This window comes from Oikopleura dioica, chromosome XSR, assembly GCF_907165135.1.
Source record: "Oikopleura dioica chromosome XSR, OKI2018_I68_1.0, whole genome shotgun sequence".
Classification (NCBI taxonomy): domain Eukaryota; kingdom Metazoa; phylum Chordata; class Appendicularia; order Copelata; family Oikopleuridae; genus Oikopleura; species Oikopleura dioica.
The window spans coordinates 11619723-12136932 of NC_137294.1; the positions used below are offsets into that span (position 1 = coordinate 11619723).

Here is a 517210-nt window from a genome sequence, read left to right on the forward strand (position 1 = left end):
TTCAGCAGCAAAAAGCCATGAAGAAAATGCACGTGACAAGTAACCCGTTTTTCGCGTTTCATGATGACGTCTTTCCCAACTTTGCTAAAAACGCTGTTGGGGAAGTTAAGAAATTTCCACAGTCAGTTGAGGCTCTTGAATAATCAATTATAAATGAACTGTTCATGATGAACGTACAACCTGCATTGTAACCGAAGGTAAGAGCCTTGATTAAAGCAAGCAGTCTATCTCCGCCATATCCTCTCGTAATTATTCCGAATTCTGGTTTTACCTCTTTCGACGAGTCATTATTCCACATTTCTTCAATTGAACTCGACTTTAACCAAAAGTTAAAATTAAACTTTGAAATAAAGGAAAGAGTCTCAAACAAAATCAAAACTTTTCGATAATCGTAATTACCGTTAAACGCTTTTATGAGGCTCTGAAGAAAAATTCAAACTTGCCAAACAAAGCAGCCAAAATCCTCGAGTTCCGATCATTCAGCGAGCAATCGATCTTTGCAGTTGAAATTTTTGATAACAGCTCAATTGGAATTTCATCCGAATTTTTCGATAAAACGATCGTCTTGGAAACTCGTTTGAGCTTGCACTGGACGTCTTTTGAACTGATTTTCGATGCCCAAGGAGACTCGTCAGTGCTTTTGATTATAAAGAATAAAGACAAGAAAATTGCAAAAGAAGAAATGAAGGAACTTCGAACGCTGAAAGAAAAGCGAATACGAGTGTTTAAATTCGACAGGCGAACTGAAATCAGAAACGTCTATTTCTTTGAGCATAGACCGAGTCAGATCCATGTCATCATACATGAACGGAATTTGAATAATTACGTACAATATTCTCTTTCTGGGGACGGCGCTAGAAACGACAATGCGAAAATAGTTATTTCGAAGAATATTTATGCATCTAAATATGAACTTATCAATGGTCGATTGCATCTTTTCGGTGGCTGGGAGGACGGATTACGAGTAAGTCATGATATCATCATTAATAATTTATAAATTTTAAGATTCTAAGAATAGATAGATGCAGTCTTACTCTTCTTCCGAACCGGCTACTGGGAGACTATATGGTCGGGGCTACACTGTCGATTTCGGATGGAAGTGAAGGTACTACGCGAAAATCCTTGATTGCTGATTTATGATTTTTAAGCTCTGCTTTGTTTCGATTGGTATACAAACAAAATGTGCGAAGTATTCGATGGCACTGTTACTAGAGAGCTTTCATTCACCCCAAACTATGGACACGTGCATGCCGGCATTGCCTTTTATAAGGGATCGCCTACAGCAGTCGGCGGTCGGAATACTCGTCCGGGATCGACTGAAAAACTCACGAATGATGGCTGGGAAGAACTTCCTACACATCCAAGGCCAATAAGAGATCATTCTGTTATTGGCTTGCCGTCTGGATCAATCATCACGATAGGCGGCTTTGACGACCACGTTTATTTGTATTTAGCAGAAGTTTGGCTGCTCAACGGAGTCGCTTGGGCGAAAATGAAAAATCTGCTACAGGTGAAACAATTTCAGAGTTTTTTCGAGATTTGAAATCTTTAATTCTTCAGCCATGTTATCGGGGATCATCAATTCTATCAGAAAACACGATTTATGTTTTTCCAGGGGAAAGTAGGGCATCCACTCGAAACGTGCAACGCATATCACTAGGAACAGTTGACCAACTTTCTATTCCCAAAGACTTGCTGCTTGTTCAACTGATAGCAAAGATGGCGACGATATTGCCAAGGTAGAGACTATTGGGTATCATGAGAAATTTGCAACTTATCCGATTCTCTTCGTGACGCCGATGAATTATTGTAGTCTGTAGAATCTACATCTGTGGAGTATTCTGAATACTGTATTCATTCTTTATTCCAAACTGATAGTTCTGTTAATCAAAATTAATTCTCATTATAAAATGCACTTCCCCTGCGCTAACAAAAATCTTTGGTACGTGCTTGATTTCTTGACTCGACGTCAATAAACCTGACTGTCTGCTCTGTTTTGTTGATCTTTTTTATTAACGCAGAAATCGTCGTTTTCCGTGAATGAACAGAAATAGAAATTATACGCCCGGTTCAGGCTGACGCTGCTTGCTCCTCCTCGACTTCAGGTTCCCTTCTTGTCAGCACGGGTTCTTTCTTTTTATCAACGACATCGGCGTCAATATAAACTAAAGCAAAGTTTAGTAAATAATCAATTCTAGCACAGGGACTCTTAATTGAAAGGCACTTACCAGAGGTAATGTCAGAGCCAGGAATTTCATATTTTACAGTTTTGAGAAGATTGTGCATCGAAGAGTTGAGGCCTCGCGCACCAGTGCCGCGTTCGATGGCGATTTGGGCGATGCGCTCGAACGCCTCATCCGTGATCTCCAGCTCGACAGGGGCGAGCAGCGAGCGGTACTGCTTCACGATCGCGTTGTCCGGCTCGTTGAGGATTCTGACGAAGTCCGCCTGTGTCAGGTTCATGATCGGGCAAAGAACTAAAGAAGAAAATCAACTTCTCTTCCTTGCTTTCGAATTCTGACCTTGAAGGCGACCGACAAACTCGGGGATGAGACCAAACTTGTGCAGATCGTCAGGCTCTATCCTAAGCATGCATGCGTCTTCTTCCTTGTGGCGCTCCTCCATCGCAGCGATTTTGGACTTTTTACTGAGAGAGACTTTTTGAGGCTTCGTCGTGAAACCAAGAGACTTCTTTTGCAAACGGCTTTGAATGAGCTTCGGCAGTCCAGTGAACGCACCCGAACAGATGAAGAGAATATCAGAAGTGTCCACTAAAACCATACGATTAGGGGTAGGGTTTGAACCAAGATAACGTGCTGCTACTTCTTTTGGTGAATTCGAGCCTTTTTTTGGAGTATAATAATTTGCTTTACCTTGAATATTTCCTGCTGCAGGTTTTTTAAACGGATCTTTGACAGAAACAACCGACCCTTCCAGCAATTTGAGCAGTCCTTGCTGAACACCCTCGCCAGAAACATCGCGGAAGTTACCGCCGGATAGCTTTCTTGCTGCAATTTTATCGATCTCGTCCAAGTAAACGATACCACGCTGGGCCTTTTCTACATTTCCTCCAGCGTTTTGCAAAAGCTTTTGAATGACCGATTCGATGTCTTCGCCGACGTAGCCTGCTTGGGTTAGGGCTGTGCAGTCGGCGACGGCGTAGGGGACGTCTAGATATTTTGCAAGCGTCTAAAAGTGGGTTTTACCATTGATTTCTATCTATTTTTTGTCTTATTACCTGGACTAGATGTGTTTTTCCAGAGCCAGTTGGGCCCATGATTAAAATATTAGACTTGTCAATGAGAACACTCGCGATTTCGCCCTCCGCCGCTTGGGTCTTATTCTCCTGATTAGCCTTGTACTGTAAGTTGTTCTGTATCCTCTTGTAGTGATAATGAACAGCGGTGGAGAGCTCCATTTTCGCCGGCTCTTGTCCGATCACGAATCTGTCCAAGTACTGGTGGAATTCTTTCGGCGTCGGAATTTCTTGAAACGTTTTTCCTTCTGTTAGGCCTGCCTCGCTCGTTTCCTGCGGCTGGCTGTTCGGCTGGTACAGTCGCGTTTCAGATTTGTAGTACATCTTGCAAACTTAAAGAATCAATGTTAACTTGGGCTGCCAACAGGTTGACTATAACTAACTTCTATCCATATAATTCTGATATAATTAGCTCTAAAAGACCTTATACGAGGCCTTGTACACATGTTGCGAGTCTAGGATTATGCTACATAACTGTAAGCTACTTGTAAAGAAAAATTAGAGGCATGAATATTTGGCTAGTTCTAAAAAGTACCTTTGCATTCGAAAAAGCGCGCGCCAATTTGTAACTTGGAGATGGAGACCATGGGCGCTCCGCAATCGGGGCACTTGTGATTGTTACCATCATTTCCGCCGTCAGCGCCCCCAGTTCCTCTGTCAAAAGCGCGCAACTGGCAGGTCGAAACTAGCGGTCGGCTGAGTACTCGCACCACTCGCCCTCGATGCAGACAAGTCAGCGGGACATGTCGCCGTAACGAACTCATACACGGGTTAGACATTTTAATTTTTCACTGCTGTTTTTTTTTCGAATAATAATTTAGCCTCGAGGGAGAAAAAATAAAACTAGCGCTGTAATGACAGCGGGTTACATAACTCTTCGAGAAAGAACCAATGCTAACAATTCACAATCAACGGACACTACTTTTAATCGATTGAAATCGATACTATTTTTCATTCAAATTTTCCGAATGTTTATGATAATCATTAAACTGCTTATTGATTTTCCAAGTAATTAATTCTCCAACATTTCATATTTTTCGACTTGGAATGTTCTATTGTTGACGTCAGGGCTCGACAACATGTGTGGAAACCTGAGTCAAGATAACCTTTGATAAAAAGCCGTGTTATCAAAGCTATTTGAAACCTGACTCAGGTTTCTACACATGTCGCCGAGGTCGCCAGATTGACCTGAATTATATAACCCTGCCCGGAAAGCCATAACTGCTTGTGAAAACTACTTTCTGAAGTAGAATAATTCGCGTTCTAGAAAATAAAACAGCTGTTAATAATTCGTAGAAACGTAGATTTTCAGAGGTCGTTTATTGATTCAGAAATCGACTCTTCAATATTGCACTTCATAAAAGGGAAGGAACAGAGGCCGGCTGAAATTTAGACTGAAAAAACTCTGGCTGAGCGAGAGAAAAAAATTGCTAAATTTGTCCGGCGGCCAACAATTGGCCAAAGCAACGAGTTTTTTTCTAGGCAATGATGTGTTGTGGCTCTTCTTCGATGATGTGCGTTTCTTCGTATTCCTTGAGCTTCTGTTGGGCGAAATCGATGTTGGCACGGGCCATTGCCTGGCGGATGCTGAGCTCCCAGCCAGATAGAACTGAAGTCACCGTCAAACCAGATCTTTACATAGAGAAAGAGGGACCGCCATATCAGCCTCTTTGTTTACCTTGAGTTAGAGTAACAACATGGCTCCCGAGAGAGTACTGCCTCTCATGGAAGATCAATTTCTGGGTTTGAATGAAATCGGTTCCTTCTTCCAATGTTTCGACCATGTGTTGTTCCATGTTGTCATCAGTATTTTCAACAATCGGCGATATATTCGGATAATCAGCAGGAATCGTTATACTAGAATATTAAATAAAGCTTCAGTACTATTTCTTAAATTGTAAGGCAATGCCGAGCTCAGCTTTTTTACTTACTAAAGAGGTCTGACAGGAGGTAGAGTTGGATCATTGAGCTCGACGACGATATGAATGTCGCCCTTGGTGTTGTGGCAGGAATCGTTGAGTTTGACGGAGAATTTCTTGTCCAAAGAAGCGACTTCTCCTTGAAGAATCAATGGGATGGTGTGTTTCCGCGCTGGGAGATTTTCCTCTTTTTGGTTGATCGCGTAGGGCGCAGGGTCTGGTCGGACTTTGTCCAAAACCGGCTTGAAGGTCCGACTGAGTGTGTGGTTGATGTTGGGCTTGGAGATGTGGGCAATGACGACGTCAAGCAGCGCCTGGCAGGGATGGTTGTTGTTGTTCTTCGGTGTGTAGTCGTTTTGCTGCTGATTTTCGACCAGCATCTGCTTGCAAAACGCCTCCACTTTGTCTAGCAATTGAATGTCGTGGATTTCTTGGCCGAGGATGATCGCTCGCACCTTTAGTAAAATGGTTTTGGTTGAATTAGATGCTGTTTTGAAACCTTTGTGGCAGGGTCATTGATTCGCGGCACGGTTTGGTTGGTTTCGTTTCTAGCAATCATTCGATTCAGCGGCTCGATGTATCGTTGCAGCCGGCGGAGTTTTTCTTTGTAGAAGCGTTGCTGCTCCTCGTCATTTTCGCGCTTGATCTGTGGATTTTGCGCGTTACCCGGATGAGCGCCTTGATGCATGTTTCCTTGGCCATGAGAGCCCATGCTCGCATTTTGAGGCATTCCGCCGGCGTTTGGTCCAGCCATTCCGGAGTTCATCTGCTGCTGTGGGCTTGGAACATGTTGATTTTGGACGCGCTAGAAAATGATTGTCTAGATATCGTTTTTTCTAAGAAGGTGAAATATATTGCGGTTCCCATAGTTGTTATAAAAGTAAGATTCACTAAAATTGAACATTGACTCTTTGATTATTTTTACTCGACTCTTGATCTTTGGCTTGATTTATTATCGTAAAGAGAGTTCTTCCAGCTTTTGAGAAAGACTAGATCGGGACTTTTCAGATTCGGCTTTGGCAGCGCGCTCAGCTTCGAGTTCTTTCTCGAGCTCCTCAACTCGTGCCGTGAGTTCCCTTATCTTCATGTGGAGCTGAGCAACAACCGCCGGCCCGTACTGAAAATGTCACGAATGGGATTTACTCAGTCAGCTCTACAGTGCTGTGAATTTGACGTGCTGTTCGAAATCGAAAATGACGATGAATTTAGCTTGATTGAAGCCTATAAAGGCTCTATATGATTTCATTAACGTATTCCTAGCTGAATGGGAACATAATGAATGATCATAAGTGGGTTTGTCATACCCTGCATGCGACAGTTCGGTATAAAAAACGAGATGGAGGGTTTACCTGTTGCTGCTGAAAATTTTGTTGGTTCTGAAAGGCGCCCGGCTGCTGTGGCATCCAGCGTTGGCCCATTTGCTGCTGCTGAACGCCTTGAAAAGGCATGTAATTCAACCATCAACTAATAAAAATTAAACTAGTACCATGATGCTTCAATTTGAATTTCAAGATTTGTTCATAATTGCCAAATTAACGAGAAATAGTCAGAACTGAAAGGACGCCATTTTTGGAAAAAAAAGATATTGAAACTCATTCCTGATGGATCTGCTGCGCTTGTGGCTGCGGATGGCCGGGTGGTTGGACTTGATTGTGCTGTTGTTGATTGTTCGGGTTGTTTCGGTTGCCCGAGTTCTGCTGAAAAAATGTTTCAAAAGAACTTATCGGAAAGAAATCCCGGATGCTCTTTCTTTGATTGTCGAAAAAAAGAACATCTGGCGATTAAAAACGAGCATGAAAGAACCAATTTAGTCAAAAGCCGATATCTCAATTCTTCTTTCTTCCAAAATGTCATCAAAAAAGGGAAACGAAATAACCTGATACTCTAAAAAAGGCTCAAAAAACACAATCAAAGTCTGCCATTCAATTTTTTAATGGTTGTTAGAGGTTAATGAGGCGTTTGATGAGCCGATCCTTGGAGCTTGGAGATCAACTTCGATGCCAGGTTGACGTATTCGTTCTTGTCTTTCACGAGTTGCCCGAGTGTGTTCATTTTTGCTCTGTTTTTTGAGGAATTAACGTTTTCGAGTGAACAACTTGGCTGTGGACTTTGAAAAGAGTTGCTGCTCCCAAGTGGCGGCCTTCTCGGAACCGGAGTTGTCGACCTCCTGGCGAGATATATCACGATTTTACTACTGACTACATCTTGCTTTGAAACTGAGGACTCCTGAGTTATCGAGAAGAAATCGAGAAATCCAAGATGGGTTTCTTGAAAGAAGACAGACCCTAACTCAGGCTTTCAACACAAATTCCCGAGCACAAATAGACAGTATTATTCCTCAGTTTTCTACAGACTACAAAAGCGACATATGATCTAGATCTCCTTCCTGCAGATACTGATGTATCTGATTCCGCACCCGCGTTCGAAACGAGTCCGAGCGCCAGTCGTCATTGTCCGCCTGCTGCTGCGGATGATGATTCTGCTGGTAACTCATTTCAGACTGAATTGGCGCAGGAGTTTATTCACAGTGAAAAAATATAATTTATTTTTGAAATTTAAAAATATAGAAATTCAAAACAAGAGAAAGAAGAGAGAACTGAAGTGGCGCTTGGCTCTTTTAGGAAGTGACGATGTCCGATGGCTTCACTTTTTGGCGATTCACCATTCTGATCGGAGCCAGATCCACTACTCGCGGAGAGCGTTGAGAACCTTTTCAGGCTTATAACAAATTTTCCTTCGATTGAGAATTTAATATTTTTTATAAACAATCCTTTGGCAATTGCTCTTGGTCCAATTTCGTCCATCGATACGCCGCACGGGAAGTTGGCATGAGTGATGATTTGGGTGTTGCACTTGACGGGTTTGTTGTTTTCTCGCACTTTTGTAATTCGCCGCGGCCGGTTCAGCAGAGCAGGAGGGGCGCTCGTCGAGGAAGCCTCACTCATCGAGGACGGAGACTCGATCTTGTAAGACGTTCGGTTCTTGCTGGCGCGGGGCAACTGATCCACGCCGATTTTAGCAACGCTGATAACATTGCCTACTTCGTCGTACTCGACCAAATGCTAAAATTAACAACGCTAGAATCTACCCGAAAAGGAAAAAAACTGACCTTCGAGGCGGCCTTGACTGATCCACGGAAAGAGTCGGTTCCGTACTTTTGAATCTTCGGGAGAGGATTCAAACCTCCTTTGCCAGATGGCGGAATAACGGGCGAAAGAAGCAGCTGAAAAGTGACTAGAATTCGCTGAAGGAAAGAAAACGGGTACCTCTGCTTCGTCGCTCAGAAGAGGCGAAGGAGTTAGACTTCCTTTTTTGATCTTTGGGGAGTCTTTTCGTCGTCCGTTTATCTAATCATCAATTAGGCGAGTTCAATAGTTGAAATGAAAAAGGGAAGATGGAATTGCGAACACTCCTACTAAAATTTACCGTTCTGTTGACCGAGAGTTTCTTCGGCGGGGGAATAGGAGATTCAAACTCTGGAGTGTTTGGTGTGTTCTGCAGCTGCTCCTCTGAAATCAGCGTACTCGAAGTCGAGGCAGAGAGACGAGAGAAAGGCCTGGAAAATAATGGTCATTTGTCGAGTGTTGCTCGTTGAACTGTACCTATCAGTGGGAGTTCGAATCACCGGCACTTTGTTACTCATCCACGAGTCGATTATCGATACTTTTGGAGGCTCATCTTCTGCCCAGATCTCATCCCGTCCGAATTCCAGATCTGTCGAGAGGAAATAGTTCTCAACAGTGCACTGAAATTTGTAAGCTTCGAATCTTTCAATTCTTTCGCACCTCTAGAATTTGGCAGAAGATATCCGCCGCGTAGGCAGATGCCTGTTGCTTCAAAATTCGCGCTTGGCAAGTGTTGAGCGAGTCCTCAACCAAGCTTCCTACTAGGCCGGCGATAAAGGAGTCTCTCTGAAAGAATGAAGCGCTGAAATCATGGAAGAGAACCGGGACAAATGCTTCTTCAAGCTACTAGTGCGTTTTTACCTCGTCTATGCCCTGCAGAAAGTCCCAATCGGCCTCCGACACACCTGGAACAAACTCCGAGGAGTTGTTCGCCGACCCCCGATCCTTCCCGCCAACATCGGGGGTCTTAGGTGGCTTGGCCTTCCCCTTCATCGGCGCATTCTTAGCGGGCGGAATGGTGGCTTATTTTTCTGAAAAAGAGATGCTCAGAATAGACGAAAGAAAAGATGATGCTCAATTCAGTTATTTTAAACGTATTCCATTATTTAAAAGTATAATCTAGAAATTGCACAGGAATTGCACAGACAGAGGTACTGGGCAGATAGGAATTTATTTTTTTTATTATCTTTTTTTTTGTTTCGCCCAGTTGATGGTGTTGCTTTGGTGCGCCAGCGGTTGTGGTTGAGTCGGGGAATATGTTTTGTTTTTTTTTCGTTGTTGCTTTTTTGATAAATGTTTTGTTTTTTGGAGATATGCAGCTGGGTTGAAATATTATCGGTAGTTGAATTATTGAAGAAAAAGGAAAAGCATGTGGGCTCTTTAATAGCGCTGGTCGATCACCTTAAATTTACTTGAAAAATGTGAATAAAGAAAATTTTGCTTACGGTGCCGGAGTCTTCTTTTCCCTGGAATTTCTTCTTTCCTGAGGTCCATGGAACATACTTATGCTTCATCATATGTCTGATTTGTCGCTTCATCGTGATGACTTTAAGTTTTTAAGTTAGTAAGAGATCAAGCGAAAAATGGGATATGAAAAGCTACTGTAAGAGCTAATACTAACCGAAGAGCATGATAAAATACATGACAAGAATGGGCCAGAAGACTGGCACGTTGAATCCTTCAAAGAAAGTCATGGCAAATGAAACGCACGTTGCTCTCGTTGCCCAGCACCAGAACTAGCAAGTACATTTTGGAAAAGAAAGAAAGCCCTTTTTACCTTGAACTCGGGCAGTCTTCTGATAAAAGGTTTGAACTCGCCGCCTCGGGTGGGCAGCTGTCCGTCGGAATCGTCCTCATCTAATGCATCGTCGTAACTCATGGGGTCAACCTTTGGTGTGAGAAACGCGATGAAAAGATTGAGGAAATAAATGTGAAGCGCGTAAGTGATGATGTGGAAGCCGTTGAGATACCTTGATTCTATTTTAGGGGGTGTTGTGAATATGATGGACTTACCAGACTCGGACCCAGTAAATCATGTAAAGAGTGAAAGCAAAGGACCATCTTGGAACAGTGAGGGGAACGGTTTTGTCGAGGATAGTTTGAAACTGGCGAGAAATTCGGATTCTTTCAAAGACTAGACAACCATTTTTGACAAAACTGCCAACTAGGGTTAGGTTTAGGAGCCTCCTCCCAACCCTTACCCAACTTAGCTCATACACAACAGTTATTTTAGTCCTTTCCTAAGCTGCTCAAGTTTTCCAGGGGTGTTGCCAGACGATTCCATATCGAGTAATTGAGTGACAATTGAGGACTCTGAACAAAACGTAAAGAAGCATTTGTTTGTTTACTTATCTGGTCAAAGCAGAGAGGCAGAAGACCTCTGTGATCAAACCGAATATATTTTTATAATATTTAAAGTTGTTTAGGTAACGACGGATGCGGGAAAGCGTTAGTTGAAAACTTTTTTGAACGATTAAATTTTTTGTGTGTTTTTTGCTGAGACTTTTTTGCAGTGAGATTAGATAGAAAAGCGTTTGAACGAGTATACTTGTGATTTTTGAGCAGGTAAAAGTGGAAATAAGTTTAGTGCACATTTAGCATGACAAACTTGAAACAAGAAATAAAGATACCGCAAAAAATCAATGATCTTGGCGGGTCTTACCTTCAAATTAAAGGCTTTAATAGATGCACTGTGGAAACAGTCTTCCACAAAGAAGAGGGTACTGGAGCGCTTTTGCCGATCTCAGGCCTCCAGTTGATATCTGTTGGATATTATATGTAGTTTAAAGTGAATGAAGATACATAGTAATGCGACGTCAGCTTTTCATTTCATAGAATATGGAATAAAGATCGAATGACGTGCTTTTTTTAAGGTTCCTGGATTTAAACAACCGATTTACACCTTTTTATACCTGGAACATCATACAGATTTGGAATCAGCAGAAAAAATCTAGAAATTTGACCCTTTTAGGTTTCTAAAAATCACTTCCGGTTGCGATTCTAGAGCCAGAAGTTGGCGAAATTTATGAGAATGGCATGCATGTGACCTATCAAATTGAAGCTTAGAACATTTCCAGTCACTTGAAAGAGGAATTAAATCGAAACACGGTCAAAACGACCGGTAAAACCAGAAAACAAAATCGATTTTTCTGGGCTTTTTTAAGAATTTCAAATTAAAGGAAAACAAATTAAACCAAATAAAAACTGAATCTGACCGCGCGCAAATGATTTAAAATGTTCTACGCTTCAATTTGAAAGGTCATTTGCATGCCATTCTCATAAATTTCGCCAACTTCCGGCTCTAGAATCGCAACCGGAAGTGATTTTTGGAAACCTAAAAGGGTCAAAGTTCTAGATTTTTTCTGCTGATTCCAAATCTGTATGATGTTCCAGGTAAAAAAAGGTAGAAAGTGGTTTTTTAAATCCAGGAACCTTAAAAAAAGCACGTCAATGGAGTGTGATTGGCAAAAGAGCATGAGTACACCCTTCTTCGTGGAAGACGGTTTCCACAAAGCCTTTTTTACTAAATTAAAAACTTGCGAAGATCGTTGGTCAATGCGGTAAAAGAATGAAACGATGATGCAAAATAAAGTTGGGCAGATGAATCTGTATCTGATAGATACGCACTGCGAGAATGGTACTTAAAGTATCGCATCGATTCGATTTCGAACAATCGAACTATCGGAGAGGCAGTTTTTTATCCCTTTTTGCTTGTGATACGCATGCACCACCGAAAAAATAAAAATAGAATGAAGTAGATGATTAGTGAAGAAGAAAAAAAGAGAACGAGACGGGTGTTTTATCAATGGAACGAGTCCGAGGATAGGCGCGAGTTCCGAATCTCGGAACGGACGATCTCGCGAATTTGGCTCAAGAAATCGGCCTGAAAAACTAACAGTTCCTGGCGCAGGGCTTTCTGCATTTGCTGCATTTTGGAGACTTCGCAAACTTCACCAGCGGTTTCTGACGAGTAATCCGAGCTAGAAATAAGATTTAAACATAATAAGCAGATAAATAATTAAAAAAGATGAATATAATGCATAGAGGATTCCAATTTTTTCCCTTCTTTGGTTTAATCATTTTTATTGGACGGCAGTTTATGGAACCGTGAAATTTCAAGCAATCAACATCAAACGAAATAAAGATCAAAATCAAGGGCACATAGATTTCTTTTGATTATATAAAGAAAAATTCATCTGGAAAGGAACATTCGAAAAAATGATACGATCATAGTTGTGAGAATTTTTGTTTATTAAACAGAACAACTAATTGTTGTTAAATATTTTCAAAATGATGCATTTGCAAATACTTGGCTGAACTTCATATCATCTACCACAATTTCTGCAAATAAAATCATACTACAGTAGTAACTGTTAAAAAGCTGAAAGCATCTCGTTACTATTTAAAAACTTTACTAAATAATAGGTGAAAATTATCTTTGTCCATTTACGATAGAAAAAAACCTTGAATCTTGGGGCTGAATCGTCGATTGAACTTGGTTTTGAACTTCTGTCGGGTTGTTTGTAGTTTGCACGCGCGTTTGAAGACACCTTTTTAATTCATCGCTGAAGTTTTGTTGTGTACTTTCTTTGCCTTTCTAAACCAACTTTGAGACCTCTTCCTGACTTTCAACGACCCTACCGGTTGTGTTACAATTTCTGCTGCTTGAGCTTGTTGCGGTGATTTTTCTTCTTTTCTCGGATTCAGCGTCACTTTGTTTTTGGTCATTTGACTTGAGCTGCTTTGATAAGGAGTTCGCGTTGCTTGCATTTCCGAGGAGTGAATATTTTGGTTGATATCGGGTTGTTGATGGACTGCCGAACTTGAATTATCAAGATGCAACTTTGACAACTGATTTGCAGCTGATTCCGCGACTCGCAGTTCTTTTACGTGGCTCTCGCAAGGCCACGCTATTCGGCCGCACACGTAGTCCAGACACTTGTTCATCCAAAGCGAGAAGTTTTGGGCTTCTTCTTGTGACAAGAAATTTAGCCTAAAAAGAGACAAATTAGAATTGAGAAAATTGAAAGAAGAGAACTCTAGTTTGTTTCTATCGAGCAGAATCCGCGGAAACATATTTTTGGCCTCTTAATTTTCAACAATTTTCTCAACGAAAACCCCTTATAAACGCAGGTTTCCCAAAAAAATGCTGGAAAATCTGGTACTCTTCGTTGATTTCCAAACTATTTCAAAGTAAAACTTTTCACTACTCACCCATAAACGGATCCACTGTGTCGCCATTGATGAAAAGTCGCAGTTGCTTCATTGTAAATCAATCCTCTGACAATGGAGCAATGAACGGAGAGCTCCTGCGTATCGTTCTTTCGTCCAACGACGCGGAACGAGCGATTCTGCGGGTGCTGATAGATGCAAACGCGCGAGATACCATTCCCAGAGCAAGGATACCAGCGCTTCTCTGTTTGATTGTACATCATTACTGAAGCGCGGACGGAGCAAACTGGTGATTCCAAACTTGATCCAGAGTCCATTCTAGAGAATTTAAAGAGTGGTTTTAAGAAGTGAAAGGTCGAACGATAGAATAGAATATAATGTAGCAGTACGAAGTTTAATAGTATTCATAAGACTATACTCGTCGATTTGATCATCTTTCCTAAAGTAAATCCCAATTTAATGAACTAAGAGATAGGCGAAATCGACGAGTACACCCTTAACCCTGCCCGATCGAGCAGAAATGGATAAATAAAATGAACTGATTGAACACAATGAAAACTCTGTTTTGAACTTAGCTTTTCTTCTTGCGGTTGAAGAGGCCTTTCTTCTGCTTTTGGGGAAAAAGAAGATCCAACTTTTTCGTGGAGAGGTTGTCTTCCGGTGATGGCAGCTCTTTCTCGTTCTTGTTTTTTCGGTCTTTTACTTTTAGCACTTTCTGCTGAAATGCTAGTTCGGGGTTTAACAAGCTCGGCGATCAATAACAAGTAGAGTTTCTAGAGAAAAAGTACCAGTTGACAAAACCCGTCCCTTGCTGCATGAGAACTTTTTGGCAGCTATTTTTGATATTCGAAGCTAAATCTTGCCAAGTCCAAGTCTTGTTCTTGTACTCAATGCACGGAATATCCAGCCGCATATTGTCCAAGCTTGGCACTCGAACTGAAAAAATCATAGATCGAGATATTCTTTATTTGAGCGAAATTGCACCTTTGTTGGTTCTACAGTCGGAATGGTAGGAAACGGTGAGTGGGACTTTTGGAATCTGGATGTGGTGGAATGTCTGGTTGTTTCGCGCCCGATCAGCCATGATTTTAGCGCCGTGGTCATCGAAGCTCGGGAGACTTGAGCTGTAGATTTCGGATAAACTAGAAAAGGGAACGTTAGTGACTAAAAAATACGGAAAATCAGAAGCTCTTCCTTGAGTTTTACCTCGATTGTTTTTCAAGCGTTGGACTCGAACGTCTAAATTTCGAAAAGAGACGACTTTTTCTATCACTTCCAGCTTCTGACTTTGAATCGGCTTCTTTTCTCAAAGTCTTTGGCGAGGCAGGTTTTGAAACTGACACTGTGTCCAAAGACGGGTCCGGGAAGAAGAAGTTGCGAAAGGCGCGATAGAAAGTGTTCGTTACAGTAATGTGCAAAGGTAGAATGTTCAGTTCGATGCGCTCTTTGACCGGGATGCCGCCGACTGGAGGCCTCACTTTGCAAAAGACCCGAATCGAGGCAAGATTGGAGGGGGCGATGCGAACTTGCGGTCGGAGAATGGTTTGGAACTTCTGATTCTCCAGCAAGTTCGACAATTCGAAATCGCCAATTTTAAACTCGTGGGAATGGTGATTCTGGTTTGACTTCTCGTGCAGATCGGAATCAACTGAAGCTACAGAGCGGTACTCGAAATTTTTCATGACGAAATTTGCTATTCCCTAAAAACAGTTAGTCATTCCAAAATGTTGAGAAGGAAACCTTTGGCTGAATGGAAGCTAAAATGTTTGGCGAAGCTTCCACACTGACAAGTTTCCATTTGACTTCGTGGAAGATAAAATGCGTCCGCCTCGTCTGCCGTTCCGAATCCTTTCCGATGTCTTCGCTCAACAACTGCTGCTTGAGGTGCGTTTCCTTCGCCAGCGACACCATTACGGCCATTTCTTCTGATCGAATGTTGAGTACGTCTTTCTTGTCGTTGACCTGGTCCTCTGTTTCAGAAATAAGCTGCTTGAGTTCCTCATCATCACTGTCGTCGTCTTCATTCGAGCAGCACAAGGTGTACAGTTCGTGTTCCAAGCTACGGACACAATCCAGATCTTCCCGAATTCGAGCTTGGATCTCCATCGCTTGATCCCTAAGATATTGGTTAGAAATTGCTTGCAATTCTAATGATTTGTGTTAGTTCGTTCCAGCGAATATTTGAAAAACAAATTTGGAGGCCTAAATTTTGGTTGATTTGCATCTCTCTGCGGGAGATGAGCTTCATATAAACCTCTGACTCTTCTTCAGAATATTCAAAAATATAATGGACCAATATTGTGTGACGCTACTAATTCAACTGTGTTATCTTCTCTGAATTTCTCTAATAAAATTACGAAAAAAATCGAGCCAAAGGAATCAAACTTGCGAAAATCTAATCTGTGATCATTCAGCAGAATGCCTCAGCTGTCTGATCCACCTATAACTTAGGATAAAGATTTACGGTATTAACGAGCTCAGGAGTTCAATAACTTACCTAAGCTTCTCGCGCAACTCCTCGACTTTATTCTCAACGGTCTGATCCTCTACCAGTTGCAGATGAAATCTTTTCGACAGCATCTTCAGCGTCAGTCGTTCCTTTATACCTGGCTCCACGTGGAGGAATAAATTGTTCACGATATCCAAAGCTAGAAGATATTGTTGATCCGTCGTCCAAATTTCCATTTGTTTCTGTGAAACAGTGAGTGTGTTGATTGTCTTTTCCCGGTTGAAAGTTCGACTGTCGCGGAGCACTTCTTCAGGCGAGATCGGAGGAATGTCGACGTTGCCAGGAATCGGGCAGTAAGACATGTAGTTTATCGTCAAGGCGCAGGGATGAACTATCTTTGTGTAAGCACCTTTGAAAAAGAATGTCAAAATGATCGAGAAAACGTTTAAATCTTTTCTAGATATGAGTCCATTGTTTTTGAGATTTCATCAACGGACTCTTCACTCTTAAAAATTGAGCTGAGCAGCATGGTCTTCTCCGAAGAAGCAGAAGAGTTTCTGATGCCTAGAACCCCAGCGAGCACCGACCCCGCCTTCGAGACCTTCGACGGGTCCGACTGGAACCCTGACGTAAGTATCTTTTCTCAGGAAAGAGTTAATAAAATGTTAAGGAGTTCCTCGCGAGTCTCCAGGAGACGGCGGTGAACGAGATCCTCTGGTCGAACCGCCAGGCCCGGCTGAAGACACCTCCTCTTCGCCGACCAAAGATGTCCCGGACGAAGAAGATTATTTCCGGCGCGGTGCTCGCTGGGGTTTTCCTCAGCAGCAGTTACTTCTGCTACAAAATTTTATTTTAATAAATTATTAAAATCAATAAGAGTGTTTATTCATTTGACATCCGCGCCTGGCATGTTCTCTGGTGGATCGAGATCGTGGGAGAGTTCTTGTTGGATTTGATACGCAGGAACCCAGAGGTGGTCGGTTTCGTTTAGCGTGCTGCCTTTGGAGCCGACGGAGAGGGAGAACAGTTGCATCCCTGTAAGTGTGCCTTTCGTGCCGAACTTGTCCAAGTACTGACCGTCTCGCCAGGCTCGGCAATACTCGTGTCGTATCAGATTGATATTGTCGGCGGTGAGACACATGAAGCCAGGCCTTTCGAATCCCTTCAGCAGCACTTGGCAGTTTCGCAGATTACATTCGAGCCCCGTGTAGACTGGTTTCTCCTCGTTCGCCTTGGCTGATTGCTCGACGAATTCGGTCGAGCAAGTCTTTTTTCCAGAGTTTAAGAGTTGATTCAAAGGATTGATGAATTCCGCAGCTGTGAGTTCTTTCATTTCCTCCCCATTTTGATGGGCTCCTTTATTGTTCTTCGAGTTGGAACTTAAGTTTTCGTTCTTTGAAAACATCACCGTTAATTTCGCGGTCAAGTTCTTTTTCAAAATGTTTCCACATTCTGCTGAATTGATCAGTGTCATAATACAGTCTCGGTTTTCCACCTTCCAGAGCGCTTTGAAATCGGCCGCGTCAAAGATCATTTTTCGTCGATCGGCGTTCTCGATGAACTCGGCGAAGCGACGGAACTTCACATTGTCTAAACTGGCGAAGAAATTCTTCTCGGCGTTGTCAGTCGAGGAGGAGGCATTTTTGAGGTAGACGTGGATCTCCTTTGCTTCCAGATTCATCTTTTCCATCGACCACTCGGCTTTTGGACGGAGAAGAATGGCTTCGTCGCGGGGTCGCTCTTCGATCTTGAGCAAGTGATTGGACTCGAGAAAGCCAGCTTTTGATTGAATCACGAAACCGATGTTCTTCGAAAAGCTCTGTCGATACTCGCACGCCATAGAGTCGAAACGCCAGAGAAGAGAAGTCTTGTGATAATGCCTGGAGAACTTTTTCTTCGGCGGAGTGTTGTCGGCCCACCAACCGTTTCCGCGCTTGATCGGCCGAGCCACGTCCGTTATCGATTTCCAAAACGAGCTCAACCAGTTCAGCGTCGTCGAAAACAGAAAAATGCGAAACATTGGGACGTTGATTCGCCATTCGAGGTCTAGACTTTTCGAGCGAAAGTTGGAATAAGTATCTGCCCCGTCTTGTAGAGGCGTTGTAGAGGGAAAGACATTGTGCCCAGTTCGGTTCCCATTCCGCGGCAAGTTCCAGCTGATCAGCCAGTCCATCGACAAGTTTGGCATTTCGATGAATTTGATGTTCGACCATTTTCGTCGCGTGTTGATGGTGATGATCAGATCGCCCAGGAAGGAGATCTTTCCGTGCACCCAGTTCATTGTCAAGCCTTTTTTCGACTCTGTTAGTGAGTTCTTTTTATGGGATCATCGTCAATGTTCAGATAAAAGATATGAATATTTTTCTACACTTTCAACCGGTAGCTTTAGTCAATAATCGAAAAACAAACGCGTGTAATCTTTCTTAATTGAAAATTGAAGATCCCTAGTCCCATTGCCAGCAAAGGCGTTCTTCGTGCGCGTACGGACTCTTTGACGACAAATGATGCCATTCTGATCGATTAGCTTTCAGGACAATTTTGCCTCTGTACTTGAGTCGCTGCTTGTCCCACCAGGGCAGTGCTGGCGAGTTATCCGGCGGGCCAGAGGTTATTCGATCGAATGCGTGTTGGAACTCGCCCCAGGCTGCTTCTAGACATGGACCCCAACCGAGCTCAAGAAGATCGTAATTCATCTCAATGTCGTGGAAGAACTTGAGCGGGGCGAGGTTTCGCATCACTTCTCGCGAACTCCACGGCTGTCCCGGATCGATTGTGAATCGCTTCCAGTTGTGCTCTTCCGTTCCGTGCTGCTCTGCACCGCAGAGCGTTCCTGTCCACGAGAAATTCTCGGCTTTCACCAAGTCGGTCGGAAAGTCCCGAAGCTGGACGCGCCAGTTCGATGCTTTGAGCTCAATCACTCGGCCCCACATTGTCGAGTACTCGAAGGCAGCTACAGTTTCGTCTTGAAGGTCTTGGTCGATCAGAAGCAGCAGTTCCTTCAGCGGTTCGTATCCGTTCATCGATTTATCCGCCAAAACTGTCAAGTCAAAATCAGTTACAGTCCAGCTGAAGAGATTTTTATACTTGATCCATTTTTCTTCTGCTTTCATTTTACGAATACGAGCTAAAACCGAGTGATTATACGAGATTTTATCTGGAATAAGCTTACCTAGATAGATGTCAATGTTCTTTTCAAGAAGTTTGTCCAGGAGCCCCCGTAAGACACTTTCTTCCGCTTCCATTTGTTTAATTCGATCTTCGAGGATTTTGAGACGCTTCTGCTGGTCGATAACCTCTTGGGAGTGAAAGTCATAGACTGACCGAAGCTTAATCTCAAAGGGATCGTCTTCGACCGTCCAGAGCCACTTCTTGACGCGAAAGACGAGATCGGGTGGCAACTTGGTGCTTGAAAACGGCTCCGAATTCGGTTTGTAGAGTTTTTTGATCATCTTGAAAGTGGCGATGCAGTGCTCGAATGTGGTTGTGAACATATAGTTGAAGGGGAAATGAAGATGCAGGAGGCTGGATTCGATGAAAAGAACGCGATTTGACAATGTTTTTGGCTTCAGCTTGAAATAAGCCTCACGATCTTTTCGCAACGCGTCTAAATTGTCGTCTTTTTCTTTGTAAGTTACTTTTAGCTCTTCTATGTTTATGAGTTTGGAATGATCGTCGAAGTCGAATATCATCGACGAGGACGAGAATCGAATCTCGGAGAGCTTATTGCACACACAGCCGAAGTTGACGAGACGCAGCTCCATTTTCTGGCCCGTGTCGAGGTTGAAAATCAGGTGAAAGTCCCGTAAATTCGCGCTGATATACTTCAGAAGATTGAGTCTCTCCTTTCCTTCGCTTCCTGATAGACCTGGCCCATTGGTAAAAGAAGAGTTTGGTGTCGAGGGAGGAGTGGACATGACCGCGTTCCGAAGGTGATTGATGATTTCAACGACGCTTTCGTGGAAGAGAATGTGCACTCGTGGACTCCACTTGAGCACTGTCACATGACCAGCAGGAAACTCGACCGATAACTTTTCCAAGGCGTAATCAGACAGCTCAAACGTTGCGAGGCATTCCTTGATTTCGAAGAACTTGTCATCGATGCTATCCGAAGGCAGACACTCTACTTTCGATCCAATAAACTGCGTCAGTCCAAATGCCACGCCAGAAATCTTGATCTTCAGCGCCTTCAAATTTCTATCTGCTTGGAGAGTATCGAGTCGGAATAAAACCAGCTCTGGACATTGACTCGATCGCACATAAATCGTCACATCGCGCACATTCACATCTGCGTATCTGGAGTCAACTTTGAGCACGGAAGATATTCTAGAATTTCGCACGCGATCGGGAGAGGTATCTTGGAAGTGATTTTCGACAAAGTTGGTGACTGTGCGGATTAATTGAGTCAAGTTTTCCGCAATTTCGTTCGATACTTCCATTGTAAAGCCATACACTTTGACATCGTTGTGGCAGATGGTTTGATTCAGATCCCTTCCGGTTTCGAATTCGAGCGAGTTTCCAAGCCGCACTTGTTCAATTCCAATAAGCGTGCCCCAATGATGCGTACCACTTTCAAAAGCTGGCGGTCCTTTTCCGAGAACAGACTCGGTGAAGCTCTGCAGCTTGTCAATGTTGAAGATGATCCCCTGGCTGTCTGAGTGCTTATGGTTGAGGATGGAGAGCGAGCGAAAGGTTAGTAGAGCTTTGGATTGATGCGACTCAATGGAGCATTTGGCGTTGTTGATCTTTGCTGAGAGGAAGTATTCAATGACAAGCGCCCTTTTCGCATAGGGATTTTTAATTCCCGGTTCGGACTTGGTCTTCCGATGCCTCTGAAGTTTGAACATTTCTAAGGACTCTTTTGAACCAAACGGGCGAAGACCTGACGGGCCTGGCGTCCATTCCAACCCTGCCTTCGCCAATTTATACCAAAGGAATGCCTCGTCCAAGTTCAGAAACAGGGTCAATTGACTGCTTTGGACGACGAATATGATGCGCATTGGTTGGACGCGACCGTTTTCCACCTCGACATTGCATCGCAGGTGATTCGCTTCGATCAGCGGCGCTTCTATGTCGTGACTTCTGAGACTCGTTTCTTTCAGTTCGAAAAGAAGAGATGTTCGTTCGCACGCAGCCATTGATTCGATTGACCAGGAGGTGCGAAATGGCTTTCTTCTGGAGCCCGCTCTATTCGCCCGTGCGTTGTCCACTTCGACGAGTTCGACTTCCTTCAGCGTTTTCATGATAGACACTTCGGAGCAGGAGAGCTCCAGCGTTTTCATTTCGCGCTCTGAGTTGATCTCCGCGCAGAAGTTGTGAATTCGAAGCTCGGCACGAGGCATATTCGTCAATTTGAGCAGCTTTTGGGCAGTTTTGGAAGAGTGGATAAGCTGCGTTGAAGAGGAAAAGTGCTCCGGGCTAGTTCCTCCAAGTGGCGCTTTTTTGATGAAGGAGCGGATCACGCCTAAGGCTTTGATTTCCGCCTCGATGTTGAACTTAGAGAAGACGATCTCGAGGAACTCGGGCTCTTCGTTGACGCAGGGCATTTGTAATGGCAGTGTGTAGTTGATTAGTAAGGGACAGTACACCCGTAGGATTTGGCCTTTCGGGTAGTTGATCGATAGGGAAATCTCGGGAGTAGATAAAGTTGTGAAAAGGTGGTTGAGTTTTTCCCGCACGGATATGGCGAATTCTGTTTGAAGGACTGAAAATGTTATCGCGCATTCTGACAGGCGATAGCCAGGGTTGAAGACTGAAAAGGTTGATTAAAGCAGGTGGAGGAGGCGAATGACTTACTATCGAAACGACTGGTGAAAGAGGAACATTGAAGACTTTGGAGGAAAAAGTTTTTGATGAAGAAATCTTGCGAGGACGACCGAGACGCGTAGGATGAAGAAGATTGAGGAACGAAGGAAGGAACTGGGCTTTCAGCTTGGCGGTACAAGTCGAAGACGGTATTTACGTCGCCTATTTTGAGCGAAATTGGTCTTTTGTAAAGAAGGCGCCTGAAGACGCAGAACCAATGGATTTGAATGGAGGAAATGTTCGCCTTGATTTTTTCGCATGCAAAACCGTTTGAAATTGGAGGCGAATTCGGAAAGGTGACGGTGAATTCTACTGCGTTGACTGACAAGTAGGTCGAGAAGAAGGTAAAGTTGTAGTAGGCGAGCTCGAACTCGCAGTTGAGCTTTTGCGCAAATATGAGAGAACATATCGCTCTCCGATCAGAAGAATCAACCGTACAACGATCTAAAATGAATAAGATGAATGAAAATCTGAGTCAGGATCCTGAAAGACCATTTGCCTGAGTGTACTTACGTAAACAATAGCAAATATCAGTACGAGAACGGCTCCAGAGGAGAAATCTTCCATATCATTCTTCTTTTTTCCTCGATTCCAATAGTCTGAAAGTAGCGAAAAAACACATGAGAAGTGGATTTGAATGAATGATTAGTCAGTTTTTACAGAATCTAAAAAGAAAGATAAAAAGAATCGCGGTATTTGATATTTGAGTCCGTGCAAATCAGCAGTGGGAAGAAAGTTTCAGTCTTTTCTGGAATTTCGAATATTGATAGGTTCGTTTTGAGCGTTGAATTCCTGTTTTTCGTAAGTAGAAGAATAAACGATAAGAAGGGATTACTTAAATTAGACTAGGCGGGAAGAAAGAGGCTAGGCGAACTTTACTTGCAATTCTGAAGCGTCAATTATCTTCACATGCGTGAACGGAAAGTGCCCTTCTCTGGAAGTGCCGCGGATTCTGCCTTCCCATTGACCGTTCACGTTTCTGCGCGTCACTTCGATTATATCATTTACCTGAAAATAACAATTGAAAAAAATACGAGAACCCGATTACTTACATCGAGAGGAAGAGCTTGGGGATCGTAAGCGTTGGGCACTCGTCGCATGATGACTCTGGCCAAAACAGCGTCGTTGTGGGAAGGCGGCCTGGAGCCACCAGGTGATGAACTCGGCGTTCCAGAGCTCGGAGGATTCCTCGTAAAGGGAGAGACGTACGGGACCGGGATTGTTCCTGTCTTTCCGTCGTCGTTTTTCGCGCGCCACCACTAAAAAAGTTTTTAAAATGAGTTTTCTAGAGCATGGGAAACACACTGGGAAGCATTTTGCACTTCTCAGGCAAGGTGAGAAACACCCATTTGTCTAGAGAATTTTTGTTGCTCGCAGAGGGAGTTTCAACAACGAAATTTCTCTAGACAAACGAGTGTTTCCCACTTCGCAAGAGATGCTTCTCAGGGCATTTACCAAACTTCGAAAAAGGTTTAACGAACAGTTTTTGACCAATAAAAGAGCAAATTTTAGAAGAATACCTTTTCTTCTTGTTTTTCAATGACTTCCAAGATTTCGCCGCGACGGAAAGGCAAGTCCTCGTCGTCGGTTCCGGCGAAGTCGTAGATCGCCTTGACGAGTTCCTTGGCGAGGCGGGGCTGAATCATCGGTTCCGGCTGATGCCTTGGCCTTTCTAGGGGTGAAATAAGCGTAGTTGTATCCAACAGATTCACTTTGTAATGATCAAGAAGCTATGGTTGATTGATCAGTTGCGTTATCAGTTCTGAGCCGTTTTCGTCGTTCTTACCTGCGGAAGATCTTGGAAGTTCAAGTCGCCGATCATGTAAGTGTTGTCCGACTGGCGAATAATCTTGTAGTGCATCACGCGGCCGTTCTGCGACACGGAGAGGACGTAGTCGTCGGGAGCTCGGGGAGACTTGCGCACCAAGAAGGTCCCGTGGTTTTTGCGCTAGAATATTCGTTTGAATAAATGAATCTGACAAAACTGCTATTTACGAACAAAATCGACCTCTTCCTTTCCTAATTCTTACCTGTAGTTTTTCAACAGCTTCTTCCCGGTTCATTTGGCCAAAGAACCACTGGCCTCTGTTGTGCGAATCGAATTCGTTCATTTTCCGCCCTCAGCACACCCTTCTTCTTTTTCTTTCCAAACGAACCAGAAAAAAAGAAACACTTTGTCAATTCCGACAATTTTCTTGAAGAGATTTTGTCATTTTTTTATTTCAGTTTTTTTGGTGTTGATTGCACAAAAGAGTAATTCAAACACGGTCTTTTTTTCGAAATGTAGAATTTTGAATTTGAATTTTGAATATTGAAGAAAGCGTTATTAAAAAATCAAGGCACACAAAAGATCGGAAAGGGGGTTTTTCGAATTATATACAGCCGGTTTTTAAGAGTGCGCGAAAGATGATGAGCTGCTTTCTTTTTTTTTTGGATAGGTCGGTTTTTAAGTGTTTTTAACAGACAGAATAGAAATAGGATGGAACAGAAAGAGAGACAGAAATTAGTAGATATCCAATACTTCGTAGTCGGATGTAGAGTCGTCGCTGTCCGCCGTTACAGTAATGGAAGACACCGCCACTTTTCGCTGGGAAACTTGGTCCAGGGTGGCTATTTTGGATTTGGGGGTTAGTTGGAATTGGATTGGATCCAATCCAATAAGGTTTGGATGGAATTTGGATGGCCAGGGTACCGGATTTTGTTGGGGAAAATTGGGCAATTGGGGGAAATTGGGGAAATCGGATCCAATAAAAAATATATCTCTAAACTATGCAAAGTTGGGTCATTTTCATGATAAAAATGAACAATCTCAGTTAAAAAAATCATTGTTTTGGCTCTGTTGATCCTCCTTTCGGATAAAAACTTACTGTTTCATTTCTTTTCAAAGTACTAGAAGCCTTGGAAAAATTGGAAACCCAATTGGATCCAATTGGAATTGGGGATTATTGGGGAATTGGGTAAAATTGGATTGGATTGGATTTTGGATGGATAGCTTCGACTCAAAATTTATTGGATGGAAATTGGATGGCGAGACCCCGAAATTTTGTCCAAAATAGCCACCCTGACTTGGTCAACAACTCCAAACGGCAAATCGGGGACATCTTTTACATCCTGAAAAAAGCAATTGAGTGTCTACAAGAAAATAGAACAGTTGATCTTACCTTAGTCCAAAGAATAAACTCTTCGACAGTGTTAAAAATGAAGCCGACAGCTAAACTCGGGTCCAACTTGAGCGCTTTAATCCAGCAGAGCTTGTCCGTGTGGAGGGATTTGTCGAACTCTTCAAAGGGCATGTGGTTGTTGACAGAAACGGGCGACTGCTGCGTCGTGTGCGGATCTAGGTAAAGCAGCCACGTCTCTTCATCTGTTTCTTGGTAGCCGACGAAGTAGTGCGCCTAAATCGGTTTAAAATCGTTTTCTAGAGCCTGGGAAACATGCTGGGAAACGTTTTGCGTTTCTCAGCCAAGGTGAGAAACACCCGTTTGTCTAGAGAAATTTTGTTGTTAAAGTTGCTCGCAGAAGAAGTTTCCAACAGCAAAAAGTCTCTAGATGAAGGGGTGTTTCTCACTTGCCAAAAATGGACAAAAAATAGCTTCTTCCATCATTTCCAGTCTTTTAAAAGGGTTTATCGAGAGTTTTAGGGGATGGAAAAGGCCAAAATTCAGTAAAGAGAATAATTCACGTTTTTTCAGGATTTTTCCGAAGAATAATGACCTGATCTACGTGAAATTGTGATCAAAACTGGGCTCGTTTACCCTGACTCAGGTTTTCGACACAGGCAATCAAGATCAGTATCGAAATAACTTGAAAGTTAGCCAAAGCTTTATTATTAAAAACTGCTACGCGGCCTTTGAACGTTTCTTTTTTAAATTAAGTTGGATTGCTTCTTCTTTATAAGTTTTTTACCTGGTTGGGTTTTCCGCCCATGATTCCAACGCAGTACTTTGAAGCGAGAAAGACTTTCAACGGATTGACGTAAATTTCATTTACATTGTTGAGTCCCAGACGCAGCGGAATAATGAGCACAAGTGGCGTCGGATTGCCTTGATTGACGATTTGCGCGGAGACGTCTTCGATGGAAACGACTGAGTCCATGGCGACAGCGACGCCGAAGCCCAACGATCTGCTTTTGGTGATTCTCTTCAGCACCTGGGCCATCGTATTCGGCCCAAACCACTCGCCTACAGCGCGTTTTTCCGCCGTAGCTCCTGTCAGCGCAATCTGAATTTTGAGTTTTTCACTTGTTTGTGCTTGTACCTGTTGTATACTGAGCTCAGCAGAGTGCGTGTCCCGGAAGAGCTCGAGAATTTCTGTATATCGCTCGTCCTCGATCGCTGCTTTATCTCTCCAAACGTATTCGCGGCCAAGACGTTGCCTCAGTAAGCATTCGGCGATGATCATTTGTCCGGCGCGAAGCATACAGCCCCAGCCCTAGAATTGAGGTTTCACAGTCGTAGATAAAAATATACATCATCCCAGAGAAGTAATTTGATTATACTGAACTATCGATAAAGAAAACATCAAATCCTAGAGCGGCTTAAAAAAACGAAGCTAACCCTAACCCTACCTACTACTACTACTACTAGAATCAATTCTACCATCGAGCCGATATTTTCACAACTTCTAGGATATTTCCTTTTCTTTAGAAAGCAGATCACCAAGTACCTGATCAGAGGTTGGGCCAGAGCCACCTATACTGGCGAAATTCCGACGATAAGTAAACCACAGTCTCGATTGGAAGTCTTCTGTAATTCTTTCCAATTCGGCATGTTCTTTTCCCAGCAGCGTTACTTTCTTATTCTTGTCTGGCAGCTCCTAAATTACTTTTCTCAATAGAATAAGAATGAAAGAAAAGGGGTTGAAACGGGGAGACAAGTGGGGGCTTCGAAGTTACAAATTTTCAAACAGAGTTTTGTGAAAATTTGTTGCTAGTTCTATTGTTAGGAACATGGCTAGTGGTAGATTGATTTTTCATTTTTAATCACTTGAAACTAACCCCTTGGATTTCATTAATATCTCCACTTTGATCGCCACTGGATGGGAAGAAGCGAGACATAACTGCGGGGATCATGAGTCCAATTTAGGCCTATCTCATGTCGAGACAGTAACAGTCTAAAAACCCAAAAATAGATTTTTCTTCAATCTCCTATTTTGTCATTCAAAAACTTCAGAATCCAGATGAAGAAGGAGACAAACCGACATTTGGAAAAATTGTATGAAAGAGCCGCATGCGGCTTAATTCTTAATTCATTGAAATCATAGCCTCAAAGTTCAAGTACTTGATACTGGCTTTGGCAACTTGTGGATAAAACCTGAGTCAGGGTCGTGAAATAGCTTTAATGAATAGCCGCGTACTGTCTCAATCTATTTAGGACTTTTTCTAAAGATGATGACCCTGACTCAGGTTTTCAACAGAGGTTGCCGAGCTAAGATTCCAATATTTTCGAGTAAAAAGCCGCGTTTCAATTTAAAAGCCGCATAGAAGAACTTACTACAGGCAAATTGATTCGAATTTAGTCATTTGCATAAAAAGCCGCGTGCGGTTTTTTCATAAAGACAATTCTAAAGCTCAAAATTTAAAGTCAACTTCAATTTTTTGATAATTATTTTTTTCTTGAGTCATTTTTCCGCTCTCTTTTTTTCAAAGAATCGACAGATCAGGAGATTTTCTTTTCTTCTGTACCTCTGGGCCTTCGAAGGAAACGTTTTCGTAAGTAGTCGAGAACATCATTAACGAAACGCGACGCGGAGCTGACAAGGCTGCTTTTCAGACAGTGCTTGCGTAGGCGGCGCCCTCCTGTGACGTCTCGTCAAAATTCTCTACTTTCGTTTCTTGTGATAATGAAAGATAGCTTTATTGGTTGATAAATTATCAATGATAATCGATAAAATGAGCAGTTTTCCAAGGAAGACAAAATTTAGTTCATTTGTGGCCCTTAAAAGGGCCGGTTTTGAAGGAGCATCGAAAAGATGCCCTTAGTTCTTCTTGGGAAGGAGAACTGGGTTGATGTGGGGGAGGACACCACCCTGGGCGATGGTCACTCCGTCGCAGAGTTTCACCAGCTCTTCGTCGGTCTGGATGGCGAGCTGAAGATGTCGGGGGTTGATTCGACTCTTCTTGTTCTCCTTGGCGAAGTTGCCAGCGAGTTCGACGACCTCGGCGGTGAGGTACTCGAGGACGGCGGCCAAGTAGACGGGAGCACCGGCGCCGACGCGGTCAGCCCAGTTGCCCTTGCGGAGCATTCGGTGCACTCGGCCGACGGGGAAGGCGAGTCCAGCTCGGGATGAGCGGGTCTTCTTGGCGGCAGCGTTAGTCTTGGCTTTTCGTCCGGACATCCTTTCGTTTTCTCGGTAAAGTGAGAATGAGCAGTTTCGCGATTTCGGGCTCCTTATATACGCGTTGCTGGGAAGAACAACAGCCAGCTCTAGAGACTTTTTTCTCCAAAGCGCGAAAAAAAACAACAAGGATGCTCTGGAATGCTCAGCAAAAGGAGAAAAATGACGAGAAAGTCCATAATTTCAGGAATAGGCTATCGATTTCACTAATGACACTGTCATTATGACAGCGAAGAGCTGTTGATTCTAGTTTAGTTGTAAATTTTGACACTTCTGAAATATCAAGTTTAATTTATTTAATTCGAAAAGAATTCTTTTGGCATTCGCGCAGGTAACTTGAAAGTAAGAGTGATAGAGTATGCTTGAGACAGAAGATACCATTTTTCCATTTCCATATTGAATTGTTCGTTCACTAAAGCTAAGAACTCGTTGTTTGGTCCAAAGTATATGAAATCATTGAAAGTGTTAAAACAGTCGGCAGTCATCTCGTAAGGAGCGTAGTATTCACGACAAAGAGGGATTCTGACTTGAGAGCCAGAATGGTCGATCAAAGTGTTTTGGAGGATGTATTCGGAGTTTTCGATTCGGTCGACAACCATTTGGTGGAAAATTATTGATCCATCGGGATTCAGATAGGCGCCGGTTACAGTCAGGGGGCGGCTGAAGATGAAGTTTTGGTGGAGGAGAACTGAATATTGAATTTATTTCAAAAGACTTTTTGTAAAATTAAACCTCGTTGAAAATCGAATTCTGATAATTTAATCGGGCTATGGTGACAGATAATTTGCCATCCACTCTCATTCAAATAAGTTCTGAATTTCATTCTTCTGAGAAGCAATTCAATTTCATTATCTTGAAATTTCTGTTCTTCTTTTTTTGGATTGAGATTGAATCCAGCAAAACTACGCGGATAAACAACCATTGTCAAAATGGTGAAGATATTTTCGAGAGAAAAATACTCTTCGAAAAGCGAGAGTCTCATTTCACCCACTTTCAAATCATTCATGACCGCCCATCGAAGAAGAACGCTGACTGAAAGCGGGACACACAGATTGCTTTCTTTTTGATTTAAAACGTTCGTCGTCACATTTTTAAAATCATAATTAATCTCCCTTGTAAGTTTTTGTTTGAGATTGGCCATTGCGGAAGATTTTGTCAGATTTGGATCGTCCAGGCAGAAGTCAGAAGACGCGCTTTCCAATGAGATGATTTTCGTCATTTGCTTTATTTCTTGAATCTTCGGAGGACGTGCCTTCAGATATCCTAACCAGTTTGCATTTGCAGCCTTAAGATTATGATTTTTTATTACAATGAAGAAAATACCTCCAGTGATCTTCTTATCTCTTCCTCGCCGTTATCGATCGGGTTATATAGAAGACTCCATGCTGTCTTCCATTCAGACAGCACGAAAATGTAAATTAAATACAGGTTGTTAAGAACATCATAATTGTGGCAAAGTTGTTCTGTTCTTGCAAAGCCTGCAGAACCAGCATCTAAAATAGAGTATTCTTAGATAGGCTATCTAAGATAGTCTCTCAGAAACAAATTCCAAACTATAAATACAATTTCATCTCAGCTTGACTCAAGATTATGTAGACTTACAAAGGTATTGAAAATGTCTAAACTTCCCTCCACTTCTTGCGTAGCCCATTTCTTGGTAGCTCTTCCTTTCACTTTTGTTATCAACAATCCCAAAATCAATCCATTTCGCTTTTCCGAGTGCCACTCGGCGAGTGGTCTCCGTTTGCCCAAATCGCCATTTGCCTAAGATCTCCGTTTGCCCAACTTGAGGAAAAGGCGACTTGGGCAAACGGCGATGTGATTTAATTAAAATTGATTGACCAAATAACTTTATTTTATTGGCTTCTCCACACTCAATCCCGGCTTCAACAACTTCTATCCTAGCTTTTCAGAGGTCAATCCTTGTGACTAAAACTTCAATCCTGGCATCTCCAGCGTCAATCCCGGATTCTTTAACGCCGATCCGGGCGTCACTAACATCAATTCTAGCTTCTCATACGTCAGTCCCGACTTCTCAGTTGTCAATCATGGCGTCTCGAAAGTCAATCATGGCTTCTCAAAGATTGGAATGACGTTGGAAAAGCGGCTTTTCAAAAGCCTAGATTGAAATTGATGAAGCCGGGATGGACGTCGAAGACCCCGGGATTGACATCAGAGAAGCCATGATTGAAGTCGGTGAAGCCAGGATTGACGATGTAGAGACCAGAATTGACGATGGAGAAGCAATGATTGATTTAATATCAGTGATATTGGAGAAGTTATGAGATCTCCGTTTCCCCAAGTTGGGTGAACGGCGATTTGGGGAAACGGCGACTTGGGCAAACGGAGACCACTCCCCTTTTCCATTTTTCAAAAGAATATTTTCTGGTTTTTTATCGTGATGATCAATTCCAATTTTCCTTAAATAATCTTCCCCTTCTATAACTCCAATTACAATTTTCTTCCTTTCTTCCAAATTCAAATTTCCGTCTTTCAACATGCTTCTCAAATCAGAGTCGCACTTTTCCATAATTGTTATCCATCCAATACAGTCCTCTTTATCAACATCGTCGTTTGAAAAAACTTCAATGTTAACGTAATTTTTGATGATATTCGTATGAAAGGGGAATACAATCTTCATTTCCATCCCGACTATGCGCAATTCGGTAATCTAAATCGCAAGATATGAAATGCAATTAATCAAATTATTTATATAATATAACCTTTTGAAAGATGAATTTCAAATTTATATTCTTCATTATTTGTGGTAAACAATGCGGAGTCAAACGCCTGAACCCGAACAGCAACATCTAGGTCTCCAAATTTTTCATTCAGTACGAATGCTTCTCCTCCTGATGATATTATTTTATCACGAAGAGACTGATGAAGAATCCATTCTCCAGTTTCCGCTTTTAATTCTGACCGTTGAGTTATTCTGCCGCTAAAGGTTGGGTTTCTTTTCAGAATTTTCTTTTGAAACAAGGTCATTTGTTTTGTCTGCAATATCTTATTTGATATTCGAGGAACGAAAATTATTTTTAATATGTCATCCTTAAAAATAATCTCCTTCCATCCAGCACAATCTTTACTGTTGAACTCCATTCTCTCGACCGACAAGATCAATCTGTCCAGATCATCTCTGCTTGTAGTTCTTGTCAATTTCTTTGTGAAATCTTGCAGCCATGACTCGATTGCTTCTCTCGTTAGCTCTTTCGGATGCGTTAAAATTTTTAAGTTCAACAACCTTGAAGCATAATCTCTGAATTTATCCATAATTAATAGAACGTAACTTCAATTATGAATAAATTTGACAATTACAACTACCAAACTCCAAGGCGATCAATAGACAATGGCAGCTTAATTCAAATAAAATTATAAAAGAGGAGGAAATCTTTCAATGCTCAGCGAGCAGTTTCTCAAAATGTTCTTTGTAATTTGTGGCCCTTAAAAGGGCCGGTTTTGAAGGAGCATCAAAAAGATGTCCTTAGTTCCTCTTCATGGGAAGGAGAACTGGGTTGATGTGGGGGAGGACACCACCCTGGGCGATGGTGACTCCGTCGCAGAGTTTCACGAGCTCTTCGTCGTTCTGGATGGCGAGCTGAAGATGTCGTGGGTTTATTCTTGTCTTCTTGTTTTCCTTGGCTGCGTTGCCAGCGAGCTCGACGACCTCGGCGGTGAGGTACTCGAGGACAGCAGCCAAGTAGACGGGAGCACCGGCGCCGACGCGGTCAGCCCAGTTGCCCTTGCGGAGCATTCGGTGCACTCGGCCGACGGGGAAGGCGAGTCCAGCTCGGGATGAGCGGGTCTTCTTGGCGGCAGCGTTTGTCTTCGCTTTTCGTCCGGACATGTTTTCGTTTTCTCGGCAAAGTGAGAATGAGCAGTTTCGCGATTTCGGGCTCCTTATATAGGCGTTGCTGGGAAGAACAACAGCCAGCTCTAGAGACTTTTTCTCCAGAGCGCGAGAAAAACAACAACGAGCTCTGGAATGCACGGAAAGAAAAACAAATTTTCTCGAAATCGTGCTTCGAGAACATGTTGTTTTTGTTATTGAAAATCGCGGCGAAGGGTTGTCTCCCGCACGAACATCCTCAAGGCCGGATTTTCTATAAATACGCGGCGAAAACGCAGTTGCTCACCACTCACAAACTTGCAAAACTTGTGAAACAGCAAAAATGGCCAAGACCAACGCCAAGCCCGCCGCCGCCAACACCAGAAAATACCGAAAGGCCCGAAAGGAGTCCTTCGCTATTTACATCTACAAGGTCTTGAAGCAGGTCCACCCCGACCAGGGCATCTCTTCGAGAGCCATGTCCATCATGAACTCGTTCGTGAGCGACATCTTCGACCGAGTCAGTGGCGAAGCTTCCCGCCTTGCCAAGATCAACAAGAAGTCGACCATCTCCTCCCGGGAGATCCAGACTGCTTGCAGACTCCTCTTCCCCGGAGAGCTTTCCAAGCACGCCGTCTCCGAAGGTACTAAAGCTGTGGCTAAGTACAACGCTGCTAAGTAATTCTTTAATTACGAAGAGCGAAAAACCGGCCCTTTTAAGGGCCACAAATCTTATGAAAACAGCTTACTAATTATGATTAGTCAGCTAATTTTTTATGGTATGATAGTCCACATTCAATTGTAGGACTCGATGTCAATGAAGTTATACTCGACATTATTTCCGAATTCAAGAAAGTACCAAAATCAGCTGCTCAAGACTTTCTCAAGAGTGAGTATTAAATATAGTCTACATTATAGCGACTATATTATATATTCTTCTCATTAATGCTCGATCTTGACCCTAACCCAGAGTTCCTGCACATCTAACTTTGATCTAGGCATGAGGAACAAGGGGCGCTACCAAGAAGATGTTTGGAGTTAACGTCGGCAAATCTACAAATCTACCTGCAAATCTGCTTCTGTACTTCTACTTTTATGTTATTGCAATTCTAGATCAATCAATTAAACATTCGTTCTTCTGTGAAATTCCTGCTAAGAAATATATTTATAAATAATTGAAAAATGAAAATAAACCGAAAAAAGAAAGATCTAAAGTTAGTCTGGTTGGCCTGTCGAAAGCATGATCGATGATATCGACGAGATTATGATGCTTTTGAATTCAATGCCGGCGGGAATCAACAAGGAGAACCCAGCTGAGGAGGTATTGCCGTAGAAACATGCTCCAAGGATAATTACAAAAGTGATTGTTTTGATAGAGATTTTTCTTAGTGGTAAGGTAATTCTTCTGGATAGGCTGTAGACTGGCGCCCCGAAGGTCCTTCTTCTGGGTCGGTTTCGGACGAAGCTAATTCGAAATCGGAAGCACGGCAGTCGTCGCAAGCCACAAACAACGAGGCGGGGAGAAACCAACCAGGTCTTGCGAATCTCGCTCGAAAACCTTCCCACATGTGGCATTGGCCTATAAGAGGCCTTGTCTATGGCGGAAAAGCTCATTTTTCATTTTTTCCACCGCACATGCCACCGCGCCGGGCAATTTCTTGATTTTCGCTCGATTTACTTTTCGCGATTATTGCACCTTCAATAGAGAACATGACCCTTAATAAGAGAAGAACCCGTCCTGGACTTTCATTTTCCTTAATAAGGAATCTCTTGAATAATTATATTTTTCTAGACTTCTTTCGAAATGATGAAAATGCCGCTCGAAAAATTCGCGCAGTCATCTGAGGAGAAAAATGACAAGAAGCAGCGAATGGACAAAATAAAGGTAAAATACATTATCTTAAATTTGTATAAATTTCAATTTCTAGGTATGCGTACGATGCAGGCCGATGAACGAAAAAGAGACCACGGAAAAGGCGCGAAGATGCGTCGATGTCTCGGAGAAAACCGGCGAAGTTAGGATCAACAAAAAAAGCTACTTTTTCGACAAAGGTATTTTTCGATTCTTTTTCTTGATTTCAACAATATTTTTAGTGTTTGGTCCTGATTCAAGCCAAGTTGCCGTCTACAAAGAGGTCGTTGTTCCAATCGTCAAGGAAGTGCTCGGCGGTTATTCTTGTACCATCTTCGCTTACGGCCAGACTGGTTCAGGAAAAACGTACACGATGGAGGGAGAGAAAAGATCCGGCAGCGAGTTTTCGTGGGAAAACGATCCTCATTCTGGCATCATTCCGAGGACGATGAACCACATTTTCGACAAGCTGAATTCTGGCGACTTCTCGGAATACGCCGTTCATGTGAGGTAAGAAAGAGCAACCAAAGGAAACTTCAAAAATCATTATTCATTTTTAGTCTCATCGAAATCTACAACGATGAAATCTTCGATCTTCTCTCTGACCGCCAAGACATCGAGAAGCTCAAGATGTTCGACGACCCAAATAAAAAAGGAGCTGTGAAGATCAAGGGCGTCAAAGAATTTGCAGTTTCCAACAAAGAAGACATCTACGCAATCATGGAGCGAGGATCGCAGAAGAGGAAAGTCACAAAGACGAAGATGAACGCACACTCATCGCGATCACACTGCGTCTTCCAGATTCAATTGAGCACGAAGGTGAAAGTCGAGGACTCGGATGGCATCGACGAGGACTACATTCGACAGGGAAAACTCTACCTGGTCGACTTGGCCGGAAGCGAGAATGTTGGGCGATCAGTAGCGCAGAATCAGCAAGCCAGAGAAGCGGGTCATATCAACCAGAGCTTGCTTGCCCTCGGGCGAGTTGTTACTGGCCTGGTTGAGGGATCACCGCACATCCCTTATAGGTAAATACCTTCCACTCTTCATCGCCTCATCCTTCCTTTTAGAGAGTCGAAGCTAACTCGACTTCTGCAAGACTCGCTCGGCGGATCAACGAAAACCTGCATCATTTCTACTATCTCGCCGGCCAGCACTTCTCAGGAAGAAACCCTCTCAACCCTCGATTACTCCGCTAGGTAAACGATCCCATCAATAGTTCCCAATCAAAATCTCTCTTCAGAGCAAAGAAGATCTCCAACAAGCCACAGATCAACCAAGTGATCAAAAAGCGAGCTTTGATTGAAAAGTTTGTCAATCAAATCAAAGCGCTCAAGGCAGATCTCGCCGCTTCTCAGCAGAAAAATAGCGATTACATTGACCCAACTGAGTATGAGAAAATGAAGGAGGAGTTGGAAGCGCTGAATCTTGAGAAAGAACAGATGCTTGTCAAAGACGCGCAAATTGAGGAAGAGATGCAAAAGTTGAGAAACGAGATCGACGACCTAATTCAGAAAAACAAAGGTAAATATTGTCTATATTTTCCTAGTCATGAACTTATTTTCTAGAGCTGAAAAGGAAGTACAAGTCCGTGAAGGCCGATCTGCACAAAACAGATTTCCTGAAAGGCGAGCAGCTCAAAGCCAATCTCAAGCAGTATCACCTAACAAAAGACCTCTGTACCGATCTCGACAAAAATGAGGGCGACATCGTCGAGCTCCAGCGCGCGCTTGGTTCTTGCAAACAAGTGATGGAGAAAAACGCGTCATCGATCGCGAGATTTAGAGAGGACGAGATTCCAGAATGCATAAAGCGATCGGATTTCGTCCAGAAGAGCACCGATGCGACTGAGTCTCATATGGAGAAGGTCAAGGCGAGTGTCGGTCGAGTGGAAGCGACATTGAAGGAAGAGTTGGATTCGCATGCCAGCGTTTCGCGAAAAGGATTCGAAGACCTCACCGCAGGTGTGAACGAACTCCTTGCCAGCTTCAAGTCGAAAACCGAAGAATGCGCTGGCGAAGTCGAAAGCACCTCCGAGCGTCTTCTGAAAAAACTTTTCGAGAGTCTTGAGGATTTCAAGATATCGCATGACAAGTCGATCCAGAAGCTGCAGACGATTACGAACTCTGTCAGCAGTTCTGTTGAGTCACTAAACAGCGAAGTTCTCGAGTCACTCTCTTCCATCCAGCCAGAGATGGAAAATGCGACTTCTGCGAGCGAAGAATCAACGAAGATCCTTCGCGAAACAGAGAAAAAGATGAAGGAGACAATTGAAGCGACGATGAGCCAGATGATGAGCCAGATGATAAGCCAGATGTCCCAGTGCCTTTCTTCGAAGAGCTCTGCCGACGAAAAGCTCCGGAACGCGGCGAATTCTGTCTCCAAATCTGTCGAAAGCGCGAAAGCGACACTCGAGAGCAAGACTGGAGACATAAAGAACTCACTTGCGGAATCAAAGAAGACTCTGGTCGATGTCAACCGACAAACGAGTGCTCACGTTGAGACTTCCATCGACAAAAAGCAAGCATACTCGGAATCGCTCAAGGTCGCTCTTGACAAGATTACTCAAGATGCGAGTTGCCACGAGAAGACTTTGTATTGGCGAGTGAAAACAGCGACCGAGACATGTACCAGCGAATTGGAGAAACGCGAACAAGGGCAGAAAAAAAAGCTCTCAGAAATCAAGGACGAAGTTGGAAAGCTCTTGTCCGAAGGAAAATCGTTCGCGACTGCTCAAAAATCTCTTCTGGAGGTAAGCTTTCCCCTTTTTATCCTTTAAAAAAAAAAACTTAATTCAGGAAATCGACGCTTCAAACAAATCCACTGAAGGCGCCCTCACTTCTCTCTCATTGGTAGAATACAACGAGAGCGGAGAAACTCCAGCAAAACGCGATCGACGATCTCTTCAGAAGCCTCTGAGCATCAGGAACGAAGTGCAGATTCTTCGCGAGTACGAGGAGCCGTCCACAACAATCGACGAAGAAGATCTTCCGGTAGCTGACTTGATTGAAAACTGATTTTTACTAATGATTTCAGCAGGATGAGAGTCTTCCGACAGAACCAGAAGAAGAGCTAGACTCCAAAAACATCTCCGAGGACTCAATGGCCTTCGAATGCCGACAGGCAACATCATCTGCTCCTATGTTTGGGGTGAGTCATTTTTTGTATCTTTTTTTTTGCATCTAAATCGAATTCAAAGGAATCGAAAAAGACGCGCTCTAAAAAGCGCAAGGGTCCCAACTCTCCTCTCGTCGAGCCTGCTGGAAAACGAGCGTCTGATGAACACATCCAGGCAAAGAAATTTGGCCCCTCTTAGCTTCCAAGGGTAAAATATGTCTTGATAAATACTGTTATTATCTTTCATTGTAGCCAGCGCTCAACAAGAAGAATTGAGTAAATGTAGACTGATCAACTTCCTCACCAGAAATCACAGCCCAACACTTTCACATTCCCTGTATATTTCACTATTCTAAACAAAGCTATTATATTTTTTATCACCTGCCAATTGTCTCAATAAAGAATCTCCAATGTAACATCCTGAGTTTATTAATTTTATGCAGAATGATATTTGCCTATTTTTGGATAATACAAAAGATATAAATACATGGCCAAAAACTGTTTTTCCTAATCTATTAGCGGCTTACTTACAAGTCGATAAAACTGCACGAGTTTTCCCTACTTTGAGGATTGGGCGTAATGCAAAAACACGGGGCGAAGTTTATCACGGCGGGGCGCTGAAAGTTCCTGTATAAAAAGAGGCTATTGCTGTATCTATCCATCAAATATTCAACCAGCGAAGAAGACAAAGTAAAAAGATGGCTAGATTTTTCAAATACTTGGCTTTTTTCCTCGTCCTGATCAGCCAGATCGCCAATATCACCGTCGAAGCGGGAAAAAAGTACAAAAAATCGAAAAAAGCGGAGCCCGAACCTGAACCAGAGCTAGAACAAGAGATGGAGCAAGAAATGGAGATGGAGAATGAGTTCGAGAATGAGTTTGAAAACGAATTCGAAGAGGGACAAGAGCAAGAGCCTCAAATTGTTCCCGATGCCGGAGTTCCAATGGGCCAGGCGCAGAATGAGTGTAAATTTGAATTGATAAAGTGCCATAATTAACGAGCTTTTAGTGGTGTCGTTTGCACTTTTAGTGGCTGGCACATGGATTGCTATTTCAGTCACCCGGCGGGTTACACGATCAATTTCTAGCGTCGCTAATTTGGAGGTAAAATTATCAATTTCCGTCGGAGACTTAAATCAAATTTTAGGTTTTGGGTCTTATCGCTGCTATTGCCATGTCCTACTACTGTTACAATGGAAACCAGGCGCTTTTCGGCACCATGGTAGTTCATAAAAATTGATCTTTATACAATGTTTTTCAAGAACACGAGTTTTGGAAAGCTCTGGACCTCCGCCACCGCCGCCGAATTCGGAGCAAACGCAGGAGAACTCGTCAAAAATCTGGCTCAACTTCTTCTTCTCGTCTTCAAGGACGGCTTTGCCTACGCTTCTAGTGCCTTCAACTCTGCCAACCTGTCCCTGTCCGGTCCAGCAAATCCTGCTCAATGAGGCTGAATATCAATAGTTTCCAATTTTCCACTTTTTAGCGGCTTTAGCGACCCTGTAACCTACTTTCTTCTTTCAACATTTGTCAAACTCTCTTTTTTTGTAGTCTGTGGTTAAATAATAAACTTTATTAATTTAGAATAACTATACGCATTGTATCAAATTTTGTCAAATTCTCAAAAGGGCCGTACATTTCTTCCTTCACCATTCAGAGTCACAGTTAGCACAGTGTCAATACAGTAAGATAGATAGAGAGAAAGGGAGACAGCAGTTCAGACACCTTGCGATCCGCCACCAGGGATTGTGAGTCGCTTACCGTAGAGAACTAGAAATAAAAAGTTGAATACTAAAATGAAGAAGAGAACAGATTCAAGTATTGTTGGGCTTGAACAATAAGGGTGTTACTACGTTAACTCTATGAGAAAATTCCTCTTAAAATTGTGCTAAGCGAAGCGCACTTTCTTTAATTTTGTCTGGATTAGAGAAATTAAGGGCGTCACTTTGTTAACTCTCCTAGAAAAGAGCGCTTGAAAACGTACCTTTAGTGATGTAAAGGTAGAAGAAATCCATGTACAGGACAGTTTGAACGCAACCAGCGACGACTGCGATTTTGTCGACAAAGTTCTCGTGGGTGTATCGCCAGTACCAGTTGACAATGTACAGTGCTCTGAAGAGTATTGGATAGTAGGAGAAGAAGGAAAGTAGAGTTTTACCGGTAAGCTCCTTGGAAAAAGAGGTAGTGGCTGGTGATGGATTCAGCTTCGCCAGTCTCGGCAATCATTTGCAACTGGGGCATGATCGCCACGGATTCGAGGTAAATCGAGAAGGTCCACAAGAGCTCGGTGATGTTGAAATCGTGGTGGACGAGGAAGGCCATGCCGACGGCGGGAACGAGGATGAACTCAATTCGGAACCTGGAAAATAAAAATTAGAAAAAAAAGAAAACTAAAAAAATGAGCTCACTTATCGCCTTCTTCGTTATAAGTAGATCTGAATTTCGAGTAGATGAAGAAGCACGTGACGAAGGAGCAAAGCAAGTAGACGCATTTCATGAAGGTATTATACGGACTGATGAAGACAGTGAAAAGATCCAAATAACGAGTCACGAAGACGAGGAAAAATAGCACCTGAAAATGGAAAAAATGAGTATTCGCTGAAATTGAATTTGGATGAAACTTGGATTGAGGGAGGATTTGCATTGATTTAGTTGATTTACCTGGGATTTGCCGGAGATGCCAGAGACTGATCTTGACTTCCAAATCTTGGCGAGAAGGATCAGCATGGCGAACAGGTGCGAGAGATCGCCACATAGTCGGAAGAGATTCATTTTCTCGGCTTCCTGGCTTCTGGATTCTCTGTCGCGGAAGAGCAGGAACAGCGGGTGACCGGTTCACTCTTCTGTAATCAAACACTGGGAGGGGATATTCGCCGTGGCCTAACCCGGGCCAATAGAAGGCAGCTCCGGGTGACCTGGACCGCGGGCCAGTACGGCCTCCCGCTAGGCCCTCCTTCTATACCTCCCAATTCGTTAATTGTGTAAATATTATCTTTCTTGAAGCGCGATTGTGAGAACAAGTTAACTATGCAACTTTTCATTCAAAATTTCTAAAAATTCAACGCGAAAACCTAAACTTTCAATGCTCAATTATAACTCCTAAGCAATCCAATCAACATTAATTAACTTTATGTTTACGATCAAAAGAAGTAGAGAGCTAGAAAATGATAAGTAGGAATATCTTTTTTATTATTATTCAGTGCGCAGCAAAAGGTGAAATCCGGAATCGCTCTCAATAATAGAACAAAAAAGGGACTCACCATCATCTTCTTGCGCAAACAAAAGAGCTCTGAAATAGTTTTAAGGGGGTACACGTTGATAAATTTTTCACTCATAGGCAAGTGGGAAACACTTCTTTTTATCTAGAGACTTTTTGTCTCCTGCAAGCAACTTTAACATCAAAAATTCTCTAGAAAATCGAGTGTTTCTCACCTTGCCTGAGAAGCACAAAAAACATGTTCTTTTCAAAAGAAAAATGGTGGGAAAACAATTCTTCGACATCTACGTCTTTATTGGAGATGATGGCGACTCCCTTAGCTGCCCAATGTTGAGATTAAAAGCAACGTCTTCAACGACTTTGTGCGAATCTCCTCTGAAAATCCAACTGCACGCACGTTAAAAATTGCATAAATAAGCTAGTTTACCCGCAATCACCGCCACTAGATCTTGTCGTGCAGTCAGAATACTTTTCCGCTATCACATCAAAATTTGCCACTGTCGTTTCTGCTTTGATAAGCTCTAGTTTTTCTAAAAAAAATCGTTGGAAAACTTGAAAAATTTGAATAAAAAGACCTCTAGCCTGTTGGCGATTTCGTTTGACCGGGACCAAATCAGCTGTGGAGGGATTTCTTGAGCCAGAATGCTTCACCACGATGTGGGAAATCTTCACTTTTGTCGTGAAAGTCTTGATTCCACGCTGTTTTGCTTGGATGTATTCGTCCATGTAGTCTGTCAAAAATTCAGAAATGGGGAATTTGGCGGATTGAAATCAAGAAAGAGAACAGCCAAAAAACCTGAATTTATGGATTTTTTCAAGGAAAATTTCGCTTTTCTCGACTTGGAATTATCTTGGCTCGGCAACCTGTGTAAAAACCTGAGTCAGAGTCATGTAAGAGCGTTAATAAAAGCCGCTTAGCGGATGTTTTTAAAATGTAGCCGCCTAAATTACCATCTCAATCTGCATCGCGGCCAAGCGGCAACTTAGGACCCTGACTCAGGTTTTCAACACAGGTTGCGCTTTCTGAGAGAGACTCCGAGCCTCTCTTCTGAACTTTTCCTGAGCTTGGACCAGCTTTTGACGTCGGTTTTACACTTGTCACGTTATTGACAAAAGCCATATTCGACGAAAAATTCTCTGGAATTAGGGTAATATTTTTGAATAAAATGATTTGTATATAAAGATTTTGAATAAGCAGTGTTTGAACCGTTGCTTTTCGAAAGTGCTCTCTGTCACCATCAGGAGAGCGAAAAAAAGGAGAGAGAGACTCAGACATTGGTGTTCTGTAATCTCGTCAGATTGCAATTGAACTAATGGACTGAATGGTGTTGGCGATCGATTTTGTAAATTTTCGAACTCGTGATTTCCCGAGCTAATTTTACTCAAACTGATTACAGTCTAGGAAGTACAGAGGGCCAATTACGAGCTTAGGGGATTAGACTAATTAGTCTCTATTTACAGACAGACTCATAAAGATAGACTCATTATACATAGAAGGGGAGAAAGAATGATTTGATTTTAAGGGTCTACTCGTCGATTTGACCATTTCAAACTCGGATTTTGCGGGTTCAGGAGGTTCAAATGCTATTTTTGAGGTGTTGAGCTATTGAAACCCTTTACTGAAGATTTATTTAGCTGTAAATAAAAGGAGAAATTGAAGCAGAAGAATGTCAAGGCAGTTGATGAATTGGAGAAAAGGTCGCGAACGGGGTCAATTATTTAGTGTTTTCGCTGCTCAGAGGATTACGCCGATTGCCAATTTCTCGTTTCTTCATGATTGCATTTACAGAAGAAGAGTTGCATCGCGGATTCAAGAATTCGCAAATTTGCAGTTACAAAAGTGACGCGCTCGCGAAAATAGGCCGAGACATAATCTGTATAGTTCAGTTTATTATTGAAAATGGAAAAATAATGAGCCTCGCTGTTGCCCTGTTGCCTGCTAATGCCGCTATGATTATAAATCGTGCGAGTGAAAAAGTATTCTCGCATCGAGGGCGCGGTAAATAACAAAATTCTCAACCCCGCGCAAATTCATAATCTTCATTTCGCGAAAAAAAAAACAAAAACTCGCCTCTTTCTTGACATTTATTAAATAAACATTAAATTCAATCAACATATAAACATAATGAGTAGGAGTTAAAGTAGCAGTCGTAGTGATAATAAATGTAATCCTTCAAGCAAATACAGTCAGATGCAATCATAAAGAGTCCGCCAAACAGAGAAAGTATCAAAGCTATAATCAAAATGTTAAGTTTTCAAGAGGAAGCTTCCAATACCGTTTTTGAACCAAGTTCTTCTTAGAGAATAATTCTTCTGCTCCTCATTCCCTCCATCAACAGTTGTTGGTACATTTCTGATTCGAGTCGAATTTCGAATCATTCGACGGCGAAAGTAAATTGTTGAGAAGACGCATATGGCTGAGAAAACGAGAGAAGCAATTCTAGTTCGCGTGGGTCGCTGAAAAGTATTTTCGTTCGCAAAATAGTTATACCGTATAACTTATACGGAAAAACAAACATCAGCGTGATATGATGATCGGTAGCGACTTTGATTTCTCTCATAAGCCCATACAGCAATGAGATCGTAAATAATCGGCAGCACAAGAAAAAAGCTAAAAATAAAAGTTTCATGAGCCTCAATTTCCGCCCTTCATTTTACCCAGCAGCATTGTCCACCCAGTCCCCTAAATTCCGCCAAAAGAGCTTTCCCTTGCTCATCACAAGAAACATAATATGAAAGGCCATAAAAAAAGCCCACAAAAACGGAATACTGGAAGTAGTGCCGCGGCAAATGTCTTGAAGAAAATGATCCCATGCTCTGGCTTTTTCGAGCTCTCTCAGATACTCCTGATACTCCTCTCTGTCCATTATTCTTGGCTATCTATTTTGTTAGAATTGAGCCTTTCCCGTTAGACTAAAGGGAAAGAGGCCGGCTGATTGAGGATGAACGTCACTACGTTCCCATGATAACAAAAAAATGCTCAAATGCTTAGTTCTGAGCTTGGGAACCGGTGCAGAAAACCTGAGTCAGGCTGTAAAAGATCGTAAATGGAAAGCCGCGCAGCGGCTTTTCGAAAAACGAAGCCGGAAAGCGGCTTCGCCAGAATTTGCCAACAGATTGAAATTGACTATTTCAAATACTAATATTTCCATTTACGATCTTTCACAGCCTGACTCAGGTTTTCTACACAGGTGGCTAAGCTCAGGAAGAAAGAGGATGAAGAGCTGAAACGTCAGTAAATTCGGTTGTTTAAGTTCGCTCTTGAATTTATTTTGGTGGCAAATTCTGATCGGCAAACATCGAATTTATAATTTTGGTGAATGTTTTGGTGCAATTCTTTTTATTTATGCACAAGCGGGGCCGGGATGAAATTTCCATTCCGTAATCCCATTTTGAGAAATAAAAAGATAATAATAATTGTAAAGTGCGGGGGTCAGAGCAACGGCTGCTTGAAAATCAAACAGGGTTGAAAAAATGGGCGCTGTTCGGAATGGGATTAGCTTGTTTCCACACCTCAATTTTCAATCGGCGCATTATAAAAATTACGCCAAATCCATCAAAAGCAAGAGGCCTTCTGCTTTTTTCTCGAATTCGGCAATTTTGAATTTGGCGAAAAACACCGCTCGCGTGAAATTCCGACAGAATGAAGCAACACTGGAAGAATTCTCTTTGTAAACAAAATAAAGCTAAAACAAAATAGAAATAGAAATGCGAAATTCCGAACTTGTTTCGCCCCCAGTTTTTTTTTTCTCACATTATCATGAGAGCATTCCAGTTGACACCACATACATCCAAGGCAAGCTAAGGGGGTAGGCATCGATAATGGCCAGTTTCGTAAAGCCAATTCTCTAAGAGTTATCACAATGACACCCTTATTTTACTAAAGAAATTTCAACCTTCAATATTCATCTACTGTATAACCCCTTTTTCAAAAATTAACGTAGAGATACCCTTATTTCGATCAGTCAAAAACATAGCCGTATCTCTAAATCAAACCCTAACCCTAACCTAAACAACTTTTTTCTTCAAGAAATCACGTAAAGATACCCTTATTTTGCCGCTTAATCTAACCCTAACCTCTAAATATCAAAAATCTATTTATTAAAATTTTGTTTCATTTTTCTTTTTTTAATAATTTTCTTCTTCAATCCCGCAATCGAAAAAAGCCTCCCTCTCCGCCTAAGAGGATACTTTTCTGCCCTTTTCCAAGATTTAATATAAATAATAAAGAATTAAACTTTATTTAGCAGCGAGGCTGAGTGGTCGTCCACTTTCATTTCAAAATCGTTTTGATCTCGGACTTTGACTAAAATGGGTTTATTATCTTAGGAGGAAAACTTAAACTCAAGTGTCTCCGGCGCGTTTCAACCCCAAGCTCCGAAAATGCTTATTTAAAAAAATCCTTTTGTTGATTGCTTTTTTAAAATTCAGAACTAAAAAGTTAAGGGGTTAGACTGCAGTAATTAGGTTTTCATTGAGGCTTTTCTCTTGAAATTTACATAGTGAGGCCCTTATTTTGTGGCCTGAAATAATGCTAAGGCCCTTATTTAGTTTTTCTTAAACACCAAAATTTAGCAAGCATACACCCTTAAGTGGCTAGAGCACGTGAGAACTGACCCTCTTCAGGACTTTATACAGGGTTGGAAATCGTTTCTTTTTATTCAAATAAGGGTGTCTCTATGTCAGCTCTTCGAGATAAGTTTGGACAAAGGTTGAGTTATCGACGTCTGCCCCCTTAAAAATGAAGATGACTACTAGTAAGTAGTAGCTTCTTCCAGAAACTCGGCGCTGGGCTAGTTTTAATTTCTCAGCAACAGAATTCGACAAATTTGCAAAAGTATATCTGGCGCCAGGATATTGGATTATTTTTACGCAAATCGGCAGTGCCCCTTGATGTCGATGATTATTCACAATACAAGTGAGAGAAAAGCGTAAGGAGCTCAATTCTGGTGTGAAGTGCTCGTTGCCGGAAACACGGATCGGGCTCGAGATTATGGATTACTTCCTTCGTTAGCCAAAAGCGTTAACAAATTTGGAAAAATTATAAAATACGAATTACGATTGGGGAAACGCCTTGTCCATTTTGCTTGTCAAAAAAAAGAGCGACGCCCTAAAGCTCTATTTATCAAATAATTATATTAGCAGCTTATCACTGCTGCCGTTTTTTCTTTCTTTTTTGGACATTTCGAGAATTAGGATTCACCATTCGATGCTCTCTTAAAATATTGATGAAAAATTAAGGCTGTACACGTCCTTAATTTCAGTCTTCAGAGGAACTTGTGTCCGGAGATTAACAAAGAGACGCCCTTATATTTTCTGCTAAGATTTTTCTTTAGGCCTTCTTTTGTGAGCGGCAACCTGTGCAGAATCCTGAGTCAGGGTCCTGATTTAGGACTCCCGAAAGAACTTCGGTATTTCCGGACCCTGACTCAGGTTTCTTGACAGGTTGCCGAGCCAATAAGTATAAAAAGGTCTAAAGAAAAATTTTGGCAGAAAAAATAAGGGTGTCACTGTGTTATCATCCGGAGAAATATACGGAGAAAGACACCTGCAATTTTTTTTGCCGAGGAATTGCAGTTGTTTCTGTCATTTCTTGATTATGCGTGTTGGTGAGAAAGAGTAGTACTTTTTGATTTCGGCACTATTTAGTTGCATTCGTGGTAGCGTAGCTTTTTTCGAGTTGTTGGGAAGGATTGAGCGGGCCAGCTGCGCCAGTTGCGGCCTTGTAAAATCACTTCAATATCAAATAAGGATGAGAAAATCTGAAAATGGCGGCGACTATGTAAGTGAGAATTAATAAAATTAGTGTTTCGCCCGCCGCCGGTGGTTGTACCTTCTGCCCAGCACAGAAAAGTCCAGATTTTACTTCTCTTGAGACTTCAAGTCCCACACTGAAGATTCAGCACTTCTATAATTCTCATCAAAAACCTAGTTGGTAATTTTTGAGATCTTTAATCGCAGTTCTGGCAAATAACGTGCATGCTATTGAGATGATTTACGGTTATTTTGAAGCTTTTACGAAAAGAAGCTTTGAACAAATTTTAACGCTAGTTTTCATCTTTGAATCTGAATGTCGTTGGACTAAATGGCTCGATTTGGGGTTTTAATCTGATTGAAGAAACTGGCATGCACTGCTTGGCGCATTTGAAATCAGTTTTTCTAATAAAAGCTCGAATATACTCCAATTTTTTTTCAATGTCAGAGGAAGAAAGTATTGGAAAGAGATATGTTGATTGGAAGAAGCATATCCCAAAGGAGGAACCAGAGATGTGTTTCAACATGAATTCAGCAGGAGGTAGCTATGTGACAATGGCTACTCGAATTAGTAAATTCATCTACGATGGGCAGAAAGTACAAAAATGCGTTCGCTGTAAAGGGTAAGATTATTAATTTCATTCATCAATTTGCCTACGTTTATCATGCTAACTAGGGGGTGGCCTATGTTAGGTTTTTATTCAATTAATATCTTTATTCTAGTACAACTGACATTATGTGGCGACTCGACAAATTCGACTTGTGTTCGGAATGCTACGAGAAGCATGAGCCTAATTCACGATTCTATGCGAAGCCTTATCGTATTGGTGCGAATTTCAGGTGCCCTTCAACTGATGACGACAAATGTCCTCCTGTGTCATTCTTCGAATGGAAAGAAGGTGTGTGCTGTGAAGAAGCAGTCCATGAACAAAATGAGTGGTTTTGGGAGGAATGTCTTGAGGAAGAAAATTTACATGATCGATTTATTCCATCACAAATAGCAGAGCTGAAGAAAATCGAGGATGAAACAAAATTTCTCGAGCACGAAGCAGAAGTCGCAAAGATCAAGTCCGAGTCGGCTGAAGCTAGGCTTGCTGCACACCTAAAAAAGAAACGAATGGCCAAGCGTCGACTATCTCGTATTCTCATCGATGCTGGAAAGTCGCTCATCGAAAAAGGTAAAATCAATTGAAGATTGAGTTTTTTTTTAAATGATTTTTAGAAAACACCAAGAAGGGATGAAAAGAAGTCTCCATTGATCACCTAAAAGTCTGAACAGCTTTTTCAAGTATTCTCTTCTTCATTTCTTGCTCAAAATTATCTTAGAAGCAAAACAATAAATTTCGAAAATAAAAAAATATTTCAAGTGAAGTTTATTGCAATTCTTTGTTTATTATTTTCATCCCCAAAGGTGCTCGAAGTTTTATAATTGTGACATTTCAAAGGGATTAATACTGTCTCCGCGCTTGGATTTGTACCGGTTGGCGAGGCGCATTTTGTTGGGCAGTTCCATCACACAAGTTCTAATCCCCTTTGATGAAACGTCGAACAAGCTTCATATAAATCACTTATAAACCGCAGCTAAGCGAATAAATATCGCCCTCCCACTTTGATTTTTCCGGTTTCTCGCGCCTGAGCACCAAAACACAAACAGGTGCAGCCCCACCGCACTCAAAATGTACCAAGGTCTGATCAACCGACGCCATTCTCGCTTCAGATCAAGCTTTAATGGAATCCAGCACTGCTAATCAACTCTGTTCTAGGGAGTGCATATCCTTAAAATCAACTAGAATTCGACAGTTTTGAAAAAGTTGACTTTCAAAAATTTAAATCAGTAACCTGTGTAGAAACCTGAGTCAGGGTCCTGAGTCGTCTTTTGTAAAAAGCCGCGTAGCAAAAACCTGACTCAGGACCCTGACTCAGATTTCCGCACAAGTTATTAATCCCATTTTTAGCAGGTTTACTCCCTTAATTTGAAATCAGCAACCTGTGTAGAAACCTGAGTCAGGGTCCTGAGTTGTCTATTGTAAAAAGCCGCGTAGCGAAAACCTGACTCAGGACCCTGACTCAGATTTCCGCACAAGTTGTTAATGCCATTTTTAGCGGGGCTACTCCCTTAACCCTTGTTGGTAGCACAATCACTTTCGTTCGGGACGTAATCTGCTGGTACTCTTCCCTTTTGGCTTTGCGTCAAGCTGGATCCGGCGAGGAGAGTAAACATTGCATAGATGCATAAATTTCTTTGCCCCTTCATTTGTCATGTAACACTTCCCCTTATCGATAGTTGTCATCCTATAGCGGCCTAAGCCCTTCCGGAATCGGAATCAATTCTGTGACACCTTTCGGCTTTACGACTCGTAAGCCCGTTTTTACCCTTATCGGCCTTGTTTATCACATCGCTCATCGTTACTTGTTTGATCAATTTTGCTAATTCGGGCGGTCACGAGCGGAATTCAGCGCTAGAATTCGGGGTGTTATCTGCATAAAGGCCGCATCGGCCACAATTGCTGCAAAAACATTAAAAGTATCTGATGATGCGGTCAAGCAGGGCACAATAATTGACACCGCCAAAATGTGACGAATTACATCATTTTGACACCATTGCTAAAGCCGACCAACACCATCAACACCATCCGATTATGAACCGCCACAAATGAGACAACAAGAAGAAAGCACCCTCCCGCCGACTCGACTCAAAACACAAGGATCAACAAGTTGCTCAAGAAACTTCAAATCCAGAATCAAGAAATCAACCATTTTCAACTGCTTTTTAACAAAATTGGAGCTCTTTTTCAACCTTCTTTTTCGAAAAGGGTTGATTGATGAGCCGATGGCGAACTTGATAGTGATGATAAATTATGGTGTTGGCAGGCGTCGTTGTGAGAGTTCTCGCCCCTTCCGGAGTGTTTATACAACAACAAGTTGAAAACTTCCGGGACAATGTGTCGCGGGCGGTAACTACAAAAAGCACTCAAAGATACTGAATCCTCGAACAAGGCGTTTCTTCCGTCTGAATCTCCTTTCTCACAAAACTAGAAGTTCTATTTTCAAAATTTAAAAAAAGGTACAAAATTGCAGTTTCTTTTTTAAATAATTTAAAAATTAAGGGTGTCATAATGTAAACTTTATAAGAAAAATCGTAGTTTCCCCCTGAGCCCGGCAACCTGTGTAGAAAACCTGAGTCAGGGTCTTACGAGGTTTTTCATAAAAGACATTTCAAACCCTGACTCAGGTTTTCTACACAGGTTGCCGAGCTCAGCAATCAAAAGAGGGCGAAAACTGCGACTTTTTTTATCAAGTTTAGATTGTGACACCCTTAATGTTTACACTATTTGAAAAAGAAACTGCAATTTTGTACCTTGTTCCAGCGAACTGGGCTCGGCAACCTGTATAGAAAACCTGAGTCAGGGTCCAGGTAAAGACTTTTGAAACCCTGACACAGGTTTTCTACACAGGTTGCCGAGCTCAGTTCGCTCGAATAAGGTGTTTTTATTGGGTGTTTTTGATAATATAGAAGAGCGGAAGAAAGTGTGCGAGGAAGTGAAATTGTTGTTCGAAGGTCGCCATTAATAAACTATGGGCTTATCGCGCTGCCTGTGGCGGAACTCTAGATTCTTCACCGCATCTGATACGCTTTCCAAATCCGACCTTTTGCGGCAGAGTGCCTAAATACATAGCCTCTCAATCCCGCCAAGCGGTGTAAAAGCCGAATTACAACGGCTAGCACTAATTGTAAGAGAGGACTTGTAAGAAGGGTCAGTTACTCCTGCGGTTGGTGAATGAATGACCGCGACTTATCGCCAAAGATGGCGGCGGCAAGCCTTTCATCCCGCCGAACGGAAGGCTAACCTGAACGTGTAATGAGAAGCTGCTGTGGTTTGTTACTCCCTTAACGCGTACACTGATAATGAATCCATTCTTCAGCTCAGCCTCCTGAAAAATCCTATCTTTCTATATCTTTTTAAGGGCGTCAATATGCTAAGACTAAATGGCGAAAATCTATTTGTCAAAGTGAGACTTGCTCATTGATGGTTCTTTTGAAAAACTTTAATAAGGGTTTCACTATGTTAATTCTGTATCTTTTTCCAGCTAAGTTAATATAGTGAAACCCTTATTAAAGTTTCTCAAAGAACGATCAATCAGCAAGTCTCACTTTGATAAATAAATTTTCTCCATAAAAACTTAGCATATTGACGCCCTTATTATTGAAACCCTAACCCTAGTTTTTTTTAATTATTTCTTGGAAGTATTATGGTTTTTTCTTTCAATTCGAGAGCTAGCCATATAAAATGCCAAAATAAAAAAAGCAGCGTTAATCGGTGCCAAATGGACGCTAATCCGGTATTTTGCCGTAAGCTTATAATGTTAAAGTATTCGAAGAACATGTATCGGCCTGTCTTCTTCCCAAAATGTTTTTCCAACATTTTAATCTCTTGCACGACGCCAGGAATCACAGAGGGAGAAAGATTTGGATACCTCGGTCTGGTAATTGTGCATGCTCAACACAAATTCAATCACCAACAAAATCCCACGCCAGCGTTCGATTTTTGGAAACAACTGCAACTCTCTTCCAAAAATAAAGATCTTCAAATCTGAAATAAAATAATAATCGGGCATTTAATAATCGGCCAAGGACTATTGAATTCTAGCGCTGGAACTATTTGATCCAAAGAATTCCAAAGTTACAATTTCTTCATAAATTTTAAGGGCGTCCCTATAAGATATCCGAAGCCAGATTTTCAGGCAGATTTTTCACCCAGAGTTAACACAGTGACACCCTTATTTCTCTCCAAAAATATGAATAAAAGGCTTATATAATAGTTAGGCTGAAACATCGTATTTTTCAAGAGAAATAAGGGTGTCACTGTGTTAACTCTGGGGAACAATCTGCTTGAAAGTGAGGCTTCGGATATTTTATAGGGACACCCTTAAAATTTATGACCAGATTGTTACTTTGGAATTCTTTGGATCAAATAGTTCCAGCGCTAGAATTCAATAGTCCTTGGCCGATTATTAACATTCTTTTCTTGCAATTTGAAGGAAGAAGGATCATCTTGAATTTGGTGTGAAGCGGGCGCGGCGGGGCTGCTTTTATGTCGGGGAAGGCTCCTATTATCCCCGAGTGGAAATGATTTTTCCCACTGGATCGTCCCAGTAATCGTTGCTCGGGCATGGGTAATGCTGCCGATCGGAATGTCGCCAAGCACTTTACAATTCAAACGCACTGTTAAAAGGCGACACCCTTATAATATGAAATATTTGTGGCAGCCTCTTTCTCTCCCAGAAAGAAAAGTACACTTATTAGCCAACCCCATATAGGTGGCTAAATACGGGCGAAATGACTTTTTCGGGATGCAGCTGCGTATTACGCACTTGACCGAGCTATTCGCCCTGGGAAAATAATTTTCATTCCTGTTAATTTTGGTGAAATCTGCCAATTACGCGACAAATATTTTGGCTCCTCAAGGCCAAAAACCAAAATTTTATGAGTGATACCACCTGGTCGGTTTCCTCGCGGTAGTGATTTTTAGTTTTTATTTTATTAATTGTCGGATACTTTTAAGGGAGTAGACCTCGTTAAAGCTGGATTTTTGGCAGAATTTTCTCCTGAAGTTAATATAGAGGCATCCTTGTTTTAAGGGTTGGGGTTAGGGTTAGGGTCCAGCCTCGTTTTAAGGGTGTACCCACCTATTAAAGCTAAAGGTATCTCTATGTTAATTTTAGGAAGAAAATAGGCGTTATTGTTTAAGATGCTGAGCCCCTTAAAACTGAGGGTTTTGATGTGCTATGAATTAACTGCTTCAATTTGGAAATCTAGCAGCGATTATCCTAGTTGCTAGATTTCACGAGGACCGACCGGGCTTGCAAAATTAAATCTGTTATCATAAAAGCCGGCGGAGTATTATCGGACGAGGTCGGCGCGCCCAGGCCACAAGAGAGGGCGAAATTGTTCCTTGTGGTCGACTTGGGGCTTCGTGGCCGAATTGAGGGTGTGATGCAAGTTATGATTGACGATCGCCAAGGATCGCTTTTCCAAAAATGTCGGCTTCACAGCCGTTGCCTCAGCCAAGTGGCTCAGCTACCTGAGATATCGATTTAAATCTCGACAAAATCCAAATAAAGGCATCTTTGTCCGACATGGATTACGGAATTGGACACTTGAGTACACCAAGCACCGCCATCCTGCTCTAGAAAAAGCAAAAATCAAATTGAAAAATACTCAAAAGTAAAATAGTTAAAATTACCTAACCAAGTATTATTCAAACTAAAAATCTCTTTTTCTATTCTAGGGCGTTTTTGAAACATGGCCGGAGAATGCGCGAGGGTTCACACAAGTTTGTAGATTGCTAGAAAGTAGTTTGTTATTGGAATGATTGTGTGTGTGTATGCCAGAGTTCGACATTCTTGCTGGGCAGAGCATTGAATTCCGAAAGGTAGTAGCGTTATGTCATTATTCAAAAAATATTCGCAAAATATTTGCGCCGCTTTATTTTCTTTCGAATTAGGGGGAGTTTTTTTGAATCCAGTTTTTTGGTTCAAAATTTTTATTTTAAGGGTGTACTCAGCGTTATTCTTAATAAGAAAACAAAGGATAAATATCGAAGCTTCATTTCTGTAAAAGAAAGTAAGGGTGTCACTGTGTAAAATGGGTATTTGAGAGATGAAATAGACCCTTACCCTAAAAAGACCGGGATGGTGTCTGGAACCGACAAAAAATTTCGACAAATTTTGCGTGGGCGGCTACTCGGTTGCTGATTGGCCGGTTTGCCAAATCCAGGCTTCTGATTGGTTGAAAATTTCCACGTAAAATTTGTCGAAATATTTTTGTCGGTTCCAGGCACCTCCCCAAAAGACCCAGCCCTAACCCTAACCCTAGCCCGGAATCCTTTTCTCTTTTCTGGTCCTGAATGGATGAGAAATCGAGAAAAAATAAAGTGTTGAATTACAGAAAAAAAAGCGGTTGATGTTTAGACTGCGGCGGATATTCTTCCGGTAAAGAAGATATATTGTCGGTATGGATTTTTGAACGATTAATCCGGTCACATATTGTTTTGTATTGTTTCGTAGCGATCATGTCACCGAGTTCAGCTCATCTTCAAACGCTATAATCCGCGCACAAAAGCGTGAAATGCAAAACTCTCGCAAAACACAAATCAAAATAATCTGAGCTCGGAATCGCTCTAGAATCAAACCACAAGAACAGTATTGCTCGCTAAAGAGCATTGTTTCGAATGCTTCATTCATTATGTATTTGGGGCGATTTGGCTGGGCTTTCTGCTGCGTTGTTTCCACAACGGGATAAACAGAGTGTTGCCCAAACCGATTTTAGCGCTAGAATGTGTGAAAAGAGCATAAAAGGATTAGCACCCGCCGGAAACAAAGCTAACCCAAGATCAGGCAACGCCTTATAACACCACAACGCACCATCATAATCACAACAAAGAAACTAACGTAATGCTAAAGCACAGTAGTTAAGGGGGTACACCTCATAAAGCCCGACTTTCAAGCTGTCTTTTCCGGGAAAAATAATGGAGGTTACCCCAAACGCAAAAATCTTACATTTCTGAAGATAATTGGAGACTACTCTGTGAATCTGCCTGTAACAGAGTTGCAAATTTGCTGAGCTGAGTGAGCTGAGCTGGCTGAGTGAGCTCAGCTCAGTGATTTTGGAAAGTGATCTGATCTGCTCAGCTCAGTTCAGCTCAGACAATTTTTACTCAGCTCAGCTCAGCTCCGCTCAATTATTTTCGAACATGATCTGTTCTGCTCAGCTCAGACAACTATCACTTAGCTCAGCTCAGCTCAGCTCAATGATTTGAATACAATTTTACTACCAAAAAAAACAGTAAAAAACAGCTCAGCTCAGCTCTAATTAGGGTCCGCTCAGCTCAGCTCAGCTCAACTCTCTTAAACAAAAGGTCTGCTCAGCTCAGCTCCGCTCAATGACCTCTGAAAAAGGCCAGCTCAGCTCAAAGAAATTTTTACTCAGGTCAGCTCTGCTCAGAAAAATTAATCAAAATTTGCAACTCTGGCCTGTAAAGCTACAGTAAAGAAGGGTATTACATCTTTTACTTCTATGGTTATCATTGTCACCCCCTTATTCGATTTTACCAATAATGATCCTAATTTTTTTAACGATAATGGTCAGTGGGTAGAAAAAAAATCTAGATCGGTCATTTCATTTTCTTCTATTTTGGCAACAAATAAATTGTGTTGCGTCCCCCTCAAAAAAGCGCTCTCGACAAAGCTCGTCTTTGAGGTGTCTTGAAAATCATGTTCATTTTGGGTGCTTAAGGTGTCGCAGCGGTGGAGCAGCCTTCTTTGATGACTAGCAAATGTGTGTTCTCCTCCCTCACCGAGATTCATTTCCACCGTTCATTTTTCTTGACTACTTGTTTCTTATTATCTTCATTTGAGAATCGAATTATAGTGACAACATCATCCCGCGACCTTTTTCTGACCCGCGAGATATTATTCTCAAACGAGCTCCAATTAATCGAAATTACGATTAATTATATTTTCCACTTTTTTTTGTTCCCACGCTGGGCGTAAACAATGCTCAATCGTTCTAGCGCTAGTTATTCTGCGTTTCTTTTCAAGACTTGAGAATCGTGATTGGCCGTTTTTGGAGCCTATAGGCATTGTCTGGCGCGATTATAACTTCCATTGTTCGCGGTGGCGAGGAGCAAAAGCGCCCTCGCCTCCGCTCTGGCGCCCTCGTTCTCCGCCGCCGCCACCACCAGTTACACCAAAATACCTTTATTCGAATTAATTGACAACCACAAAGCACAACGCAAAGAAAAAAAGATAGCAATACTTTTCCAATCAAAAAAACTTTTCCAGAGCTAAAATCTCCCCAAAGATAAAAAAAAAAATATCCCCAGAAATGGCAGATATTAGCCCCAACACAATCGAAGTGACCCCAGAGTCGCCAGTCGAAACACCCCGAGAGCTAAAACCATCAGTATTCGACGAGGATGACGAAGAAATTCCCATTGTCGATGCGCCAGTTCCGTTTACCCCCGAATCCACCCCGGAAAAGGTCGGTAGCTCGGCAGACATCACCCCAGAGGATCCCCAAGAGGCAGAGGAGGAAATCGAGGAAATCGAAACAGCCCCAGCCCAGGCGCCTGATTATCTGAAACTGAAGGCTGATGTTGACCGGTTACAGAAGATCCTAACTGCACAAAATCAGCCAGCAGCTCCCGCTGCAGCTCCAGAGGTACGTACGATTCTAGAGCTAGAGGAGAGAGATAGATAGAGCGCCGGAATTTGGCGCGATAAGAAAACTCTCCCCCTTGTAGTACTGATAATAGGGGTTGGTTTATCTTTATTGATACGGCTGCGATTTTGGTCGGGCTGGGAGTATCAATGGGACCACTGATTGGTGCTTTGTCCGCTGATCGCAGCACCGCCAGTTGACCGCGACAACCGCGACGTACCAAGTTAATATAATACTAATTTGCCCGCGATAGCTCCTTTCTCAGACAATTTTAAATTTCACCAACCAATTCCATTTTTTCAGCCCAGCAGCGCGGAAGAAGGAGTCGACTGGAAGGAGCGCTGCAAAACGCTCGAGCTCCAGCTCCAGCAACTCGTCGCCCAGCAAATCATTCAAGCTCAGCAACAAGCCCAAGCTCAAGCTCAGGCAAATCCTGGACAAGCTCAAATGAATCTCCTCCAGCTCTTGTCGAAGACGGTTCAGTCCATTCCAGCCCAAAAGAAAGAAGAAATCCCAATCGCCAATTCCGTTTCCGCGCCAATTTCAAACCCACTCTTCCCGAATCCGCTGCAAACGTTGATGCGCCAGCGCGAAATGCAGATTCTCCAGCAACAGCAGCAACACCAAGCTGCCCAGCAACAACAGCAGCAGGCGCAGCAGCAACAACAGCCCAATCAAGACCTTCTCGGTCTCCTGAACTTCCAACGAGGACTCCAGCGACCCAGTGTTAGTCTTCCTTCTCCCTGTCTTCCTCCACGTGTTTCTAGTCCAAAGGTAAGCTATCTTTCCTGACTCGGGCTTTTACACAGGTCTGGGCTCGGCAACCTGAGAAGAAAACCTGAGTCAGGGTCTCAAAAATCAAAAATGAAAAGCCGCGTAGCGGCTTTTTAAAAACGAAGCCGCGAAGCGGCTTCGCAAAAATATTATTCAACATTATTTTTAACTTCTGGCGAAGCCGCTTTGCGGCTTCGTTTTTTAAAAAGCCGCTACGCGGATTTTCATTTTTGATATTCCAGACCCTGACTCAGGTTTCTACTCGGGTTGCCGAGCCCAGAAATCAGTTCTTTTAAAATTTGAACCCTTTTTTTTTTAAAAAATACTGATTTTTTCGCTGCAATTTCTGATTCGTGGGAAAGGGGGAAGCAAAGAGAGAAGGAAAGTTATTCTTTCAATAGTTGCTTGTTTGCACAGTGGTGCGACAATTGGTGGTGTTTTTGGATGCTCTGTGATAAACCAGCAACGATAATACCCAACCGGTCGCTACAGAGGCCGCCCGCCGTAATCTGTCCTTGGCCACAAAAACTGATTCGCAACCGCCAAACGCAAACTCTTTTTTTTTCTCCTTCTTACTCTTTTTTGTGAAAGTATTTTTCCAAAATCTTAATCGGCTTAGGATCATTTTGCGATTTTCAATGGAAATGTTTTCTATCAAAAATTATCAAAATTTCTATTTTCACTTTTTACTAGAAACTGGCTACTGTTACTACATCGAAGTTTGCTTTTTCTCTCATTTGCTTTTTATTTTTTGAAAATGCCGCGGAGGCCTCTTGGCATGCAAAAATGCATGTAGTCCTGCCATGTAGTGGGATACAGGGAATAACGAGTTCCGGCCACTTATCATGACAACTCGGGGGAAGATTTTTACGATTTTGAATCGTTTTAGTTTACAAACTGTCCGATTTGAATAAATGTACTAATTCGCGACAAAGTACACAAAACACAGCAATTTAATAATATAAGCAAAATAATTTTTGTTAAGAAAAACAATTATAAGGGTATACCCGTCGAAAAGTCTTATTTTCCACAGCTTTTTTGTGTTTTTTTAACAGAGTGAGACCCTTATTTAATCATTTAGAATGAATCTTTAGACCCTTGTTAATGATAAAAGTTAACGGCCCTTACCCCCTTAAGGTGTTGGAGTTTGATTTTTTTAGCGGAATTAGAGCTAAATACGGGGTTTAAACTTTTATTTAGCTTGATAAAATAAGGGTATCTCTATGTTAACTCTAAGTTAAAAGTGGCCCGAAAAATTGGTCTCAAAGTTCAAAATTTTTTTTATGAAAATATTCGAAATCGAGCATCAAATTCTAAATTTGATAAAAGGCAGTGTTCGCGACCTCTCCTCGGATAATAACTGGCTAATTCAGGAAGATCGGAAACGCTCGAGCCCGGAGCCAACGTCTCTGCCGCTTGGTACAAAAACGGACATCACCTCACGCACCGGTAAGTTTTCAACGGTCATTTCCTCGCGCCGATTCCGGCCGCTCTTTTTTCATTAAAACACGGAGCTGACCCCGGATCAATTTGATTCTTATCGCAACACTAAAAATTAAAGCTCTAAATTAAAGCCGACGAATCGGGAGTTCAATCGGACGCCAGCGGTTCTGATGGGTCCCCGAGCTCGCCAAAACGTGCCAAGCTCGATCGCGACTCGCCAAAGACAGTTTCGCCCTCGACCAGTTCTGGAATCGGAGTGACGATGACCTCGTCGCCCAACTCGTCCTATCTCACCTCGCCGCTGCTCACCTCCGCTGTCAACGCCGGCCATCTTCAAATGCCGACTCCTCGACTCCCCGTCGCTGGATTGAGCGGTCTAATGGGCCACGCCTCCTTCCCCTTCCAGCAAGCCCCTCAAAAAGGTACAATCCAAACCCCCCTTTCCAGCCTTTACGTCCATTCTAGAGCTGGTAAACCACAATCATGAACCTCCACGCCACTTTCGCGAGCCGCCACAAGAACAGAAGCCCCATATTAAACGGCCAATGAACGCCTTCATGGTCTGGGCCAAAGACGAGCGACGCAAGATTCTTCAACAATTCCCAGACATGCACAACTCCAACATTTCCAAAATTCTCGGTAAGCAAAATCGATCTCTTCTGAGAAAAATTAACATATTGATACCCTTATTTTAACCCCTCAAGCCCCATTTTAACCCTTAACTTCTCAGGCCAACGCTGGAAAACGATGTGCGACGAAGAGAAAAAGCCCTACTACGAAGAGCAGCAGCGATTGTCCAAAGCCCACATGGCAAAATACCCCGATTACAAGTACCGCCCTCGCCCAAAACGAACCTGCCTCGTCAACGGCAAAAAAGTCAGAATCACCGAATACAAGGTAGTGCTTTCATTCCCTTCCCCAGTCTTTCAAACCCCGATTTCTAGGAAATGATGAAGCAAAATCACCTGAACGACCAAATGAAAGGAATGGAAACGCCTCGAGTTTTCCAGGACGGTCCTCGATTTCCCTTCAACCTCACAGCTGCGAATCTCCTCGCTAACAACCTCTACCCTCAGCTAACTCACAACGCACAGGTAAAAATCCGCAGCAAATTTAAGGGTGTCAACAACCAATTCTTCAGTTTTTTCTTAACTTTTTTACATTGGGTTGAAGACAGGGCTCGGCAATCTGAGTAGAAAACCTGAGTCAGGGTCTGAAAGAGCAAAAATGAAAAGCCGCTACGCGGCTTTTCATTTTTGCTCTTTCAGACCCTGACTCAGGTTTTCTACTCAGGTTGCCGAGCCCAGGTTGAAGAAAGAAGTGACATCCTTATTAGAACAATTGCTTTCTTTTTTTGCCCTAACTAAAATAAGGGTGTCACTCCGAAAAGTCCAAAAGAAAAGAAATTCTCAAGAAAAACCCTCCGCGCTGCATATTTTGCCCTCAACAGTACTCTCCCCTTATCATTACATTTTAACTAGCACCAGTCGCTCTCTATTATTGTTGAAATTTCAGGAGCGGCGACGTATGTTGTCTAAATATCTTTGATTTTCTGAAAAGCGCAACACTACGCCGATTAATCCCATTTACAAACTCAATTATCGTACCCGTCTGTGGTGAAAATCTCTCCCTTATTCGAGTTTCTTTTTTTCAATTTCTATTTTTCAGAGCCTGATGGGACTTACCAACGCCAACTTGCCAACATCGCTACTGCCCAATTCCGCCGAATAAAAAAAACTTCTGCGAAAAGAAAAGAAGATTTCATTAAAAAAAAGACCCTTTTAAAATTGAATTGTTTTTATTATTCATTTCACTGTATAAAGAAAAAAATCGCTCTGTGCCTTCTTTAAATGCCTGTAAATATATTTTAAACCAAAATTAAATCACTATTTCTCGGCTCAGAAACCTGTGTAGAAAACCTGACTCAGGGTTCTGGAAGAATTTTAAAGAATTTTGGTGAAGCAGCTTTGCGGCTTTTTTTCTTAGAAAAGCCGCTGCGCGGCTTTCACCAAAGGTCTTTCAGAACCCTGAGTCAGGGTTTCTGAGTTTAAAAACCTGTGAAGAAAACCTGACTCAGGGTTCTTGAAGAATTTTGAATGCTTTTGGTGAAGCCGCTTCGCGGCTTTTTTTTTAGAAAAGCCGCTGCGCGGCTTTCATCAAAGTTCTTTCAAAACCCTGAGTCAGGTTTTCTACACAGGTTTCTGAGCCCAGAACAGTCTCTTTTTTCCTTCATTTTCGTTTTTTGGAAAAAGGGTTGATAAACTTGTCAAATAAATTTTAAAACAAACAATCGACAAAAAAATCAAAAGCGCGCCGACTGAGGACGCGCTCTCGAGTGCAAGTGGAAATGTAGCCTCAGACGGACGCTCAAAATATTTGCCTCGAAATCAGTTGATCTCCAAGAGTATTATCCATGGGGAGATAAGGGTCACTCCTTTTTTTTCAAACGTTCTGACGCGTGCGCCGACTCAAAGAAAAAAGGATCTGCCGGGGCCAGAATAACGAACAGTGCAGAAATAAACGATTTCAAATGGTTTCCTAATTTTTTTATTTCAGAGACTTCAGGAAAGAAAACTAAGGATTGTGGATTCACTAAAAGTAAACTTACTTCCGCTAATTAATGAACTTCATTTTAGTCAGAATTCGATAAATTAACGATAAATATTTTTATATTTCTATATTATTACGAGACAATGCAAAGGAAATCGGCATTTTTCGTGTATCTTCCAACAAGTGATTTAGTTACTTGCATCTCATTTTAGAATAATTTTTGTTTGAAAATCGCATTCTAATTAATGAAAAGTTATTGTCGAGCACAGTTTCATGGCAAGAAAAGGATCAGGACAATTCTTCGATTCTCTGTGAATCCACCCTCACTTCACGCAGATTATTTATTCTTATTTTATTTGTATAATCATTTTATAATCATTTCCTTCAAAACTCAAGTGATAATCGAAAGATGGCGCTTGATATTTGCTAAGAAGCTTTCAGTGAGAACCACTTTTACTTGGTCCGGTTACTATCTTTTACGATATTTACTGAAGACAGACACAACAGTACTTCAAATATAGGCTACAAACATAAATCCAAAGCTGACAGTTTTATTGAATTTACTCTTAGAGGTTTTGCTTATTCATTTTAGTCAGAATTGGTTAATTTACATTTTGATACTTTTCAAAAGAAGACAGTATTATGCACAGAAAAGTGAAAGAAGAATCTTGGGGAAAATTTCCATGGGTGTGTAATTATTTGTTTCATCATTTCATAATCATATTTAATCATCATAAGTTGTTCTGAGAACTGATTGTTACATCAAAATAAATTGATAAGAATATTGACAACACTATTTTTTATTCGAGCACAGTTTCATTAGAAAGAAAGAATAAAAACCCTAAATTTTTCCTCTGAACATTCTTTTGTTGTTTCATTTTTTATCATAAGTCTTCAAAAGTCAAATTTCATCAGAATTATCAGAGCAATTTGGGAATCTTTTTTATTCAAGCTGAGTTTCATTAGGAATAAAGATAATTAATCTTCTAACAGTATATTCACCATAGTATTCATGTAATAGCGAACTGATTTCAGCCAACAAATAACTGAAGTCATTGTCTCATTTGTCATCTTCAAAAATGTATCTCTTACATTCCGATATTTCTAATAACAGCTATCTAAGACTTCGCAACAGCATTTATACTCGAAGAAGGGGTCTTCATATTTACCGAGTAACTCTCTTTCCTGGTTCGATTTCTGTCATTTTTAATGTTTGCTGAGGATGGACGGTTCGCTTCTTCAAATTTGGGGTTCAAACATAAAACCGAGGGCGGGAGGCTTTATTGAGGTTCAAGCTAAAGCTCTTTTTCCCGAAAAAAATAGGAAAAGCTCTCGAAGAAAAGTGCTCTTCAATTGCTAATTGTGTATTTTATTTGATAGATCTGTTGTTTCGCTGGACCGCAAGGCGACCGCTGTTAGACCTAGAAAAGCCGCGATAAAATTCGTTTTAAATTATTCGAATGCTTCTTTATTCAATAATTTTCAATTTGCGCTTTCTCGATTTGAATTCGAGCGCATAATTTTTCGCTGTGGCCGGCAATTAAGGAAGCGCGTGTCAACATTGCAATGTCTGCCAAGTTCGCTTAATTAAAACACTCAGCCGGTAATGGAGAGAAGGAGAGCGGACAGAGGTGCTCGAGCAATGAAAGCAGTTTTGTCAAAATCTGAGAAATTCGCTGAGAATCGCCACTGACACCGCCTCTTGAGAAATTCCACTGTGATCATTTCCCACTCGACAGGAGAGACCAACCACTAGTTAACACAAATGCACATCCTTTTTCCTTCAATCTGCCTTTTTTCTGAATATTCTTTGAAATTTCCTGCAAAAAAATGACCAGACAAAGTATTTTTGTTTATTATTCATAATGAAATTCACGTCTTTTATCAGTCACGCTAGTAACGGTTGACGTATCATTTTATATTGTTGTCTCTAATCATACAGCATCACAGTGGAGCATTTTGAGCATCATTTTAAGATATTTCTATTTGATTTTTGATCAACTAACGAACTAACTATTACACCCTTATAAATTGTCTAATTTATGAATAATGAATAAAATGTGGACAGTTGTTGAATAAATCATTCAGGATAACTCTTATTTTTCTTATGGTTGGAGACAAACGCTTTCACAGAAAAGCTGGTTGTGGAAATATTTCAAAGCCATCAAGTTTACCATCAAGGGCATATAACTAGTTGAGCTCCCAATTGATCATCATTTTGTATTTCTCATTTCTCTTGACTAATAATACCTTTTTCGAATTTTTATTTATATCTATCTGTCTCCCCTTATTTCCTTCGCCAAAACCAACATCCGCAATAAAGAAAACTCAGTCCCTAAATTGAAAATTTGACTAAAAATCATCCATCCTTCCTTCTTTTTGAATTTCCCATAAACAAGTGGCGTGTTTGTGTTTATCCCTATAAATTCTATTTAGCGCGTAATAATATATTTGGGAACTGCGCGGCGGGGAGACACAGGTGGCCACTCTGATGTCCGCTCGGGACATGTTCGATTTAGCTCTCACAGTCTCTAGAAGGGATGATTTGGAACCGCCGCCGCCGCACCGCAACACCTGCCTTTTTTTCTTCAGTTTTACTGATTCAAAAAATATTCAAATAGCTAATAAAAAACATTTTGTTTTCTATTTTCAGCTGGGCTCGGAAACCTGTGTGGAAAACCTGAGTCAGGGTCCTTACAGAAAATTTTAGTTATTTTGGCGAAGCCGCTATGCGGCTTTGTTTCTAAAAAGCCGCCGCGCGGCTTCTTATCAAAATCTTTTCAGGACCCTGACTCAGGTTTTCTACACAGGTTGCCGAGTTTTCTATTTTATTCCGGCGTTTAATAATTTAAATTTCCTTTCATTTTTAAGCTGAATAAATCGATTTAACAAACAGTAGCTTAAAAATGGTTCTAATCGAAATTGGCTGAAAACTGCTGAACATAAGCTGCTTTCACGGGCGCTTGAATGACCAGCGCGGCAGGCGCACGTGACAATCGTCGCGACTATTAGGAGTAATTCACGTCAACTGAGTGACAAACTCGAGACGTTCTCCCCTCCTCAACTTCGTTAAATGAATATTGTCCAAGACTAATCCATAAATGGCTTTATTTCGGCTCCAATGAGTTGAATTAGAGCTCGAACAGCTTCTTAATTTTGGGGGAAATATCATTTTCAAGCGGCCTTTTTTTGAAGAATTAACGAAGTGATATCCTTATTTTCGTTCTCCAAAATAGATGGTTACTTGAAATAAGGGTGTCACAATGTTAAATCTAGTCGAAACGAGAATGACAACTTTGCTCGGTAAACTATGTAGAAAACCTGAGTCAGGCTTCCTTTCTTAAAAGATTTTCAGGACCCTGAGTCAGGTTTTCTACACAGTTTACCCAGCAAAGTTGTCAGTCTCGTTTCGACTAGATTTAACATTGTGACACCCTTATTTAAAATAACACTCTATTTTACAAGGCAATAATAAGGATGTCACTTCGATAACTCTTGAAAAAAAGGCCGCTTAAAAATGATATTTCCCCCAAAATTAAGAAGCTGTTGGAGCTCTAATTTAACTCATTTGAGTCAAGATAAAGCCATTTATGGATTAGTCTTGGAAAAATTCTCTAACTTCATCTTTGTTCGCCAAATAAGGGCGTCACTCAGTTAACTCCGGGTGAAAGTGAGCTTGATTAGTTTTTTACGACCTTGACCTCATTGAATTATATTTTTGGCTTGATTGATTTGTGTAGCATTTTGAAGCTATGCTCGTAATTACATCTGCGGCGCACTTTTGGCGGGGTAGAAATTACGCCGATATTATTTTTGAGCTGTTTGGGGAGGACTGAAATAATAATGGAATATTGTGGACGATATAAAATGGACGTCGCCCTGTCCAAACTGAGCATTAGCCAAGCGAGTGCCAATTGCGGTCGGCGCACAGTTCTCAAACCCCCAATTACTCCCTTCTTCATCAAACACAATGCACAAATGTGATATCACTCCACTGTCCAAACAACGCTTTTAGAATACTGACTGATTTTGTAACAAGGCCGCCTTGTGTATGCGCAATTTCTTGCAACTGATAACCCTCCTTATGAGACATCTTCAGTTGCGTTTGAAAATCTGAAATTTTATCGCGGAATCGAAATTTTCCCTGCGAAAAATCAAACCAAAATTCAACTAAGGTCATTTATTAATCATCTCTTCCAGTAGTGACAAAAGAAACAAAAGTTTTCATAGGTTCATTTTCAATAAGGATTGGATTTTTTAAAAATATTTATCCTGTCTTCCCTGACAATATTTCATCTTGTATTGCTTCATTTAAATAAAATTTAAAATTCATTTCATTAATCTCATCTCACGCAAAGATTCAACTTATTTTTATATTGAATATCGTTTTTCATATCCTCTCTTTCCTTTAGAAATAACATACTTTACTAATAAATGGCTACTTTAATAGAAGGCGCCATTTTTCATCGCTCTCATCCTCTTCAGTTGATACTGCCCTTCTCTATAAATTTGGTCATTTGGCCTTTTGTATACTGAAAAATATAAAACATTATCGGTTGATTGAAAGATGCTTGCGAAAAATGAGCCAAAGTGTTGTACTGTGTGTCAAATTTATTAACTTTATATAACATCCTGCCAATTGTAGGAGAGGAAAGTGATGTGCTTACAGTTTCATTACAGATATAGATTTGATGATTTATTTTTTCAAAATATTTCTCCAGGAGTAGACAAAAATACCATTATATCATATAATTTATATGCAACATTTTGAGAAGAATTGAAATTTATTTTACAATTCTCATTTTTTTCTTTTGAATTGCCTCTTTGCGCGGGTCTTTTTCATTCCTAAAATTACATCCGGGGGAAACAAAATTTTCTTTTTAACATGCATAATTCATTTTAAAGTCAATTCCCAATATATAAATTTATTAATTGATATAAAGAGACATAAATATTTCTACAGTGAAAGTTTTACTGTAAAACAGATTCATAAGCATAAAATTTAGCAATTACCCCTTACTGAGCAATTGTAAAAATTGTTTGCCACCATTGAAATTTGCTCACAGAGAGCTCGCCAGTCATCATCATAATTTGCATTTCTTTAAAATTAGTTTATTCTACCTTGTTATCGTTGGTACCTGTCAGGATGATACAATCTGGTCGCTTTTGTAAGACATTCATTTTCGTTGTATATTGTGGCTATCGGCATCTAAAAATGGCTAAAGAAGTTGCACTGTTTAATAAAATACAAATGAAAAGGAGATTATTTATTATTAGTACTTACAGTACCCTTCTTTGGAGGATGATGTTCGGCCAAGAACGCGAGAAATTCTCTTGGTTCTTTTTTGTCGAAATTCTGCTTTTTAAACTCCTCTATCACCTCAATCCCCTTTTCTGAAGGCTGAAAGGTTACACCAAAAGTTGACATCTCTGCTCTTTAATTTTTATTGATTAAAATCTTCAGTATGAGGATCTTACGCGCAGAGTTCCAAAAAACGCAAAATTCTCACGTGCGCGTGCGTGCGCGTGCGGAGAAATTTAGAATTTCGCGTGGGCGTGCGTGTGCTTACGAAAATGACTCTTGAACACGCGTGCACACGCGTGCGCGCGCGTACGTGATCCTGCGCGTGCAACAAAGGAAAAAAATCGCACAATTTTAGCATTTTTAGGCCTCTATAATTTTTTCAGTAATTAATTCTAGAACAATTATTGCAAAAACTAATCAAAATTATTTTGAAAGATAGGAAAACCGAAAATTTTATGTGTTTGAATACACTCTGGAAATTGTTTTGGCATAAATTACCTGAAAACGCCAAATTCTCTAGGATTTTGATCACGCGCACGATCAGGCACGCGTGCGCGTGCGTGCGCAACAATTTTCAAAATCCGCAAACACGCGCACGCGTGCGCACGTACGCACTGTGTTTTGGAACTCTGCTTACGCGACTTTAGCAAGATATTCTCTTGATCTTTTGAGCCAAAAGAAACCACTTGTATATCCGTTTTCATGCGCCGAATGAATGCAATCTCTATAGTATTCCTTGGCTTTAATTTTTGCGTGGGGCCGTTCATCAAATTCAGCGTAAATGTATCCCATCTCAGAAGCTATCACACATCTTGCTTTTTGGTCGATTCCAATCGTCAGATCGTATGCTCGTTTCTTATTTTATGTTTACAAGTAGGAGTTTCAAATACATACAAGAAGATCAAGAGCATCAATTACTCCAGCTTGGCGTCTTTTACTATCAATAGCTCTACTCATCAATTCTCTAGCTTGATATAAATTTTGAAGGCCCTCGGATCGAGACAGGCTATCCCCGAGTTCATCTTGGAGCTCGTACAGTTGATTTATTTGCTCGTGAAACAGAACCTCCGTGTTAACATCTAGTTACTCATATATTAATTATCAGTCTTCTTAGAGATAGCCTACGCGGTAAAAGAGATTTTATTTCTTTGAGAAAAACCATTTCCATTCTTGTCCTATCCTTGAACCATGAGCGCACGTTTTCAATATTTTCGTACGGCGTTGCTCTCATTTCTTGGAGATAGTCCTTGTAATTCAGCGCCTCGTATGTGAGTTCTTTACAGACTTCCATCAAACTCACTGCTTTGACCTGAAGATTATCTGGTAGCAAAAGCAGACCAGCAGAAAGATATCTTAAGCAAATTTCTTTGAAGGTGAAATGGTAGTCGTCAGTCTTTGAAATATCCTTTATTTTTCGAGAGCACTTATGCAAACAGCGATTTTCTTGTCATTTTCCTTCTGCAAATCGGTTTCTCAATTATCGTTATTTCTTGATGCTTACAAGATTTTTACCGATCGAATCTGCTAAGTCACAACTTATTGCTCCATATCGAACGCATTCCACGAAATTGACCATGGATTCCTGAAAAGAAGAAGCTGCACCCGCGTCGAGGTTAAGTTTCGTGAACATTGCTTCAACATCATCACCCACATCAGATGGAAGATTCACTTCTTTAGCCAAATTATAGTATAATTCCCCAAGTCGATTGTAGCAATTGCTAAGCGATTTCGAAATTGAAATTTTTTCAATAACTCCAGCTCGAGATCGAAGAAATTGAACGACCTTAATTCAAACAAAAATTTAATGAATTCACGATGAGTTCAACCTCGTAAGCATTTTTAAAATGCCTGATCGCGGATTTTAATGAATCAATTTTCATTTCAAAATCCGATGTCTGTATAAAATTTATAAATGAGGTTTTTCCACTTTCTCGACTAATTTTAGCAACACTTATTTTTTTAGTATCGTTCATTGAGAGTTGTTGTGTAATTTCTCTCCCGGTTTATTGGAATTTCGATGTGTCGTTTTCCCTGGCGCCTGACTGTAAAAAATTACAGCGTAACAAAACAAATTTCATGGCGTGAAACGATCAAACAGAAAGTGTTAGACTTCTACCTGTCGAGTTATACCGATGAAAGTAAAGCATTGCCTGTGAAAAAAAAATTCGCCACTTCTAGCGCCTTTTTCCCAGTAGATTTATGTATTTCTCCTTTCCGCTCTAGACAATTAATTGGAGAAAAATATGCAAACTCGCATAATTAATATTAAAAGTAAAATGAGCGATCTGGTCAGTCGCTTGCTCGGAATATCTCGCCCGAATCGCCGATTGTTACCACGCCGAAGTGGTTGTCTGGCTCCTCCCAAGCCACCCAAACTTTCCTCGCTCGGCTCTTTCTTTTTCACCGCTGCTGCACCCTGTCAGGTTCTGGAAGAGCAAAAATGAAAAGCCGCGTAGCGGCTTTTTTTAAAAACGAAGCCGCTTTGTGAAAACAAAATTCACACAAGAAGGTACATTTCTTCCTTGATTGCAATCCAAAACAACCAGTATTTTTTTTACAATGTTCAAAATCATTTATGTATTTCAAGTTTTCATGCTTTGTCGTTGCCAGAAGAATGATTGTAGAAATTTTGTTAAAGTGTAAAAACAGTAGAATTATAATAAAACATTCGCATCGGGTCGCATCATCATTTCGCTAACAGAGCATTTCTCTTATTAGTTCATCTTGACGGGTTTGATCATGTTTTCGATTCTGCTCACGATGTCCTTCTTGGTTTTCGCCATGTCCTTGGTGAAGTCCTCTTCGTAAATCTAAATTGAAGAATGACGATTTTGGAGGGAGAAGGGGTCTAGTCTTGGTTTGGGAATCTGTGTTGAAAACCTGAGTCAGGTTCTGAAACGTTTAAATTATAAGCCGCGTAGCGGCTTTTTTTTGAAAACGAAGCCGCAAATCGGCGCGGCTTTTCATTTAGTATTCTAAGAATCTGACTCAGGCTTTTCACACAGGCTTCCGAGCAGAGCTTAAAAATCTATAAAAGCAAGACTAGGAAATGAGCCGGAAGCAGATCGGATATAAGTTTGTAACCAAGCAAGACGTTTTGAAAGTAATAGGCAATGCTTTACCAATTCTTTCGGAAATATAATTTGTTTGATTCGAAATTTATTGCTGCGCCAAACATGGCAGTAAAGCGGCGCGAAATTGGTGCGTCTCATCAAGATGTTAGCTTCATCTCGTCAATTTAATGAGCAGCGCTCATAAACCAGTGCATTCCGCGCTTTATGATGTCCTTTCCGAGTGAAAAAGTATCAATGATGCTAATTGCTCGCATTAAAAGCTCGTTATAAAATATAGTTTATGGGCGCTGCTGCTCTCAAAACCAAAGGCATCAAAACATGTCTGAAGAGTTTTAAAACGTACCTTGTGGTAGGCCTCCTTCGCCGGCTTGGCAACCTGATCGGAAATGAAGTTGCCTTCCAAATCCTTGATGTGGTTTCGTCGCACAATGACGGGGTGGATTTCGTCGTAGAATGGATGGGCCAAGTGTTTGCAGACTAGAAAAAGAAGAATTGAAAAGGACGCGATTCAAAATACTCAGAAGGGAAATAAACCGCTTCATTACTATTCGAGCTTGGCAACCTGTGTAAAAAAGCTGAGTCAGGATTGGAAACGGCTTCCTGACTCAGGTTTTTACAGAGATTGCCGTATGATCCGGTCCGTGGTTCTATTTGTTTTGATAGTAGGGGGTTATCATTCGAGCTGCCCCTAACCCTAAACCTAACCCAGGGGGTAGGCCCCCTGGGACCCCCCAGGAGGGGCCTAAACCAGGGGGCTTCGCCCCCCGGACCCCCCTTAAGAGTTCCCAGTCCCTAACCCTAACCACTAGCTCAGATTCTAGAGATCTTGGATGGCTCGAATCATAGGCTCGAATGATAACCCCTCTCTTCGTTTGTTTTCTTACTTGGAAGAAGCTCGTTGTAGAGATCGTGGGTGGAGTCTTTGACAGTCGAGTGATTGAGTTTGGACATTCGTCGGGCTGGAACATCCTCAGCATCATCAACTTCGTCTCCAAGGGATTGGCTCAGCTGTCTATAAAACGAGAATGGACTTGATGAACTATGGTTTCGGAGGAAAAATATAAAACTGTCAAAAACACGATTTTTATTGCTAACTTAAAAATTGCTACCGGAATTTGCAAAATAACGATTCGCTACAATGTAATTCATAGCTGGTAATAACTGATTATTGAACGTTTTTCTTACCTGGCACTGGCTAGCTGGTTGGCATCCCATTCTTCATCAGTGACGATGACCAGGAGTCGCTTTCGACCGGCGTGGTCGGCGCTGCTTGGGAGAGCCGCTTCCAATTCCTGGGCGAATTCATCCAAGGAGAGATCCTTGTTGATTTCAGCAATATTTTCTTTTACGTCTATTGCTGGTTGTATTTTGTGGTGTCAAAAGTGACGTTTTTATCGACTCTAGCTAAAGTGCATATTTGTGCGTCTTTGTCTACAAGCTTTGAAGCATGTTTTTGTTATTACATCTAACCCTAACCCAAACCCTAACCAACCAATTAAAATCCAGGGAAACGTAGCTTATTGATGGTATTGTAAAAAAATCGTTAAAGAGTTTGGTTAATTCTAGGGGAAAGAGCTGAAATCATGCCTGAAGAGCGAGGAAAAGCTGTGAGTTTCCGTCGAGAGCATCAACTCCTCGGAGCTGAGCGGGAAGCTGTCGATCTTGAGAAACAGTTGTTGGGCCGTGTTCGAAGTTGTACTGTCGAAGAGTCACGCCTTCGTCTTCGAAGAGAACACCCCGGCTGCCGGGCTTGTATTTGATGTCCTGGTTCTTGAATCCGGAGAATTGAACAACGGTCGCTGTCGCCAAGCTGGTTCTGTCGGCAACGTCCTAAAAAGTGATGTAAAAATGCCTCGTCGCTCGTTATTTTTTATTTACATTGACGAGTTGACCAGCCCAGTCCATTGCTTCCTCGAACTGGGTGCCGCTGGTGCTGGTATCTTTGCAGCTGGAGTCGAAGGAGTCGGAACCGTCGATGAGGATGACGAGATCGAGGGCGACTGGATTGTAGACATCTGGAACGGGCGTTGGTGGCTTCACTGGAGCTGGGCCGCAGAGACACTCGCCTCCGATTCGGATATCGTCGAGCTTGGCTTTTGTCACCACGGCTACTCGGGCATGGATGTTGATTCTGAAGAAATTCTCAAACTAGGACTTCAATTGGTCTTTCAATGTCTTTTAAAAATTCGCTCCCAGACATTGAAAACTGAGCTCAGAAACCTGAGTTCAAAACTTGAAAGAACTTGACTGAAAAGCCGCGTAGCGGCTTTCTTGAAATCGAAGCCGCAAAGCGGCTTCGTCAAGAAAAACCATTCCCATCCATGTTTTATTTCGGCGAAGCCGCATAGCGGCTTCGTTTCAAAAAAGCCGTTAGGCGGCTTTTCATTCAAGTTCTTTCAGGCCCTGAAAACAGTTTGCCGAGTCCAGCTTTTTCGGAAATCATCAAAAGATATATTCTCCCTCAATCGATCTCTCTCTCTCTCTGTAGGAAATGTCTGTACTCACTCTCCATGCATAGCAACCTCGGGTGAGGTGACGCAAATTTCTCTTCGAGGCATGTTGGTTAAAATCTGTTTCAGAACAAACTGATGCGATGATCAAAAAGCAAGCCAAAACTGCCTTTTTTAAGGCGGCCTCCAATAACGATTCTGATTTTACGATTTTCGGCACTCCCAAGGGCTACGGACTTCGAGCATAAGTTGTACTTATTTAGTACCAGATCTTTGTGAGAACCTCGCAAATACTTTTTAAGCACACTCCCGCATAGTAGCGCATTCTTTGACATCTTACTCTTAGGAATAGAAGTGAAAATATCAAAAGCTTTAGATAATGAGCAGATTCAGCTTTACAGGCCCAAAATGTCACGTTATCCATTTTTCAGCTTACAGTCATCCGTAGCCGGCCAAAGGCGCCTTTTTCGAATTTTCAAATTTTTGATCCCTCCTATCTCGAGCATTAGATTAACTATCATTTAAGACTCCCTCTATTTAATAGAATTCTTTACCACCTTCAACATACTGTGAGAAAACAAAATATCGATAAGAAAAAGTGGTCGAAAATAGCATTAGAAATTTAGCTTTGAACGGCTTTTCCCCTCAAAACGTCCACGTGTAGGAAGAAAATGACTTTTTTCACTACAATACTAAGAAAATCCACCTCGAAAGGGACGAGAAATGTGCTTTCCAGAACATCACCTATCGACGAAAATTACCAAAAAGATCAACTATATTCTTAAAGCTGTTTTCGCGGTAAACCCTAACTGTAACCCTAACCCTAATACTGTATTAGTAATACAGTTGTAATTCGTTTCCACAGATGGAGTTGCTTTCTTTTTCCCAAATATCATTTTTTGTGCATTTTTTCAAGCAAATTTAATGATCAACATTATCATAAATCAATTTTGTGTCAATCAAATCATGTGTGGCAAGAATTTAACGACGGGATTTTAATTTGACAAAAATGAAAAACAAAAATTTACTGTTTTTTTCTCGTCATTCTATGGCCAATAAAGAATGTCAATAAAGCTAAACTTATCTTCGAAATTCCTCGCACTAAAAGTTTCACGAAGGTCAGATGGCTTTGGTGAGAGTTATTTTCGAAGAGTCTCAAGTTCAGAATGTAAACTTATGATGATCATCAAGTCTCTTTTTTTTGAAGCTACTACGCCAGTATTTTAAAATTTAAAATTAAAATTTTTAAATTACTAGAATAAAATGACAGGCGAAAAAAAGGGAAGGTGTCTTGAACCGACAAAAAAATTTCGACAAATTTTCCGTGGAAATTTTCAACCAATCAGAAGCCTGGATTTGGCAAATCGGCCAATCAGCAGCCGAGTAGCCGCCCACGCAAAATTTGTCGAAATTTTTTTGTCGGTTCTAGACACCACCCCGAATAAAACCGCATTTCTTCCTTGATTGCGGAAAAATTTGAAACAAAAAAGCGCGATTTCTACTAAAAAACTATCCGTCCTGGGCTCGCCAACCTGTGTAAAAACCTGAGTCAGGGCCCTGAAAAAACTTGAACAAAATACGCGCCTTTCACAAGCCTGACTCAGGTTTCCACACAGGTTGCCAATGCAAACACTCAACCCTTTTTTGCAAAACATCGAAGCAATCCCAAAACAAGAAGACACAACAAACGCGTGGTTAAATAAAATCATAAAATCATTGTTGTTTTTCCTTGTGGTTGCAGAAAGCGCGTTTCTCTATTCGTCTTCTTTATTTCTTGTTCATCCATTTTGATTTGAAAATTTGCTCCATCGTTATTCTCCGATTATGATCGAACGACAGGATGTGCAGAAGCAGGTCTTTCAATTCTGCTCAAGGCTCAGGATGTTAACTCTTAATTCATGGTCCTTGTTGTCGTTTCCGGCAGATTATTAAAGCTCGAAAAAGTCAGGAGAATCTGGCTCCTGTATCCTGTGGAGAACTGGGCTCGGCAGCCTGAGTAGAAAACCTGAGTCAGGGTCTGAAAGACTGAAAATGAAAAGCCGCGTAGCGGCTTTTTTAAAAACGAAGCCGCGAAGCGGCTTCGCGAAGTTATCATTCAATCTCATTCTAAAGTTCTGGCGAAGCCGCTTTGCGGCTTCGTTTAAAAAAAAGCCGCTACGCGGCTTTTCATTTTAAGTCCCTTACAGACCCTTACTCAGGTTTTCTACTCAGGTTGCCGAGCCCAGCCATCCAAGATAGCAATAATTTTGGACCTCGATACATGTTTTGATAAATGAGCCTTTTCCTTTAGTCAAATTCGGCAATATCGAAGATGGAATGTGAAGTGGTGCTCGCTAAAAATAGAAAATACGAAACAGAAAAGACGAAATTCACCAACCTGGTCGGACAGAAGAGTTTTAATGTTGCTATCTCGGAAAGGCATAGAGCTGCAAATCATGATGTAAAGAATCACTCCCATGCTCCAGATGTCAGCTTTCGTCCCAATGTACGGAGTCCCTTTTTTAGTCGAACTTTAGATCGTCAGTAATTCATCAAAACTGTACCTTGAAGGAGCTCAGGAGCGGCATAGGCGGCAGATCCACAGAATGTCTTCGAAAGATCAGTTGGCTTGAGAGAACGGGCGAATCCAAAATCGGCGATTTTGATTGTATTGTTCGAACAAATCAAAATGTTTTCGCATTTTAAATCTCTGTGGACGATTTCGTTCTCGTGAAGATACTTGATTCCTTTGAAAGAATGCTAAAGAAGATTTAATTTTTGCGAGCTTACCATTGCACATTTCCGTGAAAATTCTTCGGCAGTCGCTTTCCTTTTCGCAAAGGTTCTGTTTCAAAGTAAATGGTCAGTAGTTCTAGTAGGGTTAAATAATTCTACAACAGTGCCAGACGATAACGAACTTTCCCATCAAGGAAAATCTGTTTCCTGATTGGTTGACTTTGTTTTCTCAACCAAACAGAAGCCATCATTTCTTGCGTCAGCGAATCACAAGATATCCCTCACCCTAACTCCCTTCAGATACCCTGGCCCGAACTCAAACCCTAACCCAGTCGATAAAGCAGTAACTACACGTCCTACTGTCATCGTAAAGTCAGAACCATGCCTTTAGCGACCCGCGAAGACGTACAAAAGCCAACAGATCTCCCTTGCCAGCCCATTCCAGCGCGATGAAGACTTTGTGGTTGATCGTTATGATCTCGAACGTCTGCACAACATTCGGATGATGAACCTAAAAAGAAGAATTCAAACTACCTCGAAGAAATCGCTCCGTACTTTTCGCAGTATTTCAAGCTCACGGGGGAGAAACTTTTCCAGAAAATCCTTGGGCGCCGTCTTTTTGTTGATGATCTTTATCGCTATTTTCTCAAAAAAAGGATCAATACTTGCACCTTCCTTATTATACTCAATCTGGCCTCGACACCCTGCGTAAAATTCCTGAGTCAGGGTCCTAAAAGATCCCTAATGAAAGCCGCGTTCCAAAGAACGAAGCCGCTTTACTTCGTTTTTTGTTGCATATTTTTTCAGTACCCTGACTCAGGATTTCTACTCAGGTTCCCGAGTCTAGATAGAAGTTTTCTTTTCCCTTCTTTCTTATCGATTTAAAAGTCCTAGTTATTTAGTTAATTATTCCTAAAATAAACCTCTTTTTACTGTCAAAAACGTGCAGTATTGATCACTGATTTCCTTTTTCTCAGCTGGACTCTCGCCTGGTTTCGACCACGTACAGTGTTTTACCTTACTGTAAGTGCCTTCTCCCATCTCGGCACCGATCGTGTAGCCATGACGAGCGAGAATCTCGGTCTAAACTCGGCCTTTTCAACTTTTCAAAAAAAAAAATTAAAAATTTCAAGCTCTTTAAGAAACACTTTCGAAAATACAAATTTTAATTTTTTGATTGACGCTAGAAAATTCAAAATTTGGCAAGAGCGCTCGTTTTTAACAAGTTTTAAAATGATGAAAAAGCCTTGCCTCATTTATAGGACCGGCAGCCACGGGGGGTACCATCGGAAAACTGGTGGAAGTAAAGCATAATCCTTAACCGATACATTTCGTTTCTAGAAAATCGTATCCCAGTTCCAGGTATTTTTCAAAACATCGATGATTTTACCAATTTTTTTTTCGATCAATTCAAGTTACGTAACCATTTCCAGAGCATTATTTCAGGGTTGATTTTTCCCTTTATTTTTTCGTTCTGGGCTCGGAAACCTGTGTAGAAACCTGAGTCAGGGTCCTGAAAGAGATTCAGAAATACATTGAAGTAGTTATCTTGTCGAAGCCGCTTTGCGGCTTCGTTTTTAAAAAAGCCGCTGCGCAGTTTTTTACTAAAGCTGTTTCAGGACCCTATAGATCTCTAATCTCTAATGCCTCACAGACCCTGACTCAGGCTTTCTACACTGGCTGTCGAAGCAAGGAAACTGACATTCGAGCTTTTGTTCTTGACAATTTTTAAGAAGTATATTTTGAACTTTGAAATAAATGAATGAAAAGAAGTCGTAAATGCAGTTTTCTAGCCTAATTGACGGTAAAATGAATGAATATTAATTCAAATCCTCTTTTTTTTTCGTCGAACGAAAAGGGCATTTTCGCACCTCAGTCAGGTCATTACAGTATCTTCAGCAAAGGTTAACGAAGTAGTCTGAGGAGATGCTAATCTCTAACGAGCTGGAAAATTGCAACAGCAAAATAAGCCTCAAAAAAGCAAAAGAAAAGACGCCTTCAAAAGCGATTTTTGTGAAATCATGAAAGAGACCAGTGAAAATTTGGAAAATGTCTTCTTACCAGGCTGGGCACGGGAATCGAAATCGACTCTTTTAAAAATTACGAGAATTGGCGCTTGAATTTTGTAAAATTTCGGAAAAAAGAACGCTCTGGAAAGAAATTTGCTTGGATGCTGTGTTGGTTTAGTACTCTTTGCCGTGCTAATTTTTATCAACTGGATATTTATTTCAAAGGAGAAGAAGAAAAAGGAAAAGGAACAACAGAGAGTTGCTAAATTGAAAGAAAAAAAGTAAGAACCCACTCATAAAAGAGGGGTCCCCTTAACTTCCTTTCAAGGCTTTAAGTCTTAAGGGTGTCAACAACGATTTCGCCAAAGTTTTGAGACCGTTTTAGGTTAGATAATCTAAACGCAAGTTTAATTTTTTGGATCGTTGTTGACACCGTTGTTGAAGCGACATCCTTATTTCAACAAATTCTAGTGCAAAACAGGAAGAAGCTGAGCATTACCGTCTGGAAGAGCGGCGATTGAGCAAAGTCTAGGGCTGTGATAAGAAAATCAACCCCCAGAAATTCTTTAAGGGGATACCTCCGACTATTTTTCTTAGGTTTTTCGGGGTCCCGAGAAACTTATGCACCAAAGAAAAAATTGATACCTTAAGGGTATCACGCTAATTTTCAAATATGAAAATCCAAAAAATGGCCAAAATCGGTTTTTTGGCCAGCGAGGAAATTTGGGCCATTTTTCGGCCTTTTTTCGGCGGGAGCATCTTCTTCGCCACATTTTCTAGCCCTAGTGAGTGCATCTCGTCACAAAAAAAAATTTTGCTTCGGAAAATTTTCGAAAAACCAACTGGTGGAAGAATAACCCAAAAAAATATTGATTTTCGTCCCTCGCTAGCCAAAAAACAAAGATTTTTGACGAAAAATTGCGTTTTTGGGGGCTAGACCCTTAAATTTTTCAAAAATTTTAATTTTTTTGGAAACCCAAGATCCAACTTAGTATCCATCTGGAAACAAAATTTGGGGATTACGAGAGCCTAGAGTTGCGCCATTTTTCTTATCACAGCCCTAGCAAAGTCCGTCAGTTGAATACACAAAGAAAGAATACCGTTTGCTTTGACGATGAAACAGACTTACTATCGCGAAACAACAATAATAAGTCAAATACAATTATCACGATAACATAATTTTGATAACATATTGAAAAAAAACAGCTAGAACTTGACTTTTCCAGGAATGTACTTGTCGATCAAGCTTTGGTAGTATTCCTTCAGTGCTGCTTTGTCGGGCAGGGCATCGTCTGACTTTGTGTACAAGTCGAAATTGCTAAAACAGGAGAAATTGGAAATCGGAAATCAAGAAGGAGTAACTTGGTTACCTGAACGCTTTCACTTCTTCCCGCATTTTGTTGTCTTCTTCAGTGCAGAAATGACCGTACGCCTTTCCGGTGTGCCAGGGGTAGAAGCTATCAAAAAGTCTTGATTTTAAAAGTAAACTTTCATTTGTCAATGATCTTTTGGATGATTTTGGTTGATTAGGGTTAGACCTAACCTCTGGGGTTAGGGTTAGGGCCAATTCAACCCTAGACCTAACCCTAACCTCGATTGGTCTTCTAACAAAGAAACTGGCTTTTGATTGGAATCCCCATCAAATTGTACCAAACCCTTGATAATGCTTCTCACCTGTGAAAGCGAATCATATACATGCCCATCTTCGGAATCGTGGCTCCATGATTCTTCAAAACTTGGTAAAGATACTCGTCATGGCCCCACGACATTTGCAAGTTGTTGATTCCGCAGTTTTTCTCGTACATTCCGTATTTCGTGCTACAGGCATTATTTCAAAGGACTATTCTTTGAGAAAACTGACTTGTATTTTGGATTCATCTGGTCCTTGCATTCATCAAAGGTGTCCGCGGAATAGACCACTTCCTGTTTTTCGGCTTCAATTTGAGCTCGTCAACCTGTGTTGAAAACCTGAGTCAGGGTCTGCAAAGCTTTTTAGCGCCACTTTCAGACCCTGACTCAGGTTTTCAGCACAGGTTGCCGAGTTCAGGCTTCAATAATAATTACTAATTATTAATAAGTTTTGTTATTAGCGAAGTTTTTCTGTATAAGAGGCCGTTAACTTTGCTGGAGCACAACCCACGGGATAAATGTCCCCAACAGCGGCCCACTGTGGCTTTTGCGAAGTCGAAAAAGTGATCGAATTGAAAATTGGATTATGAAGAGTTATTACCTCCGGAGATGATAAATTTAATTGGATTAGGCTTATGAATTATGATGATCGGAAATAGAGGTGTTTCGAACTCGCATTCCTGCTCATAAAAGCACATGATCTTGCCAAGGTCGTGAATGAGGCCAACCAGGTGCATCCAGTCGCGCTCCGGGTAGGATTTGCGGATTCCCTCGGCTGTCTGGTACGCGTGGTACACGTTCGGCACATCGCAGTCCGGATCCGACTCGTCGATCAAGTCGTTAAGGCGATCCAGAGCTTCCATGATCGTCAACGACTCGTGGTCGAAGTTCATCCACTTTTTCCGCTGCTCAAGGCCGAATTGAACCGTCTGGTTCGTGTGCATCAAGCGGTAGGTTCGTTTTACTCGCTCGAAATGCTCAAAACTCAATCGAAAAAGAGACGTTTTGGAAGCTTACTTTTCCTCCTTCGGAATAGTCTCTGAAAGCGTCGGGTAATTTATCGGCGAATTCGGGATCATCTGGGCGGAATTTCGTGCTTGGATCGATTATTATCTGAAAAAAAGAACGATCAAAAATCTAAAATTCACGGAAAAATTTACAGTTTCTTCAAAAAATAATAGAGTAAAACCCTTATTAAAGACCATTTTTAAACACCAGCCAAACATGGGCTCGGCAACCTGTGTGAATTTCCTGAGTCAGGGTAAAAATAGATCGAAATGATAATTTGGCAAATTTCTCAGAACCCAGACTCAGGATTTCTACACAGGTTGCCGAGGCCACCGCCGAAAAATAAAGAATCTTCTCAAGAAAACTGAATGTCTGAATGTGTATTCTGAATCTCACTTACAACAGTCATCTCTTGTCAAGAGTCTATTTCTATCTTTGAAATAAAAGAACGATTGGACTCGTAAATAAAATTGTCCGTGGGCGAAGAAAGGCAAGAAACCGTCAAACAAAATGTCACGTTTAGAAATTGTTTTGAAATAAAAAAGCATCGAAGATTAAGATTAGACAAAGCAAACCAACTTTGGACAACGCCTTGCGAACTTTGAAATTCTCGTGTTTCTCCCGGATGAACTATCAATCCCGGGGTCAAAATAAGTCAATAAAAGAACAAGGAGAGAATTGCCATGTTTGTGCTTCTAGCGCTATATATTAAAAACAGCATTAAATTTGAAAGAGGGTCAAAAAGATGTGGCGAGATCTGAAAATCACCCCGAATTTTCAATGAATTTCAATGACCCTGACTCAGGTTTTCCACTCAGGCTGCCTAGCTCAGATTCTAGCGACAAGACCAATTTATGGAAGTGATTTTTTGGATAACCAATAAGATTGCTGTATTTGGGCAACCGGCCAATCAAAACCCTAATCCATGAAATCACTTCCATAAATTGGTTTAACCCGATTCTAGCGCAGCAATAGTAAAAGCAGAAACCTTTGAATTTACATGTTCCATCCTCTATTTTTTTTTGATAAATGAAGTTTCGATAACTGAACACTTTTATATCCAAATTTAAGCGACAACTAGAAAGAGTTCTGGATTCTAGAATGAGTTCTATAATTACGAATCGGAAAGGAAGAATGAGCGTGGAAACAGCTGGCGAGTTCTGGGCATTAGAATTGATGGATTCTACATCTACTTGCGCAGTTCTTTTTTAATTGAATTTTCGAAGGACCAATAAATAAATATCTCATTTATTATAAATCCATCGAGCGCATTTCTGAGCCCCTGGCTTCAGTTCTAAAGTCTTTACTCAGCTCCAGGGATTGAATCTCTCTCTCAACCAGATCGACCATTCGCAGCCGACAAGAAGTCGATAAGATTACAGTTACAGCTCGTTTTGTAGAGTAAGAGAGACAAATAAAGGAAGACGAAACTGGAATAACCCTTGCATTTGAATTTTGAACCAAGGTTAGAGAAATTCGCTTTTACGCGAATTTCGCTGTTTAATAATTTAGCGATACTTTTGTAGCATAATTGTCAAGCCCGAAATGAAGCCGCTTTCACGATCAAGAGGCTAGAGAAAGAAGAAAAAGAAAAAGCGACTGAAGAAGAAAGAGAAAGAAAACGAGAATTTCTGCGAAGGAAAATGTTAAGCGAGCCGGTAGCTAGCTAGTAGAGTGGGTGAAAAATATGGAAGCTTCCTTCATCTTTCCGATTTGTATCATGGCCTCGACGATGATGATTACAGAAGGTTTGCCTCAGTTCTCAATAGTGGAGTGTTTTCTGCAGAGATTTTTCAAGCTATCAGATTTCGAGGGCCATCAGATTAGTTCAATTATTGATAAAATTTTAGTTTCCATAAATCAGGTAGCCCGATAGAACCGATTCGATAGTCCGATTCTAGTTCATAATTTTTTTGAGGGACTTCAACCCTAACCGTAACGTTTTTAATGAAAAATTTTTCATCCTTAACCCTAACCCTGGGCTCGGCAACCTGTGTAGAAAACCTGAGTCAGGGTCTGAAAAGGCTGAAATGAAAAGCCGCGAAGCGGCTTTTTTTTAAACGAAGCCGCGGAGCGGCTTCGCTAATATTCTCATTACAATCTATCAGAAATTCTGGGGAAGCCGCTTCGCGGCTTCGTTTTTGAAAAGCCGCTACGCGACTTTTCATTAAAGATCTTTCAGACCCTGACTCAGGTTTTCTACACAGGTTGCCGAGCTCAGCCCTTACTTTAACCTAACCTTCTTACTGGTCTTATCCATTTTTTGAGCAAGTTTTTAAGACTTCTCGACATGCAGTGTTTTGGACGATGTGGAATCTGGAGTGCTCTTCCATCTCATTTTCTTTACGATCAGTTATTTTGGCACGATTGTGATGGTGATTTACAAACGCATGGCTGGAAAGAGGCAAGAAACGATACCGCTTTTGGCCGGCACTGGAATTCCACTCACAGCGACTGGCTTAGCGCTCATTTGCGCGGCGTATTATGTTCATGTCGGGCATCATTGTAGGGATGAGGAGAATGGACAGGTGAGGAAAATCTATTGAGGATGTTTTTTAGCTTTTATTCAATTTATTTGATTGTTTAGTCGACTATTTCTGGCCTTCCTCAGAGTATCATGGTCCAAAGTCTAGCAAAAGAAGGTAGGTTTCTTCCATGATTTCATGATGGTCTTGTACTGAAAATTCCCTGTAGCCCCGATGTGTTAAACATGTACTTTCAGTCAGAGCCGAAATCATGCTCCGGAGTCTTTGGCTTGGATTAGTTCTCGTGCTTTGCGGCGGCGCTTTCCTTGGCTTGCTTGTTTGCAACTGGCCAAAGCCCCTAGCCAAGGTCTGAAACGGCTTATCTTCTGCAATTTTTATGTGAAAAAAGACAGGAAAAGCCGAAATAAAGCATTTTGCGTCCGGATCAATGAATCAAAAAAATCTCCAAAGATGACTTCAATTCACAGTTCACACCAGGATCGGAGCTAGAAACTACTGTAGTTTCAGAAACATTCATTCAATATCTGGCTTTGAGAAGCAAAGTGATGCGACTCCGAGCGAGCTTACTGTTCCAGCTTTGTAAATGAAAAATGAAACATGTTCAATTTTGTAAAAATGATCAGAAAAAAAGGTGAAAATGGAGAAAATCACTGAAGACTGGCATATATCAATGAAGACCCTTGTAAACTTGATTTCATCAAACAAAATAAAATTCTAAAAATGCTCAGTTGATTGTTGTTTTTACTATTATCTAAAAAAGATATGCTCAATAAATCTATTCAAAATCATTGTCGAGTCCCGCTAAATCGTCAAAAAGCTAAGCCGCCCAGCGTTGTGCAAGTTAGCGCCGGGGCGGTACTTTTATATTCATGTAATAAAATTCATATAAAGTGGCTTCATCATAGCCTATAATAGCATATCTTCCTATAATTTATAGGATTATGCATGCTAAAGACTTGAAGGAAAATTGGGGTCTATTCCGGACATTTAAAACTCTGAAAACGCGCAAAGAAATGATTGATTCCGCGCATCAATCATTTGAATCGGCATTTAAAATAATTTAAAGTCTTCAGCAGCAATCTTCTTATCTCCTCAGAGCTTTGGCTTTCAGAATGAAATCTTCTGATCTCTTCCTTTTTCACTTTTTTCTTTCAATTTCAGAGGCTTCCGGAATCGAGAATTGTACCAAAGAAGCTTGCGCTATCGTAATTTTACTTGAGAATTTTGGCACTTTTATGCGTTTTCTAGTGTTACGACCATCTTTATTTTTCAAGCAAAAAATCAAAAGGATGCGAAAATTTACTCAACCTTCAAAATTGCTGCTCAAGACACATAACCGACAAAGATCTTCTTTCCTACACAAAGTTCTGCTTGAAAAATGAGCTCATCTACGTCGCCTGGATTTATGATGCCTTCAAAGTCGTTCTTGACAAGACTCATTTGAGCGATGCTGAGTACGAACTCGCGAATCAAAGACTTAGGCTGGAGGAAATTTGCCCCAACTGTACAACTTGCGATAGTGAAGAACAGGTCATGTCTGGTGAGTTTTGTTTTCGATGAAAATTCGATGAGTTTTTCTAGTGAAAATCATGTTTGTTTATTGCTTCGTTGGATTGATGTGCATTCTTGGTTGTTTTGCCAAGGGTTCCGAATTTCAATGGAAACTACTACGATCGTCCCCGCTGTCGTCGTCTGCACGCTGGAAGCTCCGGCGGAAGACGTCCAAAGCAAATACGATTGCAGCCAGAAAACAACATGCTGCTCCGGTACACTCGAAGTCAGAGGCGGCGATGGCGTGGGAATTCTAGAGTTCTGGGAGAATGTCTCTCAGTCCTCACCTTTCATTGAACCAATTCTTTTGTTCGGTTTAAACTCTTACTCTGTACATAAAATGCTGCATATTGGACTAGGAGGCTCTTCGGAGTACCGTGTACTAAGGTGTCTTTTGACTTAATATTCCTGTGAATAAAAGAAAAGAAAAGAAAAAGAAAAAAGCTAATGAAAGACAGTCTATTTATACTTTTGTTAAGAAAACTGTGTGGGAAATCTGAGGGGGTCCATTCAAAAAGCGGAATCAGAAGAATTTTATGATCTGCGCGTAAAACCGGCGAGTTGAGCATCATTTCAAAAATAAACTGCTTTTCTTGTTGATTATTATTTCCTTCGAGAAATCATTACAAACAGCTGATGGATCGAGCAATCGAATTGAACAAGAGAATCTGTTCTTTGGTCGAGCTTCTGGGAGGCGAAGGAATTCCGAGTGTTCTTGATCGAATCGGCGGCGATTCCGGCCATAAGACGGCAGGTTTGCAAGAGGCTTCTGAAAAAGAGAAAATGGACGTGAAAAGTCAAGAATCTGATGAGTATTACGAATCTGATGAATTTTCTGACTCTGACGAGTCTTATGAGTACGAAAAAGTTTCAACTTATCCAGAAGAACTGACAAGAGAAGCTGTTGAGAATTGGCTGGAAGAGTTTCAAAAGAAATTGAAGAGAGAAACGAGCAGAGATGATTTGGACAGGTTGATTTTGTCGATGGACAGAATGAAATTTGAAGATGATGAGTGTGGTCAATGGGACGAGGTCATTTTCGAACATGGACAAGGAAAGTTGTCTGGAAGATATGAGGAAGAATGGGAAATAACTTCTTTTCAAAAAATGATTCTTTCGAAAAACCCAGGTTTCGAGGGACGAATAATTCAACGTTCGGAATTAAAAGAAGAAACCGGAGAATGGGTTCTCGATGAATCTTTGGAATCGATTTCAGTTGGAGGAGAAGCGATTGTTTTGAAAGAAAAATTTGGAGAATTGGAAGTGGCCGTTCGCGTTCAGGCTTTTGACTTGGCGCTGTTTGTGGGGAATGAAGAATTGGGGTTTGAAATTCATCTTTCGGAAGGTATTTTTTGTTTTTTTAAATATTTTTAAGAATACGATATCGCTCAAAACAAAGAAGAAAATTATGCCGGAGTGGTTCCTTTTCACAAAAACGTGGTCAAGAATTATGTCAACATCGAAGTCTTCTTGAGCTCTGATTTGAGAAAAGAAGACTGTGTTGGATGGATCACGATTATGGAGAAATGCGACTCGGATTTGAGGAGCAAATTGAAGAATAATGAGTTGAATTTGGAAGAAAGGAAGAAAATTGCGATTGGCGTCAAAGAGGGATTGGATTATTTGGAGAAAATTGGAATTTGGCATTTCGATCGGAAGCCAGAAAATATCCTTTTGAAAAATGGAGAAGCAAAATGGATCGATTTTAGCATTATACACGAAGAGACTGGACGAGAGAGTTATCGGGAGATGGGATACGCGAGGAGAGGAAGCAGATTTAGAAATAACAGCTGTTTATGTAAGTTTTGAGTTTGTTGAAAAATGCTCGTGTTCTATCTTTTTTTTCGTAGATGCTGGGTCTCCTGCTTTTTCTTATGGCGCGCAGATAGGCGCAAACTTCGGAGGGAATAGATCTCTTCCTCATATTTTGATTCTTTGCGAGTGGAAGACGGCCTGGACTCTTTTATTCAAACCAATCGAAGAAAAAGAAAGAGAAATCATCAAAAAAGAACTTGAGGTAAGTCTTTACTTTATATAAAAGAAAATATCTTTTCTTAGACTTGCAATGCTGGCTGGCTCTCAAAGAAAAGAAAACCATCCACCGAAGAAATCCAAAACTTGTCAAAAATCATTTCTCTTGAAAACGCGTCTTCTGATTTTTGCTTGGACGATCCGAATTTGACGAAATCAACTGCCATGGCCAGTCTGAAACAAAAACTGACAAAAAAGATCAATTTCGACTTCAAAAATGTTACGAAGAATGTTTTAAACCAAAAAGAAAGCGATCTCTGTGTACCCATTTCTGTTTCGGTGCTTTTGAGATGGACACTCGAAAATGATTTGAAAGTTGTGTATTGGGAAATGGAAAGATGTTTTACTATTGAAAAAATCTTCACTCAATTGACAATGGTGATTTATCCGCGCAGTTTGGCTGGCTTCAATCACAATCCGAAATTTGAAGAACAAGAATTTCAAGAGAACAAAATTGAATTGCTTCTTAAAAGATTGAAATTCGGAACCTATTTGAATGAACCTGGATGGAAGATGATGATGGATATTTATTTTAGCGAGTTTTCTTATGAAAGACGTTAGTAAATTAATATAAAGTCTAAGAACAAATATTTATTAAATATTCAGTCTTTCTCCATCCAAAATTCGTCTTCTCCCGTCCCTTAACAGTCACCGGCGCCTATCTGGAACCCGGCGACGGGAAAACACCACTTTTCCACCAAATGGTGCTTGACCGAATCGAATACTCCGATTTCATTCTCCAAAACACTCTCATCGCCCATTCTGACTCTCAGCTCAGAATTCCTGTTTCCAGAGAATACTACGTCGATGAAGAAACGATGAGAGACTGTTTCAACAGCTACAACGGTTTCGTCTATTATGGAGACAACAACGAGATTTTAGAGCTTGTCAACGAAGAATTCAACATGAAAACCGAAAAATGGTATCTTCTGCCTCATGCATATTCAATTACTCTTCGAAGAAAAAGACACTCTCTATCTTAAACTTATTCGACTGTTTCTTTTATCCTACTTTTCTTCGTCTAAATTATCGATAAATGTTTTCAAAAAAAAATGATTAATTTCTAAACAACCGGTTGATATATGGCTTTTTCTTTGATGTCTTAAGATGAAAAAAGTGAAAGAAAAAGGTGCAGTAATCTTGTTTTATTATCGATGTACAGTTTGAAGAGATTGTGGCAGGTTGTAGGACAAGTGAAAGAAGCAGATTTACAAAAAAGGGATTTGACTTGGCAAATGTAGCGGAACTCGCGGTCGCATTTTGAAGGGTACCATTTGTAGCCGAATTGCAGGCCCGCGGACTGAATGCACCGCTCCGAGCGCTAGAATCGTTGAAAAAAGGGGATGAGTGGTAGAACTTACTGTGGGGCGGATTTCTCCATACCAGTTTTGGAAAGAGCTGTCAGTGACGGTCGTATTGGCCACCCAGCTGAGGCGATCGCTTTCTTCGTCCAACGACAATCCAACGCAGTAGGAAGTGTCCTGAAAAGTTATTTCAATCAGTGGTGTTATAAACCTGAGTCAGAGTTTTAAGCTGCTCATTAGAAAGCCGCATAGCGGCCTTTACAAGAACGAAGCCGCAAGCGGCTTCGCCAAATAACCGTTTGAATTAATTCTCTAAAACTGTCGAAGCCGATTTGCGGCTTCGTTTTTGTTAAAGCCGCTACGCGGCTTTCTGTTGAACATTTTCGAGCCCTGACTCAGGTTTTTAGCGATGGTTGTCGACCGGAATTTCATTCAATTCGAAGATAATAGCCATCTTGCTTGACTTACATAAGAGCTGCCTCTGATCAAATTCGTGATAAACAACATTGTGTCCTCGTCCTTGATCACCGCCAAAGATCCACCCTGTCTGTTACATCTCTGCTCGGCCGCCTCCCACGAGCGCTTGTCCTTGCTCAAGTTGAAGCAGAAGCTTCCTTTCTTTTCCCGTGGCCGGCGCACCGGAATCGCGCGTCTTTAATCAATTTCTTTGAGCATTTTTGAACTCGGAAAGAGCTTCACTTACTTTGTAAGTGATGCTTCGTAAAGTGCGCCACTGCTGAGTTCGACTCGGCCTGGGCGTTGAGGCGTTTTTCGTGCTCTTGGATTAGAGCTTCGTCGCGGCTTTTCCATTCCAAGAGTTTCTAAAGCAATCTTTGAAAAATTATGAATTGAAAGAATGGACCTCTAGGCAACTCTGAAAACGCGCGAAGAAATGATTGATTCCGCGCATCAATCATTCGAATCGGCATTTAAAATAATTTAAAGTCTTCAGCGGCAATCTTCTTATCTCCTCAGAGCTTTGGCTTTCCAAATGAAATCTTCTGATCTCTTCCTTTTTCACTTTTTTCTATCAATTTCAGAGGCTTCCGGAATCGAGAATTGTACTAAAGAAGCTTGCGCTATCGTAATTTTACTTGAGAATTTTGGCACTTTTATGCGTTTTCTAGTGCTACGACCATCTTTACTTTTCAAGGAAAAAATCAAAAGGATGCGAAAATTTACTCAACCTTCAAAATTGCTGCTCAAGACACATAACCAACAAAGATCTTCTTTCCTACACAAAGTTGTGCTTGAAAAATGAGCTCATCTACGTCGCCTGGATTTATGATGCCTTCAAAGTGGTTCTTGACAAGACTCATTTGAGCGATGCTGAGTACGAACTCGCGAATCAAAGACTTAGGCTGGATGAAATCTGCCCCAACTGTACAACTTGCGATAGTGAAGAACAGGTCATGTCTGGTAAGTTTTGTTTTCGATGAAAATTCTAAAGTTTTTCTAGTGAAAATCATGTTTGTTTATTGCTTCGTTGGATTGATGTGCATTCTTGGTTGCTTTGCCGAGGGTTCCGAATTTCGAGCTAATGAAAGACAGACTATTTATACCTACTTTTTGCTAAGGAACCTGTGTGGGAAACCTGAGTCAGGGTCCTGGAAAAGCTTTGATAAAAGCCGCTTTTCATCAAAGCATTTCAAGAACCCTGACTCAGGTTTCCTACACAGGGAGCCGAGCCTAGTCTTGTCTATTTAGGACCCTACTCTATCAATAGAAAGAATTATTAAGGGAGTATCAAACAAATCTGCAACCCTAGAAAGCCGTTGGTTGGCGCTGCTACGAAGAATCAAAAGAGCCGGATATTCAATTGCCTTGCAGTGTCGACCAAAAACTCATAATTTCAAAAGAGATCGACAAGCAAACCGGGTTGCCCGTTATTTCACTCACTGACAACACAAATTTAATAAAAGTCGAGTACATCTAACTTTTTCGTTTTTAGATTTTATTAATTTGAATATCAGTAATTGCACGGAAATAAATGAACTACAGAAAATGAGTGAAGCAGAAAGTAAAAATAATGAGTGACTCATTATGAGTCGCTAAAGTTGTTCTTTTGTTTTTTCAAGTTACAGTTTCTTGAACGAAATTGAAAGAAATTGATTATTTTGAGGAGTAAATACAAGAAAAAGGTCTAATAATGTTTTCTAACCGGCCTTGCCGAGTTCGGTCTTTATCAAAAGCTTGTTCGTTCGGTGGATGAAGGAGTCGAGGATCGAAGAAATCGTCCAGACGCCGCCGATGATCGCGCAAACTGACGTGGCGAAATGAACCAACGATCGGCGAGTCTCCGTCTAATAAAGAATGATAAGGGGGTAGCAGTCGTTGTTTTTATCTTTCTTCTAACGTTTCTTCTGGTGTAAATGTCCTTTGCAAAAGAACCTGTGTCAGATAAAAGCCGTTTTTGTTAATCTTTTCACTACTGTATGAGTCTGGACTCCTAAGCTGTGTAAGAAACCTGAGTCAGTCTCCTAGAAAAACTTTGAACTACAAATTCAATCTAATTTTTCAGCTGAGGCGAAGCAGTTTCGCGGCTGGGTTTTTAAGAAAGCCTCTTTTCATCTTTCATCAAAGCTCTTCTAGGACCCTGACTCAGGGTTTTTACACTGGTTCCCGAGCTCAGAGTCCAGTAGTAGAGAAAATTCAACCGAAAACGGCTTTTATCGCCGGCTTCATCCTTATTTTTATAAAAAAAGAACTGTAGCTGTACCTTGATAACTGCAATAGGCGCAATTTCGAAGTGAAAGTTGATGCCTGGAAGTCGACTGCTCATCTGGCTGAGCGCTTTTTCATGCCGCGTCACCGAGAATTGATTCGTCGCCGTCTGCGTTCCGTCCAGTTTACGGAACTCGGTTGGGATCACCTTGAAGTTGTAGTGCCAGGCCATGTTCAGCGCCTCAGCTTTGTGCTAGAATTGAAAATTAGAGCAGATCGAAACAGTCAAAACTTACTTCGGAGTTGTCCAGTGGATTTTCTTGGCCGGGGAAGACTTCGCCAAAGCTCAAGTGATGGATTGTGTGGCTAAAGAAAGCTTGATGGCAACAGTTGTTATTCGGCATGTTTACCTAGTATCGAAATTCATGTGCTTCATCCCTCGAATATCGTGAACAACGCTTCCATCTAAAACGAGCGTCTTTCCAGGCGAAATCTGCAGCGATCCAGAAACTCGATTTACTTCCAAATGTCCGTGAACGCGGCAACTCTCTCCCAGCGTCTTTTTCAGCTCTTCTTCCAAGTTGAAATGCTCTAAAAACAAAGCCGCTCAGAAAAAATCCTCGAAGACAAGAATTACCGTTGACGCACTGGGAGAACTGCTGAGCGCTAGAATCAAACGCCCAGCCCTTGTTTCTATACGCTTGTTGGACTTCTTCGCAGGAATTGCAGCAGGGGTGTTCCTCCGTTTCCGCACCGTAGCAACTTTGGCACTCGTCTTCTTTCAACGCCAGGCCGGTTTCTTCTTCTTATTTTGGATCAGAGAGAATTTAGCGCAAACTTTGCTCGGCGATCTGTGTAGAAAGATGACTCAGGGTCCTGAAATAGCTTCGCTAGACCTTTAAAAGATATTGAGACCCTTACTCAGGTTTCTAGACAGGTTTTCAAGCTCAGACGCGAAGAAATCAGAAAAATAATATATTTAATTGATGATCCTTTCCTTTCTTTTCATCTTGAAGCTTTTGCGCGTTGATTTCTTCGACCTTCTCCGAGTTCGAAACTTCTTTTCCGTCCTTCATCCTCGTCTTGAATAGCTGATGTTCCGCGTCTGCTCTGTCTCCCGTCAAATCCATCGCGTCGATCGAAAAGTAGTTGCATGGCAAACCAGCTACTGTCAGATCCAGGTTTAGCACTAGCTTGCCCCCGCGAGTATTGTCCACTCGTAGCTCCGATACAACCTTGAATTTGAGTTCTTTATCTTTCTTAACTTTTCTACAAAACACTGCGCAATTAAGAAATTTTTCCATCAAGCCTCGGATTGGTCGAACAATCAAGAGTTCCAAATCAATGGAGAAGCGTACCTGATTGTTCGACTGATCAAAGAATGAATAGAAAATGACCATCTGGGCTCAGCAACCTGTGTAAAAACCTGAGTCAGGGTTCTGAAAGAGCTTTTTATTGGAGCTCTTCCAAAAAACCTGACTCAGGTTTCTACTCAGGTTTCTGAGCCCAAATGGTCGTTACTGAGCGACGCTTCTGTAGAAAAATATAAATACGAGTAAATAAATTAGTTTAATTCAATATTAAACTTATCAAAATACAATTAGTAAAAAAAATCTGATGTAGAACTCTTCCTCAGTCGTCAAATAATAATTCAGCTCTGAGAAAAAGAGCAGCATGCAAAGAAGACTGCAGCATATCGTAATTACGGCGCCGGTGACAGTCCTTTCGCGGAAATCCTCGACTGGCTTGGTGTACGCGTCAAACTTGCGAATTTGGCTGAGGAAGCCCATCTTCGATTCGTCGTCAGTTCTCGTTCATCCTTAATTCTTCGGACAATTCGCTCCCGAGATGAGAAGCAGCGCCGAGCGACCAATCAGCGCGCGCCATATTTGAACCCGCCTTGACGACGCAAAATTCTACCTATTTTCGCAGTGTTAGTACCAAAAACTCGCTGGTACTTCTGATGCGACAAAAAGGGTTGAGAATTAAGGGATGGAGACCCTTAATTTCGATTCCCTTTTCGTCCCTCTATTCTTTCTAATGACCGAAAATTGGGAAATTCTAGCGTCAATTGCTCATCAAATTTGTTGTTTCAAAAATACCAGTTTATTCTTTGGCGCTTGGGATAAGATTAAGGCTTTCCCATCCTTATTTTCTCTTGAGAAGTAAGGCCGGGAGAGCCTTAATCTCAGCCCTAAATGTCATCAAATAAACCGGCATTGACAGTAAAGTATCGCCAGTACCGTATTGCTTGAACAATGAATTTCAATGAGCATTCTCGGCTAGAACTTTCCAATCGGTCGTAAACTAAACTACGAAAAGAAGGTTTTTATATTTGCATAATCCACTGACATTTCGACAAGATTCGACACCTGCTCTCAAAAATACGATTCGCAGAGTCATTTCAAGAGTTTTAGAGTTTCAGGAATTTTTAAAAATGTCTTTGTTGTTTTCTCTCTTTTTTCTAACGTTCTTTCACGAAGCAAGTCCGAAAATAAGTAAGTTTTTCGAAAAATAAAAAGTGCTAAAGTGGAGTTGAAAGGTGGATCGGAAGGCTGGTTCCCTGGAGCGGACGGTTTCGCCTATGAAATCGACGAAGAAAAGGGAGAGATCATTTTCAGGCTGGATGATCTGGTCGATATGCCTTACTATCTTGGAGTCGGATGGAACAACAATACTCACGACGATAGTACTCATACAAAAACCATGATTGTAAGGCTCAATCCTGGGTTCGGCAATCGGTTTCGCAACCTGAGTCAGGGTCCTGACTCAGGATCCTTCAGGACTCTGACTCAGGTTTTTAAGCAGGTTGCCAAGCACAGGCTAAAACTAAGGGTCGGCACCGACCTAGAAACCAGCCTGGATGGTTGGTTTGTCGATTTTGGTCGGTTTTTTGACAGGTATTTACAAAAAAAACGACCAAAATCAGACCAAAACCCAAGCATCAAAAATGCAGGTCGATGCCGACCCTAAGCTCTTATCAAAGTTGATAATTGTAGAACTCGGAGCTGCTGATTTGGGATGGAGGATCAATTCATAAAGATGAAAATTACAAGGGCGCGATTTGGCCGTACTTTGGAGGTCACTTTGCTGGCGGAGCCGAATGGAGGTTAGCTTTTCAAGAGTTGAATTTACTTTACGATTTTTTAGCGAGCAAGCAATGACTTACTGGAAGCGAACGCCAGGATCGGCTCATCCAGATGGAAAGCCGCGCTGGTCGCGAACTCTGAAGCGGCCGGAAGGATGCAGCAAATGCATTGAAATCGAAAAGAACAAAGAGTACTGGGTCATGTCCGCTCGGGGGTCGACTTTCGACGGCGAAGGCAATTGGAAGAGACAAAAAGAAGACCCAAAATACGCGGCGTGGTCCGACTGGCCCGGCCCAAGAGCTGGCTATCATGTAATTTTAATCTTAATTGAGTCGGATATTGAGTTGGTTTGTTTAACAAGAATTCTAGTACGCAAAAACCCAGCGAGAAAAAATCATCATCTGGAAAGAACATGAATTCGACAATTTGTGTAAGATGCCCCTCTTTCAAAAAACTTTTTCAAATCAGTCTTTCAGATCACATGACAAACCATCACGAAGACGCTTGGAACAAACGAGTGGACTCGATTGGACAGAAAAATCTAACCAAAGTCCCGCAGAATTCAGCTCAAATCCTCTGTCTCTTCTCTAGCTTGCTTGTTTTCTTGGGAATAAATTTGGTTTAAAAGAATTTGATTAACTGAGGCTCTTCTGAACACCATAATTGCTCCTTAGAATTGGTTGGCTTATTTTTCAAAATATTGGCCTAGACGAATTAAATTAATTTAAAATGCTCCTCAACATCTGATTCCTCATCATTTTCCGGCGCTTGAATTGGATCGGAAATGAAATTTTCGAAAACTAAATCGGCCAAATTTCGTAGAATTTCCTGCTGATTTCAAAAACGTACGGTGTAGAAGACCTAGATAGGGCTTATAAGGCGCAAGTGGGCTAGAAAACTTCGCCCATCTTAAAAAAAGCGCGTCAATGTAAATCATAATCAGAATTCTGATAGAAGCAGATTTGGCGAATAAAAACCATCGAATTCAATGAATACCAAAGAGGCCATTTCTGATTGGTTCATTTCTCAGATCCAGTCAGCAAAAGAGTCGATTCAAAAGAGATAAAAAAGAGTATGAAAAAGTGGCTCGTTTTCGGAAAATGGATTCAATCCAGCGGCGCTCTTCCTCCCCGCCAATTCTACACACAGGAAGGTCGACTCGCTAGTTTTTTTTTACTCTTCGTTGATTTCAAAAATCGAGTCCCACTTCAGTTCAGAAACAAAAAGGGAAAATTGAAGCTGATCGAGCCTCCAGCTGAGGAAATCAAGGTGTTTTTCGAGGCCGGTGCTTCCAGAGGCGGCGGCCAAAAAATGAACAGAACTCATAGCATGGCCAGAGTTGTCCACGTTCCAACGAAGACTACCGCTAGATGTCAGGACACGCGCTGGCCGAAGGAAAATGAGGAACTGGCCCTTCTTCATGTTCGTTATCAACTGGATAAAAAAGTAAACGAAAATGGTGTTGTCGCGCAGTACGAAAAAGAACTGGAAGAGTTTTTGAAAATGGAAGAAATCGAAAACCAGCGACTTCGCGAAGAAGAACTTGTTTCTTTTCGCGAAGAAAGAGACGCGCAAATTGATAATTTTCAGCTTCGAAGGAAAGGAGGGCTTTTCTAGCTTTTTTTCTTGCGATTAGTTGAGAAAGCTTTTTGAAGTTCTCACGTTCTTGTTTTGAAAGAACAAGGGATTATAAAATACGCAGAAACTGGGCATCAAGTTGATATTGGTGGAGACATGGAAGAAGCCAAGGAACGACTCAGGTAAGAGACTATCAAGAGATCATTTCCCGTCGTGTTAAAACTATAATATCCTTATTTATTTTTCAAATATAGAAATCCCAAAGAAATCTTTCCGCAAGAAAAAAACCCCATATTTTCAAAAAGAGCGATTTACACGTGCTCTCATAGATGCCTAAACACCATAATAGCTCATCTGAATTGTTTTTCATGTTTTTTCGAGACCGGTGTGAATGCTGTATAAAATGCAACTAATCAGGTAAGGTGAGGTTAAGTGTAAGGCTCAGGGAAATTATTTACCATGTTAGGTAATATCATGATGCAAATTAGGCGACGCAAGTTTAAAACTGCAAATTCGCATTCATGCAAAGATTGAACATGAAATTCAGACAAATTGTGGCTGCTGCAAAATACGATCATACTTTGAACTGAAGAAAATGAAGACTTATTTCTGCGAATAATTTATTTGTTATCATTGTTAATTTGAACAATAAAAGATAGGCAAGCAAGAAAAAATATAGTTAATTTAGCAGGGTCACTGTTAATGCTACTCTGTAGCGCATTAGTGTACTGTTTGTCAATGAGAGAAAGTTTTTAAATAAATTCGGAGCGAGGAGGAGGGTTGTATCTGTTGGTGTTGGGAATCGGGCCGCCGTAGGTGTCGTCGTCATCGTCATCGTTGTCGGAGCAGGTGGCGGAGATTTGACACGCGCCGCCGATTATTCCAAGCACCATCGCCGCCCAGCCAAGAAACAGCGCCGTTCCGTAGACGAATCTGAGCAATTTTGGGTATTTCGAAGAACGAAGAGTTGAAATTACCTTGTTCCAGCGGCACCCATGGAGTTGACGCCTCCTGCAGAGCTGAGGCCGATTCCACTCATGCCACCTGATTGGTAAAAGTCTTGAACCACCAATGCAGCGTAGAAGCTTACTAGAAATCGTTGAATAACATAGGTTTTTAAAGGAAGAAACCCCCTTAAAATCCACTCTAATTACCTGCTACTCCAGTGCAAAGACCGTTGAGCAGCCAGAAAACTCCACCAGTAATTGCAACTGAAATGAGTTTGTTAAATTTTTTGATAAATGCAAAAAAACTCTACCTTTTCTCTTTGATTCTTGAGAATCTTGCATCATGCTAGTGCACGAAAGTCCAACATTCGACAAAATATAGCCAAGGAAGCCAAAAAGGCAGGCGATGACCATCAACGCTCTAGCAGCCTGCAACTCTGGCGGGAGACCAAGGAGCATTCGGTCAAAGTCGTCGCAGTGCCACTGGCCGGTGGAGAAGTACTGGCAGTTCCACCAGATTCCTTGCTTCTTTACTTGCATTTCGATGACTTCTCCGACCATGTCTTGTCGTCGCCACTCCGGCATCACACAGGTCACCAGGGACAGCGCTAGAATTTCGCATTAGAGAAGGAAATATCTTCATCCTTTAAAAAACTTCGTCTTTTCTCTTGATTTCTCACCTGATCCAATAAGACCAGCGACATATCCAGTCAGCTGGAGCGCGGAATTAACCATTTTACGCCCCTAGTTTTTGGAATGAAAGAAGTTTCAGATCAGCTTTTGTGAAAATTATTATCACATGAGCCTAAGTTTCTTCTCTGAGATTCTTGAGTTGTCTTCTGAGCACCATCAGAGAGTGGCGCGATCGCTTTTTGCTGCTGCTGCCCCGGGCTACACCACCATCAGCGATAAATGCTCAAGGGCAGCTTTTTTGCTCTGACAATATACTACGACGAATTCCATTGACATTATCTCAAGGGCTCTGTTCACTCTAAGAATAGAAGCTTAGGTTTTCTGCTATTCATTCGTTTATTTTCAGCGATATTTTCCAATGTGTTATTTACAGTATGAAGCAAAATCCATTGCAAAATGCTTAGAAATCCAAGCCACGGGACCAACAACGAGCGCTTATTACCCTGTACTTTTCTTTTTGATTTTCGAGCTGTTTTTTCATCTCTTCTTCTTTTTCCTGAAATTTTTGCTCGCACAAGTGACGATCAATTACACGACTTTCCGCAGCGCAAAAATCACATCTGAAAGTCTTTTTAGTCAGTTTGCTTAGAATACTAAATCTCACCTGACAAGCCATCTACATGATATTTCCCAGTGCTCGTCGAAGTCCGGATACTTCATTTCCATCTTATAATTTTTCAAAAGAACCGAAAGTGAGTTTCTACCTTGCATTCTTTATCAGAGCATCGGACCAATAGTTTATTCATCATCTTCAGATAAAACTCCGAAGCAGGGTAAAATGTTGGTGGAGGACGCCATGGTCCATTTAGCAAATCGAGGCTTACTTCTTTATCACAAATAGGACAGTTGGTGTGATAAGTTTTATCGAGCTTTGTATCGTCTATCCAGCATTTCCGGCAAACATAATTGTTGCAGCAGGCCGTCACTACCGGATCTACGATGTCTTCACCGCATTTTTTGCATTGGAAATCTTTGGATCGGAGACTAGCAGTAATGCCTTTTAGAGGTTTCCAAATAAGACGCCCTGTTGAAGCTCTCTCAGGATCATCTGAATCGTAATCTTCGGAATTCGGCTGCTCTATCATTTCAAAATTATTCGTTAAAAGTGAGCCTTTGACCAAGGGCCTTGGTCCAAGGCGACGTCGCTTTTATACAAAGCTGCGGAGTCTCGCGAAATTTCATTCGCAGAAGAGACAGAAATTGATCTTTCTCGATTGAGAATTGCAGTTCTTTTCGTTTATTTTTTTCAGTGATATCTTTTCTAATAATGTTTTCCCAAAAAGTGTCAATTACAGTGAAACTTCAATTTTTAAAATTCCCAATCAAATTCGAATTCTTCATAAAAGAGTCTTCTTTGTCGATCAATCAAGTTCTTGTACTTTTGTTTTTGAGCCTCAAGTTCCTTTTTCATCTCTTCCTTTTTCGCGCGAAATTTTTGTTGACAAAGGTGACCGTCCTGAACTCGACTTTCTGTCAAGCAGAAATCGCATCTAAACTTTCTATCAATCCGGAAAACGTAGAAAATCTCACCTGACAAGCCTTTTGCAGAACTTTTCCCAATGCTCGTCGAAATCTTCGAACTTCATTTCCATCTTCAAATTCAATCTGTTTCGTGAGAAAGAATTGATTTTACCTTGCACTCAGTATCGCAGCATCGAACCATTCGTGCATTCATCATCTTCAGAAAAAACTTCGAAGCGGCGTAAAATGTTGGCGGAGGAGGAAAACGAGGGTAGAAGCCATGTGGCGAATCAATATGGAAATCAACTGCTTTAAAACAAATCGGACAGTCGCTGTGAAAACTTCCATCAAAGTCTGAGGTGTGAAGATCGTCTGTCCAGCATTTTCGGCAAACATAACTGTCGCAGCAGGCCGTCACTACTGGATCTGCAATGTCCTCGCGGCATATTTTGCATTGGAAGTCTTTGAACCGGAGATTCGCGGCAATGTCTTTCTCGGGCTTCCAAAACAGGCGTCCTGTTAGAGCTCTCTCGGGATCATCCGACTCGTAATCCTCGAACTTGAGCTCGTTGTTTCGTCTCTCCATCGTTTTAAAGATATCTTCAAAGTGAATTTTTCTACCAAAAAGGTGTCGCTTTTATACGAAGCTTCGAGGTATCGCAATATTTCGCAAAGATAAGAGAGTTAAATTGAAGGAAAAGGCTCACTCATAAAAGTTATTTTTTTTCTTATTTCATTGCTCTTTGTAGATAGTGATGGTTATCATCAAATGATGGCACTTTTGTTCTCGGCTGGTCATTTGTTCAATTCCGGACAATCTGGAGTCCAGACTCTGGAACATCTGCTTTCTTCAAGTAGCGCCATTTAACTGATTTTGCGGATATAAATAAGCATCTGAAAATTGAACTTCATAAAAATGAATACTCAGCAAGATTTTCAACTAAAAAAACGGAAGGCCACCGATGATGCAGAGAAGAATGAATCAAAGAAGACAAAGACTGTGGAAGAGTACACCCAGCATCTTCGAGAAAAGAACGTCGCCCTGAAACAGAAGTGGGACCAAATCGCTGAAATGGACCCGGAAATCAACGAGTTAGATAGAAAACTCTACTTTCTCAAGCGGAAACGAAGTGTCGAAAGAGAAGAGTACAGGAAAGAGCTCGAAAAGCTCAAGGAAGAAAGCTGCCCTCCCGAAGGAATCACCCAGCCAGATGATCTTTTTGAACAGGATCTCGCGATGTTCGAGACGATAATGGCACATCTCCGCGAGATCGAGGGCGATACTTCTTCCCACAAAGCGTTTGTCGACTTTCTCAACATAATCACCCACTTTGAATGCTCAGGTAAGGTCTCCGGCATCGGCCCGACTTACTCCAAGCGAATCCGCGAAGCACGACCAATTTCTGATTTCGAACAAGTGCAGAAAATTCTTGGAAAGAAGCGAGCGACGACTATTGCATTGAAATTCGAACAACATTCTATGTACAGATACAATCCAAACAAATAAAAAATATCAAACCATATTCTTGTTGATTGATTTTTACACCAAGCAAAACGCAAAACCGCATCCCACAACAACAGTTATATAATCATACAAGAGAGATTTCGAAAGGGCGGAGGGGAGGGGGATAGAAATACAAAATATTTCTGATTCATTTGATCGTTGAATATATCATTCAATCAGATGAAATTCTACGAGCCAGCGCTCATTTATGGTCTCTCCTTCGATTGTCCTTGAGAATTGATTCTCATTTTTATCATTGAGCCTTTATCTTTATCGAAAAAAAACGCTTTCTATTATTATTATCTTTTTTATTTAATTTTGTTCCATTTGCCATCACAATCACCAAATTTCAAGTCAATTTCAGACTCGCAACAAATCTAATACCGCTCTTTTTCCAGAAAATTGAAGTTTATTTATCTTTGAAAGGATAGACGAATGTACAGGAGTTCGGTCGATAATTTGATAAATACAGTAGTAGATACAGTAGTTGTTCTGTTCACCATTTAATGTCTTTGAACTGCAGCTGGTCGAGAACTTTGCAGGGTAGTTTTGGCAGCTCGTGGCGTAGGAAACTTTGGCGCTTTTATCGGAGCTCAAGATTGAACTTTTCTTAATAAAATATTCGTAGAAATGGATGAAAATTTGAGCGCCAGTTCCTGAAGCTTTTTTCGACAAGATTTAACAAAGGTGACTCTGGATAAATGCTTCAGCGATGTTGGCTTTTCCGTCATTTTCGCGATCTAAAATTTGTTGATTCTGATTTCAATGCTTTTTCTCAACCTGATTGTGAGCGTTTTCGTCGATGATCTGCTTGGTAAGGGAGCAGAGTTTCACGCCCGTTCGTTTGCTGAATTTGAAAATGTACGGAACCAGCCAGGAAGGCATCGCGGAGTTTTTTATGTTTTGCATTTTGATGCACCAGGGAACTGGAATCGGCTTTTTCATTCGATACAACTCTTCGTAGCTCGGGTGTTCTCCTTCGCCAAAAGGACATCTAAAGGAATGAAGACAATTTAGCGGCCATTCTGTTACTTGAAAAGGTGCTCCGCGTCGAGGCCCATCTGAAGCAGTTTCGTAATGAATCGATGGTCGGAAAGAGCGCTCGCAAAAGTGGTCGGAAAGTCGCCAACTTTCAAGTTGACTTCGTGGATATCCGCGCCGTGGAGGAGCAGCATGTCGAAAATGTCAAAATTGCTCGTTCCGACCGCCACGGTGATGCATTTCAAAGGATCTGAAAAGTCCAATGAACTTCTTTCTTTCTTATTTTTTCCTGCCTAGGTCGACTTTTGCGCCGTGCTGGAGCAACAACTCGACCGCATCGTCGTCGTTGTTGTAGACCGCAAAGTAGAGCGCTGTTTTTCGCCCGTCCTTGTACATCAGTTGTTTGTCGTTGATGCAGTGGTTCGGGTCCCAGCCGTCTTCGAGCAGCAGTTCCATCGTGTAGTAGTTGTCGGCGCGGTCTTCCAGGCAGGAAATGACTGGGCTCAGGCCCGATTCTTTGTAAATTCGACGCTTTCACAAGTTGGAAACGCCTTCGATTTTCTTGAAAACATAGAAGACTACGTTTAAAACCAATTTTCTACTGTGCGTTTTCCAACTTTGCTTGTTAGTAACTTTGGTGAGAAGAGCGACGATAGAAATGAAATCGCCCATCGCGGCAAGATGAATGGGAGCTCGATTTCGCTTGTCCAAAGCATTCGGATTCGCGCCATTTTCCAATAGAATCTCGCACATTTTCAAATCGCCTCGCCGCGCGGCCTCGTGAAGAGGAGTCGCTGGATTCTGGGAGGAAGATTGAGCGATGCCTGCTTTTGCAGCTCGAAAATTGGCATTGATTAGGTGCTTACTAATGTTCTTATTCGAGCAATTTTAGTATAAAACTTTATTTATTAGTTTTGTCTTGAAAATTAAAATTTCTAAATATTTATTCGCATTATTTTTAGAGCCCTTATTTTTAGCCAAGCCAGTGAGTCGCTTTCCGTCTTTTTTATCTTTTAGTACCTCGGTGAATCCAGCGCGGCCGTGTTCCACATTCGCGCCTCGCTGAAGCAAAAGCTCGGCACATTCGGTCGAGCCAGAAATCACAGCGGTAAAGAGAGGCGTCACTCCGAAACAATCGGCCGTGTCCAAGTCGACTCCGGACATGAGAAGGTTCACCAAAATGCGCGAAGTCTTTTTCGCCGCCGCTTCGTGCAGCGGAGTCCAGCCGCGAATGCAAGGTTGCACGGCGCTTGCTCCCGCCTGCATCAAGCAAATCACCGTTTCGAGGTTTTCTTTCTCCACGGCCAGAAAAAGTGGCGTTTCCTGCCGGTAATTCGCGTAGTTGAGCAAAGAAGCATCGTCGAATGGATTTTCTACCGCTTCCGAGTAGCGGAGGATTAGCTCGCAGCCCTCTTAGAAAATGTCAATAGAAAGTGATACCCTTATTTTATTTCATAGAACAAAAAATTGGGGCTTAAAATATATTTATTTTAAAATTATTTATTAAATTTTTTCATTAAAATTTAATTTTTAAGATTAATTTTTTTATTTAAATTATTTTATTATTTTTATTTATTATTTTATTTATTTTTTATAAGAAAATTAGGGGAGGTGTCTGGAACCGACAAAAAAATTTCGACAAAATTTGCGTGGAAATTTTCAACCAATCAGAAACCTGGATTCGGCAAACCGGCCAATCAGCAGCCGAGTAGCCGCCCACGCAAAATTTGTCGAAATTTTTTGTCTGTTCCAGACGCCATCCCGAAAATTAGGAATCTACTACTTTGGTCGAAAAACGCCGAATATTGATGGCTACCCCCTTAGCACGGGAAAACTCAGTATTGAAATTGTTCCAAATCTGCAACAAAAGTTTCAGAGTTCATCGCTTATTATTTTCGATAGAAGAAAATTAAGAAAATTATTTGAAATTATGTTTGATAAAAGAACTTTTCACTTATTATTGCCGATAAACAAACAAATGGGCATTTAATTTCTAAGGTGCTTCTATTTGTCTTTATCGAAGCTCCTCATTCGTAAAAAAAAGCTTACACCTGAAGCTATACCTTTGAAGTTAAGGCTGGCGGCTTCGCAAAGTGGCGGGTAACCCGAATGATCGCGCAGATAAATCATCTGATAAAGGCGTCAATTTATCGGTCTAAAAGTAAAGCCTTACCTTGGGAAACTTTGAAATAATCGTCGCTAGGCATTCGGTGTGTTCCTTTCTGATCGCGTCAAAGACAGGATACCGATCTGCCTTTCCATTCTTCAGGCAATTACGAAGCGTCTCCATCTGAAGATCAAAATTAGCTCCTCATTTCCGATTGCTTACTTCCTGATGCTCATCTACCGATTTCATCAAAAATAGAGAGGATGTTCCATCTTTTTTTTACGAGAATATCTACCGGATGATCATTAACGTCAATCACAAAAGTTGGAGGGGAATTTCAAATTTACGAGAGTTACTTACGATGCTGGGATCGCGACGGCGAATTCCATTTCGGACTTCACAACAAGTCCACTGCAGCGATTCTCGATCGAGTTTTTCTTTCGCTGCTCGGCGGTCTTTCTTTTTCAGCTTTCAACAATAAATTTGGCATAACTTGGCTCGGTAACCTGTGTAATAAACCTGAGACAGGGCCGAAAAAGACTGCTTATAAACTTTAACTTACTTCCAAGAAGAAAAAAATCTCAGCACCCTAAGTCAGGACCCTGAGTTAGGACCCTGAGTCAAGACCCTGAGTTAGGACCCTGAGACAGGACCCTGAGTCAGGACCCTGAGACAGGACCCTGAGTCAGCACCCTGAGTCAGGACCCTGAGTCAGGACCCTGAGACAGGACCCTGAGTCAGAACCCTGAGTCAGGACCCTGAGTCAGGTTTTCTATACCGCTGGGATCGACAAATTGCAAAGAAAACCTGAGTCAGGGTCCTGAGTCAGCTTTCATTAAAGCCGAAAAATTCTTTTAGGACCCTGACTCAGGTTTTCTACACAGATTGGCAAGCCGAGCACAATCATTTTTGATAAATATGAAGCCGTCCCAGAAGCTGCGAGCTGAAAAATGTATGAACAACTGGCTGATCGACATTTTCATATTCTGCTTCGATTCTAGCGTTGTTTTCCGCCAATCGTCGGTTGTGGTAATTTACTTCTGCGTCCGAAATGCCCGCTGAAGCCTGCGCCATTTGCCGTTCGATTTCCGTCACTCTCGGATTTCCAGAATTTTGTCGATTGTTGAGACTTTCGCTGATCGCGCCCTGAATTTTCAAATTCAATATCTGAAAATCATCAATTTCCAAATCAAAAAGTTGGTACTTGAATCTCTTGCTCGTCTCTTGAAATTCCAGCCTGGAGAGCGATATTCGTCGATTGCTGGTCATTTCCAAATTCAAGATTTGTGTTTTCGCTTCTTTCATTTTTAAGTTTTAGAAATTGAACTTTTTTATTTCGCTAATTTAAAATTAAATTTCCTGTAATTTTCGCGCAGCGAGTTGAGAATCGCCTGACTGAGATCGTCATCGTCGAAATCGTTCATTTTCTCTCAAGACGAAAAGCGCATTTGTCATCTCGCAGGGAAAGGGCTTATCGGCCCCCTGTGAGAGAGAAAGCTCTAGAATCGTTATGCCAAATTTTTAACTCAGACTAATCAATTGATAAGTGCCATTCAGTGCCTTTAGAGTTCATCTTTCGAAAAATTATTTAAAAGCTAAAGCTTGATTTGAGCTGATGATGACAACTGAAAGAAAACTTGAAGTGACGAATTAGATCTGTAAAAGGAAAAATCGATCTCAAATGAATTTTTATAGTTAATCGGAAGTATACAATTAGGATTGGTAAAGGACCTATTCTTCTATAATCTGGCTAGAATTGGTATGAATCATGCCGTATGATACCCCTAACTTAGGCTAAGTCCCCTAACTCTAAAGCCTAACCCAGGGGCTACTCCCCGAGCCCCCTCCCCTCAGGCCTAACCCAGGAGCTTCGCCCCCGGAACCCCCAGTAGATACTCCAAGCCCCCTAACCGAGAAAAGGTTTCATACCAATTCTAGCTATATTATAGAAGAATTGGTCTTCTACCTTATTTGATATTCTAATTGTATTCTTCAAACGGACCTCCAAGGCTTCGAGTCGAAGCGCTCAAAAGCAAACTAAAAGATGTTTGTAGCTTGTCAAATGCACACCGTGCCATTTCTATCTACAATAACAAAGCACTTCTTGTTTCATTGAAAGCTTATTTCTGGCGGCTATCTTAGTTTAATTGACAGCATGCTCTTTTTTGATCCATCAATTGAAAAAATGATAACAGTAAATGAAAACGCTACCAAATCTCCCTTCCCCGAGGTAGAACGCTTTGTTCTTGTTCTCGCTAGTTTGGACCAGATTTTTCTTTAGAATCTTTGAAAATGAAAGCCTTCTTTATCAAAAGTACTTAGAGAAGCGATAACTGATAATTTGCTTGATAATTTTGCCCACATTCATTTTTCCTAGCTTTGCGCAGCGCCATCGAAGGGAGATAGTCAGAATTTCCCTGTATCTAGTACAACTATAAAAGGAAAAAACAATCGCCAACAGAGCCAAACAGAAAACACAAGCCAAAAGAAGAACATGCAAAAACTGATCTTCTTTAGCTTCGCCCTCTTCCTCTTTTCCTCGCTGATAACAGTAGCGAGCGCGCAGCCAAACGGAAGCTACAGTATCGAACGCTGCCTGCAGACGCCTTCCTGCATTCGCCTTTTGCAGCGGCGCAGAAATTTGAAACGCCGAAGTTGGGGAAATATTTTCTGGTAAACCCTGCTTTTCCGACTAAAATAATGATAAATAAATAACACAAAAAAACTGACTTGATTCCTTTTTACGAAATTCTATTAAAATTTTTGAACAAACAATTGTTCAATGTTCGTCGAGACGGCAGATTAAAAACGTTTTCAAGTGGCACTTATCATCATCAACCCTTTATTGCGCATTTTACTTATCAGCAACTCCATGGTCAGCCCCTGGACTAATCCCAATCGATGGCGTAAAAATCTTTCGTGTCCGTTCTATTCAAAAAATCGTCTAATTGACATGAAACTTACTTTGAAGCTAGCAAATCTAGCAAAAGAAATTTCATTAGAAAAATCCTGATCTGGGCTTGGCAACCTGTTCAGAAACGGAAGCTAGGCCCTGAATAACCAAAAATGAATAGCCGCGTAGCGGCTTTTAAAACGTAGCCGCGAAGCGGCTTGCCAAGAATTTTAATACGATTAAAATGGGTATACTAGCGAGCCGCTTTGCGGCTTCGTTTCAAAAAGCCGCTACGCGGCTTTTAATTTTAGATTTTTCAGAGCCTGACTCAGTTTTTTTTACTCAGGTTGCTGAGCCTGGCTGTTTAGAAAACCTGAGTCAGGGTCTGAAAAAGCTTTGATACTAATTGAAAATATCAGGCCCTGACTCAGGTTTTCTTCAACTTTAAACTGGCCCGTAGTATTCATATTCATTTTATTGGAGATTGGAGATCTAAGAAGGAAATGAAGAAGCGATCAAGTTTTCGAGTAAACACCATTTTTAGTAAAAATTTTTACGCAAAAAATGATAAACGGGTTCGCCTTCCGTATTTTCTCCCTTCCCGTTGCTCGGCGAAATGATAAGCTTGAGTAACGAACATTAGTTTATGTTATTTTGCGATTCTCGAAGAAGAATATTCTCGGCTTGAACTTCCATTTTTCAATTGACTCTTCAAAGTTAATTGTAAGACAAAGTCCAAATTCATTAAATAATAACCAACTTTCAATAAATCGTAAAAACGCAATTGTCTTCAAATATCACGAAGTTTTCCACTCCTCGAAGAATATTAGATTCTGAGCGACAGAGAGAAAAATGAAGTTGTCAAGTGCTCTTTTGGCAGTTTCTGCTTACAGCAGGTACTTTTTCATCCAAAAAAGAGGTTTTTTTTCTAGCACGTTTTTTTCAGCCCAACTCAGTTGAATGCTGATAAGGCGACAGAAGTAGACACGAAAGATGCTGGCTGGATCAGCTGCTACTACACCAACTGGTCCCAGTACCGGCCAGACTATGGCACGTACTTTCCGGAAGACATGGACGCCTCTCTCTGCACCCATCTGATCTACGCTTTTGCCGAAATGCACAATACAGGTAAACATACAGCTCCTTTTTTCACGGCCAAAGAATGTTTGGCAAAGGTGTTCCAAAATGATTCTGATCAGCTGATAGCAGGTGGAGAGGTAGATTATTATCAGTTTCTGGGAGTATTAGAGCATGACCTTGGGTATAAAAATTGACGGAAAGGAGTCAAGAATCAGAATTTTAAAATGAAACAAAACCTAGCCAAAGTTCTCCGATCCCGACAGGAATCATTTTTTCTATAAATAAATATTTCTTTAAAATGATACATTATTAATTGATCTACGTACTAAGTATTCCAGACGTCAATAAAAATGATTGAAATTTATGCACCTTTATTATCTTAGTATCAGTCTTATCTTAGTATCTTTAATTGAGCGGCCCATTTTTCCTGTGTAATTTAGCGCTGTCTTTGAAAACCTTACGTCTTAATTGGCGCTCCCTAAATTGCAACAAAAACAGCTCTTTCGTACGTTTATCTGAAGAGCCATTTATTAAGGCAGCGAATGGACGATCAAGGAGTACGAATGGAACGACGAGGCAATGTACGCCAGATTCATGGCGAACAAAAAGGGCGCAAAGACGCTCCTCGCCGTCGGCGGCTGGAATCACGGAAGCACTCGATTCACCCAAATGCTCGACTCTGGCGAAAGTGGAATTCGAAAATGGGCCCAAAACTCCATCGCCTTCTGCAAGCGACACGGCTTCGACGGCTTCGATGTCGATTGGGAGTACCCAGCGATGACGACTGTCGACGTTTCGCCTCAAGAAGACTATTACCGGTACCAGCGAATGATCGAAATTCTCAGGGAAGAAGTCGACAAGCACCCAGGTTTGAAAACTGGGCTCGGCAACCTGAATAGAAAACCTGAGTCAGGGTCCGCAAGAGCAAAAATGAAAAGCCGCGTAGCGGCTTTTAGAAACGAAGCCGCGAAGCGGCTTCGCAAGATTATTATTCCATCTTATATTTAAATTCTAGCGAAGCCGCCTTGCGGCTTCGTTTCTAAAAAGCCGCTACGCGGCTTTTCATTTTTGCTCTTGCAGACCCTGACTCAGGTTTTCTACTCAGGTTGCCGAGCCCAGTTCGAAAATAATCATGAAAAATAGCGACTTTACCTCTAAATTAGGCTTCTTGCTGACTGTTGCCGTCGGCATCCCAGAAAAAATGATCTACCGAATCGACGGAAAGAACCCGGCGTACGACGTCGTCCATTTGACGCAACACGTGGACATGGTCAATTTGATGGCGTACGACGTGCACGGTCATTGGGAGGACAAGACTGGACACCAAATGCCGGCCCACATCAAAAGAGCCGACGACCGACTGGGCTACACCGACAGCGTCGAGTGGATTTTGGAAAACTGGATCGTCCAAGGCGCGAATCCCCAGAAGTTGAGCTTGGGACTCGCCTCCTACGGTCGTGGCTTCACCCTGGAATCCTCCGCCAATCACGGGTACATGGCTCCCGCCAAGCTCGACACCAACACCGGACTCTACTCTGGCGCGCCGGGCAAGTACACTCGCGAGCCGGGCTTCTTGTCTTACTACGAAATCTGCGAGAAGATCAACGAAGGCTGGAAGACGGTCTGGGACGAGGAGATCTCAGCCACTTACGCTCACGGCGGCGACCAATGGATCGGCTTTGACAACGAAGAAAGCATCCGATACAAGGTAAGAACCTTGTCTAGCTCAGTTCGTAAACCTGAGTCAGGGTTTTAAAGGAGCTTTAAGGACCCCCGTCAGCTTTTTCGAAAAATCGAATTTCGGAATTTTTAAATTTTGACCCCGGAAATGGATTCTTCGGGTCAAAAAACGATTTTGAGGCTTCATTTTTGGGGGTCTTTCTCGACTCCTTCACCCCCAAAATCGCATTTGAAAATTGGACTTTTCGCCGAAAATTGACGAATTTGCCCTAATTTTGGCAAAAATATCGAATTTTCTTGGTCAAATATTCCTCTTATCAGGTTTTTGAAGCAAGGTTAACCTGAGGACGCATTAACAACCAAAAATATGGCGTTTTTCAAAATTTCCATTTCTTGGAGAAAAGGCTGACGGGGGTCCTTAATAAGTGAAGCCCTTATTTGATTCCACCAAAAGATAGTTCAATCCTTTATCTATTTTGTTCCTAAGACGGGAATATTAAATTTGGGTAATTTTTAACACAAAAATTTTCCATCAAAATTGGTTTTCTTTGAAAATTTTCAGCTGGCAGATTTGAGCGCAACTGAAAAATCCAAAAATATTGGAAATTGAAATTTGTGGTTCAAGAAACTTGCGCTTTTGAAAAAAGATAAGGGTGTCACTCAATTAAATCGATGAGAGAAAAGGAAAAAATAAGTAAATTTTCCAGGTGAAATTGGCGAAACACTACCGCCTCGGTGGAATTATGTGGTGGACACTTGACGACGACGACTTCAAAGGTAACATTCAGGTCAACACTTGGTATTTTCTCCGCGAAACGAATTTTGAAAATCGCGATTAGGAAACTACTGCGGATCTCGATATCCTCTTCTTTCCGCTGGTTACGACGAGTGGTTCCACGGCGGAGCAGCGCCAACCGGCGGCCCGACCACACCTAATTCATCAACCACGAGGTCGACAACTACAACTAAGCAAACAACGACCTCGAACGGTGTCACGCCCGATTGCGGTAACTCGCCTGACGGTTACTACAACCACCCGCAGTACTGCGACCACTACTTCCAGGAACGGTTTTAGAGGGCGACTTTTTTGTAATCAATTTGGTAATTTCGAGGCAAAAACCTAAAATCAGTGCTCCAACGGAATCCTGTACGACTTCACCTGTCCTCCAGGAACTTACTGGGAGCCGAACTCGCGAATTTGCGAGCATTCTTTGTCGGTTGACTGCTGTGACGGACAACGACCCTGCAACGGATTCTGAGTTTATCTGCTCCGCTTTGAGAATAAAATTTAAAGAGATTAAGGACTTGACTAATAAGCTCACACGTTTTAGCGGCCTAGCCGTTCACCGGAAGTAAGCTCGATCATCCGACAAAAATGTCGATAAAGCAGAAAGAGTGTTCTTCAAGGATCTGATTTTTGATATTGACACCCTTATTTTGCCTTATCAAAATACAGTTTAAACATTTCTCCAGCCCCCTATTGAAGTTAGAAAATATAAATTTAAGGGGTGACCCCTTATTTAAAAATTTAGACTTCGATAGGAAGTTGACAAAGGTTCAAACTACATTTTGCTAGTAGGAGCAAATAAGGGTGTCAATGAGAAAGTAGTGCTCGAAAATTCAAGTCTCGGTTATAACTAATAGTGTCTACGTTCACCAAAACGGGTTAAAAAGTGCTAGAAAAGACGTAATCGAGCGTGGGAGAGCGAAACGAAACTCAAAGATAAGAAAAGACTTGAACTGCGTTTTCGTCGAGTCATCTCTTTTAATTTCGTCTTGGAAGCAAGTTTTATTGAAGATTTTTGAAATTTCAAAGCTCGTCGTGGTGGATGCGCCCGTGGTCGGTGAAACCGGAGGCGATGAAGGTGTCGTACGCGCGGAGAAATTCGTTCTTTGAGATTACCTTGTCCTGGGCTCAGCAACCTGTGTTGAAAACCTGAGTCAGGGCCTGGAAGATCTTTCAGACCCTGACTCAGGTTTTGAACACAGGCTGCTGAGCCCATCCCTCGTCGTCGTTCAAATCGGCAGTGTTGATTAAATGGCGGATTTCCCCGTCGAACCAGCTGATTCCTGGCGGATCTACCAGCTCATCTAGCTCGCTTCCTTGTTTTTTATAAATGTTTACGATTGACACTAAGGCTGGCAAGTGTACCTTCTAAAAGTCCGTTTTTCGTCTTGTCGTGGAAAGAGAACGTTCTTCGCTCCAGCTCAACACGTGGCGCCTCATCCTCCGAAATTTCCTTTCGCAGGTCGATGTCGTATTGCATCAAATATTCCTCTTTGAAAAGGGGTGTGGCATTGAGAAAGATAGCGCCGTTTGATTGTCATAATAGCTTGTCAGTGATAGCTTCTGTATTAGAAGTAATCACGAATAAATCGACAAATGCATAGTTTTTTTATCTTTCCGAAAGTTTCTAATTTTTATCAAAAAATTAAGAAAAAGAGAAAAATTTATATTATTTTTCTCAGAGATTTAATTTCAAAGTGACACCCTTAATTTTAACCAATGAAATCTTTGCCCAGTTCCACCCTATAAACCTTAGAACACCATACCTTTTTGGAATCAGAGGAAAATTTTTAGAAGATTGATCATTTTTAATTTTGAAAAAATCCCTTCCGGTGCGATTCTAGAGCCTGAAATTTAAAATTCATCAGCACCTTTCTAAAATGCCTTCCGACAGTGACATATTACATTAAATTCGAGCTTGTGTCATTACAGAGCCTTTTTTAAATTTGGGGCTCTAGAATCGCACCGGAAAAGATTTTTCCAAGATTAAAAAGGATCAATCTTCTTGAAATTTTCCACCGATTCCAAAAGGTATGGTTTTCTAGGGCTTATAAGGTGGAACTGGGCTGATATTTCATTGGTTAGAATTAAGGGTATCACTTTGATAATTTTTATAAGATAATTTTTTTCAATTTTAAAAAAATTTTTAAATAAATAATATATTTAGAAAATTAAAAAAATTATCTTATGAAAATTATCAAAGTGACACCCTTAATCTTAGCTATTAGCTGATTATCATCGCCAATACCACACTCTTCAAAACAAAAAAATGAACTTACCAAAGTTGATCATTCCGTCGTGGTTGGAATCCAAGTCTGCGATAAACTCCTTGACAAATAGATACTTTGTTCGTTCGTAATTTCGCGGGAAAAGGAAAGCTCCAAATTCAAGCTCTTTTTAGAAGGGAAAATCAACTTGAAAAAAGACGCGTAATGAGAGTGTTCTAAATCGAATTCGAGGAGTCGCCACGATTTCGAGATTTCGGCGCTTTCGACTTTGAAGCTATGAAATAACGTTGGCTGCAAATTGGTGGCCACTCGCGCCTCAAGATCAATATTTTAGCAAGGAGAAGGTGTTGCTCCCTCGTTCCTGAAAGTTGAAGATCCTTGTCTTCGTCGGCCGCGCGGAAGATTTCCACATTGACCAAGTAGAGCGATTCATGCTCCACTTCGTTTTCGTTTATTCCCAAGGTTTGAAGCAGTTCGTTTTCATCCACGAGTCTTTTTGTAGGTAAAAAGAAGTTCAATGATAATATTGAGATATAATGCCTACAGATGTCTTAAAATGTCTGTAGATGTCTGTAGATGTCTTTAGATGTCTGAAATGTCTATAGATGTCTACAAATGTCTAGAGATGTCTTAAGATGTCTAAAAATAACTAAAAATGTCTATAAATGTCTACAGATGTCTAAAGATGTCTACAAATGTCGATGAATGTCAACTGTATTTTTATTTCCTTTGAACAAGGCATTTATTGGATTTAGAAAAAGAGCTCATTTCGCACTTTTTGGCCCAAAAAGGTGTAATTTTCAAAAATTATAATTTTGGTCAATTTAAGTAAGGGAAAAGGCTTCTTTTTCGGAGATTAAAGTTTAAGGATCTCCATTAAAATTGCCACGTGAAGAATTCTTCTCACGAATTGACAATTAACTGTTAACTCGTTTTTACCAGTTGCCCATTCCCGTTGATGTCAAATTTCGGAAACTAAAAGAGGTGATTTTGAAAAATAAATTGACGAAATTTTGGCTTTTACGGATATTTTAACATCGCGTTTGACAATATGGTCCTCGAGTTTGTGCATCCACTGGTGGATTTCCTCGTATTCGATCGTCTGGTTCTGGTTGCTGTCGACTTTGGCGAAGATCTTGGCCAGTGACTCGTGCTGTTCTTTCGCCGTCATGTGCAAGAGCTACCTTTTGGGACGAGAAGAAAGAATGCAAAATTTAAACAAAAAAGTTGTGAGCTGTGGGAAAAGGGAGTTAACGCACGTGAGGCCTAAATAAAGCACAACAAGCTAATCCAAAACAGGAAGGCTAAATCTGAGGTGCAAACTTTCAGAGCTTAAAAACGACTCCTACTCAACAAAAACTAAACTCTGTTTTGCGAAAATAAATTCCTCTTTAAGGAGACACCCCTAGCTTTTGTAATAGAGTAAAATTATATTGAGATATAATGTCTACAGATGTCTTAAAATGTCTGCAGATGTCTGTAGATGTCTTTAGATGTCTGAAATGTCTATAAATGTCTATAGAATGTCTATAGATGTCAACAGATGTCTAGAGATGTCTAAAGATGTCTACAATGTCTATAGATGTCTATGAATGTCTGTAGATGTCTAAAAATGTCTTAAAATGTCTGAAGATGTCTAAAGATGTCAACAAATAACCATGTTTGTCTACTCGACAAAAAAACTAAACTCTGTTTTGCGAAAATAAATTTCTCTTTAAGGAGACACCCCTAGCTTTTGTGATAGAGTAAAAAAATGAATTTAAGGGGTACACCTCACTATTGAGAAAAAGAAACGAAACGTTTAAACCTTCTTCTTGTCAAATAAAATAAGGGTGTCACAAGGTTAAATTTCGCGAAAAGAACGGATTGGAAGGCAACAGTTCGTGGGACGTGATAACTGTCCCACAGCATCTGTATGGCTCTGCAATTAAGCCCTCGAGCTTACCTAGCGGATACTCAACTTATCGACGTTTAAAATCTCGAGCAGCTTGGCCAATTTCTATATCAACCTCTCTCTCTTATCACTGTGATCAGGAGTCTTATGTAAATACAGTCACGTTTCTTTTACTTCTATTCTAGGGTTAAAAACTCGCTTCATTCAAGCAAAGTTTCGCGGGAAGAGGATCAACATAAACCAGATTTATCCGATTTTGAAAAATAAAAATAAGTTAGGTAAATTTTTCTCATGGAAAAAAAGACATTGGTTAAAAAATTGACATCCTTATTGGATGATATTATGTCTACAGATGTCTTAAAATGTCTGTAGATGTCCGTAGATGTCTTTAGATGTCTTAAATGTCTATAGATGTCTACAGATGTCAACAGATGTCTAGAGATGTCTTGAGATGTCTAAAGATGTCTTAAAATGTCTAAAAATGTCTATAAATGTCTACGGGTGTCTACAGAAGCCCTAACCCTAACCTTAACCCTTTTCTCTAACTTTTCCAATTTATTCTTTTTTTCGTCCGATTTCCTTGATTTCGTCCTTGACCTCCAAAAGCCCGTCAATTTCGTCCTCCAAGCGAGTTCTGTGGAGTCTTCCCTCCGCGAACAACAATTTGAACGCCACTAATCTCGCGACTTTAGAGCGGGTTTTGAGTCTTTTAGGGCGGCTATATCAATTAGAATTAGCTGCATCGAGTTTCAACCGTGGTACTAGTAATTGACCTTTTTCGCTTTAAAAAAATTCTAGGGCGCGTTTTAGCACGTGACAAGAACTAGGAAACCTGTGTAGAAAGCCAGGGTTAGAGTCTGAAAGATCTATAATGAAAAGCCGCGTAGCGGCTTTTTTGTAAACGAAGCCGCAAAGCGGCTTCGCCAAAATCGAAAAAAATCGAACCCTCACCCTGTTAGGGTTAGGTTTACCCAGACTAAGGTTTTCTGCACATGTTGCAGAGTCCAGGACGAGAATATGTCGTATAAAAAAGGTACAGTAATTAGAAGCAATTTGGATGCTCTGAATCGGAAAACCATCGGATGAATACGCAGCTAAGCCGCAATTTTGGCATCTTTATATAAGCAGATTCTTTTATCACGTATCTGCATTTTCGGTTCTTTTTTGACACGCTTCGCTGAGTACTATGATAGCCCCCGCGATTGAGTTCAATAAAACCCTCCCTTTCATCCTTCTTTAATATTTTTCTCTTTCTTCTCTTTTTCAACCCTTTTTTTCGCGCTGAAATATTCGCAAGGACACGTCAGCTGATCCGAAAGTGAAACTCCCAAAAGTGTGTAAACAAAAACATACAGTCATTTTCTATCTAAAAGAGCCCTGCCTTTATTTGAAAGATTTAGCTTAGTGACACCCTTATTATTGAAAAAAAACGTGGAAAAATGCGGGAAGACGCTAGTTGATGATCATTTTTGACAAATTTCAAATTGAAGCTGCCGATTTTTAATTGCTAGAGCTGCGAAATTGACGGAAACTGACACTTTTTTCGCACTTGAAAGCTTTGAGGGTCGACTTTTTATTTGTACAAATGAGTGGAAACATACATAATAGCAAGGTTGAGGAGAGCTTTGGACAGTTGAAAAGGTACATAGTTAGGTTTATGAAAATAGGCGTTTTAGATTAAAAGCAGCATTAGCAGGGATGATAAAAGGGTTGATATCGTCATGCCAAGGGAGGAGGAAGATTCTTCCGCTTTCGTCTGCGTTTTTGGTTTTTCTAAAAAATATATTAAAAATTGGCCTTTTGAGGCGAAAAAATAGAACTTTCTCATATCATTATGACACCCTTAATTTAATAAAGCGAAAATAAGGGTGTCACTCTTCTGAAAAAAGAAAAGAAACTCACTTTTAAAATTGACTTTTTTGATAATTTCTTCCTCTTCTTCGACGAGTTCCTCAATTTCTTCTTCTTCCGCGCCAAGATACTTGACAAACGAGTCAAATGGTTCTTCTTCCTTCTTTACGCCCCAATCAGCGGGCAAGTCCACCGCTTCTGCTTTCTTGTAAGTCGTTGTGGTCGTCGTCGTGGTTGTTGTCGAGCTGATTCGAACGTTGGCGCCTTTCAATTTGATTTCGCCCGGGACGGGGTTCGCTTCCGTAGCTGCTTGTTCTGTAGCTGCTTGTTCTGTAGCTTCGACGATCGTTTCTGGAGTTGCTGGCTGCGTCGGAGCGTTGAGAATGACGACTGGCGGGGGCGTCCAAGCTGGTGCATTCTCTTGCACCTCTTCGATTTCCTCTTCTTCTTTTTGCTCCTCCGGTTTCCAGTACGTTCCGTAGCGCGGGTCGTTGATTGCCTTGGCATTGGCCAGCCAGCCCGAGGGCTTCGGTGTCGGCTTCTGGGACATGTCCGGTTCCGGGCTGCAATCGCGGAAAGCAATGCTTTTGATGATGATGTCCGATTCGGCGTCGAGCACCATTTTGAGCACCAAATTCACGGCGAGTGGTTTGAATGGGCCCAGTTCCACCACTGTCGATTCCTCCCCACTCGAGCTGCCGGGAACGCAGATTTTTCTCTCTTCGTCTTTGTAGGGAAAAGTTGGGTCTTCGGATTCGCACTCTTCGGTCGAGTAGATCTCGGCGATTTTTTCACCTGCGTGCCATTTTTCTGTGATCTTGAACCAGTTGTTGAAAATCGTTAATTTCGTGCTTTTGATTGTTTCGAAAAAGAAGAATTATTATCTGATCGACCAATCAGATGCTTGATTGAAGAAATTCATTATTCAAAGCCCCTGTTGTAGCTTTTCTACTTTTCGAAACGTTCCTTGAGCTGAGGATACTGAGATCCAAGTTCATGCAGTATTTGCGGTTCCAGCCATTCTTGACATTCGTGAACTTGGGACTCAAAATTTGAGAACTAAAGATTGGTTACGCACGACGAGACTTTCTATCGGGTTTTATCTACTACTCGCTTATTTTAATTGGGGATTCTTTTCAGCCTTCTTAATAGAAGCGCAGGGATCAGATCAGAAATAATAAACCGGGAATGTCTGAATGAAACAATAATGATCTGAAAGGGCTTCCGTAATGGAACTGTAGAAGTGCTTGTAACCATGCCTGTCTCGAGGTGATCCTTCGTTGTCTGGTTCGATATGTACAGCGAGTTCCTGTTTTTAGCTCAGAATCGAATGCATAACTATTTTATTTTTTTTCTACAGAGGGTTACTTTGATAACGAATCTTTCCATCAAAAAGCTGATTGGTCGATTTTACCCTGACTCGGATCTGGATCCGAACGCAGGCTCCAACCAATCAGGTTCAGGAATGAGAAGATTCGTTATCGAAAGAACCCTCAGTAGGATATTTTTTTAAGAGTGATTTCTGAGCTGTCCTGTGCGTTCCATTCAAGCCCCTTGCCGTGGAAGTGGGAGCGCGCGCGGCCACCTTTCACCGCGATTTAGAACGAAATCGGACAACTTGTGAAATTTTAAATTTCGCGATTATGTTAAATAGAACCGCGCCTAATTAATTTTTCCTTTTCTATTTTGAGCCATTTCGGTCAAAATTTAAAATTTATGAAAATTCAAATTTCAAAACTCTCGAAAAAAATTTTTAGAAATCAATTTTTTTTTCAAATTTTAAATTTAAATTCAAGTTTTTTCTTGATTCCGATCGTTTTTTTCAACCACGTGCCTGTAGCGTGAACAGCATCTTTGAAGGTCCAAGAGCCTTTTTTCGGGTTCTAGTGCTATTCTTTCGAAAAAGAAAAAAAAGTGAATGCGCCACTCAAATCAAATTGAGGACGCCGCCGATTTTGGAAGCGTCAATGCAAATGAAATTGCTCCCTAAGCGATTGAGGACCTAGCAAAGAGCTTTGAAACGTTTTAAGCTTTTAAAAAACGTGAAATCGCGTGACTCGTAATTAATCAACGACCAAGCATATTAACACAGCGATACCCTTATTACTTTTAACTTACAACTTTTCTTTTTAATTAAAAAAATACGAGAGATAGACCTTATTTTCTTAGGCGAAAAGAAAGCTTAAACTTTTTTCGAAGGATTATCAAATTGAATGATTACCTTGATATTAAGGGGGTAGCCTTCACTAATTGGAGAATTTGGAATAAGGGAAAATGTCTTTTACTATCTTTACGCTTGATAATATTAAGGGAGTCATCATGAATTAAGATTTTTTCTCAAGCTTTGTCTTTCAAAATTTTACATAGAGAAGTGACACCCTTATTTAATTTTAAAAGAAGAAAGCTAATTTTTTTTATCAAATTTTTCAGAAATCCGGTCATTAATATTACTACGTAAATCCCGCGAAAGTCAAAATAAAAATCCAATTTAGAATTGGAAATTCACAAATAATGATGTCTACTCCCTTAAAAAATAAAGTTTTATTTCAAGATTTTTGGAGATTTTGGATAAAAAAAGGTGTTAAAACTTTGTGTTATATTTTGTGTTATCTCTGTGAGAAAGTAAAAAAATCATAAAGCTTTGTGTTCATCAAAAAAATCTAAAGCGATTTTGATATTTTGATTTCTAGCTTTGAACCCGTTGCCTAGCGCAGTCTGAACCGTAAAATCGGAAGTGATTAGATCGTCGAAGACTCCGTTCTGCTCAAAGGGAGTCGATTGCGTCGTTCTGGCTCTCTTGGTCACTTTCGGATTGAACTTGTTGAAGCTTTCTCTTTGACTGTTGAGCACGTCCTGGTAGTTGCCGCTGATTTCTGATTTCTGGCTGAAAAAATGAAGAAAAAAAATCACAAAATTTGAAAATTGAAAAAGTCGAAAAGATCGAGCCAGTTTCTTTGAGAAAGCACAAAACGGGCAGCAACTTCTTCATCGTGAAAGAGATCAAAAAAATCGGTCGAATAAAAAAGTGTCACTTTTGGAAAGAAAGAAAGAAAGCTTAAGATTCTTGGCAAAAATGTTATCGGTCGGCGCCGATGACCGAGCACGAGCGCCCCGTCGAGAGTTCACCAAAGCGCCACCACCAAAAATTCGGAGCTCCTCCTCCGCCGCCGCGCCGAGCGCTTAATTTTCTACGCGCGCTCCACCAATTTCCCCTTTTCAGCGATTTTATCGGACTTAAATTTATGTATTCCCTCAGCGAGAAAAAATATGCTCGGAAGCGATTATTGCTGCAGTTTCACTTTTCCTGTACTTTTTTGAGGAAAGATCCATTTTTAAGGTTTAACAGAGCGACACCCTTATTTTACTTAATCAAAAAAGAAAAGACAAAGAAATAAAGAGCAACAAATCGAGAAGCCGCTTGCGGCTTCGAGCCAAAATACGAAAGCCGCGGAAAGCGCGGTTGCAATATTCGTTTCTGAATTCTAACATAGTGACACCCTTATTATCGAAGAAAACGCAAACAGAAATATACAGCCAATAGACAATATTGACAAATCAATAAGCCGCTTGCGTCTTCGAGAAATCAATCTTTTAGCCGCGCTCCGCGCGGCTTTCGATTTTTTAGCTAAGATCTATTTTTAAAGTTTAACAGAGCGACACCCTTATATTACTTCATCAAAAAAGAATACCAAAAGAGAAAGAGCAACAAATCGAGAAGCCGCTTGCGGCTTCGAGCTAACAAAACGAAAGCCGCGCGAAGCGCGGTTAAAATATTGTTTTCTTAATTTTAACATAGTGACCCCCTTATTTTGTTACGACAGGAAAGGTTGAAGACACAAAGGCTTATCGACAGAATTTCAAGTCGAGAAGCCGCTTGCGGCTTCGAGAAATCAATACTTTAGCCGCGCTCCGCGCGGCTTTTGATTTTTAAGCTCGAAGCCGCAAGCGACTTCTCGATTTATCGATAAACCTAACCCTAACCCTTTGTTTCTTCAGCCTTTCTTGTGGAAATAGAATAAGGGTGTCACTATGTTAAACTTGGAAGAAAGGTCTTATTACAAACTGGCAATAGCAACGACTTTATCCTCAATTTTGAAATTCTAGGGCTCTTATCAAAAAAAAGAAATGTTCAATTGAGAAGACGAAAAATTTGATAAGAGAGCGTTTTTTCACGTTCGAAATTTGAAGAAGGGTTGAAAAAGAATTTTGATCGAAGCAAGATTTGGAAATGAAATGACGCGACATTGAATTGTTGACTAACAAAATCGAAAGAAAGGAACCAGACAAACAAAATTCAAGGCTTGAAAAAAAAGAGAAGACGACTTTTTGGGGAATTTCAATGCGGAAGATTTTGATTTTCTCGACTTTTTTAAGTTTAATCCTTCAAGCAGTTGCAGTTACAAGTATGTCAATTAATTTTAACGGAAAAAAATAATCTTATTTTTAATTTTTAGGCGAAGATATTTTACGAGGCAGAGTTTTACACACGAAGTTCGAATTCTAGCCTCGAAAACCTGTGTATAAATCCTGAGTCAGGGTTCTAAAAGGGGCCTGTAGCCAGCTCTTTCAGGACCCTGACTCAGGATTTATACACCTGGGCTCGGCAGCCTATTTAGAAAACCTGAGTGAGGGTATTTAAGTTTTAAAATGAAAAGCCGCGTAGCGGCTATTAAAAAACGAAGCCGCAAAGCGGCTTCGCCAGAATACGAATATTAAATTTAAGACTATTTTGCAAAGACGCTCTGCGGCTTCTTTTTTTTAAAAAGCCGCTACGCGGCTTTTCAGCTTAAAACTTTAATACCCTGACTCAGGTTTTCCACACAGGTTGCCGAGCCCAGTTTTACACAGGCGTTCTATTTTAGTGAAAAAGCCGTCTAAATCGTCGATCCACGGGGTAATTATTAAGGATCGCTGGTCAAAAACATCCGTTTATACTTAATTCTTGATTCAAAACGCATCATTCTTTTCCTTTTTGTATTCTAATTTCTTTGTAAAATGCACGGGGTAAAAACTCGATCGTGAAACTCAATAAGTAAAAGACTTGTGGCGAAATGGCAACGTTTTGAATGAAAAATCCCGCTTCCGGATTCGTTTTCTTTCACTTCAAAGTAAGTTCGATTAAATCTTTGCAATTTGGATTTTGATTCATCTGACTTGAAGACGGCGCCACGATCGTTTTGAGCAGCTCTTGTGCTATCTGTCCACGAGGAGTATTGCAGCTAAAGAGGTAACAATCTCAGATCGTTCTAAATCGGATAGCGTCTGCTAGACACGCTCTAGCGTCGCCTCTAAAGCGCGGCACATACAAAAGCATCTGAAAAAAGAGCTCATCGTGGCTTTTTTCAGAAAGTTTTTCATTCGAATCTTTTTCAGCGCCAATTCCGGCCGCGTTCAATCGCTGCAGCTGTTGGATGAGCGAGGAATGACGCTGGTGGCGGAGCACTCGCTGGAGAAAGATTTATTCGACACGTTAGGTCGCGGGCGATGCCTTACCCTCGCGCTCGCGGTAGATAAGAGCCTCTTGCATGAGCTATTGCGAAAATAGATTTTTGGCTGAGTTGAAAAAATTTTCTTAAAATTTTGCTTTTCCCCAAGAAGGACCCATAAAAAGGGTAAAAATTCACATAAATTTCGGCCCTAAGCTCGGCAACCTGTGTAAAAACCTGAGTCAGGGTCTGAGCGACGTTTTCATCAATGGTCTTTCGGAACCTGACTAAGGTTTTCTACACAGGTTGCCGAGCTCACCATCTAAGGCTAAGGCTGGAGTCTTTAGCTAGTTTTCGACTCAAAAGATTTTTCCAACTTTTCGCTCAATTTTCTATTTTCTCGTTTCTTTCGGAAACAATCTAATATTCCTGAAAAAGCATCATCCCTTCTGAGACAACAACAGGCCCGGTTCAAAAATACGCTTCGAAAATCGCATTTCCGCGCGATAAAAAGTAAAGAATTCCACGTTGCAGCCAAATAGAGAGAGGCTCTATAATCTCGACTGTCCATTTTTCATAAGCAAAGTGTCGACTTTCCTTATTCAATTATTGTCAGTGCATCAGCACGGCGCATACCTCTTGAACCCAGCGCCAGTACCAGCGGATTCCATTTGGACCTCAGATTCGGCACGTTTTCAAGCTCAGCTAAAAAGGCCTAAAAATGGGGTCCCCATTTTATCGGGCTAATACTTCTGAATGTTTAGCGGGGCTACACCAAAAAATGACCCTTTTCTCAGTTAGGGGTTAGGGTTAGAGGACAGGGGGATGGTGTGTGGAACCGACAAAAATTCGACAAATTTTGCGTGGGCGGTTACTCTTATGCTGATTGACCGTTTTGCAAAATCCAGGCTTCTGATTGGTTGAAAATTTCCACGCAAAATTTGTCGATTTTTTATGTCGGTTCCAGACACCTCCCCACAGGGAAAACTTACTAGGGGTCCCAACCCTAACCCTAACCCTGCGTTAGGCTTAAGATTAGGGGCTGCCCGACCGATAACCCCTACTACCTTCGTGGAAACAGTTTAAAACAAGAAGATTCTTTCAAGATAGCATAAAAATCCTTTGAATCAAAAAATTTGATTTATTTTTCGATTATCTCTGAAATCACTTAAAAACTTCAAAATTATTTTATTTTAAAGAAAGTTCGCATTAGAAAGTCTTTCGGAATTCGTCCACGATTCTTCCTTGTCTTTAATGATGCTAGATTATCTAAAATTAAACGCAAGAAAAATAATTTCTTTTTCAAATAAAGCCGACCGGAACAATATAAACGAACACTAACTTTATCACATACTTTTTACGTCACGTAATAGAGCGCTAATTACCAAAAAAGCAAAATAAGAAAACGAAATTTCTAAAGAGGCGATTGTGTGAATTTGAGTTTGTCTGAATGGCAAATTCTCGGCCAAATCTGTAACGAGCTTAACCATTATTTTGGGCGCGCAAGAAATCAAAATCGCGCTTGAAAACGACTTCGAAGGCGAAAGCGATAGCTTCAGGATTTTCATCAACGAAAAAGAGCTTGGACGCTTGAATGTGCAATTTCCGCCCTTGACGCTGCGCGAAATTTTTGTCAAGGGCTTGGACGATTCCGATATTTTGAACATCTTTCACATTACTCAGCAGCCGCCCATTTCGGCGAAACACATCTTTCTTGAGTAAGTCACTTGACTGGGCTGGGCAATATGTTGAGAAAACTTGAGTCAGGGTTGTTGAAGAGCTATAATGAAAAGCCGCGTACCGGCTTCATATGGTAAATTCTGCAAAGCCGCTTCACGGCTTTATTTAAAAGCCGCTACGCGGCTTTTCATTATAGCTTCTTGAGGACCCTGACTTAAGTCTAAAGGCTTTCTACACAGGTTCCTGAGTTAAGCTTTCGGACGGGGAAGCCTAAGGGTTCGACAAGACTAGGGGCTAATAGAAGAGTGATACCCTTAAGTTTTCAATTATTTTTTGAAAATTATTCAGTTCTTTGAAAGTCAATTTTTCAATTGAAACTTTTAAATCTCCACAAACCACCATGCAATCGAGACTTAGAATTTCTACCTGCTTCCTTTGAAAATCAAATTTACAAATTGATCTGGAATTTAGACGTTACTTTGCGAATCTAATTGTAGTTATGCAGTAATCTATCTGATCTAGGGTAGTAGAGTTTGACTTTTAAAATAGCCGCTCAGATCTTTGATCAAAAATTTTAGATATTTGAAAATTCAGAAAATTTATACTCGAAATTTCTTGAAAGAAATAAAATAGTGACTTAGAAACTGGGATATTCTTCCCAAACTCGGCGACTGCGGCAAAAACATCATCAATGAAGAAGAAATCGCGATCATCAATTCGAGCCCTGCTCACATGGAAACGGTTTTAGACGAGTTTAGCGTAACTTTTCTTGTAAAAACACGAATCGTTTCTCGTAAAACCGATTTGTTCGACGCTTTGCCTTCGCGCGCTGAGGTAGAATGTCGCCAGAAGACACAAACGGAGTGGATTATTTCCTGAAAGCGCGGCCTGACATTTTTGCGCTTCGTAATCCAAAGGTAGCCACGCGAAAAGCAGGATTGTCAATGGACACGATGAACTCCAGCGCCTCTCTCCTTGGATCGTCTCGCTCAGCTCAGGGCTTAGATAATCTAATCTCTCTCCAGACTTGTCTACAGACACTTCGCCGTATAACGAATCTTTTCATCAAGCGTCATCCATTCGCTGATTGGTCGAAATTCAAATTTTTGGGCTCGACCAATGAGCAAAAGGAAACCAGTACACCAACCACTGGTTTCCTTTCGCTCATTGGTCGAGCCCAAAGAATTTGACTTTCGACCAATCAGAAAACGGATTGGCGTTTGATGAAATTGATAATTCGTTACTTTGCGAGATGACTGTAGTACTTGTTCTTGAAATTTTTAGAAGCAATTTTGAATTCGAGCCCTTTTCAGATATAAAGCAACGCGCTAACATAATTCATAAATTCATAAAACAGTTTCGATACCATTTACAGTACTTGAAATTTGAAATAACAGCTTCTCATGCATATGCAATTTCTAAAAGCAAAAAGGGCTCCGATCCCAATCAAATTTGCAAGTTCAAAACACCTTCTTTTCATTCCAAATCGCGCGATTGCGACCGAGCAAACAGAAATTACCAATTTCTAGCGCTGCGAAAGACATTCCAGAAGATAGGGCGCACTTCTGCGGGTTCGTTTCAATTTCAATTTCGATTGAATCTTAATCTCATCCTTTTTACTTAGCGGTTCGATAATCGGCAAACGGTGGATTGTTACGGCGGCGCACTGTATCACGGACACGTCGCTTTTCAATTTCAACTTCCAGGCAAGCAATTTTCTGCTTTGATTATTTTCCAGGTCAAGAGAGTGGTTTTTAGAAGAGAAAAAACATAAACGCGTCCCAGTAGCTTATCTGCTTGACTTGCAAAACAGCGAAAAATAAATAATTACGTGCTCCCACAAAATACAAAATGTAGAAAATACATTTTTTTCTAAAAACTTTTTCAAAAAATATTTTTAAAAGAAAAAAATTTTTGGTTCTATTAATAAAAAATTACGTAGTGATACCCTTATTTTTAAGAGCTACAAAGCTGAATAATCTCACAAAATTTTACGAAGAGAGACCCTTATTTTATCGTTCAAAAATGCAACTTAGGTCTTTATTTTGTTTGTCTTTGAAAAAAATATTAAAACTAAGGGGGTAGACAGCTATGAACCCAATTTTTGTGCAGATTTATCTTTGAGAGGGACACCCTTATTGTCCCACTAAATTGATTTGAGATGACAAGCTGAGCGACTAGTTTTCTTTTGTTTTGTCTTAATAAGGTTGTAACTATGGTTTATCTCGAAGAGAAATGTTCTCGAAAATTGCAATAATCGCTGTCTACCCCCTTAATTTTACCTTTTCTTCTCTAAGAAAAACAAAGTTTATTGCCGAGTTGCATTTTAGCGAGATAAAATAAGGGTGTCTCTTCGTTAAATGATTACAAATGGTATCTCTTCTGGAGAAGCTTTTTCTAAATTATCAACTGAATAAATTTCTTACTTCAGAAATTCCGCAACAACAAAGCGGCTTATTTGAGGAATTATGTGGAGAAAATTTTTGTGCGTGTTGGAACACATCTCGGGTATGGCCAGGCGCGGGGCTGATTTATTTCTTTTCTCGCTACACCAGCCAAGTATGCATATATTTATGAAAGAAAAGAGCCCGCGAATGAGCAGAATCCGTATTCGTCCGTTTTTGATGGAACGAAAAATGTGAATATCTCGGACGTGGTGGTCAAGGCCGAATTCTGCGGCTGGAAGAGCTCCGGAAACATAAAGCGCTGTATGGAAGTAAAAACGCGTAATTTTGAATAAGCAAGTTGACCAAGTTGCTTTCAGCGATCGCGAGCTGACGATATTGCGCCTGGGCTCGGCGACCTGTGTAAGAACCTGAGTCAGGGTCTGGAAGATCTCTAATGAAACGCCATACCCTGACTCAGGTTTTCCACACAGGTTGCCGAACCCAGCATCGCGCTCATTCGCCTCGCCGAAGAGATCGAATTCGACGAAAATACTCAACCCATCTGCCTCTCGCGAACTCATCAATCCGCCCTTTTTCCGCCCGGATCGTGTTGTACAATCGTCGGCTGGGGTTTGACGGGCAACACGAATACGTGGAATCCGGCGGCGGCGAAGATGCTTCAAAAGGCTTCGATTCCTATCCAAAGCTGGGCTCGGCAACCTGTGGATAAACCTGAGTCAGGGCCCTGAAATAACTCTGACTCAGGTTTCTACACAGGTTGCCGAGCCGAGATCCAAAGGCAGCGCGTTTTTTTTCATCCAAAACTTTCCCATCACGGCGAAAAGCGCTATTTCTCAAGCTGAGATCCTTTGTTCTATTTAAAAAACGCGCTCGACCGTGAAAAACTTTGCCAGCGCTTACAAGGCTGGACGGAAAAGGGAATGGTTTGCGCGGGCATGGGCGCTCAGGATACCTGTAGTGGCGATTCTGGCGGCCCACTGAGCTGCTCTGCTTTTATTTCCGGTAAGAAAAGCGCTCGTTTCCTCCTTGTTTTCAAATCCTTGTTTCTTGTTTAGAAAATTCAACTACACGCACTTGGTTCCTCCGCGGAGTCACCAGCTTTGGCGACGCGCATTGTGGCTCGGGAAATCCAGTTAAGGTTTTATTTTCTAGCTTCTTTCTCAATTTCAATGATGATCAATGATGATCATATGTATTTTTGATAATTAAAAATTGATTGAAAAACCAACTAAAAGCTGCCTATGCTGATGTTGACGAGTACACCGAATGGATTACCGAGCAGATTTACAGAGGTAGGCTACAGTGAGCTTGAAAACCTGTGTAGAAACCTGAGTCAGGGTCCAGAAAGAGCTTTCATAAAAGCCGCGTAGCGGCTATTTTCCTAAGGAAGCCGCAAAGGAGCTTTGTCAAAAATACCATCTTAGTCGGGGTTTTTGACCCTGACTCAGGTTTCTACACAGGTTGCCCAGCCCGGACAGTAAGATAACCGTTTCAATCAAACTTTTCTTTTTTAGTGGAAAATGAAAAAATGGAATCAGATCCGAATTACTGAAGAATCTTTTTATGTCCTCTGAAAATTTGAAATTATCGAAAAAATCATTGTTTGTATAGTTTTATTGAATAGATAAAGACTGTCTAAAAAGAGGAGCAGCGTAAGCAGTTGAACAATATATTGCATATATTATGTCACAGGCTTAGAAATTTTTTTAAATATTTTCACAAAAAAAAAGAATGTACAGGAAAGGGTCTCGAAAATAGATAGATTGAATGATATATGTTTTTACCTATATCATATTTTAAATAACAGAAAGTGGTCTTTTTTCACTACTGGTAGTACGTAGAAAAATTTGCACCAATTTTTTATTGAAAAGAAAATCGAAAAATTAGCGCGAGTTTTTTTTTATTATTTTTTAATTGAATTCATTGTAGCAACTTTTAATTGAAAAAATTTTAATATTAGGATTGGGGTTTTAATTGCGCTGCATAAGTTTGCGTTGTCGACTTTGAAGATCTCTCAGAAATTTGTAACGAATCAGGGCAACTCGCTGGCAGTGGTGGTCTTCACGCATTTCTTCCAAAAAAACAGGCACCGGGTTTCCATCTTCAATCGGTTTTTTGAAAAGTTCAAAAGAGAACGACAAGAAGTGCGCCTGAGCTGTCAAAAACCGATGCCTTGATCGTCCCAGTCTTCTATGCACCGCTGGACAATTTTATCCGCATTGCTGAAGATCTGGTTCTTGATGACGTTGACCCGGGCGCGACCGATAACGTCGATCGAGTTCCAAAACGATTCTTGGAAGGTTTCGTAAAGTAAAACATCGCCCTTGTTTAAATTTCTGAAAAGCGGATTTTCCAAATCTTCATTTTTGAGTCAATAAAAAGAAAGCGACAAAATAAGCGACAAGATTTTTAATGCAAATTTGTCGCATTTTTGTCGCTTCACCAAAAAAACGACGTTTTTGAAAATCCGTGTCTGATTTTTTCCACAATTTCGTCGCTGAGCCCGACATCCTCGTAGCTCCGCACAGTTTGCGGCCTCCTGATCGCCGCCGCCAAGTAGACGACATCCCGAACCGTCCAGCAGAGTTTGTGTTTCAGCATCGCCAACGACTCTTCAAAGAACTCGTCGAGCAGCATCACGTGGAATTGCGACTCGGTGCTTTTGATCATCGCCTGGTACAGATTGTCTACTTGCCGGAATTCTGTGCTTTCGAAGCCGAGGACAAATAGCTGAATTATGATAATAGTGTTTTTTTTCTTTTCAAGACGACTAACCTGCGGATTAACAAGGTGAATAAGCGGCTCGATCCCGTGCTTCATTTTCGCATTCGCCTTTCGGATTCCTTTTCCCTTGAGCATTTGCGCGTCGAGATACATCTTCCTGGGGTCCTTGAGGTATTCGTCCGTGTCGTTGAGGAAGGTGCTCATCGCTTCGAAGCGAGAGAGGCCTTTAAGCTTCTCCTTCATCGCCCAGTGATCCTCGTACTTGACCCAGGCGTCGTAGAACTTCAAAACCGGATCTTGAAGCAGCGAAATGAAAATCGTGTCGCCAGGCATGATTTCGTAGATTTTTACCGCGTCGAAAACCATTTCGTGGAAAATGATGTCAAAGTGGTAGTCTTCGTTGTTGTCGGTCAAGCCAATCACCGTGCTGATATTGCCCGAGCTCGAAAGCGGGTTGAACGAGTGACCCAGCCCGTTTCGCCACTCGTTGTTTCCAGTCGGCAAAGCGAAGCTAAAACAAGGTTGAACGAAAAAAGAGGGAAAACGAACTTGCCTTAAATTATTCTTCATTCCATATTGCGCGAATAATCGTTGGAAACATCTCGTGTTCGAGGCATCTACCGTTGTGTCCATCGGCAAGAAGGCGATGTGGCTTTTTGGTGGGCTCGATTTTTTTGCAATCAAGGAGGACTCCTGTTAATTTGGAGGTAAAAACAAGCATTTTCACAAAAAAAACGAGGACGTATTAAAATAAAATAAGGGTGTCACTTCACTATTTTTAGGAGAATTTTCGGAACGACGATGGCAACCCCGTTAACCTGTCTATTTTCTAAAGAAAAAAAGAAAAACAAGCAATTAAATTTTAGACAGTTGAACTCGATCGTGTTCATTCTACCGCAAAAGCCTTCTCCAAAATACTGTGATGCTGTATATTGTACGCATAAACTCGGCTCAGAAATAATCGCTCGCTTCCTCCAAAAACAATATCGTAATTGACTTCTCAGCCGCGTAAGTAGCCCTTCCTGACGGGGAGACACTTTGGGCGCTTTCCTTCTACTACGTCGGAATCGAAGATTTCCCCCAAGCCCGGCTTCACCAAATTAGCTGCTGCTGCGAAGGAGCGTTCTTCTTCGAGACTCTGGTCCACCACTGAAAGCAAACTTTGAGTTAACTTCAAGGCTACGAACTGGCCTTGGCTGAATAGAAAACAGGGTTTCTGAGTCAGGGTTCTGAAGGAAGCCGGACAGAAAGCCGCGGAGCCTGAGTCAGGTTTTCTACAAGACTGAGCTCGGCAACCTGTGTAGAAAACCTGACTCGGGGTCCTCAAAACGCTTTAATGAAAATCTGCCGTCAGTGATGATTGACGTATTCGCCTGTAACGAGATCCCATGCTACAGTAATCTATTTTTGGCGCTGATCGAGAAGAGAGCGAATGTCGATCGCGTGAATTTTTGATTTGAAGTATTAGCGAGAAGAGGTGGCTCAAAATGGATTTCCAGTGGCGCTTGCTGCAGATTACCATGTCGATCTGACACTTACTGTATATATCTTTTGATTAATCATTAATTGCGGCTTTCATAAAAGCCACTGCAGCGCTACTGCATTTTCAGTCACGACGAAAGCGCATTTTTCGCGAATATTTAATTCGATTATAAACGGGAAAAGAAAAAGGAAATTTGACGAAAATGAGATTCTTTTTTGAGGCGTTAGGGATCATTACGCTTTTCATATTCCCAACTACTCATGGTCAGCCGTTTTCTTATACGAATCCATGGAACAACAACAATTTTCCTCGGTAAGCGACTAATTCTTGCGGAGAGAGAGGTCATCCTTAGACCCCCCCCCCTGCTTAGGCCTTAGTTGGGGGGTCCTTGTGGGGGGGGGGGGGGGGCTGAGCCCCTGGGTTAGGGTTAGGGGCAGCTCGAAGGATAACCCTCTTCTACCCTTACTAAGGTCCCAATTTTTGTCATATTCTTCAGTAAGGTGAAGTTGACCTAGGTCTTATAGTGAGCTTATTCTGTAGAAATTCATTCCTTATTGAGGGTAGACTACAGAATAAGCTCATTTTAAGACCAGTTAGAATAGAATTTTCATTTTTGCGACGTCTCCGAATCCCGAAATTCAACATTCATGGTCTTGAAATGACCAAGGTCAGTTCAGATTGAACTCTTTTTGACCTAGCCATCGTTAGTAGAGACGGCAAGTTCATTTTGATCAGACCTTTGTCATTTCAAGACCATCAATGTTGAATTTCAGGATTTGAAAAACTCGGAAAAATATGAAAATTAAGTCCAGGACTTGTTGGTCTTAAAATGAAATTATTCTGAAATTCAATTCCTCACAGTTTGAACTGCGAAGAATAAACAGAAGAAGTTGAATATAAGACCCGGCCAATTTGACCCAATTATTATTCTGAAACTTTCAGAGCCGAAGAAAACCTGAGCCAAAATGAATATCGCCTGGAAAAGCGAATGCCACTGAATATGGAGGACATTTCTCACGGCTTCGAGGGCAATCAGTTCTTCCACGGCCCCTTTTGATTGATCCTTTTCCATTTTGTTTACGTATTATTATTGCGTTTTATATAACAAAAAATAAACAATTGTTAAGAAGCATTGTTCCGTCCAAGCTAAAAAAAAGCAAAATCATCGTATCTAATTATTTTTATGACTGTTACTATTAACGAGTCACTTTGACAACTTTAATTTTATAACAAACAAAGGCTTTTTTGTCAACAAGGGGGCCCCTTTTCCTTATTCTAGTTTTCCTATTCCATGCATCGGAAGAGGGTGAGCCTGTGTAGGAAACTGAGCTCGGCAACCTGTGTAAAAAACCGGAGTCAGGTTCTGAAGAGCTAAAATGAAAGCCGCCCAACGGCTTTTTTAAAAAACGAAGCCGCAAACCGACTTCGCGGCTTTTCATTTTAGCTCTCCAGAACCTGACTCAGGGTTTCTACACAGGTTGCTGAGCACAGGTAGGAAACCTTAGTCAGGGTTTGAAAGATCTGAAAGCCGCAAAGTTTCAATCGTTCAATCGCTGATGATTCAATAAATTCCAAAAATTCTAGCTTTCAATTCTTTTCTGTAAGTGAAAAATTTCCAAGACCGTAGATTGTTTTTGCTTACCAATATAAAAAATGAGCATGAAGAAGCTCGAAATGCAGAAGACAATGAAGATGAGTTGATTCCTCACATGAGCTTCCATTTTTTTCTTTTCTTTTTTCAATAACCATCAAAAAGGCTATTTTCTCCGAAGTTTCGCCAGAGACGTTATCATTTGCGTTTTCACTCTTTGGCGCAAGTTTTTCGTTCTTCTTTCTTTTCTCTCTGCTCCGAAAAAGTAATTCAGGGAATTCGGGAATTGAAAAAACGCTTTGAATGGCCAGGCCAGACTCCTTAAGTTTTATTGTTATGAGAAGTTGAAAAGGCTGGAGCCAAAACGCGGTGTTAATTCTGAATCGATCTGCCCCGCGGCGAATTCACCAAAACCTTCTGGTACTCTGCGCTGGTATTTTACTCCGAAAATTATACTCGCTAATTAAGACCATCCCCAATTGCCAATTTCTAATCAAGCTGCTTTTCTAAATGTCTGGAATAAGGGTATACCATGCTCTAAGATTCATACACTGAAGTTTACTCCAGAGTTGCAAATTTGCTGAGCTGAGTGAGCTGAGCTCAGCTCAGCTCACTTATTTTCGAAAATGAATTTATCTGCTCAGCTCAGCTCAGCTCAGACAATAATCACTCATCACAGCTCCGCTGAGCTCAATTATTCTCGAACATGATCTGTTCTGCTCAGCTCAGCTCAGCTCAGCTCTAATTAGGGTCTGCTCAGCTCAGCTCGGCTCAACTACCTTAAAAAAAGGTCTGCTCAGCTCAGCTCAACGACCTCTGAAAATAGCCAGCTCAGCTCAGAGAATTTCTCACTCAGGGCAGCTCAGCTCAGCTCAGCGAAAATAAAGCCAAATTTGCAACTCTGGTTTACTCCACGAAGTGGCTAAGCTAGAATATGTTATTTTTCGAATCGAAATTGAAATTTAGGCGAAGTTTGATTGATTCACTTTCTATTCAAATGTTTTTCAGTGTAAGTGGCAGGGAAATGATCGGCCCATTTTTCGTGCTAAATCTTCTCCATCTGAAGAATCATCGGCGAATTGAATGTTGTCCCTGAAAAATAAATTAAACGTGAAAAAGCGCAAATTACTTACGAATCAGTTTTTTCGCGCCGGGGACGTCCAGCAAATCGATCACGAAAAGGCGCACTAGAATAGTTTTTATCAACTCAGATCAGTCAAGAAGGCTCCTTACCGGTTTCTGTCTGGGTTGACCAGTGCGTCGCATTCCATTTGCTCTTTTCGAACTGCCAGCATTTTGCTGGCAACATCGCAGGATATGTCGCTGGTAACGGTAAGCTAAAATATTATTTAGAGATCAAGTTATTCTGCATAGCTTACCTTGGATGACGTGGACACTGTGGATGGCTCCATAGCGTGGTGCACCCCCTCCATGTGGGACCGCCAGGCGCCAGCAGCAAGAATGTTCTCTCTGGGTAGGGGGCTTTCAAAAGGAAGACTGGTTTTCTGAATTTTAAAATTCAATAATAGAACTTTGTTCTAGAAGAAATTAAACTTTGAATTCACATTTTCTCTCACTTGAAAAGCTTATAATTTGATTAAGAATATCAAATTACTGTCAAGTGTTATTTTTTTGATTACCTAATAATACCGGCATGCATGACAGTCCTGTGTCTAGCAGTCTTGTGTCTAGTAGACCTGCTTGAAAATTCATACTCTTTTGATTCAATTATTGAAAGAAGAATTCTGCTCTAGAATGTATTTTATCGATTGATTTGGTGTTAACTTTATTGGAGAAGTTCAACAGTAGAAAATATCGAATGCAGTAAAAGTGACAGTAAAGCGTTTGATTTAGAGGCGAGAAGGTTTCTTCGTTTTTCGGATGGCATTTGGAGCTTTTCCCTTGTTTGGTTTCTTCGCTTTTGACTTGTTCTTCTTTGGTGCTTCGTCGTTCTTGATCTTTTCTGGGCTGGCGCTCTTCCGAGCGTTCTCTTTTCCAAAGAGCTTTTCCTTCTGCTCGTCAGACAGTGGCTTGGTCGGCTTGAGGGATCCCTTCTTGACGGTCTTCTGCTTCCGCTGTTTCTTATTTTCTTCCTGGAAAGGCGATTTCGAGGAAGGAAGGGGGACGGTAACCCATTCATCTCGAGGGAGTATCTTCATTTTTTCCGCGGTTTCTTGGTCGATCTTCATTTCCACTGGCCCTCGGCTCCGGCTCATGACCATTTTGCTGGCCCTTTCGGTTCCAACAGACTGGGAAAGAAGCGCGAGTTCGTAAAAATTCAAGTATCGGATCGAGTCGGTCATTTTTCTCGATGTTTTGGTCGTTTCTTTGTTTGATGGTTCCAGGAAATTGATTGCGCTTTTATTCGGAAAGTGGGGATAGGGAGCATGATTCAGGCAGGTGAGCTCAATTAGTAGAAGTTCAGATGCTAGAATCTAAAGCAGGAAGCGCTGATCAGCTGCTCCGCTCAGTTCAAAGAAGAGAGATCAATCGACAATTATGCTGATTGATCCCTAATTATCCCTACCCTCTGAACTCTTTTTCTGATCGTCAAATGGCTTGAAAGAGTATTCGGTGGAGGAGCAATAAAACAAGCTGTTAATTAATTTCCTTTCTCGCCAAATAGCAATTTCGTCACTATAGCAACGCGCAGTTTTTTCTTCTTTCTAGGCCCAAGCAGGCTACATCTCTATTTTTTATCAGAGAAGAGGAAAAATGGACCCTCGACCATTTATCAATGCTTATAGGCGCGGTTTATTTACTAGTTATTTTGTGCATAAATAGAAAAGACTCGATTTTGAACTGCGAAAAAGTGCGAAAACGCGCGTCGGAAATTGGAATGAAGATCTTTTCAGAATCGACGGAGAAAATCAAGGTAGATTATAAGCGCAAGGTTTCTCAAAAATAACAAAGCGAAACCCTTATTTTTCGATCAGAAGAAAGCTTAAACCTTTTTCTCGTTTCTCGATCGACGGCCTCTTTCTTTGCTAAAATCTACATTTTGGCAGGGCTAGAATTAGGACATCATGCCTGAATCACTCTAGATAGATAACCCTAACCCTAACCCTAGATTCCAGCCTCCCAAAGTTATCGCTATGTTAAGGACTCCCCCGTCAACAATTTTCCTCAAAAAATCGAAAATTACATAACAGCCATATTTTGGCTTTTTTGTGTGCGTGGAAGTTCAATTTATCATGAATACTTGTTTGGAGCATTTTTTGGCCAATAAAAATCTGAAATTTAAGCAAAATTGGGACTTTTTCGTCATTTTTCGTCGAAAAGTCCGATTTTCAAACGCGATTTTTAGGGTGATAGAGTCGAGATCTAACCCCCAAAAAATGAAGCCTCAAAATCGTTTTTTGACCTGTAGAATCCATTTCCGGGGTCAAAATTCCGAAAATAGATTTTTCGAAAATTGTTGACGGGGGGTCCTTAAGTTTTCAGAGAAGTATCTGAAAAAAAATAAAACTCGGGATATCTAACCCTAACCCTAACCTGGATGCCTTCGACCTTATGAGTTTTGAGCCGATTTTCGAACTTATTTTAACGAGAATGATACCCTTTTATTATTAAATTTTGACGTGACGAGCACTAGAGAGAAGAAAAAACCTCAATAACTTTGAATTTTATTGAGTAAGTAAGTTCCCCTATGACTAGAAAGAACCGCTTACATGATCACTATATTTTCGAAATTGGGAAAGAGGGAGATTAGCATGGCAATTTAATTCAGCTAATATTCAGCTGGAAAAAGAGATGATTTGAATAATCCGCCGAGGTCTGGTAAGCACGCCAGCACCAGGATTTGAATATCGCAATTCTCTCTCCTCAATTTTCTTCTTTTCCGCTCGAGTTGAACCCTGAGCGACGTGCAAAATGTGCCGGCTCTAGTTCTCTTGAACTCACCTCCTTGAAGCCGCTCTTTTTAGCTCATATAGCACACTGAACTCAACTTGGCCAGACACTTGTTTAGTCTTCCTTGTCTTCAACTGAAAGGTTCATCTATTTCAAAGAAAAACAAACTCTTGAGCAGCCGCCAGGCATCATCGGCCTTTTCTTCATAACTTATGAATCATAAGCAAGCGACACCCTTATTTAATTTCTTCAAAGAAAAGTTTGAACCAGAATTTTCGGCCAGAAAATGAAGTTCGGAAAAGATTTTTCGCAAAATTTTCTTTGAAAATCGCCATTTTGAAGAAGTTCTCGAACCCTAACCCTAACCTTAATACTATTACTTATTATTTATGAGGGCCTAATAAGCTCTTAAGAAAATGACATCAAATAGTAAAAAATGGCAGCTGATTAATTTTGAGAAATTTGAAATCTCTTCTATGTCTTCAAAGCGAAAATTAGACTATTTCCTAGACTACGAGCGACTAAAAGCTGCAGGCCAACTTCGAAACCAAATCGTCGAAAAGATCAGGAGCAGATTCTGTGCTCCTGTCAAAACTACAGGAAGGGAACTGAAGAAACGCCATATCTATTGATCTGAAAAAAACATTGAGCTTCTCAAAATTGGGAAGAGGAGTATTCATAAACTCTTTCCCACGACGACGGCGTAGTATAAAAACCTCGTGATCGCCATTTAGTACTTTTCATTAGTTATTAAAGGCCTCCATTTTTCATTTTTTTTTTCACTTTCAGTTTTGATGATTTCCTGAAAACAGGGCATGGCGATAAGCAATTGCGCTTTGGGGACATTGTTGAAATCAAGAACGACGCATTCGAGAGCACGGTTGCAGTTCACACTGATAACGACATAAGTTGGACAGGTATGACTGGGATTAAGGGTCTCAAGGGCAAAAAAACTCTGATTTCGTCCAGCATTTTTTTAACCCTAACCCTAACCATAGCGTCCTCGATTGTCGAGGAAATAAGAAATTTTCAGTTTCTGCTTGCTCAAAATCGGTACCGTCGAAAAGAACATGTTACCGGGTGGTCCCATGCGCTGAATCATCGGAAGATTCTACCGGAAAATCAGTATTTTACGGGCAGCCTTTTTCTTTACAGGTTAGTTAACTTTTTAACTAATCCCTAATTTGTTCTTTTTAGAGCTGTGTGGAGCCGGGCTGGTTCCTAGCCTCGGACAGTATCGAGAAATTACAGTCACTGAGCAACATCGCTTACGGAAGGAAAGGCATTTGATAAAGACATAAATGAAATATTGAGTGGTTGAGTTTTGAGATCGTTTCGAAATGGATTTAGTGGATAAAAGTAGCAGTAAAGCTTTGGCAAACGGTGTTCTGCCAGAATAGTTCGATTTTCGCAATTCGGCTAACATAAAATACTCGCGGAGGACAGTTTTTATGCTTTGCCGTTCTTAAAATGCTTTTAAAGAAATCGAGTTTTCCTGCTCAAGTCTCAGTCCAAGGTGAATTCAATCAATCTAATCAAGAGCCAAATTTTTATATTATTCTCCCGAGGGGTTAGAGTTAGGGTTAGGAATCTTAACTTTGGATTATAGAAGAAGAATTCTAGGGTTTGGGTGAGGGCCAAAAATGAGGGGCAGAAGCAAGAAAAAGAAGTGATTTTCTGGATCTAGGTTTTGATTGGCCAGGAGGCCAAATACGGCAAGCTTATTGGTCTTTCAAAAACGCACTTCTTTTTCTTGGATTGTGCCCTAATTAGGGGGCTCTACTAGTTCGTTTTTCACCAAAAGTCAACTTTTTTCCGAGCTTTCGAAATTGCATCATCGTAAAATAATTAATTCCAAAATTTGAGAAAACTACCACTTTTTTTGCCTTCTATGCGCTAACCAGTTAATATCTTAACCCAACAATAATTACAGTAATTGCCAGTTGATCATCAATCAGATCGGTGAATACGGTAGTTTCAAGTCTAGTTGACAAGTAGAAAATAGAACCGGCTTTTACGACGATTAATTCTGATTTTTTACCGTAGGTTAGTTAGATGCGCCGTTGTGAAAGGATCGTGTAAGAGGGGGAGAATGAAGATTCATTTCGAAAATCTACGAAATTGAAACAATTCAATTTTAGGCAACAATGTGGAGCGTGACTGCTTGGGATCCACGGACGCGGCCGGAGTTTGAGGACACGCCAGTTTTGCAGGAACTGTTTACTGAAGATGAATAGGCGGCTCTAGCTTCTTTTTTCAAAAAGGGAAAATGACGCAAATGATTGGGTTATTTTTAGCATTCTAGCGTTTTTAATCGATTCACAGCTCGTGAATCACGGGTCTTAATTTCCCCTCATCATCATCGTTAGTAATGATTCTTAACTCCTTCGCAGATATCAGCAAATTTGTTGGCAGATAAACTTTGATAGAGCACCCTTAGAAAACGCTGCCAACAAATCGGTCGATGTGCGCGAAGGGGTTAAGCGGAAACACATCCTTAATAAGCGTCTCAATAAGATAGATCCTTAAGAAAACCGTGATTGACACCCGCTTTAATTAAGACCGTATCTAATCATCTTTCGTAAACGGCTCGGCAGAACACCACCAGCGTCTTGGTCCACCACAGTACCGGCCAAGTAAAAGCATCAACTTTTCCCCGTTTCGGTAAATTTCCATTTCAAGGCGCTGTGCTGCGAGGACTCGTCCAAAGTCGGCTTCTTCGGACGTGAGAAGGAAGTCTGCTGCTCGACACGGCTCACTCCCTTCAGATTCAACTCAGCTAGGGGTTGACGAAATTTGCGTTTTTGACATTTTGGATTGTTGAAATTTTGAAACTTGAAAATGAACCCCGAAAAACAGAAGCAAATGCGTTTTCTCTCGTCGCTGAAAATTTAAATGAAGAATCAAATTCTGAAAAAGCTCTAGAATAAATCTTTATAAACCAGCTTCAATCGTTGTTGTCAAGACTTGGCAATCTATGTGGAAATCTTTAGTAAGGATTTTGAAAAGTTACGCACTTTTTGTTTGAGCTCTTCAAGACTCTGACTCGGGCTCTCAACGAAAATAAGGGCGTCACTCAACACTGGGAAACGCAAGCCCTGACCTGTGAAGAACGCCTGAGTCAGGGTCAAGAAGAGACCCTTCAAGACCTAGACTCAGGCTTTCTTCACAGGTCAGAGCTCTCTTTTCCCGGTTTTGAGCGACGCCCTTATTCTCTTTGAATTACCTGTGTGATTGTTTTCTCACCCATACAGTCAGCTTTTCCTTTCCCTTTTTGCCTTATGAAAGCAGAAAAACTTCTCAACTGCGCATTGACTTTTTCCTTTCAAACCGTTTTGAGCAGATTCTCCTCCTTTTCTGCTGAAAAATCTGAAAAGAAATCAAAGAGAAATTAGAATTTTTCTTTCGGTTGATTAAAAAGAATAGTGTTACTTTGTTGACAAAGACAGATATTCTCCTAGAATGACCATGAACCATTTTTACGAACCCGTCGTCGCTTTCTGAGTAATTTCGTCTGCCATACTTGGTCTTGCCGATCCAGTCTTGTATCCAAAAATAGGTTCAACATCAACACTTCTTTTTGACATTCTTTGACACGCTGGATTCTGACTGACGTTTTCCGTCAATGACGGCAACAAAAAACCTCCTTTAAAAGCGATGCTTTCCATGTTTTTAGAATCACTCAAGTTCAAAAAGAAGAATCTCCAAAGATTTCGAGAGAAATTCGTTATCAAAATAAATTCGTAAACCAACAACAAAAATAATCAAAAAGAGTGATCCTGGGAAAGTAATCCTAGTCCTGCTCAGATTCTCCTGCTTTGGCACTGTCTCTCAGACTGCAAGCGAGCACAAAATTTTCGTTAAAATCCTAGTCATACAACAAGGCCCGCGGTCGCAAATCGCTGAAGAGGGTGACTTGAGTTGACCGAACTTCAACTCGCCATCACGATCGTTCCTCGCTTTTCTTTTTTCTAGCACTTGAACTAGAGCTTCGAACTTCGAACTTCGAACATCAAGGGAAAGAAAATTGAATTATCTGCAAAACAAGAGACTGTACATTTTACAGTGGCGCGAGAGAGATTTTGAAAAAGAAAAAGGACTTGAAAGAAGAAACGTCTTTTTTTTCAACCTGGAAGTTCTATTTTGAGAAGCAGGAAAGGATTGAGCCAGATTTTATTAATACTAATAATAGTATTGTCTTCCTTGATTTCCAGCTGATTGCGCGTGACCCTCTATTTTTAGAACGAAATATAGATAGAAGAATAATAGAATTCATAAGTGACTTCTTTCCTTATATACATGCAATTATGTTAAAATCACTTAGCTACGAGCAGTAGAGCTTTAATTCCTGGTTTCGAAAGTGGAACATCTCAAAACCGGCTGCTATGTCGCAAATAGTAAATTCTTTAATTTGGCCACTCCTAGCCGAGAAAGAGACGTAGAAGAATGGCTTCAGAAAGAGTTTGATAGAACTAGAGAGAAAGTGTGCTCGTGCGGCTGCAGAGGCAGAAAGAACTGACATTGACGTTGATCCGGGTTCTCGGGTGCTCGATCTCGCTCTTGCTCGAGCTCTATAAGCGGCGCTACTGCGCAATCGCTCCTGATTCTGTAAGCTATAAATACTGGATTTCTCCTCCTTTGACCGTCACGAGCAGCACTTCGAAGCAAGTGGAAGATCGGATCTCTACGGTCAGGATTTCCCAACAAGAAAAAGTTGCATCATCGCTTTAATTTCAACTTTGTTGAGCAACCGCGGGGTGTGGTGTAAGTATAACATTACAATTGGCCAATCCTTTTCCACAGTCGCCTTCAAACAAATCTTCATTCTACCAATTTTTCAAAAAAGAAAAAGAGGATGGGAGGAGCGAGGAGCTTTTTCTCCTGCCGATTTTCCTTGTTGTCGCCAAAGCCGGGAAGCCGAGACTTGTACTCAAGCTCACCGACAGCAGCTGCATGAAGGGAAACTCCACTGCCTATGGGCTCAGACGGGGAGAGTACCTCGCCCTCACAAGCATCGACGAACCGCGGAAATTCCACCGAAAGTACGTCTTTCCATTTGCAGACAAAACGACGATGAGATTCTTACAACCCCATTCCATCAAATATCCGTAAGTAGCGATAGTCTCCAGAAACTATACGAGTTTTTTTTCAGCAATGGGAGAAGTAGAATGATCGACATTGAAGGAATAAAAGATGTATTCGAGAAGGGAATATCTTTAAATGATAACAAACAAATTTTCAAGTTCGAATTCGCCATTGATAATTCGTAAGACTACTATTTATATAATATAAAAAGTATATAATATAAATTATATTCAGAGTTACTAATGCGCCTTTTTTTAGAAGAAAAAAGACATATTATTTTGACTGGGCGCAAGCTGAAATCAAGTACAACGACGACAATACGGTCGTGAAAAAACCCGTGAAATCCGACTGCCCTCCTCCTTTATTGATGAACGAAGATTGCAAGTGTGTTTGTCCAAAGGGATATGTGAGCAAAGAGTGCGCGAAATTGGACAAGTAAACCCAAAAGTGATAAAAAAAGGCGGCGCTAAAATTGCGTCCCGATCAACTGATTTCTCTTTGAATTTCTCTTTTTCATTATCTTTTTTTAGCATTTTTTTACTCTTTTACGATAAAGGCAAAAAGCAATAATTTTCCAGCTGCAATAATCTACCATTTGCTCTTCTTCTTTTTCGCTTTTAAAATGCCCCTAGTATCAGATCAGAATTTTCAACCTCGCTTCAATCTCATCACCTTCTTTAGCCCCTTTTGGGCAAACATCAATGTTCAATTTCAATTATCAGCTTCCATGTTCACGCTTTCTTTGGGAAGCTTTTTTTCTGTAGATAGCTTTGAGCAGATACCTTCTGTCGACCCTCCTTTTCACGAAATGAGCCATAACGAAAAACTCTGTTTTCGCCAGATCGTCAGCTTCGAAACTGTCGATCGAAACTAGTCACTACGCTATGCCCAGTTAAGTAAGTTAAGTTCAACTAACTACTCAAACTCGAGTCTCTTTTCTTCCAATTTCGATGTTCTAGTCTTAATCTTTCTCTTCTATCACTATATATTATTTATTTCAGCGACGAGTTTAAATAAAGATATCGATAGACTTTATTTCACCAGAATAAGACCCTGCCAGTGTTTTGTAAATAAGCTTCGCCAAATTTAAAATTCATTTTTTTCTCATGTTTCTAGCATTTCAACTCGTTGAATCGTCTCGCTGTCTTCCAGCAGTTCTTTCTCCAGCCGTAGGTCAATGCTTCTTTTCCGTTAGAGCATGCAACAGTCCACTCGTATGTGCTTTCTAGAATAAACAAACAATAAATTATCAATCAGTATTCGTCTCTCTTTTTTACCAGAATCGCCGGTGCACGAAACTTGCATTCCGTCTTGGGAGAATCGGTTGAAAGCGTAGTCGCACAGCTTCAAGCATCCTGATGGATTCTTCTTTGTTGTTGTTGTCGTTGTTGGCGCTTCGGTCGTTGATGTTGTTGTAGTGGTTGTGGAAGTGGTAGAAGCAGTAGTAGTGGTAGTAGTTGGCGTGGAAGTTGTTGTCGATGTCGTTGTGGATGTTGTAGTTGTTGATGTCGATGTTGTTGATGATGCCGTTGTTGTAGTTGTCGTTGTGGAAGTTGTCGTTGTTGTTGGCTTCTCGCACATTCCACTAGCCTTCTTTTTCAACAGCTTTTTGATTTTCTGAAGCTTTTAAACGGTCTACTTTGATACTATAACACGACTAGTAGATAACCCTAACCCTAACCCTAACCCATTCTCTCTCTTTCCATATTCCTAGCCTAAATAGGCCAAGATTGTATAATAACGCCGAAAAACATCGAAGATGATAGGCGTGACTTTCTTTTTTTTTTGTTTCAGGCTATCATATGTGAATATTATGACTAAAATAGTCTTAAATGAAGATGAGACATGTGCGCGCTGTATATAACATATTCCTTGGAATTTGAATCGGCATGTAGTTTCCCACGGTCTCACTTTTCCCTTCAAAATCGACCGTTCCTTACAAGATTTTTTGTAGACGTATTTCTTTTCTTTCTTCTTGTCGTACTCGCCGTTTTCATTCACATCGCAGTAAAAGATCAGCTTGCCGTCTTCTTCAAAGTAGCTTCCGCCCGGACCCATAACGTCCAAGAACTTTTCCGGCACTTCGCAGCGTGGCCCCGCCACCTCGCTGCAGCTGAAATCGACCTTGTTTGCCAAGTCGTACTCGTATCCGTCTTTTCCGCATTTTTTCTGAAGAAAGAAATCTTAGAGTCCCTCTTCTCAGAAGCTGTCTCTTACGGCGTAGAGGGAGACTTTGACAGATTCTTCATTGACGTCGATTTCGCCGTTTTGATTCAAGTCGCAAAAGACGAAGAATTTTCCGTAGACATCTTTGTTCACGCAAGAAGATCTCAGAAGATCATATCTGTTATCTGGAAAGAAAGGGTTGAAGTAAGAATCCCGGCAAAATAAGGGTATCAATGGATAATCGTGAAAAAAATCAACCCTTCCCTGGAAAAAGGCCTTGAAGAGCAATGGTCGAGTTTTTCAGCGTTTCTTGGCAAGCATCGCAGGGAGGGAGAGCTTCAGTCGTTGTCTCTGGTGCATCGGTGGACTCTTCCGTCGTCGCTGGCAGCTCCGTTGGTGGCTCATCTGTTACTGGCGGACCTGTTGCTGCTTAATGTTTTAGAATCTCTGCGAATAAAAAACGAAGGAAAATAAATAAAATAATTGCCAATTAAAAAATAAAAAAAAACCAGCGCGTGCGTGAGCGATCTGAAAGAAACATCGGCCAGGCACGCGGCTGAAAATAAATCAGAACAGAACAAAATTTCAATAAAAGCGCGGCTTTGTGCTTCTCTGAGAGAAAAAGCAAAAGTGAATTCGATTTCACTCGTTTGCGTCTTATCGTGGAAACTGAAGACGAGCACGGGCGTTACGGGATTATCGGATCATTCCTGAATTTCAGGTTCTTCCTTCTTCCTCTTCAATCTAGCTAGGAAACAAAAGATAGAGATGCGTTTTCTTGCTTTTTTGTGAATTCTCAAACGTATTCATTGTAAACCTCATCGTTTTCTGACAAGGTCTTTTTATAAACAATAAAAAAAAGCGATTATAAATAACGAAGAAAAATCTGAAAATCATTCGGACTCGTAAGAATCTTTCACGTTAAAGTTAAAGCTACAGAAATTTTGAATGAGGGTTGAAATTCAGTAGGTATAATATACGCTGTCATTGCTAATATAAGGCATTTTCATCATCAATTCTGGAGCTGGACACAACCTGTGAGGAAAGCCTGACAGGTTACCTGAGTCAGGCTTTGATAGAGCACAGTTTATTTACAGTTTTTTTTTATTAAAATAAATATTTTACAAAAAAATAAGATTTATTCTTTTCTCGTGATGTAGATGACGATCGCTACAAGCATTGCTGCAGCCAAAGCGAGGTGACAATTCTTAACATGATAAGATTGATAAATGTTATAGCAAAGTTCTCAATATTTAAACTGAGTAAAATTCACTTACTTGTCCAAATCTAAATCTTTGAATATGTCGTTGTCTTTCTTCCTCCTCCCTGCGTTCTGAATAAAATATTTTACGAATATTTGAGAATACGAATTCTAAAGGAATACACGCAAAAAATGACCCAAAACTTCTCAAATTTTTGACTTAATTTTCAACTTGCAAAAAACTTTAATTTTAACACTTGACCGCATATTGCGCAGATTTCTACGCAGAGCACCTTCGAAGCTCGATAACTCAAACTTTACTTTATCAAAATTTAAAATGAACTCCCACTTTTCGGGCTCTTTTTTGATGAAGAATCCAAATCTGAAATCAAAAAAAATCTTTGGCCTCAGGATAAAATTTTGGCTTCAGAGGGAAAATTTCCGTCCTTTACAAATTCTCGATATTTTTTTTTTACAAACTGATTTTTTTTTTGACGAAATCAGTTAATTTTTCATAGTTTAATTATATTTTTAATTTTAATTGTTAGAATAATACCTTCATCTGTAAAAGAGTCGATAAAACTTGAGAAAATGGCATATAGTTCATACTTGAAATCATTTGTTTGAGCTAGGTTCAGGTTAGGGTTAGGACTCAAAACTATCTTTTTCTAGTTGCCAAGCGTCTCAGCATTAATCTGGTATATTCATTGGTCTCTTATCTTTTAATGAGTCGACGCTAGAACCCTTCAAAGGCGCTGCGCAATATGTGTTCAGCGAAACTTTACAAACGTGCGTACAAGCGTTAAAGCAATTTAGAAACTCTAGCCTTACCTTGGTATTCACGAAGAATTACATTAATTGAATCTACGAGAGTTGTTTCGATTAGACTTTCGATGGCCTTGTCCTGCTCAATATCACGTTGAATATCAGTTCTTTGGTTGTCGAGAACTGCAAAAGAACATATGGAGATCTGGCTTCCAAAGCTGCGAATAGTCATGGGTCGATCGGGGATTTCTTCTTCAGTTGTTTCTTCTTCTTTGTTTTGCTTAAAACTTCTTTTCAGAAATCGCATTTTTCCTTTAATGGCGCTCTTGCCCCTTAAGGGATCACCCCCCGATTTTTCAAAACTTTGGCACCGGTCATTATCGCCTATGATTAGATTCCTCGTTTTCTGAGGATCATTTTGATATATTATAGTACCCCTTTACATAAATGCATCCCCGAAATTTTGGCTCCCAAAGATCGGGAAAATGCATGTAAATTGTACTTAGCGTGAAAATCGCAATTTTTTTCGATTTTTCATTGTCATCGAAATAAGACAAACAAGGGGTCATTCGAAAGCTTAGAATGCGAAGATTACGAATATAATAACCGCACTAGAATTTTCGGCCAATTGTTGAAGAACAATTAAAAATAGAAATTGCTTATGAACAATTTACAACTACCAAACAAAACCCCTTCCAAAGATATTTATTACATAAAGCAAACAAGATATAGTGGGAAAAACCAGCTGTTTTGCATAGGGTCTTTAATTTCCATTCTCTTCCTTGATTTTTTCAAAAAAATGAAGCTTTCTTTATCCATTTTACTTGCCTAGAGTTCTGCTCAATGCCCTGACGAGAGTCTAGGAGACCTTTGCTTCGAGAGTTGCGCTGATACGAAGGAAGGGTGCGTTTACAAGTGCGACGATGCCGACTACACTTGCGAAACGCGGTGTTTGGCGATAGAAACCGAGTGTAGAATCGCCTGTCCTTGCAGCAGTGGCTGCCCTAGCGGTTGTTCTGGCTGCTCTAGCGAGTTCTGCGGAAACGGAAACTTGTTGATTATGGACGACAACTGGAAAGAAAGACGCGTCGGGTACAATTTAAACATGGCTACAAACAGTATTCAAGTGGCAAATGTCAACTACGAGTAAGTCCCTCTCAATCAATGATTTCTCAGTCCAATTAACAGGCATCCCGTTGATTTCTCTATGGAAGATACATGCACAGTCGTCTTTCACGGAAAAACTCATTTCTTCGGTGGATTCCGGAATCCGCGCCGATTCGCGACCCTTCAAAACTGTCGAGTTGTTCCGAACTCTTACGGCCTCAGATATCCCCACATTGATGGAATCTACGGCTCTTGCGCAGGTTAAGACTCAATCATGATTTTATTCTCAAAAGAAACTTCTAGTGCACGCAAATGCTGTCTTCATGTGTTTTGGTAACGAAAGTGCTCCACTGGCAAATCGATGTCAAATGTGGAGAGAAGGACAAGAAGGAATGGACGAGCCAACAACAGCAAATGAACACGATTGGGCTGCGATGGTTTCTTTCAACAAAAAATTACTCGTCGTTGGCGGCTGTTCCAAGAACGGACCTGGCTGCAACGGCGCCGTGGAGACCTACCAGGCAGGAGACTACGATGGCTGGACTAGTCTAACTGCTCATCCAGCGACGGCGGGTATCTTCGGACACGGATTGACAACTGACGGAGAATCGGTTTTCCTTTTTGGCGGCATGACCAAGTCCCTCGGGGCCGACAGTTACAATCAATCCGTTTGGCGATTCAGAAACAACACTGTAAGTAGCGATCATTTAGAAAAGACGTAAGGAAACGATCTTTAGTGGTCGGAAATCGGAACACTCCAACAAGTAGCTAGCGGTGCAGTTGTGTCAACCGCCTTTCAAATGGGTCGATTCGCGTTTTCCGGCGAAATTTACCTTGAAAAATTCAACCTCGTCGGCGACAACGTCCAATCAACAAGAATCGACGCTCCTGACACTGATGACATGGAAATGTACTACTCCTCATTTCTGTATACAGACGAACCTATCTGCCTTTGATTTCAAAAGTGAAGTGAAGAAATAAAGCTAAGGAAATCATTAAAAGTTTTGCTCGTAAAATGAAACAGCTGCAAAGAATGAACCCAGAAACGGGTCGTTTCGTTAGTTTTTTCTCGTCTGCTTTTTTACGATCATCGGAGCAGCGCAATCAGCATTTCCGCTTACTTTTTAAAATGTCAAAGTCAAGAGCGCTAGGAGCGTAGAGTCTGTAGACTAGGGTCCGGCAAGTGGTTTGGGGTGGTCAACTTGAAGCGGTCTTATATATACCCTCGTGATCCCTATGATCTGGGGATTATAAAAATGTATGACTCATCACCATACGAGTTGGGAATAGGATTCTAGAGTCATTTGAAGTTCTAAAAAATGAATTTTTTTGTTTTCTCTTTTTGTTAAAGATAAGTGCCCAAGGGGGTTTTAAGGCACGCAGATTTCAAAAAATATTGTCTCAAAAGCGCCCGAGGGCATTTTTCATTTATATCAGACGAAAAATATATTTTTTTGATTTGGAAAAATGATCAAAAACTTTCGTTATTTTCAACGCTTTTTAAAAAATTGCGATGGGGCCCGAAGGGCCGTTTCCCCCCCTTCCCTGGCTTTTAATTAAATTTGGGCTTGACGGCCCGAAGGGCCGTTTCCCTCCCTTCCCTGGCTTTTAATTAAATTTGGGCTTGACGGCCCGAAGGGCCGTTTCCCCCCCTTCCCTGGCTTTTAATTAAATTTGGGCTTGACGGCCCGAAGGGCCGTTTCCCCTTCCCTGGCTTTTAATTAAATTTGGGCTTGACGGCCCGAAGGGCCGTTTCCCCTTCCCTGGCTTTTAATTAAATTTGGGCTTGACGGCCCGAAGGGCCGTTTCCCTTGCCTGGCTATTAATTAAATTTGGGCTTGACGGCCCGAAGGGCCGTTTCCCCTTCCCTGGCTTTTAATTAAATTTGGGCTTGACGGCCCGAAGGGCCGTTTCCCCTTCCCTGGCTTTTAATTAAATTTGGGCTTGACGGCCCGAAGGGCCGTTTCCCCTTCCTGGCTTTTAATTAAATTTGGGCTTGACGGCCCGAAGGGCCGTTTCCCCTTCCCTGGCTTTTAATTAAATTTGGGCTTGACGGCCCGAAGGGCCGTTTCCCCTTCCCTGGCTTTTAATTAAATTTGGGCTTGACGGCCCGAAGGGCCGTTTCCCCTTCCCTGGCTTTTAATTAAATTTGGGCTTGACGGCCCGAAGGGCCGTTTCCCCTTCCCTGGCTTTTAATTAAATTTGGGCTTGACGGCCCGAAGGGCCGTTTCCCCTTCCCTGGCTTTTAATTAAATTTGGGCTTGACGGCCCGAAGGGCCGTTTCCCTTCCCTGGCTTTTAATTAAATTTGGGCTTGACGGCCCGAAGGGCCGTTTCCCCTTCCCTGGCTTTTAATTAAATTTGGGCTTGACGGCCCGAAGGGCCGTTTCCCCTTCCCTGGCTTTTAATTAAATTTGGGCTTGACGGCCCGAAGGGCCGTTTCCCCCCCTTCCCTGGCTTTTAATTAAATTTGGGCTTGACGGCCCGAAGGGCCGTTTCCCCCCCTTCCCTGGCTTTTAATTAAATTTGGGTATCAGCTCTTTGTTCCCAATATATCGAGCTTTACGTCACTGATTCGACTCAACGCGCTCAAAGGTGAAAAAGATCAAGTTCACGTGAGCAATTTATCCGATTTATCTGAACTGAGAAAATCGAGTAAGTTATTTATATTCGAGTTGGCAGTTGTTTCGCGGCGAAAGGAGAAAATGAAAGGCTCGTTTTCAAATAGGTGTCATTTTTAAAGAGAGGAAGAGTCCTTTTATATTTGGAATAGGGACCACAGGCTAATTTCAAAGCTCTAATTATGGCACAGGTGCCGAAATTAAATGAGTTAGATACTTTGATTTATTTAAATAATGCCTGCCGCAACTATTTATGACACGATCAGCATTGATTCTATCTGGTCAAAAATATCTCTTAAGGATATAGCCGTTCTCAAGGCACTTTCGTAGCGCTAAAAGGGGACGATAAAATTTTTTCATTTCAAAAGGAACCCTACCTAAAATTGCCTAAGAAACCCGATTCTAGTGTTTTTTTTAATTTTTTTATGGAAAAATTTGTCTTTAGAGCAATTTTAAATCTTACGATCACTTTTTCTCGAAAATTTTCCATTAAATCGGTCGAGTTTTTTTGATAAATTAAAAATTTGGACCTTTCTCTACATTCCTAGGGTCTAAAGTTAAATAGATTCCAATTATTTATGATTCTAGCGCCATTTTTATGAGGCTTACTTGAGTAAGCCGAAGCGTCAGACAGCGCTCTGGTTTGCTGCGCTGGGCGCCCTCCTCTATCGCGCGGTGAGGCTGGCATGTGAAAGAGCGCGCTGATTGGTCGAGCGCCCTGAACGCAGCATTTATGAAAAAGAAAAGCCAAAAAGAAGAAGACGCTAGAATGAAAATTTGCTCGGGTTTTGAAATTTTGAGGCCCTAGGAAGATAGATTAGCAGTTATCTATAATAATACACGGTTTAGTTTTAGCGATTTAATCGAAAAATTTCGAGAAAAAGTGATCGTGAGATTTCAAATTGCTCTAGAGTAGGGTCCGGCAAGTGGTTTGGGGTGGTCAACTTGAAGCGGTCTTATATATACCCTCGTGATCCCTATGATCTGGGGATTATAAAAATGTATGACTCATCACCATACGAGTTGGGAATAGGATTCTAGAGTCATTTGAAGTTCTAAAAATGAATTTTTGTTTTCTCTTTTGTTAAAGATAAGTGCCCAAGGGGGTTTTAAGGCACGCAGATTTCAAAAAATATTGTCTCAAAAGCGCCCGAGGGCATTTTTCATTTATATCAGACGAAAAATATATTTTTTTGATTTGGAAAAATGATCAAAAACTTTCGTTATTTTCAACGCTTTTTAAAAAATTGCGATGGGGCCCGAAGGGCCGTTTCCCCCCCTTCCCTGGCTTTTAATTAAATTTGGGCTTGACGGCCCGAAGGGCCGTTTCCCTCCCTTCCCTGGCTTTTAATTAAATTTGGGCTTGACGGCCCGAAGGGCCGTTTCCCCCCCTTCCCTGGCTTTTAATTAAATTTGGGCTTGACGGCCCGAAGGGCCGTTTCCCTTCCCTGGCTTTTAATTAAATTTGGGCTTGACGGCCCGAAGGGCCGTTTCCCCTTCCCTGGCTTTTAATTAAATTTGGGCTTGACGGCCCGAAGGGCCGTTTCCCCTTGCCTGGCTATTAATTAAATTTGGGCTTGACGGCCCGAAGGGCCGTTTCCCTTCCCTGGCTTTTAATTAAATTTGGGCTTGACGGCCCGAAGGGCCGTTTCCCCTTCCCTGGCTTTTAATTAAATTTGGGCTTGACGGCCCGAAGGGCCGTTTCCCTTCCCTGGCTTTTAATTAAATTTGGGCTTGACGGCCCGAAGGGCCGTTTCCCTTCCCTGGCTTTTAATTAAATTTGGGCTTGACGGCCCGAAGGGCCGTTTCCCCTTCCCTGGCTTTTAATTAAATTTGGGCTTGACGGCCCGAAGGGCCGTTTCCCCTTCCCTGGCTTTTAATTAAATTTGGGCTTGACGGCCCGAAGGGCCGTTTCCCCTTCCTGGCTTTTAATTAAATTTGGGCTTGACGGCCCGAAGGGCCGTTTCCCTTCCCTGGCTTTTAATTAAATTTGGGCTTGACGGCCCGAAGGGCCGTTTCCCCTTCCCTGGCTTTTAATTAAATTTGGGCTTGACGGCCCGAAGGGCCGTTTCCCCTTCCCTGGCTTTTAATTAAATTTGGGCTTGACGGCCCGAAGGGCCGTTTCCCCTTCCCTGGCTTTTAATTAAATTTGGGCTTGACGGCCCGAAGGGCCGTTTCCCCTTCCCTGGCTTTTAATTAAATTTGGGCTTGACGGCCCGAAGGGCCGTTTCCCCTTCCCTGGCTTTTAATTAAATTTGGGCTTGACGGCCCGAAGGGCCGTTTCCCTTCCCTGGCTTTTAATTAAATTTGGGCTTGACGGCCCGAAGGGCCGTTTCCCCTTCCTGGCTTTTAATTAAATTTGGGCTTGACGGCCCGAAGGGCCGTTTCCCCTTCCCTGGCTTTTAATTAAATTTGGGCTTGACGGCCCGAAGGGCCGTTTCCCCTTCCCTGGCTTTTAATTAAATTTGGGCTTGACGGCCCGAAGGGCCGTTTCCCCTTCCCTGGCTTTTAATTAAATTTGGGCTTGACGGCCCGAAGGGCCGTTTCCCCTTCCCTGGCTTTTAATTAAATTTGGGCTTGACGGCCCGAAGGGCCGTTTCCCCTTCCCTGGCTTTTAATTAAATTTGGGCTTGACGGCCCGAAGGGCCGTTTCCCCTTCCCTGGCTTTTAATTAAATTTGGGCTTGACGGCCCGAAGGGCCGTTTCCCCTTCCCTGGCTTTTAATTAAATTTGGGCTTGACGGCCCGAAGGGCCGTTTCCCCTTCCCTGGCTTTTAATTAAATTTGGGCTTGACGGCCCGAAGGGCCGTTTCCCCTTCCCTGGCTTTTAATTAAATTTTGGCTTGACATAGGCAGGGAACTTAAATGTTCAAGACTGAGTTGATCAATTTCAGTTTTGTCCCTATCCCCGCCCACACCCATTTTTTATTAAATCTGAATTGTTCCAATTTCAAAAATCGTTATGGTTTTTATATAACCGCATTCTTTTTCAGAACACCGAAATGATTTTCATTATTATTATTTATGTATATTATTATTATGTTATAGTTTATAATAATTTTTATGATTAATGTGAAGTTTATTGCATATCGATTACGGCTCTTTAGACCATCTTCAGTGCAAAGAGAACTAGAAAAAGAGGAATTGTAACTCCTCGTTACTCCTTTCTAAGCAAATATCTTCAAGCAAAAGTCCTCCGGAGGACTTTCCCAAGGCTGAAATATCGTATTTCAACCTCGAAAACCTTAAATATCTTACGATTCCCAACTCGACAAAGAGTGATTGACACTCCTATTTGTAGATTAGAGTCTGCGCTATTATAATCAAGAAAGTTTTACGCTTCAAGTTGAACTTTACTGTATTAAATTTTTGATTGAAACTCATAGAAAGGTGAAATTTCGGCGTTTGTTGAACTTTGAACGGGAATTTTTCCAAGAAAACATTGATGAAATTCTATCAATGATCTCTTAAAATGAAGCTCAGAGTCTGTTCTTTAAGTTAAATGATCAACCGATCAAAATATATGACTACAGTAAAATTTTTCTTAATAAAAACAATGATAACCCAAAAAACTCTCAAAAATCCTCAAAATTGCCTGTAAATTTTTTCTAGTTGGGTTTCAAGCTTCACTGTAATGGAATAAAATATGTTTTTTGACCTGAAGAATTCGATAAAAGTGAAATGGGCTAATAAAAATCTGACCCTCATCCATGCCGGACCCTACTGTAGACATCAACAATAACGATTTCGGAAATTTTTTCAGAATTTTCGAGTTGAAGTTAGTTGTTTATTAAAAGGGGTCGCATCAGGAATTTTGTGATATTTAGCAGTAGAAAATAATGATTCGTTGAAAAAACTTTTCAAACGCGGTGTTTACAGATTGCTGAAGGAGCTACAGTTGGTCGCGTACTGCTCGCATTTGCTGAATAAGTAGCAAGGAGGATTGACTTCGTCGTATTTGTCGAAAGTTGGGGAGATTATTACTATTCTAGAGATTATACTATTCTAGTTTCTATTGTAGCTTTCAACATCAAGATCAAAAACAAGCTCATTTTCAGCATTTATTAAAAAATTAGTTTCAAGACTGCTGAAATAAGTAACTCTTGGTTTTTCTACTTGACTCAAGCGTAAAAGAAAGATTGTTCACTCTTTCAAGACACACTTTATTGAATGATCCTATTTGGATCGAGTACAGATAGATCGCGGGGAAAGCAGCTGATAGGAAATGAGAACAGTTGATTCGCGGCGGAAATAGCCTTATCTATCTAAGCTCAACGGGAGACCGATTGAGGACTTTATGTCACTCATATCACTGCGACTGGTAAAAGTTGTTGAGAATTGCGACTGTTGAGGAGAAGAGCAGGAATCCGGTGATTCTCTAAAGATGATGTTATTTACATGTTGTACACAGTTATTAATAATCAAATTTTTCAAAAGTTCACTTACATTGAGTCGTTCTCTTTTTATCTGTTTTTCACGTTGCTTTTCTTCCATTTCCAAACAGAGTTCTGAAATTGAGAGGTTGAATTTAATGCTTTTTATTATGATATAAGTTAACTCAAATGAGTTATTACAATTTTTTTGCATTCAGAATGCTATTTGATTATAATCAGGCTAAATCTTTGAGTATCTTTCGAACATATAACTCAGCGACATCTTACCTTTGGACATCGACATTAAAATTTCATCCACAAGACAATCAATCTCACATTCGCTGCGGTTTGCTGACCATTGAGTGAAGGAGATCATGGATTCAACGCTTGATAAGAGTTCAAAAATCTGCGCGTATATACTATGGATATTTGCTAATTTTAAAAATTGAAGATAAGAGTATTCGTGTAGCATTACATATGCAGCTAATTAAATAATCATTCTGAACTCTGGCTGGAGAAGGTTCTGATGATGGGTGCTTCCGGTTGTTCGACTTCTATCCCTTTGTGTTCTTCTTCTTCGCTCACAAATTTTTCTTTTTTCTTGATAGAAAAAAGAAATTTTGTTTTTTTTGGCGTTCTTCCCCTAAAAAAGTATTTAAAATAATCCTGCTTTGATATATTTCTTACGATGGACGAGGGCTGGTCAGGCTACTCTCCGTAGTGGGACCCTTGCAGATAAAACCACGCATGTCTTGAGGTCCTTCAGAAGATATCTTGAAACGCTTACAACAAAAAAAGCCTTACCGTAATTGTCTTGAAGTTAAAACTGATTTTTTAAACAAAAACATATTCTATATTAAAACGAGTTCTAGAAACTTTTAATAAAAATAACCAAAGTCATCCCTTTCAAAGAATTAAAACAAGAAAAGAATCACCAACCAGCTGGGGTCGGCATCGGTACACGGTGCACGGTGCAATTGCACCGCACCGATGCACCGATTGCACCGATTTTTCGGTGCGGTGCGGAGCGGTGCACGAAATGGGATTGCACCGATTGCACCGATTTTCTGTTTTCCTTAACAAACTTAGCCTAAAACTTAACTAAAACTCTTGATTCTGCTTTCAAACTCAATTCTATCATCGAATGTTTGTTAGGTGAAAGATTTGGAAGCATTAAGACAGTTTTTTCTCGAAGTTCTCTAATTTTATTTTAATCGGGACAGTCGGTGCAATCGGTGCAATCGGTGCGGTGCGAAACGGTGCAATTGTCCCTCGAAAATAAATCGGTGCGGTGCGGTGCGGTGCACCATCGACCGTTGCACCGATGCCGACCCCAGCCAACCAGGATATTTATTACATAAAACAAACACGATGTAGTGGGAAAAAACAGCTGTTTTGTATAAAGGCCTTTAATTTCCATTCTCTTCCTTGATTTTTTCAAAAACATGAAGCTTTCTTTATCAATTTTACTTGCCTCAAGTTCTGCTCAATGCCCTGACGAAAGTCTAGGAGACCTTTGCTTTGAGAGTTGCGCTGATACGAAGGAAGGATGCGTTTACAAGTGCGATGATGCCGACTATACCTGCGAAACGCGGTGTTTGGCGATCGAAACCGAGTGCAGAATCGCCTGTCCTTGCAGCAGTGGCTGCCCAAGTGGTTGTTCTGGCTGCTCTAGTGAGTTCTGCGGAAACGGAAACTTGTTGATTATGGACGACAACTGGAAAGAAAGACGCGTCGGGTACAATTTAAACATGGCTACGAACAGTATTCAAGTCGCAAATGTCAATTACGAGTAAGTCCCTCTCAATCAATGCTTTCTTTGTCCAATTTACAGGCACCCAGTTGACTTCTCAATGGAAGATACATGCACAGTCGTCTTTCACGGAAAAACTCATTTCTTCGGTGGATTCCGGAATCCGCGCCGATTCGCGACGCTTCAAAACTGCCGAGTTGTTCCGAATTCTTATGGACTCAGATATCCCCACATTGATGGAATCTACGGCTCTTGCGCAGGTTAAAATTCAATGATGATTTTATTCTCAAAAGAAACTTCTAGTGCACGCAAATGCTGTCTTCATGTGTTTCGGTAACGAAAGCGCTCCTCTCGCAAATCGATGTCAAATGTGGAGAGAAGGACAAGAAGGAATCGACGAGCCAACGACTGCGAATGAACACGACTGGGCGGCGATGATTTCTTTCAACAAAAAATTACTCGTCGTTGGCGGCTGCTCCAAGAACGGACCTGGCTGCAACGGCGCCGTAGAGACCTACCAGGCAGGAGACTACGATGGCTGGACTAGTTTGACTGCTCATCCAGCGACGGCGGGTATCTTCGGACACGGATTGACAACTGACGGAGAATCGGTTTTCCTTTTTGGCGGCATGACCAAGTCTCTCGGAGCCGACAGCTACAATCAATCCATCTGGCGATTCAGAAACAACACTGTAAGTAGCGATCATTTCGAAAAAATTGTGAGAGACGATCTTTAGTGGTCGGAAATCGGAACTCTCCAACAAGTATCTAGCGGTGCAGTTGTCTCAACCGCCTTTCAAATGGGTCGATTCGCGTTTTCCGGCGAAATCTACCTTGAAAGATTCAACCTCGTCGGCGACAACGTCCAATCAACGAGAATCAACGCTCCTGACATTGATGACATGGAAATGTACTACTCCTCATTTTTGTATACAGACGAACCTATTTGCCTTTGATTTCAAAAGTGAAGTGAAGAAATAAAGCTAAGGAAACCATTAAAAGTTTTGCTCGTAAAATGAATCAGCTGCAAAGAATGAACCCAGAAACGGGTCGTTTCGTTAGTTTTTTCTCGTCTGCTTTTTTACGATCATCGGAGCAGCGCGATCAGCATTTCCGCTTACTTTTTTAAATGTCAAAGTCAAGAGCGCTAAGAGCGGTAAGAGTCTGTAGACATTAACAATAACGATTTCGGAAATTTTTTAAGAATTTTCGAGTTGAAGTTGTTTATTAATAGAAGTCGCATCAGCAATTTCGTGATATTTAGCAGTAGAAAATAATGATTCGTTGAAAAAACTTTTCAAACGCATTCTTTACAGATTGCTGAAGGAGCTACAGTTGGTCGCATACTGCTCGCATTTGCTGAATAAGTAGCAGGGAGGATTGACTTCGTCGTATTTGTCGAAAGTTGGGGAGAAAATTTGCCATCCAAGGGCGAAAAGGACGAAACCACCGGAAAGAGCTGAATTTTGTTTAATTATTCTGAAGAGACTTTTTCTTTTGCGTACCCATAAGAACGTAGCTTGCGTTTTTTTCCCAATCATTGTCAGAGTTGAAGTTTTTGAGACACGCCATGGATACACCAAGTCCAACGATGGCACCGCCGAGATGAGCACCGCATGAAACGCCGCTACTAGCCAACGATCCAAAAATCGCGTTGAAAAGATCTGATCCAATGAACAGAACTAAAATAATTATTTGAAAAGATACGTAACGTGACTCATTCTCTTACGAAGAAAAATAAGTCGCATATATTTGGTGAAGGGGTTCTTCATACTGTCCCAGTTCAAGATCATGTTGCCAAGGTAGCCGAAAATAAGAGCGTAGTCACCGCCTGAAGCTCCAACAAGAAGTTTTCCAGGAGAGATGATTCCAGCTTATAGGCGTTTTTTTATCATTCATTTCTTTCCCGAAAAATACCTGTAAGTCCTCCAGCCAAGGCGCCGGCGCCGTAGATCCTTATCACATCCCAACTTCCATGCACCATCTAAAGGGGATGAAAAAACCTGGCGATCATCTAGACACAGATATTAGGGGCCCAAATTTAGGGCACAAACCAAGAAAAGGAAGTGATTTTTTGGATAGCCAATAAGATTGCTGTACTTGGCCTACCGGCCAATCAAAACCCAGACCCAGAAAATCACTTCCTTTTCTTGGTTCTGCCCGATATTAGCCCATATTTACCTCCAAAAGGGATCCAATGCCGATCTGGAAGAGGAGGTTGAAAGTTATATGGCAGATTCCAGAATGCGTAAAAGAGTAAGTAAAGAATCTCCACACTTCTTCCCGGTGATAAGGCGAGTAGATAAATGGGGAGCATAAGATATTCCTGAGAATAAATTTTCAGCATGCATTCTTCTTGCGTTCGTCTACTTACTTGTTAAAGCCAGCGATATTGTGGGTCGGGTCAGTAGCAACGAAATAGATATAGAAACCGATATGGATGGCGCTCATGATCAGCGTGAAATAAGGAAAGTTTCCGTCGGTATCGTTTCTGCATGTCAAATCACAAGGATCCATGGTTTTGTTGTACGCAGGATCTTTGGATCTATGTTAGCCAGAGATGACTTTTCTGAATAGCTTGCCTGTTGCATGGAGAACATGTTTTTTTGACTTGATTCCCAGGTCATCCAGTAAACTAATCATTTTGTTCTCGCAAGAAATGCAACAATCACAGCATGCTGGTTCCTCTTCATCTGCTGGTTTTCCTGCTTCGTATTCTGCCATTTTTCGGTTTTGATTCGCACTTATTAACGCACAATAATTCACGGGTAAATTATCTGAAGATCAAATTTATGTTTTCATCAAAATCTCATGAAAAATATTGGCCGTACAAAAGAATAAATACAGAAGCAGTAAATAAGGTAGCACGCTTGAAACTTTAAAAGATCTTCGTAATTAAAGATTATTTTATTTTATTGTTCAAAATCAGATGAGCTAACGAGCTTACAACTTCATGCAATTTCGACCAGCCAATTTTGGATCAAAATTTTCTTTTTCTTTTTGACTAACTTTTCTATAGCATAACCTCTATGCTCTTTCTGGTGGTGGTCTCAGATTCTTCAAAATTTCAACTAAGGTGACGAGTCCGTTAAATGAAAAAATACCGTCAAAAGCTCCTCAAGATCAAAAGCTCATTTTCGTCAAGCCACACTACTTATTGTGCAAAATTCTTGAACTTGAAGATCAAAGAAGCCTGACAACGATCGAAATGCTCTGTTTTATAAAATTTAGTTTTGCATAAAATATTTCAGAAAATATTTCATCCAAGACCTCTTTCGTTTTTTTTTCCTGGATTTAGAATATAAATCATAGCTTCTATTGAATTCTAGCGATGGAAAAGAAGGTGCTCTTTTTTACGAAATAATCTCTGCAAAAGGCACAACTTGCTGGTGCGTTCGTATTACGAGCCGCTCATAATTGTATCGGCAGCATAACTCAGACTAGAGGTAGTAGGTTCTTTGATAGCTGGCAAAGCTTTTAGCAATCGCGCACCGCCATCTACACTCGTTTAAGAGCCTAGCGTTTTTTGAGAACTCGGAAAATCTTGCCATCCGATTCTCATAAAAATGCTTTCCAATCTTCGTCTAAATGCCAGTGAGACAGGACGTGCCCAAATTTGCATATGAAGCAATTTGTAAAACTCATAAAAATTATCACTCAGTAATTAATTCCATAATTCTCTTCCTTGATTTCTGCCTGAAAAACAATTGACAATTCAATTTTAACAGATGCTCTAACAAATGAAATAATAGGGTGTCAGAGTGTCAGTATATTAAACTATCACTTAGAAACTCCCATTGAACTTAGCTTTCTTCTTTCTTTTTTTCTTCAGAAAGTAAATTAACGCTGTGGTCAGCCGAAAAAGGAGCCTTCAAAAGAATCCATCAATAATTGACTGTTTTACTGAGTCTCAACTTGAGAAGACCCTCAAGTCCGTCGTTACTAGCAAAAGATTTGAAAGACCTTTATTTTCTGCTGAGAAAATAGCTTTAAGCTATTTAATAAATCCGTTGGTAAAAGGGCAGACGTTATTTAATGTCGACCGCGAAGTAGTAATTTATTGAGCCAGGCAATCATAAACGATGTTTTCATTCCGACTTTTGCGAAGAGTTGGATCTCTAATCTTTTAACGACCTAAGCCAATAATTCTTCGGAATAACTTCGGCTTTCTATAAGATAAAGGGCTAAATGAAGTCGATGATGCCTTGATGCTGCTAAATCAATGATAGAAATGAGAATCAATTCTCAAAGAGAATCGAGGAAGAGACCATAAATGAGCTCTGGCTCGTAGAATATCATCTGATTGAATTTTATATTAAGCGATCAAATGTATCAGAAAATGGTGCTTCTGACTACTATCCACTGCTACTATCTTTATTATCAGAATCCCTTGAATCTCTACATTGTAGACTCTACAATGTAGAGTCTACAAATTTCTCGATATTTTTGGAACCTCCGAATTCGGACGTTTAGCTTTTTCTAAGTTTTCTCTAAAATTTTTTTGGGTCAGAGCCACACCTAAATTAACCTAAGTTCTAGTCGTTTTTTTTTTTTTGCAATCAACGAGAATTTCTTTTGATAACCGTCTAACTTTTTATATTTAATTTTCATTAATTTTTTCATTTTAGGGTCGCCTTACTAAGTTTTGCTTATCGTTTTGCTGAAGCGAACGGAGCTTAGTGTAAAAGTGAAAGAATCAACAAGATTATGGTTTGATATTTTTTTATTTGTTTGGATTGTATCTGTACATAGACCGTTGTTCGAATTTCAATGCAATAGTCGTCGCTCGCTTCTTTCCAAGAATTTTCTGCACTTGTTCGAAGTCAGAAATTGGTCGTGCTTCGCGGATTCGCTTGGAGTAAGTCGGGCCGATGCCGGTGAGCAAATCGTCAAAGCAGCTAACGATGTTGAGAAAGTCGACAAACGCTTTGTGGGAAGAAGTATCGCCCTCGATCTCTCGGAGATGTGCAATTATGGTCTCGAACATGGCGAGATCCTGTTCGAATAGATCATCAGGCTGGCTGGGTCCGCATTGCCAAGGATCCAATATGGCCCATACTCTCGGTGGGTGAAGGCGCCAAGCCGAGGCAGGGAGATGCAACGTGGCCACCGCCAAATGCTAACTCCCGCAGAGGCAGCACCTCGGCACAACTCGAGGGTGGTGAGGCCACTCTCAGCATGTGATGGCTGAGCTGATGGTCAAACATAATGAGCGAGTTGAGCAGATCAAGCTCAACCCCCGGATGAGCCGCAAGTTTGGAGATAAGGAGTCCAAGAAATTAAATACTCTTAAAACATCGCATGTGGGGTTTTTTGATGCGAGGAATCCGAATCTGATGTCAAAAATGATTTTTAATGTCCAGTTTTCAAAGGGCAGTGATTTACGCTAGATTTCCTGCCCTTATAAAGGTATTTCCTCGATCCTGTAATTAACTACATGGGACAGATCGGCTCTCGGACAGCAGGTGAGTTTCGCCGCGGTTGATCGGATAAATGTAAAAGTTTCAGTAAATACTAATGACTTCTCCTTATACCATTAAAATTGACTTGAAAAATCCATAAGTGCAGTCGACTACATCTTCTGTTCCATGTTAATGAATCCTGGAGGACAGGAATCTTTGGACAGGAATCTCGCTTACATTACTGCCCTGTTAAAACTAGACATTTTTGACATCAGATTCGGATTCGTCGCATCAAAAAACCCTACTAGAGAAACTTTCAGTCAATTCAATTTTTTCCCTCCATATCTCCAAATTTGCAGCTCATCCGGGGGTCGAGCTTTAATCAGCTCACTTCGCTCATTATGTTTGCACACAGCTCAGCCATCACACGCTGAGAGTAGCCTCGCCAGCGTCGAGTTGGGCCGAGGTGCTGCCTCTGCGGGAGTTAGCACTTGGCGGTGGTCACGATGCATCTCCCTGCCTCGGCTTGGCGCCTTCACCCACCGAGAGTATGGACCATATTGGATCCTTGGCAATGCGGACTACCCCATCAGGCTGGGTGATTCCTTCGGGAGGGCAGCTTTCTTTCTTGAGCTTTTCGAGCTCTTTGCTGTATGCTTCTCGTTCCACACGACGTTTCCACTTCAGAGAAATGAGTTTTCTTTCCAACTCGTTGATTTCCGGGTCCATTTTAGCGATTTGGTCCCACTTCTTTCTGAGGGCGAAGTTATTTTCTCGAAGATGCTGGGTGTACTCTTCCACAGTCTTTGTCTTCTTTGATTTATTCTTCACTGAATCATCGGTGGCCTTTCGTTTTTCTGGTTGAGTGGTGGTTTTATGGATATCTTGCTGAGTATTCATTTTTATGAAGTTCTATTTTTCACATGCTTATTTATATCCGCAAGATCAGTTAGATGGCGCTACTTGAAGAAAGCAGATGTTCCAGAGTCTGGACTCCAGATTGTCCGGAACTGAACAAATGACCAGCCGAGAATAAAAATGCCATCATTTGATGATAACCATCACTATCTACAAAGAGCAATCAAAAAAGAAAAGAACTTGAGTGGACTGTACTTGAGTAGACAATATGATATTGGACCAATATCCTAGTACAGATCCGGCAATAATGTACCTAGAAAGATCAATTTGAGTTTCTTCTCTTTGTGAAATATTGCTAGGGCCGACGAGCAAAAAATCAACCCCAAGTACCCCTTGATGGAAACGCCCGAAACTTTGTAGAAGTGTTTATTTTAGCCCAATTGAAAAAATTATTATATAATAATAATTTTATTATTATTATTATTTAACAATTGTATAATATTTATTATATTGCGATACCTCGAAGCTTAGAATAAAAGCGACACCTCTTTGGTAGAAAAATTCACTTAAAAGCGATGGAGAGACGAAATAACGAGCTCAAGTTTGAGGATTACGAGTCGGATGATCCTGAGAGAGCTCTAATAGGGCGCCTGTTTTGGAAGCCCCTGAAAGACATTGCTGCGAGTCTCCGTTTCAAAGACTTCCAATGCAAAATATGCCGCGAAGACATTGTAGATCCAGTAGTGACGGCCTGCTGCGACAGTTATGTTATTGCAGTTTGAGTAGTTAAAGAGCAGAGGTCTTCGTGTAGGTAGCAGTTTCGTGATCGAGAAAGATGATTGAGATTCTGTTTTGTGGACGAAATTTTGCGATTCTTCGGCGCCTGGTATAAAAGCGAGTTTCGTTTGCTGAAAACCTCACTCTCAAAATTAGTTTTGAAAGATGGAGAGACCAAATTACGAGCTGCTGAAATTTGACGGTAACGAGTCAGATGATCCTGAGAGATCTCCAACAGGAGGCGTATTTTGGAAGCCCCTAAATGAAGATGGCACCGCTGCAAGACTTCAACATGAAGATTTTCTTTGCAGAGAGTGTCGAAACGAGATTGATGATCCAGTAGTGACATCTTGCTGCGACAAATATGTTTGCCGAAAATGCTGGACAAACGATCTTCACTCGCCCAAGCGTGATACTTATCATCTTGAATGTCCTATTTGTTGGAGCAGAGTTTCTTACAATCCGCCTATTCATAGTCACTGGTCTTATTCGCGCGGAACATTTTATCCTGCTTCAAAGTTTTATCTGAAGATGATAAATGCGCGAATGGTTCGATGCCGTGATAAAGAGTGCAAGGTAAAAGTCGCATTTAACTTTTTTTTTCTTCAACGAATTTTTAGATGGAAATGAAATATGAAGATTTCGATGAACACTGGAAAAAGTCATGCAGACGACTTGTCAGGTCAGATCTAATGTTTTCGGGAATCAGGATTGATAGAAAATTATAGATGTGATTTTTGCTACACAGAAAGTCGAGTATTTGAGGATCACCTGTGCGAAGGAAAATTTCACGCGAAAAAAGAAGAGATGAAAAAGGAGCTTCAGGTTCAAGAAGAAAAGAACGAGGACTTGATGGCTAGACTTGGATATTACTAGACTAATAAAAGACTTGGAATTGCAACTTTGAGCGCTTTGCTACTACATGAGTACTGTCCTTCACTGTAATTGAAAAATTGGAAACAACATCATTGGAAATAACATCACTAAAAATAAACTGAAAAACGGGACTTTGAATCTCATTTTTTGGAGATCTATTACGAGAACCACTGGTTCCTGAGGTGCAGGTTTCGGAATAACTAGTTCTTTACTCTAGAAAAGTGGTCTTCGAGTTTTTATCAACCATTTATTGAGAGGCTAATAAAAGGTACTAGCATAGCAAAGTCTACAATTTTTCTTCTGTCTGAGAGTCCGGGCAAAAAAGTGTCGCTGTCTCCAGAGTCGAGAAAGAGGAGTTCTCGCGCCTATTCGAGCGGAGCTGGCGTTTCTCGAAGAAAAATCAAGGAGGTGGACGACGAACCAACCAGGACTTCTGAAGTCGCTCGAAAACCTTTCCACGTGCAAATCGACGTATAAATAGGCCTGATCCTGTCAGAAAAATTCATATTTTGAGAATAACGAAGAGAAAATGAACAAGCCAGCCCCATGTTTGTATATCAATGCTGGCTATGTTACGAGTTACGGGACAAGAGGACAGTGCCATGAATGCAAATTGTGAGTAAAATATTTTGCGAATAAAGATAAAAAAACTAGGGCGAGTGACAGGACAGCTTTGATATTAGAATCGAGATACTGCGCAGTGTGTGCGCCAAGAAAACTTCCTGCGAATACAACGGCGAAATACGAGCCAAGCGATGGGAAATTCAAGTGTCCGGCGAAAAATTGCAACGAGGATCAGCTTTCCTTCGAGCAATTCGTCATTGGAACTTGCTGCGAAAAAGCAAGCAATCCGGAAAGGAATCGTGAGTACATTTTGGCAAAGCCGATAATTACAACAATTTTCAGGTAAATCTACTACTAGGCTTATGTGGACCGTCAACCGAATTTATGAAAAAGCAAAAGACGAGGAATTTTCCGCAAATAAGAGGGCCGAAACATCAAAGAAGAAGGTCGAGGAGGCGAAGAAATCACTTGCAGAAGCCGAACAAGAAGAGAAGGATGCCGATGAAAATCTCGAAGCGAAGAAAGAATGGCGAAAGAAAGTTCAAAAACGTCGATTATTCGTCACGCTCGATGAAGCGAAAGAAGACAACCCTGAACTCGGTAAAACTATCTGTTTACTCGTGGCAATAATATTAATTTTCAGATGACACCATCCTCATTAAGCAGTCGAAGATGGATGACAAACTCAAATGCAGCGTCTGCTTTGATCTTTATGATGACAATCGACCCCAAGTTGTCCTTATCACGTGCTTCCATCACTTTTGCGAAGCATGCATCAATGCTCTCCAGCCGAAGAACTGCCCGAAATGCCGAACTCGCTTCACTCCTGCCAAAGTCAAGAAGATCTTCGATTGAATTAACCCTGCCTGTATTCTCACTCTAGAATTTTTACATGCTCCGATCGTCTATCGTAGAGCAATTTAAAAATAAACCTAAAAAAAGATATTCCAAGTCCTATTTCTTGCATGTTTCACAAAATCATTTTTCTTTGCAACGAAAAAAAACCAGATGTTCTTTTTCGAAAATTTCATTTTTCAAGAATTCATTTATTTTTTGAACTTGACGTTTAAAAAAAACAATCAACGGGTTACGAACTGTACAGTTACTCTTTTGCAACATTAACTTACATTACTAGTTGCAGTTGGTTAATAAGATGAGTTTTCACTTTGGGTTGAAGAAATGATTTTGGGTCGCGTTGTTTTTTTTGTTGCCTTTTTGGAAAAAGAGATAAGACGATTTTTTAGACGAGGCGAGAAGAAAATTGAAATAAAAACACGAATTACTGTATTTTACTGTAAATACTTGAGGCGGAACTAGTTTCATGAAGTTGACGTGAAATTCGGTGGAGGTGATGGCAAATATGAAAAGAAAGAAGATAATAATAATATTATTAATAATTGTATAAAGCGCTTTTTCGACGAAGATAAAGGGCTAGTCGATGATGCCTTGAAGTTGCTCTATCAACCACTCCTAAAATGATAAAAATGAGTATTACTTCTCAGAGAGAATCGAGGGAGGGACCATCTAGGCTCGGCAAACTGTGTAGGAAACCTGAGTCAGGGACCTTTCTTTTAGGATCCTGACTCAGGTTTTCTACACAGGTTCCCAAGCTCAGCTGATACCCGTGGACTTACTCGATCAGCCGTAGAAAGCTTCATCGCGGCTAGAAGAACGGTCTGAACAGACGGAGTCCGAATAAAAGTGCTCAAGTAGACATTGGTAAATGACTGCATCACGAAATGACAATCCATTCGATCTAAAAGAAGTATTCGTTGAATTCTTCGCCGGAGATTATAGCCGCTTACCCATGACGCCTCCATGGCCAGGAATTAAATCGCCAAAGTCTTTGACTTTGAATGCTCGTTTGAATCCGGAAGCGAAGAAGCCGCCGAAAGGTGCAATGAAAGAGGCGAAAACGCCCAGCGCGGCGATGTGGTACTGGAACGGGCGGATCAAAACCGTCTAAAATTTGGCATTTATCACCCTTTTTCATCCTGATTTTGGTACCTCGCCGACGCCGAACAAGCCAAACAGCGGTCGCAAAATGATCGGAACTGTATGTTCCACGGGAATGAAATACTCGGATGGCTCGCAAGTGGAAAGCACGTGCCAGTTGGCATCAAGTCGAACCGGACAAGTTAGAATCGGAAAACGAGTCAAGAACCAGGAAAAAATGAAGCCCCAAATCAGCGTGCATATGAAACCACCGACGAACCCTTCCCAACTCTTTTTCGGCTGAAAAAACAACGGTGAGAAAGGTGCAAAAAGGAGTGGCAAACCGAGAGCTTGGTGAGAGGCTGGTTGATGAAACGCTTCCCAAGGAAGAACCCGCAAATATAGGCCCAAGTGTCGTTGGCGCAAACGAGCAGCACGGGAAGACAGAACCAGATCACTCCGTCGAATATATTTTGCATGCAGAGATGGCTCTGAAAGATCAGTACTCCTCTATGTCTCCAAAGTGAAACTTACGGATACAACGACCATGAGCAGAGTGCAGTGCGTCCAGCCGAACATGAAGAACTGCAAGCGATAGAAGGTCTTGACGAGGGAGCAGACGAAAGCGATAAAGCCGCAGCTGTACATTGCATAGGAAATGATGCGGTGGTGTTTGAAGAGGAAGTGCAACGCGACGTCCTTCTGGAGCACACTGCCGAAGTACTCGTTGATCGTCTCTCCGTAGAAGTAATAGTTGGCGCAGAAGAGGAAGTACCACGAGATCGAGCGGAACCACGGAAGCTCGTAGTTGCGGTACACCATGTACCCGATTGTGATGATCTGTAATGATAGTTTATTGAAAGCAACTCATCTAGACTTTCACATTTATGACTAAAAGCGAGAAGCCGCGCGAAGCGCAGTTATACTAATGATCTCGAAGCTGAAAGCGGCTTCATTTTAGTAAAAAATGAATAGTATGTCGATTTCTTGAGATCTTACTTCATGGAAGGCCTTGAGTTGAATGGCGAGAATGAGAAGGACTATGGCAAGAGGGCCAAGATAGCCGATGAAGATGAAGCCAAAAAGCATTAAGAAAGAAGTAGAAACACGGATCCACCAGTTACGCCAGCGCGCCGGCAGATGAGCGAGCATTTTGGAGAGAGCGCCCGTGTCGCCCGATTGTGGAATGTCTTCGTCTTTGATAATCCCAGCTTGGCTGCTGCTGGGATTTGTCGGCTCGGGCGCGCCTTGGATCAGCTCTTCCATAGGTATGGAGTCCACTTTTGCCAGTGGCCGCTTTGGCGCGATCAAGAAAACCAATTCACTTTTAGCATGATTTAGAGGTAAGGGGGTAGACTTCGTTAACTTTCTAAGATCGACAACCTGTTAGAAAACGTGAGTCAGGTTCCTAAAAGAGCGGCTCCCCCAAAATTAAGCTTTTTAGGACCCCGACTCAGGTTCTCTACACAGCTTGCTGAGCCTAACTTTTTATCAAAATAAGGCTATCAAGTCATTCTGTCTTTTAGGCAATTTTCGGTAAGAGTGGCCTGATTTTTATTTAACACCATTTGTAAAACAAATAAAAAACAAGTATGTCTGAATTTGCTGGGTGATTATTGACAGCATCAATTAAATATAAATAAGGGGCCACTTAATTAAATATTTATCATTTAAAATTGATCCGCTTCCTTTCTGACTTCGGATTCCATTCTTGAGCCGCTTTCGTTTTTCTCTCTTTTTCTGAAGAAACAGGTCAAAGGGCGTGTTTATTTTGTTCTTAATTTTTCCGAGTTTTGAAAAGTCCCGGAAAAAGAGGAGTGGAATGCAGTTGAGCGATTTTCGAATTGGAAATAGGAGTTCGCGGAATCGGAATGAAACAACAAAAAAGAACGCGCCTCGGGGCGAGTCAGATGGTGGCGCTATGGCGCAACTTTCTTTTCTGACTTTCGCGAAAGTCATTTTTTACTTGATTTGGATATGAGAACGATTTGAAATAAGAAATTCTGATAGAGGAACATTTACATCACTCATTTTTCCTTTGAGCGAATATGGTAAAATAGAATAGAGGGAGGGCGTAAAAATATCGATAGGAAAGGTAGAGAGAGAAGTTGTTTTCATCATAAACGATAAGAAGCGTAACTGAAAATAAGAAAGAATAAATAAGAATTGATAACAAAAATTAAAAGCGAATTTTAGAAAAAAGAAAGAGGTTGATTTTCAACAAAGAGAAATAAGTTTTGCGCAGCGAGAATTAAGGGTATCACCAGTCAAAAAGAAACTGGGTCATTGAACAAGGGAGTCAAAAGGGAAAAAAGCGAAGATCAATTATACTTTTATCGTTTCTTTTAAAGAATGATAATAACTGCATTGTTCGGAATATATATATTTACGAAAATGAAGATAGCTAGGAACAATAATAAATACGACGAAAAGGAATAGATGAGAATCATATACAGAAATAATTAAAAGATTTAACGGAGTTGGATTTTCATAAAACAAAGAGATTTATCGAGCTCACGCCCTTAAGATATCTCTGTCACTCCCTTAATAAGTAGCAAGCTTCTACAGGCGATAGTAGGAACCTTCCTACCCGTCAGCTTCAGAAGGGCTCGGGATGATGTATGTAAAACCTAAATCAAGGTCTTGAAAAAGCAGCGTAGTCAGGGCCCTGACTCAGGTTTTATATACAGGTTGCCTAACCGAGCCCACCCCTCAAGCTAACGGCATTGGGTGTGTCCTTAATATTCTCTTTAGGGGATCCTTAGATGGACTCCATCTAATGGAGCTCCTTAAGGCGATTCCTCGAGGGAATTAAGGGTCTCATAAGGTTATTATTAGGTGAGATTTAAAAGCATAGTGGTGGATATGGACTTGTGACGAAATAGAAATAATTGCATATGAATTTGAGTTTGAATTTTCGAACTTGTAAATGTTGAATTTTGAAAATATAAAGGGGCAGCAGTTTTGATTCATAAACAAAAGGATTGAACGAAGAAATAATTTGACAATTTTAAATTTACAAAAAAAGGCTAAAAAGAAAGAAGATAGATTGGAACTGATTAAGATTTCTTTCTCGCTTCTTTTTCTTTCAGCTTGGAACTCGTCGAAGACATGGAAGAGATTTGAGAGATTGAAGAGGGTGTTTTTTGGTTTTGGGTTTTTTGAACAGGTGAAGTTTTGAATTTTTGAAGTTTTTTTTCTTGAAGTTTAGTGGACGCGTACGATCTCGTGGGCGCGGGGGTTGATAGTGTCGAAGGTGCGGAACACTTTTTGGTCGATGTCTTCGATCTTTTCGCGGCTCACGATGGACACTCGCGGGCTTGGCCGAGTTTACGAAAAATTTTGAAGCTTTATTCGATTATCTGTATATAGACCTGAGTCAGGGTCCGGAAGAGCTTTAATACCCTGAGTCAGGCTTTTCAACAGATTGTCGAGCTACTTTCTGCGGCTTATCTTGTTTTTACTCGAAGCCGCAAGCGGCTTCTCTATTTATGACTCAGTTGTTAACTCTGATTAAAGTTATTGTCGTTCGTAAACTATCCTTAGATCTTTGAATTCTTGATCGACGGTAGAAGGATCGTTGAAATTCGAAATCTAAAATTTGCATTCTTGAGCCTCGAGTTCATTGATGATTTTCTCTTACCGTTGGAGGGCGGAAGGGAGGGGCAATTTGCTTGTTTTCCAGTCTCTCGAAATCGATGCTTTTGAAGAATGGATGCTTCTTGACGTCGCACTTGACGCCCAATCGTCGCTCTGGCCGCCGCTCAAACAGCTAAAATCATTCATAACTAGACTGATCTAAGAACATTGGTGCTTACTCCTTTGCACAACTCGCGCGCGTCGCTGTCCATCTTTCTTGGGTAGGGAACGTCGTCGTTTTGGATCGACTCGTAGAGATTTTCAACTGGATCGCCGTGGAAGGGAGAGTTTCCTAGAAAAGAATGAGCATTGAAAGTCCGAAAAATATCGATCTTTGTTTTATCTTTCCTTTCGATTTAAAGAAAGTGACACCCTTTTTTTCTTCTTCAAAATTGAATAAAGTTTGAACTAACAAGGAAAAAGTCCCTACTTTTTTGGTGGTATAGATTAAGGGTGTCACTTCCTTATGCTTTCAACCCGATGACTTACCAGTTAGCATTTCGTAAACGAGGACCCCGTAGCTCCACCAATCGACGGAGAAAGTATACAAGTCTCTTCTTATAATCTCTGGAGCGAGGTATTCCGGCGTCCCACAAAAAGTATGACACCTAAAACAAAAACGCGCTAGAATCTCAGTCTTCCAGGAGGCCAGTTTCTTACTTGTTATTTTCGGAGACATTCTCTCTGCACATTCCAAAGTCGGCGATTCTACAGTGTCCTTCCTTGTCGAGAAGGACGTTGTCCAGCTTGAGATCGCGGTAGACGATTTTTCTCTGGTGGAGGAACTTTAGGCCCGAGTAGATTTCCGCCGCGTAGAAAGTCGAAACATCACGACTGAAAAAATAAAGATCAAAAACGATAGAAAAATTAGCCGAAGCGATTTCGCGGCACTTTTCAATCGGAGTCCGATTTCCAGAGCCAACATTCAAATTTTAAAAATTCACCTGAAAACGCGTTTCTTCTGAATCCAATGCATCAAGTCACCACCGGAGAGGTACTCCATCACGAAATATAAATAGGCTTCGTCTTGTAACGTCGCTACCAAGTGTGCCAAGTAAGGGTGCTCGCCAGCAAGTTCCAGCATTCGCTTTTCGACTGCTGTTGACATGACATCCCCGTTTGTCATTACTGTATGTTTTTGCATCGCTTTTGTCTAGGTACTTCAAAATAACAGAACAGTAGTACAGGTCTACCCCTTTATCTCTTATGAAAAAGAACCATTCCTTTGACAGCAACAACTTCCCCGCAGCCGACAATCTTGGCTAATAGCACTTTTCCAAAGGAGCCTTTTCCAAGGACAACAGTGTAAGTAAAATTATCGATCTTCATTAGCGCCTCCAATTTGCCTCGCTTCACGATCGTCGTTTGTCTTATTTCGGCTTCGCAACTTGAGTTTAAAAACAAGAAGCAAGTTTTCATAATACGAATTCATTATAATTTATATGATATAAAAATCCTGGTTCATGGGGTTGATTTTAGCCAATTTCCTAACGGGCGGTTTGGGCGCAGTCTTGGGCTTATAAGTTTCGTATTCGGAAGGCGGCAAATAAATGTTTTCTTCTTCTTCGGCGTCGAAGGTCGGCAGGGGGACGATGGTGTCGCCGGAAGCGCCGCCCTCCACTTTCTTTGGAAGAAGATTTTTGTTCTCCAACTCGGCCAGGGCGACGCTGATTTCTTTCATATTCGTGCCGCAGGTGTTCGCCACTTGCTCGATGCATTTCTTGTGGACGGTGAAGCCGCACTCGGTGCAGACAGCTCCCTGCTTGAACAGGCCGAAAATGAACTGGCCACAGTGGCGGCAATGCGTCGGCCACTGAAAGAAAGGGGTTGAAAACTGCCAAAGAATTTAGGGGTTTCTCATTTCTGAATGACTAAATTATACCTTGAGTGTGGTAACTTTGAACTTGTGACGAATATTAATGTTGAAAGACTTGGTGATGGCGACGGAGCCGGGATTCGCCGATGTAGCGGCTTGAGTGCTGTTTTGGCAAGGAGTGAAGATCTTCTCAATACACTGGTTGTGGCAGGCCATGGAGCAGTACTTGCATAGGAAGCCTTGTTTGGAAGTGAGGCCCCAGACGAACTCCTGGCAGTGGCCGCAGTAAGTCGGCTGGCGGAAGTAGTGGCGCTGGAAGGCGTGGCCCAACTGGTGGTATTCAGCATCTTGATTTTTGATCGCACCGCGATGGCGTTTCAGCTCCGTCCTCTAGAATTACTGGTCAATTTAGGCATCTTTGTTAATTATTAATAAAGCGAATAGGCATCATTTTCCAATCAGACAGTTTTCACCAGCAGTTAGTCTAGTGACCCCCTTATTTTTATGCATAAATAAGGCTCGGCCCTTGATAAAGAGTTACCGTGATACTCATTTCTGTCCGCTAATTTGTAACTACTACTAATATAGATAATGTACCTGAACCCTTTCCATAGGATCTGTTGCGTTGACACTTAAAAAAGGGATGAATGAGGGATAAAATCTGAAATTTGCAATTTTAAAAATTTATTTATTTTATTTCAGTTTAAAAATATTCGTCTCTACTAGAGCTCGCGCGATCTACATTTACACTTCTACGTTTCGGAACATAACAATTTTTACAAACGAGTGAGCTCCCAAAATAAAACTCATTCAATGTAGAACGCGTTCGTTTTATCTCGCCCTAATTGTAGCTTAATTTCAAACAGGTACCTCGTGTCATGGCCGCTGATCGACTGCGTCAATGGCGCGCTCTCTTCGTACAGTTTCACGTACACCTGAACGAAACGGCTCAACGAAAGATCGTTTAGTTGTTGACGCTTCATTGATCCAAAAATTAAGATTAACTCTTTAGAACTCAAAATAAATGACTCGCTAAAGAGAGAGAAAGAGAAAATGAAGGAAGAGACGAATATCTATAGAAATTTTGATCAGATCTTTTAAATCGAGAAGCAACTTGCGGCTCCGAGCCTTAAGAATTATCTTTTTTGTCTCAAAAAATGACAGCCGCGCTATGCGCGGCTCATTCTTTAGGCTCGAAGCCGAAAGCGGCTTCTCGAACTTTAAAAATCCTTTCAAAATTTTCATAGCTTTTTGTTATTTTTTCAAGTTAGATCGTGTAGCCGTGCCTTGATAAAGTACTCGACTTCTGTTCTGGATCCGAGGGGAGTCGCCTTGAATGGCAATTTAATAATATTCGACGTTCCGTTGGTAGCTTTGGAAAGCGCAGTGATCAAAATACTCGTGGTGCCGATGACGGTCTGTTCTGGGCCCTGCGCGATGATGAACTGGGCTAGTCTGTCCGGCCGAGGATGCGAGTCGAACGATTTTCGGAACTCGAGCAAGATCGTTTTCTTGCGTTGGATGTGTGCCCCGTTTTCATATTCTTTGATGCACACTTGCAGAGTGAACAAGTTTCCTTCTTTCTGCGCTGGGTTATTTGATCGACAACTCGTTTTTTTAAAGACTATTCAAAAACTACTACTGTCAGTAATTTCGACACGAGAGGCTGTTTAAAAAAGCTGAGTCAGGGTCCTGAAAGATCTGAAAGCGTAGCGACTTTTATGAAATCGAAGCCACTGTTTTCTAATCTCTTCAGGTCCTGTGTGAGTGACTCAGACCTGTGTTTACTGTCGAGGATCAAAAAACAGAAATCAAGACTTTTACTAAAGTTTCTACTCAGGTTGCTGGACAGTCTGACAACAATTACTAATCACTGTACTCAATTGCTTATCAGTTCCTTTAGTGACAGTATTTCTCGCCTTCTCTGCGTCGATATCAATCCAGTGAACGCGTATGAATCCCCCCATTCTAGCAATTCTCAATTAAAATTTTTTTTATCAACTTTGGTGAATTATTATTTTCGAAATCAAAAAAGGCAGGAGGTGGATAACTTGTGAAACTTTTAAGAAAAATATTTGTAGAACCGTCTCTTTCCTTTTCAATAATAACTGGGTTAGTCATATGACAAGAAAATTGAGTTGAGTTAACAAACAGAGACTAGAATAAATAAAAAGGCACCATCTGATTTTCAGAAAATGGTATAAAAGAATATGTATATTAGCATTTGTTCAATATATAAAAAGAGGACAGAAGGGTCAAGTTTTCACGAGAAGTGTACTTTCGTCGGCATTATTGTCGTCGCTTGAATTGAACTCTAGAAGGGAAGGATGTGTCTTGTCGCTCGAATTCAAATTGTGGTTGGTGTCTAGTTCGTGGAATTTCTGCTGGCGGAGGCGTTCTTTTTTCAAATTTTCTTTCATTAATTTTTCAGTGTGGTTGGGCAGCATCCGCAAAACTGTCCATTTCATGAACTACAATGATCAAAATTATTGTAAAAACGAGCTTTGAAACTGTACCTGAACAATATGCTCGAATAGGAGAATGAACATGAGTCTGCCGCAGAAGACGATGTAGTAAGCTTCTGTTTCGAAGCCGCGGTAATGGCACTTGCAACGAGCATCGTCGGAGGTAGAACTGGGCGAGTTGAGGCAGTTTTTGATTACAGAAAAACTAAAAGAAGAAATCTTCATTTGGAAAAAAGAGGGGCTTTTACTCTTGGCGGTCGGAAAGGACTTGTTTGAAGAAGTCGTTGGAGTGGCGGTGATCCCACTTGTCTTTCATCGTCCAAATCTGGTGCTGGCCGTTTTGACCTTCACGGAGCCCGTAATCCAGCTGGGAAATATGGACGCTTTGGGTGGACCAGTCCACGTAGCCGCGGTAGCACTCGTTCTTCATCGGCCGCAGCAGTGGACTCAAGTGCGCGCAGTTGGGAGCGTACATCGTCGAGTACACAACCCTCGGGACCAGGTCGGAGGTGTAGCCGGCTACCAGGGCGTTAGTCAATACTGCGATCTTGAATAAAGCCTGTTAGGGGCTTGATAGTAATCTAACTTACCGAAGCTACAGTGCGAAGAATGCCAACCCAGGCACCGATCGAGCGAGCCATCACAAATCGCGCCCGTCGATGAAGTTTAATAAATTTATACGCATCTATCGAAAAGGGATGAAACGACGGTCCTCCGTATGAACTATGGTTGCCCTTTCACTTTTGATTTCATCCTTTCCTAATCGAATCTCAATGACATTATTCATCAGGGCAAAAAACGGGGCGAGCGGAAAAGTGGCGACGAAAATGGTGATGAATCCGAACTGAATCGCCATTTCTTGGTACTCATTCAACAAGCACAGGTTTTCATTCTTGGCGAGCAAGTAGTCACGCACCCAGGGCTTCTCGTCCGACCCCTTGTTCGTCTTTTTCTGCTTTCGGGCGTTCCACCACGGCCAGGCTAGTTCCACGATGTTGGAAACTACCTGTTTGATAATGAGGATGATGCCCAGTTGGAGGGACACGTCTTTTCAAAGAGGATTTACACTCATTACAGATGAAAACTAGTAAAAAAGTTCACGACATTTATGTTTAAATCCGTTGCCCATCAAGCAGCCGGCGGGATGGCACTCTTCCAGACGATAATAACTGTCGGAACTAATCCCCTGCCAGCGATGATAGCGAATCGGCGTGCCAGTACCGTGTCCCTTGATGAAAGCGATGTAGAAAATCGACCCCCAAAAGTTGACCGCGTTGAACATGAACACTTTCAGGGTGTAGCTCTTTTCGTAGGCAGTGTCCAACTTCGGCATTTCCAACTCGGTTAGCCAGCTGGCTACGAGACGGAAGACCCAGTCCAGTGAGTAGATGAAAACCATGTTTAGGCAAACTGAGCTAGGGTGGCAACGATACTCAAAAAAGGGGATGATTAGCTGTAAAATTTACAGTGTAAAGACTGCTCCCCCACATACCCATACCATTAAACTGGCCACCCTAGAAACTGAGGAAGCGGAAGCGATGAGAACTGAGTTCTCCGTGATCCGATCGTCCCAATCCAACCCAGTAAGGAAAGAAGCCATCCAGAGTCGATAAAGCTGAACTGTTAACACGCCGAAAATTGCGATTAGACAGAGCGTGAGGATGATCGAGACGGAGACGAATAAATACGGTAGCTTTCGGACGTAGCTCACTTTGTAGCTTCCGTCTTCTTCTTTAACTGGATAGAGTTTTTGTAGAATCGTGTTGAGAATGTTCCCCTTGCCCTGGCTGTTCTGCATCTTCCTCGCTCGATTTTCGAACTGGACGCGGACGGAGTCGATCGAGTCTTCCGTCAAGTTCCAGTCGTTGCTCATCTTCGCTTCCTTTCTGGCCCAGAGATGGCAAAAGATCTTCGCCCAGGTGGCCATGAACAACGCGTAAATCACCGTCCACTTGTTGTCGAAGGCAGCGCTGATCTTGGCCGAGGCGCACGAGTCTTCCAAAACGGTGAAGCGGCAGCTCTTTGCCGGCCCGTCGCACGGCGGACACATGATTCGCGTATCGTTGCACATTGCTCGCTGCACCGGCGAATCGTTTACCCAGCCGAGCACGGCGAAACCCATTATCTGGCGCATCGTTACCAGCAGACCTTGTCCAAGCTCAAGATCGCCTTTTCAGAGTTATTCAACTAGTTTAACAGTTGATTTCCGTAATAATTTATGAGCACGGTCCCTAAGACTGCTGGCAGTATGAGCATTTGAGTGTACCAGCCAAGCCAAGTAAAGTAAATACCAATTTGCGGTCCGAAATATCTCTTGATCAAAAACAACGGCTGAAAATAGAGGGACTTTGCCCAGCAAGCCCATGTTTCCCGCAAAATCGTTCGCAGATTCGACTCTTTGATTTCTCCGACTTTCTTCTCGCCAGTTTCTTCGGTATCAGTTTCGTGGAGGGGGAAGGCGTCTTCGTAGACTTCTTCGGCCAAGAGTCGATCGATCCCGATTTCGGCGTTTTTTCCGTAAGCAGTGTGCTTCAAAATGTACTGAATCCATGGTTGGGCAAAATTATTAGAGAAAATTATCATGATTTTGAGAATTCGCCCACCCTAGCCTGAATCACTCTAATCCGAACGCTGTTTGAAAACACTGTATCTGGATTGGAGAGTTTGATCAGTTCGTTGGAGGCGAACTTCTGGAAGACCTTTCGGCGGACTTTTTGGTAGCGCGCGTCGATGTAGTGTTTCTTCTTCTCGTAGAACTTGAGCGCGTTCGCGTTCTCCACAGTCCAGTTCGCTAGTTGCTGCCACATCGGCGCAAGCAGATTTGGGGACATGAACGGATCGAAGCGGTAGAGCGCCCGGGCGATCACCGATTCTTGTTTCTCCTCTAAATCGCAAAGTTGGAAACTGAAAAGAAAAACGAGGAAGTTATACCTTCGCTCTCGATGGGAAGCTTTATTTCCAGCTTTTCAGCATAATCTTCGAGCAATTCTTCCGAAATTCCGATGAGCACGAACTCCTTGCTTTTGTTATTGACGATTTCCATTCGCCGCTCGACGAAGAGTCTTTCCTTCTTCAAATTGTTTTCAAAGTCTTCAACGAATCGCCGGTGCTTCAAGATTTCTTCCGATTCCGAAACGGCCGTCGAGGATGAATGAATTGGCCGCGGCTTGTTCTTCTTGAGTCTGTCGTTACGAACGAGAACGAAGCAGAAATTCTTGCGAGCTCGCTCTCGATCGTAGTCTTCCGGCGTCGGAGGCTGCTCCAAATCGCCGTCGTCCATGTTTTCTGAAAGTTTTTGTTAAGAAAAGTACCGAAATTCTAGTTGAAAAACTATTATTCGAGTGAATCCTAATCCTTATTTAATCGACCTTGACGCTCTTAGGGCTCAATAAGGGGATTTAAGGGGGTAAACATCAGTAGCTTTTCCACAACCTTGATCCTTAAAATGGACCTTTCTTCTCCGCAGAATCGGCGCCATTTTCTCAAAATTCTTTTCTTCTGATTGAAAATTGTTTCTTTCTCGATTATCCATCGGATAAAAACAGCTCTTTTTAATTAAAGCTATTTTGGCCCTTCGTTTCTCGCTTCTTATTTCTATTATTGATATTGAAAGGGATCAATTATGCAGGGCTTTAGGGATTTAGCTAGATCTTCATTCCAAATTCTAGAAAAAAAGGAAGGTTTCGGGGGTTGTTTATCTCCTCTTTCTTGGCATTATTCTGCCCCACTATTGTTCCTTGTCTGTTTTTTTTTCTCCTCAAGCTCGGGCGCCTCTTCAAAAAAAATGATTCGAGAGGTCTTCTCTCTTACCCCCTTTCTTTGAAAAAAAAACATTCGACCTTTTCTTCACCTTTTTTTCGTAAAAAACTCGAAATCGTCGAAATTTCAGTTTCAAACTCGCCCTAATTTCTGAATGCAACTCACACGGGGATTAGGCTAGAGCCTTATCACCCACGGTGCAGATCAAAGTCCATTTCTACTGTCTTTAGTAAAGACTCTTTACTATCATCTTGGCTAGACTGCCTGTGTAGAATACCTGAGTCAGGGTCCTGAATGTGGTTTTTTGACAAAAGCCGCGTAGTTTCACTAACGCACTTCAAGGACCCTGAGTCAGGTTTTCAACACAGGTAACCGAGCCGAGAACAGTCATAATCTAATTATGAGTACTTACTAAAATTTACTCTAAAAGTTGTGTCGTCTTTTTCTTCTTCTTTTCGTTCGTTTTCGGATTAAGATTTCCCAATTTGAAATTCGAATATTCATGCTAGAGTCAGACTTCTTCACAATTTTTCAAGCGCTTCGGATCTTTTTTCATTCTAAAGAGGAAAACTGTATTCTTACAAGCAAGGATTAGTCTGGAATCAACTGGATAAAAGCATTAATTTGACTCTGCGGGCTAAAAATTAATTCGCCACTGTAGCTTTCAAAAAGTTGTTCTCTTACTGTGGAATTTTGACAAAAAGTAATTGTAGCTTCTGTATTTGCCTTTGAAGCTTCAGCAGAGAAATACAGTGGCTACAATCACTGTAGTTAAGATTCCACAATGTGATGATAACTTTCTGATACATTGAGCTAAAGTGGTGTCTTAATTTTAACTCAAATTAGTCATTTTTCTTACTGTCAACAACTTCTTCTAGTAATAATAGCTCCATAACTAAACTATGCAATAAGATAATGTGTTTGCGGTAGTTATTGTTACTGCAGAAAGATATTTACAATAAGACAAGTTTCTACGAAGTAATTCAGAAGGCTAATTCTAGATTTGCCTCATTTCTGAGAAAATTCCGAAATAACTATTCAGCGACGTGCTCGAGTCAGTGACTCCGTGAGAAAAAAACTCGCCGCCTACGCGCGCGAGATGACTCATCGCCCGATTACGCGGCGTTCTCCCTTTTTCTCGCCAACGAAAGAGCGTACGAAAACGCCGCAAATTAACAAATTAAAACGATTAAAATGAGGAAAAACATGATTTAAAACTGAAGAAAACGCAAGAGCAAAACTTAAACGCGAGGAAAATGAGTTGATTCGGCAAATATTGGTTGAAAAGGAAGAAATAACGAATTGGAAATGGAGAAAAGAATTTCTTTTGATTTGTGAGAAAAAAATTGTGGCTTGTGGAAATTTGAATCGTCGAAAAGAAGAAAAAACTGATGCAAAAAATATTATGCGGAATTGAGAATGACGAGGTCTTTTTCAGTGGGAAATATGAATTATCAATCTTATATAAAATGAAACTCTCAAAATTGTAGATAAATTCGTAAGTCAACTCTGCGTGAAATTACTAAATAATAAAAATTGTTTCCTTATCCATTCCGAATTCTTTGGTCTTCAGCTCAGCGTACTGTGTCAAAAACCTGAGTAAGGCTCCTGTCATGAAAAGCCGCGTAGCGGCTTTTATTAAAATTAAGTCGCGAAGCGGTTACGCAAAAGTCTTCAAACATATTGTATTGGTAATTTAGCAAAGCCGCTTCGCGTCTTTCTTTTTATAAACGCCTCCACGCGGCTTTTCAGTGTAACTCTTTTTGGGCCCTGACTCAGGTTTCCTTCACATTGTTTGATTCCCTTCTTTGGTCGGGTTGAAAATTACAGAATGCCTGAAGTGAAAACTGTAAAAACACGAATTTCCCTTGATCACGACTTATCTTTCCGGTCAACGATTAACTTGATTGTTTCTTTCACTTTTGTAATCGTGATGCAATGTCGAGTCGTTATGCAATCCAAAGAAATTTCATTCTTTTCAATCGAGACAAAATTTACGACTACCGATTTACTCGACAGCCCTTGTCTGACAGTGAAAGTGAAGCCCAAATTCCATGGACATGTGTCAAAAAATTCAAATCTTGCGAAGCAAATTTTAGGCCTCTATTCAGTCTTTGTTCAATTTTTCCCGATTTCGGAATTACTAACTGTCGCATATTAACGTTGAATCAACTAATGTGTTCTATATTGTTCGATCTTTTCCCTGGACTTGGCAACCTGTGTAAAAACCTGAGTCAGGGTCCTGCAAAACTATAAAAAAAATCTCCGTAGATTAAAAAGTGGTTTCATTCGAAAAGAATCCGCTTCGCGGCTAATTATTGAGCCTCTTTCAGAACCCTGACTCAGGATTCCACACAGGTCGCCAAGCCCATCTTTCAAGTTGCAACTCTTCTTCCTAAATCCATCCTCAGTCAAAATACGCCAGCTCATGTCTCAGACGTCTCCTATTTCAGCTAACTCCAGTCCCAATCAAATTTTCAACTAGTAGCTTTTTCGATTATTTCCAAATCACCAAGAATCGTACTGAATGATGGAAACCGAACCAGCCCGATATTTCCAGCCTCCTTTTTTTCTTCCATTTCTGAAATTTTCAAGCTTTTTTAATCAAAAACGCGTGGTTTTCAGATGAGTTCGAACCAGTCTCGTCGCTCGGCAAAGAAAGTAGAGGAGAGATGGTTCTTTAGTAAAAATGAAATCGAAGACACGCCCTCGGCATCGGACGGGATCGGCCACTACGACGAGCTGCGATATCGGCAGCACGCGGCCAACCTCATTCAGGTCTGTTCTTCGCGCTCTAGAATCTCTAGAACACGGATTTCAGGAGTGCGGAAAGCAGCTCAAACTCGCCCAGCTTCCCATCAACACCGCCATCGTTTTTAGCCATCGCTTCTTCATGGTCCATTCTTTCAAGGTACAAACAGACACTTCTATAAAAACCCCCAATTCTATGTATTGCATATAGACTCGAGAAGCCGCTTGTGGCTTCGAGAAACAAAATTCTAAGTCTTGTAGCGGCTATGCATGAATTCAACATAAATTGAGACTTCGGCTTTGTTCAAAGAAAAAGCCGCAAGCGTCTTTTCGACTTTAGTAGCTCGAAGCCACAAGCGGCTTCTCAAATTATTTTCGATTACTTTAAAGCAGTCCAACTAATTAAGAAATAAGGGTGTTACTAATATAGCTTGGAAGTTGTCAAAATGGTTAACAAAAAATGTTAAGAAATTCAACAAATACGACGTTGCCGCGGCGGCACTGTTTCTAGCGTCGAAGGTGGAAGAAAGCCCAAGAAAAGTGGAGCAGGTGCTGAAGGTAAAGGAAGACTGGACGCGGAAAGGAGCATCCTCGCCTGAGCCGCCCTTGGACCCGAACAGCGAAGAGTACCAGTGGAAGCTCAACCAACTCATCGACCATGAGGTTCGTTTCTAGTGGCTCTAGAATCGCGTGTTTTCTATCATTTCTTCTTTCAGCTGCTGATGCTGCAAACGTTCGGCTTCGACGTGACGATCGATCACCCGCATAAGCATGTGATCAAGGCGACACAGTTCATGCGAGGTAAAAACCGGTGACCAAAAAACTGACTGTTAACATTACCGTAACAGCGCCACGCGAACTGTCACACGTCGCCTACTTCATGGCGACGAATTCGCTCAATTTGACGACGTTCTGCCTCGAGATGCGGCCGGAAGTCGTCGCCGCTACCTGCATCTACTTGAGCATCAAATGGAGCAAGTTCAAAATGGACCGGAGCAGCGAAGGAAGGGTAAGTTGAATCGAACATGATTCTTAAGTGTATCCACAACGAAACGATAAACTTTCGTTTCAGTCAATATCTCTCATAGATACCCTTATAATAACGCTCATATTTGATCGTAGCTTTTTTCTTAATATATTCTAGGAGTGGTGGAGCTACCTGGATCCGACGCTGACCGAGGACGACCTTATCCTTAATGTGAAGAGATATATCGATGTTCTTAAGGTTCTTCTTGCACTAGATTCGATTGCATTTTTTAATGCGCGCGAACTTTAAGGAGCACCCCACAAGGCTGACAGAAATCAAGCAACTCTGCCCCGGCACTGCCATTGAGACTCACTCACTCAACAACTCCAACTTAAGCGCTAGCGAAACCTCCAGCAACGACCACAACTCCAGCCTTTCTCACAGAAGAATAAGCAGCCACCATCACAATCAGTCTAGCAACTCGACGTCCCACAGCAACAAGAGGCCCTACTCTGCCGAAGACTCCGAAGGATCAAAGAGGATGAAGACCGAATCCAGAGTTAAAGAAGAGTAAGTCGCCCTTTCTTTATAGAGCGCGTTAAATCTCGCCTCCACCTCTCTAACTCCCATTTTTCAGACCCAAACCGACCCTACCGCCAGTTCGCCTTCCTGGCTCGTGTTCGCGAGATCGTATGCGCGAGATCGAATCGCGTCTCCAAGTTCCCGAAAGCGGGAACTCTAGCTCTTCGAAAATGTAAGTCCAGTTCGCTCCATCGCTTCGTTTTAAGATTATTAGCACTTTCGAAAACTTTGAGTTCAGTCAAAATCAGAAAAAGTCCCTGGGACCGAAAAAGGTTCCGTATTCTGAATATTTAAAGAGGTATTCTTGAGCATGAGTATTTTTGACTGAGAAAACAAAACAAAAAAAGCAGGGTACTATTCAGTATCGTCCTAACAAGGGGGCCCTAGAAGAGAGACTCTTAAAGTTTACAGCCAAAAGTAGGGAAGTTACCATCCCTTTCTCCCCTTATTCTAGTTTCTTGAGAAGTAAAGTGAAACAGGTCTGGGCTACTGTAACTGTGGCATGCCTGTGACTGGGCTCAGCTAACTGTGTTCAAAATCTGACTGAGGATTTGAAAGAGCTGCGTTGACGCTTCGTTTCTCATCACTCAGTTTTCTACACAGGTTGCTGATCCCAGTCCTTCGAGCTAAATTTCCGCAGCACTTTCTTTTTTCATTATTTATGTCATTTTTATTTTCTTGGCTTGGGAAGATGGATTTCAATGTCTGAATGAATCTAATTGTGCTTGACCCTTTTTCTATTCCATCACTTCTTTCTTTTTATGATTTTTTTCATTTCAGGCCCAGCAGCGCGCACAAATCAAATTCTTCTAACTCTGCTTCATCCAACTCTGGCCGACCTGGATCCTATTTACCTAGACTAACTGCTGATGAGAGATTCGTTAAAGAGTGCCTTAGACAAAAAGAACTTTGGGCAAAACTGAGCGACGAAGAGAAAGAGTATTGTAAATCATGGGTCAGTGTTTCTATATTATTAGATTTTATATCATTTGTTATCATTAATTAATCTTATCCTACTAAATATGGTCATAAATTGATGGCAAGCGTCTTCGAGCTAGGATCGACAATGCCCACCAGACACGCGATCGAAAACCGACGTTTTTGTCGAGTTTTTGTTGGATCTCGTACAAAATCCCGAATCTAAAAATCCAACCCAAGCCCGACAAAAACCCGAAAAAAACGCTATAAATACCCGAAAACTCCCCTACGAAAACCCGACCAAAGCCCGATCGGCAAATTCGGGCTGCAAGAAAATCCGATGAAAACCCGATCCGAATTTCGGGAGCATTTGTCGATCCAAGTCTGCGAGACAAGGGGCCCATCAGGGGCGCGCGCTGATACGCGGAGCGCTTTCGGCTCGAAATCGAAAGTCGCGCGCGAGATCAAAGCGTAGGCGCCGCCCCCACTATGGGCCATAGATTCTGATTGGTGCTCCACCACTGCACGTGCTCAGAGGAGAGATAATCTCTCATTCTGAAATTTTCGAATTTCGAAGGAACATGAAAAAGAACTTGAGAAAGTTCTCTCACTGACCCAAAACTAGAAAGTTAAAGAGAAAAAAAGAAAAGAACATGAGAAGATCCGCGAGTCGAGGGCAAGGCAGTCTGCTTCAGCACAATCCTCAATAGTAAGTCAACCCATAATGGGGTGTTACAAGCAATGAATTTCCATGTTTCTTCTAAAAGCCGCTAACGGTTAGATTCTAACCCTTTTGTTTCAGAATTCTTCAAACGCCCCTATCCGTGCGCCTCCAGACCTGTCGGAATCTCACCGAGCGGTGGACCAGATCGCAAACGAGTTACTAATGTAAACCACCGCCGTCGCGTTCTTTTGTTTTTTCATCTCTCTTTCCCGCTCTTCTCTTTTGCTCTCAACCCTTCTACTAGTCAAAATTGAACCTTTTACTCGCAGTAACACAGCATTACTCTGTCCGCGCGTTACTGTATCTTTTTCCTTTCTAGATTACTTTCAATTCCTAAATTTCAATATTTTAAATATCCTTATCAACCTATCTCGTTTTCAAAACCGAAGTTAAAAAAAATGAGCCCCACCCCTGAAAAAAAAAACATCCCCTGCTTCATTTTTGCTAAAATTTATTTATTTGAAGAAAATTTTTCCGAAAAACAACACTCTTTTATCATGTTTTCTGTACAAATCATGCGCCTCTTAAATTTTTTGAATATTTTTTTCTATTTCAAAAAAATTCAAAGACAAACAAGTGAAAAAATCTCGCATTAACTAACTTTCCTTCTATTCAGAATTATTGAGAAAACCGAGAAGTGGAGAAGAAAAGAGGCCAGGAGTGGACATTGAGCCTGAAACTAGAGCAGTGCCAATGTTTGGCCAACAACCAGAGATCATCCTGGTTTCGGACGGGAGGGAAAACCCTCCGGAAAGATTTATCACATCTGAAAATACAGTCGCAACTTATTCAACTTCAAAACTATCAACTCCTAAGCTAGGCTTGGCAACTCCAATCAGAGGGCATTAAAGATGTTTTACAGACACTAAATTAAATAGAAAATAGCCATAGTTCAATAAGATCAACTACTGGTAGTGATTTTGGCGCAGCCGCTTCGCGGCTTTGTTAAAAAGGAAGCCGCTACGCGGCTATTTACAATGTGCCAACTTAGAGCACTGGCTGAGTTTTTACAGAGAGTGCCGAGTCTAGCTTTTTTACTATTATCTCTACATTTCGTCCCCTAACCACCTTTTCAATTCAGACATGAGGAATATGTGCGTCGAATGTGGAGTTCGATGATCGTCAGAAGCAGAAAGACTTTCTCAAGATCCTGGTCGGTCATCTCTCCATCGAATAACTGCGAGCGGCGACTTCAATCGCTGATGCAACGGGCTCCGTTGATGTGCTCAGCCGCAACGAGAGGGAAAACCCTCGGAGACAACGAAGAATAAGGAGAAAATACTCCTCCTCCGATGGCCTCAGGCGGAAGACGGGAATGGCGAACTCAGACCCCTGATCATTGCCAAGCAATCGAATTCATCGACTTTCATTTTACTCAAGTTCACTATTACTTTTGCCAATTATCACACCTACCTACCAACTAAAAATTAACCATTTTCTCTATTTCAGACGAAAGAAATGCCCTGAGCGCGAATCGATAACCGACCAGTCCGGTCGGTTATTCTGCGAAAACTTGCCTGAGACGGGCGATTACATCTTCCACTGCCACCCATAACGGGTGGCGGTGCGAAGATTAACGAGCAGTTTGCTTCCAAACTGATGGAAGAGGACAAGGATAGAGGAATCTACCTCTTTCACCACTTCTCCGGCTCTGTTCGACTGCGAGATCACCTGAAAAGGAAGGGTCAAACAACAATTCTTCATGCTCGGACAACTGCCCTTGTATTCCTCTGTCACTCACGTGACGTACACGCTACTGAAAATACAGTCGCAACTTTCAACAACTCAACTTTTACTCAATTGAATTCTTTCAGAAGAATCCAATTCTCCTCGTTGTTTTCTGTATTATTTGCATTTTCGATTAGCAGGAACGTTTATCCTTGCAAGGCAAATGAAGCATGTTTAAAGAGATTGCAGGATTGAGAAAAAATGAATCCGGCAATGAAGACTCGGTGCATCTTTCTCTCGCGGCTTTTCTTTCATAATGGTTCTGAATCTGACTCAGGCTCTCTACATAGGTTGCCGCCCCCAGTTCTTGACTTGATCCTCTAACTTGAAACTAAAATTAAGTCTAAAATCCTCCAAGAAAGTGTGCCATATTCAGCGAAGATTTTCTTTTACAACTAATTAAAAAATAATCAAGTAACTTTTTGATATGTTTCTTTTTATTGTTGTATTTTTCGGTGTTTGTGAATTTGGAAGGTATGTGCATTAAGTTATAGAGTCGATGTCGTCTTTAACTATGTACAAAGCAGGTTGTAATTTTGCAGAAAGGAAGGTCGGGAAGAAGTTTTTCTCTTTTTCTTGTTTTCTTGCTCCTCACTGCGAACACTTGTGTTCCTTCACGTGCTTCGAAAGATGATCCGAACGCATGAATCGCTTCGAGCAGACTGGACAGGAGAATCGCTTTTCGCCTGAAAGAATATTTTTAGATTCTTGAAATTTAAGCCGTATTAGTAAAGTAAACTTTGATTGAAAATTAAAGTGAAAAAACTTTTCAGATTGGAAATTATGCCTCTCTAAGGCGCTAGATTAAGGTTTGAACTTAATGTTGGTAAAATTAAATAAGGGTGTGACTGTGTTAATTTCAGAAGGAAAAGCGTGATGTTAAAGCCCATTTATGGTGTGTAGCACCTTAAAATTAACCGATTATTGTCAAGGATTGTCGATAAAACGAATCCTCTGTTAACAAAGTGACGCCCTTATTTCAAGGCATTTTCTTAGAATATTCATAACGTTATTTTGGGGTGTAAGCATTAATTTCGAGGAAAATTGTGGCGTTGCGAATTTAAAGAGATAACTCGAGCAACTCAGCTGGCCGCGAAAATGACTTGCAAGTGCGGGCGGATTATTTCTAGCGGCGATTATTTCGTGGAAATTGAGAAATAGAGGAAAATTGCTAATCGCGAACTGAAAAAGTACTTGCTCAAATAACGAGAAAACGAAAAAGGTGGCTATTTCGTTGACCGCGCCGCTCTCTCTAAACACTACCTCGAATGCTACATGTCGAGATTACCGTGACAGGCCAATTCCAGGCTTATCTTCAAAACGCTTTTTCTGACGCAGAAGTATCAATTAGTAGTTCCCTTTTTTGATGATTTCTGCTACCGCCTTTTTTTAAATAATTTTATTCAAAACGAAAATTGCTGAATTTTCAATTTGAAAAGTCGAGTTTCAATTTTGAAAAATCATCACACGCAAAACATCGCCTTTTACGATTTAACGATTGTCGAAAATTAAAATCAGAGTTTTCAAACAGACGCTCAAGACGCTCTTTCAAATTCGGGAGATTTACACGAGCTTATTGCTGAGAAAACAATTAGTGTCAGGGGCGCCCTTTCATCGGACATTCTTAAATTATTATTCTCGAGGAATTATCATTTTTTGCCTTGCGCGAAATCGTAAAATCGCCACTTGCATGATTTTTTCTAGTTTTGTAATGGCCCTTACCTGTGTAGAAAACCTAAGTCAGGGTCTGAGAAATCTAATACGAAAAGCCGCGTAGCGGCTTTTTCTTGAAGAAGCCGCGAGGCGGCTTCGCGAAATTTCCTTTTCAATCAATTTTTAAATTCGCGGCTTCTCTAAGAAAATCATATTGGATTTCTCAGACCCTGACTCAGGTTTTCTACACAGGTTGCCAAGCCTAGGCTTCCCGATCCCAGATCAAGAACTAGTCTTTTTCTCTTCTTGCTAGAGTTTCTATGGTGAGACCCTTAATAAAGCTAGCACAAATTCTAGTATTCTAGTAAGTGGTCCATTAGTAGCCCGCTAGTGCTAGAAGCAGATTCGTCTGGAGAAGCATGATTGCAGAGATGTAGTTATGCGGAAGTAATTTGACAGGGCGGCTCGCTAGCTTCATCGATTTGGCAAAATTACACGAATTCGCCAAATTCATCGAATGCCGACCTGCCAGACTCGACCGCTTTGATGGAAAGTCTCGTCTTCTAGATGCCTGCCTGCCCGACTGTTGAACGCATTCTACAGTCAGCCTCAAAAAAGAAAAGCCAGCAAAGATAGTTTGAAGTGAGCGGAAAATGAGTGAATCTGATCTCAGGCGCGATCGCGAGCTTGAAAATTTGAGGAAACCCCTTCAATCCCCTGAGAGCCACTTTCAGATTTTTTGCATCTTTCCAAAGCTCTTAATTGGCACCCAGTAAATCACACTCCCAGGCGGCGCACTTGCACCAACAAAAATCGAAAATGCAGCTCAGACTCGTTACAGTACTTGTACATTCATCATCATCCGAAAAAATCTACTTCTAGTGGTCAAAAGTTCTATCAAAAAAAGCCAATTTTGGCTTTCAAAATGGAAAATAAATAATTAGGGGTCAAACTTTTCTTCCCTCATATCTGGGCTTGGCAACCTGAGTAGAAAACCTGAGTCAGGCTCTGGAAGAGCTAAAATGAAAAGTCGCGTAGCGGCTTTTTCTAAAAACGAAGCCGCGAAGCGGCTTCGCCAGGAATTTAAAGAAAATTTACATGTTTGAATTGCTACGCGATTTTTCATTTTAGCTTTTCCAGAGCCTGACTCAGGTTTTCTACTAAGGTTGCCGAGCCCAGACTCATATAGAATGAGGACGTATTTTAACCCTTGCCCAAAGAGCATTATTTACAAGTATTTTAACATTTGTACTGATGATACTTTTTTGGCCCATCAGTCAAGAAAAAAAAGAGCGAAGATGCAAAAAAGTGGCGAGCGGGGGTGCATTTAGCCGCTAATTTGCACCACCAGATGCGTCAAAATTAGCGCCTCTCCACTCTCCCACGGACTATGGCTAGTAACGCTCAGCTCAGAACAAACTTTTAGAAAACGCAATTTAAAATTAACGATTTTCGGACGAGTCTCTTCTTATGATGAATCATGAGTTACGTTTCCAAGTCCTGCTGATTTATGGTACGAAATGTTAACTGCTTCCGCTTTTATTTCAAAAATATTGAGAAAATGAGCGCTCTCTGCCGATTTTAACTAGAATTTTGGGTGTAAATAGTTTTCAACTGAAAGTTAGGGCTAGGTTTAATTATAGGCTTAACATAGTGACACCCTTATTGAAATTTGTCTTCAAATTTATAAAAAATCTAGGCAAAGGTTTGGTCTTTCTTTTGATAAAATAAGGGTGTCAATAGACTAATTTTTGAAAACAAATTTGAAGAGAATAACCATTCAACATTACTATCTTCCTGGTTGTCGGTAATTGATTACATAAGAGTAAGAAAATCACCCATTTTTGGCATAAAAAAGCGCACTCTTGGTCCGATGCATTTGTGGCACGGAGGATTCAAATTTCCGGGAGGAAATATCCTCTGCGTGCCAACCGTCGCAGCGCGGAATCGAGTGTGATTGATCACGCAAAATTGGAGTTTCCGCGATAGTTTTGATCATTTCGTTTAGAACTTACCGGAGTGCCATCGTAAGTGCGCCTTCAGGTGGCTGGTTTTGGCGTAGACTTTTCCGCAGCCGGGGATGTGGCAGTTGTGGACGCGGGGACGGAGGGAGGACTGGGCGGCAGGGGGAAGCGACTCGATCTGTTGACAATTGGGACACGTGCAGTTCGATCTTCCTGTATTGCGCCGCACGGAAGTGCCACTTGAGCGCGAGGAGAAACCAGAAGCAGCTCGGATGGTGGATTCGATCGACGACGTCGTCGAGCCGCTCATTTTGCCACCGCCGGGCGACTGTAACGTCGTCGCCGAATAGTCGTAGAGAGGATAAGGGGATGACATGTTCGCCAGGTTCTGGTTTGCTGTCATTTGTCCTAAAATACGAAATGAATTAGATGTCGAAGAATCGGACCAATAAGCGCTTTGATCAGAAAATACCTATCAAGGCCATTGATTGGCTACAAACTGAAATTATCCAAAAACTAGCCAGTCAACGATCTAGATAGATATTTTAAATCAGAGTTGCTATTGGCTTGTTTCCGCGAAATAGTCGAATTTTGAGCTGTATTACCTAGCATCTGTTGATAAGCTTGTGTGTCGACGTATGCGTTTGCGCCGGGCAGTGCACTCGTTGCGTGATTGCGAAGGTTCAGGTCGAGCCCTGTCGCCCAGTTCGACCAGTCGGGGTATCCAGCTTGCGAGACCGTCTGGCTAGTCATGTAGCTCTGAGTCGTGGGGATCGTGGACGGAATCGAGGCTGATGGAGAAAGCGACGAGGAAGTGGGAGTGGCTGGTTTTGTCCAAGGAGTTGAATAAGGATATAACGAGTATAAATCCAAACCGCTCTGAATTTTTAAAAACATGAAAAAGGCATTCAAGGTGAAATCTGAAAAATCAACAAAGAAGATGGATTTTAAGATTAATTACCTGATAAATAGACGAATGAGGAACCGCACTGGAAGCACTGTGTTCTTCCTGTTTCAGAGTGTCATCTTTTGGCTCAAGCTTGGGCTGCGTGGGGCTGGACTCGTTCGATCCGGCAGAGAGACTTTGGCCGACGGAGCCGTCAACCCCCGTCGTGGAAACTGTCTGTGGATAAACTGTCTGCTGGCTGCTGCTGTCGGTTCCGCTGGCGACTTCCGTGTCTGAGTGGGAATGGCTCGTCTTTTCGTTCTGCGTGACTGTATGCGACTGTGGCTGGACGAGACCTGTGCTTGTAGAACTCAGCGCTGGGGTCAACCCTGCAACGCCCAAGGGAGAAGTCTCCCAGGGCGTAGAAGTGACAGTAGCAGTGACGCTGGTTGGAGCGACTCCTGCTACTCCTTTGGGCACTCCAACGGCATGTGTCGGATCGGCGATCAATGATTTCTCGACTGAGAGCATCTCTGTTTCTGTGAATCTCTCTCTGTTTTTGTGTTGAGTTTTGGAACCAGGTGTCTTGAAGTTCGTCGCTCTTTTTTCTTTATTGGAGTCTTTGGTGGTAAATTTAAGGGTGTTACGAAGGGTGAAGAAGCAAAAGTAGCAATTTGGAGTGAAGAGAGAGAGGTAGCTGCTGGTAGGACGGGCGAGTTCGATTTCGTCGCAAGGGGCGCTAGAAAGCGGAGGCGGAATTGGCCGCGCCGCGGCGCCACCCGCAGGATGCTCCACCACAAACCCAAAATGGAAGAGCGGAGCTGTGCCTCCATGCATTTTATCGAGCCCCTTTATTAGTGGGTAATTATGAACAATTAGAAATCGGATCGATTCACGCCAGAATTGAATCCCCAATCCGAAATTTCCTGTTTTTATTTTCGCAAAAATCAGGGCGGCCATAAAAATAAAAACGTGTGGCTCTCGCTCCTTTTCATTATTCTGATGATCTTTACGGCGCTTGTTTATCGTTACGCAAAACGGAAGTCGTTACTCACCGAATATATCGCTAAAGAGAGGGGATAAAAGACGGTGAATTATGCTATTTCAAATGCTATGCTTTGGCAATTTGCAACAGCTTTTAATTACTGCTTCTATTCACTCACCAAAGCAAGGTCAACAAATTGGACAAGGAAGAGTTAGGGTTAGGGACCGTTCTTCCCTGGGCTCGGCAACCTGTGTAGAATGCCTGAGTCAGGGTCTGAAAGAAAAGTCGCGTAGCGGCTTTTTCAAAAACGAAGCCGCGAAGCGGCTTCCCCAGAATTTCTTATAGATTGTAATGAGAATATTAGCGAAGCCGCTCCGCGGCTTCGTTTTTAAAAAAAAGCCGCTTCGCGGCTTTTCATTTCAGCCTTTTCAGACCCTGACTCAGGTTTTCTACACAGGTTGCCGAGCCCAGATTCTTCCAAAACTGAAATTGAATTTCAGAATTAAAAAAAAACCTAAAAAGTTCCATCAAAGCGCCAGACTTGTTTACTTGCGTCAAGAAGTTTTCAGCAAGAAAATATTTTCATAAAATTGATTTTAAAAGGATCAGAAACGAGCCTTTTTTATTCTTTCTTGAATTGCAAATCAATTGATTTTGGAGTGCACTTGAAAGTGTTTCCAATAATATCGGAAATTTTAAAAGAAAGAGTGATTTGATAAGTTGGAAAGTTTGAATGGAAGGGGAGGTATTATTACGTCGATAGCGGTCGATAAGGAACCGGTTGGTGGGAAAAGAAGATGCCAATTGGCGATGACCCCTGACTCGCTTCTTCGCTCCACTAAAAAGAGAAGAGAGAGAGCAGCTCCACCACCACTTGGGATGAAAACGGCGCCGCGGCTGAATTAAATTCCCATTTTCACAAATTCGAGCTTCTTTTTTTTCCCACTCCCGTTCTTTTTTTTTGCAACACTTGAAAACGGAGAAGTCGAAAAGCTGAAGAAGCTTGCCTGCTTCGTAAAATGGGGGGAGCCGTTGTCTTAAAAAGCGGCGAGTATTTATTCTGGTGGAGGTTAATTCTTGTTTGCGCGTGCTGCCGAGGTGGAATTACGCCCCGTCGACCGCGTTTTGTACTTAACATTTAGTGCCACTGCGTTATTTTTGTTTCAAACAGGCACTTTCGCGAATGTTGAGAAAATACGCTTCACCTCAAGCTAACCGCTCTCTGATAAGTCAAAAACGCACTTTTTCAATTCATTACCAGGCACCAAAGGTATCTGATGTGGCTTAGCGATCTGAGTTGAAACCTGAGTCAGGGTCCTAGAAATCCAATTTCACATAGGTTTCCTTCAGGACCCTGACTCAGGTTTCTACACAGGCTGGCGAGTAGGAGCCAGTAGCAAAGTGACACCCTTAGTTTTTGGAGAATTATGGCTGGTACTGTTCATTTTTTGAAGCAAAAATTTCTAAGAATAAATCAAAAATGATTACTCATTTTATTTGCTAAGAAAAAGAACGGTTGACTGCTCTTTCAGTGCGAGATATGGGCACTTAACCAGCATAGGCGCGTGCGGAATCCAATCTCTATTATCTCAAGGGTGGCAAGGTCCTTATTAACTGCTAGAGTTGCACCAGCGCCAAAAAAATGGAAAATGTCGCGAAATCGAAGCTTATTGGGACTCAGTTAAGCCAACTTAAAATTCTTAACCAGCTTCTGCTAAGTACACTCTTCCTTTATTTTTAAGGGGGTAGACATCAATAACCGTTTTTTAAACTTTTCTTCTTTAGCAAGAGTTAAAATAGCGACACCCTTATTCTATCTTAAAAAATCAAAGTTTGATTCTTTATTGAGCTAGAATTTTGAAAAACTTAAGGGTGTCAATGCTCTTCGGAAGATATATTGAGTTTTCAGTCTCCCAAGCTCACAGCTTCAGTGCATTTTCGACTGGTAAGTTGTGTGTGAATGGAAATGAGTTTATACTGGCGGAGTGATAGAGCGTGGCCTGTATCGGCTCTATAATTATTTGGCCGCAGCAGAAAAAACAAAAAATTATTTTTCATTCTGTCGGCGGATGAAAGGCGGCAACACCGCGCTGGGAAAAATCTTGCTCGCACCGCCAAGTCATTCCTAGTGCCCAGTTGAATAAATAATCCAAAATCACAATTGCGGCGCCATTACTTTCAACCCCCTTTTCCCACCCATGCATCCCTTCATCAGCTGATTCCAAGAGCTCTTCTTCATGCTACTACTAGAGCTTGACGTAACTTTTCATTTGCACTTTTTAGTTTTTTACGATTAGTTGATAAGTTTTACTGGAGCAACACAGGAAGTCGTTGGGAATCCATCGCGCCTTGCCCAATTCATTTTTTTCAGACGTCAATTTTTTATCTTATTATTGATAATCTTTTACGCTGCATTTTACGACAAGTTATGTTCATTCAATTTATTATCAATTTATTTTCAGGAGGGGTGTCATCATAACCACATTCGATCTTGCAGCTACAGCTTCATTTTATAAATAAAAAGGCAAGTTTCATTAAAAAGGAATGAGTAGACCTAGACCAAATTTCATAGGTTGAGTTTCATTTTTTCAAATAAAGATGAATGCAAAAGGACCAAGCCACTTATATCGACCATCTCATCCAACTGAGGACGCTGTTGTCCCTCCTCAGCGGGATATCTTTGTATCCAACTCATCAGATAACCAGATCGACCACCGATAACTAATCTAGTTCTTGGGGAACTCTTATTTAGTAATCAAAAAGAAATTTTTTGTAATTTTAGTAAGGTCTTTTTTTCATTATTTTTTGGATATATTTTCGAGTAGGCTTCACTTGGACAAGAGCTCCACTTGGACAACCTTTTGCCGAATATGAAAAACGATTATTTATGAATAACGTAATCAATAATAACAAATTATGGCTAAATTTAAAGAAAATTAGACACAATCAGATGTTTTCTTTGATATAATCAAATACAGTTTTTTTCGCCGATAAATATATTTTATCGGATATTAATGTAAGAAAATTGGAAATTTAATGAAAACTGTTACTTTCTTTTTGAGAATAATTTATCAAATTCATAAAAAGGGCCTTTTTAATATGTTGTCCAAGTGATGCCTACTCTATATTTTCAGCAACTCGAAAAAGAGAGCTCAAGTTGAACATTCATTTTTTCTAGTTTTCATTTGGTTCTTGCGAGTGTATCGTCCCCGGTGTAGTAGTGGCGGTGGCGATGGTTGATGTTCCCAAGTGATAGAAGATAATTTCTCAAATTGGCACCCTGGATGCAGCTAGCTGCTCGTTATTTCATTGGGAAGAGTCGCCAAAGTAGCCCCCGCTCTTTTTGAGGCCGAGCGCCTGAGAAATCATTCCAAAATACATTCCCTCGCTGAGAAAGAAACACAGAAAGAAATGCACAAATCTGTCGATGTCATTGAAGCGCGCTATTTTTTAATCACATCAAATTTACAGCTTCCAGGGTCAGAAGAGGAGACACTTATCCAAGCCTCTAATTATAATTACGAACTCTTTCTGGTGAGTTTTTGAGGGCAAAACTGATTTTGAGAAAGTTGAGACTCTTCTTGGGAAAAATTCCAGCGCTATCTTCGTCACTAGTTCGGCAGCATTAAAAATTCCTTGAGAGTTGCTTCCGGGGCCCTCGCTTCCGATCCAAAACACATAAATTGCTACCTACCTTGGCTGGATCAAACGAGTAGAGGTGAACCAACCACTGCTCATGCGGAAATATCTTAATTAGACAATTCGCCATCTTCAGAAATGAACAGCGAATAACTCCGTCTTTCTTAATGAAAACCCCTGTATTTTGGCAGAACAGATTATCTCCCAAAATGAATGATTTTCCAAGATCGACGTTTTACCGAAAACCAGTTTTTACCGAACGCCTGCTTTTGCCGCGATTGGGTAAATTCTGGATTCTGGGAAATCATGTGTTTTTGAAAATAATTATTTGGAATCAGAGAAAAACGGAAATTTTTCTTTACGATTGTTTGATAATGAACCAATTCCTTGTCAAACGAGAAGGCCGGTGTCGATTTCTCTCTCTGACCATCGTGAAGGTATGCTTCTCAAGAGTAATTATAGCTGCGCGCTATTTAGGAAACATGTTTTTTGTCACGCTCTGGTGTGAAATATTTTTCACACCGAAATAGAATTTTTTCGGAACGATAAACCATGATTAATTTCAGCTAATGTGCCGCACTCTCAACTCGCGAAAAAAAAGGATGAGAAAATACCCCCGCCACAGCTTAAAAAACGATTATTATCGACTAGCTAGAGCCCAAGTTCTTGTTTCTTGCGACATTTTTAAATCATTTGCAACTCGAAAATAGGGAGTGGCCTTGTTCATCCTCTACCTTGATGCATGTGTTGCCTTGTTTATCATCTTTTTTGGGATGAACAAGGCGACACATGCAGAAATTCAAATGGTGAACAAGGCCTCTCCCTGTTGTATTTGTTTTTAATCTGTAGAACCCCTTCTTATTGGTTGAAACAAGATGGTCTTTGATGACCAATAAGAAGTGGCTCTTCTGGCTCAAAAGTAATTCGCCTCTGTAGCGCTAGAATTTGGAAGATTGTGTATTCTTGGTGTTGTGGTTCTGTTGTGTTGCTGTGTAGAACACTCTTGGGATTTTATCGTTATCAGATGATAGTTGTTGATCTTTCGCAAATCCGAAAAGTGCTTATCTTGACGCAGTTTCGGATTTCTGGCAGGTGCGTTTCCTCCCTCTTTCTCTTTTTCGAAACGGCACGTGACGTCGAGGGCAAGATCCAGCCAAGCGTACAATTAACTGCAACAAAACGGGAGCACTTTAATTGCACCTGCGAAGTGATTCTTGAAAAGCCCCTTTTTGAGACTTTTCCTTGTTGATTTTAGGAACTTATGCCCTTTCTTTTTTGACCAATTACCGGGGGAATGATGATCTTGGCTGGATTCTGCGCTTCGTGGAAACAATCTGCCCCAAAAAAGCTCTCTGGTAGCCTTTTAAAGTTTGAATTTATTAGTGTATTTATTAATTTATTTAAAAAAGGAATGTTGTCTATATGCAGTTTGTCAATCGCTGGTAACGCGTAAACGAGGGTCGGCTTTTAATTTCTGGTCCAAAGCGGCGTACTTTTGCGGCGCGTTGATCTTGTGTCGGTCGAGGCGCATCTTCAGAATCGAAATGCGGAACATCGCCTCCGAGCAGAACTGGCGATAAGCTTCTTCTTCCTGAACGAAAAAAAGTTAGAATCAGGGAAAGGGCGTTTTGGACGAACCTCTTTGTGCATCGAAGTTTGGCGATTTTGGTACTCGACCTGGCGCGCCTTGAGTTTCTGCGACTCCTTGTCGAAGTTTGCTTGGATTTGCTTTCCCTGTTCGATCACTCGTTGTTTACAGTCTAAGTTACTGTTAGAACAATCGACTATTTTTTTTCAATTTCTACCTTCGAGGCAATCTCTCGTGAGCTTGGCAACATCTTCCTTTGTAAAAGATTTCGGATGTCCAAGTTGAGCCAGGAAAGGAGCCAAATAGTCCATTTCCACTTCCTTTTTTCGCTTCTCTTCGAGATCTGCTTGATGAGCGAGGTATTCTCGTCGGGTCTTTGCTTTTTCGTTTCTGATTTTTTTTTTGGTGAAATCAAGGAGGAGAGTTTTATTACCTGTTAATGTCGCGGACGGAAATTTTAAGCTCGGGCGCGTTATCTTCTTCGTGCAATTGTTCCAGTAGTTCTTTGATCGATTCTTCTATTAGTCTCACTGTTCAAGTTTCAACTGCAGTTACAGTATTTGCTACAGTGAATGATTTGTGAAGAGGAAATAAAAATCTATTTCAAACAAGAATTTGAGAATTTGAAACTCTTCCTTGTTTGATTGCAACTGTTTCGCTTTTGATCGCGGCAATGAGTTTTTGATAAACTGGCAATTGCCTGGCCTGAGCAGCTAGATCGACGTCGACGCCGTTGTGAGCCGTGAAAGTGGAGTTCATGTCGGCGGAGAAGGAAACATTCATGTTTTTGTCGTCCGCGTTGTCTGGTTTTTCGAAGATGCGCGTCGAGTTCGTCACGAAGCCGTCCTGGAAAGGGGTAAAATTCTAGCCCCTGAGAAAGGACTACCTTTTTGTGATATCGAAAAGCAATCTTGTCCTGTGCGAGAAGATACCTGACGCAGGCAATATCGTCGTCCGCGTTTTCAATTTCCGGGTGTCGCCTGAAATGATCAAAAGTCCCTTTTCCTAATGAAGTATGATTAAGTTACCCGCTCTTTTCGATAATTTCAATAATCTTGCGTCGGACCTTTTCGCCGACAGCGACGAGTTTTGCTTTCCCAGGCTCTTCAAATTGGACAGACCGGAAGTGGAGTTTGTCTTCTCGCCCAGTGTAGTGCACTTTAATTTAGCAGCTTAATTTACCGGCCGTGTCAGAAGAAAGGGAAAATTCACAAGGTTAATCCGGGCTTTGCCAATCCGATTTACCAGAGAAAAAAGTGAAATTTATCAATCAATATTGAGTTCGATAGTAAAAGCATGCATAAAATAAGGGTTCCCCGTACCACTAACTTACATTCAAGCGATTGAGGCGTGGAGTTCAAGTAAACAAGCCCGTCTGGTCTCGAATCGGGCCAGAAGATCATCTCCTGGTCGCTTCCGGCTTGTACCTATCTGCGATTCCGACAGTCTGTCGCTTCAAAGAATCTTCTCTGCCCGAGCCGTAATGTTCCACGACCGTGTTTTCCACGTGATCAAAGAAGCGGCTTTCCAAGCAGTCTTCTCGCCTCTTGTACTGGCATTCCTGGGTGAGTTTCTTTTCGTATTCTCGGTCTTCGAAAAACGTTTGTCTGAAAACCAAGCCATCTTTTTCGACGTAAGGCGAGAACATTTCCACGATGCATCGTTTGTACTTGATGATTTTGATTCCGGTGGGTGCGCGTTTCTCCATTTGGAGCACTGAAATGTCCGGATGATCGCACCAGGAAAGAGGAAGGGCGTTCGGCAGGGAAAGATCGTCGAAGGGCTCTTCATCCGCGGCGTCGTCGAGTGGACTCCGCTCAGTCCCGTCATCGATTCTCTTCGTCCGCCCGACGAGCGGTTCCCAAGTCTTCATGTCCGTCACGTCCCATTTGATTTTGTCGACACCTTCGCTCGAATCCTGAACGCACGCCCAGAAGTTGAAGTCGTTCCAGCAGGACTCCACGCCAAGGAACTTGTCGTCTGACACTTCAAATCCAAGGCCACTATAAAATATTTATAAAAAAATTATGCAGCATAAACTACCTGAATGGCTCAATAAAGAAAGGTTTCGCAACTTCCCGCCGGCCGGGGCGAACAATGACCCAGGAGTGAATGCGTCTTCCCCAAAGCTCATCTTCGCCGGGCTGTTCATTCGCGTCGCGTTCTTTCTTCGCCCTGATCTTCTCTTCCTTCTTCCTTTTGATTCCGTCGGCGACCTCGCGCTCGGCCATCATTTGCTCGAACTTGGAAGTAAGATCGCGCGCCCCTTTCACCGTGTACTTCCGCTGAGGAGATGGCGTCTTTGGTTTCGGCGGCTCGGGCGACGGGGCTTCTGGCGGATCGTCGAAGCTCAAGTCGTTGGTGCAAATTTCGCGCGTGGCATAGCCGGACACGACGTATGCATCGTAGCCTGCGCCGAGGAGAAGCGAGCAAAGCGTGTTACTGTACTCGAAGCAGTTTGCTGCTTGATTCTCCAGAGTCGTGGATGGAGAGGACAGTTGAGTTGGGAGCACTGTCGGCTCTTTCAGCGGCCTAACTGTCAAGGCATCCCTTTTTCTTGTTAAAAAATGCATTGAAAACAAGGAAGACTCGAAAATGAACAGCGAGCTTGAAAAACTGGAAACACTTTTGAGAAAAAGTAGTCGTCTTCTCGGTTAATACTTTTTTAACAAATGCCTGATGTAGTTAGCAATGTCCTGCCAGTCGAAAAAGTTGACGTATCTGATCAAAGTGGGAATGACATACGTGCAGATCACTTTTTCCGTGTTTGCTTCATTGACTGGCGCGAGGAGCAGGGGCATTCGATTGGGATACAAGAATGCATACTGCTGTCGGAAGTTTTCGGCGAGCTTGAGAGCGCGTTTTTCTTGGGGGTGTTTTGTTTGAAGGAGTCGGGAAGAGTAGCCAGGTATTCGGCCGATTGAGTGTTCACTTCTTCGACCAGTTCTTCCTCTTCGACTGGGGCAGCGTCTTCTTCTGTGATCTGAAGTCGATCTTACTATCATAAAAGTTCGTTCGAGGAAAATTTTTTCTCAAAAAATAAAATATTAAATTGTTTTTCTTAATCTTTTTGATCAAAAATTTCCGGAAACGTTGAAAAATAGCTTGAAACTCACGTTATTGAGCTCCGGCTCCGACGGATTATTCTCAATCTCTTCGCCCATCTCTCGGAAGCACTTTGGTCAACTACTTCCCTTGTAACAAAAACAATCAACAAGGAAGGGATGAGCTAGAAAATGTTGCACCAAAAAGACTCATCTCGAATATTTAACTCAACATTCGTACTCGTCACTATGGAAACATGCGTCTAGGGCCCCTTCTTTCCGCGTTTATCATAATTTCATAGTGTTTTTTAATTTTTAGCGGGTTAATTTTTCTTATCTACTTCATTTTTAGTGATTTTTAAGGCTTAAAATGGAGAAATCATAAATTTTTATAAAAAAAATAGCCCAAAAAGGTTAATTTTCGGAATCTCTTCCCATCTACCGCGCTGGCATCTCTTCCCAGCTGAGGAATTCAACGTCGTCGAGACATTTTTTCAACCCAGAAGACAGAATAAGGAGACAAAAACAACAACAGCGGAATGATTTGATATAATTTCGACTGATAGTACTTATGATATTGAATTGATTGGGCTTCTCAGACGAAATCAATTCGGAAAATTCCTGTTTTGGTAAAAAACCCGGGGATGATTTTTATCAACCATTTGTATTTTTGATGTCTTGGTCTCTGTCTCGGCTGAGTCCTCTTAAACTGCCGCGCAGTGGGTCTGGCCGTAGAACGCGACTGGAATTAAAAAGTAAACTTTTTGCTCCCGACAAAACAAAACCCCGAAGAAAATAACTCCTTTCAACCTTTCTGCCGTTGCTTTTGATCGAGAGAAGATGTGGTTCGTTTACGACGCCCTCGCCAAAGGTACAAGCAAGTTACTTACTGTTAGTTTGATGTTCTCGTAGCTGAGCTTTTGGACGAGCGGCATCTTCCTCCTCGAGGATTCAAGACCCTCCATGACAAGAAAGCGATCACGGACACGGTGGCCAAGCCGGACTCGGAACCCTGACACGGTTTTTTCTCCAAGTTTTTTCTTGCTTCCACTTTTTCAAAAACCGATGAAAAGCGTAATTTGCCTGGAAGGCTTCACAACTGGCCAGCGCGTCCGCTCACTTCCCTGCGGACACGGCTTCCATACTCGCTGCATCGACGGTTGGCTCAAGACCAATCCCTCCTGTCCATCTTGCCGAAAAGATATTTCCAAGCCGGACAAGAAGGCTTCTCACCGACGATAAACTTCTCCGAAAAAATCGCAAAATTCGACAAAAAACAAAAAAAGAGTCCCTTCCGTAACGACACCCAAGATTGCTTCCTTCCTTTTCTGCTTCTTGTTATTCCCTTTTCTTGTGCCTAAAATTCTTGCTATAGTCTTGCTCGTCCAGAATAAATCATAATCTTCTCCCAACTGCAAATTTGAAATTTCAAACAATTCTTATTCTTCTTTCCTCGAAAATAATTCTTGGAAAGAAACAGAAAATGGTTTTGAATGAAATTTACATGAAATTTATTAGAACAGTTTTGATCTCAGAATTGTTGAAGCAGAATGAAGTTTATTGCAATTGGGGTTTAGCTTGATTTTTGATTTTTCTATAAACGTCAAGTAGTTGGGCAGTGAATAGCGCGTGCGTTGAGTCTAGTTTGTCCAGCAAGCCGCGTTGAAACCATTTTGGAATTGTCAGCTGAACAATTGTTGAGTTTTCAAAAGGATTGATTTGACGTACCTTAGCGTGCTTGAAGCCTAGCTGCTTGATAATCGAGTCTACGCCTGGGCACTCGAGCACCGTGTGTTTGTACATGAAGCGAGTCAGCGGGTCCAGCTTCCACGTCCTGCACATGTACGCTCGCGGATCCGTCGAATTTCCTAGTTCCTCGTCGTCCCCATCTCCCAGCTCTAATTCATTGTTTGTCAATAATTACAGAAAGGCAAAGAATACTACCTTCGTTGGAAAGAACGGACTTGTGTTCTCGAATGTACTCCCTCACGAAGTTTGTCAAAAAGATGATCTCGTTTGTGCTCATCGTTACCTGAAATAAAAAGTTGAAATGATAGTCGCAAAAATATTAAATACCTTGAGCGGTTGATCATGAAATTCAGCCACAAAGACACAGCTGACTTTTGATTCTTCCGGGAAAGCAGGGAGCTTCAGTGGCTGAATCTGCTCCGTTTTGAGCGTCAATTCGGTTTGCGGCAAAGCAAAAATGACATGAACGTTTTCACGACTCTTTTCTGGCTCGGCCTCGTTGATCCCAGGAACGGAGTAGTTGATCCAGTCGCGGACGTCGGCTTGTGCACCAGGGCGACGGGCTTTGTTGCGAGAAACGTGCAACACGAAGGCGCCGAGCTTGTCGGTTTCGAAGTTGGGAACGCGTTCGATAGCACGGCCAAGGTTGAAAATGAACGTCTAAAAATGAAATTGAACATCAAGAATGAAAATGGCAATTATGAAATAAAGAAGCAAGCAATTGAAAATTACCTGGAAAATGAAAATATTAAGACGATCTTGGGCATCATCTTCTGGCGCGGAGTAAACATCGCTGGAGAAAGAAATATCTGGCAAATGAACGGAAAAGACGACCCAGTGATCGGCTGATCGGAAATCCCCGTCGAAGCAGACAATTGACAGTTCCTGACCGCGGAGGCGAGACTCGCCGCCGAGCTGATATGAAGCAACCGGGTGGCGATTAAAGATCGGAGGCCAGTGGCGCTGGTACTTGTCGTCGTTCGACTTTTCCACAGGGCCGCGGCGTTTTTCTTCGTAATTTGAGCTGTGAGCGAACATGCTCCGGAAGGCCTCGCTGCCCGTGTTGATCTGCTGCTTGACGAAGTCCTTGACTTTGCGCCCGCCTTGGACGAGATTCTTCGAAGTCGACTTGCAAAGAAGAAGATCGAACTCGCCCCAGCGCATGTCGATGTTCGCCTTCGCCCGCGGAGGACGCTCGTCCAACAAGCTCTCGTCGATGACGAGCAGTTGTGCATCGCTCAGCTTCGAAAGTAGAATTACTGTCGAGTGGTATTCCAATCGCAGGCTCACTTCATCCAGCGAGACCTAAAGAGAATACGATTATTTTTCGAAGCTAGTCAAGGGGGCTATCAGTAAAATCTGGCCTTCTTCCAACCCTAACCCAAATCCTTACCCCTAACCGAAATCATAAAGAGTTGACAAAGATTTACCTTCATTTCATGAGCTGAATCTTGAGTGCTTCGTTCTCGCCACAAGCAAGCACCATTAAATCCACTCATCGAAATCACTCCTCCTAGGAGTCCTGATCGCGACTCGATCTTCGTCTTTGCAAGAGAAACCAAATTCTTGATGTCATTTTTTCTACTGCTTCTCATGTCAAAAGCACCATGATATGCGAGCTGCTCCGTCACCCAAACCGTCTTGCCGAGAACGTTTCCGATGTTCATATCGACTCGTAGCTCTCGGAGAACTGTGGAAACCCTGACTGCAGTTTCCCAGTTTTCGTTGTTATGATTCGGCTGGACGGGAGCAGCTTCGTTTGTCGGCTTTGCGCGGCTACTTTCACCGAGGAAAAGGCGTCTCGCGATGGATCTGTTGTACCAGGCTTTTGGAAAGCCGAGGATTTCTGACAGACGTCTCATGTCGTAGTTGATATTTGCCTGGCCAATGTCGGAGATGACAGAAATTGTGAGGAGCTTTTCGGAGACGTGCTGTCTCAAAATGTTGATTGAAATGCCTTCGAAATTCAAGTGGAAACATCCTTTTGACGAGTTTTCGTAAGGATGGTTCACACGGAGAGCGAAATCAGACAGTTGAATCGCCAAATTCAATCCGGACTTCTTCGCGTCAGCCGACGGCGCTGACGAGAAGACCATGTTTGTCAGCGGTACTCGGAGCGTGCACTCGACCTTTGCTTTAGGTTGACAAGAGAACAGGACGGTCGAGGGCTTCACTTTGGCGTGGACGACGACGTCGACGGGGAAAGACTGGACTGAACTTTGCTCGAAGTTGTGATCGGCGCCGCTTCGTAGATCGATTTGATCCGGGTCTTCCGGCTCCTTGCCAGTGTAGACTTCGTTCTCGTCCAGAATGTCTAAAGTTTGACTGAGATATTCGAGGAACAAGGGCGAAATGCTCATCTCTTTGGGCATGGAGCCGATAACGACGTTTGAGTAAAGCTTCGCGCGGCGATGAGTTTCCCCGCTTCCATGCGACATGTAGTTCAAATCGACGTCCAATGCAGGAAGAAGAAAAGTTGTAACGCTAGAGTCAGTCGAGTTCATCGCCGAATTTCGCTTTCGCTCGCTTTCGAGCGCAAAGTGATCGAGTTTCTTGGAGCTTCCACCTGGGACACCTCCCAAGACGTCGACTGGATAGCATTCCAGTTTTCCTGTTTTGATCGTGATCGTCGCATTCAAAATCAGCTCGATTTCTCCCTCGCCACTGTTGCTTGAATTGCCTCCTTGAGTTTTTCCTTGATTTTGACCATTTCCGCCATTTTCTGGCTCTGGTCGCCGCTTGAGTAGAATGTACTCTTTCTTATATTCCTTCTCGATCTCCCTCAGCGCTTCTTCCTCGTCTCTGATGATGCTTTTCGTCGCGCCGAGTTGCTTCAAATCCTCCAATGTCTTCGTTCCAGTGTTGTACTTATCCCGCAGTTCTTTAAGTCGCGCTTTCGATCCTTCTGAAACTGCTGCTTCGTCGGAAAACGTTGTCAGCGTTTTTCCCAGGCGAGAGAAGAGCGTTCCGATTTGAGTGTCGAACTTGCCATCCAATCCCATCATGTTCCAACTGATCATTAAATTCCAAACTCCGGTAACGCTCGAATTCGATGACAAATTCGAATCCGAGTGCTCCGTGCCCGAAACGATTTCGATTCCGCCTTCTTTCACTTCACAGCAATTCATCTTTAGTTCACGTGGTTGTCCTTCCCTATCGAAGAGCAACTCAAAACCTGTGAATTTGCCCTTGAAAGCGGACAAATCGCCGACAGTTCCGCAAACATTTACGTGAGAAATGGTGAGGACGAGGACGTGGCTTGACCGTGTCACTTCATGTTTCATGTCGATTAGCGGCATTTTCACTTTAAAGTCGTTAACTGTCAAGTTAATGAAGAGTTTCGAAGGCTCCTGGGGCGTGTTTTTGCTGCTTCCTCCTTTTGTCGGGTGAAGAGGGTTGCCCCCTTGAGCCGGATCAATCTGTCCCTGAACACCACGATTTCGCATCGCGGAAATGCCACTTTGACCTTGAGCCTTTTCAATTTCTTCCTTCCAGACGTTATAGGACGAGCGATAGTTCAAATAGACTAGAATGGCGCGATCGATCGCATTTGCATGGATAAAGACGACCGGGCTCTTGAGCGTCACGAGGAGCACATCTTCTGCGCTTTCGTTCGTGTTGTGAATGTTCACTCGCGCGTCGAAGGAAGCCATCTTCTTTTCCTGGCAAATTAGGGCTAGTTTGAGCTCCACGTCGCCGTTGATGATGATTTTGTCGGCCTGGGAAGTAAGGAAGTTGTAGGTAACTGGCGACTTGGTTCCTTCATCCTCGAAGTTTGCGATAAATGAGTTTATTACAGGTACATCGAGCTTGACAATGTTCCCGGTTGGTGTAGAAGCCTCGACGTTTATTCCTTTCATCTGGATTTTGAAGGAGTATTTCATCGGTGTCACGGGCGTCAGTTCTTTAGGCGTCGATGCAGAAGTTGCAGCTGTTTGAAATCCAAGAGCAGGGAACGGCTCCTCTGTTTTCAACTTGTTGAGAATATCAGTCACTTCCGACTTCAACTCTTCAACGCAGGAGAGAAGAATGTTTAGCAAATCCGTCGTCAAATCCTGTTGGAATTTTTCGATTTCGCAGCGCCCGCTAAGTAGCTCGGCCCCATCCTTTTTCAGGTCTAGATCGACCTCGATCGAGGGGAAGACGATCTTTTGCGAGATCTTTTCTTCGTGATCGGCCGTTCGAAATTCGCCCAAAATGCTGATCTTGTGTTCTGTTACTTTCAAGCTGGAGGTCATCAGGACTTTTTGGCTAGAGCCGAGAGTTGTCTTTACAGAACTAGGATTCCATTCACCATTCGACGTTATTGGGCCGACTTCGTAATTAGCAGTGACCGACTGTAGCAGATTGATTTTCATGAAAAAGCCTTTGAAGACGACCTTGAAGATCAACGGCATCGTGGAGGATCGCGAGCTTTTTGAGCTCTCCGACCCGAGTTGAGGACTGAGTTGTCCGTCCGTAACTGGCAATCCTGCTGGAGGGAGCTTAGGAGCATCGAAATCCGGCGTGTCGATGATGATGCCAGGCTGGTAGCTTTCAAAGTCTTTCAATTGGTGAAACAGCTTCTGTGAGGTCCTTGAAAAGATATGATGAAGTTCTTGGACACGAAGGGGCAGTTTCAGATTCACTTTTCCGATTTCAGCGATCAGGTCGATCACCTTCTGACTTTCGCGCGTGTTTGGATGCGCGTTGAATAACGACCGATCAACAGTAACTTGGAGCACGGCTTGAGTACTTTGTGCTTCGATGAAATCGATGTTGATCGACTTTAGTTTCACTTTTACTGAAAGTTTGAGCGATGCGAGATTCGGAGAAATGCGCAGTGGTTGGACCCGATTATCCGCGTCGAAGGTCACTTCTTGAACGTATCTCAGCTGGTCGAGATTGACGGAACCGTCGAGCGCGTTGAGCTGAATCGATAGACTCAATCCACCAACATCGGCGGAGAGACGCGTCGTGCGAATTGAAAACGAAACTTCCACCCTGAGAGTCGTCTCCGTCTCCAAATTGGAAGCTGAGCTATCTGAGTGGAATTTACCACCAGGGCGGTGAAGTTCCGTTGCTTGAATCACTGTTGATCGGGCGAGGCGAGAAATGGGAGTTTCGTTTTCGATCTCCATCGTTTCTACAGTGCTTTCTTGAGTTGCTACGTTCAATCCATCGTTGTAAACGAACACCAGCCAGACTGGATCTTCGTCTCTGCTCGACAATTCACCGTCGTTGAGCTGCTCTTGGTGGCTGATTTCCTGGTGGATGTCGATTGAGTCTTCGGATGAGCAAAGCGAGCTCGGATAATTCAAATGCTCATCGTTACATCTTTCTTCCATTCGTCCAATGCGATGGTCCATCTTCGCCCGGGCGATATTGTCCACGACTCCGTTCACTTGAACGATTAAACGGACGAGGCTCATGTCCAACCGCTGCGAAATTTCGGAAATATCAAGCGAAACAGAAACCTTTGGGGGGACATTTTGCAGCTTTTCGAGTTCCGTGTTGGGAATGTCCAGGCAGCCGTTGACTTTGATTTGGTCGAGCTTGAGCACCGGTTGGTTTTCGAGCGCAAAGGCACGCACCCGCCGCGTTCGGCGCTTTTCGGTTTCTTTGATAAAGACCTGGAAACTGGACAAATTGGCATTGATCTTGCACTGGCTTATTTCTTCTTTATAAAGACTGGTGAATGTTTCCGGATCGTTGTCAACTGGTACATGGCAGTAATCGAGAATCGACTTCATTTTGATGATGGACTCGACCCCTTCTCGGGGCAACGAGTAGTTGTGATTAAATGTTTGCACCTTGGTCGGTCTCCGCGATGCTTCGGTGTGAATATTGTCTACTGGCAGTTTCGGCATTCTGAGAACATCAAACATATTGTCCGTGTACTCGGGCCAGTGTTTCTCCTTTCCGTAGCTTTCCATCTCCTTTTGCCACTTTTGACAGACGATGAGAAGGGCTCGTTTGAGAGTTTGGGACTTCGGGATTTTCAAGTTGGTATAGCTCGTAGTCGGTTGATTCGGTTCCAGGAAGTACTCAGCCTCGTCTGACCCGTCGCGGAAGATCTCTTTCACGAATTCTGGCAACGAGAGTAGATAGACGTTCGAGGCCGCAGCGCAGAAGGCTACGTTCTTCCGCAACGCTTTGGCAGTTCTCGTCAGGGGTAGTGTCCCGCCGCCGGTGACGGAGAGATCGTTAATGTTGTCGATCAGTTTTCGGATGTTGAAGTTGAAGAGACTTTCTTTGTCCGTTTTCTCCGTCATGGCAACTCGGTGCGCTAGCGGAGCAACAATCACCTTGCATCGTTGGTTTATGACGTCTTCTCTGATGTGCGCGATTTCGTTCGAAATATCTTCCAAGCGTTCTACCCAGCTCGAGGCCCCATAAGAAGCGGTCGATAGAAGACTCCACTGGCGCGTGGCACGCGAGAGACTCGACGGAGCAGCTGCCAAGAACCAGATCTTTTCGATGTTCATGTTCATCTGCGCTTTTGAAATAAGCCTTTCTCCTTTTAGTTTGATCCCGTCGATGCCTGCTTCTGCCATGATCCATCCCCAATCGTTTTCGCATTTGAAGGCGACGGAGACGGACTTTGGCGATCTCTGCGATGTTTCTTGGAGGCAAACGACCGTTGTTCTTTCCGGTTCCTGCCCGTCAATAGAGTTTGCTCGCAGCTGCAAGTGAAGTCTTCTGAAGGAGGCTGAAGCGATGATGTTTTTGTTTTCTTGCTTCAAATTGGCGGAAACGTCGACTTGCTCCATCCACGCGACGAGAAGTGTGGCACACGGCATCGGCTTCTGAAACGAAGTGCCGCTTTCGTTGATGTTTTGGGCCACTTGGCAGAGACCGATTTTGATGTTTTGAATTTTGAAGTTGAGTTGAAGGGGGCTCTTTCGTTCCTCCGTAATATCCTCATCGTCGTTCTTAATGTGTTCGTCGACGACCTTGGCCATTAGAATCGACGTAATCGTTGAATAGTGAAGTCGCTGAACGACCGATTCGATGTCTTCTAGGGCATGGCGAACTGCGGCCAAGCAAAGCGGCGTCGCAAAGACGTCCACAGCTGAGGTGTTCTCCACGGAATTGAGAGTTACATTGAGCTTCGTTGCGTTCCTGTCCGTGACGGATTGTTTCTGAGAAACGCGCGGAGATTCTGGCTCAAAGTCTACGCCGCGTTTTGCATCTCTGATCACTATTCCGCTGCAGACTCGATTGCTACACTCTTTGATCGTCATATCCTCGTCCAAAATCGGCAGCACTTTGTCATACATTTCATGATCGATCTCATCCGCTTGAATCGGAGACGCAATCGTGTGAAGAGGAAGATTAGAAGGACGTTGACGAGTTCGCGATTCATTTTTAATAGAAGCTCTGGAGCTTCTTGATTCTGTTCTGAGGCGATGTTGGCTGACTCGTGAACTGCCCTGGCTTGATTCTTTTGACATTCGCTTTGAGCGGGAGCGGCGGGAGCCTCGCGAGTCATTCCGTTCTAGGGTCCTGTTGGAGATAATGCTCTCGTTGAAACTGGTGTTTCTCGAGTGCGAATGTGGAGACAACGAAGTGTGCTGTTTGTTCAACAGTTGATTCTCCATCGTAGTCTCTCCAGTTTCGACATCATCTTCTTCCCCGTCTTCCCCTTCATCTGCCGAGTAGAACTGATCGATGGTATCGCTTGAGCCGAAGCTCGAGCTCAAGGCAGAATGAAATCCTTCAGTGACGGAGCTGGCCGTAGTTTTAGCACTTTTGAAGCTCTTGACTGAGATTTTATCCAGAGCGCTTGTCGATTCTGCGTTTTCCTTGAGACTCATTTCATTCGAAATCAATCCGGGTTGCCCATAAATGCCATCTTGACTGATCGGTGTTCGTGCTTTTAGAATCCCTCCAGGAAGGCGAGAAGCGGATTCCGCTCTTGCTCGATCCAGCGAGCCATCGCGAGAACTTTTTGAGCTCATTCGTCCGGTTCCGCCGAAGATTGAGTTCGACTTGAGCTTCGTGGAGTCGCCCGATTCAGTCGGCTGAAGGAGCCCGTACGAGCTTCGGAAAGACGAGCGAGCAAAAGGCCCATCGGGGCTGATGCTTCCAGTGCTCTGCGCGATAGAAGTAGCTGTCAGGCGGCTGCAGAACGGGCGCTTTTGGAACTTCTGCTCCAGATCGACCAAAACCGTGTCTTGGATCAAGCTCTTTCCACGCTGGACGACACCGTCGAGCATCACTTCTGCTGGCGAGTTTTCATCAGGATCGAACCAGGAACAACCCCACGAGTCTTTTAGCGATGTTCGATAAACCGCTTCTCTGGAATTACTGTCCCAGAGGAAATCCAAGCGTTTTCTCTTCCGGTCGTGTTTTCTCAGCCACGTGTCTTGTTCGTGCAGCTCACTTTCCACAATGCCCAGTTCGACGGCGATTTCTGACTTGGGAAGCTGAAGCAGTCCTGCTTGCAGCCACTGATTCTCGTAGCAAAGGGCCACTTGGACTGAAATGACACCCAAGTTTGCGCAGACAAAGCCGCCACGATCGTCGCAGCGAAGATTGTTGATCGAAACGGACGACTTAGCAACGGAGGCATTTACTTTGGCACTTTTGCAGACGGCTGTTACGTCGAGCCCGAGCCAGGAGACTTTTGTCTTTTCGTATTTCATTTCATCGCCGATTTTCAGTTCATAGGGTGCCTTGAGCTCATACGCCTTGTCCGCAACGCAGAGAATCACTTGATCGAGCCACAGTCCCAAATTCACGACGTCTTCGATTTTAAGCTCTCCGGAGAGTTTTCCGATTTCAATTTCTTGCATCCACGCGTATTCCAAAGTCGGCGCAGTGAGAGGCAATCCTTCAGCGGAGAAAAACGCGCTCCCTCGATATTGCAAGCCCGAGAGGTGGAGATCCGCATATTTGTGGCCGAAAGTTACTTCGATTTCTGACAGGGTCAGTTGCATCCGTGTGCTGGTGTAGTGCTTGTCAAGCTCAAAGATCAAAAAGTCGAGTTTCACCAAAGGACCGCCGTTTTGAAGACTCGAGTTTGGTGGCAGAGGCAGACGCGCAGTTAAATCCCGTAGTTCGACTTCGACGACGACGGAAAAGGCACGGAAGGGACGGATCCAATCCTTCTCGTTCTGCTTGAAGTCTGTTACCGTATTGGTGTTGATTTCAACGATCTCGCATTCGTTACTAGACTCCTTGACGAAAGGCGTCACTTGATCCCAGAAACCGAGGACGTTTTCTTTAACATTGAGCAGGACTGGAATGAGCGTTCCAAACGCGACGGGTTCAATTTGCTCGGCGAGTATTTTCGCTCTAAGGAAGTCAGCTTCGAGCAGCATCGGATCGTACTGGACCTTGACCTTCTTTCTATACTTGGGATGGGGCATGTAGTCGCAGTTCCATTTGTACTCGAAGGTTAAATTCAGCTTGTTGAAGGAACCGAGTTCGACGAAGCCATTTTCCGCCTTTGTAATTTCGCGCCAGTAATCGGCGTCGTAGACGAGCACGCGATTCTGGCCCAAAGAGCGTTGGAAACTTTCTTGAGCCTTGTGCGATGCTTTTTGAATGTGATGCGCGGGAGCACAGGGAGGGACGAAAATCGCAATAGACCCGTGTCGTGTCACGATGTTAAATACGATTTCTACGCTGGCTGGTGCGAAAGTGTCGAACGGAAGACTGTTCAAAGGGTTTTAGCTTTTTCATCAACAAGAATAAAGTCAAGCTAGCAAGAACGACTGCAAAAGTCTCTAAGAATATGCCTAAAGGAGAACCCATTCCTGAAGTCAACGTCGAGTTCTGGAACAGCGATCGCGAGTAAGCTATTCTTACATGTGCTATTTGCACTCTCCGGAACAGGATTCTGGCAGTCGACGTAGTTGTATTCGTTGACTGGAAGGAGCACTTCGAGATGGTGGAATCGAATTTTGAATTCGTAGGTGACTGGAACGTAGTGGACAATATCGAGCGGTTGATCAGGACTCCAGTCGTTGATGAATTCGGTCATGAACTCCTTGATGGGCCAGACAAAGAGCAACGAGCTCTCGCGGACGTTGACTTCGAAGGACCAAATTTGGTGACGGTTGAAAAACGTCGGGGTCAGCGTATCAAGCGTTACGGACAGTTCTTTGGCGTGGACGAAGCGTTTCAAGTGCTCTGATTGAAGAGTGATCTTTGCGTCCACCAGATGGATCTTCAAAGGGGATACACATCAAGGGAATATAGATTAATGATTGAGCTATATTCTGATTATTAAAAATAAGGACGTGACTATGTTAAATCTTGAAGAAAATGGCAATGCCAATAATGTCTACCCTCTTCCCTTTACAGGCATGTGGAACTGCATTCCACTCTCATCAACTTCTTTTGGAAAATAAGGCGAAATCGAGCTCATAGAACTTCCACTTCCTGCTTGCACTTGTAATTGCTTTGTGTGGCCATCGCTGCCGAGGAATTCCAGATTCAGCTTGTTGGTCAAGTTTTTTGCTTTTGAGGCTTTCTGCCGCTTGTCCAGCCGCGTGGAGAACTCGAAGTCGAAACGAAATTGGCGAAGAGAAGGGCTCGTTGGTGGCTGCCACTCTTTTTTCTCAATTGGAAAGAAAAAACGCCAGATTTTCTCGCGCTGGCGATCGCACCAAGGACCCCAATTGATTGTCGAGTTGTTGGCGAGCTGCAGCGAAACACCCCATTCTGGGTCTTCGGAGACGAGCGGGTGCGAATCCGAATGCACTTCGCTGGGCAACAAGTCCCAGTAGTAATTCACTGAGGCTTTTCGAGAGACGCAGACCGAGTAAACGCCTCTTTCGCGATACGAGTTACGATGTTGGTGATCGCTTTGATCAGAAAACACGCGCTGGCCAGTCCCGGGAATCGGCTTGTCATCCTTGTCTGGTCCTTCATAGCCACTGGAAGGGACGAACATCACTTCGAAATTACGGGCGTCGCCTTCGAAGCTCTGGCGCAGTTTCTTGTCCGGTTTTCGGTACTGGAACATTCCTTCCGACAAAGAGCAGACGATCGAGTACGGCAGCGTTTTGTTTCCCATGATGATTCGGCCGTAGAGAACGTTGATTTCAAAGTAGGGACACAAGTCGTAAATTTCATCCCACCACTTCGAAACTGCCTGCTCAGGATTCGAATTATCCCGCTTCTCCCCGTGAACCGATTCATTGTAGAAGTAATTCCAGTCGCAGCCGCTGAGTTGAATGTAAACTCGAGAAGTCTTCTTGTTTCGTCGGATGCGTCCTTTTTCCTTGACGTTTTGGCTCGTTTCAGGCGCTAAATTTTACGTTTTTGCTTATGAAATCGGTGATGAAGAATTTATTTAGACATTTCGAGACATTTTTAGATATCTACGAACATCTTAAGAGACTTTTTAGACATCTTTAGGCATTCATAGACAATTTTAGACTCAAGTCGTAAATGAAAAGAAAAATTTGAAAACCTATAATGGGATGAGGCAACCACCAACGAAATATCAAGAAGCCATCGTTGACCGTGACTGTATAATCGGAAGTGCCGTATCGTAAATTGCGAAACATGATTTTCCCGCCCAAGAGGTTGATTGAGAAACTGCCGAAAGAAATGGACTGTCCTTTGAAGGCGAAGTACTAAAAAAGCGAATCAGTTCGAAATTCCTCCGAAACGAAATCGAAGAAAAGGTCTTTACTTCGCCATAAAAAAGTGCGAAGGCAGTAAACTTGAAAAGAAGCTCTCACCTTTGAAATGAACCATCCGAAGAGGCGCGAGTTGTAGAAAGTCAGGTAGATGATCCACAAGCCGGAAACGAACGTCACGATGTAGAACTTGGCCCATTCCGACCAGTCCTTCATCGGGTTAACCCAGTCGTACCAAGAAGGCACATCGCTGCTGTCTGATTTATTGGGTACTTACTTATTATTTTTATAATTTATGCTTAGCTAGGATCTTAATAAAGAAACTTTCTTTTGGTTAAATTAAATAAGAGAGTCACTATTTAAAGTGGCCGAGAATAGCCTGTTAGAAAATCGGTATTTTCTATGGCTAGCCCCTAAAATAACATTGATAGGATTCCCATCGAAAACTATCCTATTTAATCATCTAGTTTTCCAAGAAAGTTTGAATAAAATGGTCGACCATCTTTAGATAAACGCGATTACTTAGGGTCGAACTTCAACATATAACTCTACTACCCATTCCTGTTACAGAAGTAGTGAAATTCAAATCGCTCATTTTTCAAATAAAAACAAAATCCAAGAAAACACGGAAAAGTTAAAATAATCAGGTGTCAAGAAATACTCTCTGGCTTCATTATTTCTCGCTGGAAAAGAAGATTCTTCCTTTTTTTTCTTCCTCTTTTGAAAAGAGTCTTTGCTCAGCGTAGGCGCTTCTTTCTCACCATGAGTTTTTTCAGCCCGACTCTGCATTTTCTCCGATTTACGATCTTTCCACAAAACTCAAATTCTAAATTCTTTCTTTCCCAATTCTATCCACTGTGTAATGCAAACATACAGTCACGAACACGCACCCAATCATCACGTTTAATCGGGGGTCCATATCAAGGACCTTGATTTTTCCCGAATAAAATAAGCTTTATTTCTGAACTAAGGAACCTGTGTAGAAACCTGAGTCAGGGTCCTGAAAGAAAGAGTTCTCACTTATGTTCTGAACCCTGACTCAGGTTTCTACACAGGTTGCCAAGCCGAGACCAAATTCAAATCGAGCAAAATAACACTTGTTAGCTTTCTGTACTGGAGAGCTTGCTAAGGGTTTCCCCTGGTTTAATCCTTTTTCAAAATGCTAATTTAAAAAGTTATGCAAAGAAATGAGACGAGAAATAAGCATGTTAATAATTGTGTATTTGTTGAAGAAGATCATTTTATTTTTCTTAATACTTTTTGATGATTTTGGCAGTGGCACTTTCTGAGTAAGAGGTTTTAAACTTGAATTCCAAGCAGCACCTTTTCACGCTTTTAGCGGGTGAGGAAAGGATGGATTCAAAACCAGACATTCTCGGCTTAAAATTATGAAACAGGGAGCTTTCTTTTAAATGGATTAACTTTAATAATAGCCGAATAAGAAATAAAGAGAGAAGTAAGAGAAGGATACAAGCGATTATTTGATAATTGCAATTTTAAATGCAGAACTCGTGTTTTTGGAAAATGCACGAGTTCGAGTTGGAACAAGTTGGGAATAAGAAGAATAAGAAAAAGGTCAATGGGGAGTTGAGGGAAATCGGGGAAGTTGGGTTGATTCAGTTCATTTTTCAGTTTTGAAATTTTGAATATATAAAAATAAATGCATCCTACTCAAGGAAGGTTCAAAATAAACATTTACAATAATAAGAATGGAAGTTAATTGGGTTCGTTAAAGAACAGGGTCGCTTTCGAGAGAATCATTAATTTTGAATTAACTCATTCCACCGGTTGCGCCATCGACTGGCCCATTTGAGGAGCGTGCATGTATTCTCCATTGCCCATATTTTGGTCTGAAAACATCGCTTAGATGAATGATAATAATAATTGCTTTTTAGGTTCTCTTTAGTAGACTAATCAGAGTGAAGCCCTTATATTTTCTGCTCCGAGAAAGGTTAAGACCCTTTTTCACTGGCTAGACTTGACTTTGGAAAGAAAATTTAAGGGTGTCACTTTGAAAAGCGATTTCAAAATGCGAATCTTTATGAAAAAGTCCTTGTCTCTTACCGTCGTCAAAAGCAAAGGGATCATGCTGTTGCTCTTGCTCAAAGCGTTCGGACTTTGCATCGCCTGGATGCACTTGCCGCTGTTGGTGGTGGTGCATTTGCTGCTGCTCTTGGTGCTGGCCGGGGTGCTGCTCCATTTGGTGCGGGTCGACTTGGTGCATTTCGTGCTCCGCCATTTGCCCTTGATGCTCTTCAATGGGCACTCCTTGCTGCCCGTCCAGGTGTTGCACGCGCTGGACCATTACCGGCGAACCGTTCTGCCCGATCACGTGACCGTCCTCCTGAAAAACAAAAATATCTAAGCGAGCCCAAAATTTTTCAGCATTTGCTCATTAGAATGAGAACGTGGCGAGATTTAAACGTGCTGGAGAGAGAGCTTGGCTGGTGGCGCTGGTGTGGCACCACCACCACTGCCTGCACCTTTCTTTTTCACCAGCACGTTTGAAAACCCCTTTTTCAACCCTTCTTTTATGTGACTGACCGTGTAGACTAGACCGCCCTGGGAATGACTGCTTTCCATGTCGTCCATTTCGGAGTCGTAATCTGGATCGAAGATTTGGTTTCCGTCCTCCTGAAAAATGTATTTTTAGCGCTAGAAAGTTCGTGTTCGATTTTACGTCGATTCTGTAGCGACCGGAGCGGTGCGTCTTTTGATGCTGCATGAGCGACCATCTGTCGTGGAAGACCTCTTCGCAGTAGCGACATTGCATGGGAATCTAAACAAAAACAGCGATAAAAACAAAAAACAGCAACGGCGGCATTACCTCTTGATATGAATGTTGTTTGCGCAAGTGAACATTCAAGTCGGACTTTCGCCCCAACATCGTGTGGCAAATTTCGCCTAAAATCGCGAAATTGAAATCAACAACGAATATTTTTTCGTTTCTTACATTCGAACTTTGGAGCGGTCTTCGTGTGCTGCTGCATGACGTGCATTTTCAGACTGCCGTGCTGTGTAAATCTCGCCTTGCAGTGCGGACACTCGTAAGGCTTTTCGCCCGTGTGCGAGAACTTGTGTCGCTTGAGATGGAAGCTGTCTGCAAACGCTTTGCCGCAGATGTCGCAGCTAAAAGGCCGCTCGCCCGTGTGAGATCTAAATATTTTTATACAAGGGAGTTCTCTTTGACTTTATATATTTTAAGTTTTCATGGCTCCCAATCTTTATTTTATCAAGAAAAAGTTGTCATCATCAGGATTCGAACCTGGCGCCCTTTGAAGACTACTTATTCTTATTATGTTAGTTTTTAATTAACGATATTTTCTAATAAAAATAATTATGAAGTTTTGGACTGACCTAAAATGGCGACGAAGTTTTGAAATTTCGACAGAAGCGTATTCGCACAAAGTGCATTTAAACGGTTTTTCGTGGGTGTGTTTGTACCGCCTGTGTCTCGTCAATTCACCAGATGTTACAAAGGCCATCTCGCAGTTCGCCTCTGGGCACTAGAAAGATATTCAATGAGCACTAGAAGTTGAAGTGTGTTTACCTTGTAAGGCTTGACCCCTAAATGCGTGTTGATGTGATTCCGCAGCAACGTGTTTGTACGGAAGCGCGCGCGCTAGAAAATGGTCGGGTTAGAAATCGAAATATATCAGAAATTAACCGAGTAAAGCCCTTAATTTGAGGCAGTGGTAGAGCTATTGTCAATTTAGCCTGAACTAGTGAATAATTGTAGATTTGGTAGATTGACACTAACCCTAACCTCGCCTGAAAATAAGGGTGTCACTGTCTTATTTTCGAGGAATCACAGAATGTAGCGCCTCCTTTGTCAATCTTTTATCCTGGGAGGACTTACCATAAATGACATTTGTAGGGTCTTTCATCGGTGTGTATCTTCATGTGGCGTATCAAATTGGAATGTCTGAAATTAGAATTTCAGCAATTAGTTATTACGAAACCAGAAGTACCTGTGGGAATAGAAGGCGCATTCTGAGCACTGGTAGATTTTGCGTTTTTCGCCGTTGGCGCCGACCTGAATCGTTCCAGGATACTTCGTCCTTTGCGTAGTTTGCTGCGACTTTTTGTAGTGATTTTCGATCTTGGGCTCGTTCTGGATCGGCACGTCTAAATCAATCCTTTTATTTTTGCGTTCTTTTCAACTTTCAACGTCAATTCTCCTGGGAGAAGTGAACTCTTTCTCATTTTTCTTCCTAAGTAAACTCGAAAGAGCTACTTTCTTTAAATTTTCATTTCAACTAGCGTAGTGACATCCTTATATTTTCTGCTAAAATTAAAGCTAAGGCATTAGATACGGCCTCAACACTCTATAGCAGAAAATAAGGGTGTCACTTCGTTAAATATCGTAGAAAATAATCATTTTTACAAAGACATATTGTGATGACACCCTTCATTTTCTGCTAAAAGTAAGGCTTAGACCCCTATCTTGTACCTTCACTTTATTTCCCGCAGAAAACTAACGGTGTCACCACGTAAAATCTCTAAAAAGAAAACTGACCTTGGTAGTCATAAATATTTTCTTGCTGCTTAATTCCTCCATTATCCGTCGTCTCTTCGTAGACAACGTCTTGGTTGGTGTAATTTCGCAGAGGGACGCCCTTATCTGCGTCGTGATACTCCGGCTCAGCCTGGTAGTCGTACGGATCCGCGGGCTGCTGATCCCCGTAGCCAGGCACCTGTTGGTTTTCCTCGTTTCGCAGCTGAACAATTTTGTTTACTTATTAATCCCTCCTCACTGGCTCGCTGAGTCAAGTTCAAAATTTTAGTTTCGCTGCAAAATAGGGATAAAAGAAATTAAAATTACGTAAGCCCTCGTTCATCCTTTTATTTCCTGCATATGTACCCTTGTTCATCCTTCAGCCACATAGCTTTACCTGTGAATGATAGAATCTACCCGCCGCTAAATTTCTAGATTTTTCATAAAAGAAAGGCTACGTGGCCGAAGGATGAACAAGGGGACACACGCAGGAAGTTAAAGGATAAATAAGGGTGGCCCCATTTTGATTATGTTAACTCTTCAGGAAAAATCTACTGGAAAATAGACGTGTTTGTTATTGATAAATAGTCACTTAGTGGTTACTTATATCAGAGGGGATACAGATTAAGTATATTCACAAGAGCTTCAAAATATCGTATTTTAAGGGTGTCCCTTCTTAAAATTAAGAAAACAAGTTTCACTGCGGTATTTGCTCCGTCAAGAGAGCAAAGTGCGAGCGCGAAGATGGTGGCGCCAGGGACAAGCCTAGAGGTCGCGCTCAACACCTTTTTTTCAGAAGAAGAAAATAATTCAAAGTCTGAAAATCAAGAAGAAATTTACCTGCATGGCTTCGTCGATGGAAATTTGATTTTCGTGGTCGTTTTCGTCTTTTGAAACGAACATGATTCCGGCCTGCTCGGCGGCTGCTTGCAGAATCGTCGGATCCGTCACCGGGATGCCGTTGCTGTCCACCGCGATTAGCCGCACTGGCCGTGCCTGTAATACAAGTTAGAATGCTCATTTTATTATTCAATTAGTCACCTCAGTTCCGCCTATAGTCATTTGAACGTCCGCTCCCTGGATCGTCTCTGGCAGTTCTCCTTCTCGGACCATTCTTTCGTGCTCTTCCGGAGCGACGGCGATGAACTGGACGGTGGTGGTGTTTCCATCCTCCTCCTCCATAATCGGCTCCTCTTCATACTCCTGCTGCTGCTGACTCATTGCCTCCGACTGAACAGATCAGTTATTTTAGACAGCGAGCAAAATAAATGAATAATCGTCAAAATAGCAAGTCTCAAAATTGCGCGATTTGGTTTTTTCCGTATTTGGAAGTAAAAATTCTAAATAAACAATAAAAAGTAAAGATCAGCTATTCTATCTTTAAATTTTTAGCGAATTTCATTGATTCAAGTTCTTTTAAGTTATTAAAAGAAAACAATTTTATTCATAAAAATAATACAGTATTTTTTCTTCAGAAAAATTCTTAGAAATAATAACAATAATAATCAATTACAGTCGCTAAAAAGTTAATATTAAGAATAGCTTGCTTTAGATAATTTACATTTATTTCATGTAAAACAAAATTAAAAAATAAAGCTCCCCGAAACGAGAATATTTAAAATTGAACGACACAGAGACTGTTATTGCTACAGTAATGACTTGTTATTTCGAGTGCGTTTTAGTTGAGGAAAAATAATAGAAAATTGCAAGGATCAGCGATTTTTGCTCGCTCAAGCGCCTCGAGCTATAATTTAATCACTCTTCCGCGAAAAAATTGAAAGAAAAAGCCAGCTTTATTTACCGAGTTTCAACTAAACAGTAGCTTTTTCCGATCAAAAGGAAAATATGCTTCTATTGGCGAAACTTTTTATTTCCCATTTTTAAGGGTCGGCAACCTGCGTAGGAACCTGAGTCAGGGTTCCGAAAGAGCCTTGATAAAAATCTTAATCAAACTTTTAAATTCTGGCGAAGCCGCTTTGCGGCTTTGTTTATAAAAAGCCGGATTGCGGCTTTTTAGTAAAGATCTTTCGGGGCCCTGAGTCAGGTTTCTACACAGGTTGCCGGCCCAGTTTTGGCTCAAACAAAAATGGAAAATTGAAATTTTAAATTTGATTATTTTTCGAAAAATAATTAATTAAAATTTCACCAATTAAATTATTTAAAAGAATTTAAATTCTCCTTTCGAAAGGTCCAAAAGAATTTGAATCGGGTATTGATTTAAGGATATAGCCTATGAAATTGAACTTTCATAGCGCCTAAATGCGACGTCGGATCATTCTATTTCAAAAACAATCCTATCTTAAAATGTACGCAGAACTCGATTCTGGTACTTTTTAAAAATTTTCATTAGAATTTTTCTCTGTAGAGCGTTTTGAAATCTTACGATCGCGATTTCTCGAAATATTTACATTAAATCGGTCGAGTTTTTTTGATAGAAAAGTAATCTAGACCCTTATCTACAATATTGTGGCTTTGGTTTTCTCTTATCTCGACAAAAACCGATTTTAGAGCCATTTCCATGAGGCTTCCTCGGCGCGTGAATAGTGTAAAAAGCGCTGCGCGGTGTGCTTAATCTCTCGACTCCTCTTTCCCGAGAGAGTGCGCGCCTTTGAAAGAGCGCTCTGATTGGTTGGACTCAAAAAAGCGCGCATGGAAGAAAAACAGGAGCAAGAAAGAGGAAAACACTAGAATGAAAATTTGGCCGAGTTTGAGAATTTTTCAGCCACAATATTCTAGTTTAGCATTTTGCTAATGCAGTCATCGGTTTAGTTTTAGCGATTTAATGTAAATATTTCGAGAAATCGCGATCGTAAGATTTCAAAACGCTCTACAGAGAAAAATTCTAATGAAAATTTTTAAAAAGTACCAGAATCGAGTTCTGCGTACATTTTTAGATAGGATTGTTTTTGAAATAGAATGATCCGACGTCGCATTTAGGCGCTATGAAAGTTCAATTTCATAGGCTATATCCTTAAGAATCAGAAAAATTGTAGCTCCTCTCCGAAATCGATTTTGGTGAGAAACAAAAATGAATGAAAAAAGAAGAAAACTGAAATCGTGGGAAATCGCGCGCTGGGAAAAAATGGGAAAAAGGGATGAATTTGTGCTACTGTTTCTCACCTACTGCAAGACCAGAAAGTCTTGGGAAGACGATTGAATCTGATGATTTTACTTTTTAGTTAAGACTTTGATGATTGTTGGTTTGGAGCGATTCGGGAGCAAAGAAGCTCCACCTTGGAAGATGGTGGAGATCCAGAGCTGGCTGGTTTTCTGTTGGCGCGTTTTGGCGATGGTGGTCGTCTGGAGCTAACTTCTCTGCCGTCCTCTCTTTGCTGCTGCCGCGGCAAATCTCTCTGGCACACTCTGGCAAGTGCGCTCCAGTCCTTCAAGCGGCTGTGTCTCGCGCTGCGGCGAGGCGAAGTGGCCAGCCACGGCGCGCGCTGATTCGCCGAGCGCGCGGCCGCCCCAGCCGCCAACGCAAAACCAAACCAAACCAAAGACACCGCCGAAACGCGCGCCAAGCCGAGGTGGCGCCGTTAGCTTCTCGCGCAGCTCCACCACCGATAACAGCGACGCAAGGGGGCTAAAATCCTGCTAAAAGTCGCTAATTACTGCTTCGATTTGCGACTATTTTGTGAATTAACGGATCTCTCCTCTCTGATTCCAACTCATCATTTCGTTAAAATTTCGGCTCGGGAAACCTGAGTCAGGATCTGAAAGATCTTAAATGAAAAGCCCCGTAGCGGCTTTTTAAAAACGAAGCCGCGCAGCGGCTTCGCAAATTATCAATTCAATCTTTTATGCGGCTTTTCAATTAAGGTAATTCAGACCCAGGGTCAGGCTGACTCAGGTTTTCTACTCAGTTTACCGAGCCCAGGTCTGAAGTCGCTGAAATGTAAAGCCGCCGAGAACGGAAAGGTTTTCTTTTATTTGAAGCCTCAAATAATCGGATCCGAATTTGTCAGTCCGAAATAGGAACCGTAGTATGTAGCAATTAAAAAAAACTTACAAACAAATAGACGTTTCTAAAGACTCTTCTTTTGTTTGATCTTGTTACTTTTCTGCTCGAAATTGATCGGATAATCTAAGACTATTAATCCTGCTTTTTGAGGGCATAAAATGAAGGACTCTTCTTCTTGATTTTCCCTTAAAATAAGTGTTTCGACTCGAAACTTTCGAGACTGATAAAAAAGGTTCAAAAATAAATCGCGGAATTGAGGCTACTGTAGAAATCAACTTAAATTCTGAGAATTTTCAAAGTCGAAATTATTAAATTTTATGATGAAATTAAGTTAATTAATTTAATATCAATTAATTAATAAAAGAATTTTGTTAAGTAATAACAATTATTATTTGTTAATTAATTATTAATTATAATTATTATTTTTGTTAATTATTATATACCAAGAAATATTCCCTCAGGCAACAATTAACATATCTGTAATAAAATTTATTCCACAAATTAAGCAGTTTTTAATCGAGAAATAAATATGTTCCCGTTTTAGTGCGTTTATTCAGTCTTTGTTGCTCGAGGCGTCAGAGCGCGTGGGCGTCGTTTTCCTTTTTTCGCTGCGCGGCTTCTCATCTAAAACGCTGCTCAATTTGTTCAAATTCTCAATAATTTCAAAACTTCTTTTTCTTCTTTTCCATTTTGAGAACAGAAAACTGTCAAAAAATCTGCAAAATTCAAAAAACAAAAAATGCATTGTGCGTTGTTGTTTATTTTAAACGAGCGCGCTCGCTCTAGAATTCGAAAAACAATTCTTCTTTTCTTGGAAAATGCGAAATTGCCAACTTGAAAAAATCAATCAGAACTTCGAAAATCTGAAAAAGCTAAAAATCGTCAAAAATCTAAAAATGCTATTTTTCGGAAGATGAATGCCGATGCATTGAATCTGGACGAGCTGGACTACGACGACGAGGACGAAAGCCACAACCTCAAAACGCTCTTCCCGTGGTCGACCTCCTCGAAGACGAAAGCGACGGGCGAAAACGCTCGAACGAGGAGAGCGAGAACCAGCGAAATCGGCCGAACTCGGACGAGGAGGAGGAAGAAGAGGAAGGCGCGCTGAGTGACGATTCCGACGATGGCGAAATCAAATCCGGTAAGAAACACTTTCATTTTTCCCTTTTTGAAATGGCTAATAAAAACAAACAAGTTCAAAACTTCAAAATTCATTCTCTCAAAGTACACTCACTCGCAACATTCATATATCGCTCTAAAATTGTTATAAAATAATTGTCCGCCATAGATTTATGTAGTTATCCTTCAAATCGTGAAGCCGCTTGCGGCTTCGAGTAAAAATAACTGAAAAAGCCGCAGGAATCGCGGCCTTAGTGAAGAGTATTTGAAGCATCAAGCTTACTCTGGCCTAGAGTGCCTGGGCTCGGCAATCTGTGTAGAAAACCTGAGTCAGGGTAAGAAAACCTCTTAGGTAGAGAAGGATCATTTTGTAAAAAAGCCGCTACGCGGTTTTAACTGAGGCTTGCATCGAAACGATTGTAGTTATAGAATAGCTTCAAAACTAATTCAATAACTGATAAGTCTGCTCGAGGGCCCTTTTAGTTCCATCGTAGTATAAATTTTATACTATAGTTTATTCTATGAAATAAACATTATTTTTCGTGCAGATGCGGAGGACGGCGAAATCAGCGGTTCGGACGGAGAAGCCGGCGCAGAGGAGCAGCAAAAATCGAATCTTCCTTCCATTTTCCCCGAAAAAGAAAAGCGCCCTGCGAAGACGCGTCCGGAAAAGCCGCTTTGTCGATACTACCAGTAAGACCTTCCGAGCTTTTCAGCTTCTTACGAGTGGTTTTCAGGCAGGGGTACTGCCAGTACGGGCAGCGATGCCACTTTGTCCACGCGCGCAAGAACATGGAAGTGATCAATCCCGTCGAAGAGAAGGTCGACACGGGCAAATACAACATGTTCTCCAAAAACGAAGACGAGGAAGAAGCCATTCCAAAGACAAAACGAACAATTACGGTCATGCCCGTCAGATCAGGTAATTCTTTTTCTCAAGAACTATTAGAAGCAAGAAGCCGCTTGCGGCTTCGAGGTACAAATGAAGAGAGCCACGCGAAACCTCTGCAAACACCCTTTTTTAGCGCATGTGGGACTGAACCGTCCTCCACCACCAAAAGCAACTGGCGAGACACCTTGGGAAAAAGCGTTGAAAGCGAAAGCACGGCTGCGGAAAAACGGAATTCAACCAGCTTTGGGAGAAAATGAAAACTCTGGCAAGACGAGAAAGGTAAAGGGAGACTTGCTTGATTGTTTAACTGACTGTTTTTTGTGAAGTTCGAAGAGCCGGACCCGTTTTGGGCGAAAAGAACGGCGAACAGCCGCAGAAGAGAGAGCACGTTTTGAAGAGGATACAGCTCGAGAAAAACCATCTTCCTGACTTGTCCAAGGTTAGTTTTCCCTCTCTGGGACAGGTTGTCCCTGAATTCGGGAGCAAAGCTTTTGTGGGGTTAGGGGGTTGGTAGATTGAGAGCTTTGGAGCTACAGTTTTTTTCCTCTTTTGTGGACCCCAAGTTTGTGGACATTTTTTCCATTTTAAGGCCTTCAAGTGGGACACTTTATAAAAGATGCTGTTCCAAGTTTGTGGACATTTTTTCGCGGAAAGAAATAAAAAAGACAATTTTTTTGTGTTGAGATTAATTCTTGCTAATCAAGATCGAGTTGTTCATTGTTTACGAAAAAAAAACAAAATTAAAGGTTGAACTAGAGACAAAGGGGCCTTTGTCAGTCTTTCAGGAGCATAAATGCAAAGTCTAGAAAACCATTCGGCGTACTCAAATCTCGAAAAAAAATTTTAAGCGATTTCGATGGGACATTTTTCGGAAGACGTTGCCCAAGTTTGTGGACATTTTTCGAAAATTTTGGGACAAAAAATGTCCACAAAAGAGGAAAAGAACTGTATCATAAGTCGGTGTTCGTTGGTTAACCAAACACGACAACTCACCCCCTCCCTCTCTAAGGGGGAAACCCCCTTTTCCCAACTCTAAGTTACTAAGTATCAATCGACGATGTGGTATTAAATAGTTAATTCAATTACGTGTTCAGGAACTCGAGTCGTACCAAAGCGAGCGCCAGCGCCAAAAAATGAGCGGGAAAACGAGCGAGCGATGGGACCGCTCCCAAGATTTCGAAGACGAGCAGCGCAAATCATCCTCATCCAAGAGTAGCAACGCGAAAAGGGGGAGACGCGGACATTCCAACTCGCGAGCTACAATCACAATCGACGTAAATCTAATTCTAGTTGCTTCAGTATTCATCATTTTCAGTCGTCCTCCTCGTCTTCCTCGTCGCGATCGTCGTCTTCGAGGAGTTCTTCTGCTTCCGATTCGTCGAGGGATTCGTCCGAGAGTTCAGGAAGAAGAACCCCTAAGGTACTTTCTTCTCACAATTATAACTAATGAACCATAAAACAGGCGTTCCGGACGAAAAACGGGTCTCGAAGAGCGTCAGATTCGGAGGACCACGACTACAGGAGAACCAGACGTCTGGAAGAGAAAGCGAAGAGATACACTGAGCGCAAGCCTAGCTCAAGAACTAGCTCGCATTCGCGCAGGTACAGTCTTCTAAGAGGATAAAGTCGCTTATCAACCATTTCCATTTTCGGTCAGAGCCTGGACTCGGAAACCTGTGTATAAAACCTTAGTCAGGGCCTTCAAAGAGCTTGAATGAAAAGCCGCAAAGCTCTTTCAAGACCCTGACTCAGGTTTTGTACGCAGGTTCTGAGCCCAGGCGAGAATGACACCCCTATATGACCCGAGTAACATGGATATTTAGGAGGAGCAGTAGAGAGCGAGATCGAAGCAAAGAAAGAAGCCGGGATCGAAGAAAACGCGCCCCTAGATCGTCCTCGTCTTCTTCGAGCTCGTCCTCCTCATCGTCGTCTTCAGCGAAATCGACGCGCTCGGAAAAGAAACGAAGAAAGCTCGAGAAAAAGCTAAAGCAGGTCGAAGCAGCTCTCACCAAAAAGGAACAGGATCAATTCATTTTTCCTTTCAAAAAATATGAAGTGGATACTAGAGTTATTACAGTAGCACTAGAGTGTTTTTGAATCCTGTGAAAGCGCGCGAAAAAGCGCATTAAACGCTAGAGCAATTTTTTCGTCATTTTTTTCTTTGAAATTCAGCATTTGTGAAATCTAGTTCAGCTCAAGCTCCCTCTTCTTGGTGCACTGATACTTTTACTGTTTGTGACTGTGTTTTTAAATGAAATTAACTGAATTTCGAACATTTCAACAACCATTTTTTTATTATTGAATATTTCTCCAACCGCTTCCTCAGACTAGGAAAACACTTTTTTTTCCAAAACTATTATTTTTTTCTAATTTCATTTCAAACTTTTGAAATCCTCTTTTTTTTTCTCAAAATGCGCCCAAGTCTTGATTTTCTTCAAAGTATTTTTATTTCCAAACCATTTTAAAAACCAACCTTTTGAAAGCTTTATCCTTATTCTTATTGGCCTATTTCTTTCTCCTGCAATACTTCTACTACCTTACTTTATTCAGTAGCTTTTTCTCCGCTGCTCAAAAAATTCAAACAAAAAAAATATTCTTCTTTTTCCGCTTTTTTTTTTGAAAATTTCATTCAAACTACTATTTATAACCGAATTCTTGATCATTTTAGGCTCCTTGATGTACTGCCCGAAATAAATTTTTACAATGAATTGTAACTCAGCTTTTCATTTGTTGATCTGCAGAAATCCGTAAACAGGGATCTTACTGTAAGATTGGGAGTCCCAATTTGGGACGAAAACTAGAACTTCATGAGTGTATACGGTTAGTACTTTACACGATTTATCGTGGAGTCTCTTATTTACTGTGTATACGATTCAGTATTCGTCTTTGTCTCGAGATATAAACAGTATGATAGAGATGTCAATACCATACAGTGAAGTCTATACTGCTGGCTCGGCAACCTGTTTAGAAATCCTGAGTCAGGGTAGTCGTAACGGCTTTTCATTTAAGATCTTACAGACACTGACCCTTGTTTTTCATACAGGTTGCCAAGCCCAGACATACTGTATCGAGTCAAACAATAGCGGTTAATAATGAAGATATATCACCGATATATATGAAGCATCAGACGCAAGGACCTAAGTTCTGGCCTATCATTCAATGAAACTTGAATGGATAACTTTCCCATGCATTTTGCGAGTTAATTAGTGAGTCTTATCGTTTTTATTTCCCTCGACGAATTAGAAGGGACACAGACAGAGACATACGTCTTACTCTTGTTTTCTAGTTTTAGGTGCTTTATCGCTAAAACGAAAAAAACTGAAGCAAAATTTGTAATTTTAGATTTAAAAAAAATCGAGAATGGCAGATTCAATCGCGATCGCGCGCGTCCAGAAAGAACTCAAGGACTTTCAGAAGAAGGGAGGCGACCTGGTGGGAATTCGACTAGGAAACGGCTTTGTACAGTCTTCTACAGTAGCAGGATTAGCCAGAGTAAAGCCGAATGAATAGATCTCGGAGATGGCAGCGACATGATGAAATTCAAGGGCGAAATAGACGGGCCTCCTGACACAGTCTACGCTGGCGGCAAATACAAACTGCTAATAGGTAAAAGATCTTGATTGTAGAACTCGTCGCTAGATTTATTGAAAATTAAGAAATACCGCCGAATTATCCGTTTTCACCTCCGAAAATTCGCTTTACGACGCCGATTTGGCATCCGAACATATCTTCCGTCACTGGTGCCATTTGCTTAGGTGTGCGCGCTCCTTTTTTCTTAAAGCTATGTCTTTCTTAGATATTCTTTCGACAAAATGGGCGGCTGCCATGACTCTCAGAACGGTGCTACTGTCCATTCAAGCTCTTTTAGAGAGCCCCGAACCTGACGATCCACAGGTAAACTTATCAAACCGAAAACAGTTACAGTAATGAACGCAACTTTAGGACGCAGTTGTTGCGGCTCAATTCAACAAGAACCGCGCTTGCTGGGAAGCGACGGCTAAATTCTGGGCTCAGTACCACGCCAGCGCTCCTGGAGCACTAAACGCTACTTACAAAGATTCGCTCGATAAAGTTGTTGCCATGGGTTTTGGTAAGTTGTCCGCTCTTTTCCAGTCATCCAGTTTATCCAATTGCCGCCCTTACTCATTCTGGTCTTTTCAGACAAGCAAAAAGTACTTGCCAGCCTGTCGCAACACGACTGGAACACGGAGAACGCGCTGCAATTTCTGTTCAACTGAAGCCTGTAATTTTGTAATTAAAAAAATAGAAACCGAAACTCTTCACAGCAGAACATCGTGCTGCGTATTCCAACAAAAAATAATAAAATTTGATCAGCGATACCGATCATTTCATCCTTCTTCTTTCTCACCCCCAAACTCAATCATTTCAAATTCACGAAACAAAAAGAAAACAGCAGTTGTAGATCAAAACCCAAGCTACCCGACCTTACTCCTTTCTATTCTCACGCCTTTGATAAAAAACACATGTAACTAGAGTATCCAAAATGAAAAAAAAAGTTCGATTGAAAGTTCAAAATTCTTGATTCAAAATTCCAAAAGTAGCAACGCCGACATGAATATTTATTTATATATATTTACAAAGCTCAGTAAGAAACTTCTGATTGAACATTTCAGTGAATTTAAATAAATGATTAATATGATCATCCTTGTCATCTCACTTTTGAATGTTTTAATTGTAGAAATGTAACGTTTGATGGACAGGGAATTTTCAAATTGGTGGGAGATTCCATGGATTGCTTATTTTGTTTCTCTTTACAAGGTAAAATTGACGGTAAAGACCGTTGAGTGAATTGTTTTATTTTTGAAGCATCCTTTCGACATTTCCGAGTTTTCGATTTATGAGCTGGAAGAATGCCTCGAAACGGACGACCCGCAAAGCAGACTCTTCTTTTCAACCCTTCTCAGCGAGCTTCTACGGTAAGTCCACGTCTCTGGCATAGATTAGCATTTGAAATATTTTCAGAGGTCTCTATCAAAATCCCAAAATCGACCCGTGGAACTTCGACAATTCGCTTCATGAAATCTGCTCGGTGCGTCTTCCCGCTGAGAACTCACTGTTCAACCCTTTGGCAGATCCGACAGTGTCGTTTTTCGATCTCCCAGTGCGCTTACGCATTTGGCTGGTCTACAAGCTCTGCTGTTGGCGCGTCGAGGACGAGCAGTCGATCACGGACGCAATCGAAATCGCCGAAGCGCGGCCTGAATCGCTCGCTGAAGATCGCCACGGAAACCTCTTCTGGTACTTTGGCGGCATTCACCTCTTCAAGCAAATCAAAGAGACGGGCGATTGGAAGACTGTGGCGCGGACGAAGGAGGAGTGGCGGGCATTAAGGGACAAGTACGCGAACTCGACGGACAAGGAGGAAATCTGGTTCCGAGAAACGATCGAGCAAAACTTCGATCCGACCTTGTCCGGAATCGAAGAAGAAACACACACTTGGGCGAGAACGCGGAGGAATCAGCGACTCAAGAAACTAGAAAAACTCAAGGGCAAGAAGCGACGAGCGCGTGTGACGAACAAGGAGCCCCATCCGACGCTGCTTCCGGTTGATCAGATTGAAATACTCGCTCGTGGCGCCGGGTTAATCACCAAACTCGAAAAGGAGCAAAGATCAGCTGAAATCAACGAGGAGGATTTGCATCATTCTTCGTCCAAGTCCGATCAAAGCACTTCGAATTCAGATTCCGATAGTTCGTCCCAATCTTCCACTCACTCATCAGTGAAGAAGAAAAAAATCCAAAGAGAGAAGCTCGTTAATTCGAAGCTGCAAAATGCAGTAAAGCGAAATTCGAATAATCAGGTGCCCAACAGAAGGGATACAAGCTCAAGCTCCAGCTCCGAAGAGGAAGAAGATCAAAAAGAGCGGAGCGGGGCGGAAAGTCCCGGCACCTGGGAATTGCTCCCAGGCTGCTCGGCAACGCGGCCACAGTTCGTCAAAGTCCGCCCCGGCCAGACGCTCGAAGAGGCCGTCAAGTTCCACAAAAATCCCAATGCCTTCTCGCCTCTTGAAAAAGCCAAAAAGCGAAAGCGAAAGAAGGGACAAAACGGAACAAACCCCTCCCCGGCTAAAAAACAGGCGCGAGGACGAGGTCGTCCAAAGAAGGCCAATGCGGGCAAAAAGAACAATCTGCCGACGAAGAAGAAGACCGTTCTCGTTCCCTCCGACGTTTCTAGCGGCTCAAGCGAGGCAAGCGAGTCAGCTGGTGAAGGGAGAAATTCGCCAATTCGTCCCGATTCTAGAGATAGTTCCAGTTCTTCCAGTAGTGGTTCAGAAGAAGAGGAATTTTCCCCAGTGCCCCAAAAGCCACAAGTAAAAAAGGCCAAGTCTACTAATTTAAAGGCTCCAAAAAAGAAACCCGCTCCCAAATCGAATCCGCCCGCTTCTCAAAAGAACCTTACCAACTGGCAAAAGATGCAACTTGTGATCGACACGATTCGCGCGCACCCAGACTCGTGGCCCTTTTACAGCCCGATCACGGACGAGATCGCGCCGAGCTACTCCTCGATCATCCGACGTCCGATGGACATTGAAACCATCGAGGAAAAAATCGCTGCTCGAATTTACTCAACGCCTCGCGAATTCGTCGAGGATGTCTGCTTGATGTTCGACAATTGCCGCCTCTACAACGGCGAGGGAAACGAGTACTCAGAATCTGCTGACGATCTCGAGGCGATCTTCAACGCGCAGATGAAGGAAGTCATGCCGAGTGTGAGTCTCGCCAAGTTCCGGTTTTCAGACGAATCGGGGAATGAAAATCGCTCCTCCGCTTCTTCTAGCTCTGATGAAGAAGAGTTCGATCCGGCTCACTCAAAATCGCAAAAAACAGCCTCTAAATCGTCCAAGGGAGCGAAGGGTCAAAAGAAAGGGCCCAAGAAAATCGCCAATTCAATCTCGAAAACGAAGCAAGTTCAATCTCAAGCTCAAAGGAAGACTCAAAATACTAGTGACACGCGAAAAGTGGGAAAACTCAACATCAAAATTGGCCAGCTAAACGGGCAAAAATTTGCCCGATCTCTTGGCAATTCAAAAACTGCTCAAAAGAAGAAACGATCGTCCTCGTTTTCGAGAGAAAGTAGCTCCTCTTCCGAAAGCAATGACTCCTCCCCTGAAAGACCTGCTTCTCAAAACAAACAGACCAAAGCGCAAAAAGAAAAACTAGCAATCAAAGAATCAAAAAAGTTCCAAAACACTTTGAAGCAAAAGCGCCCAGTAGATAATAGTAAACCTGTCAGCTCTAGTGCCAAGAGCAAGCTCAAGAATCCGCCAAAAAGCGCGAACTTCGTGCCACCTATCCGCGGCCGGCCAAACATAAAGAAGAAGAACGCTCCTGCTCCTGCAGCAATTGCTAAAAAACCGCTCCCAAATCCAAACCATCGAAACAGACCTGATAATTCCGCCTCATCAAGCTCGAGCTCGTCCTCCAGCTCTTCCGGTTCGAGCTCGTCATCGTCTTCTTCTTCGAGTTCTAGCGACTCGGAAGCGGAAGATGCAAAGACGAAGGCACGCACCAGCCCAATGAGAATGTCGACTGAGATCCAATCTGCCAAGAAAACTACGAAAATCGCAATCAACACTGTTAACTCCGAGAAAAACTACGATTCGGACAACAACAAAATGTCTGACAGCAGCCCTTCTCTTCTATCCACCGCCAAGCCAACTGCTGTAGTTCAACCTCAACCTGCCAGAGACTCGAGGTTAGTCTATCTTACGGTTAAGTTAGGGTTTAGTAACGTCCAAAAATTGCTTTACATAATTGTTTCGTTCAGAGAGTCCTCTGAATCACCAATGGAAAGCGCAACGAACTGGGAGCAAGACTACTCGAAAGCAAAAGTAAACCCTGTGTCCCGTGTGCTCGATGCTCAGGATGTCCAGATGGTTGATTCTCCGACGACTATGAAGCGAGTTGCAGAAGTTCAAGACGCGATTTTGGAGATGAATGAAGATTTCAAAAACTCGCCTCAGGTAAAGGAATCAGTAGTCTATTCCTCGATTTCATTCAAAATCTACAGGTACCGGACAAAAGTGACGAAGTTTCTCTTTCTTCCTCGAAATCGGAGAGGAAGCGCTCATCCGACTCCTCTGACAAGGACTACAACTTGACCAGCGAGCAGATCGAACGCGACTCGGAGCTCTACGGGAATTCTTCAGCAAAGAAAGAGTTGCCCAAGGAAGAGCTACAGACGCCTTTGTCTAGTGACAGCTTCAAATCAAAAATTCCAGAAAGCAGCTTCGTTATCAATCAAGAGCAAAAGTACGTTCTTTCTTCAATAATCTTTTTTAATTTAATTTCAAGAAAAATCGTCACTGAAACGAACCCGGCAAGAAGCAAAAGTCCAGTTTGTGAGAGAAAGAAAAGCACAGAAACCCACACCCCTCAAAATCCGAGTCTCAAAGTATCGCAAAGTGACAAGATCGCAAAAGAGTCAACACCGGAAAATACCGCGAAAACGGCGCAGCATCCTCTTCCGATTCAACCGCCGAAGCTGCTAAAAGAAGAAACAGCTTTTTCAAAGTCATTTGCTGGGCAAACTCAACCGCGCTTCGGAGTCCCACATCCTGGGCTTGACGCTCCTACCGTTGTTCCTAGGTACTCAATTTCGGCGAAATTCAATTGTCTAATCATATTTTCTTATTTTAGCTACTTGTCTGGGTACACCCGCGTTCCCTCTCCAAAGAACAACGAAGCATACGCTCCTGCCGTTTCGATCAGCGCTTCTTCCAGCATTGCCCCTTCTTCTACCACTATCCCCTCCTTATCAAAGTCAACTATCCCGAGCCTCCCCCAGCCATCTCCATCGACTCTTCCGCCAGCGCAACCGAAACCAACTCGCGTGATCAGCACGGCTACTGAATCGTCGCTTCTCCAAAATGCTGCGACGCACGAAATCGTGAAATCAGCGGCCGCTGCTGCTGAATCATCGCTGCGCAATCATCTGTTGGCTCCGCATCGTGCGGTTTCGACGTTTGATTATCAAAGCACAGCGAACGGAACGGCGCTGAATCAGGCTTTGCCCGATCGAAGAGCCCAGCTCTCGCTGCCCCACTTCCCGATTAATATTCCCGCTCCGCAGAACAGTGCCACTCAGAAAAAGGTACTAAACATAAACTCAAAACCTTATCTAACGTATTTAAAAACAAGGAAAGTGGCGCTCTGCCCCCGACATTCCCGGGACATCCAGCTCTGGCAAGTGGATTCCAGCAGCGCCAGGAACGACCGTTCTTCCCTCAACTGGGCGTCTCCCCAGCTACGGGCCCTGTTGGTTCATCTCTTCATTCTCAAAATCCTCTCCAGGACTTGCAGAATCTATCTTCTTATCCTCAACTGCTCCACCACCATCCGCACATGATCAACCACGCGCCGCAGGTAATACCTTTTTTCTGTCTTCCTTGATTTCAATTTCCTCTTCAGGGCGTTCCTAATCCGGGTTTGATCGGACTCGCGGGTTTCCATCCTCCCGGTCTTGGCCCAGCAGCATTTGGCGCCGCCGCTGCTGCAAGCACCAGCCGCTCAAGCTCCAATGGCACTTCTCTTCCTCATCATCCATCTATGCCGTTAGGTCCAGTGTAGAAAAATAATCTGCTAAATTTTCTTTTCGAAATTTCATTTACTCAAATATTTAACATATTCTGGACTATTTTATTTCCGCTCAAAATTAGTTAAATGAAAGATCAAATCTATATCTACCAGTTCCTTAGCTTAGACGAGCGGGATAGCCTTAAAAACGAGCACAAGCCCTGTTTGGTTGTTAGCGCTTATCTGTTTGAAACCCTGTCCTTTTTGAACGTTGTCGGCGTTTGACAATTATCAAGTTTCTTTTTGACAAGGAGCGATAAAACGCAAATATTGAGTGGTATTGCATCTGCTCGGGTGATTCCGAATTATCCAAATATTAAATCACACAATCACTTCATTCAATTTTCAACGCTGAAAAAAGGCATGTATTCGTCGCAGCTGGGCCCGTACGCGCAGTTTGGCTACCCTTGGCCGCACCATCCCAACGCCAATCCAAGACGCTGACGAAAAAACACAGAACTATTCAATTAAAATTCTATTCATTTAAAATCTTAAAAATACAAAAAAAAACTACGAACCAGCCTACATTCAACTTATTTCTTTCTTTTACTACTTATTACCCGTCTCTTTTCCTTTACCGCTTTTTGCTAATTTTCTAAGCAAAACTACCAGTACAGTACGACTCGTTTTTTTCCCGAAAATACAGAATCTTTACTGTTTGAATTCAATTCTATTTTATTCCATCCGTAATTACTCTCTTTCGTTTCCAGTCGATAATAAATTTAAGAAAATATTTCATTATTTTTTCTGCCGCTTTTCTTACAAATTTTTCCGTTTCATCCTTTTCTTGAATTTAATTATTAATATATTACACAAGAGCTACTGTCAGTTACAGTAGCTCTGGCTCTACTTATCCAAGTTTTCAAAGCTCAACGCTCCTTCTTCTTATTCACTGACTGTAACTTTAATCTGCGACGAGCAATAAAAAGTAAAGGCGCCGGGTAAAATGTATTTTTATTTTATCACTCAAGTGCAGTGAATCTGGGCTATTTTGGGAAGGGTGACTTTTAAGAGAGAGAGCAGCTGTGTTTTCTCTTTCGCGGAACATCTCCTGATAGAATCGCTGGACTCTTGTCCCTTGGAGCCAGGACATAGATATTCTCCTTTTCTATTCATGCATCTTGCCTTTTTCGCTTTCCATTTCCTTTTTTTTCAGAGAAACACAATTTCGTGAAACTCCATTTTCAAATTTACATGCCAATTTTTTCTCGCGGAATATTCTTTTTTAACAAAATCACTTTTCAAAGGTAACATTTTTCTTTAAAAAGACAGTCTATTTTCTTAGAAATTTGAATTTATCACAAACTTATTATTCGAAAAATGACCCCTCTTTTTGTATTTAGGAAAGGCGTTCTTTTGAGAAGCAGTCTTCCTTGATTTCAAGTGTCATTTTTCAATTATAATTTTTCAAAAAAATTCAAAAGCTTCTGAATGCAAAAATTACTGCGCGTTCTTTATCCAGATTTGCGTGATTTCGAATGATTGTTCATTTTTCGGATTTATTTAATTTTGTTTGATTTCATTTCCATTCTGTAAAGAAAGAAAAGAGCGCGTTTAATTAACGAGCTGTCAATTCTGTCTGTGATTTTCCGTAATTCCAAATTAACAAACAGTCCAGTCCTCGCTTTTGGCTCTTGCCCCGCTATTTTTCGCAGCGAAAGAAAAAGAAAAAAACGATTAACTCTCTTATCGATTTGGACAGGAGAGAGAAAGAAAGAGAGACGCGTACTAATTTGATACACGGCCCACAATACGCAAATTGAACTACAATGGCCAGCACATTCAAAATAGCTGACTAGCGCTCAATTTTCAACTCTTCAATTTTAGCAGCTCCATTTCTTTATTTTTTTTCATTGTTCTCATTTTGAAACGGTCCTTTTTCAATAAGAATTTTTGAAAATAAAATGAATCGTGTATGTGTTTTTCTGTCGTTTTTTTTAATCTTTATTGCAGCCGCCCGGGCTGAGCTCATCTCTAATCCCCTCTCTCTCTCCGTCTTAATCTCTCTCTGCCTCAATTCTCGGAAGAAAAAAAAGAGGAAGGGTCGAGTCCGAGGCGCCTGTCGCTGGCGCCAGAAAGGTGAAATCTGTGACGCTGCTGGTTTAACAGATGTCAGTTTCTGGTGCTTCGCTAGGTCCTCTCTAAAAGGCTCTTTCTCTCTCTCTGGTTATTTCTCTAGTTTTTCATTTTCGAAAAGCTGCTGCGTCGAGGAGCAGAGGGCGACGAGCTTTGAGCCACCAGAGATCACGAATTGGACCTTTCAAGGATGCGCTCCACGGCGCCAAGCAGCGGCACTGGCGCCCCTTACTCTTGTTGAGGTCGACCGTTTTTCTTTCTCTCCCTCCTCAAGGCGGCCGTTTTTTCTCGCCACTGGTTTTGCTCAAACTTTGAAGCGCCCTCTTTTCCCCTTGTTTTTTTCCGAATTTCCCCGCTTTAATTTTTTTCCCATTGAAAATAAATTTGAAATTGAATTGCTTTTTTGCTCTTTTCTGGCTCTTTTTTTGTGTTGGTCTCTTTCTCTAGCAGCGTTTTTGACACTTGGTTAGCCCGGGTGATGACTTGTCATTAGAAAAGGGTTACTTCCGGACTAATTTCCGCGTGTTTACTCGGAAACAGGTCCATCAAGACAAATAAGGCGACTTATTGGACCGTAATTCACCTGATTTTTGATACTTCAGAACTCTGTAAATAGCGGTGGTTGGTTTTGGGGCCCGCTTGCGGCCAAATGGGAATATGCTACTCGTTGGACAATCAGGAGGAAGGCAGGCCAACATCGCAGGCGAACCAACAAAACCGAGCTTACTCTACCAAGATTCCAACAAAGGTAACAAAAGTAACGCGCCCCCCTACCGCGCGCCCGATTCTTTTCTATCTCAAAATTAGGGCTAAGCTTCTTCTACTTCATTAAGGGTATCTGGGCTCGCCAGCCTGTGTGAGAACTTGGACCAGGGTTCAGATAGAGCGGTTTTGTATTTAAAAAGCCGCTTGTTAGAACTCTTTCAGAACCCTGACTCAGATGCCGAGCCCAGAAAGAGGTCCCCTAGCTAAGTTTTTCAAAAGAATCTTCTCATCAAATTAAAGTTTTTCAATGAATTCTGAATAGAAAAGCTATAATTTTTCTCTTACTTGATTTCCAGAACTTTGCTATTTTTTATTTCCGAAAACTGCTTTCTTTTTTGCTATTTCCGGGCGGCAATAATTAGCGTAAATAGAGTAGCTAATCGCGCTATTTGGCTAATCAAATCAAAAATTTTGAAAGGCGGCGCAGAGACACTTAAAATTATTTCCGGCAAAGCAAAACCGTGCCAGCCGCGGCGGGGAACTAACAATCCGATCAAAAGCAGCACTTTCTCACTTTCATTAGTGCATGCTTCATTTATTTTTTAAAGAAAATGCGCCTAGGAAAAGAAAAATACTCGAAAAGGGAGAGTTCGGGAGTTCAAACTCACCGTGCGAAAAAAAACGCTTGTTATTTTTCGCCCCCGTTGGGCTTTTTCTTTTTGTTGTCGAGTTTTTTACTTGTCCCGCTGTGCTTTCTTGGAAGGGTGCAGTGGCGCCCTGCTGAGCGGAGACGCGCTCCTTTATGAGGCCTATTGCCACCCCATAGCGGACGGAGACGATCACTGGGCTAGATCCTTAAGACTGCCTCTTTATACTTCCTACCTTTCCTCGCGCCGTTTTCAGCCATTTCTATAAATAAACGTTTCGCTTTTAAAAGCAGTTTTCTCCCAAAGTTTACATACGAAAAAAGGTGATGTCCTAACATTTTTTGGCGAAAACGGAGTATATTTGAAAATCATGGATTTAGTTGGGCGACACCCTTAAATTTCGAATATCTACTTCCAAAGGAAAAGGTTCAGCCTTTGGGCTACGTGCCCCTGAAAAGTCTCCATTACGGTATTATTTCTTCAGCCTGTTCTTCTAAAGTTAGAATAGTGAGATCCTTATTTCAGTATCAAATTAACCAGAAATTAGGGGGTCGACTATGTGAGCTTTTCGAGAAAAGCCTGAAGAAAAATACCCTAGAAATAGCCATTTTCTTGCTGTTAACACTGTTAAAACTGTAGTTTAAGGGGGCAGCCCTCGTACGCGATGTCTAAAATCCGTTAAACTTATCTATTCTTTTCAGGCTCGTCCAGACTTGCCAACTTACATCGCTTTGTACAGCTACCATGCTCGGACTGAAGACGACTTGTCTTTCGAACAGGTTTGTATCAGCCACGATCAGTGGCGATAAGACGAGCCCTGAGCGAAAGTTGAAGAGTTGTTACTTAGGGCGACCATCTGCGAATTCTGGACAATACGCGCGGCGCCTGGTGGCTTGCTGAGCTACTCTTGTCCAAAAATCATAGTAAATCAATTAAACGGCTCGATAATTCTAAAACAAGCTCGTTTAGTCGGTCAGCAGGGCTACATCCCCTCCAACTTCGTCGCCAAGCTCAACTCCAACGAGAGCCATCTTTGGTACGTCGGACGCATCCCCAGACAGGCAGCCGAGCGACAGTTGATGAACAATCACAACTCCATTGGAAGCTTCTTGATTCGAGAGTCTGAGTCCAGACAGGGCGACTTTTCACTCTCCGTCAGAGATGTAGACGATGTCAAGTTATGGTTACGACGCCCTTAATTCTTCTTAAATATGTAGAAATATCCTGTTTAGAAACCTGAGTCAGTCTACGAGGCTTTTTATTAGAGCTTTTTTAGAACCTGACTCAGGTCTCTACACAAGTTATCGTTGAATCTAGAGTCAACCCCATTAAATTGAATTAGTTCTGAAACGAGTATTACTGTATTTGCTCCCTTCGGACTGAAAACTCTCCCGAGAATGATGAGAGTCGTCGAAAAATAAAAAAATCAATCTGGCCAGAAATCGACCAGATTTATCTGTAGACCATTGATTTTCCTTTATTTTTCGTTGTTGATTTACAAGACAGCGGCGTACAAACAGGGTCTAACCAGCAGCGAGCATTACAAGATTCGGAAATTGGACGGAAACAGCGGAGTTTATATTGCCAAAAGGGTCGTCTTCCCAAACTTACAGGAACAGTTCTTCTCGATTTAAGGGGACAGCCTTTAGTTCTTCAGAGTTTTTGAGAACTGACTCAAGTTATTAGTACAATACTACCAGTCGAACGCGGATGGACTGTGCTGCCAGGAAAGTGCTCCAAAAGAAAAAGAAAAGAGCGCTCTTGTGAAGTCAACCAGGTTGCACAAGGACTGCTCTATCCGTTGATCCTTTAGTGTTAGCCTACTCAGCCAAATAAAGAGCGAATAACTTAACCCGCTTAAAGAATCATCCATTTTTTAAAATTACAAAGCCGAAATAAAAAGCGCCGTGAATAAGCGATCTGGAGTCGACCTTTCATCGTCTCAATTTCGAGTTAATCCTCGCTCATCAACCATCTGGCTCCCAATTCCCATTCTAGCGATACACAACAGGGCGGTTCTTTAAAAAGCGGGTACTACCGCTAATGGCCGCCAGCATATGCTCAAACACTTATCTCCAGTTGCCAGTGTTTGTCCCTCTCTTTTCATCGCAGCAACTTTCGCAGCCAAGCTTCCCTCTCCAACGCCAAATTTACTCTCCTTCTTGACCACCTTCTAATATTTTCAGCGTCATTTTTCTTCACATTTCTTTCTTTCGGGATCACATTTTCTTTGGCCGTTGGTATATTATGAGTAGATGGACTGGGCTCGGGAACCCTAGCCTGTATAGGCTGCCGAGCCTAGAGTAGATGGGTATCCCCTTAATCTAGGATTAGGCAGCCTAATTTAGGCTATCAATAGGCTATTGATTCCTTTCGACTGTGTACAGTCTGAAGAGTGAAATCGAGATGCTAGAGTGAAGTGGTTTTTTCTTTCGAAAGCGCATTTTGAAATGAAGTTTCATCAAAAACCCAAATTATTGGAAACAAAAAGAAAAAGTGACAAAAATGAAGATAGATTTCGCGGCGCGAGCACAGTCTTGAAACTCGAGGGAGAGAGCGAAATTGGTCCATGATTGAAGGTTTAATGACGTATAATTTGAGCAATTTGTGGCTCCCCTTCTTTCGCTGCTGTCTAAGCGAGGACAGCACCGCCGAGGAAAAGTAATTCAATTTAAGCAATATACGCCGTTCATTAACCTGAGGGGAACGAGAACAAATGCACGCCATTCTTAATTCCACCCGGAGACAAGCTATAAAGTTGAGCTGCATTCATCAACTCCCAAATTAGTGCTTTCTATAATTAACCACTCTACTCCAACTCGCGATAAAAAAATACCGAACATTGCCTCCCTGGGATAGTGGCATCAGCCAATTTGAAATTCCCCTTTTCAGGAAAAAAACAACAAAAAAAAATCCACGGCGCGGCATAAAAGGGGCGGTCAGCTGGAAATTTTGGTAAGCAGAGTGGAGCAAAATCCGCTCATCGATCAAAGAAGATGAGTCGGGATGTGGATGCTCTCCGCGCCCGGATCAACAGGCTCAATAAATCAAAAAATATCGCAATAGCCAATTTTGTTATTATTTATTTAATACTGCGCTAGGGCGGGCAACTAAAGCAGAAACAACTAGCACGGGGGTTGTCTTGGGAATGGCCCTTTGATTGGAAAAAATAGCGAAATTCTCCTCCTCTGATTTTTAGGGTTTTGCCAGTAGCCAGCTTATTAGGCATGTTTTCTGAGCACTTGAAAAGTTGACCTCGTCGGTGGCGCAGACTGAGAACGCACCGATTACAGAAGGCTTGAGCTACAGAGATGAATGGGAGATCCCGAGGGAGCAGTTAACTCTCCACCGGGAGATCGGATCAGGCAGGGGTCGTCAACAGGAGTAACTACCGGTATTCCAGATGCAACAAATCAAAAGAAATTGACGTTGACGAGCCCGTGCTCTAGGCCAATTCGGATGCGTCTACGAGGGACAGTGGAATGGAACGCATCAGGTCGCGATCAAACAGCTCAAGAAGGGGATGATGGACTCGCAGGACTTTCTGAGGGAGGCAAAGATCATGAAAGAACTCAAACATCCGCGACTGATTCAACTTTACGCCGTAGGCAGCGGTTTTGAAACAGCTTTATTTTCTATAATTTTCTATCGAACTACTGAAAAAACCTCTGTAAAGTGACTGTATCAGAACCAATTCTCATCGTTACCGAACTCATGCCAAACGGAGCGCTGAACAAGTTCTTGCAAACTCCTGTTGGCCAGACATTATCGCAAATGGTAAACTTTTTATTTTAAAAATTTAATTATTAATAATTCATTTTTAAAAAAGGAGCTGATGAGTATGGCTGAAATGGTGGCGGACGGGATGAGTTATTTAGAGTCAAAGAACTTCATCCATCGCGATTTGGCTGCGCGCAACATCTTGGTCGGCAACCACAACATTTGCAAAGTTGCTGATTTCGGCTTGACGCGAGTGATGGTTGGCGCGGATGACTACCAGCCCAGGGACCATCAAGGTAGACTCTAGCTGCCTGAACCTATCTTAACTCGTCTCTAGCTCGTTTGCCAATAAAGTGGCTGGCTCCAGAGGCGGCTCATTACAACAGATTCTCGACGAAATCGGACGTTTGGGCGTTTGGCATCGTCCTAATGGAGATAATCACGCGCGGAAGAGTTCCCTACCCCGGAATGAGGCACCAGGGCTTAGATTTTTTTTCTTTTGAGCTTACAGTTACGAAACGGGCGATATTTCATTTTTCGATATATAGAGATATAGAGATATAGAGATATATAATAGAGATGTTGGCACAAGCTTGTCTGTAATAACATCGCTAAATCGATCAGCTTTTCGAGTTCTTTGTTCGGCCAACAGGCGAAAAATGGAATCTTTGTATTAAACAAGCACTTTTATTAACCGCCTAAGCCTCTTGAAGCAACACAGAAGTACTAGAAAAGATCCAAATTGGATACCGTATGCCCAAGCCAATCGACTGTCCCGAGGTAGGAAAAAAAACCAGCTCTCTTCCTTGATTCCAATCGATCACCTTCAGCACTTGTACAATATTATGCTGGAGTGCTGGCAGTCGCAGCCGGAGAAGCGGCCGACCTTCGAAACGCTCATGTGGCAGCTAGAAGACGGGGCGCCCGAGTCCGGCTACCGAGAAGCCGAAATGTTCATGCGATGAAAAAATACGTCTGCCTCGTTTCTTTCCTTTTTAGCAATTTCAAGTCTATATCCAGTTTTACCTCTTCCTTCTTTTTTCTGTAGTGCAATTTTTCCAATACTTTCTGTAACTTCTCTTTTCTGTCGTAAACTGTCATAAATGCCCTTCAAATAAACACAAAGATAGACAAAGCAAAAAGAAAAGACACGTCGAGGAGTTTTATTTTGCAAAGATTCTAGTGGCAGTGAGAGCTAGAGCCTCGGCGTCGTCGAGGCTGTCCGGCAAGTCGCTTTTGATGACAGGTGGTAGCAGGAAAATGAGAGTTGCGGAGAGCAAAGCGATCAGGGCGAAAATAGGAGTGCTGGTTCCGAAAAATGAGAGGATGAGCGGCGCGCAGGTCGAGCTCAAATTGCCGAAGGCACTAGAGTTTGGCTGAAATCGACAGTTTAAATGCATGACTTACAGTAGGGCAGACATCGCTCGAGCCCGGATGAAAGTGGGAGAGACTTCGGAAACCATGGTAAACATGTAGGACATGTAGCTTTGAATCATGAGTTTGGAAGCGACTCCAAAGACGAGTTTCGGAATCCAGAACTCGTCTCCCTCTTCGTACTTTTGCAGCACCAACATGATCATGAAAAAGGCCGACGAAGCGGAAAGAAAGAAGGCGATTCCTTTTCGCCGAATTCGTTTCAGCAAAATCGCGTTGTAAGAAATCCTCAGCGGCCCTTCCAAAAGGACCATCACCGCGAAAGTCACGTAGATGCAGCAGTGCATTTGGCCAGTGGCGAAAACGATGTTGTACCAGAGGAGCATCGCGCAAGAACTGAAGAAAATTATAACAAGGAAGAAGAAGGAGGGGTCTTACTGTATCCAAATGAGGATGAAAAAGCGTCCGGAAACGGCTGTTCTTTTTAAATAATTACAGATCGTTTCTTCTTCGTGCTTTTCGCTCGGCGATTTGGGTTTCAGCGCTTGCAGTTGTTCAAGAATGGAGCTTCGCTCGATTTGAACGCCGTTTGTCTTGGCGATTTTCATGATCCAGTCGACTGCTTCCTCGATTCTTCCTTGCTCGAGGAGCCAGCGCGGGCTCTCCGGATAGTAGAAAATGTAGAAGACGGCAATCAGCATTGGGCTCGAGTAGACTTTGAAAGCCAGTCGCCAGTCGCGAATAAAGTACGTCACTAGAATCAGCCAGAAGACGCTGGCAGTCCACATGCCCGAGTTGACAAGCCCGATCATCCACTTCCAGGACTTCTTCGACAGCTCCATCATGTTCGGATAAGAGCCCAAGGCGGACACGCAGATTCCAAGCACGCAAGAGCAAATCTTGAACTGAAGACTCGTCCCGGACGTTACCAAGCCTAAAACACACATTTTTCTCCATTCAAAGATTTTTGGCAAACCGAAATAGGCGAACATCGACATTAGCGCATAAAAAATCGCAGTTTTTCTCCGCCCAAATGCATCATAAACGATTCCGTTGAGCAGAACTCCAATCGAAGTGCAAAATAAAAAATAACTTTCGATGGGTTCCAAAATCATTCCTTTTCATTTCTTTTTTTATTATATTTTGTGAGCCCTTATTCTTAAAATGGTTGTTCGATGAGCCGCATCTTCGCAAAGGAAATTGAATTCATTCGCGTACGAGCTTTCCATTGAGCACTCCTGGGCGCAGGAATCGCTCGAGTTGCGAGCGATTCTTGAACTTGAAGAATTAAAATCGAAAGAATACTGAAAAAAAATCCGATAAAAAAATTCATCGAAAATTAAATTGCTTTACCTGCTCGAGTATTTTATTATTTTCATCGCACGCGTGGTCGAGTTCTTGGCCGAAGAAAAGGTTGTGGAAGTACAGTCCTTGCAGTGGCAGGATTATTACTGTATTGATAACTAGGAAATAATGTCAAATTTCAAAGCAATATCCGAATATTTACAAAGTGAGCGTTTCTGAAAGTAGCCAGTTCCCCAAGTTTCCTCCAGAAGAAGATCCATTCTGATTTGATTCTATTTTCTCTTCTGATAAAAAAAAGATATAGATTGAACAACTTCGTTGATATAATCTGTTGACTCAGGACAATTATCCGAAAATGAGTAACAAGGAGTTTAATTCTGGCAAATTTCCAGGCTTATTATTTTTTATTTTCTTTTCGTTAAAGCTGAAAATCGAACAATGGAAGATGCGACAGACATGTCTGTCTCGGCCGATGTTTGCTTTTGACGAAATTGCAGAATACACAGCACAATTTCGTAGACTGGAACACTGAAAAAAAAATCAAATGAACCGAACTACCAAGGTCATCTAGAACTTTCTCCTCACGTCACGCCCTTTTTTCCCCGCAGCGCTAAAACTGCCTTTTGAAAAGGCCCTTTTCAGCGGAAGCAATTTCTTCTCCTGCTTCTAATTGCTTACAAGTCAACTTGGCAAAAATCTACGACAAGACCGCAGCCTTCCATTTTATCCGCTATCTAATGAACCATTTCCTCTTGCCGTGTAATATTATGTCATGATTTTTTTTTTCGACGATTGTTTGATTTTATTTAAAAAAAGAAGAAAGTTTTGGCCAGAGAATTTTTTTTTTTCAGTTTCGGTTGGGTCTTGCTGGTCGTTTGTTCTGGCCCTTGTTGTTGGCTGGCTTCTTTGGCTGGCGCCTTTTTGGTGTTCGGTACTTTCGGGTTGTAGTCGTACTTGGCGTGTATTTAGTTGTTGTCGGTGTTGTTGTCGTTGTCGTGGTCGTGGTCGTGGTCGTTGTTGTGGTGGTTGAAGTGGTGGTAGTTGAGCTGGTGGTGGTTGGTTCTGGAGTAGTGTACTTATTGGTAGTTGTGTAGGGATCAGTGGCGGTCGTGTAGGAAGCGGTGGTGGTGGGTTCAGTAGTGTAGTCAGTTGTGTAGACGGAAGTCGCAGTAGTCGGCTCAGTGGTGATATCGATGTAGGGGCTTTGGGTGGTTTCTTCAGTTGTCACTCCTGTTAATGTAGACAGGGTTGTTTCCTCGTACGGCATCGTTGGCGGAGCAACTGTAGTTGTCGTTTTGTACGGCGCCTTGGTCGTGGTTGGTTTGTAGGGATTTGGGGGAGTTGTTGGGTTGTAGGGATCGACCACTTGCCCGGTAGAGCTGTAATACGGGTTTTCGGGAACTTCACCGGGAATCTGATTGATGCAGACGTTTTCCATTCGCTGCAAATCGTTCATCAAGTGGTTCATTCTTCGCTGCCACGAGCCGAGTTTCGGGCATTTTGACAAAACATCGTCGTTGAGAGCGCCCAACGCGAACTAGAAATGGAGACCGGAAACGTTGAGTTTATGATTACCTTGCTGCAGATTTTCTTCAACCGATCGAGCTGCTTCTCGCTGGCCATTGGCGACTTGAGAGCTTTCCCTTCGAAGCCGTTTTGTTCGTTCGCATTTCGCATCAACGCGACGATTAACGCAAACTCGCGGTCAGCATCCAAAAGAGATTCTTCCAGAACTTCTGTTTCACGTCGTTTTCGATTGCCGTAATTGGCCGAGTCGGGGTTGTAGCCGCTCACCATCGCAGGCGGAATTCGGCACTTTCCAACAGCCAAGTGGTGCAGCGCGTCGAACAAGACCTGAGTTTTTGGAAAAGAAAGAAAAAACGAACGAAAATGGTACCTTTGAAATTCGATGCTCGTACTTGCCGATTTTGTCGATTGGCGGATCGCAGACGTAGGCAGTCTCCATGTAGAAGTTGCAGCGATCGATGGCCTTGGTGACTTTCTCTTCGAGTGTCATTGAGCTTGGATATTGCGCCTGGGCGACGGAAGCTGAGGCGAAAAAGGCGAAAAGCTTCATTTTCAACTTCGGAATTTCGACTTTGGAAATCAAGGAAGATTCTCTCTCAACTCTTATCGAGTTGCAGATGATGGTTAAGAAGGAATGAGCGAGGCTTTTATAGAAGATCGAATGAGGAAAAGCGATTTCACGCATCTTTAGCTCCGGTGGTGGTGGTGAACAGAAACTAGACAAACTCTCTCATTAGGGCCACATCGTCTACGTAGAAAGGGCGATTGCCAAATTCATTACACAACTTTAATTTGCCGAGATGGCCACTATCGAAAGGTCGCTACCAGTAACGTTTCATGGAAAATTATTCAAACATTTTCAAGAAGGTTAAAAATATCATCTTCTTGGAATGTCCTTCTGAACGGCACTTCAGAGAAAAAAACGCTCGCTAGAAACAACAGACTGTATAAATTGTATTATTATAATTCAACAGCAAACAAAACAGGATTCCAAAGCCAGAACAGGGGACAAAATAAATCTCTAGAGGACCAGTAATAACAACTCAGTTTTTCGACCAGGCCCCGGGTCCAAAAGGTCCGGAACCGAGGAAACTGATCTAAAGAAGATATCAAGCTTCAAGCCCATCAAAAACTGCGAGTTGAACCAGGAATGGAAATCTGAGCGGCACGGCACGGCGGCAAAGCACGGAGAAGAAAATCTGGTTGCGGCATTGCGGCACCTTCAGCCCCGTACATAGCCCTGATACATGTCGCCTAAATTGACCTTATTTTCATTTACTTGCAGTTTTGTTCTGCATTTTCCAACAAGGACACTTCCTACTGGTTTGGATTGTCGCTGGACAAAGAGAGCGATCGTCTCAGCTGGGTTGAAAACACGAACGGAGAGCTCTTTCCAAAACTTTCCAACACTCATCCCCTTCTTTCAACGATTCTAGCGCTCGGAGCGGTGCATCCAGTCCGCGGGCCTGCAGTTCGGCTACAAATGGTACCCCTCAAAATGCGACCGCGAGTTCCGCTACATTTGCCAAGTCTAATCCCCTTTTTGTAAATCTGCTACTTTCACTTGTTCTACCACCTGCCGCAATCTCTTCAAACTGTACATCGATAATAAAACAAAGAGCAAAATAGCTGTTTCTGTTTTGGTTCGCTTCTGGACAGGAGCTATCTCTTCCCCGCTATAGTAATAGTCTACTGCAAAATGTAAAAAAAATGAAAATAATTTTCACAATTTTTATTTTCACGATCACGTGTTTGTTATAAAGGAATGATTGTTTTTTCAGTCATCGAGTTCTAGTCAGAGTAACTGAAAAAGCTTGAGGCAGAAGATACCATTTTTCGGTTTCCATGTTGAATTCTTCGTTCACTAACTCAAGAAACTCGCTGTTGTCTCCATAATAGACGAAATCTTGGTAGCTGTTGTAACAGTCTTTCATCATTTCTTCATCGGCGTAGAATTCTCTTGAAACTGGAATTCTGATTTGAGAGCCGGAATGGTCGATGAGCGTGTTTTGGAGAATGAATTCGGAGTTTTCGATTCGGTCCAGCACCATTTGGTGGAAAAGTATTGAAGAGTCGCGATTTAGATAGACGCCGGTGACGGTAAGGGGACGGGAGAAGACGAAGTTGCCGTGGAGGAGGACTGAATTTTTAATTTTTGATTTTTAGCTTTGAATTTTTACCTTGCTCGAAATCAAAATTGGCATCCATCGAAGCGCTTGAGTTTTCTCTGATAATTTGCAATCCACTTCTATTCAAATAAGTCTTGAATTTCAATCTTCTTAGAAGCAATTCAATTTCGTTCGTTTGAAATTTTTGTTCTTCAAATTTCGGATTGAGGTTGAAGCCAGCCAAACTCCGCGGATAAATCACCATTGTCAGTTGAGTGAAGATTTTTTCAATAGTAAAAAATCTTTCCATTTCCCGATCTCCAACTTTCAAATCATTTTTGAGTGCCCATCTCAAAAGCACCGAAACTGAAATGGGAACGCAAAGATCGCTTTCTTTTTGGTTTAAAACATTCTTCGTCACGTTCTTGAAGTCGAAATTGATCTGTTTTGTCAGTTTCTGTTTTATACTGGCCATTGCAGTTGATTTCGTCAAATTCGGATCGTCCAAGCAAAAATCAGAAGACGCGTTTTCAAGAGAAATGATTTTTGACAAGTTTTGGATGCCTTCGGTTGATGGTTTTCTTTTCTTTGAGAGCCAGCCAGCATTGCAAGTCTAAGAAAGATTTATTTTTTTATAAGAAAGTTAAGACTTACCTCAAGTTCTTTTTTGATGATTTCTTTCTCTTTTTCTTTGATCGGTTTGAATAAAAGAGTCCAGGCCGTCGTCGACTCGCAAAGGATAAAAATATGAAGGAGAGATTCATCTCTTCCGTAGTGTCCGCCTATCTGCTGGCTATAAGAAAAGGCAGGAGACCCAGCATCTACGAAAAAAAATATAAAACACGAGAATTTTCAAGAAGCTCAAAACTTACATAAACAACTGAAATTTCTAAATCTGTTTCCTGTCCTCGCGTAACCCATCTCCCGATAACTCTCTCGTCCAGTTATTTCGTGAATAATGCTGAAATCGATCCACTTGGCTTCTCCATTTTTCAAAAGGACATTTTCCGGCTTCTCATCGAAATGCGAAATTCCAATTTTGTCCAAATACTCTTCTCCCTCTTTGACGCCAATCGCAATTTTCTTCCTTTCTTCCAAATTCAAATCATTATTCTTCAATTTGCTTCTCAAATCCGAGTCGCATTTCTCCATAATCGTAATCCAGCCAGCACAATCTTCTTTCTCCAAGTCGCTGCTCAAAAAGACTTCGATGTTGCAGAAATTTTTGATCACGTTTTTGTGAAAAGGAATCAATCGGGCATCATCTCTTTCTCTGTCTTGGGCAATTTCGTATTCTAAGAAATAAAAAGACAATAAAAAATAAAAAATTACCTTTCGAAAGATGAATTTCAAAGCCCAATTCTTCATCCCCCACAAACAGCGCCGGATCAAAAGCCTGAACCCGAACAGCAGATTCCAATTCTCCGAATTTTTCTTCCAAAACAATCGCTTCTCCTCCAGCTGAAATCTTCTGAAGAGAAGGGTCGAGAATCCATTCTCCGGTTTCTTCTTTTAATTCCGAACGTTGAATTTTTCGTCCTTCGAAGCCTGGATTTTTGTCGAGAATCGTTTTTTGAAATGAATTTATTGCCCATTCTTCCTGAATTTTTCGTCCAGTAATTAGGACAGTTCCAGATAGTTTTCCTTTTCCATGTTCGAAAATGACCTCCTCCCATGCAGCACAACCATCATCTTCAAACTGCATTCTGTCCAGCGACAAAATCAACCTGTCCAAATCATCTCTGCTCGTCGTTCTCTTCAATCTCTTTGGAAACTCTTCCAGCCATTTCTCAACAACTTCTCTTGTCAGTTCTTCTGGATGAGTTGAAACTTGCATTTTGTATACAGAGCGATAACCAAATTTCCGAAAGAGTGATTTCAAAATATTTTTCAATCGCGGAAGATCATAAACCAGCGAGAGACCGCACTCTTGACTCTGAGTTTACGACATATTTTTATTATCACAATTCAAAGTAGGGAAAAATCGACAAAAATGTGCAATTAAATCAATTTGAAGACATTTGGCTTTCAATTTTTCAAAATATTAATTGTCGCTATTTCGATTCTAATTTATAAAAACCAATGCAACAATCACATGAATATTTGGACGAAAATATTAACATTCGCAGTTGCAAGTTCAAATAGCTAAAATCGCAAAGGGTGAAAACTTGGCAGAGGATTTGCCTTTTTTCGCCGGTCAATATTTGACTCTGGAAAGGGTACCCCTTTACCCCATAAAAGCTTCATCTCCCCAAGAGCTTCATCTGCCCAGGCTAGGGAAATGAAGCCTATCCGATTCTACCCAACTGTCGTAATTTGGCATGAAAGTGCGGGCGAAGCCGCTCTCCTCCAGAACTAACTACAGTTAGACTAAGTACTGTCTTTTTCCATTTTGCCACAAAAGAATAACTTTAAAGTTAATCATACTCTTTAGCATCAAGATTAACCCTGGATTGAAAATTACCAGATGAGAAAATCTCTCGAGGGCCAGTTATACAATATCGCTAGAATACCGACCCGATATTTTGACCCAGCTGTCGTCAGGATTTGGCTCGATCGGGATGTTCGCTGATTTCTAGTCCGAAGGTCCCGAGTTCGAATCTTGTCATGAGACTCGTTTGACGATGATTAGCCCTCGTCCTGGGAAACGAGAAAACTGAGGGTGAAGAATGATGGCAACGCCAGTAAGGAAGCCATCAAAGAAGAAGATAATAAGCACCATAGCTGCCGATTATGATAGAAAAACGCGAAAAATATGAACCTGAAGCGAGAGATCGACGAAAGAGAATTCCAAAACTCCTCTCTCAACAACAAATCTTTTTCAATTTTAAAACTCTGGAGAGCTTGTTTCTCGACCAGGTTTGCTCTTGCAATTACAGTAGCATATCAAGTGTCATTTTATAAAAAAAATCGAGGCGTATTCTTCAACGGAGAATCTCCATTATTTCGAGCTTTTGGGAAAAAAGGGACGCGTGATGCAATCGTTTTTGCAATCTGAAGCTTATCACCACGTCAGCTGTAAACTTCGACTTTTAATCGCCTTTTTCGCCTTTTTTGAAATTTCAAATTCGCTAAATTTCAAATATTTTGAAAAGGAAAAAGATGGAGTTGATCAAATGGGTAGAGAGTTTTGAAGGAAGCGTTTTTGACAAAAGAGTCGAAATTCAAGAAACCAAGTTTGGAAAAGGACTCGTCGCTGTGGAAGATTTGCCAGCCGGAATCACGCTGCTCCAAGTGCCCAAAGATGCGATTCTAACTGTATCGCATGCAGTAAAAGACGAAAAATTAGTTCAAGCGCTTGAAAAATCGGATCTTGTTTTCAACGGCTGCGAAATCTTGGCGATCTATTATCACATCAAGTAACTATAAAACCAATCGTCTACTATCAACTATTCTTAATTTTAATTTTCTACCAACGAATGAACAAAGAAAATTCTAGCGCTGAAGATCCAAATGACAAGTTCCATTTGTATTTCTCCGGTTTGCCGAAAGAATTCTCCTCTCCGATTCTTTGGACGCCAGAAGAAGTGGCAAAATTACCATTTGGTCTTTCGAACAGCATCAAAATAGTCCAGGTAAACCTACAGTAATTCCCGTTCAGTAATTAACACGACCAAACAAGAGTAGGATAAATAAAATAGCCGCGGCGCTAAATTTCGACGAAAAGAAATTCGCGAAACATTTTTGCGCGATGTTCACGAGGGCGTTTTCGTCGAAGATCTCGGCTCCAGAAACGAGTGATTCTTTACCCACGTGGTTCTCAATGACCGGGGGTGAAACTGCTATGGTTTGTCCTTTGGTCGACTTTGCTAATCATGGCTCTACTCGGAACAGAGACGCTATTGTCTGGTCAGGAATGGGTTCATCTTCTTTTTGGAGATTCGGAAAATGAGTTAGCGTAGTGACACCCTTAATGCATTTCGTATAATTTTCAATAATCAAAGGAATGAACCCAAGTCGGGAATGGACTACGAGAAGAGCGCGACATATTTGAAAACAAAGAATGCCATTCCGAAAGGTCACCGACTAATGCACCTCTCATTGAGGCTTAATCTAATACTTCAGGCTCCGAATTATGCATTTCATATGGATTGACAAAAGGAGATGATGAGCTATTCATGGCGCATGGATTCTGCGAACGTCCTGGCTAAATTGGTTCCAAACATTTTTCCCCAAAAGTTATCATAGCGACACCCTTATTTTCTTTCGCCAAAAAGGAGCTGGAAACCAAAATTTTGGAACCAAGAAAAGGGTTAATAAACACAGCGTCGTACAAGTGGAGCCAAAAGACATCCTCCTTTCACTAGAACCCTCGCGAAAATTGGCCCTTTGGGCGTACGCAAAGAAAACTTCGAAGAAATTCCTCAAGTACAACTTCTCGCTCAAGGGACCATCGGAAGATCTCTTCTTTGATCTGGCAATCTTATCTGGCGCCAAAGCTGCTCAAGTTAAGAAGATGCAGCAGACGGGGAGCAAGGAAGAAGATATTCAACTTTTGGTTGAGAAAACTAAGTGAGTTTCTTTTCTCGATGAATTATCATCGCGACACCCTTATGTTCCCCTAACCCTAACCTTACCTAACGCTAACCCTAACCCCTTTGTAGGCAAATGATTGTCAAAGTGATTCGAACGAAACTGAAGCAGCTGTACATGATGGACAACAAGGAATTTCCTGGCAAAGAAATTCGACTTGTTCACTGCGAAATTCTGCAGCGCAATTTGCTATTCTAAATACCGACTGAAATAAAAAAAATACTCTAAAGAAATAAATTTCAGTCAAATCAAACCCGGATTTATCTTCTTATTTTACAAATCAAGAGCATTACCGCTTGAGTTTTGAATTTGTTGACCTTTTTTATGCAGCGGGGAAAATTATTAGCTCGCCGGCGAGGAGCAGAAGCTAGTCAGAAGAGAATTAGCTTTTTTCACTTCAGGAGAGTTGAGCAATTTTTAGAGATAAATAAAAAAAACTTACAATTGTTCAATTTAAAACAGAAAAAGGATGAAGCTTTCTTTGGCCTTGTTGCTCGGCGCCGATGCCCTCGGAGCGGGAGATACTTCCCAGTGCGAGAGAGTCCAGGCCGCTTTCCCCGACTGCGCATGCATGAACATCGCCTGGAAGGGATCCAAAGTGTCCAAATCCTTGGCCGGTTCTGCCGAGAGCGAGCTCTTCCAGATCGCCATCGCCAACAACGCTGATGGCGTCGCCGATACCGCTTTCAACATCCGAGATCCCACCTCGCCCAACTACGTCAAGGACTACACTTTCTACATGATCTTCAAGCGAGAGTTCTGCGGCGTCGACTTCCTCAACAAAGTCGGCGACGGAACCATCAAGTTCAACTTCATGGACCACTACGCTGCCTACGACAGCTCCGTCGTCAACACTTACTTCCAGAACCACAAGAACATCGACACCCTCTACCCAGACATCGTCGGCTACCCAAGCGTCCACAAGAACCAGGAGGCCGCCGTCGTCCAGGTATACTTAAATATTCCCTAGAAGAAGAGTCTTTTCAACCTGATCTTTTAAGGGTTTCACCCTCGATACCCTCCAGGCCTCCAACTGGCCCAACGGCAAGGCTGTCAACGATTTGCCAACCGCCAAGGTTAACGGTCAAATCGTCCCTAACACCAAGAAAGACATCGTCTACGTCATGGCCACTGGTCTCGAAGACGTTGTCTGGAAGACCGACAGTGAGTACTCATAGCAATTCAAATTCTAAAGATATTTTTTCAAGGACTTTCCTGCATTCTCCGAAGCATGGTCGGTGTCCGACCATGGGACAAGGCCGGCAGCGAGCCAAACCACACCGACGATGCCGAATGCGTCAGTATGGCCAAGATCTTCTGGTAAAGAAAGACAGAGAAGCTTCTTTTCCCGACAATGATACATACAGTGTCCTCAGTATTCTGACCCTCCTCGTTCTTCCTCGTTGATTTCCTGCATTTTTAACCTTTTCACTTTTTTTTCTGTAATTGTTCATTTCTCGCCGGCTTGCCCTGTAAACCAAAAAAATCGCAAAATATGAGTCAATAAAGTTGTTCGTTTGTAAAAAAGAGTTCTTTTCTTTTTCATAAGATAGTTTTTTATTTGAACAAATTTTAAGAGCGAGAGCGAGAAGTAATTATTTACACTGATTTTTTTCGGTCTTGATTTGGCAACAGTTACGATAACGAAGAAGAAAGGGAGAGTTTTGGGGATTAAGGTTTTATTTCGTTTTTGACGAGACGATAATAATAATTCTGGTGGGTTTTGAAGTTTGGTAGTTTTGGTATAGAAAGCGGAACTAAACGAAGAGGAGAAAATAATTTGTTAAAAAAGAAGTGACAGTTGATGGACATCAAGTTCAAAATTCTGAAAGGCAATAAAATAATTTAATAAAATAATAATAAATTCAATATGTCTTGAAATTGTCTCCAAGAGTTTCAGATAGAGGCAATCGATTAGGGTCATACATATTGTTTTATTTGACAAAGAAGACGATGCAAATAGCCAATTATTTGCAGGAAGGAAAATCGAGTTTGAAAGTAAAATTGGTGACACCAACAAAAAAAGGATGAAACCGCAACTAATAGACATTTTTGGGGGGTTCGTAAAAAAAGAGAGAAAGAGAAGGGAGAGCTTGTGGAATGATGAAGCAACTTGGTGAATGTGAAGAGCGGAGTTTCGTTTTAAATTTGGCCGGTCTTTTCTTTTTACAAATGGGATATTTAATTTCGTTTTAATAAATAAGCTTGAGCATGCGGAATGGTTAATTGGTGTCTATTTTGTCGAGTAGTTGTGTCTCTCTGTTTGCGAGAACGTCTGTGTTTTAGGGGTCTAGTCGTCGATTTTCGCCAAAATTGAAGTTTTGGAACTCATTTTTGAGAGATTGAAAAGATTATTTCTTCAGTAGATTTTGAAGAAAAGGGCTAGAATGATCAAAAATTGGGTAAAATCCACGACGAAACCTATGAATTTTCGTTTTCAGGAGATTCTTTTTTGGACATTTATAAATTAATGTACATGATGGCAAAGAATAAAATAGTTTTAAGAAGTCAACAAAAAGGCACTAGCGCTTGGAAACCGTACTGGAGCCGAATTCGACGTAATCGACGCGGTCCTTGTGGCCGATCGGGTTCTTGCTCTTTGGCTTGCCCATCTTGGCCGCGTCGAGCGAGTGGTACTGTCCAGACGAGTTGTTGTTCGTCTGCTGCTTCGGATCGTAGTCGACGTACTGCCCAGGCGCGTATCTGTTGTCCGAGTGGTCGACCAAGCTCGTGTCCGAGCCCGAGCTGGCAGGCGGCCCACGATGCGGCGCCGTTGGAGCTCCAGCAGAGTACTGAAAATTAATATTCAATTATTCGAAAATGAATGGCTCCTCAAAATGGCCTATTTGCAAATTCTTTGAATAATCGCGTTTCGCCAAAGTGACTATCAACATTGATTAATCGGACCTAGCAATTTTAATGGGACAAATTTAAGGAGGTAACGATCGTAATAACGACTTATCATCAGACTCCTTTTCCTACTGAAATAAATATAAGAGTGACACCCTTATCATTTCTCTCTAAAATAAGGGTGTCACTACGTAGTAAGAAAAGTCTGATAATAAGATCTGATTACGATGGCTACCTCCTTAAATTTATCCAATTCAAAATGTCAGCTCCGATAAATCAATTTCGATAGTCATTTTGGAGGTTAATTGAAAAAAGCAACATCGCGTTCAACATCAATTTTAAGGTGACCCTAACCCTGATCGACATGTTCTTTCTAATGCTCGACCTTTTTTAAAACTCGAGTTTGGGATTAGCTGCGCACAGGCGAGTTTTATTGATGAATCGATTGATGCTTTTTAATGCAGTCTGTTTTTGAATGAACCGAAACAGAAAATGTGGATACTGCTACTTCTGACTGACCAAACTGGCTCTCCGAGCAGCTGTAATTAAGGGCCTCGCTCTCCAAAAAATAAAGAAGGAGAAGGTTTAATTATTCAGCTGCGATGCGCAAATTCAAACGAGGAAAAAAGAGGGGCTCTTATTTCTAATTTTACTAATTTTCTCTTTGAAAGAACTTCAAGTTTACGACTCTTGATTTACCTCATATGCAGCGGGATTGCCATCGAGCTTCATACTTTCTTGCTCCTTCGAATTCGCGGCTCTTCTTCGATTGCAGATAACGAGGCCGACAACTGCAAGAATGGCGACGACGCCGGCGACGGCGGAAATGATGAAAATGCCCGCTGTGGCGATGCTGCTCGCGCAGACGTCTGAACTCGTGAACTCAGCAGACTCCATCGAAGACCCTTTGACGTTAATCAGTGAACACGTGATCGACTTTTCTGCAAGTTCGGAAGGGTCAGACACTGTATATGTTCTCTCATTGCCCACTGTTACGCCGTCTTTTCTCCATTGGTAAGATGTTACTCTGAAAATTTCACATGAATTCGGCAAATTCAGAAGAAAATTGAGTTTGATCTCTAAACTCTTATCTAAACTTACTCTGGGTTAGTTTCAGGAAGCGTGTCGTTGCAGAGGAGAACCAAAGGTTGCGTTTTATCCTGACAGTATTCGGATTGAATAACGATTTCTGGCTGGGCTGGGACAAAGGCGATGCTCAATTCAAAAGGCTCACTGGCGAGAGAGTTGTATTCTGCAGGTCTGATTTGATCGTCTTCGCTGCTCGTGAACTCGACATGGCATTTGAGGGGTTTCTTATGATGCTCTTTTGTGAGAACGAGGGAAGCTTCGTTGAGTCTTTCACCGTCCAAAGTGTAGTAAACTTCTCCTTCGAGGTTGTTCTTATCGCACGAGAGAAGGACGGACTCGTTTTCGTTGACTTCTCCGAATTCTCCAACTGCGGGCCTTTGAACTTTTTCCACTTGAAAAATGGCGTCATCATGGTCTCCGGCGTCTCCAAGCCGACCAGAATCCCTGAGACGAATTCTGAACTCGTCTTCTCGCGATTCAAAGGGAAAAGTCAGACTCAACGAATCGTCGTCGTACATCACCAGTTCATTGGTATTCAAAGGAACATAGTTGAAAGATTCATCCGCGCCCGCTTCTCGCTGTTTTGTCAATTCGCCGTGTTTTACATTGTTCTTTCCTCTTGCGATTTCGTACTTCACGAAATTCGGGTCATTTTGCTCTGAAAAAAATGGTTATTTTTTTCTATAAACGAGAGTTCTGTTTTTGAAAGCCTGACTCAGGTATTCCACACAGGATTTGAATTTTCACAATATAACTTTTACAGAATCGATCTTTCCTACTTATCTATTATTAATTTTTTAAAAGAAAATTTACCTTTATCCAATTTGTAAACAAAACTCTCGCCTTCGGGCAAGAAAATGTTCGTTTCCGGCATCTTCTTCTACAGCTCTTTCTCTCTTTCTTCTTTTTCCCCAAGTCGGCGATTGGGAAGTTGCCCCGGGCGAGATCGGAGACGTTCTCTTTTTTCGATGAAAAATTGTGGATCGGAGAAGTGGGATTGAGAAGCGTAGTGGCGCCGATTCAGCGCCATTCACTCCCAAGCGCGGCGATTCGGCCTCGCAGCGCCCACGGCCTGACTCATCGGAAAACACACAAGAACACCATCTCAGCCCGCTGCGCTCAAGCGCCATCTCCTGGCTGCGAAATGAACTGGCTTTTTAATTAGACATTAGAGCTGATTTAGGATTTGTTCTTTCTTTTCTTTTGAACTTTAAAAACAATCGCTATGAGATCGAAAACTTGATACCACTGTAATTAGTAATTACTAATTACTTTTGATTACAGTATTATCGATCAAGTTGTGGATCTCATTGTGGACCATTGTTTTGACTTTGAAAGAAACGATACAAATTCTAAATCCGCTCTAATGTCTAATTTAAAAGTCAGCGCATTCTGCTGCTTGTAATTTGACTGTAGCTCATGAAATTTCTGTTACAGTTGACCACCAGAATCAAGCTGCTTTCTGGAAAAGTAGACAGTTCCACTAATAATCTGCCAGTCTGACTGTTATATAAACAGTTTCAGAAAATATACTGTGTATTTTCCATTGAAGTACAGTCGACTACTACAGTAAATGTAGAGCTCCATTTTATCCAGTGTGTTCCAAAAATAAAATTGCCAGTTCCGCTTCTTCGGGTCGCCTAAGAATCAAGCAAATATTGAAGCTGATTTTTTCCCATTTTTTGGTGTTTTTGTTTGTTGAACGTTTTTGACTGTTTTTCGAAGGATTAGCAAATTGAGAATGTGGCAAAAGGGATGATGGTTCTTCTCATCGATCTGAATTGGAAAAAGATATAATTGGCGAGCTTAGGGCTTTTTCCAACATTAAAAAAAACGCCCAAACTCGATGTAATTAAATAAGCCACACGCTCAGGGCAGACCTGGTCAAAGAAAACGAGACAGCTCGATTTTCTCACTTGACGTAGTTCATCACTTATTCATCCCTTTTTCGGGCGCGCCCTTGGGGGATCAATAATTCCAATTACGCACATTACAGTATCCCATCATCAACAGTTCTGCTCAAGTGTTTATTTCAGCAGGAAGCAACTGTAGGCAGTTTCGAAGTTCAAAAGAGTTGTCACGCAATATTCTCAAGGGGGTTAGGGTATTCGACTTTTCCAGTTATCGGATTGTAACGACCAGACCCTCCTGGAAGTATTTTAATGGCCTCCGATGAGGTTCAGAAGGGCTAGCTAAGCAGGGTGTTTCAAGTGAGATTTCTCGAAGTTCTTTCTGTTAATTTGTTTCTAGATACAAACCTGTTTTTCCAGCTTGAACCAGATTTCCAAGTAGTTTGAAAAAAGGGTGCTCTGATCTTAGATCTTGGCGGCTTTTTGAATTTTTTCTCCATACTTTTCTACGATTAATTATTAGGATTTTCAACATAGTCCAATTGGAAAGCCCAAGAAACAGCTACTAGGCTACAGGAATGCGAAAAGCCGAAAACATCCGAAATGTTGAAACCTTTCGCCGACAATCTGCAATCCGACAGGCCAAAATGAGCAAGGGTAATGCTCTACTTCCATGAATTCGATCATTCTTGAGCTTGATTCTAGAGCTGTCGGACGAGTTCAGCATCGCGAACATGTGCGAGAGCTGCTCGGAACTGTTCGTCGAGGTGCTCAACTGCTGCTTCGCCTGTTTGACTTGCCAAAACGCGCGGAAGGACAGTGGCGAAGAGTCGAGGATTCATTTGGAAGACAAGGAGAGGAATATTCGACGCATGTCTGGTTCCAACATTCGCGACTCCATTCCCATTCAAGAGGAAATCTTCAGGTTCGATTCTATTATAAAAAGGGACTCTCAGCATTCAATTTTAGGCGTCGGAGAAGCAGCCTTGCCCCTCTCCTTGCCACTCCCTCAAAAGAAAAAAAGCGCCCAAGTCGGAAGTCGAAAGTCAACTACGAGGACGAAATCGAAGACCCGAAAAACAACATGTACTCGGACGAAGAGCGAAAAGTCATTGTTTTCCATCCCCACTCGTTCCCAGAAGGAAAAAGGTTGAAATTCCCAAAAATGAGCATTGAATTTTTGAGTTGTTGGGTCTTCAACCCAAATTTGCACCTTTGAAAAGTCACGTGGGACCCAAAGAAGCAGCCAAGAAGGAGCAGTTTGGCGGTGAGCAGTGAGAGGAAGCAGACCAGACGAACGACCATTCATCATCATCGAAATAGCGTTTTCGTCGCTCCAGTCGAGGTAAACCCTAACCCTTTCGGGCTCTTTTCTTCCAAATTTTTCTTCCTTGATTCCATTATTTTCATCAGGAAGAAGACACTCCTCCTCCCGAAGTGATGATGAGCACTTATGAAACGAATTCAAAGGGCATTCTCAAAAACATCTCCGTCCAGCCGGAAATCAACAAGGAGGACTCAACAGCTCATCCAGAAGATTCTGCTTGCGAAGGAGAATCATCCTCACTTCAAGGCCTGTTTTAAACCTTCCAATTTAAAAATGGATAGAATTAGCGTTTTAAAACTTGAAAAAGAAATAGAAGAGACTCCTGCTCTCGCTGAATCCTGCTCGATTGAAGATGAAAGTTGAGAGTTTGAAAAAAAATTCAAGTTTTTCCTTTTTTATCTACTAGCTGTTTATTTCTGTGCGAATTTCAACGAATAAGATAGGTATTCAAAACTTAAAAATAAAGACTTTTCATGTGCTACTGTACTGAAACAGTAAATCTGGTCGAAAAAGTGTAGCATCCTTGAATTCAATTGAAAAAGAGTTGTGTTGAGGACTGCGATGTTGTTTGTACTTTCTTCTTCGCGGTCTTTTTGTTTCTTTTTTCACCATGATCGACAGTAGTTCGCGATATTTTCATCGTAGATTTCCTCTTGCGCTTTCTTTTTTTGACAGGCGGACCCACACTTCTTCTTCTTTACTTTTCTCGTTTCCCAGGACGAGAGCTAATCTTCGCCAAACGAGTCTCATGGCAGGAATCGAACTCGCGCCTTCAGGAGCCGAATCCCTCGAACATGTCAATCGAGCTACAGCCTGCCGACAGCTGGGTCAAAATTTCGGGTCGTGATTCTAGCAATATTATTACTGACCTTGAGAGATTCTCTCACTTGGCAATTTCAATCCTGCGTAAATATTAATGCTAAAGAATAAGATAAATCTTACAGTTGTCCTTTTATCGCGAAATCGGAAAAGAAAAAACTTGCTCGATTCCTTAACTTACAAAAGGGTTTTTTTTTGAGGTTACTTCTTCTTCTTTCTCAGTCTATCTTTGAAGATCTTGCCTGCTTTGTGCTTCGATATTTTCTTCAGTTCGGTTTCCTCGCTTCCCAGGACGAGAGCTAATCATCGCCAAGCGAGACTCATGTGACTTGTCGGGATTCGAACCCGGGACCTTTTTCGGCGAAAGAGAAGAACTTGCCGACTTGGCCATCCGGGCCGAGGGCGTGGTCAAGAAACTGGTTTGTTATTACTATTCCTCTAGAGATTTTAGAGGTGTAACGAAGTGAGAAGAAAATTTGAGACTATTTTGACCAACATTTTGGTCAAATTTTGGACCAATCAGATGACGCATTCGACCTGTAAGAATCCTGACTCAGGAAAAGATCAGTCAGTATTTCAGTATTCGGCCTATAGAAGATGAAAGAGAGTAAGAGAAAAGAAGGTTGTTTTTTTATCAAGCTGTATTTTTCTGTGCAAAGTTCTACGAATAGTTAGATAGGCAATATTCAACGCATAAAATAAGGACACTTCATGTGCTACTGTAATTAGACTTTGTAGAGCGGCGTCAGTTCGGCAGGGTCGCTTGCTTTTTAGTCGTCGCAGTTCAGGTTTTGATGCTTCTGAAAGAAATTTATTCTCTAATCAAAATTCGATATCATTTTTTGAAAATTACTTTTAGTTGATGCTTTCTGGAGAAAACTTTCTTGCAGTGGTCGCAAGTGAATTCCTCCGCCTTGCGCTGATTCTCTCTCGGATGAATTTTGCTGACGTGATTTTCCAGAGCCGATTCCTTGTTCGTCCAAAACAGACACAGGTGGCAGTAGTACTTGCGGACCTTGTGCGAGATCTCCCGGTGGATTTGCAGTTCCTTGTCGCTTTCGAATCGCAGCGAGCAGAGCACGCAAACTTGGTGCACGCGGCGGAGGTGCGCGTCCAGCAGCCGCTTCGTTTTATAGCTTTTCGCGCAGTGCTCGCATGGGAAAGGACGCTCGCCCAGTTCGACTTCGCTGAGTTTCGGAACTTTCGCGAATTTGTGATTTTCAAGGCTTGAATTTGTCGAAATTCGAATGTCCTCGAGGATCTCGCTCGAAACTAAATTGCATTCGAGCATTCCCAAATTGCTCGAATTCGAATTCGAGTTCGAATTTTCGAGTCTCGAATTCGAAGTCGAGCTTTGGACTGAAAGATTTTGATTCTTCCTTGATTTCAGCTTTTTTGGCTTTGACGATTTTCGATTTTGCGAGTTTCTCGACTTTTGGTTCGTCGATTTTTTTGACGGAGAGGCACTTTTTTCGGGAGGAGGCAGTGAGACGGGAAGAGGGATGAACTCGGACTCGGGCTCGATTTTGATGAAATCGGCGAGGTTCAAATGGGCGATGTTGGAATGATCAGGGTCGAGTTCTTGCTCGTGGCAGTTGGCGATCTCGTGGGAAGGGTCGTCTAGCGGCGCGGGCTCGAGTTCTAGCTTTCATTCGAAAAACATATTCGGGATTTTTAAATTTTGGAAAAGTAAGTTCTAAGCCTGGAATATTCAGAGTCTCTTGATTATTCAAATTTCCTGGAATCTCCATCGAGTCGAGCTCTGTCGCATCTCGTTCATCATCCGTGCAAGTGTTCAACCCTTCATCATTTCTCGGCGATTTGTGGCCGAGTTGATCTTCGTCGACGGCGGTTTCGATCGTCTCAATCACCGGAAGGTCGAAATCGGTGGCGCTGCTGGCAGTTCGCGACTCATCCTCGTGCAAAATGTCGAAATCAGCGTCGTTTTCTCCGCTCAAGTTGTTTCGTTCGAATTTCGCCAAAAGAAACAGAAAAACTTCGAGCGTCAATTCAACGATCGTCTGTGTCTGCGGCTCACCGATTCCGTTCGAGGCTGCAAAAAGGCTAGAATAGAATAAAAATGAGTTTAGTTTCCAAATTGCTTTCTTACCGAAGGTCTTCTTCAGAGTTCAATAAATTGGCGATGAGATCTTTTGGCGTGAAATTTCGAGTTTCAGAACTAAAGTGAAAATTAAGGACTTCATGAAGGTTGTTTGTAACCCTAACCCCAGGGCCTGGGCTCGGCAACCTGTGCAAAAAACCTGAGTCAGGATTCGAAAAAAGAAGCCGCAGATCGGCTTCGCCACAATATCTCTCAGTTTTTTTCAATTAAGGTTTTTCATATCCTGACTCAGGTTTTCTATAAAGGTTGTCAAGCTCAGCCCTAACTTCTTATGTTTTCAAGTAGAATTTATCTTTAGACGTTTAGTCCGAAAAATTGTCAAAAGAAAGATAAGGGTTTTAACTTCAATTTGATGCGATTAAATAAGGGTGTCATAACGTTAAATTTAGGGAAAAAAAGTGCACGTAAAACTCAATTTTCAAGCGCCTTCTTTCCCTAAATTTAACGTCATGACACCCTTATTTTATTGCATTAAATTGAAGTCCAAACCCTTATCTTTTTTTCGAATAAAAAAAAATGTTAATTTACCTGCATAAAAAAGTCGCTCTGTGAACATTACAATTGTCGTAGTAAGTGACTTCGTCGCCAATCTAGAATAAAGTGAAGCTGATAAGTGAAGTTCGGACAGCTTGTTTACCGGGCGGTGTGCCAACTTTTACGCTGCGTATGATTCAAACCCGAAAAACAAAGAGAAGAAGAGTACCTCTGGAATTCTGCCCTGAGAAAGCGCGAAAATGGAGTCAAAGACAATTCTTCTTCTGATTTTCGCAAAGTGGGAGATTTCGCCAACCCGCTCTTCTACGCAGACCCACATTGGAAAATTCTCCACGCTCTGCTGATTTTTTCTCTTTTTTGGAGTGTTTTTGGAGCGCTCCGCGGCGAGTTCTGGATTTTTACGAAAATGAAAATTGAACTTTTAAATTTAAAATTTCGATTTTATTTTTCAGATTTTGAAGGCAAAAACCGGGGCGATCCTTTTTTTCACCAGCGACACACTACGACTAGCGTAGGTTATTATCGCTTCTGGCGCGGACTCACGCTCAAGTCTACCAGGTTAAACGTTCTAACGGAAGCAGAATATTCTGAAAGCTTTTCCCGAAGAATTATCATAGTGACACCCTTATTTGATTTTACCAAAATTAAGTTTTAAACTTTTTCAAATTTCTATCAAAGTCGACATAATTTATCATGGCGACACCCTTAATAAAAAAAAATTTCATTTGATCAAATTTAAGCCAGTTACAGTAGGAGCTTTTATTCAGTCACTCCTTCTGTAACCGACTTGCTCAAATTTGACCATACGAACTTGTTTTTATTAAGGGTGTCGCTATGATAAAAATATACCGACTTTAGCTTTGATAGAAGTTTTAGAAAGTTTAAAACTTAATTTTGGTGAAATAAAATAAGGGTGTCACTATGATAATTCTTAAAGAAACGCCCATTTAAAAAAGGGCTACCTTGTTGTAAAATAAATTTATTAAAAAGGTTTTCTTTTTTTAGTTTTTTGCTTTATTCAGGCTAGATAAAATAAGGGTGTCACTATGATAACTCTGAATTCAGCTGAGTTGATTGAGCTGCAGATCGAGCTCCGCTTGCTCGAGTTCTTCTTCAATCATCATGTTCCGGCGATTATCCTGCGAGTCGTTTGCTAACGCGATCATTTCAAAATCCTAAACGTGAATTTCAAAAATTGCAAAAGAGAAAAAGTCTCCACCGCGGATATTTGGCTCAATGTCGCACTCGGCCTCTGGGTCGGATAAGCAGAAGCAGTTGCTGATTCCATCCAAGCAAAAGAACCCTCGTCCTCTAAAATATTCGAAGAAAAAGAGCTTTTTCTCATTTTAGATCGTGATACCCTTATTTATTTTTTTTATTTCGGCAATTATTTAAACTTTGGTCATTTTGACAACTTTGACTAAAATTTTTATTAAAATTATTTTATTATTAAAATTATTTTGACAAAAATTTCAGTCAAAGTTGTCAAAATGACCAAAATTAAAATAATTGCTGAAATTTAATTTCATAAAAAAATAAATAAGGGTATCAAAATCGAAATTCGAAATTAGAAATTCTGACCTTCTGACGAGTCAGATAAGGATTTGAGTTTTTTTTTCGGTAAAATAATTAAGGGTGTCTCTTTATTATTCTTTTGGAAAGAAAGGTCTGAAGAAAAAGGGCGATTTTGATGGTTTTTTCGCCCTTTTTCTTCAGACTTTTCTTTCCAAAAGAAATTTAAAGAGACACCCTTACTTTATTCTACCAAAAGGCCATGTTTACCTATGATGACGACGGTGGGAGTGACTTTGACTTTTTCCGTTTTGCCGTTGTTTTTGGTGAATTTGGAGATTTGTTCTTGAATGTTGAGTTTGGGCTGGAGCTCTCGTGTTCTCTGAGCGAGGCAGTTGCCCATTTGAGCGGTGCACGATCGTCGCTGGTGTTCGTTTGATTTAGCAAATTCGCGTTTTATTCTTTCCAATGGGTTGAATAATTGACCGCGATCGAAACGCCCTGTTCGAAATGTGCAGCTGACATTTAGCCGCTATGTTTGTGTCCTTGCAAATTATATATTTCTCGCTTTCTTTTGCTCTCTCCGTCTCCGCGAAAAATGGAATGAACTCTTCTTGGAAAGACTTTTTGAAAGGGCGGATTTATGGCTTTGTCGATTTCGAGCAATTCCGATTTGAGGCGCAAATCGAGCGGAGAAATAAAGAAAAAATAGACTGGTGAACTCTCAATTCAACCGGAATTAATAAAAGGGATGAAATATAAAAAAGCGACACATTTGAATGATGACGTACGAAATTTTTGGTATTGTAGCCGAACGCCTCTGGTTTGGTCAGTATTAAAAATGTCACGATTTTGCTAAAGATGTCACGAATGAAATTGTGTCTCTGTTTTCGTGATGTTTTCAGCAAAATCGTGACATTCGTGACATTTTCAGTACGAACCTCTGGTTTCTAACTCAACTGGTCAGTACTGAAAATGTCACGATTGTCACGATTTTGCTGAAGATGTCACGAAAACAGAAACACAATTTTTCGTGACATTTTCAGCAAAATCGTGAAATTCGTGACTTTCGTGACATTCGTGACATCTTCAGCCCTGACCGAGTTCACCTCTACAATGAAAACCCATTTTTTCTACCAAAATTATATTTTTTTTAAATCTGCGATGAATCGAAAATAAAATAAAGAATGAAAAAAGAAGTTCGTTGTTTGAATGTTTATTTTAAATTTTACAGTTCTACTTTTATATCTACAGAAACATAAAGAGCAATTTACAGATGACTAGAAAACATTTTTGTACAGAGCAATTGTGACATTCAGTTTTACACTGCTAGAAATTGAGAATTATTCGTTTTCCGAATCTGTCGAAAAAACATCAATATCGTTGATTCCGCTATCCTCGTCACTTTCCATCTCGATCTCGATGAAGTGATTCTCTTCCGCCTCTATGTCGCTGAGAGCATCTCCTTCGCTGTACAAAGAAGCTTCATCTTCGTCCAAAAGGGCGTTGTTCAAAATGTCATGCGATCGGTCGAGGAAAGCAACAATCTCTTCTTGCCGAGCATCCAGTTCTTCCTGCATTATTGCGTTTTCGAAGCTAGAATCACTGTAAAAACGACTCTTTTTCGAATATTTCTTACCGTAAAGCATCAACTTGCATTTGGAGAAGATTGACTTTGGCCGTCAATTGCGCCACGAGCTCATTTTCAGCGAGATTTTGAACGCTCATTTTTTCAAATTTCAAAAATCCTTTTCTCTCTTTTTTTCGTAAAACTAAAGTGCCAGGCGAGCAAGAATCTCCGCGGAGTTATCGCTTATCATTTTCGCCATCATCGTCCAATTTTTTTCAGTTGAGCTCCACTTTGAGATGGTAAACCTCGATTTTCTCGGCCAAATTCTGGGAGATTCCTACAGACAGGACAAATCATCAATCAGTCAACTTCAGAAGCCATCAATCAAAATTTCAAACGAAACAACTGTCATTTTTAGGGTAGCTCACGCACGATTTCACCACCTTTTTTCTCCTGCCGCGCAAGTTTTTTCCCCTTGATTTTTTGCCACGTGAGAATTTCTCATCCCTGCTGAGATTCCCTGCAAGAAAAGCTGGCTTGAGATATAGGTAGGCTTTCGTGAAGATTATTTGAATTTTATTCAAAGAAGAGGCAGAAATGGTTGTTGTTTCAGTGTCTTTTTGTTTTCAGTTGTGTTTATATACAAAAATGGGGATGAAAAAAGGGCTGGTTTTTGAAGAGCTCGCTTATTTGTTCATATTTTTGGCGTTCCTTCGAAGCCGATCCATCTGTTTCGCGCGAAACTGCTGCTTGGTGACTGCTTTCTTTCGCTTTTTAGGGGGACTTCCAGGGGGCGGAACGCAGCTTGTGTCCAACTGACGACGGGGAGAACGATCTTCCTTTGCTCTGGACGTGCTGGGCAGTTCTTCGGAGTGCGCTTTCTCCCTTTTCAGAATTGAAGCGGGAGAGTCGCGCTCTGGGAGAGAGGTAGTACGTCGGGCTCCTCTGATGGGCTGCGGTTCGAAGAATATTTTCATCTCCGGGTCGGAGATTTTTTTCTTTTGCGACTCAAAAGAACCCTTTGGAACGTTCCTATCTCCTCTGTATCGCGAAGGTCTGCTTGTCCCTTGCCCTATAAAAAATGCTTGAAATCAAGGAAGAGAAGTTTTTAATTACCTGTGTTTTTCGCCAAATGCGCTGAGCGATTTTCCACTCGCTCTTTCTTGCAGGTTGTGACATTGACCGCGTCTGGATTCGTTTCATTCAGGAGTCGATTCCCCTTTGGTTGGTATTCTTGCACTTCTCGGTTCGGTAGGGCACAATCCGCACTTGTTTTTGGCCGCATTCGTATGTCTCTTAAAAATAAAGGCTTTGAATTTTTTTATTGCTGAAAATAGCAAAATGAGCCGGCAAAGATCCCTCCCTTCAAAAAAGGCTTGAAAGGGCTGAAGATGGCACTAGAGAGGGTGAGCACTCGCGCGCCAAGGTTGCTCGCTCAAGTTTGCTTGTTTTTGAAAAACAGGTCGTCTTCAAATTTGCGGTTTTGAGTTAGCACCCTTGCGCCATAAAAAACGAACTTACTCCATTTTTGAACTTCGATGAATGTTCCTTCGAGGAAGGAAGGCTTGGAAGTTGACTCAGTCTAAAAATCAAAGTTTTCTCTCTCTGAAATTTAATTATTTCACTGGCTTATAAATGGATTCGATAAATTTCGCCACTCGTGGATGGTAGCTGAACTGCTGTTAGCTGAGCGTTCGCGGCCGTGAAAGAGATTCCGCGGCGGTGAAATGAGGCCCTGCGAATCGTGCCCCGGGAAGACCGATTGATGTCAAGGAAGACTGCTCAAACCGCGCCAAAAATACACGGCTGAAGACTCATTTTTCGCCTTCCAAACAGAATAAATGATCAATCAAAATTTCACAATTGGAATTGCGAATTGCGATTTTTACGAAAAAAAAGAGCCATCAATCAAAATTCCTAAAATGACATCTGTCGCTTATATTTCACGCCCGATTTCATCACCTCTTCGTTTCCTGCCGCTTTTTCATCCCTGCAAGAAAAAAAAAACTGGCGCGAAATAAAATTTCGTGAAGATTATTTGAATTTTATTCAAAATAATAAAAAATCTGTGTAAGGCAAAAGGCAAAAAAAAGCTGTTTTTCAGGTTGTTTTTGTTTCAATTGGTGATTATATACAAATAAAAAAGAGGATGAAAGAAGTGCTCTATTTGAAGAGAATTGCTCATTTGTTCATCTTTTTGACGTTTTTCTTTGCGTTTTCGATCATCTTGATTCTTGAGTTTTGCTTTGATAGTGGCTTCTTCCGCTTTTGAGGAGGTGGAACAGCGCTCGTATCCAACGAATTTCTTCGTGGAGAAGTGATTTCTGGCTCTTTGGCAGGTCTTGATGTGCTTTGCGGTTCTTCCGACTGGGTTTTCTTTCTTTTCAGAGAGACGGGAGCGGCGCGCTCTGGACTCATCAAGGAGGAGGTTCGACCTCCTCGAGGGGGCAGTGGCTGGCAGTAGGCTTGTATGTTCGGGTCAATGTCAGTCATTCGATTCATCTGAGAGTCGAAAGAACCTCTTGGCGTGTTTCTATCTCCCCTGTACCGCTGATCCTTGCTCGTTCCTTGCCCTAAAAAGCAAAGTCTTGCAATCAAGGAAGAGAGAACTCGAAAACTACCTGTGTTTTTCTTGAGATGCGCTGCAGCCCGATTTCCCACCCGTTCCTTCCTGTAGGTCGATACATTGTAAGCTGCTTTGTTCACTTCATTCAGCATTCTGTTCCCTTTTGGGCGATATTCTTGAACTTCGCGCGTCGGGATTTCCCAGTCCGCGCTCACTTTTGGCTTCATTCGTAAATCTCTTAAAAAAAGTCTTTGAAATTTCTTTTTTATTACTAAAGCAAAATGCGACGAAAGCGCGTCTATGATCCCCATCTTCAAAAAAAGGGCTGAAGATGGCGCTAGAGAGCGAGTGAGCACGCGCGCTTTTTGCTTATTTTTCTTTCAAAAACAGGTCATTTTCATAAGCCACTGTCTGTTTTGAGTTAGCACCTCGGCGCAATAAGAAAGCGAACTTACTCCATTTTTCGATGAAAACTTTCGTCGTCGTGGACAGGGTTGGCCACAGATTTGAAAAGTTGAGTTGACTCAGCCCTCTTTTCAACTCTAAAAAGGTCAAATTTAAGGTCTTCTCTTTTTCAGAAATTCGCCTAAAAAGGCAAATTCTATCACTCAGGAATATCAATTTCTCTGCTGGTCTCAAAAACCTGTGTGAAAAACCTGAGTCAGGTCTCTGATCGAGCTGAAGTAAAAGCCGCGTAGCGGCTTTTTTTTTTGGAAAACAAAGCCGCGAAGCGACTTAGCCGGAATTCCAGGAATAAAAATTAATCGATAACTTTTTTTTATAATTTCTGTCCCTGAGTCAGGTCGTTTACACAGGTTTCTGAGCCCAGTGTTTACGAATTAAATACACAAGCAGAATTATTCCCTCGAAGTTAATAAATCGCCTCCGTCAAACTTTATTAACCTAAAATTGATTTCTCACGAGCTGCTTCTGTAAATAGAAAAAAAAACGATTGCGACTGTCACACTAGCTACTGAATAAAAACTCGGTCTTGAAATTATTTTCACGAAAAATAAAGCACTTCTGAATAGCAGGAGCCTCTCAAATTCTCTGCTGGAGATCAAAAGAAAAAACGAAAATGCGGCTTTAAAAATAGTAAACTTGAACTTTTGACATTATAAATTTGCGTTAAAAACCCGGCAGGAAGCGCTAATTAGCGAAGAAAGGGAAAAGGAATGGCCGGTTCAGCCAATAGAAGCGACGAAATCCACCCTTTTCCCTTTTTTCAATAAATTAAGCAAACACTAGAATTCGTAATTCTAGAAATTTTCTCTGAGAAAAAAATTTTTAACAAACTTGTTTTTAAATTAGCCAATCAGATTCAGATTCAAACCTGTTGGAGCGAAGTCCAATTTTCTTTTGAATTTCTATTCTCTTCATAAAAAAGGGTTGAAAAAGTTTCCTGTGGGTTTGAAAAAAATGACTGTAATGATTGTGGCTGCCTCGCCCCGCGCGTTTTAGATCAAAAAGGGAAAAGAAAAAGGGATGAATCATTCCAAAGAGGGAAAAGGGATGAGCCGAGAAAAGGGGAGGGCGCCAAGGTTCAATAAAAACGAATTATTTTCGCCCCTTTTTTCTACCTGAGTCAGGCTCTGAAGTAGCTAAAGTGAAAAGCCGCGTAGCGGCTTATTTAGAAACGAAGCCGCAAAGCGGCTTCGCAAATAAACCATATAAATATTCTTTTTAAAAAAGCCGCTACGCGTCTTTCCATTTATGCTCTTCCAGATCCTGACTCAGATTTTCTACTTAGGTTGCTGACCCCAGCCGTTGCTACCGTTGCTGCTGCTGCTGATGTAGTTGTTGTTGCTGCGTAACTCGATGCTGAGTTGTTGGTTGTTGTAGTAGTAAAAAGACTGTTGATGGTTTTTTTGATGGTTTAGTGATGGAGAGATATTGTAACAGGTCTGTTTATATAGTCGGTAAATGCTAGGGGTATGGAGAAGATGTCGCGGTTGAGTGACTCGTTGCTGCCATCGTCGTGAGTCATTGTTTGAGAATCTGGCAGGTGCGTTGGCGCTGGAGAGCGCGATGAGTCATCTTTTGGAATCATCTTGATCCAACACTTATGACTCATAAGTTATGAGGATATCAGCGCCACTTTAAAGCGGTGGGCGGAAGTGATAAGGGTAATAATGAGGATTTCTATCGGCGCTTCCCAAGGCAATGGATGAGCCAAACAAAATATCGATTGAGAATCTTGCAACTGGTGGGTTCAGATGAATACTTTTTTCATTTCTCACATTCGAAAGTAAAGAGAACAGAAATTTGTTCTTGTAATTTATTCATTTTCAAATAGCAGAATTGTCCCACAGAAGTGAACCATTCAATTGAAGATTTAACCTTTTCGAGATCAAAGAACGCCGCGTTTTTACGCAGCTGAAGTACCATTTTTTTCCAAGGCAAATTTTAAAGGTCGAAAATCTCAAGTCCCGCGCCACTCTTCCTTGATTCCAAAACCGACGAAATCAACTTCTTCCTCGGCCGATTGTTTATTTCTTCATCACAGTAATTGGTCTGATTCTAATCCCTTGTTTGAACTGATGGAGTTGAAAGTTTGCGATTTGAATAATTCAAATTCAAATTTGAAAATCGTGGTGTTGTTATTTACCAATTTGGAATGGAGAAAATCTGACCTCGTCAATAAAAGAACCAACACTCGGCAAAAGAAGAAAAAACTAGAACGAGAGTAAAATGAGACTTTTCCCAGCGATTTTTGTTGCTTTTGCCGCTGCTTATCCTTACGGTAAGACTTGTAATAAGGGGATGGAGGGACTTAAGCCTACCGGGAAGGGTCCCTACCCGTTCCGATAAGATAGTGATACTCTTATTTAATATGGCCAGGAGAAAGTTCAAAGCTTTAGTTTCTTTGGAGGCCGGAATCCTCTCTGGAATCAAGAAGCCGCTCGCGGCTTCGAGACGAAAAATATAAGCCGCGGCTTTTTATTATTATTTTCGCTCGAACCCGTTAGCGGCTTTTGGGATCGGGGAAGATTCAGAGGAGCTAAAGCTTTGAACTTTCTTCTGGCCAAAAAATCAACACTTGAGAAAATTGGGATTCTTGATGTTTACTCCGATGAACAAATAGAACCCCTAAATACTCGACTCTCTTTGTGCAAACTCTCAAAATAAAAAAGTCTGCACAAAGTGTCAATTTTACCAACAAACTACTGTCATCGAGAAGCTGCTTGCGGCTTTGAGCATGAAAGACAACAAAGACTGCCTTCGCGCGGCTCATTTTTTTTAGTCAAAGCCGCACGCGGCTTCTCGAGTAGATTTGAAATTGAATTTCAGCAAACATCGCCTGCAACGGAAATCGTCGCTACTCGTGTCGTTTCTGCGGCGAGTCCTGTGGCCAGGAAAAGTGTCCCGAGCCGTTTAAATTGGAGGACTTCGCTCACCCGGACGACTTCCCGGACTGCACTTGGGGATGCTACTGCGAGGAAGGGACTGTCTGGTCGCCAGATCACGAGACCTGCGTCGACGGTAATCGGGCGAAATATGAATGTAGTCGAGTAGAGTCGACTTAGTTGGAGATTTAGCTAGAATTACCTAAATTTAGTCGAAAAAAAAGAGAGCGAAATCGAAACAACAAGGCGGCTAACATCTCCTTTTAGTCGACCCCGCAAGCGGTTTTTCGATTTCGTATGATTTTTCCGACTAAATTTACGACTAAATTAACGATTGTTTGTATACGTCGCTTTTAAAGAGTAAAAGTCAAGCTCGAAATGAGTGTTTCAAGCCGTAAAATCCAGGCTTCTGCTTTTGAGAATTAATATAACTTTTGATTAGTCAGTATGAGGTCGTCAAAGATGCTGTCAAGATCGCTCAAAACGATGGTTTATTACCCTTGGGGTCGGCAACCCATCTTTCAAAGAAAAGATGGGAAAGGGAAAGATGGGTTTTCCGAAAGATTGGAATGATGGGAAAGATGGGTCCCAAAGATGGGAATGGAAAATAAGCTAGGAGTGTATTTTTCTTTCACTGGCGAAATCCATCTTTCGCATCTTTTGAAAACCCATCTTTCCCATCATTCAGACCGAAAGATGGGTGAGGGAAAAAAGACGAAAACCCATCTTTCCCCTAACCCATCTTTCGAATCATTCTCATCTTTGAAAGATGGGTCGCCGACCCCAGATTCTAGCTAAATCTTCCACTTAGTCGAATAAGACTAAAGTCGACAAAACTAACAGTAAGCTTAAAATTTCAGTTTAAAATTTGCATTCAGGAACTTGGGATGAATTCTGCCCGAAATACTACCCAGTTCACTTTATTCCCAAACTCGGCTGAAATCAGAAGAAAATGCAAAATTAAAAAAATTTGATTAAAATTTAAATCTTGAAAAATAAAATAAAAAACAAGAGTTCAACCCTCAAAGAATCGATCAAGTGACAGTAATTACGAAATAAAAAGCCGCGGAAAAGCGGAAAATTCCCAAAAAAAAAGAGTGATCAAAAAGTGGCGCCATTTTGCCCCGCGTTCAGGCCAATTGCTTCTTCCTGTTTTTAACAAAACGAGAAAGAGAAAAGCGCGAAAGACTCCCACTTTTAAAACTTGTGAAACTAACAGTGGGAGTCGCAGTCTGAGTGAGAAAAAAGTATATTTCCCGTACTGGCGCGGTGAGTTTTTTGAACTTGGCGCCGCGCTGTTACGTCATCGGGAGGCGTGGGCGGCCGATCGCACTGATTCGCCGTCGTCCTTCCTCGATTTCAGTGACGGTTTCAGTCGCTTTTTAAGAATCGCCAGAATCGTAAAATTCAGAGAGAAAAGCTCCTTTTCTGCGACATTCAGAGAGTTCCTGTGCTCCGAAACCTGTGTAGAGATCCTGAGTAAATGTCCTGAAAGAATTCGAAGGAAAAAACTGTAGAATCCGCAAAATCCTTCTTTAGAAAAAAGCCGCTACGCGGCTTTATGTCAAAGATTTTTTAAAACCCTGAATCAGGTATTCTACACAGGTTTTCGAGCTCATGAAAACCATCTTCTGCCTTTACCTGAGACTCCTTATTCAAAAAACTTTTCTAACAAATTCTTTTTATTTTAGAATGGCGCTTCCACGAGTTTACTTTGACATGAGCATTGGCGGCACCGCAGCCGGCCGAATCGTCATGGAGCTCCGAAGCGACGTCGTTCCCCGAACTGCCGAGAACTTCCGAGCTCTCTGCACCGGCGAGAAGGGCTTTGGCTACAAGGGCAGCTCCTTCCACCGAGTCATTCCCCAGTTCATGTGCCAGGTAATTTTACTCAAACGATACTTTTCAAGCGACAAATTGAAAAAATAGTTCAATTTTGTCGCTAGTAAAACGTCGTTTATTTACAAACCTCTTTTCATCCATTCCTAACCGCTTTCTAGGGCGGTGACTTCACCAACCACAACGGCACCGGAGGCAAATCGATCTACGGCAACAAATTCCAGGACGAGAACTTCCAGCTCCGACACACCGGCCCCGGAATCCTCTCCATGGCCAACGCTGGTCCCAACACCAACGGCTCCCAGGTACACAACCAGTTCTTATTGCGAGAAAACCTGCGTAGAAAACCTGAGTTAGGATTTGGCACAAATACCATTCTTATCAACTCCTAAGTACTTTCGAAGCCGCTGTGCGGCTTCATTTTTGCGAAAGCCGTTACACGGCTTGCAATTAGGTCATTCGAATCGTGACCCAGGTTTTTTGGTAATGGGCGAATTGGATAAGTTCTAACATATCTTGAAATATTTAACCCGTCTAACATTTCTTTTTCAGTTCTTCCTCTGCACCGTCCAAACCGCCTGGCTCGACGGCAAGCACGTCGTCTTCGGCTCCGTCGTTGAGGGCATGGACGTCGTCAAGAAGATCGAGTCCGTCGGCAGCCAGTCCGGCTCCACCCGCCAGAAGGTCGTCATCGCCGACTGCGGCCAGCTCTAAATCGCCCGTCCCGCGCCCCAGAGTCGCCCGTGATCGTCCCTGAAATCGAATCATTCTCCCCATTGCCCCGAACATGTACCACTTAGTTGTTTTCTGCCAGCTCAACTACTTTAGTCCAATTTTGTTGTTCTCAACGTTCAAGTAGGTAAATTTTGATCGCTGCCAAAATACAAGTCTTCCCCTTACTCCCGCGTCTGTGTCTTTTTACTAGCAGAGATGAGAACAGAGTTACAGTCACTTCGAAAAAGCAGGAATCGTCGTCGGTTTCAACCGTTGTCTAAAATCGAGAAGCCGCTTGCGGCCTCGAGCAAGAAGAGTCGCACTTATAATTTAGGTCGTGACACCCTTATTTTTGCCTGAAATCAATCTTGAAGACGAGAAATAAGGGTATCACTTTCTACATTACAGTGGCGTTTGCGGTTGCCTCCCTGTTGGAGCGTCCCTCGTTGCCTCCCTATCCAGACGCTCTTTTTCTAGAAGGGCGCATTAAATCGAACCAGAAATCGTCCCGCGTTGCCTCCCTCTCTAGACGCGTTTGGATAGGGAGGCAACCGCAAACGCCACTGTAAGCATTAATCGGGTTCTCTAGAAGCCGCACGCGGCTTTGAGAAAATAAAATTGCAGCCGCGCTTTCTGCGGCTTTTTCATTCTAAAAACTCGAAGCCGCAAGCGGCTTCTCGAATTATTCTTCTTTGACTTCATGATTTCGAGCTTGTTGTTTTCTCTAGAATCGCTCCCTCCTTGTTGCTTTTATGTCAGTTTTTCAATCATTTCAAAAACTTGAATTCCAATTGTCCCCTTTTTTGGTAGTGATCCGTTGCTTCTTTTAAGACAGTCAAGATACACGAGTTCGAATGTTGGCTTCTGCTTATAGCGTTCATTCTGGCATGGAGCCTTCGACGCGAACGCTTTCTCCTTCTGTTACCGGAGGATCGATACTTGGAATCATGTTTGATGGTGGCGTTCTTCTAGCTGGCGACAGACTCGGCGCCTACGGCGGCCTCCACCGCTTCCGAGACATCGACAGGATCTTGAAAGTCAACGAAAACGTTCTCATCACCTACACTGGCGACGTCGCCGACTTCCAGTACATCGAAGGTAAGTTTTTATGAGAGAAAAGGCTAATAGGACATAAAGAGTTCAGATTTTCAAGATGTTTTTTCTTATCGACTCTACGTAGTGACACCCTTATTTTTCAACTCAAAATAAAGTGGATATCATTATCAAGTGCCTGAACTTCATTTTCAATGTGAAAGTTAAGGGTGTCACTAGCTTAACTCTCGGAGACATTGTACAGTGTATGACCCTTCTTTAAGAAATTCTGGAAGACGAGCAGCGAGAAAACGACATGAGAAACGACGGCTATGAATTGGGACCCTCTGAATATTTCAATCTCATGGGTCGAATCATGTACAATCGACGGTAAGCCCTTATTTTGCACAACTCTTTTGACCAAAAACTGTTAGATCGAAGGGCAACCCGCTCTGGAACCGAATCGTCGTTGCAGGATACGACAAGGCAACAGACAAGCCATTCATGGGCCAAATCGACTCAAAGGTGCAAAAGAAAGTGACGAGAAAAAGGCCAATTTTGAATTTAGGGAACTGTTTTCGAAAGCCACTTGATCGGAACTGGCTTCGGCGGCTTCCTGGTGCACCCTTTGATGGAACGAGAATTGGAGAAGATCGAAGGACGGCCGACTAAGCAGCAGGCGACCGAGATCCTCGAGCGCGCGCTCAAGGTTCTTTACTACAGAGACAAGACTACTTACAACAAGTGGAGCATTGGAACTACAGAAAAGGTAACACAACTTTTTTTTTGAAGAGAATGGTAAAAGAGAACATTAATGAGAGGTCAGCCATTATGAACTTCATTTTGAAATTGATATCGTATTATTTTTTGCAGACATTGTAATTACAGAATTTCTTTTTCAGGGAAATAATATTGGTATTTTAATAGCCTGTCGAGAAAATCCGATGGATGTTCATCCTATTGCCTCATTTTGAACTAAAATTCTCTATTAATTTTGTGGAAACTTGAAACAGCTGATACAAAAAGTATATAATCCAGTTGTTAACGGCTAGGTCGAATTATTCTCATGCTTCTTATCAATTCCAATTAATACTGTCTCATTTTAAAATATGATCGCTAACTTCCAGTCCTCCTTTTTATACCTCCAAAATTTAATGCTCGATTGAGCAAGCATAATTTTTATAGATCTTCAAAATCGAACCATTAACGACCCAAATTGCTCATAATTTATGGCCCATCAATTTTATTAAAAGAAGATCTTTCTTTTTTCATTTTTGATCAAAATATAAGATTAATTTTTATTGAAATAAACAGAATAATAGAAGCTATTTTATTAAAACAATATTCTCGACTTAGCTGCCCTGTTTGCTATTCTAGCATTCTTCTCGATTCATTTTGAACACGATAACTAATTATACTTTCCAATTACAGTGGTATAGACACAGTAGTTTTTCATAGTGGCAGTTTAAAAACAGCCAAAGCTAATTTTTGACTCTGTTTTTCGTCGTGCTTTGGACTCATGTTCCGGTGTTATGTTTAATGTCTCATTTTAAAAGCTGACAACTATTCCTCAGTTCCCTCTTTATACGGGACTTTTCATGCTTGAGCTAGTTTTAGAGATCTTATCAGAAAAAAGCAACCATAGAAACAACCATAAAAAGCAGCAATCAGCTACTCATAATTCAGGGCCCATCGATTTCATCGAAATCAAAGAATAAATATCCTTTAGAAGTCCAAACTCCCCAATGAACAACTAAAAATTCCCCCTTTCAGACCGGATCAACCATCGAAGCTTCCCGAGAACTCGCGACAAACTGGGAAATCGCCAAACTGATCGTTGGCTACGAGTAATTCCAAAACCCAACCAGCGCTCTCACTACTTTTCATCTCTAGCTCTTTACATGTATTCTGAAAACTGGAAATCTCTGTTCGATTTTGTTCAATTTTGAAAATAAATATTGCCGAAATTTCAAAAAGCAAAAAAAAAAAAAAAATCAATCTCTTTTTTTTTTCTTTGTAGAGAGAAAAGCGCCACAAATGAAGCCGTACTATTTCTTCAAGTATTTTACGTTTGTGGTGCAGGAAGAGGCGAACTCAGAGGACGGACTGATTGACTTACAGTCGCTGCTCAAAGTTTTACAGGAGGAAATCGGATGCGATCCTAAAGGAAACAGTTGAAACATAAGAAATGAAGCTGGCAGTACCATCTCAATCTATTTCTATTCTCGCAAAGCAGCTTCGCGGCTTTGGATTTGTGCTTTGATGACCCTGACTTAGCTTTTCTGGACAGGATGTATCCACGCTCGTAGCTGCTAGCGGCTCTTGGAGAATCCTAATGATACATAGTCTATGTCTCTAAGAGAAATTAACTTTTGGTCGAATAAAATAAGGCTGTCATAAGGATATCGATTATGACTTTAGGAAAAAAGTAAAACTGTGTGTTCCTTTATTTTGAAAACTGTGAAAAGAATACATCCAGATGATCTTCAAATTAGATATGGCAGATATTGTGGCTAATCATCTGGAAAGAGAGGCGTTCGAAAAAGTTCAGAGTTTATCCGGAGAGCAAGAGAAAGGTTCTTTGAGTCTGAGGAGGCTGGAACGATCACTTTCCAGAAATCAAGTAGGAACGCGTCTTCCAAAGACAATAAAAATGCGGACCTTCATTTTTGATGACGCAGGAAAGAACTACTGTGCGAAAACGGGGTGAAAATTTTGATTTCGCCGCCGCCTGGTGGCTTGAAAAGGAGGATTTGCTACAGATGCTGTGAATTTTCGACGTCGCCGAAGATACTCCTCGAGTGCAAACTCTGCTGGAGGAAGTATCATCTCAAGTGCGACTGTAAGCGAGTTCTGTTTTTTCTTCGTTAGATGGTTCAATTCTAGCCGGCTGCGTTTGTTACAGAAGTAGAAAGAGAGAGGAGCAGCGAGCCAAGGCGGATGTTCCCAAGTCCTTGATGAAAATCTTAGGTAAGAAATCGGGGCACCCAATTTTTATTGGTTCCAGACTCGCATAGTGTTTCTCTGGGCTCGGCAACCTGTGTAGAAAGCCTGAGTCAGGGTCCAAACAAAGAATCCTGGATTTTGATTGGTCGAGACAATGAACTCTGACTTTTGATTAGTTGAATCGCTCCATGTAACCTTTTCTTTATCCAAAACTTAGATTACAAGTGGAAATCTCATTCAAAAATTGATATTTTAGGTCTTGAGAACTCACTGACAATGGCAGACACAGACTTCCTGAAGAAGCTATTTATGTTTATTTCGAAGAACAAGCTAAAAATCAAGCCACTGCCAAGTCCTGCGAAAACTGCCGAATCAGAAAGAATAGCGAATGAGAAAGCATGCCAAGCTGCGAGTACACTTAAAGACGAAACGCCGGAGATTTTGCCAAACGGGCTTCCGAGAAACGCGCCGAAGCCAGAGCTGATCCAGGCGGTCTTCAATTCGAAAATGGTGCAAGCAAAGCTCAAACTGGAAAAGCACAATACACCGCGCTGCGCAAAATGCTTCAAACGCGCCAACTGCCAGGTCAACTGCTGCGAGTTCCACCTCTACTGCGATTCTTGCCGATACGAGGATCAGAGAGTTCTCACTGTTTCTTGCGACGACCGGGATTTAGTTTCCAAGAAAGACGTCAACGACTGTAAGTTATCAAAGTTGGAGTTGTCTCTAGTAGTCACAAATCATTCGAGAAGCCGCTTCGGCTTCGAGAAAACGAAAATGAATCCTGGCGTGCGCGGCTTTATATTCTAAGCTAGAATTTCTAGGAGCTCAAGAAATTCGAGTAGCCGCTTGCGGCCTCTAGCTGTTCAAAAGAAAAGCCGCGCGATGGTCGATTTCTATTTCGTTTTCTCGAAGACGCAAGCGGCTTCTCGACAATTTTGATAATCACCCAATTATTCTTTAATTTATTCTTAAATTTAAGGTCGAACGAAAATGATGATGGCGTCGACGAAATTGTGGGTACATGAGAAGGAGGGACGCACAATGAGCAAGTCCCCGTACGTCGACATTAAGGAGATTTACGATGACGCAGTTAGAAATTCATCGAATCTGAATCGCGATTGCTTGCCTTGCCGAAAGCCGGTCACAACAGGAGTCAAGATCAATATTCCAAGAGAGAGCGGCTACGACTCCGATTTCCTAGAGAAATAGAAGAAATCGAAAATCATTCATATTTGAAAATTCACCTCAGGATCACTCACTTCACTCAAAACAAAATATTTTTCACATTGACTGCCTTTCTTCTTTTTTTTTCACTCGAACATGGATAAATAGGAAAAGAAGAATCAAGTTTTATTTTTCAGAAAAAAATGGGTGAAAAATTAAAGCCTTGCGATTTCTTTAAGTACACGAGTTTGCTTTTGAACGAGGCGAATTTCAAGGATAAAGAACGGGGAATTATTGAATTGCGCGAATTGGAGAAGCTCTTGGTCGAAAAAACTCCGATACACCCGATAGGAAAAGGAGTTACTGATTCTCTATATGAGTGAATGACAGACCATCCTGTCCTATATTTACCCAAGAAAAAGAACTCTAAGTACCTTCCTTACAAAGTCAGTAACTCAGGTCAGATTTTATCCGATTGCTCTTTCAACTGGATCTTGCGATACTCGCGGATTTGGGAACTAAAAGCTCTCGTCAAAACCTGGCCGAGAAGATTACAATCATGGCGAAAAGCAACCGAGGAGACAAGAAGAAAAGACCAGTCCGATTCCGCAAGCCCGAGCGATCCTTCCGCAGAGCACAATTAGGAAGGCGTCTTTCCTCTTTGAAAGAGTGAACTTTGACCTTTTTTGAATCATTCGTTTTCGTGACGCATGGAAGAGAAAATTGTCGAAAATCAAGGCGCAGTGGTTTTAAAAATCCCGCCTGGCGGATTGAAAAAGAGAATTTGCTTCCAATGCGTTGAGTTTTCCCTTCTTCCGAATTCGCTGCAGTAATGCAGGCTTTGCTGGAGAATGACACATCCCAGTTGTGACAGTAAGTTTCCTTTTCCAGCAAATGCTCGATAGTATGCGTATTTCTAGAACTGTGCGTCTGCCTCAGTCAGAATAAAAAAGCAAAGCAAACTGCTGAAACGACAATTCCATCATCTCAACTAGAAATATTAGGTAAGAAGCCCCTGCTATATCTTAGATTGTCATTAGAATATGTACTCAATAGACTGGGGTGTGGTTTTTGAGGGGTACGAATACCGTATGATGATCTGCAATCCTATCAGAACCCCCTGTCGTAGAGTGCAGGTTGATTTAGTGATCAACGTTCCGTTCTGATATGGGGTTAATGGGCTTTTCATGGGTGAGACGAAGAATTTTCGGCTCTTATTTGCTAGAAGCACCCATAGAACTCCATATCTTACTTTAGAAACCCCTTCATCCATTAAATAGAATATGGAAGGCTTACTATGCACTGTGGGGATGGGGTCTTTATAGCCAATCATAAGTCCGTTTTCTAACTCTCAGCAAGTAATAGATAAATTTTCCTAATGAAACCCCAAGCCTAAGCTAATTCTAGGACTTGAGAAGACCAAAATCACGCTTGGAGACAAAAACTTCCTCACTCAACTCTTCCCTTCTTCAACAATATCCGCGTCCGACAAACAGCCACTGGATCATCTCAAAAGCCAGAAAAATGCCACCGAGACCGTCCTAAAAAGCCAGTTCGACGATTCAAATCACCGCCGAATGATTTCGGAGGCGGAGAGTGATGCCATCCTGTTCATCGAGAACGCGAAACTGACTCTTCACAAATACCCACTTCGCTGCGCGAAATGCTTCAAAGCCGCCACCTGCCAAACGAACTGCTGCGAGTATCACGTGTTTTGCGACCTCTGCAAAGAACAGGCGATAACTTGCGAGGATGAAAATCGCGAGCTTCTGACGAAGATGCACATTGGAAGCTGTAAGTTATAAAAGCAAGGAAGACAGCTTCTTTCATCGTTCTGTTTTTGAAGATCGAGGGAAGGTGATCCAGTTCGTGACCAAGCACTGGCACGAGAAGTACAAAGCCGACCCGAGCATCGAAGATCCGATGATACCGCACAAAGAAACTGGAACGACCCTGAAAGAGATTCACAAATCAATGTGCGATGAGGGACTCATGTTTTATCGACGCAGTCTTCCAGTCGTTTCAAGCTCGAAGGCCAAAACCGAGAAACATCCTATCGTCAAAACAGAACGAGAAGAAATCGAATAAATCACAAAATTTCACAAAACTCCGCTAAAAGTTCCGCTTCAATCAAAATCACTGCTGTAATTCAAAATGCTGCCTCACTATGCTACTTTCTGTTTGAATAGGGTTATCAACGAATAAGGTACGAGTATTCTTTGTTTCAATCAATCAAAGCCAAGCAAAACCCTATTTATCAACCCCAGGAGCAAAAAGCTCCTACCTTTTATGGGGCGTAGAGGGTCTCTGACTGGCTGTGACAAAGAGTACTCGCATCATATTTGCTTAAATCCTGATAGAAGGCCTCTAATTAATTTGGTTATTTTGAAGAATGTTCTCCCGTGCTATCCTCCGAACTTCTGCTCGAGTCGTCCCCCGACAGACCTTGTCTGTTCGATACGCTGGTGAGAAGGTCAGTTTCATGGTAAAATTATCTTTGAATAACTCCGTTTCTAGGCAGAAATGAGCATCCAGCAGTGGCTGAAAATGGAGCCCGCTCTTGAGCAGGTCATCTTCGTTCTCATGGGCGGTCTGGCCGCCATCATCGTCGCCCAGCTCTTCGGTGCTTCTCCCCCAACTGCTCTTCCCGCTGGAGCCCCTACTGTAATTACCTTATCCTTCCAATCAGTTCATTTATGATTTTACTTTCAGTACCCTTGGGAAAACCCACCCCAGGTCTCTGACGCCGCTTTCGGCTCTCACCCAGTCGAGAAAATCGTCATGGAAGAACTCGGACTCAGCAGCTACGAGGTAAGGAATCCTTGATCAATGGAGAAGCCGCTTGCGGCTTATACAGAATTCTTCCAACACATATTCGATTGAATTACCTCTGTCAAGAATTCTGGGTGATAAGAAGTCTCTTCTTTTGGTTTCCGATTTCTAGCGCTCTTTTAGGAAGCCAAGCCTTACCTCAAGGCCTGGTGGGCCGAGCAGCTCGCTGAAATGTCCGAGGACGAAATCAAGGCGCTCAAGACCAAATACCGACTCTGGCAATAAATCAAGTTCAAAGTTCTCTTCTGTACCAAAAAATCGACCAAATTATTTATTGGTGTGAATAAAATATCTCACCGTCACGGAATATAAAAACACTTCCTTTCTTTGAGCAATGATTCCATCAGGCTTGAGCATTTGACCTTTGTAAAGAAGACTTAAGTCTAATGGATACTTTTTGCAGAAAGTCGAAGTCGGAACGCCATGCCAGTCGAGAAAAAGAATGGCGAGTGGTTGAGTATGACGTTGGCGCAGGTGTTCAAAGGCAGGGTTCATCCTAAACTTATGAATTAGCTCAAAGAAATCAATACTTTGTTGACTGATTTGTTGAAACCATGTAACAGATCCCTGGAGTTCTGTTTCGAGGAAGAAAGCAACGACGTGGGAGACCAGGTGATCTACAAAACGAGGGCTGGTCGTCAAATCGTCGCCATGCTCGTTGCCAGCTCCAAAATGGGCATGACTCCGATGGATGTGTTCAATGAGGTACTCGTGGAAGATCACGACATTCTCGCGTTTCTTAAAGAATACAGCGTCACTGAAGATGTAGGACATTCAGTGACGACTTGGAGTCGCATTCAAGGTATTAGGGAAAAAGGTAGTTATCGTATTCATCACTCTAGGTGGGGTTTATGGGGCTTTTCAGCCAATCAGAGAGCACTTTTCTTTGCTTTAGCATATCAGAAGTTTTGTGGGGTTAGTGGGGATGTTCTGTGGGGTTGGTCGTTTCTAACTTGCTAAGCAAAGAATACTGGTCTTTGATTCGCTGAAAAACCCTATAAGCCACATAAAAAGGTGCACTCTCTCTCTCAAAAGAAGCGGAAAATTAACATCCTTTTTCTTCAGCTTACCTCCTCTTCGCGAAGCTAACAAAAATGAACGTCTTCAAGCCACTTGGAAAATGCGACGTTTCCTCTTGCGATCCTTCCGAAGAAGAAGTTACTGGGTTCTCAACGGAGTCCGAGAGTATCCCTGGCCAGTAATTCTTGAGAAGCTACTGTCCAAGGGTACGACTATGGTCAACGATGAGGCCATGTTCTTTTTGTGCCTCGTTGCTACGAATTCCTGCTACGACTACTCTAGAATAAACTCAGTGAAGACACAGTAGATGGAGTTTTTCTCTATGTATTTGGCGCTCGATCATAAAAATGCAAAGCGGCTTTCGCCGAGAATGGCAGGACACTGAATGTTGAAATTTGCGCCGGGCGCAGAGTCGAGCGAAAATCGTCCGCCTCCGCGCAGCCCGAGGCACACTGAGTTACATAACGGACTAGCCGCTCTGAACCCATTATGCCTTCCGGCGCGTTATAGAATTACTATGCCATTATGCCTGGGCAAGTTTTTGGTCCGCAAGTTCCTGGGCCACTTTTTGGTCCTGGGTTTCTTGGGCCTGTTTTTCCGAGCGGTCTTTTGCCTGGGCTTGCTTCAAAAGCTGATTTCGCGTGACGGGCCGAGTAGCATAGGGGGCTGGAAGTCTGGGATTTTGTAGGAGCGCACAACGCGCGCAGGACCAGGTGCTGGTTCTGACGGTGCGCTAGAATTTCCGATATCTGCAGGAACTGTCAGGGGTGACTGTGAGGGTTCAGGATGACGGTTTTCGGCCGGCGAAACGGTATTCTGAGTAGAATCAGCGGGCGGTACTGTCGTATTCGCAGGATCCTCACAGTCAAAGTAAATCGTTTCCTCTTGATCGGGAGGTGGCGGAGTAACATTTTCAGGGCGCACTGCCTCCGGATCAATTCTGAGGTTATCAGGAGGAGGGTCCACGAGCGGAATTGGACTTTTGGAGGGCTGGGCGTGGTTTTTGGCAGCGGAATATTGAGGGCAGGGAAATATGGAATTGGACCAAGATGTGGGAACCGCTTGATCTTTTTGATACAAGAGGACCGATGGAACCAATCCGAATTACCTTCCTCGTCAGAGGCCTGGACAACGAATCCGTTCGAAGCTTGCACGTAATACGGGCCAAGCCAGCGACATTTGGACGACTTCGCGACTGTCGAGTTTTCGCGCTTGATCAGAATTTCGTCGCCAGGTTCTAACGGTTCAGGGGTGATTCTTGGACGGTTCCGGAGCACAGATTCGTCAGCGTGCTGCTGACAAATAGACATTTTATCGTAGAGTAGCTTCGTAACTCTTCTTCGCTGCTTGAGGAAATCAGGGATATTTACGCCCGACGGCATCTCAGTCATTCTATCGAAATCAGAGAGCTGCGGGGAGTACCAAAAACGGCTTCGTGAGGCGACACGCGAGTGCTCTTGTTGGGCATTGCATTCATGATAAAGACGACTCTTTTGAGCACAACCGGCCAGTCAACCGAGAGTGAATGCGCCATGATAAAGACAGCATTTTTCAGCTCTCGGTGACGAGACTCGAGGAGTGAGCAAGATTGAGGTCTATATGCGCAGTGAAATCGCCATTTCAACTTATTCGCGAGTGCAAATTCGGCATTGAGCTGACTCGTAAAGTGCGTGCCGCGGTCGGTCGACAGGATTTCTGGCTGGGGATAAACGTCGAGTAGATTTTCAGTAATTGCCTTTACTGCGTCCACCGCGCGACAGCGACGGGTAGGAACGACAATAAGGTATTTCGTGAAAGTGCAGAGGATCGTGACGGCGTACCGGAGGCCTGATCGGCTGACCGGAAGCTCAATAAAATCCACGTGGCAACGCTGAAAGGGCCGTTCGCCTTTGACAGTAGGGCGGAAACCGGGGTCTTGATGACGTCCACGTTGACCACTTACATGATGGCAAGGGCAGGATTTGACGTAGTTAGTCACATCAGTTGCGAGACTGGGCCAAGTCATATGCGACATTTTCTCGAGCATTCTCTTGCCTCCAGCGTGATTACAGTTATCATGATATGATCGTAACACGTCTGGACGGAGAGAGGCGGGAATGTACATGCGTTTTTGATGGAGCAAGGCACCAGTATCTTCACATAAGCTAAGATGACGAAATTCGCGGGCAAGATAGGCCGATTCTTCGCATTTCGAGTCAGATTGAAATGCTTTGGAGTGTCTCAGCGCATCCATCGCGTCTTTGATCGGCTCGCAGGCATACTGTTCTGATGTGATACTCGTCTTTTGACACAGTGAACTCTCGATCGGGACTTTGTCGCACACGTGGGCAACAAGGTCACTTCCGTTAGACATCGATAATTCGTTGGCGTCAAACTGTACTTTCGGCTGTTTGGAGAGATCGATCCAGGATGGAACATAAATCCGAAACCCGTGGAAATCGTGGAATTGACCGGCTGGAATCGATTCACCGTTGAAAGTCGGGCGAAGAGTACTTTCGTTTGACGGGCGACTGTAATAGTCAGCCAAGGAATTCTTCTCTCCTTCGAGGTATTGAACGCAAAAGTCGAACTGTGAGAGGAAGGCCCACCATCGGGCGAGCTTGTCGTTCTTACTTGTCTTCGCGTCAATAAAACTGAGGGCTTTATGGTCGCTTTTAATGATAAAACGGCGACCAGTGAGGTAAACACGGCAATCGGTAACAGCTAGAACAACTCCGAGGGCTTCTCGCTCTGTGGCAGAGTACCGTCGTTGAGTGTCTGTGAGTGTTTTTGAGCCGATTCGGACGATTCTCGATTTTCCATCTACGACTTGGAGCAGGGCCCAGCCGGCGGCAGCTGAGCTAGCATCTGTTACCAAGCAGAAGGGAAGGTTGAAGTCCGGGAACCATAGAGTCGCTGGCGATGCAAGTTTCTGTTTTAACTTGTTGAACGCCTTTGACGCTTCCGATGACCACGTAAATTTTGACTTGGGGCGATTCGTTTTCAGCAATCCGGTAATTGGCTTCATTATGTCGCTGAATGACTCAGAAGCGACATTGTCCATCGGCTTGACAGAACAGTAGTTACGAATCCAATTACAGAGGCCAATAAGGCTTTGAAGCCCTTTGTAATCAGTCGGAGGGGTCATCTTGAGGATAGCGGCGGCGTTGTCGGGATCGACAGTCGTTCCATGAGTGTTGACAATGCGGCCCAACCATTTTACCTCATCATAAAGCAGAAACGTTTTCTTGCCTCCAGCGACAAAACCGTATTCGTGTATTTTGTCCAGGAGCTCGATCAGTGTTTCGCAGTAGGTATCGAAGTCAGAAGCGAATATGAGGATATCGTCCACATACACTTTGATGTTTTCACGGTATTTCATGCCACGAAGAGCAAATGCAATAGCGCGAGAAAAAATGTGACCGGAAGTGCGGAGCCCGAAGGGCAACCGCGTAAATTTGAGAGTTTCATTATTCCAAGTCACGGTTAGCTTGACCTGATCTTCCTCTCGAACAGCGATATTCCAGAAGCCTTTCGAAATATCGATCGTGCCAAAGAATATCATGCCCGGAGGGATCTCGGCTTCAGCGTCGATGGATGGAATCATGAACGTGTCGTTGTTAACTAATAGTTTGTTAACAGTGAGGTTGAGATTGAGGATTAATCTTGTTGAACCGTCGCTCTTGAGAACACCTCCCACTGGCGTGTTCCAGCCGCACGTGTTATCGCTTGGAACTAGAACAGTCAGGGCCTTGAGCTTCTCAAACTCAGCTGTTATCGCAGGTACATGGCGTTGCGCTACTCGGAATTGAGGGACGTGCTTCGTTTTTCCAGGCACGGTATCAATATCAGCCACATAGCTTTTGAATTTGCCAACAGGGCGAGAAGGAGTTGAATAAGCTGCGCGTCTGTCAAGGACGATCTGCGCGACTCGCTGAGCTCTGCTGGGATTGTCGCCGATGTGGATGTTGGCACCGATTTCCTTCTTGACGATCTCGACGAGATCGACAGCAGTGACGGACTCGTAAGCAGCGTAGGTTTTGCCAGAATCGAAGCACTGGAAGAAACTCTCGTACTTGGGGTTATTCACATATGGAATCTTAGCTAAGGTGTTTCCGTGGTAAGCACGTAACAGTAATTTTCGATCCCCAAGTACTTGAACGATTTCTCCGCAGCGGTCGAAAAGAGGATGTCTACCAATTATAGCCGGGATTTGCATCGTATTTGACGGAAGTACAAACCACCTGGTAGTTGGGAACATTGCGTGTGGGCCAATGCGAATGCTGGTGTTGATAACGCCAATACAGCGATTGTCAGCACCGATCCCCCTTACTTTCTGTGAAGTCGGCTCAATTTTGAGGTTGAGATCGCGTGCTGCACGCTCAGAAATTAGGCTTCCGAAGCTGCCAGTATCGTACAAGCACGGGACCCAAAGACCAGAAAATTTATGGCGTTGAATGAACTCCACAGGAAGGTAGACGGCTTCGCTGTTGGCCGAACAATGTTTAAAAAAGGAGCCACCGCAGACGGGCAGCTTAGCAGCTTTGGCAAGAGAAAGTCCGACGAAATCAGATGTTCCGCCGGAGCCAATTAGTTTTTTGAAGAATACTCGGGGTGAGGGTCAGCGTAGTAAGATGCGTTGTTGTAATTGTACATCTGATTGTGTGGCACGAAAGGGGCTGCGTTAGGATTATACGGACTTTCAAAGTGCTCGTATCCCTGCGGCGGCGCGCAATCGGCCGACTCGGCGGCGTTGACGCCGTAGACTTGCTGACCATAGGCAGGGTTTGATTGGTATCGACGCATTTGAGGAGGGAAATTAGGGCCATCGTGGCGCCTGTACATAGACTGATTGTTTGGGTTACCCTTGGCGCCGTTGTTCCCATTGCCCGCGCTACCACCGTTGTTGGAACGATTGTTCCCGTTGTTTTGGCGGTTATCGCCGTTGTGACCATTGCCGTTGCCAGCGTGGCCACCATTGTTATTGCCATTACGGCGGCGACGTCGGTTATTATTGGATTGATTCTGATTATTGTTCGACTGAGCGTTGTTGTGACGATCGTCATCGTCGCGCTTGTCGTTCTTCGCGCTGGAATTGTTTCCCTTCTTGTTAGACTGGTTTCCAGGGCGTCTCGACTCGGCGGCGTTGCACGAGGAGAAAGTAGTCTGGACGCTGAGTGCCTGAGCTCTCGCAGCAAGCTGGTCCGGGGATGAGAACGTACTCAACTCGATCACGATGGAGCTGTACAACTCGGCCGACTCCTGGCGGATCGAGTGCAAGGTCTTCATCGTGACGAGGAGATTAAAAGCATCATGAAATGTCGGAGTGTAGGAAGTAAGCGTAGGGTCAGCTTTGATCTTGTTCGCTTTGATCAGTTCCTCGTAACCTTGGATGATCGGCTCTAGCTGGGCAACGCACTCGGCATGGAAGGTCGAGAACGACTTATTAAATGGCTTCGGTCGGTTCTGCCATGTTTCCAAGCGTTGAAAAACGTTGCTCGCATTGCCATAATTGGTTTGGATGCACTTGATGAGGTCGCTTTCACTCTTAATTGAAGCAAGTTCTAGCGTCTTCAAAACATTAGCCGATAACTTAGGCTTAATGGAAGCGTAGATGCGTTCAAAGTCGAGAGTTCGGCATGACTGGATAATCGCTCTTACTTTGTTGATGAACGTGCTAGCATCTTCGGCACTGGCACCGGTAAACTTGGGCAGTGATTGCAAGTGTTGGCACAAAAGTTGGCCTTCTAAATGAATCATGTCCGAAGAACCCGAGCTGGCGGAAGTAGCTGGACCGGCGCTCATAACAAGTTGGACGAGTTCAGCTTTGGCATCGGCGATCTCCTTCTCGAGGTCAGCTTTTGCCTGAATCTGGGCATCCGTGGTGGGAGGGCGATCAGTGTAGGTATCGAGTTTAGTCTGAGCCACAAGAATCTTGGCTTTTAGTTCCTCCATTGTCGTAGTCATTGCTGAAAGATGGAGATTCTAGGAGTGCTACACTATCAAGGTTTGATTGAGACTTGGGATAAGAAACCTTTCGGAATCTTACAACGAAAATCTTTCGTTGAAAAATGCGCGAAAATAAAATTTGAAAATCTGATATGGGGCTAGCCTAAGTCTAGTGCGCAACGGCTTGTCCGGATTCCGTTACACTGACTTGATCTACAACCGCGATCGACTGTTGTCGTTCTCATCAACAGGTTCGCAGGAGATTGTGCGCAAAGTCCGTTACTGCGGACATGTTATTATGTTTTCGACCTTGGAAGCATCCGTTGCCTCGAAAACTGACCAGCAGTTTCCGGGGAAAACGGCGTTCTCATTGGCCGCCCAGGACCATCCCCCTAGACCGCGTGATAATAAGGGCTGGGAGCTAGAACTAGGAAAAATTATGACGAGGGGCGAAGTCGCGCCGCTCGGCTCATACCTTGACCGACAGAGTTAACGTAAAAATAACATAAAAAAATAACGAAAAAGTAAAAATAAACATAGGAAATACAATACCGAGTGTCGTAGAGGGAAATTCGAGCACTCGGCTCTTCTGCACACCAGTTACTGGGTTCTCAACGGAGTCCGAGAGTATCCCTGGCCAGTAATTCTTGAGAAGCTACTGTCCAAGGGTACGACTATGGTCAACGATGAGGCCATGTTCTTTTTGTGCCTCGTTGCTACGAATTCCTGCTACGACTACTCTAGAATAAACTCAGTGAAGACACAGTAGATGGAGTTTTTCTCTATGTATTTGGCGCTCGATCATAAAAATGCAAAGCGGCTTTCGCCGAGAATGGCAGGACACTGAATGTTGAAATTTGCGCCGGGCGCAGAGTCGAGCGAAAATCGTCCGCCTCCGCGCAGCCCGAGGCACACTGAGTTACATAACGGACTAGCCGCTCTGAACCCATTAAAGTCGTAGTTGTCACTTTGAAAGAAGAACCAGCCGACATCGAAGAAATCAACTTCGAACACGAAAACGAGTACTCCAGTTTTGTGGTAAACAACTTTTCTGGCGATGAGTCCGAAGACGAAACTTACTTGGACGAAAATCAACGGCCGAGGTTAAGAAAACGACGCAAAGATGGATCTGCCAAGGTTTCTAAAAAGATGAAGACACCGGTAAGTCATACTAGATATCCTTTGATTCTATTGAATATTCGTTAGTTTAACAAGCAGCTTCTCATTTATCTCTCGATAGTCCGTCAAAAAGTTTCTTAAGGTAATCAGAAACGCTCCCTCTTTAAACTCTCTGGTCAAACCAGTAAGCGCTGTGGATGAAGCCGTTGGCTTGGACTACACTGACGGCAACGAGGTCACTTACATCAACACTCCGATGATCGACGAAGACAACGAAATGGAACTCATCCAGAAGCAGTACGAAAAGGCGGAGAAAAAACGAAAGAAATCGCTGGAAAAAGAAGCAAAAGAAGCCTCAGAGCAGCGAATGCGCCTTCCCCAAATTAAAAACATGACGGCAAAGTTGAAAACAGAGCTTCTGGAGAAAATCGCCACGAGTTGCGGCAAATGCGGAAACAGCGAACCGCTGCTCGACATTCCGCAAAAAGACTACGACGTGCTCTTCCGGGAACACATGATGCAGGTGCACGGAGAAAAGGACGTCACCGCGCTGCAGAGCGAGTACGACGCCGAAATGCTGCTCAAATACAAAAACGCCAAGACTAAAGTCGTCGACGGAAAGACGCGTTACATCTGCACCAAGTGTCCCGAGCCACTTTTGTCCTTTGAAGCGTATAGAGATCACGCTCAGTGGCACGCAGAAATTGTTGAACGCGAAAAAAATTTCAGGAATGGATTTATTAGAATTACTTTCACAGTTTTTTATTTCATTTTTTCATCCAACGAAAAGTGCGAAGGAACAGACGTACCCCTGCTCGGAAGAAAACTGCCATAGTATTTTCACTAGCTTCTTGGGCGTCTGGAATCACATGAAGGTCGTGCACCCGCGCTTCGTCTTCCCATGCCGAGTTTGCGACCAAGTCTCTCGCACCCAATTCGGAGTAAGTTCAGCATAGTGACACCTTTATTTCATCCCTTTCTTCTCTGCTGGAGATGAAAAACATGCTCTGTTGATTTTTTTTTCAAAAAAAATTCACTCAAGAAAAAAAATCATCAAAGTATTTTCTTTATAAAAGCTTCATTTCAAAATTCATCTGTAAGACATAAAAATTGAATGAGCCATTTATATGTTCCAAAAACACTGGTCAAGAAATATCGTCTAAATTCAAGATCGGAGAGGAACAGTTGGGATCGACAAAATGAAATGAAAAGAGGGTTGAAAATGGTCAGAAATAATCATGTTTTATCAAGTTCCCTCCTTACCATTATCCTTTTCTAGCGTCAGCAGCATTGGCACAAGTACCACTATGACGAGGGGACAATCAATGTCTGCGAAACTTGTGGCGAGTCCTTCACTTCTCAGTTCGCCCTCTACCATCACACCAAGCAACACCGCGCAAAGAAGAAGAAAGAGGAAGACGAAGAAAACGGCATCGGCAACTTGGCATGCGAGTTCTGTGGAAAAGTTTACACGCGAAAGATGTCGCTCAGAAAACACATTGAAACTGTTCATGGAGAGCCTAAGTACAAGGTGACCGAAAAGAAACAAACTCTTCCTTATAAAACTGTCATTCTAGTGTCCATTGTGCCCAGCAAAGTTCCACCATCGCAAAAACATCCAACCACATTTATGTCGAGAGCACGGGGCGCCGCGTAAATTCGCCTGTGAGCTCTGCGGCCAACAGGTAAAAGAAAAGACAGATAGGATTGATGCTAGAGGTCTGTTCAGTTCATCCACGGAACGCACTACAAGAGGCACATGAAGCTGCACGAAGAAAACCCGGGAAAAGTGCGGACGCCGAGGGCGAACCGCAGCGCCAACGGAGTCAACAGAAAGGACCAACTCAAGAAGGACGGGCAAAGCAGGCAAAAGCTGCCCACTTACGAGCCTGAGCCGATTTCGATCGCGACATTCGGGTTTAGAATCTTCCTTGATTACTGTTTCAAACGAGTTTTCGTGTATTTTCTTGGGTAATAATTCTGAGAAATTCTTTGAAATTCCGTTCTAAACCCGTCAAAAGTTCCCATCGAAGACGATGTCCAAGGAGAGCCCTCGACTTCTGCTCATCCACACGCCTCGGGCCCTATTTTCCCGCCCTTTCAACCCTTCGCCGGACAAAACCCAGACCCAAATGGGGGGCCCCAACAGCCGCCTTTTAACTACAACAATTTTCACTCCATCCTGGGCAGCACTTATCTCAATCAAATGCTCAACAACTAGCCGTTTTTGTCCCTATTTTTTGCATTGAAATCCCAAAAGTCCAATTTTTAGTCTTTCACGGATATTTTTTATGAAACAGGCTTTTTCAAATAGCCCACCTGTAATTGATAAATCAAACTGATTGAAAATTTCATTGGAAGTCATATTTTTGAAAACTCAATCTCGCTTATGTATTTATTCCTCCCTTTTTTAATCATCAAAAACTCTTCAAAATCTCCATTTTTAACTACTCCTTGTTTATCAGAGCTCGCCAGCTTGTGTAGATACCCTGAGTCAGGGTCCTGAAGGAGCTTTAAGGTCAAGCAGGAGCCTACCTCAGGTTTTCAACACAGGTTGCCGAGCCAAGTTATTCTCAAAAATGTTATTCATTTTATTTTCTTCTGAGTATTCACTCCTTTCTCTGCTGATTTTACTGCCAATCGACAAAATGCTGTTTTTGTCAATTTTTTTCATAAAAAGATGAAAAATATTGTTTCAGAAATTTCATCGAAATGAAAATCATCGGCGCTGGATTGTGTCGAACTGGAACCATGTCAACGCGGAAATTTCTTGACGACAACGGCTTTGGTCCCTGTTATCACATGCAGGAATGCATCTTGCACGGGCACAGGTCGATTTGGGAATCAGTCTTTGAATCACAGGACTATCAGCCAGTCGATCATCTTCTAGGTAAATTTCCACCATTTTCGCCGACCCCAGATCATAGCTCATTCTCTTCTCCCTAAATTAACTCCAGTAATCCAACCCTTCTTTTTAGAAAGCTACAACTCCGGATTGGATCTTCCGTTCATCGCCTTATTCGAAGAAACGATGGAAAAGCATCCCGATGCTAAAGTAATACTGGGCGTCCGAGACAATCCACAAGTTTGGGTAAAGTCGTGGAGAGCCACTGTTGCAAAAATTTGCGAACTGCCGTTCTGGACGAATATTTGTTTGATGAGCGAGAAGCCGATTTCTGATATGGCTCAGTGCAACATGCAGCGCTTTCACAACTATTTCTGGAAAGTGGTGATCGAAAAAGGAAACTCGATTTCGGAAAAGAAAGTAGAAGTGAGGCCGACTTGGGAAATGACGGACGAGCAAATGGAACAAGTCTACTTGAATTGGAACGAATACGTCATTCGAACGGTGCCAAAGGAGAAACTGCTAATTTACAACATCAAGGAAGGAGTAGCGCCGCTAGAAAACTTCCTGGGTCTTTCGCTGCCGGAAAATTATACGATGCCCTTTGTAAACGATACGAAGCAGTTTGAACAACTGACAATCGCCGTCAAGGCATATTCCACAATTCAAATTATGGGATACTCCCTCTTCGCCGCCAGTTTAGTCACCAAGAGCAGAGGCCATTTAACGGGCGCCCTGACCTTAATTATTGGCTCGGTAAGAGAGATCTAAGGGGATCGTCATAAGAAACCGGGATCTTTCATCGGAATTTTCTCCTAGAATTAACTTAAAAACGTGACATCCTTATTTTGTTTCGCGAAAATAATGAAACAAGGCTTTAGTTCAAGCCCGGCAACCTGTGGAGAAACCTGAGTCAGGTTTTATCTCCTCAGGTAAAGAACTATTTATATTTAATCAATCTCTTTCAAGACCCTGACTCAGGTTTCAACCCAGGCTCCAGAGCCCAGGCGATACCTGTAACTTCCTTTTGTTGAAATAAATAAAGAATATGCCTCCTAAATCTAAAGAAAATAAAGATGAAAGATCCCGATTCATTATGCTCACTCCCTTAATTTAGAATAGCTAGAATTGACCGCTTCATTATTCAGCTTGGCGTGCACAGAATAGTCCAAAAGGCGAAGCTCTCCGACCCTGTAAATCCGTTTTCTTTCAAAGACCTGTTGCCCAAGTTTTGAAAAACAGAAACACTCTTCGTTGTTGTCGGCGCCAAATAAAACATAAAGTGCTACGCAGCGCAACGTCAGTGCAACGTGTCATGGCGCCTCTCCCGCTGGCGTCGAATTTGCCATTTTTTCTGCCTCTTCCGCCTTTTTTCTTTAAATTCTAATTACCACAACTAGTTTTTTCTCATTTTAGAGATAATAACAAAAAAATGAAGCTTGCCTCGATCTTCGCCGCTGTTCTTGGTTCAGCCAGCGCTCTTGACGAGCTCAAGATCGAAAAGACCCACGAAATCGCCGGTAAGTGATTGATACGCTTAATTTAATCGGGCAGACTACATTTATTCCAAAACGCAGGAACGGTACTAATTAAAATTCTCAGAAGCTGACTGCAAGCACAAGTCGCAGAAGGGAGACAAGCTCTCGATGCACTACACTGGCACTTTGATCGACGGAAAGAAGTTCGACTCCAGCCGGGACAGAAACCAACCCTTCCAGTTCACCCTCGGCGCTGGAATGGTCATCAAAGGATGGGACCAGGTACTTCGACTTCAATAACTTCAATTTTTTCTTCAAATTTTTTGCAATCCGCCCCAATTTTGCTTGACAATCTTGACTAGATCTTTTCCTTTTTGTTGAGCATTGATTTTCAGGGCCTTTTGGACATGTGCATCGGCGAAAAGCGAACACTGACGATCCCACCTCACTTGGGCTACGGCGACCGAGGAGCTGGAGGAGTCATCCCCGGCGGCGCCACCCTTCTCTTCGACGTCGAGCTGCTCAAAATCAAGCGAGGAAACGATGAACTCTAAACTCTTTGACAAACAAGAAATTATTAGTGCAATTCTTCCCACGACTATCGATTCTGTAGTTCAAAATACAAACTAAAAAGAAATATTTGAAAAAGGAGATCTCTTGAACATAGTTTAGAAGATTTTCTTTGGTTTTCGTCATCTACGTGGATGCAAGATAAAACCACCACGATATAATAACTGGGAGGTATGTATTTATTAGAAAGGTGAAGTTTGAAGATGTGTGGCAGTAAAGATGTGAACTATAAACATATTTTGATAATCTTCCCAGTTACTTTTTGTAGTCGATTTGTTCAGGCAATCCCTTTTCCCAACCCTGAGGGATATTGTGGCAGACAGGGATTAGCCCGTAGTTGACAGTTGCACCGGCGACGACATATGGCAGCTTGCAAGCTAAAAATTGGATAAAATTTGATGATAAACAAAGTTTATTCACCTCGTGAGCACTCGTTGATGAATCGGGAGAGGCACGGTCCTGTTTCTTTAGACGAGTTGCTCGCCGCGGAGAACCAGTCTTTGTACAAGCGTAACGTAAATCGGTCGATGTCTCTATCAGTAACGTCCCAGAGCATGCCCATTACTGATGAAGAGCCAGAGTTCAAGACACTGAATTAATTTTGATTTAGTTACCTTATATTTGCCATATATTTTCAAACTTACCATGTCACTGCACCCCTCGGCTCAGTTCGACCATAATCGAGAAGTCTGCCGGAAGCACAGCCGATAAGATGCATGGTGCTTGTTACACCTTTTCTGGCCACACCTCCCCAGCCGCCAACGAAGTCGGAGCCGCTTCCATGCCCAGCAAAGACGTAGAGGTCGAATTTATTGAGTTTCTCAATCAACTCCCTTGAATTCGGAATGATGGAAACGTAGCCATCCCATTGCTGAACGCTCTTGAAGAAGTTTCCAACTGTAGTGGCCGAAGTCGCTAGGTTGACGTGGTTGTCTACGACGTAGAGTAGATTTGAGATGTCTACTGACCGTTTGCTCGCCGGTTGTCGAAGGATGTACTCCGCGTGCCTCACAGAAAGCATCCTAGAAATACGCTATTCCAAACCTTCAAAGCAACAAGTTCTTACCTAGACATTAGAATTCCCTGACAAATAGGCATCCTTTCCATGGCGATCGATTGAACCACTCGTCCAAGGATGAGATATGTAGCGGTTGTCCGCTGATAATCCAACTCTGCAAAGACGTGGTTCTTTGCGAGATGGTCGAGATCCAGTTTATTCACTCCAACGAGTTCAGCGACATTCGTCCTGCCAAGAGTGTTCATATGAGACCAAGCCCGAATCGCATGGCTCAAAAAGTCGGCGTGAAGTGAGTTTTTGGGCTTGGGAACTGCATCGGTCCAAGTAATGCTTTCAGAGAATGTGAATAGAGCAAGAGCTGGACCAAGAACATCTAAAATGTCATATATAAAAAGCCAAAGTAAAGATATTTTACCTGGGAGAATGGACAGCACTAAATCCTTACAGTACTTTTCTCGTTTCTCGCGCACCTTCCACCATTTGGTAGGGTTTTTGACATCTTTGCCAATCTCTTCAGAAATCTTGTGACACATGTCGCGCATTTGCACAGCCTCCTTGGCAAATGCATGACCATCAAATCCGATCGAAATACATTTCCCGTTGGGCTCCAAACGAGTGATAAGTGCGAGGCAATTTTCGTATGTGCAGGATAATGTCTTCGAAAGAGCTGGAATCAAACTCACCAAGACGACGGTGTCCTTCAGTTCCTGTCGCAGGAAAGGAAACTCAATACTTATATTATCGGCCATGTCTTTGGCTTGTATCCAGTTCTCTTCCGGAACAAAGCTGACATTGTTGGACATGCGAGCATGAGCGTAGTACTGCGCCTCAAGAACTGCTCCAATGCCGTTGACATCAGTGTGAAGCGCGGCGAGCTTCGAAGAATTGCTCAAGACCATCGTGCTTTGCTGGGACACTTGTTCCTGGCGAAGAATCTGCCCTATGCGTAGATTGTAAATCGCTCTGATGGTTTCCATGTCGCTGTTTTTCTTGGCGGTCGCGAGAGCTTCATCCAGGACTGCCTCTTCTGAAATATGCTTAGGCGGATCGCCTGCTCCAGTATGAGTACTGAAGATCGTGTTGATCTCAGACTCGATTGGAGAGACTGGTCGTGAACTGAAATTCTGGAGACGAACACCCTCCGTCTTATCTTTTTGGCTCGTTTTGATGGGAGACAGATCTGGAATATCACCCATCGGTACGACTCTCGCTTCTTCCTCAGGATCTTCAAAAATTGTGTCCCCGGCTTGATCTCCATCAACGGCTTCTATTTTCATTCGACGAGCTGTAGCTCTCGTAATCCGAGTTGTTCGAGTGGCCGAAACGGGAGTTCGAGGCGTATAGTCAGCGTCTTTGATTTCATTCTTGATTTTTGCCCTCTTTGGAGTTGCCAATGAAATCGCCGCGTCGTCATTGAATATTCGAAGCATGTCTTTCTTCCTTTTCTGTAGCTTCACATTGACCGGTTTCATCGGAGTAATCGCTGGAGTTTGATCGCTAGTTGTTTTCACTCTACCCCGTCGGGCGGGCATCTTCACATTGCTGGTGTTGGCCATTTCTTGAAACGGGGCGGTTAGCTCAAGATTTTCTTTGTTTGCGTCGAAGGTTCTATTGTAAATGACGATTGCCACTTGCAATTTCGCGAATCGGCCGCACTTCTTTGGATTGACTTTCTCGGAGTTTCGGACAGGCTCGAGAGCAATTTTGACGTGCTCGACAGCGTCAGATGGTCTATCGAGTTCCGTCGCGCGAAGAACGATGACGTATGCAAGCTCCAGGAGCAGCTGCGGTAGTTGATGACCAGCGATAGCGATCTCTTTAAAAAGGAACAGGCCAGCGTTGACAGCTCGAGTAGGATCTGGATGAACACGGAAAAAAGTTGTAAGTGCAATAACATAGTTCCGCGCAACATCGAGATCAAGCTTGCCAATCTTAGGAAGAACTGGAAGTTGAAATGTGAAGGCTTCTGTTGTTTCCGTTTTCTTCATTATTTTCTCTGCCATTTGCGAGTTAAGTGAGTTCGCCTGTGCTTTTGCTTGAGGATTGACGTCGCGCATAAATGGGTTGTCCTCGTTGATATCGAAGACTTTTAAAAGCGCTGGAATTTCCTCTTCCCACTTGCTCGTTTGACCTTCAAGCTCCAGTGCTCGTATTTGGAGTGTCTTTGCCATTATGTTGACAGTCTGCAATCCCCAAATATCGGATAAAACAAGCAGCTCGTTGGAAAACATTCTCGCCTCGGTCGACATGCCTCGTTTGATGAGATCATCGATGAAGTCGACACTTATCCAGATGGTTTTCTCAAGCGCACGCAGGGTCGCAATCATTTCTCTTCCAATTTTCTGGACTTTCATTGAACCCTCGGCCTTCCCCGAAGTAACGAAGATCGTTTTGTAGAATTGCCGATCGCATGCCCTCGACAGGAAAGTGATGATGAGTTGAAGAGCGTAACGAAGGCCGCTTGTTTGATTCGCAGTTATCATCGAGCCCACATGACCAAAGGCCTTGTCATGATAATCTGACCAGCCGGAAGATCCAGAGAGAGAGGTTTGTAACATGATTCGGGTGATAGCCTCATCTATCCAACCAATGTAGCTCTTTTTTGTCTCTGGGATACCGTCCTGGAACATCATATAACCAAAAGCAAGATGTTTCTTATCTTTCGAGGTCAACTCGCAAGCATTCGCTCGTTTCAGGGTCCAATGAATATCCTCGTCGTATTCGGGCTGAGTAGAGAAATAAGAATGCCGCCGCGCAACCCAAAGTGACGATCCCAAGTCCATTACAAGATCACCGAGAAGCTCACTCACAGAAGCGATAATTTTAGTCTTCTGAAAATACCAGTCGACGAGGGCTGTAAGCAAGTCTTTCAGGACCCTATTCCCAGCTTCTCGTTTTCCAAGAATCAAAAGAAGTTGCGCCGCAATGTAGACCGTGTTGACATAGTTGCATACCTGCATCTCAGAAGAAGTCTTCTTGAATTGAGTTTTGACTTTGATCTTGGATAATTTTTCAACGTCGAGTGTCGGGGGCTTCGAAGTGGCTTTTGCCATTTTCTCGCTCCACGCGACTTGAAGATCGCGTTGCCAAACGGACAGCATCTTCCAGACAGTGATGAGTTCGTCATCCTCATTTTTTATTATCGACGCAAGTTTTTTCGTCTCCTTCGGGAAGAATTCTCGCAGCTGAGCAATGACGAGTTTGAGTAGGTCTTGATCTTTTTCTGGAAGTTTTTCGACGTCTCCGAACTCAACAAGGGTGTCAACAATTAGCACAACGGGCTCAGTTTTGTCGGGGACGCCATACTCGCTCAGCGTGCTGATTAATATGCTCAAGAATCGGGCGCGTGATTTTTTCACTACTCCGAACATATCGAAGAGCGAATTCTCGGAAAAACCACATCGTTTATAAGGCTGAGAAAAAAGTTGATTGAGAAATGCCTTCATGTAGACGATGTCCATTTTTGAGGGTTGACGGTTTTTACGAAGATCGATTTCCATCTCTCTGAAGATTGTCATGCTGTTCGAGTTTTTCCGGCTGCAAAGATTGTTTGTTTCGCAAGTAATGGCAAGCTCGTTGATTGTCAGTTCGATGAGATTCCAATGCTCCAGATTTGTGAAGTTGTCATCGTGTTTGGAAATCGAGTAGACGTACTTGAAGGAACCTCCAAGATTTTTGAGCCCGGTCTCGACGATCTCGCGCTGCTTCGTTTTATCAAGATCGTTTCGTTTAGCAATCGTCTGGAGTACTCGACAAAAGCTGTAGACAGAGAAGGCAGCATATTTGTGATGGTGTTTGAAGTTAGAACCTGTGAATTTACTTAAAGCTTCTGCCATGTTGCCTATCGATTCGTTGAGCGGAATAAGAACAGTCTCGAGAGCAAGGAGCACATTCGAGTCTTTTTCGGGCAGGGTGACGAGGTTTTCACAGATATTGTGACAGATTTGCGCGAAGCCGTAGATGATCTCCTGGATGTCGTTTTCAAAGATCCCGCTAGAAGGCGTGATGAACTTCGGAGTGAGATCTAAAATAAATGATTAAAAAGTAATTCTTACTATTGAATCTTACATTTGCTCAGATATTTCATCAGTCGAGCCATGCAGACGAACTCGTGCTTTCTCCAGTTCTTGCCACTTGGAAAACGCTCGAAGATGTCCTGCTTGAATGCGCTCACGAACGCTGTCAATTCTTTGAAAGTTTCTCCGATCGGCGGTCCGAGGTGTTTTCTGTCGTCGAGGTCCATCATCTTTTTGTCGAGCGCTGGCACTTTGAATTTCTCGTCGATGAACTGTAAGAATTCGTTGATGAGACGGAGGCCGAGCCCAGGGACGCTTGATTGTTGGATAATGTCTTCGCGGAAGTCGTTGTAGAGCCGGCGACACTGTTGGTGAGTCGCCAACCACCAGGTGTGGAAGAACACGCGCAAAAACTGAAAAATATATTATTGAGATGATAGCTACCTTAGAACCCTTTCTTCGAATGTCAAAACACGGGCGGTAACGGGTTCCCTATACCCCCGAAAAAATGGGTAGATTTTACATTCTAATTACTTACCCGACTGTCCTGATTCGATTGTCTCCAACGCTCGAGCTTCAGCCACGCTTTTCGCCCGTCAATCCAAAGCTCATCATCCCGCGTCATCATCAAAGTTCTGTGAGCCGCTGTGCTGTAAAGATCCCACAGAAAGCCCTGTAAGCGAGCCTTGATGGTTGCCATTATGGAACTCGAATTTACAGAAATTATGGGAAAGAGTTCCATTAGGTTATTTACGACCAAGGAAAGCTTTTTGTAGTCGACTGGGTTCTCCCTCTTTGCCGTCTCCTTCACATAGTTGAACTGCGTCTTAAAATTATTGTCAGACTTGATTTTTGACCACCAACATTCCACTAGAACTCTACTCTAAGCTTTCCTGCTTCCTGATCTTACCTTGAAGGCCGCGATAACATTGCCAGAAGCGACCAGCTTCTCGTACTGAGCTTGGTCGTGGTCCATCGTTTTTCTCTAGTTCGACCTTCTCTTGCACGTGGGAATGCCCGGATTAGACACAAAAAGAAAGTCTCGACGAGCACACTGACGTGAAAGCCGAGAGAAGAAGAGATGTTTCGCGAGATAAAAAAAGATGAAAATTTTTGATAAAGTAAAGAAGCTTTTTTGTCCTTCGAGTAAGCTTCGATTCTTGCTGACGATCGTTTTTTGAACTGAAGTTATCGTCCATTCTTCAGATCTACAGGCTGGGCTTATTTGTGACGAGATAGCGGGGCCTTTGATAGCGGCCCTACGCCAGCATTATCGAAAATTCCTATTATCCGACCCACAGGTTGAATCATTCTGGATGTCGCTTATCGGAGGTTATTGCGCGCGCTTCAAATCAACAATGCTGGCGGATTAAAGGAATTTTGATAGAGGTTGCTCAGTCATTCTATCAGCGTTTCCTTATCTCGTCACAAATAAGAACAGCCTGTAACGTCTCCGAAAACATCTTGGCAAAAAATTTTTCCTTTTCCATTTTGAGAGATGACCTGCTCCCAAAGAGCACAACGATTATCATCAAACTCCATTCTTTCGACGGACAAAATCAGCCTGTCCAAATCATCTCTGCTGGTCGTTCTCTTCAACTTCTTTCTAAAATCTTCCAACCATTTCTCAACAGCTGCTTTTGTCAACTCTTTTGGATGCGTCGTAATTAGCATTGCTCGAAAGAAAAACAGTTAAAACAGCTCGAATCGCAGGCTTTATAATTGAAAGTCAAATATGGGGACTTTCTGACAGTTTGAAGACTGCTACTCTATTTGCATGACATTTTAAACAGGAGATAATGAATCTCCAATACTCTCGTATCGCTAATATTACACGCTGGGAATTTCTCCTGAAATTGTTTATTTTTTTCCAGGTCGCAGTAAAACTTGAAGTCCGTGAAAAATCGTCTCGGCTTTGGCCTACTTGCAAAGGATGAGTGCTTCTGTTCCGCTTTATAAAAGCACCTTCAAGGTTCAAATTCGAAAAAATAATGAAGAAAATTGCTGCGTTCTTGAGCTTTTCTCGTGTTTTGGGAGCTTCCGTTTTTGGCAGTGGAGATTCAAATTTGAACCCGGAGAGCTGTGGCGACTCTTATCAGCTTTATGTTTCGCAGTGGATTCTCGACAATGCCCAGTTGACTACGGACAGAGATTACGCCTACTACTATGATGATTACTACGACTACTACGGCGAGGAAGTTGACGAAGAGGAGGAAGGAGGGAACGAAACGGCCGAGGCGGCGAAAAACATAACTGTCTCTTGCGGAGTCCCGATGTTCGCAGACGAAGCAGACCGAACTCCCACCTGTTCGTTGGTAACGGAAGAAGACGAGGAACACATTGTCGATACAGGAAGAATTTTGGGCGCCAACGAGGCGATTCCGCACTCGCATCCTTGGCTAGCCGCGCTGCAGATCAAAAAAGTAAAATAACATTTTTATTTTGTGCTTTATTTTTGACTTCAGTCGAAAAAGCACTTTTGCAGCGGATCGATTCTGAACTCGAGGTGGATCATCACCGCCCAGCACTGTCGATTCAACGTGGAAAAGGACGAAATTGTGGTTGGAGCTCATAAACGGTAGGATGAATCTAAGGGAGTTCGCGTGGTTATATTTTATATCGGCTTCGTGAGGATCTAGACTAGGGTTTGAACAACAGTTTGAGAAAATAAAATAAGGGTGTTGCTTTATCAAATCCAGAAAAATTGTGGCTGAAAATCAAGCTGACCTTGTACCGTGGTATATCCCCTTAATCCAATCAAATCCGATGGAAAGCCAGACTATGTCTTTATAGAGATCGATTTGAAAATTCGGATGGTGGGTTAATAACATAAACGGTGAGATAAGGAACAACAGCTTGGGTCCCAAGTCTTGGGAAAATGAAATAAGGGTGTCGCCATATGAAGTTCATATCATGAACTCTGGAAAAAGTTATGATCAAAACCCGGGTTCGCGCTGTCCGCCCCCTCATTTAATTTAATCCGGTAGGAATGGATAAAGCCAGACTTTGTCTTTATAGAGATCGATTTGAAAATTCGGATGGCGAGTTTTACGAAGCCGAGCAAAAAGTGGATCATCCGTTGACCCGAGCCGCTCGCGGGGGAATCCAAGACTTCGACATTTCATTATTGCGAACGAAAAGAGCGATTGATTTTTCGTCGAGGGTTTTTCCAATTTGTTTGCCTTCTTCGCCGCCGGAACGGGATTCCTGCTTCTTTGCCGGCTGGGGAAGGACTGTTGCGATGCCGCCAGAGGTTGTTCTAGTCCTTGTTCTTGTTCTTTTTGAGTTATGAAATTACAGTACCCCGATAATCTGCTGGAAACGCACATCGAAATCAACGCAAACTGCGGCCCATTTGAACTGTTGCTCAGCGAGCACTCCTTCTGCGCCGGCTACCACGGAACCAGCTCTGGCTGCGTTGGCGACTCTGGCGGCCCCCTCGTCTGTGCGCGAACTACTGATGATTTTACTTACACAAGATTCGAGATTTCTGGCATTTCCAGCTGGTCCGGCCGAAGCTGTTACCCCGCCAATCCTACTGGCTTTATGAAAGGAAAGGTTCAGTCAGCATGATATCAAGAAATCATATGGTCAATCAAAAACAGGTCAAAAGCCTTTCAATCCTCATCGTATTTGTTAAACGTACTGAATCTTCTGAAAGTTTACTCTCCGCCGATTCTTGGCTTCATTCAAAGAACCATTTCAAATATTTGAATTTCTGTCATGTATAATTTTTAAATTTATCAAGTTTTCTTGAATTTAATAAACTTATTTATTATCAAACAAAAAGTGTTTTTTTTTCCCCAAAATAGTTTTTTGATGCCTTTTTGTTTTTGAGTAATTTAATCGCCGGTTTCTAAAATTCATCCTTGTCTACCTCGCCGCGGGGCTGTTCCAGATGAATGGGTTTTTCTGCACTGACGGGTGTCAAGCTAGAACTAGTCCTTACCCGTCGTAAAGAAGGACTAGAGCACTAAAACGCTGATAAAGAGCGCGCTCTTCATCGTCTTCTTCGTAATTCCTGGCGCCTTTGTTTCTGTCCGGCCACTTCGTTCTTTCAGAATTTACGATTTTGAGCGCTGCGCTCGAATCAATCAATTTTTGTTTTTTTGAGAAAAAGCATGAAGAAAAAGAGAAAGAGAAAATCGACCTGTCCAAAGGAGAGACGACTAAAAAGGATGAAAAAGAAAAGAAAGAGCCGCTGAAGAAAGTTTCTTATTTCAAACTCGTAAGTTTCAAATTCAAAAAGAAAAGATCGTCGGATTGATTTTTTCCGAGAAATCTAAGATCGTTTTTGTTAGTACCGATTTGCCACGAAGACAGACTGGCTGTTGATTTCGCTGGGATGGTTTGCCGCGATTTTTGTTGGCGTTTCTCAGCCGGCGATGATTATTTTCTTTGGAAATGCACGGGATCATTTATTCTCAATTACAGTTTTTTTTTACTGTATATTTACTGATGCATTTTTTCAATCATATTACTTTCATTTTTATCTCGGCTTGGCAACCTGAGTAGAAAACCTGAGCCAGGCTCTGGAAGAGCTAAAATGAAAAGCCGCGTAGCGGCTTTTTTAAAACGAAGCCGCAGGAGTTTGAAGAACCTTTATGAGGTTCATTTGCGAAGCCGCTTTGCGGCTTCGGTTTTAAAAGCCGCTAGGCGGCTTTTCATTTTAGCTCTTTCAGAGCCTGACTCAGGTTTTCTACTCAGGTTGCCGAGCCCAGATTTTTATTGTTAGGAAAATTATGGGTAAAAGTTCTTGACTTTCAAAATGCTGTTGGTTATAATTTCATAATTATCAATCACTAGAATAATAATAATGTAAGTTGCTAAGCGACTTTAGTATCCGGTAGTAGACACTTTGTTCGAAAAGGTAACTCAATAAAGATGAATGAGCCCCTCTCTAGTCTGTAAATGACTTTACATCTGCTGGAAAGTTCCAGGCCTGCTTTCCTGGCGATTCCGAAGCATTGGCTGCTTTGGGAAATGGAACTGGCTCGCTGGACCAAGTTTCTGATTTCTGTAAATTGACGTTGGCGACTCTCAACGAGCGGGAAAAGGCGCTGTATACCGAAGGAGATGGAGCTGCGATTTCTGGAACGATGATGGACAATATTTGGTGGTTCATCGGACTCGGCGCAGTCGTCTGGCTCGCTGGGTGGATCCAGACCGCGTGTCTTATGTACTCCTCGGATCGACAAGTCAACCAGCTCAGGAATGGAGATAACGAGCGTCAGCTTAGAATTCGACGTGTCACAATGATTTTGAAAAGAAAATAACTCAAGCGAGCTTTAGATTTAGATTCGACCACCCAAATCAAAAAATAGCTGATCTTTCATTAATTCTTCCATGTGTATTTAACGTAATGATACCCTTAATTTATTACATGAAAAGATAGCCATGAAATATATTTTCGAAAATCTCCATAAAAGAGCGACTTACTTTGCCTCGGTAGTGCGCCAAAACATCGGATATTTCGACACCCACGACACTGGCGAGTTAAACACGCGTATGTTCGACGATGTGAAGAAAATACAAGATGGAATCGCTGAAAAAGTCGGCATTGCTATTCAGTCACTCGCGCAGTTCATCGGAGGCATCATCATTGCCCTTGTTTACGGCTGGAAGCTCGGGCTTGTTTGCGTCGCTCTTTTGCCTGTGATCGGCATTTCCGGCTTTTTGTTCTTTTACATGACGACTTCCGCTTCAAAAGCAGAACTCGACGATTACGCCGAAGCTGGCGGCATCGCGGAGGAAGTTCTTGGCGCGATTCGCACCGTCACTGCTTTCGGCGGACAAGCTTTCGAAAACAAGCGTTATTACAGCCCACTTTTGCGCGCCCAATTTTCCGGAATCAAAAAGTCAGCGCTGGCTGGATTCGCCATTGGTTTCTTCTTCCTCGCCATGTTTTGCGTTTATGCTCTTGCCTTCTGGTACGGGGCGGAGCTGGTCATTACTGACGGCTACGATGTTGGGCGAAAGCTCATAGTGTTCTTCGGCGCGATTATTGGGGGCTTTGGACTCTCCCAAATGGGCCAAAACTTGGAGTACTTGGGCACAGCGCAGGCAGCAGCCTACAGCGTCTTCGAAATCATTGACCGAGTTCCAGAAATTGACGTTTACTCTACAAAAGGAAAGAAGCTCGCCGATGTGAAAGGAACCATCACCTTCAAAGACGTCAAGTTCACTTATCCGTCCCGACCCGAGCAAGAAATTCTGAAGGGCGTAAGCTTCACGGCCGAGGCTTCTCAGACAACCGCTCTGTGTGGCGCTTCTGGGTGTGGCAAGTCGACATGCTTCCAACTCATTCAACGGTTTTACGACGCCATAGATGGTCAGGCAATGAGTTTATTACACTAACCGAGGTTCGAGAAAATTCGAACTTTTTACGGCCTGCAATTCATCTTTCTTTCGGCAGATTTATTGAAAACCTGAGTCAGCATCTAAAAGAGTTCAAATGAAAAGCCGCAAAGTGGCTTTTTTTGAAGACAAAGCCGCAAAGCGGCTTCGCCAGGAGCTAAAAATAGACTGATATCGTGATGATTGGAAGCCGCTTTGCGGCTTTTCTCAAAACCTGACTCAGGGTTGCCGACCAGAGACTCCTATCTCTTCACTTGTTTGTTGTTTGTCTAAACTCTGACAGGTTCTAATTGACGGACATGATATAAAAGACTTGAATCTCGCCTGGTTCCGTGAAAATGTCGGAGTCGTCAGTCAGGAGCCGATTTTATTTGACGGCTCTGTGGAAGAAAACATTCGACTAGGACGACTCGATGTGACGAAGGACGAAATCATCACAGCGTGCAAGCAAGCCAATGCTTACGACTTTATCCAAAAGCTTCCGGCAGTTTGGGAGACCAACGTCGGCGAAGGAGGCGCCACTCTTTCGGGAGGGCAAAAGCAGCGAATCGCCATCGCCAGAGCTCTTGTTCGAAATCCGCGAATTCTTTTGCTCGACGAAGCCACTTCCGCGCTCGACACTGAGTCGGAAAAGATTGTTCAACAGGCGCTAGAAACTGCCTCGCTCGGAAGAACAACACTTGTCATTGCACACAGGTAAATAAATATTCCAATTCACTTGAAAATAAAAAATTTAGATTGTCGACGATCAAAAAAGCGGACAAAATCATCGGTTTCAAAAATGGCGAAAAAGTGGAAGAAGGAAACAACGAATCGTTGCTCCAAATCGAAGATGGAGTTTACAAGACACTCTCGAATATGCAAACCTATGTTGATGAAGACAACGAAGACGGAAAGACGGAAAAGGAGGAATCACTCAAAACCGTTTCCAAAGATGATGTGATTACGGAAGTAAGCAAGAAGGGAGCTGAAGGACCGGATTTTTGACAGCAATTTTTGTTTTCGTATCAAAAATATTGATTTTTTTGTTAATAGAATTGGTCTTCTATGTTGTCAAAAACCGAGAAAAAGAGAAATCAGCTTCGAAAATCGACGAAAAGAAAAAGAAAGAAGAAACAAATGAAGATATTGCGGAGCGAGAAGGACTTCCCGAAGTGAGCTGGGGCCAAATCATGAAAATGAACAGTCCCGAGTGGCCTTTCATCGTTGTTGGAGCCATTTTTGTCAGAGTTTTTCACTATTTTTTATGACTTTAGAAATCTATTGCCACTTCTGTTTTGAAAGCCAATTATTTATTGAAAAAAACTGACATTGAAAAACTCACGGGCAGCGGTTTCAACTGGCGCGATCCAGCCGATTTGGGCAATTGTCTTCGCAAATGTACTTGAAAACTACTCCGAGTTCAATTGCGCCTACAATCAAGACATCAGCGCATTGAGCGGGAATCAGACTTTGAACTTTGGCCTCGGTGATTTCACCGTAGACGTGGACGCCTTGAAAGCAGATGAGAAAGGGTGCAGATTGGATGGATTCAGAGACGAGATTCGCTTCTGGGCTGGAATGTTTGCTGTTCTAGGAGTCGGGCAGTTCATCGGCTACGGCTTTCTCAACTGGATGTTCGGCTTTTCTGGCGAATACATGACCACGAGGCTCCGAGCGCAGTCGTTCGCCAAACTCCTCAGACTAGATATGGGCTATTTTGACGAGCCACTGAACTCGACAGGTAAAAACAATCGTTGTTGATTTCCTCAAAAGATTGACACTGATTTATTTCAGGTGCGCTTACCGCGAGATTAGCTTCGGACGCCGGCAAAGTTCAAGGAAAGTATTCACTTCACTCTTCAGTATCCATGGTTTTTTTTATTAAATAATCAAACAAATTAATGAATACGGATGAAAAGGTGCAACGGGCCGACGAGTGAGTCAAATGTTCATCAATATCGGCGCCCTTGGATGTGGTCTCGGAGTGGCCTTCTATTATGAATGGCGACTTTGTCTCCTCACCTTTGCTTTTCTGCCGTTCATGATTGTTACTCAGGCGTTGATGATGAAACTGATGACGGGCAACTTTGGTGGAAACGAACAACTCGCGATCGAAACCGCCAGCAAAGTAAATCGCTAACAATCAAAGCCATTTTACAAAAAAAAACTGTAGGTAGCGACAGAAGCAACAACAAACATCCGAACAGTCGCAGGACTCGGCCGAGAAGCCCATTTCGGCAAAATCTACAAAGAAAACATCGACGCTACTTTCCAAGGAAAAGGCAAGAAGATCAACATTTATGGAATCCTCTACGGCGCCAGTTTGGGAGTGATGTTCTTCATGTACGCCGGTCTCTTCCGCTTCTCGATGTTTTTGATCGACGAGGGAATCATCGATATTTCGAGAACTTCGGACATCTTCAGAGTCTTGTTCGCGCTTGTTTTCGCCGCTTTCACTGCAGGATCGGGTCCAGAAAAGACAAGACTTGACAATTTAAATTCAATAATTTCTGATTCCAGCATCCATTCCAAAAATAGTTTTGCGACTCTTGAACAGGCCAATCCGCTGGAATGGCACCAGATTACGGTCAAGCAGTGTTAGCAGCTCGCCGTGTCGTTAAACTTCTCGAATACCCGCTCTTGATTGACCCCGAATCTACCAAAGGCCAAAAGCCTCAAATCACCGGCAAGGTGGAATTCTCCTCCGTCGAGTTTTCCTACCCAACTCGCAAAGACGTACTCGTGCTAAAAGGACTCAAGACCATCGTCGAGCCAGGCCAAACACTCGCGCTCGTGGGCCAATCTGGCTGTGGAAAATCCACATGCATTTCGCTCCTCGAAAGATTTTACAACGCATCGGCTGGTGAGGTCAAAATCGACGGTGTCGACATTACTGACATTAACTTGAAATGGCTGCGTTCCAATGTCGGACTTGTCCAACAAGAACCTGTGCTTTTTGCCAAACCGGTTTTTCATTTCTGTGATTTTGAGAAGGCACTTTAGGGTGGGCTCGGCAACCTGTGCAGAAAACCTGAGTCAGGGTCTAAAAGATCTCTAGACAAAAGCCGAGTAGCGGCTTTTTAATAAACGAAACAGAATTCAAAAAATGAGTGAAATAATTTAACAAGATAATTTGGCGAAGCCGCTTTGCGGCTTCGTTTTCAAAAGCCGCGTAGCGGCTTCTTATTACAGATCTTTCAGACCCTGACTCAAGTTTTCTATACAGGTCGCCGAGCTCAGGCCCTTATAAAGTGAAATTCTCCGTTGATTTCTATGAAAAACCATGAAAAGACACGACAATTACCAACAACATCTTGTACGGACTAGATGACGAAATTTCTTCTGGAGATCGAAAATCGAACAAAGTCGGAGTTGAACAATTCTCAAGAGAAGACATCGAAGCGGCGCTGAAAGAAGCAAATGCGTATGACTTTGTTATGGAGCTTCCGCAGGGGCTAGAAACCCGCTGCGGCAAGAAGGGATCGCAACTGAGTGGAGGACAGAAGCAGAGAATCGCCATCGCCAGGGCGTTAATTCGAAAGCCAAAGATTCTGTTGCTGGACGAGGCGACAAGCGCCCTCGATACCGAAAGCGAAAAGGTACAAATTGGCTTTTCTGGGAACAAAATTTGAAAATCTGTTTAGATCGTGCAAGATGCGCTTGACAAGGCGCGGCAAGGGCGGACTGCGATTCTGATCGCGCACCGACTTTCCACCGTTATCAACGCGGACGTCATCGCCGTCGTCGACAACGGCGTCATCGTGGAAAGCGGCCGCCACCAAGAACTACTGGACAAACGAGGCGCTTACTACAACCTCATCAGATCCCAATTATAGAATTTTAAGAAAAACAAGTTCAATCTTTTAAATAAAGCAAATCAAACGCTTCTTTATCAATTTTCCGATTTCTCCTCAATCATTCAGGCTTGGTGACTAACAACAATTTCTCGTGCTACTACTGTATTATCGCTGCAAATTACAGTTAAATAGACCCTCAATTTTAATTAAAAAACCTACTAAAAATTACTTTTACTGATATTCTATTGAGTTCTTCATTTCCTAAATAATCCCTTTTTGAAATTATGAAATTTGTCTTCAATAAAATTTCCAAATAAGAAAAGTTAAAATGTTTACGTATTTTTCCCGCATAAAATATGAAACGAAAAATTATTTGATCGCGCGCTGATTTGACTCTGCGACGTCAAAACCAGACGGTGCTCTTGTTGCGCTGAGCACCGCGCGGTCAAACTGACTTCAGTCGAATTTCTGCGTTCAAAGAGGTAAGAGCAGAGATAAATTTCCGAATAAAAAATTGGTTTTTGAATGAAACCATCAAGAATTTAAAAGGGCTTAAATAAAAAGCCGCGTTGCGGTTTTCGCGAAAACGAAGCCGCGAAGCGGCTTCGCCAATTTTCAAAAAAATTATTTTGTAAAAGCCGCTGCGCGGCTTTTTTATGAAAGCACTTTCGATTGAGTTGTAGTTCGAAGCCGCATGCGGCTTTTCGATTTTAGTCAAAAGAAAATTTCAAAAAGGAAAGGATTATTTTCCATCCTGAGAAATTCCCATTTTACGGCCTGGGGTGGTTCATATTTGTGCGCACTTAAAATTTGCTTTGCTTCAATAACGACCCAGGGCGGCTGCGTGAAATCAGTCTCACGTCGAGTCGTCAAGGGCGCTCAGCATAGCGAAGCAAATATGGCGCCCAGCGCGGGCCAATCAAGGCGCGCCGACTCGAATGCGCGCGAGATTTGAACGAATTTATTTTAGATTCTGGACTGCCAAAAATACGCTCAAAAATGGCAAAGAGGGTTGCTCCACCACCACCACTGAAGAATTTCCAGAGCTTCAGAGAAACACTAAAGAACCTCAATGAAGCGCGGGTAAGTTTCTATTTTTTTTAGTAAATATAAGAATTTTTAATTTATTATCAAAATTTGAAATGTTTAACTAAAAAAATTTTTCAGGAGGTCAATCAAAACTCGTCTCTTCTTTCGATGTTTGATGACATCACGAATCAGATGAAACAAACAACGAAAGAAAAGTACGAAGCTGAAGACACCCTACTCCTTTTGGCGCAGAAAATGATGACCCTCCAACAACAGTATCAACAGCGCGACCAGGACGCGACTTCCCTCGCAAAAAAGAACCGTGAATTGCAGAAACAGCTGCAGACGGTGACGACGCAACTCAATCACAACTCCAAGTAAGTCTTCTCTTTTCAGAACAGTCAAAACATTCTATATTACTAATTTCTAAATAGTATCTATTTGAAAACAACAAGGTTTGGGGCTTTTTTTTTTCTTTTGAGTTGAAAGATTTTTATCGTTTTGTTTTGGATTTGAAATTGAGCTAAAAATTGTCGATTGAATTTGTTTCTAACTATTTTTTTTCAGGACGGTGGTGAGCTTGGAGACGGAGAACGCCACTCTCCAAGCCGAAATCGGGGAGTTGGAGGACGTCGTCGCGCTCTGCAAAGAAGTGATCCTGGACAATGAAGGAGGACAAATCGGGAGCGACATTGGCCCGGAGAAGAAGCAACGGCTGATCCGGGCGGTCTCCCGACAGAAGTCGATGAAGCGCCGGCCGATCCCGCAGAACCGAGTCATTCACGAGACGTTCGAGGATGACAGCCAGTACGACTTGCTGAACAACTCGGACGTCATCGACAGGACGACGGAGGACGCTCTCGACGATGACGTGATGAACTCGTCGCGATTGAACATTTCGATCAACTCGCGAAAGCGGCAAATGTCGAGAACGATGCGGCGGCGATCCGGCGATCGAGAAAGCGAACAGACCGACGACACGGACTCGTTCTGGAACGTGAAGACTCCAGTGCGCGCCAAGCTCAAGATGTCCTCGCTGACGAGCCCGGCCAAGATGGGAAAATCGCCCTCGTTTGTGAATCACTGCTGGGAGAAGCGGTCGATTCACAATCCCATCACCAAGGAATGCGAAGTTTGCTCCAAAAAGATCAAATTCGCGTCCGAAGCGTTCAAGTGCAAGACTTGCCGCTTGGCCGTCCACAGTCAGTGCAGATTCGACGTCGCCAAAGCTTGCCTGGTCCAGTCCGAAGCCATCACCACAAAGCGTCCGCTGATTGAGGTGAGCTCAAACTCGAGCTATCAAACGTATTGACGCGTTTTTTTTAGTACTGCGCGAATCGCAATGTTCACCCGCTGATTCCGCAGTTTGTCTACCAAGCGGTTCACGAAGTCGACGCTAGAATCCTCGAGGAAGGCATCTACAGAATCTCCGGAGCGGCGAAAGAAGTCAACGAGCTGAAAAAGGTAATAACTTTTCAATCTTTTTAACAAGCTGAATTATTTTTAAGAAAATGATTTCTGGCCGAGTCACGACGCAGCATCTGAAGACGATCACGGACACAAACGTGATCTGCTCGACGCTGAAGGACTTTTTCCGGAACATGATCGATCAGCCTCTGTTGACCTGGGCGCAGATGCCGTCGTTCATCCAAGCCTACAAGGATGAGAACGCGACGCTGCTGAAGGATCTCTTCTCCGAGCTGCCCGACGTCCATCGAGATACCCTCGCATTTATGCTCATTCATCTGATTCAGGTAAACACGAATCAAGTCTTTCTCCAATAATCTCTTGAAAACATAGGTGTCCCAACGCTCTGACCAGAACCGAATGACGATCGAGGCTATTTCAAAAAGCGTCGGCCCAAGTCTCATCGGCTTCGTAACTGAATCGCCCGATGCCAATCAAATCCACGAGGCATCCATCTATCAGGTAAAGCAATTTGGAAATCAAGGAAGACTTCCTGGTTGAATTATCTTTAGTAAAGGGCATCATTAATTTTTGAGCATTTTCTTTCGCCCTCTACTTTGGACAATTCTCTCTTCTTTCATTACTAATTTTTTATTTCTAGCACGGACTTCTGAAAGCACTACTCAACCTGGGCAGTGCTTTCTTCGAAAAGTTCATGAAAGGTGATGATACAGTGACAAGTCCGGTCTCTTCATTCGCCACCACTTGCGTCACCAACCACTCCTACGACGCTTTTGGCGACATAAAGGTAAGCTTTCAATTTTCGACTCGCGAAATTGCTAACTTTGAATTTCAGACGACCTACACGAATAAGTCGATCCTCGGGAGGGGCTTCCCAGATGGACGAAAGTCCAACAACAAGAAGCTCTTCTCGTAACTGCACTTCCGCCGCTCCACGCAGATCGACTCTATTCACTTCACCTCACTGTCACTTCATCTCACCTTTACCTCCGGCTCTGTATAATAAAAAAATAGTAAAAAGCCAAAAAAGTCTTTGTTAGTCTTCCTTGATTGCAGTCGCAGCATTGTCAAAATAAGCAGTTGCCTTATCATTAATCCAAGCAATTAAGAAAACCTTCATCTGCAAATAAATCTTGAACATCGAACAAAGGGATTAAGGGTGTTCTTATGAAAATATAAGCTTTAATAAGGGTGACCTTTAACTCGTGAGACGCTGGGGCAAGATTGTGCAGCCTTGCCTGGGGCGGTGCTGCATTGGTGCTCGGACTGGCTACGCAGCTACCACTCCACCACCACCCGCACCACCATTGACTACTTTCGTAAAGCACCCGCTCGTACACTAGAGAAATAAAAAAGAGAGAGAGGCAGAAAAAGAAATATGCTCGTGAAATCGCTCCTCGCTGGGCTTGCCAGCGCCCAAGGATTCAGAGATTTGGAAAAGAAGTCCGTCGAAGTCCCAAGAATCGGAACAGATGTCATTGTCTCCTGCGAAGGGACGAGAATCGCCGCCAAGGTCATGAAGAGCTACATTGAGCGCAACTCCAAGTGGCTTGGAAGCGGCAAAGACCTTTCCCTAGACGTCGATAGATACACGGACGTCAGGGACTGCGCTGGAAAAGCCGACGAAGAGGGCAATTACATTTTGGAAGTGACCGATGATTTCCAAAAGTGCGGAATGCAGATTTCCCCAGAGACAGAAGTCATTGATGGCGAAGTCACTGTTACCGGATACAAGGTAATTTGCGAAAAATTTTAAAACTCGAGAAGCGACTCTAGAATTTTGACTCAGCACGTTTTGCATATTTTACATTTTTAAAATTCAGCGGTCGTGAAACATGATTTACAGTCAAAGTTTACATTCTCGTGACACCCATATTTTATTTTCAAAAAATTGTTTGAAATTTCACCTAATACATATTTTGAATTTAAGGGGGTAACCTATGTTAATTATTTTTTTTAGTTAAAAAAGAGCTTAATTAAGGTTCAAATCATCTTTTTGAGCGATAAAAATAAGGGTGTCACTATGCTTAATTTCAGAAAAAGTCAGAATAAAGCTTCGAGTAGAAATTTACAGCCGTTACCCCCTTAATTTCATCAATTCTAACGCAATAAGCAAGAGAAAAGATCTTCGGCTTTCATTTCTTTTTGGACCGAATAGTAATGAAAAAATACAGATTTCTGAGCAATCAGCTGTTCGAGTGGCATTTCCGACCGGTCGGTTAGAGCATCACGTTTTCGGAGGAAAAAAAGAGCCACGCAACAGCTTGTGGGAATTTGGTTTTGAACAGGCGCGCGGCAGATAGTTTTCGAATATTTGAATTTAAAACCAAAATGTTGGTTTTTCGATTTTAAGTTTCTTCGTTTATCTTTCTTTATCGCCAAGAATGTTTCTTTCTCCGGAACAAATCCACAAAAGGTTGTAAGCCCAGTGTTGCAGAAATCGACTGGTGTCACGTGTTTGATTTCTAAACTGTTCGGATCCAAAATAGCACGTTTCGTATTTTTCACCAAAACACGTTTTTTACAAACCATTTTAATCATTCCTGATCGCGTGGAATTTTTTAAATTTAGAATATTGACACCCTTATTTTACTAACTAACCCTAACTCAAACATTTTTTGTTTGTTTTTTTTCGAAGGTAAAACACATATTATTTAAAAATAAAAATTTTACAAAAAAAAAATTTAAAAATCATATTTTGTTTAAATTTTATTTTAAATTAAAAATTAAAATAAAAAAATTTAATTTAAAATAAAATTAAAATGAAATTATGATTTTAAATTTTTTTGCTAAATTTTTATTTTTAAATAATATGTGTTATACTTTACAAAAATATACTTCTATACTTTAACAAAAAATATTTAAAAAATTAATTTTCGGCCATCAAAAGCATTAACTTTTAGTCCCACCTACACGGAAACTAACCCTAACCCCTATTTTAAATATTTCTTTTTCTAGTTCAAAAACCACGTCTACAACCAAGATGGAAACGTTCTTGACGCAGCAGATCGAGCTCTCGATCTCGTCGAATTCGAGTGTGTCTACCCCAACGTGCAAATGACGACTGGCGAGATGAATCCTTTGGTCCAGTAAGTAGCTTTTGAAAAGGAGGTCTTCTTGCTCGCGCGATGAGCCGGTAATCCTGTCGCTCGCTCCCTGAATCGCCTTGACAAGTATTCGCTCCTAATCACCACTTGGCGCGCGCGAATTCCACCCATATCACGTGACCGCGCCAACCACACATTAACCTTTCCATATTGAAAAATCCTCCAAAGGGCATTTTGCATTTATCAACTCAATAAATTTAGGTCGGCTGTTTCCCGAAGCAAGGTCAAAGAAATCGTCGGAGACATGCGACTCTACTTGAGTTCCAATTATACCGACTTTTACACAAGTAAGTCATTCAGCTCTAGAATCGAAAGATATTCCTCCTTCAGGTCCACCCGTGCTCTCCCTCAACGACGACCTCTTCATCGAAGTTAATCTCGAGCGACCCTTGATCTCCGAAGCCTTCGCCCCTTACACCGAATTCTCGACCGTCATGGAGAACTGCTGGGGTACACCAAGCCAGTCACGTGACGGCGCTCTCAAGGTAAGAGAAGAAAATATGCGCGAAATCCGAATTGGCGATTTTGTGATTCTAATCTCCGTAAAAGCCACTTTCCCTCTCTCTCTTTTGGTATCCAACTATTTCTCGCTCTAGATCGAGCTCTTGCGGTGGGTGTGAGATAAATTCCACCTCTGCCGCAACAGATCGGATCATCGAGGCGCGACTGGCCCTGGTAGCTTCTTCTAACCGCTTCTTTTTCAGTACTACATCATCAAGAACCAGTGCCCCGTGGAAGGAGATACATCTTTGGAAGTATCGTCTAACGGCGAAGGATTAACCTCGCGATTCAACTTGAAAATGTTCAAATTCATCGGCGACGAATACAACGACGTCTGGCTCCACTGCACCGTGCGCGCGTGCAACGCCACCGCAGGTTAGTTTTACTCAATTATTGGATCAATTAGCTTTTCGCGGCCTTTCTTCAAGAGGGAGATACAGCTTATCTTTTAAAGCTTTACCTGCTTTAAAGCGAAAAGGAAAATGCGTCTAAAAGCTGCGTGTTTCGCGGCTAAATTTTCTTTAACTCGAAGCCGCAAGCGGCTTCTCGATATTACTTAACATAACCCAAACCCGAACCCAAATAAAATCAACATTTAGATTCCTGCATCCCCGACTGTGGAGACAACAGAAAACGTCGTTCCGCCACTCGACGAGAATTGCCCTTCGTTTCTTTCGGAAAAGAACTTTTGCCGATCTCCCAATTCAGCGAAAACTCGAAGAAAATGACATGGACAGCCGGCTCGTTATGGTCGAGAGTGAAACCAATGGCTCTATCCTCAGACGTGAGTCCCTAAAGACTAAATCTTCCTTGCCATGCCGACCCGATTTTCAACCCTCTTTTGTAGCTGGATCGATGGCTTTCAACGTCCTGATCGGCATCGTCGCCGTCGTACTGATCCTGGTCTTCGTCTTTGGCCTAACAATCGTGGTGATTCGCAAGAAACAGCCAAGAAAGTGAATTAAACCTATTATTTAATTTCTTATGACCCTAAAAGGTGCCTTTTCAATCAATTCTAAAACCAAAAAAAGAATACTTTTCGTTTTTAAAAAATACTCTCATTATTTACTACTGTACATTTCGTCACTTTTCCAGTTCCAGTGTTCCAGAATGATCCTTGACACCAATTGAAACACGACACAAAAAACAAAACAAGCTCATTTAAAAGTCTCTTTATTCCGCAGAAAGTAAGGATAAGCAGGAGCATTTTAATGTATTTATATTTTCTAAGGGGTCCTTGTTGATTTTTATTTTTATGTAAAGATACCCCTTGTTTGTGTTTTTTTAGTTAATTATTATTCTATCGTCAGGTCCCTTTAATCAAAAGAGACTAATTTTAATCAGAAGAGACTAAAAGAGACTTTAAAAAGAGATTTTAAAAAGAGACTAAAGAGAGACTAAAAGAGACTAAAAAGAGACTAAAAGAGACTAAAAGAGACTTTAAAAGAGACTTTAAAAAGAGATTTTAAAAAGAGACTAAAGAGAGACTAAAAGAGACTAAAAAGAGACTAAAAGAGACTAAAAGAGACTAAAAAGAGACTAAAAGAGACTAAAAGAGACTTTTAAAAGAGACTAATTTTAATCAGAAGAGACTAAAAGAGACTTTAAAAGAGATTTTAAAAGAGACTAAAGAGAGACTAAAAGAGACTAAAAAGAGACTAAAAGAGACTAAAAAGAGACTAAAAGAGACTAAAAGAGACTAAAAAGAGACTAAAAGAGACTGAAAAGAGACTTTTAAAAGAGACTAATTTTAATCAAAAGAGACTAATCAAATCAAAATAGACCCGGAAGAGACGTCAAACTAGGGCCTCTTCTGGGTAAAGAAAAGACCAAAAAGAGACTTTTACAGTAAATAAATTCGATGAAATATTTTTCCACTAGCTGTTGTCTGAAAGATAGTACGAGTGCTTTTGCTGCTGCTTGATTAGACATCTTTAGAGCTCAAGTGGTTTAATTCCTGCTTTTTGGCGCAGATTGCCGGATTCTGAAGAGCGGAATTAAACCACTGCCCTTGATTGGGTTCTGTTGAGAATGAGCGTGTCAGTCGAAACTGACAGGGAGCGCTTCTTTTGCTTCTGGGGCGGAGACCCTTCTTCTAAGGATAATTTTTGATAAGGTCACGTGATCACCTGCTAATTAAATTAAATACCGCCAAGCGAGTGATCGGCGCTGGCACCACCCAGAATATCAAAGCCTTGGCCATGCGCAGCACCAGCGTCGCGAAGAAATCAATTATTCCGCAAAGAGTCGCTAAGAAAAAGGTTAATTGATCCAGAAAAAGAGAGCGAAGAGATACCTAAGCTCATTCCAGCAATGAGCCCCGCCGTGCCGCCAATATCGGAAACCAGCGAGAGCAGCGGATAGTCGAGCTTCTCTTCGCGGCGAGTTTCGTAGTCGTCGTTGAGCGAAATCGCGAAACTGGCCAGATCCAAGTTGACGATTTCGTGGTTGTTTTTTTGAACTGGAAAAAGAAAGAAATAAATTAATTTTGGACCGCGGTTGACCGCAATTTAATAATACCGCGGGGACCGGCCATCTGGCCGGTTTTTTTTACTTCTAAAAGAAAAGTTTTGTGGAAACTACAATTTTTACCTCTTGTTAGTTTTCGAAAATCGTGTTGATGAATCCCTTCATATTGGATCTAAATTGATTTGTTAGCACTGTCCAATTAAACAATTAGACTCTTTTGATGTAGCAAACCTTGTAGTTGTAGGAGAGGACACCCTTACAAGAGGGAATACATCTGCACTTGTTCTTTTGATTGACCATAATCGCTGAAAGAATTGATTCGTGGGCATTTCCGAAATCAGCTTACATGAAACGCACTGGACATGTCTCGTAAACGGACAATATCCTTCTTCGTCCAGCTTTCGAATTTTCTCGCAATCTTCGCGGGCCACGACGAAGTTCTTGTCGCACTGGTAGGTGAATTTGAACCACGGGAGGCTGCAATTGCAGCTTTCCATGATCTGCTTCACCAAGCATTTTTCCATGCAGTTGTTGTACGAATACTGGAACTCCTCCGTGTCTGCTGGGTTCGTTTCGCCACAGCTTTCGTCCACTTGTTCTTCCAGCGACGCGTTTTTCCAGCAACAAGGGGAGCGAACTCCACCCACTCGGCTGGTGTTCAGTTGGTTCAATTCGATGATTGGATTCATTCCTTTCACGACCTTGAAATCAAAATGATGCTTACCTCGGCAACCTGAGAAGAAAATCTGAGTCAGGCTCTGGAAGAGCTAAAATGAAAAGCCGCGTAGCGGCTTTTTTAAAAACGAAGCCGCGAAGCGGCTTCGCAAATAAACCATTTATATTTTCTTTAAACTCTTGGCGAAGCCGCTTTGCGGCTTCGTTTCTAAAAAAGCCGCTACGCGGCTTTTCATTTTAGCTCTTCCAAAGCCTGACTCAGGTTTTCAACACCTTAATAGGTTTGCCTACCTTAACGTTATCAGTAAGACTGGGGCTTGGATTAGGGTTGGACGAGTTAGCATCGATGAAAAGCGTGAGATCGTCACGAGAATGCGCCCATCCAAGGACGAAATCGCTCTGGTTGAAGGCAATTGTCACGGAGAGCTGATTCTTTCCCGTGTTTTCGTCCGACCAGGTCAGATTTGGCGGCTTGAAGTGATAGCAGTATCCAAGGCGGGTGAAGATAAGCGACCAGGCTAGAATTTCGAAGTCGAGTAATTCTAAAAATTATAAAAAAAGGCGTACATTCCCATTCTCTCCCGTTTTGGCGCATCAGCTCTTCCCAATGCTGGCATTTGCGATTTCTATACGTGCACGTGATTCTTTAACTGAGGCTTCATACTTATAAATATGACCGTTTTTCTATGATAAGAGGACTCTAAAATCCCTTGACGTTGAAGCCCTAAATGTAATACTCTGGCGGCGTTTTTTCATAAAGCTTGGTCATATTTATCTCGTCGATTTTCTTCGAAAACATTTTGCTTTTATGATAAGCCTTCTTTGGCCGGATTTTATGTACGTGTTTATCAAAGTACATAAATTGGGTTTGTTGAGACTGGTTTATTTGTATTCGGGAGCAGGATACAAAAAGAGTAAAGTTAGTTTTGTTGGTAGTGAAGTTTTGTGTGTGTGTGTGTGAACAGAGAAATGTTTCTTATATAGTGTTTTGTAAGACGTGGTAGAGTGTTCTATGGTGGGTGGTCAGATATTCCGTGAAGTGTGGCTGAGCCGTTTGAGGAATGTGGCTTGAGCTTTCACGGAGCGCGGCGGGCGCTTTCACGGCGCGTGGAATAGAGCTTCGCGGACAGTGAATGAGAATGGCGCGCAGCGCGGAGCAAATGTGCATTGATAAACACCACTACATATTCCTCCCTCTTTTATAAAAGATCGTTACTCGCAGGGGGGTTTCCTGAGTTTATAAGCTGATCAATGATGTTTTGTCCATACGAGGTAACTGTATCAAAGTTGGGAACGTCGACGAACTCCATTTGTTGATCGGATTGAGGAGCATTCTCATTCTGGTTATCGACGAACTGTTCTTCTTGTTGAGGTTGAGCAGTGTTTTCCAAGAGACCGAGGAATTCCAAAAGATCAGTGAGGATAAGGTAAACTTGTGAAGCAATAAGTTGTATCTCACTGCTCTGTTTACAATTGAGCTCCTTCCAGCAGCCACGTTTTTTAGCAAATTTTGCCTCATATGTATCCAAGATTTTCTTGCGAGTTTCTTTTGAAGCTGATTTCGCTGTATAGAGCAAGCACTTGCACGAATAGAGGAGCAAGGATTTTAGGTCAGCGCTGGTTACTTCAAGATCAAGTGGCTTTTGTTGGAGTATTTCGAACCAGTCCTCGCGCTCTTGGATCGAAAATTCAACTTTTTCAAGCAAATTTCGGATGATTTTCGTTTTCTCGCATTCGATTTCGTAGAGCGGGATTCGGATGCCAATAACATAATTTAATGCAAATTGTTGAAAACGTCTTTTTGTGTCACTCGTTTTTTGAAGTAGAAAGATATCGCTAGTGAGTGTGGTCGGCATGCTGGGAGTATCTCTTTTATCATGAAGAATTCGATTTCAATTTGGTGAGATGTTTTTTCTCTTTTCGAGTTCTGAATAGAGTCACATTCTGATTGAGCAGTTTGGAACACATGCTTCGAACGGTACATGCTAATTTTATCGGCGGATGAGTATCGGGGAGCTGTTTTGAATAGCTTTCTTTTGTCCAGGCGCGGAGATTTACGAGCATTGCAGCGCGCTGAGATTTCTTCTTTTTTGAATGAGTCCTTCTATCGATTTGGATTCTCGATTCTGATTTCGAGCTTTAGATTTTTCAGAAAGTCGAGTGAACTGAGAAGTTGACTATTTTTGAACAAACGAGCAGTTTTCATTCGTCTCTTCCCCCTTTTCAGAAAAAGGAGATTCGCATTATGCCATTTGAGCTGGGAAAATGCCTCTTTGGTCGAACATTCGAATATTTGTGAATCGGCAACTGCACACATTGCCAACATCTGGAGAAATCCGGCGCAAGGTTAAGAGTAGCGGTCCAAGTAGAGGGGCCCAGTTACTTGTACATAATCAATTTTATGCGGTCGGAAGTCCACAGAGGCCTGATTTAACTTCAGCAGCGATTGAGCGGAACTGGACTCTTTTCTAGTGTGCATCATATCGTTGAAGTTGTGAAATTCATTTTGAGCGGCGATATATCTTTTGAGAGCAGGGCTTTAATACTCATGTATTCGAATTAATTTGAGCTTGGTAAAACGTGATGAGCTTCTCTTTTTACTTATTGTGTCTTGAGCGGAGACGATCTTTCCATACTGAATCCTTGTTTTCACTTTCATTGAGCAGTAGTTGATCATTCGCTGTAGAAGTGGGAGCATCAGAGCAAGGATTTTGATCTTGAACTGTATCATCGGTCGGAGCAGATCGATTTTGCTGAGCTTGTTTAAGAGCTGGGACTTGAGTTTGTTTTGGATCAGGAACAGGAGCTTGAATTGGAGCACTTTTTTCTTTTGAGCTGGAATTATTTGGATTTTCATCCTTGCAAATCATTTCCGTTTTGTCGTTATCAGTTTTTATTTTGAGCGGTCTGATCAAACTGATATTTCTTCGATATTCTTTTCTTGTGAGCGGGCACTTGACAATGTAACTGTCTTTGGAGAGTCTTCTGTGGATCTTGAACGGTCCAGACCATGATATTCCGAGTTTTCCAGAGTAATTGTCTGGTTTCCAACAAAGAACGGATGTTCCAATCGGGAGCACGGGACAGTTGTTTTTGTCACGTTTTAATAATGACTGGTATCGTTGGACTTGGAAGTTGAGCAGAGCAGGGTGCAATTTTTTCAAATACGAATTTAACCCTTTAATGAATGGCTGGATATTTTCAGCGATCGGCTCTTTTAGCGAAAATGGAACATGAAATTGTCTTCCATACACAACTTCGTTACTTGACAAACCGTCCAGGGAGCCTTTTGGGGTGTTGTTCAGGAAGTATTGTACCAGTGGCCAGTAGTTTGACCAAGTGCGATTAGTAGCGAGTTGGTTCTTGAGCTTTTGGTGAATTTCTCGATGGATTCTTTCGCACTTTCCATTTGACTTACTGTAATAAGCACTTGTAGTACTACGGCGTATTTCAAATCGGTCAAGAATGGCTGTTGTCTTTGAGCCAAATTCTTTACCATTGTCGGAAATACAATTTTCGGAGATTCCGTGCCTCAGTATTATTTGCAAGAGAGCTTTAGCAACGAGGTTGTCGGACTTGTTCGATAGTGGTTCTCCATCAAGGTAGCCGCTAAGGCTGTCGACGACGGTGAGCAAATAACGTTTACCAGCTTGGTCGGGTCTACCAAAATCCACTATGTCTGTGTGGACCTTTTCAAAGGGGAGTTGAGCGAATTGGCGATCTTTTATCAGCGAAGGTCGCATTTGTTTGATCGGTTTTAGGCGAATGCATGTTTCACATGAGCTTGTGATTGCCCTTACTTTTTGTTGGATGTTGCTGATGAAAAATTTCTTGAGCATCTGAAGGAGCTGTTGACTTCCGGCATGAGCTGTCAAGGAGTGTAGGTAAGAGATAAATTCATCGGCAATTTGACTGGGTAGAACAAGTCGATCATTCGAGTAGAGAACATTATCTTTCAGCATAAGGCGTTTCTGAGACTTGTTGATCTTGGCTTTTTGAATAAGGTTTTTCGTAATGGAGCAGGCTTCTTGAGCAGCAGTCATTTCTTTCGCCGTAAAGGATCGATTTTCGTATGAGAAGATAGCATCGTCATTCGAAAGAGTTGACAAGGCGAAGATTGTTTCATCAACGTCGAAGAAGTTTTCTGAGTCCTTATCAAGATCAGAACTCTTTGATTTAGGGAGCCGGCTAAAGAAATCTGCAGAGGCCATTTCCGGACTTGATCCGCTTTTGTGAATAATCGTGAAGTTAAAAGCGAGCAGATAATTATGCACATTGCATAATTTGATGTCCAGTTTCTGTCTTCGTGATTCTCGGAATAAATAGAGCAGTGACTTATGGTCGACATAACAGTCGAACTCGCAATTGATCAGGTAGTACTCGAAAAATTGGATTCCCCAGCAGAGAGCGAAAAGTTCCTTGATCCTCATTGGTCGCTTGAGGTCGGGACCGGAAAGAGCTTTGCTGAAGTATCCAAGGGGAGCGAATTGATCGTTTTGGACTTGATACAGTGTTCCTCCGACTGCGTATCCAGATGAATCAGTAACAAGAACGAGTTTACATCCGGGCTTGAAGTGCGCTAGGGTCGGCTCTTTCAGGAGTTCACTTTTTACTGTATCAAAAGCCTTCTGATGGATGTCGGACCACTCGTATTTCGCTTTGACTGATGTCAAACGATAGAGCGGGGACAGAATCTCACTTCCGCGTTTGATGAATTTGACGTTGAAATTGACCATACCAAGATATCGTTTCAGTTCTGCTTTATCTCTTGGTGGTGACATCTTCTCTATAGCTTCTAGGTGCTTTCTGAGCGGTTTGATTCCGTCTGCGGTTATTGAGTGACCAAGAAAGTCTAGTTGTTTGCTGGCAAGTTGGCATTTCGCAGCATTTAGTACCAATCCGTGCTCAAAACAGGTTTGAAACACATATTCCAGAGCTTTCAGATGGCTTTCCCAATTATTGTCAATCACTATCAAATCGTCCAAATAGAGCAGAATAGAATCATGTTTCATCAGCTTGTTCATAATTCGAGAGAAACAGGCTGGAGCATTGCATGATCCATAGAGCATTCTATTGGTTTGGTAATGGCGTCCATCGTAACTGAAGGCCATTTTGTGGGCATCAGCTTCATGAATAAAGACGGCCCAGTAGCCTCTCAAGAAGTCTACTGAACTGATAAAACATTCTTTTCCGGAGAGCTTCTTTCCGATGGAGGTGAATACACTTTGCATGCTTGGCAATGGGAAGCGATCTTTTTGGAGTAGTTCATTTAGCATTCGCGCATCAAGAGAAATTCTGATTGAGGAATCACTCTTTCGTAATATAATGAGCGGTATGTTGAATGCCGATTGTGTTTCTTGGATGACATTGAGCTTTTTCCAATTAGTCATTTGATCATCAACTTGCGGTTGAAGATGAATCGCAATTTTTCGGGGCGGCTGATGAGCAGATTTTGTTTCATCATAAAGTGGGAGCGAGTATCGGAAACCAAAAAGTCTTCCGAGATCATTTGAGTCCATGTTGAAGGAGAGTCGCCATTTGTAAGTTAAATCTCCGAGCTGTTTCTTTTGTTTTGGATTTGCAGCGCCATAAGATCCAATGGCGGGAACGAAGTTGATTTTTTGAGCTTTTTCTGATCGTTGTTTTACGAATTCATCGTACTCTTCTCTTTCACGACCAGTTTCTTTATCAATTTCAATTAAGCCGGTTAAGAACAAGTCAGGTGAGCTTGGGTCGATTGTTGGGATAGATTTATTCTTCAAGATAACTGATTTTTCTCCAATTGTTATTCCTTTAAGAGCATCCATTCCCAAAATGATCGGGCAAGATAGGTTACGAACAATGAGCGGGTCCAACTTCAATTTAAGTGGCGAGGAGCTTGTTTCGAACTGAACATCAATAGGGGTTCTGAGCGTTTTGACTTTTACAACTTCTGAATTTGCGCACTTGAGCATTATTGAAGATGGGATTTGTTGATTGATTGTTGACGGTAAAACATCGAGAACATCAGAGCGGAAACAGGTTCGACTTGCACCACTATCAATAAGGCAAGGGAACTTGAATCCGTTGAGCAAAATTTGTACAAATTTGAGCGAGGCCGGTGCAAAATGAGCGTATTCGCACGTTTCGATGACTTTTGATAGTCATGCCCCTTCCTTTATAATTTTAAGGATGTCTTCAGGGACTTCTTCCGCATGGAGATATTTGCACTTTTCGCCAAATCGACAGCGGCGATTACGAACATAGGCAATGCAGTGTCCCTGAATCTTGTCAGTTGGAATTCTCGATCGTGGTTTTCGTTTCTTCTCCTTTGAAGGTTCTTTGGCAGAAGCGATCATTTCTTTGAGCTGGGAGCAGAGCTGCGCCATTTCAGATTCTTTTCCACTATTTGAGCATTCAGCAGTGAAGACATTTTCTCGTTTGTAGAAACTTCGTTCTAGTTCCATAGCACGGTTAGCGATATTTCGGAGATTGAGCAGGGATTTTTCTCGTCGCAGTAATTCGGCAAGTCGAGGATCCTGGCATTCGATGAATCGATCGCAAATGATTGACTCGTCTGCTGCATCGAGCACGAGTTTTCCATAACCCTTTTTGAAATATGCTTGGAGCTTCGTAACGGCCATTTGTTGGGTTTCCTGGCCTCGTTGAAACGATGTGTAGAGATGTTTGAAGTGTTCCTTGTCTTTGCCAAGAACTTGCACTAATTTCGTTTTAAAGCTTTCCCAGTTCTTCTTTTCTTCTTCGGTAATGGCTTCAATCAAGGAGGTTCCACTTTCTTCCATCAGAATTTGAGACAAGGCGACGCTGATCAGATCCGCGTCGGTGATCTTTGAACATTTACCGTAAAGTTCCATGTTGACGATCCAGTTTTCTACAGGGAGCTGGGAGTCGAATTTGGGAGTCTTCATTTTTACTTGTCCAAATTTTGGTTGATCGGGCGATGATTCTTTTTGCTGTTGATTAGGTTCCTTTTGAGGAGCATTTCTAGGATCGTTTCTAGGAGCAGATCCAGATGGCTTGGAATCAGGAGGTGGTGGTCGGAACTTCGGTTCTACCTTTTCAGACTCATCAATTCGAGCGAGAATTGAGTTCAGGTTATCCATTTCAATAATTTCATTTATTTTATCGATATCAATTTTATGATCTGCACGAGCTGTCTTTTGAACAGCTTCTTGGATATTATTCACATCGAAATCTGGGTCAAATTCAATTCTTTGGTCTACCTTTCGGAAAAAATATTTTCTATCTAATTGGTCGAACAAGTCTGGCTGAATATTGAGCAAATTCAGGACACACCCTGACTTGTCAAATCGGGGAATAGGGAGCGGGTATTTCTTATCCGGGTGCTTGTCATAAATAAGCATAAGCTCTTTAGCAGTCAGATCAACTACCAATTTATAATAAAGTTCTCCCATGATATCAAAACTTTAGCCTATTGGGTAACCTGTACTTACGTGAGTCTGTTCTTGGGAGCGGCGCTCTGCAGAAGGTCAGGATAAAATCGCTTTTTTTGATTCTTTCTTCTGGTTCTTTCTTCTGGTTCTTTCTTCTGGTTCTAGCTGGGTTTTGTTGTGGGCGTTCCGTTTTCTTCAGTCACCAAAATATGTACGTGTTTATCAAAGTACATAAATTGGGTTTGTTGAGACTGGTTTATTTGTATTCGGGAGCAGGATACAAAAAGAGTAAAGTTAGTTTTGTTGGTAGTGAAGTTTTGTGTGTGTGTGTGTGAACAGAGAAATGTTTCTTATATAGTGTTTTGTAAGACGTGGTAGAGTGTTCTATGGTGGGTGGTCAGATATTCCGTGAAGTGTGGCTGAGCCGTTTGAGGAATGTGGCTTGAGCTTTCACGGAGCGCGGCGGGCGCTTTCACGGCGCGTGGAATAGAGCTTCGCGGACAGTGAATGAGAATGGCGCGCAGCGCGGAGCAAATGTGCATTGATAAACACCACTACATTTATTATCGATAATTTTTTCGGCAACTTTGGACAGGATTTATTTAGACCGGTTCCTGGAATCCTTTTACTTCGCTTTCTAGGATGTAGCCGTAGCCGTAAAATGCCCACATTACTTGACTCAAGTCGAAATCACTTACCAGGGATCTTATAATTAGAATTTGATCTTAGATTAAATAAAAGTTAAGGTTAGGGTTAGTCGAATATTTAGCCGAAAAGACCAAATTTTAGTCTAAAAATAGTCTTAAATTTGGACTAAACCAAAATATGGAAGTGCATTTTTGATTAACCAATAAGATTTCTGTATTTAGCCTACCGACCAATCAAAACCCTGATCCTCAAAATCACTTCTATTTTTTGCTTCTGCCCCAAATTTAAACATTTAGACTTGTCGCGACGCTTAGTAAGAACCCTTGTTCACTTATCAACGACGCAAGTAGCTGTTTCGAATGCATGCTGTTTAGACAGAGCGTAATCTCCGGAAAGATGATTTCTGCGTCGATGACATTTTGCGACTGGTAGAGCGTTTGCCCGAGCGCGTACTTAAAAGTTTCAAAAACAATAATTACTTTTACTCGTTTCTTTTTTTTTTACTTGAGTGTAGTCGACGTTGAGAATCAGCAAAGTGTAGAAAACGCCGATGATAACGACAGAGCTCCAAAAAATCAGGCGAGGAAGAGGAATCCGCTCTTTCAAGAGAATCATCGAGCCTTGAGGACCGACATGGGCGAAAACGTTGGAGCTCCATTTTTGCACCCATTTTGGGGGCTTCAGAGATATTCCTCGGCACATTTTCTCTTTTCGAGTTTTTTGACTGATTATTGAAAATTAAAATGAAGAAGATTTCGATTCCAAAATTCGAAGTCAATAATTTGTGGCCATTTATGGATTTGAGATGACATAAGTAGCAATCAATATTCTGAAAAGGCATCGTTTTTTGTCAAAAAATAAAAATGAGATGCTCGAAGATTCTGGTGTTTTTTTTGAAACATGAAATTTTGATTTATTATTATTTTTTTTTCTCATTTTTCAGAGAGAGAGACAAGCGGTAAATGAAATAATGAGTAGCAGGGTCATTTTGTTTTTTCAAATAAAATAGTGCTTATTCTGGTGTGCAAGTGCCGCCATCGCAGAAGGTGTCGGTATCCGATGATGTTGGGAGATCGAAGAGATTGTAGTAGGCGTTGTAGTCTGGGACGCTGTATTGGCCGAAGTTGGGCGTGATCTGGAAAGAAACGTTTGACAAATTTTTCAGTGTAAAAAGTATGAAAAGGTTTCTACGCAAAAAAATCTTGTATTTTGTTTACCTCTTTTCTGCACCAAGCAACTGTTGTTTCGCAGTCGAAGGCGGTCTTGTCTGGAATTTCTGGCTCGCCCGCGGTCGAGCTCTTGTAAGGAAGATGGTTGCACAAGTAGTTCTTGGTGAGGGCGTCTCCGGTCATGCCGTCCTGGTAGTAATGAGGCGTGGCGAGGCAGCAAGCTCGGCAAATCGAAGGGCCAAGTCGGAGGGCAGCCTTGGGTCCGTCTTTCTCGTGGAGACGGAGGCACTGGTTGAGCCCGAAGCCGCCGTGGAGTCCCATCCATCTGTTGTCCTTGAGATTCTTCTTGAAGTCATCATCGGTGTCTCCGCCGCTTCTGCTGTCGTAGCCGTTTTGGGCTGGGAGCGCGAGGCAACCGCCGATGCCGTAGTGGTAGCTGATTTCGTCGCCTCTGGCCGCTTCTTTGTTGTAGTAGAGTTTGTAGATTTGGGAGACGAGGTCGCTCTCGTTGGCGATGGTGGAGCCGGGATGGTTCATCATTTGGGCGCAGCCGGCTTGGATGTTGACGATTTGGCCGAACTGGGCGCGCTCTTCGATGTAGCAGAACATGTCGTGGCCGAAGCACTCGACTGGGTAGTAGTTGCCGCTGCTGAAGTAGCCGTGCTCGGTGATGTCCCAGTGGCGGATCTGCTTCTGTTTGGGCGTCGCGTGGCAGTATCGACGGTTTCCGTTCGCCAGACCGTACTTGTTGTAACTGGCGTCCTGGCCGGTCTTTCCAGCGTAGATATTTGTGTTGTAGTAGTCCTAGAATGAAAAACAGTTGTCTAAAACTGCAGCTTCTTTGATTTGTTCTCACCTGGAAATAGTAGCCTCGGTCGGCTTCGTCGCTTTGCGCTTGGGCAATGACGAAAAGCGCGGCGGAAAACTTCATCTCTCTTTTTTCACTCTCTTACTTGGGGCAGAGGGTTAATCTGGGCACCCGTTCCGCTGGTTTTTATTCCCTGCTCAAGGCTCCTTTTTCAGCAGAATCACGCAACGAAGAAATAATTATTTGTCAACAAGGTGGTTTTAGATGAACCTGCTGCGAGGAAAAAACGTTTCTGATGCAAAAATATTTCCACTTCTGCAGTTTTAAGGAAAAATAAAAATTAGTAGTACCTTGATTTTCCTCTTTGATTTTTGAATTCTTTGAGGTCAGGAATTCAGGCTCGAAAACTGTGTAAAAACCTGAGTCAGGGTCCTTTAAAAGCTTTAATAAAAGAACAGTTTTATAAGCCTTATTTCAGGGCCCTGACTAAGGTTTTCACACAGGTTTGCAAAAAAAGACCGAGATAAGGGCTCGAACGTTCAATTAACGATTGAAAATAAGGGTCTCACAATTTTAACTTCGACAGAAAATTCTGCTGGCAATTTGCGAAAAATACCCTCATCATCAATAAATCAAGTCCCGAAGCAGTCAGAATCACCCGTTTCGGAAACAGCGCTGCTTGATAAAGAAGTAGAGCCAGATTTGTTCGATTACTGAGTCGCATTAAATTGAAAACAGCGAGCAAATAGTACGTCCTGACGTGTGTAAACTAGCTGACCACTTGTCTTTTAGATCTTCCAAGAATTAGCGATCATTACGCGCCATATCGATTTCCCTCTCAGGCGCTGGAATTCGAAAGAATCGCGAAACAGAGAGAGAGGAAGTCGTTTCTTTGAAGACAGTGTCGACAAACTGGCATTTCCATTTTTCATTTGGCGTGAATTGACTATTCAAATTTTCAATTTCAATTCAACGGCGGCGGCGAAAAAAAAAAGAATATAAATTTTGAAAATTGAATTGAACACACTTGAAACCAGCGAGAGAATAAAAAAAAGCCGCACAAAGGTAACAGCTGCGGCCAAAAGCTAAATTAATCATATTTCCTGCTTGAAAAATGTGCAAGCGGGTTCATGTTCAATCGCTACAGTCAGAAGTTAACTGTAACTTAGCAAGCAGCTAAGCAAAGAAAGATTGAACCAACAACGCTTCGCGGAAGCTCTTTATTTTTCCACTTGTTCAAGTACAGAATCGAAAGTTTTGAATCAAATTGAAGTTTTATTATCTTTGAGAAAATATCGATACTAAATACTGATAAATAATAATTATTGTATTCTTGCCGGGATTTATTTGACTAATTAAACGATAGAGAGATGATCGGAATCCCAACGATTGAAGATCAAACAGCAGAAACATCTGATCTTGAGCGGTAAGAAAGATTTATTAGTTTATTGCACTGTAATTTAATAGAAAGTTATGCTAGAAGAAATTCTCATGAATCATGATTTTGATTGAGACTTACTTACTTCTAAAGATATTCAATTAGGACACCATTAGGTTTACTTTTTGATATACAGTTATTTTCCTCTTTTGTGGACATTTTTTGTCCCAAATTTTCGGAAAAATGTCCACAAAAGTGGGCAAGGGTTCCCAAAAAATGTCCCGCCGTAGTATATTTAAATTTTTTCAAATATAAGTTTTTATGGAAAAATGGGAAATTTCATCCTCGAAACGCCTTTCTCTTGCTTATGTTTATCTTTTTTCGACAAATTTAAATGCTTTTGTCCTTCATTTCTTGAAAATAACCCTTGATTTTTGAAAAAAATATGTCATTTTTGCCTCTAAAATTTTCTTATCAGGGAAAATGTCCACAAAATTGGAACATTATCTTTGCAATAGTGTCCCACGAGTACCCCTTAAAATGAAGAAAATGTCCACAAATTTGGGGTCCACAAAAGAGGAAAAAAACTGTAAAAGTATGTTTCAAAATTAAGAGGGTAGAACTAGGTTTTTCGAAAATAGCATAGTTCTACCCCCTTAATTTCAGAGATTCTCGAGAATATCGAGGCCATTTTTCAGGCAGAATTCGCTGTCAATGTTTTCGTAGTGATACCCTTAAGACTTGCGTAAGAAAGTAGCTTTGAGTCTTGAGTTTATTTCCACAGAAAGCAATAATTTGAATCCTCAGTGCACGAAAAAGTGAAAAAAGTCTGGTGATCGATGTCCGGCTCAAGCAAGAATTCAACGAAGGAATCATCGACGCGAAGAACTGGTTGAACATTCCACACTACGAAATTCGCAAATTTTTCAACCTCTCCGACGACGACTTCCAGAAGCATTTCAAAAGGTTCCTCCTTATAATTTGGCTCGACTATCTTTTAAGTAGAGTAAAGCCAAGCGAGAGCACCGAAATAATACTGTATTGCCGCGATGGGCGCCGCGCTCAGGACGGGGCAATGGCGCTCTTTGAACTCAATTACAGGTAGTTGCTAATACTGTTACTTGACAGTTGCTATGAGCACTTTACTTACAACTGCTACTCTATTTCCACAGGCAAGCGAAGAACTACTTTGCCGGATTAAATGGCTGGATCAAAGAAAACCGCCCTGTCAAACGAGTTGTATGAAGCGTAAACAAAAACTCACAATTCTCGATTTTGAAAAATTCTTGCAAATAAATTTTCATTCAAAAAAATTGTCTTGAAAATCGCCCGAAATCATAGAAGAAATTTCAAGTAATGAATCATAAAAAAGTCAAAGCCTGGGTTCGGCAACCCGTGTAGACATCCTGAGTCAGGGTATTCGCTAAATAAGTTTTTGCCAAGCCGCTGCGAACCCTGACTCAGGATTTCTACACAGGTTACCGAGCCTAGGCACAGGCTCTCGTTTGATGCTATAAAATTAGGTAGTAGGGGCTATCGGTCGGACAGCCCCTAAGCCTAACCCAAGGGGACCCCCTTTGGGCTAACTCAGGGGGTTAGCCCCCGGACTCCCTGTTCCCTAACCCTAACCCTTAATTGAGAAAAGGGTTCAAACTAACAGTTACTTTTGGGTGTCTAACTGATACCCCGCTTCACCGAAAATAAGGGTATCACTTAAGGTGTGCATACCTAAATTAACTCTTTATAAGTAATAATTAGACGCTATTTGGTTTTATTGCCCCCTAGTGTGGCGGTTCTTCTTTTATCTTTCTATTACTCGGTATAATAAGATAAGCACTACTACTATTGATAGCCAGATAAAAAAAAGAACTAGTAACATTACTCGATGGCAATAAAACCAAATGGCCTCCAATTTAATAAAGATAAAGATAACAACGAAGAAAATTGTTCGAAATTACTTCGAACGGTGATTATTAAGTATGACTACTGAAGATTCAGTTTATCAAATGAAAAAAACTATCGAGTCTGTTGATTATTTTATTAATTCGAGATCTCATCTACAATCTGAAGGCTGGTTCATTTTGTAATTAAGAAGCGCGGATGCTACCGAAAAAGCTCGGAAACTGTAACTGGCAGTAACTGAGACCCTGCTGCTACTAGACAGAGGTGACGGAGAGGTCGACAGAATCGTCGTTGGTCAGCACTCGCCGCTTGCAGAAGTCATACCACAAAATAACGACTGAAAACATATGTTAAAAAGGCTCTTTTCTCCGTCAACAAAGTGACAACCTTATCTTAAGGAAATATATTTAGAGTTGATTTACAACTTTGAGCTATTTTCGGACGGAATGATATAAGGGTGTCCCTGTCTTAACTCTAGAAATCATATTTAGTTCAAATCTTCTTTTGGTCGAATAAAATAAGGGTGTCACTTTGTTTCATCTCGAAAAAAGCAGGGTTTTTTTACGACTTTTCCTTTGATAATTAGTAATTACAGTTGAACTTACTGAAGATGACTCCATAAAGGACGACGGAGACGACGCCGATTCCGATGGAAATCATCAGCCACTAGTTAAAACACAATTAGTTTTAAAGTAAAACGGGTTGAATGAAACCTCTACCTTGTCATGAGTCATCGGGAAGATTGTCTACAATTTAAAATAGCTCTTCCTGAATGATAATGATAAGTACGATCTTCGATTTATTTATATCAAAAATCGGCCCGACTAAGATGGTGGCAGAGAGCAAGCGTTACGAAATACAGCCACTTCGAATATTCAAATCAATTTAATTTTGAATTTTATAAGCTAGCTAAATGCCTATCAATCAACTACTATTCCGATATCAGATTTTCAAAGAATCAAAAAAACATACGAATATTTTTAAAAATCTTTTGGTGGAATGAAATAGGGGTGTCATTAGGTTAACTTTTGGAGAAAAACATTATCCTCTTTATCTTCATTTTTTCAAACAAAAGCCGCTTTTCTTGCAGAATTTTTGACAGTCTGATTATTAATTATGTTCCCCGCCGTATGCATAATATAAAAGACAGTACTTAACCTCTTTCTGGTCTGAGAATTCAAACAGAAGGCGATAAGAGCTACAAAAAGAAAAAATTATGAATTTTATGAAAATGTTCGCCCCGCTGAGTGTTGTCCCACGTACGTACTAAACCCTCTCTTTTTCAAGCGCTTTACAAGCGTTTTTTCAGCAAAGAACATGCACTCCTATCACCCAGAGAAATATAGAGTCAGGAATGGATGAAAGAAAAATCGAAATTCTTCTTCTTGAAATCATCGAATTTCCATCCTTTTCGAAGCCAGTCAGCTAGGCAGCAATTAATTCAGGACTTCAAAAAGCTCAATAACTTCAGGAAAGAGGTTTTTAAAAAATAATTAGCTAATATTGAAAAATTCTAGTGATAAAAATTCAAAAATTTTAATTTCAAAATGATAAATAACGATTTATCTTCGTAAAATAGAATATCATTTTTAGATAAGATTATTTATTATCAATACAGCAATAATTAGACTGAAGAGGGGGCAATAAACGAGAGTTATTAAAAGGTAAAGATGTAGAAACAAGGGATTTATGTAACGAGTTGACGCATATAAGCAAGAGCTTACATTCAATTATCAAATTGAAGCCTCTTGCAAAGACGATCTTTGAACTGCGCAAAATTTGATTCGCCAAAAATGTAAAAATAAAACTACACTTGTAAGAAACTGAATGACCCTCCTCTCTGTTCTAGTTTGACACATGTTCCGATAAATGGAAGATCTATTGCTCGAATCAATTAATTTTTCGTGTAAATTTTTTTGATGACAGAAATAAGGGTTTCATTATGTAAAAATCGCAAAAATAACCTTATTATTTGAAGTAATTCATTTCCGATCAGAATAAATTGTTCATTTTCGGACACATTAAGCTGCATGATCCAAGAATTATCCACAGCTAATTAGAACTTTTATCCGAAATAATTATTTCGAGAATTGCTTCGAATTATGTGATTAAATGTAAAATATAACGAAATGTCAACTTATCCAATCTTGTTATAAAAAAGTTAAAATAGGGAATATTCGGGTGGTTTTCTCAAGTTTGGGGATGAATGGGGGACACAGTGGCCTCTGATTGGCTAAAACAATCTATACTGGCCTCTTATTGGCTGAAATCTTCAATAAAAGCATTCAGAAGTAATATCCGTATTTTATAATTTTGAGTAATAATGATTGACAGCGGCACGAGCTGCATAATTATCATATTATTGGAAACAAACCCACGGGAGTGGATTCGTTTATGAATAAAATTCAGGATTAGGATAATCCAAATTGAGCTGAATTCGAAGCATTACCGTACAAGCCCCCTTCCGAAAATTCCAGATTATAATTCTCCTATTTATAATGAAAGAAATTGCCAGTTGAACTTAGTGATTACAGACATTTGAAAGATAGAGTTTGGGGATTTCTATTGATGATTAAAAAAAAGCAAAAATAATCAAATTTTTGAATACAATTTCAATTGAGCCCAAAGAGTACTATTCTCTCTGTCTATTGAGTCTAAGCTGATTGACGCGGAAATTATGGTAATCAAGGAATTATCTCCCATAGACACATGAAACTTTTTTGAAGCCACACCTTGAGTTTTCTGAATTAATTACACTTAATTAAATATAATTAGTTGGGATTGGAAGAATATTAAATAACACCGTTTTACCGACATTTTACAAAGCCGGTAGATTTCCGTAAATTTATAAAATAACCGCCTGGTTGCTTCTTCGTTTCTATTGAATTCTGTCAAGAAAATCAACCCAAATGAAGCATTGAACGCATTGTAGACATTTGTTTTACAACCTGTAATTGTACTTTAACAAATGGATGTTATAATACTTTTTACGGTCTGAAAATAGAAGATAAAATCTTCCTTATCTATTATTTTTAGAAAAAGAACTAAAAACAAGATAATTCATACCTATCGTCCCCGAGTAATTTCATCTAAATTAAACTAAATAAATATCAAATTAAATTTATTTTAAGATCCTCCTTCCCCCACGTTTTCTAAAAAAACAGTAGATTGTTGAATCAGCAGCTAAGAAATAAAATTCGGAATAAACAATGTTGCCTGCAGTTATTTTCTGTTTTCCATCTGCAAGCCTGCATAAAAACAGAACCAACACGGAAACAGGAAATTGAAGTTTCCTGTTTCTTGGATAATTTCTTTCGATTTTAAACTTTTTTTATTATTTGTTGTTGGCAAGAGTGCTCATTTTAGGCGGTAAATGGAGATTTATTAAATGAAAAGATACGAATTCGATTCGAAAAAGTACTGTATAAACAAGAATACAGAACTGTGGGCTCTTCGCGAACGCCGAGTTGGGATTTGTACAATTGATGCTTTTTTGTTGAAAAAAAAACGGGAATCTTGGCAGAAATTTTCAGAAAAAAAAATACATAAAAGATAAAAAGCATGGATTCGTTTTCAAAAGGGAGGAGAAAAAATAGGGAAAAAATTATTGAACTGCTGAGTTAAATATTAAAAACTGCATCATCTAGGCAGGTAGACTTAAATTGGTGCCAACTTCCTCCTTCTCGCGTTTAGCAAATAACAATAAATAATAATAAAACAACAAGTTGATTGATGAAACGGAACGTACTTGAACTGGCTTCGTCAGTGTCACGTGACGCCATTTCTAGTCAAAAATGGTCGTGACGGGTGAGAATAGTAGAAACATCGGACTTTGGACAGGAAGGGTTGAAATTTTATAAAGCGATTTTTATTTGTGTCTTTTCCGCGAATTCGGAATAAATTTGGGTTTTTATTTTCGTGTTTTTGAGCCTCCCAGTAATTCAAATTCAAAATTCTCACAATCGCTAGAAGAGGAGGAGGATCAACTAAGAGACTAGCGCATTTTTGAACTGTAAGAAATCAAGACAAAAAAACAGTGACAGTCGAGAGTAAAAAGAGAGTAAAGAAGAGAGAAAGTAAAGAGGAGATTTTTATTTACATTGTGCGCGGTTGTTCATTTTTTGCAAAAGAAGCGAAAGAAAAAGGTCGCTTTTACCATTCGCCGTCGCCGCTGGCTTTTTGGAAGACGAAGTCGCGCCCGTGCAGGTGCATGATCCCGTCTTTGAGGCAGAAGCGCCACTTGTTCTTGACGCGCTGGATTTTGTCGTACTGGCACACTATTTGGTTGTCTGAAATGTGCTGCTTGAAATCAAGGAGGAAAAACGCGCTCAGACCTGTTTCGAAAATTGCGTCGTCGTCGTCCGCCCCGTCCAAATCATCGTCGGAGCCGAGTGGGTTTTCCGCCTCGGCCGGCTCGCTGTTTTGGATCTCCTCGGTTTCCTCGTCGCTATCTTCTAAGCTCGAGTCGCTGTCGAATTCGTCGTCGCCCAGTGGACCGTCCGTCTTCAAGTTCAAGAGTTAGGAAGAAAAACTACAGCTACAGAGGCTTCCACCGACAACGACCTTCCATCATCGAGCGGCTGATTGACCTGGAGATGTAAAGAAAGTTCTGGACCAATCAATAGCTCGATGAAGAGTTTCGTTATCAAGGGAACCAACAGTAGAAAAGCAGAATGATAAAGTTAACCTGTGAAAAGTAGATATTGTTCTGGCTGGCTGAGCTGGAGTACGCCGATTCGACTCCGTATTCGTTTGAGCTGTAACTGTCGTTCAGATTCGACTGCTGTTCGTGGCTGCTTAGCTGAACGGACTGCTGCCCGTTCATGCTCTGTAACTGTCCCCCTGCCTGTTGATTACTCTGCGCTTGTCCTCGATGCTGGGCCATCTGAGCCTCGTTTTTCTGGGCGATTTGGTTGGAATATAGCGGCATCCGTCTGTTTCCGCTGATTACTGTTTGCGTGTTCTGTTTTATCACTGCCTGTCGCTGATTCTGGCCGCCAGAGGTAGGGCTGATATTCACTGGCGCTGTTGAGTGAACTACTCCTCCTGTTCGCGCTTGTCCGTACGGTTTCTTGAAAGAAAAAAAATGGGTGAAAAAGAACAGTTGTTGACTTTCTTACCGGGTTTGGCCGGACCGCTCTATTGACAGTACTGCTAGAAATAGTTTGATACTTTTGCTGAATCACTCCTGCACTGTTATTTGAAGGGATTTGAATGAAACGTCGCGTCGAATCTGAAAAGGAAAGAATTAGGGGATCTCATACTTTTCAGATTTTACAAAAAACTAAGTATACCGAAAATCCGCCAAACTTACTTCCAATTTGTTTATCTCCGCTCGTGAAATTCGTAAATCTAGGTTTCTGATTGGGAAAGCGGCTGTTTTGGCTAGTCGAGTTGACGATCGTCGTTCTCTCGGGATAAACGACTCCATCTGGTTTTTTGTAAACTGGATGCCTTCCCGGCAGCGTTAGATTGTTCCTTCCTTTTGGTCCGACGTAGACGACATTGCTTCCTCCGTGCTTAATATAATTATTGAAATTTCTTGAAAATCGAGAGTGCCTAAGATAGGGTCATAAATGAGTTTAAAAAGAGCCGCGTGGCGGCTTTCTGAAAAATAACTATCTCTATATTTTTTACCGAAATTTTAGCGAAGGAAAACGTAAGTTAGAGTTCGGGTTGGATTGGTTAAGTAAGGTTTTTTATACAGGTAGCAAGAGAGTGACTAACCGAGTCTGAAACGTTTTTGTTGATGGCGGTGACAGCTGAAGACGTAAGTGTTCTCGTCGCGCCCGTGTCCTCGAGCTTCTTGAGCCAGAGTTTGTTCAAGTCCTCGAGCACGGATTCATCGATCGACTCGTTCATGAAGTCGTCGCGCACCGAACTGATCACATCCTTGATGATGTCGTTGTACAGCTTCGGCACGGCATTGTGCGTCGCGTTTTTCGACGCCATTCTGAAACAAAAAAGATGTCAAACTTTTTTCTCAAAGCTGGATTGCGGCGATACGCGATATCTCTGCAGCTATTTCTGGATTCTCTTCAATAAATTTTTCGGACAGGTCTCGGATGGTCACGCACAAACGGCGAGAAGTTATATGTTCTGCCTGGAAAACAGAGTTGGCCAATTGCCAGTTAATTCTACACATCGTAAAATATAGCTGTACAAAATATACCGTGGAGGCAACGAAAATACACCTCTTCCTGAATTCGGGCATTGTCGAAATATTTGAAAATTGTTTTTTTTGTAGAGCTATATTTTACGATGTGTAGAATTAGCAATCGATACATATCGTTCCTTCTTTGAAATGACTAACTCTGGCTTGATACTGTGCTTGAGCTTGTGGCGACTGTCGCCGGAGAGGACGAGCAGCGAGCGGGCAGGAATCGGGACGGGGATTTCAACGAGACGCCCTGGCGAGACTTGACGAGACAGAGTCATAACACTATCGCTCAGCAAAGACAGAGACATGATACATTCGCCCTTTCACTGAGGATACAACTAGCGCTTTCAATTAATTGAAATTCACGATCGAAATTCGGAATCGCTGCACCCTAACCAAAGCCAGTTGTCGTCGAAATGGGGATCGATGTGAGCGCCTTTCGTAGGCTCGTACTCTAGAAACAAGCACTCCACGGGCGCGTAGTTCTTCAGAATCGGATGTAGTCTGTTTATTCTCTCGTATAGCGGAAACATACAACTGGGCATCCCCGAGAACGAGCCGAGCTTCGCCTTCTTTTTCTTAAAATTGGCTTTCGGCCCAAAGTCTTGCTTCCTTCTCCCGGACTGCGAGTTCACCCATTTGCTTCCATCATCAGAGTCCATTACCGAGGCGAGTTGTTTCTCTTCTTCGCGGGTTAGAAAATCGGGGAAAACAAAAGCACCGATTTTGGATAACTCATCGCTGCTCATCAAATTAACTTCTACAGTTACATCTGTTTCCTCCGGCTTCTTCGCGCTAGCTAGGCAGTAATTAGCAACTCATTGTTTCACAAGATATTGAAAACAAGGAATGTTTTTACCGAGAAATGCGTTCTTTCGTGCTCTCTAGCTCGCAACAATCCATACAACTTCGAATGCCCGTGCACGCACATACAGTCACTCCCTCTGTCATTCACTTTTCTTATCTCTGATATAAGCTTTTAACATTATAAATTTTATGAATAGTTATTTGACCAATTATTGCACAAACGAAAGAATAAGTATGAACTTTAAAAGGCGATAAATACTTTTTTGCACGAAAAAAATAAAAAGAGTTCAAGTAGAGAAACAATAGTTTATACCAGTTACAGTAGTATTTGATGAAGATATTGTTTGAAGAGTGAAATGAGGATTTAAACGACATGTAAAATTCATGTTTTTTAGGAAGATTCGACGATATCGCCCGGGATGCGGCAATAAACGTAAGGGTAGTAGTCGCCTGAGTCGAATTTTAGACCTACGTCTCCGTCGTTTGCCGTGTTGCTGAAATTGGCGGAATCCAGCTCCGAGTAAATCTGAAACAAAGAATTGAGAATTGGGAACGAAGACGCAACATTATATGATAAGGGTATCACTCTGCTGTCTTTCTACGCTCTGCCGTACCTTATTTAATCGCTCACGGAGCTTTCTGGGCTTGGCAGGGATAAGTACAGCGGCTCGGAAATTCACAGGCAGACCATATCTCAAAACGCTTTCGACGAAAATCCTCAACGCCTAAAAATTAGGATGATGCTCTTTTTCCTCGAAAAGAAATCCGCACCTTGATATGGAGCCAGGCAGAAAAGGCCTCGCTAAAGTTGACCTTCAGCCATTTGAACAAAACTGGATAGGTCTTTGATTTTTCAGTAGATAGAGTCGTCTGTTGCTCTTTTTCGTTCTTGATGTCGGCGGCTGAGTAGTTGAACTCGCGCACGATGTATTTTCGCTTTGAGCACTCGTTTTTAAACTCAGCCACGGCGCGTCTGAACAGCTAAAAAGAGCATACCGAAATTTATATAAAGTAAGGACTTACAGTCACTGAGAAGATGCAGTATTCGTTGTCGCCGACGATCTTCTTTGACGACCTGGGCACGATCATGTCGGTCAGCGTTTCGTATCCCTTGAGCCATTCTTCTTCGCAACGAGCGGGCAAGGCGACGAACAAGGTTTCCAGATACTCGCTGGCCTGGACCAAATCCGCCTGCTGAAGAGAAATCGTTTAAAATCATCATAAACGTATCGATTAAAGTGTACCTTTACAACATCAGAAAGAGGCCTCGTGACGAGCGAGGCATTGGAACGCTTTTCAAACTGAGACAGTTGGCTTCTGATGCCGTTGTAGTGCGCGCTTTTCTTCTTTACCGCAGTGTCGATTTCGCTCAAAGCCCGGTTGATCACACCGAGCAGTTGTGGCAGTGCGACGCGAGAGGGGAACTTTGCTGCGTCCCACTTGAACTTCGTCACCCACACTACAAATCAAGGATGTTAGCAACCAGGATTTTTGATCAATAATTTTGTTAAAAATCGTATCTACAAAGCCACTACTTTTGTCAACGTAAAACCCTAACCCTTAGCTGGCCAATCCTAACCTAACCCTAGGCCTCAGTTAATCCACAAAGCTCCTTCTATATTCTACGAACTTTTCAAAAAGAAAAAAAACAACTCACTGTTCGCCGAATCTTTTCCATTGTTCATCCTCAAGTGTTCGGACGCCTGGGCTCTGTCCCCATCGAGAATGTCGAGCATACAGCCGGATACTTTTCGACAAACAGATTCGCCGAAGGCATCCGCCTTGGAAAGTTCATCGCTCAGCTGGATGAGTTGATCGAGCGTGCCGACCTTTAGCTCGGGCAGTTTCATCTCCGCCTTCATCGCGCACAAGTCGCCCGGGAGCGTGTTCATTTGATTGTACTGCTCGCCCGGCACGGAGACAAGCCACAGTTCTGACATTTCTTTTCTATTCTGAAAAGATGCCGTGTAAAAATCAACCTTTTAGCTTTTTTTCATGGTTCGAAATTGAACTTGATTATTTTTAGTTTGTTTGTGACGCAGTGGTTTATAGCTGTTCCGTTGTGAAGTGATAATTGAAAACTAGTCAGTCAAAAATAGAAAAAAAAAATAGTAAAATGTGCCTAGAATTGAATCTTCTTCATTTCAATTTTTCATGTTTTGAAATCGGTGAAGACGCTCAAGAGATCGAGGCCAGCAGGGCCAAGGGAGACGCCAGCGATTTCGCCGTGATTTTCTTTGTTCAGCATGTAAAGAAGCAACAAAATGCTCTGGAGGGGATTGTATCGCCCAGCTGGGAACTGAAAAAGGGTTGGTGGTGGTATGAAAGCAAGTGAAAAAGTAACCTCTTTGACTTGATACTCGATCTCGCTGTTTCGTAGCTTTTCTTGGTCCAGGTGCTGGACATAATACTCTGGCGGGTCTTCTGAAAATTCGACGATCGAGACTGGAACTCGGACCGCCACGGGAAAGGCCACTTTTTTCTTCGAGTTGGGATTAATCCGCATGTCCTGCTTTCGTTTCACTGAAGGTCTAATAACAATTGGAACGGAATGAAAAGGTATTACCGAGAGACTTTGCTCGAAGAAGGAATCTGTCTGTGAAAGCTCTAGCGTCTACCCCGGCGGAGGGATCTGGAGGCATGTGATTGTCCATCCAGCAGGAGAAGATGTGCATCAGAATCGCCGTGTCAGTTGGAAATTGCCTTGAAAGAGGGAAAAAATGTTATTTGAGGATGAAGTTGGTGAACCTTACTTTGCCCACTTCTGACCGTTGTAGTCTTCGCCACCGTTCCAAATGTAGCTGGAGAGATAGCCCTCTTGGGCGAGTGTCCGGAGACGTTTGACGAAATAGCCATGGTTGGATCCGACCTCCAAGTAGGGGATAATGCGCCGGATGTCCTGACTCAATTGAGGATTGGAAACCATTTGGAGATCCGAAATCGATGTTTTGCCGATTTGAACGTCGGGGAGGACAGCTGAAGCTTAGAATTAGGACAGCAATATTTAACAATCCTGCTTTTTCGTTTGCACGAAAGTAGGTTATCGTTAGATCGTAAGAAGGACGTACAAACATACTTGCAAATATCCAACTTAGACTTTAATGCAGTTTATACAAAAAGTAGCGCTCTTGGGTGATTTTGACTGTATAAAAAGTGAAATTGCAGTCAGTCTCCACGAAAAATAATGCTACAGCACGATTTATCATTTTAGTTATAAGTAAAAGATCCTGTCGAAAATATGATCCACTCTGGCCCAGAAATTGTTTAATGAAACTTATAAACAAGTTTGCTCTACAGCAATGGAACTAGACTGTTATTTTTTTTGTCATTTTTAATAAATAATCATTGTGAAAAAGCTTCTTCAGTGTATGTCTTATAGGTTCCCAGGGAGGATCCCCCTTTAGTTTCTTTACTAACCCTTGAGCTCGTTGTTGACCCTGTCAATTTCTTTGGAAAGCGGGTTGACTATGCATCGCCAGAGGACGGCGCGGAGGTTGAGTTGCCAGTTGTTCAATTCGCGGTTAGTGACGCCCAGCTGAATCCAAGCATTGGTCGAGGTCTCTTCGACGCCAGTGGTGTCGAACGGAAGATGAGGATTCGCTGGCTTGGATGGAGGCGTCTTTGACAGTTGGAACTTGAACTTGTTCGGGTAGTCGGAGAAGCGAATCGGAGACTGCCACACCTACAATTTTGATAATTTAGCAACGCTGATTTTGAATCAGTTTTTTACCTCTTTTGGTGGGCAAATCAAGGTCGATTTGTTATCCGGGCCGACAAAGGATTGGAGGTATTCTTCGAGGTCTTTTTCGGTGTTGATTGGCCTAAGAAAGAGAAGTTAGTTCGTCAGTGAGAAAAAAAAGTAGTGATGCCAACTTTTGTGGTGACTTGATGCGGTGGCGGAGTGACGAGTTGAGCGATGCCGGCGAGCGGCTCTCCCGTTTGTTCGGATCGTTGCGCTTGAGACACGCGGCGATGGCTCTTGTGTGATCGCGAAGGTTGATCTCCGGCGCCTGAACAACGTTAGAGAGATATCGTTTCCTATTTGAGAGCTTCCTGTAAAGAGGAAAGAAAAGCGGCTAGTAATGAAGGTAATTATTTCTTACAATGATGGCCGGCTGAGGCAGCTCTTCTTTTTGTTCTTTCTTTGGCGACGATTGCGGCGGCTTTGGAATTCCAAGAGAAATGACAACCATGATTTCTGAGACGAAGAAAATGCCGAAGAGCCCGGCGATGTAGAGACTCAGCCGGTCCCAGTAGCCATTCAGGAAGCTGAAAGTGGAAGGTAAAATGGAGAAGTTTCCAAAAAAAAGAGGAAAAAGAGAAGATTTTTATGTCTTTCTCTTCTTTTTTGTTTGAAGAAGTTGTTGTTTGAAAAGTCTAACCTGGCAAAAACGAGCGACAAGACGACAATGAATCCATAAAGTGCGATGCGGAGCACACACAAAACCAGCTTCGTGCTCTCCTGCTGTTTGAGTTTCTGACTTGCTTCGTTCGCGAAACGGCGGCTCATGATCATCGTTGCATTCTGAACATTCAACAATTAAGAAAAAATGACCATCAAAGAAGAATTAAGAATCGGGCGGGATAACAAGCGCGGGACAAAAGGAGAGCGCGTCCGAATTACAATCAGAAGACAATACAATTAAAAAAGAGTGATCGAGGAAGACTTGAGTGGCGATTTTCTTTCATGTTTGACAAAAGCTCAAATTTATTTTTTGCGAATGATTACGAAATTAGCAAACAATTCCGCGTTTCGCGCTTCTGGCCATCGAGCAATTATAAACAGTAAATCTATTCAGATACGGTGCCCGATTTAAATCGATTCGTGCGTTTTGCTTCTTTCTGATAAAATGCGAGCCTGAGGTAAGAGGAAAAAATAATATCATAATTGGAAAATGAATTACTGGAATTATTTCTGACGGGAAAAATAACGTATTTGGAACTCAAAATTATTACACAAAAATATGAATACCCTCGGTCAGGCATCATATTTTCTACAAGCTAATTTTGAAAAATATTTTTTTGGAAAATATCTTTCAAAATATTGCTAAATTCGGCAGGTTTTAGGTCTTTTTCATTAGAAAATTATGGAAAAATGACCAAAAATGTCTCAAACTAACAAAGTTTTGTAAGATGGTGTTCGTAAAAAAGTGTATTTCAAAATGAGCTTGTAGAATGTGTTTGGTTGAGGGTATACATATATTTTTGGATATTATTTTGTTGGGCGTTCCAATATCCCCGCCCAGGGCAAACTCACTGATGCGGGGATGGACGCAACGCTGACCCAAAAAGGGCGATAGCGCTATTCCATGATTGCAATTAATTGATTTGCAAGAGAACGAACTATAGAGCAATTAATGAAGCAACTGTAGGTGCATGTGCTACGCAATGGCCATATGGGTATCATTCGTCAGCGGTGTTCGGCGATTTGCCTGTTGCTCAGGGGACAAAGGGAAAAGAAGACAGAAGTACAACGGTAATCAGAATTTTAGCAGGCTTTTCTTCTTAATTTAACAATTGGATACCCTTATTTTTTCGACGTAAAGTGTTCTTTTGCAAGAAACCCTTCCCAACGACCGATATTTTTTTTTTGCCGATCTCTCCTAAATTCTTGGTTCAGAGAAAAATGAAATAAACAACAACGAGCTCGAAGAACTCGAGGCGTCAAATGCAGAGGCTCGCCGACTCCTGGACGAAGAAAAGCAACTGCTTCAAGAACAACTCAACGCAGCGAATGCGCGAATCGCTGAGCTAGAATCTCAGGCCGCCGAAGCTCCTCCCCTTCCTCAAACTTTTGCTGCTTCTACTCCTAAAGGTACCTTTTTAAAATACTTTCGAAATACAAAAATTGGCCTTTAGAAACGCGCGTTCGAATTGAAAAAGACGAAAAGAATGAACATGCTCCCCAAAGTCCCGAAGCAGCTCCTGTTGTAGAAAAACTCGACCTTGAGGAAAGCAACATTTACGCCGAGTGCGAATCGCTCCAGTGGGTCGTTGAAAACCTCAGGGACGAGCTTGCTACTTTACGGACGAAAATGAACGAGTCGATTCTTAGGGAAGAGGCAAGCAGTAGTAAGTCATTTAATAAAAGCTTCAGTAACAACAGTCATGGTTCCAATTTCGTCTGAGCGAGCGGAGTTATGAATAAAGTTCGAGCGCAAGTCCCTCTCTAGGCCCTCTCTAGTCTTATTAGTTACTCCGGTCGCTCAGCGAAAATTGGCATTTAAAACTATTACACATTCGTAAAAAGCCCACTTAATTATGAGGTTGCGGTAAATAACAAATTTTCTCAAGGGGAAGTCTCAAAACTCGCCTCTGAGCTGCAGAAGTCGATGGAAACGAGCGAGCGCTTCAACGACACGCGCTCGCATTGCAACGACCTCCAGCGCGAGTTGAACGAGAGCGAGCAAAAAATTCTAGAGCTCGAAAGAGCCAACGAAAAACTCTCCCAAAAAATCGAGCAGCTTGAGTACAAACAGTCTTTGTAAAGTTGTGTTTCTTTTTAACGTTTTATTTAATAAGAATATATCCTGCCCAGCCAACGAAAAATACATTTCAATAAACTTAAAATCACAATCAAACAGTTACAGTTACAGCAGGGCATCAAGAACACTATCAAAGAGCTCAATGTCTACTAGACAGAGGCAGCTTTTCCGCCTGTCTTTACAGTGCTCCCGGATTGTGGAAACGAGAAAGTCTTTCTTGGTCCCGTAGTATGCTTCGTTAGCTTCCGGAAAATATGATTCGCGCGTATTTTTCAGCTTCTCACGGAATTCCTTCGAGCAGGTCTTTGAATACGAATCAAAGTCACTAAGTTGGGATTAGAAAAATTTTAACATACATCATAATAGATAGACAAATTAGGAACTAGCGGATAAATCTACACATTAGCAGATTTTTGGTAGAATAAAAGCCTTGTGGAAACGGTCTTAGTTAGGTGCGAAGCTCATTGTTGAAGACTGTTTCCAGACGGCTCTTATTCTCCCAGAAACAATCCAATTTGTTGATTTATCCGCTATCTTCTGATTTTATTTCTCTCTGCTCTTATCCCTGCCTTAATCTTTCGCGAGTATAAACTTCAAATTTATGTCGATCTTTACAAACACCAACTTTTTTATAAACGTCCTCTGTCTCCGGCTCCGCCATCACCAGTTCCGACATTTTTCCTTCCAGTTTCGCGGCCGCTTCCACAGTCGCCACGGCTTCGCGAAAGGGCCAGAGTTCGCTTTGGATGACTCGGTAGTCGAAGGTGCGTTGCATTTCCTCTTCTGGCGTCCGTTCTAGAGCGGATTTCTTTGAAATCTCGTCAAAGCGGCTCTTTGATTGCTGCGCGAGGCCTTCGATCGAGTGGAATAAGTAGCCAATAGTGGTTGAGTTTAGGGGGAGGAGAATACGATCAGGCTTGAGATCGGACACGGTTCTAGAACATCTGGAAGCTAGTGATGGATCTGTATCATCCACGGCGAGGAGGGTGACGTTTCCAATTTGTTTGATAAAATCGTCAATGATCGGTTCATTTTCTTTTTCTCTCCCTTGATCTCTCCTCGCATTCCGGAATTGAAATTGAAATTCCTGAAGAGCATTATTTCGTCCAAGCAGATTGAGAACGATTTTGGCGCGTTTTATCACGTGGAAGTCGGCAATTTCCGCCGGTTCGATATTCAGCGCTTCCAAAATCAATCCATAAGCGTCGCTCTTCCCTTCCAATAGCGCTCGGTAAAGCATATTCTCCAAGACCCTCTCTTCTCCATCTTTTTGAAACGACTTTTTGAACCCTTTCAAAATCACTTTTGCCATTTGAATTTGCCCCCGCGCCAGAACAAGCGTAAACGCCTTCTCCAAACTCTCGCTGCTCGCAAAATCGATGATTTCTTCGACCAAGGCGATGTCGTCTGCCAAACAAAGGCGGCAGAAGATCGTTGGGTCCTCGACGAGCTGGCGCTTTTCCTCGGCTTCGTGGTCCAGGTCAAAGGCTGTGGCGAAATTGTCCACTTGTTCCAGGGCGAATTCCTTTTTCTCGCTGTCGAAGGTGGTCACGTTGAAGGCGTTAAATTTGTCACCGTGCGAATCTATAAGAAATTACAAGGACACTGTTTTTTTATGCTTCCGATAACTGGGGAGTCTATGTTCTCCGACCAGAGAAGTCGCAGAGAGTCCCTAAGAGTACCAAAATGTAGCTTAGGGTCTGATTTGTGGCGTAGGGACACTGATCAAATGTCAATGTCAAGTGATATTTCACAAATGACGTCATCAACTCGGAAATACCCGATTTCGCCAATTTTAACCTCATTTTGGGAGTCGATGTTCTCGAAGTACTTTGGGCTCAAATAAGAGCTGAACTTCAGCTGCTGAAGGTCTACTCTGTGGCGTAGGGTGGTTAAGATAACCTCATGATGTACTCATCCCTTTTTTACAGAGGGTCGAAAATGAGGTCGGAACATAAAAACAGTGTCAAGTTATTTTCCAGATTGCAGAGCCTAATTTCAAGACTTACATCGAGATCTGGTAAACTTGGAATAGGCAGTTTCGACGACGGCGCGTTTTATGTGAAAGGGAAGTCTGACGTTTACATTTGCTCCTGCCCGGATGGCCTGAACGATGAGCTTCGCGTCGCCAGTGTCGATGATGTATTCGAGCACGCTTTTTCCTTTTTCAGAGGCGTTCACGTCTGCTCCAAGCGCGATCAGTTCTTGAAGCACTTCTGTCTTCTCGAAGTGCCCGCTAAAAATCGAATATAAATCGGTTTAAGTCAAAAAGAAAGTGTTTTACTTTTTGATCAAATTGATGAGAATGTTGCTGTTGGACAAGCGCGAAAGCTGAAGGAGGATTTTCGGGTGTTTTCGAATCTCAGCCAAGACGAATTCGAGAGAACGCTCGTTCCGGAGCAGTTCCCACCAGACTGGTTCTTCTTCGCGATCTCGGAGGAGAGCTAAAAGCTCGATTTTGACGTTGTCAGGCAATTCTACAGATGGATATTAACCGCCCGAGCAAATAATTTATGATAATAGTCAATCAAAAATCTTCACTTTTAGGTGAAAAAAATACTCTCTGATTGAATATCCATCATTATAGAGCTTTAGCCATCTGGTCCAAACATTCAAATCGTATTTTCGATCGACCAGTTCCTCAAATTGGCCATAAACCCGATAACGTTTGATTTTGTCTTTATTCGCGAAGTAGACAGCCGCGGAAATTGCACCTATCGTTCCAAAGCGTAGAATCCAGTCCCAGCGCGCGAACTTCGAGTAATCTTTCGAAGAAAGCTGCGTGACGGAAATCCCCTCTTCCCCGCTGTTCTTTGCTCTTCTCAAGTGCTCAGGGACTTTTCGACTGTTTTGGCGGACGGAGAGCAGATTCGCGAAGGGACCGTTTTTTCGTCCGATTCGATTCATAATTCAAGATTTCTAAAACGCATGTTACGAACTTGGGTGGGGCAAAGCTGGGAAAGGCCAGGTTTTGGGGCTTTCGGGCATCTGTGATTGGCTGTTCCAGGAAATACAGGTTTCTTATTTGCCGAAGGGATAAAATAACGCCTCTCATCCAATAAGAGGCCAGTATTTCGTACGTCAACCAATCAGAAACGATCAAAAATACCTTAAAAGTCTCCTCTCCCTTTTTTGTTAACCCTCAAGTGAATGCTAGGACAAGGCTTTTTGTTTTTTACAATCAGACAGACAGTTTTCTTCATCATCATTTTTCCTCTTCAAAACAACAGCACACTTGCGCGTTTTTCTCTTGAAAGCGTTGACCGCGCAGTTGGTCGGATTGCGTTGGACGAGGGAGGGGAGGCAGTTTTCGGGAAATCGCGCGAGCGCTAGAAGATACGACGCATCGCCCGGCGCGCGAATGTCGCTGGTATTGTAGCACTCGGAGCTGAGGACGATTCCGGCGTGGCGAGACATCTCGCCGAGGCGGAACGCCAACTGGATGCCGTGTTTGCGCTTTTGCGAGTCCATCAGCCATGAACTGAATTTTCTGTGAACAAGAAGTCTCGTGTTTCTGCTGCTACCTGTAATTAAACTCAAATTGAACATTTCTCTGCAGCGCCGAGCTGACCGCTCCTCGTCGCACATCAAAAGACAGCTTCTCCGCCAAATCGAAACTGATCAAATCGCAGTCGACGTCTTTGCAGCAGTCTTGGAAGATCTTCTCCGAGCCGGGAATCACGCAGATTATGTCGTAATCGGTCAAATTCGTCGAGCTCTTCCCGCTGCGCACATTGTACTTGTCTGTGTTTGTCACCACTTCTACCTTGGATCATTTGATTAATCAACATCAAGGGGAAAAACAGGTAAAGGAAAAGGCACTCACAGTAACCCTCGTAAAAAGCCTCAATCCAAAATCCTCCTTTATCACGGGCGGCTTCGGAATCTCCTTGCCGCTTGGAACATAAACTGACACTGCCGCACCGCTCCAGCCCAAATCCTTGATCGTTTTCAACCTTTCCGAGAGCTTGTCCTTGCCATTCAAAGGGACGTTCAAATCGATCGGGATGTGCTTTTTCGATCCGCGAGTTCCAACGGATCCATTCTTAAAAAATGAAGTTCGTTACGGAAAAGTCAAAATGAAAATGCTCGCTAGTATTTTTTCTGGCAGTAAATTCTAAATGGCATCGCGGATAAAATCGGGCAGTTTGAGCTCAGAAACGACCTGCAGCGGCGACATCTTTGAAATTGCTGCTAATTCTAGGACTGATTGTGTTCCAACTTGCTCATACGGGCGCTGCTCTTGTCATTTTGAGCTGTTTTGCACGGAATTGAATCTTTCTCGAGTCTTTGAACATTTCCTATTTCCACGCATTTGTCCCGGAACTCTGAATATCATTATTAGATATTCTAAAAAGACAAAGAAATCAGCTCGTTATTCGAGCTAGGCCTATTCTATTGCTACTTTGGACTGCTTGGTTAACTAGTTTTTCCATCCGTTGTCCTGATTGATTGCATTCTAGCACAAAAAGCTATGCTCGACATGGATAAGTAGGCTGAACAGTCGACTACTGTAGATTTTTGCATAATTTGCCCTAAATCGTCGAAAAGGATTTCATTCGACAATTTCAACTTTAGACAAGTGCTAACCTAATTCTTCGGCCTGAATTTCTTCCAAAGGCTGCGCTGCGAGTGATTTTGACAACGCTGACATCTTTTTTATTTGCTCTCCGAGACTATCATCTTCAGAGGCCATCTGTCAAATAAGGTTTTTTTTTGTTGTTTTGCTTTCGCTTATATTTTTATTCAGTCAATCTTTTTGTATTCAGACCAGTTACAAAAGTAATAATTAAATAGTAGTAGATCAAGTTTTAACCATTTTGAACCAATTTCCTTTTGCATTTCGTCATACATTTCGGAATCGGACATGGTTTCATCGGGTTCTGACTCAGACTCTGACTCAGATTCAGAGCCGGACTCAGAGCTAGACTCTACGTTTTCTTGCTCCTTTGAACCACCCTGGCCACCTGGCCACCTTTTCACGGCTCTTTCGATGACAGCCATAGTTTCGCGAACTTGCGCGTCTCAAGTGGGGATCAGAATTTATCCTAATCAAAAAATGCGGATAAGCAAGGAAATTTTCTCTTCCTTGATTGCAAATTCTCTTTTGATTCTGATAAGTTTGAGAATTAGAAATCGCTTCTGAAATCAATTTCTCATGATCAATTCTGATCCCGACGCTACAGCAGCTACAGGGGTCGCCATCGATAAAATTTACAGAGAAGGGCTGATTTTAAACCACAGCGACCCACAACTGTATAGTTGGAAAACGGAATCAAAAATAAGTTAGAAGAATGTTAATTAATTAAACCGCCCCTGGTCTAAAAAGGAAAGCAGCGGGTAGTGAAACTTAACGAAAAAAGAGAGGGACGAATGGCGACCCCTAGTGATCTTTAAGTTTTTCATACTCTTCTTCGGCTTTTTCGGGATCATGGTAACTCATGTTCTGTTACGTCAACAGAATCGCTAAAAAAGACACGGGAAAAGGACACTTTCAAAACGGGAAAAAAAGGGATTATTGGAATTCTTAAATTATCCATTCAAAAGCATAATTATATTTACAAGAGGAGTTTGGAGGGTGTTATCCTTTGATAGAGAAGATGAAGCGGTAGGAAATTGAAAAGATAGAAACAGTAGTTTTGTTTTTCTCCGTTGATCCTCGGGAGATAGAAATCAAAAAAGAAAGTAAGGTGGCAAAGAAAAGGAGACAACAGTCAAAAAAGGGTATTATAGATAGAGATAGTCTTTTGGTTCTGCTTTTAAGTTTGTTAATTTAAAGTTCATTGCTGCTTGATTTCGGGAGGAATCATCGGCTCCGAATCCGCCATGACGGCAGCAGCCTCGGCCAGGGCGGAAACTTCTGTTCCTCGGTAGATCGCGTTGTATTCTTGCAGCTTTTCTTTGATATCCAGAATTTCAGACCTGAAAATAAATGATCAATAATTTGATTTGTGCTTCGAAGCCTGTTGAAGCCTTCCACGGAGACTTTTATTGATAACTACTATTGCCATCATTCTAGTACTGCATGACTGGCCGATTTTGGACAGAACAAGTTCGACCAAAGGGCCTATTTCTCTGATAATTTATCAGAGACCACGAAAACCAGTCAGCTCTAGGCTTTCGACAAACCCTAGGACCGCCTGAGAAAAGATCTATATTTACCTGACTTGATTAATTTTCTCCCTCAATTCCATGTTTTCATTTTCCAAAAATCCCGTCCTCATCGTCGTCTGATTATCCCGAAGTCTTCGAGACTCTCTCGATCGCTTCGCTGCGAGGTTGTTTTTCCGTCTCTTTCGAAAGAAGAATCGTTACGTTTGCGATAAGCGCTTATCAGCAACTTACCCTTTCCCAGTAGAGTTCGTCTTTTTGGTGCGCCGGCACCGGTCGTTTCTTTCCTTTTGGCTTGATCAGCGGTTCTCCCGGCGATTTCTGAGCAGCGATTTTCGGAGTCGGGGGGCCGTTTTCTTGAATCGCTTCTTGACCAGTCTGTCCTTGCTGGTTACTCTGCAGCTGGCTGCTTTGCTCAGATCCGCTCAAGCTCACCGGCGACGATTGCTGAAATGTGTTGTCTTTCATCACTCCCTGGATGTAGCTAGTTTGTGGTGCGATTTTTGCTCCATCGTTTTTCGCTGAAAATAAATTTTGAATTCAAAGCGCGGCTTCTCGGTTTTAACTTGAGCACCTGTTTCGACGATGAGATTGTTTCCCGCTTGAATGACGTTTTTGACTTGATCTCTGATGATGAAGACGCGGACCTGGCCACTTCCAGTTGCCTAAAAACGAGTTAGTGCTTTTTCTTTCATTTTAAGGTGTTGCTTACATCTCCTGGTTGTTGAACTGTGATAATCGACTGCTGTCTGGACTGATCGTTGCCGTGTTGTCCGTCGTTTCCTGAAACAAATATCATCAGAAGACTTTCTTTGGCCTAGGTAAACAATGTCTACTAGACATCATGAACAGAATCTATTTGAGTCAATTTAATGAATTATATCAACAGAAATGTTGGTCGAAATGGGCATTTTATCAAAGTAAGAGAACATTTATTAAAATCTTTGTGAAAAAATATGATCGAAATTTGAAATTTTGGTCATTTGAGAAAGAAAATAAGGGGTTAATCATCCATTTGACTATACAAAATAAGGTATCATTTTGCTAGTTTCCGGAAAAAGGAAAAAAAAGACTTTTGATTAATCCCACTTCATGATCATTGATCATCTTTGTTTATCTAAGTTTTTCTTACCAAGAAGCTCTCTCCTCAAGTTCTGGTCATTCATGCAGATTCCGATGTTCTGAGCATTGTTGATTCCGTTGTCGCTGAGGTGCGGGTGTCCTGGCTCATTAAAATTCAAATAGTTATCTAAGTCCATCTTTTTGTTTCTCGTAAGAACACTGTTTTGGAAAGTGGGGAATACGTAATTCCGCTCTGGCGCGCTGCTGAAACTCGTCGAAAAGAAACTATTTGACTTTTTCTGTTTTACCAGGAGCTCGAGAGTCAGACACGCCCAGAAAGGAGCTCTTACATAACCCTCCTCTTTTTTTTCTTTTTCGCTTTTTGAAATCAAGGAAGAGGAAGGAGTCTCCTGACGTGAATTAGTGAACTCCGCGAAAATCAACGGGTCCAATTTTTACCGATTTCGGCATCGGGTTAACTTCTTTCGCCACTACGAGTTACAGTAATCAACTGAAGACTATTCTGTTTCGCGGTTATATAATTGTTACACAATCCAAACGATCAAGCCTTCAAGAGAGGTCAATTTGTAAAATGGGCAAAACTGAGAAAGAGCACGAGACTTTCTCCCCACACCTTATTTTTTACGAATAATGCATATTTAGCATGAAGTTCCATCTCACCCAAAAAAAATAAGCCGCTTGCGGCTTCGAGATACAAATACGAATTAGCCAGGCATAGCGGCTAAAGTATCTCGAAGCCGCAAGCTGCTTTCCATTATGTTCAAGTTCGATTTTTACCCAAAAAATGTCCTAGAGAAAAAAATCCAAAAAGGAACGCTAGAATCTGTAATTTGCGGCACCCTTCCTTGACTGTATGAGAACGACTTCTTGCGCTTTCACAATTTGCTGCCCGTTGTTGTTGTGCGCCATTTACTGCGTATTATTGTGACTGTAACTTTACAGCTTCACCGATTTCTAACTGAACAGAAACTCTATTTTTTCTATTTCTGCTATTTCAATTTTAGCAAATTTCAAGAAATCGGTTCTTTCGATAACTTTTTTATTCACAGAGAGAAAAAAAGGGATTATCTGATAGATTTTCTGAGGTCTAGGATTTTGATATTTCTAAATTGAAAATAGGTAAACACTAGGTGAAGTAAAGAGCATCGGATATGTGACAGTGAATCAAAAAAGAAACAATAAGATTAAAATTATAATCATTCGGAAAAAGGGAAAAGCGTATTATCTGTGTGTAACTGAAGTGAACATCGAATTTTAAAAAGATACAGACATTAGTATTATCTCACAATGAGCAAGAAAAGGTGAATCAGAAAACGAGCCAGTTTTTTTTTCTACACTGCTTTCTTGAAATAGCGACCTTTTTCGTCCAGCCGATCAGCTAGCTGGATGGAAAAAGACGCTATCAGAAGAACGGATTGTAGAATTTCGTGATTGCGGCTTCAAGTGTAAATTTAAGTAAACATGTTTTTTTTCGTGAAATTGAAATTTTAAATAGACTAATTGTAGAAATGAGTTCAAGCTGAAGTGCCGGGACTAATGTCATAGTCCTTTTGGCTGCTAGAATTGGTCACTACTCGCTTGTAAACAACTTTTTCTTTGATCAGGGTCTTCTGCGGCGAGTTTTGACCACTTTCAGCGAGCTGGGCAGCGACCAGCTTTGCGTAGTGGTTATTTTTCGTCATTAGTTCGTCGTGATTTCCAGTCTCCACGACGTTTCCTAAAGAGCGTTAATCAAGCTATTGACCAACTTTTTGCCAATCCTAGCTTGTAAAAACAGCGGCACAGGGAAGGGGAAGTACACCTTTCATTTTGACCTCTAATCACTCTGACCCAGGTCTTATGTGACTCTTTTTGGAGGCCAAAAACAGGGGTGCACTTCCCTCTCTTGACACATTACTTTTTAGCTTTCCTCTGGTTATCTTTACCTTGATTGATAACGACAATTTGGTCGGCGTTTTTAACCGTAGATAGTCGATGCGCGATGAGAATGATGGTCATGTTGGCCTCTTGCTGAATTCTGTCGAGCGCAGCTTGGACGATCTTCTCAGAAGCAGCATCGAGCGCGGAAGTGGCTTCGTCGAGGATCAGAACGCACGGCTTGCGGACGAGACTTCGAGCGATCGCAATTCGCTGCTTTTGGCCACCTGACAATTGCTGTCCTTTTTCGCCACACTAGAAAATGAGACAATTGAAAGATGGCTTTTCGGCTTATCTACCTGTGTGTCGAACTTGTCCGCCATGTTCAAAATGAACTCGTGAGCAGAGGCCATTTTCGTCGCGTTCTCGATTGCCTCGTCGACGTCGTCCACTTCAAACGGCCCGTAAAGAATGTTCTTTTGAATGCTTCGCGCGAAGAGGACCGGTTCTTGCTGGACAACAGTTACCAAACGGTGGAGACTAGAAAGAAAAATCATTTCCAGCTGAAGAAGTTGCGCAGAACTGACCTTTCGTGAGTGTATTTTCTGACATCAACTCCGTCGAGCAAAATGTCCCCGTCATTTCGTTCGTACAATCTGGTGATGAGCGAGACGATCGAGCTCTTCCCGCCACCGGAGGCACCAACAAGCGCAGTGACCTTTCCTTGCGGCGCGGTAAACGACAGTCCTTGCAGAACCGGCTGTTTCGGTCGAGTTGGATAGTTGAACTTGACGTTTCTGAACTCGATCTTTCCCTCGATCTTGGCAGGAGCGTGCTCGCCCTCGGACAAGTCGATTGCCGCCTGACGATCCATCAGTTGGAAAACGCGTTCTGCAGAGCCAACTGCTTCCATCAAGCCTGTGTACACGGCACCAATCGAGCCGATCGCATTTCCCAAACTCAACTACAGAATTCATTTTCAAAGTGCAAGAGGAATTTTAAACCAACCTGGTAAAGAACGAATGGAATGAGCGTGTCCCCACTGATTCTATCTTCAAGGATGAGATGTCCGCCATACCAAAGTGTCGCTGCCGCGAGACCGTTTGAAATGAGGATGTTGCCGGACATGTATCCGCCCATGTACCACGCTTTCGTACGCATCCAAGTATACACCAGCTGACACTTTTCTTCGTAGACGTCGGACTCGCCGCTTTCGTTGGCGAACGAGCGCACAGTTCTATCAAAAGAAGTGAAAATGGACGAGTAAGTGTCAATACCGAATGTTTCCAAAAGCTTCCTCTGCTGCAGATCCAGCATCAGCCAAAGTATCCTGGATCTTCTCCTGGAGCACTCGCCACATGTGGCCGTAATAGCGGCCGAGGATGAAACCAAAAGGAAGCCCAATCACGGTCAAAAGCGACAACTCCCAGCTGAGCTTGACCATCAAGACGATGGAGCCGACAATCGTCACCATCGAGCGCAAGAAGATGTTGATATTGAGCGAGAGTGTGTCCACCATCTTCGAGCAATCGGCAGAGAAGCGATTCGTTATGTCGCCAGTTCGGACGGAGTCGAAAAATGATGTTTCTGAAATGGAAGAATTTGTAAAATAGGACTGACATAAAGGGCAAAATCAAGAAGCCGATTTCGCGCTTCCCATGGCTTTTGTTTGAATAGCTCGAAGCCGCAAGCGGCTTCTCGACCCGTCAAAGACCAACCTTGTTTAATGACTTGTCTAAACAGCTTCGTCCTGAGCCGGAGCGTCATTCTGGCCATGACGAGCGTGAACAAGCCGGATCTGCAGCCAGTAGCGACGCCGGTGGAAATCGTCACCAAAATGATGATAAAGATGTTGCGCTTGAAGCTCTCGACGTCTTGATTGACGACGATGTCGTTGATGATCTTGCCGATGAACCAGGGATTGAAGAGATCGGAGCCGGCGGCGATGAAGAGCGCGACGAAGGCAAGGACTATCACGTGCAGATCTGGGCAGGCTTCGGAGAGGAGACGGCCGATCGCTTCGCAGGCGCCGTATTTTCGCTTCCACACAAATTTCGCTGTTTTTCGCGTTTCAAAATTAGAATTATTCGAAGAATAATTAGTAGACTGAATTAAGGATCGTAAAAGTATTGGATCGGTCTGAAATCTTGGAAAAAAGATAAATATTGGAGTTCCTCTAGGTTGATTAGCTCAGCTGCTCCTAGCGGGTCATGTATCCCGCCGTGAAAAGATGGTCTGGTACGCCCTCTTTCGGCCAATATCGTGATAAAAGCGTCCACTCATTAGTTTGTTGCTATCAAAAATATCGGATTGAAAATGAACGAAGATTGTTGATGAGTGAACGCTCGAAGTTACTATTACACTTTCGAGTATACTATTTAAATGAAACTTATTTATATTATCACGTTGATGTGCAAAGTGTTGTATTAAGTAAAAGGAGGAAATAAAATATCTACACAAGTAAAAGAGTTCTTCTATAAATTATTAAATTGAAACGGTTCCTTTGAGTTCTCCCTCGTCTTCTCCCTCTGCAAGAAGTGGTTCCTGATCATTGTCGTTCGAATCCGTAGAAGATTCGTTCGGATCGCCGCTGAACCAGGGAACAGTCATCGAAGCAAGAATCACGAAGAGATTGGTGTAAAAGCATCCACCACTGCTGTCGCGTCTCAAGACAGGGCGATCGCCAGGCAGAATCGTCGGACTCCGACAAAAGCAGGATTTTGATGAGAAAGTAGATCCCGAACGCGCCGAAAAGGGAGGAAAGGCCCATTCGATAGTGCTCCACGCTCGCGGAGGATTTCGATCGCCAAACGCCGACGACAATCCCGAAATTGACGAAACCAACGAAGAGGAGGCAGCAAGCGACGTCCGTCAAGTCGTAGTGAATGTCCCAAACAAGGACGTGCTCGTCGTGGTCCTTGACGCGGCATTCGTCGAAGAAGCCAAAGCGCAGGAGCGAGAAAAGACCGACCACGAGCGAAACGAGGCCGAGAAAGCCATGGATCGATTTGGACTTTACGACTTGAGATTGAAAACAGAACATGTCTAAAATTGCTGGGTATGAAGCTTTTGAAAGATTTTTTTAAATAAATAAAATCAATCTTTTTTCAGTTGAGTTTTAAAATAATCAGTGAATGAAGAATCAACGCAGAATTCGCCGCTCTAGGCTCTGCACCCTGTGTACAAGACCTGACTCAGGTTTTTTACACAGGTTGCCCAGCCCAATTAGCCGCTAGAATTCGCGGAAAAGGAATTGAAAAACAGAAATTGTGAGAATTGAAGTTGTGTAATTGAAGCTGTATTTTTGGAGGAGTCGGATTTTCGGACTTGTTCGTCTTTTTTTTTCATTTTAATTTTGGCGCTGTCGGAGCAAAAGGGCTTTTTCTCTTGTTGACGAATGAGCAGGACGCATTTCTTGGCGACGTACTTGGCCTGGTCGTGGTTTTCGACGAAGGCGTGGGGAATCGTCTCCGGCAGCAGTTGCGGAATCTCTGGAAAGTCTCGCTTCATGTCCAAATAATACGACATGGGCACCCAATCGTCAGTCTGCGAGTACAAAAGCGAAGTCTGTCGCGCCACCGCTCCAATCGGTGATCTGGCCGGCGCACCACTTGTTTCATTTCGTCGCAGGCCATCGTCGTGCAGCTCCAAATCGCGCGAACGAAACCAATAGTTCAAAATAAAAAGTTAAAAGTTTAAACCGGTCTGTTCCGGAATCTGGTCAAAAACGGCTTTCTCACAAGCTGATGGTATTTTTAATTTGATAGTGGAAATGAATTTTGAATGACCTAACAGAGCACATGTCGTCGACGATGACTTCGCTGATCAATTCTGGGCTGTTCGGTCGGGCTTTTTGATTGAAGACAGAATCAGGTGGCGGGGAAGAATTGAGAGGATGAAGAAAAAGACTTGGACAAAGAACATGCTCCTGATTTTGGGCTATTTTGTGAGAGAAATCAAGGGAACATATCAAAAAGTAGAGTGGGCCTTTGTTCTCTCATACAAACAAGTGAGAACGTGCCCTTGTTCGTTCATTAGGCCACGTCACCTTACAGATACTGCAAATTAAATAGCCCTTGGATATAGCTATTGAAGTGGGGCGTCAGATCCTTGCCCCTAGGCGTGATGGCCATTCTTTCGATAGTTGGAGTAAGCCCAATCGCCAGAAGAGTATTCTCGTGAATGCAGTCCAGCATCATTCTAGCGCCGATCGAGTGGCCCATCAAAATCAGCCGCGGATGTTCGTACAGGCCCAGTTTGTCGATGATATAGTGCTTCTGCTTCATCTGCGAGTGGAACATAAGTTTGGACTTGTCGATGTTGCTCTTTTCTTTTGGCACGCTAGAAACCATCCCAGCGTGGGAAAGAATGTGGATCTTCAAGAACGATTTATGAATATTCGAAATTGAGAAATTACTTGAAAAAATGGATTTGAAATGTCATTTTATAATCTTGAAATCGTTTCCTCGCAGTGGCAAAGTTTGAAAATCTCTTCTGCAAAAACTGAATAAAATCTGGCGACTCCCGGATTTCCGGAAATTAAAACAATCGAGTACTTGGGCTCCTCCCTTTTGAGCGAAATGACTTGCGTCCAGACTCCTTGGTACTGAATCCACTCTTCTTCGAACTCGTATTTCTTCTCTGGCTCCTGCGCTTCCATTTTCTCTAATTACAGTAGTTTTCAGCGCGAAAGTCCCTCTCCAGAAAAAATACGCGAATTTGAAGAATCATAAGAATCACGCCGCGCCGCGCTGAAAATTGAAAAACGCGTGGGCGCGCGCCAAAAGCTCCAAACTTCAATTGAAATCGCCCGCTTTCAGAAATTCTAACGAAATTCTAGCCAGGGTTTGAAATCTGACGAGCTCACGAGCACGTGAGCACGTGAGTGAGCTCGATGAGCATGCTCACGCGTGCTCATGCTCACAGAATTCTGCGCCCTTCGTGCTCACGCGTGCTCATGCTCACCAATTATAGAGCACAGTCGTGCTCACGCGAGCTCATGCTCATGGATCTCTGGAAGGGCAAATTCTGTGCTCATGAGCACGTGAGCGCGTGCTCATAGCTCACATTTTGACGTGCTAACAGTCGTTTACGACTCAAATTGGCAAATTTTATAAGCAGTTCTAACTTGGGGTTGCGCTGGCGGGATTTTTGGGCCGTCTCAGCCCCGTTCCTTGATTTCTTAATTTAAGGGGCTTGACGGCCCTTCGGGCCGTCTCAGCCCCGTTCCTTGATTTCTTAATTTAAGGGCTTGACGGCCCTTCGGGCCGTCTCAGCCCCGTTCCTTGATTTCTTAATTTAAGGGCTTGACGGCCCTTCGGGCCGTCTCAGCCCCGTTCCTTGATTTCTTAATTTAAGGGCTTGACGGCCCTTCGGGCCGTCTCAGCCCCGTTCCTTGATTTCTTAATTTAAGGGCTTGACGGCCCTTCGGGCCGTCTCAGCCCCGTTCCTTGATTTCTTAATTTAAGGGCCTTGACATTGGCTAGGACCTTTGAGGTGATCAATCTCAGTAACGTTCCCAACCCCACCCTCACCCATTGTTGTTAAACTTCAAATTATCCAAGATTTTAATTTTATTATGGTTTTTATTTAAAATTTTGAAAATACTCTAGGCTTACTAGCAGCTCATAAGCAAGTGAGCATGAGCTGCTCATGAGCACGTGAGCATGAGCTGTTCATGAGCACGTGAGTGAGCTCAATGAGCATGCTCACGCGTGCTCATGCTCGCGAAAATTTTAGCACCCCCGTGCTCACGCGTGCTCATGCTCACGAAAATTTTAGCATCCCCTGCTCACGCGTGCTCATGCTCACTGAAATTTGAGCATCCCCTGCTCACGCGTGCTCATGCTCACTGAATTTTGAGCACCCACGTGCTCACGCGTGCTCGTGCTCACGCAAAATTTTCAGATTTCAAACCCTGATTCTAGCGGAGGATAATATTTATGCCAAAAGCGTTGATAACTTTAATAATTGTATAGGAGCTAAGAAATTTATTTGAATAAAAAATTATTACAGTGTCATTTTGTCAATGTGGGAAAAGGCTTGGTCCGAGATATAAGATGAATGAAAATGGTATTCTCGGGACCAAATCATGACCCCTTTCTTTCTAGTGCTTATCTGAAAGCCCATGATCTGAGGAGTTGAATGGTATGTTACTTAGGGTCTGAGTCATTGAAATGACGTCATTTTGCTCGAAATAAGGCTCTTATGGGGAGAACCTATGTAGTGCCATAACTTTTTATTGAACATATAAAAGTATAGTGATTTTGGGCTTATTCGTAAGAGGAACTTGAGATCTAGGTCGGGAGGCATAAACCGCGTTAAACCGGCCGGTTTCAAAATTTTGACCACGTGGTTGACCGGGTGGTTGGCCGCGATTTTCCTCTCCCGACCTAGATCTCGAGCTGCTCTTTCGAATGAGCCTAAGATCAATATACTTTTATATGTTCAATAAAAGTTATGGCACTACATAGGTTTTCCCCATAAGAGCCTTATTTCGAGCAAAATGACGTCATTTTCAATGACTCAGACCCTAAGTAACATACCATTCAACTCCTCAGATCATGGGCTTTCAGATAAGCACTAGAAAGAAAGGGGTCATGATTTGGTCCCGAGAATACCATTTTCATTCATCATAATGCTAAGAATTTTTATTGTATCAGTCGTTGCAAAATGAAAAGGGTACACGACGCTTTCAGCAAAGCGACGAATTCAGCAGGACATTCATTGTCGAGGAGCAGGGGCTGACTTGTTTTCATTTGATAGTTCTGCCAACCGACTGTTCTTTTCCACCAAATCTTTCTTGAGGCTTTCTTGTTCCGCCATGTTGAGCGATCTTGGTCCGGGCTGCAAATCCGAGCGAGAGGAAGTTCCCAAACTTCGAATCAAATTGATGGCTGGGGGACAAAAGTCCAGCACCAACTCCTGGATTAGCTATAATTTTAAAGATGAATATTTCGATGGGCACTTGGTGCTCTATCGAAGGCGGTGGTTGGGACTACTGCTGCTACAGGACCGATCTCGGAGTCGACCACATCGATATGCCGATTTGGAACCTCTACGGTCTCAGAGGAACAAACGAGAATCTCACAGAGCTCAGACCGTTATTTGTAGAGCTTCTTGACTTTATCAAAAATTTCATCTTTTTTATCTCGAGCAACATCTCTTCTTCTCTCGGCACGTCATTTTCGCGTGCAAGAGAAGGTCGAACTAGAGAAAAACCATGGACCAGGACCAAGCTCAGTACCAGAAGCTTGTCGCGTGGCTGAAGCTCGGGCGTTGGAGACAATCGAATCGGGGCAATCGGGTAAGTAATTAGAATGTAAAATCTACCGGTTTTCAGGGGTATCGGGAACCCGTTACCGCTAGTGTTTTGACCTTCGAAGAAAGGTCGCTTCGGTAGCTATCATCTCAATAAGATATTTTTCAGTTTTTCGCGAGTTCTTCTCCACCTGGGAGTTGGCGACTCACCCGCAATGTCATCGGCTCTACAACGACTTCCGCGAAGACATTATCCAACAATCAAGCGTCCCTGGGCTCGGCCTCCGTCTCATCAACGAATTCCTACAGTTCATCGACGAGAAATTCAAAGTGCTAGCGCTCGACGAAAAGATAATGGACCTCGACGACAAGAAACACCTCGGACCGCCGATCCGAGAAACTTTCAAAGAATTGGAAGCGTTCGTGGGCGCATTCAAGCAGGACATCTTCAACCGTTTTCCAAGTGGAAAGAACTGGAGAAAGCACGAGTTCGTCTGCATGGCTCGACTGTTGAAATATCTGAGCAAATGTAAGTTTCAATAGTAAGAATTACTTTTTAATCATTTATTTTAGATCTCACTCCGAAGTTCATCACGCCTTCTAGCGGGATCTTTGAAAACGACATCCAGGAGATCATCTACGGCTTCGCGCAAATCTGTCACAATATCTGTGAAAACCTCGTCACTCTGACCGAAAAAGACTCGAATGTACTCCTCGCTCTCGAGACTGTTCTTATTCCGCTCAACGAATCGATAGGCAACATGGCAGAAGCTTTAAGTAAATTCACAGGTTCTAACTTCAAACACCTTCACAAATATGCTGCCTTCTCCGTCTACAGCTTTTGTCGAGTACTCCAGACGATTGCTAAACGAAACGATCTTGATAAAACGAAGCAGCGCGAGATCGTCGAGACCGGGCTCAAAAATCTTGGAGGTTCCTTCAAGTACGTCTCCTCGATTTCCAGAGACAATGACAACTTCACAAATCTGCAGCATTGGAATCTCATCGAACTGACAATCAACGAGCTTGCCATTACTTGCGAAACAAACAATCTTTGCAGCTACAAAAACTCGAACAGCATGACAATCTTCAGAGAGATGGAAATCGATCTTCGTAAAAACCGTCAACCCTCAAAAATGGACATCGTCTACATGAAGGCATTTCTCAATCAACTTTTTCTCAGCCTTATAAACGATGTGGTTTTCCGAGAATTCGCTCTTCGATATGTTCGGAGTACAAAAGAATCGCGCGCCCAATTCTTGAGCATATTAATCAGCACGCTGAGCGAGTATGGCATCCCGCAGAAAACTGAGGCCGTTGTGCTTATCGTCGACACCCTTGTTGAGTTCGGAGACGCCAAAAACTCCCAGAGGAAGATCAAGACCTACTCAAACTCGTCATTGCTCAGCTGCGAGAATTCTTCCCGAAGGAGACGAAAAATATTGCAGCAATAAGTGTTTCCATAGAAGATGGCAATGATGAGCTGACGACAGTCTGGAAGATGCTGTCCGTTTGGCAACGCGATCTTCAAGCCGCGTGGAGCGAGAAAATGGCAAAAGTCACTTCGAAGCCCCCGACACTCGACGTTGAAAAATTATCCAAGATCAAAGTCAAAACTCAATTCAAGAAGACTTCTTCTGAGTTGCAGGTATGCAACTATGTCAACACGTTCTACATTGCGGCGCAACTTCTTTTGATTCTTGGAAAACGAGAAGCTGGGAATAGGATCCTGAAAGACTTGCTTACAGCCCTCGTCGACTGGTATTTTCTGAAGACTAAAATTATCGCTTCTGTGAGTGAGCTTCTCGGTGATCTTGTGATGGACTTGGGTTCGTCACTTTGGGTTGCGCGGCGGCATTCTCATTTCTCTACCCAGCCCGAATACAACGAGGATATTCATAAGACCCTGAAACGAGCGAATATTTGCCATTTGACCTCGAAAGATAAGAAACATCTTGCTTTTGGTTATATGATGTTCCAGGATGGCATCCCAGAGACCAAAAAGAGCTCCATTGGTTGGAAAGATGAGTCTATCACCCGAATCATGTTACAAACCTCTCTCTCTGGATCTTCCGGCTGGTCAGATTATCATGACAAGGCCTTTGGTCATGTGGGCTCGATGATAACTGCGAATCAAACAAGCGGCCTTCGTTATGCGATTCAAATCATCATCACTTTCCTTTCAAGTGCATGCGATCGGCGATTCTACAAAACGATCTTCCCTACTTCGGCGAAGGCCGAGGGTTCAATGAAAGTCCAGAAAATTGGAAGAGAAATCATTGCGACCCTGCGTGCGCTTGAGAAAACCATCTGGATAAGTGTCGACTTCATCGATGATCTCATCAAACGAGGCATGTCGACCGAGGCGAGAATGTTTTCCAACGAGCTGCTTGTTTTATCCGATATTTGGGGATTGCAGACTGCCAACATAATGGCAAAGACACTCCAAATACGAGCACTGGAGCTTGAAGGTCAAACGAGCAAGTGGGAAGAGGAAATTCAAGCTCTTTTAAAAGTCTTCGATATCAACGAGGACAACCCATTTATGCGCGACGTCAATCCTCAAGCCAAAGCACAGGCGATCTCACTTAACTCGCAAATGGCAGAGAAAATAAGGAAGAAAACGGAAACAACAAAAGCCTTCACATTTCAACTTCCAGTTCTTCCTAAGATTTGCAAGCTTGATCTCGATGTTGCGCGGAACTATGTTATTGCACTTACAACTTTGTTCCGTGTTCATCCAGATCCTACTCGAGCTGTCAACGCTGGCCTGCTCCTCTTTAAAGAGATCGCTATCGCTGGTCATCAACTATCGCAGCTACTCCTGGAGCTTGCATACGTCATCGTTCTTCGCGCGACGGAACTCGATAGACCATCTGACGCTGTCGAGTACGTCAAAATTGCTCTCGACCCTGTCCGAAACTCCGAGAAAGCCAGTCCAAAGAAGTGCGGCCGATTCGCGAAATTGCAAGTGGCAATCGTCATTTACAATAGAACCTTCGACGCGAACAAGGAAAATCTTGAGCCAACCTCTATTCTTTCGAAATTTTTCGATAAATTAATCGAAATGAACAAAAAGGATACGATAGAGAATGCTCGTCTCCTGAATTTCGGTTCACGACCAGCCTCTCCAATTGAGCCTGAGATCGAAACAATTTTCAGTGTGGGAGATTCGCCTGAGAATATTTCAGAAGAGGCAGACCTGGATGAAGCTCTCGCGACCGCCAAGAAAAACAGCGACATGGAAACCATCAGAGCGATTTACAATCTACGCATAGGGCAGATTCTTCGCCAGGAACAAGTGTCCCAGCAAAGCACGATTGTCTTGAGCAATTCTTCGAAGCTCGCCGCGCTTCACATTGATGTTAACGGCATTGGAGCAGTTCTTGAGGCGCAGTACTACGCTCATGCTCGCATGTCCAACAATGTCAGCTCTGTTCCGGAAGAGAATTTGAGACAAGCCGAAGACATGGCCGAGAATATAAGCATTGAGTTTCCTTTCCTACGACAGGAACTGAAGGACACCGTCGTCTTGGTGAGTTTGATTCCAGCTCTTTCGAAGACATTATCCTGCACATACGAAAATTGCCTCGCACTTGTCACTCGTTTGGAGCCCAACGGGAAATGTATTTCGATCGGATTCGATGGTCATGCACTTGCCAAAGAGGCTGTGCAAATGCGCGACATGTGTGACAAGATTTCTGAAGAGATTGGCAAAGATGTCAAAAACCGTACCAAATGGTGGAAGGTGCGCGAGAAACGAGAAAAGTACTGTAAGGATTTAGTGCTGTCTGTTCTCCCAGGTAAAATATCTTCACTTTGGCTTTTTATATATGACATTTTAGATGTTCTTGGTCCGGCTCTTGCTCTATTCACATTCTCTGAAAGCATTACTTGGACCGATGCAGTTCCCAAGCCCAAAAACTCTCTTCACGCCGACTTTTTGAGCCATGCGATTCGGGCTTGGTCTCATATGAACACTCTTGGCAAGACGAATGTCGCTGGACTCGTTGGAGTGAATAAACTGGATCTCGATCATCTCGCAAAGAACCACGTCTTTGAAGAGTTGGATTATCAGCGGACAACCGCTACATATCTCATCCTTGGACGAGTGGTTCAATCGATCGCCATGGAAAGGATGCCTATTTGTCAGGGAATTCAAATGTCTAGGTAAGAACTTGTTGCTTTGAAGGTTTGGAATAGCGTATTTCTAGGATGCTTTCTGTGAGGCACGCGGAGTACATCCTTCGACAACCGGCGAGCAAACGGTCGGTAGACATCTCAAATCTACTCTACGTCGTAGACAGCCAGGACAACCTAACGACTTCGCCCGCGACAGTTGGAAACTTCTTCAAGAGCGTCCAGCAATGGGATGGCTACGTTTCCATCAGGCCGAATTCAAGGGAGTTGCTTGAGAAACTAAATAAATTCGACCTCTACGTCTTTGCTGGGCATGGAAGCGGCTCCGACTGCGTTGGCGGCTGGGGACGTGTGGCCAGACAAGGTGTAACAAGCACCATGCACCTTTTCGGCTGTGCTTCCGGCAGACTTCTCGATTATGGTCGAACTGAACCGAGGGGTGCAGTGACATGGTAAGTTTGAAAATATATGGCAAATATAAGGTAACTAAATCAAAATTAATTCAGTGTCTTGAACTCTGGCTCTTCATCAGTAATGGGCATGCTCTGGGACGTTACTGATAGAGACATCGACCGATTTACGTTACGCTTGTACAAAGACTGGTTCTCCGCGGCGAGCAACTCGTCTAAAGAAACAGGACCGTGCCTCTCCCGATTCATCAACGAGTGCTCACGAGGTGAATAAACTTTGTTTATCATCAAGTTTTATCTAATTTTTAGCCTGCAAGCTGCCATATGTCGTCGCCGGTGCGACTGTCAACTACGGGCTAATCCCTATCTGCCACAATAGTCCTCAGGGTTGGGATAAGGGATTGCCTGAACAAATTGACTACGAAGAGTCGGGCACGGTCGATTTCTTTACCAAAATTTTTGGTAAAAAGATAGGTAATAAGTCCGACCGTTTCCCCAAAAGTAACTGGGAAGATTATCAAAATATGTTTATAGTTCACATCTTTACTGCCACACATCTTCAAACTTCACCGTTCTAATAAATACAAACCTCCCAGTTATTATATCGTGGTGGTTTTATCTTGCATTACGGCAGATGACAAAGACCAAAGAAAATCTTCTAAACTATGTTAAAGAGATCTCCTTTTTCAAATATTTCTTTTTAGTTTGTATTTTGAACTACAGAATCGATAGTCGTGGGAAGAATTGCACTTATTTATTTCTTGTCTGCCAAAGAAGTCAAAGAGTTTAGAGTTCATCGTTTCCTCGCTTGATTTTGAGCAGCTCGACGTCGAAGAGAAGGGTGGCGCCGCCGGGGATGACTCCTCCAGCTCCTCGGTCGCCGTAGTCCAAGTGAGGTGGGATCGTCAGTGTTCGCTTTTCGCCGATGCACATGTCCAAAAGGCCCTGAAAATCAATGGTCAACAAAAAGGAAAAGATCTAGTCAAGATCGTCAAGAAAAATTGGGGCGGATTGCAAAAATTAGAAGAAAAATTGAAGTTATTGAAGTCGAAATACCTGGTCCCATCCTTTGATGACCATTCCAGCGCCGAGGGTGAACTGGAAGAGTGGTCTCCGTTTGCCCAAGTCGCCGTTTGCCCAAGTCGCCGTCTGCCCAAGTCGCCGTTTGCCCAACTTGGGCAGACGGAGATCTTAGGCAAACGGCGATGTGAATTTGTTTTTAAATTGATTGGTCATAAAATGATAGAAGTAAGGCGACAATTTCATTATCACCACTGAGTCTGCTAATTGCGGTCTGATTTGCAGAGACTTTCAGGTGAAAACAAAGGTTGTCCTGTGATGTCTTTTGAACGTTTTTTAACAGTGGATCCTTGACAAGACCACCACAATTTTATTAAATTGTTTTTCGATAGTTGTACCCGATTTTCGAATGAATTCTTGAGCATAAACACGTAAATAAGAGACGAAATGAAAAAACAGTATCGTGGACTCTAGGGAAGCTTTCCGAATTATGACATCGTTTACATTGATAAAGAAGAGCCTTCGTAATGGATGGTCTAATTATGAGAGTCGCTTAATTCTCAATCAAAGTCCTAATAAACTATTCCCGGAAGAGTTTATCAAGAAGAAAAAAGGCTCCGGTTTACTGAGACTGGATCGTTATTCGGTTGTCATAAGATAATTTGTGCATTTGATGTTTGTAAATCAAGCCTGAGTACTCCTCTTCGCTGGGAAGAGGTTTTGGGAAGAGTTTCATCAGTTTTCCCCTTTTTCTCTTTTTCTCACTACTCACAATGATTGTTTTCCCTCAGTTTCAGTCTGAAATAACTCCAAAAATAGAACGAACCGATTATAAATCGCAAGAAACAGCAATATGTAAAACCATCAATTCAACCAAGTTGGGGATTAGCGCTTGTGAGGACTCGGCGCATCCATCGTTTCCTCAATCTATAGGCCTCGTACGTAAAACTAGCGATTTTACTTTACCACTTAAAATCTATCATATCCTGCTGGTTTTGATTTCATAATTCAAGATGAGAAATTTCCCGATTTTAGTAATTATAAACTGAAATCAAAGTCTCTTTTGCGCTCATAAGGTTCTGAAACCTTGAATTAATCTCTTTAAATTGAATTATGATTATATTTTCAATTTGATCGCCGTCTGCCCAAGATCGCCGTTTGCCCAAGTCTCCGTCTGCCCAAGTTGGGCAAACGGCGATCTTGGGCAGACGGCGACTTGGGCAAACGGCGACTTGGGCAAACGGAGACCACTCGAACTGGAAGGGTTGATTTCTGTCCCGGCTGGAGTCGAACTTCTTTCCGTCAATCAAAGTGCCAGTGTAGTGCATCGAGCTCATTTCAAAAAGCTGCAAAGAATGGAGAAATCAGAAAACTTGAAATTGAAAAATAATCTTCAGGAAAATGATTCTCAAATAAAATTCCTCGAAGAAGAAGCTGCAAAGAAAAATGCAGGTTGCATGGATGGGTGTCGATGAGGGAGGAGCACTAGCGGACGAAGCGGACAAGTCAACTTGCAGAATGGTGCGATAAAAAAACGAGAATTCGAAAAACATTTTTTACGTAACTGTATTATCAGAATCTGAGATAGATGGAGCAAGTTTTTTTCTGAAAATATGAATGAGAAAATGAACAATTGCACAGGCGCCCACGAACCAGCTTAAACATGTGGACCAGAAAGTAAATCTGCTCGCTTTATTTTCTTTCTCTTCGTCATCTTCAATCCGGAATGGACCAAGAGTGACGAGGTGTTCTGGATGATGGTCTAACGAAGAAGCTCGCCGTTTTCGCCGATCGGAAGAAAAGATTGGGTTGGTGAGATCGCCTAACCGGCAAGTTGATTGACAGGCTGGGTCTTACTGAGGGTTCTCTTTGTTAGTTCTTCGTCAATTGACCTCAATGCACGTGGTCGGTTCAATAGACCACGGCGACTTTGAGCCGCCGTAATTTCTCTTGTGATAATCCATTTGACCTGATTTTTGTAATGTGAGCTTAGATGACTAAAACGAACCACTTTGTGAAATTTTGGAAGTTTTCTCAAAAGTGGTGGCATTTTGCAGTGGATTTATCTTTCACTCTGCAGCTGAAAATCTTGATAGATGAGTGTTCAAGCTTTCCACCGATATGTATTATAACATTTTGCTTGCCGGAAACGCAAGTTAGAGCTAGAAGTCTTGAGCGCTCTTTATCACACTCCGACCCCTTGTTTTGAGCGCTTAGTCGCTCGCCCGTGTATTGAGAAGTTAAATTCTTGAGATTGAACCCGTGGCATTAGCTTTTCGCAGGTCGCAAATAATCACATCGCACTAAAACTAATGTCAGCCTTCGTTTGGAAGTGATGATTGCCTGAATGTAGACGAAATTGGAGCCGGGAAACCTCAGCGTCTTCGTCTCGAAGCGATCTTCCTTGTTGAGCCGTGGCTGGAGAAAAGTAAAGGAGTCCGCGGGACAGCCGTTGTACATCATTGGATAGGAAACAGTGTTGCTAGAGAGAAAATAAAGAGAGTTGAAAAGTGAGTCAAGTTACAACTAACTTGGGTTCGACAGAAGGAGCCGACCAGCAACTCTTCGTGAAAATGTAAAAATAATCCATTTGAGTGATCACTTCTGCACCGAGATAAATGCGTTGGTTGAGGGATTTCGGCAGAGGAAAGGATTGAAATGGGTATCTTAAAATAAATTAAAGAATTATCTTCCATGCGTTTGTTTATTTTTACCTGGTTAGATAACTGGAATTATGGTAGACATTCAACCTGAAGAGGAAATCGCCCTCGTTTTGAATCGCTCCCATTCCTCTTTCAAGGTCACTTATCAGTAATCACTCTTGCTTTTACCAAATTATTCGTTGAAAAAAATTCAACTTGTGAATTATTTTTTGTTTTGAACCGTTCCCTGTCACCATAAAGTCCGAGATAACATAAACGGGCATAATTTGCGCGGACACTTGCCAACTCGTCTCATTCACGTACTTGTTGTCGATTCGACCGAGGCGATCAATCACGCATCGAAATAAATAAATTTCGCCGTAGTCTCTGTAAACGCCCCCGGTCAATGCTGGTGCTCGGCTAAATTTCAAGTGCTTTTAATATTTCTTTTTGTCGGAATCTGACCTTAGGTTGTTCTCATAAATGAACTTGGTCGGCTGGTTTTCGTCGTATCTCATTCGCGTTTCGCACTCAGTAAACCTGAAATTAGAAAACACTGGCTATCTTACTGGAAAGAGTAGAATACTTACTTGTACGAAAAGACGACAAGTGGCACTCATCATGTCGAAGCCGAGCAAATAGTCGCCAAGACTCGATTTCGGCATTCTCACAATAAAACGGTCGTTGATCGTGTCGCATTCAACGCTTGGAGTGTATGGCGGTAAAAGTGTCGCCGTCGTCGATGTTGTCGTGCTCGTCGTCGTTGTTGCTTGTGCCCCGAAGAAGCCTTCGCAGCCTTCCGGGCGTTGACACATGTACCCATCTTAACTTTCGAGATGAGCAATGAGCAAATTACGATGAAAACACAGCTTGCTTTTTCTCGCAAAATTCTCTTCTATATAAAATTATAATAGATTATTTTTAAAGATAAAAACCGGTTTGAACTGGGCGCGTCCGGCAGAACCGGTTAGTCAATAATTTGACCTTTGATCCAAGGTCCTTATTGACCTTGATTCGCGCTATGGAACGTACTTACTGTATCCTTAATATCGCAATCTTTGCCGTAAAAGCCGCTCAAACACTGGCACCAATAACTGTTCCATTTATTCTCGCAATTGGCACTTCCGGACGCAAAGCATGGTTCCAGGATCTCGCACTTATTGAGCCGCGTGTACATGAAGTGATCAGTTTGATCCGGGTCGCCGAACACTTCAAACGCCTCGGCCCAGTCGCAAGTTTCCTCGTTGCATTCTCGCTCAAGATCCGCAGGCTGCCCTTCTTCCGCTAGGGTGTCGTCTGGTGCGGAAGGGTCCGAATTCATTCGCCTTAGAATCAAAATCTAGCCAGTTCCTCATTTTCAAGAAAAAAAAGCTTCCAAAGATAACTTACTGTGTCTCATCAAAAATCCACTGGCTTCTTCTTTGCTTATTTCAGGAAGACTTTGGACAGCCAAAGCACTCAAAGCGAAAATACTCAAAAATAGTCGAAATGCCATTCTCTTTACAAAATTGGACTCTGCGGTAAAATCTCGTTTTAAATAGTTCGTATTTTTGTCGTGAACTGGTCGGAACTAGTTGAACTCAAAATCGCGAAAATAGCCCATCTTCAGGGCTCCAAAACTCCAAAGTTTGCATTTTGGTCCTATCAACTCTTACTATTTTCAGATTTCTTGGACCCTAATCTTAAAATTTACAGAAGATTTTTTTTATTTGATAATTTTTTCTTTAGAAAATTTTTCAATAAACCAAGGTACCTATTTTTGACTATTCATTCCTATAAAATGCCCTGCGGGCATAGCCCAGACGCCACAAGCCCTACCCTAAGTAAATGTCCTTAGAGTTAGCTTTCAAAAAAATGTATCATATGCCACTATTGTAAAGGGTTGAAATTTCAAAATATTTGGTTCACTTTCAAAATACACTAATTTTCTGCAGCTTTAGTCGCAATTTCCGGGAGATCGAGAAGAGATAGCCAAAAAGTGCATGAGGAGTTTTTCGCTCCAAATTTTCTGAGGAATCCAAAAATGCGGGTCAAAAAAAGAGCCTGAGACTTGGCCAAAATCGACCACCCTAGCCTTAAGTAGGAACGACATCGCTGATTTCCCATTTTCCATGAGCAAAGTTCGCTGCTCCACCGATTCCAATGACGAGGACTTCGAAATTCTAGTTCTTGCAGCCGAAAGCGGAAACTCAGGAATGCGTTAAACGCTAGGTAGTATATTTGAGCTGGCTCTTTTATTAGAAAATGTCCAAAAGTTCCAAAAGTACCAAAACTTTGGATGCTCCGCCTTTTCGATCCAGTTTAGCTATCAGGGCGTGTGATAGTGGAAAATGATCGTTGCGAAGAGAGCTAGGTGTGCATCTAGGTTTCATCCCTTCAAAAAATATTTTCAACCCTTTATCACTAGTACCTGATTTTCATAAAAGGGATGAGATTTTTTTCGAGGGATGAAACCTAAATGCACGCCTAGCTCTCGTCGCGACGATCATTTTCATGTATTGCATGTCATGATAGCTCAAGCGACATGAAAATGGTAAGCGTCCAAAGTTTGGTACTTTAGTAACTTCCGTCACGTTTTATGACCTCATAAGTTCGAAAATTCGCCAATCTTTCCCACTCATCCAGGGTAATTTTTTACATTCTTTCTTATGAGCCAATAAAAAATGGGGTAAGGATTTCACTCAGAAATCCTTATTGAAATTCGTCAATGTGGCAAAAATGACTTCATTCTGAGATACAATGCTAAGAATTTTTATTGTATCAGTCGATGCAAAATGATAAGGATACACGACGTTTTCAGCAAAGCGACGAATTCAGCAGGACATTCACTGTCGAGGGGCAGAGGCTGACTTGAGCGACCCGACTTGCTTCTCCAGCATATCTTCAATTTCTTTCTCCAATATCCGCTCTTTGAGATTCTCAATCTCGATCTTCAACCTTTCGTTTTCATTTAAAAGTTCTGCCAACCAATTGTTCTTTTCCACCAACTCTTTCTTGAGGCTTGCTTGTTCCGCCATGTTGAGCGATCTAGGTCGGGGCTGCAAATCTGAGCGAGAGGAAGTTCCCCAAGTTGGAATCAAAGTGATTGAATAGGCTTGCGGAAGAAGATACCATCTTTTTGTTCTCATGTTCTGGAATTGCTCGGACGGTTGGAAATTTCCCTTGCACTCTTTTCGGGGCGAGATACTACACCGCGCTACTAGCCAACATATGGGGGCGCAACGGAGCGCGCGCTGATATCAAAAGCATCTGAAAGAGCAAGGAAAACCGACGGCACTGAAAATGTAACGAATGTAACGAATGTAACGAAAACAACAAAAACATGTCTTTTTCTCGTTACATTTTCAGTAAAATTCTAGAGATTTTTTGTTTTTCTTATTTCACCCCCTTGAGTTTCCTACCATTTCACCCGCGGAGCGGGCGTTTTCACTGGATTTATCTCTAAGAGACAAACTAAATCAGATAATTAACCTTTTTCTATACTACTGTGCACTTTTTTTTTATTTATATGCTCTTTTAGGGGTGTTCTAATGTCATTTGAAATGATACTCCAGAATATCGCTTTTTGGAAAAAGTTTCTAGAATCAGCTGATTAACAACAACATGTCTCTGTCTTCGTTACATTTTCAGTAAATTCGTTGTATTCGTTACATCCGTTACATTCGTTACATTTTCAGTGGCGACCAGGAAAACTTCTCGTAGTTTTAAATAAATTAATCAAGCACATGATTAAACTAATAATTATATACTAGCTCGCCTCCAAATGAGTGCAAGGGAAATGTCCAATCTCCCGAATTGCTCGTTGACCAAAGGAAAAAACTCGTTGTTGTCTCCGTAATAAACGAAGTCGTCGTAGCATTTGTGGCAGTCTCTCATCATTTCGGAAGAGGCGTAGAATGCCTGGTCGACAGGAATTCTGATTTGAGAGCCGGAATGAGAGAAGAGAGTGTTTTGGAGAATGAATTCAGAATTATCGATTCGGTCGAGCACCATTTGGTGGAAGTCAATGGCTCCGTTGGGATAAAGATAGGCGCCGGTGACGGTCAACGGACGGGAGAAGGAGAGGTTCGGGTGAAGAAGGACTTAATATGTCAATTATATTTTTATCGTTTCTTGACAGACCTCTTTGATAATCAAAATCGGCTTGCAGTCACTATACAGTGTATAGTATACACTGTGCAGTGTACAATGTACATCGATAATAAAACAAAGAGCAAAATAGCTATTTCTGTTCTGGTTGGTTTCTGGACAGGAGCTTTCTCTTCGCCGCTTTGGTAATAGTCTACTGTAAAATGTAAAAAATTTTCACAATTTTTATTTTCACGATCACGTGTTTTTAATAAAAAATGATTGTTTTTTCAGTCATTGAGTTCTCATTGATTCTAGTCAGAGTAATTGAAAAAGCTTGAGGCAGAAGATACCATTTTTCTGTTTCCATGTTGAATTCTTCGTTAACTAACTCAAGAAACTCGTTGTTGTCTCCATAATAGACGAAATCTTGGTAGCTGTTGTAACAGTCTTTCATCATTTCTTCATCGGCGTAGAATTCTCTTGAAACTGGAATTCTGATTTGAGAGCCGTAATGGTCGATGAGCGTGTTTTGGAGAATGAAATCGGAGTTTTCGATTCGGTCCAGCACCATTTGGTGGGAAAGTATTTCTCCGTTGCTGTTGAGATAAACGCCGGTGACGGTAAGGGGACGGGAGAAGGAGAAGTTGTGGTGGAGGAGCACTGAATTTTTAATTTTATTTGATTTTTAGTTTTGAATTTCGTTACCTTGCTCGAAATCAAAATTGGAAGGTATCGAGAAGTGGTTCCTTGAGTTGTCTCTGATAATTTGCCATCCACTATCATTCAAATAAGTCCTTAAGGTGGTAGAAACAGCTTTTTTGAAAAAAGCCGATTTTTGAACAGCGCCCGAGCTCAGCCAATCTTAGATTTTTGAATTCTCTCTTCGATTTTAGTTAGATTTATCTTAGATCTAAGAACATCTGTTTTTAAAATTAATTTTTGTTTACTCAGTTTATCGGTAGAAAGCGAAACATAAACCCATCTCGTCGAAAATCCCGATTTTCGCCCATTTTCAAGCACGATTATCTCGAGACTTGTGATTAACCGAGAATTTCTTATTTCATAATAAGATACTTGAACCCTTTTTCTAGGAGCATCTATGATGTAAATTCCGTTATCATAAAAAATGATAGTGTTGGGAGTTCGATTGCAACTTCTGTATCAAATTTTCGAAATTTTGAATTTGAAACAGATTTTTTTCGTGATACCCTTAAGTAATCTTCCTACCTAAGTTATTAACGATGATAATGTGATCCAAACAAATCTATCTAATCGGGGTTCAACCGTTTATTTCACGATTTTAAGCCTCGATAAAATTCGAAAATTTAAAATTTTTCCCAAAACTACAACTTTAAAGACAATTTAAAGGACATTCCAACATAGTGAGGGGGTAACTTTTTATAGCGTTTTTATTCTTTGTGTCCTAGGCTTTCAGAATCTTAGAAAAAATCTTTAGTATTCCATCTTTGGCAAAAGCTGTTTCTACCCCCTTAACTTCAATCTTCTGAGAAGCATTGCAATTTCGTTGGTTTGAAATTTTTGTTCTTCGAATTTCGGATTGAGATTGAAGCCAGCCAAACTCCGCGGATAAATAACCATTGTCAAATTTGTGAAGATTTTTTCAATAGTATAATTATCTTTCATTTTAGATTCATCAATGTCCAAATCATTTTTGAGTGCCCATCTCAAAAGCACCAAAACTGTAATAGGGACACAGAGATTGCTTTCTTTTTGGTTTAAAACATTCTTCGTCACGTTTTTGAAGTCGAAATTGATTTGTTTCGTCAGTTTTTGTTTCAGACTGGCCATTGCAGCTGATTTCGTCAAATTCGGATCGTCAAGGCAAAAATCAGAAGACGCGTTTTTTAAAGAAATGATTTTTGTCAAGTTTTGGATTTTTGAGATTGATGGTCTTAATTTGTTTGAGAGCCAGCCAGCATTGCAAGTCTTAGAAAGATTATTTTCTTTTTTATGAAAAGTAAAGACTTACCTCAAGTTCTTTTTTGATGATTTCTCTTTCTTTTTCTTCGATTGGTTTGAATAAAAGAGTCCAGGCCGTCTTCCACTCGCAAAGAATAAAAATATGAGGAAGAGAGCAATGATCTGCGGGGTTTCCGCCTATCTGCGAGCCAAAAGAAAATGCAGGAGACCCAGCATCTACGAAAAAAAGAGATAAAACACGAGCATTTTTCAACAAGCTCAAAACTTACATAAACAGTAGCTATTTCTAAATCTGCTTCCTCTCCTCGCGTAACCCATCTCCTGATAACTCTCTCGTCCAGTCGTTTCGTAAATAATGCTGAAATCGATCCATTTGGCTTCTCCATTTTTCAGAAGGACATTTTCCGGCTTCTCATCGAAATGAACAATTCCAATTTTCCGCAAATACTCTCTTCCCTCTTGGACGCCAATCGCAATTTTCTTCCTTTCGTCCAAATTCAACTGATTTTTCTTCAATTTGCTTCTCAAATCCGCGTCGCATTTCTCCATAATCGTAATCCATCCAAGACAGTCTTCTTTCTCCAAGTCGCTACTCAAAAAGACTTCGATGTTGCAGAAATTCTTTATCACGTTTTTGTGAAAAGGAATCACTCGGGCGTCGTCATTTTTGTCGTTTTGGGCAGTTCCGTATTCTTAAAAATAATAAAAAAAAAACTTTAAGAAATAAAAATTACCTTTCGAAAGATGAATTTTAAACTCCAATTCTTCATTCTCCGCAAATAACGCGGGATCAAAAGCCTGAACCCGAACAGCAAATTCCAATTCTCCGAATTTTTCTTCCAAAACAAGCGCTTCTCCTCCAATTGAAATCTCCTGAAAATATTTATCGAGAATCCACTCTCCGGTTTCTTCTTTTAATTCTGAACGTTTAATTTTTCGTCCTTCGAAGCCTGGATTTTTGTCGAGAATAATTTTTTGAAATGAAGTTACTCTCCATTCTTCCTGAACTTTGTTTCCCCAAAAGTGAGTTCCAGACAGTTTTCCTTTTCCATCTTCGAAAATGACCTCCTCCCATGCAGCACAAAAATCATCTTCAAACTGCATTCTGTCCAGCGACAAAATCAACCTGTCCAAATCATCTCGGCTCGTTTTTCTCTTCAATTTCTTTTGAAACTCTTCCAGCCATTTTTCAACAACTTCTCTTGTCAGTTCTTTTGGATGCGACGGAACTTGCAACATTTTTACAGATTCATGGGACTCATCAGATTTTTGAGAATTTTCATTCTCTGTTTCGGGTTTAGACTCATACCCTGGTGGTGGAGCAAAGATGACCGATCTGAAATCAACAACAACCGGTCTTTCATTGAAACTTGTAGTCGCCTGCCCCAGATCGCTTGTGATTGGATCAAGATCAATCGGAATTCGTTTGCCTTCTTCGGCCTCGACCGAAGATCTCTTTCTTTTTCTCTTGTTAAATTCGATTACAGGATCCATCAGCTGTTTTTAAAATTTCTCGTAAGACGTTAACAAAAATCTCACTACAATTATCTTTGAAATACGTTTTTCTATCGACCACACTCGTAAAATCGTAAAACATCTCGTGACTCAGTTATTACGACTTTTCCATCATCGCAAACTAATAATTCAATAGCATTGATGATTATTGAAAACTAACTTTCCAAAGTATTTTTCTTGTTTTTTTATTCGACGTTTGAATCGTTTGAATACTATTTATGCACCTTGCACAGAAGAATGATTCTTTTTTGGACAACAGTAAAATGGAGAATGCAGCAAATCTTGAACATGTGATCTTTTGTGTTGTTTAGGCAAGCATTTCTTTCAACAATGGGGGCTAAAATATATCCAGTTAATTTCAGAAAAAGCCATTTTCAAGCTCGGCCAATCAAAAGGCGCGAAATCAAAAAGGCAAAGTGGTGGCGCTCTTTTGCCTCGCCGCTAGATAGCGCCTGTATCAAAAATTAGATCTGCTAATTATTTGTCAATAATTCTTTGCTTACCAAGACATCGCTCGCCAACTGGTCATGAAATGCTTTTCCGAGTGGCAGTGTCATAAACGACAAGAAGCGGAGACTCAATTGCAGAGAAATTATGTCCTGAAATAATTCATAAAGTCCCATTGAACGATTTTCCTTTACCGAGAATCTGTTCTTTCCGAAATCGGAAAGTCTCTCGATGAAAAGCTAGAAAAATTTTTGACGGGAAATTTCGCTGCTTTGCCTACCTCTTTGAGGCCGATATCGAGGAGGATGTCAAAAGTGTATTCCATTTGTGAGTCGTAATTTAGAAACGCTCGTTTTTGCAAGTCGAAATACGTCGCCGCTTAAAGAAGATATTATCGAAGGCTCAGTTTTTCAATTTCTTTGCTGGGCTGAGCTAAGGTCGAAACTGAGCTCAGCTGAGCCAGCTTTATCCTGCAAATTGTGGAGCTCCTCTGGCTGAGATGAATACGAGCTGAGCTGGGCTTAACTGAGCCTATTCTGAAAAAAGGCTCAGCTGAGCTTAGGCAACATCTTTTAGCGATGAGCTGAGCTAATCTTTTTTTAGCAAATCGTTGAGCTAAGCTCATCATCTTAGCTCAGAAAATTTGCGACACAAACAAAAGCCAAAAATTCTAAAAGAAAAAATTCACCTGCAAAATGACGATTTCTCGAATTCCGGCTCTGATGAGCTCGACCTGGTCGTTTTGCTAGAGCGCTTTACCTAAAATGCAATAGCTACTTAGTCTGATATGTTTTCTAAGTACTTACATTGGTTACAACTTCATTGTTGTTTTCATCGGGCGAAGGAGCGGTGTGTACTCTCCTGAGGAAGAGAAAGTAAAATCGCCGATTCGGAGGCTCTCTCGTTGATTGTAGTCGCGTCTGGCAAATGTCCGACGATTGCGCTCAAATCGAACGGGTTGTTCTCTTCTGGTACAGGCGCTTCTTGACGGATGCTGCTGGAGGACCTTCATCGTAAAGACGAAAGAGCAAAAATAATCCCGTCAGATTTGGATCTTGCAAAGCCGCTTTGTCGTGTAAACTAGAGGAGCTTTTACGAAGATTAGGAAAAGGGCATTCAGCAAGAGGCGATTTGACTTTACTCACTTTCAGAGTCGATCTCGATCTGATTTTTTCGATGCGCACGAGAATCAAGGAAGAGATTTGCCCAGTAGAAGGAGACAGTGTCGAAAATGAGGCTTCGAATGAATGTGTGGAAAACGAATCGCCACGAAAGGGCCAAAAAACGAACCAACTAGCGAATGTGAAGTGCCTCGAATGTCACTGTGTCGGAACAGTGATGAAAACAGTCGATGGAATCGTCCTTTCTCCGAATAAAGTGAAAAAGACTTTGATCGATCTCGGTGGAGGATTTTTCATGCCGAACTTAAAAAAAATGATGCCGGTGGAGAAGGTGAAACTTGCAAATCAAAAGGCGAAAGAATTCATGGAGGGTTTTAATGTAGCCGTGGAAAAGAGTGAAGACAATGGACCCTCCAAGGGATTTTTCAAAAAGATCAGAGAGAGGTTCACTAGAGGCATACGAATGGCAGAACGTGAGAAGAAAGTAAGGCTTGCCGATATGCTGGAGCGAGAAAAGAAAAAAACTCCGGCGAGAGATGCTCCCGATCAGTTCAGGGGAATCTTCTCTGACGAGTTCGAAGAGAACCATTTTTGGCGATCGAAAAAACGTTTTTCTCTTCAGTAAGTATGCTTGAAACTTTGTCCGCAACTGTCTACGTTTTTATTTCTTTTTCAGCGGAAACGCAACTTCGAGTCAATTTGCTGTTTACATGTTGTTCGGATGCGTTTTCTGGGGCACCATTGTCGGCATAAGTATTCAAAGCTATAAAAACTCAGTTGAAGAAACTTTCAGCGAACTATTATTCGATGCTTGCTGCTCGTATTCAACCAAGTTATTTGACAGAGGTTTGCCAAGTCGGCTTCAAAAATTGCACTGTTACGAATGATATGGACTACTGTGCGCATCTACTTCATGACTGTATTGGAACGGGAAATTTTACTCAACCAGCTGCGATAAAATTACCGGAAGTAAAAAAAGAGTCAACACTCATTTTCACCAAGAAAGAAAACGAAATCAATCAAATGCGATGTAAGAAACGAAAATTCTATGCCATGTTTTTTATAAATAATCAAAATCAGAATTCTTGATTTCCTAAAAAACGCATCAAAGACCGGTATATCTGCCGCCATCTTTGTTCTCAAACTCTCGTCTTGGAATCAACAATCAATAATGCTTTTCCACCTTGTGATCGAATTTGCTTTGAACTGACTAGATCACATGACTTTGCCGGAGAAGTTTGCCCGCTTGAAAAATATTGCAAAAAAGGATGTCCTTGTCCTTTTTATCAGTGTGAAAAAATTGAGAATGTGCAAACGCTTGTTCCTGTCTTTGATTTAAAGAAAGAAGAAATTATTGAAGGAAGGTTGAGATTCTTTGCTAAATCTATATTTTCTTGGGTACCGCTTCGTCAACCCTTCGAGTCCCAAAAGCTGATGATCTTTCCCTCAAATTAATCACGAAGAGAATCGAGAGTCACTACGTCAACTTGAAAAGATTCAATATGTCCGAAACTATACCTGAGTATAAAAATATCCGATCCGCTTTACCGATCTTCGAGCACAAAACGGATCAAGTTCTATTAATTTGATGAATGCAACTCTAGCGGAGAAACTTTTTCCTCATGAATGTTTTCGATTGATTAAATTAACAAAATAATAACAAAAAATTAGTAAAACAACGAAAGTCAATCGGTGCTACTTTTCTCAATGGGGAACATTATCTGGTCGATGCTATTGGAAATCTGATGATAGTGAAGGAAAGTGGCGATTCTTCAATTTTTATTCCAAATAGACACAAAAAAATGTAAGCTCATATTCTTTCGTACTTTCCTTTGCTCGAGTCTGAATAAGAAATTCTTCTTGAATAGTGGCTTCTTCGTCTTCCATTTTGGTTCTTCGATTGGAACGCATCAAATTGAAATTCGCACAAAAGAAAAGGACACAAAAGTTTTTCCAGTTGTCGTCATCTGAAAATGGTCAGAAAGATAACCTTCTTTCAAACACCTTTTACACTCTCTTACAGACTGAAACTGACAGTTCTTAAAAAAATTTATGACCAGTCAAAGCCGCCCAACTGGAAGAGATGAAAAATGCTACTACTACGCCCCTGACTACAATTTGAACCGTTTTGAAGAAGCCCAAGGCTACATCGCCAGCAACCACTTCAACGCAAAAGTGTCTTCAACCAGCTTCAAGGGAGTATTCTATTTAATGAGCGTGAGGCTAGGAGATCATTATATCAAGCTATCGACGACTCGGGCCTTGAACAGGATCAGGAAGGAGGAAGAATTGGAAAAAGGATGGAGAAAAAGCGACTTTAGGGTGCCCATAGAAATCAGAGACCTGGATCTGGTGCATGTCGTTCCACTGGAATGTGTTGAAGTTTATTATTGATCATATTATACGTTACATATTTAAAGACTTCATTTTAACTCAAGAAAGATCCATTTAGGGAGGCTTTTGCTGATACTCGTGTCAAGAAAAATAGAACTCTCAAATACACTCTACTCAGTGTTACTTGAGGTCGAGGGAAAATTTCTGACTCTGGGTCGCGAGTGGATCGGTTCTCTTGTAAAATACGATAAACATCATGTCTGTTATTCCAACATGTTTGCTCAAGACGATCCCAATTACACAGATCTTGAAGGTTACAACAAGGATGAATGTGAATATTTTGGTCAAGGAATCGTCAGCGACGAAAGGATCCTTATTCAAAACTTTGTTTTCGATTCTTTCTTCGAAATCAAATTCAATTTCGGAAAGGATTTATTAAATCATTAAATTCAAGAAAAGATCTAATTAACTTGAATCAGTCACAATCCGCTAAAAAGAAATAGTCGATCTCGAATTTGTTCAACTCGAAGCGTCAAAGAAGATGCACGTGACAAGTAATCCCTTTTTCGCTTTTCACGACGATGTTTTTCCTGCTTTTGCGAAGAATGCCGCCGCCCAGATAAAATTTCCTTACAGCAAGACGAGCAAGTTACTCAAAACAATCATTCCACGCAATTACTTTTCCTCGCTTAAAGAATTAAATCATATTTCGACTCTCGCAATGGATTTCAACGAAATTGACAAATTCAAATTCGAAATCGATTTCCGAACGAAATCACGCATCTTGAAAGATACTAAAATTCTCGAATTTGTTTTTTATGATGAAACAAGCCTCTTGAGCTTCGGAAATTTTAAAAATGGCTCTCTTTGGATTGATTCTGATTACTTCGATGGACGATCTATTTTACGCTTGAATTGTGACAAGCTAACACACTTAGGGTTTGATTTTTACTCATTCCCATCAAACGAAACGTATTTTCTACAAGTTTCCGAGGAACAGTTAAACATGGAATTTTTTCCGGTTGATTGAGCCACTCAGAGCGGGAGGAGGCAAGAATTGACGGAATAAAAACTACAATTTGACCAAAATTTTCATCAAATTTTAGACATCCCAGATGTCCCCCTTCTCTCGGTAGCCAATCAAATTTCAGGAAATATTGTCGAGGAAAATTAAATAATTGATTGCAATATTTTATCAATTTGAGCCGACCCCGAAAATCACATACATATAATACTATACCGGTGATAGCAGGCCTTTACCCTGGATAAAAATACTGCCTGGCGACAACCTGGCGACAACCTGGCGCCACCCCCTGGCGACAATCTTTCGCCACTAGCCAATCACAATTTACGAGACTTGTAGTGGCGGCGTAACACCGGATTTGAGTCTGCTATCATCGGCATGTATGAACCCATACAGGGATGATAGAGTCGCTAAATCCACAAAGTCATTTCCATGAAATTTAACTGATACAAGAACTTCAAAAAGAACAAGAAAAGACTTTCAAAAATACGCATGATCGGCCTTGAAAATATCAAAAGTAAAACTATCAGGATTATCAAAATTGACCGCTGGACTAGACTGAAAAGCTTTATTTACACTTTTGAGAAAAAACTCTTAATCATGGGCAAAAACCTAGAGTATGCATTTTCGATTTCCTATGATGGATCAACAAAAACGGCAGAAACAATCTCGGCACCGAGGAAGGGGCGCGGAGAATTGAATGAATATCTTAAAGCGTCCCCTCATGCTCTTCTAAAAAACGAGCTCTTTATTTTCGGTGGATACTGGAATGAAAGAAAAGTAAGTAGCAAGTTTGTTATTTGACGAAAATACGTTATTAAGATCGCCAAATTGGTCGGCTGCGAATGGAAAGAAGAACGGACACGATTAATTAACGAATTTGGGGTCCTTTCTGCTGCACTCTCGATTAAGGACGGAGAAAAAGTACTGATTTGCTTTGCTCTGTCTGATTACAAAACATGCGAAGTCTACGATGGAGAATCTTCAGTTGAAACTTTTCCGTCTAAGTTTCGACATTGGGCTGGTAAACTCGCCCACTATAAAGGAAACCCGACTACTGTTGGAAGTTTCTCCTTCTCGGGCGAGCAGAACAAGGTTGAGACTCTTTCTTCATCTGGTTGGGTTACTTTAACCGATTTCCCTACCGAAAGGTATTTGAAAAGCAAAAAATTTTTTTTTTGAGAATTATTTTTAGTTTTGTGGCGTATCATTTTTTGATAGGCCTTCCAAGTGGAAGTCTTTTGCTCGCCGGAGGAGTCTATAAATACACCCGTTGCTATTCACCAATTTGGATTCTACAAGACGACGTTTGGAAGAAAATTGGCAATCTTCAATACGTAATTTTTAAGGACATACAAATCTAAATATGAATCTTGTTTCAATTAAGGCTGATGGATATGGATCGACAATTATGATCAGAAACTCAATTTTCATCGTCTCTGGCCGCGAAAGTCCTCACGCAATTGAACGCCTCGATTTCGAAGGAGATCAATTGGTCAACCAACAAGTCATAGAATACGGTGTTTACAGTTTGAACCCTGTTCTTTTCGAAGTTCCAGCTGATTACTGCATTTAAAAATACGCGATCACAGTAGCTAAAAAAAGCTTTTTCCACGAATTTTCATACTATCTTGTGATTCACAAGTAATAATTTACAACATAATTAATAACATTGATGCCCTTGTTGCCCTTGCTGATATTTTCAGGTTACAGCAGAATTAGTAATATCGATAATATTTTTTTTGTTTTTTTTTTATTCGACGTTTGAATCGTTTGAATACTATTTATGCACCTTGCACAGAAGAATGATTCTTTTTTGGACAACAGTAAAATGGAGAATGCAGCAAATCTTGAACATGTGATCCTTTGTGTTGTTTAGGCAAGCATTTCTTTCAATAGTGGGGGCTAAAATAAAGCGGTTAATTTCAGAAAAAGCCATTTTCAAGCTCGGCCAATCAAAAGGCGCAAAATCAAAGTGGTGGCGCTCTTTTGCCTCGCCGCTAGATAGCGTATGTATCAAAAATTAAATCTGCTAATTATTTGTTAATATTTTTTGCTTACCAAGACATCGCTCGCCAACTGGTCATGAAATGCTTTTCCGAGTGGCAGTGTCATAAACGACAAGAAGCGGAGACTCAATTGCAGCGAAATTATGTCCTGAAATAATTCATTAATCCCCATTGAACGATTTTTTCTTTACCGAGAATCTGTTCTTTCCGTATTTCGCCTTGGTCCGCGGCGATATCATCAGCCGCTCTAGAAGCTCGGCATAGGAGTCTTGAATCGTTCCGATCAGCGTCGGGTTCTGGAGCCCAGCCCGATCCGGAGAAAACAGAACCAGAATAAGCGTCAAAAGAAACTCTTCTTTCGAAAGATCGATTTGCGTAAATTTCACCAGGAAGTCGGAAAGTCGCTCGATGAAAAGCTAAAAATTCTTGTGACCGGAAATTTCGCTGCTTTGCTTACCTCTTTGAGCCCGATATCGAGGAGAATGTCGAAAGTGTATTCCATTTGCGAATCGTAATTTACAAACGCTCGTTTTTGCAGGTCGAAATACGTCGCAGCCTAAAAAGAAATTATCGAAGGCTCAGTTTTCATCAAATTTTATGTTGAGCTGAGCTTGCTGAGCTAAGTTGAAACTGAGCTGAGCTAAGCTAGCTTCATCCTGTAAATTATGGAGCTCCTCTGGCTGAGCTTAACAGGAGCTGAGCTGGGATTAACTGAGCCTATTCTGAAAAAAGCTTAGCTGAGCTTAGGCGACCTCTTTTGGAGCTGAGCCAAGCTGAGCTCATTTTTTTTTTAAATCATTGAGCTCAGCTCGCTCACCTAACTTAGCTCAGAAAATTTGCAGCACAAACGAAAGCCGAAAATTCTACAAGAAAATATTCACCTGTAAAATGACGATTTCGCGAGTTCCAGCTCTGATAAGCTCGACTTGGTCGTTTTGCTCGAGCTGGGCGAACTCCGGAATCTGCTTTGAAAAGTTGATCAGCTGGAGCAGTCCCGAGTTCATCACGTCCGACATGTGTTTCAAATAATTGATGTTGATCGTGATGCTTTCGTTCTCGCCGGTTCTCGGGTCCTCGATTCGCACCACGTGAAGGCCTGAAAAAAAGAGTAATTACGAAAATATTTCGAAATGTCAAAAACACTTTCTCAAAAAAGAACAAGCACCCGATTAACCTTTTTTCAATTTCATTTTGTATTTTCAATATTGAGCAATTCGAAAATTGAAAAAGACTAAAAAGAGAGGTTTTGAAATCCAATTTTACGCTTCATAAGTTATCATTTTTTTCAATAGAACTATCAATTGGAGTTGTAATTATGAATTTGGGGTTCGAAAATACGGGGGAGGTTTCATGAGCCGGCAAGAAACGGCGACAAAATTAAGGTTTTTAATTTTAAGCAAAATTTGAGGCATTTATTTGTCAACGACATTTGACAAACCTAAAAGTCGCTTCTCGATCGAGTAAATCATGTTGTGGACATCGCTTCTGAACCCAGTTCGCTGCCAGTTGGGCATGTCTTCGCAATTCCGAAAGCTCTGGCTTCCCGCGCACTGCTTTTGAACCAGGTCGTACGCAGCCACGACTAGAATTTATCATCAATTCTCTTCAACTTTCGTCATTATTACCCTTGCTGATTTTTTCTTGCTCGACTTGTGGGATGTCAGGATTTTCGTTGAGAATTCGTTTTATTCGATTCTAGTTATATTTTCTTATTAATTTTCAAGAAGAAAGCAAGTTACCTTTTGGATGATTTTGCGCTTTTTGTTGAGCTCCAAATCCGAAAGAATACAGTCTCGTTTCATCCCTTTTGTCAAGCATTTTTGGAATCTAAAATGAAGGAAATTAGATGTCAATTTATTCAAGTTTCGGATTAAACCTGCAGGCCTGGCACTGGCGTCGATTCTGGCGAGTTACAGCGCAATTCTTGGAGTAGGCGCAGAGGAAGTTCTTGTTGTTTTTACCGTGCGCCGGAAAAAGCCCTGAAAACGAGTTGAATCGCCGCGCTAGAATAGAACCAGGGGCGGTGGCGACGAACGAACCGTCTGGCAGGTTCAAACTAGAACTGTTGTTCTTTTTTTGATTTCGGCGCAGTCAGCGTTTTGGTTAAATGTCAAGAGAAAAGTCACGTTCGCGTTTTCAAAAATTAGATTTTACAACTTTTTTTTGGTGATTTCATTTTTTCTACTAAATTTTGGGCCAAATTTCTTTTTGATGATAAAAAAATTGCTTTTATAAAATTCAGCCTTGCTTACCTTGCAACCTTCACAAGTCATGGCGTTGAAGTGGTAGCCTGTTGCGAAATCTTCGCAAACAACGCAAATCTGAAAAAGAAAAAGAGGTAAAATGAGTTTATCTCCGTCCGCTAAGCTCAGGGTCGCCGCCGAGCACCCTTTTTCTTTTTTGGGGGTCGGGTCGGGTTAATTGAAAATCAGTAACTTGGAAGGATGTTTCTATGAAAACTTCAGTGCTCGAGTCAAGATCAAGGCCTTCTTGTAATGCAGCGAGCTGAAAACTTCCGCTTTTTTTCCCGCTGATTCCCGTGGGAACGAAACAGAATGGCGGCTAATTGGGTTGAAAAGGGTTCGGCCGTGATACACGCAGCCATCCCCCCTTGGGACTATGTGCTCGGCTTTGTTCTTTTTGACGCTAAGTACTGGTGGCATAAGTTGAGCATAATTTAATTAAGTAGATTTATTAATCCTTTCTATTCTTTTCTATTTAATAATTCAATTGAGAAGTTCTTCAGTAATTTGAGGCTTTGGCTCCACAACCTGTGTAGAAAACCTGAGTCAGGGCTCTGAAAAAAGCTTTTTTAAAGAGCTCTCTTTCAGGATCCTGACTCAGGTTTTCTACACAGGCTGCTGAGCACCGCTACCCTTTTCCACCAAAAACCCACCTTTTCGTCGATATCAGAGTCGACTTTTGGCTGAAGCTTCTGATGCGGGGCCAAACTGGCCAGCTGCGGCGGCATCAACGCGTGATCCATTTCTTTCGTCGACGATTCTGCCTTTTCGGAGGAATTTTCTCGGAGTAATTCTCTTTTTTCTTTTTGGATATTTTCGCCGCTAAAAACTCATTTCAATGTCTGGAATGGAATCGGGTCGAAGCGCGAACTTCCTTTGCACCTGCAAAAATAGCATTCTCGCAAAACGAAATTTCTCCAAAAAACGATGAGTTTCGTAGAATTCAATGAAAAATCAACTTGTTGACAAATTAACAACGAATTTATAATGATAAAAATGATCTTTTCAATAAAAATTCATCAAGATTTATAGCCCAGAAATCTACTAGCGACTGAAAAACGATCAGTATCTTTAATTGGCAATTAAGGCTCTCCCATCGATAATTAAAATTTTTATTTTCATACTTTTCTTTTGATTTCATAAAATTTAAACAATGAGTGAAATAAAAATGTACTATCAAGTATGAAAGTGGAAATTTTTAATTATCGAAGGGAAACCCTTATCGTAAAATTAAGATATTGATCGTTGAAAGTCGGTCGGGCGGAAGGTCAATTCGGTCGATAAAAATTCGATTGAAGAAAGGAAAAAATGGTAATTTTAATGAATGTACCTTTTGGGCGAATCGTAACCGGGTCTCTTAAATTTTCTGTTCTGAGGAAGGTAGTATCTGGCGACTAAATAGATGAACGATTGACCGTGGAGCGCCCACGTCGCAAGCATGAACTCGATCGACCTCTAGACGAGTTTTCTTATTCTTCTGCTTTTCTGAAGACCCCGAGGTCAGAGCTCGCCGATCCCAGCATTGCCAAGGTCAGTTTTGCACCGATTGACCCGGGGAGAAACGGCGACTTTGGGATTAATTGGCGATTTGGCGAGTTTTGGAACATGGTTGCGCAGGAGTTATGTAAGCGAATGCTCTAGGGAAGCGCCGCGCTCGTCACGTATAGTGCTGATTAAGGGATTCAACTAAGGAACGTTACACAAAGGTCGAGCGTGACCTTGCTGACCCACTCAACGACCTAGCACGAAGCCAATAACATAGAATTTTTAGCAGTCAACATCAGTCCTTTTGTCCGCGGACTGTGCAGAAAACCTAAGTCAGGTCCCTGAGTTTTAATTGTGCCAAAGACGGTTCAAAGCTTCATCTCTGACTCAGGTTTTCTACACAGGTTGTCGAGCCCAGCTCACGGCAGACTCAAATGAAGAGTGGCGACAACTCTGGAATACAGTAAAAAATTCCCAGCATGCGAAGTCACGGATGAGCGCGTTTCCAGAGACAATTTTCACAATTTTGATCGATGTTGGTGTTTTCGGTCAAGGCTCAGTCCTTCCTTTTTCAAAGGGGGCGCAATTATTTTGAAGAGCTTAATTCGCGGAAACTATTTTGACGAAAATTTCTTCCCTTTCAATTTGTTCAGTAATTACATGTCAAAGAGTTCACCCCTCGGTGGTCGAATGAAAATCAACATTTCGGGCCCAAGATTGTCGATTTTTTACGATAATGCTTTCAAAGAAGGTTGTTTGAAGCAATAGAAAAAGGTTCTTTATTGCCAAAGTTTACGGTTAGGTTAAATAAAAAGTACAGTGGAAGAAAGCTCATCGGTTAGGTCTTGATTCTAAATTTTAGAGTCTAAAAATACCCTTAGTTTTTTGAGAGTGTGAAAGAATTTAACTTTCGCGGAAGTAGAGTCCGTGTTTGTTCCAAAACAAAAAGTATCAAGAACAAAAATTCAGCTACTAGAGAAAAGACTGTTTGGTTTGATGGAATGTCGGCAGCTCTAGAAAGTGTCCAAATTTCCGGCCAGCTGATCACAGCAATGTCGCTTCTATCAATCACACTAGAACACTACTTTGTTCCCGGCGCTCTACTGCTCCTTCCAGCTCATTTAAGCGACACATTTCAAAAAGCTCGAAAAATCAGTTCGAAAATTCCGAAAAATCAAAATTTCAAAAAAAAACATGAATTCGAAATTTCGATTTTTCTTTCTTTTATTTTTGCAGAGATCTGTCCAGGGCGTCACGACGGAATGCGCGGACGGGAGCGATCTGTGCGTCGACACAGCTACCTGCGAGCAGAGCGATGTCTACGACGGCTACACCTGCATCTGCCCAGCAGGCGAGATCGGCAACGGCTTTGAGCCGGGCTTCGGCGGCGATGGATGCACGGAGACCTGCGATATGTTCACTGTCGAATGCTCAAAGACCTTTTTCGAGCTGACGCTGGATAAGACATGTTCCGGGGTGAGTTCTTTTTGAATATTTTTATTTAGTCTTGTAATAAAAGATCTTGTATTTGGCTTTGAAATGTATCGTGTTTTCAGACGTATAGTTTCTTGAAAGCTGAGAATTTCTACATTGGCGAGTTGGACGGTTCCGGCGCTGTCCAAACTGGATGCGACTTTGCAGACTTTGATTCAGACACGAGAAAAGCGCTGGTTTTATTCGACAGATGCAATACTAATATTCAAATTCTCGGAAGCTGGATTTACTACACCAACAAAATTTCATACAAGGTTTATTTTTCGCTCCTATCCAAAACCTAAAAAAATCAATTCAAGTCCGACATTTCCGGCCTCAACTTCTTCCGTCCATTTTCGGTCACGTGCAAAGTTGCTACTCTTGGTCACACGAGTTCTATCACTCTTGAAACCGCTAGCGAAACGAGCATCATCGGCGAGATCGAAGACGAGATCATTTTCCACGAATTCGTCGCGTTAGAAGTAATCAACCGACCTGCCGGCGCCGCCGACGAGTTCCGCCTTGGTGAGCGCGTCGAAATCGGACTCGACTTTGACGATCTCGATCAGAACTTTGACTACGTCATCAACAAGTGCTGGGCGTTTTCGGACACCAATGCTGGTAATAACACATTTTATCTTTCATTTTTAACTTCGCCTTTAGATTTCTTCCTTGTTGGCGCTCTGGACGACCAAACAAATGGCTGTCCAAACTACGACTGGGTCACCTTAAACGACCAGGCCGAAAGTGCTTCTCTCACAATTCCAAGCGGCTTTACTCGTCCCAATTCAGTTTCCTTTCCAGTTTTTACTTTTGAAAACGAAGCGTCGCTCAACATCAACTGTCAAATCTTCATTTGCGGGGTAAATTCATCAATTCACTTTTCTCGTTTTATTGTTTCAATTCAGGCGAACTCGGCAGATTGCAACATCGACGTTAGCACTTGCTTCGCAGATGATCTGCCCGATTTGTTGGTTTCGGGGCCGCTCCCTGGTCTTGGAAGAAAAAGGCGAAGAAGAAGCCTTGTTTCTGGCGAATACGATAATCAAAATCACAGAACGGTGAGTTCTAGAGCAAAATTTCAAGTTTGACGATTTTAAGGTGGTTGGAACTTCGCTGAGAGTGAACATCAGCGAGCGATTGCCAATATTTGAAACCGTTCCCTTTCAAAATTTGGAAAATGCGGAAACCGAAATCAAGGAAGACAACGTCCAAATCTTTGAACAACTGCACCAATTACTCAGCTCGATGAAAGATGTTTCAAGCACCTCGAAGGGGACAAAAAATGATTTCTCTGTCAGTTTATGCTCGTTAATTTTTGCCTCTCTGTTTAGACTCTGAATAAAGATAATTTTTTTTGCCAAAACAAGAGTGGTATTTTTGTTGATCGAAAATTATTAAAACAAAGAAAAAAGATACCATGTCCACCTGAGATCTAGCATACAGTAGAACAAATAAATAGTTTATTATAAAACTGTTTATTTTTTCAAGTAATTTTGATCAAAAATATATCTCGTAACAAAAAAAAACATGCTTTTATCGCTACTATAGGCTGCAGGAATTATCATGGGCGAGGAAAACGACTGGAGCGGCGCCTTCTCCTTCTACTTGAGCGATAATATCAGTCCAGACGGGATTTTCTTCGGAGTCTCATTTCTGGTTCCAAATTTGTAAAAAATATAAAACCATTACAATTACTATAACAGTAATGAAACTAGAAAATTGATCTGATAAAAAAGAGTCCATATAAAACTACTCTTATTAATTAAAAACGAAGAAACCATTTTCTAAATTGATTTGGTGGACGAAGCCCAAAGAGTCTGGAATGTCGCTGTAACTTTGTTCAAAATTGCTGGGAAACAGAAAAATATTGTTCTCCACCAAAATCGCCGATGAAGCAAACATAGGCTTAAAAGCCACTTTTAAAAATGCCGAGCAAAAGAACTTGCCTCAGAGAGAAAACCAGCGATCGACCATTCGTCGTTCAAAAGTTGGTAGATTCTGTCCAAATTGGCGGCCCAATGGTCGTTCCCGCCGATCGTCAAGAGCTTTCCTGAAGGGAAGCCGATTGTAGAAAATCGAATAATATTTCCTCTAAAATTCGCGATTATAAAGAAAAAATAAAACTTCTGCTCTCACCGCGGATGAACGGGAAGTGAATTTGTCCACCCGTTTTCAGAAAGAATCTCGACAGCTCCGTTAGACCGCAATCCCGCGATAGCGATTGCTTTACCATTGTATAGAGCCAGTCCTCCGTCCGCGTGAACGACCTTGGTTGCGTTCAGAGGCTTCGTTTCCAATCCGTCGAATAATTCGCAGCGTTTCTTTGTTTCTCTGTCGAAACAGACCAAAACTTCAATAAAAATAATATGATGATAGTATAATCATTAAACCGAACTTACCTTTGCTTCCTTGTTCAACAGAAACACTCGCGTGTGCGAATTCATAATCTCCCAAAAGTCGCACCGACAATTCCTTGAAGCTGCATCCCTCCATCCGTGAAATCTATCGAAATAGCATTAGCAGCTTTTTATTGCTTTTATTTTACTTTGTGGGCATCACTGTTGCCTCCGAAAACGTGAACTTGGCCGTTGAGCAAAGCGAATGTCGAGAAAGTAACATAACTAGAAACGTCGCCGGAAAACCCGATCGGCGGGGAGAAGGAAACTTGTTTGTCGATCGAGCCATCGTGTTTCAAAGCAAAAGGTCTCCTGGCATGAAAATTGGTGTCAAGGGCGTTAATTTGTTTCGAATTTTCCTCGATTGAATAAATAAAGTTCTTGACTTCCGCGCCACTGTGTAAAATAACCCGCACTCTTTCATCGTTTTTTTCTTCTAGCTGGGCTCGGCAGTCTGAGTCAGCCTCTGAAAAAGCTAAAATGAAAAGCCGGTTTTTTTTTCAAAACGGAGTCGCGAAGGATGCCGATTAAAAAAAAGCATACTTGCGAAGCTACATTGCGGCTCCGTTTTGAAAAAAGCCGCCACGCGTCTTTTCATTTTGCCTTTTTCAGAGGCTGACTCAGGTAGCCGAGCCCAGTCGTCTAGAGCGGTCATCTCAATTTTAGAAGAATTGCTGGGATTCATTCCCTTCAAGTCGTCGCACCACTTTCGACACCGTCTTTTTTCACGACACCATTTTTTGCGACATTTGTTCCATGCTTTATCCATTTCTGCTTTGTAGTCATTGATTTTTCTTTGTGGATTCTTTCATGGTTTTAAGCATCGATACAAAAATGACAAATGCATTGTTAAAAAACTGTTCCTCTAGAATTTCTACGAGAATTGCCTCGGGCGCGAGTGTTGAATTCAACTTGAGCTCAACATCGGCTAATTGAGAAATATTTAAATTGAGAACGAACTGCTCTGAAAAATAGTCAGAATCGAGCCAAATCGACCCATTTTCAAATTTTCCAAAGCTCAGGAAAATAGTTTCATCGAAAAATTGACACTCAAGAATCTTCATTTCCGATTTTTCTTCCTCAAGTGTGTTCAAAACATTGATTTGAAATTTCAAACTCGTTGTTCGATTGAAATCAAGTTCGAAAGAAGAAATGTGCAAAAAGTCTTCCGGCAAAGTGAAGAAATTGTCCGGAATGATGGTCTTTTTCACTGGTCCGAATAGAGTGATGGCTGGCTTGGGGAATCGCGATTGGGAAACTGCGTTTTTAGAGAAAGCTGGAAAAACATCGTCGTGGAAAGCAAAGAAGGGATTGCTTGTGACAGGCATTTTTTCCGTCGCGTTTTGTTGGATGAAATCGACTTCTATTCGCTCGAAATCGAGTTTGACTTCAAAAGCAGCGTCGAAAACGTAATTTTGAACGAAAAATCTTTCATTTTGAATTGCTCCGCTGCAAAAGTACTCGCATTCGTCGTTGTTGCGTCCGAGAATGTCTGTATAGTTCAGATCATTCTCAGAATAGAGTTTCGAATAGCAGCGTGATTCTTGCTTGTATTTAACGAGAGATCCGATCCACTCGCTGCCCAGAATCAAAAACTTTCCTTCCGCTTCGAGCAAGAAGGAATATCGCGTGTTCGAAAGACTTATGCTTTGTGCTGGGCTCGGCAAATAAGCAGAAAACCTGAGTCAAGGTCTTGAAACGGCTTCGCGGCTTTTTATTAGGGCATTTTTGAGAAACTTACTCAGGTTTTTACACAGGTTGCCGAGCCGAGCCTTCGAGTGACTAAAATGACCATCAGCCGACCCAAGTCAATCTTTGAGGAGTTAAAAAGGGGAGGTGTCTAGAATAGGGTCGGACACAAAAAAATTTTGACTCTAGAACCGACAAAAAAATTTCAACAAATTTTGCGTGGAAATTTTCAATCAGCAGCCGCCCACACATAATTTGTGGAATTTTTTTTGTCGGTTCCAGACAAAAAATCACAGTTCTACAACTTTCGACCCCTTTCAAAGGAACAATATGAACAGGATCAAAATTCAATCCCGCTCTCATTTCCGCCGGCAGCGCCATCTCGTTCTTTCTCCACCCTTTTTCCAGTTCTTCGTCCTTTCTGATCCTGTTTAAAGCCACTGTGGAGGAGATCTTGATCCATTCCTCGCCCATTCTGATGCTCATCAAATAAAACACTCCTTTGAAGCTGACGGAAGATGTTTTGGCGTTGAAATGGTTGCTGGCAATGAAACCTTGCGCCTCCTCGAAGCGATTCAAATTGTATTCTGGCGCATAGTAGTAGCACTTTTCTGATCTTTCAGTTGGAGCGCTTTGAAGGATCAGAACATTCTTGGTTTTTTTTTTGAAAACTATGTTTTGTTTTGACCTTTTTCAAACAACGACAACAGGGAAAATCTTTTTGTCTTCGTCTTTTCGCCGGATTTCGATGTAATGAGTTCCAATCGACGACCCAAAATGAAAAACAAAGAACCTCCTTTAAGAACCAATAAAGTTAGGGTTTGGCTAAGGCAAGGACCACGGCAATGGTTAGGGTTAGGGTTAACCCGCGTGCGCAGATTGGCCCTCTTTTTGGACAGCGCCTTTTGAAAGAGATCTTGAAGGAGACTTACATTTGATATGATCGATTTGGAATAAAAACTGGGGATTTGGCTGTCTCTTGAATTTCGACAAGATTGCCAATTGCATCAACAAGATAGTGTTTTCCATTGAGAAAAGTTGCACCAGTTGACTTTTGCGTTTTTTATCTTTTTTTTTTAAAGGAAAATAAGCCGAATATAAAGTGAATGTTTGATTGTTAAGAAAATAGATATTGAAAAAACTTGCGTAAGGAAAGAGAGTCTCCGTCAAGTTTATCATTTTTTCTTTCCCGCTTTCGCTCAAATCCGAAAAAACCATTGGAAACTTTTTGATTTGAGAGGGACGGCTTGGCCAGCGACCAGTGATTACTTCCATTCCAAAATACTCGTCTTTTTTGCTCAATTCATCGACTTTAATCGTCTCCGATTTCTGAATGTCAAAAGCAGGCACCATTTTCTGCGGCGAGTGCATTTTTTCGCACTCGTAAAACGGACACGGACATCCACCTTTGCAATATTTCTGAAAAGGGCAAACCTCTCCGGCCGAATCGAACGCCCTTGTCAGCTCGAAGCAAATCGACTCACACGGCGAAATTGGGTTAGTCCTCGTTGATTTCAAAACCAGCGTTTTGGAACAAAGATGGCGGCAGATTTTTTGGTCGTAGAACTTTTTCTTTTTGCAGCGGACGAGATTCACTTCGTTCTCTTCGTTTGAAAATTCTAGTTTTGCAGTTTCGCTTCTGTCAATTGCTGAAATAGGCCCAGGAAGAATGAATTCTTGGGTTTCGTAGCATTGTTTCATTAGATGGCCGCAGTAGTCTATTTTAGGCTCGTCAACCTGTGTTAAAACCTACGCCAGGGTCCGGAATGAGCTCTAGTAAAAGGCTGGACCCTGACTCAGGTTTTAATACATGTTCTCGAGCCCAGCGCCCATCGTCTCCATTCGAACGCACTTTTTATAGTTTCGATGACAAACCGAAGTCAGAAAAGTCTTTACGCCTCGGGATTTCTCCAACGACTGAAAGTTCACTAAAAAGATACTTTCCATCAAACTAAAAAATGATTAAAAATTACGGATAAGAATGACTGTCGTCCAAAAAACGCCGAAAACTGCTAGATAAGTGTACTTTTGCGGATCCGTGGCGAATCCATGCTTGCTTAGCTGCAGTTCGGCAGTTATTTTCTCTTTCCAAGTTTTCGTCTTTTTCAAATCGCGCTGTCGCGTTCGGACGTTTCGAGTTGTCAGAATTTCTTCGGAGAAAAGATACGTTTTTCCGTCTTTTTGGCGAAGAACTCCGATACAGTCGCAATCCAAACACTTATTTAAAATCAAAAACAAAAGTTATTAATGATAAAGACCTGAATTCTCGGCTGCTTAGACAAATCATCGTTTTCCTCTTCAATTACCATTTGACTCCGTTTTTCTCAGAAAAAAATATTCAGGAAGTAAATGTAACCGATCGCCGGTATCAGTGATGGGTGTTCTGAGGAAATCATAACTCCAGCTGACCTGAAGACAGACGTCCGTCGCAGTATACTGTCTGTCTTGTCCTAGAAATAGTAAAATCGCGCTTTTGAAGTGTCATTAACCTGCTTTCTGAGACCTGGTCTGTCATTTGAAAGTTCAAAATATCAACTTGCTTTTTTCGTCATTCTCTTTGATACTAACACTACTGCATTTTTGTCATCAAAAGTCAAAATTGCCTTTGAAAGTTCTCTGCTAAGTCGGATTGGAAGAACTTGCACATGCTGTTAGTGCTTCCTTTTCGGATTTCGATTGTCCACTAATAAAAAAAATAATTTCTTTGCAAACAAAAAAAAGACGCAAGAATTTTATCATATTTTGTTTATTGAAAGAAAGAAAGAGTGAATAATGGTATAAGAGAAAAAAAACCCCTTCGCCGTGTTTTTCTTAGTTTTCGTCAGTGCATTCTGAAGACATACAGCTGCATTCCTTGGCGACTGTAAGCTCGTATGTGAATGATGAGCCGTCTGGGCAAATCATATCGACGAGCTTTGTATCGGTCTCGGTGCAAGTGCAGCAAGAGCATTGCTTATGGTATTTGTTCATGGCTTCTGACCAGATGGAAGTTGAAGTACATTCACCAGAGCAAAGAGTCATCTCGACGACCTCCTTGGAGATGCATCCATCAGCTTCGACGTAGTCGGTGTAATCAACCTTGACGCCGCATCCAGAAGTTGTTTCTCGCTCGCAAGTGACGCAGCAGCCATCTTCTGAGGTCTTGATGAACTCAGGTGGACATGTCTCGTCGAACTCTGGGCACTGAACGGAAGAGCACTCGGTGTAGACCTGACCAGTCAGCTGATCTCGGACGCAGCAGCAAGTTGAGCACTGGTCGTTTGATGGAGACCATGTCTGGCCAACAGTGTACATCTTGTTGTTGTATTTACAGCTCTCCTGGACGCACTCGCCGCAGCACTGTCCTTCAACTGGCATCATGATGTAGCCTTCGGAGCAAGTCGAGCACTTTGTCTCGTGACAAACAGCGCTGTATGTTCCCTCGGAAACTTCCATGCATGTGCAAGTTGTGCAAAGATCCTTGCTCCAAGTTTCACCGCATTCGTATGTCTTGTCGCCGATGCAGCAGATTGGCTCAGCAATGCATGTTCGCTGGATGCAACCGCAGACATTTGTAGAGTCGCTAGCAATTGTTCCCTTAGGGCACTCATCTGGAATGATGCACTCATCGCAGACGCACTGGACAGTGGAGCAGCAAGGGTTGAGCTCAATGTTCTTGAGAGACTTTCCAGCTTCGCAGGTCATCATCTTGTTGGCCATAGGGCACTTGCTGTAATCGCAAACACACTCGGCTGATGAGCAGCATTCGTTCTCAGCAGCTGGATGGTTGACGATCATCTCGTATGACTCGCAAGCAAGATCGATCTTGGCACACTTAGTCTCGTCACAGACACACTCGTAAGTGTTAACCGCTGGACAGCATGCGTTGATAATGAAGCTTGAGACCAATCGAAGCTTCTGGTCGCTTGAACAAGTTGGAGTGACTGACTCCTGGCACTTGCTCTCATCGCAAACACACTTGTATGTAGCGCAGCAACCAGTCTTGGTTGTTTCGAGCTTGAATCCTTCATTACAAACTGGAGCAGATGGACATCGAGATTCGTCGCAGTCGCAAACGTACTTTGTGCAGCAGTCGCCGTCTGGAATTATCTTCAATACTTCGTGCTCGTCGCAGCATGGAACTGTGGTTGAGCAAGTTGTAAGGTCGCAGATGCAAGCATATTCTGGGCAGCAGACGTCACTGTTGAGAGCGACGAGCTTCTCTTGTGGGCCACACTTCACTGTGATTGCTGGGCATGTTGATGGATCACAGACACAGATCTTTGATTCGCAACATCCGTTAACCTTGATCTCTTCACGCTCGCCGAGTCCGCAGACTGGATCGTTCACAGCTGGGCAGAGTTTCTCGTCACATTCGCAGTTATATTCTGGACAGCCAGATTTGTCTTCGCCAGTAACAACAAGTGCTTCTCCGCAATCGCAAACTGGTGCCTTGTCGCATTCCTTCTCCTCGCAGTAGCACTCATAGTACTCGCAGCAAGTATCCTCAGATACGAGTGTCTTCGTGCAACCAGCTGGGCAGGTGATTGGAGCTGGGCATTGGTTGATAAGAGATGAAGCAATGTGTCCAATAGCAACGCATGTATGCTGGATACATGGATTGGTGCAGTCGGTCCAGATCTCACCAATATGTCGGCCGATGTCGTCCTCATCGACGCATGCTTTACACTTATCACATGTAACACAAGCGCCATCCTTGAGGATGAGACCTTCTGGACAATAGCAACCTTCAGAGTTGTAGTTGATCTTCAATGACTCGTATGTGAGGTAGTTCTCACATGTTCGAATGACATCAGGACCACAAGTTCGGTATTCCATGCCGGCTGGGCAATGTCCTGGGCAGAACTCAGCAGATCGCCACTCGAAACACTCTGTTGTCTGCTGACATTCTCGAATGTAAGCGGCGTAACTCTCGCAAGTGTAGTCAACAGTAGTGTTGACAACTCGATCTTCCACAGTTGTGGTGATATGACCGGTCTCGCAATTGACTGTGTTACAGACTGTCTGATAGATCTCAGAGTTGACGTGTGAGCAAATATCGAAGACTTCGCTGAAGGTTGTGTCGCATGACTGAGTATCCTCGCACTCTTCGATGTCATCGCATTCTTCGTTCCTTGAAACTGTCCAATAGTCAACGGCAGATTCGACTGTTGAGAACTGAGCAGTTGCGAAATCATTCTCGCTGATTCCGTCGCACTGACCGCAGATACCTTCCATTCGGCCAGCATATGATGCAGAAACAGTGACAGACCAAGCACCAGTACAAGGTGTGTAAGCAAGCTGAGCATCGCCAATGCACGCTCGGATCTCATTGAAAGATCGAGTGATTGTGAATCCATCAGCATTAACTTCACTGCCTGTCGCCACAGCAACAGTGTTACTCTGGAGGCCAAGAATGTGTTGGATAGCTTCAGACCTTGAAATCTTCAATACTCCACTGTCGACAGAGAAGATCTTGATGTAGTCAACTTGTGAGTTCTCGTTCTTGTAGACAGAAATGGAGAATCGACCATCGTTAGACTGAGCAACAGTCACTTCAGTGCAAGTGATCGTAGATGTGAAAGATGTTGAGTCGAATGAAGTAAAACCAACTCCAGCGAAACCAGAGCAAGTACAACCGCAAACGTAAGTGACACAGCATTCACCCTGAACCTCGATTGGCTCGTGACCGTTAGCGCAAGTTGGCTTGACAACGGCACAGGTAACATCTTCGCAGGAGACGTGTCCTGTTTCAAGGCATGTGCATGTAGTGCAAGCGCTCTTTGAAACGATCTCACCATACATGTAAGTTTGGCCATTGTAATCACATCCCTTCTTCTTGCAAACGTAGTTATCGCAGCATCGATTAAGCTTGCCAGAGTTAACAAGCATCTCATCGGCAGCACAAGTTGGGATGACACATTTTTCGTAGTCGCACTGGCACTCGAATTCAGAGCAGCAGCTAGTCTTGCTAACAAGTTCAACGACCTTTTCGTATGACTCACAAACTGGCTTCTCTTCATCGCAAGATGACTCGTCACAAATGCACTTGTAAGATGGGCAACACACGCCAGTGATCTCGACAACCTTTTCATTTGCCTTGCAAGTTGGGATTACTTGTGAGCATTGCTGTCGAGTACAGGTGATGGAGAGATCTTCGTTACATGTGCATGTATCGCATGGAGAATCACAATTCGTCCACTGCTCACCGACAAAGTAAGTGTATCCGTCATTCTCGTCGACACAGTTGTTAATGCATGGCTCACATGTTGGGCAACAGCTTCCCTCAACCTTTCGAAGAGCAAAACCAACAGGGCATGATTCAATATCGCATGGAGTTGTATCGCACTTGACCTCACCCATTGTACAGAAACATGTCTTACAGCCATCGTCACTTGTCCAAACCTGACCGGAAGCGTAAATGAATCCATTGTAAGTACAAGCGCATTTTGATGGATGAATACACTCAGATCCACTGCACACGAGACCTTCTGGGCAAGACTTTGGACAATTAGAATCATCAGTAACACCAGGACAAAGATCAATGTGAATCTTTGGTGTTCGGGTGTGATCTGGTGTCGTCGTTGTTGTCTTTGTCATTGGAGTCCAGGTTGACTCAGTAGGTGTAGTCATCGTCTTTGGTGTCATTGTCTTCGATGTTGTTGTTGTTGACGTGGTTGTGGTGGTTGTTGTTGTCGTTGTTGTTGTCGACTTAACACACTTGTACACTGGGCAACAATCGTCAACCATGTAATCGAATTGACGGATGTATCCCTTTGGACATTCTCGGTCGAACCTGAAGCACTTATCCTTATTGCAGACGCATTCATAAGTAAAGCAACAATCTTCGGAGTTGAATTTCTGAATTTGATCCTCAACGCATGAACATGTCTTCTCAGCAACTTGTGGACAATCGCCCGCCGTTTCTTCAGTACATCTTGAACAACATGGCGCATCACAGCAGCGATCGACATTGTAGCGGCCGATTTCGACAAAACCGGTCTCGCACTCGCGATCTGGACAGAGAATAGACTGGCAGATAGCATCACCTTCAGATGAGCAACAGCAAGTAGTACAATCATCCAAATACCAAACTTCACCGAAAGAACGCTCGTTTCCATCACCGTCAATACAGACACTTTGAGTAACAAATGAAAACTCAGTAATGAAATTGGAGGTCGTCTCAGTTGGATGAGTTGGCATCGTTGGCTTAGTTGGCATATCAGTATGAGCTGTTGAAGTAAGGATCTTTGGATCAGGTGTCGGATATGTTTCGGAATGCGATGGGTGTGTGAATGTTGGATGAGTAGAGTAAGTTGAGGTTGGATGAGTTGGATCTCCAGTTGAAGGAGTAGTTGTAGTTGTCTCATCAGTTGTTTCTGTTGGGCACTCAGTTGTTGTAGTTGTGATTGGAATGCACTTGACGGTCTCGCAGCACTCTCCGAGTGGAGTGAATCGTGTAGCAGAGAAACCGGCTGGGCATGGGCAATCACCAACTGGAACACAGTTGTCTCGGTTACACTTGCAAGAGTACTTGCAGCAGCATCCATCAGCAGTTGGGGTGATGACAAGATCCTCACAAACATTGCATGATGGAACGGTCTCGTCGCACTCAACATCCTTGCAGCTGGTTGGAACACAAGTGGTCACAGAGCAGCACTGATCGATCTTGTGGACAAACTCGCACTCGTTGTCGGCGCATTTTGGAGCCACTGTCTGCTGACACTTTCGGTCTGTCACTCGGATGTCGTTGACAGAGTAGCATGTGTAGACCTTGCATGGTTCCTCAATTGTGCTCCAGCTTTCGCCGTAATGTCGTTCACAACCCTCATCATCGATACAGAGTGGTGGTGGTGGTGGACAAGTTGGGCTACCTGGAGTGCAGGAGATAGTGGTGGTAGTTGTATGAGTTGGTGTAACGGTTTCAGTTGTCTGAGTTGGTGGAGTGTGAGTAGCAATGGTGGTAGTGCACTGGATCCTGACACACTTTGGTGTGTCGCAGCAAGCTCCCTTGATGGTATCAACAAGCTCGTATCCTTCTGGGCAGTCACAATCACCGAGCTCGAAGCATCGGCTCTTGTCGCACTCGCAATAGAACTCTTCGCAACATTCGTTGTCCTTGGATGTCCTTGTCTTGCAGACCTCGTAGACCTCGCATTGTGGAACAACAACTGCTGGACACTTAACATCCTTGCAGCTGTCTGTGTCTGGACAGCATGTTGGGGCGTCGCAGCACTTGGTGAGAGCGTACTTGCCAGTCTCAACAGTACCTGCTGGGCACTCTCGTGTCTCGCACTTCTCTTCGACACACTGAGGCTTGCCCTCAGCGGTACAGCAGCATCGCTTGCAATCGCCTTCGCTCCAGATGGCACCATATGCTCGTGGATTACCCTCAGTATCGATGCACATCATCTTTGTTGTGGTGGTGCAAACGGTAGTTGTATGAGTAGCTGGAGTTGCTGTTGGCTTAGTCATAGGTGTCACTGTTGGCTCTGTTGGCTTGGTACCCATAGAGTGAGTAGTGTGAGTTGGATGAGTGTAAGTATGTGGATCTTCAATATGTGGAGTTGGTGTTGGGAAGGATGTATGTGGTGTCACTGTTGGCATAGATGGATGAGTAGTCCTTGTGCCAATAGTTGGTGGTGTGGCTGTTGGTGGAGTTGAAGTTGGGCATGTTGGCTCAGTGGTGCCGTGGCAACATCGAGTAGCCTTGCAACATTCATCCATCCAGTATTCAACGGCAACGTATGGAGCCTTGCAAGTAAGCTTGCCCATATCTGGGCACTCCTTGCAGACACAAGTGTATGTGTATGGGACGCACTTGTCCTTAGTCTGAACGGCAACGCACTCCTGGCATGCACCGCAGGTTGGTGGTTGTGGCTGGACAACATCGGCACAGTCATCAGGGATACACTTCTCCTGGACGCAACAACCCAAGTCAGTTGTGACCTTAGTCTCACATGTCTCATCGCAAGTAACGAAGACGTCGAGGCATGAGCTCTTTGTGCAGGAGATTGTGCCGTCGGCTCGGCAGCAGCAAGTCTCGCACTTAGAGACAGTCCACTGTTCACCATACTGGTACTCCTTGCCGTCCTTGGCATAGCAGAGTGGTGGACAAGATGGGGTGACATGAGTGTAAGTGGTCTGTGGTGTCATAGTCTTATCCATCTTCGTGGTTGTCTCTGGATCAATATGGATGTATGGTGTCCTTGTGGGATGAGTTGAATCAGTATGAGTAGTAGTAGTTGTTGTCTCATCAGTTGTTTCTGTTGGGCACTCAGTTGTTGTAGTTGTGATTGGAATGCACTTGACGGTCTCGCAGCACTCTCCGAGTGGAGTGAATCGTGTAGCAGAGAAACCGGCTGGGCATGGGCAATCACCAACTGGAACACAGTTGTCTCGGTTACACTTGCAAGAGTACTTGCAGCAGCATCCATCAGCAGTTGGGGTGATGACAAGATCCTCACAAACATTGCATGATGGAACGGTCTCGTCGCACTCAACATCCTTGCAGCTGGTTGGAACACAAGTGGTCACAGAGCAGCACTGATCGATCTTGTGGACAAACTCGCACTCGTTGTCGGCGCATTTTGGAGCCACTGTCTGCTGACACTTTCGGTCTGTCACTCGGATGTCGTTGACAGAGTAACATGTGTAGACCTTGCATGGCTCATCATCTGTACTCCAGCTTTCACCGTAATGTCGCTCACAGCCCTCATCATCGATACAGAGCGGTGGTGGTGGTGGACAAGTTGGGCTACCTGGAGTGCAGGAGATAGTGGTGGTAGTTGTATGAGTTGGTGTAACGGTTTCAGTTGTCTGAGTTGGTGGAGTGTGAGTAGCAATGGTGGTAGTGCACTGGATCCTGACACACTTTGGTGTGTCGCAGCAAGCTCCCTTGATGGTATCAACAAGCTCGTATCCTTCTGGGCAGTCACAATCACCGAGCTCGAAGCATCGGCTCTTGTCGCACTCGCAATAGAACTCTTCGCAACATTCGTTGTCCTTGGATGTCCTTGTCTTGCAGACTTCGTAGGCCTCGCATTGTGGAACAACAACGGCTGGGCACTTGACATCCTTGCAGTCGGTTGTGTCTGGGCAGCATGTTGGAGCGTCGCAGCACTTGGTGAGTGCGTACTTGCCAGTCTCAACAGTACCTGCTGGGCACTCTCGTGTCTCGCACTTCTCCTCAACACACTGAGGATCAACACCCTCAGCGGTACAGCAGCATCGCTTGCATGGACCTTCGTTCCAGATCTCACCGTATGCTCGTGGATTACCCTGAGTATCGATGCAGATGTTCTTTGTTGTGGTTGTGCAGACGGTAGTTGTATGAGTAGCTGGAGTTGCTGTTGGCTTAGTCATAGGTGTCACTGTTGGCTCTGTTGGCTTGGTGCCCATAGAGTGAGTTGTGTGAGTTGGATGAGTGTAAGTATGTGGGTCTTCAATATGTGGAGTTGGTGTTGGGAAGGATGTATGTGGAGTCACTGTTGGCATAGATGGATGAGTAGTCCTTGTGCCAATAGTTGGTGGTGTGGCTGTTGGTGGAGTTGAAGTTGGGCATGTTGGCTCAGTGGTGCCATGGCAACATCGAGTAGCCTTGCAACATTCATCCATCCAGTATTCAACGGCAACGTATGGAGCCTTGCAGGTAAGCTTGCCCATATCTGGGCACTCCTTGCAGACACAAGTGTATGTGTATGGGACGCACTTGTTCTTAGTCTCAGTGGCAACGCACTCCTGGCATGCACCGCAGGTTGGTGGCTGTGGCTGGACAACATCAGCACACTCAATTGGGATACACTTCTCCTGGATGCAACAGCCCAAATCAGTAGTCTCCTTCTTGTGAGTCTTCTCATTGCAAGTGACGTAGACGTCGAGGCATGAGCTCTTTGTGCAGGAGATTGTGCCGTCGGCTCGGCAGCAGCAAGTCTCGCACTTAGAGACAGTCCACTGTTCACCATACTGGTACTCCTTGCCGTCCTTGGCATAGCAGAGTGGTGGACAAGATGGTGTGACATGAGTGTAAGTGGTCTGTGGTGTCATAGTCTTATCCATCTTAGTTGTTGTCTCTGGATCAATATGGATGTATGGTGTCCTTGTTGGATGAGTTGAATCAGTATGAGTAGTAGTAGTTGTTGTCGCATCAGTTGTTTCTGTTGGGCACTCAGTTGTTGTAGTTGTGATTGGAATGCACTTGACGGTCTCGCAGCACTCTCCGAGTGGAGTGAATCGTGTAGCAGAGAAACCGGCTGGGCATGGGCAATCACCAACTGGAACACAGTTGTCTCGGTTACACTTGCAAGAGTACTTGCAGCAACATTCATCGGCAGTTGGGGTGATGACAAGATCCTCACAAACATTACATGATGGAACGGTCTCGTCGCACTCAACGTCCTTGCAGCTGGTTGGAACACAAGTGGTCACAGAGCAGCACTGATCGATCTTGTGGACAAACTCGCACTCGTTATCGGCGCACTTTGGTGCAACGGTCTGCTGACACTTTCGGTCTGTCACTCGGATGTCGTTGACAGAGTAGCATGTGTAGACCTTGCATGGTTCCTCAATTGTGCTCCAGCTTTCGCCGTAATGTCGTTCACAACCCTCATCATCGATACAGAGTGGTGGTGGTGGTGGACAAGTTGGGCTACCTGGAGTGCAGGAGATAGTGGTGGTAGTTGTATGAGTTGGTGTAACGGTTTCAGTTGTCTGAGTTGGTGGAGTGTGAGTAGCAACGGTTGTTGTGCACTGGATCCTGACACACTTTGGTGTGTTGCAGCAAGCTCCCTTGATGGTATCAACAAGCTCGTATCCTTCTGGGCAGTCACAATCATCGAGCTCGAAGCATCGGCTCTTGTCGCACTCGCAATAGAACTCTTCGCAACATTCGTTGTCCTTGGATGTCCTTGTCTTGCAGACCTCGTAGACCTCGCATTGTGGAACAACAACTGCTGGACACTTAACATCCTTGCAGCTGTCTGTGTCTGGACAGCATGTTGGGGCGTCGCAGCACTTGGTGAGAGCGTACTTGCCAGTCTCAACAGTACCTGCTGGGCACTCTCGTGTCTCGCACTTCTCTTCGACACACTGAGGCTTGCCCTCAGCGGTACAGCAGCATCGCTTGCAATCGCCTTCGCTCCAGATGGCACCATATGCTCGTGGATTACCCTCAGTATCGATGCACATCATCTTTGTTGTGGTGGTGCAAACGGTAGTTGTATGAGTAGCTGGAGTTGCTGTTGGCTTAGTCATAGGTGTCACTGTTGGCTCTGTTGGCTTGGTACCCATAGAGTGAGTAGTGTGAGTTGGATGAGTGTAAGTATGTGGATCTTCAATATGTGGAGTTGGTGTTGGGAAGGATGTATGTGGTGTCACTGTTGGCATAGATGGATGAGTAGTCCTTGTGCCAATAGTTGGTGGTGTGGCTGTTGGTGGAGTTGAAGTTGGGCATGTTGGCTCAGTGGTGCCGTGGCAACATCGAGTAGCCTTGCAACATTCATCCATCCAGTATTCAACGGCAACGTATGGAGCCTTGCAAGTAAGCTTGCCCATATCTGGGCACTCCTTGCAGACACAAGTGTATGTGTATGGGACGCACTTGTCCTTAGTCTGAACGGCAACGCACTCCTGGCATGCACCGCAGGTTGGTGGTTGTGGCTGGACAACATCGGCACAGTCATCAGGGATACACTTCTCCTGGACGCAACAACCCAAGTCAGTTGTGACCTTAGTCTCACATGTCTCATCGCAAGTAACGAAGACGTCGAGGCATGAGCTCTTTGTGCAGGAGATTGTGCCGTCGGCTCGGCAGCAGCAAGTCTCGCACTTAGAGACAGTCCACTGTTCACCATACTGGTACTCCTTGCCGTCCTTGGCATAGCAGAGTGGTGGACAAGATGGGGTGACATGAGTGTAAGTGGTCTGTGGTGTCATAGTCTTATCCATCTTCGTGGTTGTCTCTGGATCAATATGGATGTATGGTGTCCTTGTTGGATGAGTTGAATCAGTATGAGTAGTAGTAGTTGTTGTCTCATCAGGTGTCTTCGTTGTTGTTGTCGATGTTGTTGTTGTTGTTGTCGTTGTTGTTGATTTATAATCAGGTACGCATCTTGGAACAGGGCAACACTCACCAGCCGGCTTCTTGAGTTCAAGAGTGTATCCACTTTCGCAATAGCAATCATTGAAAATCTCACATTTTGATTCATTGCAAGCACATTCAAATCGACAACAGCACTCAGATGCTTGGACTGTGATGATATCTTCGTAGTATTCGCAGCATGGAACCTCAAAATCACATTCTTCTCCCTTGCATGATTCTGCTCGGCATTCTGCTACTTCACAGCAACCATCCTTCGACATTTTTACCTCTCTTATTTGTTCTGGTTCGCATTCGCCAAGCGAGTCGCATTCAAGCTGACGGCATCGAACAGATCCATCTTGATAACACATGCAGTAATGACAGTTTGCTGTGTTCCAGTATTCACCGAATTGTCGTTCTTCGCCATCCTTATCGATACATGGCTCAGAGACTGGTGGGCATGACCAGGAAGTTGTTTTCATTGTGGGCTTTGTTGTTGTTGGGTGAGTGGTCGTTGTTGTTGTTGTTGTTGTAGAAGTTGTCGTAGTCGAGGTTGTTGTTGTGGTTGTCTTTGCGGAGCATCCAGGAATATCCTGAATCTTAAGATCGTTTTGCCAGCAAAAGTATCGCTTGCACTCATCTTCGTCATCGTAAAGGGATCCTGGCGCAAGAGTCTGTCCACAAGGAAGCATGCATGGACAGTCTTGCATTTTGACGCAGGTATTCAAGTCATTCAAAACATATCCAGAAGCACATTGCATAGGCTTTTCATCTTCACAAATATCAACGCAAGTATCTGTGTCATGAACACACTGTACCAAGACTGATCGCCAAGCATGGCAAACCATGTTGCATGTGAATGAGCATTCTTGTTTCTTGCCCTCTGGGCATTCATCGACTGTTTTTGTAGTGAATGGCTTTGTCTCCATACCCTCGTACTTAACATCGGGTGGACAGATCGTTGTGACCGTTGGTGCAGTCCATGAGCTGCCACAAGGAAGACCAAGACACTGAGCGTGGCCCTCCATGCAGAAGCAAGATCGACAATCGTCAGACATCTCATCGATCTTTTCACCGTGACCGTAGACAACACCGTTAATTTCCATACAAATGCATTCATCAACTGGGAGGCAGTGTTTGCCGTCATCAGACATGACATGCTCGTCGTCGCAAGTGCAACCTTCAACGCATGTATCTGGGCAAGTTGTCTCAATCTGTGCCCAGTTATGATAGTTGTCGCAGGATTTTGGACAAGCGCTGACACATGGATCATATGATCGACAACCGTCACACTGGACTGGACAAAGCTGTTGGTTTCTCCAGTAGATATGAACACCGTGTCGGTTACATTCTTGAGCGTAAGCACCGATGGCAGTACACAAGCATTCGCAATCTCCGCCAGAATCACATGCACATGAATCGAATACGCAGTTATCATAATAGTATGATGGATCAACGTGGGCATGACAAGCAGCGAATGTCTCAGAATTGATGATTGAGCATTTTTTGACAGCCCAGATCTTTCGATGAGGATTTGTCTCACAAATGTCATTCACATGCTTGGAGTCTGGGCATGTTGAATCGACTCTCCAGGAATCACCGAAGGAAAGAACATTAGCAGTTGCAATGCCACCTCGAGATACAAGATCATCAATTACTCGATCATCGTAGTCGCCACAGAGACCTTGGACCTTACCCTTGTACATTGGGTCAAGCTTGATGATCATCTGGGTACCCTTGTCCCACTGAACGGTCAAGCCAACGTCAGTGGTAATGAAAACCCACAAACCAGCGTATCGAACGTCAAATCCGGATCCCTTTTCGAGAGTGATTGGCTTTCCTCGGACAAGTCGCAATGATGACCTCTCCATAGTGTTTTCTTGATTCAAAGTAATTGTAATAGACTTTGTGCAGACAGTTCCCTGGCTACCACATTGCTCGTTTCGAGCGGTAACTCGGAAGCTTGCATGGGCGCTTGGGATGGTTTCGACGTATGTGTATTCACAGGCACCCTGGAACTGATAGTTTCGGCTATCGAAAGTTGTAATATGAGAGTCTCCATACGCTCGGCAATGGCCTGGGCAGACAAGATCTGTGCATTCCCAGGATCCGGAGACACACTGGCAATGGTTGCAGTCCTTCTTCATCTCTTCGCCTTCCTTGTATGACTTTCCTCCATGATGGCATGGACAATCAGCTGGTCGGACACAGTCTCCAGTTGTCTCGTCCAAGACAAAACCGTGCATACAAACGCAGCCAGTTCGGCAATGCTCAACCTTCAATGGAATTCGGTTCAAATGCATGTTAGAGCATGTAAGTGGATCGATTGGAACACAAGAGTTGAGCTCAGCATTGATGCCACAAGTCTCTTCGATTTCGCACTCGTTGTCAGTGCAGAACCACTGTCCCTTGTGACACTCGCAGATGTTGCAATCTTGCATTCGAGATTCACCAGCGAGGAACTTCTTCTGTTCATAGTAGCATGGGCATTCTCCGATTGGAATGCATTCACCGTCGTAATCCATAACGGATCCTTCTGGGCAAGTACAACCCTGGACGCAGCCTTCTGTGCAATCATCAGCGTAGCTAAGAGATCCACAAGATCGTCCGCAGCTCTTGGCGCACTCAGCAAAGACCATACCATGTGGGCATTCTACATTGCACTCAGTGCAATTCTGTCTCCAACCATCAATAATAATTCCGTTCTTTGCGCAAGCGCTGCTGTAGTCGGAAAGGATTGTACAAGCACTCTTCTCATCACCAGTCTTGCAGTAATCCTGCATGCAAAGAGAGTAGTAAGCTTCGTAATCAATGAGTTCGTGACACTGGACGAATTGTCCGGACAAAATTGAGGCACAAATCTTTTGAGCGTGACCTCGTCGGTTAGCGAACTGAGCGCAGGCGTTCATGGGAACTCGCTGAGGAGCGCTGTCGCATGTTGTTGCCTGCCACTTGAGAGCAAACTCAACGGCATTAGCTTCAATGTCGTTTTCTGGTGTTCGGAACTCGTCAGATTGAGCGTCGTTAAAGTTACCACAAAGACCTGAAACAGATCCCTTGATTGAAGCTGGAGCTCGAAGGTAGATTCGATCGGTCTTGTCCCAGAAGATGGTCAAACCATTAGCAAGTGTGACCTTGTGGAACATAGTTGTGACCTTCTCAATAACGAAGTACTCTCCGTGGTATGGAAGAGAAGTGACAGAGTCGGTAGCATGAAGAGCACCTCCAGCGATGAGCTTGACATCTTCTCCGTTAACTCGAAGGATGACGGATCGGCCGCAAACTGATCCAGAGCAATCATGATTTTGGATGAGAACTTCCCAAGTGAAATCACCGAATCCACGGGAAAGAACGTAGGTGCAATCGCCTTCAAAGTCGTAATGGACACCATCGAAGGTTGTGTAGTGGCTTCCCATAGCAGTGCAGACACCGTCGCACTCGTTTGTTGTGCATTTCCATCCTCCATTGACGCAGACGCACTGGTTGCAATCTCGCTGGATTCGGGACCTTGGAGCGTACTCGTCATGGCCGAACTTGCATGGGCATTCTCCTCGCTGAAGACACTCGCCATCATGGAGATAAGTTCCAGCTGGGCAGTGGCAGCCGTCGATGCAGTGATCGTCGTCGCAGTTGTACTGTTGAGCCCAGCAAGTTTGTGGGCAGCTTGATCCGCAAGTCTTGAAGATTTGACCAACTGGGCATTGAACCTCGCATCGAGCAGGGCATCGCCAGTCGACATGAACGTCGTGTCGAGCGCATTCTCTGAAGTAAGCAGACATGGAATTGCAGATCCACTCTTCAGTATTGTTTCCGGAAGAAAAGCAAACGTCTTCTTTGCATGACTCAAAGTATGGTCGTGGGTCGACAGTATCCTTGCATTCTGTATCAAGGAGATAAGAGCAAAGCATGATAGCTTCGGTGGCCTTCTGTGCTGAAGCCTCGTCATTAATGTTGCAATAGCCCTCTTCAGTTGCATCAAGGCAGCTTTGGTCGATCTTCCAGCTGTTTGCGAAAAGTGAAACAGTCTTCACGAGAGTGCCAGATCGAGTTTCAAAGTCGTTGGTTTGGTCTCGGTCGAAGACACCGCAAAGACCAGATGTCTGGCCCATCATACCTTCGTCCATTCGGAGGAAGACAGACTCGGCACCGTCCCACTTGAGATACCAGCCGTTGATTGCTTCTCGAACGACAATGTAGTCGCTGATTCGCTGGATCGAAAGATCGTAAATCATTGTTGGGAGAGGAACAGCTTCGTTGGAAGCAGTGAAGACAGCTGGCTGGCCATCTTCGTCAAGCCTGATGTCAACAGAAGCATCGTTCATGAAGATGGTCAATGCTCGAGTGCACTTTCCTGTGCCGTCGCATTCACCGTCGTTCTTGATGTGAATAGAGAAAGAGCCTGTAAGCTTATCTTGGGCAAGAACATAGCTACACTGGCCTCGGAATCGGTAGATTTTTCCATCGAAAGTTCGGTAATGATGCTGACCCCAAGTCATGCAGTAGCCTGTCTGATCTGCTGGAACGTTACCCTTGGTGAAGACACCAGAGACCTGTCCGATTTCTCGTGGATCGACAGCGTTTGCTCGAGCAACACAAGCTGGTGGAGTGCTGCTTGTGCCCCATCGACCGTCGTTACATGTGTAGTATCCAGACATTGGTGGGCTTGGCTTGATGTCAAATCCTTCTGGACAGCTTGGAACGCAGATCTGGAGTCCCTCGTCATTGATTGAGCATGTGATTGAGCCACCAATTGGAGCTTCCATGTCAGTGCATCGTCGAGCACCGTCGTGACAGGCTGGGAAGATGAGCTGATTGTATGGAAGTTCTGGAGCCCAAGTTCCAGTTTCAAGGTTACAGATGTAGAGACTGGTATGGCCGTGCTGATATCCGTTGTCGCAGTTGACAGCGCACATCTTCAATCCACCGAAAACCTTGCATTCAACGTGACCGTTGACTGGAGCGATGGCGTTGCACATCTTCTCGTAGTGAACAGCGTAGCCTTCCTTTGGCTCGGCGTCGGTGATGGAAACGTGCTGGACCTCGTCAGTCTCAAGAGCGTAGAAGACGCAGTAGTTGTTGAGCTTGAGCATTTCGTTTGTCTTTGTGGTGGCGATCCAGGCGACGGAAGAGTAGGTCTTCTTTGCCTTGAAAGAAGCAAACTGGTCAATGTCGGCCATCTTCTCCCATGAGCCGTCCATAGTAACAACGTAGAGCTTGATAGCTTCGTCGAAATTGTTGATGAACTCAACTTGTCGCTTTTCAGCGCCGACTGTGTTGAAAGTTCTCCAGTATGGTCGGACTGGGCAAGTCATCTGCCAAGTTTCAGCAAACTCGACAGAATCAGAACAGATATTTCCGTTCTTAGCGAGGTAATCGTTGTCGATATCGCCATCGAAGGATCCGCAAAGACCTTCAGTATCAGAAAATGACTTGGTAGTTTTGATGAAGTGTGAGCCAGAAAGTGGACAGTACATGAAAACGGACTTGCCGTAGTTCTCTGGGTTTGTGATCGAAACCCATTCACCATCAAAAGTGGCGACGAAGCCACCTTCGAGTCGGAGAGGTTCTTCACCGACGCTGAGAAGCTGTCCTTCTGAAGAAATGACGAACTTTCCGTTGTTGAATCGGAGAGTGAAGACCTTGTCGCCCTTTCGGAACTCGATCCATCGCTTAGCATGAGAGTCTGATCCAAAGTTCTGAAGCGGGAGCATGGTGATGGTGAATTGGCCATCTCGGCTCTTGAGCAACGTAAGTGGACCATCAGCTCCGTAGCCGTAGATCTGTCCATCGAAGGTCTTGTACCAAACGTCGTCCCAGTGGACACATGCACCGTCGAGATCCATGTGGTTGGGAACCATTGGCCTTGATGGGATCTTGGCGAACTGGCTGCAGTCAACATTTTCAGTGCTTCGCGTGTTAGCGATTTCTTTGCCCTGTGGATCGACGCACCAGCTCTCGCCGGTTTGAGCGTCTACCTGCTTGGACTCGTAATCGCCCTGTGCGTCGCACTGTGGAGACTGAGCACCCGCACCAGCAGCCATCTTTGCTCGAAGACACTGTGTGAGTCGAATACATCTTGGCACCTCGCTAGCGGGATCCCAAATTCCGAGATCGTTTGCACAAGAAAATGTTTTCTCGATCTCAAGAGCATCGGAGAAAACAAATCCGCGGTTACATTGTGCAGTGCAAATTCTTAAAAATTTTTTGAAAAATTCCTTATCCAGTCTCTTTAGACTATTTTGCTTAAACCTATTGATTTTTTCAGAGTACCAGAGATCACATGAAAAAATGGCCAACTCTGAGTAACGAAACAAATTTTTTCCGACCAAATTTTTGTCGCAGTATTAAAAAAGGTAAATATTTGTAACAAGTACTTAATTCTGACGCCGTTTCAGTTTTTTGAAAAAATAAGATTCGGACCGCAATTTGAAGCAGTAGTAATCTGAACTTACGTATCGTAGTCGGAGACGTAGCAATTGATTTCACCGTTGATTGGAGCAAGCAAATTGCGGCAGAGATTCTTCTCTGTGAAAAGCTCAGCAGAGTCGAAGCCCTCGGAGTAAACCGACTTCTCAGCAGGTGTTACTCCTGGTGCCAGAATGGTCCAAAGAGAAAGGACCTTGGCGGGGTTAAGCATCCCCATGCTGCGTTTTAAACGCTTGTCTGTTTTGTTGTTTTTGTTTTACTAAACAAGTGTGGTTAGAAATAAACAGGCTCGATTCTATCTCTTTACTTACCACTCCTAAAAAGGCGTGAGAAAAAAGGGCTTTATCTAAATAAAACCCTCGGGTCAGAAACACTGACTGATTCCAAATGCTCAGAATCCTGCTATTTATTTCCGCGAACTTCGGTTTCAAGAGTCCTTGAAGGCAGCGCCCATCTTCCAGGATCTCTAGGAAATCGGCTAATCATCCGCGAATTTTCCAGAAGCTTTTATCTAAATAGCAACAAAATTTAAAATAAAAGAATAATTTTTAGGAAATCTTAATTCTCTAATGGACTTTCTTAGTCCATTAAGGACCCCCGCCAACGATTTTCCTCAAAAAATCAAAAATTTTAAAACAGCCATATTTTTTAAAACTTGTTCGGAGCACTTTTTGACCAATAAAAATCTAAAATTTTAGCGAATATGGGACTTTTTCGTCATTTTTCGTCAAAAGTCCAATTTTCAAACGCGATTTTAAGGGTGTTTGAATCGAGATAGACCCCAAAAAATGAAGCCTCAAAATCGTTTTTTGACCTGTAGAATCCATTTCTGGGGTCAAAATTTTGAAATTCCGAAAATAGATTTTTCGAAAATTGTTGACGGGGGGGAGGGGGGGGTTTGTTCCTTAAGGCTTTGAAATTTAAGGGTGTCACTAGGTTTATCTTTTGCAAAGATATTTCTTGTCTTGGCTCAATAGTAACTAAAAGTGCTTTATAAAAGGGGTTGAACACAGCCCTTTTGACCTACTTTAACTTTATTATAGACTGGAGAGATTTGGAATCTGAGATTCGGTATTTGAAGGAGGGAGATCTTTCTGGAATGGAATTGCGACACGTGAAGAATGTAAGAGCTCCTTGAGGATCAAGAATCGGCGTTGTGTCGGTTCTTGCTAAGTATAGCTCAAGTTGTCTTCTGAGATCTGTTGAAGAGGCGGATCAGAAGACGGACCTTCGCGCGCGTCAAGAGGATCAGCACCGGCTTCTTGAGCACTCTACAAATCCAGGACATCGGCGATGAACTTAGCACGTCACTTCTGAAACAGCATCCGGTCTTTCCTTCTCGAAAATATTCAAGAAGCTTCGAACTCTCTTCTGTCACGGAAAAAAATTTATTGGTCAATATTATGCAACATATCTATTGATAACTCGAAGTTTTTAAAAACATAAAATAAAATTTCTTAATAAAAAATGTCAAAAATATAACTTTTAATTTTAAATTAAAAAAATTTTAAAGAAGTATAATTTTCAAGTTTCATATTGAAATTCTCTTATAGAAATCATTAATCACCCTTTTTAATTTATTTTGACGGACAGGTTGAAACAACAGCGATTCTTTTTTTAGGCTTCTATGTCTGAAGCTAAAATATAAGATTATTTCAGCTGTGTTTTATTAATTGATTTCACTAACCTGCCAGCCTGGAGAGAACGAATTGGACTTGAAACGAAATAAAAGACTGAAGCAAAGTAAAAAGTCGGCTCTTATTTTAAGAAAATGCTTACCAAAAACATAGCGGCGGCAAAAATAAAGCAGTAAAGAACAAAAGTCATAATTAAACCGATACTGTAGTCGATCGAATGAAACGATTTTATAAAGAAGAAATATGAAAATCCTTTCAAAGGTCTTGAGCCTTTTCTTATTTTCTTTGGGGTTCGGGTTAGGGTTTGGGTTGAAGGATGAAGGCTTCATGAAGCTTAAAGACGCTTTTTCCTAAAGCCAAAAAGCTGTTCGCCAAAGCCAGGCCGCTGCAGAACAGATAGACATCATGCTTTACATCTTGCAAGCATTTATTCGCCACGAGCAGGAAAGCAATATTCAAAATCACAAGGCTGAAATATTTTTAAGGATAAAAAAAGTTGAAATTTTTACCAATAATGAGCGACAATAACTGCGTGAACGAGCGAAGTGAGCTGCTCTGAAAGAAGAAATGCAAAGATCACTGCGTTTCCCAAGCATAAAAGCCCAAAAGTTAGACATATCCAGAGCAGCCAGCTTCCAGCTATTTCGATGTCCGAAAAGAAGGATTTTTGAATCTGAATAAGGTGATCCATTGCTCTTGGTTTGGCGACCTGTGTTGAAGCCTGAGTCAGAGTCCTGAGTCAGAATTTTAAGAAAAGGATGAAGTGGCGATTCTAGTGAAGGCGCTTTGCGGCTCCGTTTTTGTAAAAGCCGCTACGCGACTTTATTTATGATTTTTCAGGATCCTGACTCAGGTTTCGACACATTTTTAATATTTTTTCACCTTTTTATCAATGTCCCATTTTCGTATTTCGACAGTGTCATTTTTTATCAGATCGATTCGATTTTGGTATGGAATAAGAACACCGTCGTTCTCGAAGTTGGCCTCGGACGTTTTTCGTCCAGAACCAGACGTTTTTTGAAGAAAGTCGGAAATAGGATGGGCAGTGTTTCGCCGAGCTGAGCGCTTTGAAAAAGCACTTGCTGAACGGCTCACTACGCGAGCGCGGTTGTACTCTTTTTTCACGGTAAGAATATCGCTCAACATTTTACTTTCTGACAGAGCAAGGAAAATTCATTTTACCGGTTCCTCCAAGAGAGCTGACTACAGACAATGAGTCTCCGTATTCGTGGCTGTCTTTTTATTGCAGGTCGAAAAATGCTTTTTTACCTGGAAAAAGTAATTGAAAACAAGAAAGTTCGATCCCGCTCCTGTTGTAGAATGAGGCCGTTTCTGTTCTTTCTCTGACTTTTCTTCGCAGCTTTTCATTTTTCCGTTCCGCAGCGAGAAAAAGATACGGCTGTTTGAAATGATTTGGTCGATTCGCGAGCTGAACGAAAAAAGTCACTAAAACAACAATCTTTGTTATTCAGGCAGCTTTTTTCAGAATTCAGAAAATCGAATTCAGAGAGAATTCAGAATAACATAATACCTTCAAATCGACATTGTGATGAATTTATCCGATTTTCATCAAAATTTAATAACTAACGATTTTTCTGTGAATGAAAATCATCCGCGTTTCAAATATATTGAAGCGGATAAACTTCAATCATCTCGTTTTTCCTACAAATGAAAGTCTTCCCCGTCTTAAATTTTGACAAGAATAAATCTTCGAGGAAAGAACAAAGTAAAAATATGGCTTTATTTGCAAGATAAAGTCTGAGGTCCTCATAATCACTTCTGAGAGATCTGCATTTTAACCGATATTAAGTTCGTTAGAATGGCGACCTTTCAAAATTATTTTGCCATCAGAATGAATACCCTGTTTACGATCATCTAGGAATTTACTGGCGCACTTGGATTGAACGAAAATATACTAACCTTGATATTTTTGGCGTGGCTGGATCCTCTGTCTCTTTCTAGTTTTTGATTGTTTGCAAGCAAGTATTTGCTATTTCTCGATAAATTCGGCGAGGCAATCGCTAAACAGCGAAAACAAAATCTGCACGGGACCTGAGAAAGCGTGAGTGTACCTTTCGTAATATATACTAGCCCATAATTTATTCAAAAAGCAAGACGTGCACCGACACTTTCGCATCCTTTCCATGTGACATGGACCATGTCCTGCTCTATAAATTTTAGGGTAGTATCCTTGCAAATCGGTCATTTTCAGATGCGTCGAGAAAATCTTTTCGATCTGATTGTACTCGCTTAGTAATCGCTCCTTCGAAAAAGTATATCTGATTGTTCGCTTCGAGTGCAATTTTTGCGGCGCAAAAATCAGTTTTCCCCAATCTTAACTCGAATCCTCAAATTTTTGATGGCAAAGAAGCCAATTCTTCGCAATCAGAGAAAACGAATTATCATCGATGACGAAGTCTCCTACCTTGTACCTGTCAATTTTGGCAACGCAACACACGAACCAACTCTGTTTGAGTCAATTATGAGCGTGTTTCGGTAAGTTTTTTTTAACAAATTATCAGCTCAATTAACAATTTTTTAGGCAAACGGCTTTCATCTGGATTTTGGCATTTTTCGTCGTTGTTGTCTTCTCGATTTTCGGCATTACTCTAATCAAGAATATTTTTGTATAACTTGCTTTATTTACGGCTTTGGTCGCAATAAAACTCAGAATTCAATATTGCTGTGTGTTTTTTATATTTCTCAGGAGGCAACTTTCTATACAATGTTTACCGGAAAAGTCACAAGTAATTCGAAAGATGTATTCATTTTTTTGAGAAGTTTGCTCTTTCGGTGGTGGGAGAAGATTGACAAAGTGACGAGACCTGTCACAGTTAAAGTATGTTTTGTAATCTCTGACTTTTAACCAGCTTACTCTTCTTTCTCATATTCTCTACGTATTTACCACAAGTGTTAGTAACAAGACATTTCTTCAGATAAGGAACACTTTCAAAGAAACCTAGAACTCGGCTCGGTAACCTGTGTAGAAAACCTGAGTCAGGGTCTGAGTAATCTTTTATGAAAAGCCGCAAAATTGAAAATAGATGAGATAGTTAAAATATGCGAAGCCGCTTTGCGGCTTCGTTTTAAAAAAAGCCGCGTGGCGGCTTTTCATTTTAGCCCTTCAGACCCTGACTCAGGTTTTCTACACTTGATGCCGAACCTTGGAACGAGGAAACAACAGGACTTAAGAGATAAAATTTGAGCAATAGATATTTATATTTTGGAGGAAGCAGTAAGAGTATAAAGAAGGCAGAAAAAAGTACAGTAAAAAGAAAAATCGTGATAAAAATACAAAAGTTACAAATAGGGAAATTTTCGCGCAAAAGTTGTTGAAAATTTTTGTTCAAAATTTCAATATCGTGTTCGAAGAAATGAGACTTTTCCGTCGCAGCAGTGAGAGGTGACGATGTCGCAGGTTTCCCAGTGTTTGTGGCTTTGCATTTCGCGGCTGATTAGTTCGAAGCAGAAGTTGCAAAAGCTCCTGGTGCACGATTTTTCCTTGGCTTGTTCGATCTGCGAGGAGGAAGAGGAAGAGGATGATCTCAGGGCGACTTTTTGACGAGGGGCGACCATTTTGAGCCCGTGGTAGGATTTGAAGCTGTTTCTGTTGAAGTATTTGTTTCGGCACTCGACCAGCTCGATTTGGATGAAGACAACGAGGAAAATATTCACGAGCATTATCTTTTTTTTTTTTTGCTGTAACTGTTCTTGTTTTTTTTTCTATCTCTTGACTTGAAGAGTAAAGATCCGACGGCCCCTCGGTGCTTAAATACTTCCCGAAATCGTGCGGAATCGTCAACTGGTGGCGCAATGGAGCTGGATTTCTTCAGGAGCAGTTCGAGCCGGTTCTGTTTTTCGGAAAATGATACTTCTTGATTTTCGCCCTTGTGGAACTGGTTTTGTTGCTTGAGTCAGCTGACAGTTAATAATTTGATTCTTCAAAAGCTGATGATTAAAAAGGACTGATCTAATACAGATCAAATACGTCAGTGATCACTGATCACGTGATGAAATCAAGGAGGAGAATCTTTTGTTTGCCTTTGGGTTCGTCTTTTGACCTGAATCAGAGCCTGACTCAGGATTTCTACATAGATTTTTGAGCTCAGATGTCGCAAAAATGGGACTAAACCAATTTATGGAAGTACATTTTTGGATTACCAATAAGATTGCTGTATTTGGCCTACCACCCAATCAAAACCGTGATCCATAAAATCACTTCCATAAATTGGTTTAACCCCGAAAATGTGGGTAGAACCAATTTTTGGAACTGATTTTTATGGAAAGGGTTTTCATTGACCGGTAGGCCGAATACAGCAATCTTATTGGTAATCCGAAAATCATTCCCATAAATTGGTTTAACCCCAAAAATGTCAAGTTGATCTGATGGTCAGAAGTAGCTGCAAGTCTAAAGTCATTTTCTGACAGACTTTTTCTCGGATCAGAAGCTGATTTACGCGTTTAATATTTATAGAAATGAGCAGAGATTAGTTTCGCGCTGAGAATAGTAATTCACGCGGAAAATGAGAATTTAGGAAGGAACGCAGATTTGCTCATTTTTCGCCAAAAGTTCAATTTGGATCGAAGCTGCTTTTTGTAGACACGTGAGTAAAGTTATATTACTGTAGCTCAATTCAGAGCTGAAAAGAACGGCGAAGAAAGACAAAAAAAAACCAGAAAAAAAACAGATCCGCAGATTGGTTTTTCCTCAGTTCCCGATACCCAGTATTCCCAAAAAATGCCGAACGTCAAGTTGAAATCTGAACATGTTCCAATGAAAAAGTACTAATGGACAAAGAGCTAATTTCTCCACATTCTGGAAAAAGTGATCTACTGGCTCGACCTCGTGCATATTTCATTTTTTGCATCACGCTTCAATATTAGTAAGTACGCCGCCAAAGGATCGGATCAGCGAGTTGGAGTTGACGATTAATTGAATTTCTGTTGATCAAACTCGTTTCCGCAAAACTTGAATCGGGGTCACCGTACTTTTAGTAAACTAGCTTCAAAGAGCAAATGAATCTCAGAAATTGGGAAAAAGAAAATGACGTTTTTTTGGATGGAGTAAAAACTCTTGTTGATTCATTTTTGTTGCTTCTCCAAATTTATTCACTTCGCAAAATATCAAATTTTTATTTGAAAAAAAAAGCCAAAAAGTAGAACTCATTTTTCCCTTACTTTAGCTCTTGGTTCGGAAACCTGTGTAGAAAACCTGACTCAGGTTTTGAAGAGATGACTTTGAATAGCTGGTTTATTATTCAAGCTATTCGGGACCTGACTCAGGTTTTCTGTACAGGCTGCCGAGTTTCAAAACTCTAGAATCTATAGATTTTTTTGAAGCAAAGAAAGAAAGCCCGTTGAAAGTAGGAAAGGTCGAGACGACGTCGAAAAAAAACGTGCCCCTAATTTTCTTTTCTCTCTCCACTTTTTTGGCGACGTGGAATCGGACGTCTTTACGCACCGGCCGTTGTCAGTTGATCGCCGTCTCCGTAGAAATCAGAGAAGACGGCCAATTCTCAAGGCGCGAAAAACAGGAACAATCTAGACAATCTTGAGTAACCTTCTTTCCAGCGCTTTGCCTGAATTTCTGATCGACCAATTTCTCACGATTTCGATCTCAAGACTTGGCAGCCTGTGTAGAAAACCTGAGTCAGGGTCTGAAAAATTTTTTATGAAAAGTCGCGTAGCGGCTTTTCTGAAAACGAAGCCGCAAAGCGGCTTCGCCAATATTACCATTTCAGTTTATCAAAAACTCTGGCAGAACCTGACTCAGGTTTTCTACACAGGTTGCCGAGCCTAGTTCTCGTTTATTGAACGTCAAACTTGTCCGAAAATATGTTTTGCGGAGTTTAAATTATTTTCGGCTGTGACGCAAAAGTCGGAAGTTAAAAGGGGCAGTTTCGGTGGATTGATCGTCCTAATAGGCACTGTTGTATAATATTATCGTGGCCACGACATTGCTGTGCTTCTTAAATGAAAGAGCGAAATTCCTGCTGCATCCGGTCGCCTCCACGTGGTCAATTAACCGCGAGCTGTTTAGAAGCGACGAAATCAATTCGAACCTGCTCCGTGTCTGACTTTTCGGCAATTTTCCTCGGATTAGCTCTTTTCTACTAATTTAACATAATTTTTTGATTCACGAGCTCACCAGCTTCCTAGATAGATAGAGCACACTTCTTCTTTGGTAGAATAAGGGTGTAGCTAAGTCAAAAACTTTCAAGATTTAAAGCTAAGCTAAGGAAAAAATTTTGCTAAGCTAAGCCTAACTTTTTTACTCGGCTAAGCTGAAGCGAATTTAAAAGGCCAACATAGCGAACCTAAGCGAACTTAGCCAATAAACGAATCTTAGCTGAGAGATTGAAAATTGCGGATAAAAATGACTTAAAAAAAGTTAACCTGGCTTAGCAGCTAAGCCTTTAATAGCTAGTAGCTTAGCTGAGATGTAAATTAAGCTAAGCTCAGCTAACAAATTCTAGCCGAAGGTAAGCTGAGCCGACTTTTTTGGAAAATTATTAAGCAAAGCTAAGCTAAGTTCTTCCTGGGAATAGCTTAGCTTAGCTAAGCCTTATCTAAGCCAGCAGCTTAGCTAGCTTCCCTAAGGCTAAGCTAGCTTAGGCAACAAAATTTGTATTCATGAATTCAGTATTGACAATGCTGAATACTTATTATAATCTTACAGTAAACAAGTTTTTTGTCGGGTAGCATTATTGATCCTTTAAAATTGAGAACACACTTTGTCAAATTTTTAAGATGTTTTAGAACGTAATATTTGTTTTTGACTTGAACAAAATGTTAAATCGGCTTTTGTGATGGCTCAAGTACTTAATTGCCGTGTTGAACATCTTAATGTTTCAAAAAGAACAGGCCCATTTGACAGAATTAGGAGAAACCAGCTTTTTAAATTGAAGATACGACTATTTTTGAGCGCTTTGAACTCAGAATTTATCTTGCTGAGATATATAATAAATAGCGCGATTGCGCAAAAGTGACAGTTTTTAGCCGAAGATATCACCTCTAAGACGCTTGAAAAAGTATTTTTTTTTCTGTTAAAAATCATTATCGAAGCGTTTTTCTTCTAAATTGGAAGAAAAAATATTTTTCCAAGCGTCTAAAACTTGACATCTTGGGCTAAAAACAGCTTATTTTCGGGGAGACACCCTTATTTATAATTTCAGTGTTTTTTCTTCTTCCAAAATCTAAGAAGATAAATTTTCTCCGCAAGAAACTACGGCTCGCTTTCGTCAATGAATTCGGAGTCATGGACATTTGTCTGATGATTTCATCAGTTCGCCTCGACGAGTTGAGTCAGGAGAACATTAAATGCTGTAATCAAATTATTTCCGAGTTGACGCAAGACTGAAACAATACCTCGGAACGTCGGCTGCGTGGCTATCCTTTTTCGCCAGCGCCGTCGCTTTCCAAGCTAAAGTTTCCTTGCCTCGCTATTTTTGAACTCAGCCCTGCTCTTATTCTGAGGGTAAAAGTGGTTTTCAAGACAAGTGCGTGTAGAAAACTTGAGCCCCAGCCTGTCAGAATGGGTATTTTATAGGGTACGTAATCGACCGCCTTGTTTGGCCCAAGATTGGGTGCGAGCTCGACCAAAAGAATTTCAGGCGGCGCTGGATTCCCGGATTTGGACCGCACATTATGTAAAGAGAATCAAGTCAAGACGTCTTGCCCAAGTCAAGGGGGCACTTAAAATTTTAACTGGTGTTAAAACCACGAAGATGTACTTTTTTCCAAAAGCGTCGTGGCTTAAACCAAACTCGCGTAATCTTTAATTGACCGCCTTTCTTGTTAACAAAAAACAAGACTTTCGAGGTTAACCCAAACACGCGCGAGGGCCTCAAATCGCGGCTCAACTCTAAAAACCGTGAACAATTCAAAACTTGAAAGCTTGAAAAAAAGTTGCCTCATCAAAGATTCCGAGTTTCGCAAAGCCGAAATAATCACTTTTAGAGTTTTAGAAAAAAGGGACTCTTCTGTTTGACAAAAAGATCTGTCAGCGTGTCATAATTATTGACGCAAATATTTAAGCTAATATACAACCTTAACTGATAAAATCGTGAAGAGAGAGAGAGTGAGCCCCGAGTTGTAGAGCTTCTAAAAAGCGGGAATCTGGACTCGGCGACCTGTGTAGAAGACCTGAGTCAGGGTCAATCACAAATAGTTTGAAATAGATACTTTACCCTGACTCAGGTTTTTTTGGGTGGCGACAAAAAATTTCGACAAACTTTGCGTGGGCGGCTACTCGGCTGCTGATTGGCCGGTCAGCAAAACGCAGGCTTTTGATTGGTTGAAAATTTTCACGCAAAATTTGTCGAAATTTTTTGTCGGTTCCTAAAACCGTTTTTTTGTAAAAATGTAGACGAGTTGAACATTCGTTTGACGTTTTATTCTACTAATCGCTTTTTCACGAGACCAGTCTTTTTTCGGAGCTGTTCATAATTCGATCTCACTATTTAATCTGGGCTTCAGAGCCCGTTCTTAGGAAGAGGTTTGAAAAGGATTAACTCAGCATTTTACAATTTTCGCTTTATCTTCAAAAATAAAGCAGTTGATGATAGATCTTTCAGACCCTGACTCAGGATTCCGAGCCCAACTTTGTCTCCAATGAAAACCTAATAAGCTTGCTATGAAACTGCTACAGTAACAAGAAGCTACGTAAAGATTGTATATACGCGGATTATCGATTTGCGGATTACGCTGATAGGGGCAATTACGGGCTGAGTGAAGTTGTATTTTTACGTTTTGCTGGAATCCGGTTTGCCCGTGCGCCGCGAATTTATTTATGACATAAATTAGCATCATCCGATAATTATCGCCAAATTCCCCGAAATTCAAAATAATTTACTTTTTTTTATGAAAACTTTAAATTTATATAAAAAAAATAACGCGGGCTTCAAGTCCAAATGACAAGTGAGTAAGACCCGTAATCTGGGAAAGTAATTTTTACGATCGCTTAGGTTGTCTACAAGTACTGTCAACTGGTTATGCTTAGGGAAACTCGATGAAAAATGAGCTTTTTTTAGGGCTTAGTAGGGAGGAAGTATAATACAGTTTTAGAAAGCCCAGGAGCTGGGGATCATTTTGACTATTGATAGTAAGGGGTTTGACTCATGCCCTAGGGCACTTTTGGCCTTCCAAAGGGCCAAATTTCTGGTACTCTTAGGATAAGGGACCGTAACTTCTAGTATCCCGGGTCTATGGAAATAAAACTTATACTCGGTTGTAGAGGAGGCTCTGACGGTTCCGAATATGTATAGAAAACCACCGGGACCCCCACCTCTAGAAGGCGCTAGAGGCTCTAGAAGTTGAGGAAGTCAACCAAAAATCGGTACTTTTTGTCAAAAAAGTGCTGGAAATGCTGTATTTTCATTCGAAATCGATTTAAATAACATTTTTGATGATTCTGTTAGATTAAAAATAAGTTTTGGGGTAATTTTGGGCACTTTTAGGTCATCAAAAGCGAAAACTAGAATTTGCTGAAAATTCACCTCAAATGACCTCAACTGACATTTTTGAATATCACAAAATCGCTAGAAATTATTAATAATCGATTTCGAATGAAAATACAACAATTCCAGCCTTTTTTAGGCAAAAAGTACCGATTTTTGGTTGACTTCCTCAACTTCTAGAGCCTCTAGCGCCTTCTAGAGGTGGGGGTCCCGGTGGTTTTCTATACATATTCGGAACCGTCAGAGCCTCCTCTACAACCGAGTATAAGTTTTATTTCCAAAGACCCGGGATACTAGAAGTTACGGTCCCTTATCCGAAGAGTACCAGAAATTTGGCCCTTTGGAAGGCCAAAAGTGCCCCAGGGCATGAGTCAAACCCTTACTATCAATAGTCAAAATGATCTACAGCTCCTGGGCTTTCTAAAACTGTATTATACTTCCTCCCTACTAAGCCCTAAAAAGCTCATTTTTCATCGAGTTTCCTAGTTATGCTTCGGAAACAGTTTTGGCGTTTCCGAACAAGTGAGTCTATCATTCATAATATTTGTAATTATCGCTGCTCGCCGCGAAAATCGCGAAAACGTAAAACCGTCATCTGTTTTGCTCCGGCCGCAGTTTTACGCTTTGGACAGCTCGTTTGTTACTTTTGCTACTCCCCAAAAACCACAATTCATTTTGCCCAAATCGTCAATTACCGGAAGTCTCCAACAAGGCAGATCTGGATGGCTTGTCAAGATGTGTATAAAACCTGAGTCAGGGTTATGGTAAGGGTCTGGGCTCGGCAACCTGAGTAGAAAACCTGAGTCAGGCTCTGGAAGAGCTAAAATGAAAAGCCGCGTAGCGGCTTTTTAAAACGAAGCCGCGAAGCGGCTTCGCCAGGAGTTTAAAGAAATTTTATATGGATTATTTGCAAAGCCGCTTTGCGGCTTTGTTTTAAAAAGCCGCTACGCGGCTTTTCATTTTAGCTCTTCCAGAGCCTGACTCAGGTTTTCTACTCAGGTTGCCGAGCCCAGGTAAGGGTTCTTCAAAACTTCAAAACCCTGACTCAGGCTTGCTACGCAGGTTTTTCTTCTAAAATGGCGATTTTAAAATACAGTACTTAAGACACCTCCGAGTCTCGGGGTTTGAGCCAAACTCTGAGGGCGAGAATTGTTTGCTGAAAACGTATTTGCATCCTTGTTTTGCATTTTGACCGGTAGGATCAAATGTTATCTCAGCGAGCAGGGATAAGAATGATATAAGAATGAAAACAATGGCCAAAGCAAGGTTGGAAAGTTGTTCCTAGAGGAAAATAAATTAGAGCAGAGTCCTGAAATTTGACGCTTTAGAAATCGCTCTTTTTTGATCCCAAAACCACAAAATTAGTTTTATGCAACATCCTCAATTACAGGAAGTTTGATAAAACTCCAGAGACCTTCCTCAAGTTTGACGACGAGACAATAAACGTCAATTAAACAACGGGGTGAAAAGAGGGGACTTTTAGGGCTCGGCAACCTGTGTAAAACCTGAGTCAGGGCCTGAATAGATCCATAAAAGATCTATCGAACCCTGACTCAGGTATTCTACACAGGTTGCCGAGCTTAGCTCTTAAACTTTGCGATTCTGCCGACGATGTTCGAACTCCTTTGAAAGAGCGAGGGCTAGACTCTGTATCCCGAATTCCCAAAAACACCAAAACAATAAATTCCTAATTCCCAGTTCCAAACCTCAAGAATAAAAAGCCCCAGCTTAGCACGTCTGCTGCGACACGTAAACAAAGCCCCCTTTTTGATAGAATTCTGAATTGCTGCGGTCCCGAAAAACAAGATCGGAAATGAATATTCAATAACAAAAACGAATCGCCAGCTGGGCAACATTAGATGAATATATATTTTCCGGGCAAAATTTGGAATCGAATTTGACGCTCATCAGCAGCTACATTCTTTTTTATACGAAACGCGCTTATTTTGCGGTTTCAATTATGCTCGCCTGCAATTCGCATATTGTCGATTGGAAGTGGTGATCTTTAGGGCGAAAGATTGTCGATTTTCCGTAATGACCATTTTTGGCCTGTGTAGAAACCTGAGTCAGGCTTCGAGAGACCCTAAATGAAATGCCGCTTAGGGTCTTTCAAAGCCTGACTCAGGTTTCTACACAGGCCAAAAATGGTCATTACGGAAAATCGACAATCTTTCGCCCTAAAGATCACCACTTCCAATCGACAATATGAGTCATATTATATGACCATCGAATTGCAGGCGAGCATAATTGAAACCGCAATAAAAATCGACACACACCTTATCGGAGGTCAGCCGCGAAATTTCGTCGCTAAGAAATCTTCGCCTTAGGATTCTTCCTTTTTTAGCTTGTTATTTTATATTTATCCAAGTTTCGGAAAGGTTTGAAATGAAAACAGGCAGGTCTCTAGAAGCGGCTCTAAAATTCGGGCGCCATAATCCACTGTCATCGCGCTAGAAAGCTTTGAAATTTATTTAGGATTGTGATAAATATTCGCCCGTTTAATGTAACTCCCTGCGTCCTAATCCTCGCCCGGCTTAATTCCATTTCTTCCCTAACTGATTTTTCGCCCGAAAGTGCTTACATCAAAGCTGCCTGGATATCGTTTTTCTCCGCAAAGCATTAATTAATCGGGTTTAACTTTCTTTCGGAAATTTTAACGAGACTTTTAAGAAGCCCAAAACTAAATTACTAAAATGATTTTAGAAGCAAGCGTTGTAGATACTAACCCAGCAGCTGGTCTTGACAACCTGTATAAAAAAGCTGATTTAAGGATCCCCCATCGACTTTATCTCAATTTTCAAACAGCGTTTTATCCCCGTATACCCTTAGGATTTTCAAAAATTTTATTATTTTTATGTAGCTTATGAAGATTTCTAGAGCAAAAATGAGTTAACAAGTGGATACCCTTAAGTTATCACTATCAATTTTTTTCAGAATTTCTTTCGGAAAAATCGCTAAAGTCGACGGAGGGATCCTTAATGAAATACGCGGCTTTTCTTTCAGGCACTTTTTGACCCTGACTCAGGTTTTTACACAGGTTTTCGAGTATTTCCCAGCAGGAAAAAGAGAAAAATAATCCTTGGCTACACCCTTAATCTTAGGCCTGCGTCAGAAGTAAAGAAAAGAGTAATTACATCTTTCCCTAAAAAGAACAGATAATGGGTGGTTCCACCCTTAATTTAATTGAAAACCAAGCTGTAGGTTTTCACAACAACGATTTTGTAAACGCTTGACTCTCTAAATTTTTGGTTGAGCTTGTCAAGATGAGCATGATTCGTGTTTCAAATCGAAATTAAATTGTTAACTTCAAAATGTAGTTTGATCAGAAGAGGCGGAAACAAGACGTGTTTTTCTAGCATAACTTTTTTCTCTTTCAATTTTTAGTTTCAACCAAAAATACAATTTTCTTGTCGCCAGTCTGTCCATTTTCGCGTTTGAAAAAAGAAACACTTTTAGAATCGCTAAAACAGCTTTTTATTTATCTTAAACAGCGTGCCATTATATGGTTTTGTAACACTTCTCTGTTTGATGTTAGTTTGATTTGACACACGTTTTTTGGATTTAGATAATTTAGCCAAGTGAAAGAAAGTTCTCATTCTTTCTTGGATTCGAATTCTTGTGCCGAAAGAATTTGCTTTTTATCAGATTACCAGAACTGGTTTTTGATAAGGCGTTTATCATTGAAAGAAGAAAGACATGAAGATTCGGGATTTCTCTCCAAAATTTAAGGGGGTGTGTGAAATCGAAAAACCATAAAATCAAGATGAGTTGATGCACAAGGAATAAAAATTTAGCGCCAATGAATCGGTAAAAATGTCCTAATCTTTTCATAACTACAATTGTTGACATTATAAAATTATACTTAGAACAAATAAGATTTTGTCCTCTTTGACTCATAGACTATGGCTACCTGTAACTAACAATAGGCTCTTCGGAGGCTTCTTGAGGGGGTTGCGTCAAGAACAGGCAAAAAATATTTCGACAAATTTTGCGTGGGCGGCTTCATGGCTGCTGATTGGCCGGTTTGCCGAATCCAGGCTTCTGATTGGTTGAAAATTGCCACCGAAAATTTTTCGAAATTTCTTGTCGGTTCTGACACCTCGAAAGTTTAAGATTGTGACACCCTCATTTTCCTTCACTGAAACCCCCTTAAGCCTAACCCTAACCCCTTACCCCCCAGTAGATAGCCCCTGACCTAGAAAAAGGTCTGGAATCATGACCTTGGTTAGGGTTAGGGTTTGAAATAATTTTTTAGAGCATAAAAATGACATTTGATCGAACTCTTATCCATCATTTGAACTCAATTACTGTTAGTACTCAATTTTAGAGCTCGCGCAAAGAATAACTGTCTCCAGAATTGAGAAGAGTTTCAAAATAAATCGCGAGTTATAAAAATCAAAGCGATTTTTCGGAATAAGAATTTCAATTCTTGCCCAATCACTAATTAGATCACAACTCGGGCACAATAAATCGAATCAAGTGTTTGTCGTAATACTGTTTGGCGCGTTTTGGCGTAGTAGGTGGCGCTCGCGAGCTGTTTTCGCGATTTCTCGCGGGGTTCGATACGCGCGCCGCGCTCTCTGACCCCACCTCTCAGACGACCCTTCCGGTAAGCGTTTTTCTTGCATCATTACTTTGCAAACTGCGGAGTTCTTACAAGAGATATAAAAAATAGGAGCTTGATCCTCGATTTTTATAATTTTGAAAAAGAGTTTTTGAAAAAGTGCGAAAGAGAGAGAGAAAATGAAGATTAGCAGCTTTCTCTCCTCGACCGGAGCTTTTGCGCAAGAAGCGACCACGGCTTTTCCCTTTTTTGGAACAACGCAGATGGACCTCTCGATTCTCTGGGGCACTGATCAGCCCAGTGTTGCCAATCTCAAATCTTCAGTAAGTCTGAAAATCTAAACTGGGCTCGGGCTTGTGTTGAATACCTGAGTCAGGGTCTGAAAGAGGCTTCTTTTATAGAAAGATATTTTCAGACCCTGACTCAGGAAACCTGTGTAAAAAACCTGAGTCAGGATCTGAAAGGTCTTACTATAAAAGAAGCCGTTTTCAAACCCTGACTCAGGTTTTCTACACAGGTTTCCGAGCTCAAAATCTAACTGCCCTTCAATTTATCAGGAAATGTCGAAATTAGACGCTTCTTTGTCGAGAAAATTTCCAATAAAAAATTCTGCTAAAATCTTAAATCAATAATTTTAACACAAAACTTTTATTTTACAAAAAAAAAAATAAAAAAAATGAAAATAACTAAGATTTTTATTCAAAGATGTGTGGTTAAACCAATTTATTAAAGTGATTTTACGGATCAGGCTTTTGATTGGCCGGTGGGCTAAATACAGCAATCTTATTGGTAATCCGAAAATGCACTTCCATAAATTGGTTTAGTCCATTTTTTTCAATATTTATGAGTTCTCAAAAAAATAGCTTTCATTAAATGAAAAAGCTTTGCAAGAAAATTGCTTCCACGACGATTTTTTGACATTTGAAGCAAGTGGTTCCTGTCGATCAAAAGTAAAATTAAAAGCTGATTTTTCAGAACGATGCGTTTAACTTGAAGCAGCCGATTCAGCCTTTCGGGAGCTTGAATTTGCCGAGCAAAATCGAGCAGCAGCAGCAGGCAACGACGATGTTTTTCGAATTCGATGCTTGGGCGAATCCGACGGTTCCATCTTTTCAGGAAGAAATTCAGCGAAATCCTGCACAGAAAGTGACGAGTTTTGACTTTGCATTTGGAGAGCCCACAACTGCGCCAGATATTGTAAGTTTGAATGAAAAATTTATTTCGCTATTTAAAAATTGGTTAATCATCTGAGTGTCCCTCGGGATTTTCGGATTGGCGTCTGAAACCGACAAAAAATTTCGACAAATTTTGCGTGGGCGGCTACTCGGCCGGTCAGCTAAATCCAGGCTTCTGATTGGTTGAAAATTTCCACGCAAAATTTATCGAAATTTTTTTTGTCGGTTCCTGACACCAACCCGGATTTTCGAGTTGTTTTTGGATCTAGGCGAAGCCGATCTGTGGCAAACCCTGACTCAGGTTTCCTACACAGGTTGGAGGGTCCGGACCCTTATCCGTTAAAATGGGTCAGAAACCGGAAAAAATTCCGACAAATTTTGCGCGAAAATTTTCAATCAATCAAAAGCCTGAACTCGGCTCAGTGGCCAATGAGAAGTCGAGTAGCCGCCCACGCAAAATTGGTCGAAATTTTTTATCGGTTCCTTCACCCGTTAAAATGGGGGCCCCCTATTTTTAAACTTCCACACCTCTATCTATTTTTCGCTTGGTGTTCCCTTAAAATAATAGATAAGGGAAAATATTGGACAATTATGATTGTTGGCGATTAAAAATTATGGTTCTATTAATAACTCTTAATTGGTACAAAGAACTCCTTCGGTAAAACAAATGTTTCGCCTGTTTTGAGTAAAGAAGGTTGGACACGATCTTCGGTCAACAAAATTAGCTGCCAGCAAATGTGAAGCAGCTTTGAGAAAGACGCGTTGATTTGGAGGCAATTATTCCCGATTTCGCAAAAAAGTGCAGCGAAATAAAAGGATTGAGAAGGAGCGAGAGGCTTCTCTGAGAATGAAACCGATCTAAGCCGCCTTAGCCGCTCAATCGCCGAAATCAAAGAAACTAACTGAGCCGAGTTTAGACCAGAAGAACTCTTAACCACGTGTTAACGAGTCGATGTAGTGCAACTTTTGTGTTTGTTTTAGACGATATCCTCGACACGTTCTGATATTAAAAATCTTGGACCTTGTTTTTTTTCTCAGAAAAAAAACGAGATAGTAATGTCTTGTCCTAATTGCGTTAAAAACCTGAGTCAGGGTCTTTAACTGGGCTCAGTAACCTGAGTAGAACACCTGAGTCAGGCTCTGGAAGAGCTAAAATGAAAAGCCGCGTAGCGGCTTTTTTAAAAACGAAGCCGCGAAGCGGCTTCGCAAATAAACCATATAAAATTTCTTTAAACTTATGGCGAAGCCTGACTCAGGTTTTCTACTCAGGTCCTGAATCAGCTTTAGATTTTGCCCCATATTGAATATTCTAGCTTCGCTAGAATTTTAAATATCCAATCAAAATTTTGCTTTTTTTTTTCAAATTTTTTGCCATTTTTTCGATAATAAAAGAATAGAACGAGAAAAGTACATATAGTAAAAGTACATAGAGGTAATTCTAATTTGAGCTTGCCCTTTGCGATCATTTTAGAGCGGGGTGTCTTGAAAGGGACATAGTAACGGGGCTATAAATTCGTGATGTCCCGAGAAGATGATACATAAACAGCATTTTACGTTTCCTGTTTACGTGTTCTCCTCGTCTTCGGAATCTCCGAATAAGGGTCTCGCATCAATAAACGAACTGAAAAGGGAAGATTCTTCTCTTTTGAGTTGCTCGTTTTCTTATCGCGCTGGCGTCATTTTGAAAATTTTAGAAAACTGTGAGATGGTCTATCGCAACCGCTCGAGAGGTTAATTGGAGCCTGGCTAGAGATTTCCTGCCTTTTTAAACCGTCTTTCAAAAATAAGGAAAAAGACGCCTCTTTTCACGTCTTCGTTTCTGACAGGCTAATTTGAACTCTTTACAAGAGCGCTTAGGTAATTTTTTATCATTCCAAAAAATGAATAGAAAAAAACTTAAGGCTTTAGACCTCGATAAATCATTTTTACTAAAAACTGTAAATTGTTAATTTTCGGAGCTCACAGCAACCTGTGTCAAAAACCTGAGTCAGGATAGAGATTCGCTGAAGCCTTTTCAGGAGGTTCGTATAGGCTTTGGCTCGGCAACCTGTGTCAGAAAACCTGAGTCAGGGTCTGAAAGATCTTATTTACGCGGTTTTTTTAAAAGCGGCTTCGGAAAATTATATTTCAAATCAATTTTCAGATTCCGGCAAAGCCGCGGCTATTCGTTAAAGATCACTCAGACCCTGACTCAGGTTTTCTACACAGGTTGCCGAGCCCAGTACAAAACCTTAGTAAGGGTCTCGGAAGATCTTCAAAGAAAAGCTTCCTCGGGGTTATTTTCAAAATCCCGAAAAAATGTGTCAATTTTTGACAAGTAGCGAGGGCTGTCCCCTTAAGATATCTCCAGAAGTTGAGCAGTTGAGAAAATGATGCTTCTATTTAGATTAACAAGTCTCGGTAATAACTCGCTCAAAATCGAAATTGAACATCGTTAATTATCAATTAGGAAACACCCATCACCGCTTTTTTTTAGCAACTGTTTTTGGATGAAATGTTTTTCCAATTTCAATTTTTGAAAAAAAAGAGAGCTGCTTCGAAATTGGGCAAAAATAGGATTAGGGAGCGACACGTGTAGCAGAAATCACTTCGTGCGCGCCGAGCTCATATTTTCTAATCCGCTTTTAAGCTGGAACAAATGGCTCAAACTTTTGTGCAATGTATTTTCACGTTTTGCTCCCCTCAGCAAATTACGTTCGCCAATTTAATCTTGCTCCAATTTTGCGATTTTGAGCGGTCTTCAAAAGCGATTTTCTGGGCATAAACCTCCTAACACTCGTTTCATACAGGCTTGGGTTCAGCAACCTGTGTGGAAATCCTGAGTCAGGGTCTGAATGATCTTTAATGAATAGCCGCGGCTTTGCCAGAATCTGAAAAATTGATCTAAAATATAATTTGGCGAAGCCGCTTTAAAAAAAAGCCGCGTATATGAGATCTTTCAGACCCTGACTCAGGTTTTCTACTGAGCTCGGCAACCTGTGTGGAAAACCTGATTCAGGGTCTGAATGATCTCTAATGAGAAGCGGCGGCTTTTTTTCAATGAAGCCGCAGAGAAAAAAAGCCGCGTCTACGAGATCTTTCAGACCCTGACTCAGGTTTTCTGACACAGGTTGCCAAGAACAATGTGCGTATGGAACACATGAAAAATAATTCGATTGTTCTATTTTGGCCAATCAAAAGCTCAAATTTCGTTTCATTCTATTTCTTATTCCTGGAAATTTCTGTAGCGCTCAACCCGGCTCATTTGGCCGATTAAAAATTCGCGAAACTAGTTTTCTAACACGAAAAAGCGTATCTGTAAGTTTCTCTTTTCAGAACATCTTCTTGAAGAATTCACAAGAGCTCGCCGTCGACAATTATTCATTGGGCACAACTGCGATGGATTTCCTTCTAAACGGCTTCTACACGACTGCGGCGATGCCACTCTTCGAAACCACAGGTGAAAAGCAAAATAATCTTTTCATTTTTGCTGGAACGCCAGTTTTCTAAAGCGGCCAAAGCAAAATTCCAACAAGCGCTCATGACAAGGCGTTTTGGTCGATTACTGGAAATTATCCCTTCTTACTGGAAATCGAACAAAACTGCTCACAGCTTCAGTAATTATCCGCAGCTAATATTACAGTTAATTAATTAGAAATATTTCAAATTATTTATTACTGATAAAATATCTTTTTGGAACCTTTTTTGTATAATATTTTTTTAATAATAAAAAAAAATTTTTAATAATAAAAAAAATTTTTATTAATAAAAGAAAAATTTTAATAATAAAAAATATTTTTTTAATATTTTTTAAATATTTTTCTTTAATTTTTTTTTAATAATAATTATCATTACCTGAATTTAAGCATAATCATATAAATTTAAATTAAAAAGTATATTTTTTAATGAAATTAATATTTTATTCAATAATTTTAATTCAAAAAATTCGAATAAGGTCCTCCACATTGTAACTTGCGATTGTACAGACTATACCGGTATGACAGTTAATTTTCCGCTTCATATTCTCGGATAATTCATCTATAGATTCCCAATTATGATCATTCTCTTCGTAAGAGAATTTTATTTTTGCGATAGAAAGTAAAGACAGCCGATAGTGGCTTCTTTTGAAGTCTGCCGATATAATAATTTATTTCGACTGATAGACGCATTTTTTATCGTTGTATTTTAATGAAAAATCGATCACTGACAATTTAATAAATTTATTTTTTGGAAAAATTCAGGAAAGAGGGCGGCATTTTTGGATTACCAATAAGATTGCTGCATTTGGCCCACCGGCCAATCAAAACCCTGATCTTTAAAATCATTTCTATAATTTGGTTTAACCCCTGATCTCGGCAACCTGTGTAGAAAACCTGAGTCAGGCGATTTCACGAAGCGGCTTCACGTTTTTCTGACCCTGACTCAGGTTTTCTACTCAGGTTGTCGAGCCTTAGGCTAGTAGTCTTTCTGGACTTAGAGACAATTTGGCAAACAAAAATCTAAATCCGCTGAATTTGTAAATCAACTTCCGCTGTTTTCATTTCCAACTGTTCCATTCGACTCAAGTCTAGTTTAAAATCAAGCAGGACAATTAGTTCCTTGAGCGTTAATAATATTAACATCAGTTTCAATTATTTTCGGGATTATTTTTAGAACGATTTCGGCTCCGTTAAGCTTTCCTTTGATAGTGTCAATTTGTTTTAGCGCTGAATCGTAGCTCTGCTCAAAACAAGCAAAAAAATGCTGTCCTCTAATTGATTTCTGATTTTGAATTTTGGAGTTTCGATCGCTGCGGATTTTGAGATGGCGATTTTGAGTTGACCCATCACCTAACTTTAAAGTGGCAATTTCCGCGATCCGGACCGTTAATATTTTCCCTCCCTCTTCTTCTTATCTAATCTTGCAATCGTCTTCCCGACTCTGAGTTGTCACAATCTGGGCTCAGCTACTCTCGGCTAAGAAACCTGTGTAGAATTCCTGAGTCAGGGTCTTGCTTAGCGGCTTCGCTCCGTGGTACTCAGGACCCTGACTCAGGTTTTTACAAAGGTTGCCGAGTCATATTCCCCGCGCTTAAGGGTGTCAACAACGATTGGGTTAATGTTCTTTGGCGAAATCGTTGTTGACACCCTTAATTTTAAAATGACAATTTTACGATATAAAATTTAAGAAGCGAATGCTCTCCCTGTCTTCACAACTGATCAATCGGAAATCATGGAAATCAACACAACACCAGCTACAGTAGCAAAAGACGAAGTGGACGAAACTCTCGACCTTGGCGCCTTCGAAGGTAAATTGAAACAACTTGAACTTGATTTAGGAATGTACGGGAAGAAAGGCAGCGAGGAAGAGTTTGAGAATTTGGAGAGTCAGAAACTCGACACTTTTCAAAATCAAATCGACGCGCTCGGAGTTACAGTCATTCCCTTTGGCGGGCGCGATGATCAACCTCCACGTTCAAAGGAAGAAACGTAAGTGTTCTTTTACCGGTCAATCCGACTGCTTAGTCCCCTCTTTTCCGGGAAAAAAATTAATCAAGTCCTCCTCAAGTCCGATGCATCATTCAAAAAGTAGATTTAGTAGCATTAACATTCAGTAGATCAGAAATTGGGCAAAACTGGAGCCTCTTTTCCCGGGAGAGTAAAGTACAGCTCTCAATTATTCATTTCGACCATCGACTGTGTCTTTTCTCGTGAACGTGTTTTAAAAAAGTACTTTCAGAACAACACTGTCCGTCGAAACAACCACCACTTTTGCGGAACCAACGTCGACCACGCTCAATCTCGATGTGACATCTACCTTTCCAACAACAACTACAGTTGCGCCAACAACAGTGGAGCCAACGACAACTAGTCTTCCAACAACAACTAGTTCTATTCCAACGACTACGGAAGAAATTCTTGCCGAGACAACTTCCACCACTTCCACAACCTCAACAACAACAACAACCACTTCGACTACTACTACTTCTACGACTACTTCTACGACTACTTCTACATCAACGACCACAACTTCCACCACAACAACAACTCCACTTAAAACTATCAAAATGACAACTATGATTCCAACAACAACAACAACAACATCAACCACAACATCAACTACATCAACAACAACAACAACAACAACATCAACAACGTCGACAACAACAACTACAACCACAACGACGACAACATCCACAACGACATCCACAACGACAACCACGACCACTACAACGACGACAACGACAACTACAACCACAACTACAACCACAACGACGACGACAACAAGCACAACAACTCGAAAAACAAGCAGCAACATAACTTCCACCGAATCATCAAAAACCACGATAGTGTCCACAGAGCAGTCTCAAAACGAGGAGACAACTTCTATCAATCCTCGAATCCAGACAACGACAATCGAGCCGTCCTCGTCGTCGCTGGTGAAAGCGTCGACGTTGCTAATCGCCTGCGTTTTAGCGTTTAATTTATTCGTCTGAACAAGTAGATTTTCAGTTCCAAATCGCAATTCGACCCTAACCCAAAATCGACAACCTGTAAAAGTTTCTGTACAAAGTGTTAAATAAATAATCGTTTTTTTCTCAACATTCTCTACACTATTGGTGACGGCACCAACTCATCAATAAACTAACGAGATGCAGCTAAAAGGCAAAGTGCAGCTGCAAAACAGTTACATTCAACTAATTCCTCCAGAAAAGAGAGAAAGCATGCTGAGACTTTTTTATTCAAGGGTGCAAAATTACAATTTCAAGAATTTACTAGTAGATCTTAGAGAGTTAGGTTGCATTGAGAAGCAAGTAAGGAAGACAGGAAGGGCCTATCTCAGCAACCTGTGCAGGAAACCTGAGTCAGGGTTCTGATTTGCAGAGACGCGGGTTTTTGAAATATTCCACAAACCTGACTCAGGTTTTCTATACAGATTGTTGAGTCTAGCGCTCGGAAAGGGCAACCTCTATAGAAAACCTGAGTCAGGACTTGCACAGGACCCTGACTCAGGTTTTCTATACAGATTGTTGAGTCTAGCGCTCGGAAAGGGCAACCTCTATAGAAAACCTGAGTCAGGACTTGCACAGGACCCTGACTCAGGTTTTCTATAAAGGAAATGCTGCGCTCAGTTTTTGAGTAACTTTGAGAATAACAAAAGCCCTCGTGATCCCAAGATTGAAAATAATAGCATAATAACTAATTAGGAAAAAGAGCTCAATTTTATACGACAAAAAAGAAACTCGAGCTAGCAATTAGGCTTCGTTAAATTCAACGTAAAAAAAGAACGTAATTGTACCCGCTGAAGCAGCAATAGTAACGATATGCAGCTCGAGCGTTATTCCAAATCTGCTCAAGGGATTTATCGACACACAAGACCTAGGTGCGTTCTTTTTCATTTTGCAAGCTAAAATGTTTATTTCGAGAAAAATTTGCTTCGTAAAAATTCTTCAATTTCAGTTATTATTTCAGGAGAAAATATGGACTATGGAATGAATTTTAAGACGCCTGGACGGACTGGAAAAAATGATATTATTTGTAAGTTGAAATTTTCTATGAATGATTTATGGTTAGGGTTAGGGTTATTTCGCTTCAGCAACTTCTTTGGAGCTTAAGATAGTGATACCCTTATTCTAAGGAAAGTATAATGCATAATTGTTGAGTTTTTGGCATTAATAAGAGAACTTATCCTTGAAGCGGAATAAGGGTGTCACTATCTAAAAATATGAAGGAAAATCCGAATATGCTGAATTCCCCCAGTATTAAGATAGTGATACCCTTATTCTAAGGAAAGTATAATGCATAATTGAGTTTTTCAAGAGCTTGTCCTTGAAGTGGAATAAGGGTGTCACTATCTAAAACTATAAAGAAAAATCCGAATATGTTGAATACCCCTTAATAAGGGGCCCTTTTTATTAAAATTATCGATGAACCAAATTCCTCTTACCAAAATTTGTAGCGTCGATAATGACGATAGCTTCAAATGGGCCGCCCGAAATGGACGACATGTATTACAGTATGTGAAGCGGCGTAACGCAGCGATGGCAAAGTCATTTAATAGTTCACTCTTATTTTAACCATTGATGAATAAATAAACATAACGCGAGTTTGGACGTATCTCCTGCACCTCTTCTTTCGCTTCAATTCCAAATTCCAATAATTCATAATTCAATTTAATTTTCGCTTTTTCGAAACTAAAAGGATCGAGGAGTCACGTGCCCAAAAACGGATGATCCTTTCCTAATCCGTGACAATGACATTCACAAGCTCACTTGCTTTTTCCTCGTAAGGGAATGTACCAAACGAGGTGAAAAAACAGCTTACTTTTTCACTTCTGGCAGATTTTGTTAAATTTGATTGCAGCGCAATTTCCGAAGAAAAAAGACAATTTTCAAGTGAACAGCAAAATAAAATTAGTTTGGTAAAAAGAAAAACAAAATGAGAAGAACCAAAACTTATTACAGACCGTCTGATTTTTCAAATGATTCAATTGGGGCTCGAAAACCTGTCTAGAAAACCTGAGTCAGGGTCTGAAAGCGGCTTCCTTTATAGAAAGATCTTCTCAGACCTTGACTCAGAAAACCTGTGTAAAAAACCTGAGTAAGGGTCTGACAGTTCTTTCTTAAAAAGAAGCCGGTTTCAGACCCTGACTCAGGTTTTCTACACAGGTTCCCTAGATCAGTGTTTTTAACATAGCCGCAAATATTACCATTAGAATATTTTGCGGCTTCGTTTGAAAAAGCCGCTACGCTGCTTTTCGTTTCAGAACCTGACTCAGGTTTTCTACACAGGTTTCCGAGTCTAGCTAAAAGAAGATATTTTCTGTCAAGAATAGTGACCTCGGCGGTAGAGAAATGACGGCTTTATTTTTTATTTAATTAAATCTAAACTCTCAATTTTCTGGTTTTTGGGCGATAAGTTTGAAATACAAATAATTTTGGAGGATTAAAATCTGTTTTTGTTTTGTCAATCAACAGCGATTTTCGAGAGTTTCTTTTTCGAAAAAGCAAAAAATTTTCAATTTTGAAAATTCGATCGAGCTAGCGGCGTGGCGAGTTAATCCCGCGTTGTACCACGTCCCTTTTTTCGGCTCTGGAAATTGAGGAAAAACGAACGCGAAAGATAATTTACTTTTTGTGTAAGGGGCTTTTAATCCCATTCGCGCGTGTCTAGTTCCGCCGAATCGAGGATTATGGTAAAAATACACTTATGGTGAATGAATTCGAAGTTTTTACAATTTTCGTCTTTTCTAAAATCTCGAGTCCTTCAAATTGTGTTCCAAGCATAAACAGACAAATTGAGCCCGAAGAATTCTGCTTCAGTTGTTTTTTAAGGGGGTAGACACCAAGAATCGCGACTTTTTGTGTCTTTTCTCTGAAAATTTTAGTTATCGTAGTGACACCCTTATTTCATTTCACCAAAAGGCCGTATCCTTTATTCAGTGCTTATGAAGGCTGGGATTGGCACCCTGTGTGGAAAACCTGAGTCAGGGACCTGAAAAATCCTTGTTAAAATTGCCTAGAACAAATTCAGAACCCTGACTCAGGTTCTCTACACAGGTTACCAACCCCAGCCTTTATAAGCACTGGATAAAGAATAGAGCCTTTTGGTGAAATAAAATAAGGGTGTCACTACAATAACTTAAATTTTTAAAGAAATGGCTGCTAAATCTAGTATTCAGGCACTGGGCAAAGGGTTGAGCTTTCTTTTGGCGAAAAAATAAGGGCGTCAATTCGATAAATTTTGAAATGATGAAAGAAAGTAAAAAATGGCGATTCAAGATGTCTTCTACCGAGTTTTGAAGGTGCCGCAAGATGATATTACGCGAAGGGTTAGGACAAGTCGCGCGCACTTGATTTAACTGATTATGAAAATCAAGAAGCCGTCGCAATTCAAACTTCTTAGAATGACGAGAGTTTCGAATTGATTAGAATACATCTTTTGTTGCTCCAAACTACTTTCTATTTTCTATTCAGCTCTAAAATTCAAAAAAGAACACTATCTTGCCTCTTGATTGGCCTGATCATCCCTTCTTATTTTCGATCAATCAGCGAGCTTGATCAAGATGGAAAAAGTTGTTATCTTTCGGAACAATTGTTGATTTTCGATTTATTTTATTTGACATAATTTCAAAAACTATTTTTAAAAAGAAAAATCTGAAATATTTCGCGGAATTGCTTTCACTCTAAATAACCACCGTGGTCGATTTATGCCTGGACTAAGAGGTTATCGACCTTAATTTCGACCCCTGTTTAGTGTATCGCAAAATATAGCAGTTTCAAAACATAAAATTCGATGTTACTCAATTCGTGTTTACAGCTATAATCAACTTTTAAATTTCAAGCGTGCCTCAATTTTTAGACTCCGCTTTTTCATAAATTTTGCAAGAAAAAAAACTTCTAAATGCTTATTGAGAATAATCCCTGCCTCCGAGAAATAGCAATAGTTAGCTAAAACGCAAGAATAAAGTTTAGATTTGAAAATGTAAGTTTTTAAACTTTCGCGTCTTGCAAAGTGAGTTAACACTGGTTCTGTTTATGTCTGATTCTTCTTTGCCAGGTGCGCCAATTTTTTGATAAGCGGAGAAAATCGACAGCGATAGAAGCAGAAAAACCTCGATTTCGCGCGTACTTACTTTACTTCCCCAGAATTTTCCGCCGATTTTCGGTGAATTTTGCTGGATTTTTGGACTGAACCAACTTTTGGAAATGAATTTTCGGATAACCAATAAGATTGCTGTATTTGGCCTACCGGCCAATCAAAACCTTTTCCATAAAAATCTGTTCCGAAAATTGGTTCTACCCGATTTTTCGGGTTGGTGTCAGGAACCGACAAAAAATTTCGACAAATTTTGCGTGGGCGGCTACTCGTCTGCTGATTGGCCGGTTAGCCGAATACACCTGTTTTATTGGTTGAAAATTTTCACGCAAAATTTGTCGAAATTTTTTGTCGGTTCCAGACACCAACCCATTTTTCTTCAAGAAAATCTTCCAAGAAGGAAGTGGTAACTAAACGTGACAGTGAGTTATTAAACGAGTGTTTTAGTCGTTGTCCATTCGGCTTTAGAAAAGAGGGCTCAAGTAGGTCTGCTAACCTCAAGGCTGCCCTTGCACGTGTTCCTGTCAATCAGAGGGATAATTTCGCTTTCACTCGGATGTGGCAACACTTTGTCCGCGCAGCAGCAGATAAAGCGCGCACCAGATTGTTACTTTGTAAGACTTGGTTTCCTGACTCCAAACAGTTCTAAAAAGCGATTCTTCAATGCTTCATTCGCCATCTCAAGAATAGAAAGGGAAAACTTGGTTTACAAGGAGTCTGTCATTTCTCATAGAATCTCGTCTCGGGAAAATGTGTAGAAAACCTGAGTCAGGGTCTGAAAGCGGCTTTGTTTATAGAAAGATCTTTTCGAATCCTGACTCAGGAAACCTGTATAGAAAAGCTGAATCAGGCTCTGAAAGCGGCCTCTTTAGGTGAACGATCTTTCACGCCCTGACTCAGGAAACCTGTGTAGAAAACCTGACTCAGGGTCTGAAAGCGTCTCTTATCACAGAAAGAACTTTTAGACCCTGACTCAGCCAATCTGTGTAGAAAAACTGAGTCAGGGTCTTAAAGCGTCTTCTTTTATAGAAAGAACTTTCAGAGCCTGACTCAGGTTTTCTACACAGGTTTCCTGAGTCAGGGTCTGAAAGATCTTTCTATAAAAGAAGCCGCTTTCAGACCCTGACTCAGGTTTTCTACACAGGTTTTCGAGACCAGCTCTAAGCGAGGAAGAAAGGAGACCACAAGGCAAATATCAAGAAGAAAAATTCTGAAACTTTATTTTCTGCAAATCTGAATTTGCAAAAAATGATCTTGAAGCTTCTATTTTTGTTTCTGCAAGTTGCTGTTGGCACAGATCTCCAGAAAGATCTGAGAGAATGCCCGTAAAGTGGATATTTTCTTATCATTTCTTATCAAGAATTTAGAGATCAAGATTTGGCAGAGATTTGCAATGGCCAGTGCGGACAGAAATTTGTCGAGTGCAGGGAAGCATGTACTGATTCTATTTGCGAGTCTGAGTGTCTCGCTTCATTTTCAGGTTTTTGTTTTTTGTTTCTGTTTTTCCCCGGAATTTTAGCTTGCATTGATTCATGTCCTTGTTATCGAGATTGTCCTGAAGGCTGCTTTGATTGTGAGCATCCTTTGTGCTTTTGCAAGGATCCGGAAATTACTAATCCTACATACAAGCAATGCATCGAAGAGGCGGGGCGTGAATTGAAAGATTGCGTAGTCAATTGTGTGGCAAATAAAGACTGCTTTGACCTTTGCTATGGAAATTTTACGGTCGCCTCGGAACGATGCCCTTGCATGGCTGAATGTCCTGGCGGATGTCCCTGTGAAAATGGATACAATTGCCAACCGTTCATTTTGGCTCTGGGTGAATGGCGAGATCACAGAATCAGCTATGTAATTTCTTCGGATGGCCATTTTATTGAAAATCGACATTTCGATATTCCAGATGGCGATGGAACGTACTCATATCTAGAATCTGCTGGCTTCTCGATTCTCAATGGCGAAGTGTACATTTTCGGGGAAAATTTTCTGATAAAAAGTAAATGAAAGGATATTTGAATTCAATCTAATTTTCTTAAGATCGCGAAACTTAATTCGTGCTCGATTGAACAGTTGTCGATCGAACTTCTGGATGGGTATCGTTCCTACAGAGGAGATTTAGTGCTCGTTGATACCTCGCCTAATGAAGTTTTTCTCTGTTTTGCGTCAGGTTCTTATACGAAATGTGAAGATTTTGATGGTGAACGATCCAAGGACAATCCCTTTCTATCAAATTATCCACATAACCACGGGAGCATGTGTTTGCACAATCGTGCACCAACAGCTATTGGTGGAGGAAATGACTCTGACCGGTATTCAAAGAAAACGGAAACTCTTGGTCTTGGAGGATGGACGGTTATTGAAGATTTTCCAAAAAAAGTTAACTGGGTGGGTTGCATGACAATCAATGATGATCTTATAACAGTTGGCGGTCGAACTCTTGTAAATGACGAGATAATTTATCTCAATGACGTTTATGTTTTGAAAAATCAGAAGTGGTTTACTGCTGGAAAGCTCAAAGAGGCAAAATCATGCTACTTGAATTATTCGCATAACAAAAATTAAGGTTACTATGCTTAATGCTTTGATTCATTTCGGTGACTATTTCTTTTCCTTTAGTGGCAACATCAGGTAGAGTATTGATATATTACGTGGATCCCATTTAAACGAGATAAGTCCGTTTGCAGTTGAAAAGGCTTTTGGAATGGTACTCATGTGACATCATCAGAAGTTCTGAACTATCATCAGCAAATAATTGACAAACCGATTGTAATGGAAGTGATGCCTGACTATTGCACCGAAACGTGTGAGAACTACTGTTTCCCTGAGTACTCTCCTTGAATACAGAGTTCAAATAAACAAAATATTTCCATTTATGAGGCCAGCTTGGGGTTTTTCCTAAATAAAGCTTGGTTTTATTCATAAATCTCGAATTCCGTCTATTCCGAAATAGCATCTCTGCTAGTTTAAAATGGGTCCACGTCAGGGGATGCGGGGCGAACATAACCTCCCTGAATTTACATTTTAAAGGGGCGCGCAGAATGCGTTTGTAGAAAACATTCCTGCATTGCGACATGAGGCAATAAGCATTTCCATCAATCGACACGATTATTAGAGCATTTGAGAGTCAACTAGAGGCGTCAGAAGTGTTTTATTCAAAATGAAAGCAAGGGAAAAATTTGAAGAAAAGTCAAAGCGTCAAACTGAAGATTTGCGGAATCGCGAAAACGTAGAAATACGCAAGATTCTTACAGTTAAGCAGTCAGCACCGTTTTTCGTGTTTACAAGGCGAAAATCCGCTGTTCACCTCCGAAAAACGTACTGCGACTTATACCCACTAGAAATGTAATTTTTCACGCTACAAGTCAGCGTCACTTGAGCATTAATTCCACAAAAAAAGAGGAATTAATGTGAATTCATAATTCTGTCTGATGACGCAGGGAGTCAAAACGATTCACCGGATTTTTAAGGGTGTCAACCACGAAAATTTGGCTTTTCGAATGAGATTCCTGGCATATTTCTTTACCTAGGGTAATTCTAAGGTTAGTAGGATAAATGTCAAACCCTAACCCTAAAATATTCTGAGGCAAATTTAAGATCGTGACACCCTTAGTCTTGTGATATCTTATCAAGTTTATCAATGCTAAATTTTCACTTGCCTTATTTTGTTGTAAATTTGGCATTAATAAACTTGATTAGATATAACAAAACTAAGGGCGTCACGATCTTAAAAAGAAAAATATTTATTTCCCTGGAATTTTGGACAAAATATTTCACATTTAGTACCAGAATTTCCGCTCAAGTTTCTTAACATTTTTGCCAAGTGAGAGGAGTTTGAAAATAAAACTTATTTTTGAAAACAAAAATTTTTAGAAATTGAAGATTTTGACTTTCAAGGAAATTTAAATAAGGTAAAATTACTTGAAGATAAGGGTGTCACAATGTTAAAAATTCCGTTTCGAGCAAATTTGGCGGCGGCGTCATAAAACGAGCAAGTGCCGTGACAGTTGGAATCCGCGGCGGTGGAAATAATGGGCAGTTACGTGTTTCTTTCCTGATTGAATTGGCTTCTTCAAAACTGACTAAGAAAATATTTTCACTTTGTATTCAATAGCACGCTCGTGGAGCCAAATCTCCTGCATGTTTAGATACGCTTCCAGGAAACGAAAACGTAGTTACCGATTTTTTATTCATTTTCAATGAAAATCGCAGAAGAATAATCAAAAGATTGAGTGAAAAGACTGGGGGAAGGGATTGTTTATTTGCATTTTCTGGTTCATCAAGCGTGCGAAATTCTAGCTGCTCAGGAAACCGTGAATTCTTGCTTAAAAATTAGCTTCTGTGGGGATTTTTTAAGAAACTAAAATGAAACAAAACGACCTACAGAGATTCAACCCTCGAAATCGTTCTTATGTGAAAGAAGCCAAAAATCGTACTGCTCTGTCAATTTGAATTATATATGAGGTCTCATAATGAAACTAAAATGAAACAACACAATTCATATATGCTACTACTGTTCCCTGATTGCCCAACTCTAAATAAATGAGAAAAAATTGCTCTGTGAATTTAAATAAATTAAATTTTTTCAGACCAATCATATGAGAAATTTTTGTTGAAATTTTCTAGCAAAAATCATCAAATATTTATTGATCACACTCAAAATTTAGAGATCAAGAATCGTGGAAAAAATCTCGACCACCACCCCCGAGAGTAAACTGCCGCTTTTTGATAAGGAAGCAAAAGCAAATCATATTGCTTAGTTGTCTCAATTTGTTATTGAAATTTGTTTATCAAATTGTTGCATCAAAAGATATACTTTCGTGAAAAAGGGAAGGAATTGTATATTTGCATTTTCTGGTTCATCAAGCGTGCGAAATTCTAGCTGCTCAAGAAACCGTGAATTCTTGCTTGAAAATAAGCTTCTGTGGGAATTTTTTAATAGATGCTAAAATGAAACAAGAAGCCAAGAAAATTGCCAAGGCCTTGACGGTGGTTATATATGAATAAAGTCTAAAAACCTTACTGCAACTGTATGTGAATTTTTAATAAAAAATTTCTTTCAGATAACTGAAAATTTTAGCAATAAATTTATTAGTTCTTTTGAAAATCAGGGCAAAGAAAAAGTTGATATTGTAAACAGGCGCCATTTGAAAGAGGAAGGAAAAGTAAATCTTAGTCCCAAGTCCGGGGCGTGTGGATAAACTTAGCGCGAGTAATTGCATCACCGGCGCTCTAAAAATAAAGGGGATTTCCATATTAAACGCGTGCCGACTCTGCAACACCCATTTAAAGACTCGCTTTTTGTGAACACAAGGAGGGGCAGCGTCTTTTTTTGACGGAGGGTTGAAAAGCTCGCGCCGAGCGGCGTTTTCACAACTCCAGCTTGTGGTTGCTTTAGCCAGCAGATTCCATGGACTCGTGGACAGCCCAAGCGCTTTCTTACTGTAGCCCAGAAGGGGGCTTCTTACGAAAACGCAAAAACATTAATTCTCATTTTTTATTAATTCTCATTTTTATTAATTCTAAATTGCCGTCCGTTACAAACTTATCGGGTTAGATTTTTTGAATTCGAATTAATTGGTTTTTCTACAAAAACTTAACATAGTGATGCCCTTATTTTTCTGCTGATAAATAGATAAATAAATTAATAACATGACACCCTTATTTATTTTAAAATTGATTTTTTGAATTCGAATTATTTTGACTTTTCTACAAAAACTTAACATAGTGATACCCTTATTTTTGCTATAAAAATAATGAAAAATAAAATTTATCATCTACGATTTAGCTAAGAAACCTGAGTCAGGCATCTAAAAAAGCCCTAAAAAGCAGTTGAAAAACTACTTCTTTTAATTACTACTGTTTTAGGTTCCTGACTCAGGTTTCTCAGTCGAATTGTCGATAAGTAATTTTTTATTTATTTTCGACAGCAGAAAAATAAGGGTATCAATATGTAAAGTTTGTAGAAAAGTCAAATTAATTCGAATTCAAAATATAAATTTTTGAATCAATAAGGGTGTCAATCTCCAAATTTTTGGGTAAAAAGTATGAACTTAAATCACGACTCTATTAGTCGCAGATCCAAAATCGACCTTTTTTAGAAAATTTTAAAAAGGCCTCTCCAAAGTGTCTAAAAAGAATGCTAGCTTTGAGTTGTGTAGAAACTTTAACGAGGGGATCGCTACGCGCCCAGCCCCGGCGAAAATATTTTAAAGACACCTTTTTTCTTCTCACGTTTTTTTGTCTTAGCTTTGTTTCAGATCAATGAATTACTCGCATTCACAAATGTAATAAAATAAATCACTTTTTCTTTGGTTGCACAATTTTCGAATTATTTTTCAATAAAAAATTATATCAAATGAATCAAAGTAATTTCTTTTTATTAATAATAAATAATATTGAAATAATTAATTAATAAAATAAAAAATATTTAAAAAACGATAATAAATATGAAAATAAATAATATTAATTCATGTTTAATTAAAAATTATTATTAAATAATTTAAAAATATTTTTTTACAAAAGCCAATTAATTAAAAGAAAAATATTTTTTTATAAAAATAATTATTATTATTCATATTTAATAATATAATAATAAATAATTTAAATATGATATTTGAAATAGAATTTTTGCAGAAAATACGACCCGCGAAGAATCTCAAAAAGAAGCTGCCATTTTTCCCAATTTAAATATTTTATCTTCCGCAGTGGCGTTTTAAAAGTATAGCATCCTTGTTTCTGGCCACGTTGCCCTAGAATGCGTTGCGATTACGATTTTGGGACTTGTTGAAATTTAGAGCCTGGTGCTGTTGCTACTACATGGTTTTCGTGTAACTTCGATAAATAAAACGGTCGCCGCTAAAAAATGGAATAACCATTTTTTATTATCTTTTGCGTTTTAAATATTTATTAAAGAAATAGAGACATTTCTGCTAATTCCTCAGCGGTCTTTTTTCGCCGCAAAGAAGGAGAAATATACGAGTTCCAATCTATACGAAATATTCAAAAGTATCAAAAATTAAAAAAATAGCTGAAGTTTTTTAGTTTTTTTCCAAGAAAAATTTCTATTTTTAAACTTATAGAAATTCGATAAAATTAATAAATTTAATTTAATAATTAATAAATAATTAATATAATAAATATTTAATAGTATATGAATTACATTTAAATTGTATAATCAATAAACAAAATATAAATATTATTTTCTGTTTCACTTTTAATTGTTAATAAATATGAAATTTTAGTCTATTTTATTCGGAGCCAAACTGCGCGAAACGAGGAAAAGTGAAAACACCATAAAGAGAAGCTGAGCAGATGCGGAAGGAGTTCAATTTTGCGGCAACTAATCGGAATGAAATTAATACTCTTATTATTCTTGTCGTTCTTTTAAAAGAATCTTTTTGGACGATCTCATCAAATAGTTGAGCACAAGTCTACTGATCTAGATCAAACATTCCTACTAACATTAATTGCATCAAATATTAAAATAAAGCTCTAAAAAGCTCCCCAGGATCCCAAAGATCTTTCAGTCCCTGACTCAGGTTTTCTACACAGGTTTCCGAGCCAAGGGTTTCTACAAAGACGTGCTTTTTTAAGGTTAAGCAAGTTATTTCTCTTCGTACTTCTTTCTAGACCGGGAACATCATACATATTTGGAATCAGCAGGAAATTTTAAGAACTTTGACCGTTTTAGTTTCCAAAATTTCCACTTCCGGTCCGATTCTAGAGCCGGAAGTTAACGAAATTTTTGAGTTTGGGCAACTTGTGACCTATCAAATTGATGCTCAGAAGATTTTGATTCATCTCATCTAAAAATCATCCAAAAACCATCCCAATCGCGGTCAAACCGACCGGCAAAACTAGGAAAAAGGCATAAATTTGTGATTTTTCTTTACGCTTTCAGCGCTTGATTTGACCGCGGTCGACATTGATTCTTCTCTCAGATGATAGGAAATCTTCTGAGAATCAATTTGATAGGTCACAAGTTGCCTAAACTTAAAAATTTCACTAACTTCCGGCTCTAGAATCGGACCGGAAGTGGAAATTTTCGAAACTAAAACGGTCAAAGTTCTTAAAATTTTCTGCTGATTCCAAATATGTATGGTGTTCCAGGTCTAGAAAGAGGTACGAAGAGAAATAACTTGCTTAACCTTAAAAAAGCACGTCAAAGGCTTTTTCAAGTGAAGGTCTTTAATCGAGATCACTTCTATTCCGACCGCGTTTTAAAAACATATCCCAACTAAAACTTATCGTCTTTTTCGTGTTAAAAACACACTAATCTTCCGTGTTTTAATTGTATTTGCCCGGGTGTAACATGAAATCGGAGCTGAATAGTCGCTTTACGTAGTCTTTTAAGAGCTATTAACGGATCAATTGAATTAGACGCTTCCCCGTAAGGCGACCCCAGCGCTATTTACAGGCAGATACAGTTGCTTGTCACACTCACTTACAGTCATTACAGTCAGAAAACAAGAACCAAGACATGAAAAAATAAGTGTTTGGAGCAAAAGAAAAGCTGCGAAATCGAAGAAGCGCGAATCCTGTAACTGAATCCAATTAATATTATCTAAAAGATACACAGACACATCCGCTCGTGCCTCTGTAGTTTTTCGCACTTGCGCAACTTTACAGCCAAAATAGCAATTCAACTCGTGCCACGCGCTGTTCAATGAATTTATTCTTCTCAGCTGACTCGAAGATTTCATCAAAAAATAATGAGTCAAGTGAACTTTTCGTCCAAAAGCTCTAGTTCTCGTTTTTTTGCCTCTTTAAAGAAAACCTGAGTCAGGGTAAAGTGATGTAATAAAAGCCGCGTAGCGGCTTTTCAGAAAACAAAGCCGCAAAGCTCCTTAACAACTACCAATTAAATCATCCTTTTGATTTCTTTTCAGAGAAAGATTTTTATTTTGATGTTTATTTCTTTATAAAAATGATCAAATCGCGATTCACGACTGATCTTTTTATTAGACAAGAATCCAAAAGAAAGCGCAAAGTTTCGGCCGAATTTCATCAAAGTAATAAGCGATAAAAAAAGCGGCCGAGAGCAATAAAATCTAGATCCCGGAATTATAAAAGGGGATCGGATTAAGAAAAGAGCCAACAGAGAAATTTTTCATTTTAAATGTGACACCTACTTCACTCGGATGTTGACTATTTATGTGATTTCTTGCTAATAAATGATATCCAAAAAGGTCGAATTCGCGTTCAAAATTATGCAAGTTAAAAAATTGCTGTTATCATTGTGTTTTGATTCTGGTTTAATTTAACCCGCGCGGCGGCGACTAAAACGAACCTCACTCGGAAGAAGCTGCTTTGCTGAGTGCGCAAAATATACTCGAAAATTTCCGCTGTTGATTCTTCCTCGCCCAAAATCCGAAAATGAAGCTGGCCAGGGAAAAGTATTTTTCGTCCCTGACTCAGTCCCTGACTAAGGTTTTGTACACAGGCTGACTCCGCTAGCTTTGTTTTAAGGGTAATGGTATACATCGGCGCGGCGCTGCTCTCTCGATCCGCGCTCCGCCAGAACCTATTTCTCACGGAGCCGTAAAATCTGAACGGATAAAGATTTTTCAAAATTCAAAAGATTCTGAATAATTAAAGTCTTTTCTACTAACACAGCGAAATTGGAAATGATTGTCAAAGAAAAACTATCTGAAAATTGCCAGTTTCCTTCAAATGACATTTTCTTCGATATTACTCATCCAAAATTTTTGAAAATTATACTGTCTTGTAGAAAATCGTCAGCTCTACAAGTCCTGTTTTTCAGATTTTTGTTTGAAGATCTTTGGATTTTAATATGCGCCCTTGAAGTCAGCGCTGCGAGGTCGTGGCGTGAGAAATAGAGAGCGGAGAGGCGCGAGAAGAAGTAGCGCTCTTTACAAATTGCGATGTAAAATTTATAAAAGCTTCAAACAAAAATCTGAAAAACAGGATTTGTAGAGCATACAATTCTCTACAAGACAGTGTAATTTTCAAAAATTTTGGAGGAGAAATATCGAAGAAAATGTCATTTGAAGGAAACTGGCAATTTTCAGATAGTTCCTCTTTGACAATCATTACAAATTTTGCTGTGCTAGTAGAAAAGACTTTAATTATTCAGAATCTTTTTGAATTTTGAAAAATTTTTATCCGTTAAGATTTTACGGCTCCGTGAGAAATAGGTTCTGGCGGAGCGCGGATCGAGAGAGCAGCGCCGCGCCGATGTATACCATTACCCTTAAAATTTCAGGGTAGAGAACAGAGAGATTCTTGATGTTTGTCCGCTCTACTGTTCGCTTCATCTTTTCCAAAAAAGAAAAAACGGGCGGATCAAAAAGGCTGACGAATTAATGTGGTCGGCATTATTACATGTAATTCTGCTTTGCGCGTCAAGCAAACACATTTTCCGCGAATGCCAATTCTCCAAAAAGTAGCCAGATCTTCGAATTACTTGTTTTTTGCATTTTTCCAGTTTGACTAGATAGCTTTTCTAAAATGCAAAAAATACATTCCTTCGGGCAGCTTCATTTTTGGCGGATTTTGGGCGAGGAAGAATCAACAGCGGAAATTTTCGAGTATATTTTGCGCACTCAGCAAAGTAGCTTCTTCCGAGCGAGGTTCATTTTAGTCGCCGCCGCGCGGGTTAAATTAAACCAAAATCAAAACACAATGATAACAGCATTTTTTAACTTGCATAATTTTGAAGACGAACGAACGATGAATGCCGGTAAAAAATATAGATATTAATAAAATGATATCTTTCTCTATCCGTTGTTATATCAATTAATTCACGACTAAATGAAATTGGATTGGCAAGTCTAAATATTGAATAAAAAAGGAATAAGAGTGGATAAATCTGCGGTTTTTTTCCACACTGATTTGAAAGTCTAAGAAATTTCTTACAAAAAATTGAAACACATTTTTATTTAATCAAGTTTATTCACCGAAATTCCGTCACCAAATAATAAAAAATGGATAAATTTTTGTAATCAATTCTCTTTCGTGAATCTTCTTCTTTCTTCAATTATTACGCATTTGAATCGATGGTGGTTTCGATCCATTTGTCGAAGGCAACAGATGAGTAGATTGTAGGCCATTTTTCCCAGCCGCAGCCTCCCTCTCGTGCAGTCCTAGAGACGACACCAAAAAGAGTCGCTACGCCATTAACGTTGCACACAAGTGGTCCGCCCGAGTCACCGTTGCAGCTTCCGAGGCCGTATTTTCCGTCATCATAATCCCCATCGTAGTCATAGTAGTCCCAGACGGTTCCTTCGGCTGCTCCGTCTGTCCATCCGTCACCATCTTCATCTGGAAGGCCAGCACAAATATCATAGGTTTTAACGGCGCCCATCATCGAGGAAGGGTATCCAGAATGTTTATTGCAGTAGTCAAGATCCATGATAGAGACTCCGGCGCTTTTTAAATATCGTGAACCTTGTTGAGGGCCTTGTTCTGCGATCCTTCCAAAACCTGCGATCCAGCAAGCATCTCCGTCTTTAAAAATATCATGATTAACTTCACCCTGAAGGTCCCTGCTTATAACTTACGCTTTGGATAACTGTCCGCCAGGCAAACTTCACTTGTTAATCCTTCGCCTTGAGAGGAAATGCTCTTGTCGAATTTGATTAAGCAAAGATCAGCAAGGTCTGGTCCTGAAGTCCACCCGGGATGAACAAAAATGTTTTCCTTTGGCGCGATTCGGATAAACTCATCAGAACTTGTCAACGCTTGGTCATTGTCATTGAAGACTGCTATCACTCTGTCAGCTTTCTCGTTGTCGTCCGAAAGACAACAATGTGCAGCAGTTACCACCCAATTATCGCGAATAATCGAGCCGCCACACCCGCCGGCATTATCACCGAAGATCAGCTGAAGTCGAGCAAACCAAGGCCAGTGAGTATGATCTGCTTGGTCGAGTCCACCAACGATTCGAGCAGGTGATGGTTTGTTATTTGAACATGTTTTGAGCGTGCTTGGGATCTCATCTGTTCTTGGCTGGAATTGGTCACTTGCTTGACTTGCACTTGTGGAGCCCTGCGTTGATGGAGCTTGAGTTGTTGGAGCTTGATTCGTATTGGAAGCGATAGTTTGCGCGATCCAATCATCCGTCCCAGCTTCCGCAACAGCCGAAAAGATTGACGGGTAATTTTTCCAGCCGCAACCCTCTACCCGAGAAGCAACACCAAAGACAGTTGCTACACCGTCGACGTTACAAACGAGAGCTCCGCCGGAGTCACCCTGGCAGACGCCGAAGCCGTCTTTTAAATTCTCGAGATTGGTGTCGTAGTCGTCGTAGACGTTCCAGGAGGTATAGTTCAATCCGTCAGTCATTCCGTCGCCATCTTCATCTGGATAGCCAACACAAATGTCGTATGTTCTGATAGTCTCACCCTTTTGAGGATATCCAGATTTGGCATTGCAGTATTCGTGATTCATGATTGAAACTCCTGCACTCTTGAAAAATTGAGTAGAGGGAGAACCTTCTCCTTGCTTTCCAAAACCAGCAACCCAGCAAGCGTCTCCGTCTTAAAAAGACATAAATGGGGTAGGCCTCGGTTTGGAGAAAGTCGGAATTTTATTACTTCTAATACAGATTCTTAAAGGGGCTTACGTGTGGGATGCTTGTCAGCGACGCAAATTTCACGGGTTCCTTTGCCTTCTGAAGAAATACTTTTGTCGAATTTGACCAAGCAAATATCAGCCATCCCATCTTCGGTAAAGTGCCAACCTATGTAACCTGGATGAAGAAAAATATTTTCTTTTGGCGCAACTCGGATAAACTCATCAGGATCAGTAGCGTACTGGTCAGCGTCGTTAAAAGTCGCTGTTATGCTGTCGGCGATCACGTCCAGTTTATAGTGTTTACAACAGTGCGCAGCAGTTAATACCCAGTTATCATGAATGATCGATGCACCGCACCCGCCACCGGTGCCACCAAAATCCATATAGAGTCGAGCGTACCACGGCCAGTGGGTGTGATCAGCCTTGATTCCGCCAACGATTCGAGCAGGTGATGATTGGTCATCAGAGCATGTTTTCAATGTACTTGGGATATTATCAGTTCTGGTTTTGAATTCTCCAGTCTCGGAAGTTGAAATCGTGGAACTTTGAGTCGTTGGAGCTGTCGTTGTTGAAGGTGGTGATGTAGGATTGCTATCGATTGTTGCTTCGATCCAGTTGTCCAATTTAGTTGCAACAGACGTGTAAAGTCCTGGAAAACCTTCCCAGGCGCATTTGAATCCTCTAGATACAACACCGACAAGAGTGGCAACGCCGCCTTCGTCGCATACAAGTGGTCCGCCAGAGTCACTTTGGCAAGCATCGACACCAGCACTGAAAGCTTCGACGTGTCTTCGAAGGTTTTGTCATCGTCCCAAAGAGTACCAGCTGGTGCTCCGTCGGTTTGTCCATCGCCGTCGCTATCAGGTAGACCAGCGCAGATGTCATTCTCTGCGTAAGGACCGAATATATTGAAGTTTAGCGACTTCTCGTTACAGTAGTCGTGCGACATTATTGATATTCCAGCACTTTTGAAAGCCGGAGATAATGGAGCGCTGTCAATATTTGATCCTGGTTGCCGATCTCGCCCTATTTTTCCAAAGCCACCGACCCAGCAAGCTTTTCCATCTTAAAGACAAACTAAGTTTAAATTTAGAAACGTATTGACTTACGCTGAGGGGTCGACTCAGCAAGACAGATTTCACGTGTTCCTGTGCCTCCAGCAGATATACTCTTGTCGAATTGGATAAGACAAAGATCAGGTTTGGTTGGAGAGTCAGACCAAGATTCAGTCAGTCCATGGTGATAGTCAGGATGTGGAATGATCTTCGTTGCAGTTAGATTGAATTCGCCAGGGTTTTCTTCGAATTGGTTCGAATCATTAAAGATAGCTAAAACTCCATCAGCATCGCCTAGTTTGCTATCTTGGCAGCAATGCGCAGCAGTTACAACCCAGTTGTCACGAATAATCGAGCCACCGCAAGGAGCCATATTGTGCAGCTCGCCCCAGGAAAAGTAAAGTCGAGCGAACCAAGGCCAGTGTTGGTGATTCGCCTCGATTCCACCAATTATACGAGCAGATGATGGAACATTATTGGAGCAGGTTTTTAGCGAACTTGGAATAGCATTCGTTCTCTTCTCGAATTCTTCAGCTGCTGGAGTTGAAGCCGTAGAGCTTTGAGTCGATTGGGTCGTTGGAGCTTGCGTCGTTGGAGGTTTCGTCGTTGGAGGTTGCGTCGTTGGAGGTGGAACTGTTGGATTATTAGCGATGATTTCTTCAATCCAGTTGTCCATGGCAACAGACGTGTACATACCAGGAAAACTTTCCCAAGCGCATCCTTCTCCTCTCGAAACAACGCCGACAAGAGTGGCAACACCGCCCTCGTCACAAACAAGGGGACCACCTGAGTCACTTTGGCAACTATCGAGTCCATTGCTAAACGCCTCAAGATTGGTTGCTTCGTCTAAGCTCTCGTCCCAATAAGTTTCAACGGGTGCTCCGTCGGTCAATCCATCCATATTAACATCAGGGAGGCCCGCGCAGATATCTTCCTTCGCGTAATTGCCGAAGATTTCGTGATTCTGCGATTTTGCTTCGCAGTATTGTCGCGACATGATTGATACTCCAACACTTTTGAATTCTGGAGATAGTGGAGCTTCTTCGCCAACGAATTTGCCAGATCTTCCGATCGTACCAAATCCAGCAACCCAGCACGCTTTTCCATCTAAGAATTATTCATTTTCAATTTTGTCTTTTAAAATTTTACGTACGCTTAGGAAGTGCGTTTGTGAGGCAAATCTCACTGGTCCCTTGGCCGGCAGCAGATATACTTGTCTCGAATTTGATCAGACAAAGATCGGGCTTAGTCGGAGAGTCAGACCATTCTTCAGTAAATTCATACCGGAAATCATCATGTGTGAAGAAGTTTTGGCTAGTTGCCGTAAGATTAAATTCACCAGGATTGAATTCATTCTGATTCGAGTCATTGAATACGGCTAAAACACCATCTGGATCGCCGTTTGGATCTTGGCAACAGTGAGCAGCAGTGACAACCCAGTTGTCTCGAATAATCGAGCCACCGCAAGGGCTCTCAACGTACTCGCCGTCATAGGAAAAGTGAAGTCGAGCGAACCAAGGCCAATGTTGGTGATTCGCGATGGTTCCGCCGACAATACGAGCTGACGATGGACTGTTGTTAGTGCACGTTTTTAGCGAACTTGGGATCTCGTTCGTTCGTTCTTCGAAATTCTCAGAGTATGGGCAATCTGCTCCGCTTCTAGCATCACATGGGACTTGTTGTCTTAGCTCAGCAATGTCAGCATCAGTGATCATTCCCCGAGCTTTGGCGAGTTCCAGCCGCAAACCCGATTGTTCCATCGTGGACAAGTGCAAGTAGCGCCGATTCCGCCAAATCTCTCGCCCGTTGCATCGTAGACAATGTCAAGATGCTCGTTCTTCGAGGTGTAGATGCATTTCTTCTTGCCAACGTGAGTAGACTTACATTCAACGGCGATTCCATTCGGAGGAGGAGCAAGATCAGGACATGTTTTGCACTCGCCAAGCTCTCGTTTCCAAAAAACTGTTTGATGTTATTGAATCGGCATTTTGTGCGTCTTCTTCCGACAGCAACGAAACCTAAAAAATCAATTTCAAAATTTTTGCATTTCTTACAAGAAATGAAATGGGTGATGTCTAGAACCGACAAAAAATTTCGACAAATTTTGCGTGGGCGGCTACTCGGCTGCTGATTGGCCGGTTGCCGAATCCAGCCTTCCGATTGGTTGAAAATTTCCGCGCAAAATTTGTCGAAATTTTTTGTCGGTTCCACATTAAAAATCGACCTAATCTCGGTTTTTACTGTATCCCTGTACTTCTATTATTATTTGGAATAAATACCTTGATTACAGACAAGAGCGCATGTTGCTTGATCACAGACGACTTTTCCATTCTCAGGAGCGGTCAGCGGAGGGCAATTTCCATGAAAAGAGGCAATTCGATCAGTTGGTGCACCCCATCCAGTCTTCTTCTGATTCAAAGCTCGAAGAAAATCTTCATACTTTGGCTGCTCATAAGCATTTGTTAGAGCAAGGATGCTAGCAAGAAGCTAAAAAAATTAACAATTGAAAATAAGAAAAAAAGTGTTACTACCTTCATCTCTGCTTTGAAAACTTGTGAACTTGACAATTGCCGGCCTTGATTTTAAACAGTCAGATTGGCATTTGATTAATATCATTGAATTGAGATTCAGTAGCAATTAAATTCTAAAACCGGGAAAACGTGAGAATTAGAAACCATGACCTTCAAAGCCGCTTGAAAATTTCATTCGAAAATGGTAACTTGCAAGAATTTTGCTGAGAAAATCTAGATGCTCCTTGAAATTGGCGATTTTTTAAAAAAAACGGGAATAACGACCTTTAATCATAATGCATAACGAGTCTGGTGGAGTCCGCAGACGCATAAACATTAAAAAGAGAGAAAATTTTTTTCGGAAAAAATCGCGATTTTACCACCAAAAATCCAAAATTTTAATTTTTACTATTTTTTATAAAATCAAAAATGTGCTTAGCCTAGCTTACAAGAAATTTAGCCAATTTTAGGTCTAAACCAATTTTCGGAAAATTTAATTTTGGAGAAATGAATTTTGAAACGATTAATTTTTAAAAATCTAGGACCGACTTATATTGGAAATCCAAATCTCTAGGATCCATTTTTGGATGACCAATAAGATTACCGTATTTGGCCTACCGGCCAATCAAAACCCTTCTCCATAAAATCATTTCAAAAATAAGTTCTTCCCAAATTACTCGTTTCAAAATAATTTTATCCCCACTAATTGTTCCTAAATTATTTTATTCTCACTAATCGTTTCTCTACTAACTTCTCCAAAATTAAATTTTCCAAAAATTGGTTTTACCCCAATTTTATCAAAAATTCATCGATTTTTTAATTTTAATAAATTTAAGCGCAGCGTTTTTATATTTCACCAAAAGAAAAATCAAGACTGAAGCAAAATGCAAATGTTGATGTGTGCCTCTTACAGTAAGGTCGTTACAGTAACTGAATGATAAGCAAAGTGGCATTCGTGGACAGACGGCGACTTCTGAGAGTCAATTTATCTATCTCTGCGGTGAAATATTAATCCTCTAAATGAGAGAGTGGCTTTACTTGTTTTTAACTAACTAAGAATTAATTCTGACGCTCTTTATCAAACCACATTTTCATTTTTCGACAAAAAAAGAGAAAAAATATATAGTGTAAGACTACCGAACTATCCCCTAGCTTTCTTTGGCACACAATCTTTCCCCTACCGATTCTCTTTCTTATTTCCTGTTTCACACCTTTCCTCTCGGCATATAATCAAGCCGACTTCTCTCTCTGCATTCATTCACTCACTCGACATCACATTCACCACAATAAAACTCCTCCTCATCATCGAGCCATTTTGAGTCCTTTTTGTTCCAGTCAAGTCCCACACTATATAGTTTGGTGACTGATCAACAGATCGAACTAAGAGATTCCCCGAAGAGCCGCTCCAATAACTCAAATGGCTGAAAAAGAAGAAGAGGAGGAGAAGAAAAATCTATCTTCAAGCTAATCACCACCTCAACAATGACGACAACTACTCCAACAATTCCATCCACCTCTCCCACTTCATTACCATCAACATTTTCAATGACCACATCTCAAGTACATTAACTACAACAACTACATCTTAAACTAGACGTCAGCCAATCTCTGGGTGCAACCCACAACCAGCAAAACGACTACTACTTCGACCAAATCGACTTCAACTCATCCTCCATCATCACCTTGAAACAGCTAAAAAATTCTTCCAAAAGTATCTCCTTTCAAATTCTATCTTTTTTTGACTCATTAATCTATTTTATTATTTAAAATTCTAGTAATTTTTAAATTTATGATAATTCTAAAATAATTATTAAAACTTAAATTTTGCCTTTATAATGCTCATGTTTTGAAGAGCGCCCATACCGAGAGTTCCGCCTTATTTCCGTATACTTGAGTAAAAGAAAAATTTTTCGGGATTTTAAGAGTATTCTCAGAACGTAAAAATTTAATGCTAAGAATTCTACTGGGGACGCTTGGTTAAATGATAATTATCGCGTAGCACTCTCGAATTACTGGTGAATTTCTTTACTAGTTCGCCACAGAAACACAGAAAAAAATAGGTCGGGGTATCCCTAAAGAGGCTAGATTCGACGTTCGCCAGTAACCGTGAGATGGTCCTTGTTACCTGACACTCATCATTTTATTATTCTTATCAATTAATATTTTTCGCGATATGATGGCTCTTAGCATTAGCAAACAAATTAAACTCCAGAAACACTTATCAAGTTAGTCAATAAAGCTATGGCAACTACTGAACGCGACACACCTTCTCAAGAATCCATAAATCAGTTAAACGTGCTCGCCAAAACTTATTCTTTAAATTTCGCCAAAAACGATTTATTAATTTCTTTGATACAGTGACTATTTCTTTTAATTCTACCTGAGCTTCGCTCACTATAAAGTAGGGAGGGCTATATATAGTGTAAGACTACCGAACTATCCCCTAGCTTTCTTTGGCACACAATCTTTCCCCTACCGATTCTCTTTCTTATTTCCTGTTTCACACCTTTCCTCTCGGCATATAATCAAGCCGACTTCTCTCTCTGCATTCATTCACTCACTCGACATCACATTCACCACAATAAAACTCCTCCTCATCATCGAGCCATTTTGAGTCCTTTTGTTCCAGTCAAGTCCCACACTATAAAAAGAGGGGCTGAAAAGATGGGATTTGAAGAACTCGAGTTTCCAGAGGTAAAAGATTGGATTCGCTGATTTCAATTAGTTTATTGAGTTGTTTTTTATTATCGGCTTCGTTGGATTTTAGCGATCATCCTCCGGAGCATCCTTAAAAGTCGAGTTTGATATTTTCTTTTTCAGTCTTCTGGATCACACACGAGAGCGGCGCTTTGTTTCTTTATACTTTGGGTAAGAAAAACTCAAAAATCTTTTCTAAAAATATATTTTTCATTTTTTCCTTTTTTCAAATTTTTCAATGTCCCCAAAAATAAGGGTGGATTTAAAAAACGCGGCGTTGCGTAAAACCAACTCGATGGAATGAATCTGGAGAAGCGACCGCAAAGTCTTGTATGTACGTACAATAATAGCCAGTTCCGGGGTGGTTATGTCAGACCGGAACTGGTTCCACTAAAACACCCGCCGCCTGCTTCGACAAAAATACTCAACCACATTTTTTTACCACGGCGACGATCTCTCTAATTTCTGGCGACGAGACTAAACAGAAAATGAAAATCGAGGAATTTTTCATTCTCAAAAAATAATTAACTAGTAGATAGCCCCTTTACGGAGCAATATTGGCTCGCCAAGCTGAGTCAGGGTTCTAAAGGAGTAAAATGAAAAGCCGCGTAGCGGCTTTTCAAAACGAAGCCGCAAAGCGGCTTCGCTAGTTGAAATAATTCATTGAGTCGGTAACTGTGGCGAAGCCGCTTTGCGGCTTCGTTTTGAAAAAGCCGCTACGCGGCTTTTCATTTTACTCCTTTAGAACCCTAACTCAGGTTTTTACTCAGGTTGCCGAGCCCAGCGGAAAACTGTGCAGAAAACCTAAGACAGGGTCGAGCTTCGTTGAAAGTTGTTTCAAGCCCCTGACTCAGGGTTCTCAAACAGGTTGCCAAGCCCAGGAGCAGGCACTAGATAGGCTATCTAAGATAGCCACTCTTCTCGGAGATTCGTTTCAAGTCATATTTCTTTATTATTTTTTATTATTTTTGCTCCATTTTTCTTTGATTCTACTGATAAGTAACGTTTTCCGACTAAGCTAAAAATGAAAAAGTCAAAAACAAGTTGCCGAAAGAGCAGTTATGGTGTCTCTTTTTCTTTTCTAGAGAATATTTTAGTTTGTGATCGGTCTTGGGCGTTGCTTTCGTAAATGCACAAAATCGACGCTGGATCGGTGAGTTTAGAGTTATGGATGGACGGAGGCTTTGAATACTAATTTATGAAAATGGGCTCCTAAGGCTCATCATTCCTATTTAGGCTGCTGGACAAAGAGCTGCGCCAAGAGCTTTCTCCCGAGCGGGCCAGGTTTAATTTTCTTTTTTTCTTTCTAGAGATCTCTTCGGAATTACTTACCGAGGCTGCTCATTGCAAAACCACCCAAAACACTAATCAGAAGCGATCGAAAGCTACAGTCTCAAAACTAACAGTTTTACTCTCCAATAAGACTCTTCGCTCTTGTTTTAACAAGGGTATCTCCCTTATTTTTCCATCAAAATTTTCTTGACTTTAAGGGGGTGGTGTCTGGAACCGACAAAAAATTTCGACAAATTTTGCGTGGGCGGGTACTCGGCTGCTGATTGGCCGGTTCGCCGAATCCAGGCTTCTGATTGGCTAAAAATTTTCACGCAAAATTTGTCGAAATTTTTTTGTCGGTTCCAGACACCTCCCTCTTTAAGGGGTCCCCATAGGTTTTGCGAAAGTGCGAAAAACCGATGGGGACCCCTTAATCCTTTATCGTTACCCTTATCTAACCAATAAGTTTTGAGCGAGAAAGCTTCAAAAGATATTTTTCCGGAAACGTGAGTGGTCTTATAATGAGCAGGCTGTGTAGCTAATGCGAGTGTATCTGGCGCGATAATGCTAAACCGGACAAAGGTGCTCGGAATCGGCGAGTATTCAAGAATGCGCTCTCCAGATGCCGAAATTGAAGCTCAACTTTAAGCCACAAATATGAAAATACGCGGCATACGTATTTCAAACAAGCGTGTCAATTATTTGTGTTGAATACGTGAAACTCAAAGTATATCTTCTCGCCACTCGCAACTTGTTGAAGTCAAAACAATCTTTCTATAAATTTCTTATGATCAATGATCATCGTAATTAATTTTTAAACAACGATGAAATTATTTTCAAAGAAAATTCATGAGGTCAATTTTATGGGGAGGTGTCATGAACCGACAAAAAATTCGACAAATTTTGCATGGAAATTTTCAACCAATCAGAAGCCTGGATTCGGCTCACTGACCAATGAGCAGCCGAGTAGCCGCCCACGCAAAATTTGTCGAATTTTTTGTCGCTTCCTGACGCCACCCCAAATTGGGGTCCCCAATTTTAAGGGGTCGCAGGTGAAAGCGAGTTTTCGAAAAATAGCGAACTGACATCCTTATTTCTTCGTTTCTCTTTTACAGTAAACTTCACCTGTTTTCGAAAAGAAAAATTAACAGAGTGACACCCTTATTTTCTCTTCAAAAATAATCGAATAAATAAGGATGTCAATTCTTTATTTCAAATCGTTTTTTATGATGGCGACTCCCTTAAAATTTCCTCTTGGGCAAATGAGATGCCGTAAGTTTCGCGTGGTAAGTTACGTGTCTGAATAATTAGCCGGTTTAAGATGATAGCTGTCACTCGTGTGAATATTGACTTCAAGTACAAGTTTAGACAACATTGACATCACTTCAGAAATTATACGAGCTTCGCGTTTTGGAGAGCGCGGCGAAAGTAAATGCACCAAGGAGCTGTTCGACGACGACTGCGACTATCCCAAGTTTAGATGGATGAAGAAAAGGGTCGAGAAAGAAATTCAAAGCGGGTTCCAAATCCAAAAGCTGGGCTCGGGAACCTGTGTCGAAAACCTGACTCAGGCTTTGAAGACCAAAATGAAAAGCCGCGTAGCGGCTTTTGAAAACGAAGCCGCAAAGCGGCTTCGCAACACAATCAATCTTATCCATTTTCAAATATTTGCGAAGCCGCAAATATAAAAGCCGCTACACGGCATTTCATTTCAGCGCTTCAAAACCTGACTCAGGTTTTCTAAACAGAAAAATTTCAATTGAAAGTTTTCTCATAATTTTCCGTGAATTGAGCTTTAGAGCCTCCGAGTCAATCTGGGAAGGCATTGATCGCCGCATAGCTCGACCCTGTTTCAGATTCTCTTCTTCGTTCAAATACTCACAGGCATAGCATGCGTCGCCGCCACTGCCTTTCTTATATGCAGGGCTCAGCAATTAGCATTTCTAGCGCCATTTGCATTTTTCAAGTTGCAAACGCGTTCACTAAACAAAATGAAAGCGACTCTCTTTTGAGGACTCTTTCTCACGCTTTCGCTGCTAAAATAATGAATTACCACTCAATTATTATTCTTCTTTATTTCATGTTTGAATAAGGGGTAGAGACCGTTAAACCTGTTTTTCAGGATCAAGGTTTTTCTCCAATAGCTTTCCTTATACTACCATTCTGGGCTCGGCAACCTGAGTAGAAAACCTGAGTCAGTTTCTGAAAGAGCAAAGATGAAAAGCCGCGTAGCGGCTTTTAGAAACGAAGCCGCGAAGCGGCTTCGCCAGAATTTAAATATAAGATGGAATGATAATCGGCTTTTCATTTTTGCTCTTTCAGACCCTGACTCGGGTTTTCTACTCAGGTACTTAATACTAAGAAGGTTTAAGTGTCAATAGGATAAGTGTCCTGTGTAAGCCTGTGTTAAAAACCTGAGTCAGGATTTGAAAATTTTAAATAAAAAAGCCGCTAAGCAGATTGGCCGAAATTATCATTTTCATTGGATGAAAACAACAAAATCCTGACTCAGGTTTTTCACACAGGTTCTGAACCGAGCTCAGGTCTGAAGATCTCGACTAGTTCTCCATGAATAGCTTGTAAAACTAGACTTGAAAAGAGCTACAAAGAAAGAAGGACTAATCTATGTTAGATAACTGATAACAAGGGATTCTTTGTAGCAATTAGGAAACAAATCTCTTTCAAGTTTAATTATGTAAATGAGCTGTAATTGTTTTGCCAATAAATGCGCCCTTTGAAAAGACCTGACGGAGTGGAAATGGATCCAAAGAATCATTCTCGCGTACGATGTTCTCGTTGTGCTCTCCGCGCTCTCCGGCTACAGATGTTATTGGGTCCTTTCCAGCAAAGGTATTTTCAACAAGGCTAATTTCGGCAATTACATAACAATTTTCAATTTTCAGGTTTGGAAATGTTTGCGCTGACGGAGCTCTTTCTGATGGTCACTATTCTGTCAATTCCAGTCATGTCGATCAAAATTGTCGACGAATCGGCCACAGGCATGACTTGTTAAATTAAAAGATTAATATTAATATTATTAAAAATATTAAATTATTAAATTATTAAACATTAAATAAATTAAATTTAATATAAATTAATTTTGATAAAAAATAGTATTATTTTTTATTAATTTATTACTATTAATTTTTTAATAAAATAATATTTATTTTTGTATTAAATATAATATTTTATTAAAAATAATTTTGTTAAAAAAATAAATATCATTTTTTATTATTTTTTTATTAAAAATATTTTTATAAAATAATATTAATTTTTTTATTAAATATTATATTTTATTAAAAAATAAAAATATTTTCTGTTTTCTTTTTTCCCTATTTTTTGTCGAAGTCTTTTTCAAAGTGCAAGGGACTCCGCGAGAACTGACGATTTGCCTCGTGCTGATGACTTTCGCTCACGTGCCGTTGATATTCCAGCTGCTTCCCTTAATCTTCCTGGGCATGGACTGCTCTCGGGTAAGAAATCTGACAATTTGGCAGCGAATTGAGCCCACATGTGGTGTCTTTCAGCTCCCACGTGCGTACAACCCAACAAAGTACCCGTCTCGTCAATGACCCCCAAAAACCCGCTTCATCATGTGAAAGTTTTTCTTTTCAAAAGATTGCGTCATTAGCACTAGAAATTCTTTGTTCCCTGACAAACTTTAACCCTAACGGATAAATTGACAATTTCAAACTATAATTTGTTTCTTTTTGTTAATTTAACAATTTTCAATTTCCTGAGTCAGGATTCTTGAAAGTCGCGGAGCGGCTTTTCGAAAATGAAGCCGCGTAGCGGCTTTGCCAAAATACCAATTAAAATGTAAGTTTTTTTAATTCTAGCGAAGCCGCTGCGCGGCTTTTGAAGAAGTTGAGCCGCGGAGCGGCTTCGCTAGAATTTGAAATACTTAGTGTCATTTGAATTGGTATTCTTGGCAAAGCCGCTACGCGGCTTCGTTTTCAAAAGCCGCTTCGCGACTTTTCAATATTCCAACCATGACTCATCTATTTCTAGCTAGGAATTAATTTCAGAGCTTCAAAAATGGCCTCTTTTCTTCATTTTTTTGATGCTCTAATTGAATCAATGCAACGAGCCGCAAGTGGTAAATGAGGCGGTCGATACGTGTTTGGTCGTTTGGACGGCCGCACCGGTGGCTATCTATTCAATTGTGGCACACCTCGCTGCTTTTTCGAAAAGCTCCATCACTGTTCTCTTTTTTGAGAAAAGGCCGCAGATCGACCAATTAATTGGAATTACGGTCTTTTATCATTTTTTCAGCTTCGGAGCATTTTCGGAGAACAACAACAGTCTTTAATTTCAAAAATCAAATTCGAAAAGCGAAAAAGGCAAAACATATTTTGGCCGCGCCCAACAACAATTTCGAATTGGGTCTTTCTAATCCCTATTTCTCTCCAGAAAAGAAAACGCTTTGTTTGAAGCAGAGTTTGTTTGCGTTGTTCTCAACGGTCGGAAAGCAGGGATCAGCCCGTAACACGAACTCGGACAGGAAATTCGGAAAATGTTCCACGTTCGATTTTCTATTTTGGAAAGAATCACTTTTCGGAAAGGACTTTTCACGATCCAACTTTTTTACTATTTTTGTAAACTTCATAGAAACTCCGGTTTTCTTAAGAAAAAATGGCGATAAGAGATTGAGTTTTTTCAATTAAAAGAAGCGATCCTGTGTAGAAAACCTGAGTCAGGGTCAGACTGAAAGATCTTAATTGAAAAGCCGCGTAGCGGCTTTTAAAACGAAGCCGCGAGCGGCTTTCTTAAAGGAAGAAAAGGGGATGGCGTCTGGAACCGACAAAAAAATTCGACAAATTTCGCGTGGGCGGCTACTCGGCTGCTGAGTGGCCGGTGAGCTGAATCCAGGCTTCAGATTGGTTGAAAATTACCACGCAAATTTTGTCGAAATTTTTTGTCGGTTCCAGACACCTCCCGAAGAAAAGAGTTAACTTTGTCGAGAGTCATGTCAATTTCGTTAAAATCTTCTCTAGAAAAGAGAAAAGGGCACCATAACTGCTCTTTTGTCAACTTGTTTTTGACTTTTTCATTTTCAATAAATCGGAAAAAGCTACTTATCAATTGAATTTTGACTAGGAATATTACCATGAATAACTTGATGATAAAATAGCGAAGAAATATGACTTGAAGCAAATTTCAATCAGGGAGTCCCTCATCTGCCTGCTCTTGGGCTTGGAGACCTGTGGACAAAACCTGAGGCAGGGGCTTCAAAAGCTTTTCTGGTTATAATTTACTGGGTGAATAATGAGTCGACTTGTCAAATTGGTGCGGAGGATATGAGCGTAAAAATAAAGTCTGAATTTTGCGCTTTATCGAATTTGTCGCGCGCGCTAGAACAATAAGCGAGTCCAACCGAATTTTCAAAATTCTAAAAGTTTATTTCAGTCAATCGACTACAGAATCGACAAGCTGTTTCGGCACACGAACTGCGCGCCGGGCATCATCTCCCGAAAATACGCGCTTCCTTCTAACTCTTCTCAAAATCGCTGAATAAATTTAAAAAAATTATGAACAAAAAATCGAGATTTACCAATCGTGTAAAATGCCGTCTGGCTCAGTTTGGGTCGAAATCGGCTCCGACTTGAATTTCACGTGATTCAGCTCGATCGACGCAATACTGAGCTCGGCAACCTGTGTAAAAACCTGAGTCAGGGTCCAGAAAAAGAATTTTAATCAATTGATTTTGAAATTTTTCGAGTTTTTAAGAAAAATCTGCAAAACCGCTTTCAAAATCAATTGAAAAAGCTTTCTCAGGACCCTGACTCAGGTTTTCGACACAGGTTGCCGAGCCCACACACGAATTGAATGAACAGAGCAAGCAAGACCTGCGCAAATCCTTGTAAAAACGAGTCTTTTTCAAGCGGTTTGAAATTAAAAATGCAAATGAAAAACAAAAATCAACACATCGACTATTCATGTGCGATTATGTTAATCAAGTGAGCCAGCGAGTTAAATTTCAAACCATTTTCTGGTGGAATTAACGGCAATTTCGGACCACTGGTGACTGAGCTCGGCAACCTGAGCAGAAACCTGAGTCAGGGTCCTGAAAAATATTTTTCAATTTTAAGGACCCTGACTCAGGTTTTCACACAGGTTGCCGAGCACAGACTAGTGAGCAGCAGCGTGTGAATAAAGACATACAATCCTTGCAGCTGGGCTCAGCAACCTGAGTGGAAAACCTGAGTCAGGGGCTTTTCAGATCTTTCAGACCCTGACTCAGGTTTTCAACACAGGTTGCCGAGCCCCACCTGGCAGGATGCATTCAATTGTTTTCCTAAAAGATTAATTAAGTGGATTGCGGCTTGTTTAGCTGTCTTTTCCGTTTTGTAAATACCTCGGCATTTTGAATTGCGAAGCGACGAAAATAGCGAAAGAAAGATCAAGCACACGTTGAAGGGAGCTCGCTTTTTCGAGCAAATAAATCGCGGCGAAAGGGAGCACAAGAACGATTAAAAGTATGAAGCCGGCTCTGAAAATTTGCTTTCCTGCACGGGTGACTTCATTGATTCCGCAAAGCATGAGAAAATAGCTTGAAACTTTGACAAAACTCCACAGCAAACACTTTGCAAGGTTCCCTTTAATTCTAGCTTTATAATAAAGTGACACCCTTATTCTCTTTGACAATAAAAGAAGATTAATCTATCATTAGTAAGGCTTCCATGAAGATTAAATAATAAGGGTATCACTTGGTTAATTTTACGGAAAAATCGATAGAATCGTCAACTAATAATAAAGTGATACCCTTATTTTATGCGACAAAAACAGATTAATCATTAGTTAGGTTTCTCTAAAGGTTGATAATAAGGGTATCACCTGGCTAATTTTCACATAAAAATCGATAGAATCATGACAACTCATGATAACAGCTTCATAATAAAGTGACACCCTTATTCTCTTTCACAATAAAAGAAGATTTATCTATCATTAGTTAGGCTTCCCTAAAGAGTAGAAAATAAGGGTATCACTTGGTTAATTTTACAGAAAAATCGATAGAATCATCAACTCATAATAAAGTGATACCCTTATTTTATGCGACAAAAAACAGATAAATCATTAGTTAGGCTTCTCTAAAGGTTAAAAAATAAGGGTATCACCTGGAAAATCGATAGAATCATGACAACTCATGATAACGTAAAAAGCTTCGTTCTGAAACCCTTAATTTTTCTAGTAAAGTAACTCTTTCCCTGATAATTAAATCTTCTATCTTCACGATTTGGTTGCTAAATAAAGCATTCCTGAAAAAGAAAGCTTAATTTCAGAAGAAGGCAAATAATCTAATTTGATCAAAGCAGTTTAGTTTTGTTTGCAGGTCAAAAATAATCATTTTTCAAAAGCCAATAATTTCTAACGAGTCAAATTAGCGCTCGTTAGTGTTTTTAGAACTAGAATTATCAAACGATCAAAAACGGAGCAACTAGACCCGTGTTTTCGGAAAACAAAAGCTGTCTTATTTTTGGGCAAATAAGTTGGGAACCCCATCCTCTGTCTTGAACACTCCGATGTTGAGAAAAATGTAGCCTAGTAAAAATATTCGCAGCATTTTCGTTTTTTGGGGAAAAATTAGAAAAGTTTGGTGTTTGCCGCCGCAGCGGAAATTACGTAAGGAGGATAGCCCAGCCCAAAGCACGGAATTTGCCACGCCGGAAAACTTTCTATTCATTAGTGAAGACCCAGAGCGAGAATTTTACTTTTGGCGTTTTTAACATTTAAAGTTGAAAATCGAATTTTCGCATTATTGAATCTTTGCTCAGTTGAGGTTGGAACTGACCTGCGCTGAGCTGAGCTCAGATAGATAATAGATGAATAAAAATTATTAAAATAATTTGTAAATATTTAAATACACTTGTATTTAGAGCGGAATAAAAATTCCGACAAATTTTGCGTGACAATTTCCAACCAATCAAAAGTTTGGATTGAGCTTAACGGCCAATCAGCAGCCGAGTATCCACCCACGCAAAATATGTCGAAATTTTTGTGTCGATTCCTGACGCCAGCCCCTTAGAGCTTCTTAGGAAGCTTCAAAGAGACTATTATAAGTTAGAGGTAGTCATAGAGAACAAAATCTTGTCTGTACTTAGCCCTGACTGAAATATCGAGTAATAGTTCTGACCATTTCGTTTATTAGGGAATATTTGCATGATCTGTCGAGACAGTTGACGCGCTTTTTTAAGGTTGTGCAAGTTATTTCTCCCATTTTTCAATGAAATGCCCAGAACACCATATATATTTGGAATCAGTGAGAAAAATCTAGAAACTTGACCTTTTAGTTTTTCGAAAATCAATTCCGGTTGCGATTCTAGAGCCGGAAGTTGACGAAATTTAGCAGTTAAGATAAAATGTGACCTATCAAGTTAAAGCCCAGAAAATTCTGAGTCATCTTATAATCAATTCATTAGAAAAAAGTCTCAACCCCGGTCAGATCGATCGCTAAAATCATGAAAAGAGGCATAAATTAATGAAATTTTCTTCATTTTTTACCGGTTAGTTTGGCCGCGGTTCGGTTGAAGTCTTTTTCCAAATTACTAGAAATGTTCTAAGCTTTAATTTGGTATGTCACACGCATGAATTTCCTACAAATCTCACCAACTTCCGGCTCTAGAATCGTAGCCGGAAGTGATTTTTAAGAAACAAAAAGGGTCTTGATTCTAGATTTTTCCGCTGATTCCAAGAATGTATGGTGTTCCAGGGTTTAAAATGGATGTCGAGCACAATGCTCCGAACTCTTCTCGCATGAGGGCGCAAGGTGCGCGGAGGACTCTGAGTCCTCCGAACATTGGGAGAACTGATGAGTTGGCGATAAGACTTAAATACGCTAATCGAGCGTAACACCTGGGAGTGAGCACAGCAGGGGCGGAGGGGATATTATTGTTCTACCCATGCTAGTATCAACTTTATTATCAATTCAAGAGGCGATTAAGAGTGATAGCGTTATTTCTTTGGACATATATGTATCAGAAGAAAGGTCTTTTCGAGCAGAATATGGATTTTACGGAATTGAAAGAAATCGTTGACCTTATTTCGCGCCTGACTTGAAGTATATTCCGATTTTTTCAAATCAGAGCTATAAAATGAACCTTTTCGATCGGTTTGTTTCCCGCCTCTGTCGAAACCGATGAGACTCTACGTATAAAATAGGACCAAAAGCCCTTCCCTTGTGATCGATGATAAGTGGTCGTAGATTGGTGGTTCCTAGACCCTGAGCCTGAGAGTTCTGCTTTTTAAACCTTATCATCGAAATTTAGTGTTTTTGACCCTTAATTTAGATTCAGCGCAAAATTTCACTCTAAAAATGATTTTTAAGTTTTTAATGATTTCAAAAATATGAGCGTGAAAATTCAGTTTACCGAAATTAAGCTCATTCAGGGGTACTACGCGATCAGAAATGATAGCGGTGTTTGAATAAAGATTGACACATTTCACGCTGGGATGAGGTCCCTTCCGTACTTGCTCACCCGGTGTGTACTCTCCGGAGGTTCTCCCTAGGCGCTCCTCAGCGCACTCTCCTCCGGCTCCCTGCAAAGAGCGCTCTTCAACGTCTTTTCCGATCTTCCACCTCTTTTTCCGAGCGCCCTCTGGCGGATGGAGTTCGGAGCATTATGCTTTTACCCCTTTAAAATGAAGAAGTGGGTGAAATAACTTGAATAACTAACATAGCAGAAGACATTTTACCAACTCACTAGCGTTAAATTTTTATTCCTTCTGCATCAACTCATCTTGATTTTATGGTCTTTCGATTTCAATCAAAAAGTCGCGCAAAAATAGCAAAAAATCAACAAGGAGTACCGATTTCGGCAAATGCGCTGACGATTTCCGATTTTTGCGTTTTTAATCCCGCCCGTCTCTCTTCAAACCGGGACTCTTTTGTTTTGGCTAAGCGAAAATTAAAGAATCAAAACAGAAGGGGTCGACGTAGTTCCGGAACTATAAATTTGTGTTGCCCAAAATATCCAATTATTGGAAAACTTCGGAAAAAGGCTTAAAACTGAGTTTGAATGGAACTCGCTTTTGTTGCTCAATTTCTAGTGTTGATGCTTTCCTGGGAAACTGTGGAGCGAGGATCGGTGATAACGGAAAAGAGACACCCTTTTAGCGGATTTGGCAACAGCAAATCGGCGCGAAGTTGGACTTTCTCAAGAAATTGGCGAGGAAGACCAAAAATAGAGCTTGATAGAATTCTTTCGGCTTTTTTGATGAAATGGTTTTGTTAAAATAAGGGTGTCAGTGTATTAACGAACGAAAAAATCAGCCGAAAGTCTTATAGACCAATTAAGAGTGTAATTTGTATCACGCTCTTTTCTAAAAATAGCCTGGATTGATATTGATCCGCTGCGCACATGAACACAAAATCACTCAAAAATAAGACCCAGCCTTTTCGGCTCAGTTTGCGTCACGGGAACTCTCCTCTCCTGACTCTGACAGCATCTTTAATTCTACTGTTAATAAGATCATTTTTCAGCATTATTAAAATTTTTCTTTTACGAATTTGGCAAATCATTTTATTGAAAATAAGCAAATAATCTTTTTATTAAAAAGGAATTTTGTGCAAACTTTCTAGCGACCAGGACTCGAAAACCTGTGTAGAAAACCTGAGTCAGGGTTTGATGGTGCTTTAATAAAGCAGTGCCGCCTCCAAATCCTGACTCAGGTTTTCTACACAGTCTTTCGACCCCAGCTAATGACCGACTTCATACAGCATAGATGCCAAAATGCAAGACTCGCACCAGAAGACAGTGCAGCAACCAACAGGCGGATCTATAAATAATTTGAAATTTGCAGAACTGAAGCATTTTTTTTTGTCTCAGGAAGCAATACTACCTGTTATTTGTTGACTTTGGCGCATACGCTCGCGTTCTTCGACGAGGAAAAAGACCGCGATGAATCCAAAGCAAAATCCTTCAAAATTCAAGCTTGTTTATTCAAAAAGAAAAAGCAATCAAACTTACGCAAGCAACAGGGTCCTCCATATCCGCCGCCACTCATTTGCGAGACGCTCCCATGCGCGCAGCAAGGACACCTGAAAACTTGAAAATTTGAAGTCCTAAAATTTTTAAAAACCAAAAAGCGGAGCAGCAATGTCCATCACACCAACTCAAACTTCGGTAGTCGACTTTCCAGCTCTTCTGCGCGTACTAGAATTCTCCTTTTTCAATTTTCCTTGTTGTTGTCCGATATACCTGGGTAGTGATAACATACTGTGGCTGAGTTGTCACGACTTGCGCTTCTACTGTTGTTTGTTCAGTGTAAGGAGGTGGTGCTCTTTATTTGGTTTTTCGAAGTCAAGAATATGAATAAGGATTTAATAAATTCCCTTCTTCTGAAAGTTTTAGATTTCTCTTAACTTTAAAAGCCTAAAATATCCTGTTCTTTCTTTTCTTCTTGTTCGAGTTTCGATTCTTCAGATTTCTTGCTTTCTGCCATTTCTTAAATCTGTGGCGTTCTATCTCGAAAAAATGGTCACTATGATACGAGGTCAACTCTCATGCTTCACTATTAAAATATATTTGCATTGAACATGATTTATTGAGCTTCTAGTCGTAGGAATGCTTTTCCTAGCTATCAAAAGTTTGCTCGTCTGACAAATAAATATGAATTCTTATTCTTAAACTGACAACATAGAGGAGTATGTATAACAGTGATTGAACAGGCTGAGAATGCGCTTATTATTGGCATTCGTAGTACTTGACTCTCATCATTTATGAGCGAAAGATTATTGAAACTAAAATTTGAAAGAAACAAGATGCTTTGAGGCGTACACTAGATTGCGCGGGTAGTTTGCGCCAATTTTTAACCTTTAGAAATTCATTTATTCGACCAAGATAATATTTTTTTTATTCTGACACTAGAGATGAAATTCTCCGTCAATTTTGCATCAGAAAAAATACAGTTTTGTGAATTTATGGAAATTTATTGTGCTAATTTTTGTAATCGTAGGGATGAACTAAACGCTGAATACACTGTATTAATTTGTTTTTGATTATGCGACGATTTACATTCCTGAATGCAAATGCGATAACGGTGGCTTATAAAATGAGAAAATAAATCAATGTGAGCAAATTTCAGCAGCAATGCGCGAGAAAAATATCAGGCTCTTGACTCTGAAGAATTGTTAGAGCAAACGTTCGTAAATTAAAGAATGGCCAAGGTAATAGAGATTATATAAACGAGATGAGGAAAAAATATTTCAAGAGCATCATAATTACTGGAAGCTCCAGTGGGATAGGTGCTGCTGCTGCAAGACTATTTGCCTCGAAAGGATTTAACATTACACTTCATGGACGGAACCTTGAAAAATTGAAGAAAGTTAGTGACGAATGCATTCAACTTGGTGCAGCTGGAACACATATTGTTCAGCTTGATCTTACAAAGATCTCAGGTAGGGTAACTGAAATGAAAAAGAGAGAAAAATATAAGTTTAGAGCTCTCAAAACTGGTGACGGAGACAATCGAACAGTTCGGAAGGCTTGATGTTCTGGTTAATAACGCAAGTGCAGGAAAGGTTTATCTACTTAAGGACCTCCCCAACGATTTTTACTCTGATCCTGTGAGGGGTCATGAAAATTTAATTTAAAAAAGAACCTTTTTTCTGCTGCCTTTGGAAACATTGAGGACATTGATGAAGAAATTCTCGACAAAAATATAATCATGAATATTAAAGCTCCTGTGTTTTTGATCCAAGCGGCTCTTCCCTTTTTGAAACAAAGCAAAGGGTCCATCGTTATCATATCTGCATTGTCAACAGTCATACGCACAAACAGTAAATATTCATACAACACTCAAATCCAATTATTTACAACAAAGATTATTTCCCGGTTTCAATTACAAAAGCTGCAACAGATCATGCTGCTTTACTTTTGTCTGGAAATTTGGCGGCAGACGGAATAAGAGTTAACACAATTCATCCAGCAGTGACCGATACTGAGATTTGGGAGACCACGGGAATTCCCGAGGAAATGCGACCTACTTTGATGCAGATCGAAGGAGAGAAGCAGCCACTAGCTGGAATCATAAAACCTGAAGAGATTGCTCAGGTATTTATTCTCAACAGAATATAAAACGAGTAAATAAGACAATCTGGACGTGTGTGGATCCAAAAACACCAAGCCTGACAGGTCAGAAGATCATCATCCATGGGGGGCGTGGTGAAGACTGTCCATGGAAAAATCCATTTTTAATGATGTAGATTCTCTTCCTCACATACATAAAATTAACTGAATAAATAGTCTTAGCAATGCAAAGCGGATTCGACAAGCCTCCTGATCTTATAAAACTTACAGAATAAAATTTTTAAGATTGTCTGAGCCAATACGGTAGATAGGAATGTAAGATGAAGAAATACCTGGCAGAGATTTTTAAATAAACAATTTATTTTATATGATCCAATAAAAATGCACAAATTTTCTTATTCACAAATTTTATTTATTTTTAAAGATGATCATCAGAAGAAAATTTTAATTAAAGAAAAAAATCTAAAATCTCTTTCAAGAAAAACAAGCAGTTCGTGATCGAGGACGACCAGGAGTTTGGAGAACTGAAAGCTGGCGTTGTGAATGCAATTGATCAACGAACTTCATCTCGCGTAAAAATCAAAGGATTTTATTTAACCCGGGAGATAACAGCCGACAATGCGGAAAAAGAAGCAAAGGAACTTAAATCTCTCGGTAACAAATTTATTTTGTGGATCAATTAAAAAAATTATGATCAGATCATCGAAATATTGTGAAATTCATTGATTTCATCGGAGCAGAGAAACCATCGTGGTGTTACACAAGGATGAGTTTCATCGTCATGGAGAGTCTCGATGGTGGAAGTGTTAAAGACATGATAGCAAAACGACTTACAGCAGGAAACTTCCTTTCTCTTCCTGAAATCAAAAATCTAAGTGTTCAACTCGTTTCAGCTGTTGCTTATTGCCACGAGAAAAGTGTTCTTCATCTTGATATCAAACCAGCAAATGTTTTTATATCGAGTGATGAAAAAACTGTAAGAAAATCATTCGAAATAAAGTACTTTATTCTTCAGATTAAACTTGGAGATTTCGGCAGTGCCCGCGAGGTCTCAACAATAACGATCACTTCTGCTACTTCGGGAACTATTTTGTCTACCGAGATGTACTCAACTCCAGGTTTAAAATGCTTATTTTATAACAGAAGGACATTGTTTGAATTTTAAGAATGTCTTATGAATGAACGCAAAAAATCTCCAAGCATTGATGTCTGGGGACTTGCTCTTGTAATACAGGGAAGGTTTAAATACTCATCTCATATGAAAAATATAAAATATAATAATAAATAATAAGGAATAATAATAAATAATAAATAGATAATAATATAAATAATATAATATAAATATAAAATAAAAGTTCATTTGTGACCTCATCGAAGGAAATAATAACACTTCATCATGCCTTTTATCCCGAAGAAAACAAAATAAAAGCAAATATTCCATTTGAAATAAGTAAGAGATTTATCTAAACACATCTATCAAAGAAATTCAGGGCAAAATATTGTGGCTGGACGAAGAAGAGATATCAAAGATTTTCGCACTGATGCTGAAGAATTCGTTCCTTATCAAAAATTTTTGGAGAAATGTCTATCAGCGAGAAAAGAGATGAGGCCAAAAAATGCAATCGTGCTGAAAGAAGAGAAAATTTTTCAACATATGCTCATTGATGATACTGTTGATCGTGAATACGGGAATGAAAAGACTGAAGATGAAATCGACAAATTAAGAAGGCATATTGAAATGCTAGAAGGAAATTTAGAGAAACAAACAAACGAAAATTTACTGCTCAAGAAGAAAATCATAGATCAAGAGGGGATACTTGATGAGGATAATCCAAAATGGGTTGGAACATTTGGACGAAAATCAAACTTGGTTGCGGATTTTGTAAGAAAACTCACTCCACTTGATGGTCTTGGCCATTACTCTGGGCCTGACAAGTCGCAAAAGGCCGGAGGACCTCGACCTATAATGGGCGAAACTCATCTTCAAGAAGTCTGCAAAATGCTTTTCTGTGGTCATCTTCAAATCAATTTGAAGGTTCAAGAAAATAAATCTATTAGCTTCATATTTTCAGTTCTGGATGTTTGACAAAATTGAAGGAGAATTCTGCGGATACTCTATTTCTTTTCAAAGAGAAAAAAATGACTCTCTCGGTGTTTTTGAATTCATTTTGAAGATTGGATCACCAGGTTTTAAGTCTTTTTTTATTCTTTTTAATGTCATGTAGGGCAGGATTCATTCACTGCAATAGCAGAAGAAATCGACCCTCCACTTGGGAAAATAAGAAATACGGTCGATTTAACGAGTGTTCTCGAAGACGATAAGCAAACAATGAAATTTGTCGGGAAGAATAACATGGTCTACATACGATATAATCTGACGAGAATCGTTAAAAAAGAAAAGTTTTGAATTCTTTATTATTAAAAACTGCTGTATTGGTGACTAAATAAAATAAATTCAATTTTTTGCAATAAGAATATTGGCTCTCCAGTAAAAAACTTGCCGTATTGCCATATTGATGCCATTTGAAATCGAGGGAGAGGTGTCTGGAATCGTCAAAAAAAATTTTGCGTGGAAATCTTCAACCAATCAGAAGCCTTGATTCGGCGAATCGGCCAATCAGCAGCCGAGTAGCCGCGCACGCAAAATTTGTCGAAATTTATTTGTCGGTTCCAGACACCTCCCAAAATCGAGCTGGTTAGAAGTGGTCGCTTTGAGCTTAAGGGATCTCTCCCCCCCCGTTTTGGCCATCTTTGACTGGAAATTCAGCCGATTTGCGCTTATAAATTTGGGCGTACAATAGCTCTACGGAAAGCTCAGGTGCTATCCGCTATTCTCTAGTACAGAGAAGTTTTTGGGGCGCACTGGTTATGTCGCCGAATGTCGCCGAATGTCGCCATTTTTTTTCAAAAAATAGGATTTATGAAAGAAAAATTGTTTTCTGGCTCAAATTTTCAAAACAAACTTGTTCTAGAACCGAAAAAGGCGGAAATAGTAGGAGGCGCGGCAATAGAAGTGTGTCCAGCCCAACCAGTGAGTTTCCTACCACAAATTGCGCGGAGCGCTTCCTTGTCTCGAAATTATGCCAAAACAGTTCTAGAACAAGTTAGTTTTGAAAGTCCTAGGTTAAAAACCAGTTTTCCTTCAAAAAATCCTGGTTTAAAAAATAGGCGGCGACATTCGGCGACATTCGGCGACATTCGGCGACATTCGGCGACATAACCAGTGTCGACCAAGTTTTTTGCTCACTGCAAACGTACCACTAGGAGGGGCCAAAGTTCGAGAATTTCAATATACGCCATTTTAGGTCATCTTTGACTCGAAATTTAGCCGATTTGGGCTTAGATAGACACCATCTGCGACTAGATTTAGAAAGACCAAAGCCTCATCCTTAATGTCTAGTACAGAGAAATGATTTGGTCAAGTAATTAATAAATTTTCTTAAGAACAACCGATTGGGGCCATTTTTGGCGTTTTTTGGAATTTAAATGCTCTCTAGCGCCAACATTTTGTTCAAAAATCTAGTGCGGTTACAGCACTAGAATCAGCACATTCTAAGCTTTCGATAGATCCCTTGTATGTCTTATTTCGATGTTATTGAAAAGTCGAAAAAATTAATAATTTTTACGCTAAGTATAAATTACATGCATTTATGCAATTATCGAAGGGTAAAATTTCAGGGATAGATTTTCATAAATGTGTCATGTAATACATCAAAATGATCCTCAGATCACGAGGAATCTTAATATATCAGATATAACACCCTATGAAAGACTTGAAAAAACAGACGGGATCAGCTAAAATCAATTAAACGTTGAAATTTTGGACTAAACCAATTTTTGGAAGTGAATTTTCGGATAGCCAATAAGATTGCTGTATTTGGCATACCGGCCAATCAAAACCCTTTCCATAAAAATCTTTTCCAAAAATTGGTTCTACCCGAAAATTTGATTTTTGAAAATTTTCATTTTTATCCCCATTACAAGCGGCAGACTAACTGTTTGAACCGTCTATGAGCTCATTGAACAAGTGTGAAAAAAGTTTGGCTGATTCTATCGCTTGAGCAGGTGGCCGCGGGGCCGCGAAAGCGCTCGACCGTAAAACCGAAATTTCAAATTTCAAAGTTAACGTTTCGCTAAAAAGAGGAGCTCCCCAAAATGAACAGTTCTTGGCTTGATGGACACCAGTTGCTGCAGAAGAGAAAAGCCGAGAAAGAGAAGATTTTGGGATTTATGGCGGACTTGAAAATCGCCGCTTCTAGCTTTATCCCAGGTTTGAGAAATGAAATTCCTTTTTTTTCAAAAAAAAAAATTCAAAAAAATCATCAATAATTTTTTAAAATTTTTTTTTTTGAAAATATTATTCAAAAACTTTAAAAAATATTTCAAAAATCTTCGAAATAAATTATAAAAATCTTCTCTCCCAAAAAATAAAGCGGTTTTTAGAAGAAGAGAAAATCTTCTTCCAAAAATGGAATCGTCTGAAAGTGTCTGTCTCCGGCCTTTTCAACTCCTTCGACGAGCTGGAGTGCATTTGGGACGAACTGAAAGAAGAATCGAAAACCAAGGAAACGCGAGTCCAAAACGTGGCAGTTCAAAACAAGCCGCCAGAAGTGGAAAAAGAAGAAGTCGGAGTTCAAACCGACCCAATTAAAAAGAACGAAGAACCTGTTCTAGGTAATTCATAATTTTAATGGGCAAAATCGAAAAGTAACCAATCAATTCAGATTGGAAATCCCTCGTCGAGGAAACCTACAACTACAACAACGAAGAAACAACGCGAAAAATCTCGATTCAAAGCTGGTCGCCTTCGCGCAGCCGCAGCCCGACTCCAGACTCGCTCAATTCGAAGCTCCGCGAAATCAACGAAAACAAGAAACCAATTCAAACAGAAAAGATCTCAGTCGTTCCGGAAGAAGAGGAGAGTCAAGAAGAGAACTCACAGGAGCCACCAAGCCTTGACGACATTATACCCGACCTGGAAGAAGCGCCGAATTCTTCGTGAGTTTTTAACGAGAATCTTACATAGGGTTTCTTTTATAATAGCTTTGATTGAAAGTCGCGTAGCGGCTTTTCTACTCGTCGAAACCGCGGAGCGGCTTTTCAAAAATCCATCCGGCAACATGATTTTAGGACTAAACCAAAAAAGATGGAATTGCATTTTTAAACTACCAATAAGATTGCTGTATTTGACCTACTGGCCAATAAAAACCCTGATTCAGAAAATCCCTTCCATTTTTGGTTTTGCCCTGATTTTGGCTAAGCTGCTTTGCGGCTTCCTTTCCATAACATATCTATTCGTAGGATTGAGGAAATACCAATAAATGAAGAATTATTCGAAAACAGCATCGTCCCAAAAATCGAGAAAGAAACAACTCCTGAAAAGAAAGAAGCAAGAAAATCGATCGGACTTTCGAAAACTCTTCCAGTCTCCTCCGCCCCGGTAAAAAGAGGACCAGGAAGACCACGGAAGTCGGAAACAACTGTGAAAAGAGGACCAGGAAGGCCGAGAAAAGAGCAAAACGCAAACGAGCTGACGATCAAAGGGAAAACACAACTTCAAAAATACAAGCGAAAATCGGCGCCAGGGAGGACTTTTCCCGAAAAACTCAAGTCAAAAGGGTTAGTTTAGAAACTTTTTAAATAATTATTTTTGAATAAATATGTGAAAAATTAAAGCAAAAATAAAAAGACATTTTTAAACAAATTAATCATTTTATTTAATTTTATCTAATAATTTTTTTATTATAATAAATACAATAAATTTTAAATAAAATTATTTATATTAAATTATTTTAATTTTTATGTTTGAAATATAAAAATATAATCATCTTCCATAGTCGCGGAGAATAGAAGACACCATCGCTCAAATTCGGCGAACACGTGACAACTCCTTTCTGACTTCCGTTTCTGCTCTTTCCAAACGAACTGGCGAGCCAGCCGCGTCGACCAGGAACGGGCGGCCGACACCACCTCCGACGCCGCCAGCGAACCAGGCCGAGAACTGCTTCACTTCCTACGAAATGGAGATCTTCAATCAAGTCCTGCACGACCAGAAGGCCTTTGCTTCTTAAATTTTTATTTTGCTATTTTCACGAAAAATTGCTCGACCCTTCAACTCCTAAATCAACATGTTTCAACTCAAATAAACGTCTCAATTTCATTAAAATTAATAATTAACAATAAATGGCAAAAAGCAAAAAATGACAAAAAATGCGCTGATGCGTCAGAATGCAACTGCTTTTGAGAAAAACAGCGCAAGCCGATATTTTGGCGGGGCGGGAATCTCGGGCTGAGAGACAAGCTGAGTCAAATCATGCTCCTCGTCGATGATAATTGGGATTTAAAAGCGCAGGGAGCAGGGATCTCCACCAGTTCGATTTTGAAATCGTCGAAGTGAAAGTCTGGAAAATGAATTTTTACGAACAACGACGAGTTAAGTCCTTCGAGATTCTTGGCCGCATCATTCTTTAGTAAGAAAAAACGCAAATAAAAGAGGTCACCTTTTTAACGGGCAAATACTTCATTAAGGTCTCTATTTTAACGAATTTACGAGAAAAGCCCGTTAAAATGCTGACCCTTTTATTTTCCCTTTTTCAGTTCAAACTCAAATAATAAATGAATAAACGAAATTCTAGTCTTCCAGAACCAGTTTCGCAGTTGGCAGAGAAAGGCTACTTCTACAACGAAAAAACGAGAAAAGTGGAGATGGACCCCGAATTCCTCAATTCTCAAAAGTGAATCTTCTCTTTTTTCTTCCTCCCTTGACCCTCCCTAGAATCTTCCAATTTTCAATTTTTCAATCAAAAAATCTCTTAAAAATCGCATACCTAAAAAATAGACCTTTCGAACTGAACTGATGAAAAGACCCTTTTTGAATCTGAAGCTCAATAAATCAAACAAACAAATTTCCTATTTTTTGTCCAATAAACAAGCCATTTCAAAATAAGTTTTTGGAAAACGTATGCAATGGAAAAGTTAACAGTGCTTTACTAGGTATTGACTAGGCATTTATAATTCAGCAGATGTCGAGCTGGATCAAATTAGGCTTGCTCTTACTTCGCTTTTTGTTGTTTCTTTCGCCAGATTTACAAAATGCACCAGAGAGAAGAACAAGTCTACCAGGTCAGACAAAACAGCTCTTTTCTCTTACGCCATTGAGGTTATTTTCAAAATAACCACCACTTTTAAAAGAGCAACAAAACCAATAGCCTATTAATAGGGTTAGGGTTTGCTTGGTTCGGTAACCTGTGTAAAAGCCTGAATCAGGGTCAGAAAGATCTTTAATGAAGCCGCGGGTTTTTATCAAAGATCTTTCAGACCCTGACTCAGGCTTTCTACACAGGTTCCCTTTGAAAGCCTCTGTAAAAACCTGAGTGAGGATCCTGAGAGAGCTTATCAGAGCTTTATTTTGATACTTTTTGATTGCAATTATTGTGACTAAGAAGGCAAAATCTACTTTTTTATTTGGTGCCCAGCTAATCGGCGAGAGCGTCAAACATCTCGTAGTAATATATACTTCATTCCGATTAGTTGCCGCAAATTTGAGCTTCTTCCGCATCTGCTCAGATATTTTTATGATCTTTTCAAAATTTAAAAATAGATTTGACAGGTAAAATACTCGAAGACGCCTTGCGGCTTCGTTTTTCAACAATAAAATGTTCTCAGGAACTGTACTGGAATTTAATCGTTGCACTCAGCGGCTGGACCATCGTCTTTGCTCCAGCACTAATGCTCATGCTCAGGAGGTACTTTTTTCTTCTAGCTCGAGTGTTCAGGAAAATCGTCTCTTTTTAGCGACAGAGAAAGGTCTTTGGACGAAAAATTCATCGGAATAACAGTTGAAAGAACAAGTAAGATTACAAGCATTTTCAAGAAAAACTCGGAATTAAGATCGCTCCCGAGAAAGAAACAACAGTCGCCGACTTGGGATCGCCTGGCAGCGTCCTTCTTACACCAAAGACCTGAATTTACTGCTCAGCAACAAGAAAAACGCGAATCGGAAAAGGACTCCTTCAGTCTACTCTTTCACTGACTCCAAGTCTCGCTTCTGCTAAAAATATTCGACGAATTTTTTCGTGTATTTTTTTTCGATATTCGTAGTCATAAATTATGACTCATAATTGACGTGTAGCGGGGTTATCGGGGTAGTAAGGGGTTATCATTCGAGCTGCCCCTAACCCTAACCCTAACCCAGGTGGCTACGCCCCTGCACCCCCACCTAAGGCCCAAACCAGGGGGCTTGCCCCCCCCCCCGGCCCCATGTTAAGAGTTCCTAGTCCCTAACCCTAACCACTAGCCCAGATTCTAGAGATATATGATGGCTCGAATCATAGGCTCGAATGATAACCCCTGTCTGCGGTTATCGGTCGAGCGTCCTAAAATGACTGTCCTCAATTAGCCCTTATCTCGGTTAGGGTTAGGGTTAGGGGACTTGGGATACCTACTAGGGGGTCCTGGGGGCGAAACCCCTGAGTTAGGGCCTTGGGGGAGGGTTAGGGACTGCTTGCTTTTGACCCCTATTACCATAATTGATCGGCTGAGGTAAAATTTTAATCCGAAAAATTGATTTCGTCTGTTTTTCGTTAAAATTGCAGCAGTCAGTGATGAAGGCAGGGTCTTATTTTATTGGCATTTTTCAGAACGGGCTTCATTCATTCAGAAGCTTCGAATCGGAATTCGTCGAGGAAGTGTCTTCCTTTTTACTGAATTTATCGTTGACAAACCAAAACGTCCTTTGCACCGTCCAGAGTATACAGAAAAGCGTTGTTTGGACGACAAACGTCAGGATGAACTGCAACTAAAACGCGGCATTATTTGTTTTTTCCGCCGGGTCAGGGACGAAAAAGTTAATTTCCAACTTGTCTCTTGCTTCGCTTCTTACCTTTAGTACTTCGTACATGGATTCACTGCCGAATTCGCCGAAAGTGGCGAATTTGTAAACTGCGTCTCGCGTTTCTGGCCAGAGCATGGCGATGGCGAACATGTAGAAACAGTCGCAGAAGCAGTAGATAAAAGGAGCCAGGATCCATTTGAATTTGTAAGGCCCTAAAAATCATAAAACACTTTCAAAATTCAATTGTCCTTACGCTGGGAAATAAAGTCAATAGAAGTGAGAAGACCAAGTCCTCCATGTTGCCAAAGACTGTGCAGCCCGTAATTGACTTTGTCCATCATTCCCCAGTAAACCAGCGCGATCAAGTAGCTAGAACACATCGTCTGCGTGGTCAACCACTTGTCCCAAAATCGCAGCCTGGGCGACTCAATTCGTCGCGAAAAAACGGTGAAAACGGCCCAAACAGCGCAGAAGAACTCGTTGGCGTTGGAGACGTAGTCGAAGTATCTGTGCTGCCCGTACTGGCCATCGGGGTCTTGGATGAAGTTCCAGATTCCATAGAGACACAAAGCTGATGTAAAACCTGCTCGGAAAACCTGAAGAAATGAGTCAGCAATAGCCTGTGCTTAGGAACCAGTATAGAAAACCTGAGTCAGGGTTTGACCCGCCTATCGGTTTCTCAGAACCTGACTCAGGTTTTTTACACAGGTTTTCGAGCGCAGGTTTTCACTCATTTCTCGGGAAAAAATCGAATTGTGTCGTTTTCGCGTTAAATATTTTCCTTCTCTTACTCACATCAATCAGTTCGCAGACAATTCTTTTTGCTTCTTGCATTTTCGCGAGTCTAGTTCCCATTCTTTTACGATTCGGTCTGAGCCGGGTTTTCTGTCACGAGGAGTGACCTCGACATCGTCCTTCTGCTCCGAAGCCTTCACATCTCAATCAGTGGCCTTGGCAGCGAAGGCCACTTAGTGCGACCTTCTGAAGAGGATTTTCTCGGCGCCTGATTTTTGAACAATTATTGACGCTGTTGTTATATCATCTTGTTTGTTTTCAAAACTCAAAGAAGGAAATTAAGAAAGGATGGAAAAAATAGATGAAATCAAGGAAGATAACCAACGTTTTCAAATTCAGTTTCAAAAACCCTAACCCTACCCTCCCGACAACGCAGGTTTTCTCCACTAGAAAGTAGACTCTCTAGGCGAAGTGCCGAAATTGGAGGAGGAGAAGTTCCAACGTCACTGCCCGTTCTAACGTCGCAAGTAGTTAGGTCGGATTTCTATGATGTCGAAACAAGTGCATGAAATCGTGGCTTCGAATATCGAAGTCTGTTCCAAAGCACGAGTTGCATCTTCGTCTCTATCTTTGATTTCATCGAAAAACACGCATTCAACTCACCCAAATCTCGACTTGACTCATGAAAAACCCCCAAATAGCACAGATAGCCCCGAGTTGCAATAATCTTTGGCAGCTACTGTAGATGCTGATAGACTTGGCAACCTGTGTTCATACAGCGAGTCAGGGCGTAGGAGATCTTTCAGGCCCTGACTCAGGTTTGGACACAGGTTGCCAAGCCTATCAGCTACAATTTTGCCAATGATGATTGGTATAGGAAGCTTGCTCTGGTATTCCAGTCGAGATTTGGTGGCCCTGGGTCAATCGCCGCCAGGAAAAACTTCATTTTGAGATTCGACGTCACGATTTCATGCACTTGTTGCGACGTCATAGAAATTCGACGTCACTACTTACGACGTCAGAACGGCCGGTGGCGTTTTAGGTGCTCCTCCTCCAATTTTGGCACTTTCTGCGGTTTCCGCGGCGCTCACTCGACGCACTCGAACCGCATGTCTAAGATAAAGTATGAATCATAACCTTTTTTCTAAAATTGGAAATTTTTGTTGATTTGATCACTGAAATAACAATTAAACTTTTTTGACTAACGTTTTTAAAAAGCGTGAATTTTCGCGGGCGCTACTGTTTTCGGCAAATAAAAGTGATTCGGCGGCGGTGTTGAATTCCAGTAGATTGAACTTTTTGTTGTTCGACTTTTACTAGTCAGAGTCGGTGACTAGTCATCTGATGGAACTTGGAAGAGCTGCGCGCCCACTCACATACAGTCACGCTCAGAAACGACATTGACTCACAAACTGTCAGAAGCGGACCTCGGCAGTCTGGGAATAAAAACCTGACTCAGGGTTCTAAATAGCTTTGATGAAAAGCCACGTGCCGTTTTTTTTTTCAAAGTTTTGTCAGAACCCTGACTCAGGTTTTCTTCACAGGTTGCCGAGCCCAAGCCGGAAGTTTTCAGAACTTTAGGTTATCAAATAGGCTTTTTTGAAGCTCCTTTTTCAGGATGCTTTTAAAAATATCGGGCTCTAACTCTTAAAAATTCAGGCTTCATTTTGGATCCAAAAAGTCTTTTCTCGCGATTTTCTCAACATGGGAACGGGTTCTTTGAAGAGAAGTCTATCAGTGATAGTCTATCACTCTATAATAAAATATTTTATTTAAATTTTATTTACAAAAATTTCTATATAATTATTTTTCTAACTTGAAATAATTTTTTTCGATGATAAACTTAAAAAAAATCAGATATAATTCAATTTATGATTCATAAATTATGAAAGACAAAAGTAATTTTTTTTTGAATTTATAAATTTATATTTTTGGGAAAAGGAATTCCATAACTATTCGAGCCCAGCGAGCGTTATGCCTTCTTTTGTTTGCTCAAACGTGCGGGCTCCGTTTTTTACGATTAGTATGATTGAGTTTGATCCTGAGCTTTTGGCGCAGCCCGCCACTCTTTTCAAAATCGCGCAATTTCAAACTTTCGCCTCTGAATCATGCAATTCGCGGATTCCAAAGCTCCGACACTCATTTTTTCCCTTTTTCGTTGTCCACTAAGACAGCTACTTTTCGTCACTGGTTAAACGTTCTCATTCCTTATTGTTTTCTCATCACGGGCTACGTCAGGACTGCCCCACTACCTCAGAAACGCAACAATCAATGATCATCTATTTTCCTTTTTGACAAGTCATCCTGAACCTGCGTTCGGCAACCTGAGTCAGGCTCTAAAAGAGCAAAATGAAAAGCCGCGCAGCGGCTTTTATGAAAACGGAGCCGCGAAGCGGCATCGCGAATATTACCATCTCAACCTATCGTAATATTCTTGCGAAGCCGCGGCTTTTTAAAAGAAAGCCGCAGAGCGGCTTCGCTCAAATTACCAGATTTATCATTTTTTAAATCTTGATCCTCAGAAATCTGAGTCAGGTTTTTACACAGGGTCAGAATTGAAAAAATGAATGAATTGATAATTTTCGCGAAGCCGCTTTGCGGCTTCATTAAAAGCCGCTACGCTGCTTTCCAAGCTCTGTAATACCCTGACTCAGGTTTTTACTCAGGTTGCCGAGCCCAGTCCCGAACTACAGGCTCTTGTCTTCTTCGCCTAGGTTCGGCATCCTGTGTAGAAAAGAACCTGAGTCAGGTTCTGAAGAGCTTTCACCAATAAAGACGTGATCTTATGAGAGCAAATCAATTGAGAAAGGAATCTTCTGTGTTCATTTTTCGGAGGCGCTGGGCGAAGCTCAACGTCACTTCTTGAATCGCTCTGGGGGCAAACAGAGGGCAGCGCTGCGAGTTGAATCACCGCAGCGCCCCAACTCGCTCAGGATTGCTCGAGCTGATTCACCTTTCCCTTCAGAAGAATGGAATATAAGACGCATGCCTTCCTCGAGCAAATCAGTCGCAGCAAAGCGCCAAAACCAAAAAACCAAAAAAAAAAAGAATTTTTCTTTTGAATCGAGCTTTTCTTAAAATCGACAAAAACCAAAATCGCGAAAAATCTTCCGAAAAAACGAAATCCGAAAAACCGAGAAACCGAAAATCCGAAAATCCGAAAAATCATGATCCGAAACGAAGACGACCCCTTTTACGAAGAGCTCAACAACGCCGTCGTCTACGACGAAGATGACAAGCAGGGCTATTGAATCGAAAACTTTAATTCGGGCTGAAATGAAATTTCAAATCTTCATTTTTAGTTTTGCTTTAGTTCCTTAATTCTACTTCTTTTAACTGCCTTTTTCCGCTTTTTCGTTTTAGCGCTTTTTACTATTTAAAAACTGTATTCTAATGTCGATATTCCTTGTATTACCGTACTATTACTGTGCTATTAACTGAAACTCTTGAGATTTCAATAAAGATATTCTTGTTCATTCCAAACCAGCTTTTTCCGTAGGCATAAAAGAAGTTTAATCTTAAAAATTTCTAAAAAAAACGTAAAAAGTTTAAATTTCGGCGAAAAACCTGGCTCGCAACAAGAGCATACTCGATTGAATTTCTAAGAGCATCAAAACTTAGACAAGTTAGTCAATTGAAAGCTACTGAAAAAACCTGTGTACAGAAAACCTGAGTCAGGTTTTGAATATACTAAATGAAAAGCCGCGGAGCGGCTTTTTAAAACGAAGCCGCAAAGCGGCTTCGCAATATTACCATTCATGTCAATTCTTAAATTCTGGCGAAGCCGCTTTGCGGCTTCGTTTTTAAAAGCCGCTTCGCGGCTTTTCATTTAGTATATTCAAAACCTGACTCAGGTTTTTACAAAGGTTGCTTTGCCAAAATAGTATCAAAAAAAGGTTGGAAATCATTTTTGATTTACATTTTTAATAATAATTAAAATTTTAATATAATTTAATAATTGAGTAAAATTTTAAATTAAATAAAATTCGCGCGAGAATATTCCAAGATTGCCTACGTTTCCTAAGTTTTCCTTTTTTAAAATTTTCGGTTTTGGTAATTGAGCAGTTTGAATTTGGTGTTGTCGTCAAGGCAAATCAGTGATGTCACTGGGAAATCAATTGTGTGAAAGAAAAACGGAGTCATCAAAGAATAAAGAATGCGCAGAATCGAAATACTTCCGGAGCCACGCTTCTCTTTCCGACGGCGATCTTCTCCTGTCTTTATCAAAGTTGTGCCCGCTGGACCTAATAAAACCTACTTTCTTCCATTCATGGAGAAAAGAATTTCTTTTGTTTAACAAATTCTCGTTCGAAAGGAAAAGGGAAATCCATTAGTGACAGAATGATTCTGAACGATTAAAATCGTAAAAACAATTCGCTTTTCAGAAGATATTCTCAAGTGGCTAGACAGAAAGATTTTTTAAAGAAAGAGAACTTTATATATTGAGAATTTTGATTTAAGGTAGTGACACCCTTATTTTCCGAAATTTTTCTATTTACGTAACAAGCCTAAATATTGGAAATCCGGGACTAAGCCAAAATATGGAAAATATAAGTGCATTTTTGAATAACCAATAAGATTGCTGTATTTGGCTTACCGGCCAATCAAAACCCTGATCCATCAAATCACTTCCATTTGTTGGTTCTGCCCGAAATCCGTAGGCAAAACCAATTGGTTGAACTGATTTTATGGATCAGGGTTTTGATTGGCCGATAGGCCAAATGCGGCAATCTTATTGGTTATCCAAAATGCACTTCCATATTTTGGTTTAGTCCAAATCCGTTAAAACGGAGACCGTTTTTTAAATTTAAAGGTCTCGAATAAAATATTCCGGAGCTGGAAAAATCATTTCCAAAAAAGTTGGCTATCGATCAGAAATCGCAGGAATGGTAATTAATCAGTTGGCCCTTATAATCTCCTTTGCTTGTTCAAATAAACCCCCTTCTTGAAGTGCTTCTTTTGAGATTCTTCCTTACTGAGAATAAACTGATTCCACATTTTCAAAAGAGAAAAGAGTTACAGAGCGAAACAAGGCAAAATGGCTCAGTGCCTAAGGAAGGGCTTCAATTTGCTTCAAAATCAACGATCAAAATGAGCGGTAAAATGACTGTAGTTAATTGGCGGCTCGAAATTAACATGTCCTGGCCTTGTAAGTGAAATCTATCGATCCGGTTACCTCAGTTGAGCTAAATTCCCACTTGCGGCATTTTTATTTTTCCCGCTATTTTTCGAGTTTTACGAAAAAAGTAAAGATGGCGACAATCTACGAAATAAGCCACAAGAGACTGGTCTGCTTCCTGACCTTGATGGTGATCGTCTTCGTCGACATTTGGGTCTCGTTTGGGGCCACTTGGGTCATTGGCATTCAGGGCGAGCAGAGAATGCAAAATAACCAAAAGGTAAAAGTACTCTTCCTTGATTTCAGGAGATTGAAAAAATGATGAAAAAGGGGACTTTTTGTCGCAATTTTCAATTACTCAATTGACTTTTATTTAATTTTACTATTTTTTATTTTAATTTTCTTATTTAATCATTTTATTCATTATTTTTTAACAAATTCGCGCTAGAAGTTTTCAATTTTTTCCTATTACAGTTGATTCAGCAGGCCTTTCTCGATAAAAAAGCAATAAATCAAACTAAATTTACAGTTAGTTCATCCTCTAATCATCGCCTCTCTAGGTCGAATCACTGTGGAGTCACTGTGATTTGCAGCCAAATTACAAGTCCGAACAATGCGACACGCTCTTCTCCTCCATCGGCGGCCCTTCTGTCGACGGGGGCAAGTACTTGGCTTGGGTAAGTGGCGAAATGTCCGAATTGATTCGAAAAAGATTTTAGCGCGCGATGACTGTAATTTCCGTGTTGACCTTTGCCGCCTCTGCTGCTTGCACTCTCCTCTCGCTCGACTGCGTCCTCATGACCGACTCAAAGCAATGGGCGGCCTTGGCGGCTGGCAGCTTCTCCCTTTTCTCCGGTAATCTTTTTACTTTTTCAAACTTTAAGCTAAACTTGGAGTTTCTAGGATTGCTTCTTGCCGTGACTGCGATTTGGTACTCGGTCGACATGACAACTAGAAACATTGGATTCAACGGATTCAACGGCGGTGGACGATCTGCCCTTTCTACTAGAGTCGATATTTACAATCAAAGACCAGGTAATCAAATGTATTAACTGGGCTCGGAAACCTGTGTAGAAAACCTGAGTCAGGGTGAGAAAGTACCGCAGCGGCTTTTTAAAAAACGCAAGAATTTTATATAGATTTTACTGATAGTATTCGCGAAGCCGCTTCGCGGCTTCGTTTTAAAAAGCCGCTGCGCGGCTTTTCATTTCAACACTTTCTGACCCTGACTCAGATTTTCAACATAGCCTAGGTTTCCGAGCCTAGGTAGATTTTTGAAATCAAGGAAGAGAACAAAATAAACAGGGCGATTTAAGGGGGTCGACGAGAATCGGGATTTTGGAACAAAATTCCGAGAAAACCTGATTGGCTGGAAAAATTTGGACTTTTCGGGTGAAATTAAAAGGGTTGAAAAAATCTATCGGCGAAAAGAAGAAAAAATTTTGACCAGAAAAAATGGTCGAAAACTTGTCTCAAAGTGGACCCCAAATTGCCATTTTGGCAATTTTCATATTTTTCGTCACTTTTTTCGGACACTTTTGGTAAAGAAGTGCACGAAATTTCTGCGAAGACTCGCGAAACTCTTTGCCGATAGATTCTTAATACCCTTCTTTTCCCAACCGAGAAGTCAAAATATACGGGTTTTTCGGGAAATTTGTTCTAAAAATTCTTATTCTCGTCGACCTCCCCTTAAATTGTAACTTTAAGGCCCTGGCTTGATCTTCGCTTACATCATGTCCCTGGCAGCTGGAGTGATCGGCGCGTGTCTGATCATCTACTCGAACGACGAGGACTGCTACGAGCCCGACGTGGGCAATGGTATGAGACGGGTCCTAACTTGTAAACTCACTAAATGCAAAAATTGTTTGATTTTTTCGTTGTCGGGCTTCGTTTGACCCGGGAGTAGCCACGAGCAACGTTGATGTCAGCTGTGTCGGGTTTGACAATGGTCCCTGGTATCGCAGCGCCCGGTGCTTATCAGGTGACCTCTGGGGTCAATTCCTAACTCTTGATTAAAGTAGTAGAAAGCCCAAACGCGCCAACGAGGCTCTTATGAATCCACGAGGGGAATTTCGCAAGGTAAAAGCAGAACCAGCCTCCTAAACGGGCCAAAAATACCTCTAAAACGCGGCTTTTTCTAACCTTTTTGACCCCGGGGTTAGGAACGCCTGACCCTGAATCTGAACTCGATACCAGGCTCCAATTGCATGCTGCATGACACCGCTTGACTCAAGTCCCAAAAAATCTGCACGATTAAAAAATTTTCCCGGTAAATTTAAAATTTTCCCTAGTCAACTATTTTTCAGCGCGGCGACCTTCGATGCCAATGAGCATGATTTCCGGCTTTCCTCGGCAAACGGCGCTGCGGAAACAATCAGAAGCGCAGTTTCTTTCCGAATCAATGCATGGATCGAAACATTCTATCGACGGAATCGACAGGACTCCTGGAGGACAGCTAGATTATATTTAACTACTGTAAGTCAGTTTTTTATTTTTCGTTTTTGATGATTAAGGACCCCCGTCAGCTTTTTTCGAAAAATCAAATTTCGGAATTTTAAAATTTTTACCCCGGAAACGGATTCTACGGGTCAAAAAACGATTTTGAGGCTGCATTTTTCGGGGTCTATCTCGACTCCTTCAACCCCAAAATCGCATTTGAAAATGGTAGTATGGAAAAATGTTTCGGTAAAACTGCCGAAATATGGTGAGCTTATTTTCTGATTAATATTTCGGTAACCGCCGAAACTTTTTTCACTTATTTCCACTGTTTTCAAAAAAATATTTCGGCAGGCTACCGAAATCTTTTTCACTTTTAAGGTCGTTTCTAGCAATAAGATTTCGGCAAAAAAGGCGCAGAAGATGACGGAAATCAAGAAATCTTTCTGGACTTTTCGCCGAAAATTGACAAATTTGCCCTAATTTTGGCAAAACATTGATTTTTCTTGGTCAAAAATTCCTCTTATCAAGTTTAACCTGAGGAAGCATAAAAAACCAAAAATATGGTGTTTTAAAAAATTTACATTTTTCGAAGGAAAAGCTGATGGGGGTCCTTAATTTGACGATTTTAGTTGTTGCGAAAAAACCTACGAAAAACCATCTTGCCAAGCCTTTTTTCCAATCTGTACCGAGCTACTGTATCTGCTCTGCTCTGCTTTTTAACCGCTAGATTCATGCATTCCAAAATTTTGAATTATTGACACTCGCGAGTAATAAACGAATCCAGTGTTCCATGATTTTTTGATGGATTTTGAACCTCGTGGCACCGATTAAAAGGAGCTATAAAAAGCTGCGAGAAAAGAGCGCTGGAGTCTAATCGGCACTTGAGCGTTCCTTTTCCTATCATTCCGATTCTCAGCTGCGCGGAATCCTGACAAAGTGTCCTTTTAAAACAAAATACGATTCCGAGCGAAATCTTCGTAACACTTCAACGCCCGTTTTTCTTTTTCGAGTGCGCCAGTCACGTTAATTCTTCTGAATTTCTGACGTTTTTCAATGCTCTTTGTTCATTCCAACTTTAGATATCGCTTTGGAATATCCAGATCTACAGTAGCAAAAGTCTGATTCATGTTAGAAGCGCGTTTTAGAGATGTGACGGAAGGTGCAAAAAGTGACCCAAGCTCCTTTCCGGCCACGAGTAAGTATTTTCCAATGTGATCGCGCCTCCGTAAAGCTGCTCTCTTCTCTCAACCTTGTGACTTTCGCTGCTCTAATGAGATTTCTTTCTTGCGTCAGAGAAGCAATTTCGCACAGGTTGGGCCGTCAGCTACCTGTGTCGGAATTTCTCGGAAACCTGAGTCAGGGCCTCAAAAGCGGCTTTTTATAAAATCTCTTTCAGGCTCACCCTGACTCAGGTTTTCCACACAGGTTGCCGAGCCCAACCTGTATTCTTTCTTTAAGTTTAGTATCGATGAAATCTTCTAGCCTGGGCTCGGCAACCTGAGTAAAAACCTGAGTCAGGCTCTGGGAGAGCTTAAATGAAAAGCCGCATAGCGGCTTTTGAAAAACGAAGCCGCGAAGCGGCTTCGCCAGGAGTTAAAAGAAAATTTATATGGTTTATTTTCGAAGCCGCTTTGCGGCTTCATTTCTAAAAAGCCGCTACGCGGCTTTTCATTTTAGCTCTTCCAGAGCCTGACTCAGGTTTTCTACTCAGGTTGCCGAGCCAAACCTTCTTTCTGTTAAGAATGATAAAGATTTTTGCTGTTTATTGGCAAATCTTTCCCCTAAAACTAAAACTAAGACAGAAAATAAGGAAGAAAATCAACCCCCAACTTTGAAGAGCTCGAGAAGCGGGGCGCGCGGTGCGGGATGGCGCGCGCGAGCGAATCATGATTTCTCCTCTTCAAAATTTATGAGACAAGGAATGAAGGAATGTCCTGATTGTTGGAATTTTTTTGATAAAATCAAGAAGACTATGCTCTGATTATTTTGAGAAACAGCTATTGGAAGACTCTAATTCGAGAGAGAAAAGAGAACAGAACTAAACAGTCTGAAACGTCAAAAAGTATGGAAAAAATGAATATAATGATCTTGAATTATAAAATATAAGTTTTGTAAAAATAAAATTCCATATCAATTCTTTTAAAAATCCAAATAGGGGCCCGCCCATTTAGAGGTCTAAAAACGTATGTGAAAAATGTAATAGTGAAAGATTATTGGAGATAAGTAAAGGTGTTGTCGATTTTAGCCAATAAAAAATTCAGCAAGTTACATTTCTTGCTGAATTCTTTCTCAACTTGTGGCGGACTAACGTGCCTGGTCCACGGTTATTTGATAAAGACGCATTCGTTTTTCCCCTTTTTTCTCTATTAGAAGGAATATAGCCAATATCAATGATAAAGGCCCAGAGTTGCAAATTTGGCTTTATTTTCGCTGAGCTGCCCTGAGTGAGAAATTCTCTGAGCTGAGCTGAGCTGGCATACTTCGGAGCTCACTGAGCTGAGCTGAGCTGAGCTGGCCATTTTCAGAGGTCATTGAGCTGAGCTGAGCTTAGCAGACCTTTTTAAGGTAGTTAAGCTGAGCTGAGCAGACCCTAATTAGAGCTGAGCTGAGCTGAGTGAGCTGGGTTGAGCTGTTTTTACTGTTTTTAGTAGTGAAATTATGTTAAAATCACTGAGCTGAGCTGAGCTGAGCTGAGTAATACTTGTCTGAGCTGAGCTGAGCGGAGCAGATCATGTTCGAGAATAATTGAGCTGAGCTGAGCTGAATGATACTTGTCTGAGCTGAGCTGAGCAGAGCAGATCATGTTCGAGAATAATTGAGCTCAGCTCACTCGGCTCACTCAGCGCAGCAAATTTGCAACTCTGTAAAGGCCAACTAAGCTTGGAAGAAAATAAAGCTAAGTTAAGCTTAGCCTAGCTGGCTAACTTCTTGTTAGCTATCATTTTTTCTTGTCTTTTCGTTTTTCGCGACGTTTGACTCCTTAAAATACGAGACAGGAAATTTAGGGAGAAAAAAGACTGATTATGGGAGCTGCTTGGGTCGATTTTTTTGGCTAACTGCTGATTAACAGCTTAATTAATGTAACGGATGTTAAAAAATTGTGCTTGAGCGTGACGCCATCGAAAATAAATAAATTGCGCTAATCGCGGAAACTCAAACTCATCAACTTTTCCTCTAGAGCTACTGTAGTGCTAATTGGCCTCGGCAACCTGAGTAAAAACCTGAGTCAGGTACTGAAAGGCTAAAATTCAAAGCCGCGTAGCGGCTGTCTTAAAGAGGAAATCGCTTTGCGGCTTCGTTTTTAAAAGCCGCTACGCGGCTTTTAATTTTAACTTTCCAAAACCTGACTCAGGTTTTCTACACAGGTTGCCTAGCCCAGACTCCAACTGTTCCTTGTTTTTAATTGCGAGGTGTAGAACAAGCCCGGCGAAAGAAAGGTCAAGCTAAATGACATGAGCATCGTTTATTAAAAAATCGCGTGGATGATTATTTTTAATCAGCTGGATCAAACTCGATTAGCCGAAAAAGGGGATGATGCTTTTAAACTGTGTTGCAAATTTTTAAGGATAAGCTAGCTAAGTTTCGTAGCTTAGTTTTATTTTATCAGCTTAGCTTAGATTTTACTCAAACTAACTTAGCTAGCAGCTAGCTCTTGGCTCGCCAACCTGTGTAGAAAACCTAAGTCCGAGTCTGAAATCTGATTGGTCAAAAATTTGACCAAAATTTTGGTCAAAATTGTGGATTTTTGTCGACTCGTTGCACCTCCTCTTCTTGATATGGAGCGTATTGAACTTCTCGATTTGAAGAGTGAAAGCCATAATGCCAAGAATCGAGTTCTAGAATTTGAATTTTATGAAGCCGATATAAAGTGAGAAAATAACACAAACACAACAACTTCCTACAACGAATTCACGAATGAAAAAAGTGTGATTAGAATTCTATTTAGAATAATTGTAAAAACTCATACCCATATTACACTCGAACCATACCCAACGAACTGTACTCGGCGACCTGTGTAAAAACCTGAGTCAGGGCCCGAAAGAGCCCGCGTAAAACTTATAATAGACTAAAATTGTTATATTTCCGCGGCTTTTCTTTTAACTCTTTCAAGCCCTGACTCAGGTTTTTACACAGGTCGCCGAGTACAGTTCGTTGAATATGGTTCGAGTATAATATGGGTATGAGTTTTACAATTATTCTATTCTAATCATTACTTTTTCATTCGACAATTTATTGTAGGAATTTGTTGCGTTCGAGTTATTTTCTCACTTTATTTCGGCTTCATAAAATTCAAATTCTAGAACTCGATTCTTGGCATTATGGCTTTCACTCTTCAAATCGAGAAGTTCAATACGCTCGATATCAAGAAGAGGAGGTGCAACGAATCGACGAAAATCCAAAATGTTGACCAAATTTTTGGTCAAATTTTTGACCAATCAGATATCCGCATTCGCAATTATTACAAATGCGAAATTTCGCTTTAGCTTTTTCAGACTCGGACTCAGGTTTTTACACAGGTTGACGAACCCAGCTATTTCTCCTTTTTCTTTCAGCAACGTTTCTATTCTCGTTAATTCGAAAATCGTAATTTCCTTCTTTGCGAAAAAACCAAGTCAGAATCCGGCCGCAAAATCCAACTTCAATGATAAACTGCGGCCATTCCGTTAACACCTCGGTCGAGAGCGAATTTCAAATTCATTCATCGCTAATTTATTCAAATCTCGACTTTCTTGAAGCCGATCATTTTCAATTAAAAGGGCGCGTTTTGGCACGTTACTCACGACAAATCCGCAAAATGAGGCTGATTATTGAACAGTTATGCAAAATATTACGAATTTACGCTTTTGATTTTCCAATTTTCTCGCAAAGAAATTTTTTTATAATTTTAAAATTATTGTCAATAAAAAATATTTTTATATTTTTCAAAAATTATTCATTTAAAAAAATATTTTTTTTTAATTTAAAAATTATTTTCAATAAAAAAAATATTTTTTTAATTCAAAAATTATTTTTTATAAATAAAAAATTCCAAAGAAAATTTCAGATGCAGTTTCTACTCGCTTTCCTCCGAACAATCGTCTTCTGGCTCGTAACAACTGGAAACGAATTCCTTCCGTAAGTCAAAATTCTAGATAAATTTAAGGATACACGTTGCGCAGGTTGCATATTATTCTGAGAAGGTGCAAGATCGCGGGAAGGATATATTTCCAGCTGCCAAAGTAAAATAATCAAGTCTCTTCTCTCGCGCCTTCTCTTCCCGAAATTTTGCAAACGCGTCGGAATTTTTATATTCATTAGCGACTGGGTTGGCAACCTGCGTAAAAACTTGAGTCAGGGGTTCAAAGATCCTTAATGGAAAGCCGCGCAGCTACTTTTTAAAAACGAAACCACAAAGCGGCTTCGCCAAACTTACCAGATTAATCATTTCTTCAAATTCTGGTCCTCAGAAACCTGAATCAGGTTTTCACACAGGGTCAGAATTGGTAAAAAATGAATGAATTGGTAATTTTGGCGAAGCCGCTTTGCGGCTTCGTTTAAAAAAGCCGCCGCGCGGCTTTCCATTAAGGATCTTTCAACCCTGACTCAGGTTTTTATCACAGGTTGCCGAGCTCAGACAAGCAAATTATTAATTTCTAGAGCCGCTGGAGTGAAATCCTCTCCTCGAAATTGCGAGAAGCCAGCTGAAAACATTTTCTTCCTGAAGACGCACAAGACGGCGAGTACCACAGTTCAAAATATATTTCTAAGGTGAGTTAAAAATGTCTCTCTCGATTCTGGCGAAAGAGAAAGTCACGTGTGGATTCGACCGCTGTGAGATTGAGCGGCGATTATGCCCTGGTTGAGCCTTGTTCTTGCGGCAATGTACAAGCGTTAGGATTCTTTATTTCAAGCTTGAAATTTGGCGGCGCTTTGATTTCCAGCGAAATTTTAAATTTTAAATGACACTCTAGAATTGACTCAGCCCCCTCCAAAAAGCTGTCAATTATTAAATTATTTGATTGCCAAAAGCAAAAATGACAAAAAATAACGACAAAAATTCGTTTTTGACGAATCTGATTGGCCTACCTGCCGAATACAGCCTTTTGATTGGTCGAAAATCGTCGCATAAAAACCCGGTCTTTTGTCGCAATTTTCGTTGATTCCCACCTCAAAAAATTCACTGTTGATAGAAGCCAGTAGCTCAATCTCTAACAGTTAACTCTCACTTCAGATACGGCGAAGCAAACAACCTAACCTTCGCGCTTCCGAAGCAGTCTGGCGCGCACGTGTTCAACTACAATTTAAAGTTCTCCCCTCGCTGGTCCGCCCTTCGCCGACGGGTAAGTACAACATTCTGTGCAACCACTTGCACTTCAGCGCCGCGGGCGTGAACGAGTTAATGCCCCGGGGCACCAAGTTCATCGCCATCGTCCGCCACCCAGTCGAGCTCTTCGAGTCCGTGATGAGCTACTACTCGGACGAAGTGCGCGCTTTCCAGCGCCTCCCAGGTAAAGGAGGGGACCTCCAAGCAAAAATGAAGAGCTTCCTCGACGAGCCAAGGCGCTACTACGGCTTTGACGCGGCGCATTATGAAAAGTTCGCGAAAAATGCGATGATGTGGGACTTTGGATTCGACAACGAAGAAGAGGACGAAGAAGTCATCGACAAGTGGATTGAATATCTCGATAGAATTTTCGACCTTGTGCTGATTACTGATTATTTCGAAGAATCGATGGTCCTTCTCAAAGAAGAACTTTGCTGGACAACCGAGGATGTCTCTTTTCTTAAGTCAAATTCAAGAAAACGCGATTCGCAAAATCCAATTCAGAAGACAATGCTGGACAGTAAGTACAGAGAGAAACTTTTAGAGTGGAACAAGGCCGACTGGAAACTTTATCAACACTTCAACTCCACTTTCGCCAAAAAGGTTGAGGAATTTGGGGCGGAAAGGATGGAACAAGAAGTCAAAAAGCTGAGAGAAACGAACAAAATGATCCAGGATAGATGCATCAGGTTTGCTTCAAAATTCATTCAAGCGACAAAAAGCCGCGACAAAAGGCGACAAAATGCGACTAATATTTAATTTTTGCGACAATTTTTCTGTTCGGCGTACGAAAATCTGATTGGTCTAAAATTTGACCAAAATTTTGGTCGAAATTGTCGCAATTTTTACGACAATTTTAAACCAATCAGATTTCCGCATACGCTCGGCAGGCCAATTATAATTCAGAAAAATGTCGCAAAAAGAGCGCATTTTTGTCGCATTTTCTGTCGCTAATACCAAATTGCTATTTTCAGTAATGAAACTCGAACATCATTTTTCCACTCGGTTCCGCTGACGCGCTACAAGCTCAAGAACAAAAACGACACTTGGTGCAACGATTTCATTCAGTCAGAAAGACAGGTAAACCACTCTCTCTCCTTTACCTTCAATTCGAATAGTACCTGAACAAGATCAACATGCAGCAAGAGGCGCTTCTGGAAACATTTCAAAAGCGAGCTTTTGAATCAACAACAAAGAAGAAAAAAGCAGAATAACTGCAGCAGCTTCAAAATCTTCTTTTGTAAATATGTAAAATTATGACATAAAGCTGCGACTTTTTCGCGACCTCTTTTCAAACTTTCTGTAAAAATAAAAATTACACACACATTTTCTTCGTGAAAGAAAAATGAAGAGAACTCTACTTTTTCTTTTGTCTTCTGTCGGAGGAGTAGCATTTGGGCTCAGCAATCAAAGCTATTTTGGGTACAGTTGTTGGTTTCAGTGATATTTGCTTTTTTTTATAGTTATATTGAGACATCACAAATACCAGGTTGGTGATCTTATTTGTTATTGTCTTATTTTGTCAGTTAATTTCGTATAGATAAAAATTTAGTTCTAGAACTCGATTCTCGACATTATGGTTTTCACTTATCAACTCAAGAAATCCAATTAACTTTTTTAATAGTGGCAATTTTCTAGAGATTCTCTTCCAAAAAAGAGCGCAGCTTTTGAGGCAGACTATTCAAGACCCTGATTCAGCTTTTTAAACTAGTAGGATCAGATTGCCGAGCCCAGAGTAGCCTTCGATTGCGCTAAAAAAGACTGTATCAGCTGCACAATCGCGGAACTGAACATGGACCAAGGCGAAGCAATCGAAAACCACTGCGAAAAGGTTCTGAACTGCTGCATGAGCGAGCACGGCGACGAAATGGCGCGAATAATGCAGAATATAAAATGAAAGAAGCTCTTTTTTTTGATGAAAATAAGGTGGTTAATTTCAGACTACCAGAAAAAGCGGCTGAGCTCAGAAATGCTCGACGAAATTCAAAGCAAAATGGGACTCCAGACGGGCAATCTCGAGGACAGTTTGAAAGGAGCTCGTAAGAAACCTCAAAATTAAAAAATGCCCATTTTAGATTCAGACCAGACTCAAAACGAGGAAGAAGCGGAAAGAGGAAAAACTGAGCTTTAGTTTTGAAGAATGCAATTTTACTGAGAATAAATCACTCAATACTCAAATTATTGATCTTTTCCCTTTTTGATTGAATCAAGATTTCAACGGGCTAATTCCTCTTATATGGTTCCAAAATAAAAAAAATGATAACAGTAATTAAATATAATATGATAATAAAATGAATATTTTTTATATATACTACTATATATTATTAATAAAAATATGAAAGAATATATAATAATAACATTATTAATATTTAACATTAATAAAATTTATTTGAATATTAATTTAGTTAATTAATCAATTAATTATAAATAAATATAATAATTAAATTATTAATTATAATAATGAAAACAAAAAAATAGTTATAATAATTAATAATATTTAAGATATTATATTATATATTTCATAATATTAAATTTTATAATAAAATTTTATAAAAAAAATAGAAATGGGTATATTCCGGAGAAGTTTACCCGCTAAAATCAGGATCGTCAATTTTAATGAATATATAATTCAATGAATCAATGATAGTCACCTTCCTTCTTTCATCGAAGAAATAACCCAAACCCAGAACTAACTGTTGGAAATAATCACAATAAGTTGCCTCTTTCGTTGACCTTCTTCTTTTTCCAGGAATAAACTTTTGAACGTTTGACCGAACAAAAAATTGCCAACTTGTAGCTGGGTTGATTTGGCGACAGATGGGCAGCGTGGTGGTAGATTCTCAGCGGATAATCTCTGTCTAATCTCGCTGGTGTCGATCGAGAGCACATTGAGGCCACCATTCCAACACTGAAGGAATAATATACCCGCCGAAATTAGTGCATTATGCTTTTAATAAAGAGATGACGGCCTTACAAATTACCTCCGAGTCCTACTTCGCTGCCCGCGCGCTCTACTTTTCAAACGCCGAAGCTGCTTTTTAATCGCTCCTTTTGCTTTTCATTGCTTCTTTCGAGAGATTCATTTCAATCAGAAAGAGACACAGAGAGAAAAAGACGACCACTGAAGAATTGAAGAAAAAACGAGTAATTTGTCAGCTCGAATTGATTATTAAGGGTATAGTCCTTGAAATCACTGTTTTTTTTGGTTTAGTTTTACTATGTTAAAAGTTGGATCACATCTTAACCGCGTGGGACGAATCCCCGCGTATGAGCGCGGGACGAACCGTACATTCGAATGTCATTTAAGCAAAAACTCGAATAACTCATGAACCGCTCGTCCGATATTCCTCAGATTTTCAGAGATCACTAATTTTCATGTCCTCTTTCATATCCAGATGTCAGAATTCATATTTTGGTTTCGTCAGAAATACTTTTTTGAGTAAGTATGAAAGTGAGAAATTTTAATTCTCATCTTCCGTGCTCTTTTCAGTCAGAAGATGTTACAGTTGACGAAATTCCATCAAAAATATAGATTAAAGTTGTCTAAAAAGCTTAAACAAACAAATTGGTTCGTTTTTACAGTAAAAATCTCAGCGGGCGCTCGAGTAGGCCAGACTTAATCCCGTGTCAGGTGCAACTGAGCCGTGATAAAACTTCCATATTTGCACAAGTTACTAGGAAGGCATGAACCAATCCACATTTAAAATTTCAAAGTTATCGGATATATAATTTGGGAATACCGGGCCCCTAAAGTCTTAAATGACATTGGAATGTACGATTCGTCCCACGCGGTTAACTGACAAATATTTCCTGGCTGGGCTCGGCAACCTGAGTAAAAACCCTGAGTCAGGCTCTGAAAAAGCTAAAATGAAAAGCCGCCTAGCGGCTTTTAAACAAAGCCGCAAAGCGGCTTCGCAAGAAGTTCACTATCGGTTGAAAGAGGTCTTCTTGCGAAGCCGCTTTGCGGCTTCGATTTAAAAGCCGCTACGTGGCTTTTCACTTCAGCTTTTTCAGAGCCTGACTCAGGCTTTACTCAGGTCGCCGAGCCCGGCTTCTGGGGGTATCCATTTTAACGGATTTAATATTTCTCAAATCTTCGCGAAATCGAGCTCTATACCCTTAAAGTCCTGAAACTGGTGATTGTGGATGCGCTAATTGCCCAGACAGGGCATTAGTGTGCATTCTCTCGCTAATAAGCAGCCGAAGACGATTAGTGGAGAAGAGCGAGAAACAGTGCTGCAAGGAGCAGTCAGAGAAGGCGATGCACAGATCTCCGATAAAAGTCAGCTTAATGTTCTTTAACTTTCAACTCGCGAATTTCGATTCTTCAGCTCCACAAAACGATGAGCTGCGCCGCCGAGAGAATGTCCAAAAGGAACGAAAAGAAAAACGAAAAACGCAACGCCGAAGACAAAGAGCTACTCGATTCGGTTTCAGAAATTTCATTTTCCTTTCGGAAATAACTTCAGATCTCTTTTCCTCTAAGTCTGGGCTCGGCAGCCTGTGTAGAAAACCTGAGTCAGCGTCAGAAAGAGCTGAAATAAAAAGCCGCGCAGCGGCTTTTTAAAAAATGAAGCCGAGAAGCGGCTTCGCCAGAACTTTTTCTGGATAGTGATTGTAATATTTGCGAAGCCGCTTTGCGGCTTCGTTATGAAAAGCCGCTGCGCGGCTTTTCATTTCGGCTCTTTCTGACCCTCACTCAGGTTTTCTACAAAGGCGCTATTCTTCTGGTTTAGTGTAGGAAATTGGCAACTCTGCTCATAAGGAAATCATTAGCTTATCTGTCGTTTTTTCAAATCCAAAAAAAATTTTGAAACCTTGAAAGCGACTCCAAAACTGAGCAAAGACAAGAGATCTTCGGGGTCAACAAAATCAAGACAAGGTCATTCTCATTATTTTGGAATCAAGAATAATTTTTATATTTTCAGGCTCGATCAAACGAATTATTCGGAATACTTTCGACTCACTCCACGAAACTTGCGGTAAAAAATAAAATTTGTCTTTAATTTTTGATGATATTTTGGAAAAGCTACGAGAGGCGACAAAAAACTGCGACAAAATTTGCGTAGGCGGCCGTCAGTGTTCGGCGAGCCAATTTTGGGCTTCTGATTGGCTAAAACTTCGACGCAATTTTTTTCGCATCTCATAGTTTTTCCGATTCTTTTTTTAGATAAGGAACTGACACCCTTATTTTTGATGATCGAAATGAAAAATAAGGGTGTCACTCTTTCAAAAGGCTCTGCAGAAGACAATCATTTTGAGCAGATACGCCCTAGAATGCTTTAAATTAAAGATATTTTCGAATCACATTGTGGGAGCGTAGTATTTTGGTATTTGATTGATATTATTCGAAATATGTGCGGCCGGAGGGTGAGTCTACTCAATATTGATGCACTGTACGCGCCATTAGAGCCAAGACTGATCGGGCCTCAGTGGGGTCCCCATCCAAAAGTAAACTTGCTCTCCCTTTTCGACACGTTCAGGCTGCTCGGTGCACGCTTCCAGCCAGCACCACCCTGGTGAAGCCACCACCATGGGCAAAGGTTAGAGACCAAACTCGAAACAGAGAGAGTCGAAAAACAGCGAAAACTGATTGAACATTGTGGAAAATACAGGCAAGGGCCTTTGTTTCAATTTCAAAAAATGAATGGTACAGTGACGTCACGGGCCAAAGACTGTAACAACAAAAAAGATGAATTGAACAAGAGCAAGAGCAAGAGCAATAATTCTCTTTCTCTCCCAATTTGTCCACCCCTTATTGAGCCTAAAAGCTTAGCGGCCAAAAATTAAATAAACTGACAATTTTAAATTGACAAAAATTTAATTTTAAAATAAGGAGTTCCCATTAATAATTAATTAGTAAAACATTTTAATGGTTTTTCTAGCCCAAGGCTTGTTTTTCAAACCCTAACCCTAACCCTAGAATTTCAGACAATCCGTTTCTTAAAAAAGCCTTCCTAACCCTAACCCTAACCAAATCGTTGTTGACACCCTTAAGCTTAACTAATCTTTTGTCCGTTAAAACGAGTACCCCCTATTTTTGATTTAAATTAATTGAATTATTAGCCGCTAAAAAGGTTAACAAGGGGTACCCCTTAAATTTTTCGATGTTCTTTTCCGAAAATTTGCTTTTTAAAATTTGTAAAAAGAACGCGAAAACATGGGGCCGCCAAAATGAGAGCAAGCCAGTCAAGTGAACTGAATTACAACAATCGATGAAGAGCGAAATAATCGATCTTAGCCTCGATATCAATTTTTACTACAGAAAACTGTAAAGTTGTAAGTTTTCGCTACGGCCAAAATAACGCTCGTAAATCACTTTGAAACGTCGAATATTCTCGAGAGAAAAATGATCAAGAAAATCAACGAGGTAAAATTTTCAAGCGTCGTTGTTGATTTCAGAATTAAGGACCACCCGAATCAAGAATTCTGAAAATTGACCCCGCGGGAGCAAGTATTTTCCTGAATTTTTCTGAGGTACACCCTTAGATATTAGTTCTTTAGGGGCAACTTTTAGATCGGACTCGCTCCCTTACGGTAACATCTCCACTTAAGGACCCCCGTCAACAATTTTCGAAAAATCTATTTTCGGAATTTCAAAATTTTGACCCCGGAAATGGATTCTACAGGTCAAAAAACGATTTTGAGGCTTCATTTTTTGGGGGTCTATCTCGACTCTAACACCCTCAAAATCGCGTTTGAAAATCAGACTTTTGAGGAAAAATGACGAAAAAGTCCCAATTTTGCTATAATTTCAGATTTTTATTGGTCAAAAAGTGCTCCGAACAAGTTTTTATGATAAATTTAACATCCAGCCACGCTAAGAAGCCAAAATATGGCTTTTTTGAAATTTTCGATTTTGCGAGGAAAATTGTTGACGGGGGGGTCCTTAAGGGGGTAGAAACAGCTTTTGCCAAAGATGGAATTTTAAAAAATTTTTTTAAGATTTTGATAACCCAATGAATGAAGAATATAATTTTTATCAAAAGCTATGTTGGAACGCCTTTAAAATTGCCTTAGAAGTTGAAATTTTGGCGCAAATTTGAGTTTTTCGAAATTTAGCGACAGTTAAAATCGTTTAATAAGGGGATAAACGCGAAAAGGATAGATTTGCTTGGATCACATGATCATTTTGAATAATTTTGCTAGGACCATAACTTAAGGGTATCACGAAGAAATGGTCTTTAAAACTCAAAATTTTGAAAATTTGAGACACAAGTTTCAATCGGCCTCGCAACATTATCATTTTTCATGATTAAACAATTTCAATCATAGATGCTCCTAGAAAAAGGATTGAACTTTCTTAAAATGAGATTAGAAATTCTCAGTTCATCACGTGACTCGAGATAATCGTGCTTGAAAATGGGCGAAATCGGCATTTTCGACGAGATGGGTTGATGTTTCGCCCTCAACCGCTAAACTGGGTGAACAAAAAATTATTTTAGAATTAGATGTTCTTAAATCTAAGATAAATCTAACTAAATTCGAAGAGAGAATTAAATAATCTAAGGTTGGCTGAGCTTGGGCGCCGTTCAAAAATCGGCTTTTTTCAAAAAAGCTGTTTCTACCACCTTAAGGGTATGCGGAAAGATAGGTCAACGGGAGTAAGTTTTTTTTTGGTTCTTATATTGAAATACACCCTTAAATTTTTTAATGTGTTTAGGGTAAAAATTTTTGGCCTAAAATTCTAGACAAAATTCACCAAAAAAAAACTCCAAAAAATTGATAAAAATCATAAAAAATTCAAAATTTATCCCAGAAAACAAAATCTAAAACGTAATCTGAAAATTTTTCAAAACGTTGTACACACCCTTAAAAATATCTTAATTTTTTAATCTAAAAGTAACAACTTAAAAGCAACAAAATGATAGTTTTTTCGAGAAAAGCAAGAACACGTGGTACGTTGGATTGTGTCTGTAATCGGCAAAGTTGCTGTATGTTAATTGACATCTGACAAGTTTATTGGCAGCAATTTTAAATGCAGACAATTTAAAAGAGAGGCAGCAGGACAAAATAGGCAGCGAAAAGAGAGAGAGAGAAAGGCCAATTACAGCATCTTTATTCTTCTTTTTTTTCCAAAGACAGTTAACTTGAAGGGAGATCCTTCAACTTTCACTTTTCCATTTTCAGTTTTTCGTTTTTGGCTGGTTTTTTGGTTGGTTGAGGGGCTGAGTTGACAGCCGAGAGAGTTTAATTTCATTTAATGAGACGATAAACTGGCACATATGGCTTCGTTTCCAAACAAGCCCTTTTTCTCTCTCTCTCTTTCTTTCTTAATCCCTTCGTATTTTTTCCATTGGCAAATGAGAAAAAGAAGCAGCGAAGGAGAGAAAGAGAGAGAGAGAAACTCTGCTGCACCGGCAATTATTGATCCACAATCTGAGCATATCTGACGGCTCAGCTCAGCCAGCGACCTGTTCAGATTCGAAAAAAAATATAAAAAAACGCCGCTTTTTATCGCAAAAAAAAAAGAAAATAAGAGAAAAAAAGAGCTTCTTGAAACTCTCAAAAATCAAACGAAAAAGGTGCTTTTTGAACGACCCTCTTTTTCTTTTTTTTCTGTAATAGTGTTGTGGAACCTGTTGGGGTTCAATATCAATATTGAATCTGGAAATGTAACTTTCAAAGCAAAACAGAGCCTCATTAATACTTCTGCTCCCTAGTAGAATTGAGCTCTTGGCAAGAGTCGCTCTCGCTTTTTTCTTCAACTTTTTTGAGTAGAATTTTTTTAAGCTGAGCTCGCTCAAATTAAGCTCCGCTCAAATAAGACTAATCTGAGCCTGCTTAGCCTAGCCCATTTTCTTAGCTTCCTTTAAAAAAGATCAACCAAGCCGATTCAGCTCAAAATCAAGAAAATAAGAGCCAGCTCAATTTGAGCTCTCTACGCTCAGCTCAAAAACTGACTGAGCTCTGAGCCCTGAGCTGAGCAGATTCTCCTTTTTCTTGATTTTTTGAACTGAGATGGGATTTTGAAAATTATGAAAAAAAGTAATTTTTGTTTTTCAGAAACAAAATTAATCGACAAATTCGAAAGCGACTCGTCGAAGATGACGCAGGCGAGGAAAGAGGGCCAGGGTCAGGCAAGGGAACGCAACGTTCAAGTAAAGAGCTGAAAGTAGTGACAGTTTAACTCGATCCCGAACCACAGGCAAAGTACTCGCTGGAGCCGAACCCGCTGCTCGCCAAGCTCAACCCCAATCACGGCACATGGGAGCGCATCGAAGAACTCGTCCACTTAATGAAGGTAAAGCTGGGTCATTTCGGCGGCTTGCGGAATTGACGTCACTCGCGGACGAATTAACCTTTCTTTACTTTGGTGTTATTTTAGGACCCGTGCACCGGCGTGCCCCTCAGAGCGGTCAAGAGCTTCCTCTCCAGAATACCAGACGTGTTCACCGGCGAGGACCTTGTTCAGTGGCTGCGCAAGTCATACGGCGTCGACTCAAACGATGAAGCCGTCCATTTAGGTGAGTCAACTCGAATTCAAGAACTTAAAGTCTCGATCTGGTCCCGGCAACCTGAGTAAAAAACCTGAGTCAGGGTTTGAAAGAGCTAATGAAAATTCCAGAGAGAGGGTTTTTATCCAAACTCTTTCAAACCCTGACTCAGGTTTTCTACTCAGGTAATCTGATCCGCTGATTATTAAGGGACTCTGATCGCCTGCCACGGCTACTTTTACGCCATCGACGAGCACGTGATCACGCTCAAAGACGACAACTCTTTCAACAGATTTCAGGTACCTACAATTAGGAGTACAGACACTGTAAGTTTAATTTTGTAGCACGAGAAGTACTGGCCGAGCAAAGGCTGGGAGCCGGATCAAGCATCTTACGCGATCTATTTGATAAAAAGATCATTTTCAACCAAGGTAAATCAATAAGAAAGTGAGCCTGGAATAATATGCACGCGCCGGCGGACTATCTTCATTACGGATAAACTATCAATTATTCAAATAAGGAACCAAAACTCGATTTATCAAAAGTCGAGTTAATCCGTTATCTACTACTAGTAGAGCTACGGTCACCTTATTCTAGAGTCTAATATTCAGAGCCTTAGTTTTACGAAGCTGGGCTCGGCAACCTGTGTAGAAAACCTGAGTCAGGGTCTGAAAGCTTATTATTCGAGATTTTTCAGACCCTGAGTCAGGTTTTCTACACAGGTTGCCGAGCCCATTTAGGAAAAAAAAAATATCCTTTTTCGACTCTGAAAACCCCAAAATTGACTTTAAATAATGGAAAAGTGGAATGAAATCAAAATGCGATAGAGGGCCACACTCGTCCCTGGAGAGCGGGATAATGTTTCTGTCGAAATTATCTTTAATGTGTTCGTAATTAGGCGCGGCTCGAACTTGGCGACTACGAAATCGATAACCTCTCTCGGCTGCAGCGGGTGCTCTCACGCGACTGGGATCGGCTTGTGTCGACGGCCGAGAGTCTCTCCCGCGTCGAAAAGCGAAAGGACAAATCCGACCGAAAGCTTCATGAATGTCAAGAACGCGCGTTTTGGAACATACACAGGTCTCCTTTCCCTTTCAAAATCGGAAGTTGAGGGCTAGGCAATCTGTGCAGAAAACCTGACTCAGGGTCTGAAAGATTCTTAATTCGATTCTTTTAAAAATCGAAGCCGCGAAGCGGCTTTGCCAAAATTCGAAAATAGACTTGAATAATCATCATGCTTTTTTCTATTAAACCCTGAGTCAGGTTTTTCCAAAGCATAGAGCCAATTCTAAGGCCCCTCAAAAATGATGGAATTTTCAGACCTATGCCTGGCCAGGCGAACACTTCCGAGCAAGACATGAAGAAACGCGTTAGAAACAACCGAATGGCTTCGAAGTAGGTGTTTTATTCCAGAGAAGCTTTCTTTTTTTTTAATGCTTCTCTGGAGGAGATATTTTTGGTATTTTGAGCAGGCAAATACCAGTTAGTAGTAGTGTTTAGATAAAGATGAGAAATGAGACATTTTTATCGTCAATTTTGGATTAACGGTGATTAAAGGACTTACAGTGACCAGATGGCGACAATGGGACCAAGCGAGCGAATCGAAATGAAGCAGAAAGACATTAGGTACTACTCAATGAAAAATTGACTAATCGATAATTTTTCAATTTCAGGCGGCTCGAGCTCGAGAAGGACGCGTTGGAGAAGGCCCTGATCAAACCGTGCCACAGATTTTCAAAAGCCATCGAGACCCTCATCAGGTGGCCAGTTCTGTTTCTGCAGCGCTGTTTCGTAATCCTTGATTTCAGTTATTGCGACGCGCGAGAACGAATCGACCCTCTTCTGCCACACTCCGCGCTGTCTGGTTACAATTCCTGGTCTTCCCGCGACCAGAGTGCCTTAGAAAGGACCGTGCTCTACTTTTGCTCGTCAAAAAGGGGATTTCGTAGTGACACCCTTTTTTTTTTGGTCGCAAAAGTGGAGCTCTGAAAAAGTGAACCGTTAAAATGGAAAAATGGACTGGCCGATTTGCTGCGAAATCAGTTCGGACAAGAAGCATTCGCCAAATTCCTCAAGTCAGAGTATTCGGGCGAGAACTTGACCTTCTGGCTCCACACAAGGCGTTACAAAAGTGCACCAGGTAAACTTCAAAATTCAAAACCGGCCGAAAAAACTGCTCTCTTTCAGTTTCCCGGCACCGCGTCATAGCCCGCGCTATTTACGAAAGACACATTTCTGACGAGTGTCAAGAACCGGTGAATTTGCCACAAGCCGATCGAAGAAAAATCGCCAGATCGCTCGAATCGGAAGAACCTTTGACGAGATTCCTCTTCGACGACGCCGCCGAGGAACGAGTGCTTAATTTTTTGTGTCACATCTGCCCTCATTAACCTGAGTCAGGATCTCAAGGGCTTAAATGAAAAGCCGCGTAGCGGCTTTTTAATTATCGAAGCCGCGAAGCGGCTTCGCCAATTTTCAAAATGGATTAAATTTTGAAAGATAATTTGCGAAGCCGCTTCCCGGCTTCGTTTTTGAAAAAGCCGCTACGCGGCTTTTCATTTATCCTCTTCAGAAACTGACTCAGGTTTTCCACACAGGTTGCTCAGCCCAGATTCGCATATTTCTCATTGTATCAAATTTTTACATATAAGTTAAATTTCCACCTTGGCATCAAATTGATAAGCACGGGCCAGCACATTTTCCGGCTGATGAAAGCGGACTCCTACAAACGCTTCCTGAACTCGGCAATTTACCAAGAAATGCTGGACAACGTGAAAGTGAAGCTCGCCTGAACAAGACCCTGTTTTTGACCGAAACACGTGACCTCAACAAAACGTCTTTCAACCACTCACAAATCATCAGCAGCTACAGAACTCGACTCTTCCTTCCTCAAAACAACAAAAAAAGAACACTTCTTTGAAATTTAAATTCAATAATTTCTAATTTCCAATTCACTGCACATTTTGAAAAAGAAAAAGAAATAGTTTCATTTTTTGCGCTCTGTAAATTGCAAATCTTAGAATTAAAAAAGAATCTTTAAAAAATTTCTTTCTTCGTATTTTTTGGCGAAAATTACTTAAAAAAAAGCGTTCATGATAAAAATCCCTTTGACCGAAGCAGCCTGGGCTCGGCAACCTGAGTAGAGAACCTGAGTCAGGGTCTGAAAGATCAAAAATGAAAAGCCGCAAAATTATCATTCAATTTTATTGCGGCTTTTCATTTTGATCTTTCAGACCCTGACTCAGGTTTGACAAGAAGGAAGAGGGGCAATAATCAGCGCGCTTATGCTCGTCAGTAAGATCGTAAAAACGAAGCCAAAAAGCGGAATCAGAAGAGTTTTATGATCTGCGCGTAAAATCGGCGGAGCGAGCATCATTTCAAAAATAAACTTCTTTTCTTGTTGATTATTATTTCTTTCGAGAAATCATTACAAACAGCTGATGGATCGAGCAATCGAATTGAACAAAAGAATCTGTTCTTTGGTCGAGCTTCTGGGAGGCGAAGGAATTCCGATTGTTCTTGATCGAGTCGGCGGCGATTCCGGCCAAAAGACGGCAGGTTTCCAAGAGGCTTCTGTTGAAGAGAAAATGGACGAGACAAGTCAAGAATCTGAGGAGTATTACGAATCTGATGAATTTTCTGACTCTGACGAGTCTTATGAGTACGAAGAAGTATTGACGCATCCAGAAGAATTGACAAGAGAAGCTGTTGAGAAATGGCTGGAAGAGTTTCAAAAGAAATTGAAGAGAAAAACGAGCAGAGATGATTTGGACAGGTTGATTTTGTCGATGGACAGAATGCAGTTTGAAAATGATCAGTGTGGTCGATGGGAGGAGGTCATTTTTGAACATGGAACAGGAAAGCTGTCTGGAACTAACTTTTGGGGAGAGAAAGTTCAGGAAGAATGGAGAGTAACTTCATTTCAAAAAATGATTCTTTCGAGAAATCCAGATTTCGAAGGACGAATAATTCAACGTTCAGAATTAAAAGAAGAAACCGGAGAATGGATTCTTGATGAATCTTTTCAGCAAATTTCAGCGGGAGGAGAAGCGATTGTTTTTGAAGAAAAATTCGGAGAATTGGAAGTGGCCGTTCGCGTTCAGGCTTTTGATCCCGCCCTATTTGTGGGGAATGAAGAATTGGAGTTTGGAATTCATCTTGCAAAAGGTAATTTTTGGCGTTTATCTTAAATAGGAAAAACTAAGGATTGATCGTAACAAAAAGGTTTGGTTAAGGAGGGATCACAACACTAAGGATTTTCCAAGGATGGAACGTAACAAAGATGATTTACTTGGGCCAAACCAAAATCAGGAAGTATAAAGATGGGAAGTGACAAAAAAGGAAGTAATATTTTTGGAATGGGTTTTCATTGGCCGGTAGGCCAAATGCAGCGATCTTATTGGTCTTCAGAAAATGCACTTCCTTTTTTGTCGCTTCCTATCTTTATACTTCCTTTTTTTAGTTTGTGCCATTTACTTACGATGGAAAGAATTATTTGGAAACTTCGATTTTTCAAGTGCAATTTTAAGGGTGTTAGCGGCCTACCCGCCTAAAGAAACCCCCCTTAAAATGAAGCTCTCGGCCCCTTCTAAAGTGTTGTGATCCCTCTTTAACCAAACCTTTTTGTTACGATCCTTCCTCAGTTTTTCCAAAATAAGATAAATGCCAATTTTTATTTTTTCATATTTTTTTATTATTCTTTAGAATACGAAATCGCCCATTACTACGAAAAAGACGACGCCCGAATGATTCCTTTCCACAAAAACGTGATCAAAAATTTCTGCAACATCGAAGTCTTTTTGAGCAGCGACTTGGAGAAAGAAGACTGTGTTGGATGGATCACGATAATGGAGAAATGCGACTCGGATTTGAGAAGCAAATTGAAGAATAATGAGTTGAATTTGGAAGAAAGGAAGAAAATTGCGATTGGCGTACAAGAGGGATCGGAGTATTTGGAGAATATTGGAATTTATCATTACGATGAGAAGCCAGAAAATGTCCTTTTGAAAAATGGAGAAGCCAAATGGATCGATTTCAGCATTATTCAGGAAGAGACTGGACTAGAGAGTTATCGGGAGATGGGTTACGCGAGGAGAGGAAGCAGATTTAGAAAAGGCAACTGTTTATGTAAGTTTTGAGCTTGTTGAAAAATTCTCGAATTTTATCTTTTTTTCGTAGATGCTGGGTCACCTGCCTTTTCTTATAGCCAGCAGATAGGCGGAGAATACGGAGTCGATTTCTCTCGTCCTCATATTTTGATTCTTTGCGATTGGAAGACAGCCTGGACTCTTTTATTCAAACCAATCGAAGAAGAAGAAAGAGAAATCATCAAAAAAGAACTTGAGGTAAGTTTTTACTTTTTATAAAAGAAAATATTCTTTCTAAGACTTGCAATGCTGACTGGCTCTCAAACGAAGAAATACCATCAATCTCAAAAATCCAAAGCTTGTCAAAAATCATTTCTCTAAAAAGCGCGTCTTCTGATTTTTGCCTGGACGACCCAAATCTAACGAAATCAACTGCAATGGCCAGTCTGAAACAAAAACTGACAAAACAGATAAATTTCGATTTCAAAAATGTGACGAAGAATGTTTTAAACCAAAAAGAAAGCGATCTTTGTGTACCTATTTCTGTTTCGGTGCTTTTGAGATGGGCACTCAAAAATGATTTGAAAATTGAAGATTCTAAAATGGAAAGATTTTTTACTCTGGAAAAAATCTTCACAAATTTGACAATGGTGATTTATCCGCGGAGTTTGGCTGGCTTCAATCTCAATCCGAAAAAAGAAGAACAAAAATTTCAAAACAACGAAATTGAAATGCTTCTCAGAAGATTGAAATTCAAGACTTATTTGAATAAAAGTGGATGGCAAGTTATAAAAGGAAGCACAAGCGACGCGATCAATGCCAGTTTCGATTTCGAGCAAGGTAAAGAATCCAAAACTAAAAATCAAATGAAATTAAAAATTCAGTCCTCCTCCATGGCAACTTCGTCTTCTCTCGTCCCCTAACCGTCACCGGCGTTTATCCAAATCCGGACTCTTCAATGATTTTCCACCAAATGGTGCTGGACCGAATCGAAAACTCCGAATTCATTCTCCAAAACACTCTCATCGACCATTCCGGCTCTCAAATCAGAATTCCAGTTTCAAGAGAATTCTACGCTTCGTACGAAATGATGGAAGACTGTTACAACAGCTACCAAGATTTCGTCTATTATGGAGACAACAACGAGTTTCTTGAGTTAGTGAACGAAAATTTCAACATGGAAACAGAAAAATGGTATCTTCTGCCTCAAGCTTATTCAATCACTCTGACTAGAACTCGATGACTGAAAAAATAAACATTCCTTTATTAAAAACACGTGATCGTGAAAATAAAAATTGTGAAAATTATTTTCATTTTTTTACATTTTGCAGTAGACAATCACTGAAGCGGCGGAGAGAGAGCTCCTGTCCAGAAACCAACCAGAACAGAAACAGCTATTTTGCTCTTTGTTTTATTATGGATGTACAGTTTGAAGAGATTGCGGCAGGTGGTAGGACAAGTGAAAGAAGCAGATTTACAAAAGGGGGATTAGACTTGGCAAATGTAGCGGAACTCGCGGTCGCATTTTGAGGGGTACCATTTGTAGCCGAACTGCAGGCCCGCGGACTGGATGCACCGCTCCGAGCGCTAGAATCGTTGAAAAAAGGGGATGAGTGGTGGAACTTACTGTGGGGCGGATTTCTCCGTACCAGTTTTGGAAAGAGCTGTCCGTGACGGTCGTGTTGTCCACCCAGCTGAGACGGTCGCTCTCTTTGTCCAGCGACAATCCAACCCAGTAGGAAGTGTCCTGAACAGTTATTTCAATCAGTTCTGTTAAAAACCTGAGTCAGAGTTTTAAGCTGCTCAGCAGAAAGCCGCGTTGCGGCTTCGAAAAATAACCATTTGAATTTTCTAAAACAATCGAAGCCGATTCGTAGAGAGGGGTTATCATTCGAGCCTTTGATTCGAGCCATCCATTATCTCTAGAATCTTTGCTAGTGGTTAGGGTAAGGGACTGAAAGCCCCCTGGTTTAGGCCTTAGGAGGGGGGTCCCGGGGGCGTAGTCCCCTGGGTTAGGTTTAGGAATAGGGGCAGCTCGAATGATAACCCCCTACTACCAGCCGATTTGCGGCTTCGTATTTGTTAAAGCCGCAAGGCGGCTCTCTGTTGAGCATTTTCAAACCCTGACTCAGGTTTTTAACGATGGTTGTCGACTGGAATTTCAGTCAATTCGAAGATAATTGCCATCTAGCTTGACTTACATAAGAGCTGCCTCTGATCAAATTCGTAATAAACAACATCGTGTCCTCGTCCTTGATCACCGCCAAAGATCCGCCCTGTCTGTTACATCTCTGCTCGGCCGCCTCCCACGAGCGCTTGTCCTTGCTCAAGTTGAAGCAGAAGCTTCCTTTCTTTTTCCCGTGGCCGGCGCACCGGAATCGCGCGTCTTTAATCAATTTCTTTGAGCATTTTTGAACTCGGAAAGAGCTTCACTTACTTTGTAAGCGATGCTTCGTAAAGTGCGCCACTGCTGCGTTGCTGGAAATCGACTCGGCCTGGGCGTTGAGGCGTTTTTCGTGCTCTTGGATTAGAGCTTCGTCGCGGCTTTTCCATTCCAGCAGTTTCTAAAGCAATCTTTGAAAAATTGTAAAATCAGAGAATTGACCCCCTATCTGGGCTCGGCAACCTGTAAGAAAAGCTTGAGTTAGGGTCTGAAAAATCAAAAAGAAAAGCCGTGTAGCAAGAATTTGAAAATTGACTAGAATGCTAACATTGCGAAGCCGCTTCGCGGCTTCGTTTAAAAGAAAGCCGCTACGCGGCTTTTCATTTGTGAACTTTCAGACCCTGACTCAGGTTTTCTACACAGGTTGATGAGCCCAGGTTATCAGCTGTGTTGACAAAAATGTGTTGACAAACGACTATTTGAAAATTATACGTATTAGCTTTTGATGAGTTGTGGCTGGAGAAAGAATAAAGAAATTATTGGTTCCTTTCGAAAAGTGGTCAGAGTCTGTCAAGGCGGAATTTCGAACGGCGCCAGGAAGAGTGATTGACGGGCGACGCACGAAAAGGGGATGGAAATTGAATTAGACACTGGAAAACGGATGGAATCAACGAGGACTATTCAGATTTTTACTTCGAATTCTGCAAGACACAAAAGTTCTTACTTTTGGGTTGTGTTGAAAACCTGAGTCAGATTTTCTGTCCACGGATTTTTTCATGCTCAGGACCCTGACTCAGGTTTGCACACAGGTTGCAGAACTCAGCTGAAGGCTGGGCACGGCAACCTGTGTAAATCCTGAGTCAGGGTCTGAAAGATCTCTAATAAAGGGATTCAGACCCTGACTCAGGTTTTCTTTACAGATTACCGAGCCCATATCTTACCTTGACTTCGTGCTGGTATTCAGAAACGACGCTCAAAATCTGCTGTCTCTCGTCTTTTAGTTTCTGAACTTCGATCGCCAAAAACTCATTTTCTTCCTTTCGCGATTTCAATTCCAACGCCATGGTCGATTTCTCCGAAAGAACGAGATCCATTCTCAACTGCTGCTGAATAATCGCCTGGCCGATTGCCGGAGGAATGTCGCACTCGCAATTTTTTCCGTTTTCCGATTTCTCCGTTTTTAAAAGCTGCTCTTCGAAATCCGGCAGTTTTTTCAGCGTCGTCGAGTTCGTTTTTCGCTTTGGAAAGTCGCCGAAATTCTGCTTGAGCGAAATTTCCTGGATCTGGTCTGAAGGGGACTCATCAGAAGCTACTAATTAGGGCGATTCACGGGCATTTGTCAAGTCGGGCAATTAAATTTAGGATTAAGAAATTCAAGATCAAGTTTAACCACTCTGAGCCTGGGAAGAAAAGGGGGGACAAAATGAGACTTTTCTGCAAAAAAAAAAGGATTGGCATTTTAAATTGCCTGCCTCAAAGTATTTTTAATAAATTGATCAAGTCGATGATTAGCTCTGGCGAGAAGATGAGTCCCGGTGTCTAGGATGTAGACTTGGTTCTTTTCTAATTTCTCCACTCGATGGGAAACGTCGTTCTTGATGATTGTGTCTCTGATCATTTCCGAGGTTCTGTTACCAGATGTTCTATATGAGCAGCTCTAGAACTGCTCTGAATGACTAAATTACTGATCGAAAATCTGTTCCTTTGCAAGTCGCGTTCGAAAACCTCGATCGCTTCGGCAATCTGGCGCATGAGCTCGCTCCTCAGCGTCGTCATGTTTCTGTAGATCGCGCTTTCCAAAGTAAAGTTCATCCCTTCCGCGGAAAGGGCAGGTACAGTCACTTCGCTCTGTTCGCTTTCGCTCAGTTTGGGGATGATTGGCATCGAGTTTCTGACCGTTCGGGCTTTATGACGCGATCTTAATTGCAAAAATCAAATTTTCATACTGTGGTGAAAACCTGAGTCAGGGTCTGAATGAGATTACATGACAAGCCGCGTAGCGGCTTTTTAAAGAACGAAGCCCCGAAGCGGCTTCGCAAAATTACTTTTCAAATCAATTTTTAAATTCTGGCGAAGCCGCTTTGCGGCTTCGTTTTTTAAAAAGCCGCCACGCGGCTTTTCATGTAAGCTTTTTCAGACCCTGGCTCAGGTTTTTTAAACAGTTTGCTGAGCCCAGACTTTAAATTTCTCCTCTAAGAAGCCTTAATCGTAAAGCCTTACTCTGAAACATTCTGCTCAGAATTCTGGTCAACGAGTTTCTCGATTTTCTGGCGCAGCTGTTCGATCATTTTCTGGTTGAATTCGATGTTGGCGCCGTTGGTGCTGACGCTGCTGCTGTGCTGCCTCAGTTCGCCGTAAAACTCGGCCAGCCGCTCTTCGTGCTTCGTGATCTTCTGCAGCTGCTCGAGCATGTCGCTTTTCATGACGTCGATTCTGTCGGTGAAGAGGATCGCCATTTGGCGCAGGAACTCGCGCGGGTTCGTCGTTTGACGCACCTCCAGGTCGCGAACGCGGTGGTTCAGGTCGATCGTGAAGTTTTGAATTTGGTCCAGTCGGTTCAGATAGCCGCCTGATTAATTTAATTGAAGTAAAATGATAAAATAAGTACAAGCTTTAATTAAATACTGCAATTCTGATTTATGAATGACATAAATTTTGGCCTTCAAGTTTTTAGCTCTAGAACCTCGCGGCTTCAAGTCAAAATAAAATTCTAGAGCTATTTTTTGTTCGAAGCGTTCGAAGTCGTGCCGAGGTCTAGCCGCGACTTACACACAGAGCTGTTGTTTTTTTTCGAAAATCGAAACACCATAAGATCGAGGGGAGCGGAAGAATAAGGAATTTAAATATAACGATAATTAGTCGATTAAATTATTCTATCCTTTGCGTCGTCGAGAATATTAAGAGTATCAAGATTAACGAAAATATAAGTCAAAATCCTCCTTGAAAAGCCTTAGAAAAGCACGTTATACCTATAGAATAAGTCGTGTCAAATATTGGCGGAATCGAGTTTTCCGTCAAATATCCTCTTTGCCGTATCAACTCGTCAATCGTATTCATGCTTTCGTTGATTCCAGCGAATTCCGACTTCATGTTGAATATTTGCGATTCAAGATCTTGGAAGCGCGAGAGAATCGTTTCTTTCTTCGAGTTGTCTGAAATTTTGAATTAATCTCTTTGAATTCGGCTATTTTTTTATTCTTATTATGAGCTGAGTTGAGCTCAGAATTTTCAATTCAAGCTCGGCTAAGCTCAAACTAAATTAACTGAACTGAGCCCGGCTCTGTTCGAGCTCAGCTGGCTAAGTTATGTGCTGAGCTAAATTATGTTTAGCCGGCTCAAATTGAGGCTCAACAGAGCTTGATTTTGAGACAGCTCAGCTCAGAAGCAAAAGATTTTAGCCAGCCGAGCTCGACTCAAATGGAGCTGAGCTCAACTAGCTCAGATCAAAAGAATTTAAACTCCGATGGAGCGGATGGGCCGTTTCTTTTTTGTTGGCAAGGTGTTTGGTTGACTGGAAGTTAGAAACAACACTTCCTGGAGCCCATTAAAGTGCTATTCCTTGTCCGCTAGCAGATGTAGTTATGATGATGAATGATGGCCTAACCAAGAACAATAAAATCTAAGTGATTGTTTATGGGACAGCTCAGCTGCAGCAAAACACGCCACAAAAAAAGCTTGTTCGCTTCTTCGTTGCCGCTTCTTTTTTCAAGATTTATGTCGATTTTGACATGTCACTTTCGCGATTTTCAGAAAGCACCTTTTACTTCCGCTCCGCATTTTTACGTCTACTAATAGGAAGTCAATTCGAAGCCAGGGAAATGACATTTGTAGCGCATTTTCTTCCGCAATTGCTAATCGCTTGTCTATTAAGGGAGTACCACTCGTAAAGTGAAATTAATTGATGAATTTGTATTTAATTCTTTATCGGGCTAACCTCTGCTATCTGTATAGAAACCTGAGTCAGGGTCCTGACTAAGCTTTAACAGATTCGCCAGAATATTCAGGACCCTGACTCAGGTTTTCCGCAGCGTTTGCAGAGCCCAGTTACTCATTATTCTTCTCGGTAATTTTGTTTTTATTGTTTATTTTTATCATTTTTTAATCACAATTCTATACTTTTTCAAGTTCAATAAGAAAGACTAATAAGATAAATTTACATCTAGCGATGAGGTCATGACACAGCTAAGTCTTGAGAAGATCACCTTGAGAAGGAAGCTTTTTGATCTCGCCATTCTGTGGCGTTTTCACCTTGTAAAACTTTATTAACATAATTAACATATTCACCTATACTTTCTTGCAGGGAAACAAAACTCATTTTGCTTTCTCTATTCCAAAATTACGAATAATTTATGTTTCAGTCTCTGACCCTGTAAGCATATTACTAAGCCAAGATTTCTCTAGGCTTTTAATTTAGTGACGCCCTTATTTTCAAAATAAGTTCAACCGCCTTTTAGAAAATAAGGGTCTCACTTTCATATATGAAGTCCCTGAGACTGGGCTCGGGAACCTGTGTTGAAAACCTGAGTCAGGTTCTGAAGAAACTTTTTTCAGAACCTGACTCAGGTTGTCAAGCTTAGCTTTAAAAAATCTGAAGAAAAAAAAATCAGATTCATCATGTCTACCCTTAATTTATGGCCCTGTCAAGTTATTACCTTTGACCCTGGAGGTCTGAATCGTGTGGCTGAAAACTTCATCGACTCCGTACTCGACTGGCAGTTGAATTTTAATTGTGTACTCGACGGGTCTCTCGTTTTCTTCGTCTCTTTCCTGGGCGAAAAGAGGCTGCAAAAAGAGGAGCAGCAGAATTTTCAAACGCTTCGGACTTTTCATTTCTCTTTTTCTCTCTCGTTCGTTTCCGCGCTCTCTGACTGTCACGTGAGTCTGTGTTCGTTAGAAGTACTGGCTCGATTTATAACTTGAAGCTTGTTTGGTCGTTTTAGGGAGCTGAAGCGAGAGGAGAGCGTGGACGAGCGTGAGAAAGGGCGACGTCCTAAACTCTAGCAGCGGCGCCACTCAAAATTAGCCCGAGCTCAGAACTGCCGGAACTCGTCGTCTACTAATCGCCTCTTTGTCCATCACAGAAATCAGAAGACACAGATGATCGCTGAGACTACTCGAGCAGCCTCTTTTCATTCTGATTTCTCAGAAAAAGAGGAGACAAATGACAACTGTCGTATCTACTCCCCAAAGAACTAAAACTCATCCTTCCTTCCTAATTAAAAAAAGCTGGGAAAACAAGAAAGATTCAACCAGAGCTCGGAAGCCTGTGTCAAAACCTGAGTCAGAGTCCTGAAAAAGCTTTGATAAACGCTGCTGCAAATTTTCAGGACCCTGAGTCAGGTTTCTACGCAGGTTGTCAAGCCTCTTTATTTTCCGGTTGTCTCGTTTTATCCTTTTCTCTTGCTGAAAATCAAAATATCTGCGAAATCCGCTTTGCTCTTGAAAGTACTGAAATGCTCTGTCGTTGTTGATTTCTCAATCCGTTTTTATGCTCTTTGGAAAGGAATTTCAATGTGTCAATGTTTCATATTTCTCAGCGCAGCTGGCGGAACTAGACAAACCGCAACGACACTACTCCCTCAAGCTCTCATTATTTAAAAAGTACTCTCAAAGTCGAATTCTTCATGCTCAAAATAAACAAAAGTTTCATCCAAAAAGAGATATTTTTTTTAATTCTTTTTGGAAAATTGAATTTTGCCATTTTTCTTTACAAAGGCCTTTCTGTATTCTTTTCGCAGTCAAATTCACTAAAAGCAGTCTTTGGATACTTTTCAGGATAACAGAGTTTTTATCTTCCTCGCTTTCTTTCTGGTCGGGTTGCCGCGATTCTCCGCCGCCTGGGCGTTCATCTTCGCTTTTCTTTTCTTCTGCAGCGCTCGGAACTCGGAGTCCGCCAAAAGCTCGTCCACGAGTGTTGCCTATTTTCGGGCTAGACTAGCATTAATTTTGGTTTTTTCATGAGTTGGGATGCTAATTTCGACTTTTCTTCTAAATTTAGTAAAGAGATACCCTTATTTCTTCTCACAGAATAGTCAAAATTTTTTCATAAAAAGTTTCATTCTAGCTCGTGAGCCTGGGTTCAGTGACCTGAGTACAAAACCTGAGTCAGGGTCTCGAGAGAGCTTTGAATCTAGAATCGATTGAATAGGTCAGAGCTCTTTCGAGACCCTGAGTCAGGGTCCCTGACTTAGGTTTTGTACACAGGTCGCCAAAACAGGAAAGCCCAATTACTGATGTGTACCCCCTTAAATCACTTGTTGTGCTTTTCAGGGAAGCAGTAAATCTGCGTTCCAGAGAACTACGTTTTCACAAGCTGCATCCCTTCGTCGGGTAAAATTAAATTTATGAACTGGCGAATCCGCAAGGAAGAAAGTGTTAAACAAATCCTTCCTCACACATTTTCCAATGTCATTGCCAGCTTTTAAATGTAAATTAGGAAAAGTACTTCTTAAAAAGGGGCTCCATTTTTAATCACTAATCGAGCCGTCGCTTAAATTTTATTAGATAATCTGCAAAGCCGTCAAACAATCATAAATCTTGTTTTATGGGCTTTGCGCTAGGCGGAAACAGAAACTTAAGGACCACCCTCACGCTTTGAATTTGCGTCTTTTTTTATTGAAAAATTTGATTTTGAGGGTTCAAACTTGGGAATCATCAAAAATAATACCGCGGTTGGCATATCTGACTGACTGATTTTCCAGTCAGTGTATGAGCCGTTACAATTCTCCATGCTAAAACATAGCAGATTTGTAACGGCTCCTGATTGGTCGACTGGTTTGACTGGATTTTCATATAGAGGAGACCAGAGTCAAATTTTGATTGGTTGATAAGCTATTTTCAGAATCAGTCAGTCAGAAATGCCAATCTTGCAGCTTGTAGTCCTTTTTTGGCCAATCAGAGGCCTGTATTTTCTTTCCCGACCAATCAATACTCAATATATCGTCAAAGTAACAAAATTCACCATGATTCCCTGATAGGATAAATACTGGCTTCTGATTGGCAGGAGAAAAAAAGCTCGAAGAAGCTGTTGCTTTTGATGATTCCTAAGTTTGAAACCTCAGGATTCATTTTTTCGACAAAAAAAAAACGATTTCCCAAGTCCAAAATTAAAATGATAAAATGTGGCTAACGAAACCAGAGTCAGCATCGCCATTTTTTATAAATCAAATCTGACAAGGAATAGCTCTCGATGTAGATTTCTCGAGTTATGAGCAGCCTTGCTGATTTATTATCCCGATTTAGTAAAAGTCCCCTCTTCAATTTTTTCATTTTCAATTAATCATCTTGTCAAAAACTATTTCCCCGAATTACCATTGAAATCTTTCTTTCCGGCATCCTTTCAAGCCCTTTATAATACCCGACTAAATTTTTAACCTGTCAAAAGGAAAACTACTGTCTTCGAAAAAGAAAATTCCACGATCGAAAAAGACCGTGTCGTCTGAGCCCGTTTCCTTTCGTTGCTTTTTGGTGAGTCGGTTGTAGAAGTCGTCTGAGCTGTCCATCACTGTTCCCAGCTGGAAGAATTTGGCGTCTCCGCGTCGATCGCTGTTTTTCATGAATGTTTTGGAGTCGAGCACGCGGCGGTAGCGCAGCAGTTTCAAATCGTTTTTCACCTAAACCACACATTCAAGCTGTTTGCTCGGAAACACGCCCAGACGCCAGGGCGAGCAGCAAAAAACACATTAATTTTAAAATGTGTCAAAACAACGTCTAAGCGTACTCCATTCCAATTCAGCTATTCTGAGCTTGAAAACGTCTCCAAGTCAGGTCTTTTTTTCGAACTGGGCTCGGTAGCCTGTGTAAAAACCTGAGTCAGGGTCGCGAAAGAGCTTGAGTACTAAAACCGCGCAGCTACAAATAAAGGGCTCTCATGGCCCTGACTCAGCTTTCTGCACAGGTTGAAGAGCCCAGAACTGAGCCTGACCCTGAGTAGAAAATAGTCCTGCTTTTCTACTCAGGGTAAGCCTCACTATCACTTTCACTGAAGCAAGAATACTCACCTCTTCCGTCAATTCCGGCGCTGCCATATCGAACCACTTCTTCCCAGCTGTTTTGCTCTTCGCCGTTTCTTTCTCCTTGGCTTTCGCGTATTTCGACTTCGCCGTGTCGATCCTTTTCTTTTTCAGAAAATCGCCGCCGATTTCGATCTTCTTTTCGAACTCTTCCAAGTTGATTTCGTAGTTTTTCTTCGCCGAATCAAAGTCGATGTAAGACTCGCCTGAAAAGAATTAGCAAAGTTAAGGATCTCGACAAAAAAAGTTAAAGGAAAAGCCGCGTAGCGGCTTTTTTAAATACGAAGCCGCGCAGCGGCTTCGCAACATCACCATTTCAGTCAATTTTCAACAACTGGCGAAGCCGCTACGCGGCTTCGTTCTTAAAAAAGCCGCTCCGCGGCTTTTCATTTGAGCTTTTGAGAACCTGACTCACGCTTTTCATAGAATATTTTTCCCTGACTCAGGCTTTCTCAAGTAAAGCAAGATCTTACCAATTGACTCATT

The 517210-nt window shown here is 41.7% G+C and overlaps 109 protein-coding genes and 11 long non-coding RNA genes across 129 annotated transcripts in view; 45 read left to right on the plus strand and 75 right to left on the minus strand.

Annotated features, from left to right (window-relative positions):
* Nucleotides 1-1996: 1996 nt before the first annotated feature.
* LOC145708290 (ATP-dependent Clp protease ATP-binding subunit ClpX-like) lies at nt 1997-4490 on the minus strand. The gene is made up of 7 exons (XM_081785947.1): nt 4465-4490; nt 3792-4015; nt 3239-3588; nt 2874-3189; nt 2523-2771; nt 2229-2477; nt 1997-2165 (listed from the first exon to the last, which is right to left on the minus strand). The coding sequence occupies exons 1-7, from the start codon at nt 4473-4475 to the stop codon at nt 2071-2073; spliced, it is 1494 nt and encodes a 497-aa protein (XP_081642073.1). The 5' UTR covers nt 4476-4490; the 3' UTR covers nt 1997-2070.
* A 93-nt stretch (nt 4491-4583) lies between these two features.
* Nucleotides 4584-6623, minus strand: LOC145709354 (mediator of RNA polymerase II transcription subunit 15-like). The gene is made up of 5 exons (XM_081787034.1): nt 6525-6623; nt 5675-5980; nt 5188-5630; nt 4935-5113; nt 4584-4865 (listed from the first exon to the last, which is right to left on the minus strand). The coding sequence occupies exons 1-5, from the start codon at nt 6621-6623 to the stop codon at nt 4735-4737; spliced, it is 1158 nt and encodes a 385-aa protein (XP_081643160.1). The 3' UTR covers nt 4584-4734.
* A 1080-nt stretch (nt 6624-7703) lies between these two features.
* LOC145708291 (uncharacterized) lies at nt 7704-9333 on the minus strand. The gene is made up of 7 exons (XM_081785948.1): nt 9162-9333; nt 8961-9086; nt 8778-8920; nt 8602-8731; nt 8442-8522; nt 8285-8398; nt 7704-8237 (listed from the first exon to the last, which is right to left on the minus strand). The coding sequence occupies exons 1-7, from the start codon at nt 9291-9293 to the stop codon at nt 7731-7733; spliced, it is 1233 nt and encodes a 410-aa protein (XP_081642074.1). The 5' UTR covers nt 9294-9333; the 3' UTR covers nt 7704-7730.
* A 73-nt stretch (nt 9334-9406) lies between these two features.
* LOC145708294 (protein RER1-like) lies at nt 9407-10640 on the minus strand. The gene is made up of 6 exons (XM_081785950.1): nt 10541-10640; nt 10314-10424; nt 10078-10270; nt 9922-10036; nt 9746-9846; nt 9407-9701 (listed from the first exon to the last, which is right to left on the minus strand). The coding sequence occupies exons 1-6, from the start codon at nt 10582-10584 to the stop codon at nt 9681-9683; spliced, it is 585 nt and encodes a 194-aa protein (XP_081642076.1). The 5' UTR covers nt 10585-10640; the 3' UTR covers nt 9407-9680.
* A 6-nt stretch (nt 10641-10646) lies between these two features.
* On the minus strand, nt 10647-13821 carry LOC145708292 (sprouty-related, EVH1 domain-containing protein 1-like). Its single transcript, XM_081785949.1, has 4 exons — nt 13515-13821; nt 12942-13293; nt 12764-12897; nt 10647-12280 (listed from the first exon to the last, which is right to left on the minus strand). Exons 1-4 carry the CDS (start codon nt 13787-13789, stop codon nt 12103-12105), a joined length of 939 nt encoding a protein of 312 aa, XP_081642075.1. The 5' UTR covers nt 13790-13821; the 3' UTR covers nt 10647-12102.
* LOC145709355 (bridge-like lipid transfer protein family member 2) lies at nt 13821-22290 on the minus strand. Its single transcript, XM_081787035.1, has 11 exons — nt 22233-22290; nt 21715-22167; nt 19091-21670; nt 18372-19045; nt 16825-18235; nt 15970-16330; nt 15213-15588; nt 14679-15172; nt 14457-14614; nt 14280-14408; nt 13821-14198 (listed from the first exon to the last, which is right to left on the minus strand). Exons 1-11 carry the CDS (start codon nt 22288-22290, stop codon nt 14044-14046), a joined length of 6849 nt encoding a protein of 2282 aa, XP_081643161.1. The 3' UTR covers nt 13821-14043.
* A 61-nt stretch (nt 22291-22351) lies between these two features.
* LOC145708296 (crk-like protein) lies at nt 22352-23925 on the minus strand. Its single transcript, XM_081785954.1, has 6 exons — nt 23754-23925; nt 23510-23671; nt 23244-23453; nt 22776-22982; nt 22603-22731; nt 22352-22557 (listed from the first exon to the last, which is right to left on the minus strand). Exons 1-6 carry the CDS (start codon nt 23832-23834, stop codon nt 22555-22557), a joined length of 792 nt encoding a protein of 263 aa, XP_081642080.1. The 5' UTR covers nt 23835-23925; the 3' UTR covers nt 22352-22554.
* Nucleotides 23924-27487, minus strand: LOC145708295 (cysteine protease ATG4B-like). 2 transcript variants are annotated; one of them, XM_081785952.1, is made up of 7 exons: nt 27407-27487; nt 26389-26538; nt 25981-26154; nt 25630-25944; nt 24885-25118; nt 24788-24834; nt 23924-24317 (listed from the first exon to the last, which is right to left on the minus strand). In XM_081785952.1, exons 1-7 carry the CDS (start codon nt 27452-27454, stop codon nt 24227-24229), a joined length of 1059 nt encoding a protein of 352 aa, XP_081642078.1. In that variant the 5' UTR covers nt 27455-27487; the 3' UTR covers nt 23924-24226. The 2 variants fall into 2 exon arrangements, with proteins under 2 accessions (XP_081642078.1, XP_081642077.1); XM_081785951.1 differs by lacking the exon at nt 27407-27487 and adding an exon at nt 26720-26835.
* Nucleotides 27488-27699: 212 nt separating this feature from the next.
* LOC145710488 (histone H2A-like) lies at nt 27700-28059 on the minus strand. Its single transcript, XM_081788246.1, has one exon. The coding sequence runs from the start codon at nt 28057-28059 to the stop codon at nt 27700-27702; it is 360 nt and encodes a 119-aa protein (XP_081644372.1).
* A 3484-nt stretch (nt 28060-31543) lies between these two features.
* On the minus strand, nt 31544-31906 carry LOC145709356 (histone H2A-like). The gene has a single exon (XM_081787037.1). The coding sequence runs from the start codon at nt 31904-31906 to the stop codon at nt 31544-31546; it is 363 nt and encodes a 120-aa protein (XP_081643163.1).
* A 402-nt stretch (nt 31907-32308) lies between these two features.
* LOC145710606 (late histone H2B.L4-like) lies at nt 32309-32574 on the plus strand. Its single transcript, XM_081788393.1, has one exon. It carries the CDS (start codon nt 32367-32369, stop codon nt 32568-32570), a length of 204 nt encoding a protein of 67 aa, XP_081644519.1. The 5' UTR covers nt 32309-32366; the 3' UTR covers nt 32571-32574.
* Nucleotides 32575-33668: 1094 nt separating this feature from the next.
* On the plus strand, nt 33669-37267 carry LOC145706674 (kinesin-like protein KIF11). Its single transcript, XM_081784100.1, has 11 exons — nt 33669-33773; nt 33817-33940; nt 33983-34250; nt 34301-34768; nt 34811-34939; nt 34984-35264; nt 35309-36492; nt 36539-36733; nt 36777-36890; nt 36940-37065; nt 37110-37267. Exons 1-10 carry the CDS (start codon nt 33693-33695, stop codon nt 37054-37056), a joined length of 2961 nt encoding a protein of 986 aa, XP_081640226.1. The 5' UTR covers nt 33669-33692; the 3' UTR covers nt 37057-37065; nt 37110-37267.
* Nucleotides 37268-37547: 280 nt separating this feature from the next.
* On the plus strand, nt 37548-38362 carry LOC145706393 (uncharacterized). The gene is made up of 4 exons (XM_081783787.1): nt 37548-37823; nt 37867-37961; nt 38005-38079; nt 38120-38362. The coding sequence occupies exons 1-4, from the start codon at nt 37556-37558 to the stop codon at nt 38303-38305; spliced, it is 624 nt and encodes a 207-aa protein (XP_081639913.1). The 5' UTR covers nt 37548-37555; the 3' UTR covers nt 38306-38362.
* Nucleotides 38363-38477: 115 nt separating this feature from the next.
* On the minus strand, nt 38478-39678 carry LOC145706392 (ER lumen protein-retaining receptor 2-like). The gene is made up of 5 exons (XM_081783786.1): nt 39519-39678; nt 39266-39429; nt 39016-39216; nt 38842-38969; nt 38478-38627 (listed from the first exon to the last, which is right to left on the minus strand). The coding sequence occupies exons 1-5, from the start codon at nt 39627-39629 to the stop codon at nt 38575-38577; spliced, it is 657 nt and encodes a 218-aa protein (XP_081639912.1). The 5' UTR covers nt 39630-39678; the 3' UTR covers nt 38478-38574.
* Nucleotides 39679-40398: 720 nt separating this feature from the next.
* LOC145710143 (uncharacterized) lies at nt 40399-40787 on the minus strand. Its single transcript, XR_014135011.1, has 3 exons — nt 40650-40787; nt 40502-40604; nt 40399-40461 (listed from the first exon to the last, which is right to left on the minus strand). It is a non-coding gene; the product is annotated as an uncharacterized LOC145710143 (long non-coding RNA).
* A 1416-nt stretch (nt 40788-42203) lies between these two features.
* Nucleotides 42204-42967, minus strand: LOC145709760 (uncharacterized). The gene is made up of 3 exons (XR_014134937.1): nt 42592-42967; nt 42351-42531; nt 42204-42307 (listed from the first exon to the last, which is right to left on the minus strand). It is a non-coding gene; the product is annotated as an uncharacterized LOC145709760 (long non-coding RNA).
* Nucleotides 42968-46197: 3230 nt separating this feature from the next.
* LOC145708210 (uncharacterized) lies at nt 46198-47184 on the plus strand. Its single transcript, XM_081785865.1, has 3 exons — nt 46198-46451; nt 46552-47006; nt 47051-47184. Exons 1-3 carry the CDS (start codon nt 46201-46203, stop codon nt 47068-47070), a joined length of 726 nt encoding a protein of 241 aa, XP_081641991.1. The 5' UTR covers nt 46198-46200; the 3' UTR covers nt 47071-47184.
* Nucleotides 47185-54615: 7431 nt separating this feature from the next.
* LOC145707167 (uncharacterized) lies at nt 54616-59119 on the plus strand. Its single transcript, XM_081784657.1, has 8 exons — nt 54616-55051; nt 55355-55825; nt 57199-57274; nt 57400-57690; nt 57734-57907; nt 57999-58165; nt 58213-58362; nt 58937-59119. Exons 1-8 carry the CDS (start codon nt 54716-54718, stop codon nt 58997-58999), a joined length of 1728 nt encoding a protein of 575 aa, XP_081640783.1. The 5' UTR covers nt 54616-54715; the 3' UTR covers nt 59000-59119.
* Nucleotides 59120-64548: 5429 nt separating this feature from the next.
* Nucleotides 64549-67118, minus strand: LOC145708331 (uncharacterized). The gene is made up of 8 exons (XM_081785991.1): nt 66950-67118; nt 66636-66906; nt 66249-66595; nt 66018-66202; nt 65761-65978; nt 65103-65253; nt 64957-65027; nt 64549-64917 (listed from the first exon to the last, which is right to left on the minus strand). The coding sequence occupies exons 3-8, from the start codon at nt 66412-66414 to the stop codon at nt 64821-64823; spliced, it is 888 nt and encodes a 295-aa protein (XP_081642117.1). The 5' UTR covers nt 66415-66595; nt 66636-66906; nt 66950-67118; the 3' UTR covers nt 64549-64820.
* A 563-nt stretch (nt 67119-67681) lies between these two features.
* Nucleotides 67682-70850, minus strand: LOC145707291 (uncharacterized). Its single transcript, XM_081784796.1, has 7 exons — nt 70703-70850; nt 70076-70328; nt 69785-70027; nt 69383-69516; nt 69082-69209; nt 68541-68674; nt 67682-67933 (listed from the first exon to the last, which is right to left on the minus strand). The coding sequence occupies exons 1-7, from the start codon at nt 70753-70755 to the stop codon at nt 67838-67840; spliced, it is 1041 nt and encodes a 346-aa protein (XP_081640922.1). The 5' UTR covers nt 70756-70850; the 3' UTR covers nt 67682-67837.
* Nucleotides 70851-72342: 1492 nt separating this feature from the next.
* On the minus strand, nt 72343-74650 carry LOC145708001 (testis-specific serine/threonine-protein kinase 1-like). 2 transcript variants are annotated; one of them, XM_081785605.1, is made up of 9 exons: nt 74614-74650; nt 74322-74445; nt 73918-74000; nt 73748-73873; nt 73417-73456; nt 73191-73373; nt 73025-73143; nt 72932-72980; nt 72343-72512 (listed from the first exon to the last, which is right to left on the minus strand). In XM_081785605.1, exons 1-9 carry the CDS (start codon nt 74647-74649, stop codon nt 72415-72417), a joined length of 858 nt encoding a protein of 285 aa, XP_081641731.1. In that variant the 5' UTR covers nt 74650; the 3' UTR covers nt 72343-72414. The 2 variants fall into 2 exon arrangements, with proteins under 2 accessions (XP_081641731.1, XP_081641732.1); XM_081785606.1 differs by having other exon boundaries at nt 73417-73451; nt 73743-73873.
* A 995-nt stretch (nt 74651-75645) lies between these two features.
* On the minus strand, nt 75646-78525 carry LOC145706734 (inositol oxygenase-like). The gene is made up of 8 exons (XM_081784168.1): nt 78409-78525; nt 78018-78113; nt 77681-77977; nt 77491-77544; nt 77233-77294; nt 77046-77189; nt 76742-76828; nt 75646-76689 (listed from the first exon to the last, which is right to left on the minus strand). The coding sequence occupies exons 1-8, from the start codon at nt 78415-78417 to the stop codon at nt 76578-76580; spliced, it is 861 nt and encodes a 286-aa protein (XP_081640294.1). The 5' UTR covers nt 78418-78525; the 3' UTR covers nt 75646-76577.
* An 8788-nt stretch (nt 78526-87313) lies between these two features.
* LOC145708002 (endoplasmic reticulum-Golgi intermediate compartment protein 3-like) lies at nt 87314-89900 on the minus strand. Its single transcript, XM_081785607.1, has 7 exons — nt 89678-89900; nt 89042-89281; nt 88682-88849; nt 88455-88635; nt 88341-88410; nt 88100-88297; nt 87314-87683 (listed from the first exon to the last, which is right to left on the minus strand). Exons 1-7 carry the CDS (start codon nt 89832-89834, stop codon nt 87537-87539), a joined length of 1161 nt encoding a protein of 386 aa, XP_081641733.1. The 5' UTR covers nt 89835-89900; the 3' UTR covers nt 87314-87536.
* A 3402-nt stretch (nt 89901-93302) lies between these two features.
* Nucleotides 93303-94495, minus strand: LOC145707327 (claudin-19-like). Its single transcript, XM_081784843.1, has 5 exons — nt 94339-94495; nt 93970-94266; nt 93866-93922; nt 93689-93800; nt 93303-93644 (listed from the first exon to the last, which is right to left on the minus strand). Exons 1-5 carry the CDS (start codon nt 94391-94393, stop codon nt 93464-93466), a joined length of 702 nt encoding a protein of 233 aa, XP_081640969.1. The 5' UTR covers nt 94394-94495; the 3' UTR covers nt 93303-93463.
* A 3414-nt stretch (nt 94496-97909) lies between these two features.
* Nucleotides 97910-100858, minus strand: LOC145709357 (dynein axonemal heavy chain 12-like). Its single transcript, XM_081787038.1, has 9 exons — nt 100765-100858; nt 100471-100587; nt 100361-100427; nt 99276-99709; nt 98889-99158; nt 98591-98828; nt 98349-98547; nt 98097-98310; nt 97910-98056 (listed from the first exon to the last, which is right to left on the minus strand). Exons 2-9 carry the CDS (start codon nt 100585-100587, stop codon nt 97910-97912), a joined length of 1686 nt encoding a protein of 561 aa, XP_081643164.1. The 5' UTR covers nt 100765-100858.
* Nucleotides 100859-104117: 3259 nt separating this feature from the next.
* On the plus strand, nt 104118-107352 carry LOC145708411 (chitinase-3-like protein 1). 2 transcript variants are annotated; one of them, XM_081786077.1, is made up of 7 exons: nt 104118-104193; nt 104244-104425; nt 104913-105245; nt 105541-106085; nt 106765-106834; nt 106897-107117; nt 107185-107352. In XM_081786077.1, the coding sequence occupies exons 1-7, from the start codon at nt 104150-104152 to the stop codon at nt 107314-107316; spliced, it is 1527 nt and encodes a 508-aa protein (XP_081642203.1). In that variant the 5' UTR covers nt 104118-104149; the 3' UTR covers nt 107317-107352. The 2 variants fall into 2 exon arrangements, with proteins under 2 accessions (XP_081642203.1, XP_081642204.1); XM_081786078.1 differs by having other exon boundaries at nt 106897-107110; nt 107178-107310.
* A 468-nt stretch (nt 107353-107820) lies between these two features.
* LOC145708559 (uncharacterized) lies at nt 107821-109313 on the minus strand. Its single transcript, XR_014134839.1, has 3 exons — nt 109124-109313; nt 108210-108335; nt 107821-108160 (listed from the first exon to the last, which is right to left on the minus strand). It is a non-coding gene; the product is annotated as an uncharacterized LOC145708559 (long non-coding RNA).
* On the minus strand, nt 109288-110275 carry LOC145709358 (uncharacterized). Its single transcript, XM_081787039.1, has 3 exons — nt 110097-110275; nt 110019-110047; nt 109288-109564 (listed from the first exon to the last, which is right to left on the minus strand). The coding sequence occupies exons 1-3, from the start codon at nt 110241-110243 to the stop codon at nt 109288-109290; spliced, it is 453 nt and encodes a 150-aa protein (XP_081643165.1). The 5' UTR covers nt 110244-110275.
* A 2261-nt stretch (nt 110276-112536) lies between these two features.
* LOC145709769 (uncharacterized) lies at nt 112537-115687 on the minus strand. Its single transcript, XM_081787468.1, has 7 exons — nt 115523-115687; nt 114652-114687; nt 114348-114402; nt 114077-114124; nt 113784-113876; nt 112869-113668; nt 112537-112739 (listed from the first exon to the last, which is right to left on the minus strand). Exons 5-7 carry the CDS (start codon nt 113813-113815, stop codon nt 112639-112641), a joined length of 933 nt encoding a protein of 310 aa, XP_081643594.1. The 5' UTR covers nt 113816-113876; nt 114077-114124; nt 114348-114402; nt 114652-114687; nt 115523-115687; the 3' UTR covers nt 112537-112638.
* Nucleotides 115688-117104: 1417 nt separating this feature from the next.
* On the plus strand, nt 117105-118362 carry LOC145709359 (uncharacterized). The gene is made up of 5 exons (XM_081787040.1): nt 117105-117220; nt 117272-117289; nt 117851-117925; nt 117978-118044; nt 118191-118362. The coding sequence occupies exons 1-5, from the start codon at nt 117157-117159 to the stop codon at nt 118360-118362; spliced, it is 396 nt and encodes a 131-aa protein (XP_081643166.1). The 5' UTR covers nt 117105-117156.
* A 6408-nt stretch (nt 118363-124770) lies between these two features.
* LOC145709360 (galactose-3-O-sulfotransferase 2-like) lies at nt 124771-128558 on the minus strand. Its single transcript, XM_081787041.1, has 4 exons — nt 128181-128558; nt 125609-126204; nt 125107-125566; nt 124771-125061 (listed from the first exon to the last, which is right to left on the minus strand). The coding sequence occupies exons 2-4, from the start codon at nt 125686-125688 to the stop codon at nt 124771-124773; spliced, it is 831 nt and encodes a 276-aa protein (XP_081643167.1). The 5' UTR covers nt 125689-126204; nt 128181-128558.
* A 2165-nt stretch (nt 128559-130723) lies between these two features.
* Nucleotides 130724-134760, plus strand: LOC145707918 (cilia- and flagella-associated protein 161-like). The gene is made up of 9 exons (XM_081785507.1): nt 130724-130876; nt 130943-131004; nt 132492-132577; nt 132790-132898; nt 133015-133136; nt 133179-133255; nt 133461-133497; nt 134123-134617; nt 134664-134760. The coding sequence occupies exons 1-8, from the start codon at nt 130845-130847 to the stop codon at nt 134216-134218; spliced, it is 621 nt and encodes a 206-aa protein (XP_081641633.1). The 5' UTR covers nt 130724-130844; the 3' UTR covers nt 134219-134617; nt 134664-134760.
* Nucleotides 134761-136801: 2041 nt separating this feature from the next.
* Nucleotides 136802-138294, plus strand: LOC145706989 (uncharacterized). Its single transcript, XM_081784458.1, has 3 exons — nt 136802-137089; nt 137134-137247; nt 137325-138294. Exons 1-3 carry the CDS (start codon nt 136935-136937, stop codon nt 137503-137505), a joined length of 450 nt encoding a protein of 149 aa, XP_081640584.1. The 5' UTR covers nt 136802-136934; the 3' UTR covers nt 137506-138294.
* On the minus strand, nt 138087-138692 carry LOC145706990 (uncharacterized). Its single transcript, XM_081784459.1, has 2 exons — nt 138344-138692; nt 138087-138291 (listed from the first exon to the last, which is right to left on the minus strand). The coding sequence occupies exons 1-2, from the start codon at nt 138645-138647 to the stop codon at nt 138179-138181; spliced, it is 417 nt and encodes a 138-aa protein (XP_081640585.1). The 5' UTR covers nt 138648-138692; the 3' UTR covers nt 138087-138178.
* A 3369-nt stretch (nt 138693-142061) lies between these two features.
* Nucleotides 142062-143261, plus strand: LOC145709361 (uncharacterized). The gene is made up of 3 exons (XM_081787042.1): nt 142062-142565; nt 142609-142997; nt 143043-143261. Exons 1-3 carry the CDS (start codon nt 142406-142408, stop codon nt 143259-143261), a joined length of 768 nt encoding a protein of 255 aa, XP_081643168.1. The 5' UTR covers nt 142062-142405.
* A 5818-nt stretch (nt 143262-149079) lies between these two features.
* LOC145709498 (uncharacterized) lies at nt 149080-149809 on the minus strand. Its single transcript, XR_014134899.1, has 3 exons — nt 149586-149809; nt 149371-149432; nt 149080-149302 (listed from the first exon to the last, which is right to left on the minus strand). It is a non-coding gene; the product is annotated as an uncharacterized LOC145709498 (long non-coding RNA).
* A 933-nt stretch (nt 149810-150742) lies between these two features.
* On the plus strand, nt 150743-152034 carry LOC145709362 (uncharacterized). Its single transcript, XM_081787043.1, has 4 exons — nt 150743-151089; nt 151132-151310; nt 151354-151742; nt 151788-152034. Exons 1-4 carry the CDS (start codon nt 150743-150745, stop codon nt 152004-152006), a joined length of 1134 nt encoding a protein of 377 aa, XP_081643169.1. The 3' UTR covers nt 152007-152034.
* A 326-nt stretch (nt 152035-152360) lies between these two features.
* On the minus strand, nt 152361-153774 carry LOC145709363 (rhomboid-related protein 2-like). Its single transcript, XM_081787045.1, has 7 exons — nt 153633-153774; nt 153425-153587; nt 153232-153376; nt 152968-153034; nt 152780-152923; nt 152556-152732; nt 152361-152509 (listed from the first exon to the last, which is right to left on the minus strand). Exons 1-7 carry the CDS (start codon nt 153772-153774, stop codon nt 152361-152363), a joined length of 987 nt encoding a protein of 328 aa, XP_081643171.1.
* A 7020-nt stretch (nt 153775-160794) lies between these two features.
* On the minus strand, nt 160795-162781 carry LOC145709767 (phosphatidate cytidylyltransferase 1-like). Its single transcript, XM_081787466.1, has 7 exons — nt 162462-162781; nt 161997-162302; nt 161807-161953; nt 161535-161762; nt 161333-161489; nt 161162-161283; nt 160795-160997 (listed from the first exon to the last, which is right to left on the minus strand). Exons 1-7 carry the CDS (start codon nt 162726-162728, stop codon nt 160959-160961), a joined length of 1266 nt encoding a protein of 421 aa, XP_081643592.1. The 5' UTR covers nt 162729-162781; the 3' UTR covers nt 160795-160958.
* A 446-nt stretch (nt 162782-163227) lies between these two features.
* Nucleotides 163228-170781, minus strand: LOC145709364 (protein kinase C delta type-like). The gene is made up of 19 exons (XM_081787046.1): nt 170604-170781; nt 170124-170429; nt 169973-170067; nt 169631-169929; nt 169434-169587; nt 169196-169388; nt 168204-168541; nt 167788-167852; nt 167515-167548; nt 166984-167307; nt 166589-166914; nt 166332-166470; nt 166046-166254; nt 165762-165935; nt 165591-165709; nt 165281-165393; nt 165106-165234; nt 165004-165056; nt 163228-164781 (listed from the first exon to the last, which is right to left on the minus strand). Exons 1-19 carry the CDS (start codon nt 170779-170781, stop codon nt 164670-164672), a joined length of 3360 nt encoding a protein of 1119 aa, XP_081643172.1. The 3' UTR covers nt 163228-164669.
* Nucleotides 170782-170829: 48 nt separating this feature from the next.
* On the minus strand, nt 170830-179832 carry LOC145709770 (anoctamin-4-like). The gene is made up of 2 exons (XM_081787469.1): nt 179828-179832; nt 170830-171507 (listed from the first exon to the last, which is right to left on the minus strand). The coding sequence occupies exon 2, from the start codon at nt 171502-171504 to the stop codon at nt 170845-170847; it is 660 nt and encodes a 219-aa protein (XP_081643595.1). The 5' UTR covers nt 171505-171507; nt 179828-179832; the 3' UTR covers nt 170830-170844.
* LOC145709768 (anoctamin-4-like) lies at nt 171524-173694 on the minus strand. The gene is made up of 4 exons (XM_081787467.1): nt 173554-173694; nt 172314-172667; nt 171992-172266; nt 171524-171923 (listed from the first exon to the last, which is right to left on the minus strand). The coding sequence occupies exons 2-4, from the start codon at nt 172660-172662 to the stop codon at nt 171570-171572; spliced, it is 978 nt and encodes a 325-aa protein (XP_081643593.1). The 5' UTR covers nt 172663-172667; nt 173554-173694; the 3' UTR covers nt 171524-171569.
* On the plus strand, nt 175730-179673 carry LOC145709766 (cyclin-T1-like). Its single transcript, XM_081787465.1, has 11 exons — nt 175730-175919; nt 175963-176052; nt 176361-176555; nt 176609-176693; nt 176741-176901; nt 177037-177117; nt 177170-177429; nt 177497-177613; nt 178222-178396; nt 178985-179068; nt 179162-179673. Exons 1-11 carry the CDS (start codon nt 175767-175769, stop codon nt 179249-179251), a joined length of 1491 nt encoding a protein of 496 aa, XP_081643591.1. The 5' UTR covers nt 175730-175766; the 3' UTR covers nt 179252-179673.
* Nucleotides 179833-181267: 1435 nt separating the features above from the next.
* LOC145706708 (uncharacterized) lies at nt 181268-185979 on the minus strand. The gene is made up of 4 exons (XM_081784138.1): nt 185390-185979; nt 185034-185307; nt 184480-184836; nt 181268-181497 (listed from the first exon to the last, which is right to left on the minus strand). The coding sequence occupies exons 1-4, from the start codon at nt 185843-185845 to the stop codon at nt 181403-181405; spliced, it is 1182 nt and encodes a 393-aa protein (XP_081640264.1). The 5' UTR covers nt 185846-185979; the 3' UTR covers nt 181268-181402.
* Nucleotides 185980-191329: 5350 nt separating this feature from the next.
* On the minus strand, nt 191330-194690 carry LOC145709365 (dynein regulatory complex subunit 7-like). Its single transcript, XM_081787047.1, is given in 13 exon segments — nt 191330-191529; nt 191577-191698; nt 191744-191916; nt 191960-192056; nt 192162-192372; nt 192413-192506; nt 192555-192684; nt 192860-192923; nt 192926-193529; nt 193570-194076; nt 194203-194401; nt 194404-194509; nt 194643-194690. Coding segments are annotated over 13 exon segments (2514 nt in total). The 3' UTR covers nt 191330-191370.
* A 1375-nt stretch (nt 194691-196065) lies between these two features.
* On the minus strand, nt 196066-208730 carry LOC145709366 (bridge-like lipid transfer protein family member 1). Its single transcript, XM_081787048.1, has 11 exons — nt 208475-208730; nt 208004-208170; nt 207730-207895; nt 206614-207563; nt 206060-206478; nt 197750-205964; nt 197052-197624; nt 196647-196979; nt 196515-196602; nt 196299-196468; nt 196066-196256 (listed from the first exon to the last, which is right to left on the minus strand). Exons 1-11 carry the CDS (start codon nt 208494-208496, stop codon nt 196128-196130), a joined length of 11232 nt encoding a protein of 3743 aa, XP_081643174.1. The 5' UTR covers nt 208497-208730; the 3' UTR covers nt 196066-196127.
* Nucleotides 208731-209100: 370 nt separating this feature from the next.
* On the minus strand, nt 209101-215811 carry LOC145710468 (uncharacterized). Its single transcript, XM_081788225.1, has 15 exons — nt 215520-215811; nt 213441-213629; nt 213240-213395; nt 212421-212622; nt 211873-212029; nt 211761-211826; nt 211656; nt 211452-211523; nt 211259-211407; nt 210855-211057; nt 210729-210805; nt 210582-210680; nt 210446-210535; nt 209966-210245; nt 209101-209751 (listed from the first exon to the last, which is right to left on the minus strand). The coding sequence occupies exons 2-15, from the start codon at nt 213618-213620 to the stop codon at nt 209678-209680; spliced, it is 1806 nt and encodes a 601-aa protein (XP_081644351.1). The 5' UTR covers nt 213621-213629; nt 215520-215811; the 3' UTR covers nt 209101-209677.
* A 5875-nt stretch (nt 215812-221686) lies between these two features.
* LOC145710460 (ubiquitin-conjugating enzyme E2 K-like) lies at nt 221687-223039 on the plus strand. Its single transcript, XM_081788216.1, has 6 exons — nt 221687-221819; nt 221882-221980; nt 222031-222129; nt 222171-222268; nt 222317-222464; nt 222536-223039. The coding sequence occupies exons 1-6, from the start codon at nt 221735-221737 to the stop codon at nt 222610-222612; spliced, it is 606 nt and encodes a 201-aa protein (XP_081644342.1). The 5' UTR covers nt 221687-221734; the 3' UTR covers nt 222613-223039.
* A 12-nt stretch (nt 223040-223051) lies between these two features.
* LOC145710449 (uncharacterized) lies at nt 223052-228917 on the plus strand. The gene is made up of 10 exons (XM_081788204.1): nt 223052-223153; nt 223202-223311; nt 223358-226090; nt 226163-226358; nt 226406-226647; nt 226690-226983; nt 227035-227488; nt 227536-227760; nt 227806-227953; nt 228332-228917. The coding sequence occupies exons 1-10, from the start codon at nt 223088-223090 to the stop codon at nt 228412-228414; spliced, it is 4551 nt and encodes a 1516-aa protein (XP_081644330.1). The 5' UTR covers nt 223052-223087; the 3' UTR covers nt 228415-228917.
* A 1709-nt stretch (nt 228918-230626) lies between these two features.
* LOC145709367 (tyrosine-protein kinase Src42A-like) lies at nt 230627-236249 on the plus strand. Its single transcript, XM_081787049.1, is given in 12 exon segments — nt 230627-230794; nt 232100-232177; nt 232246-232321; nt 232368-232589; nt 233058-233123; nt 234647-234763; nt 234848-235006; nt 235075-235175; nt 235228-235414; nt 235456-235591; nt 235832-235898; nt 235949-236249. Coding segments are annotated over 12 exon segments (1443 nt in total). The 5' UTR covers nt 230627-230695; the 3' UTR covers nt 236084-236249.
* A 32-nt stretch (nt 236250-236281) lies between these two features.
* Nucleotides 236282-237576, minus strand: LOC145709368 (solute carrier family 22 member 7-like). Its single transcript, XM_081787050.1, has 4 exons — nt 237469-237576; nt 236931-237426; nt 236526-236888; nt 236282-236483 (listed from the first exon to the last, which is right to left on the minus strand). The coding sequence occupies exons 1-4, from the start codon at nt 237488-237490 to the stop codon at nt 236282-236284; spliced, it is 1083 nt and encodes a 360-aa protein (XP_081643176.1). The 5' UTR covers nt 237491-237576.
* A 52-nt stretch (nt 237577-237628) lies between these two features.
* On the minus strand, nt 237629-238191 carry LOC145709369 (uncharacterized). The gene is made up of 3 exons (XM_081787051.1): nt 238000-238191; nt 237846-237955; nt 237629-237796 (listed from the first exon to the last, which is right to left on the minus strand). Exons 1-3 carry the CDS (start codon nt 238055-238057, stop codon nt 237629-237631), a joined length of 336 nt encoding a protein of 111 aa, XP_081643177.1. The 5' UTR covers nt 238058-238191.
* A 389-nt stretch (nt 238192-238580) lies between these two features.
* On the minus strand, nt 238581-239935 carry LOC145710452 (uncharacterized). The gene is made up of 3 exons (XM_081788208.1): nt 239695-239935; nt 239373-239651; nt 238581-239334 (listed from the first exon to the last, which is right to left on the minus strand). Exons 1-3 carry the CDS (start codon nt 239872-239874, stop codon nt 238645-238647), a joined length of 1149 nt encoding a protein of 382 aa, XP_081644334.1. The 5' UTR covers nt 239875-239935; the 3' UTR covers nt 238581-238644.
* A 1162-nt stretch (nt 239936-241097) lies between these two features.
* LOC145710454 (uncharacterized) lies at nt 241098-242244 on the minus strand. Its single transcript, XM_081788210.1, has 3 exons — nt 242087-242244; nt 241505-242045; nt 241098-241464 (listed from the first exon to the last, which is right to left on the minus strand). The coding sequence occupies exons 2-3, from the start codon at nt 241905-241907 to the stop codon at nt 241106-241108; spliced, it is 762 nt and encodes a 253-aa protein (XP_081644336.1). The 5' UTR covers nt 241908-242045; nt 242087-242244; the 3' UTR covers nt 241098-241105.
* Nucleotides 242057-243283, minus strand: LOC145709371 (uncharacterized). The gene is made up of 3 exons (XM_081787052.1): nt 242765-243283; nt 242305-242727; nt 242057-242253 (listed from the first exon to the last, which is right to left on the minus strand). The coding sequence occupies exons 1-3, from the start codon at nt 243267-243269 to the stop codon at nt 242057-242059; spliced, it is 1125 nt and encodes a 374-aa protein (XP_081643178.1). The 5' UTR covers nt 243270-243283.
* An 836-nt stretch (nt 243284-244119) lies between these two features.
* On the plus strand, nt 244120-245362 carry LOC145710459 (uncharacterized). The gene is made up of 3 exons (XM_081788215.1): nt 244120-244791; nt 244872-245007; nt 245055-245362. The coding sequence occupies exons 1-3, from the start codon at nt 244535-244537 to the stop codon at nt 245322-245324; spliced, it is 663 nt and encodes a 220-aa protein (XP_081644341.1). The 5' UTR covers nt 244120-244534; the 3' UTR covers nt 245325-245362.
* LOC145710467 (uncharacterized) lies at nt 245360-246196 on the plus strand. The gene is made up of 3 exons (XR_014135045.1): nt 245360-245450; nt 245498-245944; nt 246037-246196. It is a non-coding gene; the product is annotated as an uncharacterized LOC145710467 (long non-coding RNA).
* Nucleotides 246197-246399: 203 nt separating this feature from the next.
* Nucleotides 246400-247492, plus strand: LOC145710456 (uncharacterized). Its single transcript, XM_081788211.1, has 3 exons — nt 246400-246914; nt 246967-247129; nt 247174-247492. Exons 1-3 carry the CDS (start codon nt 246435-246437, stop codon nt 247287-247289), a joined length of 759 nt encoding a protein of 252 aa, XP_081644337.1. The 5' UTR covers nt 246400-246434; the 3' UTR covers nt 247290-247492.
* Nucleotides 247493-247497: 5 nt separating this feature from the next.
* Nucleotides 247498-250906, minus strand: LOC145710451 (uncharacterized). Its single transcript, XM_081788207.1, has 4 exons — nt 250718-250906; nt 249917-250562; nt 249515-249842; nt 247498-248757 (listed from the first exon to the last, which is right to left on the minus strand). The coding sequence occupies exons 1-4, from the start codon at nt 250776-250778 to the stop codon at nt 248488-248490; spliced, it is 1305 nt and encodes a 434-aa protein (XP_081644333.1). The 5' UTR covers nt 250779-250906; the 3' UTR covers nt 247498-248487.
* A 1390-nt stretch (nt 250907-252296) lies between these two features.
* LOC145709372 (uncharacterized) lies at nt 252297-253579 on the plus strand. The gene is made up of 6 exons (XM_081787053.1): nt 252297-252411; nt 252460-252679; nt 252724-252923; nt 252978-253099; nt 253168-253327; nt 253389-253579. The coding sequence occupies exons 1-6, from the start codon at nt 252333-252335 to the stop codon at nt 253442-253444; spliced, it is 837 nt and encodes a 278-aa protein (XP_081643179.1). The 5' UTR covers nt 252297-252332; the 3' UTR covers nt 253445-253579.
* A 954-nt stretch (nt 253580-254533) lies between these two features.
* Nucleotides 254534-256983, minus strand: LOC145709373 (uncharacterized). The gene is made up of 6 exons (XM_081787054.1): nt 256726-256983; nt 256551-256612; nt 256011-256079; nt 255603-255964; nt 254754-255541; nt 254534-254700 (listed from the first exon to the last, which is right to left on the minus strand). Exons 1-6 carry the CDS (start codon nt 256834-256836, stop codon nt 254671-254673), a joined length of 1422 nt encoding a protein of 473 aa, XP_081643180.1. The 5' UTR covers nt 256837-256983; the 3' UTR covers nt 254534-254670.
* Nucleotides 256984-257535: 552 nt separating this feature from the next.
* On the minus strand, nt 257536-258468 carry LOC145710466 (uncharacterized). 2 transcript variants are annotated; one of them, XR_014135044.1, is made up of 3 exons: nt 258099-258162; nt 257737-257828; nt 257536-257692 (listed from the first exon to the last, which is right to left on the minus strand). XR_014135044.1 is itself a non-coding variant. In XM_081788223.1 (3 exons), the coding sequence occupies exons 1-3, from the start codon at nt 258430-258432 to the stop codon at nt 257579-257581; spliced, it is 339 nt and encodes a 112-aa protein (XP_081644349.1). In that variant the 5' UTR covers nt 258433-258468; the 3' UTR covers nt 257536-257578. The 2 variants fall into 2 exon arrangements, 1 of the variants encoding a protein (XP_081644349.1); XM_081788223.1 differs by lacking the exon at nt 258099-258162 and adding an exon at nt 258300-258468.
* A 767-nt stretch (nt 258469-259235) lies between these two features.
* LOC145708696 (uncharacterized) lies at nt 259236-259800 on the minus strand. Its single transcript, XM_081786390.1, has 2 exons — nt 259669-259800; nt 259236-259625 (listed from the first exon to the last, which is right to left on the minus strand). The coding sequence occupies exons 1-2, from the start codon at nt 259755-259757 to the stop codon at nt 259373-259375; spliced, it is 342 nt and encodes a 113-aa protein (XP_081642516.1). The 5' UTR covers nt 259758-259800; the 3' UTR covers nt 259236-259372.
* Nucleotides 259801-260208: 408 nt separating this feature from the next.
* On the minus strand, nt 260209-261022 carry LOC145709815 (uncharacterized). The gene is made up of 2 exons (XM_081787519.1): nt 260716-261022; nt 260209-260671 (listed from the first exon to the last, which is right to left on the minus strand). The coding sequence occupies exons 1-2, from the start codon at nt 260882-260884 to the stop codon at nt 260286-260288; spliced, it is 555 nt and encodes a 184-aa protein (XP_081643645.1). The 5' UTR covers nt 260885-261022; the 3' UTR covers nt 260209-260285.
* Nucleotides 261023-261647: 625 nt separating this feature from the next.
* On the minus strand, nt 261648-263517 carry LOC145708369 (uncharacterized). The gene is made up of 3 exons (XM_081786032.1): nt 262621-263517; nt 262221-262402; nt 261648-262172 (listed from the first exon to the last, which is right to left on the minus strand). The coding sequence occupies exons 1-3, from the start codon at nt 262623-262625 to the stop codon at nt 261781-261783; spliced, it is 579 nt and encodes a 192-aa protein (XP_081642158.1). The 5' UTR covers nt 262626-263517; the 3' UTR covers nt 261648-261780.
* A 1270-nt stretch (nt 263518-264787) lies between these two features.
* LOC145710464 (uncharacterized) lies at nt 264788-266529 on the plus strand. 2 transcript variants are annotated; one of them, XM_081788221.1, is made up of 4 exons: nt 264788-264908; nt 265457-265648; nt 265955-266001; nt 266391-266515. In XM_081788221.1, exons 1-4 carry the CDS (start codon nt 264857-264859, stop codon nt 266484-266486), a joined length of 387 nt encoding a protein of 128 aa, XP_081644347.1. In that variant the 5' UTR covers nt 264788-264856; the 3' UTR covers nt 266487-266515. The 2 variants fall into 2 exon arrangements, with proteins under 2 accessions (XP_081644347.1, XP_081644348.1); XM_081788222.1 differs by lacking the exon at nt 265955-266001 and having other exon boundaries at nt 266391-266529.
* Nucleotides 266530-267203: 674 nt separating this feature from the next.
* LOC145710461 (peptidyl-prolyl cis-trans isomerase-like) lies at nt 267204-268250 on the plus strand. Its single transcript, XM_081788217.1, has 3 exons — nt 267204-267393; nt 267513-267656; nt 267904-268250. Exons 1-3 carry the CDS (start codon nt 267205-267207, stop codon nt 268063-268065), a joined length of 495 nt encoding a protein of 164 aa, XP_081644343.1. The 5' UTR covers nt 267204; the 3' UTR covers nt 268066-268250.
* A 616-nt stretch (nt 268251-268866) lies between these two features.
* On the plus strand, nt 268867-271069 carry LOC145710458 (proteasome subunit beta type-4-like). Its single transcript, XM_081788213.1, has 5 exons — nt 268867-269163; nt 269382-269487; nt 269532-269622; nt 269666-269866; nt 270871-271069. Exons 1-5 carry the CDS (start codon nt 268920-268922, stop codon nt 270946-270948), a joined length of 720 nt encoding a protein of 239 aa, XP_081644339.1. The 5' UTR covers nt 268867-268919; the 3' UTR covers nt 270949-271069.
* A 1519-nt stretch (nt 271070-272588) lies between these two features.
* Nucleotides 272589-289017, plus strand: LOC145710462 (uncharacterized). 2 transcript variants are annotated; one of them, XM_081788218.1, is made up of 4 exons: nt 272589-272743; nt 273026-273063; nt 288557-288714; nt 288828-289017. In XM_081788218.1, exons 1-4 carry the CDS (start codon nt 272604-272606, stop codon nt 288984-288986), a joined length of 495 nt encoding a protein of 164 aa, XP_081644344.1. In that variant the 5' UTR covers nt 272589-272603; the 3' UTR covers nt 288987-289017. The 2 variants fall into 2 exon arrangements, with proteins under 2 accessions (XP_081644344.1, XP_081644345.1); XM_081788219.1 differs by lacking the exons at nt 272589-272743; nt 273026-273063 and adding an exon at nt 288320-288474 and having other exon boundaries at nt 288828-289008.
* LOC145710457 (uncharacterized) lies at nt 273635-275566 on the plus strand. Its single transcript, XM_081788212.1, has 4 exons — nt 273635-274083; nt 274131-274214; nt 274618-275004; nt 275057-275566. The coding sequence occupies exons 1-4, from the start codon at nt 274062-274064 to the stop codon at nt 275296-275298; spliced, it is 735 nt and encodes a 244-aa protein (XP_081644338.1). The 5' UTR covers nt 273635-274061; the 3' UTR covers nt 275299-275566.
* Nucleotides 275580-276357, plus strand: LOC145710463 (uncharacterized). The gene is made up of 4 exons (XM_081788220.1): nt 275580-275683; nt 275728-275874; nt 275923-276021; nt 276166-276357. Exons 1-4 carry the CDS (start codon nt 275603-275605, stop codon nt 276265-276267), a joined length of 429 nt encoding a protein of 142 aa, XP_081644346.1. The 5' UTR covers nt 275580-275602; the 3' UTR covers nt 276268-276357.
* LOC145710450 (uncharacterized) lies at nt 276403-286773 on the plus strand. 2 transcript variants are annotated; one of them, XM_081788205.1, is made up of 10 exons: nt 276403-276526; nt 276606-276859; nt 277108-277197; nt 283943-284151; nt 284252-284836; nt 284898-285050; nt 285389-285640; nt 285687-285794; nt 285839-286015; nt 286130-286773. In XM_081788205.1, the coding sequence occupies exons 1-10, from the start codon at nt 276429-276431 to the stop codon at nt 286328-286330; spliced, it is 2127 nt and encodes a 708-aa protein (XP_081644331.1). In that variant the 5' UTR covers nt 276403-276428; the 3' UTR covers nt 286331-286773. The 2 variants fall into 2 exon arrangements, with proteins under 2 accessions (XP_081644331.1, XP_081644332.1); XM_081788206.1 differs by having other exon boundaries at nt 276606-276844.
* On the plus strand, nt 286809-288329 carry LOC145710453 (uncharacterized). Its single transcript, XM_081788209.1, has 3 exons — nt 286809-286999; nt 287088-287710; nt 288103-288329. Exons 1-3 carry the CDS (start codon nt 286822-286824, stop codon nt 288187-288189), a joined length of 888 nt encoding a protein of 295 aa, XP_081644335.1. The 5' UTR covers nt 286809-286821; the 3' UTR covers nt 288190-288329.
* A 189-nt stretch (nt 289018-289206) lies between the features above and the next one.
* Nucleotides 289207-295012, minus strand: LOC145709374 (uncharacterized). The gene is made up of 8 exons (XM_081787056.1): nt 294947-295012; nt 294575-294862; nt 294089-294449; nt 290436-294044; nt 290069-290393; nt 289647-290024; nt 289423-289592; nt 289207-289379 (listed from the first exon to the last, which is right to left on the minus strand). Exons 1-8 carry the CDS (start codon nt 295010-295012, stop codon nt 289258-289260), a joined length of 5319 nt encoding a protein of 1772 aa, XP_081643182.1. The 3' UTR covers nt 289207-289257.
* Nucleotides 295013-296027: 1015 nt separating this feature from the next.
* Nucleotides 296028-297813, plus strand: LOC145709375 (chymotrypsinogen A-like). The gene is made up of 4 exons (XM_081787057.1): nt 296028-296459; nt 296502-296614; nt 297055-297289; nt 297337-297813. Exons 1-4 carry the CDS (start codon nt 296028-296030, stop codon nt 297607-297609), a joined length of 1053 nt encoding a protein of 350 aa, XP_081643183.1. The 3' UTR covers nt 297610-297813.
* Nucleotides 297814-298072: 259 nt separating this feature from the next.
* Nucleotides 298073-304451, plus strand: LOC145709377 (ATP-dependent translocase ABCB1-like; the record flags this gene model as incomplete). Its single annotated transcript, XM_081787058.1, is given in 14 exon segments — nt 298073-298264; nt 298338-298442; nt 298941-299297; nt 299428-300372; nt 300677-301089; nt 301131-301359; nt 301395-301622; nt 301696-302116; nt 302170-302211; nt 302292-302503; nt 302549-302935; nt 302938-303355; nt 303703-303974; nt 304020-304451. Coding segments are annotated over 14 exon segments (4413 nt in total), but the record flags the coding sequence as incomplete, so codon positions are not given.
* Nucleotides 304452-304535: 84 nt separating this feature from the next.
* LOC145710342 (uncharacterized) lies at nt 304536-307646 on the plus strand. The gene is made up of 9 exons (XM_081788082.1): nt 304536-304654; nt 305143-305255; nt 305340-305578; nt 305769-306480; nt 306528-306665; nt 306710-306955; nt 307002-307130; nt 307270-307416; nt 307465-307646. Exons 2-9 carry the CDS (start codon nt 305172-305174, stop codon nt 307543-307545), a joined length of 1776 nt encoding a protein of 591 aa, XP_081644208.1. The 5' UTR covers nt 304536-304654; nt 305143-305171; the 3' UTR covers nt 307546-307646.
* Nucleotides 307647-307928: 282 nt separating this feature from the next.
* Nucleotides 307929-311270, plus strand: LOC145706837 (pancreatic secretory granule membrane major glycoprotein GP2-like). Its single transcript, XM_081784286.1, has 7 exons — nt 307929-308364; nt 309588-309718; nt 309938-310023; nt 310067-310221; nt 310441-310612; nt 310837-311021; nt 311085-311270. Exons 1-7 carry the CDS (start codon nt 308008-308010, stop codon nt 311109-311111), a joined length of 1113 nt encoding a protein of 370 aa, XP_081640412.1. The 5' UTR covers nt 307929-308007; the 3' UTR covers nt 311112-311270.
* An 11050-nt stretch (nt 311271-322320) lies between these two features.
* On the minus strand, nt 322321-323574 carry LOC145707125 (uncharacterized). The gene is made up of 3 exons (XM_081784611.1): nt 323449-323574; nt 322641-323396; nt 322321-322558 (listed from the first exon to the last, which is right to left on the minus strand). The coding sequence occupies exons 1-3, from the start codon at nt 323521-323523 to the stop codon at nt 322436-322438; spliced, it is 954 nt and encodes a 317-aa protein (XP_081640737.1). The 5' UTR covers nt 323524-323574; the 3' UTR covers nt 322321-322435.
* Nucleotides 323575-324237: 663 nt separating this feature from the next.
* On the plus strand, nt 324238-326088 carry LOC145708536 (uncharacterized). Its single transcript, XM_081786219.1, has 5 exons — nt 324238-324465; nt 324767-324826; nt 325586-325744; nt 325784-325879; nt 325951-326088. Exons 2-5 carry the CDS (start codon nt 324771-324773, stop codon nt 326021-326023), a joined length of 384 nt encoding a protein of 127 aa, XP_081642345.1. The 5' UTR covers nt 324238-324465; nt 324767-324770; the 3' UTR covers nt 326024-326088.
* A 3927-nt stretch (nt 326089-330015) lies between these two features.
* Nucleotides 330016-332651, minus strand: LOC145706379 (uncharacterized). Its single transcript, XM_081783767.1, has 6 exons — nt 332408-332651; nt 331995-332199; nt 331801-331913; nt 331368-331751; nt 331015-331183; nt 330016-330969 (listed from the first exon to the last, which is right to left on the minus strand). The coding sequence occupies exons 1-6, from the start codon at nt 332630-332632 to the stop codon at nt 330833-330835; spliced, it is 1233 nt and encodes a 410-aa protein (XP_081639893.1). The 5' UTR covers nt 332633-332651; the 3' UTR covers nt 330016-330832.
* Nucleotides 332652-332663: 12 nt separating this feature from the next.
* On the minus strand, nt 332664-333812 carry LOC145709378 (alpha-ketoglutarate-dependent dioxygenase alkB homolog 4-like). Its single transcript, XM_081787059.1, has 4 exons — nt 333700-333812; nt 333237-333635; nt 332990-333161; nt 332664-332783 (listed from the first exon to the last, which is right to left on the minus strand). Exons 1-4 carry the CDS (start codon nt 333789-333791, stop codon nt 332664-332666), a joined length of 783 nt encoding a protein of 260 aa, XP_081643185.1. The 5' UTR covers nt 333792-333812.
* Nucleotides 333813-333832: 20 nt separating this feature from the next.
* LOC145706381 (V-type proton ATPase subunit C 1-like) lies at nt 333833-335599 on the minus strand. Its single transcript, XM_081783770.1, has 6 exons — nt 335305-335599; nt 334892-335106; nt 334671-334841; nt 334419-334628; nt 334262-334372; nt 333833-334173 (listed from the first exon to the last, which is right to left on the minus strand). Exons 1-6 carry the CDS (start codon nt 335585-335587, stop codon nt 334039-334041), a joined length of 1125 nt encoding a protein of 374 aa, XP_081639896.1. The 5' UTR covers nt 335588-335599; the 3' UTR covers nt 333833-334038.
* Nucleotides 335600-335627: 28 nt separating this feature from the next.
* LOC145706380 (transmembrane protein 209-like) lies at nt 335628-338176 on the minus strand. The gene is made up of 9 exons (XM_081783769.1): nt 338030-338176; nt 337751-337916; nt 337521-337657; nt 337378-337468; nt 337065-337329; nt 336401-336623; nt 336214-336350; nt 335992-336170; nt 335628-335946 (listed from the first exon to the last, which is right to left on the minus strand). The coding sequence occupies exons 1-9, from the start codon at nt 338161-338163 to the stop codon at nt 335800-335802; spliced, it is 1479 nt and encodes a 492-aa protein (XP_081639895.1). The 5' UTR covers nt 338164-338176; the 3' UTR covers nt 335628-335799.
* A 267-nt stretch (nt 338177-338443) lies between these two features.
* Nucleotides 338444-340222, plus strand: LOC145708251 (uncharacterized). 2 transcript variants are annotated; one of them, XM_081785909.1, is made up of 5 exons: nt 338444-338510; nt 339020-339123; nt 339268-339462; nt 339507-339719; nt 339942-340222. In XM_081785909.1, exons 2-5 carry the CDS (start codon nt 339024-339026, stop codon nt 340133-340135), a joined length of 702 nt encoding a protein of 233 aa, XP_081642035.1. In that variant the 5' UTR covers nt 338444-338510; nt 339020-339023; the 3' UTR covers nt 340136-340222. The 2 variants fall into 2 exon arrangements, with proteins under 2 accessions (XP_081642035.1, XP_081642034.1); XM_081785908.1 differs by lacking the exon at nt 338444-338510 and having other exon boundaries at nt 338951-339123.
* Nucleotides 340028-342635, minus strand: LOC145708250 (uncharacterized). Its single transcript, XM_081785907.1, has 4 exons — nt 342417-342635; nt 342142-342368; nt 340702-341716; nt 340028-340457 (listed from the first exon to the last, which is right to left on the minus strand). The coding sequence occupies exons 3-4, from the start codon at nt 341442-341444 to the stop codon at nt 340238-340240; spliced, it is 963 nt and encodes a 320-aa protein (XP_081642033.1). The 5' UTR covers nt 341445-341716; nt 342142-342368; nt 342417-342635; the 3' UTR covers nt 340028-340237.
* Nucleotides 342636-342699: 64 nt separating this feature from the next.
* LOC145709379 (ribonuclease P protein subunit p30-like) lies at nt 342700-344177 on the minus strand (the record flags this gene model as incomplete). The annotated part of the gene is made up of 4 exons (XM_081787060.1): nt 342700-343051; nt 343242-343613; nt 343657-343898; nt 343959-344177. Coding segments are annotated over 3 exons (789 nt in total), but the record flags the coding sequence as incomplete, so codon positions are not given.
* A 29-nt stretch (nt 344178-344206) lies between these two features.
* Nucleotides 344207-345617, minus strand: LOC145707070 (uncharacterized). Of its 2 annotated transcripts, XM_081784547.1 has the most exons (5): nt 345520-345617; nt 344966-345161; nt 344723-344828; nt 344434-344460; nt 344207-344338 (listed from the first exon to the last, which is right to left on the minus strand). In XM_081784547.1, exons 2-5 carry the CDS (start codon nt 345134-345136, stop codon nt 344250-344252), a joined length of 393 nt encoding a protein of 130 aa, XP_081640673.1. In that variant the 5' UTR covers nt 345137-345161; nt 345520-345617; the 3' UTR covers nt 344207-344249. The 2 variants fall into 2 exon arrangements, with proteins under 2 accessions (XP_081640673.1, XP_081640672.1); XM_081784546.1 differs by having other exon boundaries at nt 344207-344460.
* Nucleotides 345552-348288, minus strand: LOC145707069 (uncharacterized). The gene is made up of 7 exons (XM_081784545.1): nt 348171-348288; nt 347376-347449; nt 346956-347026; nt 346818-346908; nt 346478-346764; nt 346295-346425; nt 345552-346054 (listed from the first exon to the last, which is right to left on the minus strand). The coding sequence occupies exons 1-7, from the start codon at nt 348233-348235 to the stop codon at nt 345913-345915; spliced, it is 861 nt and encodes a 286-aa protein (XP_081640671.1). The 5' UTR covers nt 348236-348288; the 3' UTR covers nt 345552-345912.
* A 56-nt stretch (nt 348289-348344) lies between these two features.
* LOC145709381 (ABC-type oligopeptide transporter ABCB9-like) lies at nt 348345-352226 on the minus strand. Its single transcript, XM_081787061.1, has 8 exons — nt 351780-352226; nt 350902-351289; nt 350461-350770; nt 350192-350420; nt 349771-350147; nt 349543-349723; nt 349252-349498; nt 348345-349043 (listed from the first exon to the last, which is right to left on the minus strand). The coding sequence occupies exons 1-8, from the start codon at nt 352224-352226 to the stop codon at nt 348841-348843; spliced, it is 2382 nt and encodes a 793-aa protein (XP_081643187.1). The 3' UTR covers nt 348345-348840.
* A 3904-nt stretch (nt 352227-356130) lies between these two features.
* On the plus strand, nt 356131-361576 carry LOC145709382 (uncharacterized). Its single transcript, XM_081787062.1, has 8 exons — nt 356131-356359; nt 356613-356972; nt 357017-357556; nt 357790-360246; nt 360289-360613; nt 360658-361035; nt 361090-361259; nt 361303-361576. Exons 1-8 carry the CDS (start codon nt 356131-356133, stop codon nt 361569-361571), a joined length of 4728 nt encoding a protein of 1575 aa, XP_081643188.1. The 3' UTR covers nt 361572-361576.
* Nucleotides 361577-361777: 201 nt separating this feature from the next.
* Nucleotides 361778-362158, minus strand: LOC145707156 (uncharacterized). The gene is made up of 2 exons (XM_081784646.1): nt 362050-362158; nt 361778-361938 (listed from the first exon to the last, which is right to left on the minus strand). The coding sequence occupies exons 1-2, from the start codon at nt 362071-362073 to the stop codon at nt 361780-361782; spliced, it is 183 nt and encodes a 60-aa protein (XP_081640772.1). The 5' UTR covers nt 362074-362158; the 3' UTR covers nt 361778-361779.
* A 1402-nt stretch (nt 362159-363560) lies between these two features.
* Nucleotides 363561-364321, minus strand: LOC145709712 (uncharacterized). Its single transcript, XR_014134929.1, has 2 exons — nt 364274-364321; nt 363561-363859 (listed from the first exon to the last, which is right to left on the minus strand). It is a non-coding gene; the product is annotated as an uncharacterized LOC145709712 (long non-coding RNA).
* Nucleotides 364322-364328: 7 nt separating this feature from the next.
* Nucleotides 364329-366081, minus strand: LOC145709383 (uncharacterized). The gene is made up of 7 exons (XM_081787063.1): nt 365688-366081; nt 365246-365478; nt 365121-365185; nt 364980-365075; nt 364545-364679; nt 364388-364495; nt 364329-364356 (listed from the first exon to the last, which is right to left on the minus strand). The coding sequence occupies exons 1-7, from the start codon at nt 365974-365976 to the stop codon at nt 364329-364331; spliced, it is 954 nt and encodes a 317-aa protein (XP_081643189.1). The 5' UTR covers nt 365977-366081.
* A 4054-nt stretch (nt 366082-370135) lies between these two features.
* Nucleotides 370136-371771, minus strand: LOC145709384 (uncharacterized). The gene is made up of 5 exons (XM_081787066.1): nt 371658-371771; nt 371402-371540; nt 370937-371359; nt 370717-370883; nt 370136-370673 (listed from the first exon to the last, which is right to left on the minus strand). Exons 1-5 carry the CDS (start codon nt 371769-371771, stop codon nt 370209-370211), a joined length of 1308 nt encoding a protein of 435 aa, XP_081643192.1. The 3' UTR covers nt 370136-370208.
* Nucleotides 371772-378872: 7101 nt separating this feature from the next.
* Nucleotides 378873-382753, minus strand: LOC145707465 (vitamin D3 receptor-like). The gene is given in 13 exon segments (XM_081784995.1): nt 378873-379013; nt 379170-379265; nt 379309-379533; nt 379575-379673; nt 379999-380213; nt 380556-380699; nt 380743-380812; nt 380857-380944; nt 380994-381072; nt 381075-381096; nt 381370-381438; nt 382014-382182; nt 382691-382753. Coding segments are annotated over 12 exon segments (1227 nt in total). The 5' UTR covers nt 382104-382182; nt 382691-382753; the 3' UTR covers nt 378873-378983.
* A 1265-nt stretch (nt 382754-384018) lies between these two features.
* Nucleotides 384019-385659, plus strand: LOC145709385 (uncharacterized). The gene is made up of 6 exons (XM_081787067.1): nt 384019-384321; nt 384402-384593; nt 384639-384939; nt 384982-385181; nt 385227-385379; nt 385420-385659. Exons 1-6 carry the CDS (start codon nt 384040-384042, stop codon nt 385657-385659), a joined length of 1368 nt encoding a protein of 455 aa, XP_081643193.1. The 5' UTR covers nt 384019-384039.
* Nucleotides 385660-386110: 451 nt separating this feature from the next.
* On the minus strand, nt 386111-387151 carry LOC145709759 (uncharacterized). The gene is made up of 4 exons (XM_081787460.1): nt 386867-387151; nt 386721-386823; nt 386458-386671; nt 386111-386412 (listed from the first exon to the last, which is right to left on the minus strand). Exons 2-4 carry the CDS (start codon nt 386812-386814, stop codon nt 386241-386243), a joined length of 480 nt encoding a protein of 159 aa, XP_081643586.1. The 5' UTR covers nt 386815-386823; nt 386867-387151; the 3' UTR covers nt 386111-386240.
* A 204-nt stretch (nt 387152-387355) lies between these two features.
* On the minus strand, nt 387356-389032 carry LOC145708373 (uncharacterized). The gene is made up of 2 exons (XR_014134825.1): nt 388490-389032; nt 387356-388364 (listed from the first exon to the last, which is right to left on the minus strand). It is a non-coding gene; the product is annotated as an uncharacterized LOC145708373 (long non-coding RNA).
* A 67-nt stretch (nt 389033-389099) lies between these two features.
* On the minus strand, nt 389100-390122 carry LOC145709386 (uncharacterized). Its single transcript, XM_081787068.1, has 3 exons — nt 389553-390122; nt 389339-389457; nt 389100-389202 (listed from the first exon to the last, which is right to left on the minus strand). Exons 1-3 carry the CDS (start codon nt 390105-390107, stop codon nt 389100-389102), a joined length of 777 nt encoding a protein of 258 aa, XP_081643194.1. The 5' UTR covers nt 390108-390122.
* On the minus strand, nt 390122-390771 carry LOC145708624 (uncharacterized). The gene is made up of 3 exons (XM_081786316.1): nt 390665-390771; nt 390380-390623; nt 390122-390334 (listed from the first exon to the last, which is right to left on the minus strand). Exons 1-3 carry the CDS (start codon nt 390713-390715, stop codon nt 390210-390212), a joined length of 420 nt encoding a protein of 139 aa, XP_081642442.1. The 5' UTR covers nt 390716-390771; the 3' UTR covers nt 390122-390209.
* A 365-nt stretch (nt 390772-391136) lies between these two features.
* LOC145708457 (uncharacterized) lies at nt 391137-408249 on the minus strand. Its single transcript, XM_081786128.1, has 3 exons — nt 408201-408249; nt 407916-408148; nt 391137-407655 (listed from the first exon to the last, which is right to left on the minus strand). Exons 2-3 carry the CDS (start codon nt 408104-408106, stop codon nt 391218-391220), a joined length of 16629 nt encoding a protein of 5542 aa, XP_081642254.1. The 5' UTR covers nt 408107-408148; nt 408201-408249; the 3' UTR covers nt 391137-391217.
* A 1199-nt stretch (nt 408250-409448) lies between these two features.
* Nucleotides 409449-409780, minus strand: LOC145710138 (uncharacterized). The gene is made up of 3 exons (XR_014135008.1): nt 409669-409780; nt 409577-409622; nt 409449-409526 (listed from the first exon to the last, which is right to left on the minus strand). It is a non-coding gene; the product is annotated as an uncharacterized LOC145710138 (long non-coding RNA).
* Nucleotides 409781-409874: 94 nt separating this feature from the next.
* Nucleotides 409875-410637, minus strand: LOC145709864 (uncharacterized). Its single transcript, XR_014134950.1, has 3 exons — nt 410409-410637; nt 410036-410199; nt 409875-409995 (listed from the first exon to the last, which is right to left on the minus strand). It is a non-coding gene; the product is annotated as an uncharacterized LOC145709864 (long non-coding RNA).
* Nucleotides 410638-423631: 12994 nt separating this feature from the next.
* LOC145707073 (uncharacterized) lies at nt 423632-431280 on the plus strand. The gene is made up of 5 exons (XM_081784551.1): nt 423632-423871; nt 424524-424745; nt 428039-428162; nt 429870-430170; nt 430421-431280. Exons 1-5 carry the CDS (start codon nt 423728-423730, stop codon nt 431175-431177), a joined length of 1548 nt encoding a protein of 515 aa, XP_081640677.1. The 5' UTR covers nt 423632-423727; the 3' UTR covers nt 431178-431280.
* Nucleotides 431281-431989: 709 nt separating this feature from the next.
* On the plus strand, nt 431990-432774 carry LOC145710142 (uncharacterized). The gene is made up of 3 exons (XR_014135010.1): nt 431990-432064; nt 432154-432219; nt 432641-432774. It is a non-coding gene; the product is annotated as an uncharacterized LOC145710142 (long non-coding RNA).
* Nucleotides 432775-446197: 13423 nt separating this feature from the next.
* On the minus strand, nt 446198-448196 carry LOC145708619 (transmembrane protease serine 9-like). The gene is made up of 3 exons (XM_081786310.1): nt 447863-448196; nt 446799-447776; nt 446198-446745 (listed from the first exon to the last, which is right to left on the minus strand). The coding sequence occupies exons 1-3, from the start codon at nt 448194-448196 to the stop codon at nt 446279-446281; spliced, it is 1779 nt and encodes a 592-aa protein (XP_081642436.1). The 3' UTR covers nt 446198-446278.
* A 92-nt stretch (nt 448197-448288) lies between these two features.
* On the minus strand, nt 448289-451414 carry LOC145708618 (transmembrane protease serine 9-like). The gene is made up of 5 exons (XM_081786309.1): nt 451400-451414; nt 451148-451355; nt 450022-450886; nt 448923-449975; nt 448289-448878 (listed from the first exon to the last, which is right to left on the minus strand). Exons 3-5 carry the CDS (start codon nt 450626-450628, stop codon nt 448289-448291), a joined length of 2250 nt encoding a protein of 749 aa, XP_081642435.1. The 5' UTR covers nt 450629-450886; nt 451148-451355; nt 451400-451414.
* A 14439-nt stretch (nt 451415-465853) lies between these two features.
* LOC145709490 (uncharacterized) lies at nt 465854-466852 on the minus strand. The gene is made up of 7 exons (XM_081787180.1): nt 466725-466852; nt 466546-466627; nt 466427-466500; nt 466315-466385; nt 466187-466264; nt 466044-466123; nt 465854-465922 (listed from the first exon to the last, which is right to left on the minus strand). The coding sequence occupies exons 1-6, from the start codon at nt 466787-466789 to the stop codon at nt 466044-466046; spliced, it is 450 nt and encodes a 149-aa protein (XP_081643306.1). The 5' UTR covers nt 466790-466852; the 3' UTR covers nt 465854-465922.
* A 500-nt stretch (nt 466853-467352) lies between these two features.
* On the plus strand, nt 467353-468600 carry LOC145708609 (putative oxidoreductase SAS2370). Its single transcript, XM_081786298.1, has 6 exons — nt 467353-467513; nt 467558-467744; nt 467788-467861; nt 467957-468125; nt 468170-468399; nt 468438-468600. The coding sequence occupies exons 1-6, from the start codon at nt 467505-467507 to the stop codon at nt 468549-468551; spliced, it is 783 nt and encodes a 260-aa protein (XP_081642424.1). The 5' UTR covers nt 467353-467504; the 3' UTR covers nt 468552-468600.
* A 34-nt stretch (nt 468601-468634) lies between these two features.
* LOC145707945 (uncharacterized) lies at nt 468635-470901 on the plus strand. The gene is made up of 9 exons (XM_081785539.1): nt 468635-468710; nt 468855-469029; nt 469074-469351; nt 469391-469493; nt 469542-469607; nt 469751-469825; nt 469866-470410; nt 470448-470562; nt 470601-470901. The coding sequence occupies exons 1-9, from the start codon at nt 468696-468698 to the stop codon at nt 470780-470782; spliced, it is 1554 nt and encodes a 517-aa protein (XP_081641665.1). The 5' UTR covers nt 468635-468695; the 3' UTR covers nt 470783-470901.
* Nucleotides 470902-472459: 1558 nt separating this feature from the next.
* LOC145707275 (uncharacterized) lies at nt 472460-474549 on the plus strand. Its single transcript, XM_081784773.1, has 5 exons — nt 472460-472645; nt 472819-473049; nt 473100-473373; nt 473677-473994; nt 474213-474549. Exons 1-5 carry the CDS (start codon nt 472531-472533, stop codon nt 474223-474225), a joined length of 951 nt encoding a protein of 316 aa, XP_081640899.1. The 5' UTR covers nt 472460-472530; the 3' UTR covers nt 474226-474549.
* A 142-nt stretch (nt 474550-474691) lies between these two features.
* Nucleotides 474692-475301, plus strand: LOC145707276 (uncharacterized). The gene is made up of 2 exons (XR_014134742.1): nt 474692-474845; nt 475011-475301. It is a non-coding gene; the product is annotated as an uncharacterized LOC145707276 (long non-coding RNA).
* Nucleotides 475302-476995: 1694 nt separating this feature from the next.
* Nucleotides 476996-478156, minus strand: LOC145708664 (uncharacterized). The gene is made up of 4 exons (XM_081786363.1): nt 478004-478156; nt 477462-477804; nt 477257-477420; nt 476996-477172 (listed from the first exon to the last, which is right to left on the minus strand). The coding sequence occupies exons 1-4, from the start codon at nt 478061-478063 to the stop codon at nt 477023-477025; spliced, it is 717 nt and encodes a 238-aa protein (XP_081642489.1). The 5' UTR covers nt 478064-478156; the 3' UTR covers nt 476996-477022.
* Nucleotides 478157-483180: 5024 nt separating this feature from the next.
* Nucleotides 483181-486279, plus strand: LOC145707815 (uncharacterized). Its single transcript, XM_081785393.1, has 7 exons — nt 483181-483342; nt 483623-483739; nt 483782-483917; nt 483966-484097; nt 484770-484880; nt 485369-485537; nt 486131-486279. Exons 1-6 carry the CDS (start codon nt 483196-483198, stop codon nt 485530-485532), a joined length of 807 nt encoding a protein of 268 aa, XP_081641519.1. The 5' UTR covers nt 483181-483195; the 3' UTR covers nt 485533-485537; nt 486131-486279.
* A 4266-nt stretch (nt 486280-490545) lies between these two features.
* On the plus strand, nt 490546-493024 carry LOC145709387 (galactose-3-O-sulfotransferase 3-like). The gene is given in 6 exon segments (XM_081787069.1): nt 490546-490616; nt 491139-491249; nt 491713-491869; nt 491872-492494; nt 492780-492885; nt 492924-493024. Coding segments are annotated over 6 exon segments (1164 nt in total). The 3' UTR covers nt 493020-493024.
* Nucleotides 493025-496633: 3609 nt separating this feature from the next.
* On the plus strand, nt 496634-504273 carry LOC145709388 (regulator of G-protein signaling 7-like). Its single transcript, XM_081787070.1, has 14 exons — nt 496634-496687; nt 496734-496787; nt 500812-501049; nt 501134-501272; nt 501453-501541; nt 501587-501673; nt 502141-502322; nt 502563-502637; nt 502800-502868; nt 502916-503002; nt 503051-503153; nt 503232-503382; nt 503430-503596; nt 503840-504273. Exons 3-14 carry the CDS (start codon nt 501044-501046, stop codon nt 504032-504034), a joined length of 1350 nt encoding a protein of 449 aa, XP_081643196.1. The 5' UTR covers nt 496634-496687; nt 496734-496787; nt 500812-501043; the 3' UTR covers nt 504035-504273.
* Nucleotides 504274-504675: 402 nt separating this feature from the next.
* On the plus strand, nt 504676-507597 carry LOC145707521 (uncharacterized). The gene is made up of 5 exons (XM_081785058.1): nt 504676-505409; nt 505947-506369; nt 506421-506587; nt 506629-507169; nt 507214-507597. Exons 1-5 carry the CDS (start codon nt 504683-504685, stop codon nt 507570-507572), a joined length of 2217 nt encoding a protein of 738 aa, XP_081641184.1. The 5' UTR covers nt 504676-504682; the 3' UTR covers nt 507573-507597.
* A 151-nt stretch (nt 507598-507748) lies between these two features.
* On the minus strand, nt 507749-513628 carry LOC145709389 (uncharacterized). The gene is made up of 9 exons (XM_081787071.1): nt 513365-513628; nt 511682-511864; nt 510933-511281; nt 510398-510630; nt 509654-510000; nt 508767-508893; nt 508531-508715; nt 507957-508076; nt 507749-507916 (listed from the first exon to the last, which is right to left on the minus strand). Exons 1-9 carry the CDS (start codon nt 513540-513542, stop codon nt 507818-507820), a joined length of 1821 nt encoding a protein of 606 aa, XP_081643197.1. The 5' UTR covers nt 513543-513628; the 3' UTR covers nt 507749-507817.
* A 784-nt stretch (nt 513629-514412) lies between these two features.
* Nucleotides 514413-517210, minus strand: part of LOC145709390 (deoxynucleotidyltransferase terminal-interacting protein 2-like) — a 3040-nt gene continuing 242 nt past the window's right edge. Inside the window, exons 1-4 of the mRNA XM_081787072.1 lie at nt 517198-517210; nt 516713-516930; nt 516143-516325; nt 514413-514630 (exon numbers count right to left, since the gene is read on the minus strand). The exon at nt 517198-517210 is cut by the window's right edge and continues 242 nt beyond it. Coding sequence (XP_081643198.1) covers nt 514484-514630; nt 516143-516325; nt 516713-516930; nt 517198-517210 — 561 coding nt within the window. The 3' untranslated portion in view covers nt 514413-514483. The remainder of the gene's footprint in view (nt 514631-516142; nt 516326-516712; nt 516931-517197) is intronic.

Coding starts and splice junctions, on each gene's coding strand:
- LOC145707156 (XM_081784646.1), bottom strand. CDS start 362,073: ATGGTCATCAAAGGATGGGACCAG. Junction 361,939..362,049: donor TCATCAAAGGATGGGACCAG/GTATTTCGACTT, acceptor ATTGATTTTCAG/GGCCTTTTGGACATGTGCAT.
- LOC145706380 (XM_081783769.1), bottom strand. CDS start 338,163: ATGATCATGAGCCGCCGTTTCGCGAACGAAGCAAGTCAGAAACTCAAA. Junction 336,171..336,213: donor TCTTCGAGCAAAGTCTCTCG/GTAATACCTTTT, acceptor TTAGACCTTCAG/TGAAACGAAAGCAGGACATG. Junction 335,947..335,991: donor TCGAGTATCAAGTCAAAGAG/GTTACTTTTTCA, acceptor ACCCTTTTTCAG/TTCCCAGCTGGGCGATACAA.
- LOC145708002 (XM_081785607.1), bottom strand. CDS start 89,834: ATGGGCTTCCTCAGCCAAATTCGCAAGTTTGACGCGTACACCAAGCCA. Junction 88,636..88,681: donor GTTCTCCCAGTGCGTCAACG/GTAATTCTTGTC, acceptor CTTTGTTTTTAG/AGCATTTCAACTTGGAAGAA. Junction 88,411..88,454: donor CACATGAATTTCGATACTAG/GTAAACATGCCG, acceptor AGCTTTCTTTAG/CCACACAATCCATCACTTGA.
- LOC145710488 (XM_081788246.1), bottom strand. CDS start 28,059: ATGTCCGGACGAAAAGCCAAGACTAACGCTGCCGCCAAGAAGACCCGC.
- LOC145709355 (XM_081787035.1), bottom strand. CDS start 22,290: ATGGAAGATTTCTCCTCTGGAGCCGTTCTCGTACTGATATTTGCTATT. Junction 18,236..18,371: donor AACGCCTTTGCTGGCAATGG/GACTAGGGATCT, acceptor TCCCATAAAAAG/AACTCACTAACAGAGTCGAA. Junction 14,409..14,456: donor CGACTGTAGAACCAACAAAG/GTGCAATTTCGC, acceptor TGATTTTTTCAG/TTCGAGTGCCAAGCTTGGAC.
- LOC145706708 (XM_081784138.1), bottom strand. CDS start 185,845: ATGCTCTCAGTCGAGAAATCATTGATCGCCGATCCGACACATGCCGTT. Junction 184,837..185,033: donor AGCTTATCAACAGATGCTAG/GTAATACAGCTC, acceptor TTCGTATTTTAG/GACAAATGACAGCAAACCAG. Junction 181,498..184,479: donor GCACTTACGATGGCACTCCG/GTAAGTTCTAAA, acceptor ATATTCTTTCAG/GCGAAAAGCGATTCTCCTGT.
- LOC145710342 (XM_081788082.1), top strand. CDS start 305,172: ATGGCAAAGAGGGTTGCTCCACCACCACCACTGAAGAATTTCCAGAGC. Junction 305,579..305,768: donor CAACTCAATCACAACTCCAA/GTAAGTCTTCTC, acceptor ATTTTTTTTCAG/GACGGTGGTGAGCTTGGAGA. Junction 306,666..306,709: donor AAGTCAACGAGCTGAAAAAG/GTAATAACTTTT, acceptor ATTATTTTTAAG/AAAATGATTTCTGGCCGAGT.
- LOC145709366 (XM_081787048.1), bottom strand. CDS start 208,496: ATGAGCGATTTGAATTTCACTA. Junction 208,171..208,474: donor GAGCGATTTGAATTTCACTA/CTTCTGTAACAG, acceptor ATAAGTAAGTAC/CCAATAAATCAGACAGCAGC. Junction 196,980..197,051: donor TTAATATTTTCATTTTCCAG/GTAATTTTCAAT, acceptor TTTCATTTTTAG/ACGTTCATTTTCAACCTTGG.
- LOC145709358 (XM_081787039.1), bottom strand. CDS start 110,243: ATGACGGCGAAAGAACAGCACGAGTCACTGGCCAAGATCTTCGCCAAA. Junction 110,048..110,096: donor AACGCGATGTTAAAATATCC/GTAAAAGCCAAA, acceptor CACCTCTTTTAG/TTTCCGAAATTTGACATCAA. Junction 109,565..110,018: donor TTTGACATCAACGGGAATGG/GCAACTGGTAAA, acceptor ACCTACAAAAAG/ACTCGTGGATGAAAACGAAC.
- LOC145708294 (XM_081785950.1), bottom strand. CDS start 10,584: ATGGAATCGTCTGGCAACACCCCTGGAAAACTTGAGCAGCTTAG. Junction 10,425..10,540: donor GGAAAACTTGAGCAGCTTAG/GAAAGGACTAAA, acceptor AGTCTTTGAAAG/AATCCGAATTTCTCGCCAGT. Junction 9,847..9,921: donor GTATTTTATCATGCTCTTCG/GTTAGTATTAGC, acceptor AAAAACTTAAAG/TCATCACGATGAAGCGACAA.
- LOC145707291 (XM_081784796.1), bottom strand. CDS start 70,755: ATGCCTCGAAGAGAAATTTGCGTCACCTCACCCGAGGTTGCTATGCAT. Junction 70,028..70,075: donor GGGCTGGTCAACTCGTCAAT/GTAAATAAAAAA, acceptor ATCACTTTTTAG/GACGTTGCCGACAGAACCAG. Junction 67,934..68,540: donor CGAAGGAGGCCTACCACAAG/GTACGTTTTAAA, acceptor TCTTCAATTTAG/ATTTACGAAGAGGACTTCAC.
- LOC145709382 (XM_081787062.1), top strand. CDS start 356,131: ATGAATATTTCGATGGGCACTTGGTGCTCTATCGAAGGCGGTGGTTGG. Junction 357,557..357,789: donor AGAGATGGAAATCGATCTTC/GTAAAAACCGTC, acceptor ACCCTTGTTGAG/TTCGGAGACGCCAAAAACTC. Junction 360,247..360,288: donor AGTGCTGTCTGTTCTCCCAG/GTAAAATATCTT, acceptor ATGACATTTTAG/ATGTTCTTGGTCCGGCTCTT.
- LOC145710468 (XM_081788225.1), bottom strand. CDS start 213,620: ATGAGTCAGCAGCAGCAGGAGTATGAAGAGGAGCCGATTATGGAGGAG. Junction 212,623..213,239: donor CCATCGACGAAGCCATGCAG/GTAAATTTCTTC, acceptor AAAATTGTTCAG/CTGCGAAACGAGGAAAACCA. Junction 210,536..210,581: donor CCGGTCGCTACAGAATCGAC/GTAAAATCGAAC, acceptor TACATTTTTCAG/GAGGACGGAAACCAAATCTT.
- LOC145708536 (XM_081786219.1), top strand. CDS start 324,771: ATGATCGGAATCCCAACGATTGAAGATCAAACAGCAGAAACATCTGAT. Junction 324,827..325,585: donor GAAACATCTGATCTTGAGCG/GTAAGAAAGATT, acceptor TTGAATCCTCAG/TGCACGAAAAAGTGAAAAAA. Junction 325,745..325,783: donor TTCCAGAAGCATTTCAAAAG/GTTCCTCCTTAT, acceptor TCTTTTAAGTAG/AGTAAAGCCAAGCGAGAGCA.
- LOC145708609 (XM_081786298.1), top strand. Junction 467,862..467,956: donor TGGTTAATAACGCAAGTGCA/GGAAAGGTTTAT, acceptor AACCTTTTTTCT/GCTGCCTTTGGAAACATTGA. Junction 468,400..468,437: donor AACCTGAAGAGATTGCTCAG/GTATTTATTCTC, acceptor CGAGTAAATAAG/ACAATCTGGACGTGTGTGGA.
- LOC145710463 (XM_081788220.1), top strand. CDS start 275,603: ATGTTCTCCCGTGCTATCCTCCGAACTTCTGCTCGAGTCGTCCCCCGA. Junction 275,875..275,922: donor TTCCCGCTGGAGCCCCTACT/GTAATTACCTTA, acceptor TTTTACTTTCAG/TACCCTTGGGAAAACCCACC. Junction 276,022..276,165: donor TCGGACTCAGCAGCTACGAG/GTAAGGAATCCT, acceptor GCGCTCTTTTAG/GAAGCCAAGCCTTACCTCAA.
- LOC145708295 (XM_081785951.1), bottom strand. CDS start 26,794: ATGATCCCCGCAGTTATGTCTCGCTTCTTCCCATCCAGTGGCGATCAA. Junction 26,539..26,719: donor ATATTAATGAAATCCAAGGG/GTTAGTTTCAAG, acceptor AAAGTAATTTAG/GAGCTGCCAGACAAGAATAA. Junction 24,835..24,884: donor AGTTTATTCTTTGGACTAAG/GTAAGATCAACT, acceptor TGCTTTTTTCAG/GATGTAAAAGATGTCCCCGA.
- LOC145706392 (XM_081783786.1), bottom strand. CDS start 39,629: ATGAATCTCTTCCGACTATGTGGCGATCTCTCGCACCTGTTCGCCATG. Junction 38,970..39,015: donor TTTTTCCAAGGAGCTTACCG/GTAAAACTCTAC, acceptor AATACTCTTCAG/AGCACTGTACATTGTCAACT. Junction 38,628..38,841: donor CTACCTTTACATCACTAAAG/GTACGTTTTCAA, acceptor TTTTATTTCTAG/TTCTCTACGGTAAGCGACTC.
- LOC145708331 (XM_081785991.1), bottom strand. CDS start 66,414: ATGGAAGTCTGTAAAGAACTCACATACGAGGCGCTGAATTACAAGGAC. Junction 66,203..66,248: donor AATAAAATCTCTTTTACCGC/GTAGGCTATCTC, acceptor ATGAGTAACTAG/ATGTTAACACGGAGGTTCTG. Junction 64,918..64,956: donor AGATTGTATCATCCTGACAG/GTACCAACGATA, acceptor CTAATTTTAAAG/AAATGCAAATTATGATGATG.
- LOC145709363 (XM_081787045.1), bottom strand. CDS start 153,774: ATGGCAGAATACGAAGCAGGAAAACCAGCAGATGAAGAGGAACCAGCA. Junction 153,588..153,632: donor ACATGTTCTCCATGCAACAG/GCAAGCTATTCA, acceptor ATAGATCCAAAG/ATCCTGCGTACAACAAAACC. Junction 152,924..152,967: donor CTTGGCTGGAGGACTTACAG/GTATTTTTCGGG, acceptor AACGCCTATAAG/CTGGAATCATCTCTCCTGGA.
- LOC145707167 (XM_081784657.1), top strand. CDS start 54,716: ATGGCAGATATTAGCCCCAACACAATCGAAGTGACCCCAGAGTCGCCA. Junction 55,826..57,198: donor CACGTGTTTCTAGTCCAAAG/GTAAGCTATCTT, acceptor TGGCTAATTCAG/GAAGATCGGAAACGCTCGAG. Junction 58,363..58,936: donor AGCTAACTCACAACGCACAG/GTAAAAATCCGC, acceptor TCTATTTTTCAG/AGCCTGATGGGACTTACCAA.
- LOC145709766 (XM_081787465.1), top strand. CDS start 175,767: ATGAGTTCGAACCAGTCTCGTCGCTCGGCAAAGAAAGTAGAGGAGAGA. Junction 176,053..176,360: donor TCATGGTCCATTCTTTCAAG/GTACAAACAGAC, acceptor AAAAATGTTAAG/AAATTCAACAAATACGACGT. Junction 176,902..177,036: donor ACCGGAGCAGCGAAGGAAGG/GTAAGTTGAATC, acceptor AATATATTCTAG/GAGTGGTGGAGCTACCTGGA.
- LOC145708251 (XM_081785909.1), top strand. CDS start 339,024: ATGTGCTACGCAATGGCCATATGGGTATCATTCGTCAGCGGTGTTCGG. Junction 339,463..339,506: donor TGCTGCTTCTACTCCTAAAG/GTACCTTTTTAA, acceptor ATTGGCCTTTAG/AAACGCGCGTTCGAATTGAA. Junction 339,720..339,941: donor TAGGGAAGAGGCAAGCAGTA/GTAAGTCATTTA, acceptor AATTTTCTCAAG/GGGAAGTCTCAAAACTCGCC.
- LOC145707070 (XM_081784546.1), bottom strand. CDS start 345,136: ATGGCTGTCATCGAAAGAGCCGTGAAAAGGTGGCCAGGTGGCCAGGGT. Junction 344,829..344,965: donor TGTATGACGAAATGCAAAAG/GAAATTGGTTCA, acceptor CTTATTTGACAG/ATGGCCTCTGAAGATGATAG. Junction 344,461..344,722: donor AATTCAGGCCGAAGAATTAG/GTTAGCACTTGT, acceptor AATGATATTCAG/AGTTCCGGGACAAATGCGTG.
- LOC145709369 (XM_081787051.1), bottom strand. CDS start 238,057: ATGGATCTTCTTCTGGAGGAAACTTGGGGAACTGGCTACTTTCAGAAA. Junction 237,956..237,999: donor CTTTCAGAAACGCTCACTTT/GTAAATATTCGG, acceptor ATTATTTCCTAG/TTATCAATACAGTAATAATC. Junction 237,797..237,845: donor ATAATAAAATACTCGAGCAG/GTAAAGCAATTT, acceptor ATTTTTTTTCAG/TATTCTTTCGATTTTAATTC.
- LOC145707521 (XM_081785058.1), top strand. CDS start 504,683: ATGGATCGAGCAATCGAATTGAACAAAAGAATCTGTTCTTTGGTCGAG. Junction 505,410..505,946: donor TGGAATTCATCTTGCAAAAG/GTAATTTTTGGC, acceptor ATTATTCTTTAG/AATACGAAATCGCCCATTAC. Junction 506,370..506,420: donor TAGAAAAGGCAACTGTTTAT/GTAAGTTTTGAG, acceptor TTTTTTTCGTAG/ATGCTGGGTCACCTGCCTTT.
- LOC145709361 (XM_081787042.1), top strand. CDS start 142,406: ATGGAAGATACATGCACAGTCGTCTTTCACGGAAAAACTCATTTCTTC. Junction 142,566..142,608: donor AATCTACGGCTCTTGCGCAG/GTTAAGACTCAA, acceptor AGAAACTTCTAG/TGCACGCAAATGCTGTCTTC. Junction 142,998..143,042: donor GGCGATTCAGAAACAACACT/GTAAGTAGCGAT, acceptor AACGATCTTTAG/TGGTCGGAAATCGGAACACT.
- LOC145710460 (XM_081788216.1), top strand. CDS start 221,735: ATGGCAGATTCAATCGCGATCGCGCGCGTCCAGAAAGAACTCAAGGAC. Junction 221,820..221,881: donor CGACCTGGTGGGAATTCGAC/TAGGAAACGGCT, acceptor AAGCCGAATGAA/TAGATCTCGGAGATGGCAGC. Junction 222,269..222,316: donor CCGAACCTGACGATCCACAG/GTAAACTTATCA, acceptor ACGCAACTTTAG/GACGCAGTTGTTGCGGCTCA.
- LOC145708696 (XM_081786390.1), bottom strand. CDS start 259,757: ATGAGCGTTCAAAATCTCGCTGAAAATGAGCTCGTGGCGCAATTGACG. Junction 259,626..259,668: donor ATGCAAGTTGATGCTTTACG/GTAAGAAATATT, acceptor CAGTGATTCTAG/CTTCGAAAACGCAATAATGC.
- LOC145709490 (XM_081787180.1), bottom strand. CDS start 466,789: ATGGCAGAAAGCAAGAAATCTGAAGAATCGAAACTCGAACAAGAAGAA. Junction 466,386..466,426: donor CATTGCTGCTCCGCTTTTTG/GTTTTTAAAAAT, acceptor TCAAGTTTTCAG/GTGTCCTTGCTGCGCGCATG. Junction 466,124..466,186: donor CCAAAGTCAACAAATAACAG/GTAGTATTGCTT, acceptor AATTATTTATAG/ATCCGCCTGTTGGTTGCTGC.
- LOC145709378 (XM_081787059.1), bottom strand. CDS start 333,791: ATGACAGAGGGAGTGACTGTATGTGCGTGCACGGGCATTCGAAGTTGT. Junction 333,636..333,699: donor ACGAAAGAACGCATTTCTCG/GTAAAAACATTC, acceptor CTGCCTAGCTAG/CGCGAAGAAGCCGGAGGAAA. Junction 332,784..332,989: donor ACAGTATCAAGCCAGAGTTA/GTCATTTCAAAG, acceptor TCTGTTTTCCAG/GCAGAACATATAACTTCTCG.
- LOC145710453 (XM_081788209.1), top strand. CDS start 286,822: ATGAAAATCATCGGCGCTGGATTGTGTCGAACTGGAACCATGTCAACG. Junction 287,000..287,087: donor GCCAGTCGATCATCTTCTAG/GTAAATTTCCAC, acceptor CCTTCTTTTTAG/AAAGCTACAACTCCGGATTG. Junction 287,711..288,102: donor TGACCTTAATTATTGGCTCG/GTAAGAGAGATC, acceptor TTCATTATTCAG/CTTGGCGTGCACAGAATAGT.
- LOC145710452 (XM_081788208.1), bottom strand. CDS start 239,874: ATGAAGCTTTTCGCCTTTTTCGCCTCAGCTTCCGTCGCCCAGGCGCAA. Junction 239,652..239,694: donor ACGAGCATCGAATTTCAAAG/GTACCATTTTCG, acceptor CCAAAAACTCAG/GTCTTGTTCGACGCGCTGCA. Junction 239,335..239,372: donor TGAAGAAAATCTGCAGCAAG/GTAATCATAAAC, acceptor CTCCATTTCTAG/TTCGCGTTGGGCGCTCTCAA.
- LOC145709359 (XM_081787040.1), top strand. CDS start 117,157: ATGCGGAAGATTTTGATTTTCTCGACTTTTTTAAGTTTAATCCTTCAA. Junction 117,926..117,977: donor TCGTTTTCTTTCACTTCAAA/GTAAGTTCGATT, acceptor TCTGACTTGAAG/ACGGCGCCACGATCGTTTTG. Junction 118,045..118,190: donor GGAGTATTGCAGCTAAAGAG/GTAACAATCTCA, acceptor AATCTTTTTCAG/CGCCAATTCCGGCCGCGTTC.
- LOC145709768 (XM_081787467.1), bottom strand. CDS start 172,662: ATGGACGACGGCGATTTGGAGCAGCCTCCGACGCCGGAAGACTACGAT. Junction 172,267..172,313: donor GCTTCCCATCGAGAGCGAAG/GTATAACTTCCT, acceptor TTTGCGATTTAG/AGGAGAAACAAGAATCGGTG. Junction 171,924..171,991: donor TTCGGATTAGAGTGATTCAG/GCTAGGGTGGGC, acceptor CCATGGATTCAG/TACATTTTGAAGCACACTGC.
- LOC145709373 (XM_081787054.1), bottom strand. CDS start 256,836: ATGTGGGTCTGCGTAGAAGAGCGGGTTGGCGAAATCTCCCACTTTGCG. Junction 255,542..255,602: donor AGAGACTCTGAATATTCCAG/GCTTAGAACTTA, acceptor AATGAAAGCTAG/AACTCGAGCCCGCGCCGCTA. Junction 254,701..254,753: donor CCAGAAAGCATCAACTAAAA/GTAATTTTCAAA, acceptor AATTTCTTTCAG/AAGCATCAAAACCTGAACTG.
- LOC145710459 (XM_081788215.1), top strand. CDS start 244,535: ATGGAGTTGATCAAATGGGTAGAGAGTTTTGAAGGAAGCGTTTTTGAC. Junction 244,792..244,871: donor GCGATCTATTATCACATCAA/GTAACTATAAAA, acceptor AGAAAATTCTAG/CGCTGAAGATCCAAATGACA. Junction 245,008..245,054: donor ACAGCATCAAAATAGTCCAG/GTAAACCTACAG, acceptor CGACCAAACAAG/AGTAGGATAAATAAAATAGC.
- LOC145709372 (XM_081787053.1), top strand. CDS start 252,333: ATGCGAAAAGCCGAAAACATCCGAAATGTTGAAACCTTTCGCCGACAA. Junction 252,680..252,723: donor ATTCAAGAGGAAATCTTCAG/GTTCGATTCTAT, acceptor ATTCAATTTTAG/GCGTCGGAGAAGCAGCCTTG. Junction 253,328..253,388: donor AGAATCATCCTCACTTCAAG/GCCTGTTTTAAA, acceptor AACTTGAAAAAG/AAATAGAAGAGACTCCTGCT.
- LOC145709389 (XM_081787071.1), bottom strand. CDS start 513,542: ATGAAAAGTCCGAAGCGTTTGAAAATTCTGCTGCTCCTCTTTTTGCAG. Junction 511,865..513,364: donor TCAGACCTCCAGGGTCAAAG/GTAATAACTTGA, acceptor TCAAAATTTCAG/ACAACTCGAAGAAAGAAACG. Junction 508,894..509,653: donor AATACCAGCACGAAGTCAAG/GTAAGATATGGG, acceptor AGATTGCTTTAG/AAACTGCTGGAATGGAAAAG.
- LOC145706393 (XM_081783787.1), top strand. CDS start 37,556: ATGGCTAGATTTTTCAAATACTTGGCTTTTTTCCTCGTCCTGATCAGC. Junction 37,824..37,866: donor GGGCCAGGCGCAGAATGAGT/GTAAATTTGAAT, acceptor ACGAGCTTTTAG/TGGTGTCGTTTGCACTTTTA. Junction 38,080..38,119: donor AGGCGCTTTTCGGCACCATG/GTAGTTCATAAA, acceptor ATGTTTTTCAAG/AACACGAGTTTTGGAAAGCT.
- LOC145708210 (XM_081785865.1), top strand. CDS start 46,201: ATGCACTGCTTGGCGCATTTGAAATCAGTTTTTCTAATAAAAGCTCGA. Junction 46,452..46,551: donor AAATGCGTTCGCTGTAAAGG/GTAAGATTATTA, acceptor TCTTTATTCTAG/TACAACTGACATTATGTGGC. Junction 47,007..47,050: donor AAAGTCGCTCATCGAAAAAG/GTAAAATCAATT, acceptor AATGATTTTTAG/AAAACACCAAGAAGGGATGA.
- LOC145710466 (XM_081788223.1), bottom strand. CDS start 258,432: ATGGGCAACTGCCTCGCTCAGAGAACACGAGAGCTCCAGCCCAAACTC. Junction 257,829..258,299: donor TCCCACCGTCGTCATCATAG/GTAAACATGGCC, acceptor CGAATATTTTAG/AGGACGAGGGTTCTTTTGCT. Junction 257,693..257,736: donor CATTGAGCCAAATATCCGCG/GTGGAGACTTTT, acceptor ATTCACGTTTAG/GATTTTGAAATGATCGCGTT.
- LOC145708369 (XM_081786032.1), bottom strand. Junction 262,173..262,220: donor GCATCTCAAGAAAAACACAG/GTAGTTTTCGAG, acceptor TTTGCTTTTTAG/GGCAAGGAACGAGCAAGGAT.
- LOC145709383 (XM_081787063.1), bottom strand. CDS start 365,976: ATGAATTCGGACCCTTCCGCACCAGACGACACCCTAGCGGAAGAAGGG. Junction 365,479..365,687: donor CGATATTAAGGATACAGTAA/GTACGTTCCATA, acceptor TCGAAAGTTAAG/ATGGGTACATGTGTCAACGC. Junction 365,186..365,245: donor CTTGTCGTCTTTTCGTACAA/GTAAGTATTCTA, acceptor AGGTTTACTGAG/TGCGAAACGCGAATGAGATA.
- LOC145709381 (XM_081787061.1), bottom strand. CDS start 352,226: ATGTTCTGTTTTCAATCTCAAGTCGTAAAGTCCAAATCGATCCATGGC. Junction 350,771..350,901: donor TAGACAAGTCATTAAACAAG/GTTGGTCTTTGA, acceptor CTTCCATTTCAG/AAACATCATTTTTCGACTCC. Junction 349,044..349,251: donor AATTGTCGTTATCAATCAAG/GTAAAGATAACC, acceptor AACGCTCTTTAG/GAAACGTCGTGGAGACTGGA.
- LOC145710606 (XM_081788393.1), top strand. CDS start 32,367: ATGTCCATCATGAACTCGTTCGTGAGCGACATCTTCGACCGAGTCAGT.
- LOC145709360 (XM_081787041.1), bottom strand. CDS start 125,688: ATGGACACAACGGTAGATGCCTCGAACACGAGATGTTTCCAACGATTA. Junction 125,567..125,608: donor GGAATGAAGAATAATTTAAG/GCAAGTTCGTTT, acceptor ACCTTGTTTTAG/CTTCGCTTTGCCGACTGGAA. Junction 125,062..125,106: donor TTCACCTTGTTAATCCGCAG/GTTAGTCGTCTT, acceptor ATCATAATTCAG/CTATTTGTCCTCGGCTTCGA.
- LOC145708291 (XM_081785948.1), bottom strand. CDS start 9,293: ATGAAGGGGAAGGCCAAGCCACCTAAGACCCCCGATGTTGGCGGGAAG. Junction 9,087..9,161: donor TTCTGCAGGGCATAGACGAG/GTAAAAACGCAC, acceptor TCATTCTTTCAG/AGAGACTCCTTTATCGCCGG. Junction 8,523..8,601: donor AACTCTCGGTCAACAGAACG/GTAAATTTTAGT, acceptor ATTGATGATTAG/ATAAACGGACGACGAAAAGA.
- LOC145709368 (XM_081787050.1), bottom strand. CDS start 237,490: ATGTCGATGTTCGCCTATTTCG. Junction 237,427..237,468: donor GTCGATGTTCGCCTATTTCG/GTTTGCCAAAAA, acceptor TGTGTGTTTTAG/GCTTGGTAACGTCCGGGACG. Junction 236,889..236,930: donor TTCATCCTCATTTGGATACA/GTAAGACCCCTC, acceptor AATTTTCTTCAG/TTCTTGCGCGATGCTCCTCT.
- LOC145709364 (XM_081787046.1), bottom strand. CDS start 170,781: ATGGTTTTCATCTACTCACTGGACTGGGTCTTCCGTCTCGTAGCCAGC. Junction 167,853..168,203: donor AAGTCGAGTACTTTATCAAG/GCACGGCTACAC, acceptor CGTTTCGTTCAG/GTGTACGTGAAACTGTACGA. Junction 166,471..166,588: donor GCGCCCAAACCGCCCGTTAG/GAAATTGGCTAA, acceptor AGCCGAAATAAG/ACAAACGACGATCGTGAAGC.
- LOC145709374 (XM_081787056.1), bottom strand. CDS start 295,012: ATGGACCACGACCAAGCTCAGTACGAGAAGCTGGTCGCTTCTGGCAAT. Junction 290,394..290,435: donor AGTGCTGTCCATTCTCCCAG/GTAAAATATCTT, acceptor ATGACATTTTAG/ATGTTCTTGGTCCAGCTCTT. Junction 289,593..289,646: donor CCGAGGGGTGCAGTGACATG/GTAAGTTTGAAA, acceptor AAATTAATTCAG/TGTCTTGAACTCTGGCTCTT.
- LOC145708664 (XM_081786363.1), bottom strand. CDS start 478,063: ATGGGAACTAGACTCGCGAAAATGCAAGAAGCAAAAAGAATTGTCTGC. Junction 477,421..477,461: donor TATTGACTTTATTTCCCAGC/GTAAGGACAATT, acceptor TATGATTTTTAG/GGCCTTACAAATTCAAATGG. Junction 477,173..477,256: donor CCATGTACGAAGTACTAAAG/GTAAGAAGCGAA, acceptor GCCGCGTTTTAG/TTGCAGTTCATCCTGACGTT.
- LOC145709357 (XM_081787038.1), bottom strand. CDS start 100,587: ATGGAGACGCTTCGTAATTGCCTGAAGAATGGAAAGGCAGATCGGTAT. Junction 100,428..100,470: donor TTATTTCAAAGTTTCCCAAG/GTAAGGCTTTAC, acceptor CGCCTTTATCAG/ATGATTTATCTGCGCGATCA. Junction 98,548..98,590: donor CGGCGCAAAAGTCGACCTAG/GCAGGAAAAAAT, acceptor TGGACTTTTCAG/ATCCTTTGAAATGCATCACC.
- LOC145709759 (XM_081787460.1), bottom strand. CDS start 386,814: ATGGAGGGATGCAGCTTCAAGGAATTGTCGGTGCGACTTTTGGGAGAT. Junction 386,672..386,720: donor TGTTGAACAAGGAAGCAAAG/GTAAGTTCGGTT, acceptor TTTTTATTGAAG/TTTTGGTCTGTTTCGACAGA. Junction 386,413..386,457: donor TCACTTCCCGTTCATCCGCG/GTGAGAGCAGAA, acceptor CGCGAATTTTAG/AGGAAATATTATTCGATTTT.
- LOC145709375 (XM_081787057.1), top strand. CDS start 296,028: ATGAAGAAAATTGCTGCGTTCTTGAGCTTTTCTCGTGTTTTGGGAGCT. Junction 296,615..297,054: donor GTGGTTGGAGCTCATAAACG/GTAGGATGAATC, acceptor TTGTCTTTATAG/AGATCGATTTGAAAATTCGG. Junction 297,290..297,336: donor CTGTTGCGATGCCGCCAGAG/GTTGTTCTAGTC, acceptor ATGAAATTACAG/TACCCCGATAATCTGCTGGA.
- LOC145709384 (XM_081787066.1), bottom strand. CDS start 371,771: ATGCAGTTTGAAGATGATTTTTGTGCTGCATGGGAGGAGGTCATTTTC. Junction 371,360..371,401: donor TAAAATTCATCTTTCGAAAG/GTAATTTTTATT, acceptor ATTATTTTTAAG/AATACGGAACTGCCCAAAAC. Junction 370,884..370,936: donor TAGAAATAGCTACTGTTTAT/GTAAGTTTTGAG, acceptor TTTTTTTCGTAG/ATGCTGGGTCTCCTGCATTT.
- LOC145710462 (XM_081788218.1), top strand. CDS start 272,604: ATGCTTCAAACGCGCCAACTGCCAGGTCAACTGCTGCGAGTTCCACCT. Junction 272,744..273,025: donor CAAGAAAGACGTCAACGACT/GTAAGTTATCAA, acceptor CTTAAATTTAAG/GTCGAACGAAAATGATGATG. Junction 288,715..288,827: donor TCATCAAAGGATGGGACCAG/GTACTTCGACTT, acceptor ATTGATTTTCAG/GGCCTTTTGGACATGTGCAT.
- LOC145706379 (XM_081783767.1), bottom strand. CDS start 332,632: ATGGCGTCGAAAAACGCGACGCACAATGCCGTGCCGAAGCTGTACAAC. Junction 331,752..331,800: donor GAGCGGTCCGGCCAAACCCG/GTAAGAAAGTCA, acceptor TTTTCTTTCAAG/AAACCGTACGGACAAGCGCG. Junction 330,970..331,014: donor CGACGCAATTTTCGAAACAG/GTCTGAGCGCGT, acceptor AGCACATTTCAG/ACAACCAAATAGTGTGCCAG.
- LOC145710458 (XM_081788213.1), top strand. CDS start 268,920: ATGTTGGCTTCTGCTTATAGCGTTCATTCTGGCATGGAGCCTTCGACG. Junction 269,623..269,665: donor TGGGCCAAATCGACTCAAAG/GTGCAAAAGAAA, acceptor TTTTGAATTTAG/GGAACTGTTTTCGAAAGCCA. Junction 269,867..270,870: donor GCATTGGAACTACAGAAAAG/GTAACACAACTT, acceptor TCCCCCTTTCAG/ACCGGATCAACCATCGAAGC.
- LOC145706989 (XM_081784458.1), top strand. CDS start 136,935: ATGAAGGGAAACTCCACTGCCTATGGGCTCAGACGGGGAGAGTACCTC. Junction 137,090..137,133: donor CCCCATTCCATCAAATATCC/GTAAGTAGCGAT, acceptor GTTTTTTTTCAG/CAATGGGAGAAGTAGAATGA. Junction 137,248..137,324: donor GAATTCGCCATTGATAATTC/GTAAGACTACTA, acceptor GCCTTTTTTTAG/AAGAAAAAAGACATATTATT.
- LOC145708250 (XM_081785907.1), bottom strand. CDS start 341,444: ATGGCAAAAGTGATTTTGAAAGGGTTCAAAAAGTCGTTTCAAAAAGAT. Junction 340,458..340,701: donor TATACTCGCGAAAGATTAAG/GCAGGGATAAGA, acceptor ATCCCAACTTAG/TGACTTTGATTCGTATTCAA.
- LOC145707069 (XM_081784545.1), bottom strand. CDS start 348,235: ATGGCGCACAACAACAACGGGCAGCAAATTGTGAAAGCGCAAGAAGTC. Junction 346,765..346,817: donor CAATCTCATCGTCGAAACAG/GTGCTCAAGTTA, acceptor ATTTATTTTCAG/CGAAAAACGATGGAGCAAAA. Junction 346,426..346,477: donor ACGAACTCTACTGGGAAAGG/GTAAGTTGCTGA, acceptor TTCTTTCGAAAG/AGACGGAAAAACAACCTCGC.
- LOC145709386 (XM_081787068.1), bottom strand. CDS start 390,107: ATGAAACAATGCTACGAAACCCAAGAATTCATTCTTCCTGGGCCTATT. Junction 389,458..389,552: donor CGGAGACTCTCTTTCCTTAC/GCAAGTTTTTTC, acceptor AAAACGCAAAAG/TCAACTGGTGCAACTTTTCT. Junction 389,203..389,338: donor CCAAATCGATCATATCAAAT/GTAAGTCTCCTT, acceptor TGGTTCTTAAAG/GAGGTTCTTTGTTTTTCATT.
- LOC145706990 (XM_081784459.1), bottom strand. CDS start 138,647: ATGTGCGAGAAGCCAACAACAACGACAACTTCCACAACGACAACTACA. Junction 138,292..138,343: donor TTCGTGCACCGGCGATTCTG/GTAAAAAAGAGA, acceptor TGTTTATTCTAG/AAAGCACATACGAGTGGACT.
- LOC145709385 (XM_081787067.1), top strand. CDS start 384,040: ATGAATTCGAAATTTCGATTTTTCTTTCTTTTATTTTTGCAGAGATCT. Junction 384,940..384,981: donor GTTTTCGGACACCAATGCTG/GTAATAACACAT, acceptor CTTCGCCTTTAG/ATTTCTTCCTTGTTGGCGCT. Junction 385,182..385,226: donor GTCAAATCTTCATTTGCGGG/GTAAATTCATCA, acceptor GTTTCAATTCAG/GCGAACTCGGCAGATTGCAA.
- LOC145710451 (XM_081788207.1), bottom strand. CDS start 250,778: ATGCCGGAAACGAACATTTTCTTGCCCGAAGGCGAGAGTTTTGTTTAC. Junction 250,563..250,717: donor TGTTTACAAATTGGATAAAG/GTAAATTTTCTT, acceptor CATTTTTTTCAG/AGCAAAATGACCCGAATTTC. Junction 248,758..249,514: donor GCAATCCCGCTGCATATGAG/GTAAATCAAGAG, acceptor ATTAATTTTCAG/TACTCTGCTGGAGCTCCAAC.
- LOC145706734 (XM_081784168.1), bottom strand. Junction 77,978..78,017: donor ACTATTCCGAAGGAGGAAAA/GTAAGCTTCCAA, acceptor TTGAGTTTTGAG/CATTTCGAGCGAGTAAAACG. Junction 76,829..77,045: donor TATATGATTCGCTTTCACAG/GTGAGAAGCATT, acceptor ACTTTTTGATAG/CTTCTACCCCTGGCACACCG.
- LOC145710461 (XM_081788217.1), top strand. CDS start 267,205: ATGGCGCTTCCACGAGTTTACTTTGACATGAGCATTGGCGGCACCGCA. Junction 267,394..267,512: donor TTCCCCAGTTCATGTGCCAG/GTAATTTTACTC, acceptor ACCGCTTTCTAG/GGCGGTGACTTCACCAACCA. Junction 267,657..267,903: donor CCAACACCAACGGCTCCCAG/GTACACAACCAG, acceptor TTTCTTTTTCAG/TTCTTCCTCTGCACCGTCCA.
- LOC145708001 (XM_081785605.1), bottom strand. CDS start 74,649: ATGGTACCCCCCGTGGCTGCCGGTCCTATAAATGAG. Junction 74,001..74,321: donor AGCTGAGAAAAAGGAAATCA/GTGATCAATACT, acceptor TTGAGAAAATAG/CGATAAAGATCATCAACAAA. Junction 73,874..73,917: donor AGCTTGAAATACTGCGAAAA/GTACGGAGCGAT, acceptor TCTTCTTTTTAG/GTTCATCATCCGAATGTTGT.
- LOC145706837 (XM_081784286.1), top strand. CDS start 308,008: ATGCTCGTGAAATCGCTCCTCGCTGGGCTTGCCAGCGCCCAAGGATTC. Junction 310,613..310,836: donor CGCGTGCAACGCCACCGCAG/GTTAGTTTTACT, acceptor ATCAACATTTAG/ATTCCTGCATCCCCGACTGT. Junction 311,022..311,084: donor CAATGGCTCTATCCTCAGAC/GTGAGTCCCTAA, acceptor CCTCTTTTGTAG/CTGGATCGATGGCTTTCAAC.
- LOC145708292 (XM_081785949.1), bottom strand. CDS start 13,789: ATGGACTCTGGATCAAGTTTGGAATCACCAGTTTGCTCCGTCCGCGCT. Junction 13,294..13,514: donor CACAGTGGATCCGTTTATGG/GTGAGTAGTGAA, acceptor GTCTCTTTTTAG/GCTAAATTTCTTGTCACAAG. Junction 12,898..12,941: donor CAGAAATTGTAACACAACCG/GTAGGGTCGTTG, acceptor AAGTTGGTTTAG/AAAGGCAAAGAAAGTACACA.
- LOC145707073 (XM_081784551.1), top strand. CDS start 423,728: ATGAAGATTAGCAGCTTTCTCTCCTCGACCGGAGCTTTTGCGCAAGAA. Junction 428,163..429,869: donor GCCACTCTTCGAAACCACAG/GTGAAAAGCAAA, acceptor ATAAAATTTAAG/AAGCGAATGCTCTCCCTGTC. Junction 430,171..430,420: donor CCACGTTCAAAGGAAGAAAC/GTAAGTGTTCTT, acceptor AAGTACTTTCAG/AACAACACTGTCCGTCGAAA.
- LOC145708411 (XM_081786077.1), top strand. CDS start 104,150: ATGAAGTTGTCAAGTGCTCTTTTGGCAGTTTCTGCTTACAGCAG. Junction 104,426..104,912: donor TGCCGAAATGCACAATACAG/GTAAACATACAG, acceptor CCATTTATTAAG/GCAGCGAATGGACGATCAAG. Junction 106,086..106,764: donor AAGAAAGCATCCGATACAAG/GTAAGAACCTTG, acceptor TAAATTTTCCAG/GTGAAATTGGCGAAACACTA.
- LOC145710454 (XM_081788210.1), bottom strand. CDS start 241,907: ATGGCCAGTATAAAACAGAAACTGACAAAACAGATCAATTTCGACTTC. Junction 241,465..241,504: donor CAATTTTGATTTCGAGCAAG/GTAAAAATTCAA, acceptor TTAAAAATTCAG/TCCTCCTCCACGGCAACTTC.
- LOC145707815 (XM_081785393.1), top strand. CDS start 483,196: ATGGCGACAATCTACGAAATAAGCCACAAGAGACTGGTCTGCTTCCTG. Junction 483,918..483,965: donor CAGCTTCTCCCTTTTCTCCG/GTAATCTTTTTA, acceptor TGGAGTTTCTAG/GATTGCTTCTTGCCGTGACT. Junction 484,098..484,769: donor TATTTACAATCAAAGACCAG/GTAATCAAATGT, acceptor TGTAACTTTAAG/GCCCTGGCTTGATCTTCGCT.
- LOC145708457 (XM_081786128.1), bottom strand. CDS start 408,106: ATGGGGATGCTTAACCCCGCCAAGGTCCTTTCTCTTTGGACCATTCTG. Junction 407,656..407,915: donor TACGTCTCCGACTACGATAC/GTAAGTTCAGAT, acceptor AAAATTTTTAAG/AATTTGCACTGCACAATGTA.
- LOC145710450 (XM_081788205.1), top strand. CDS start 276,429: ATGGATACTTTTTGCAGAAAGTCGAAGTCGGAACGCCATGCCAGTCGA. Junction 284,837..284,897: donor TTGAACGCGAAAAAAATTTC/AGGAATGGATTT, acceptor CATCCAACGAAA/AGTGCGAAGGAACAGACGTA. Junction 285,641..285,686: donor ATGGAGAGCCTAAGTACAAG/GTGACCGAAAAG, acceptor CTGTCATTCTAG/TGTCCATTGTGCCCAGCAAA.
- LOC145708624 (XM_081786316.1), bottom strand. CDS start 390,715: ATGGTAATTGAAGAGGAAAACGATGATTTGTCTAAGCAGCCGAGAATT. Junction 390,624..390,664: donor CTAAGCAGCCGAGAATTCAG/GTCTTTATCATT, acceptor ATTTTAAATAAG/TGTTTGGATTGCGACTGTAT. Junction 390,335..390,379: donor GACGACAGTCATTCTTATCC/GTAATTTTTAAT, acceptor GTATCTTTTTAG/TGAACTTTCAGTCGTTGGAG.
- LOC145709362 (XM_081787043.1), top strand. CDS start 150,743: ATGAAGCTTTCTTTATCAATTTTACTTGCCTCAAGTTCTGCTCAATGC. Junction 151,311..151,353: donor AATCTACGGCTCTTGCGCAG/GTTAAAATTCAA, acceptor AGAAACTTCTAG/TGCACGCAAATGCTGTCTTC. Junction 151,743..151,787: donor GGCGATTCAGAAACAACACT/GTAAGTAGCGAT, acceptor GACGATCTTTAG/TGGTCGGAAATCGGAACTCT.
- LOC145710456 (XM_081788211.1), top strand. CDS start 246,435: ATGAAGCTTTCTTTGGCCTTGTTGCTCGGCGCCGATGCCCTCGGAGCG. Junction 246,915..246,966: donor AGGAGGCCGCCGTCGTCCAG/GTATACTTAAAT, acceptor TGATCTTTTAAG/GGTTTCACCCTCGATACCCT. Junction 247,130..247,173: donor CGTTGTCTGGAAGACCGACA/GTGAGTACTCAT, acceptor TATTTTTTCAAG/GACTTTCCTGCATTCTCCGA.
- LOC145709769 (XM_081787468.1), bottom strand. CDS start 113,815: ATGAACTTGGATCTCAGTATCCTCAGCTCAAG. Junction 113,669..113,783: donor CTCAGTATCCTCAGCTCAAG/GAACGTTTCGAA, acceptor AACAATCAAAAG/CACGAAATTAACGATTTTCA. Junction 112,740..112,868: donor CAAAAAAGTCAATTTTAAAA/GTGAGTTTCTTT, acceptor TATATTTTTTAG/AAAAACCAAAAACGCAGACG.
- LOC145710457 (XM_081788212.1), top strand. CDS start 274,062: ATGACACATCCCAGTTGTGACA. Junction 274,084..274,130: donor GACACATCCCAGTTGTGACA/GTAAGTTTCCTT, acceptor GCGTATTTCTAG/AACTGTGCGTCTGCCTCAGT. Junction 275,005..275,056: donor GAAGATGCACATTGGAAGCT/GTAAGTTATAAA, acceptor CTGTTTTTGAAG/ATCGAGGGAAGGTGATCCAG.
- LOC145707945 (XM_081785539.1), top strand. Junction 469,352..469,390: donor TATCGAGTGATGAAAAAACT/GTAAGAAAATCA, acceptor TTTATTCTTCAG/ATTAAACTTGGAGATTTCGG. Junction 469,608..469,750: donor GGGACTTGCTCTTGTAATAC/AGGGAAGGTTTA, acceptor TGACCTCATCGA/AGGAAATAATAACACTTCAT.
- LOC145706381 (XM_081783770.1), bottom strand. CDS start 335,587: ATGTCAGAACTGTGGCTTGTCTCCGTGCCGGGCGAGCAGTACAATCAA. Junction 335,107..335,304: donor TGGAAAAGATTCGGCGAACA/GTGAGTTGTTTT, acceptor CTTGATTTGTAG/TGTGGGTGACGAAGTTCAAG. Junction 334,629..334,670: donor ACTGCATCTTCTCAGTGACT/GTAAGTCCTTAC, acceptor TGCTCTTTTTAG/CTGTTCAGACGCGCCGTGGC.
- LOC145708296 (XM_081785954.1), bottom strand. CDS start 23,834: ATGAACGAATTCGATTCGCACAACAGAGGCCAGTGGTTCTTTGGCCAA. Junction 23,454..23,509: donor ACTTCCAAGATCTTCCGCAG/GTAAGAACGACG, acceptor AATCAACCATAG/CTTCTTGATCATTACAAAGT. Junction 22,983..23,243: donor TTGAAAAACAAGAAGAAAAG/GTATTCTTCTAA, acceptor AAACTTTTTTAG/TGGTGGCGCGCGAAAAACGA.
- LOC145709354 (XM_081787034.1), bottom strand. CDS start 6,623: ATGCCTTTTCAAGGCGTTCAGCAGCAGCAAATGGGCCAACGCTGGATG. Junction 5,631..5,674: donor TCAATGACCCTGCCACAAAG/GTTTCAAAACAG, acceptor ATTTTACTAAAG/GTGCGAGCGATCATCCTCGG. Junction 4,866..4,934: donor TGTTGTTACTCTAACTCAAG/GTAAACAAAGAG, acceptor CGGTGACTTCAG/TTCTATCTGGCTGGGAGCTC.
- LOC145707327 (XM_081784843.1), bottom strand. CDS start 94,393: ATGGTTAATTCCGCGCTCCAGCTGACTGGATATGTCGCTGGTCTTATT. Junction 93,923..93,969: donor TCAAGAATCAAAGAGAAAAG/GTAGAGTTTTTT, acceptor AACTCATTTCAG/TTGCAATTACTGGTGGAGTT. Junction 93,801..93,865: donor TCTTTGCACTGGAGTAGCAG/GTAATTAGAGTG, acceptor AACGATTTCTAG/TAAGCTTCTACGCTGCATTG.
- LOC145709356 (XM_081787037.1), bottom strand. CDS start 31,906: ATGTCCGGACGAAAAGCGAAGACAAACGCTGCCGCCAAGAAGACCCGC.
- LOC145708290 (XM_081785947.1), bottom strand. Junction 3,190..3,238: donor GAAAAACACATCTAGTCCAG/GTAATAAGACAA, acceptor ACCCACTTTTAG/ACGCTTGCAAAATATCTAGA. Junction 2,166..2,228: donor TGGCTCTGACATTACCTCTG/GTAAGTGCCTTT, acceptor ACTTTGCTTTAG/TTTATATTGACGCCGATGTC.
- LOC145707125 (XM_081784611.1), bottom strand. CDS start 323,523: ATGAAGTTTTCCGCCGCGCTTTTCGTCATTGCCCAAGCGCAAAGCGAC. Junction 323,397..323,448: donor ACCGAGGCTACTATTTCCAG/GTGAGAACAAAT, acceptor TTTTCATTCTAG/GACTACTACAACACAAATAT. Junction 322,559..322,640: donor TTGCTTGGTGCAGAAAAGAG/GTAAACAAAATA, acceptor GTTTCTTTCCAG/ATCACGCCCAACTTCGGCCA.
- LOC145707275 (XM_081784773.1), top strand. CDS start 472,531: ATGAACAGTTCTTGGCTTGATGGACACCAGTTGCTGCAGAAGAGAAAA. Junction 473,050..473,099: donor GAACGAAGAACCTGTTCTAG/GTAATTCATAAT, acceptor CAATCAATTCAG/ATTGGAAATCCCTCGTCGAG. Junction 473,374..473,676: donor GAAGAAGCGCCGAATTCTTC/GTGAGTTTTTAA, acceptor ATCTATTCGTAG/GATTGAGGAAATACCAATAA.
- LOC145710464 (XM_081788221.1), top strand. CDS start 264,857: ATGAGACTTTTCCCAGCGATTTTTGTTGCTTTTGCCGCTGCTTATCCT. Junction 264,909..265,456: donor TGCCGCTGCTTATCCTTACG/GTAAGACTTGTA, acceptor ATTGAATTTCAG/CAAACATCGCCTGCAACGGA. Junction 265,649..265,954: donor TCACGAGACCTGCGTCGACG/GTAATCGGGCGA, acceptor ACTTTTGATTAG/TCAGTATGAGGTCGTCAAAG.
- LOC145707918 (XM_081785507.1), top strand. CDS start 130,845: ATGGACCCTCGACCATTTATCAATGCTTATAG. Junction 131,005..132,491: donor AATCGACGGAGAAAATCAAG/GTAGATTATAAG, acceptor ACTATTTCCTAG/ACTACGAGCGACTAAAAGCT. Junction 133,256..133,460: donor CTGAGCAACATCGCTTACGG/AAGGAAAGGCAT, acceptor AAAATGCTTTTA/AAGAAATCGAGTTTTCCTGC.
- LOC145710449 (XM_081788204.1), top strand. CDS start 223,088: ATGGACAGGGAATTTTCAAATTGGTGGGAGATTCCATGGATTGCTTAT. Junction 226,091..226,162: donor CAACCTGCCAGAGACTCGAG/GTTAGTCTATCT, acceptor TGTTTCGTTCAG/AGAGTCCTCTGAATCACCAA. Junction 227,761..227,805: donor TGATCAACCACGCGCCGCAG/GTAATACCTTTT, acceptor TTTCCTCTTCAG/GGCGTTCCTAATCCGGGTTT.
- LOC145708618 (XM_081786309.1), bottom strand. CDS start 450,628: ATGGAACAATCGGGTTTGCGGCTGGAACTCGCCAAAGCTCGGGGAATG. Junction 449,976..450,021: donor CACAAACGCACTTCCTAAGC/GTACGTAAAATT, acceptor AATAATTCTTAG/ATGGAAAAGCGTGCTGGGTT. Junction 448,879..448,922: donor TGCTGAGTCGACCCCTCAGC/GTAAGTCAATAC, acceptor TTTGTCTTTAAG/ATGGAAAAGCTTGCTGGGTC.
- LOC145709371 (XM_081787052.1), bottom strand. CDS start 243,269: ATGCAAGTTTCAACTCATCCAGAAGAACTGACAAGAGAAGTTGTTGAG. Junction 242,728..242,764: donor TGAAATTCATCTTTCGAAAG/GTAATTTTTTAT, acceptor TTTATTTCTTAG/AATACGAAATTGCCCAAGAC. Junction 242,254..242,304: donor TAGAAATTTCAGTTGTTTAT/GTAAGTTTTGAG, acceptor TTTTTTTCGTAG/ATGCTGGGTCTCCTGCCTTT.
- LOC145706674 (XM_081784100.1), top strand. CDS start 33,693: ATGATGAAAATGCCGCTCGAAAAATTCGCGCAGTCATCTGAGGAGAAA. Junction 33,941..33,982: donor AAGCTACTTTTTCGACAAAG/GTATTTTTCGAT, acceptor CAATATTTTTAG/TGTTTGGTCCTGATTCAAGC. Junction 36,891..36,939: donor CATCTGCTCCTATGTTTGGG/GTGAGTCATTTT, acceptor TCGAATTCAAAG/GAATCGAAAAAGACGCGCTC.
- LOC145709770 (XM_081787469.1), bottom strand. CDS start 171,504: ATGGGTTTCGCCGTGCTCGGCTGGGTAAACGATTCGCCGGTGCAGCGA.
- LOC145709767 (XM_081787466.1), bottom strand. CDS start 162,728: ATGGAAGAGCTGATCCAAGGCGCGCCCGAGCCGACAAATCCCAGCAGC. Junction 161,284..161,332: donor TGGCCATGGAGGCGTCATGG/GTAAGCGGCTAT, acceptor TACTTCTTTTAG/ATCGAATGGATTGTCATTTC. Junction 160,998..161,161: donor AGCTTTCTACGGCTGATCGA/GTAAGTCCACGG, acceptor TTATCATTTTAG/GAGTGGTTGATAGAGCAACT.
- LOC145709815 (XM_081787519.1), bottom strand. CDS start 260,884: ATGCGGCCAAAAACAAGTGCGGATTGTGCCCTACCGAACCGAGAAGTG. Junction 260,672..260,715: donor GCATTTGGCGAAAAACACAG/GTAATTAAAAAC, acceptor CATTTTTTATAG/GGCAAGGGACAAGCAGACCT.
- LOC145709388 (XM_081787070.1), top strand. Junction 502,323..502,562: donor GCGTTTTGGAACATACACAG/GTCTCCTTTCCC, acceptor TGGAATTTTCAG/ACCTATGCCTGGCCAGGCGA. Junction 503,597..503,839: donor ACGACGCCGCCGAGGAACGA/GTGCTTAATTTT, acceptor TTTTCCACACAG/GTTGCTCAGCCCAGATTCGC.
- LOC145708619 (XM_081786310.1), bottom strand. CDS start 448,196: ATGGATTTTGGTGGCACCGGTGGCGGGTGCGGTGCATCGATCATTCAT. Junction 447,777..447,862: donor CGCTGACAAGCATCCCACAC/GTAAGCCCCTTT, acceptor TGTCTTTTTAAG/ACGGAGACGCTTGCTGGGTT. Junction 446,746..446,798: donor GGCGGACAGTTATCCAAAGC/GTAAGTTATAAG, acceptor ATATTTTTAAAG/ACGGAGATGCTTGCTGGATC.